The sequence below is a fragment of the Prinia subflava genome, chromosome 29, assembly GCF_021018805.1.
Source record: "Prinia subflava isolate CZ2003 ecotype Zambia chromosome 29, Cam_Psub_1.2, whole genome shotgun sequence".
Taxonomy (NCBI): domain Eukaryota; kingdom Metazoa; phylum Chordata; class Aves; order Passeriformes; family Cisticolidae; genus Prinia; species Prinia subflava.
The window spans coordinates 1,688,871-2,237,053 of record NC_086275.1 but is presented as its reverse complement, the minus strand read 5'-3'; the positions used below and the strand labels follow the sequence as shown (position 1 = coordinate 2,237,053).

The 548,183-nt window shown below is 56.1% G+C and overlaps 25 protein-coding genes and 2 long non-coding RNA genes across 52 annotated transcripts; 12 read left to right on the top strand and 15 right to left on the bottom strand.

Annotated features, from left to right (window-relative positions):
* Positions 1–10,976: 10,976 nt before the first annotated feature.
* Positions 10,977–17,133, bottom strand: IDO2 (indoleamine 2,3-dioxygenase 2). Its single transcript, XM_063420036.1, has 10 exons — positions 16,803–17,133; positions 16,199–16,294; positions 15,516–15,635; positions 15,198–15,316; positions 14,881–14,895; positions 14,365–14,464; positions 14,058–14,175; positions 13,915–13,966; positions 12,028–12,176; positions 10,977–11,332 (listed from the first exon to the last, which is right to left on the bottom strand). Exons 1-10 carry the CDS (start codon positions 16,899–16,901, stop codon positions 10,977–10,979), a joined length of 1,224 nt encoding a protein of 407 aa, XP_063276106.1. The 5' UTR covers positions 16,902–17,133.
* LOC134562552 (disintegrin and metalloproteinase domain-containing protein 32-like) lies at positions 17,037–23,873 on the bottom strand. Its single transcript, XM_063419989.1, has 18 exons — positions 23,803–23,873; positions 23,587–23,665; positions 23,379–23,455; positions 23,031–23,217; positions 22,792–22,857; positions 22,429–22,500; positions 21,653–21,816; positions 21,288–21,369; positions 21,009–21,145; positions 20,263–20,440; positions 19,932–20,021; positions 19,448–19,646; positions 18,951–19,056; positions 18,477–18,660; positions 18,085–18,165; positions 17,893–18,007; positions 17,684–17,816; positions 17,037–17,482 (listed from the first exon to the last, which is right to left on the bottom strand). The coding sequence occupies exons 1-18, from the start codon at positions 23,871–23,873 to the stop codon at positions 17,308–17,310; spliced, it is 2,196 nt and encodes a 731-aa protein (XP_063276059.1). The 3' UTR covers positions 17,037–17,307.
* A 585-nt stretch (positions 23,874–24,458) lies between these two features.
* On the bottom strand, positions 24,459–46,891 carry LOC134562570 (disintegrin and metalloproteinase domain-containing protein 9-like). The gene is made up of 22 exons (XM_063420015.1): positions 46,695–46,891; positions 40,193–40,290; positions 39,623–39,687; positions 38,490–38,568; positions 36,992–37,068; positions 36,080–36,269; positions 35,256–35,321; positions 34,759–34,830; positions 34,044–34,213; positions 33,626–33,707; positions 32,736–32,869; positions 32,373–32,544; positions 32,178–32,270; positions 31,784–31,979; positions 31,299–31,404; positions 30,698–30,881; positions 29,975–30,055; positions 29,406–29,511; positions 28,511–28,649; positions 27,929–28,031; positions 27,255–27,382; positions 24,459–26,540 (listed from the first exon to the last, which is right to left on the bottom strand). The coding sequence occupies exons 1-22, from the start codon at positions 46,798–46,800 to the stop codon at positions 26,426–26,428; spliced, it is 2,562 nt and encodes an 853-aa protein (XP_063276085.1). The 5' UTR covers positions 46,801–46,891; the 3' UTR covers positions 24,459–26,425.
* A 2,194-nt stretch (positions 46,892–49,085) lies between these two features.
* TM2D2 (TM2 domain containing 2) lies at positions 49,086–50,279 on the top strand. 2 transcript variants are annotated; one of them, XM_063419994.1, is made up of 4 exons: positions 49,095–49,338; positions 49,410–49,497; positions 49,575–49,690; positions 49,804–50,155. In XM_063419994.1, the coding sequence occupies exons 1-4, from the start codon at positions 49,151–49,153 to the stop codon at positions 50,015–50,017; spliced, it is 606 nt and encodes a 201-aa protein (XP_063276064.1). In that variant the 5' UTR covers positions 49,095–49,150; the 3' UTR covers positions 50,018–50,155. The 2 variants fall into 2 exon arrangements, with proteins under 2 accessions (XP_063276063.1, XP_063276064.1); XM_063419993.1 differs by lacking the exon at positions 49,575–49,690 and having other exon boundaries at positions 49,086–49,338; positions 49,804–50,279.
* A 914-nt stretch (positions 50,280–51,193) lies between these two features.
* Positions 51,194–64,529, bottom strand: PLEKHA2 (pleckstrin homology domain containing A2). Of its 2 annotated transcripts, none has more exons than XM_063420046.1 (12): positions 64,377–64,529; positions 61,333–61,496; positions 60,904–60,960; positions 59,407–59,455; positions 59,197–59,294; positions 57,129–57,275; positions 55,299–55,436; positions 55,120–55,188; positions 54,923–54,993; positions 54,327–54,390; positions 54,002–54,079; positions 51,194–53,888 (listed from the first exon to the last, which is right to left on the bottom strand). In XM_063420046.1, exons 2-12 carry the CDS (start codon positions 61,471–61,473, stop codon positions 53,556–53,558), a joined length of 1,245 nt encoding a protein of 414 aa, XP_063276116.1. In that variant the 5' UTR covers positions 61,474–61,496; positions 64,377–64,529; the 3' UTR covers positions 51,194–53,555. The 2 variants fall into 2 exon arrangements, with proteins under 2 accessions (XP_063276116.1, XP_063276117.1); XM_063420047.1 differs by lacking the exon at positions 64,377–64,529 and adding an exon at positions 61,654–61,960.
* Positions 64,530–69,506: 4,977 nt separating this feature from the next.
* TACC1 (transforming acidic coiled-coil containing protein 1) lies at positions 69,507–98,356 on the bottom strand. 4 transcript variants are annotated; one of them, XM_063420112.1, is made up of 13 exons: positions 94,104–94,203; positions 87,847–87,959; positions 81,701–82,727; positions 78,940–79,000; positions 78,483–78,681; positions 76,806–76,861; positions 74,789–74,911; positions 74,590–74,666; positions 74,167–74,210; positions 73,917–74,077; positions 73,576–73,682; positions 72,895–73,015; positions 69,507–72,448 (listed from the first exon to the last, which is right to left on the bottom strand). In XM_063420112.1, exons 1-13 carry the CDS (start codon positions 94,154–94,156, stop codon positions 72,380–72,382), a joined length of 2,211 nt encoding a protein of 736 aa, XP_063276182.1. In that variant the 5' UTR covers positions 94,157–94,203; the 3' UTR covers positions 69,507–72,379. The 4 variants fall into 4 exon arrangements, with proteins under 4 accessions (XP_063276182.1, XP_063276181.1, XP_063276184.1 ...); XM_063420111.1 differs by lacking the exon at positions 94,104–94,203 and adding an exon at positions 88,464–88,739; XM_063420114.1 differs by lacking the exons at positions 87,847–87,959; positions 94,104–94,203 and adding an exon at positions 98,080–98,356.
* Positions 98,357–127,919: 29,563 nt separating this feature from the next.
* Positions 127,920–153,682, top strand: FGFR1 (fibroblast growth factor receptor 1). 3 transcript variants are annotated; one of them, XM_063420135.1, is made up of 18 exons: positions 127,920–128,215; positions 134,033–134,239; positions 142,449–142,712; positions 143,463–143,546; positions 143,949–144,124; positions 144,490–144,613; positions 145,355–145,545; positions 147,050–147,194; positions 148,458–148,654; positions 149,431–149,576; positions 149,647–149,768; positions 149,872–149,982; positions 150,126–150,316; positions 150,453–150,575; positions 150,698–150,768; positions 151,022–151,159; positions 151,602–151,707; positions 151,794–153,682. In XM_063420135.1, the coding sequence occupies exons 2-18, from the start codon at positions 134,149–134,151 to the stop codon at positions 151,968–151,970; spliced, it is 2,457 nt and encodes an 818-aa protein (XP_063276205.1). In that variant the 5' UTR covers positions 127,920–128,215; positions 134,033–134,148; the 3' UTR covers positions 151,971–153,682. The 3 variants fall into 3 exon arrangements, with proteins under 3 accessions (XP_063276205.1, XP_063276206.1, XP_063276207.1); XM_063420136.1 differs by lacking the exon at positions 142,449–142,712 and having other exon boundaries at positions 127,921–128,215; XM_063420137.1 differs by lacking the exons at positions 127,920–128,215; positions 147,050–147,194 and adding an exon at positions 146,156–146,306 and having other exon boundaries at positions 134,075–134,239; positions 148,458–148,661; positions 149,432–149,576.
* Positions 153,683–156,813: 3,131 nt separating this feature from the next.
* LETM2 (leucine zipper and EF-hand containing transmembrane protein 2) lies at positions 156,814–163,079 on the bottom strand. Of its 2 annotated transcripts, XM_063420066.1 has the most exons (10): positions 162,754–163,079; positions 162,010–162,454; positions 161,752–161,895; positions 161,367–161,501; positions 160,684–160,878; positions 160,006–160,125; positions 159,536–159,646; positions 159,316–159,402; positions 158,549–158,623; positions 156,814–158,140 (listed from the first exon to the last, which is right to left on the bottom strand). In XM_063420066.1, the coding sequence occupies exons 1-10, from the start codon at positions 162,798–162,800 to the stop codon at positions 158,090–158,092; spliced, it is 1,410 nt and encodes a 469-aa protein (XP_063276136.1). In that variant the 5' UTR covers positions 162,801–163,079; the 3' UTR covers positions 156,814–158,089. The 2 variants fall into 2 exon arrangements, with proteins under 2 accessions (XP_063276136.1, XP_063276137.1); XM_063420067.1 differs by lacking the exon at positions 156,814–158,140 and having other exon boundaries at positions 158,563–158,627; positions 159,319–159,402.
* A 1,513-nt stretch (positions 163,080–164,592) lies between these two features.
* Positions 164,593–200,567, top strand: NSD3 (nuclear receptor binding SET domain protein 3). 5 transcript variants are annotated; one of them, XR_010083234.1, is made up of 25 exons: positions 164,593–164,941; positions 170,540–171,261; positions 173,591–173,659; positions 174,122–174,281; positions 174,672–174,826; positions 175,090–175,590; positions 176,352–176,478; positions 179,719–179,819; positions 182,101–182,146; positions 182,666–182,796; positions 183,340–183,468; positions 184,085–184,211; positions 184,614–184,811; positions 185,384–185,554; positions 187,971–188,120; positions 190,260–190,416; positions 190,972–191,174; positions 191,642–191,754; positions 192,187–192,456; positions 193,126–193,242; positions 193,341–193,482; positions 193,744–193,850; positions 194,176–194,380; positions 195,126–195,925; positions 196,634–200,567. XR_010083234.1 is itself a non-coding variant. In XM_063420168.1 (24 exons), exons 2-24 carry the CDS (start codon positions 170,584–170,586, stop codon positions 195,365–195,367), a joined length of 4,299 nt encoding a protein of 1,432 aa, XP_063276238.1. In that variant the 5' UTR covers positions 164,593–164,941; positions 170,540–170,583; the 3' UTR covers positions 195,368–200,567. The 5 variants fall into 5 exon arrangements, 3 of the variants coding, with proteins under 3 accessions (XP_063276238.1, XP_063276239.1, XP_063276240.1); XM_063420168.1 differs by having other exon boundaries at positions 195,126–200,567; XM_063420169.1 differs by lacking the exon at positions 173,591–173,659 and having other exon boundaries at positions 195,126–200,567.
* PLPP5 (phospholipid phosphatase 5) lies at positions 195,788–204,575 on the top strand. 3 transcript variants are annotated; one of them, XM_063420181.1, is made up of 7 exons: positions 195,788–195,925; positions 200,780–200,888; positions 202,425–202,515; positions 202,627–202,690; positions 202,983–203,107; positions 203,464–203,634; positions 203,959–204,575. In XM_063420181.1, exons 2-7 carry the CDS (start codon positions 200,784–200,786, stop codon positions 204,129–204,131), a joined length of 729 nt encoding a protein of 242 aa, XP_063276251.1. In that variant the 5' UTR covers positions 195,788–195,925; positions 200,780–200,783; the 3' UTR covers positions 204,132–204,575. The 3 variants fall into 3 exon arrangements, with proteins under 3 accessions (XP_063276251.1, XP_063276250.1, XP_063276249.1); XM_063420180.1 differs by lacking the exon at positions 195,788–195,925 and adding an exon at positions 200,605–200,713; XM_063420179.1 differs by lacking the exon at positions 195,788–195,925 and having other exon boundaries at positions 200,652–200,888.
* A 516-nt stretch (positions 204,576–205,091) lies between these two features.
* Positions 205,092–214,739, bottom strand: DDHD2 (DDHD domain containing 2). Of its 4 annotated transcripts, XM_063420174.1 has the most exons (17): positions 214,413–214,739; positions 213,161–213,351; positions 212,504–212,593; positions 212,100–212,220; positions 211,106–211,195; positions 210,378–210,513; positions 209,593–209,801; positions 209,164–209,234; positions 208,939–209,058; positions 208,665–208,760; positions 208,454–208,576; positions 208,205–208,360; positions 208,023–208,125; positions 207,773–207,937; positions 207,214–207,376; positions 206,844–206,955; positions 205,092–206,583 (listed from the first exon to the last, which is right to left on the bottom strand). In XM_063420174.1, exons 1-16 carry the CDS (start codon positions 214,594–214,596, stop codon positions 206,865–206,867), a joined length of 2,109 nt encoding a protein of 702 aa, XP_063276244.1. In that variant the 5' UTR covers positions 214,597–214,739; the 3' UTR covers positions 205,092–206,583; positions 206,844–206,864. The 4 variants fall into 4 exon arrangements, with proteins under 4 accessions (XP_063276244.1, XP_063276241.1, XP_063276242.1 ...); XM_063420171.1 differs by having other exon boundaries at positions 208,939–209,234; XM_063420172.1 differs by having other exon boundaries at positions 205,092–206,376; positions 208,939–209,234.
* Positions 214,740–216,551: 1,812 nt separating this feature from the next.
* Positions 216,552–220,932, bottom strand: BAG4 (BAG cochaperone 4). Of its 2 annotated transcripts, XM_063420178.1 has the most exons (4): positions 220,711–220,932; positions 219,196–219,435; positions 218,255–218,503; positions 216,552–217,893 (listed from the first exon to the last, which is right to left on the bottom strand). In XM_063420178.1, the coding sequence occupies exons 1-4, from the start codon at positions 220,801–220,803 to the stop codon at positions 217,414–217,416; spliced, it is 1,062 nt and encodes a 353-aa protein (XP_063276248.1). In that variant the 5' UTR covers positions 220,804–220,932; the 3' UTR covers positions 216,552–217,413. The 2 variants fall into 2 exon arrangements, with proteins under 2 accessions (XP_063276248.1, XP_063276247.1); XM_063420177.1 differs by lacking the exon at positions 220,711–220,932 and having other exon boundaries at positions 219,196–220,704.
* LSM1 (LSM1 homolog, mRNA degradation associated) lies at positions 220,898–222,964 on the top strand. The gene is made up of 4 exons (XM_063420183.1): positions 220,898–221,056; positions 221,298–221,366; positions 221,841–221,956; positions 222,499–222,964. The coding sequence occupies exons 1-4, from the start codon at positions 221,011–221,013 to the stop codon at positions 222,667–222,669; spliced, it is 402 nt and encodes a 133-aa protein (XP_063276253.1). The 5' UTR covers positions 220,898–221,010; the 3' UTR covers positions 222,670–222,964.
* Positions 222,965–223,973: 1,009 nt separating this feature from the next.
* STAR (steroidogenic acute regulatory protein) lies at positions 223,974–229,561 on the top strand. The gene is made up of 7 exons (XM_063420182.1): positions 223,974–226,287; positions 226,913–227,026; positions 227,240–227,367; positions 227,450–227,608; positions 228,038–228,222; positions 228,408–228,501; positions 228,966–229,561. Exons 1-7 carry the CDS (start codon positions 226,224–226,226, stop codon positions 229,062–229,064), a joined length of 843 nt encoding a protein of 280 aa, XP_063276252.1. The 5' UTR covers positions 223,974–226,223; the 3' UTR covers positions 229,065–229,561.
* Positions 229,562–229,709: 148 nt separating this feature from the next.
* Positions 229,710–237,517, bottom strand: ASH2L (ASH2 like, histone lysine methyltransferase complex subunit). 2 transcript variants are annotated; one of them, XM_063420175.1, is made up of 17 exons: positions 237,436–237,517; positions 237,089–237,158; positions 236,694–236,842; positions 235,944–236,032; positions 235,554–235,648; positions 235,382–235,477; positions 235,075–235,170; positions 234,793–234,868; positions 234,271–234,288; positions 232,942–233,035; positions 232,269–232,486; positions 231,921–232,088; positions 231,647–231,840; positions 231,204–231,296; positions 230,984–231,082; positions 230,619–230,678; positions 229,710–230,261 (listed from the first exon to the last, which is right to left on the bottom strand). In XM_063420175.1, exons 2-17 carry the CDS (start codon positions 237,143–237,145, stop codon positions 230,154–230,156), a joined length of 1,710 nt encoding a protein of 569 aa, XP_063276245.1. In that variant the 5' UTR covers positions 237,146–237,158; positions 237,436–237,517; the 3' UTR covers positions 229,710–230,153. The 2 variants fall into 2 exon arrangements, with proteins under 2 accessions (XP_063276245.1, XP_063276246.1); XM_063420176.1 differs by lacking the exon at positions 234,271–234,288.
* A 750-nt stretch (positions 237,518–238,267) lies between these two features.
* Positions 238,268–240,796, top strand: NODAL (nodal growth differentiation factor). The gene is made up of 3 exons (XM_063420081.1): positions 238,268–238,728; positions 239,159–239,925; positions 240,022–240,796. The coding sequence occupies exons 1-3, from the start codon at positions 238,389–238,391 to the stop codon at positions 240,172–240,174; spliced, it is 1,260 nt and encodes a 419-aa protein (XP_063276151.1). The 5' UTR covers positions 238,268–238,388; the 3' UTR covers positions 240,175–240,796.
* Positions 240,797–244,973: 4,177 nt separating this feature from the next.
* On the bottom strand, positions 244,974–249,362 carry EIF4EBP1 (eukaryotic translation initiation factor 4E binding protein 1). Of its 2 annotated transcripts, none has more exons than XM_063420064.1 (3): positions 249,115–249,362; positions 246,298–246,468; positions 244,974–245,317 (listed from the first exon to the last, which is right to left on the bottom strand). In XM_063420064.1, the coding sequence occupies exons 1-3, from the start codon at positions 249,260–249,262 to the stop codon at positions 245,283–245,285; spliced, it is 354 nt and encodes a 117-aa protein (XP_063276134.1). In that variant the 5' UTR covers positions 249,263–249,362; the 3' UTR covers positions 244,974–245,282. The 2 variants fall into 2 exon arrangements, with proteins under 2 accessions (XP_063276134.1, XP_063276135.1); XM_063420065.1 differs by having other exon boundaries at positions 244,974–245,314; positions 249,115–249,361.
* A 7,393-nt stretch (positions 249,363–256,755) lies between these two features.
* Positions 256,756–260,475, top strand: ADRB3 (adrenoceptor beta 3). Of its 3 annotated transcripts, none has more exons than XR_010083211.1 (3): positions 256,756–258,264; positions 259,190–259,373; positions 259,586–260,475. XR_010083211.1 is itself a non-coding variant. In XM_063420063.1 (2 exons), exons 1-2 carry the CDS (start codon positions 257,002–257,004, stop codon positions 259,227–259,229), a joined length of 1,299 nt encoding a protein of 432 aa, XP_063276133.1. In that variant the 5' UTR covers positions 256,756–257,001; the 3' UTR covers positions 259,230–259,572. The 3 variants fall into 3 exon arrangements, 1 of the variants encoding a protein (XP_063276133.1); XR_010083210.1 differs by having other exon boundaries at positions 256,756–258,260; positions 259,586–260,471; XM_063420063.1 differs by lacking the exon at positions 259,586–260,475 and having other exon boundaries at positions 256,756–258,260; positions 259,190–259,572.
* Positions 260,476–261,043: 568 nt separating this feature from the next.
* Positions 261,044–262,228, top strand: LOC134562550 (nucleoplasmin-like). The gene is made up of 5 exons (XM_063419988.1): positions 261,044–261,107; positions 261,305–261,387; positions 261,468–261,587; positions 261,672–261,794; positions 262,035–262,228. Exons 1-5 carry the CDS (start codon positions 261,044–261,046, stop codon positions 262,104–262,106), a joined length of 462 nt encoding a protein of 153 aa, XP_063276058.1. The 3' UTR covers positions 262,107–262,228.
* A 653-nt stretch (positions 262,229–262,881) lies between these two features.
* Positions 262,882–274,962, top strand: RAB11FIP1 (RAB11 family interacting protein 1). The gene is made up of 5 exons (XM_063420103.1): positions 262,882–263,323; positions 266,006–266,448; positions 266,629–267,415; positions 271,503–271,608; positions 272,417–274,962. Exons 1-5 carry the CDS (start codon positions 262,995–262,997, stop codon positions 272,633–272,635), a joined length of 1,884 nt encoding a protein of 627 aa, XP_063276173.1. The 5' UTR covers positions 262,882–262,994; the 3' UTR covers positions 272,636–274,962.
* A 592-nt stretch (positions 274,963–275,554) lies between these two features.
* BRF2 (BRF2 RNA polymerase III transcription initiation factor subunit) lies at positions 275,555–278,461 on the top strand. The gene is made up of 4 exons (XM_063420104.1): positions 275,555–275,756; positions 276,190–276,249; positions 276,512–276,833; positions 277,302–278,461. Exons 1-4 carry the CDS (start codon positions 275,603–275,605, stop codon positions 278,221–278,223), a joined length of 1,458 nt encoding a protein of 485 aa, XP_063276174.1. The 5' UTR covers positions 275,555–275,602; the 3' UTR covers positions 278,224–278,461.
* A 122-nt stretch (positions 278,462–278,583) lies between these two features.
* Positions 278,584–296,539, bottom strand: ADGRA2 (adhesion G protein-coupled receptor A2). Its single transcript, XM_063420102.1, has 19 exons — positions 296,216–296,539; positions 289,343–289,414; positions 286,477–286,548; positions 286,299–286,370; positions 286,078–286,149; positions 285,819–285,982; positions 285,538–285,751; positions 285,103–285,267; positions 284,389–284,590; positions 284,155–284,304; positions 283,863–284,024; positions 283,528–283,737; positions 283,259–283,460; positions 282,840–283,048; positions 282,596–282,723; positions 282,108–282,231; positions 281,858–282,003; positions 281,659–281,748; positions 278,584–281,425 (listed from the first exon to the last, which is right to left on the bottom strand). Exons 1-19 carry the CDS (start codon positions 296,434–296,436, stop codon positions 280,216–280,218), a joined length of 3,885 nt encoding a protein of 1,294 aa, XP_063276172.1. The 5' UTR covers positions 296,437–296,539; the 3' UTR covers positions 278,584–280,215.
* A 3,890-nt stretch (positions 296,540–300,429) lies between these two features.
* On the bottom strand, positions 300,430–305,247 carry PLPBP (pyridoxal phosphate binding protein). The gene is made up of 8 exons (XM_063420073.1): positions 305,116–305,247; positions 304,688–304,795; positions 304,118–304,153; positions 303,514–303,589; positions 303,025–303,159; positions 302,753–302,895; positions 302,211–302,309; positions 300,430–301,955 (listed from the first exon to the last, which is right to left on the bottom strand). Exons 1-8 carry the CDS (start codon positions 305,209–305,211, stop codon positions 301,818–301,820), a joined length of 831 nt encoding a protein of 276 aa, XP_063276143.1. The 5' UTR covers positions 305,212–305,247; the 3' UTR covers positions 300,430–301,817.
* Positions 305,248–306,048: 801 nt separating this feature from the next.
* Positions 306,049–316,003, bottom strand: ERLIN2 (ER lipid raft associated 2). The gene is made up of 11 exons (XM_063420018.1): positions 315,837–316,003; positions 315,636–315,717; positions 315,306–315,352; positions 315,014–315,075; positions 314,288–314,413; positions 312,509–312,582; positions 312,079–312,137; positions 311,385–311,476; positions 310,991–311,080; positions 309,490–309,569; positions 306,049–308,515 (listed from the first exon to the last, which is right to left on the bottom strand). The coding sequence occupies exons 1-11, from the start codon at positions 315,941–315,943 to the stop codon at positions 308,306–308,308; spliced, it is 1,029 nt and encodes a 342-aa protein (XP_063276088.1). The 5' UTR covers positions 315,944–316,003; the 3' UTR covers positions 306,049–308,305.
* Positions 316,004–327,959: 11,956 nt separating this feature from the next.
* ZNF703 (zinc finger protein 703) lies at positions 327,960–330,596 on the bottom strand. Its single transcript, XM_063419995.1, has 2 exons — positions 330,332–330,596; positions 327,960–329,847 (listed from the first exon to the last, which is right to left on the bottom strand). The coding sequence occupies exons 1-2, from the start codon at positions 330,542–330,544 to the stop codon at positions 328,471–328,473; spliced, it is 1,590 nt and encodes a 529-aa protein (XP_063276065.1). The 5' UTR covers positions 330,545–330,596; the 3' UTR covers positions 327,960–328,470.
* A 66,890-nt stretch (positions 330,597–397,486) lies between these two features.
* Positions 397,487–529,501, bottom strand: LOC134562618 (uncharacterized). Of its 4 annotated transcripts, XR_010083217.1 has the most exons (5): positions 504,730–504,852; positions 494,757–494,870; positions 443,653–443,832; positions 403,562–403,664; positions 397,487–401,205 (listed from the first exon to the last, which is right to left on the bottom strand). It is a non-coding gene; the product is annotated as an uncharacterized LOC134562618 (long non-coding RNA). The 4 variants fall into 4 exon arrangements; XR_010083218.1 differs by lacking the exons at positions 494,757–494,870; positions 504,730–504,852 and adding an exon at positions 529,366–529,501 and having other exon boundaries at positions 397,488–401,205; XR_010083219.1 differs by lacking the exon at positions 494,757–494,870 and having other exon boundaries at positions 397,488–401,205; positions 504,730–504,860.
* On the top strand, positions 463,999–471,883 carry LOC134562619 (uncharacterized). Its single transcript, XR_010083220.1, has 3 exons — positions 463,999–464,207; positions 469,075–469,258; positions 469,379–471,883. It is a non-coding gene; the product is annotated as an uncharacterized LOC134562619 (long non-coding RNA).
* Positions 529,502–548,183: the final 18,682 nt, after the last annotated feature.

Sequence of the window (548,183 nt, the reverse complement as noted above, 5' to 3'; positions counted from 1 at the left end):
TCTCCAGCTCATTGTCTGCTGCCGAGGGGACGGGCTCACGGGAAATCCTGCTGCGGGCTGGGCCGAGGGCTGGCTCGGGTCATTGTCACAGCGCGACTCGCGGGCGACAGCAGCCAGCACACGTAGAGGCGCCCCAGTGCCCCCTCCGCAGGGCTCTAATCTCCCTGGAGCCGCTTCCTCTGCTGCAGGAGAGGTGGCAGACAGGCCGTGCCTTTGTTCCTTTGTGCTGCTCCGGCTGCCGGGGCTCTGCGGTGCCCCCGGGGCGGGAGGAGCGGGACGGGAGCGGTGCTGGCGGGTTCAGGTGATCGGGTACCTGCAGAGGAGATCCTGGCTAGGCAGGGGGACACCAAAGCCTCAACTTTCTGGGGCCAGGGAAAGCCTGTGTGGCCTCTGTGCAATGTTTGAAAGCCTGCAAGCGGTCCGGGCTGGGAAACACTGGCTTCATGCTGAAAGAGCAAAGCCGGGTGCAAGGTCAGGGGGACAGGCTTCTTGAGCAGAATTTAGTTTTCAGTTCCCTAATTTTGTGTCAAAGCAAAGTGGGACGTGGCAGAGAGAGCTCCTGACCTGGCTGTGTTTTGGAGAGAACTGCTGAGGTTTGGGTCTGTGTAGCTGAGTAACGCTGGGAGAAGAAAACTGGGCAGGGAAGGAGGGAAACAGCAAAGCTGCATCCGTGGAGATTTATCAGGGAGTCAATGCTGTGTTGATCGTCTGGGAGATGAGCTTGGCACTGCGGAGTTGTCAGCCTTGTAGCTCATCTCTCCACTAACAAAAGAGTTCCTGGGAGAGAACAGATGGTGTTTGGCTCCTACCACGGTCTCTGGTGGCCCAGCAACTTCACTTTGTAGCTGCTAGAAAAGCAATTCCTGTGATCCCCTTGCCATGCCTGAGCCACAGGGGCTGTTGGCTGCCTCTGGGTATTCGGGGCTGCTTCTGCCTGCTGAGGCCCTGCTGCAGGTCCTGCCCAGCTCAGCTGGGGCTGGCGGTGCCCCTGCTGCTGTAGGGGATGGGAGCTGCTCCGTGGGTGTTGTACAGGTTTGTGCCCCGGCTCTGGTGTCCCCAGGGACACCACGGCTGCTTCTGGGTTATGGCAGGTAACTGAACTTTGCCAGTGGTTGTTTTCCCCAGAAAACTGCCCCAGCTGCACACGTCAGCCCTGCTCAAAGAGCAGCAGCAGGGCTGTAAAGCCTATCTCTGGGACAGGCGAGGCTGGCAGTTTCAGGCACCAGAGCAGTGCCGCCTGCCACTGGTCTGAACCGGACAGAACTGGAGCACAGAGGCTCCCACGAACCCTGAATCATCTGTGGAGCACAGACCTGCTCCGGACAGCACAGAGCATTTCCCCTCGTGTCCTGGCCCCAGTCAGAGCCAGCAGCCCAAGTTCTGCAACCTCGACACTGAGTAGCAGCCTGCTGACAGCCCCTGCTCTCAGAGGTATTTAACTCTCCGGCAATGCCTTCTAGATGTTTCCCCACAATCACAGTTACAGTCTCAGTGACTGATGCCTTGTTTACAAGGGAGCCTTGTCTTTGTTCTCCAGATCTGCCCTTGACTCGCTGTCAGGTGTCAGTGTGTGGGGGGCTTCAGGCTGTCTGTTGGGTTATTTATGCACCAGTTCAGACAAAAAAGAACCAGTTTAGAGCTGCCAGTAGATTTTAGTTGTGTGGGAGGGGAAGAAAGGGGAGAGGGTGATGCTGTGTGTGTAGCAAGCAGTGCTTTGCAGTCCCTCTGGCAGGGTCTGGCTGAGCCTGGGCTCTGATGGCTCCCACTGTGGCTCTGAGCCCTCAGTGGTTCGGGGTCAAACCAGAAGCCCGGCCAGCAGTTTGTGCTCTGGAATTGTTGGCATCTGCCTGGGAGAAGCAAATCTGATTTGACTTTGTGTCTGCCTTGTGGAGAGAATCTGCCCCTCACAAGGATCTGTGTGAGACTGAGGGAGCCAGGGGGTTGCAGGGTCATGGGGAGCCCTGCTCTCACCCCTCTGATGGGCACAAAGAGAAATAAAATATGTGGTGTGTCAGTAAACAGTGCTGAGTGTGACGTCAAGGCCAGTGCTCAGGCCAGTGAGCTGATGTCCAGGACCCTCAGTGCAGAAAGCTGAGTCAGTTCCGGCCACGATGAGCTTTGTGGAAGGAGCATTTTCCAATGCTGTTTAGGGAAATGTTACATAGAAAGTAAACAGATATCTGACCCCAGACCCCTGCCCCTCTGCAGGCCTCTCATCACGGCAGCAGCTGGGGGAAAGGATGATGGTGCAGCGAAGGGGATCCACACACCGCGGGGCAGTGTCAAGGTGCTCCCAGCACTGTGTCTGGCAGGCACGTGGCAAACATCAAGCTTCTTGTCTGGCAAATTAATTGAGGAGAGAAAGGAGTAATAGCCTGGCCAGCTGGCCCTGGGCTGGTGGGCTGGTGTCCTGACTCGTGGGGCTGTGTCCTGACTCTTCAGGACAGTGTCTGATGTGCCCCATCTGCTCATGGGGAGCCCCATGTGAGCTGTGTCCCACGTCCTCTCAGGCAAATAGTTTCCTCGGGGACTTCTTCCCCACCTCCCCCCCAGGGCTGTGGGGCTCCTCTCTGTAGAGGAAGTATCTTTGATCAGTAGAAATTAAACCAGGAAAATATTTTCCATTTGTGTCAGGATAAAAATGGCTCAAGCCAGGCATGATTGATAGCTGAAAAAAATGGGAGCAGCCCCCGTGCTGTTTTGGAAGGCTTCCCACTGTCCTTGCTTACAGTAAACACCAAATATATTTAGCTGCAGAGCCCAGCATGACACAGCCTCTTACTGCAATAATAGCAGTGCCTTGTCTCTTTTCCTTTTTTTTCTCTTTTCTAAGAAATGGCATTTACTAGAGCTCCTAGGAAGCCGGGTAGTGATTGCTTCATGGGCTCACCGTGCCTGCTGGGACACCAGGTTCTGTGTTTGCCCTTGTTTACCAGGTCTAGCAACTGTGGGCTGTGGTGACTAACTTGGCAAACAGGCGTTCGGGAGGCCGTGGTACATCATCCGTGTGGCACCAGTGACGTGCCACCATGCAGGCACTGGTTAAACCCTGCTCCCAGCCCGACTAGGCACGCTGGCCAGCAGGGAAATGGTGAAACCTTCATCAGGACCTGCCTATATCTTGTTCCCGCCCTTTCTTTGCCCCATACTAAGCTATTTTTATTCTAGTGCTAATGTTTGGGTCTCTGGTTTCTTTATTTACCAACAGCTGTAATAGTGCAAGGTTTTACAAACACTGGCCAAGGATTACAGGGAAATAAAACCTCTTCCCAAAGGTCCCCAATCCTTTATCTGATAATGAAGACTTTACCATCTCCCAGCCCTATGTCATCCTCTTAGCAGTGGTGGCTTCTCAATCTGTTCCCCAATCCCTCTCCATATTAGGTGTAAATTAGCAGCTCCTCTCTCCCCCGCCATGCTGTAATTAGCACTTTTTGGCTTGAGTCATGGCCTGTAATCATATCTGGCCTGCAGTCACTGCAGAGGTGAGCCCTTCCCCAGGTACAGATAAGCCTCTCCTTGTGCCAAGCTGAGTGTTCTGAGGGACACGGTGCTCAGGGCACAGTCTCAGCCCTGGGGCAGGTGGCAGCACCACAGAGAAGGTGAAGGCAGCTATTTTCTGTGCTCTCCCAATGGGGGATTACAAGGCAAACTTGGTTGTTACTAATAAATTGCTTAGAGACCTCTGGCCGAGGTGTGCAGGAACAGAGCCCAACCACGTGGCAAGGAAGTGTGGAAGTGTTCCCCCAGAAAAGCCCTGGGATGGCCCCTGGTCATAGTGCAGGGACATTTGGGCCACAGGTGTGACAGCACTGGGGACTTGCTGCCTTTCCAAGGTACAGCAATTGGTTCTGCAGCAGGGCAAAATTTGGGACGTGGCATTCGGAGCCCGGCAGCCCCTGGGTGCTCCCAGGAATGCAGCAGGTCCAAAGCTCTGCTCCAGCAGCACAAGTGAAGCAGGAGCTGGGGGAATTGCTCTGAGATAAACTCAGCAGTGAGTGGAGAAAGATGGGGATGGAAATGAGCAATCCTGGCACGGACCAGGAACACAGGGAGAGGAATAACAACCATGGCTCAGACTAGAATTGGCCATAGCTCCAATGGGAGTTCACGATGTAACAACAGCCTGGGGACCCTGAGATGGGGCTGCAAACTCCCAGACACTTTAGGGAGGTTGATCATGAGCGAGTTTATAGCTTATGAGGAGTTTGTAAGGGAGCCAGGACCCAGATAATAGGGGATTTTAATTACTTAGATATTGATGGATATAATAAGTGTGCAGCAAACCACAAAGGGAAACCTGTGGCTGGAGGGGAGAGGGAGATTGATCTATGCACAGCATGTTAAATTACTTAAATCATTCAGAGCCTCTTCTGGCCCCAGCTCCAGGAGCAGAGCCAAGTATGATAAATAAGGCTGGAATTGGGAAGTGTCTAGAATCCAAATGTTTGTATTCCTGTTCGATTTCAAATATTCATGGGGACAAAAGCAGCAAAGCACTAGGCTGAGTCTGCCTGGGGGCTGTGGGAATTCCTGTGGGGGTGCTGGCAGCCCAGCACCAAGAAAGGGCTGCCAGTGCCCATGGGCAGCTCAGGAACTTTTGCACAGATTTGTCTCAGTGGACGGTGACCTGGGTGAGACCCGGGCAGGGCAAGGAGGGACCCAGAGCGATTGAGAAGGATGGAAACTCTGAGCCAACAGTGTGGGTGGGATGACGGGCTGGGCATGGCCCCGGGGGCAGAGGGAGCCGGGCAGGCAGGGCTGGCCACCTCCTGAGGGTTGGTCCCAGGGCTGGCGAGGCTCTGTGAGGGAGGTTTGGTGCATCAAAGGTGTGCCAAGGTGTGCCTTCTCCTGCCACCTTGGGTGTGCACCAGGCTTCTCCATCACACAGGCCTGACCATTGGATATCATGGGGAAAATCTGTGCTTAACAAAAGCAAGGAGTCATAAGTCAGGTGGACACTCCAAAATGTGGCTGGAAGAGCTGCTGGGCAGCTCTGAGTGGCAGCTCCACAATGGAAACATGTGCCTCAGTGGTGCAGGGACAGGGCCTGGCTCCAGAGATAAGGGAGATTTCTGTCTGGGTGGCACCGATTTGGGGCTGGAGCTGCTGCTCTGGATGTGGACAAGGGCTGTGACATCTCTGCTGTTTTTCCATCCACTCCCTGGCAGGCGTCAGTCCCAGCTGACCCAGCAGATACTGCTGGGCTCAGGGAGTTGGTGCAAAATCCTGCTCTCAGTCATGTGAATCCTGGGCAGACTGCACATCCCAGCCTCACTGCAGGGAGGTACCTTTGGGAGCTGAGGTCAGGGGGCAGCACCTCTGAAAGAGGGGGGAGACTCTGCTCTTCTGCTGCTTTTCTCTTGCTGAAATAACATTAATTCTATTACAGAGCTGCAGAAAAGGTCTTTACCCTGCCTGTTCCAGTGCTCAGGTTGTCCCAGCTGGGGTCTGACAGAGAGCAGCAGAGCCTGGACACTGCTGCTCAGGAGAGCTGATGGGTAGCCATGGCTGGACTCATCCCACACATTCTGGGCTCCAAAACAAACCCTTCAGGACAGAGTGGGACAGGTTGGCAGCCTGTGCCAGCACAGTTCCCACTGGCAGGATGCAGCAGGATGCACATGGGTATCCTCAAACACATTGTGCCATTTTTAGGCACAAGCATAAATTATTTAAATGCCACGTGCTTCCAGTCAGAATGCACCTGAGACCTTAGATGTCTGTGTCTTGTGATCAATGTTAGACAGCAATGGTTTGAAAACAGAGAAATCAAAGCTGTCTTGGAGCAGCTGTCTCAGCCTGCCAGGAGAGCACAGAGGAAAGGCCTGTGCCTTACTGTGCCTCACTATCTGGGTACTTCCAGGATCCTCACTGAACTCAGCTCTAAAGGAGCTGCAGCTGATTGTTGGTGAGCTGCCTGTGACAGAGCATTCACTAAGGTGAACTCAGGCATGGGGAGCCTGTGCTGTGTAGTCTGCTGGCCGGGGAACACAGGGAGCTGACTCCTCTGCAGTTTCTTAGGCTCCTTCCTCGTTCACCAAAAGAAGGAGAGTGTGCCCTTGGCTCTCCAGAGCCTCCAATGCCTCTCTGAGTGCCCATCTCCCCTTTTCTCCTCTGAGGTGACACCAATCCATCCTCCTTGCTCCTCAGGAGCTGCTCCTGACCCCGGTGGCACGGGGCAGCACAGGGTGAGGGAAGGAGAGGGAAGGAAACCCACCTGCTGGGGGTCCTGTGGCCCTTCCTGGCACCGGCATCGCTGCTGCCAAGGGTGGTTTGGGCATTTCCAGCACGTGAGGAGCCCCCGTCCCCTGCAGGGCCAGCCTGCCCCAGCTCCCTCCAGTCCTGGCTGCATTTCTCATCTAGATGCAGTGATTTTTCCCCTGGTCCAAGTTTGCTGTTTTCCTGAAATGGTCTGAAATGTAATAGACCAAGACAATCATCGGGATGAAATATTCCCTACATGAAATATGCAGCAGCTGTTCAGAAATGAAGATCAAGTGGAAGGAGCGCTGCCAGGCAAAGATTTAAAGGTGCTGACACGTTCCCGTGGGTTGTTTACTGAAGTTATCTCTGAAGCCCCACTTTTAGGGCTATATTAAAAAAAAAAGAGCACAAAATACAATTTAGCAAGAGTTTAATAATTCAAGCTACAGTGTGCTGAGCTTGTTTTTGCCCTTATGGGGACAACATCTCGTTCCAAAGGACCTTGACTCTCTTCGTGTAGTGCAGAAGAGGCACTGCCAGGGCTATTTTTGCACCCAGACACTGACTGGGTGTGAATCCTGCCTCTGCTGGCCGTGCCAACAAAACCTGGGGAGGCAAAACAGAGCCATATGGCCCGATTTCCCTAACGACGCCAATTCCAAGGAATCTGGGTGTGCTGACTTGCTAGAAAGGGCAACACGGGCACCTGGCATGACAAAAAAAGCTTTAGCACCGCTCTTGGCGCGAGGCTCTGCCCACTCAGCCCAACTGGGTGGTGCGAGGTGAGCCCGTTCCTGCAGCCCGAGGTGAGGCCGTTCTGCAGCTCATTCTGCAGCACATTCCTGCAGCCCGTTCCTGCAGCCCTGTCCTGCAGCACATTCCTGCAGCCTGTTCCTGCAGCCTGTCCTACAGCCCGTTCCTGCAGCACATTCCTGCAGCCCGTTCCTGCAGCACATTCCTGCAGCCCGTCCTACAGCCCGTTCCTGCAGCACATTCCTGCAGCCCGTTCCTGCAGCACATTCCTGCAGCCCGTCCTACAGCCCGAGGTGAGCCTGTTCCTGCAGCCCGTTCCTGTAGCCCGTTCCTGCAGCCCTGTCCTGCAGCACATTCCTGCAGCCCGTTCCTGCAGCCTGTCCTACAGCCCGTTCCTGCAGCCCGTTCCTGCAGCCCGAGGTGAGCCTGTTCCTGCAGCCCGTTCCTGTAGCCCAAGGTCAGCCCACTCCTGCAGCCGTTCCTGCAACCCGTTCCTGCAGCCGAGGGTGAGCCTGTTCCTGCAGCCCGAGATCAGCCTGTCCTGCAGCCCGTTCCTGCAGCTCATTCTGCAGCACATTCCTGCAGCCCGTTCTGCAGCCCATTCCTGCAGCCCATTCCTGCAGCCCGTTCCTGCAGCCTGTTCCTGCAGCCCATTCCTGCAGCACATTCCTGCAGCCCGAGGTGAGGCCGTTCCTGCAGCCCGTTCTGCAGCCCATTCCTGCAGCCCGTTCCTGCAGCCTGTTCCTGCAGCCCATTCCTGCAGCACATTCCTGCAGCCCTTTCAGGCAGTGACCCTCGGAGCAGCCCCCCCAGCACAGGCAGCCCCCGGCTCTGCCTCACAGCAGCCTCTGTACTGGGAGTTATTCTGCTGCTGGTACCTAGTGAGGAGCAGGGGGTTGTCAGAATTATTTTTCCCATGCTGTTGTGACAGGTAGAAGAATTATAAAAGAAAGGCCTCCATAAAATCAGGGCTGCTCTATTAAATTAATAGCCAGCCTGTCATCTCTTCTAACTGTAGTTAAGCAATTTGCAACTTCCCAAGTGAAAACAATCTCGGTATGAAAGGTTTAACGCAACAGCCTATTCTGGGGTTGAAAAATAAGTGATAATGTGTAAACAATAAGATCTGTTCCATGAGAACCCATAAAGGAAAAATGTAAACAACCTGAATCTTAGCACACACACAAATCACCTTCAGACTAAAAAATGAAGTGGTAAGAAAACTACCAGCCAATGGGCGTTGCACACGAAGTCTGTGAAAACTACAAAATAAGTGATGTGAATAAAGAATTGGATTTTTCCGTATGGAGAAAATGGAGTCTGGGCTAACTCATGACGAGATCTGATGACCCGAGGCGATGGCGGGAGGGAGGCGGGCCCGGCCAGGACGGACCCGAGAGACGGAACCCACAAAGTCGGGAACGAACCGCCCGCGGCGAAAAGAAATTCAGGCAGCGAATACGCAAAGTAGCGAAAAACAGCAGCTACAGCCCGGACTGCACAAAATCCACAAAAACAAGAACCGGGCGGGGGAGCGGGAGCCCAAGGGGATAGAAACAACCCCAGAAACAAACCCAGAAACCCAGAAACAAACCTAGAAACCCAGAAACAAAGCCAGAAACAACCCTAGAAATCCAGAAACAAAGCCAGAAACAACCCCAGGAACCCAGAAACAAACCTAGAAACCCAGAAACAAAGCCAGAAACAACCCCAGAAATCCAGAAACAAAGCCAGAAACAACCCCAGGAACCTAGAAACAAACCCAGAAACCACCCCAGAAACAACCCCAAAACCCCAGAAACAAACGCAGACACAAACCCAGAGACAAACGCAGACACAAACAGCATGGAAATAACACGAATCGAGCCGCGGAGACGCGATCGAGAATCGTGAGAGAGAAGGCTGGCAAAAAGCCGTGCAAAATCCGTGGGGCAACGTGCACACTGAGAGTTCAAAAAAGGGGTAAACAGGCGCACACAGGGGATAAAACACAATAAAAGGAAAATGCGAATTTCACTGCTACGGCGTAGAAAACAACGTGAGAGCAGATGTACAAAATGCCTTTTCTATCGACAGGTGGGGCGAGCTGGGGCAGTTTATGTGGGCAGGAGAAGATACGGTAGCCACAAAATCGTTACTACATGGTATTTTATTCGAAATTCGTAAAAAAAAATTACAATCTGCTGAAGGGACCGCAGCTGCTGCGGCAACTTTCCCCCCGCGGGCTCCTCTTGGTCACCGTCTCCTGTGTATACAGGTCCGTTTCTGTTCCCTCCACCCAGGAACGATGGATAAGTTACCTTTTAATTCCGTTTTTCGTGTTGAAAAGACTATTAAAAATGCTAGAGCCCCTTTGAAACGCTCTCAGTCTCGGCCGTGTGGAGACGCCGCGTGGGGACCGCACAAAACCCAGGGACGGAAGCGTGCGCGTGCCCCTTGCAAAACAGCCCCGGCGGGACACAGTGTCCCCGCGGCGCGGGGTGGCCGCTCCCGCTCCGCGGCCGCCGCGGTGGCCGGTGGTGACCGCGGTGACGGTCGGTGGCCGCGGTGGCCGCGGCGGCTCCGCGCGGTGAGTTTTATCCTCCAGAAACACCCGAGCCCCGGGCACCGGGCCGTTCGCAGCTGCATTCGGAACGCGCGAGCTCTGCGGACGGCAGGAAGCGGACCGCATTTCCTGAGACACAACACCCGGAGCGCCATTCCCGCACCCGCGGCCCCGCTCCGGGAGCCCCGGGGAGGGCGGTGGGAGCCACAAGCGCTTCGTGTCTCTTTAACCTTTTCTGTATTTGTATTTCTACATGCGCTCCTTAGAGGTTATTTTGTGTTGTATTTCCCCCGCGGGTGTCCGGGGCAGGCGGGGATGCAGCAGCGCCGGGGCAGAGGGAAGGGTCTGATCTCTAGGGATGCGCGGAGTTCTCGCTCGGCTTCCTTGTTCCATCTTAAGGTCCTAAGTACATAACTGTTTAGAAAAGTATTATCTTAACCTCCTAAAATAGTGCTGATATATTGAATAAATTATGTAAATTTATTAATTTTATAGTAGGCATTATTCATTAAAATGTTATTATTATATTTATATTCGGCTTCTCATATACTTTAACATCTCTTCGTGCAATCATGTAAAAGACACGTGTCGTTCAAGGATTGTTATTTTTGTTTAAAATATGTTAAGGGATACCCCCCTGCCCCCCCAGTGCGAGCTCGGGCTGTAGCCAGGCCTCAGCTGTGCCGGGATGAGAGATTTGCCAACAGACCCAGGTGTTTTCTGCATCAAAACAATACTCAAGTCCCTTTGACTTTATTTTGCCCTTCGCTGACCCCCGAACCCCTCCGCCCTCCACCCCCAATCCCACCCGTGTCCGCCTGCCCACCCCTGCTCTGTTCCTGCGCTCGGGGAGCGGCTGCGCCGCGGCCAAACGCGGATTTCTTCCGCCACCTGCTGATAGGGAAGCGCCGCGGGGCCGTGGTGGGCGCAGGGCCCGGCCTCACGGCTGGGTCGGGAATCACTGCTTTATTCGTCCGTGGAACCCACCCGTGTCCGAGCTGCGGCCCCACGGCCGCGGTGGAGCAGGGAAGACGGGGGGCTTGGAGGGGCACAGCTGTTCCCTGGGGCTGGGGATGGTGCCGGTACCAGGGGAGGATGCTGTGCCCATGACGGTGCCAGGGGAGGACGCTGTGCCCGTGCCGGTGCCAGGGGAGGATGCTGTGCCCGTGCCGGTGCCAGGGGAGGACGCTGTGCCCATGACGGTGCCAGGGGAGGATGCTGTGCCCATGCCGGTGCCAGGGGAGGACGCTGAGCTGGCTGTGTGCCGGTGGGGAGCAGCAGCAGCAGCAGCAGCAGCAGCAGCAGCAGCGCCGCTCTCTCAGCAGCCCCGAGCTGTTCCTCCTGTCCCAGACACGCAGGGGTGGGAAGGCTGCTGCTGACGGGAGCGTTTGGATCTTGGCTTGTGCGTTGCAGACAGACACTGGAGCTCCTGGGCCTCCTGCACCCAACTTGGGGCAACCCTCGGGGTCGCTCAGGCACTTATCAGCCCCTCCCTGGTGGTGTCCCTGACACTCTTCAGGAAGCTGAAGATGTGGGAGCCGCCGGTTCCCTGGGTCTCCAGGGCGGACGGGGCTGTTCCCGCGGCGGGGCCGGGCTGTGCCCGCCGGGCCCTGGCCTTGGCGGCCGCCGTGGCGATGTACTTGGTGACGATGGTGATGTGGTAGGAGCGCAGCTCGGCCAGGGCAGACACACAGCGGTTGAAGGCGGCGCGGAGCCGCGCGTCCCCCGAGGCCAGCACGTGCTGCCGCAGGGACGCGCCCCGGACGCGCTCCACGAAGGCTCTGTGGGCCGGGGGCATGTAGTCCCTCATCCTGTGCAGGAAGGCGGCTGCGGGACACCGGCAAAGGAAGGAATAAGTTGTGGTTAAGTGGATCCAAGGCCTCGACCCTCTAGGAGAGAAGCTGGCCTGGAGCTGTGGTGCTGGCACAGTTTGCAGGGACCCCTGACAGCCTGCACAGCCTCCTCTGCTCTGCCTCCGATTAAGTGAGAAAGAAAACCCATATTAGGTCAGTGCTGCATTAGGGCTGGTGCTAACCCTAAAAGGCAGGGTTTAGCCCTGCTCCCAGCCTTTTTTTTTTTTTTTTTCCTAGTGAAGTGGTTTTGCTAATTTCTGGTAAATATTTCTGTTGTGGGCTGGACTAAGATGAAGCTTTATGAATGGCCTCTCACTGGCAGGGCCTGCATGTTCTGCTCCCTCATCTCTGGGCCCATAGAGAACCTCAGCAAAAAGCTGACATGCAAGAAGCCACATGTGTGCTTCTGTGAATTTATCATGGTGAGGAATCACCTGCCAGAGCCACATTTATAACCTTCCTCCCTGGAACTGGGCAGAGCCTGGTCCCAGCAGGCTCTGCAAGGATGAGATGGGCACATGTCCTGCCTGACAGAGCTGGCACAGTCAAGGGCATCGCTGTGGCTCCCCTCTTCCCCTGCCCCTCATTTGCCCTGGAGAAGCACAAGCCCGTGGCTCCCCTCTTCCCCTGCCCCTCGTTTGCCCTGGAGAAGCACAAGCCGTGGCTCACCGCAGTCGTGCCGGTGGCAGATCCCCAGGAGCTCGTCGAAGGCGTGCAGCACCGAGCTCTGCGCCGCGCTGCCCCCCGAGAACGCCAGCGGCTCTGGGGACACCCCCTCGTAGATGAGCCCGTGTGGCATGGCAGGGTTGTCCTTCCAGCTGGGCAGGAGACACGGCAGTCAGGCAGCGGCCATGGGGCTGGGGACAGGGGCCTGTGAGAAGGGACCTTGGGCTGGCAAGATTGAGCAAAACTTTCCTGGCCCAGCCCATGGATCTCCTCCTCCAGCTCAGCCATGTCAGCCTTCCTCAAACAAGAGATAAACTTGGAAATCAAATACTGTGCCAAAGCACACAATGAGGCCGTGGGTGCAAGGAGAAATCCTTAGTGTTCCTGTGCCAGAAGAGTGTTCTCTGGGATCTCCATGCCCTGGTGAGCACCCTGTGGCATGGTGCAGGGACACATTTCCCTGCCTGGCTACACCTCCTGCTCCAGTTCAGGGAAGTTTCTGCAAGCAGAGCTGCCTTAGAGCTAGAGGGGCACTTGTCTGGGCAACAGTGGCACTTTACATCAATTCCTTGAACATCAGTGGCCATTTGGAGAAGCAGGTAGTCACCCAAATACTCCTCTGAGCCCCTGAAGTTTGGGTTTTCCTTTGTTCTTGCCACTCAAGGTGAAGTAATTTTTAAAGGCATTTAAAAGATAAATAGGGGCCGGCCCAGCCTGCCTCTATTTATCTCTGCAGATAACAAGGCAAGGATGGGATTTCCTCCCTCTGAAGCTGCTGGTCCTGGGCAGGTCAGGAGCCAGCACTGCTGGTGCCTCCCACACACCCTGAACTCAGACCGTGTCAGGCATCCTTGTGCCAAAACAGAGAAGTGCTCACACCCAAATGGAGACAGAAGTTATGATTTCAGGGAGGTAAAGTGCCTGGCACAAAAATATCTGTTGACTTTTAGCAGAATGCACCATTCCATGAGGCTTTCAGTGCTGGCTGCAGTGTCTCTTGGGCTACAGGAACAGATTTTACACAAACTGTAGAGAAAATAGACTCGTTATCAAATACCAGAATATTTTTAGTTCTCCGAGGATTGTATTTATAGCAACCTCTACTAGCGGGAAGTTCTTAGAAGGGAATTTGCAAGGCGTGTTTTCCCAAACTGATGACCATCGAGACAAGGTCAGCTTGGATAAAAAATGACAGAAACTTAATCACGATGCGTGGAGCCTTCTGCTTGGGAATGCTGAGATATGATGGAGAGAAATAAAAATAGAACCCCCCTGAGAAGCCTGGGACCAAGTGTCTGCAGAGGCTGCAGCCCCAGGGATGCTGAGGGATGGTGAATGTGCCATGGGGCTCTTGGGGCTGTGGCTCTGCCTTGCCCAAACAGCGTTTTCAGTTTTGGGGGGATTTTCTTCTTCTCAACTGACAGAATTGTAACAGAGCAGCAGCAAGAGGATTGTTACGGTTGTTTGCTTAACACACGGTGGGAAGAGCCTCTGCTCAGCTTTGCAGCTTTGTGTACACAGTGTGGAAGTAAAGAGAAATTCCTCTTCTGTCAAAACTGTTTGGCCAAGAGCAGGAAAGATTCATTTGTGCACAATTCTGGCTGCTGGGGCTGAGCTGAAGCGTGGGATGGAGAGAAGCTGGAGGGAGGCAGACCCAAGCCCTTGGCCACAGTCCAAGCCCAACTGATCCAGTGCCTAGGAATTCCTGAGGGACAGGATCATGATGCTCCAGGGAGCATCACTGCCAGACACAATGCTGGTCCCTACCCTGCCCTGGGGAACTCCATATCCCATCTGGGCTGCGCCTTCCCTGCAGATCCCCAGCTCCCCCAGCCCTGTGGGGGAGCTCCCCCAGCACAGTGGCTCTGAAGGGAAGCAGGCTGCACTTACCCAGAGAGAAAGATCCGGATCACAGAGTAGAACACTTCTGGATCCACATAGTCTAGGAGGAAGTCAACCAGATCAGAGGTGGTGGGCGGTTACACCACAGTGTGTGATGAGCTGCAGCATGCACAGGCACCAGCTGCTCTCACCGTGCATCCGCCTCAGTGCTGCTCTCATCGCCTGGATGGCTCCTGCCAGCTCCTCCAGGGCGCTGTGCAGGGCCTCCTCATCACACTGCAGGATGGCCCCGAGGGCCTGGGTGATTGCCTGCGAGAGGAGGAGGGAGAGCACAAGTCACACAGGGGTAGGATGTCTGCATACAGTGGCTCTGGACATTTGCTGCCACCCACGCCGGCTCTGCCCCTTCCCCAGCCCAGGCTCAGGGGACAGGAACACCTTGTGGGTGCACCTCAGGCACTTCACAGTGCAGCAAAGAGCCCCGACACAGGTACCCACCTTAATGCCAGGCACAGCTGCCTTCTCAACAAGCAGGGTGACGAGGATGAAGCCCCGCAGGCTCTCTCCCCCAGGCAGGCTGATGATCGTGTCCAGGTTCCTGGAAAAAGGAGCCAAGGAGAGAGATTGGGGGGGTGGTAATTCAGGATTTCCCTACACATTGTGGGACCCACTGAGCCCTTGGAACAAAACCATTGCAGACTCCAGAGCCTCTTATCTGCACCCTGTGCAGAGAGGAGCTGGCACAGAGGGGAAGGGGAGCAGGACTGCTCTGGTTTAGGGGCCCTGCCATGCTCCCTGTGCCCTCCCCATGGCCCATGGCCACTGTGTGTGTGAGCCAGAGCAGCCAGTGGCTCTGCCACAGTCCCTCTGCTGCCTTTGCAGTGGCAGTTGTGTGACAAACACTGTTCTTGTGTGCACACATCAAGAGAAGTTCACCCCAAGCAGTGCTGGAGAGCTGAGCCAATCCAAACAAAACCAACACTGTTAGAAAATAAATTACCATTAACTACTTACTCAATTTCCAGAGGCCTGAAGGCATTTCAGTTATGGCAAACAAATGCACAAGAAAAGGAGAGAGAGACAGAGAGATTATAAATTGTTCTAGTGATGGTCTATGCTCTGCAGGGAATAGAGGAGCTGTCCCCAGGGACCCCCATGTTCCCACAGAGTTCCTGTGTCCACACCCTTGAGGCCAACCCCAGCGAAGGTGGATTCAAGGGGTTTTGGCAGAACAGGAGCAGTTTGGGAGCAGTCTGTCCCCAACACTTGCTCATCAGTGCTGCCCACCCGCGGGAAGAACCGCGCTTCGTCCGCTGGCATTTGCTCTTTACCCATGGGGGTCCTTCCTCCTCCAGTTGGCCAGCACAAAGTCTGCGTGGCTGAGGATGGGCGGGAGGCCCAGGGCCTGTGAGACCTCCCAGAAGGGGACAGCGAGATTTTGGGGCAGGACCTGAGTGGCACAAAGCACAGGGGAAGATGGGGATGCTGTCAGAAAGGTGCCTGTCTGCAGGCAGCAGCCACGCAGGAGGGGGCACGCTCCTGCTGCAGCCACAGCAAAGGGGCTTTGCTCCTGTGGGATAAATTCTAAGGGAGCAGCATCAGCTCCCAAGCCCCAAGGAGCAGGTGGTCCTGCTTTACCTTGCCTTTACCTGCACGGTGCCCTCCTCGCCCTCCTGCCAGACGTAGCCCATGGTGATGAAGCTGAGCACCAGGTGTGCCAAGTGCAGCTCCTCACGTCCTCGGAGGTGCTGGGTGCTCAGCTGCGGCATCTGCCAGGGAAACCCTTGGGAGTCAGGAGCGGAGCCAGCAATGCCAAGGCCCCTTGCCCTGCCAGCCAGGGCAACCCTCCTAGTGCTTGGAACCCTCCTTGTCCCCTGCCTTTAAGCCTCCCTTCCCACCTGCTCTGCAGGATTTGTTCCTGTTGCACTGTTTCTGATTTGTGAGCAGGGACAGTAATCCATGGGATTTTCCTCAAAAAGGAATCCCTCCTCGTGGTGCTGGGATGCCCATGGGAGCAGCTGATCCCTGTGTGCCCAAAGGGTCGAGCCTGACTGGAAGCTGATGGAGCACCTGTGCTCCTTTGGCAGGGAGCATGGCTGGGATGAGACGTGGTTCTTGTGACACCTAGAGGGGCCCTGCTGCAGCCCTTGCTGGCTGCTCAGCACTTGGATCTGGTCCGGGAGTTATTTCTGTGCCAATGTTTAGACTTTGCTGTCGCCTGGTGTCAGTCCTGGCTCAGCACACATCCGTGCTGCTGGGTTGCTTTTGCACCTTTTAGACACTGCTGTGCCAGTTTGAGAGAGCTCCAGAGGCAGGAAGGAGAGCACCATACCTGGTGAACACGTGAGCGGAGCTGGTGACTCCTGATCAGCTGAGGCAGGTCACGGGCGATGTCCATCCAGGGCCCGTAGGGTGCTGGCAGATCTGTCTTGGTGCAGAGAGGCAGAGGGAGGGCTGTGAATGTGCCCAGGCTCCCAGCGCCCACCCAGCCTCACACACCACACTGATGGCTTGTGGCTCCTGTAGGATGAGCCTGTGTGGTCACAAATTAATGGATGGTGAACACAATCTGTCTGTCCCCACCCACTCCCACTGTGGAGCCAGGCCAGTAATAAATAGCCCCACTTCGGGCACAGGAGACCTGCCCTTCTTGTGCTCCCCAAAATCCTGTAGAGCCAAGGCCAGTGTGTAAATGGCAGAGCTCCTTCACCTCTCCTCTGTTCTGCCTGCTGCAGCTGCTTTCATCATTTTAAAGGGTAAGGGTTTGTCCTATGATACTGCCTGTGCCAAAATAGCACCTGCCTTCCTCACTGTTCTTTGTAAAGTGTTATAGCAAAATGCCAAATCAAACTCCCCCAGAAAGCCTCTCACCAACCCCTCTGTTTCCCTGGCTGCCTGCTGTGGCATGCAGATGGGGAGGCACGGCCAGCTCCTACCAGAGGGTCGGGAAGCAGGAAGCCAAACTCCTCGGAGACCTGAAACCTGCTCAGTGCCAGAGGCAGGGGGGGCTCCTCCGTGTCACCGCTGGCCTCCATCGCTGGACGCTGTCCGTGCTGTCAGGACGTGCTCTGGCCTGGCCGTGTGCTGAGCCAGCAGCAGAACCTTGTCCTGGGGGTCGGGCCAGGCTGCCCAATGGCCAGAGGCTCTGAGCAAACACGGCTAAAGGTTGCTGATAAGGCTTTGTTATGGAGCCAACATTAAACTCTGTCCCTGTGGGCAGCCACCCATGGGAAGGCCTTGGGGGACCTGTCTGGGGCTGTGAGCTGACCCCTCCCAGGACCGCCCTGAGGGGCTGCCAGGCTCCCAGAGAAAAGGGGACGATTTCAGCAGCTGTGGCCCCTAGGCCCTGAGAGCAGGGTTAACTCTGACAAAAAACACAACTATGCAAGCATAAAATCGTGGGGCACTGGCCATGACACCAGCTTTGCCCAACACCTTTAATTAGTGCCCATGGTGCTGCTCCAGCGCTGGCTCTGGTGTTGGGTGTGCGTCTGTCTTCATCTGCAGGTCTGGCTCTAGCTCTAGGTCTGTCTGCAGCTCTGGGGCCAGTTTTGTGTCTGGCTCCAGGTTTAGCTCCAGGTCTGGCTCCAGCTCCCTGTCCATGTTCTGGCTGGTGCTGTGGGGAGACCTGCAGTGGTGCCTTGGTCTTCACTTGGCTCATGGGGTGCCTCAGCCTGAAGTGGTTCCTCAGCCCAAGGATCACCCCAGCCCTGGGAAGTGTCTTCATATCCCCAATGGGAATTGTCTTATCCCCTTCCCTCCCCTCTCCAGGGATCCCCTCAGCCCTGTCCCCCACCCTGCATCCCCCAGGACTCACCGCTCCCCGTGGCACTGGCGCAGCACCTGCCGCCACAGGCCGAGCCCAAGGGCCGCCGTGAGGACGAGCAGAACGAGGCTGGAGCCCAGCACCAGCCAGGCCATCTCCCCGTGCTCCAGGGCTCCCTGCAGGCCTGGCAGGAGACGGCACAGCTGGGCACGGGCACTGCCAGCCCTGCCCTCGCCGTCCGCGCCGCTGCCCGCGCTCACCTCCCTTTGTCGGCCACGCGCTGCCGTCCTTGCGGCCCCGGCGGGAGCCCCTCCTCTGGCAGTCGGGGGGCTGCCAGCCCTGGTGGCAGTGGCAGCTGCCCTGGTTGGTGCACACCTGCAAGGCCCAGGGGAGTTGTCCAGGTGTGCAGTGAGCCCGGCCTGCCCGCCCCGCCCAGGCCCCGTGGGACTCACGCCGTGGCCGTGGCAGGTGGCTTGGCTGTCACATCGCTGTCCCAGCACCGAGAGGGGGTGACATGTGCTGTTTATACACACCTGGGAAAAACCACGGCAGCTCCAGCCCAGCACTGCCTCACCCTTACAGCGCTCAGCACATCAGGCTATGGCCCAAAGGGACAGGAAAACACACTATTTGGAAAATAAAAGACTAAGAAGCCACAGTTCTGCCCTGGGGCCAGGCCATGTTTAGTGCTCACACCCCACCAAACCTTTAATGCAATATTTGCAAGTTTTTACAGTGTTCTAAATATCCAGCTCACTGCTGCAAGGAACAAGTGTTTCTGTGATCTTGTTAATATTTACAGTTTCTATTTTTCATTTCAGATGATTACAAAGTATTTCCTTACCCTCCCAGATCCACACTTTGTCCCTGGAGGAACCAGGAGCGGATCCAGCCATGCCGATACATTCAGGAAGTTCAGGGACACGCACAGGTACTGCTGCACTCGGGCGTAAATCACAGCAGCAGAGGGAGCTGAGAAGGGCTTCGGGGAGGAATATGTGCAGATTAACTTCCCACACCTGAGGTCCCTGGAAAGCCAATTTGCACAGATGTGTGTCACACACACAGACACACACAGCTACTGCCGGATGAGCACTGGAACATTAAACAGCACAGTCTGGTGAGAAAACATCAGCAGGACTGGGAAGTCCAAGGGAGGAGCTGTGACATAAGGAGAGACACCATATCAAGAAGAACAGACACAGAGGTATTTATTGCTTCACAAATCTCACCACAAACTGGAGTCTTGGCTTCTCTTGGCTGTCCAATCCTAATTAAACACACATATTAGCAGAGCCATGCCCCCTCCCCAGCATACCTCCAAGTACAGGAGTTGTACTTTCCCTGCTTGAAGCCGCAGTGCCCAAACCTGTCCTTCTGGCCATTGATCTCCTCATAACACACCATGGGAGCATTCTTTGAATCTGCAAGTTTAGCAATAATATTTGCTATGGTTAAAACACAAAGGAACATATTACGGTATCTAATAACTTCATTTTTCATTATTTAATTAGAGAAAACATACCTATCCCTGCCCAAACCCCCAGCAGTCCCAAACCTCAGAAATCAGCAGGGGAGTAGCAAATGGGGAAGTTCTCTGATGGAGTTTGCCCACAGAAAATAATTTGCGTTTTGATCTTTCCATTGTTATCTGTGAAGCACTGGGGGACTCTGTTAAAACAGAGCTTGAAATGCTTTCCTGAAGCTGTGCCTTCTCTCCAGGCGCCCCACTCTCACCCGAGACTGTGCATTGAAGCGTTCAGGTACAGACTGAGCATCGTGAGCAGTGCCCGTGGCAGCAGCCCAGCATGTTACCTCTCCCGTAGAGCCGCTTGCAGTGCAGGTCCGAGGAGCGGCACAGCCCCTGGTAGCAGTAGCCGGTGCCGTGCCCGCAGTCGTGCCCGTCCTGCACGAACACGTCCGCGGGGCAGGAGGCGGAGGAGCCGCTGCAGAACTCGGGCAGGTCGCACTGGGCATCGGCGGCCGGGCGGCACAGCGTGTTCCTCCTCTTGAACTGCAGAGGAGGGGCAGCTCTGCAGCCTCCCTCCCCGCCAGCCTGAGCCCACGATGGCCTCAGGGCTCCCCTTGGGGCACTCGGGTGACCACACACGTGTGACACTGCCTGGGACAGGCTCCCAGTGATATTCCCCCCAGGGCTTCCCAAGAGCTGAGCTGAGGAGCCCAACCCCAGGAACCTTTCCCATTGCTCAGCAGGAAGTTTGGCTCCATCCCTCAGCATGGGAACTATTTGTCCAAAAATAAATAATGATTTTATGATAATTATAAAAATGTGGCTTACCTGACAATTTCTACAACATAATCCAGAGGCACATCTTGCTCTTGGCTTCAGTCTACACCAGCTAGTGCAGCACCTGTCCTTCAGGCATTCCTGGGGACACATGGCAAACCCCTGTTATTTTATTCTGTTGTACCCCCGACCTTCTCCCCCTTCTCCTCTCCCCATATTACTTGGGCAATACCCAGCAGAACAAACGGGCAGAGCTGCCACCACATCGGTGCCACACAGAAACCATCTCAAACCCAGCCTAACCCTCCCTGGGCTGCAGCGGGGTCCCGGTCTCACGGGTTCGCTCCTCCGCAGCCCCGGCACACGCGGGGCCCGCGCCCACCTGCGCGGAGCCGCAGTCGCACTGCTCGCCCGCCTCCACCACGCGGTTCCCGCAGACGGCCCCGCTCCGCCGGGACAGGCGGGGGCTGCCGAACAGACACGCGCCTCTGCCCTGCTTCAGGAAGCTCTCAAAGTCCCTGATGCTGCAGTTACTAAAGGCTTTTGCCCCACTGAAATGGCTAAAATAAAGCAATTACCAGCTTTATGTTACACATGCACCCCCTCTCTCTTCCCAAAGCTCTGTGCCAGTCAAGGGCTTGCCCAGACCACTGGCACAGGGTATGATGGCTATGGGTCTGTTAATTCACCTGATCTACAGCTCATTATTGAAAGAGACTGAAAAACATTCTAAAGTACCTTCATTTTAGAGAGCAAATGTCTCTTTTGTCAAATTAAGCAGTAAATTGCTATTTAATTAATTCTTTTTTTCTTCTTAGAGAAATAAAAGCAAGTATTTCTTCATGGAAATAGTGGTCAGGTGTTGGAACTGCTGCCCAGGGAGGTGGTGGAGTCACAGTGCTCTGGTGCAGTTGACAGGGTGGTGAACACTTTGGTCAAAGGTTGGACTCAGTGGTCCTGGAGGCCTTTTCCAACCTGAGCGATTCCCTGAGCCTGTGATTCTGATCTGTTGTACTTTTTGCAATGGAATGACAGTTGTAGAGGACACCTCTGACAAGGGGACACCACGCAACCATCCCTGTCCCCCACGTCCCCTGCCCCAGCCCTGCAGCCCCAGGGCACACTCACAGCGCCGCGGGGCTCATGATGCAGACACGCCCGGGGCAGCTGCAGCCTCGGGAGCTGTCCCAGTTCATGCCCAGGCTGTGGCCCAGCACCTGCGCCAGGAGCACAGAGAAGGACTCCAGGGTCACGTTCCCGTGGTACTGGAGGGAGGAGAGAGGAGTTGCCACAGCTGAGATCCCTGCTCAGGACACAGATCCTCCCACACGCTCCCACCCACCCCATCCCTGAGTTCACAGCCATGTGGGCTGGTGAGGGACACGCAGGGGACAGGTGGGACCGTACCAGGGCCACCGTGGCAGCAGCATCTCTCTGGCACGCCTCTCCTGGGGCTGCTGCGCCCATGAATGCTCCTTGGTCCCTGTACCTGGAACAGAGGTGGCCACTGGTGGTCCCAGGGACACCCTGCGTCTGTGCAGCCCAGTCCCCTTGGTGTCCCCCTTGGTGGGTGGCAAGGGATGGATGGCACCATTGCAGCTGCTGCATCCTAGGCGGAATGTCTTGGAAGAAATACTTTAGGAATATTAAGGATTTAGGAAATAGGCATTTTTAAAAAAGCATTTGTCAAAAGAATCGTTTATATTTCAACTTGTATTGGTTTGACTGATTGCTAGCACATACCCTTTAATACTAATGAACCTTTATCTTACCCTAAGAGAGAAGCAATGTGTGCCTGTGGCTCCAGAGACAACTGTTTCCAGTGTAAAAATCGCTGTAGAAGCTCATCTGTGTCCCCTGCTGTTGATATTTTATCCCCCTCTGCCCACAGCTCCAGGGAGGACAGCACGATGGTGACATTAAGGGGATTAAACATCTGCAAATGTAAGAGAGGAAACCTCTGCTCTCACACCTTCCCTTCATGCAGTCACTACTCTGCACACAGTAAACACATGGGAAAAGTGAATTGCTGCTGTGAGTGCCTCAATGACATCTGTAGCCAAAAAGAATGAACACACCTAAAGAATAAAGAGAGATAGCAAGAGGCCTGAGCCAAAGTCCAATAATTTCATAACTATTAGGGGGTTTGGGAATAACTTATTACACAAGTGAACCATAAGACCACCAGTGGAGTAAAGAACAGGACTGGAAGTTGATTACCAGCACCTGAGAGTAGGCAGGGTAATTGGATTAGTGAGATCAGGGATCTGCTGCACAGAGAGGGAAGCAACCCAGGAGTCCTCAAAATGCAGGGGTTTGGCTGCCCTAAGGCAAACTGCCTGTTTATCTGTACATCTGCACGAGACATGGCCATCACACCGGGAAAGATGTTCTTTTGTGGCAGACTGACATGTCTAGTCTCAAGAAAATGGGTTTTTTTACATCCTCCTAAACCTAAAAGCAGCTAGAAAAAAGGGGGCCACTGCTAACATCAACATCCCCCTCGTCCCCCATCTCACTGCAGTACAAACCAGACTTAAGAACTCACATTGTTGATTAAATTGAAGGCCTGGATTATCTTCTGTGTCGCAGCATTCGGGTCTGATCCCATATAGTTGTACTGAAAAACAACCCAAGAGGACACAAGGGCAGACAAGGTGCTGACCAGGGTGAAGCATGATAATGTTGGAACACTGAAATTATTCCCAACACTGAGCCATGGAGACATGAGCTACAAATTCATGTTCCTTCTTTCCTACAAAATCCACAGTAAGCCTAACTTTTCAAAATGGAAAACAAAGGAAGGCTGTAAAGGCGTGTACTTTCCCATGTAAAGGCTGGGAAATGTTACCATTTCCATGCTCACAGAAGTCAGGCAAAGACAAGGAAAAAGCAGCTGGCATGGACTTACCAAAGCCTTGTCCAAAACCACATATACTGTGAGGTATTTGGGAGACTGTGCAGCAGCTGAGAGGGGCTAAAAGAGAAAATGGGCTTCAAAGTACAGATCCTGCATCCCCTGCTCGCCTCTGCTGCTGTTGGGCAGCGCTTCTCAAGCGTCCCTTCAAAGCTGTGCCCATGTGTCTGGCCAAAGCTCGCAGCAGAATCAGACCCCTCCCCACAGGACAGGGTGAGGACAGCACTGCTCACCTCCTCGTCCCTGTGGGCCTTGTCCAGCATCTCCCAGGCTGCCAGCCCGCCCTCGGGGGGGCTGTGGGCCGGGAGGGCCCCTCCTGCCTTCTGCTCCTCGCTCACTCGGTACACCACGTGCTGGAAGGCCGGGGAGTAGCCCAGGGGCTGGATCCCGTAGCTCACGTTCTCAAACTGCAGCAGGCCCCTGCCAAGGCACCAGCACCGGCCGCCTGCTGCTGGGCACTGGGACAGCTGCCCCAGCACCAGCTGCCCCCAGGCCGGGCTGCCAGGGCACCTCTGGCCCCCGTGCAAAGGCCTGGCAAGTGCCCACAGGGGGGGCAGCACAGGGACAGGCTGGTGCTTTACCTGAGCCCCGAGCAGGTGTTGAGGGTCACTGCTGAGCTGGGGAAGCCATCGATGTACCCCCAGTAGTGGCAGCCTCCCTGTGACATGACAGAGGACAGGGAGCCCTTCCATGGCTGGGAAGGCAGGCCCCTTACCCACCACCCTTGCTGGACCAGCTGCCTCGGGCAGAGCCACTCAGCACAAACAGCCCAAAGCAGGGCCAGGTTACCTCAGTGTGGGCAGAATCAGAGTGCAAAGATCCCTGCTCGCTGGACAGGTAAGTCTGGAAATTGTCAGATAAAAAGGCACTACAAGAGAGAGGCATAAAGTGAGGTACTTACAACAGCATCCATTACCCAGAGCTGCTCAAGCTTCTGGCAGGTCCTGCAGCCACCAGGGCACAGGGCAGCTACAGTCAGTGAGGGCAATGTCAGGGCCAACTCACTGCTGCTGCAGGTGGATGGTGTACGGCCTCCCCTCAATCCTCAGGATGTAGGACACCGCATCCTTGTGCATACAGAAAAGCAGAGAAGGGGAGAATTGGGAACAGGGAGTTGGCAATAGCACAATCCAAGTGAGGCCTGCTGTGAACACCAAAGGGGGAGCAGAGAGTGGCTGCAGCCATCATGGTGCTGGCAGCTCTGCTGTGGTGCTGTCATTACAGCTGCCAGCACATCTGTACCCCCCCAGCCCTCTTCTGCTGCTGCAGACCTCCCTTTCTCCCTTTCCCCTCCCTTCTCCCAGCCTCCCCAGACCCCCCAGCACCGTGCCTGCTTCAGCCCTGCCACTCCTTCTGTGCTCGCCCCCAGCTGCTGCGGGACTGTGACCTGGGACCACACCCGCCCACCCACAGGGGACAGAGACCCCCACGGCTCAGCCCAGTCCCGGCGGGTGGGGGCGTCGGGGGGGCCCTGCCCAGCCTCATGCAGCAGCTCCAGGAGCAGCAGGAGCAGCAGCGGTGGCATTGCACAGAGAGGCCCCATGGCCGGCCGGTAACCCCCACCAGTAACGGCCCCACAGCCCACCAGTAACTGCCCCACAGGCAACAGCCCCACCAGCAGCAGCCCTTCCCTCCCTGAAAGCAGAGGCTGAGGCAGAGACTTGTACAAAACTGGCATCTTTATTGCTCGTTGGGTCTGTACAAAGGGGTCGGGAACAGCCCTTTGGCCAGGGACCAGCGCGGGGCCGGCTGCGGAGGTGAGCGTGGCTGGGACTGCAGCCCCGCCAGCTCCGGGCCTGCCCGGGGACAGGCATCCGTACACTTTACAAAAGAAAGTCAGTAGTCATCTTCAGTATTCAACACCAAAAATTGGAGCTAGTTCCTGTCCATGGGATCGCTTCTAAAATCACACGTCCCTGCCCTCCGCACCTGCGGCTGTTCCAACGTGCACGCTGGGAGTACAAAAACTCTGTCTAGTAAAGGCACCATTTTCAGCATAGTTTAGTTCACACACAGCGTGTCACACACAGTTAAATGCATCTCTCTGGATGACTTCATTCCCTGGATCCCCTCCTCCTTCCCCACCCTCTGACCAGGGCTGGAGATGGGCTGCATCCAGCTGCAGAGCTCACTGGGACAGACAGACAGACAACAGCCCGCTCGGGCAGAGTGGGACACAGCAACACAATTAAGAAGTAATTGATTATCTTGGAACAAAAAGGAGACCCCCCACCAGTACAGTTGGTAAAATTCTAGGTGACATTTTACAGATTTTAATAGTGTTACAAATCTTAGTCTAAGTTTATGGGAAACCACAGGAGTTCAAGTATTTTATTACTGCACACACTATATATATATTTATGTATGTATATACAGAGGAAAAGATTATTTTTTTGGCAATATTAGGGGGATTTTACAGATTGAGCTGTGCTTGTGGCGAGCACAGAGTGAAACAGCTCAGCACACTCTTCAGCACTTATCTCACTTTCAGCAAGTTTGTGCAATAGAACATCACTTTTAGCAAGTTGTGCAATAGATTTCTAATTGTGACCATGACATCCAACTTCTACCCATGGCAACATGGGATCAGGACCTACAGCTCCCTCTCCTAGCACAGTGGATGCTGAGCACCTCTGCTCAGGAGGAGTTCCAAAATCCAGCCTAGCCCATGGTGCAGGAGCAGAGGGCAGTCTAGTCTGACACACAGTAGCCCAGAATCATCCTGACTGACACTACACGGGTTTGGGTGTGAAAACAGGGGGTGCATCAGTCACCAGGTTCCCATTTAAATTGCTCAGAGAAGCTCTGGTGGTCCAGGCAGAGACACTTCCCACTTCCCAGTGTCCTACAGGGTCCGCTGCTGTCTTTAGACCTGAATTAAAAGCTAACAGCACCCCATTTATTAAAACCAGAATATGGCCGTCTCTTCTCGTACCTTTATCTTCACTGCCCATCCATGTATTAGTGGGAATTAGTACAGGAGTCTCATTTAGCCACTCTCTAATTAAAAAGCATTAAACTCAGTGCTCCTATAGCACAGCTTATTGTCAGTCAGCATGGAGTTAAGAATTTAAGTGCATTATTATGCATCTATAAACATATATACATGCATAAACATGTTTAAAATATATCTCTCTTCCTGAAAAAGTCCTCTGAGACCTCATTCCATTTATGCCATCAAGGTGTACATGGGAAACACTTTCCAGTCCATGCAGAGTAACTGTAAATTAACTGACCAGATCTCCTTGCTTTGCAAACAGGTTACTCAATTCCTCACTGCACAGTCAGAGAGACAACCACAAATCAGACAATTTCCTTACCAGGGCTCGTGGCAGAAATGGGGAACCCCAAACCCACGTGCTGCATTTCAGGAGTTTCCTGCAGGCTGCTGCACTCCTGCTGCCAGCCCGGCTGCAGCGGCAAAGCGTGGGCAGGGCAAGGGACGGCCGGGGCGTCTCGGTCTCCTTTGGTCGAGGTATTTATCGAGTGTAGAGTTCTACATTCCTGGTTTGGAGCTCTGCTTTGCCCTGTCCCAGGCTGCAGCAGGGAGGCTGCCACGGGATGGGGACTGCAATTTCAGCTGCAGCAGCCAGCTCAGCTCCCCTGAGGGCCCCGAGGAAGCCGAGAGCTACTTGGGAGGCAAAGGTGCGGGTCGGGCAGGGAAGAACTGTCCCTGAGGTAAACACTTCTGCTGCGGGGGCGGCGCTCCCTGAGGTGCTCCCTTCTGCTGCGGCGGCGGGGGCCTGCGGGGACACGGGGGACAGTCAGGACAGTCAGGACAGTCAGCCCCACAGCCCTCACCCCCCTGCCCCTCCCCAGCCACCTCAGCACTGCCCCACCCTCCACACCAGGACTCACTCCCAACATGCCACGCTCAGACTGTGCCTTCAGTGGCCTGAAATGCACTGGGAATTTGTTAGAACTCACCTGTTAGAACTCCCAAAATCCTTCAAAGCCCCCCTGGCCCAAGTGCCCCCCAACACAAGGTACATTAGGGTGCTCCCCCTCAACACTTCTGGGTCTGCATGTGTCACAGCCCAGCGCCGCATCTTACAAGCACAATTAAAAAGTAAGATCAAAAATATAGGAAAACTTTCTGCTCAAAGTTAAGAGAAATGGTTTTTCACTTGGCCATAACATTCACAAACCAGCACAATGACAGATTTTTGAGTCATTTGCTTTTAAAGTGACTATTTTAACAGGCCTTTCATCCACCTGCTGAGCTAATCTGCCACCACAGCAGCGCTCTGAGCCTCATCCATCACCACACGGCCGTGACAGCGCAGGATGGACGCGCTGCCTTCCAGGGTGAACTGAAGGACAAACATCTCCCTGGGAAAAGTCAGCCCTGCTTGCACACAGCAGGTGATGAACACCTCAGGGCTCCCGGGAGTGAAGGCCAGGACAAGAAATCCCAGCCGTGCCCTGGCAATGGGCATGGCAGTGACTGCACTGACCTGCTGGGCACCCTCTGCGCCTGCTGCACCGGGTACTGCGGCGGGGAGTAGTAGGGCTGGTGGAAAGCCTGCTGAGGGTGCTGGGGAACTGGGTAAGCTGGCACAGGAAAGGTATTTGGATGCATATCCTGCAAAGGAAAGAGAAAATGTTCATGAATTGCACATAGGGACACTAAATAAGTGATGTTCAAGAGCATTTGCAAACCAGCCTGGCAGTGCCAGAGTTGCCCTTTCCTCTGAGAAACTCAGTAGGAAGAAGAAACAGCAACAGTCTGGGAACTGCTGGATTTGGAAAAACAGAGAAAGGGTGATCACAACAGCACTTGGTTTGCCCTGGGAGTGTGCTCTGGTGGGCTGTGGCTTTCAGAGGACAACAGCTCTGAAAAGGAGAGGGGCCCTCACGTGGGGTGGGTGTTCTGTCATGAGGAAAAAGGAGCAGCAAAGCAGGTAAACTAAGCACAGCCTGGGACAATGCTTAAACTGGGAAACTGAGGAGCCCTCCACACAACCCTGAAGAAATAAATATTCTCTCTGCTTTTTATCAAGGAGAAACATAGCTTTCAGAAATGAAGAAGTAACTTTAAAGCTTTTATTGGGGAAAAAACTACAGTAACTGCCTTCATCTCTTTACCTGAGAATAACTAATAGAGTAAGAAAAAGTAGATGATTCTTACCATGGGTACAGCTCTTGGAGCATAAGGCATGCCATGGGAGAAGCCTCTCTGCTGGTGGTCCCTGGGTACAATGTCTGGCCGAGGAGGAGGTGACTGAAGTGACCTGAAATTTGATGGATATGGACTGTGTGAGCACATAACCCAGACACAATGACTGTGCAGGCCATGAACCCAGGCACTGTGAACCTGAGAGCTGGATTTATACTATCTTGGCACGTATCCAGTGTGAGAAATATAGTATTTACCACAAATCTAATAAACAACAACCCTTGTTCTGTTCAACACTGGCAGCTTCCCTTTGCCCCTTTATAAAAAGATGGGACCCAAAAATATAAACCCCTATCACCAATGCACAAGGACAAATGAAACAGTAAAGAGAAAACTCTCTACTCTCTTGATTTGGCATGAATTTATCTTTTCTGTCATTGCCAGAGGCAAGCTACACATGCCATTGGATGCAGGGGCCTTCACCTGACATCCTGGGACTGGGATATGCCTCCACCCTTTGGCACTGACTCGTGTAAACAAACATCCATGGCCTATTCAAGGCAGAGGAGCAGGCAGAGAGGAGGAGGCACTCACGAATGGCAGCGGGACATCAACCTCCTGAAGCATCTCCTCATCCTGTCCCTCTTTGCAAAGGCCAGGGCAGCAGCTACGAGCAGGGGGAGCACCAGGAAGAAGAACACCAGCAGCCCATTGCGCAGAGAGGTGTCTTTGTCTGAGGGGACAAAACCACAGAGAAGAAATAAGCCTGACGTGGTGTTGCCACCACCTGACTCATAAGAGCAGTGAATATTTGCTAGGAATAGTTCTATAACTGTTTTCTATTTTTCACAGAAAAAACCCAAAAGAATCCAGTAAGATACATGCCCAAAGAGATCCTTTCTGTTTATCCTTTAGAGCTGATACCCTGGGCTGTAATAGCACATTGAATTAGGAGATCAATCCTTGTTTTTCATGACTGTAATGTTTCATTACTGAAGATCTTACAAGAGAGGAAAACAGAGCTTCTGGCTTTTGGTCTGATGTTAAATCTACCTCTTCTCCAGCCACTGTTTGCTGTAGACAAAGAACTTGGGTTCTTAATCTTGACATTTTTATATGCAGCAATTTCTCCCCTGCAGGCTGGACTAAAACAGCCTTTCCCTTTTTCTGTCTGATGATTTGAGAGGCCTGCCTGAGCTCCAGTGTGTTTCTCCAGCCTGTTATTACCTCACAGTGCCTAGCTTTCCCAAACCCACACCAGCTTATGAAAAACAGTCTTGTTCCAAGGTGGCAGAAATCACCTGCACTAAACCAGTCCAGATCCTTACAGATCCCCACCCCAGCATCCCGAGAGAGAAGTGTAATGCCTGGAGCAGAAAACCTCTGCCAGAATTCTTTGCCAGAGAAACCCAGTGCAGAGGCATCCACCCAAGTTCACCCACACGTGGCTGCTCTGGAGCAGCCAGCCCCAGCTGTGACAGCCACTTGCCATTGTATGGAGGGCCACTGTCCACGCTGCCCCCGTAGCCTTTGGAGTCACAGAACGGGGGGGCCCAGCCTGCTTCACAGTGGCAGTTCCTGTTGTTGTTGCACACCTGTATTCCAAAATACAAACACTCAGTCACTTCCATTTCTATGCATTTAAATCTGAGTGCAGCAGCCACGACCTGCTCTGTCCCTCCTATTGCTCAGCCTGGAGCATTTTACCCAGTAACTCCCTCGCCAACTCCAAACAGTCCTTGGCCAGGCATCCCAAGATTTCACATGACTGAGCACACACAGCACTGTTCAGGAAGAGCTTCCAAGGATTAGCTATCCCAACAGCTTACACACCACGGCTTTTGCTTGTTTTTTTTTTAATTTGTAAGACGCAGAATCAAATTTCATCAGCAATGATGGAATTGGGAATTCTTGCCTGGTTTTGTCAAAGATTTTTTTTGACACTGCTACAGGTTCTCTTGACTACAGGCATTTTATAGAGTTTTACAATTCAACAAAACTGAAAAATAAAGTTACTAATCACCGTTTTAAAACCTGCTGCCTCTCTTCCCTGCTTACCCCATGCCCGTGGCACTGCTTCTCCACATCACAGTCGTAGTTCAGGACAGAGTCACTCACACACTGGAAGTGCCTGCAGATCTGGGGAGAAGAGATGCACACAGATGAGGGATGATGGCATTTCAGTGCCCCCTTGCCCGCCCAGATCCCTGCTCCTAGCTTGGGGCTCCACAGCCATGCTGTGCTTGCTGCCACAAAGCCTCACACACTCTCACTGATAATTCCAAGCTCTGCAGAAACTCTGTTCCACAAAAGGCCTCTCAGCATGGGGCTGAGCTGGCACTGGAGCCTTTTGTCTCCAGTCTGAATGTAAAGGAACAGCAATTAAATTGTGCCCAGTAAGGACATGTGGAATGCACATTCCTCTGCTAGGGCTAAGCTTCTGCACTCTTTAGTTTAGCTGGATTTTAATTGAAAGTTGTCTTCAAGGCATTTGTGTGGGCCTGGCTCTTCCTGCTCATTGACAGAGCAAAGATTCTGGCTCTCAACAAACTCAATTTCTTTCGCTTCACCTACAGCTGAAAGGCTCATTAGATGTTTGATGCACATGCAGTGCAGCACTGGGCAGTGGGGGGAATCAGCAGACTCATTTAGTTTTACATTAACTACAGGCATCAAAAAATAATGGTCATAACTATTCATGAAACAATGCAGCTGAAGATTTTATTCCCACGAATACCCCAAATTATTACATTAGGATATAATTTTTAAATGTTTAATTACCTTTCCATTACCACACTTGGTGCCTTCATTCACCATTCCTGGGTCCGGGACGTCAGAGCCCAGCTGGAAATCCACCCCCCAGCATGTGGTGCCTCTGATGGGAGTTTGGATAATAGCAGGCTTGATTCCAAACACAGGCATGGCTTTCACATTTTCACACTGCAGCTTCCCACACATGGCATTCCTACAACAGCAACACAGGAACACTGTAGTGACACTTGAATTTATTCTGAGAACGAGACTACCATGTGTTTGATACGATCTTTCTACTGGAAGATGCTACTTGAAAACAAAATTGAGGCAGCTTGACAAATAAAACTGAACTGGGCTTCATTCCAGTGCTGCAAGAGTAGTGCATCCCTTCTTTCTGTAAGCTGTTGGAATCTCTGCACTAAGGGAAACATGATGATTTGCTTCTGGTCTTCCCACATGTGAACACTTAGGAAAAGCACAGTCCTTGACAGGAGATGTTGAACACGCTCTCCTCACCACAGCCCTGCCCTGTGCCCCCACTACAACATCCCAAACTGACACTACACCACCCAGACAGAGATTCCCAGCCATGTATTTCAGAACTCCCAATGCACTGGGCTCAACTCACCAGCTGGAACACTTCTTGTAGTCATGGCCATGGAAACCACAGTTGCCAAATCTGTCCCCCTTGGAATTCACTTCAGCAAAGCAAATGTTGGGGGCTGCTTTGGCTTCTGCAAACAACAGCCCATCCCCAGAGAGAGGAGCCACGTTACCCAGGCACAGAAACATCTCACACGGGATCTCCTGAACCCACAGCAACTACCCTGCTACACCCAGTATTTGCCATGCAGCAGAGAGCTTAGGAACTTGATCAAAACTCTAAAGACAACATCAGAATCACTAGGTTCCAAGTTTAAAAAAGGAGAAAAACAGTTACTTAACCTGAATCAATTCTAACATTTGATATTTCTTTACAGCCCTATAGAGCAGAAATCCCACTGTACCAGAAATGGTAAGGGCAACAAAAGCAAATAAATATATTTTAAATAAACTCAGTATATTCTTTCGTTACATCTCTTAGAAAGATTGTAACACTGTGCCCTTCCTTACTGGAGCCAAAGATGTCCTGGCACTGAGCGTCGTAGTACTGGCACACGCCGTTGTAGCAGTAGGCCTCGTGGTCGTGGCAGGGGTGCCCGTTCTGCACGGTGAAGTCTGGCTGGCAGAACTGGGATGTGCCATTGCAGTACTCCGGCAGGTCACACTCGTTGGTGCTTGCCCGACACTCGGTGCCCCCAGGAAGGAGCTGGGGAGAGAGGGCAGGGAAAACTGAACCTCAGAGCAGAGACTGGCGCTGCACCTGGCCCACGGTATGCCCCAAACAGGGGGCTGATCTGCAGCCCTGTGGGGCCGTGGACAGGCAGGACAACTCCCTCTCACAGATGCACTGACCAAGCCAATGCTCTCCTTTTGTCAACTCCCTAACAACACCCGAGTGTCCTACCTGGCAGTTTTTGCAGCAGTCACCATAAGCACATTCAGCACCGGATCGGAGCCTGCAAGTCCCCGGCTCGCAGCACGGATCGCTTTCACACTCCTGAGGACACAAGGGCTGTGCATGTCACAGGATCTTCCCCTCTGTCACCCCAATCCCCTCTGAGCTGCCCTGGCACCACTGGGAAAACACACAGCTACAAACCTTTGGTGAGCCACAGTCACACTCCTCCCCAGCATCCACCAGCTTGTTCCCGCAGTATGGGATGCTGTAGGTCTCATCAGGCTTTGGAACATTGAGCAGGCAGCTCCCACCTTTGCTGAGTGTCAGCTTCTCAAAGTCTTCTGCACTGCAACTGCTGAAGTTCCTTGATCCCCTGCAATGGAGAAAATGAGCTGAGCTTTACTAAGCCAAGCAAGTACCCCTTGTGCTTGCACAACAAGGGGGACGTAGTTACAAGCACAACAGGACTCTTTGCAAGGGAAATTTTGAAAGTAATCCACAAAAACAAAACACGTGGATGGGGCATTTTGAGCCTTCTTTGCCTTCCCTGGGTCAGCTACTTACGATGCTCCAGAGCTCATGATGCAGCTGCTTGCCCCACAGTGACAGACTCGTTCGTCATCGTGGTTCATGCCCAGGTTATGGCCCAGCTCATGAGCCATGATGGATGCAAACATCTGGATACTGATCCTTCCAAACTGCACAGGAGGGACACAGAAGGCAGTCTGAGAGTTTATTTTGACAAAGTCAATGTTTACTTATGTGCTAAGGAGACCCTTCTGCCGTTCTGTCTCTACACTAACAGGATCCTCAGATTAACAGTGCTGGATTTCCAACCAAGTGCATGGAATTTGCTTAGCAATAAGAGCCCTCAGAGAAACCTCTCTGGGACTCTACCCAACAACCTCCACTTTCCAGAGCAGCTGCAACATTAACACAAAAACTGGAACTCTCCACACCAGCCCAATTCTCCTGAAATGTGCAAATTCCAGCACTTCTGTCACTGGTCCAAAGAAACCAGATTTCTGGGGTTGCCAGTTATCTGAGACCAGCAGCTTGGTTCATGAAGGCTCTGCAGTTCCATATAAAACACACAGTGAACCAGCACTGCTCAGGGGGGTCACAGCTGCAGGTCAGAGAGTTCAGGACAGATTTGAGAACACCAATAGCTGCCACACACTTTTGAGGCAGAGATGCTTAAAATGACACAGACAAACCCTCTCTGAGAAATCTTTCTGCATGAGTACTGCACCGAGCAGAGGAGAAGCTGAGCAGAAGACTACAGAGAAGTTGTGATCCAGATATCCTGGAAGCCTCAGAAATTGTTGGGGACAACATAACAGCCCCACTAAGCCACTTCAGCTTTGTAATGAAAGACTCTGTGCTTCCAGGAAGACTTTGAGAGTGCAAACTCTGATCCCAGTCACATTTAGAGATCGCTGAAGAAATCTTACCACATTAATGCCTCCTGCATGGCTCTTGGAGCACACTGTTCCCACATAGGCCATTCCAGCTGTGCCACCAAAACCCTTCTTCCTACAGGCATGAAGAGAAAGGAAAAGCCATCATCTGTCTGTACAGACACACACAGAGCCTATATCAGCACACCACCCCTGCCTGTGGGGCACAAATCCTGCTGCTCCAGCTTCCCAAGGCTGACACAGGAGCACTGCTACTGACTGCAAGCACAAATGGCACCACTTGAGCTTTTGCTGTCTGCTCAAAATTCCTTCACTCTGTTAATTAAAGACAAGTGTTTACAGAGAAAGTCAGCCTCTTCCACATCATCCCTCTGCATATAAAGAGCACAGGCACTCCAGCTGGGCTGAGCAGGAAGGAACTTCTTGGGATCAAGGAAGGAGCTGCACTCACAGGACGAGCTGGGCACTGTCGTGTCTCCGGCGCAGGACGAGGTTCTTCTCCCGCCACTGCACAAAGTTGGCCAGCACATCCCCAGCCCCTCCATCCGTGCTGATGATGTTCTCGTGCTTCCAGATCTCCAGACCAACCAGCACAATGCGGATGTTCAACATAATGTACATCTGGGGAGAAAAAGGAGAGAAATATTTATCAATGTCTTCAGACAAAAGCAAGGCCTGGTGTTATAGATCTTACTGCAAAGTATCCATCTTTTCTGTGTGGGTTTGATTTTTTTTCCACAGCTAGTACACAATTGGAACCACTGGAATCCATCTTCCCTGTGATTTAGACCTTCATTAGCTACAGGATCAATGCTTAAATGCCACACTGGCTACATTGTAAGACAACACCAAACAGAAATAGAAAGAAGTCTCAATTCTGACAAATATCATGTGAAGTAGTGGAGTTATAGACATGCTTTTTCTCTAACCTTTACACAGACACAAGAGTTGCAATAATTGCAACAATCTGTCCTGTCACTCACTGGATGTAGGACAGATGTTGGAAGAGTTTCCTAAATTGATTCTCAAGGTGGATAAGTGCAGATGAAGTCAGAGGTGGAAAAGCTTCCACAGGTTTGCATTCCCCAAACTGGTACCAGAACAGAGCCCAAAGTGGACATTTACAAAAGGCAGCAGGGCTTCAGACACAGCATCCTTCTACTCACACTGTCAAGGAAGTTTGCCAGCTGCACCATATGTTCTCTTACTTCTGTTTCACTCTTCCCAAAATCTTCAAACTGCAAGACAAAGAAACGTAGCCTCATGAAGAGAAGAGATAGAGACAACAGTTAGAAAAAGGAACAGAACATTTTTGCCTGGCTCCAAATCTCCAAGAAGATGCTAACCAAGACACCAACATCTTTACTGCTATTGCTCAGCAGCTCAATATTCCAAAGACAACAGCAAAGGCAGTTTTCACCATGTGCTTTCCTTACACTACGAGATTCCTTGCTAACAGAACCTCTCCCTGTCTGATGGTTGACTCCTTTTCTGAGGAGAATTGCATTGCACACATTTATCCACGTCTAGGGTAGCATATTTGCACAACTTGGCTAAATTGTCAAGTGTTTTTCAACAATCCATTTGGGAATAATGAAGCCTGAGGGCTTTCCAGGCCCTCTCCTGAGGAGAAAGAAAAAGGAAAGCCACACAGAACTCTCACCTTTTCTTTATCCACAACTATGAACAGCTCCACGTATCTTGTCTGGTGCAGGACCGCCCTCTTTCTCTGGGGAAAAAGAAAAATGTTTTAGACAACTTCAGATTTATTAATTCAAGTGTAAACAAAAAAACTCTCATGACACTGTCATATTTCATTTGATACCACCAGTGGTTTGAGGCACACCCAAAGCATACGGTGCCAAACCCAAGCAGTGTAATCCAATGCAACTACAGTCTCTGTGTTTTACAGTAAAATGCAGCTGCACAAAGACTTCCTTTGTTTCAAAAGCAAGAGACATCTGAAAAGGTTGCTTTGGAAAGTCAGCACACCCTTTCATAAAGGGGCAGAAAGATTCTACAAGCAAATGCCAATGATCTTGAAGTGAAACACAACATTTTTCATTCTCCTGCTTTCACTTCAGTCTTGTTGCTGTACAGACAGTCCTTTGAAGGACAAGGGGGACTTCACACCAACCTGCTGCTGTGATGGTGAGGAGGATGGAATAAACATGACAATGTTCTCCTGGCTCCTGATGCAGTACTTTATTAAGAAACCTCTTCATGAGGGTCATGTTCCTGCCCTTAAAAGTCCCCCCAAAAAAGCCAAGGAATATTCTAATCAGCTGCCCACCCTCACTGCCATGTGCAGAAGCAGGAGGAGACTGTGGCTGCTTTGGGGAAGAAACTGAGTTGTACAGTAGTGCAGAAACCTCCCCAAATCATAAACCTTTAGGCATGTGCTAAGTCTCAGAAAATCTGATAAGCTGCTTCCATACTCTCAAATGAACTCACAAAACCCCTTATGTGGGACTGGGGAGGACTTACCCGCAGCAGCTGGGTCATACTGGGATGGACATTTCCCTCTGCACGTTCCCCTTCCTGGCCTTCAGTGGTTACTCCACACGTTGTGGGCTCTTTCTTCACATTATCCAGTCGATATAAAATGTGTTTAGAGCCAGAAGAGGGATCCATGGGCTCGATGCCATAGGTGACATTCCCCATTGTCACCAAACCCCTAAAATATGGCAGTGTGTGAGAAATCGGGCACCGGGCACAGAGGACAGTTACCCAGAATTTTTACAGCTTCACAAAGTAACAGTTATTCTTGGATAACCAAAGCCTGCCTGTACCTCAGCTCTTCACTTCACCTCAGCACACTTCACTTCAGCTTTTCACTGAGTGGGGCCTCCCAAATGCAGTAAATTAAATACTCCTGCAAGGCTCTGCAATGCCCCAGGAATTGCATCACAGCTCTTAAGCAGAAATGCTTTAGTTCAAATACACTATTGCCACTCTGGTGCCAGGCATGGCCCCACAAAAAAATAAATGGCACAGAATATATGGCAATTAGCCCAAGCAGAAAACAATTCCATCAAACTTGAGGTGCATAAGGTTTAGGGCCAATTTTGTGAAATTTGGAGACCAGTGTTTAACATTCCATTTCTGCAATAGGTACAAAGCTGTCACAACTATCTGTGCGTGTTAAAAAAATAAGCCAAATATGTGTAGAAACTAACTTAGAACACCCTGGTAAGAAACTGCATTAATAACTTATTTGACAGTATTTCAAATATCTGTGAACTCCTTGAACACAAGATGCCACAGGACAACAGCACCAAGGCAGCTCAGAGCAGTCAGTGACTCCCTGCCTGAGGCACAGCTAAAAACAGCAGAACTGGGTTTTGGGTTCAGCAGCCACAGTGGGACAGCCAGGACACAAAGGAGGAGCTGTGTTACCTGAGCCCTGAGCAGGTGCTGACAGCCACCAGGGAATCCAGGGTCCCCTCCACGAACCCCTGATAATGGCAGTGATCCTGCACAGGAAAACAAGGGTGCATTACACACACGTTTCAGGCTTGCTCACCCAGGGCAATCTCTGATCTGCCACTGACCAGCAGTGATTACAACTCAAGAACACAAAAAGTATTAAGTAAAATTTACCACAGCTGGATTTCTTAACTTGACCTAGACTATCCTTCTCCTGTTCTGTCCTCCACCCTGCCTCAAATATTTTGAGGCCAGCCCTTCCCTCCAGATTTGGGCCAAAATTACTCTCCAATCTTCTGGCAGAAAGTTCTGGCTTGCCTGTCACCTCTCTGTAGCAGGAGGAGGGACAACACCTGCTGTCCACCAGAGCTTTCTGCCTGCACAGTGCAGCCTCAGCAGCCCTGACAGATGGGATACTTGCACTGTGTACTCTGGACACACAGCTTGGAAACTGGACAAAGGGTAGCACGGGGCAAATACACTCCATTTTCTCTGGCAAGGGCATTTTCAGACATTGATACAGGGGTCTACAATACAGATTCTGTCACCTGCTGCTCAGCAAGGAATGCAGAAAGCACAGAGGGCTTGTGCTAATTGTTCAGGGCCAGCGTGACTTCTGTGACCTAATGCTGAAAAAGCACTTTTCCTCTAACCAATTCCTTTTAACTAGGAAGCAAGTAGTCATTTGACTCAGGTGCTCTATTTTCAAGAACAAGATCCTATGAATCATGTATGATTAATACTTCCCTTTCAAAGGAACAACACTGATCCCTAAGAGTGAAGCCATTTGAAAAGCTCTCATGCATTTTGTATCACACAACCTGCTTTTAATTCTGCATTTCCAAAAGCAACATGTCAGGCAGCCTGCTTGTAGAGAACGAGGGCTGCAAAGATGCTCTCTGTGGAATAACTCAACACTACACAGATCACATCCCTCTCAAGGTCCTGCAGACTCGATCCCCCCCATCCCCTGAGGCAGTTTCCCCTGCCAGGACCAGCAGCCTGCTGGTTCCTCAGCCAGCCCTGCTGGTTCCTCAGCCAGCCCTGCTGGGCTCGGGAGCAGCCTGGAGGCTTTTTGTGTGCAAGGCAAAGGCAGAGCTGTCTGCTCAGCCCCCAGGGCACCCAGGGCTGCCCTGCAGGCTCCAGGCCTGGGGGAAGGCAGGCAGAAGCCAGAAATGACACCAGCCCTGCCCTGGGCTGTGACACAAGGACAGCACCACCCCAGTAATGCCAGCCGAGAGCAGCACTGCCTTGTAGAGAGGAGCAGCAACCACCTTCACATCAGAAAATACGGGTCTTTTACAGGTTAGATCCTCATCCAAAATTAAGGATTCTCTCCAGGAAGAGTGGGTACTGAAGGTGACCCAGCAGAAAATACAACTATCTTTTTGTAATCCTGACTCCCTCATCCCACAGATGGTCTGTTCCAGCCACCTTCAGTGAAGGCATTAATAGAAGGAAATCCTACCTGGACATCTGGATATTCCAATTGCAACTTCCCCTCCGTGTCATAGGTATAAACTGTGAAATCTTTGGGCAGCAGTTCTCTGCAATGAAAGGGGAGAAGGAATACAGAAGGACTTTCATGAAATGACTGTGACATTGGAGCAGAGCAGTAAGATGGCCCTAATCAAAAGTGCAACAAAGAGGTAAACTGCAATTAAATAAGGAAACATTAAAAAGGAAAACCCTCGAAAAATAACCAATAAATTGTATATTTTAACAGCAAAATTCAAGAGACCAGAATGGTAGAACTGCTAATGAAATCAAACAAATCATCTCACCTCAGAGAGTAGAACAAGCAGCAAAACTCTTTAAATTGTGCTAAAAGCCTGTTTCCAAGCAGGAAAAAAAAAAACAATTCTAGCCCTCAGTCTGCTGCATATGCCTTCTCCTCCCCAGTTTAAGGAGGAAGTGCACTGGGAAAGTCTCCCACGACTAAGACTGCTGCACCATCCTGGTAATTCCATTGATGTGGTGCAGCTAAATTCCCACATTTCTGAGGGTCAGGATCTTGGCAAGTGGCAGCTGGAGCTCCCCAAGGGCTTGCACAGTTGTGCCTCTGTCACAAGGGCAGTTTGGAGCAGCAGTGGCCTGGTAAATGACCATGGTGCTGCAAGTGGCCCCTAAACTCCAGACAGACAGACAGCATGAGTATCAGTGAGGTCTCAGCACCCAGACCTTGGAGAGAAAGTCTGTTTCCTCATTTATTAGTGTCCTTGTGCTACTGAGACAGGAAAAACCACAAAACTAAAACAATAAACAAGATCCAGAAAAAAGTGAAAATATTTACTTGAAATGCAGTTCAGCTTGTTTATTTTTAGCTGTGAATAGACAGAGTCACAGATTCCCTGGGTCTCCTCAGAGTAATCTGCAGCTTCCTGCCCTGAAGGGGGTTCCCCAGAGCTGCAGGAATGGAAAAACATCTCTGGCTGATGGCCAGCACACTAGAACTCAATCTCTTCCCATTTTGCAGAGCTGGGATGTACCTGCACTTCCCAAATAGAATCCCAGGATTCAAAACTCATGTGCTACCTGCCAGCTTGTCATCTGGACACAAGAGTTTGAATAATTTATAATTTAAAGAAATTAATCACTTACTTGTTCTTTTCTAGATGAATCCTGTATTCTTTTCCCTCAATCTCAATAGCATATGACACCTGGTCCTGAAGATAAAGAAAAGTGCATTTTACTCATGTTAATGAAGAAAACATTCTTTGAAACCAACAAAGGTGGATGAGCCTGAGATTTATTTTATAATTGTCCCTGCCTCCAGAACCCAGCATCCCTTCTTGTGTGACTGAGGAAAAATCACATGAAGTGAATGGTTTCGAAACAGAACTGTGGTTTCCTTATTCCTTCCTTCTAAAACATCCCCAGAAAAGTTCCAAGTCAGAGCCAGAAAAGAACAACACAGGGTTTTTTACCGAATAGGATGCAAGTTTTACATCCAGATCAAAAACCCACTGCAGCAACTCATGACCTCTGGAGGAGGGAGGTACTTCTGTACCTCAGCTGCCAGCAGTGCCAGAGGCGATGCTCTCTGCAAGGACAATTTCCCTGCTGCCAGGTGAATCCAGCAGCATCCCATGGGCATTTCAGGTCAGTTTTGGGTGGACTCTATTTAGAATTAGACACTAGACTGAAGATATGTCTAAGACTGCCCAGTACCTGTACTGAGGAGCTGTTGGAAGCCTCTCGTCGTTCTCTTCCCAATCTCTGTGGAGTTACAACTTCATAGGAAGTGAGCAGGGAAATCTCCTGGAAACCTGGAAAAAAGAACAGAAACTCTGGCTAAAGGAACAAAACCATCAAGAGGATGAGGCACAAGGAGGAAAACACTGCTTCAGGAAAAGTCCAACACAGAAGAGCTCAGAGCAAACCTCAGGGCAAGGCACACTTGGATTGCCTTGCAAGGGGCCAGAGAAAAAAACAGCAGAGAAGACACCAATTTTTCAAATTGTTTCAAATTGAAATCTTCACACCCCAAATACTGTCTTACCAGTACCCATTTCATACACCACCACTTTTCATCAGCAGGAATCAGCATTTAAAGCAGGTCAGCACAGCAAGGACTCACTCAAGCATGCCCAGTGTCAAACCAAGTGTCCTGTGCTGCAAAGCTGCAGAACTGCCCCATGCAGCCTCTCTCAAAGAGCTCCAGCAGCTCCTGCACTTCCCCATGGCACAGCACAGCCAAACTCCTGACCTGGGGCTGGTGCTACTATTCATTATGCTCTTAGAGTGCTCTCCAGGGCCTCATCAAAACAGCTGAGATGAGACAAAGCCCTGTAACAAAGCAGCCATCACAGATCCCTTTATATATTATTTGCATATGCAACATCAGACAGATCCCCTGAACCAAACAACTCCACAGTCCAAGCTCCCTTTATCACTTGCAAGCAACTGTTATATTAACTATGCAAACAACAATAAATTGTGTATGCAAATTACTTTTCCCATCAGTGGTGGCATCTGCTGGTGCCTGGCTGGGAGCCGCTCCCCCAGGAAGCAGGAGGCTGGCCAAGCCAGATCACAGGCACTATCCAGAGAAATGCTTTTCCTGGCTCATGGCAAAGGAATCAATGAGCTCATCAGAGGAGTCTGAGCTTCCCAACAAAGGTAGGGGGAAGGGAACAGTTATCCTCACTGTGTCTCCAGAAATCATCACCACATCTGGGATAGGTGAGTGAGCATTTGGTGCCCAAGATCCTCCAAAATCTCACAAGTGGGACTGAGATGCTGCATCCAGTTAAAACCAGCCCCTCTGAGCACACCAAAACTCACACTCCATCTCCAAAGGGCCCTGGGCTTCTCTAAGGCAAGGCAGCACTGTGAGCTCCAAGCCTCCGTGAGAGGCCTGCTCCATCCTTTGGAAAATGGGCAGGAGCTCCCAGACAGGCTTTAAATGCCAGGGGTTCCCCAAAAAGCCCCAGGCTGCAGTGACATTCAGGCTCCTTCAGATGCTTCACCCTCCTCTTCCCATCCCTGGCAACACATCATCACCTTGGGTCAGCACTCAAAAAGGCATCCCAAGGGAAAAGCCAGTCCCCTTCCACACCTTTCCCAGCACTGTGCCCAAAGAACCAGCCAGCAGATCCCTTCCAGCTTCCCTCCCATCACAGCACACGTGTCCATGGCAGGAGGCCTCAGAGGCACTGTGCTATCCTGGCCTGCCACACAGGCACAGCCCCACTGCGCCTCAGGAAATCACACAGGGCACACACTGCAGCAGAACTTGCATTAATACAGTGTTTGTAGACAAAAGGGATTAAAAAAGCAGAGATAAAATTCCTGAAAACAGCCGCTTACATTCCCCAGCTACAGAACACAGTGTCAATACCTCCCTGGCCCAAAAACAAGGGAGGGAAGGGCTGCTTCCTTCCCTGGAATGAACCACCAGAAGCACACACTGCTGCAATCACTTCTCTACATTTGTCATCCCCAGCCACATGCACGTCCCCAGCCCAAGTTCCTGCAGGTCGCTGCTCTGCCCCTGTTCCTTCCCCACAGCCATTCACGCCCAGAGCAGTGGGGATGGGACACTCGGGCCAGGCTCTGCAGGCTCTCGAGGCACAGGTTACACAAACAGCAGGACACAGCCAACCTTGGCAGTGCTTGGAATCTGACATGTTTGCCCAAGAGCAGCTTGGAAGCAGAAAACTAAGTGAATCATCACATGAAGCAGAACTGGGAGGGATTTCTGGGAAGAGTACAACTCCAGGAAGATACTCTTAGAGCACTAAAAGAGGCCAATTTTCAAGGCTCCAAATGCTCTGATAGTTCTCTCCCCACTTTCTGCCCTCCTTCCCATCCTTCACCACCCCCAGTTTGCGAGGTGATGGGGGTGGGATTCTCCAGCAGGTATCTCCCTGGCACTGCCCCTCACTTCCCAGAGAACCTGTTTCTATGCCAAGTGCCCTGTGCAGCATTTCACACATCACCAGCAACCCTCAAAGAGGGCACAGAGCAGTTCAACAAAGATCCAACCCAAGGGATAAGTGCAGCCAAGCAGAAAGCCAACCCTGCCACCACATTTTCCTCCTACAAAGGCCAGGTACAGTTTGGAATAAATTCTTAAACAAGTTACAGGATTTCTAATCCTCAGGTGCTGTCTGGCACTGGCAGCTGCTGGAGCTGTACCACGTCACTGCTGAGAACATGACATGCTCATGATCCATTTCCGGGCTCAGATTGTGCTTCCGATCAGAGAAACACAACTGCATACCCATGACCATATTTATCTCATCTCATTAAAGGCTGCCATTAATTACCAAGCATTGGAGACAACTAGGAAGATGTGAATCATCTTCCCCTCCCCACCCCAAATCCACCATAGGAATTCCATGCATGCTCCATGGCATGTGGGAGCTTGAAAACCACGGGAACACATCACGGCCCTAAAGGCTCTCCACACTCTGGGGGTGTTCAGGTGAGTGTTCTGGGGGTGTCTGACAGGTAAGATCTGTATTCAGCAAAGGTCAAACTGCATCCCCTGTCTTGCTAGACCTTGGCATGCCCATGGGTCATTGGCTCAGTTACAGAATCACAGCACACAGCGACATCCACCTACACTCACATTTCCCCTCAATTATCATCCTTCCTGAGCTGTGACTCCTTCTCAAGCCTAGCAACAGAAGGTCAAAGATACACCCTTCAACGGAAGAAAAAAAAAATTAAAAAGAGGGAAGTTCAGACTGTGGCCTGTTACACCACAGAACAAGCTAATTTCATAAAAACAAGCTCATCAGCATGTGAGCAGGTCAGCAGCTAATACCAAAACTCATGAAGTTAACTGGTTATCATCAACTGATTACAGTTAATAGCTGAGGTCAGCTGCACGAGCCATCTCACACTTTGGCAGGGGATTGCTCACCAGAAGTGCCAGAAGCATTACACAGCCACCCAGGCCACCAGGGCCCGGGCAGTGCCAGCTCCACACTGAGAATCTCCAATCTTCAACAGATCAGCTCTTGGTGCTTCAAGCTGCACCTCTGACCCCCAGAGGGGGAACCATTCACTCCCTTCTCTCTAGCTCCAAACCTTTACATTTCCAGTGTGCTGTCATACTTGCCTCTCCTTTCCTGCAACTGAGGAGCTCCAATATTCAGTGTTTCCATTCACCCCTGCCTGTTCATATCAGGCTGCTCTGGCTCCACTCTCCAGTCAGGTACACCTGTCCCAAACAAGCACCACAGCAGGACTCAACAGCCCAGTGAGGCCTCACACAAACCACGGCACTCATGCTGTGTGTGGTTATGGACCTCCACAGATCAGCAAAACAGATCATTCAAAGCAGACAGCACATGTCTGACACACTTGTCATTTAACTCTGACACTCATTTCCTTCCCTGCCAACGTGCTCCTGCTCCCCATTTTTCACCCTCTCATAACTGTACAATTATTTCCACCTCAGCAGAACACTTTGCACCATCCTTTCAAAGCCACTTATTTCTGATAGATACTTCTCTCATGCTCGGATCACTGGATTGCTATCCCAGTCTTCATGGAGCCTGAATCCCATCTGACTGGGAGATACCAGCTGCCAGCTCAATCTGCATTCTCCATATCCTATTTTCAGAATCATACAGGAGTTTGCCAAGCAGCGTCTGAGGAGAAACTTCCATGACCTGGCTTACTTACATATGTCCTTCAAAACAACAGAACCACTGCTGGTGGATTTCTCCAGGCAATGACACACCAAGAAAAGCATTTTTTGGTGCACTTTTGCACTGAGGTCACAGTTGAAGTAGGATTTACTCTTTGGACTACTGCAAGCAAAAACTTCCTTCACTTTCACTACGCAAATATTATCCAAGTCCACTTAAAAATTTTTAGAGGTTTATACAAAACACAAAGATCACAAGTGTTCTTCTAAATGTAGGAATGTTTTCTGTGGAGCCAGCACTGAAAGCTCCACAGCTCCTCCCATACCTCAAAGACCAAAGAGTGCCTCAGTGCTGTTTCATCTTCAAAACACCTGGGAACATCTGGCCAGCTGTTCCTCTACAGGCACCACTCCTTGGGACTTTTCTTTCCATCTCTCCCTCCCCTGCTCTCAGTCTTCAGCCCTGCTGGGACTCCTGCTGTGCCGGTGCCTTTTAGAAGGCAGGAAGAGATGACCAACTATCATGGCAAGAGAAGCAAAGTCATCTGCATGTATTGCTCACCTGGAATATTTGTGTAACATTAAACCTGGCCAGAGCAGTTCATGAAGTTTCTTTTGGTATTTCACTGGGGATGCTGGACGTTGATCAGGTTACGGAGCTCTTCCACAGAAATATTTCCTAGAAAATTCTTACATCCCTTGCTGAAATCCAGACCTATGCTGTAAGTGTTTCCTGTCTAGACTCTCCCTATTCCTTCTGCCCTCTCTAAAGCCTAATTTGTCTGCAAGACAACAGCTCCCCTTGTTCCACAAAAAGGACTGTCACACGTGTCCACTGGTGTCACAACATCCTCTGCACCTCGGAATCTTCTCACAGGGAGAAGCAGGGCAAAGCTGTGCTGTCCTCTGCAGCAGGATGAACCCTCCTGTGGGTCACTGGCCCTGGAGCCCCTCCCTTCCACCCATGACAGCCCAGGACAGGAGCTGAGCACGCTGAGCCCACTCATTTCCTCCCCATCTCAGCAGCTGTGAATGTCAGCTCTGCTTGCTCAGCTGAGTCCGTGGGAACCTTCTCTTTGGAGACATTGCTGGCTTTACATTTGGCCACCAAAGGGAACTGGGAAATGCACATTCTTACCTTTTTTTTAAAACTTTAGCTTGAGAAAGATAATGATCAGGATGTGCAGAAACTCTAAAGTCGTGGTTCAAACTTCCTTTTTCCAAAAGCAAGGTACTAAAGAGGCCAATAACAGTTTCTGGTAACACTCCACTTCTGTCTTACATCCCCGTGTGTGTCAAAAGCACTAACATTGTAACCCAAAAGTCGGAGGTTTCTACCCTCTCCTTCATTCTCATACCTCAGGCAAGGGAGGTTCATTATACTTCATGGCAGGTTTGGCATTAATGGCTGGGACAGAGAGTTCCAAAGGCAGAGAGGAACACGACCTTCCACCATCAGGAACTGGCACCAGTGTTTCTTTCCTACGGGCAGGAGCTAAAATCTTAATTCTCAAAACACCAACCACCCACTGAAAGCACAAGCACCTGATATCTCAGAGATGGATAATTTCAGACATCACTCCTTGGCCTCCAGTCAGGCAGCCCCCATCATGCTGCCACACCACACCTCATAAGCACTGTCCTCAGCACAAAGAACCAGTATCCAGTTGTGTACTCCTCAGCTGGGAAGACCTGACTATAAAAACATGCATTAATGACAAACACAAAAGTTTTACACAGCGCATGTGTCCCTTCAGGAGGGGGAATCAATGACAGAGGAGACATTTCTGCCTGTCATGTATGTACAGCCTTGAATCAGCACCTTACAGCCCATAAACAAACAGAACTATCTCAATTCATGCACAGTCCCTAAGACAGCACGGGATCAACTCCTTAAAAGCCACGCAGGACGATGGCACTGAGTGCTGCCCCACCTCCCTGGGGACAGCAGCCTGCCCCGCAGCCGAGCTCCGCCACGGCCCAGCCACCTGCGCTGGGGACAGCCCCGCACCTGCAGGGCCCTGCGGGGCCTCTGCTCCCCGGGAGCCCGGCAGAGCTCCCGGCGAGCGCACGGCCGGACCCGACACCGGAGGATGGAGGAGCGAAGAGCCGGCGCCGGAGGGACACCTGCGGCCCGGGGCAGGCGCACGGGACCCGCTCCCGGTGTGGAGCGCCCCGGTCCAGACTGCGGACCCCCCGTCCCGCCGGGCTCTCCGCAGCATCCCTGACAGGAGCACGCTGGCACTGCCGATGCCGGGCAGGGCACAGGTGGGGCCGCCACCCACAGACCCCGCTGCTGGCACCGGGGCACTCGGGGACACCGGGGGCACTCGGGGACAGCGGGCAGGAGCCCCCGGCCAGCCTGGGGGGGGCTCTGCCCCACCGGCCACCCTCGGGGGCCAGGGGAGGGGAAGCGGCAGCCAGACCCTCCCCGGATGGCCCCGGGGAGGGGGGACAAGGGGGGCCGCGACCCTCCGGAGGGGACGGGGAAGGGGGAACGGCGCTGTCCGGGAAAGGGAATCGGGGACCGAGGGCGGCAGGCCCGGCCCGGCCCCGCGCACTCACCCGCGGGCTGCCCGGGCGCGGCCGGCGGCGGCAGGAGGAAGATGAGGAAGAGGAGGAGGCGACAGAGGCAGCTCCAGGCCCGGGCCATGACACCCCCTGCCCCCATCGCCCCTCCCGAGGGGCGCTGGGTCCGGCCGGCGGCCCCGCGGCCTTATGGAGCCGGGCCGGGGCCTGCGCTGCACCGCCCCGGGGCGGAGCCGAGCGCCCGCCCGCCCCGGGCCCCACGGCCCCGGCATCCGGCACCCGAGACCCGGCACCCGGGACCCGGCACCCGCCCCGGGCCCCACGGCCCCGGCACCCGGCACGGCCCCGGCATCTGGCACCCGGCAAGGCCCCGGCATCCGGCACCCGGCACGGCCCCGGCACCCGGGACCGGGACCCGGCACCCGGGACCCGGCACGGACCTGGTGTCAGCGCAGACTGCGGCCAGCGCGGCTCTGTTGGCCTTTCCTGCCCAACAACTGCACACTGGGAGCACAGAAGCACTGAATATCTTGAGCTGGAAAGGCCCACGGGGATCATCAAGTCCGATTCCTGGCCCTGTACAGACACCCCAGCAATCCCATCCTGTGCATCCTTGGAAGCGTTGTCCAAACGCTCCTGCAGCTCTGGCAGCCTCGGGGCTGTGACCTTTCCCTTGGGAGCCTGTTCAGTGCCCCCCCTTGCCCTCCCCACCCTATAGGGAAAGAATCTTTTCATAAAACCTTCTTATAATATGTTGGAAGCACATGAGAACACACGATGTCAGCCCCTAGCTGGGCAATCCCACAGGTACAGGTGAGCATGAGAAACTCCCCAGAATGAGAAGGCATCACAGGCTTTGATACAAGCACCAGGCATATTGCCCTGCTCTACTAATTGCCTGTGAACAACCTGTCAGGGCAACTTCAGAGCTCTGCATCATCCTCCAGAAAAATCAGGAACAAACACCTGACAGACCCATCATATTAGGAGCAAGTAATGGCAAAGTGGCACAATATGCAGCCTAAAAGAGGCCAGACAAACACAGCACTGAGGTGAGCCATCTCCAGCCCCTTCAGAAGCTGCACACTGCTCTTGAGTCAGGGGATAAAGAGCTTGGGAATGCCCAGTCAGTGCTTGGGCATTACCCAAGACACAGGAGGCTCCTCATGGATTATGATAATGGCATGGATGGCATACGGATTCCTCTGTGCACTGTACAAATAATGCACAAACATGAATCATGCTGTGGCTCCTGCCTGGGGGGCATGAGATTCCCAGGTTCAAACAAGAGCCACATCCATCTCCCTTGGCTTCTCCTGTCACTCAGTACCAATGTAAGGAACTGCAAACACTCCTCAAGGTTCCAGACACGCCACTTCTGAGCACACGGTTCGGTTCAAATCAAAACCCTGCTCATCTGCTCAGGCAGGTGAGCACACTTGGGACACCCACATCAGCAGGCACAGTGGGAGCCGCACTGGGAGAAGAACCCGGTAAAACCAGCCAATAAATCCGGGAGGTCTGCAGTGTCTGAAGCCGCAAATGAGACCTCGGAGCTGAGCACTGGATTGAGCCTGGCCGCTTGCTCCAGCACGGACTTTGTAACTAGAATAAAACACAGTGAGAAAAACCATTGCAGTGAGAAAATCTCAAGTGACATTTCCTGACACCCAAGCACAGACATTTTGTCACTCCCACGGCTGAGACAGGAGCGATTCTCCCTTAAATCCACAGGAAGGGCAGGCACGGGGAATGGCTGAGTGGAGTCAGTGTACTACAGAAAAGAGCACAAATGCACCCGAACCTGGGCCACCTCCCTTTCCCACAGGGCGAGGAGACACTGGCGGGAACCGCGCAGCACAACGGCCAGCTCGGACGGAAACAGACGATGATGTGGCCGCTGAGCGCCCCGGTGCCCGTTACCGGCAACACAGACCCCTGGGAGCCCTTCTCCGGAGCTAAGGGCGTCTGCTCTGCGGGTGAGCGCGGCGGGCGCCACCGCAGGGAGGGAGGGAGGGAGGGCGGGAGCGGCCCCCGAGCCCGCCCGGGCCCCGGAACCGGGCCCCCGAGCGCCGCAGAGCTCGCGCGCCGCACCGGCGCCCCGCCCCTCACCCTCTCCCATTGGCCGCCAGCCCTCCCCGACAGCCAATCATCTCCTCGCCTGGCGGCATCTTCTCCACCACGCCCTTGCTGCCGCTTCCGCAGCTTTTTCCGCCTCCGCCCTGACCGGCTGCGAGCGGCGGGCGCCCATTGGCTGCTGGCGGAGGGGCGGGGCGGCAGGGGCGGGGCCGAGGTGAGCGCCCATTGGCTGCGGGCGGCGGGGCGGGGCGGGGCGGCAGGGGCGGGACGGCAGCTGGCGCCCATTGGCTGCTGGCGACAGGGCGGGGCCGACGTGAGCGCCCATTGGCTGCGGGCGGCGGGGCGGGGCGGCGGCGGGCGCCCATTGGCTGCGGGCTGTGTGGCCCGAGGCCGAGCGGGGCGGCGGTGCCGCCATGGCGCCGCCCGTGGGGTACGCGCTGCTGTGCGGGCAGGCCGCGCTGCTGCTCGGGAACCTCCTGCTGCTGCACGGCCGCGGCCTCCCGGGCAACGACACCGAGCCTCGGGAGCTGCCGCCGGGGCCGCCCGCCGCCGCCTGGGCTTACAGCGATCCGCGGGCGCCGCTCGTCCTGTGCACCTACCTGTGAGCGCCGGGCCGGGCCGGGGGGGAGCGCGGCCGCCCGGCCGCCCTCACCAGCCGCTGCTTCCCCGCAGCCCCGATGAGTTCGTGGAGTGCGAGGAGCCGGTGGACCACGGCGGGAACGCCACGGCGCAGCAGGAGCTGGGCCACGGCTGCGTGAAGGTGAGGGCGGGGCGGGGGGCGGCCGCAGTGCCGGTGCCCCCGGGCCCGCCGGGCGCTGAGCGCTGCCCCCGCCGCAGTTCGGCGGCCAGGCCCACGGCGAGGTGGATCACACGCGCGTGCAGTGCCGGGCGCTGGACGGCATCGAGTGCGCCGAGCCCCGGAGCTTCCTGCGGGGCAGCCGGCCCTGCGTCAAGTAGGAGAGTCCCTGTCCCCCGCGCAGGCACCGCGCGGAGCCGCCCCGGCGAGCAGGGCTGGCCCGGCGGGGACGGCTGGCGCTCCCTGACCCCGCCGCGTCTTCTCTCGCAGGTACACGGGACACTACTTCATCACCACTCTGCTCTACTCCTTCTTCCTGGGCTGCTTCGGAGTGGATCGGTTCTGCCTGGGCCACACCGGCACCGCCGTGGGGAAGCTGCTGACGCTGGGGGGCCTCGGCATCTGGTGGTTTGTGGATCTGATTCTGCTGATCACCGGTGGGCTGATGCCCAGCGACGGCAGCAACTGGTGCACCGTGTACTGAGGAGGGCAGGGCTGGCCCCGGCTGCCGCCTCTGCTCGCTCCCAGCCCGGCCCTGCGTGGACTTACAGAACTGTAACTCAGGGTGCACAGCAGTTACTGTGGATAAATGACTCCGCACCATCCTTGGACACAAAGTTGTTCAGGACATATTTTGCTTGTTTAAAATAGTCTGGCTTCCCACTGCAAATAGTGACAGCTTAAGAAATCAAAGCCTGCAAACACAGGGGGTCAAACAAACATTAATAAAATCTGGAAGAAGCTCACTCTACTTACTTTGGCAATTTGTAGAGTCACAGGCACACAGAGATGAAGGCCATGGGGTCATGGTCTAACCCTGAGCCCCCCCAGCCAGCCCATTAATCCAGAGTCCTGAGCCCTGGTTACCTTGGGGTCATGGGCCACCCAACATCTGGGAGCAGGCAGGGAGCTGGGAAAGGGCCAGAGCTGCCAAGGGGCAGCTCCTGCCTGTGTGCCAGGCACCCTCTGGCTGCAGCCCCAGCAGAGGGCACCTGCAGCACCCAAAGGGTGCAAGAACCCCACACCCAAAAGAGGAAGCCCCACCAGCTGCAGGTTAAAAACTTACCAAGCTGAATAAAATGGGAAAAGGAAGCTGCAACAAGTCCCAGCCAGAGCCAGACACAAAATCTGTGTATGCAAATGTCCGGTCACATTTGAGAGAAAGCAGCAAACACACACTCCCAGTTTGGCAGCTTTGACTGGGGGGTGGGGGGCAGCTTTGTCCTGAAAATGCCATTCCTCAGCAGAACAGCAGGGTTGGAAAGTCCATGGAGGGGGAAAAAAATTCTGCAGCAACCCAGAAAGCAAAGAATTAATAATCCCATGTGCAAAAGCCCACTGTCATTAACAGCTCCTGTGTCTCCAGCCCCCCAGAGCCAGCTCACAGCAGGACCTTGGTCCAGCAGCTTCCCTCCTCCCAAGGAACATCTGGGACCTTGGTCCAGGGGGAGCTGTGTGTCCCTGCCCTCACATGCACTGTTCCCCCGCAGCCCAGAGCCTCTCCCTTGTGCAGGGCAGCAGCCTCGTGAGCAGGGGGAGCACCCAGGGGTGCTCCTGGGATCCCCCAGCTGCTGCACCCTGTCCCCCCACCCTGCTGGGGACAGCACTCAACCCCCACAGCAACCCTTACCCAAAATATACAGTGCAAAGGGACAGCCTGGGAAAGTAATCGGGATTTCCTTTATTTAAAAACACAGGGGAGAAAGGGATTGCAGCATTTACAGGCCGGGTGGGAGGCAGGTACCCCCACCCTGGGAGTCACAGACACTGCCCATGCGAGGGCCCCAGCCCTAAGAGCACTTGGAATCCCCGCCAGCACTTCCAGAAACATCTGGAACCATGTGGGCATAGCAAACCCCTCTCTCCCACCACTCTGCCCCCACAAGGCACCCCAAAACTGCAGCAGCCCCAGCAAAGCCCCACAGCACACGCTGCAGGAGGAGCAGCTGCTGTGTCCATCCCACGGCTGAGCCAGGAGCGAGCGCAGGGCTGAGGGGAAACCAGTTTGCTTTAAAATAACCACAAGGCTCCATCAAGGTCCGGCTGCACCCACCCAGCCCTGGAACTGGAGGGAAATCCCTCCCTCCCAACACCACCTGTGTAATGGATGGCTCTGGAGCCCCACTGAGCTCCACACTTACTGGAACCTCACCTTCAGCCTTTATGCTGTCCTGGGGATGCGGGAGGGTGGGAATGAGCAAGAGGAATGTTGCAATAGTGCTGGAGCCACTGGTAGTTTCTGCTCCTGGATAATTAACCTTAATTGTGCAACAAGCCTCTGCTTTACCTTCCCAGGCCTGAGGAAACTGTGCAATTATCAAGCACCAGGAATACTCAGAAGTCTGTGGTTCCATGGCCTTGCACTAAAGAACATCATCCCTCTGCATTCCCTGCTCTCCAAAACTGAGATCAGAACGCTGTGAGCAAGCGTTGGGACCCTCTGATGGATGGGCTTACCAAACTGCTAAAACAATCCTGAAATACTGTTAGGAGCCAAACAGCAAGTCAGCCTAAAAAATGAAAGTTTCAAACTCTAGTGCAAATAAAGCAAAAAGGAGCAGAAAAAGGAATGGCAGGATCTAGGTAGCTACAATTAAATAATATTAACATTCGCCTTGTACCGTTTGCATCAATTCCCACTCATTTTCACGGTCTCTGTGTTCTCCAGCATCTCCATGCAATCCCCTTTGAGACCCTCTTCCCCCTGAACTTGGGGGACCCCATTCCTGCCTCCCCCAGCTGCACAGAGGTACCTCTGCTGTGTCCATCCTGCAGCAGCCCCACTGGGCCCATGGGACTGAGGCAGGAAAGTACAACTGGAATTGCATTAAGGTCAGTCAGGCTAATCAAGGCTCAGGCTGAGACTGAGGCACAGCTGTCAAACAGCTGGAAGCCCCAAAAGGGCTGGGACAAGCCAGATGCTCTGCTCCTGGGGAACACACTGGGCTGAGCTTGCAGAGCAGAGGACGTGTCATGGCCAGGGAAGTGAAAGGGAAGCAGAGGCTCTTGCTCGGCCCCCGGGGATTGCACACACCTGCAGGGTGAAGGTATCAGACAATGTCTCTGCCAAGGGAACACCTGGATTTCCTACACACTATTTATCACACCTACAGGAGCTCATTTGGTTATGGAAATGACGATTTCACATTGCTCTAGAAACTCCTGCTGGTTTCCATCTCGGGCAGGCAGTGGGTGAGTTGGCTGGACAGGTCCGCTCAGTTCCATCAGGTGCTCGGAATTCATTGCTTTGTAACAAAAGCCCTTCACCATCTGGCACGGCTTATCTGTGCCCAGGTGTGTGAGTGCAAAACCAACATCTTACCTGAGGGTGCTCCCACCTGGGAGCCACTGTCACCCCAGCTGCCTGCCCTGGCTCGTGCTCAGGAAGTACCAAAAGCCTTTGGAGGAGTTGAGCACCTGCCCAGGCTGGGGTTCAACAGGAGCCACAGGTATAAAAAGACAATTAAAAGCCACAGATTGCTGATAAACCCTTGTGTGGGCAGTGGGAAGAGCTGGTCTCTGAGGGAATAAGTCATTGTAAGGGGAAGCTGCAGTGAGCCCCTGTGTGGACAGCTGCAGGCTGGTGTGTCCCAGCTCTGCTCCGGGGAATCTGAGCAGCATCAAAGGAGAAACATTGTACAAACACAAGAAAGGCCACACTCTCCCTCACGCCTCCAAGACCTCTGCCACTTCCTCCAGGCCTGGTTTGTGGGGGAAATGATGCAATTGCAGAAGATGTCCCCTCATACAGGTCCCCAGCATCTCCTGCCCTGCACAGTGAGCACCAGCAGTGCCCAAGCACCTTACAAGACATGGAACCACTGGGGCCAAGCCTGGGCAGGAGCAGCCAGGGACCCCGCTGCCTGCAGAGCAGGGCATCAGGATGTGGGTCCAGATGGATCCTCCTGGCAGGGAAGGGCCGTGCTGGAGGGAAGGGACCCCCTGGCATCCCCCGGACCCCCCCACAGGTGTCCCGGCAGGCAGGGAGGCAGCGCGTGGAGCCGGGGGTGTCTGGTGCCCGCTCAGACGTCAGAGGTCCGGATGCTTTCATCATCCAGGTCAAAGGCGAACGGCTTCTCCTTGAGCTGCTGCGGCTCCGAGCGGTGCCTCAGGCGCGTGCCAGGGGTGGCTGTGCCCTCCTGCTCCGTGAGCCCCAGCACCGAGACCCCGAGCGGGGCTGGCAGCTGCCCCAGCGCCGGCCGCTGCCCCTCTGCCCGCGGCACCGGCGTCCAGGGCTGCCAGGAGGACGTGGAGGGGCCCCTGCACAGGGCTCTCCGCTCCTCCGCCGGTGGCCGCGGCTGCGAGGGCGCCGAGGAGCCCCCGGGCCTGGCCGTGCATCTCACAAAGGACATCTCCTGCAAGGACAGGGCAGAGAGAGGCTGGCTAGATAATCTGCTAAACAAATATCTTGTGCATTGGCACAATCTCCATTTGACATTAAAGATGGAACAGAAAGTACATGACCTACCCTGGGCCGGGTTTTCAGGGCCTGGACTGCCCCTGTGATTGCCCGGATCCAGCTGTGCATGTCCTCGGGGCTGTCTGCCTGCAAACACAGCAGCCCCAGTGAGGCTCAGCTGTCCTGGCACTCCCAAGGTTCAGCTCTGCCTTCTCCTGCTCTCACAAACAGCCCCTATTATAAATAATCCCAAGGGGAGAAGTGAATCTCCCCTCATACTCATGTGTTGCAGCCCCATGTGCTCGTGTTCACTGGTGAAGGGCTGTGGGGAAGAGCCCATTGCTCGAGAGCTGAACATTCTGCACCAAAAATTATCCCAGCCTCAGCTTCTCACCTGGATGTAGAAGGTCCTGGAGCTCGTTATGATTTCAAAGAGGTTGTCTCGCATCAGGAGGTCACTAGAAACAGAAAGAGACAGTCACACCCCAGCAGCCATCGTGGACAGAAAAAAATCCTGTATTTATCTTCATCTCTGGAGTGTGCCAGAGAGGAATGTATTGAAGGCAAACCTTGGATCTCACTGGGATTCTGAGAAGAGTGTAGATCCTCAGAGAGCTTCAGTAAGAAACCCCCAGCTCTACCATCAGCTGCCAAACCCCTGCCCAGCCCCACCGTAATCCACTGCATTCCCAGCTCGTTTTAAATATCAGCTTGCTATTACTTATTAGGAACAAACAGTTCAGAGATACATTCATACATTATATTTTTACTTCAGCTGAAGAGGTTTGTTTTCTTAGGTTATTTTTCATTGCAAGTCTTTAGGTTACTTTGATTTTATCAGTGTTTGCTGCAATAACTTGTTCCTGAGACACTGCAGCCGCCTGGGCTAGTTCAAGGGAAACACTTTGAGAGCTGCTTCCCACAAGCAGCAGGAGCAGCCCGAGCTCAACCAGCCCAGGGCCACGGCAGGGAGACAGGGGGGAGCATTACCCAGACTTGACCAGGCACTCGTGGGTCTTGCAAACATCTTTCAAGAGAATCGACCGCAAAGGCTCCTTGTCCTGCAGAGGGGAGAGGAGACAGTGCTGGGCTGGCCCCAGGGCTGGGGTGTGCCTCCCCCAGGGCTCCCTGCACCAGCACAGCAGCAGTGCCAGAGCCCTGCTCGGGGTCCCGGGGGCGCTGCCCACCTGCTCACACTTGTAGTAACTGATGGAGAACTCATCCAGCACGAAGTACCGCCGCTTCCAGCTCTTCCTCTGGAAAAGAGAGGGGAATGCTCAGCGCTCAGCCCTGCCACTCTCTGCAGAGGTCCAGCACCCAGAGCATCCCTGGAGCACGCCCGGGCTGCGGGAGCAGCCGCACTCACCACGTTGCCCTGCTTGACGCAGAAGCCGCTCTTGAGCGGGGGTGGCCCGGCGGGCGGGCGGGCGGCGCACGGGGGGATGTAGCTCTGCGAGCGCCGCAGCAGAGGGTGCGCGGACACCTCGCCGCCCTCGCCGCCGTCCTGCACGGAGAGAACAGAGCCGCAGTGAGCAGCAGCAGGGCAGGGCACCCAGCTGCAGGGAAAAGCGCCCTGACACAAGCCCCGAGTGAAGTGTGAGAGCCAAGGGCTCGTGGCAGTGCCGGACATGGGCAGGGAATGAGCCAGAGCACAGAGCTGATGTTCTCTCATTGTGTGCAGCTTTCTGGGCTGCTGCCCTGGTACTATTCACTCTTTTGGTAACCATGTGTTAAAAAAGAAATCAGGAGGGCTGCAGAAAAGCAATTTGAGGGCTGAAGATAACCCCCTGCAGCAGGGGAGGTAACAGAGCCCATCTGCCTGGCTCACCATGCACGAAGGGGCGACTCCACTGCACTTCTGAAGGTGTGACGAGAACAAGAACCACCAGACAAACACAAGTTAAAAAAGAATGCTTTCCAACAGGAGAAGGCAGTATACCACGGGAATAAATTGCTCAGAAAAGCCATAAAGTCTCTGGTTCTCATTTTCAGAGCCAAGTTCTCCCAAAGATACTTGGGTGTTTGGAGTTCAGGAAGGGAAGCTGTGCCTGCTCTGGCCTCGAGCTAGAGGAGCCTCCAGCATCATCCCAGCAGTGCCCTCCCTTCCCCCCAGCAGCACAGAGGCTGAGGTGAAACATCTTCAGCTTCTTCCCCATCCCTCCAACCCCTTCCTGCTGCTGGGCTGAGGTTTGAGCACTGCCATGGCAGCGGGGTGGCTGCAAACCTGCCACAGCCGCTCCGGTGTCCCCAGAACACACAAACAGTTCTTTGTCTGGCCTCAAAGTGCTGCCCAGCCCCTCTGGAGAGCAGCGAAGCACAGCTGCAGCACGGCCAGCACGGGGATGCCACCCACGGCCCGGGGCTGCGCCAGCTCTGCCGGGCATTACAGAGGTGGTGTCCAAAAGCAGGGGTGAGGACTCCTGCAGCCGGGAGTGTCACACGCCCAGGGGCTGGGGGTGATGCTCCTGGCCAGTCTGGGGTGCAGCCAGGGCGGGGGGCTCCCCCCTGCAGTCCTGGAGCAGCACCGGCTGGGGCACAGCCAGGAAACCACGGACACGCCCAGGAAGCTGCAGCGGGGAAATGGCCATTTCACACGGGGGAAGCAGCAAGAGCACGGAAATATTCTGGCAGCTGATGCACAACCTCCAAAAAACCCCTCTGCACCCCACAGCCCTCCACACACCTCTGCATCCTGCCGAACCCTGTGGCCAGGGAAGTGTTAAAAGCATCTGCCCACAGAAACTGCTGCAATGATCTAATTCTCCACTCTATTTTTAGCGCTGCCACTGATAAGAGCTGAAGTGAGGCCCAGAGCTGGACAAGTGCCCAAAGGTGGGACATGCTGATGGCCACGTGCACGCCCAGCTGTGTGCCAGGGAAGGGAACGCACAGCCACAGCAAGAGGTGCCAGCCACCACCACTGGGACAGTCCCTGTGGTGGGGCCACCAGACAGAGCATTCCCCTGCCCTGGGTACCTCAGGAGGGGATTTGCACCCAGGACACGTGGGTGGATGGCGATGGCCAGGAAGCTGAGCAGATTCATGACCTCCTCCTCCTCACACCCCCTCATCTCCTCACACTTCAGAGTGAGACAAAGCAGAGGTGTTCAGGGTGCTCAGAGCAGCCGTCTCTACCTGCAGGGGGAAGGGTTTGCAGGCACGCTGTTTCCAGAAACGAAAGTGCAAATCAGCTCACCTGGTTGATGGAGATGGGTGTGTGGACCACTACCCCCCCAACGATCTCGGTTTTGTAGGCCACCTGGGGCTTCCTCTCCTGGGCCTGGGGCACCACTGGAGGCTTTGTGATTTCTGTGGCCGGTGGGACACTGCCGCCCTTTGGCACCTGTGGGAGAAAGGAAGGGATGAGGGGCACAGGGTAACCATGCTGGGCATCCCCACACCTGCACTGGGCACCCCATCTCTGTCTAATGCAGGAGTTGTCTAAAAAACAACTCCTGGCCAAGCACCCCAGTGAGGGCGGGTGTGGAACCCCCTGGGAGGCAGGAGACACCCAGAGCAGAGATGAGAGGAGCTCAGTGATCAAGCATCCCTTCACAGGCGCCTGTTATTTGCCTCTGCAGCTCAGTGAGTTTGTGGGACACTTGCTCCTTTAATTGTCCCCGCTCCATTTACAGCCAGGCTTAATGAGGAGCCGGGTCTGGCTAACGAGGCTGAGCCACAGCCACAGCCAGGCACTGCCATGACCCCAGCGCTGGCTGTGTGCCCCGTGAGCAGCCCTGCACCCCTGGGCAGACGCTGGGCTGCAGCAACACAGCTCCCAGCACCGTCATCCTCCCCTTTCCCCTCCCAGCTCCCTCCCTCTGGCACCTGGCTCTGGATACAAAGGGGGATTTCCAAGTTTCCCTTCCCAACCTTGCACTTCTGCTCCCCTAATGCCACCCCTGCTCCTGCCTTCCCCCCAGAGCAGGGCAGAGAGGCAGCATCACCCCCCTCCCGGCAGCCTGGGTTTCCCGGGCAGGCTGGGACACTCCCTGAAGGGCTGGATGAGCCGGTCGGCCGGCTGGGCGCAGCCACAGCCGGGAAGGGCTGCCCAAAACCAGGGCACGGAAATCACCACGGTTTCTTGCAGATGCAGAAGATGCATCTCATCCTCTGTCACCCCAACTCCCACCTCTGCCAGCCTGGCAGAATCCCCCTGTCCCCAGGCTGCCCAGAGGCTGAATTCTGGGGCAGAATCTCCCTGCCCAGAGGCAGCAACCCTGGAGGAAACTGCTGACAGCACACCCAGACACGGGCCCAGGCAGGCTCTGGCTACAGCTCTGGCCAGCTCTGGAGTCCGTGGCAAATCTCAGCTGGACCCAGAAAGAGAAGGCACGAGCCACAGCAGTCTGGTGGCTGCAGGTGCAAAGGTTGTCACACTTAATGTATTTGCAGAGAAAGAAAAAAAAGACAAGCTAGGTCTGATCTTTCAGATGAGTTTCCCACAGAGACTACAACATGGCACTCCAGGGACTTTAAGGAAAAAGCTCATGGACAGGCCCCCAATCAAACTGTTTACATGATTCTTCCTCACATTTAGTTTACATACCATGAACAACACGCATCAGTGCATGACCTAGTAAAACCCTGCTCACATTATGCACTGGCCCCACTGCTCACTGCAGTTCAGCAGGAGCCCCAGCCCTGTCACAGGGATCCCCCATCCAGGCAGAAGCCGTCCTGGAGGTCCCAAGCCCCCGGTGCAGGCTGTGCCAGCTGGATGTCACCTCCAGCCCGCGGCCAGGGCTGCCCAGGGGGGACAGAGCACAGCCCCGGCTGCCGGGAGCGCTGGCAGCTGCGGAGCGCAGGCTCTGCCCGCTCCTGGGTCAGTGCCCATCAGCTCACGGCTCTGTGAGCACACCAGGAATGAGAGGAGATGGCAGCTGAGCCCCTCTGGATGCAGGCACAGCCTGCCTCGCCGTGCCCTGCAGTGCAGGGCATTTCGCTGCGGCTCATCACGAGAGCTGGCATTCCAGGAAGGATGAAAATTGAATAAATAAGTTATTGAAGCACAATAAAGCCACCCTTTGACAGCCACAGTGAGGAGCTGGCTGGGCCAGATCCCAGCCAGCAGGAGCAACAGGAGGAGAAGGGCCTGGGGCAGGAGGGGATGTGGATGGCTCCAACAGAACCTTCCTGGAGCACAGCTGCTGTCCCCCACAGCTGGGCTGGGAGGGCAAGGGAAGATACACAAGTAAACCCCAACCATAAGGATCCCTGGGGATGGTGGAAGGAACAATTGAGAAGAGCATTGAGTGACGTACCGTGATCTTACTGGCCCTGTTCAGCGCCTCCACCCAGTCCTGCAGGTCCTTTTGGTCACTGGCTTGCAAGAAATAGCGCTGGGACAGAGCGTTGATAACTGCAGAGGAGGGAAGGACAAGGAGAATTGGCAGCAGCCAAAAGGATTCACGGGGCAGCTTCCTGTGGCTGGGTGTCCCCTCACAGAGCACACCAAGACCCCACTCACTCACCAAAGCAGAACGGAGTTTTAGGCTTCTGTTTCGGGGTGGCAATGCTGACCTGTGACAGAGCAAGTCAGGGAAAAAATTAGAGATAACAGCACATGCCAATGGTGGGAACAAGAGCTGGAAGTTTCCACCTGCCCACCCGGCTCCCTGCCAGGGCTCTGCCACCCCGGACAGGACCCCTGAGCAGGACCCTGAACATGTGAGGACATCTTGAGCTGCAGCACAGCTGTGCCAGCTGAAGGGACTGGCCCGTGCCAGAGCAACACCGACCACATGCAGCAGAGGGGCTGGGTCCCAGGGAAGGTCAGCATGGGGCCAGGACTTTCATCCCCTGCATCCCCTCAGGCACTGGCTGAGCTGCCAGCAGAGGACAGAAAGCTTTCAAAGGACCTGAAAACATGCATTCTTCTGGATTAACACAGTCACTCTCATCAGCAATTAAGAGAGTTGAGGGAAAATAGTGGTGGTTTTTCCCTGAAGAGTAGGAATCATTTATATAAGAATAATATTCCTTGAGGCTCCACAAACAGCATTCATGGAGTATTTATTCTGACAGTTGTCCTCTTTCAAAGCCAGTCCATAATGCTTTAAATATGTTTTCTCAAGCAAACCTCCATTTTTCTGGTATATTTACTGTTGGTAGTTCCAGCCACTGACAGAACCCAACCCCACAGTTTGTGACCAAATGCTGTCCTGCAGCAATTTCCATTAAAACTAAAACCTATATAATTTGTGAGGCTCTTTCCAAAATGGGGAAGGCTCAGCCTCCCAGCATTGCTTCATCTGCGCTTAATTTATAAATCATGATTCAGCAGGAACAGAAAGATCTGTCCAATTCTATATCCAGCTCCAGGATAAAGCTGAGCTGTGCCCGCCGTGGCAGCCACAAGCCCCCCACTCCCCACAGCAGCTGAGGGGCCACTTGCAGGAGGAGGATGGTGGCAGCTCCGCTCTCCACACACAGCCACAGCTCCACTCTCAGTCGCTGGCCCTGCCACAGCTGTTGCTTGCTGCACTATTCCTGCAGACTGGATAACCACACTTAAGGCACACAAGTGAGTTTCCATAAGGTCTCATCCTTCAGTGCACTGCCCTCTGAGCACAGGGGAGAGCTCATGAAGCACTGCTCAGCTGATTGTCAGCTCTGTGCCCAGCTCACACCGATACCACGCTCCTGCTCCCACTCACTCCTGGCACCCCCTGTCCTTCCTCACAGCAGAGCAGTTCCTCTTCCTCCTGCAGCCCAGCCTTGCACCCCATCCCATGCTGGTCCACGGGTGAAGATGAACACGGTCCCAGCACCGGGATCCTTGTGCTGTGGGGTCCCCCCCTGCTTCCCACAGCCCCACTTCATCCCAGGGAGATGGTCACAAGCTCAGGCAGGACCAGGACCTGGCCCTGGGTGCTTCCAGGGCAAGCCATCGCCTCTCCCGGGAATGCTGCAAGGATAAGGGGAAAACAGGGAGCACTCACCTTCCCTCTGCCCCACCCCAACATTACCTTGGAGATATAGGTCAGCTGCAGAGATCCCACAGCACCTGCTCCAATGGCCAGGTTCTGCAACACACAGAATGAGCAGTGGGAGGTAAATGACAGGGAGAAGGTGGCGGGGGCAATCCAGCCTGTCGTTTGTGCCCCTGGGGTCAGACAGCAGCTGCCATCCTCAGCCACTTCCCTCTCCTGCACCTGGTTCAGCTCAGAGCCCTCAGCAGTGGGACCAGCCCTGCTGTGCTCTTTGGGACAGTCCTGGAAACCACAGAGGTCACAGAAGGGCTGGAGCCTGGTGGTGGCCACACTCAGCCACAAGACATTCTGACACAGCAGGAAGGGACCTGGGGAGACCCGGAGGAGACACCTGCTCCAGGGAGGCTGGGATGTGCCTACAGACTCCCTGACAACTTTATGGACATGCCTGGCACATGTACCCACCTGAGGATTGTCCATGTACCACAGGAGGTGGTTGGCCTGGGTGTCCAGGATGAAATACCTCCGCAGGAACTTGCCACAGGTCTCATTTTCTTCGATGTCCAGGAAGCCGCAGATCCGGTTCTGTCGATCCAGGTACGGCATGCCGGGCTCCTTCTGGCATCACCCTGGGCAGGGGGCAGGCAGGGACAGGTGGGTGTTCTGCTCCCCAGGGAGCTGCTCCTGCATCCACGGCCACCCAGCACATCCCAGCCAGACATTCCAGGATGCCAGCACAGTCACTCAGCCAGAGCTCTCCAGAGGGAAATGGAAGGGATAGCTTACCAACCCATCACTCCCAGCCCCAAGAGCCACCAAAGCCCAGGAGAGAGGACAAAGTAGCCACAAAGGGTCTGACATGAGACACCAGATCCCTGAGAACTGTGGCAAAAAATAATCCCAAAGCAGCGTGCTAGAGAGAGCCTGAGCACACTCCCAGGAAACGGGGAACAATCTGCAACTCCAGCAGAAAATCTGTGCAGCCAGGATGTCAAGTCAGCAGGGAAAATAATGACCCACCACAGCAGGGCCACACTGTGTCCCCAGGTCTGCCACGGGCATGGACCCTCCCCAGCACTGCCCCCGCCCAGGAGGTCTCCTCCAAGGCCCCTTGGCTGCAGTGGGAACTCTGTCATCACTTCCAGCCCTGTGTGGGGGGCAGAAGCAGCACCCAGAGGCCCGGGTGGGCAGGACACATCCCACTGCCCGGGCAGAGCCCCCTCCCCATGGCACGGGGTGCAGGGCAGGGATGAGAGCAGCCGTTACCCAAAGGATGTGAGCGAACCCAGTGTGGTTTGTCTGGCAGGAGAGTGGTGATCACGCAGGTGCCAGAAGCAGAGCTGCACAAATAAAAGAACTCATGCAGAAAAGGAGGAAATACTATTTTTGAGCTGCAGTGGAGTGGGGCCCGGGGGGCGAGGGTTGTGCAAGAGCTGGGGTGCAGCTGCAAAGGTAAAGGAGGCAGAAACCAAGTGAACCTGCTGCCAGGATCTCAGTTTATCACCAACATTTCAGAGATGGGCATCGGGGCTTGGCTCACAGGGACCATGCTGCTGCAGGGGGAGAGGTTGTTTCAGACCCACGACAGTGCCCTGGCACAAGGGTTTCTGTGGGCACTTCAAGTCTCACTGCTTTTTTGTGGGGCTATTTTTGTGGTGGGGAAGCACATGGAAAGCCAATCCCAAGGTACCTTCATCCATACAAACACATTCAGACCAAACCTCAAAAACCCTTCCTTCTGCTGACAACAAAGGTGAAGAGATTTCTGCTTAGGAGATGGGTGAAGAAGAGGCAGAATGTGCCACAGGCAGCACAGAGACGAGCCCCCAGCCCCAAGGGACACCTCTTGGGAGTCTCCATGTCCCACCACCACCATCCTTCATGACCACGGGCTCATCTGGGAGACCACAAACCAGCTCAGCCCTTCTGTGCACACTGACCTCAGGCTGCACTTGGAGATGCACAAACCTCTGTGCAGAGGAGATTGGGATTGCCCCACAATCTGCACCAAGTCAACCAGGTCCCCTCACATCCCACTGCCACAGGACACAAATGGTCTCTCTTTGGAGCCACCAAAAACTGCATTTTTCCATAAGAAAATGATAAAAGTAGCATCTCCAGTTGTGCTAACATGGGACACTGCTCAGGAAGTCCAGGAAGGCCAGAAAATGCTGTTTTCTAGTGAAGCATATCAGACTTCCAGGGCTCTTTCCCACCTCTGAAGCAACCGACTTGCCAGCTTTTCCAGTCACAATATCCTACCCAAAAAGACACCCCTTTCCTGACTCAGTGAGTGACATGGCAAGCAAATGGGCTGCAGAAGATTTACAGCAAAACCACCCCCTTGACTGCTGAGATAAAGGGAAGTGCTCCCCGAGGGAGGCAGAAGGTGCAGGGCACTGTCCACACAGCACCCAAGTCCCCTCCACAGCCCCGGGTGGCTCAGAGGCCTCGTGTGCAGCCACACAGCCAGACTTTCCAGGAAGCACCTCAGGATGCCACTGCACCATCACAGCTGCCTGTGCCCTGCCCTGGCAGAGCTACAGCCACAGGGGCAGCCCAGGAACGCTCTGCAGCAGAAAAACCCGAGGCAATGGGAGAGCCGGCATTTGGAGCATCACAGCGGAGCTGCCGGGATGCTTCTCCTCGGCACCTCCCTCACAGCACCCCCCGCACCTGTGAGCAGCCACCGCCACCTCCTCCTGTCTCACCGCTGTCCGGCCGAGCTGTCCTGGTGCCACCCGGGGTGCAGGGGACCCTGCACTCCAGGAGGGCTGGCAGCGGCGGTGCCAGTGCCCCGCGCAGCGGCTGCAGCATCCCTTCCTCACCTGCTCCTGCACAGGAGCTCCCGGAGCTCACGGTGCGACGTCTGTCCCGACCCACGAGACAGACGGGGTAGGCAGCGCCCAGCAACTCGCTCCTTCTAATTCCAGATATTTGCCTTAATGCAACTATGAGCGTGTTGGGAGGAGGCTGGATACAGCTCTTCATCTGCCACAAACAAAGTCGGAGAACACACAGCATAGCTGCGAGCCCCTGATCCCCGCCACATGCCTGCCACCAACCCTACAGACTTTCGGCGGGGACGGCGCCCGCAGCATTTCCGGAGCTCCCACGGGGACCCCTCCGCTCGTGGCAGAGCCCCCCTCGCCGCCCCCGCTCCGCTGCCCCCGACTCTTCGCTGCAGGAGCCGTCGGGCAGGAGCTGCTGGCACCGCGAGGGCTCCACTCCAGCCCTGGCACGGATGATGCAGCTGCAGGAACCGGAGTCTCCGCCAGGGACAGGGGGACCGGTCCCGGGGCCGCCTCCCCGGCGGCTCCCGGAGCGTGGGGCACGGACGCCTCCAGCAGCTCCGACGCCGCAGCCCGGGGAGCCCCGGGACTCGGGGAAAGGGGCCGGAGGGAGGATGGGGACGGGATAGCTTCCAGCCCGCCCCGCGGGGTCTCTCGAGAGTGAGCGCTGCCTGCAGGCGGCTCCGCGGACACGCGTGTCCCCCGCCCCGCACTTACCCCGCGGCGTCCCTGCGCTGCGCGCCCCGCGCATGCCGGGGGCGGGCGGGGGCGGCGGGCCGGGGCTACGCACGCCGGGCAGCGCTGGGAGGAGGACGGACGGGCGGCGGAGGGGGTGTGCCCCTGGCTCCGCCGTCGCTTCTTTCCGGGTTAATTACGTCTGTCATTAGCAAACCCGGCCCCGGATGTGAGTGCGGGGCGCGGGGCGGCTCCGCGGGGCGGGGGGTCGGTGTCCGTCCCTCTGTCCCATCGCCGTCCGTCCGTGCCCCTCCCGCGCACCTGCCGCGGCCCCGGGCTGTCGCCGCGGGGGCTGAGCCGCCCGGAGGGGCAGGGGCAGCGCGGTGCGGTCCCAGTGCCAGCCTGTGGAGGGTCCTCTGCGTCCCCCCGCCGCCCAGTCCCAGGCTCGGCGCCTTCCCTGTGAATCCCCCCAGACCCGACACAAACGCGCTCAGTCTGTGCCTGAGGCTGGCACTGATGGGGATGAGCCGCCCAGTTCGGGTCGCGGCTCCTGGAAGAGCATCTCTTGGGAAAACTGCTGCCCGAGTGAGCTCAGGGGGGATTTGGGAGCAGGAGACACCCGCTGCCTCCCCTGTGCCGCCCAGGGGAAGCCCCACTTTCTCTCCGAAACTCCATCTGGCCCCGAAGCACTTTCTCCCGGCGCGGGTGAAACCGATCCTAGTGCTGCCGCTGCCGCCAAGGGCAGGCGGGGATCTGGCTCACGGACACCCAAAACCCCTGCCCATCCCACGCCGGTCCGCTCCTTCCCACCGCTGGCTGCCCGCTCCCGGCAACCCGGAGGTCTCGAGCCCTGCCTCGCCACCGCTGCCTCCCCCTCTCTGCATCCCTCCCTTTGCAGAGACTAAACTGTTCCACGGAGTATTTTTATACCGAGGCATCTCTCGCAGCCCTTGTGACCCGCCGGAGCCTGGGGCAGCGCTGGGTTCTGTGCGCGGTCACACGGCAGCGACTCAGCCCTGCTCTCCCTCCGTTCCGAGAGCCGGCACTTCCCTGGACTTTCCAGCCCGTGTTTCTGCTGTAACCTGTGTGGGCTACCAGCAGCCCCTGGAACCCACCGAGACACCCCATTAGCAGATGAAGGGGCCGTCCCGGGGCAGGGCACGTCTCTGCCACAGAGATTCCATCAGCAGCCAGAGCCCCCCGCAGGAGAACACCCTTGTGTGCCCCGGGGAAGGAGCAGGATCCACAGCAGAGAGGGAATAATCTCCTTTCCAGATGCTCCCCTCCAGTGGCAGCAGCCCAGCGACCCTCTAGGCATAAGTTAACCTTCCCAAGACTATGTCCGTGTTCTGCAGCCCTCTCACCTTCCAGCACTCACCGAGGTCTCTGTTCCAGCAACATCCTCCAGCTGTGAGTTCCACAGCTGGATCCACACGTGCTGAATTACTTCTTTTCTTGTGTTCAGGCTGCTCTTTTCGGTTTCAGTACCTGTTCCCCTTTCCCTTGGGTGCTGGCTGGGGCAGAGTGCAGCAGACGGCTGCTGTTTGCTGCTCACCCTGCATTACAGCTCTTGTGGTCAACTTTCCATGGTCCCAGCCATCCTCCCCTCCCTTCATCATCCCCCTTTCTGTTCTCTTCACTTCTGTTCACTGACTTTTACTATTCTCCCTCACGAAACCAAGCCTCACCGACCACTCCTGGGGTTCTTTCTAGCGGAGCTTTGAGCTGTGGGCCCACCTGCAGCCCCAGGCTACTGAGCAGCCTCACATCTCCCCCCCGTCTTCGCAGCCACAGAAACCGCTCTGCACAGCCGAGCCCCAGGCTGCAGAAAACAGCCCAAAAAGCATCTCTGCAGGACCACCAGGGAGGGGACAAATCTGCGCCAGGACCCGGGCTCTGCCTGGCCGAGCCCTCCGGGGTGGCACCAGAAGCCAAACCCGCTCGACTCGGTGCGTTCTCCCGCGGTTTTGGTTTCCCTGTCAATGAGAGGCTGCGAGCGCGGCTCTCAAGGGCGGCATTTATTGGACTGGCGGCGAGGGGACGCGTCCCACGGAGACAGCCCCGGCCCGAGCCCCTGGGGCACCGTGGGGCAGGGCAGCCGGAGCCCGGGGAGCGCTCAGAGCCGGCCCAGCAGCAGCGTCCCGGCCAGCGCGGCCGCCAGCAGGCGGGCCGGGGGCGGCGGGGCGGCCCCCGCGCCGCTCCGGGAGCCCCGCCCGGCCCCGTTGCAGTCGTCGCTGAAGCAGCAGCGCACGGTGGACCCGGTGGAGCCGCTGCGGCGCGCCTGGTCACAGAAGGACTTGTAGGAGCAGGCCTTAATGACGCTGTCTGCAAGGAAAGGCAACGCGACACGGGGGTCAGGCCGGGGAACCGCGGGGTTCACTGGCACGGGAGGGAGAGCAACTGAGTCCCGGCATGGGGCGCTGCGGGATTAAAGGATCTCCCTCCAGCCCACAAGGAGCCACGTCCTGCTCCGCCTCGGCGGATCCCCTGCTTCTTCTCTCCCTCTGGTCCCCAGTCCCTCTCCGGGACCCTACGGAGCCCCCAGCCCCTCCCAGCACCCCGGCCCTCCAGCCAAGGCACGTACTGGGAGCCGTGATCGTGTAGCAGGCGTCAGCGTACGGGGGGCAGTTCTGGGATCCCTGCTGGTTGCACTCGTTCTCGTTGGATGCGACACATTTGTGGCATTTCAGTGCTTTACCTGGCGGAAGGTGAGGAGGAGTGAGAGTGAGTGACAGCAATGCACTGTCCCAGAGCCCCCAGTGCCCGACAGTCTGTGGGTGTCCACAGACACGGGTGACCCCCAGCCCAGGGCCCGGGGTCACAGGTGAGGCTTGGCCCCAGACGGAGTTGGGCCATGAGCAGGCGCTGCCATGGCAATGCAGCAGGATCCAGGATGGGGCCTCACCTGTCCACAACATTAATGCAAAACTCTTCCAAGTGTGACTCAAAATGATGAGAGCTAAACCGGGCAGGTGAGATCTGCTGAGTCCTTGCCCTGCAAAGACTCACTGAAAGTCCTGGAATTCCTTTTACAGTGAAAATAGGTAGGCGTAATATTTTAAAACCATCCTAGATCTTTGTCTTCTTGTGCCAGATTTCATTTTAATAAGTATTTTGGGGGAGAGAAGGGAGAATCCATCCAAGCAGCTCCCATATTCTACACCGTACTCAGGAAGCTCAGCCCGAGGGTGCTGCCTGGGGACAAGCACGGTGCCAGGCAGTGAAGTGCTAGGCAGATGTGAGTCGGGAGGGATGAGCCATCTCCAGATCGTCCTTAAAGGAGGCCCACAGGCAGGGTGGATAGCAGCCAGCCCCTCTCTCCTGTGCCAGAGCTGTGCCACCCCTCAGAGCGTACACACACCCCAGAAAAACCCAAGCCTGAAGAGGCTGCTCCTGCCTGAAATGACGAATCCTGGGTTTTGATGGTCTGGGTAAACTAGCGCTGGTGTTGGCAGTGGAACTCTGCTTTGCTGACGGAGCAGAGCCCTCTCGTGGCAGCGGGGCCGGCTCCAGCCCAGAGCTTCCACCTTCATCTCAGAGAGAAAACCCGCGAATGGGGAAAATCGGGATTTCGTGGGGTCAGATGCCAGTAAGCACCTTCCATTAACCCACAATGACCCGGCTTCTGCTGCTGGGTTTTGCTGTATCTCCTTTCCTGTTCCCCACGGCATGGGACAGCCTTTCATGTGCCCTGGGCTAAAAATACAGTCACGTTCACCTTGCCTTGGTCCAAAGATCCTGAAACTGTCTAGAGCTACCCCTACTCCATGGCATTGCTCTCAGCAGTGCAACCACCCTCCTGCCTTTTCCAATAGCTTTCTGCGATTATGCCTTGGAGGAATCAAGTTTTAGGAGGGAAACACCGCTCTAACCAAGAGAGGCTGTAGGGTTTTGGCTCAGGAGCCTCCATCAGAGCTGGAGACCAGAGACTCTGGTCCCTGCTGGACACTGCCTGCCAGTGGCAGGGAGGCAAGGGACAGGGGGCTTCTCTTGGTGGTACTCAGAGGAGAAAGCCACCCTCCCCCCCCCAAAAATCATTTTCCTGCAGGGGTGGGAGCAGCATGGGGCAGGGGCAGGGTGCCAGCCCACGGGCAGTGACAGGGGCAGGGATGGGGCAGCAGCAGGCGCAGGAGCAGCAGCAGCACCTACCCGACCTTGTGTTGCCTGCACCCAAGGGACACTTACCTTCTCCAGCCAGGGACGTGAGGATGGCCAGGGCCAGCAGGGTCCTCAGGGCAGGCATTCTCAGCAGTGTGCAGCCCGGGGTGCGTGGCTGCTGTTTTGTCTTTGCACCTGTGGCTCAGGCAGGAGGAGGGTGCGGCTTCCTCCGGAGATTGTGAGGGGATTGAGAGGCTGATTACAGGAACGCTGAGCCAGGTACATTCATTGCAGTGATTGAGAGGCTGATTATCAGAGGCCTCTAGGGAGCGTGGCGAGCAGGAGCAGGCAAACAAACAGGGGTGGGCAAACAAACAGGGGTGGGCAAACAAACAGGGGTGGGCAAACAAACAGGGGTGGGCAAACAGGGGCGTGGCACGACTCCGAGGGTGCGGCAGTTCGCGCAGGCAGGGCTGCAGGTTTCCCTGATTATAAGGTTTGCTGTCGGTTGATTCCAGTGTTCCTGTTAGTTGGTTGGTTTTGGGATTTCTGTATATAATGGTTTCTACACGGTCCAAAAGTGTAGTTAGTACAAGTGAATGTAACCAAGCAGAACCCTCCAAAAGGAATGTGTCAGCCCTCTGACTATCACCCACTGCTGATACTCCAGGCTGGCAATGAAGAGACTGAAAAGAGGAGTGTCAGGACAATTAAAAGGGATTTTAGGGCACTAGGTCTAGCAGCCACGTTGGGGAAAACCCCTCCAGATTTTCCAACCCACCAAAAGAGAAGCACAAGAGAACAACTGAAAACCCCTACAGGGCTGGGAGCCCGGTGGAACCAGCACCCCCCAGGGCTCCATCCTCCCAGAAGGATTTACCCAAGGCCACAGAGGGTTGTCAGGGTCAGTGCAGGGATTAGGCCAAGGATTCTCCTGCCTGACATCCTGCTGCTGCCTCAGCTCTTCCTGCTGTCTGAGCTCACCAACATGGCTCAGTATCATCACAGTGTGGTGGGAGTGACGGGGCCAGAAAAGTCACCCCAGGTCTGAATTTCAGAGCTCAGAAATGCACATTTCAGGAACAGATGATAACTGTACTTATTTGAAACCAACTGCCATGTAAACCACATTAATAAAGACAAGGCATAACATGACCCGTTCTGGAAGGTAAAGCAAACTCCTCCAAAAACTCTTCACCAACTTCACAAACACCAAGAAAGCTTTCAAGAGTGATAAACACAGTTTTTACTCAGGCAATGAAACATGGAAAAAATATATTAGTAATCATTATAATAATCTCATTTGTGTGAGTATAACTCTTACAAATATTTACCTGACATATAAAAGGGAAATTATCATACATATAAAACTGATGGCGATGGCAGTTACACACATGGCTGGAAGCAGAGGGGTAGGAGTCAATGCAGAGGAAGTTCCTACCTGGGGGAGGCCACACTGGAGGGACGGGGGAAGAGATCAGGAGTTGGGGGTTACTGGTTGGCACTTGGTTACAGACAGATCTGCTGGCAAACACACACTGCAAACAGCAAGCCAGCAGCAGGGACAGGGCCTGCTGCTGCCAGAAAGGGCATTTAAAGTCTACTGCAAGGAACAGGCGACACACACCCAGCTGTGACACCGTGCACAGGGACCTGCCATTCCCTGTGCCAGGCACAGGGACACCCTCACCTTGGCACGTCCGAGTGCGGCACACGAGGTGCAAACACCCTGCCCGTTGGCAAACACGCCTTCTACTTGATATAACTGTACCCACTCTATGTGTATTTATATATATGTAGCTATAACCATATTATAGTTAATAAATCATTCCGTAGGAATCTTCTTTGCCCAGACTGGGGTGCATGCGGACAGGCACAGGAACGCGACAGCACCGGGGACGCGGGGCAGGGACAGGAGGGTGGGGGACTGTGCCCCGTGGGTTCTCACAGTGGAGCTTGGCAGACAGCCCACAGGGGAAAGCTGCAGCAGTGACTGCTGTGTGCAGGTCAGGGGTCTGGGGAAGTGCTGAAATCTAAACTTCTGCAATTATCCATCAGCTCCAAGGGCCAAGGAGAGACTGACCTCACACTGTCTCCCCTTGAGCCAAGGCAGCACACGAGCATCACGGCCCTGAGCAAAGCAGAAGGCTGAGGGCTGCCACAGCCCCCGCCTGGGAGCTGCCCCCACGCCTGGGCTCCACCAGCCTCACACGGGCACCGCGGGTGCTGCGGGCACGGCAGTGCCCCAGGGCCCCAAACCAGAAACCAGCCCTGAACCTGCCTGTCACCAGCTCTGAGAGGTTATGCAATGCTGCACTCTGCTTCCTCAAGAGGAAAAGCCAACTGCCCAAGAATCTCTGGGTCTCAGGGGTTTGCTTTACCTGCACAGACTCCCAAAGGGGAACAGAAACTGTCCTTGCGGGTCATATGATTGAAGATTTTTCACCAGCCCAAGAAGGGGACATGTGGGGAGGTCAAAGGGGTTAAAAAGAGAGGGGGGAAAAGGGGTTTTCTTTTCTGTCAGCTGTGCAAAGGGTGAATATCCAGCACAAGCATCAGGTGCACTGCTTTGAGTGGTGTCAGCCACTGGCTTCCGTGACCAGTCTGTCACTGGGATAACTGGGGGCGTGGAGAACAGGCTGGGAAGCTGTGTGCTGGGGCAGGCTGCTGACACCCTTGCTTAAGTGTAGAATAAACTCTCTATATATTATATAACTAATAAAATATAATCAAGTGTATGGCTCTGGCTTAAACAGGTGTTTGCTCTACACGCTCAACACAGGGAATTAGAAAATAGAAGGAAAAGAGCTCAATTGTGTTACAAAAAGAGTAGCAGCAAAAAGGTTTGTGAAAGTGTTCAACAGGCTGGGCAGGAAACAGTCCAAACTGCAAATATTTCTCTTATTTCACACCTATCCATTCCAGGCAGAGAACCCTCCATCACTGCAGCTACTGCAGTACCCATGAAGCAGCTCAGGGTTCACTTCCTTCCCCCTGCAGCCTCTGAAATGGGGCTCTGATCTCACCCTGGCACAGGGACTCAACAGCACCAGCCCTGGCTTTGCACTGCCCAGACCAGGCCACCCAGGCACTGCAGGGGCCAGGGCCACAGGCAGGGGGGCCAAAGGGAGCACGGGTGGGCAGCCCCAGCTCTCCAGAACCAACACCTCCCCAGCTACTCAAACACCTCTTGGTGCAGAAAACTCCTGCCTCCCCTGCCCTGGACTCTCCCCTGAGAGGACTGAAGTTACTGCAGGTTATGTGACTGTTTCAGTGCTCTGGGGGCAACAAGTCATGCCTTGTATCAGCACCGTGCCTGACTGGAAGGAGTGAGCAGAGAGCCCAGGTGCCCATAAATGCTCATAAAGTGCACGAATGCAGAGATGTCAGCTCCCTTCCTCTGAGGCTGGCACAGCCAGGGACAGGGGGATGCTGTGCTGTGCTTCACCCCTGAAATTGTGAAAATTCAGGGGTGCCAGGGCCCCCTCCCCAGTGCAAGGGCCAGCAGGTCCAGCCCTGCCATCACCCACATCCCAGGGCAGGACCCAGCACGTGGCTGGACCTGTTCCGCTGAGCACGTGAGGACAGCAAGTGACAGAGAGTGGGGACACAAAGAGACCCAGCCCAACAGAGGGGGACAGAGCCCAGGGTGTCACCTCCCACCTGAGAGGTGGCACTGGTGCACAGGGACAGTGTGGCAGGCCCTGGGAGGGGCACACAGGCCTGGGCTGAGTACAGGATTCCCAGCCTGGCTGCAGGGATCTCAGCCCCGGAGCTGTGGGAAGCAGACAGGAGAGGGAGGGAGCAGCTCTGCTCAGGGGCCACAGGCCCGAGCAGGGGCAGCTGGACACGTGAGCTTTTCTGCAGGGACTCTGGGGTAAGGCAAGGTGCTCAACGTCACGAGAAAAGCAGCCAAGTGCAGAGCGCTGGGCGAGGGGCGCTGAGGCTCAGTCTGACTTTCCCAGTTTCGCTATCAGCTCGTCGCAGATCTTGGTCAGCTCCTCAATCTCCTGGTTCTGGAAGAAAAGCAGATCTTGGGGACCCCTGTGGTGGGGGATAACACCTGGGCCCATCTGACATCAAGCATGCACAGGAAAGGGCAGCCAGCTCCTACAGCTGCCCCTGAAGGGCTCCTCTGTGCATCCAGGCACTGTGAGCCCTGTGCTCACCCCTCCTCATCCCAGACCTCGGTGTTGCAGAGATCTGCAGACACCAGTCCCAGCCTACAGCTCTACAAACAGGCACACCTAAGCCAGCAATGCCTATTCTGCCCAAAAAAATCCAAACTGACCCCACAAAACACAAAAAAACCCAAGCAAACAAAAAAACACCCCAAAACCCAAACCCATGAAACACCTTCTGGACCAAAATCCTGGAGGACACCTCTGGCACCAACAGGATGCTCAGGGCAGCAGCAGAACTGCGGGCAGGGCTGGCAGAGAGGCTCGGGCAGGTGTGTTACCTTCTGCTGCAGGGTCCTCTCCAGGGACTCCACCTTCATCTGCTCCTTGCGCAGCCCCGCGTGCAGCGCCGCGCTCTCCGCCTTGGCCTTGGTGCGCACCTGGGCGATCTCCTCGTTGGCCCTGGGGGGGACACAGGGGCCAGTGGCCAGGTCAGGGGCAGGCAGGAGCACACAGCACAGCCACAGGGAGCCCAGCAGCTGCAGAGCCCGGCTCTGCTCGCCTGGACACGACAGAGGGGGTTTGCCCATATGGAAACGGGGTTAACACAGCTCCTCCGAGCCCTGTATGAGACTCTGCTCCCTCAGTGCCAAGCTGAACCAGTTCAGTACCCACTCCACTTGGGGTTACAGGTGCCGGTGAGCTCCTGCTCAACAGCTGAGCCCCAGGGCTGCACAGCCCCATCATGTACCACAAACACGAGCACTCTGAAAGATGGGAGCTTGGTAAGTGACCATAAATAGACCATGAACCTCAGATTCTCCATTAAAAAATAAATAGGCAGAGATCAGAGAATGTGTTCACGGATTTGCTCTGCCTTGCTCAGATGCACTTGAGCCCGAGGTTGTAAAATGCAGCTTTTCATATCATTCAGTTCCTGCCTTCCAGCCTCTGGAAAGCAAATGAGGCCGCTTCCCTACAAGGTCTTGAAGCAATCCCAGCAATCTCATGCATGACCTTACTTGTCTAATTTTTCTTCTGCGTGGACTTTCAGGGCCTGATACCGCTGCTCTTCTTGTTTGACACGGGTTAGATAATCTTGAGCACATTTCTTCAGAGCTTCTTCATTCTGGAAAAGAAAGTACATCCATCTGCATTGGGACTGGGCACAAAGACATTGCTCTGACAGGATGATAGATACTGTTCTCAGTGTAAGGAAAAAGGGTTTTAAAAAAGCTAACTTCTGCTTTATGCTGGAGCCCTTTATCCAGCTCAGCAGCATAGAAACATGGAGTGTGACTGCACAGGAACCCTGAGCCAGGGACCAGAGCTGCAGGGAGAAAGGGCAAACCAAGGTAAGAACCTTCTTAAATCCTTCCAGGACACCCTTCAGGTTTTCATATCTCCTGAACAGATCTGACAGGGACCTCTCCACCGAGTTCAGGTCTGCCAGAGCTTGGTCCTTTTCCATCGTGAGCTGCTGCAGGTTCTTCTGAGATGTCATGTTTGTCCTCTGCTCATCCTCTGGGATGAAGAACAAACAAGGACACAGTGACTGAGCTGTGGCAGCCAGCTCCCTGCCCCACACACCTGGCTAGGTGACAGCACCTTACCTATCATCTGGGCAATGGTCTTTTCATACTCGGCCACGATTTTCCTAGAAGGAAGAGAAATAAAAACAGGTGAGAGGCCACGGATTTTGGGGACATGAACCTCCAGCTGTGCTGGCAGTAATCTGCCCCACAGGAGGCCCTGCTGGCCCATGCCCTGTCACCACTGCACCCTCACAGGAGCACGGTCACAGGGCCCAGGTGTTGGGGCTGCTTCAGGCCAAAAGCCACCTCTGCCACTGGGGCTGGCACAGCCCATGGGATTTTATTTCTGCAGCAAAGAATGAGCAGGCTTGACACAGCAGCAGCACCAGGAGAACATCTCTGCCCTACACCCCACCCTGGTGAGGCTGAGCTGTGTCAGTCACCCCATACAGCCCCCAGCCCCCTCCTGCCCGGGGCACACAGGCAGGGCACAGCTCGTACCTCATCTCCAGCACTTCCTGCCGGCTCTCCTCGAATTTCTTCTTCCACTCATTGGCCTCGATCTCCTTGGTGATTATCTGGGTTGCAGGAGACACGGGACCCTTGGGATGTGCTCTGAGGGGTTTCCCCTCCCTGTCCCACACAGGGGATGAGGGCAGAGCTCCAGGGAGGGCAGCCAGGGACAGGGACAGGCTGTTACCTCCTCTCGGATGAGCGTCAGCACCGCCGCCTTCTCGGGCTCGCTGAGGCAGATGCCAGCCAGGGGACTCTCGCTCCTGCTCACGCTGGGGCACTTGTCCATGGAGCACAGCCCGGGATTGTCCTGGGGGAATTTCCCAGCTGGGATGTTGGGGCCGGTTTCTTTTCACCCACCTCCCTTGTTTGGAGTGCTGTCCCCTGTTTTATCAGCATCTGCTCATGTACTGAATTTCCCTTTCTGCACACACAGAGCCCAGGGCCCGCACCTGAGATCTGGCACAGCTTGTGTGAGGTTTTAGTGCCTTCCCTTGCCAGGAGCCAGGAGCATGCAATAGGGCACCCATGAGCTGCCCCAGGGAGGCAATGTCCCAAAAGGGAGACCCACTGAGGGCCCATTTCAGGAGGAGTGGACCCAGCTCCAAGCACAGATGTGCTCACATCCAGCTTCTCTTATCCCATGCCTGGTTTAAAAATATCCCCAGCCTGGAGGGTCTCTGCTGCCTGTGAGCCACAGGCAGGGGTGGTCTTGAGGGTCTGGGTTGCCTGTCTCCAGCCCCTCCCAGTCTGGTGGGGACATCCCTGCAGCTGACATACTCAAATTGCTGCTGGCAGCTGCAGGGACATTTCCTGGGCCTTGCTGATCACCCAAATGCCCAAGGAAGCTGTGGGGGAAGCAGACTTCACCCCTCTGCAGAGCAGGGGTCCAAGAGACAGCCCCTCCCATCCCTGGTGCTCCAGGTGTCCAGGAGAGCTCTGAAATAGGAGATGCTCACACAGAGATCCTGGTACTCCCCTGTTGCCATTTTGGGTGCCTCTACAAGGACTGGGGTGGCTGCACCCCATGGTTCACTCCCTTCCTCTCCCACAGCCCAGCTCCTGTGCCGGGCTGTGCACCAGTGCTGCAGCCACAGACACAAACTGGGGGAGGCTCAGCCTGGTGATGACACCGCCTGTTCCTCCTTCATCACCCCGAGGAGTGACAGCCCAGCACATCTCCGTGAGAACGGGCTGCCAGGCCATAAATAGAGAAGTGCTGGGAGGGAGGAGGCAGACTGCCCCTCACGTTCTGGAAACGACAGCACTGGAGCACTTCTGCCCTCCCCTCCTCCCTCAGCTGCTGCTCAGTTCAGGCTCTCACAGCTCTGCTGCAGCCGTGGCCAGAGGTGGGAGCCACCCCCAGGGCAGGTTTGGGGCCGGGCACCCCAACACTGAGGAGGTGCAGCCCCGTGTGGTTTGGCAGCAGCCTCCCACAGTATCTCCCAAAGCAGGTGCACACCTGAGCACCCACAGGTGCCTTTGGGTGACACCAGCCTGCCCGCAGGGCCAGAGCCTGCCCAGGCTCTCCTGGGCACCACACAAAAGGTTCACTTTGCCTCACGTCCTTGTGGGGCTCAGCACAGTTAAATCTGTCTCAGAGCAGTTGGTTTGCTGATGTTGCTAATCTCACTGTCATCTGCTTGTCAACTTAAGCAGCTTGAGGGGCTGCTGAGCTGGCACAGGGTGCCCCCTGCAGCAGAGAGGTCTTGGAACTCCTTGGGGCATGTCAGGGGAGTCCCAGCACAGTGGTGCTGCTGCTGCTGGGGTGCCAGGGTCAGTGTGGCTGCAGAGCTAGGGCTTCTCACTCCTCCCCCATCTCTGCTCTCAGCTGCCTTCCTGAGAGCAGGGTTGAGGATCCCTTGTAGAAGGCACCAGCACCAAGGGGCCAACAGAGCCAGCCCTGGACACTCCATGTGAGTCACAACCCGTGCCTGGCAGCTTGTCCCCTCCCCATGGTCTCCTCTGCCCTCCCCGTCCTCCAGCCCCTCTCCAGTGCAGCCCTGGCTCTGCTCTGTCCCCAGCATCCCTCCCTCCCTCCCTCCCTAGTACAGCGCCCACCCAGGAGGGATCAGGCTCTGCCAGGCTCCTCCAGGCCTGCTGGGAAATCTCTGCTATTTTTATCAAGTCCCTGCGTGGGCTTGTCAAGAATTTTACCTCCCAAAGAATCTCATTTCAGAGAGGAGAAAGCGAGAGGTACTCACAGGGAAGATGCCAGGCCCTCCCTTTTCCATCTGCTTGCAGATCTCCTTTTCAAAACCTAAAGACAATGAAACACAATCTTTTATTGATTTGGAAACAGCACCCTGGGCACATGCAGATTTTCTGAGACAGGAGGGTACCTCTGAGACAGGAGGGTACCTCTGAGCCTCTCCATCCCCTGAGCTTCCCTTCCCAAAAGCATCTTTCCCCCAGCCCTTGCCCTTTCATGGAATAATTTCAGTTGGAAAAGCTCTCTAAGACCATCAAGTGCCCAGCACTGCTGAGGTCACCATTAAACCCTGTCCCCAAGGTGCCACAACCTGTCCCCTGCCAGCCTTCCAGCCCTCCTTGCAGTGGAAACCAACACTCCCCTCTGGTGGCAGTTCAGCCTCTGCCCATGTCCCCAGGCTGCCACCACGGCTGAGACCACAACAGCTGAGGGGGAGGAAGGTGCACAGGGCGCTCTGCACCTCAGCAGGAAGCTGGAACAGACCCGCTGCTCACACCACTCTGAAGAGCACAAGCATCAGCCCATGCCAGCCAATCTCAACACCCTCCAGAGGACCTGCCACAGGGCCCTGCTGTTCTTAGCAGCAGGAGGAGATAAAAAACACCTCCCCTCATCTGCAAGGTGCGGGACACCCTGACCTGCAGGACACTCTGCCTTACCTAGCACAAGGGGTAATTTATGGGCCACACTCTCACTGCAGACATGATTCATATGTTAACCAGGCAGAGAACAGTGTATTTAGAGAGCTCAGCTTGGAGAGGAGCAAGGTAATGTAGCACTGGTGACTGCAGACTTCCCACTGTTTCTCTCCATTTATCCTGGTCCCACCCCATAGCTGCAGAGAGCCCTGAGCCCATGCACCTGCCAGGCCCTCTGAGACCAGCAGCAGGAAATAAACCCTCCCAGCCTCTCCCCTGACTGTCAGATTTTCCTCCCTGAGGACAAAGCACCATTCTCCATGGAGCTGGCAGCCCAGCACTGCCATCGGGAGGAATGATTAATGGGTCCTGCAGAGGGGAGGGCTGCAAACCCCCCGTGGTGATCTCTCCTGCTTGCACCTAGGGCTTGGCTATTGATTAAATGTCATGTTGCCTGCCTTTTAATTATTTTGTAATGGCTTGGTCAGAGTGGCTAATTACGTGGGGAACTGACAGCAGAATTCCAGCAGGAGCAATAATTGTGGTCTCTGTAGGCATTACCGAGATCTCCATCAACCACGGCCCCTGTGCCAGGACACCAAGCCCTGGCAGCTGTGCTGCAGGCACAGGCTCCAGGCAGGGCCCTGCAGCCCAGCAGGCAGGGCAGGGTGCTCTGAATGGTGGCCAATTGTCCTGCTCAGCTCCTGGCTCAGCAGTGGTGCCAGGGGGCCCACGGGGAGGGCACCTCGTGCCTGAGCCACATCTCACTGCAGCATTGTGGGGACAGTGCTCTGCACCCAAAGTCTAATGAACACAGCCTGGACCATCATTTTCCACACTGGAAATAGTGCAGGACAGCAGTGGGAGGCTCTATCAGAAGCTGCAGCAGCCTTTAGCCCTGTCAGTTTGAATAAACTCTGATGAGGCTGCGCTGCCTCAACAGCACCAACTCCTTGCTGGAGGCTGCAGAGGCTCCCTGGGCACAGTCATGGCACATTCCCAGAGCTGAGGGCAGCTGGGATGTTCCTCACCTGCCTCTGGCCTGTGCTTTGCTGCTGACACGGGCATGTTCGAGCACTCAAAGTACTCCAGGTCATCTTCTGGCTCGGCCTTCTTCTCCAGCCCGGCTGGTTTCTGCATGGAGGTGGTGGAGGCCAACTTCTCCTCATCAGTGGCACGTCCATCCCGATTTGTGATGTCTGGGATTTCTGAGATCAACACTCCTTCATCCTGCAGGATCAAAGTATGCAGTTAACCAAGATCTGCGGGGATCAGGCCACCAGGTGAACCGCTGGATACTCCATGGAAAGCATGGAAGGCTTAAAATCCACTGGCCAGCTGCTCCCCAGCAGCCGTCCTCCCCCCCTCCCATCAGGAACTGCCCACAGGGAAGGAGCCAGCCTGCAGCTCAGCCAGGCCAGCTCTCCCCACCACCACCCCGGCCATCCCTGTGCCCAGCCCGCAGCTCTGGGGTGAGGCCCCCCCTACCTGAGTGCTGCTGTCCAGGGCCAGGGGCTGCGCCTCGTGCTGCTTCACCTTGCAGCCGCTCCTGCAGGGGAGAGAAGCAGCAGTGAGGGGGGCTCGGGGGGTGCAGGGGGCGCGGGGGGCGTGCCAGGCAGCCCAAGCAGGGGGAGGCAGGCCCAGCACCAGCGTTGCATCCACCACGTGCCAGCACCCCACTCACCAGCGAGCACCGAGGCAGAGCGAGCTCTGGAAGGAACAGAAGGAACGGGCAAACAAAAGACACGAGCACACATCGGTTGGGTTTGTCTGTGAGGTGTTTATTCCCGAGGAAGGTAAGGAGGAGTGAGGACCCCCAGAGGCCGATGGCGAGAGAGGCACTGCCAAGGAGCTGGCAGAGAAGGAGCTCCCTCGCTGCGCCCTCGCCCTGCGTGCCCAGCACTCCAGGCTGCAGTGCAGGGCGACTTTCTGCAGGAAGAACCGCGTCCAGGCTGCCTCATGCCCTGTCTCTGCAGCTGGAAGTTTGTCTGGGACTTCTCCACAGCATCCACGTCTCCCGGGTGAGTCAGACCGGGGCAAGGTGCTGTGCTTCCAACAAACGCTGTCCCGAGGAGAAGGGCCCCCCGGGTGGGAAGTTTAGCCCAAGCAGGTCTTGCAGATGGTCACCTTGCCCTCCAGTGAGGAGGCTGTCCCTGGAACTTCATCCCACGTTCCTGAAGACAGCCATCCATCCGTGCAGGACTGCATCCCCACACAGCAGCACCGGCACAGAGCACGGCAGCAGTCCCAGTGGGAATGTGGGTGGGACAGCGTGAGCTTTGCTCCTGCATCTCACCCCCTCACACTCCACACTCAGGGATCTCCCAGGCTCCGGCCACGTCTGAGCCCCCAGGAGACGCCTGCTGAGCCGGAACAGCTCGTGTGACAGCCCCTGGCGGGACGGGGGAGGGATCCCAGCCTCAGGCACGCACTCCCCTCCACAGGGACACAGGCAAAGGCTCCAGCAGGACTGCAGCGAGCTGTTCCAGGTTTATGGACTGTCCCCCACCCGTGGCACTCTGCAGCCTCCCCAGCCCGTGGCACACATGCGGGCAGAGCACAGCGAGCGGCGCGGCACACGCAGGTTCCTCTGCACGCTGCCATGCACACCCCGCTCACACGGGAGAACCGCTCTGGACTGTTCTCCCTCATGCCCTGCCACGAGCAAGTCAAACCCGTCATGTCCTCACCCTCCTCTTTTCTGCGCTCTCTGCTGTGCCAGGGTTATCCCTGGCAGCTGGTTTGAGCTCCCCCCCACACCAAGGTAACAGCTCTGGATTGCACAAAAACTTGCTGCCCCTCCATCAGCTGGAGGTTTGGAGCACTTTTCCACCATCAGAAGATGCTGCAAGGGGGCATGCTGCGAGGACAAGCACAGGCATGTGCCTCCAGTGCAGCTCAGCCCAGCCCAGCTCAGCCCGGCTCAGCTCAGCTCAGCCCAGCTCAGCCCGGCTCAGCTCAGCTCAGCTCAGCTCAGCCCAGCTCTCCTCTCCTCCCTCTCTCCCAGGCACTCACCAGGCCAGGCCACCCTGGGGACCCCGCCAAGGGCTGCGGGACACAAACCAGACAGCGGAGAGCACAAGTCAAAGGGCAGAAGGAGCCAGCATGCCATGGATGGCGAGTGGGGCAGCACACACCCAGAGAGAGGACAAAAACAGCAAAGGAAAAGAAAAGGAATACAGCAGAGAGTACTTACAACAGAAAACAGAGAAATTTCACTTGCTCAGTAGTCCTGATGCACCAAAGCACGGACAGGGAGAGAGACAGACAGATGGAGAGAAGAAGAGTGTGTGAAAAGACCTGGATGTAAACTCTGCTCTGGAGAAGCACGGTGAGCTGCCTAGCTCTGCCTTTGGGAAGGCACACACACACGGGACACTCTGACCCAGCATTTGCTATCCACAGCAGCAGGGTGAGATCCAAACACAAACCTCACTGCCAGGGCAACATCCTGCTGCCTGTGATGCTCCAAGGTGACAGAGAGCGAGTAGAGAATTCCCTGCTGCTTCCCCTCCCATTGGCTCTGCTCACCACACATGGGAACATCAGCTCTTAAAAAAATTGCATCTACTTTCTGTAAAGTATTTCCTGAACAAAAATATTCCAACACAGCCTGATTTTTGCCTGTAAGGTTTTCCCTTTCTCTGTAAAAACACACTATCTAATTTTCTCACTGCAGAATCTGACAGCAGAGTGAGAGTCTACCTGTCAAACCTGTTCTCTTTCTCTGACATAAAACAGAAATTCAGTGGCAGCTCACAAAATGTCTCAGCTACATTTGACCAATGACACCTGCATCCACCAGCTCCTGCATGTCCCTGCACAAGTCCAGCAAACACATCAGCTCCAGCCTCCACTACCCGTTTTCTCTACTCCACATCTACACCTGCACCCACCACCTGGACCCCCGAGGGGTTTCCACACGGGTGATGCTGCAAGTGGGTCCCAATCCAGCCTTCCCTGCTCTGCTTGGGACTCAGGCCCCTGGCAGTGCTCCAGACCATCAGTGGCACTGTCCCTCTCCTCCCATCAGCGGCACTGACAGGCACAGGGGAGGTGGGACAACAGGCAGATAAAACTGAGGCACCAGTAGAACCTGAGGTGCACAGCAGGATTTGGGGCTCGTTCAGGAGGCGGCAGGGCAGGAGCACTTCCACCACCACCATCACCTCCAGCAGCACCAGCAGCGCAGCGCTGCCTGCCCGCAGGGAGAGCAGAGGGGCTGCAGCCCAGCCCTGTACACACTCACGTTATCAGTCGTGACTTGGGCTTCTTGGGGGAGTCTCTGCCTCTCAGGGCATCATCCTGCATCTCCAGGCTCTGGGACTCGAGGATTTCATTGAGGCTGTTGTCTGCAGTGGAGCAGGAGTCAGTGTCGGTGCTGGGAAGGGTCTTGGTGGGCTTGAACGGATCCGTGGAGTCAAAGTTACTGGGGTCAAACTGGTAAGAGCCCTTGGGGAGAACCGGAGAATTCTGCAGTGCTGAGCTGCCACTGACAGAGTTGAGCCCGGGGCTGTCCCAGCACGAGGGACCCAGCTGGGACGAGCCCCGAGGTGGTGGTGGCTCTGTGGGACCCCTCTCCACATCCTCAGCGAGTTTCTTGGGGGACTCTCTGTGTCTCTTCGGTGTCAGCTTGCTGGCTGGGATCCTGCTGCCCCTCCTGGGGGACGCTGGCTTGGCCTCCACATTCTCTCTAGCCTCTGTAAAATCAGCCCCAGGTTTCGGGACCTGCCCTGGGGCCTCCAGAGCCGGGTCCCCCCCCAGATCCCCAGGATGGGGAAGGCGCTGTGGGGCTGCAGGGGCAGAGCTCTGCAGCTGGCAGGCCTCTGCCACAAGGGGGTTCACGCTCCTGCCAGGCTGCTCAGGGTAGGATGCTTGGGTCTCCTCTGTGGTTTCATCTGTTCTCCTCCCCAGTGAAGGTGTTTTCCCTTTCCCGAGCTGCTCCTGGGCCAGGGCATCAGCCCTCAGCTCCACCAGCCCCGTGCCAGTGTCCACCGTGTCCCCTCCTGGCATGACCTGCTCCCCGGTGGCTGTGCCCACATGGGGCACAGGGGCTGGCTGCACAGTGGGCACAGCAGCGTGGCCAGGGTCAGCCTTGCAGCCCAGCCTGGCCAAGGGCTGCATCAGGGCCGAGTTGTCAGGGTCAGCTTCCCCTTTAGCATCCAAACTGGCTTTAGGGGCTCCAATCTCTGGTTGAGCCTCATCTTTGGGGTGCTTCCCAGGCGAGCTGTCCCAGTGGGCTTCCCCTACCAGCAGGTCACCATGGCCACCTGGCTCTGAAAAGATAAAAGGAGATGGTTAAACCCTGACCTGCAGTGCACTCCCTCCCAGAGGGCTCTCTGTTCCCTCCTCACAGCTGCTCCAGGGTCGGATTTTATGGGGGATCCACTGACCCACAACTCAGCTTCCCTCCTGCCAGGGAGCCACCGCTCACTTGGGCAGAGTTAAAAATCAGTGAGAAGAGTTCAGGGATGCACGACAAAAGACAACACCACAAAATGTGAACAGGCAGGTCCCAGGGAGAAGGGGAATGGGAAGGGTGCTCAGTGAAGGAGCAGAAACGAGCTGAGGAGGGATCTGGGGGTCTCCCAGCCTTCAGAGCTGGATGTGCAGCAGGCAGCAGAAGCTGCCCAACACAAGCTGACTCTCCACCTGCAGAAATCCTGCTGTAGTCACACCAGGCTCTCCACACTGATGTCAGCATCTTCCAGGGATACATCCTGATCCATGACTTAATCACCATTACTCCAATCCTTTCCCCTCAATCCTTTTACTGTTTAATCTTTTCTTTGAAATCCAGGGATGGAGGAGATCCTTTATCTACCGGGGCACCCTGAAAGCTGCACCCACCGAGCAGCCAGAGCCAGGCTTGTGGTGCAGGTGTGCCAAGGCACAAGAGGAGAACACCTGGAGTTTCTCCTGCACCTCAACCAGGGAACTGCACAGACTCCTGGGAGAAGGGAAAACAGGGAGCATGTGGTATCTGCAGCCCTCACAGGCACTTTTCTGGGGAGACACAGTCCAGCCAGGTCCTGCAAGGGCAGAACAGAACCAGTGCTCTCCCAAGCACCAAACTGGTTTGAAAACCTGGCTGGGAGGAGCAGTCTGGGTGAAGAAGAGCTCATGGCAGGGAAATCCACCTGTCTCTGCTGTGGAACAGAGGTAAAAGCTGCAGAGGGGAGTCACCTTGAGCACCTCCCTGTTTGGCAGGGGGACACCAAGCACCAGCTCCCACAGACCCCCATCCCCGAGCATCCAGGAGAGGTTTTTCCTGTCCCCAGGCATTTGCAACGGGCTCACATGTGCTGGTAACAGAGCGAGTCACAGGCTGGCAAAGGAAAAGTGAATCAGGCAAAGATCTGGTCCCAGGACTAATCCAGGACGTGGAGCCAACAATCCTGACTCAGTTGGTGGCTCGTGGTTAGCATAATTGATCCCCAGGATGCTAAAAGCCATGAAAATGAATCATGAGGGTCTGTGTCCTCCCTGAGACTGCAAAAATGCTTCCTCTGACTGCAAAAAAAAGCTCCCTCCAAGTAGAGGTTGCCTTGATGCCCCAGAAAATGCATCAGTAAACACAAATCCAGTGGATGAGTACTTGGAGTGCAGCCAGGAAACAGTCTGAGGCAGCGCCTGGCAGGCCTTCCCATCATTAGGAACCAGGAAAACCTCCTTAACAGACCCCAAAGAAAACTTTATTACACTTGCTGTGTTGCTCAGCTGTTTGAAGCCTTCCTGAGACAGCCCTAAATAGAAGAACAAACTTCAAAGTCAGGGCAAAAGGACTATTTAAGCGCATTTTGCATTCCCAGCAGAAGGTTTGGCAGCCGCTGTTCTCACAGACATGAGCCCATCCTGGTTTCTAACCCAAGCAATGAGTAATTACTTCTTGAATAACAAGCAGTCAGCACACAAACCACTCTCCATGCTGTGGTGTCTACAGGGCGGGAGGAAAGGAGCAGTGGTGCATGTGGCCATAGCTCAGAATCATTTTCACACAAAAATCAGAAGAACCACCCACCCAGGTTCTCCCATTTTTCTCTCTTCTCTCCTTTTCTGTACCCAAGAGTGCTCAGCCCCTCCCGCAGCAGAGCCCACCCATGCAGCCAGTCTGAGAGCCAAGGAACTGGGATATACTGGGAGGCAAGAGACACAGGCAAAAGGCAGCTCAGGTGCTTGCCTATGGTTTTGGAACCTTTTTGTCCCTCCTGCAGGCTCAGGAGGGGTTTCCCCTACTTCCTCCCCCTCTACATTTCTCCTGCCTCCAGTGCAGTGTGTTCCTGTGGGAACAATGACAGAGGATGCACAAACAGTGCCAGAAGGGCCCTGGGGTGCACAGAGAGAGCCAAGCTCTCTGCCCCGACCCCCACAGCTGCCCAGCGCTGGCAGTGCCTCAGTGCAGCCCTGGCTCTGCCCCCGGAGCCCTCCCCAAGCCCGGCACGCTGCCTGCAGCTCTCCTGCTCCTGCTGCAGCATCCCGGCCCCGCCAGCCCCGGGCAGTCACGTTGAGAGCAGCCGTGTCGGCTCCGCACGTACTCGTTCGGCTCAGGGCTCCTGCCAGGGAAACCAGCTCAGGCCTCACTCCTGCAGCTGTCCTGCACCCTTCTCACTGCTCAAATCCTCCTTTTGGGCCAAAACTGCGCTGCACACCCCATAGGCAGGCTGGCAGCCACACGCAGCTCAGCCCCACAGGCATCCCAGAAAGGTGACCCTGAGGCCTCCCACTGCTCCCCTGGCACCGTGCCCTGCAGCGGGGGACAGTCCAGTCCCAGCAAGAGGACGGACACTGCCAGGGGCACAGCACACACAGGGCTCCAGGGGTGTCCCGAACACACACCCAGCACTGGGTGTGCTGGATCTCAGCAGCACCCACTGCCCTGTGAGCAGGCTGCAAACCTGCCCCACACCCAGCTGGGTACCTGCAGGGGATGCTACAAAGTGGAAACAGAGATTTTGTACTTTCTAAAGAAAAACAGCCAGGACAGGCTGGCACCAGTAAAAGACACTTTGTTCCTCTGCATTATAATTGCCTCGCTTGTCTTCCTCGGGCTCAAATTAAACACAAACACCGACTCAAACAGCTTTCCAACATGCCATCCCTCAAACGAATCAGGAACACTTGGCAGTGCTGTGAGGCAGAGGCTCAGCGCCCTTTCCACCCCACAGGCAGCAGCAGAAGAAACAGCAGCGATCCCTGCCTGGCCCCTGTGCCCAGCACGGGCACAACAACCCCAGGCTGGGCTCAGGGCAGTGCTGTGAGTCACACACTGCCTCAGCACAGGATCTCTGCCCCTCACACACTGCTCTGCCTCAGCACAGGATCTCTGCCCCTCACACACTGCTCTGCCTCAGCACAGGATCTCTGCCCCGTGCACCCCGCTCGGCTCTGCACTGCCAATGACTGTTTTCCTCTTTTGGCTTTCCGTTGGTGTCTAACAGCCGTTGATCTATTTTTAACTCTATTCTGTTAAGAATTAGCACACCGGCGAAGGATGCTGCCGAGGCACCGGAAAACACGTGTCCTGCTGCAGGGCTCCCGGCACCGACAGCTCCACGTTTGCTGCTTCTGCTCATTTCCTTGTGCAAAAGATCTATGGGCAGATGACTGGAGGTAGCTTGAGCAAGAACGGGACAGAATTAATCCCGCCAGCCAAGACAGCAAAAGTAAACTGAGTGATCCTGAGTGGGCATAAACCCTCACTGCAGCCCCCTCCAGGGCTGAATTTCTGTCCCCAAGGACAGGGTTTAACACAGCCAGATCACCTCTTGGCTGTGCATGGAGCAGCCAGCCCTGGAGTCACAGCTCCTGTCATTCCTCACCCTATTCATTCCCAAGGCAGGATGAGACTGCAGCTACACAGCAGGCAGTGCCTGCTCCTCGCTGTCCCTCAAGGCCAGGGGCACCGTGCCTGCCCTCAGGCCCAGCTGTGCCTCCACACACCCCAGCCTGGCCAGCAGCCACTCCCCAGGGACTGCAGGGCAGCAGTGCTGACCAGCAGCCACTGCACGGGACTGCCTCCACCCCACTGCTGCTCCTGAGCTGCAGCCAGACCCAGGGGCTGCTGTGCAGCAGCAGCAGGCAAAGGTGAGGCTTTAACACAGGGATTACATTGGTGCAGTGGTGTAACAGCCCAGGGTGCCTCTGCACACTGCAAACCCATCCCGGAGGGATCCAATCCTTTTTCTCCACCACTCCAGGCAAACTGAAAAGACACAGCCAGAGACACAGGCAGGGAAGGGCTGCAGCCAAGTGTGGTGGCACTGCATTTTGGCTCTGCCGGCTCCAACATCCTGCTCTCTGCCAGCCAGCACAGAAAAACAGCTTTTGCTGGAGATCATGCCCTCGTCTCCAGAACACTGGGAGCTTTGTGTGCAGGAGCAGCTACTCCCTCGCTGCTGAGCAGGAGCTGCTCATCCCAGGACAAGGGGCACAGGCACACACGGGAACACACCCTGGAGTATGAAGCAATGTGCTTCCCTAAGCCGTGCCAGAAATTATCCTCCTACCTGCTAGGAAAGTCTTATCTCTCCCCCTCTTCCCAGGCATTATCCCCAAAGTAAAGATGTCTCTGTCATCCCTTCTTAAAAGGATTATTCCAAGAGCTGTGATTATTGGAAGCACGAGCCGAGCACTCCCTCCAGCACAGCAAACAAATGCGAGTTTTCCACAGGGATGGATGAGCACCCCAACAGCAGAGCAGCTCCACAGGAGATGGAGAGCCATAGTGTCATCCTGCTACTGACACGGCTGGCACTGCCTGGGCTCCTGCACAGAAGGACCCATGGTCTGGATCGAGTCCCTGTGCTCTGAAACCAGGCCTGCAAAAAGTTCCCAGCTGCTGCTGTGAGCATTCAAGGAAAGCACAACAGTGCACATCCCCTACCAGGGTCTGCAGCAGTGAGGGGCAAGAGAGGGCATGGAATGCTCAGGATGGCCTGTCCTGGACTTCCTGACCCACCACATCCTGCCCTGTGCCTTGGACACTGAACTTTTGCATCTTTAACAGCAGCGACATGGTGAGGACACCTGGCACCTAACTCCAAGAAAAAATGGCCCGTGACGTGAAACCCCTACCCCTCACCAGTCTGGGGGACACAAACCTGGCATTTTGCCACTCCTGTGCAAGAGCCAGGGGTGACACATGAGAAAGGTCCCACCCGCCAGCAGCAGCCAGGGCAGCCCCAAGCTGCCGAGGAAGTATCAGAGGAACATTTAATTGATAAAATAATTAAACAGCACCCTCAGATTCCTCTCAATCAACCCATCACAGCTCTTTGTGGAGTGCCCAGACTGGCCATTAACTCAAAGTCAGAGAATTTTACTCCTTGGCCCCACCCTGCCTTTCTGCCCGTGGAGCAGAGCACCAAGAGCAGAAGGTGAACACTGGCTCTTTACCTTGGGTCCCAGCCTCAGACTCTGGTGATCCTGGTGGCTCGCAGAACTCCTTGAGTGGCGAGCAGGTTGGTGTTTCTGCTTCAGGGGTCTCAAAATTATCAGTGGAGTCCGAGCTGCCGAGGGGGGGAAAAGAGTGAGGAATTACTGCTTTCAAGGCTACCTCTGAAATCCTCCACAGCGCCTACACGTCCAGCCAGGCCACAGGCTGGCCGCGGGCATCCGGGGCGGCCACTCGCTCCTGTCCAGCGGGACATGCTAGCAAACGGAAAAGGGAGAGCAGGTGAAACATCATCGAGAGCAGCCCCCTGTGCATCCCCAGCCCTGCGGGAGGGCTTCTGCCAGGTGGTTCCCGAGCTGAGCACACAGCACGGGCCTCCAAGGACATGCAGCGTCGCAGCATCCCCCACGCCGCTCCGGAGGCTGCCGAGCCCTGTGCTCCCCAGCATCCCCAGGAAGCAGCGCCCGGCCCCAGCCCCCGGCGCGGGATCCCCGGCAGGCAGGCAGCGAGCGGGCAGCGAGGGGCGGCTGGGGAGAGGGCCGGGGGGACGCGCCCGCAGCCGCCCGTGGGTGCGGACACCGCGGGAGGCGGGCAGGGGAAGGGGCCGCGGGTGACTTGCCTGAAGCCGAGGGCCGGGCCCCCCGCCGGCGGGTCCTGGTCCTCCTCCTCCTCATCCTCCTCGGCAGCACCGGCCCCGCCGTCCCCCTCCTCGGGGCTGCCCCCGCCCCGCACCGCCGACCACGTCCAGCGGGCCCACTGCACCGGCGAGAGGATCTGCCAGGCGCTGAACGCCATCGGCCCCGCCGCGCTCCCGCCGCGCTCACTGCGGCCGCGCCGCCGCCCCCATGGCCCCGCTCCGCTCCGCTCCGCCCGGGCCGCCCCCGCACCGCGCCACGGGCAGCGCCCGCCCCCGGCACCGCCCGCCGGGAGGGGCGGCCCGGCCCGCCGCCCCCCGGAGCCCCGCAGGGGGATGGATGCGGCTTCCCCGGCCCCCCGACCCTCCCTGCCGGAGGTGACAGCCGCCGCTCTTCTTTCCGATGCGAACTCCCAAATTCACCTATTTCTGCCCCGGGGCGGGCACGGGGCACATCGCTGTCACCCCTCGCGACGCCCGCCCTGCCTCCCCCCGCCACAGGGAGCCCCCATGTGAGGGCAGGGGACTGTGAAACCAGATCCCCGCCAGTTCATCCCACATTTATTTGGTTGCACCTGTGCTGTCACAGAGCCGCCAGAGCACGGATTCTTTCCACTCTGCACGTGCCAGAGCAGACCCCACACGGGCAGGGAACTGCCCCGGGGGCAGGGAGCTCCCAGGAACCCTCACTTGGCCCGGGAAGGCCCGGTCCCACCGGGAGGGCTCACCCCTCTGGGAAGCCTTGCCCAAGCAAGGGCTTTCCCAGAGCTGAGGGGCCAAGCACAGGGGGCAGGGGCAGAGGGGAGGGAAACACCTGTCCTTTCCATTTCCAAGGAAATACCGGCCTCAACAGCCCTGGCTGATGCTATATCCTTCCGTGGCAGCAGGTTTATTTATTTATTAAACTATTGTTGTTTAAAAATAACAGCCAGCAGTTCCCACAGAAATCAACCTTGCTGGCCTCCCTCGGGAACTTTCCCTCAGGAACTCTTCCCCTAACGAGGGCTCCCACTCCCAAATTCAACACCTCCCACACGCTTGCTAGAAAGAGGAGGATAACATTACTGACACCGTGCAGGGGCACAGCTCTGGGAGGAATGTGCAGGGCTCTGGCAGCAGATCTGTCACGGGCAGGGCTGGCTCCGGACAGTTGGCAGCTCCCTGGAGCCCTGGCTGGTTTATCCCAGTCCCAGCAGCGGGTCCCAGGGATGACCTCGGAAAAGGCAGGCAGCTGTCCTGCTGTGGGACACGCCCAGCCCGCTGCAGAGAGGAGCTGCTGGCCCTCGCTGACCACACCAAGAGCTCCCACTGCGGGCTGAGCCCACGGCCGGTGCTTCCCTGTGAATCATCAGCCAGCTCTGGGAGCTGGGAATGTCTCTGCATGGCCAGAGAGGCCCCTGGGCCAGAGCAGACCCGTCCATCTGGTCTGGCTGCCTCTGACACCAGCCTCTGTCGGAAGCTTCAAAGGACTCATTCCTCACCGTTGAGCATCTCAAATAACCTCCCTGCAGGGATCCTTTCTCCCAAGCTTCCCTGTCTTGGTGTCCTTATTAGATATATCAGTAATTCCTGTGTGCTTTTACTGCCCATCCTCTCGAAAAGAAAACCTCTTACCCTGTTCCACAACACCTAAACTTCCCCAAAGATTTCTCTGGGTGAACCAAAGCTGAGGTGCTGCCAGTTCCCACAGCAGGTCAGTGGCAGGAGAAGCACATGGAGGAACACCTGCAGGGAACACCTGCAGCACGTTGGCCCCCACATCCCCAGGCCCTGGGGGACAAGGGGCCCGCACAGCCCCTGCTGCCGTGTAGAGGACACCAAGCAAGAGAGGACGATGTGACTCTTGTTGAAGCTCAGCCAAAATCTGTGAGTCTGAAGCAAAAGCAGAAGCTCAACATCCTGTTGCCCATGGCTGCCGTGAGTAGAGCACAGCCCACTTCCCTGCTCCAAAGCAGCAGAGCTGATTTCTGCAGATGAATTTTACATAAGATCTTCAGCGTGAGCCGCGCTGCAGCAGCGCGCTGCAGCCTGACCTCACCCTCCTCCTGCTCCCGCTTCCCCTTTCCACCTCCCACTGAACCCGAGGGCCAGCAGGAGGGAACATCCCCACGCTGTGCACGGCTGAGGAGCTCCGCCAGGGAGCTCACGGCAGGAAGAGAAACCCGAGTGCAGCAGGAGCAGCCGCAGCACTGGCACAGCAGCAGGAAGGAGCCACCTCCGCTGCACAGGGGAAGGGGCTGCGTGTGACAGGCCCACTCCTGCAGCCCCCACTTGTTGGGTGAGGGAACTGGAGCACACGAGGGCAGGAAATCATCAGGATCTGTCCTTGTGCAGGCTGCACACACACAGTGCCTCAGCCAGGACCCCCCTGCTCCCCTCCACCACCCAGGAGGGAGCCGGCAGGAACAGGATCAGCAGGACTGAACCACGCTGGCTGCAGAGCTTCTGACTTGCAGGGCCCTGGGGCAGGCAGATACCAGAGCAGTGCAGGGGCAGAGCCTGCTTCCACTTGCTGTTCCCAATGAGCAATTAAAAAAATGCCTCGAGTGGCATTTTCCAGCTTGGCACCTGACCCAGCCTGGCAGCAGCACTGGCTGCAAATCACCACTGAGGAGATAACCTGGCTTTGTCAGTCACACCGGAGGCTCTGCCTGCCAAACACTGCTTGGCACGGTCAGCAAACACATCTCTGCAGAGCAGGGAGGATGCTGACCTGTTTAAAAACACCTGCCAGCAGTTTCCACCCACACAGTGAAGTGCAGCCCACACAGGCAGCAGCTGGACGGGCTGTCCTTGGCACAGCTGTCACCTCCCTCACTGCTGTCACAGGACTCACTGTGCCACCTCCCTCACTACTGTCACAGGACTCACTGTGCCCACCCTGCACGCACGCAGCGGCTCGGGAGGACAGGGGATGTGCAGCCCATGGATGCCTCTGGCAGCAGCTGCTGAGCTACCTAAAAACCCCACCCACGGTTCACACACTGCCTGGACTTTCCAGGAGGGGGAGAGCAGCGGCCCCTGCTGCACAGAGGACACGTAGAGCCCCAAATATTTTGGAACTAGAAGCTGCAAAAAGAAGCAAAACTTTGCTTAGTTTTTTATGTTTATCCTTGCAGGAAGCCAGCTGCAGGCAGGGATAACAGCTCTCATCCAGATGGACCTTCCCTTCACACTGGGGATGAACTTCCTTCTGGCTGTGTGGTAGCAGTGCCTCTGCCTGACCCCAAAAACAGCACACACAATTCCTCTCAGTGTCCCTGCACCTTGGTCCCCAGGAAGGGCGCTGGGAATAATGCTCTGGAACAGGAATCACACAGCCACGCCTGTGGCATTTGGAGCTGCAGTGCCCCAGGCCAGAGGAAGGCGTGCACCTGGAATTTCCCTTCGCAGCCCTTTCATTAGGAGGAGAAAAATCTATTTCTGGCTGCGAAGCTTTTCTGGGCATGGCACAGCTGCCAGCACTGACATTTCCAGCTCAGAAACAGATCTTCTGTGGGGCTTCATCTCTCCTCTCCCCTCCTGCCTCCCTGCTCCTCTGCAGTGGGGCCGTTCGTTCCCCTGCCGGGACCAGGCAATGCCAGGAGGGGGCACAAGGACAGCAGGGGATGGTGGCGACAACCCAGAGATGAGCACACGGATAAAACACGAATCCATATTTCACTGCTGTGTAAATCTCCCCCGCAGCTTGTAATAAGCATTTTATCCACATAGCATTTATCTCCTCCAGGAAAGGAAGTCTAAGGTGTTTCAGGAGCATTTTTCTGTCGCCGCGTGTTATTCCAGCCTATCCTATTGACCAGGGATCAGCATCCCCTGCGCGCGGCAGCACCTGGAGCATCCCCGAGCATCCGCTAGGTGAGACAGCCCCGCGGAGCATCCCCGGGCGGGCTCAGCGGACGCTGCTCTCGCTAGAGGGCTCCCCAGGATGGGTTTCGAGGGCTGCCGAGCTCTGCGGCCTCGGGAGCGCAGGGCTGGGGCTCCCCGGCTGCCCGAGGGCCGGCAGCGCCCTGGGGCTCAGGGCTCCTTCTGCTCCTCCTGACCTTGGCAGAACCGCGCCCTGCAGAGCCCGGGCCCAGCAGAACGGCACCGAACGCCCTGGAATTCAAGGCAGACAACACCAACCTCCCCCCACGTCGGCCTCTGCCATCTGCTCGCCAGGGCTCGGCAGGAGCCGGGTGTCACCGCCGCGGCAGCGCTCCGGAGCCCCGGGCAGTGCCCAGCGTGGGACAAGGCTGCCGAGCAGCTCAGCCCCCCCGGGACCCCGCACGGCCCGGGATGTGACAGTTCCCATCGCTACACATCCACCGAAACAGCTCTACAGAAATAGAAATAAAGGACACAACTGTCACACACGAGCTGGGCACCAGCAGCCAGCCCCGGGCTCCAGCTGCCTTTCCCCACCAGACTGCCAGCAAATGGATAAATACAGACATTTGTGGCTGCACTGAAAAGGGCCGATGGGATAATGAATGCTCTGCTATTCCTGCATTTTAAAAATGCCAACCACAGCTTAATCTCGCTGATGCACTCGTGTGGGTGCGAGCTCATTTCAAAAGGAACAGGCTCCAGCCCCATTTGCACACTGATGCTGGATGAGCACAAGCAGCTGCCTTCATCATGCAGCTTATTGACTCCCCCCTCAACTCCTTTGCTCCGATTGCTAAAAATATCTGTGCTATGTGGCAGGAATGCTTTTATCAGGTGTTTGTCAGGCCTTAGATCCCTGAGTTTACTCCAGACTCAGTCATTTTTGGGAAATGCAGGCAGCACCTTAATCCATAACCTGGGGGACCAGCAGGAATGGGGACAGCAAAGAGGACAACAGGCAGGATGGGGACCAGGAAGATGATAAATAAAACAAAGTTTGCTCAAGGTGGAGCAAACAGGTGGGAAGGAGAAACAGCTGAGTCCAATGGGGCAGAAAGAAGCAGCTCCTGCCATGCAGGGAGCACTGGGATGAGTTTTCCACCTGAGAACACCTCTAATGTCTAAGTAGGAGATGACTGCAGGGAATTAAAGGCACAACTGAGCAGTTACAAGGGCAGAACACACTTATTTTCCTTGTCTGAGCCCGCAGTTTGCAAACGAACAGCCTCACAGGGTCCCCACTTAAAGAAAACGTCTGTTCTCAACAATGTTTTGGTTGATTTACAGATAAGATGTTTCCACTTTTCCTTTTGATCCCAGCAAGTGTCTCCCGGTCAGTTCCCAGTGCCCAGCAGCTCCCCAGGCCGACCCCAGCTCTCCCCAGCCCGCAGACCCGGACCAGCTCCCACCTCACCCCACCCGGGAGCGGCAGCGCTGTCCCCGCCCCACAGCCCGGTACGGGGGGTACAGAGGCACCCCAGCCTCCCCCCCGGGCTGAGCTGGAAGCTCCGGTGTGCTGAGAGCAGGGATGGGGTGTCCAGGCACCCATGGGTGGGGAGCGAAGTGTGGCTGGGGGAGGAGGGGAGGGGGGAAAGGAGAAAAGGGAAAGGAACTTTCTCCCCGCAAATTAAATTTCACTCTCCGCTTTGCCCTTTCACCGCAGCGAGCCCGGACCAGTCCCAGGCGCGGGCAGGGGCTGGGGCGGGGGATGCGGGGGGAACCGGACCCACCCCGGACCGCGACACCCCCACTCACCGGCGCGGCGGGGCCCGGGGGGCCCGGGGGTCCCGGCTCTGGGCCGCCCCCATGGCCGGGCTCGCTGCCGCCGCTCCGCCGGTCCCGGCGCGTCCCTCCTCCGCGGGCGGGCGGAGGGCGGGGGCTCGGCCGGGCTCGGGGGGCGGGGGGGCTCGGCCGGGCTCGGGGGGCAGGGGGGGGGGCGCGCCCGCACCGTCGGGGGAGCCCCGGGCCCCTCTTGGGGGGAGAACGCGGCTCCAGGCAGAGCCCGGGCAGACGCGGGGCTCGGGCGGGGGCTGGCACGGGGCAGGCGACTCTTCTGGTGACAGCGGGAATGAGAGACCCACGGAATCGCTTAGGATGGAAAAAGCCCTCTGAAACCATCGAGTCCAACATTAACCCAGCACTGCCATGACCCCAGGTGCCACATCCACACGTCTGTCAAATCCCTCCACAAATGGTGACTTCACCACTGCCCCGGGCAGCCTGTGCCAGGGCTGGACAACTCTTTCCATGAAGAAATTCTCCCTGTTAGCCAAAGTAAACCTGCTCAGTTACCAGGTCTCACCAGCCACCAGCACAGCCTCTCATATTGCTCATTCAATGAGAAATTGGGGTCTGAGCCCCTTGTCTGGGACACCTGATCTCTGTCAGGGAGCCCTGATAAAGTGCTTGTGTAATTTCTCCCCTGAGAAGAGCCTCTTCTCAACTCGCACCCTGCAGGGGAAGCCAAGCAGCCAGCCCCAATGTCAGGAGCAGCCAGACCCCTTCACGGGAGGAAGATTTAAGGTCGCACTTTAAAAGCTCAGAGGTGACCCTGCTAAGGAAACGTTCTGGTTGGAGTCCTTTTAATTAAAGTGCCTGAGAATGTATCCATTTCTGACATTTGGGGCTTTTTACTTTTGAGAAACTGAAACCTGGAATATTAATCTCTTTTTTTCCCTGTCAGTCAGGGTGTTCTGGCTGGGGTTGCAGTGTTTTTTGGCAAGAAAAGTGCCAATGCCCTTGAAAGCTTCTCACCTTTCTAAAACAAAAATAAATAAATAAAAACACAAAAAAGCCAACCAAATCTTCCTTGGATGAAAAAAGTGACCTGCCAGGCTCAACCGCTCTCCTGCCTAAGCCAGAGCCCAGCGTGCCCTCAGCCACGCACACCCATGGGGACCCCCCTGCGTGCCCGGGGGCTCCCATGACGGCCGCACCACCCCAGAGCCCTGCAGTGCCCCTGGGGGGGCGAGGGTTACCTCTGCTGCCAGGAGAGAGCCGGAGGCTGCAGTTGGGGGTCACCGTGGTTGCTCACCAGGGCTGAGTCAGGTGACAGCCATGTGGGACGTGGCGTGGGGCCCTGGCAGCTGCATGAGGCCAGATAATCCCTGGCAGTGATGCAGGCAGGGGCTGGCAGCACCCTGCACCCTCCTGTGCAGCCCGGGCACTGCTGGCCCCGTGGGAGGTGCTGGCACCTGCCTGCACCCCTGGTGACACCAGTGCTGGGATGCTGCAGCCTCCTGGCACCGCACCACGGCCACGAGGGTGAAGGGAAACCCATCAGGAAACGGCTCTGAGCACGGCCCAGGGAAAGGTCTGCTCCAAATCCATGCCACGGCCTGGCAGCTCCCTCTGGGTCCTGCTCCTCGTCTTTCCCCTGCTGAGCACTGCTGGAAACTGGCCCTGCCAGAGGGGAGCTCTGGGGGGTCTCAGGCTGGAGCCAGAAGCCCCAGGCCCTGATGGGTTGTAGCAGCAAGTGAAGAAGATGAGGAGATGATTTTGGGTTCCCAGGCCCAAGATGCAGCCCTTGGAGTGAATTTTGGACTGCTCTGGCTTCCTGCATGCGTTAGAAAGGCCGAACACTGCACACTACGTGCCCTGCCAGGTGTCACTGTCTGCCTCCTCCACCCTGCAGCCCAGGACAAGCTCTGCCTCTGCACATCCCTGCTGGTGGAACGGGGCAGGAGTGAGCTCTGGGAATGGGTGTGCAGTCCCTGTGCAGCATCCTTCTGTGCAGGCAGCGTGCCCAGGGCCCAGGCTCTGGCATGGGCAGAATTCCCAGGGCTTGGCCTTTTCATTCCTGTGCCTTTGGTTTCGAAGGAATTTCCTGCAGCCATTTCTGAGTGGTGCATTTGGAGGTGCTGCCCTGCCTGGCTGGGCAGAGCTGGGACACACACATCACAGGCTGGACAGGAGCTTCCAGGACCTGCCTGCACTCCAGGCTGCATCCAGGCTTCAGCAGCTTATCCCAGAAATCTGCTTCCATGAGGCTTTGCTGAGCTGAGGATCGCTACCAAGTGGAAGGAATTCAGCATTTCCTGTAAAAGTCCATCCTGTCGGAGCAGGGATCTAAAGTGGAGGGGTGGATCTGACCAGGAGCCAAGGCTCCAGCACACACACACACATTAGAAACCAGCATTAAAAAATCTGGGCAGGGTCCACGGACACCGAGCAAGCTGGGGACAGGCAGTGGGTGCCAGCACAGTGGTTCCATGCTTGGCAATTTTGGCCACAGTCCCCACCCTCCTCAGCAGGGTCCCACCCTGTGAGGAGTAAACACACCCAGACTGCTGGGAAACTGCTGCCTTTCCGGGCAGACACTGGAGGGAAAGTCAGGAGGGGGAAAGCACCAAAATTAAATGACAATTATGTAGCACATCAGCAGAGAAAACCAGTTCCCAAATCCAAGAATCCTGAGGGCACATTGTGACGTCCTCCACCACACTCCCCAGAGTTCCCTCAACCTGACAAACTAGCAAAAAAACTGATTAAGCTTTTCCCAGCCCCTCAGGACATCAGGCAGGATCAGTGTCACCATCTGTGAGCCACAGCCTCGACCTCAGAGCGGTGACAGGCGCTGTTCACACCCCCAGGAGTCCCAGGGCAGCCCCCAGTCCCACTTGGGGGGCTGGAGGTGAGCAGAGCTGCGTGAGAGGCTTTGCTTTCAGGCTGTGCCAAGTGTCACAGGACCTGAAATAGTGACAAGCAGCCAGTGCCACAGAACCCTGCCCGGGAAGCTTCCGCTGGGGTAGGGCTGGCAGTGCCCACAGGGCTGGGTGCCAGGCACACAGCGGCCAAGCTGCAGAGCAGCCAGATGTGCCCAGCTGTCAGGTCCAACCCTTTGCCGGCAGAACTCAGCTCAGGTGGGGCTCCTGCGCCCCCGGCTCATGCAGCACCCCAAGGAGCACTGGAGCTGGCCGGCGGGACAACTCTGTTCTGCAAGGGGGCAGATGGTAATCATTATCCTTGTGCTAGTTCCATGGAAATTTCCATGTGCCTGGGAAAGAGGCAGCCAAGCCCTTCTGCTGCCCGGGGCAGAGGTTTGCAGAGGTCTCCAGGGACTGTGACCAAGAGCCCGGTCTTTCACATGGATGGTGTTTAAATGCCTCCTTGGAACCTCCCATCTAAACGCCACCAGCTCCAAACCCGCCGGGAGCTGGCACTGCCAGGCTGCCAGGTGTGCCTGGGCGTACCTGGAACATCTCAGCTCTGCCCGCTGGAGCTGGCAGAGGAGCAGAGCAGCGCCTCTGGAGGGAGAGCCGAGCCTGAGCCCGGCCCCACCTGCGCTTGCTCAGAGCTCCGGTGGCATCTCCCGTTCCCGAGGGTCCCCAGGGAGGGCAGGCGGCCGGGTGCCAGCACACATCATCCCCTCCGTCTCTGGCAGCTCCTCCTTAGCAACCCAAACAGAGCCACAACAGCCTGGTGGCAGATCCCATCGCGGCCAGCTCCAGGGCTCTGGAGGAGAGCCCGGAGTGACCACACGGCCCGGCAGGTGCTGGTGCCCTGCTCTGCAGGGAAAGCCCGTGAGATCGAGCTCCTGGCAGGGCAGAGCGGCAGGAGGGGGTGCTGTTCAAAGGTGTCCTCCAAGGTCTGCCACCGCAGGGGGCTGGTGGAGCTGGGGACACCTCGGGCAGCCCAGGGGCCCTCGGGCCCGGCTCTCCTCCTCCCTCCAGCCTGATGTAGGCAAGTTCTGGGAGAGTGTCCTGGCCCTCATCTCCCTTCTCCTTCCTACCTTTGCAGCTGCAGACTTGTCCCAAGCTCTGTCACTCTCTGCTACCTGTCCCGGGGCTCCTTCGAAAGCCACTTGCGTAAGCAGCAGCCTGGAAAGGAGCAGGGAGGAAGGAAGGGGCCGGACGGGGTGGGGAGGGCCGGGCGGCGGCGGCTGTCTCTGCCCCCTGTAGCCGGGGGGAAGGAAGGGAGAACGTTCTGAGTTATTTGCGAGCGCTTCCACGGCAGAGAGAGCGGGGCTGACCCTCCGCACGCCGCTGCTGCGCCGGGCCCGGCGCCTCGCGGGTGAACGCCCGGGGCTCCTGCCGGGGCCCCGCTGGTGTCACGCCGTAAAAATGCGCTCTCGGCTGGAATTTGGCAGCCTAGCCCTCGACGGTGGGGGGGGAACCTCTCCGCTTACAGAGGGAGTGGGAGCTGCGGCCCCGGGGCTGCGCGGAGAGGTGATGGGGAGCTGTTCCTGAGCTGTGCGAGGCTGGGGGAGGAGGTGTGGGAGCAGCGAGGTGCCCGCGGGTTCCTGCCCAGGGACAGAGAGGAGCAGACAGAGCCACGGAGCTCCCCGGAGCAGCTGGGCAGCAGGCGGCAGAGCACAGGGGCAGTGGGGACAGCAGGAGCTTTACCTGGGGACACATTTTGGAGCAGAGGAGTGTGAGGGTCCGAAGGTTTTGTTCTGGGCCCCGCCCCAGCGAGGGGATTCACAGCCGGGCTCTGGTGAGCATCTCCGCACGCCGCAGCTCCTCAGCCCGTTCAGCTCCCGCTCCCCCTTGGGGCAGGTTCCCCCCTTTCCCCGGAGCCCTGAGGCTATCACCCCACTCTGCCTGAGCCCAAAGTTCAGCCTGGTCCCCCCGGGCAGGACTCAGCCCCCGACACGCGTGCGGAAATCGGCTCAAGCCGTTCAGTGAAACCCCCCGGCCTCATCCCAAAGGGTTCGTGCCAGGAGTGCCCGCCTGGCGCGGGCTGGCAGCGACCCCGGCCCCCCCCGGCACCCTCGGGCCCCCTCAGCCCCCCCGGCCCCCTCAGCCCCCTCGGCCCCCGGCACCCGCCCGCTCCTGCAGAGGGAGCGCAAGGAGCGGGAATGAGCCACGGGCTCCGCGCAGCCATTTCGTCCTCGGGAAGCGTCAGAGGGGTGTTGCTTTCCAAAGAGAAGAGAAAACTCCGCTTAGACGGGGAACTTCCCCTCGCAAACAAAATGTGCCGCCTGTTCCCGCAGTGCCCGGCCAGACCCTGGCCCGTGCCCCGTGCCCTGCCCGGAATCACCTTCCCAAACACCCACGGAATCCATGCAGGGGGAATAAACCAGCTCTCTTCATCCCCACCTCCCGCAAAAAGCAGGAGGGCAGTGACTGGAATGGACACTGCTGCACCTTCCATGGGCAGCAGGGTGGGGAGTGGCAGCCCAGGAGCCCCCATTGCTTCTGCCTTTTCTGGGCTGCTCTGTCTGCTCACGCTTCCCATCCCTCCGTCTCTGTCCAGAAGGGCAGAGGGCCGATGCCTCGAGCAGGAGCTGGAGGATCCATCCTGCTGTGGTGGCTCTTGTGTCCTGTACCAGCAGCCACACGCGGCCAGGCTTGGCTCTGCCTGCTGCCAGCCCCGCACACAGCCCGTGTGTGCCCTGTTCTCCGCAGGCTGTGGGGCAGGAGAGCATTCCCAGCTGCTGCAGCCCCAGGGTTGCTGTAGCAGGGGGCAGTGGTGCTGGCCCGAGTGTGGCCTTCAGCTCCCATCTCCCAAGTGGCTCTTTCTTTTCAGCTGAAGCTTCCTGTTGGCTCTCATTTTCATTCTTTACCTCTTCAGCAGTGCAGAAAATTGGCATTTAATGTGCCCTGTGAGACTGTGTGGTAGCAGCTTAATTGACCCTGGTTGCATCATCTGGCCACAGCTCGGTCAGCAAGCTCAGCCTTGGGCCACGTTCATTTCCTGCCCCCTTGTTTTCCTGCCCTTCCCAGGGGTGCTGCTGGTGTTTGGCTCCAGGTGAGGGTCGTAGAGGAGCAGGGGTGGCCCAGGCTGCCCAGAGAGCTGCAGGAGTCCCTCCTGGGTCCCCACCCAGGGAAATCTGGCTTCCTGCAGCTCTCCATCCTCCTTTCCTCCCTCATCCTCATGCCTTCCCCAACTGGTCAGCAGGTTGCTCCAAACCCTGCACATCCCACCATCCCAGCTTTGATGGGGCATGTGGCAGGACCATGCTGCAGCTCTGGGAGCTTCCCCAAGCACTGCACATCAGCTGGAAACCTGAGCTGCTGGTTGCAGCCCTGACAGTTTTTTTCCTGGCCTTGGGTGAAGGGATTGCAGAGCGTGTCAGTCCAAAGCAGAGCAGTGAGGACCAAGGGGCACATGGACCCAAAATCTTATGGTAAAACCAGACCTGTAACAATCACCCAAACGCGGTCTCAGCTTCGCTCCAATTCCCTTATTGCGTCCTTTGGGGCAGAGATTGCTGCAGGAGGACCTGAAATAATTTGTATTCAGAGCATCGTAAAACTCCACATGTGGCTGACAATGCAGGCAGGACTGCATTATGGCAGATGTCTAGCAGGGGAATAAGAATTTTCAGGTGAACGAAGGAAATGCATACAGCCATTGTTTGGGGATATTGCTGAGGAAAAGGGGCTGCTCCCTGCTGCTCTGTCCTGAGAGAGCACGAGAGCACTGCCACCAAGGCTGTGCCCAGCTGCTGCTCTGGCACACTGCCAGCATGGCCCTCCTCACCCCTCCGGGCTCTGGGGGACAGCAGGGCCACCCCAGCAGCAGCAGCAGGTCCCAGACCCCCTGTCCCTGCAGGCTCCAGGGGAATTCCCTGGGCCTGGTGCAGGTTCCCAGGACAGGGCTAAGGCAGCACCTCTGGCGCTGCATGCCTGGGATGCTCTGGTAAAGGGGAGGGTTCCCTCCAGCTGAGTATCTCACACTCAATTTGTGCTGGACCAGGGAGTCCTCCCAGCACTCAGAATACAATGAGGCAATTTCTGCTGCTCTGCAGTTTGAGCCCAGCCAGCTGGGAGCACGCTGGGACCAGCTCCAGCACAGAGAACAATGGGAAGGCTCAGCAAGGGGCTCTGGGGGCAAGACCCAGCCCTGGTGACAGCACTGCATCTGGGGCTGCTCCCAGCTCTCTGATTCTCCACCAAAAGAGGATCACAGCCTCCAGACCCTCCTTTTAACTCTGCAGCTTGTCCCCTCACTCCTCCTTACTGCGCTCCCAGGCCGTGGGCTCTGTGTGCCAAATGGGATGCTGGGGAAGGCGCTGCTGCCTGGATGGGCTCCAGATGCAACGCAGCTAATCCATTTTTACAGCTGGGAGCAGGTGTCTCGTGCATCGTGAGCAGCTCTGTCAAAGACCACTCTTTTTGTTTCACCAAGCACTGGAGGGTCCAAAGGCATCAGCCACCACTCAGTGCCCTCCAGCTGCAGAAATGCCCTGTGGGGCCATGGCTCTGCTGCATCACCCCATGAGAGCAGGGAGGGCTCTGGGTGACTGTTGGCATCCCTGGCCAGGGTCACAGGACCAGAGCCATGCCTGCACCTCACTCTTGGGCTTCAGAGCCACAGTGATCAGTCCTGGTGTTGTGCAGCCTCCCAGGGCTTCATGGACCGACCTGCCTGTCCATAAAATAAAGAACACAGCCTTGGGGACATGGAGAAATTCCTTTTTTCTTGTACTTTTGCCCAGTTCCTGTGCCTGGGAAGAGCCAGTACCTGTGGGGAGGAAAAGAAAAAAAATCTACTGTTGGAGTTGGGAATAGGAAAGGGCAAAGGGTTTGTTTTCCATCCTCAGACCTCAGCAGTGCAGCAAGAGGAGCTCAGTCAAGAAACCCCATCCAAACCCACAGCTCATGGAGCTGCTGTGGGCAAACAAAACCTCAAAGGGCCCTCTGTCCTTGCCCATCCCATTCCCGCTCTGGAAGGGAGAAGTGACCCAGCCAGGGCTGCAGGACCGGGGCCCTCAGCCGTGCACAGCCCCAGCCTCAGAGCAGCCAGGAGCACCTGCAGGAGCTACAGCCACAGATCCTCCAGCTTTGCTGAAGGGAGCAGGTCCTGGAGGGCTCAAAGAGACCCCAGAAAGTGCCTGTGTCTGTGCAGGGCCCCAGCCAAGGAGCCTCACCACGGCAGCTACCGACGCGCCGGGACTCGCTGGCCCTGCTGAGACAAAGAGCCATTGCTGAATTCGCCTGCCCTGGGTATTTTTTTCCCTCTTCGATGAATCACCTGCTAAAAATATTATAAATTGAGTTGCTGGCCAGACCTTTCACTTCTCTGGAAGCAAAAATATTTATTTTACTCAGGCCGTGCCTGTGTTTTAGCAGAACTTTATGATCAATTTTGAAGGAACGTGCCATGCTGTATATTCAAATTACAACGTTTTTTGGCTCGCAGTGTAAGTTTAAAATGTCTTGTTTAAGATGCAACTGTCAAGCTGCCAGAAAAATGCATTTTCAGCTGTTTTCCTCCCAAAAGCCCCAGTCTTGCCCAGTTGATGGTTCTTGTCAACCCAGGTGTGTGCCTGCTCCAGGGCTTGGTGATTGAGGGGTGGCTGGACTGGCTTAGAGCTTCCATTTGCATGGAAAAAACAGCACTTAATTCCCAGAATAAAGTCAGGTCTCAGGAGCTCTGGGGCTGCCTGGCTGGTGGGGACAGATCTATTCCCATTGAACAAGGCTGCATTTTCGGGAACTGGAGCAGGACCTTCTCCTGCCCAGGCTCCAGGCTGGTGCAAACCTGATGCAGATCGTCAGACAGGCGCCAGCACAATGAGGTCCTGGAGGGGAGGATCATCCCAGAACCCCTGGGAGCCAAAGGAGCTCCTTTGTGTGTCCTGGGAGCACCTTCCTCCTCCCGAGGTGTGCAGGAGAGTCCTGTGGTGCTGCCGGGGCACTGGAGCCAGGGTCTGTGCTGCTGTGAGACCCCTGTGGGACCACGCAGCACCAGCCCCTGTTGTTCTTGCTCCCGTGCCAGGAGCACCTTCCCCATAAACTTCATTTGAATTTAGGAAGGAAATGAGGGAAATTTCTTTTTCTTGCTTCAGGGCAGACAGAATAATGGGATCTTTATTCCCCAGTAATTAAGTTGATTTTTGTGTGGGTTTAATTTACACTCCCTTCCAGCCTCCCCTGCAAAGCGGGAACGTGGCTGTGGGTGGGCAGGGAACATCAGCCTGCCTGGGCACCAGGACCAGGTGCTGGTCAGGGCATCCCTAAGTGCAGGACCTGGGGCCCCAGAATGAGCAGTTGAGATGCTCCTCATGCCACTGTCCCAATCCCATGAGCTCTCCCCAGCTCTTCCCTGAGCTCTGCCAGCCCCCGGCACCTGCCCCGTGTCTCCGCCTTTGGCGCTGCCGCCGCAGCCTCAGCCCGGCCAGCAGGGCTGGGGAAACGCGCCCCGGCTCTGCCCTGCACGGGGCCGGATGGACAAAGGCATTCAAAGCCTTGCAGCCGCAGCCGAGAGCCCTGGGGCTGAGCTGGATCTCGTCCCTTCGGCCCCACATGAGCAGCAGCTTCCCCAGGGCAGGGCAGGGAGATGTGGCAGAGCCCCAGGAGCAGCATCTGGCCCCGCGGCGGTTTCCCCGTGCCGGATGCCGCGGCCACATCGCAGCGCGTGTGGGACACGCTCAGCCCGCCTGGCACATCCCCGAGGGAGCTGCGCTGGGCTGGAGCGGCACCAGGGCCCCCGGGAGCCCCGCGGGTGCAGGCAGGAGCTGCGGCCTCCGAGGCGGGCGGGATCGGGGCGCAGGAGCATCCTCAGCCTGGCACCAGCAGAGCCGGGGCACCGCTCTGCCACTGTGAAAACAAGCAACGCACAGAGCACATGAAAATCACAAAATTCAACACACCCGCGTGAGATCCAAGCAAGCAGAGAAAGGGGAAACAGTGTTTTCATCACAGATTTCAGGTAGATAAATACACGAAGCCAAACCCGCCGCTGCTGCAGGGGGTGGCCCCGAGCGGCTGCGGGAGGACACGAGGGGTCCCTCGCTGCCACACAACCTCCGGGCCCTCCCTCGCTGCAGGGCAGACGGCAGAGGAGAGGAAAGCCAAGCCCAGCCCAAATGAGGACCTGCTGTGCTTGCTCTGTGCTCGTGGGCTGCAGAGGGGGAGCAGCACCCCCTGCACCCACACCCAGCCCCATCACTGGGGGTGCAAACCCACAAACACACCGGCTGAGCCCTTTCTTTCTCTTATCCTGTCCAAGTGGATGATCAGAATTCAGACACCTTAAAATCCACCATCTTGTTATACAAGTCACAGTATTAAATCTAGCTTCAATATCAGGAGTGAGTTTCCTTGGAAATGGTGAAGAAAACAGCAGCATTAATTAAAGGCACAGCCTTTCGTGTTCATTCCTCACTAGCTGTCTTTTTTCCACTCTCCTCTTGTATATTTGATCTGTTCAAGGCTGAGGAAATGTTACCCACAACTTTACAATAGCAACCGATTTACAGTGCCTGCTTAGTCACTGGGGAATTTTGTGGATTTTATGTTTTCTGAAAAAACAGAACCACCATTGGCTTGGTCAGTGTATGGCTGACAAATTCAGACTAGGGCTCACCACTATTTTATAGTTGTGGTTGGAGGTGAAATTCCACACATAACTTTTTGACAGTGCTGTGGCCTTTTGTACATATACAGGGCTCTGAGCACCCTCCTGGAGCTCAAGATGTCCCTGCCTGTGGCAGGGGGGTGGACTAAATGAACTTTAAAGGTCATTTCCAGCCCCCACCACCCTGTGATTCTGTGAATTCTCATTCAGGGCTGCTCCACATCCTCGCACAAGATGCAGATGAAGAGCCTGTCCTGCAGAACAGGCTCAGGAAGTTTCTGTCCTCAGCTGAAACCCCTTTGGTGTGGAAGAGCCTGGAACTTATTACAAATCGCTTAAGTAACTTTGGCTCACTCATGCTGATTAAATTGCTTCCCTGACTATTCCAGAGGCTCAAAACCACCAGCAGCTCCCAGGCTCACTGTGCAAAATTAATTAAAGCAGACGATAACTTGGCAAGGACAAAAAAAGAAAGTCTCATACTAAGGAACAAACCCAGTGTGGGGGCGTTTGCTGGAGCACGTGCCCGTGGGTGCTGTTAGGTGTTTCAGATACAGCCAGGACAGACCTCAGCTCTCAGGGCTTTGCCGAATCTGGGCATAAAAATAAACTTGGAAGTCCAGTGCAGAATCACAGCACAAAGCAGGGACCCCTCAGTTTCCATAGGAAGCAGAATTAACAGCTTGGCAGAAGGAGTGCACTTCCATTTTTGTACAAGAATTTCCTCCGCCTCCTGCAGGAAAAAAATTGTGTAAGAAACACTGATTCAGACAGTTCTCCAGAATCTGGCAGAGGCATCCCAGGAGGTGCCTGCAGAACTTCCAGGTTTCCAACAAAAACCAAGTGCACCATCACTCCTCTTTTCCTTGAAAGCACCAGCAAGGCAAGCACAGAGAGGCGCCTGGCACCTTCCTCTGGCCCATGAGCTGCAGAGGGGCTTTGGGGCTTCTCACAAGCTCAGCTCACCCCATGGAGGTCCCTTACAGCCCCCTGCAAGGAGGGGAGGGGGCTTCATGGTGCTTGTGCCGTGCATTAAGCAAGAGCCCTGGCAGCAGGACAGAACCCAGCCTGAGCCCGACCTTCTCCCCCCTCCCCTTCCCCAGCGTTATCTGAAACCACAGCCTCGACTGGCTGCACTTCTCATCCATCTGCAAAAGCACATTAAGGAGGGAGAGAAAGGTTGGCAGTTGACCACGAACCAAATCCCCAGAGAGGTCCTTACCTGACTCCAACCAGATGCTGTTTATCAGCCCGAGCGTTCGCTACATGCCCGATGTGACGGAGACAGAAGAAATACAAGAAATGCTTGTTATGCTCAGGGCTTCGGGGGGTTTTCATCCTCAGGCCGGATATACAAGTTCCAGGAGAGGAATATGCATCCCTGGAGTCCTGGGCTGAATCTGGAATTCATATACTCTGTAAATGTACTTTATTTAATACAGGAATCAAGAAGGGGTTTGGAATTATTGTGCTGGAGAGCTTGATTGCATAGTTACAGCTTGGAATTAAGGAATAACTGCAGATCCATGGGGCAGTGCATCAGCCCCATGGAAAGAGCAGGGTGCTGTGTTCTGGCAGCACAGTTCTGTCCCTCGTCTCCAACCACTGCCCTACATGTGCTGAAGCCTGAGAGAAGGTTCCAGTGGGGTCTGCCCTAGCCCTGCATGTATCCCATCACAGATTGCCCTTTGGATTAAACCAGCAAAACCTATAACACGAGGAAGAGGCACCACAATGATAATGCAGGGTCCCAGAGCCCAAGGAACCCTCTCAGAGCAGCACAAGAACCAGGGCCAGGCTGGGGGTGGGCAGGATGTGCTGCCAAAACCAGGGCAGCAGTAATGTGGAACATGGTGGTGATCCAGCCCAAGCAGACGGATGTGCTTGCTGGGAAAATGAGGACAGGACTCTCTGAGGGGTGGCTGTATCCATGTGCAAGCACATAGCTATATGTTTATATAGGTGTACATGTATTTTTTAATGTATTCCAGCCTGGCTTTAAGCATCTAACGTTTTTGCTGCACCACCATGCTCTATCTGACACCTGCAAGGTGCATCTGTCCCTGGAAGTGCCTCACCCTCATCTGTGTCCCACAGGCAGCTCTGTGGTGCCAGCAGCTCGGGCCTGGGGGTGTCACAGGGCTCTGGGCACTGTGCAAGGCTCTGCCTGTGGAAACAAATGCCCCAAGCCCCAGTCCTGCTCTCAGAGCCTTCAGCTGGGCTGTTACAGTCACTAAGAGCTTTTATAGTCTGGAAGGACCTGATTGCCAATTAACAGCTAATTAATGTCAGATTGACATCTGGAGCACCTCTGGAGGAGCCCCAGAGCTGGGGTGCACCCTGGGGGCTTTTCACCCCCCAGGCTGGGTGTTAGACTGTCCCAGGCACCCATGCAGAGCTGCAGGCATTGAGCACAGGCAGGGCACCCTGGGTGCTCCCTCCTTTGCTCTCCCAAGCAGATCTGCAGGGAAGAACCCCAGGCCATGCTGTGGGAGCCCTGGGGATTATCAGCAAAAGGCATTTTTTGGACAGGCTGTGCAATGAAATTTGGTACAAGGAAAGTGTCACGTCCCAGGAGATGCCCTGGCCATCTGATCCCAGCTGACAGGCAGGGACAAGGATCAGGAAGGTGCTGAGAAAGTGGGTGAAGAGCATTTGCTGCATCAGTGTCTCCCGCCCCACCAGCTGCTGCGTAAATCACGTCGTCTTCAGAACCTGCTGGCAAAACATAAAGCAGCTCCATGCTCCAGCCACCACAAGGGTATTAATCAGGCTAAAAATATAAAAGCAACATGAAAAACACCATCTACGGGGTGTGCGGCATCAGACGCTCGCTCTGGGAGCTTGGCCAAGTGCTCGTATCTCGGCTCTCACAAATACCCCGCCAGGAAAACGCATTATCTCTGCAGTGCTCCCGGAGCAGAGAGATCCCACAGCAAACAGGCCAGGGCACCTGCTGCATTTTAATAATTCCTCGTCATCACCTGTAGGGAAACTGAGATTTAAATAACTGTCCTGCAGTGCCCTGACCTTCCCACCACAGCCCTGGCAGAGTCGGCCACGCTGGCATTGGCAGAGTGAGGATCAGCAGTGCCAGCCAGGGCAGTCACACAGATCCTCCCGTTTTGGAGCACACATCCATGGCCTGTACCAGCAGCACTGCCAGGGGAGCACCAGGCATTGGGACGTGGGAGCGTGGCCTGACTGGGGTGACACACACACCCTGGTAAAAAACACAAAGGCTTTATCATGTTCAGGGAGCCCAGAGAACAGACTTGATGCAGAAAACACGCCCTTTGCATTGCTCTCGTTTGCCCATAAAGCCATAAACCCCTTTCAAATGCTCCATCCCCCTAACTTTTGGATGTCATTAAACTCTTTATTAATTTACTCCAAATGTCTTCGCTCATATTCCAGCACGGTTAACCCCATCAAAAGGAGACAGCACAGTGCTTAGGCAGCACTTCTGCTCTTCAAAGCCTGTTACTGAGATTAATTGCTTCTCTCGAGTCCTCTGTGAAGGAGGAACATGAGGATCGTTGTTGTGAGTGCTGGGTGTGAGGGGGGAAGTGAGATCCAAGCTAAAAGCAGAGTTCCAAGGACCCCAGCATTGGCTGGAGAGGATGGGCTGTGCCGGCTGCAGGGGGGGGGGCGGGCAGGACTGTGGCTGGGCTCCATCTCAGATGGATTTTCCTGCAGCTCCTCGGGGCAAGGCAAAGCCCAGGTGGGCAGCATGTTGCCACTGCAGAGCTGAGACCCGAGGTCCTGGCATCTCCCACCTCTGAGCATCTTCCCTTGGGCGAGAGCCGGGCGTGTCCTCAGGCTCCCCGCTGCTCTTCCCTAAGCTCTGCTGCCTGCCAAGAGCCTCTGCAGGCAGAGCTCCCTCCTCCATCCCGATTTATCCTATGATGTCACCAATCCCAGTCCATCCTGACATCACCAGTGACCTCACGAGTCCTTCCCCACAGCCCCGGTGTGGCAGCGAGGCTGGGCAGGGGAGGACACCCAGCGCCAGCCGTGCCCTGTCCCACAGCACTCCTCAAGCTCCCGGTCTCCGTGGCACTGAGGAGGCCCGGGGCAGCCTCCCCAACGCTTCCTGCCGGCCCCACGAGGCTCCGCCGCCGCTGGCACCGGCGGAGGCTCCCGCGGGCAGCGCCCCGAGCCCGGCGGGAGGAGCGCGGTGCCCGCGCACCGCGCCAGATGCGCGCCTCGCCGAGGCTGACGCGGGACATCTGCTCCGGGCTTTGGTTTCCATCGCGGAGTTTACCACATCCCCCCCAGCCGGCTGGAGGCGAGGAGGCGAACATCTGGAAGCAATCGTGCCTGTCACGCTTCAAGGAGATACTGCACCACAGAGAGGAGAACCCGATCCCCCGCCCGGCAGCCTCCTCCCGCCCTCAGCCCAGCAGATGAGCAAGAACAGCATCCTGCCACGAGCTGGGTCCTGCCTGGTCCTCAGCCCCTCCCAGGAAGGGAACACCCGGCACCAGCATGTCCTTGGTGTTTGTGCAGGTGTTTGTAAACACCCTGTCACCCCAGCACACCCCACACGCTCTGATCTCCTCTGTGCTGAGCCCCTGCTGCCTGGGAAGGGGGTGCTTCTCCATTTAATTAAGTGCCCCATGTTTTCTGTAGCTCACCAGGGCTCAGGAGCACTGCAGAGTGTTTCTGGCAGGGAAGGAGCCCTTGTTCCTTTATGATATGGAATAGTTTCAGCATTAGTTATTCCAAAATCATTCTGGTTTATGAGCAACCTGACAATTCAGCAGAGGCAGGAGGCCTGGGTCTGTACCAGGTACTAATAAAACCCTGAGAAGAGCTGTAAGCCCGTGCTGGCAGCTGCTGGGGAGGAGGGGGATTACTCCAGGGCACCTCTGCTCCTGCCCCCTCCCAGTGCTGTGTTTTCCTCTGCAGAAGGGAATAACCATCCCAGGGCACAGTCCTGGCAGCAGTGAACTCCTTCTCAAGCCACTCTCACCTCATCCACTTCCCAAAGCATCTCTGGGTACCATCCTGCACCTGTGGGAGAAGGAAAAAGAGACAGGAGCCTCCTCAGAATGCCCAACTTGGGCATAGAAACATCTAAATAACATCCAGTGCCACTGCCCTAGCAGGCTCTGGACCAGTGAGTGCTGTGGGGCTGGGGCCAGGCACAGGGGCAGCGGGGTCCCCTCGGTGCAGGCCCTTCACCCCCTGTCCCCTCTGCTCCCCAGAGCCTGCACAGGGTGGGAGCAGCGTGTGCCCTGCACTCCCAGTGGCCATAAAGGCAGGCAGGGCTCGTGCTGCGGGCAGGCACAGCCTGCAGAGAGAGTGAGATGATTAATTAAAGTGAGAGGCTGCTGCCAGCAGAGAGAATGGGGCTCAGGTGGTTAACTGAGCTGAGGCTGCAAATCCAGCCAGGGAGTTCCTGCCTACAGTCATGCACACAGCATCTGCTCTGCTGGGATTCCAGAGATAAAGGCATGAGAGGTGCAAGGATGTAGGAATTCCACGAGAGTCCCCATGGCAGCCCTTCTTTTCCCTGGCATCCTTCAGCCGAAGGATGCACAAGGCCAGGCCAGAACTCCACAGGGATGCAGACATCCCTAAAATTCCTCCTCCCCTATGGAAACCCAGCAATGCACTCTGATAACCATCACCTCGCTCAGCAGAGCCTGCAGTGCTGCTAAGGGGGGCTCTTCCCCCACCCCTGCATCAAGGTCGCATTAAAATAATGCAAGAGCTGGGCAGAGCAGTCCAACCCAAAACTGATGGGAGGGTGTGTGTGACACCCAGAGTCGGCTGCTGCAGCTCCCGCCTGGTGCTCAGCCGCGCTCTCGGCAAACGCTGGGGAGAGGAGTGGCACCGGCAAGGTCGCTTCAGGGCTGGATCCCTCCTCTCCCTCCCCAAACATCTGTGCAGATGTTAACAGGCGTGGCACGGCTCGATTTTCGATATGAAAGGCGAAGGGTTAGAGTTGAGCTCTTGGGTAAGCGACACCGAGAAAGTCAAAGTTTAATTGGCATTCCTGCCCGGGATGAAAGCCCCCGGCTGCCGGTGCCGGCACGGGCGGAGCGGGGCCATTGGTCACGGGCCGTAAAGGCCACACACAGGCAGCACTGGGGCCGGGCTCCCCTGCCCAGGGGACCCGCGGCTCTCTCGCCTCGGCCTCTCCTCCCCACATCCCTCATGCAGGGGCAGCAGTGCTGGGGAACATCCCTGCCATGCACTCCTGCCCATGCACTCCTGCCATGCACTGCCCCCTGCACTGCTGGTCCCCACTGCCAAGAGGCTCCGGGGTCTGGTCAGTGCTGCCCCCATCCCTGTCCTTGCCTGCCCCATGGGGCTGGATCCCTCTGCTAACCAGGGAGCTGCCCTGAGCCACTGCTTTTCCAGTTTGCAGAGAGCCAAGGGTGTTCAGGCATCACCCTCAAGTACCTGGGAGCAAACGAAGCCGCATCTCCTGCGCTGTCGGTGGGCTCTGGGTGTGGAGGAGGTCACACAGCAACCACAGCAATCAGCACGTTTGCCAGGCTTCCCAAACTGCCTGGAAAGAGTTATTCTGCTAAACTCGAGGCCTGGTGGATGCAAGGCACTAATCTCACTTCTGATGTAAGCTGCTTGCAGGGCTGAGATGACATGGGGTGCTGATGGGGACTGGCCCCACGGGCAGCCCAGAGTGCCCTGAGAGGAGGAGGTGCTATGGTGTCCCAGTGGATAGGGACTGGCTTTATCTCTGACACTGCTGTGTAAAAATCATTAAAAACTCCTACAAAATACAAGCTTTTTGTGCAAAAACAGTGAATCCCCCAGCTTTCCTCCTTTCCCTCCTGCTCTGCACTCTACATTGCCATTTGATCCTGACAATTTCCAATGCAGTTAATGCTCCGTTGCTGGCTCTGCTGGGATGCAGCTCCCTGCCCGTGCTCGTTGTCCCCTCCTGCCCCTCTGCCTCCCTCCCGGCCTCCATCCCTGCCCAGGACCATGGCAACGGCCGTGACGTCTCCTGCACCTCCAGGGTGATTCGATTACATGGGCTGAGAAAGTTCCTGTTGGAGCAGAAATGGATCTAATTATTGACGCTGATGGTGCCGGTGCAGAGGGGGCAGCCAGGCAGGAAGTGCTCAGCTCCACCAGCTCCTCCCTGAGCACAGGGTCAAGGGCAGAGCTGACAAAAATTCGGAGTCTCAGGGTCTTGGATGCTTCTTGCCCACTCCCATGCCCCATGGTCCGGCAGAGGCAGCCCGTGCCCCTGCTCCAGGGCTGAGAGTGGTGTCAGGGACTGTGGGAGGATGAACCCCCACGCTGCAGCTCCTCTTTCTAAGAGCCTTGGATGAGGATTTTCATTCCCTTCTTCCTTCAGTTTCAATGAAACTGCAATTTTTATGCAGAAGAAAAAGCCTTGAGAAAACAATCTTTTGGCATGTTTTTAAAGCAAAAATCCCCTTTTTCTTGGAAAGCAGGCCAAAGCCTAGCCCATATTCCTTGGAAATGGGCCTTGTTCTACTTGAAAAAATCCCAATTTTTTGATGGAAAATTGGAAAATAGATCCAGGCTGGCTCTAGGAGAACGTGGCATTGCAACAAAACTTTCCATGAAAATGACCTAGAGTCTGCACAGAACAAAAGCCCTCAGAAGTGGAACTTCAGCCCAGTCTGGGACCATCCTGGCAGAGGCACTGGTAGGATGCTCCACTGGTGGCAGTCTCGACAGGGATGCTGTGCCTCCAAAAGCTGGAGTAGCTTCCATTACTGCTGCAAGCACACTGCTGTGGGCTCAGGGAAATGCAGGTCCCCTCAACCATGGCTGTTTGTTTTTTCCAACCCAACATGATAAAAGAGTCTCCCCCCCCTCTCGAATCTGCCCTGTAATGTGATTCTGGCAGGGCATGTTACCCAATAGGATTTCTATTAAAATGTGATTTTATTCTGCTTATAATTTCATTATAAGGCATTTGTGTAGAACATCGACCCCATAGGTAATGTATGGGCAGGGGAGCAAGATTAGAACTCATGGATGATTTCTAATGAGGGCTGCAAGCAGACGTGAAGCAATCGAGGCTGGGTACAACCGCCATCATTTACTGGTGTCTGGTGTGGAGAAATACTTCATCGAGGGGTTATTGCCATTTAACACATCTTTCACTCCTCCCGTTTTTCCTGAATGAAGTGCCCGGCCGTCCCATCCATCTTCGGGCGGGATCTGTCAGCGCCGCTCCCGCAGGAAGCAGAGATCTCCTCTCTTTACCAGCGCTCGGTGGAAATGCAGTCAGGGGCACAGCGGCGAGGAGAAACAGCCACGGTCACCTCCATCCCCATCCAGCTCTGCCAGAGTCCCCCGGGTGAATCCCTGCTCTGCTGCCCCCTCCTCCCTGCCTGCAGGCACCTGAGGAGCAGAGGCTGTGCTGGAACTCGAACCCCTCCCCACTGCCTCAAACTCGTACAAGAAAAGCCAGACTCAGAGGGCTGAAATGCCGTTTCTCAAGGCAAAAGAGCAGGGAAAAGGCGGTTTCCCCCTTGCAGCAGTCTGGGGGTGGCGGCAGCCCCATCCCTGCTCCTGGGCAGACGCTCAGCCCGGAGATGCCACTTGGCATTCCTCCCACACCCGGGGAATAAACAGCGCTTTGTTTTAACCCCCCTCGCTGCACAGACAAGAAGCACTCCGAGGCTTTCATAAGCTCATCTGCATAATAATGCTGGCGAATTCCTATCTGCAGTGATCGGAGTGTCAAAATCCGGGATCCAGCCGTGAATTACGGGGAAGAAGCGTAGCAGGGAAAATGACACCGGTGCGGGAGGGAGCGGAGCTGCCTGAGGGCTGCTCCCGGGCCACGCGCTTTTAAACAAATGTCTGAGCAGGAGGAGGGCGAGGGGAGAGCGAGGAGAAATCCGGGGTGCGAGCAGGACGCAGGTTGCTGAGCCTCGTGTCCTGAACCATGAGCAAATCCTTGTGAATCCTGCGGGATTCACAGGGTGGGAGGGAAGCTACGGCACCACCAGGGAGCCCTGAGGTCCTGTGCTGGGATGGGGCCGCGGTGCCACCCCTGCAGTGACACTCACTGCATTCGGGGGCACTCAGGACCTCCCCACCCCACTGCTGGCCCCTGGGAATACAGGCCACACACCAGATTTCTTGGGAAATTCTGATTTATGAGCAGCAAGACCTGCTAACACCATCACTCTCCGGCGAGGGAGCCGTGTTTTCTCTGGCATCTGTAGGAACAGGGGCTGCTTTGAGCTGAAGTCTTCCTGAGCCCCCCGGGTGTGAAGCTGGGCGGCGATAACTTATGCAAACACACGCTGTTAGCCGGCAGCTGAATTCAGCAGAAATCACCAACTCTGGCTTTGCAAGAAAAACAAAGCCGGTGAAACGAGGCCGAGCAAATGGAACAAAAGCCCCTTCCTAGCTTGGGTGAGAGCAGGAGGACGGGCAGGACTGCACAGGCTGCGAGAGGAGCACGAACCCTCCGGCGATGGGGCTTGCCAGGAGCAGGGGCAGCCAGCAGCGCTGTGCCAGGAGCCCCCGCAGCCCTTCTGCCCTTCCCCACAGCCCTTTCCCTCCGCAGCCCTTCCCCACAGCCCTTCCCCACAGCCCTTCCCCACAGCCCTTCCCCACAGCCCTTCCCCTCCGCAGCCCGTCCAAAGGGCTCCTTGGCAGAAGGGGGAGATCAAGCATGCAGTTATTGATTTATTCCAGTTATTTTAACAGATTACTGGAAAGCATAAAGGAGGCAGCCGGGCGGTGCTGGGCTCAGCTGGCACCGCGTTCCCTCCTGACGGCTCCGCCGCTGCCGAGCGATCGCTCCCTGCGGACCCGCGCGGCCCAGCAGCCCCGGCCGCCCCGCCCGGGGAGGCATTTCTGTCCTGAGCATCCTCTGGCAGCATCCAGCTGTTGTTTGGGATTTTTCCCTCCGCCCCCGCTGGGTTTCACGGGCGTTTTGCTGTGCAGGCGGAGCTCGGGAGGCGGCTCTGGGCAGAGCGATTCACCTGCAGCAAACCCGAGCAGTCCCGGCAGGGCAGGGGCGGTGGGCGCGGGGCCCCGAGCCCGAAGCAGCCCTGGGGGTGCTCCCGTCCCCTCCCGAGCCCGGAGGCTCCCGCGGAGCCTGGGCTGCGTGTCCGGGTGCTCCGGATGGGCCCCCCCGCGCCTGTGCCGGGGTCACTCGCAGCCTCGCACAGCCACCTTTTGTCGCCTTTCCGTCCTATTACATATTTATCAGCCTCATTTGCATGGCCTTTGCATAAACCACGGGGCCGGTCGCTGCGAAGTGTCTCTCTTGAAGACAAGCTGAAGTCTGCATCTCCATAATTCTGCCGGCATTTTGACTTCCCAGGACAGAGCCTTTGTTTTATGCTATTGCCAGCAAATTCCTGGCCGGGTGGGCTCAGGTTTCCAGTGCACCATTAGCACACAGCCGTTCCCATCCAGAGCTCCAGAGAATTACCCTGTTCCCTTCCAACTCCAAAGAGCCCCGATCCTGCTGGGAATCCTGCATCTTATTTAGATGCCTGAGCACAGTTAGGATGAAAACCCTTTCTAAAAGCTCCAGGACCAAGGCTCTGCAGGCTCTGCCACCACACCTCAGGGTTGTGGTCATTCCTCATCCGGGTGCTGTAACCAAAATCTCCTTTTCTGGCTGCTCACAGCTCCATTGAGTGAGAGGAAATCCACTTTTGATTCCAGACCCTAATTGTGCCTCAGGAAAGGAGATAATGTGCTGTGTGCTCACCAAAGTGTCCCAGCATCAATCCCAGCCTTGGCAGTGCTCAGCCGTGGTTCCAAGCTGGTACTGAGGAGGGAGGAGGGTCCTTCCCCCCACTGATGTTTCCAGTGGGGAAAGACTCTCATCACATGGGCAGAACAGGCAGGAGGAGGTTTATAAAAATTTTCCATTTCTTGGTGTGAGGCAGCCATTTCTCTATCATATTCCCAAAATCACCTTCTACAGCACTGGTGGGACAGAGCTCTGTGGGCCTGGAGCAGGCAGTGCAGGGCCCTGGGATGAGGACACCAGGTCAGGGGAATTGATTTCACAATCCTGGAAAAGCAAAAACCCCACAGCAACAATCTCCTCGGATGTTCCTGCAAATACATCCGTGTCCATTAGCCTGCTTGGTGGGCCGGCTGCCTGGAGCTGAGTGCTCCCGCCTGGATCGATGCTCCCCAGCTTTAGAAACCCACTAATCACCCTGATTTATAGATAACATGGCTCAGCGGCACCCGGAGGCTGGTGCTTGTTCCGAGGGGAGGGTTTAAACCCTTCCTGCTTTTTAGTACTTTTTGGTTTGGAGAAATCTGTGGCTGCTGGCTGCCCCTAGCCCTACAGTGCCCTTACAAAGTGCCCCCTTGCTGGGGGCTGGAGGGGCAGACAGCTGCCAGCTCCTGGGAGGGGCATTCTATGAGCACACAGATTTTGGGGTTCAGGGCTATCTCCAGCACCACGGCAGCTCTAAGGTGCACTATCTGTGCTCTAATTGCACCCTTGAGCGTGTTCTCTGCCCAACAAGTGGTTTATTACCTGCAGGGTTTGGCTCATAGAAGCAAGTCTGGTTGTTCTGCAGTATCCTGGGGCTGAGGGGTCTCAGAGCTGCATCCCAGCCAAGCCAGGAAGCTGAGAAATCCTTCCCTGCCTGTGCCAGGGAGATGCAGCACAGGCAAGGGCCTCTCCAGCAGCCAAAATTCCCCTGCTGGGCATGGGAGTGGGAGCAGCATCACTGGATCCAGGGCATCTCCCCGGGGTGCTGAGGAGCATCTCCATGGAGTATCAGGAAGAATCTCCACAGAGTGCTGCATCTCCACGGGGTGCTGCATCTCCACGGGGTGCTGCCTGCAGCCTGATGAGCCCGGGCAGGGCCCCATGCTCTGCTCAGCTAATCAAAAGGAGCTCAAGTGCCTCCCTGATTGCAGTGAGTGAGTGCCTCCATGGGCAGCAAACGTCGGGCACTGGAGAGCTCTTCAATCATAGCACAAAATAGATGGCACAGCCAGAGCCAGCAGCACTCAGGAGTTGCCTGGGGACCAGCTCATGCCTGTGAGAGGGAGGATGATGGGGGAAGGAGGGAGAGGGAGAAGTGACTTCACCTCTGGGTGTTGTGGGGGGCTGCAGGAGACCCATCAGCCAGGCTGAGGCACACTGACCTCATGGTGTTTCTGGCCTTCAAATCTGTGAACCCACGGACTTAAAGTGTTTTCAAAGAATTTCCTGTATTTAAGGAGAGAGCTGCTCTGGAGTGCTTCCCTGGATGCTTTACTCATGTCCTGTAAATAATGCATTAGTTTCACTTGCAGGAGTGAAAACAGCCCAGGTTCGTGTCACTGCTGGGGCTGCTCCCGCTGCGGCAGCTCCTGCAGACAGAGCGCATCCCCCCCGGGCTCCTTCCTCCCCACAAAATCCACTCTTCATTCTTCATTTCCCTTTTCCTATTTAATGAGCTGGTAAGCACGGGGATGATGGTGTCTCAGAGTGCCCTGTGCATTAGGCAGAGATGATCCCATTAGGAGCAGTCTGGCGAGCCTGGCTGGATACATCCCGTCCTGTGCGGGGCTGCGGGCCAGGCTGCAGAGCTGCAGGGTCCCGTGGGACCCCCTGCCTTCTCCCGGGGGGGAAAGCTCTCCTGGAGCAGTGCAGGCAGCCCCACACCGAGAACCAGGCAAGCCCTTCCCTGGATGGATCCGCACATCCCTGCTCTGCCGTGCTCCAAGCAGGTCTGCCAACGCTTTGCAAAACAGAGAGCTTCACCTGGGAGATGGACAAGTTTCCAGAAGAGTCACGCTCCAGGGAAAAGAGTGTTTGCAGCTGTCTGCTGGTGAGGCAAAGCAGAGAAGGGAAAACAGGTCCTGCTGTTGGACCCCACGACCTTCTGGTCCAGGGATCAGGACGTGGCAGCTCATCAGCCCCAGCTGCCAGAGACACAGCAGGTACCGGGGTGTCACAGCGACACAGCGTCACTGTTCAATAATTCATCAGAAAAGGGCAAACAGAGGCAAGTGCTGGGAGCAGCCCAGTGTGGGAATACGTGAGCAGCCTCTGGAGTGCTGGGCTGCAGCGCGGTCCCCACGCTGCAGCGAGCAGTGCTGGCAAGAGCTGCTTGGAAAACTTTGGGTGGCTTCACTTCCAATAATGTGCCTGTTGATTTACCCTCTGTCCCTCCTGCAACTTTCATGACATCATTTACCCTTTACATCCCTCTTCCCCTTTCCTGTTTCAGACCAGGGTAGGAAGGAGAGCAGCAGGACCTCCCCAGCACAGCTGACACTACTGGTGCCTCCCCAGAGCCCTGGAGAACCCCAGGGGAGGCTGAGCCAGGCTTGCCCCCAGCCCAGCTGCTGTGGGGCCTCCTTGCCTTGCTCAGTATTTGGGGGAGCCCCGAGCAGAGGCTGCACCCCGGGGTTGTGGGGGTGGATCTCTGCGAGCCCAGGCTGTGCCTCCAATCCACAGCCCAGTGACACTGCGCCCACAGCTCGCTATGGGGCTGGGCTGGCAGGTTCCTGGAGCCCATCCTGCAGGTTAAATCTGTTCCCAGCCACAAATTAGACATGTCTGTTGAGTTCATCTTAAATTACAGTGCAAGGCAATCCTTATAATTAGGAGCTTTGCTCTGGAAGCACATCCCTGCAGGAACGCCCTGTGCACACTTCCTCCTGCCGGGGGCAAATCCAGGCAGAGGGGCCCCATCCTGCCCGAGGAACCCCTGGAGGGTCCAGCTGTGGGCATTGGTGGGAGGGAAGGTGGCATCATGTGATGCTGCCCTGCACCTCATGCTGGATTTCAGCCCAGCACAGCCCCAGTTCCAGCTACAAGACTGGGACAGAGGAGTGGCCAAACTGGGTTTTATCCCAAGTCCCAGTCCCAAGCCCTCAGCTCCTCACAGTGGGTCAGGCCATGCCAGGACCCCCATCAGAGGCACCACGGTGGCCACAGGGAGGGTGGCAGGGCTGGGTCACCTCCGTGCCTCACAGCCCCATGAAAACTGCACAGCACAACCAGTCCCTGCTCTAGCATGGCTGCCTGGGCAGCTGTGCCAGGAATGGGTTTGGCTGCTTCCCTCTCCTGGAGCTGCCAGAGTCTGGAGCCAAGTGGCAGCTTCCAAGGTGCCCAGGCAGCTTCAGCATCTGCAAGGATAACTTGGCACTGCTGGAGTCTTTGTCCTAACAAAGGAAAAGGCAAAGCACCCAGATTAAAAAAAAAAACACCTGAAGGAGGCCAGGAGCTGTGTGGGAATGGGAGAGGGGGTGCAGTTGCTCCTGCACCAGAAGGTCCCTCACAGAGGGATGAGGCACAGCAGCAGTGGGAAGGCACTGAGGTGCTCCCACACCGACCCGGCCTTTGGGTCAAAACAAACCCGGACAGAACATCTGCAGATTTTCTACTGAAACTTCACATTCTCCCTCACAGATAAAATTTCACTTTCTGGTTTGTTGTTTTTTAACCAGAATAACCTAAAACATTTCAGAAATGTGCTCCATGGCCCAGCCCCAGATGACTCGCAGCATTCTCGCTCCAGCAGCCCTCCCAGCCCTCTCCTCCCCACGCCGGATGCGACCGCAGCCCGCTGCGGCTGCAGAGCACCGGACGTGTCCCTGGGCACTCCCCTCCTGCCCACCTAATATTTTTGTGGTCTGGCAATTGAGAGCCAAACCGCTCCCCTCTTCCCGCTGGTTTTGGCACTGCTGCCAGAGCCCCAGGGGGTTCAGCACAGGGCTCCCAGCAGTGGGTGCCTGCGGCAGGCAGGGCATCCCTGCAGAGCACTGGGGCCCTTGGTGGCAGCGCTGCCACTGCTTTAATTCCATCTCCCCAGTCCTTCTGGGCACTCCTGTTGTCCCTCCAGCCACCAACACTGCAGGTCCCCACTCTTCCCAGGCCTGGGAGGAACTCCTGTTCTCAGCATCTTTATTCAAACTGGGGTCCAACACCACCAGGCAGCAGCAGATGCCTCCAAGTTGTCACACCAGATGTAAACTTGGGCCATTGTCCCTCTTAGAAGGTTTGTCACCTAAAACACCCACTGTGTTTTCCTGCACACTGCTTTAGTTTGTGCACATAAATATACACATATATAGACAAACAGTGAGCAGGTCACTATTTAAAGCCTGGGCAAGGAGGAGGACCAGAGCCAAGCCTGCCTTTTAGGAACAGGACACAGGTGCAAGGCCAGGACACCGCCCCAGGCTGTTGGCTGCACGCCAGGGCCATGGACCCATCCTCCTGGAGCGTCTACGGGGTTTGGAGGAGTTTAAATAACCACCAGCAGCACGGTGGAGTGGCCAAGCTGGCTCTGTGGAGCTGTGGGTAACCCCTGCCCCTCTGTATCCCATGGAATCCTCCTGAGGTGCTCCCCACAGCAGCACCCCACAGCAGCACCCCACAGCGCTGAGCCCAGCAATGCTGAGTAAGAGCTGGATGCCACGATGGGGTTGCCACGGGGGCCCCGGTTCTGCTCTCACACCTGGGCACAAAGACAGGACGGTGCCAGGCGCCCTCCCCACCAGCCGAGCCCCCTCCCTGCCCCGGGACTCTGCCCAAGAGAAGCCCCGGCGGTGCCGTGGGAGCGAGCGCAGGGCTCGGCTCCAGCCCCGGCACAAACCACGTCCTGCCAGCCCTGTGCTTCCTCCCGCAAGGGACTGACTCAGCCCTTCCCCAGGGCACCGGCAGCCTCTGCCAGCGCCTCTCTGTGAAGCCACCGAGCTTCCCTCCAGCCCCGGCCGAGCCCGCGGTGCCGCGAGTGACCTCGGCACGGCCCCGAGCCCTTCCCGTGCCCGGCACGGCCCCGCAGCTGCTGCCGGCGGCCGCGGGGACCCGCTGTCCCCGGGCAGCTGAGACTGGGGACAAGGGCCGGCAGTGCCGAGTGCCACAGCCAGGTCCCGGGTGGGCTGCAGCTGACGGGCGAGCCCTGCCCAGTGCTCCCAGTGCCCCCAGTGCCCGGCTGCAGCGGGGATGTACCTGCCCTGGGCTCCACCCACCGCCAGCTCGGCCAACTGGCAGGTGACGATGCCGGGGCTTTGTCCCCGCACTATGATGTTGCCTGTGATTTATAGGTCACTTTACAGCAGCTGTAAAGAGGCTGTAAATTATAGGAGGGGCATAAATTAGCCACGGACCCCTTTACTGGCCATAAAGATCTAAGGCCCACCACAGCTGCCTTTGGAGCTGGCACCCCGGGACATTCCCGAGGACAGCCAGGGGTGTCTTCAGCCAGGCCAGTGAGGCTGTGCCGACTTATTTAGCACAGCTCAAATAAATGGGGCCTTTTATTCGGCAGGGCCGCAGAGCCAGAGTGTGACAGGTGGGGAGGGGCCGGGCCGTGGGGGCAGCCCGGGGGCTCCCTGCTCAGTCCAGACCTTTCCCCCTTGTTTTCTCGGGGGGAGAAGTCCCTGCACCCCCCCCAAGGGGGTCCTGGAGTTGAGACCCCCAGCCCTGTCCCAGGAGGGTTTGGTGGCCCAGCCCAGAGGCCACATGCCAAGAGGCAGCAGCAGGATGGGGAACGGGAGGACAACACCTCCGGGCTTGCAGGTGGTGCCTTCTCCCCTCTGGCAGCACCAGGGTCCCTCCCCTCGGGCCACGTGTGTCCTGCACGGAGCCCCCCACACACCCCGAGCCCCCCGAATTCCTGCGCTGCCCGCAGTGCTGGCGGCAGTTGGTGCCCTGTTGTTCTCCAGTGTGACCCTGGAGCACAAACAGCTTTGCAGCTCCTCGCCTGTTAATTACATTATGTCTAACGAGCAGGATCAGGCGGAAGGGATTAAACCTTGAATCTGCTTCGGCAGTCCCGGAGCATAGGAGAGAAAAGCAGCTTTATCCATTCAAAATGGGAGTCACTTTTCACACCGGCTCCAGTCCCAGGGCTAATCTCCTCAGTTTGCCCAGTGCACTGACAGCTCCACACACAGGCAGGGCAGGATGCTCCTGCCCCAGCCTCAAAATTTTCCCTACCTTATCCAGCCTCGGGGCGTGCTGGACGTGCTGGTGGTGCTGGGGCTCTGACAGGGCAAGCGGCAGACTCTGCAAACCCTGCTCCAGCACTTGGCATGCTCCAGGAACTCTTTTCATGGCTTCTCTGCTCACCACAGAACAAAACAGCAGCTCTGGGGGATTTCTGGGAGCTGCCAGCAGCTCAGCATTTTCTGGGGCTGCAGCTGCTCACTGCACGGCAGGAGCAAGGGCTGGGTTGGGGTGAAAGTTGTCCCCAAACACTTCAGGGAACGCCTTCCAAGCATTGGAGTCCACACACAGAGCACCTGTGGAGCTCCTGGGACCACCCCAAATCCCATGGCTGGGCACAGGGTGAGGCCCAGGGACAAGGAGGGACAGAGGGGGGCAGGGAGGGCCACAGAGCAGGTAATGCTGCCTGCTGCATCTTCAGGCTGGAACGGCCCCTCTGGAGGGTAGGGAGAGTTTTGCCCAGAGACTCTGTCAGCCAGAGCGAGTCCCTGGGGCGGGCACTGCCCTCGGGCTCCTGGGTGAGAGATTTGCATGATTATTCAGCACGAATTTGCCTTCAGTACCGAGCCAGGGTCACCGTGTGTGCAGCAGCGGCTCCACGGCCAGGCTGACAGCCCCGGCAGGGCAGCAGGGTCACCCCGCTGTCACTCAGCCTGTGTGACAGGGCACTTTGCATTCCGAGAGCCTGGAGCACCACCTGCCTCCCCCACGGCCACACAAGCTCAGCCACTGAGCTCCCTGGTGAATTCACAGAACCAAGAAACCGTTTAGGTTGGAAAATACCCTTGGGATCATCCGTTCCCACTGCTAGCCCCACACTGCCAAGCCATCACCCCGTGCCCCACGCCAAGGCCAACCCTGAAGCTGCCCAGCACGTTCTCCCTGCACCTTGGCATCCCCCAAGAACAACAGGGAAAACCTCTGCCCTGCTGGCCACGGGGCTGGCTCCACGACAGCGCCCGGCCTTGGTGGCAGCCGGTGCCATTCCTGGCACGGGGACACGGCTGCCGGGAGGGTGGCAGCCATGGGGGCTGCCCCAGGCAGTGCCACCAGCTGGTCTCAGCTCAGTGACACTGTCCCTTGTAGCTGCAGTGCTGGCAAGGGTGGGTGCAGCCACCGGCCCCCAGCCCAGGCTGCAGCAGTAAATCTGGACTCGTTGCTGGAAACCCCAAGGAGAGCATCTGCAGCTTGTTTTCAGCATGAACTCCTGTAAAAAGGGCACCGTGTCTATAAATCCATCACGGGGAAGCTTCCTGGAAACCCAGTTTGGCTTCTGTTGCTCTCGTTCCCCATGCTCAGAGCCCCTAGGGCTGCCATGCAGGGGCTGGGAGAGGCTGGGAAGGCTGAAGAGGCTTTGCACATCCCAGCTCTGAGTCCTGCAGAGCCACCTCTCAGTGCTCAGAGCAGGAAGGGGAGCTCCCACCCTTTCGGCACCAAACCACCCTGCAACAGCTCCCTGTGAGCCAGGAACCTCTGCCAGGACTATCCTCTGAGCCAGGTTGTGCTCTGTGTCCTCCAGCATCAGCTAAAACAGGTTCTGACGCCTCCACAGCTCAGGAGCCAAGACAAGGGTGAATTAAGTCAAACGTTGGCAGGTGGAAGTACCAGAGGATGCTCCTCCCCAGCAAATTAAGCCCAAATGAATTAATCAATGAGTCAAATTTAAAAAGCTTTTATGCACTCGTGCAGCTCTTGCTCTATATATACACCAGTCACCTGCTCCAGAGCTGCTGGTCAGGATGAGACCCTGGGGAGAGCTGGTGACTGAGTCACCTTTACCTGGAAGTGCCCTGCAGTCATTTTTTCCTGGCACTGAGTCCCACCCCCTGCCCACCTGGGGATGCTGCAGGGACCCGGGGGGGTGCAGGAGGTTTTGGCTGTTAGGGAATAAGGGAAAGAGGACCCCAGCAGTCCTGGGTGGTGAGAAGAGCCATTTACAATCTGAAGGGGTGAGAGAGTTTAGGGTCTGTCTGTGGTTTCCTTTGCCTTCCTCCTCCTGTTTCCAGCGTGTGGGAGGCATCTTCATCCGGCCTCGCCAGCAGCATCAGGCTCATGTGGGTTTGGCAGAGCAAGCGGGCACAGCTCTCTGCCCTGGTCTATAAATACAGTGGCTTCTCCAGGGCTGTCTAGACAGGAAACAGCCCGAGAACTGGGAGAAAACTCCTTGAGTTAAAGGGGACTGGGACTGTGCTGGGAGCCCAGGGAAAACTGGCTGCTCACTTCCAAATCCAGAGGATCTGAGGCTCTGGATGAGGTGGAGAAAGATGGGGAGGCAGCACAGTCACCCCATGCAGCCACAGCCACCCCTCTATCCTGCTCTGCAGGACACTGCCCATCCTGTCCCCTCTCTGCTTCCCATCCTTATGCCAACCATTGCAGAGCAGCCCTAGGGATGGGATCCGCTGGATCCCTCATTCATCAGAGCCTGGGCAGGGCACAGGGACCCAACTGTCTGGGTCCAGGTGCTAAACCTGTTTGAGTTTGTTTTGCATTGCTTTCACTTTATACTCTTGCAGGGGAAAGTCCTCATCCTGGCTGTTTTGTCCCCAGCTGTGGCTTTTTTCCCTGTGAACATCCAAGTAGCACTTGAAAGAGAAAAACAGCTCCAGTCAGTGGGGGAGGAATCCTGGCCCATGGGTAATGACACATAATGACAGCCCTTCTCCCCCTGGAAGGAGCTGCTCTTGGGCTTCCAAATGACAGCGTGCAGAAAATGCCATTAGCAGATTATCCAGCTGAAGAATCTCTGCAGTAACACGAAGGTGAAATGCATCTGGCCTTGACAGAAAGAGCTGCCAGCACCATTCCACACAGGAATGGGAGAGGCAATTCCCACGTCTGTACAGATCTCTGCACCAGCCCAGGCTGTTCTTCCCCTGGACACTCACAGGGATCCCACCAGGTCTGGGGACCAGTCCCCCATCCCCAGTTCCCAGCAGGGAGAGGGACAATGTATGGGTGCTGCGGGTACTGCTGGAGGGGTGTGATAAGGGGATGGAGTCCTCATCTGAGGAGAACCCCCACGTGATTTGTCTTGTGCCTGTATCACTATAAAGGCTGTAAATTACTGACATTTCTTATCTGGAGTGTCCTCCCCCTGTGAAGACCAGATAACAGCCCAAGGAGGTGGATGTTGTTGCTCTGATGGACTTCAGCACCGTTATCTGCCCCTGGAGATCTTTTGGGGCCAGTCCAAAGACAGCAGGAGGATTTCTCAGGGTGGAGAGCCAAGGGGACAGGATGGGCAGGGTCCTGGCCCTGCCCTGGCTGTAGAGACAGTCACTGTCCTGGGCAGCCATCGGGGTGTCCTGATGTCACCAGGGCAGCTGAGCAGCATCTGGCCACCGGAGAGCCCGTCCCTTCTCCAACCCACAGGCAGCAAGCCCAGGGATGCACTGCTCCCTCCCCAGGTCTCTCAACCTGTCTGGGTGTGTGGGCACTTCCATGGAGCCCGAGAGGCCTCGGCATGCATTAAGCATCAAGGCAACTGGTGGGAAGAGCTGGAGGTCCCCTGGGACAGCTTATTAAACATCCCAGCCCCGCGAGCAAGGCAGGCTGGAACAGAGTGACATTCACACAGCAGCTCAGCCTCAGTGCCACAGGGGCAATGTCAAACAAACATAATTAATTTCCCTCTGCAAATCAATTGGGGGCAGAAGTCAAGCTCTCCCAGCCCAGGAGATACACTGCAGTAGATAATAATCTGCTCCATGAGGATGATCCCCGCAGCGCTTCCAAGGGCACCTGCTCAGATCCTCCCCTGGGCACGACCTCTTGTGCTGTCTTTGACGGATCACCATTGATAACTGCATGCCTGCACTGCCCAGGGCAGGGAGCTGAGCCTGGCAGGACTCTTGGGCAGCAGGTTTCTGGGATGGATGGCTCAGCCCTTTACCTGGCAGCTCTGGTAAAGAGCTGGGGGTTAGGACAGAGGGTGGCATGGGCACAGCCTGCCCTCGGCGCTGCCTCCCATCGGGGGACAAACACGCCCCGGGTCCTGCCTGAGCCGTGGGCCCAGGCTGCTCCCTGTGAACACGAGTGCACACGTGTGCAGGCAGGGCACGTCCCACACGCGTGTGCTCTGCCTGCCCAGCCCGGCAGCTGCCTGCCAGAGCCCCGCACCCTGATGTGCTCCAGCCTTTTCAGGGGGAGATGGAGCTGACAAAGTCTTTGTCAGTCAGATCTGTCAGGGAAAGCTCTTTGTTCTTCAGCATTTGCTCTTGCCTCCCCCTCTCCAAACCTAAACTAGATGCATCTGCTTTTGTTTTCTAAATGCAGAATTAGGGACTGAAAGGAGCCCCTTTGTAGTGGGGAGGAGGGGAGAGCTGCAGATCTTTCACGGGGAAGGCAAGGTCAGGGGGGAGCCACTCTATTGTGCGGGGCCTCTCCTCAGCCGGCTCAGCCCTTTCTGTGCCCCCTCTTCACAGCCCAGTTCCCACTGGAACCGCTCTGGGGACGTGGGGAAACTGGCCTGGAGGGACGGGCTGCTCTCCCAGCTGTGGGGATGGGGCAGCTTCGCCTCTGCTGGATTCTGCTGCTTCCGATGCCACAGCTGGGAGCTGGCATGTGGAGGCAGCAGATGAGGAGGAGGAGGAGGATGAAGGCCCCCCCATGGCCTTGGGCTGGCAAGTGGAGGCAGGCCAGTCTGACAGAGCTGAGTGTGCAGACATGGAGCTGGAGGGGCTGCATAAATGCCAGCAGTGAGCTCTGGCTTGCTCCGCAGTCTCTGCTGCTCTTCAATCACAGCCATGCCCCTTGCAGACCCCCACCCACTCCAGGAGCTCATTCCTCTCCCTGTCCATCCTGAAGGACTTGCTTGTGCACAAGTTATGCCACCAGATGGTGACAGCCCATGGTCACTGCTGTGCTGAGCCCCAGCATGATGCTGAAGCCAAGGATGCAGCCACATCCTTGAGCCTCCTGGGAGCAGGAGGGTTTTCCCCATTTGCTGCCATTTCCAAGCACCTTCACTGATAAAGGCCCAAGAACTTGTGCTCTGGTGACGCAATCATGCAGAGAACCGTGCCAAAGGACCAGCAGCCACAGAGCTGCTGCCTGTCCATCATGAGGGTTATGGTGTAGCCCTGTAAGCCCTGTTTTAGAGCCAGAATAGGAAAGTCTGGGACAGCAGGGCCCAGCAGGAGTGAGCTCCCCAGCCTTGGCACCTTCAGCCCAGAGCTCCTGGTTGTTGGGCAGTGAGGAAGTGACTGCACCCTAAATGTACATTGGGTGAGCTGTGCTTGTTAGGGCTGGGCTCTGCTCTGCCATTATGGAAACCCTCCCAATCTCCAGCTTGCTGGGAGAACATCCCAGCAGGTGTGTTACCTTCCCCCCTTCTCCCTGCCCACAAATCTGTCAAATCTGAAAAGGAAATATTCCGTAGGTCTTGGCATGAGGAGCTGAACGGTTGCCTGGAGCAGGAGGAGGCTGCTCCTGGGGATGGATGCCCAGCATTTGGTTCAAATCTAACACCAGTGACTGACAGGGCTAATTCAGCCTGTCCTCTTCCCTCTTATAACTTAATCACTTACACATTGCCTCGGCAGGTCTTTCCCTGCTGACTGGAGATGTCTTCATCCTGTGGTGCCCTGACTTGGGCCCATGGCTGCTGCCATAGTGCTTCCTGCATGGAGGCCGAGTGCCCTGCACCACCCGTGTTACCCTGAGCCAGTGCAGCTTTGGGAGAGCTCGTCTGAGTGCCAGACTGGGGCTCTGTGAGCTGGGCTTCCATACTGGGGAGTACAGAACTCAGGCTGGGCTCAGTGGTGTGACAATATCCCACTTTGCCCTTTGGCTTGGGGATTGAGTGTGATCCCAGCTGAGACCAAGACAAAAGTGCATGTTGAGAGTTTTGGGGAATCTCTGTGTTAGAGCTGCCATGGTCCTCCTCCAAACCTCAGTGAAAACAGCCGGGAAGGGCAGGGGCTGCAGCGGTGGTGGCTCCTGGGAAGGACTTGGGGCTGATGACTCGGGACCCTTTAAACGTCTGCCCCGGGCCTTGCTCTGCAAGGGGCTGGCTGGGGGCTGCAGGCTGCCCAGAGCTCTGCCCACGCTGCTGCCTGCGGGCACAGCCCGCATCCCGCTGCCTGCAGAGCGGCGCCGCACGGGGATAACGGGGGACAGGCGGTCCCTGTGCCCACGGGGCCTGGGCTTCCCGGGGCCAGCAAGAGCAACAGGGCAAGAGTGCAGAGGTGAGGGAAGCATCAGGGCCAGCAGCCCTGCGCTGCCCCGAGCGCAGCCTGAGCTGCCTTCGGGGCGACCACCTGCCGCAAACCCCGGGGGGACGTCTGGAGTCCCCCTGCGGGAGGCCGCCGGGGTCTCCAGGGCGGGGGGCGGTCCGGCTGTGACTACAAGCCCCATCAGGCCGCTGAGGAGGAGGAGGAAAGCGGAGGAGGAGTCGCGGCTGTCGGCGGGGCGGTGCGGGAGCGGCTTAGTTCGGCGGCGGCGGGCGCTCGGCGGGACGCGGCGGGCGGGCAGCGGCAGCGGCGGCGTCGGGGCGGCCGCGCCTTCGGGAGCGCGTCCGGCAGCGGCTCCGGGAGCGCCTCCCGCCGCCTCCGCCGGCCGGGCCGGACCGGGGCTGCCATGGGGCGGCCGCTGTGAGCGCGGCGGCGGCGGGGCTGCGCCTCTCGCCCCGGCCGGGGCTCCCCTCCATTGTTCCCGGGAGCGGCGGCACCGCGCCGCCGCCGCCGCCCGCGGGGCTCCGGTGAGTATCGGCCGCCGCTCTCCGCGGGGGGGGCGGCACCGGGGCCGCGGGGCGTCGCTTTGTGCTCCGCGGGGCTGGCGCGGGGACTCGATCGGGGGACGGGGCTCGGTCGCGGCCGAACCCCCCCCCGGTGCTCCTCGCTGCCCTGGCGGGGCCGGCTCGACGGCGGCACCGGCGCACGGGGGGTTCCGCTTTGAGGGACCGGGGGTCTGCGGCAGCGGCGCGGTCCGGTGTGCGGGTCGGGGGCCCCGGGGCCGTTCCCGGGATGCAGCCGCTCGGCGGGCAGCAGCTTCGGAAGGCGGCGGGTCCGACTCCGTCCATCGGCCGAACCGAGACTGGAAATCTCCCCCGCCGCCCGTCCCAGCCCCGAAACCCCTCCCGGGCGCGGGGGATCCTGGCGGGAATCGGGGGGCGTTTTCCGAGTCGCTGCCTGGACCCTTATTCCCGAAAAGTACCTGAGCGGGAGCCTTGCGGCTTCCAGAAAGAACTGGAGAGGGAGCTGGATTTGGTTGTGTTTCAGCTCTGGGATGCCGGGGCGGTCAGCGGGAACGGAGGCGCTGGAATAACGCCGTCCCAGAGCTGGTGCTTCCCTTTGTGTGTCCGCGCCGGTGGGGTCCCGCAGCCGCCGCATCCCCGCGCTGTGCCCACGGCGAAGGTGCCGGAGCGCGGTGAGACGGCGGCGACACCTGCGGTGGCGGGGGACAGCCGGGCCGGCGCGGTGGCCCTCGGAACCCCGAGGGATTGATTGCTCTTTGGGTTTTGTGCGTTCTGGGGCCGGGAGACATGGAGGTGGCCGCTGGCCTCGTGTGAGGACGGAGCAGGGGCTGTTCGCGTTCGGGTCGTTCCCTCTGTTCCCGGATTGCTGCGTTGCTGCCCCGTGTGCTGATCCCGGCTGGCCGGAGCAGCTCCGTCCCCGGCAATGTTTAAACCTGGGCAGTTCAGTGAACCCGGCCGCGCTCGGGGGCCGCCAGTCCCTGCCAGAGGGAGGCTGGGGCTGTGCACAGGTGGAGGTGGTGCTTTGCTTTGTTTTGCTTTGCTTTGCTTTGCTTTGCTTTGCTTTGCTCCGGCTCAGCTCTCCGAGCTGGATGCCGGCACAGAGGAGCGGGCACAGCCCCCCCGCGCCGCCCGCAGGAGCCCTGCAGCCCCCTGCTCTGGCTAGCAGCCATCTTCCCCACTCAGGAGCACTTCCTCCCTTAATCCCTGTGCTGGCTGGCATGCACTGCTGCCTTTTCCTTGTGTTGCTCCGAGAGGATTAAAATAAATCGCCCCTGCCCCGGCAGGGTGCAGGCACGAGTGGTGCCGGGGTGAAGGCAGCCGGCGGGAGCCTCGTCTGGGCTGTTCTGCTCACGAGGTGCCTGCCCTGGCCGTGTGGGAAGGGTCATTCTAGATGTGAGCTGGAGCTCCCTCTTTATTTACCCGCCCTGAAAACAACCTGAGCCAGGAGCTGTGTTGTCTCCAGCCCCAGGTGGAGCCCCCTGAGTCCTGGCTGCTGGAAGGGGCCACTCGCAGATGCTCATCCCATCCTGAAAATCCAACTTTGTCCCGTTTGGGGACCTTCTGCTTCTGGGCATGATGGCAAACGTGTGTCCTTCCCCTCCCAATGGCTTTCCTTGGAGGAGTGTAGTGAAAACCCCATTCAGCTCCCTCCCAGGTTGGGTGATGGGTCTCTGTCCCTTCCAGGGGATGGCAGGCTGTGATCGTGTCCCAGTGTCCCTATCCTTGACCAGTCTCCTCCTAAAGCAGCCAGGTGACCAGCCCAGGATAGATTTTCGGGTACCAATGATTGTTCTGCAGATGAGAAAATCAAGCCTTCAGGTAGGGAGGGATCCCTGAGTGTGAGGATGTTTCTAAAGCTGAGATGGTTTTATGGAGATCTGTGGGTGAGGCTGGGCCTTTCCCTGTCCTTCCTGCCCCCTGTCCCAGGCTCTCCTACCCCTGGATGCCAGCCCACAGCTCCATGCTGGAGATGCCCCTGGTAGCCCTAAGTCCTGGTGGCCAGCTGGGAAGGGTTAACATACTCTGTGTGCTGCACAGTTGGATATTTATTTTTCCAAGCATGTGTCTGCTTTAGGCATTATAATTTTTCTCTACAGTTCCATTTGCAGTTGTGTTTGCTTTTATTTCAGCAAATACTTAGTTCTTGACCTAAGCCACAGGTTGGGGCCTGGAGCTTTGCTCCTGTCGCCCACGGATTGTGCCTTTGGCATGTCCTTCTTCCCCAAGGGCAGCCTGAGGACTGCCTCTGTTGTGCCTCAGAGGAAAAGGAGTCTCTTGTCATGTGCTTTGGAGCCGGGGGCATCTGTGGCAGGCAGGGTGGTCTGCTGGCAGTCACCACCTCCCCTCCTGAGGGACAGGGACTGTGCCTGGTTGGGGACAGTCCCCTACCTCGGGCTCCTGAGGCTGTGCAGACCCAGGAGTTGAGCTCAGACTTTCTCCCTGCTGGGTTTGGCCTGTCCCTGCTCTGTTCCTGCCTGCTGTTACCCGCTGGCTGCTGGTGCCCAGGCAGCCCGGACGTTCTGATGTGGTGAATGCCACGAGCCATCTCTGCCCCGGCAGGGAGGCAGGGGAAAGGACCCAGAGCCCCCAGCCCCACCACCCCTGTGGCATCCAGCAGTGTGGGCACACAGGGGTCAGCTCGGGGCTCCCCTGCAGGGGTCACAGCATTGCAGGGCTCTGACCCTGGCTGGACATCCTGCTCCAGCACCAGCTCCTGTGTGTGACACCTCAGACACATTCCAGAGATGAGCCACGGGACAGAAGGGGCTTCCCCACTCAGAAACACTCAGCTCAGAACCATGGGGAGCATCTGCTGTCCAAGTGGGAAGGTCCTGTGTGAGCCACGTCCCTGGGACAGCTCAGCCCTGACTCAGGGGTGTGGGAGATGCGAGGAGTGAAAGTGCAGCCCTCAGGATCCCTGAGGACAGCGGGGGGACAAGACTCCTCCTGGACACAGTGGCATGCAAAGGCAGTGTGAGAACATCTTCCCTGGTACACAGGGAGCGTGTGCCCAGGGAGGGTGCATGGATGGGCACAGGGTTGTCCATCACCACTCCAAAATAACTCCGTGGGTGTAATGGCCGGTGGTAATTGCAGTTTTCGAGGCAGGTCTCTGAGGGGCACTTAGCCCTGGCTCCTTTCTAACTGCTTCCATTTTTAGTTGTTTGAATCCACCCCGGAGCAGTAAATTGCAGAGTGCTGGGGCCACGGGGAGTGGAGATGGTGCCCAGTGCCCGGCAGGAGCCGGAGACCCGCCCTGCCCGAGCTGCCATCCTCCAGAGCAAATGGTTTCCTGTTGGGATTTATATAAAAGCTGGATAAACACGGAGAAGAGCCGTGCTGTTGTTTGCACAGGTAGGAGCGCTCTCCCCACTTCCTTGCCTCCTTCCCGTGTGGACACCAAGGAGTCATGGGGGCAGGCATCTTTGGGTTCCCAGTCTCTCCTTTTCCCTAGGAAAGGAGGAAGAGGTCTGTGCTACCTCTTCAGCATCTCTGAGCACTGAGATTCCCTGCTGAACCTGTCCAGGAGGAGCAGGCAGGATCCATCCCAGTCCTCCTGCCCTCCTGCAAAGCCCTGGCTGCTGCACCTCCCTCACTGCCCTGGGAAGCCAACCATCTCTGTGTGCTCTTGCTGGGGCCTGGCACACATCCCTCTGCTCCTCCCTCCCTCCCTCCTCCCTCCCAGTGACCCTCTCAGCCACGGGACAGCTCCGTGCTGCCGAGCCGTCCCTACGCCATGGAAATATCCTGCTGTCAAGTCCCTGAATCAGCTGGAAGGCGCCCGCTCCGAGGTGTATCTGGAGAAGGGCTCTGCTGTGCGCGAGCCAGCACTGACTCATTTTTCAGGGACTGGAGGCACTGGGCTCCCCTCCATCCCTCCATCCCTCCCCTCGGCACGGGGCCGGCTCGGGAGGCCCACGCAGACGCTCCGCATTAGGGCATGTTCCGGGGAGCATGTGCTGTCGATAAACAAAGCCACCAAGAGACAGAAAATAATTTCCAGAAATACCAAGGACATTTTTTTTCCCCCTCAAAGAATTCCACCTCCCCTTTCCAAACCCTGATAAATCCTGAACATTCAATAACTATTTCCAAGCACTACCCAGTGCCTGGGAGCACTGGTGTTGGAGATAACATCAGTGTTTGCTTGGTGCCCTTTTCCCTGCCTGACTCCTTGTGTCAATAGTTGGGGTCCCAGATATTCCTGTGCCAGCCAGAGCCTGAGCAGTTGGGCTAGAAGGAGGCAGCTGGAGCCCCCACAGCTACGCCCCAGCTGGGCTTCCTTTGGGTGCAGAGGATCTTTGGAGGATCTAAACGCTCTGGGGCTTGTGGCCGCTCAGCCCATCCCTGGGGAAGAGCCACCGCGCCGGGCACAGGGAGTGCAGGGTCTCACACGGGAGTGGGAGAGGCAGAGGCCAGAGCTCCGCCGACCGAGTGCGTGGGGAGGATGAGTAGCGGTTCATTACTCACTACGATTATTACTCACTGTTTTTAAGAGTGTGTACTTGAGCCTGACGCCTTTCGGCGAAGGGAAGCGCCCGTTCCCGCGGCAGGTTGGGAACAGCACCGCACGCGGCCGCGGGGACAGCAGCCGGGTGAGCTCGGGATGCTCGGCAGGGGCTGTGGGGACTGGAGGCACAGCTGTGCCCGGGAGGTGCCTTGGGGAAGGGTTGTGGGATGGCGTCCTCCTCTCCACGTCCTGGTCCTTGCGGTTGTCCCCGAGGTGAGGCTGGCAGCAGCCCTGGCCAGGGCTGCGCGGGTTGTGCAACGCTGGGCTGGACCTCATCGGCGGAGCCCGGCGGGACCGGCGGCGCCGGGCGCTCGTCCCGGGCTGCTGCCGAGGTGCAGATGTGGCGCGGGGGTGGAGCACAGGGGCTCGTTCCCATCGCACGGCTCGGAGCAGTTGGCCGGGGGCGGCTGGGCCCGGGCTCAGCGTCCCCCTGGAACGTGTCTTGGAAGAGCTCCATGCTGCTGGCATGGAGAGAAGGAGGGATGGTCAGAGGGAAGGAGGAATGAGGGCCATGGAGGGCACGCCCCCCGCAGCATCCTGAGGCAGGATCAGGCTCTGCTGGGGCTCCCCGTGCCAGAACCCCGCTCCAGAGCTACCCTGCGTGGAGCAGTCCCCTGGAAAGGGATGGGGACCTGAGGGGATGGGTGGGCTGGAGAGCCCAGCGTGAGAGCTGGCAGGGACCAGAGCGAGTTGCAGAATTGGCCGTGGATGCCGGGGGATTTCTCCCCACACAGTCACTTCAAAAACAGCTGTTGGTGGAAAGAGATCTGCTGCAGCTGGCTGACCCTCTGGCTCCAGGAAGGCCTCTCCATGGGGGTGGCTGCTATGTGCCCTATAGATCCTACAGGGAATGGAGGGGGCTGCAGTTTGCAGTGAGAGCTGCTTTGCTAGGAGTGGCACAGACAACATCAGATTTTGCTCTGCATAAGGGATTTCCCTCAGTGAAGCCATGGGTCAGCAGCACCTGACAAAGTGCAGGAGGAGGAGAGCAGGAATCTCCCTTTCTTTAACTGCCGTTAATGTTTCCCTCACCATTCTGGGAAATCTTGCTGCATTTGGTTCTGCTTCGCCAGCGGTTTTGCTCTTGACACATCAGCGCTTTTGCACAGGAAAACATAACCCTGCCAGTCAGTGCCAGGTTGTGTCAGGCTGCCAAGGGGTCTGTGGAGACCTTCCACCGCTGTCTGGGGACATCCCTGGATCCAGGGACATCCTGCTGGCCGAGCTGCATGCGGGAGAACATCGCCTGTGATGGATGGTGGGAAGTGGGGGAGCTGGCCCTGCCCTGACTCTGCTTTGCTCCTTCACAGCTTGTAGGGGCTGCCAGCCCTGCGGAGACGCCGCTGCGCCCGCCCGGGGCCAGCCCGGGGCCCCATGGAGTGGGAGTGTCGGAGCCCAGTCGCCAGGCAGTAGCTGCAGCAGTGGGATGTTTACCTGGCGGTGCCTCATCCTTTGGGCTGTGCTGGTCGCAGCCGCGCTCTCCGCTGCCCGGCCGGCCCCCACCCTGCCCGACCAAGGTAAGAGGCAGCCCCCTCTCCCTCTCTCTGTGCGTTCCTCGTGGCTGACACGAGCTGCTCCTCCCTGCAGCAGAGGCAGAGGCTGGCGTGTGCTCCAGCTGTGGGGCCACCAGCACATCCCCAGCTGTGGTGTCACCCTGCTGCCTGGGAGCTGGTGCCTCTGGGACATGGCACGTGTTGTCCCCAGCGTGGTTTGTGTGGGCACAAAAGTGGGTATGTGGTTCCAGCAGTGCCTGGGGACATTTTAAACCTGGGGAAAAATTGTGGCAAACCCTGACCTGTTGGTTTGGAGAGGGATGCAGAGCCCTGGGGGCTGTGTCCGCCACTGGGGTCACTGCATGTGATGGCACTTGCACCCCTGTGAGGATCTATAACCCGGGATGTGTGTGAGGCTGCTCCCACCCTGCTCAGCCCCACTGGGGATGAAGGTTTGGGTGCAGGGTACTGGTTCAGCTTTTGCCAGCTGGCAGTGCTGGGGATGAACGCACCCCGCAGAAACCCTCGGGATGCTCCAGTGTTGCTCCCAGCTGGGAATGCCCAAGGTGGGGGCTAAAAGCTGGGGCTGGCTGAGGTGATCTGTGCAGTCCAAATCTCTGCTCCACTGGGGCTGGGGAATGCAGCCCCTGACCAGGACATGCTGTCCCTTGTCATCGCTGCTGTCCCCCAGGAGCAGTGAAGGGCTGGTGGTTGTGGCCAGGGCTGCTGCTGCCTCAGCCTGGCTCAGCTCTGGGGGCACCCCAAGGCTCAGGGATGGGCCAAGTGGGTCGCCTGGCCCTGGGCAGAGCCGGCCTGGCGGGGAGCCCTGCTCGGGCACGTCAGAGCCTTGGCCCTCAGCGAGGCAGAGAATAACCAGAGCCGGCAGCGAGCGCGGGACCTCGGCTCGCTCCTTTTGGTTCTAATTACCCAAGAATGTCTGGTCTGTGGGCACTGCTTTACTTTTTAAGACTCGCTCCCCCTTCCCCCTTCCTCCCACCAGAACGCTGAGAGGCAGATTGCTGGTGTGGCCAGCACGGGCACGGCGCTGCCTGGTGCCCCGGGGTCCCCTCAGGGCTCGGGGTGGGAGCTGGCAGCTGGCAAGGGACCCCTGCTGCAGCTGCACCAGCCCTGCTGGGGGGGACTGGGTGATGCCCTTGGCTGTCAGGGTTGGCACCTCTGGCTGGAGCAGCAGGTAGCCGGGTCACAGGTCACACCCTGTGAGGTGACACCCAGGGGACAGCCAGAGCCGTGCGCGGTCCCTGGGGAGCTGGAGCTCCGGAGAGGAGCCCGGGCAGAGCTTCACTCACAGGGACCATTGCTGAGATTTTTCCACTGGCGTGCCTGCTCCCTGCATCTATAAACAATGCGGTTGACAGTGGTAAACATGTTTTTCTCGGGAGATTGCTCTTCCTGGAAGAGGTTTCCTAGCAGTGTTTGGGGTAAGGATGGCTCTGTGCTGCCAGGAGAGCACTACCTGCAGCCCCAACCCCGGCTGTGGCACTGAGAAAGGTGTTGGGGTGTTCAGGCTGAGGGGAGCTGACTGAGCACAGGTGAATTTTGGGGTGTATGAGGAACCCTGCAGCCCCTGGAGGGCTTGGGAGCAGCGTCAGGCGGTGGCAGTGGAGGAGGAGAGGCTGGAGAGGAGGGAGCTGGTTCCTCGCCAGCCTCATGCCAGGGCTAACAATAACCTCTGGAAACGTTTCCCGACACGGTTCTCACCAGGGCGGCCCAATTAGTGCCACAGCAGGAGCCCGGCTGGGGCAGAATCCGTCCCTTGGCTCAGGAGCCGACTGGTGGGAACAAAATGTTCCCAGCAGGACGTGTGGGATGGGAAGAGCCACTGCTGGGCCAGGACCTGCAGCCAGGGCTGAGCCACCAGCACCTCTCAGGGGCAGGCTCCGACCCAGCCCCAGGGGTTTTGGGGTCCCATGGGGTGTGGATGGGGTTCAGCTCCCATGCTGAGGGCCATCGTGTCCTGGGGGCCAGGTCTCAGTCCTTCCCCCCTAGCCCCGGGACTCAGGAGCATCCCCCCATCACCCTGGGGGCAGCAGCGCCTGCACTCGGTCCCCTCCGTGGTGGAGGCAGCAGCTTTCCCGGACTTTGTTCTGGATGTTTATGGGGTTTCAGTTTACTCCCGGTTCTGAGGCAGCTAAGCTCCCTTCTCAGGGAGGAGTAATCCCCCGCGGCCGGTCAGCGGCCTGGCCTCCTGTGCAGGGGGGTTCAGCTCTGCGCCCCCGCTCCTTGTGGAGTGGGAGGGAGTTTGGGAGCTCTGCTTGTCAGGGGCTCCCTCCCAGTACCAAAAAATCTGGAGCAAATAAAATATTAACAGGCACTTACTGCATTTTATAGTTACCTAAATTTGGAGGTGGTGAAAAAACCCTGGTGAAGGGGAAGAGCCAAGAAATTTCCATGCGCAGCCTCTGTCCCTCCCTCGCACAAAGCCGCTCTTTGTCTCCAGGTTAAATAGAAACCTGCAGAAAATTGCCAAGGTTTTTTTCCCTCTCTCCTTGTCTGCCATTGTCCCAGCCGCTGCTCAGGCTCCTCCTCACAGGGGGCTGCCGTGGCCGAGCAGATTTTCGTGGGGAGCCGTGTCCTGGGGCAGGGGGGGGTCCTGCCTTGGGCAGCTGCTTTTGGGACACACTGAGCCCCAAACTGCTCCAGTGCAGCAGATACTTCCCGGGGGTGCATTTGCACTCCAAAGCACAGGGGGTTTGGCTGCAGCCCCCTCCCCGTGGGGCAGGGCCCGAGGGCTGCCCCATTTCCCAGGGCTGCCCAGCTGGCCACAGGCTTAACCCCCCCCCTGCCCCCGGCCATCTGCGGGGCCAGCAGGGGCCCTGGCTCCCGGGGCTTTGTTGTCCCCAGCTCGTCCGGGGGGTCTTGCTCTGGAGCCTGCAGGAGCCGAAAGTCCGGGGCAGGCAATGTGCTCAGCCCAGGGAGCTTTGGGGAGCCCACAAGGGTCTTTGGCTTGTCCCCGCTGCGCCCCAGAGCACTGCTGACCCTCGGCTCTGTCCCCCTCCCCATTTCCCTGCTTGTCCCTCCTTGTTCTTGCAGCTCTGGGTTTCTCCCACCCAGTGCCTCGGGGAGCCCCCGGGGATCCCATTTGGAGGAGCTGACTCCTTGCTGGAGCCTCACAGGCAGCCCAGGGATTCCCTGCCAAGCCCGCAGCCTCCTGCCCTTCTGCTGTTGATGGCAGCAGCCCAGGACTGTTCCCGGAGCTGGGGGGGCCCAGCAGCACCCCCAGACCCCACTGCTGCAGCTGCCCCAGCGGTGGCTGCCCGGGCCATGGCTGTGTCCTCAGGGCATCCCCTCCCAGCCTGTCGGCCCGCATTGTTCCGTCCTCCCGCCTTTCCACTCGGATGCTGTCACTCCGGCCCTTAATTGAGGAGGAAAAAAAAGAAATACGAGTCTTTGGGAAAAGCAGCCGTACTCTGGCAGAGCCTGGGCTGTGGAGCTTCCCCGGGCTGAGCGGAGGGGGACAGAGGGGACCCCGAGTGTGTGCAGGGTGTGGAGCCCCGGTGTGCAGCAGCCTGGGGCTGTGCTGGAGGGAGCTGAGCAGAGGAGCTCGGTTCCAGCAGTGAGCCAGGGCCAGGCAAAGCCAGCCCAAAACTGCGGACTGGGGTGTTCTCTTGTGACCCCGTCTGTCCCAGGCGGGTGGGAGCTGATGGAGAGGAGTCTGTGCCCCAAGCCGCTGCCTCCAGCGCTCCGAGCTGAGCTACGAGCGTGGCCGGGGGCCCGGGGGGAACGGGGTGGGTTTATCCCGACAGCTTTGCAAACTCCCAACACGCCTGTTAATTAAGTGTTGCTTCATTTGCAGTGCAGGCAGGGAGAGCAGGAGGGCCTGGAGCGGGACACAGATCCCCCTGTCCCTGCGGAGGGGGTGGAGGAGCCCGCGGCCCCTCGGGGCTGGCTCGGACAGGAGGAGCTGGGGGTGCCCTGAGCGATCCAAGGGCCGTGTGTGCCCTGAGCCCGTGGTGCTCCTCTGTTGGCATCTCCCTTTCCCGGAGCGGGCGCTCCAGGGCTGTGCGGGGCTCCGGGGGCAGCCGGGGTGCCGGGATGCTGCCCCTCGGGACAGGGGCTGGGGGGCACGGCAGGGCGAGGAGCTTTTTAAATCAAAAAGAAGCCAATCCCCGCGTCCCGGTGAGCGCTTCCTGTTGGGATTAGTGGGGCTGCCGGGCATGTGTGTGCTTTTTCTTCAGGAAATACCTTCGGAAAGCCCCGCTGGGGTCTCCAGGGCAACCGGCGCCTGCGGCTCCGCGCCCCCCGCCCGCATTGTCCCCGAGCCGCTTTGTTGGCCCCTTTATTGCCATCGTCGCCGTCGCCGCGGCCAGCGCAGCCGGTGGCTTTCGCCTCTTGGAGGGCGCACCCCGGGCTCCCCCTGTGTGTGCCCAGCCTGAGGGGCACGGCCAGCACCGAGAGAGGGGGGTACAATGGACACGTGCCCTCCTGTCCGCAGGGCTGCCCCATGTCCCTGCCCCTGCTGTCCCCGTGGGGGGCTGGCCCCAGGGGAGCCAGTGACACTTGGTGACACTCTCCATCTGGCCAATGCTCGCTGGGCTCGGCTCCACTCTTGGGTCCATTTCAAAGCTGGAATAAAGTAATAAACCCATGGCAGCTGCTGGGGGTGCTCACGGAGCTTGGGGCTCCCCACAGGCATGAGCCCTCCTGTCCTCTGGGATGGGACAAGGCCTGGGGACTGTGTGGTGTTCCTGTGCTCTCCTCGCTGTCACCCTGTTTGCTCTAACGTGCTGTGACCAACCCCACAGCTCCCAGCTGGGGTGAGGACTCCCACTACCCGACCTTTGTGCAGTGCTGGGAGCATCCAGAGCCTCGGGGATGAGAGCCAAGTGTTTGTCTGGCTGATTAACCTTTGGAGAGGTGGCCCTTGTGGGCCTGGCTTGTGCCCGTGGGGAGCAGCCAGCCAGGAGGCTCTGCCGTGGGGCTGTGCCGTGGGGCTGTGCCATGGGGCTGTGCCGTGGGGTTGTGCCGTGGGATTCTGCCGTGGGGCTGTGCCGTGGGGTTGTGCCGTGGGGCTGTGCTGTGGGGCTGTGCCGTGGGGCTGTGCCGTGGGGCTGTGCCGTGGGGCTGTGCCATGGGGCTCTGCCAGGGGTTTTTTTGTGGGGCTGCACCCGCTGCTGTGGTTTAAGGTACAGGAAAGCAGAGTGTGAGACAGGGACGTGTCAGGCTGATGAGTCCAGCAATCATTAACCAAAGTGGAGGCCCCACCAGTGTCACGGCTCACACCAGCAGCTCTCAGTGCCCCCGGTGCCATCTGTGCCACTCCGGCAGCCACAGTGCTCTCTGCCTGCCAGGGCCACGGTGCTGCTCCAGCGCCGCTCCCGCCAGGAGGCTGAGCAAACCTGGCCATGCTCATTAGCCTGTGAATTCCTTCCCAGGCCGTTCCCACCATGCCGCGTTTTCCGCCTCATCCCCAGTGCCAGAGAGGTGCCGTGGGTGACCAAGGGGCAGGGCCCTGCCGTGCCCTCTGCCTCCCCTCTCTCCATCACCTCGGTGCCTCCCAGCCATGCTGTCGATGCAAACCAGCCCCTGGCTCAGTGGGGCTGGAGGAGGGGGCTGGGAGCTCTGGATGGGGATCTGGCCCCACGCCCAGGGCTCTGAAGAAGCAGTGGCACTTGCATAGCGTCCCCAAGGACCTGTGGCCATTGGGAAGGGACCCTCCTGGACCTGGAATGCTGCTTCCTCAAGCCCTGGCATCAGACTGGGGTCCCCTAAAATTTCCGCTGCTCCAAAGACCTTTTCCATCCCCAGCCACCTCTTCACACTCCGCAGGTGCAGCGGCAGGGTGCGGGTGGAGCTGGAGGCCGGGAGGAGCCACCACGCTGGTTTCCCTGCAGGGCTGTTGTGTTCCTTAGGGAGGTTTGCTGATGTGTGAGAAAGGGCAGAGCTGGGAGCCAGATAAGAGCAGATATGGCTGCAGCACTGGATTCGTGCTGGTTTGGGTTTCCATGGCTGTTTGTTGCCCCCTGACCCTGCTCTGTGTGAGGAGGGGTCGGGCAGGCAGGAGGACGTGGCGTTACCCAGAGTCACACGGACAGGGCGGGATGTCACTGCTGCTTTGTGAGCCTTTGGAGACGCCTGTGACTAATCACTTGAAACACAAATCAGAGCTGTGAGAAGTGCCCGAGCTGTGGGAGAAAATCAGGGGAAAACAGGATTGCAAGACCCTTCCCCACCACCAAAGAGGCTCCCATTGGTCTTGCCCTTCCACATTAAAATGTTTTGTAACCTCTCACGGATGAACTGGAGCCCTCGCATTGGTATTACAGCCACTGACGAAAGGGAGTTCTTCTCCATCCCACTGTTTTCCTTCAAGTGCTGAGCAAAAGAAAGAAGAGAAACTCTGGAGCTGCTCATGAATGTTTTTCCCATGAAGCTTCTCATCAGTCCAAGGCAAAGAGAAGTGGCCAGAAACTGAAGTGCAGGTCACGGTGCGGTGAATCAGAGTTCTGGAGAGCCGAGGTTTCATTTTTGGCAGTACAGAGTGGCTCTTGGGTGCAGGGAGGAGCGAGGCCTTGCTGCCGGTCCTGGCCCTGTGCTGCCTGCCCACTCTGGCTCCTCTCTGGGGCATTTTGTGCCAGTAGAGACCCTGTGCCACTCCACAGCTGCTGGCCCAGGGAGAGCTGCTCTGTGGCTGTTCAGGGCACATGTGCAGAGGGGGGAGCAGAAGTTCTTGTCTGGCTCGTTGGGCACCCAGAAATCCAGGGGGCTCAGCCCTCGAGCTACAGATCAGCTGAAGCCTGAACATCTCCTGCCTGTTTCTGCTGCATTTATTGGGATTTTCCAGCCCAGTCTCTTGCCCCTGAGAGCAGCATCTGCAGCAGTGCCCTGTGCCTCTTCGTGCTGCTCCCACAGCATCCCGATGGCATCCAGCTGGCCAAGAGCAACCAGCCACACAGCAGGGAGGACACAGAGGTCAAGGGGTGCCTGAAGAGTTGGGCTCTGGAGCTGTGCCCACCAACCTGTAGAGCTCAGTCTAGGATGGTGATCACACTGCATCCACCCATGCAATCACAGGGAGCCTCTGCAGAGCTGGAGCAGCCTGGATACTTCCTTGAGCTGTGGAATTTGAAGAGGTGATTTGAAACCCAGCAACTTCCCCAAGCCTGGGACCAGGAGAGCTGCTCATTCACCACCCACTGTGGAGGGCAGGACTTGAGGACAGAGCCCTGGACACTTCAGGGCTGGGAGAGGAGATCGTGTCACAGCAGGATGGAGAGGAAGGATCTTTGTGCTGTTCACACAAGTGTCACCTCGGGGAGCTCAGCTCCCCTGCCTGGGAATGCTGCAGATGGGAACGCCGTGGCCGGCACCTGCCTGGCCAGAGCTCCCTGGGCTGACCTGTCCCTCCTCACCCCCTGCCTGCTGTCCTGCCGCAGCTCCCAGCCCCTGCCCTTTCATCCCTGCACTGCCCTGCTCTAACCAGGGTGGGGGTCCTGGTGGCATGGGGACCCTGGCCTGCTTTGCTGGCTGCCCGCTTGTGGTGGATCCTGAGACCTCTGCGAGGTGGCAGAGCCATGCAGGGCTTTGGGATGCTTCTGGGAGAGGCTGGCTCCTGCCATACGGCAGCACTGAGTTGTACAAGTTGCCTGTTTCTCCCCCATTCGGAAGCCCCTGCCCTGTCACGCTCCATAAGAGCTGAGAAGGGAGAGGGCATTGGAGCTGCCCAGGCACCGAGCAGGTCCTGCTGTGGAGGGAAGCTCTTGGTGCTGCTTGGGGTGCTCGCAGCCTCTGCCTCTGCCTCTCCTCCGCTCTGCTGCTGCCGCCAGCTCCATCCCCTGGGTGCTGGGGTCCCCGTGCTGCAGTGGGAACATCCCAGCAGTGGGAGCATCCCAGCAGTGGGAACATCCCAGCAGTGGGAGCATCCCAGCAGTGGGAACATCCCAGCAGTGGGAACATCCCAGCAGTGGGAACATCCCAGCAGTGGGAGCATCCCAGCAGTGGGAACATCCCAGCAGTGGGAACGTCCCAGCAGTGGGAACATCCCAGCAGCAGGAAAGTCCCAGCAGTGGGAACGTCCCAGCAGTGGGAGCATCCCAGCAGTGGGAACGTCCCAGCAGTGGGAGCATCCCAGCAGTGGGAGCACCCCAGCAGCGCATGTTGCCTCATTAACCAGACCATAGCAGCAGCAGCAGCAGCAGCAGCAGCATGGTTTTTTCTTTGGTCGCTATTCCTTTTCTCCTTTTTTTTCTCTTCTTCTCTTCCCTAACTCCTCCAGCTCTGCCCAAAGCAAAAATCGAGGTGGAGTCGCACTCAGCCCACCCCGGTGAGCTCCTCCAGCTGCGCTGCCGGCTGCGGGATGACGTCCAGAGCATCAACTGGGTGCGCGACGGCATCCAGCTGGCCGAGAACAACCGGACCCGCATCACCGGGGAGGAGGTAGAGGTCAGGGACGTGGTGCCCGAGGACTCGGGGCTCTACGCCTGCATGACCAACAGCCCCTCGGGGAGCGAGACCACCTACTTCTCCGTGAACGTCTCAGGTTCGTAGCAGCCCGGCTGTGCAGGGAAAGGGGCAGCCACAGGGCCAGGCTGTGAAGCGAGGAGCAGCTGCCTCTGCACACCCTGCACAGCTCTGCAGACCTCTGCACAGCCCTTCACAGCTCTGCACAGCCCTGCACACCCCTGTAGACCTCTGCACACACAATGGCCATGCACAGTGAGTTCGGGACTGACCTGCAATTTGCAGATGCCCAGAGGAGTTTGCAGTGTGGTGCTGTGGCTTCCTGGCTGCTGCAGTGCAGGGAGAAGCAGCCAGAAATCATCTCCCGTTTATCTGAAGGGGCGGGGGGCTGCAGGGCTGCCCCAGAAGGGGCACGTGCTGTGTGGGAGCTGTGGTCTGCGTCGGTGTTGTTGGAGTGTGAGGCTGGAGAGGGAGGAATGCTCAAGATGAGGACATGTCTGTGCTCGTGGCATCTTGGCTGCCACCCCAGGGGTGTTGGTGGCACTAGACACGGGGTGAAGGAGTTCCAAGGTCACCTCTGTCAGCAGATCTCTTCACGATGTCCGTGGCTGCAGGCACTGGGATGGTGGGCTCTGCCAGCCCTGGCTGTGCTGGGGGTTGTGCAGAGTTGTTTTCCCGGGATCCCCACGCCCTGCCAGGCATCAGCACCGCCCTGCCCTCCCTCCTCACCGGGCACAGCCCCTCCAGCCACCCACCATGTCCGGGCCCCGCCAGCCACAAAGCTCCACTCACACACAGATACTCAGCAGGGCTGTGCCTTCTCTTGCAGACGCTCTCCCCTCTGCAGAGGATGATGATGATGAAGATGATTCCTCGTCGGAGGAGAAGGAGGCGGATAACACCAAGCCGAACCGTACGTGCTGGGTTTGCCCGGGGCACTGCCCTGTGGCGAGGCAGGGGGAGGCTGGGCACTCAGGAGCACCGCCCCGGGGCGGGGCAGGCAGCCCAGGACAGCTGGCAGTGGCGAGGGCACAGTGGGGAGAGCAGGTCTGGGTGCAGTGGAGGGTCAGAGCAAGGGGGTGTGCTCCACTGGGGTCACCTCAAGCTGGGCATACACCCCGGGAGGAAAGGGCTGCTGTGACTCGTGGGTGGTGGTGCCCTGTGTCCCAGAGCTCCCCTCCCTGCTTTAGCTGGGCTTGGCTGCTGGCATCTCTCCTGATTCCTGTCTCAGCCCTGCTCTGGGCATCCTTGGGGTTACTCCAGGAGCAGGAGGCTGCGGGGCTGGGCCGTGCTGAGCCCTCCCTCTGCTCCCCAGAGGCCATTGCTCCGTACTGGACCTATCCCGAGAAGATGGAGAAGAAGCTCCACGCTGTCCCCGCTGCCAAAACAGTGAAATTCAAATGTCCATCGAGCGGGACACCCAACCCCACACTGCGCTGGCTGAAGAACGGCAAAGAGTTCAAACCTGACCACCGCATCGGGGGGTACAAGGTACAGGGCTGGGGCAGTGGGGGGACAGCCCCTGGCTCTGTGCACCTCTGGGCCTGGGGGCTCATGGGGAGGGGAGGACTGGGAAGAGCCCCCAAGGTGCTTGAGAGGCACCAAGCCCCCACACACCAGGGGAGCCCATCGTGCTCGGCCCCCAATGTCTGCTCCTCAGCACAGCTGGCTCCGTGGTGAGGCTGTCCTGGGACAGCTGGCAGCAATTACAGCCCCTCTGCAGGGAAGGGGAAGGGTGATCTCAAAGGGAGATCTGCGTCCTGCCCGTGCCAGGGGTGGAAGCAGCTCTGACATGAGCAGGACCTGGGGCTCGTGTGTGCTGCCCGTAACTGGCTCTGTCCTCCCCGTGCCCCCAGGTCCGGCAGGCAACCTGGAGCATCATCATGGACTCGGTGGTACCATCTGATAAGGGCAACTACACCTGCATCGTGGAGAACAAGTACGGCAGCATCAACCACACCTACCAGCTGGATGTCGTGGGTGAGGAGCACAGGGCTGGGGGCTCACCCCACATTCTCGTCCCCCCCAACCTTCCCGGGCAGGAATGGGGGCTGTGCACCCTGGAGAGATGGGTGGGTTGTGCTCCCAGGGAAGGGGCTCGGCCACCACCCCTTGGCCACCTCCCACCCTTGTCTGCAGCACAGCGGGCATCGAGCCGGCCAGGCAGAAGGTTCACCCCACCCTGTTCTGGGGATTTTTAATTGTGGTGAAAATAATTTCATAGACCAGACAGAAACTTTTTCTAATCGCCTTATTAGCCATAATTCCCAGCTGGGAAGGCTGGTCTGAGCAGTTCCACATGTGGAGCTGCTCTAAATGCCAGTAAATGAACCATTAAAAATGTGATTTAATTTGATTACACTGAGCAAACTGAAGGGAACAGTCAGCGAGGTGAACAAAGGGGTTTGTTAATGCTGACTCACCACAGTGGCAGCCACTTTGTTAAGGGCCAGGGCCCTCCACAGGTTGGTTTGACCTCTGACCCTGCCCGATAGGTGCCGATGTCCCTGTCCCCACACCGGGGGTTTCACCTGTCCCCCATCCTGGATGCTCTCACCCCATTGCAGGCAGGCTCCTGGGGAAGGGGACACTAATGCTGCGTTGGGTGTGTTGGTGCCCACCTCGGCCAGGGGTCCTGGGCATGGAGGGCTGCAGGGTGCCCCCGAGGGCAGCAGGGCACCCTGAACCCCATGTAAGGTGCCCCCTCTCCCGGTCCCGCAGAGCGGTCCCCGCACCGGCCCATCCTGCAGGCAGGGCTGCCTGCCAACAAGACAGTGGCCCTGGGCAGCAACGTGGAGTTTGTCTGCAAGGTCTATAGCGACCCTCAGCCCCACATCCAGTGGCTGAAGCACATTGAGGTGAACGGCAGCAAGATCGGCCCTGACAACCTGCCCTACGTGCAGATCCTGAAGGTAAAGCCACACACTGGGCGGTCCCAGCCACGGCCCCGGCTTCCCTGGCACTGGCAGCCACGTGGATGGGCCACAAGAGTCACCTGGGGCTGGGGACCACTGGCCTTGGGGCAGCTGGAGCCCCAGAGCCATCACCAGCCTGCTGGGCGGGGAGCAGGGAGGGCTGTGCTGGCTCTGCCGTCCCTTTGCAGCCCCAGGGGCACCGCAAGGGCTGGTTGGGCAGCGAGCACAGCGCTGGAGCTGGGAGCTGAGCCCTGGATCATCCCAGTGAGAGCAGCTCCCTCTGCAGGGAGGGACCCCAGCAGTGCCACTCAGCAGGCACAGTGGCCACCGACCCAGCCGTGGCAGGAGGTCACACCGGGTGGCCTTTAAGATCCCTCCTGACCCGTTCTGTGATTCCACACAGCCATTCCCGGCTGTGCCCTGACTGCTGGGAAGCAGGGGGAGCAGGGCTACAGCCCCATTCCTGCCTGCTCCTCCCTGCTGTGAGCCCCTGTGTGCAGCCCCATCCTCCCCTCACCTGTGGGTGTGTGGGGAGCAGCCCCTGCGCTGGCAGAGGCGGTGCCAGCCCCCTGGGCACACCCGTGTGACTCCCTGTTGTTTGTTCCAGCACTCGGGGATTAATAGCTCTGATGCGGAGGTGCTGACCCTGTATAATGTGACAGAGGCCGAGAGCGGGGAGTATGTTTGTAAGGTTTCCAATTATATTGGCGAGGCCAACCAGTCTGCGTGGCTCACAGTCACCAGGCCCCTGGCCACAGGTAATCGGAAGAATGCCTGGCGGTGGAAAACACAACTCTGGGCTCTCTTGTTTCTGCTGTGTTTCTGGTGCAACAGCCATGGAAAAATACCCGGCGGGGCCGGCTGGGCGCTGTGCTCCCTGTGTGTGTCCTGGTGTCTCTGCTGTGTGCTGGTGCCTCATGTCCCACTGTCTGTCCTGTGTGCTGCCCTCCCCATCATGCAGACACCAGAGCTGCCCAGGTACCTGCTGGGTCTGGCACCACTGAACTGGTACCATCAGGCCAGTCCAGGCACCCCAGACTGGCACAGTGCTGCATCCCCTGTCTGCGCTGCCCTCCTGTTTCTGTCCTCCTGTCGCCATCCTCCCGTCTGTGTCCTCCTGTCACCATCCTCTCGTCTCTGTGCCCCCATCCCCATCCTCTCATCTCGCTCTTTCTGTCTCCATGCTCCCGTCCCTGTCCTTGTGCCTCCCGTGTCAGGAGCCAGCCCCGGCTCTGCCCGGGCTCATTTCTCCATGCAGCCCATCACCAGCATGTTCGGATGGGCAGGACACTCCATTTGGTGAAGGGTTTTAACCGGCGTCTCCATAGGTCCGCCGGGATGAGTGGTCATCCCGAGGGTCTCTCTAGCAGGTCTGCAGTGGTCTCTGTCTGCTCCCCGGGGGTCTGCCAAATGAGACTGGGCTCTCCCTCCTCTCTGGCCTCCTCCCAGAAGATCTCATGTCGTTTGCTTCTCCGTTTTTTGCTTCCATTTTTCCTTCCAGACGGCTGGCGTTAACACGACAGACAAAGAAATGGAAGTCCTTCACTTAAGGAATGTCTCATTTGAGGATGCTGGGGAGTATACATGTTTGGCGGGTAATTCTATTGGGATCTCCCATCACTCTGCATGGTTGACAGTTCTCGAAGGTATATACTCCTCTTTCTTGCTCTCCCTTTCCTCCCTCCTTTCCAACGTATGCATTGTGGTCCGGGAGAGAGCACTTCCCAGCCCTGTCCCCTTGGAGCGGCTCAGCGTGGGTGCTGCAGCTGGAGCAGCATGGGGCAGTGTCCCCCTCTCTGTGCCCCCTCCGCCCCAGCTGGGGTCTGTCCCTGGCTCTCTCCCTGGCCCAGGCAATGCATACCCGGGGAACTTAACCAGGGGTTGCTCCAGCGGAGCAGGACGGTCCCGCAGCCCCGGGCCAGGCCAGGCCAGGCCAGCGCTGCTGCTCAGGGGCACAGGGGAGGTCTGGGGGTGCTGGCAGCGCTGCCCTTGTGCCTGCCAGGGCCTGGCCTTGCCCTTGGTGCAGGACCCTCCGGGGCTGGGTGTGCTTGCGCTGTGGGGTGGCTGCCCTGTCCCCATTGATGCTGCTCCTCAGTGTCAATGCGTGGAACAAAGCCTGATAACAGCTGTGGGAAAGGTTTTGGGGGTGCTCTGTGGTCACTGCTTTCCAGCCAAAACTTTCCCAGTTATCAGCCTCTGCTTTGTCAGCCGGGTGTGCTCAGAGGTGGGACAGGAATCTTCAGCTCCCTCTTACGCCTCTCTCTGGGGCTCTGCTCTTTGGGATTGTCAGGCGGGGGGTGCAGAAGGAGCGCTGGCAGCCCCATCCTGCCGGATTCTCCACGGACCGCGGCACACGGCTGCGGGCTCAGGGCTCTCCATGGCTCCAACACCACAGCAGGCTCTGTGGGTCCCTTCTCCCCACCAGCCCAGGCTCCCAGAGCAGGTCACTGCCACTGGAGTGCCACTGGCTGCTCTGTTCCCAGCTCTCCCCAGTCATTACCAGTAAGGCCTGGACTCCCACAGCTCTGGACACTGCCAGACACCCCTGCACAGGGTAACCCCAGACCCTGAGGGACCTGCAGCTCCCAAGCCTGGGCAGAGCATAGCTAAGACCTGTCCCCAGAGCAGGGTGACTGTGGGGTGACTCAGGCCCTGTCCCCCACTTCCCGCCTGTCCCAGTTGCCCCATTCCTCCCTGGGCTGCCTGCAGAGGTGGCAAAGGCATTGCTTGGCCATGGGAATGATGAGCTGGGGGCTGCTTGCACGCCTTCTCTGCAAGGGTGGGTGGGCAGCCCCCAGTCCCTGCTGCACCCACGTCCCCACTGAGCTTGGGGAGGAGCCAGGGGCTCCCCAGTGCCACTCCCTGTGGCCTGGTGGGTGCTAACAAACACCCTGTTCACGCCGAGCCAGCTATTGAAGACACCCCAGCCATGATGACGTCTCCCTTCTACCTGGAGATCATCATCTACTGCATCGGAGCCTTCCTCATCTCCTGCATGGTGGTGACCATCATCATCTACAAGCTGAAGAGCACCACCAAGAAGACAGACTTCAACAGCCAGCTGGCCGTGCACAAGCTGGCCAAGAGCATCCCCCTGCGCAGACAGGTAACAGAAAGTAGAGAGGGGGTTTGTTTGCACCTACTGCCTGTCCTGAGCCCAGCCTTTCCCAGGGGATGTGGGGAGGAGGGATGGAAACACCTGGGACCATCTCACCCTGCTGCAAGTGCCACCCACTGCAGCCTGTGCCCACTGGTGGCACGGGATGGGGACTGTCCAGGCTGTGCCTCTGATGGCAGCACAGTGAGCAGGGTGGGGGGGCTGCACAGCTCCCCCTCATCCCCCTTGAGGGGGCTCATGAGGAGAACCAGGAGGATTTGCAACAGTCTAAGGTTTGAGCAGAGCGTGGTACACACTGAGGAGATGGGAGAGCGCCCAGGCTGTGCATTTTGGGCCATAGCATGATGGAGACTGATCAAAAATCCCATTGAGGGGAGCAGCACTGGTGGGCACAGAGGCAGGGCGGGCAGGGGGCTGCAGGCAGGGGCTGTGGGAAGGGGCTGTGGGAAGGGGCTGCAGGAAGGGGCTGAGGGCAGGGGCTGAGGCCAGGGGCTGCGGGAAGGGGCTGCAAGCAGAGGCTGAGGCCAGGGGCTGCGGGAAGGGGCTGCAGGCAGAGGCTGAGGCCAGGGGCTGCAGGCAGGGGCTGAGGGCAGGGGCTGAGGGCAGGGGCTGCGGGAAGGGGCTGCAGGCAGAGGCTACAGGCAGGGGCTGCGGGCAGGGGCTGCAGGCAGGGGTGGGTGCGAAGGCTCCCATCATCACCTCCCCTCGGGGGCAGCCGGCCGCAGGCCCGGCGCGGCGTGAAGGTAACCCACGGTCCCCTGCAGGTGTCGGCCGACTCCAGCTCCTCCATGAACTCGGGCGTGATGCTGGTGCGGCCCTCGCGCCTCTCCTCCAGCGGCACCCCCATGCTGGCCGGCGTCTCCGAGTACGAGCTCCCTGAGGACCCGCGCTGGGAGCTGCCCCGGGACAGGTGAGCTCTGCCCTGGCTGGGGGAGGATGGTGGTGCTGATGCTGGGACTGACAGGGTCTTCTCCCACCAGGCTGATCCTGGGCAAGCCTCTGGGAGAAGGGTGCTTCGGCCAGGTGGTGCTGGCAGAAGCCATTGGCCTCGACAAGGACAAGCCCAACCGCGTGACCAAGGTGGCGGTGAAGATGCTCAAGTGTGAGTGACAGCAGGAAGGGTGGTCCTGGCATGGTGCCCTGGCTGGGGTCTGGGGTGTGCAACCCAGCCTGGCAGCCCCTGACTGCTGCCTTCTCCACTTTAGCTGACGCCACAGAGAAGGACTTGTCTGACCTCATCTCTGAGATGGAGATGATGAAGATGATAGGCAAGCACAAGAACATCATCAACCTGCTGGGAGCCTGCACGCAGGATGGTGAGGGTGCACGAGTGGGGAGGAGGTGTCCCCTCTGCGTGGAGGGGACAGGACCCCTCCAGCCGCTGTCCACGGGGAGGGGCTGCCCTGGCACCCCGCTCCGTATTCAGCCTCTCAGGATGAGCATCACTCCATGCCCTCAGGACCCCTCTATGTGATCGTGGAATACGCCAGCAAGGGCAACCTCCGCGAGTACCTGCAGGCGCGGCGGCCCCCGGGCATGGAGTACTGCTACAACCCCGCCCGCGTCCCCGAGGAGCAGCTCTCCTTCAAGGACCTGGTCTCCTGCGCCTACCAGGTGGCCCGGGGCATGGAGTACCTGGCCTCCAAGAAGGTGAGGAGCTCCCGGGAGGCTGTGGTGGGGTGGGCAGCCCAGCAGCTGGGTCTGGGGCGTGCACCCTTCCCTCCCTGCCCGTCCCATCGTGGGGAACCCCGAGTGGCCTGGGGGTGACAGCGCCGTGCTCTGCCAGTGCATCCACAGGGACCTGGCAGCCAGGAACGTGCTGGTGACCGAGGACAACGTGATGAAGATCGCTGACTTCGGGCTGGCCCGGGACATCCACCACATCGATTACTACAAGAAGACGACAAACGTGAGTGGTGTGCGGGGGTTTTGTGGGGTGGGGCTGCCCCAGCCTGTGCTGGGAAAGCCACAAGTGCAGGGCTCACCCTGCCCCAGGTTCCCTCACAGCCATTGTGGGGTTTTGTGTCTCAGGGTCGCCTGCCTGTGAAGTGGATGGCCCCCGAGGCTCTCTTTGACCGAATCTACACCCACCAGAGTGACGTGTGAGTAGGGCCTGCTGGGGAGGTGCATGGATGGGATTCCTCTTGATTTAATGAAATTACAGTTGGTGTCAGCCAGCCAAGCGTTTTGAATCCAAATTGTATTTGGTGCTGGGACTCATTTATCCTGCTGAGTGAATGGAAGCTGTGGATGGTTGTTCCTCCCAGCAAACCAGCCTCTAACCATTCCCAAGTTGGGGCCCAGGGGGTGTCAGTGCCCCAGAGCCGGTGCCCCAGCGTCTGCCCTGTGTTCCAGGTGGTCCTTCGGGGTCCTGCTGTGGGAGATTTTCACGCTGGGTGGGTCACCCTACCCTGGTGTGCCCGTTGAGGAGCTCTTCAAGCTGCTGAAGGAAGGTCACAGGATGGACAAGCCCAGCAACTGCACCAACGAGCTGTGAGTGTAGTGCTAGGATGGACAAGAGGGGTTTGAAGTCTCTGAGTGCCATTGCCAGGCCCAGAACATGGGTTGGGGCATGGAGGGTGACAGGCAGATGTTTGGAGTTACAGTCCCAGCAGTTCCTAGCCCTGCAAAACCATCAGTCCATCAGATTTGCAATAATCAGCATCTCCCTGGACAGGAGGGGATCCCAGGGTGACCCCAGCACAGGGACCAGCCCAGGCTGTGTCCATCCTCCTCCCCAGACAGCCCTTGGTCATGAGGGCAGGCAGGAGGGTTTCCCTTCCTCCCACATGGGGGATTACCCTCAGTCCCTGGAGTGGCATCTTAATGGGCCCTGGGTCCCAGGCTGGGCACAGGGACACATCCCTGGTGCTTCTCTGCTCCTGTGGGTGAGGCTCCCCAGGTGCTGAGCCCCCGCCTCCCCCTGCCCTGGCAGGTACATGATGATGCGGGATTGCTGGCACGCCGTCCCCTCCCAGAGACCCACCTTCAAGCAACTGGTGGAAGACCTGGACAGGATCGTGGCCATGACCTCCAACCAGGTAGGAGAGGTGGCACTGGTGGCACCTGGGTGAGGGGCTCCCTGGGGGCCCCTCCTGAGCCCAGCCTTGGGGTTTGTCCCTCCCAGGAGTACCTGGACCTGTCCATGCCGCTGGATCAGTATTCCCCTGGCTTCCCGGACACGCGCAGCTCCACCTGCTCCTCGGGAGAGGACTCTGTTTTCTCCCACGACCCGCTCCCGGACGAGCCGTGCCTTCCCAAGCTCCCCCCTCAGCACAGCAATGGTGGACTGAAGCGACACTGAGGGTGGCACTGCCGTGCCACACTGTGCCACACTGTGCCATGCCCGTGGACGCTGCCTGCACAGCCTGGTTGTGCTGAGCTGTTGCAGAAAGGGTTCAGAGACATCCGTAGCATCTCACGTAACCAAAACCACCCACCTCCTGCCAGCCTCTCCTGCTGCCTCGTGTCAGCTCTCCACAGCCCAAAGGGTTCGGCTCCGCTGGTTTTATGGCATTTCCTCCTTTCGTTTTTAAACCTCTTCCATGAATTCTGTGCTTGAGTATCCCCACTTGGCTGAGCTGAAATCCTCTCCTGTGGGCAGTGCATGGCCAAAGAGCCAGCCAGGCGTCCTGGGATGGCACCTCCTGGCAGGGCACAGAGCTGCTGTGCCACTTAGAGAACCTGGTAAGCCGGGAGCAGCACCCGGCTCCTGCGGCTGCACAACGGGGGAACTTTGGTGTGCCAGGAGCCTCTCTGGTGTGCCGGGAGCTTCACTGGTCTGCCAGGAGCCTTTCTGGTGTGCCAGGAGCTTCACTGGTGTGCCAGGAGCTTCACTGGTGTGCCAGGAGCCTTTCTGGTGTGCCGGGAGCCTTTCTGGTGTGCCAGGAGCTTCACTGGTGTGCCAGGAGCTTCACTGGTGTGCCAGGAGCCTTTCTGGTGTGCCAGGAGCTTCACTGGTGTGCCAGGAGCCTCTCTGATATGCCGGGAGTCTTTCTGGTGTGCCAGGAACCTCTCTGCTGTGCCAGGAGCCTTGGTGTGCTGGGACCCTCGGTGTTCCTCGTGGGATCCCGTGGTGTGGGGCTCCCTCTGTGCCCAGGACGCCCCCAGGCCGGTCCTGCAGCCCCCAGGGCCAGCTCCAGGGGCTCTGCTGAGCCACGCCCGGCCTGTCCGGGCAGGAGCCCTGCTCTGCTCAGAGGCGGCCGAACCCACCTGTGCTAAACCCAGAGTCCCGTGTACATAACGAAAAATATGTATAAATATGAATATATATTTACATGTCTTTTTAAAAAGGGTTGTTACCAGAGATATACCAGTTTGGTAGGAAGGTACTAGTGGCTGGTAGATATCAGTTGCTATATAAAAAAAAAAGTCATATATTTTGCTATTTTTGCTGTTTTTATTTTTTTAAATTATGTTCTAAACCTATTTCAGTTTAGGTCCCTCGATAAGAATTGCTGCTGCTGCTTCAGTTTTATATGGGGTTGTATTAAACAATAATAATAATGTGTCGATGCCTTTTGGGAATCCGTTGTCATTACGTGCCTGGCCCTGCCCTGGCCCCGCGTCCCCCCTGCTCCCTGCCGGGGCTCCGGCGGGGCCGTGGCACCGCCTTGGGGTGCGGGTGCGGTGCCCTGCGGGGCTGCCCCCGGCCCCGCCGTCCCCTCCCGTGGGGAGCAGCGGGGACGCGGCTCCCGCCGGTCTCGGTGCCCGCGGTGCCCCCGCGCAGCCGCCGCTCCCCGGGCAGTGCCCGCCAGTGCCTTACCGGGGGCGCCGCCGCCCCCGCTCCGCCCGTCCGCGCTCCCCGGGCCGTCCGTGTGCCGGGGCTCCGCTCCACCGAGCGGGACCGGGGCCGCCCGGAGCCCGTCCCTCCCTGCCGCTGGTGGCGAGACACCGGAGCCAGGCCGCTGTTACTTGAAAAGTTTATTTTGCCTTTGTATGGAGAAATATTATTTGTTGTAAACTCTTCTGTAATGAATCTGGAATTCTTGTAATTATTAAAGACTTTAACCGCGATTTCGGCACCCCCGGCGCATCCCTGAGGGATGGGGAGGGCTCCGGGTGCTCCAGCCCATCCAAGCAGCAGCTCGAGAAGATGATGCTCAGCGAGCGGCCGTGACCGCAGCTGCTTTGGTGGGGATTCTGTTTTTCACGGCTCCAGCACTCCCCATAAAAATGTTTTAGCACCCTGCGCCCCTTGGGGCGCGGGCAGAGGTGTGGGAGGAGCAGGGAGGGAGGGGGCGAGAGGGGCTGCAGCCCCCAGAGCCTGCAATGGTTAAACTGAGGCAGCTGCGGCCTCCCCGGCCTTTTAAAGGCGTCTGCTTGTTGCTATTTCCCGGTGTAAATTAAATCGATCAGCTGCACTCTGCCCACCCCCACCCCCTTTAAATTAAGTAGAGCTTTTAATCAAGTGATTTATGTTGAATTTGCGGCCCTGGATTAAACTCTCAGCCAGGCGGGGGGAGTGGGGCTGGGGGCTCCATAAATCACTGCTCTCTCCAGGCTTGGCCAGGCGCAGGGAGAGCCGCGGATCGTGTTTACATCATCCCCAACTGCAGCTCTCACCATCTCCTGCTCATTTCCTGGGGTTACCAGGAGGGCAATTAAATATGATAATAAGCAGAGCAGCTGCAGCAGAGCTGCCGGGCTGGGGAAAGGGCATGTGCAGCTGGGTGCCCACTGCATTCTGTGGGGACACAGGCGTGGAGGGTCCCTGGGGTGCTGCCCTGGCTGGCACCCAGCAGAAACCACGGAGGCTGACGGGACAGGGCTGCCTGAATTTGGGACCCCAGCAGAAGGTTCAGCTCCTCTGCTCTTCCTGGTAAGCCATCCTCCCCATGTGGGCATTCTGGGGGTGAGCATACCCCAAAACTGACCTTAGCACCCACCCAGCACTGTGGGGGACCAAAGCACCCCCCAGCTGGCACCCTGCCCAGGGGATGCCCAGCACCAAGGGCTCTGCCTAGGAGGGAGATGGGATTTCCTTTGGGAAATGGCTCCAGGGCAATGGAGGATCTAAAGGTGCTGCCCCAGGAGCCCCAGAGTGGGTGGGGTGTGCTGGGCATCAGTGGCTGCTGAGTGCTTGGCCTACACCACGTTTGGCTCTCACACATCCTTTGTCTTCTCCACTCCTTTTAAAGCCCTCGGAGTGTGCAGGGCCGGGACAATCCCTTGGCCCCAGCCCAGGACGTGGCTGCTCTGCCAGCGCTGAGCTGGGCTTTGTCTTTGTGCCAGCCATGGCAGGAGCCTCCTGTGCCACTCCACCTTGGCGCAGGGTCCCACGGCTTGGAGCACGGCTCAGCGGATGCTGGGGAGGGATCCCCCCAGCCTGGGGGCCAAGGCTGCCCCCAAGCCCCCTTAGCTGCCCTCCCTCCCCTGTGTCCCACCCAGCCGTGGGGCCAGCAGGACCCCAGGGCCCAGCTCCAGCCCACCTGGCCACCCACAGCAGAGCAGAGAGAGCCCAGGTGTGTGAGCTGCAGCTGGGGCACGTGGCTGCCCCAAACCCTCGCTGTCCTGGCCCTGCCCTGCACCGTGCAGGCACCATGAGGAGAAGCAGAATGGACAATGTGACGGGCAGGGGGATGGGACCATCCCTGGGGACACCTTGGGGACGTTGCCACCTGCACCCCACCCCACTCCATGCAGGCTTTGACAGTGGAGCTCTTGTCCCACATGACTTTAGGCTGGGATAAAGCTCCATCTCCTTTGTTCCACGTTTATAGCAGAGGCAGAGGGGCTGCAGGAATGTGGCGCTGGGAGCCGGGAGCTGTAAATCCCAGCCTTTGTTGTGCTTGGGCCGCACTAAATCACTGCTTTTCCCTCTGAATACTAATCTCCTCCAAAAGTGCTGACCGGGGCATCTTTCCCCAGCAGCTTTCTGGGGAAGAGGCTGACGCAAGGCCCGGGGCTGGCGCTGGCACAGGAGCAGCATCCAGCAGAAATCCCCGACTCCGGGCAAGGCACGGCCACGGGGAGGGGTGGGACGGCCACGGGCGCCACAACCCCGGGTCTGAGGATGCCCGGGGGAAGGATAAACAGCAGAGGAGCTGGTTCCCCGGGCTGAGGGGAGACTGGAAGGTGTTTGGCACCGGCGTGGCTGGAAAAGCTCTCCCCACGCCAAAGCACACACAGCCTTGGATCTCTGCAGCGTTTCATTTGCGCAGTGTTGCAGAACAGAATTCTGTGATTTATGGGCCTCCACAGGGGTCGTTTCCTCCCCTCGCTCGGAAGGTCATGAAGCAGAACTGCTGCCTCTCCCCTTGTGTGTCTGCAGGGTCCAGGGCTCCTGGGAAGGTGCCTGGGGTCCCAATGTGCCAGCCAGAGGTGACACTTGGGCGCGTCCCCCAGAGAGACAGCACGTCCCCCAGCAGTGACCTGTGAGGCTGGAGGAGAAGGGGATTTTTGAGCTGAAAATGGGTTTGTTCAGGTGTGTAAGGGCCCGGGACTGTCTTGGGTTTATCCCCTCTGCCTGCTCCAGGGCCCAGCTCCCCTGGGAGGAGGCTTTGCCACAGCCTGAGCTCGCTTCAGGCTGAACCCGGGTGTGGGGCTGGGGTCACCGCAGGAAATCCAAGGAAGACTGAGTCCCAGCTTCCAGATCTTTCTAAATTGAAAACACAGGAGGCAAATGGACACATGAGCCCTGGCACACGCCAGTGTGACGTGGTGGTGGTGGTGCATGGCCAGAGGACAGGGGGAACCAGAGCCCACCCAGAGCTCACCCACGAAGGGCGATGCCCAGGTGGTGTCCGGGCTCCCCGCCAGCCCTGCTCCACTCTGCGTCTGTGAAACCTCTCAGCAGAGGAATGTGCTGCTCCCTCGGCAGCCTGCGCTGCCTTGCTCTGCCTTCATCCCGCCCAGGACACCCGCCAGCCTCCTCCTCTCCCTCCTGCAGCAGGGGCTGCCAGGCAGGAGCTCTGTGGGGGCTGGCACAGCTCGGTGCTCAGGTGGAGCAGGAACTCTCCGGGCTGGCGGGGGCTGGCTGGCAAAGGAAGGAGCCCTCACCTGATCCTTTCACCCCAAACCTCCCCGGGCTCCCAAAGGCTGCCAGAAGTTCAGCCGGGTTTGGGAGCAGGAGCCTTCCCAGGCTGGAACAGCAGGGGGAGGAGATGCCTTCCCTCATTATGGCGCTAAGAGGCAGCAGTGACTCCACAGCAAGGGTGTTATTTTATTGAAATAACATTTGCTCCCGTTTATTAGACACAGATCCAGCACTGCAGACAGGCTGGAGGAACAAGGAGAGGTTCAGGTACAGAGCTGAGGACACAGAACACCTGGCAGCTGGCTCTGCCCTGCTGTAGGAGCCTGAGGCCTCAGGTTTAAAGTGCTGCTCACACCTGACCTTGGAGAACTGGCTTTCAGTCGGGTTGTTCTAAAGGCTCTGGAAGAGATGTTTCATTCCTACTTAGCACCAAATCTAAAATTTACAGTAAGTATAAATATACATATTTAAAACCCATAATGTGAGTAATTTCTCAGCATTTACATAGGACGGAGTAAAAAATTTAACAAATGCTAAAAACAGCTTTTCAGTATCCTCTGAGAGTCTGGCAAAAAACTGAGTCATCACTGGAGTGTGTGAGGAGCTACTTTGAGAAGCATGGAGAGCACTTGGTGAGTATTCTCAGCCTGGTAAGGATTAACCAAATCTCCACACTTGGGAAGGGTGTGCAGGTCCTGGGTTGTTCCCTCCCTTCCAGAGGGATCCTGAAAGTGCAAGTGTGATTCTGTCACAGTGTGTGGCACTGCAAAGCCCTCACTGGGGAAGCAAACACTCACAGGTGGAGGCTGCTCCTGTCACTGCTCTGCTCCTGTCCAGCAAGGTCTGAGGCCCTTCTGATCAGTTCTACCACAGCACTGAGTGCTGCTCCCTCCCTCCCTGTGGTTACCCTCCTCAGTAAAACTGTGGCCACCACGTGGCTCACTGTGGGCTGGTCACTGGTTAAAACACTGACCCACGAGGGTCACTGGTTAAAACACCCTAATCAGGACACGAGCCTGAGCTGTGACACAGCACAAGCTGCTGGCCCTGGGTGTGTGGGGATGTCCCTGCAGAGGATTTCACACTGCAGAACAGGCTTTGCTGGACCCCTGCCCAGCCTGCTCTGTGCACAGGCCATTCTGAACATGAAAAGCTGCCTTTGCTAAGCACAAACACCTGCTCAGGAACAGCACAGACAGCAGCACCATTATTAACATATTTACACCATAAGTTAAAAGTAGCAGGGCAAGGATCCAGCACAAAAGAGATGTCTGGGGCCATCCAGACAGCAGTGGCCTAGTTGCTAAAAAGCCTGGGACAGAGACAGAGAGAGAGGCCCCTGAGGGCTATTGCCTTGTTGTGTAGAGCAGCCTCCTGGGAAATCCCTGTTCCCTTTGCAGGAGGTGTGGAGATGGAAGCTGCTTCCTCCCAGTGCTGCCACCAGGTTAGGCTCCGTTGGCACCAGCCTTGCTGCTCTGGGATGCTTCCATTTTGGTCTAGGGGCAAAAGAAAAGGGCAGATTTTAGGCAGTACAAATGCTTCCTGAAATTCAGAATCTTTTCTGAAGGTGTATCCCATTTAGCATGGGAAGCTGCTCTGGAGAGTAACAGCTGATGAGGAGCAGAGTTTTTCAGGTTAAAGGAGATAGGAGCCTGTCTGGACTCCCAAAAAGGATACACCAGTGATTTCCCCAGTGCTCTGCTCCCTCCCCCAGTTTGAGTGCTTGCTGTCATGTGTGATCTTTTTGTATTGAGCAGCCCTCAGTGCAGTTCTCATCCAGTTTCTCCAGCTGCTCCTTGAACTCAGTGTTCACAGCATCCTGTACTACAAACCTCCACGCTTTGGCTGCAAGCTGTGTGAAGAACAATCCCTTTTGGGAAGTGTAAGAACTCTGACAAGCTCACCTCTCGTGGGGGAGGCTTCACTGACGCCTCCGAGAAGGGCAATTTCTCTCTTGGCTGGGACACAAATTCTTCATTCTTTAAGGAAAAAGCAGCTGTAAGTCACAGAACCCTCTCAGAAAGAGCTAAACCCCCCAGCTCCTTCTCCCTTCTGAGCAAGGCTGTTCCCTGCTCACTCTGTGAAAGCTGTGCTGGCATTTCCATTGTTTCCCCAGCACAATTTAACTATGTGGAAATATTTCTGGCAGTTGATACAATATTCTTTGATTCCTGCTGCTGCCTTTATCAGCTGGGACTAATCTAAGGAATTCACTGCAGTGTGATGCTGAGAACCATATGCTCTGGCTTTCTTACTCTAGATATTTTGGCTCATTTTGTCCTGGACAACTGAACCCAAATTCAGTAAGAGGACTAAAAACAAGTCCTCTTTAACAGCCTTCTCTGAGCTGAATGTACCTGGCCTGAGGCCTGAAGCAATTCAGGTCAAGTCCTCCCTGGCTGGGAGCCAGTACGTGGTACTGAATAACCAGCCACAGGAGCAGCTGTGCCACAGCAGACCCCTGTTCCCTTCCCTTGCCTCTTAAATCAGAACATGCAACTGTGAGGCTCTTGGGGGGGAAAAACCTCCACACAGATGCAACAACAGACACTGCTCGTGCTCTGTACCATGGTGCCAAACACTGGTTTTGTCCAGCTTTGGAAAGGTTTGGTCACACTCAATTCCCAACTATTTCAGCACATTTTCCTGCTTGCAGACTGCTGTTTCTAACCTTTTTTCCTTGTACAACAGGGGCAGGATCCAGGAGGGTCTCCTGACCTTCAAGCATGGATGTCATCACTCCAGCAGATTCACTTGTCTGCAGAAGAACACAGAGTCATAACTTCAGTCCACTTGTAGGATCAGAAAACAAGATTCCTATTACAGTCCTTCATTTTTACAATGTATAATGGTTGAGCTATTAACCTAAAAGTTTTATGCAAACAACTCGCCTTGTTCTGTGGAATGGGAACAGATTGTGGCTTTAGGTCTATTAAGTACAAGGCACGGGAAAGCAGGAGGAGAGAAGAGGGAACGTTCTCCTTTAAATGCAGATCCAGCCACTGTTGGAAGAAAACAGAAGGAAAAGTTGCTTCATATTGGCTCTATGTGGGTACCTATTAATACAACACTCTCTGTCCTTAAAGCAATCTTACAGTTTTAAGTTACCATAATGAGGAGAAATGGGTCTGAAGTGTTAGGAATTACCCCCCACTTCACCTTGCTTCTATCTGGCCCTGGTTCTATTTGTCCAGGACATAACCTGGACCCTCCTTGCCTTAGAGCTCAGCTCTGCAGGGGAGGATCCAGCCTGAAACTCATGCATGAATTGTCAGGAAGCTGTGCCTGCTGTGCCTGACCACTGCCTGGAATGTGTCCTCTGAGGGACCCGGCCACACCAGCCCTGCCAGGGCACACTCACCTGCCCCAGCTGCTCCTTCAGCTGCTCCTCAGTGAGCCCCAGTGAGCGCATCCCTCTGGCCCTGCAGGCGCTCTGCAGCTCCGACACGCTCAGGCCAGACACCCCTTCCTTGGCAATCATCTGCAACGAACAGCAACGCTCCCATCCAGGCACAAAGACAAGACCCTGCTGTACCTCAACAGACTTCTGGAGGTCCCCAGTCCAATCTCCTGTTCAAAATTGCTCAGCCTTCTCCATTTGTGCTTTAGGCCTCTTTAGGGATGGGGATTTCACAGCCTCCAGACAACCTGTTCCACTCTTTACACACTCACTGTTTTTAATTTTTTTTCTTATCAAGTTGAAATTCCCCCTGTTGCAACTTATGGCCATTGCCTGCTGTCCCTCCACTCTGCACATATAAGTCTGGTTCCATTTTCCAAACATCCCCATTGCACATCAAAAAACATCCCTTTTTTCTAACTCAGCATGACTCCAAACCGAAATGTTCTAGTGACAACATCTGCAGTGCCACCTTTGCTACTGTTCCCCAAAGACCTCAGGGGTGTAGGGGATGAACTCTCGTTCTGTTTTCCTCTGGAATCTCCCATGGGGAGGACCTGCCTCCCATCAGTATTAAAATCCCCTGCTGTGGAGGGTGTGTGGGCACCAGGCAGCTCCCGTGAGCTGCTGCAGACCCACCTCGTCGTCGGCCTTGATGCTGCGCAGCCGCAGCAGCAGCTGGAAGCGCAGCAGGTTGTTGGTGCCGATGGGCTGCAGCTCCAGCAGCTTGCACAGGGCCACCAGCTGCGGCCTCTCCAGGTGCTCCAGGGTCAGCTCGTCCTCGAAGAGCTTGGAGAAGCGCAGGATCTCCTGCGTGCTGGGCGGGTGGTGCATCTGGGCACAGAGAAACGCAAACCTGAGCGGGGTCACCACCTGGGAATCTGCTGCCCCCTCCCCTTCCTCACACTGGGGTTCCTGTCTCTGATGGACACAGGTCCCCAGTCCAATCTCCTGTTCAAAATTGCTCAGCATTTTCCATTTGTGCTTTAAGCCTCTTTAGGGATGGGGATTTCACAGCTTCCAGACAACCTGTTTCACTGTTTAACCACTCAATGATTTTAATTTTTTTTTTTTATCAAGTTGAAATTCCTCTCCTGCCCCTGATACAGTTAGAAGGCCACTGGGAGTTTCACAGGGTGGAAGGTGCACCCTTGCAGGCTCTGATTGCAGGGAGGCACCCAGGGAACAGCACCGGACAGGGCAGCTCTGTGCTGTCAAACATCTCCACAATCCTGGCACTAATCCTGTGTTCTCTGCCCAAACCAGCAGCACTAAAGGAGTGTCTGTGCCGTGGCTGCCATCCCCAGCACAGCCCATCCTACCTCGTGCAGGTAAGAGGAGAATTGTTTCCCTTTTCCTGTGTCTGCTTTGTTCCTTTTGGCCATCTCTGCAATGGTCTCCCGCAGAAACTTGGCTAACTCCAGCTTTGCGTTTAACTTCTTCTTCTGCTTTTCTTCCTTCATTTGGGAAATACAAAATTATAAATTAGAAAACACAACATAGGAAATGGAAGTGCTGTGCACACTCCTCCTGATCCCTGTCTACAGCACAGCCTTCCTGTCCCACTCAGCTCAGGAATAAGCTGGGAATGTCACTGGGTATGGCTGATCCTCACTTGCAGCAGCAGGCAGGGAACAGCAGCCCTGCACAGCTGCACAGATGTTCTGGGAGCTGTGGACACTCCACAGCCTCAGAGAGGACACAAACCCTTTTTGACTCCGTCTCAAACGTCGAGGGCAGCATTTGAGGGAAGAGCTTCAAGAACACAGGTAACAGGAACTCCATGAAGGGGACAATGACAAACACCAGGAAGGGAACCAGCCGGAAGAGATCTGCACAAGTTCTCAGCAGCTGTAAGGAGAAGAGCACAGCAGAGATTAACCAGAGACTATCACCCAGCCAGACACACAAAATGTGTCCAAAGCCTTTTTCTACATCACTTTATCCAGGTGTTGGGGCACCTACCCTGCGCCTCTCCCTCCTGGTGAGCACCTGCCCATGGAGCAGCCTCCACACCATCCTGGCAGCCACCTTGGTGTCAGTCCAGAGCAGGTGGAACCCGCTGTAGTAATGCTTCAGCTCATCCACAGCCTTCTGTCGCAGGGACTTTTTTGCCACGGGGGCCACTAGGGTCTGCTTTGCCAGAGTTTTGGCAGCTTTAGCTCCCTGGTTCCCGGGGTTTCGGTGGGGCAGGGATTCACCCGGGAGCTGCTGCCGGGGGCTGCTGGAGGTGTGCAGGGTGTGGGCAGGGCAGCGAGGCAGGACAGTGCCCAGGCGGGCGTGGTGCACCCAGGGGTGGCTTTTGGGGTCCCTTGAAGTCCGGGTGAACTGGAAATCCACCAGATGGACAAGAGCAACGGCAGGAGAGCACAGAGGGCTGGAGTGAGCCAGGAGATGGCAGCCCCTGAAACTGGAGAGTTGTTTCAGTGAGAACAGTGCAGTGATCACACCCACACGGATCTCCTCGGCACCAGATCAACCCCGTAAAACTGATTTTGTGGCTCAGATCCTGACCCTTCACCTTAGCAACGGCTGAAATGCTGAGAACCTGTCCTGCGCTAGCAACTCATCCCCTGAGGGGAAACCTCCGTAGCTGTCTCGGATGCCGTTTTACCGGGGAATGCGATAAAAGGAGGCAACTGCAAACAACCCCCAAATGTTCCTGCCCAGCCCGCCCGCGGAACGGAGCCCGGGGAATGCGGGGCTCACCTGGCCCTGGCCGCGGCCAGGAGCGCGTTACAGCCGCACGCGGCCATGGCTGGGGCGGCGGGACCTCACCCCCGGCAGCGGCGGGGGCCGGCGGCAGCTCCGGGGGGCGCCGGGGGGCGCCGGGGGCCGGCCGGACCCATCCCCGAGCCGCCGCCGGGCGCGTCGGGGCCGGACCAGGGACTCCCACGGGTCCCCGGCTGAGCCGGCCGGGCTGCGCTGCCCCTCTCCGGTCCCGGTGCTCCTGCCAGCCCCGGTGATGCCGATCCCCGTCCCAGTCCCGCCGATCCCCTGATGGTGCTTCCGGTTCCGCTTCCGGTCCCGCCCACCGCTGGCAGCACGCCGGCCGCACACCTCCCACCCGTCCCGTCGTGCTCCGCGCGCGCCGCTCTGACCCTTCCCCGCTCTATGGTGCCTGTGCCGTGACGCCACCGCGCCACGCCTCCTTGACATTAGCCAATCAGACATCAGAATCCCTGGCCCTGCTGGAAGTCCGTCCAATGGGAGCGGGGTGGGGCGGGGCCTGACCCGAGGAGTCCTCGGGAAAATCCGCTGATTGGGTGCGAGAATGGCGGCGGCTCGCGGGCGGTGACGTCAGGGGCGAGTGCGTGACGCAATCGCGAGACGGCGGTGTGGCCCATGACGTCATGTGCGCGGCGGGCGCTCGGGACCGCCCGGGGGTTTCTTGAAGGCTCTGGCGGAGCCGCACCGGGGCCTGCCCGGGACGGGACCCGCCGCTCGCATTCACGGGGCCTTAAAGCACGTCCCGCCCCCACCATGGGCACAGAACCTCCCACCATCCCCGGCCATCCCGGCCTCGGGCACGACCAGGGGTGGGGCAGCCGCAGCTTCCCTGAGCAACCTGTGGAGGGGACCCTCCACCCTCGCGGGGAAGAGCCCTTCCCAATACCGCTCTGGCAGTGGGGAGCCATTCCCCTGTCCTGTCACTGCAGGCCCTTGTCAATAGTCTCTCTGCATACAGAGCCCATAAACACAGAGAACACAGCTCTGTGTGTGATGGGACGCAGCAGAGCAGAGACTGCTCCGTGCTCGGGGCACGGCTTCGCATGGAATGAGGTGTCAGAGGGGAAAGCCAAGCCCCGACCTGTGTGAGACAAACGCTCCAATCCTGAGTGTCTAAGGAGTGGATGGAACACGTTGACAGCTGGAGAAACGTTCTCAGCAGGTGACAGGTGACTTGATCCCTTGAAATTTTTAAGGTTCCTTCCAACCTGAGCCATTCTGAGTTTCCATGCAATACTCCCTGGTTTTCAGAGACTAGAGGGGAAAAGACATTTCATTGCCCCAGTGAAAATGGGTCTGGCACCCTTTGGCTAATGGATGCCCAAGCAGATGAACAGTATTTTAAAAAGTAGAAAATAAAATGGGGTAGATGGATGAAAAAGGGGACAGAGCTCCCAAGCCTGCTGCCAGAGCACCCAGTACAAAACTGGGATTTAGACACATTTAGATGATGTCTAAAAGAGCTTTTTCTTGTGTGAATGAGGGAAATAGATGAGTCTCCTCTCCTGTTCTCGAGGAGATTAAATCTATGGATGTTCGTGCGCTGTACAAGGGCCTTTACCTTTAGAAAGGTCCCTAAAGTGAGGAGCAGAATCACCTTTTAGATTTCCTTTCTTAGAGCTATTCCCAGCCCAGGCCCTTGTCCGAGGAGCCCAGAGAGGGACACCAGTCCCGCCCAGTCCTCTCTTCTCCCCGGGGCCCCTCGGGGGTCTCTCCACCGCCACCCCCGACCGAACTACAACTCCCGTGGTGCCTTGCGGTGGGCACCGCCCGAGCGGCCAATGGGTGACGGCGGCGCGTGCGCGCGCGGCTGCGCAGTGCGGCGGCGGCGGGGGGCGGGCGGAGGCGGAGGCGCTCGGCGGGGCCGCACCGGCACAGCCGCTCCAGCGCCGCCGCCGCCAGCGCCTCCCTCGGCCGCCGACCCGCCGGACGCGCCGGGCCCCGCCAGCGCCTCCCTCGGCCGCGGCGGGCGCTGGGGGCGGGCGGTCTCCCCGGGGCGGAGCCGGCGCCAGCGGCGGGGGCGCGGAAATCGAGGCCGGGGCTCTGTCGCGGCCTTGCTGGTGCTGCGGGAGGAGGAGGCGGAGGCCCCGCGCCGCCCCCGCCGCCGCCTTTGTCTGCGCGGGGCCGGGCGGACGCGGCGGGGCCGTGAGAATGGAACTGACTGAAGGTGAGCGCGGGGCCGCGGCGGCCCGGGGCGGAGGGGCCGCGGCCGCCATGTTGCTGCGGGAGCTGCGGCGGCACCGGGGCCGGGCCGGGCAGAGCCCGGGCACGGCAGAGCCCGGGCACGGCAGGCCCCGGCCTCGGCCGGGCTCGGCGCCGTGACGCGGGACCCCCGCGCCGTCCCCCCCCGGCCGGCTCCGCGCTCCCCGCTCCGGCCCCGCGGCTTCACCGGGCCGAGCTCCGACCTGCTGCGGGTACGAAATTGGGGTTTCACCCCGCGGAGCCCCCGGTGTCACCGTGCCGCGGTGTCACCGTGCCGCGGCCCCCCCAGCTCGGGGAAAGGGTTTTACTGCGCGCGGGAAGAGCTGAGCATCAGCCGAGGGTTTGTTGTTGCTCTGGTGTTATTTTTTTGCGGTGCTGTTGCGTTGTGCTGCACTTTGTTGTGGTCTCGCTGTGCTTTCATTTCGCTGTCGATACACTCGGTCGTTTCAGTGCAATTTGTTGTTAAAAGTCTTGATGATGACATAGTTCTACAGATATTAACTAGCCCAAAGGACAATATTAAGTAGCCGGAGTTATAGTTGAAGGAGAAACTGCAGCGTGTTTTGATGACTGTTTTAAGTCTTTCAGTGACCTTTTGCAGAGGTGCACAGTGAATGCTTTGGTAGTTTTATATATATATATATTTAATAATTAATTTTATGAACTGCTTGGAAAGATTTTGCACCTAAACCAAACATGCTTATGAAGGTATAGGGTTAAGAGCAGAGGATGGTGGTCAAAGACTCTATGTTTCCTTTTAATACAAACATATTTTGCATTTTCCAGTTTCACGACTTTGCCTGAGTTTCAGGGGGGTTATGTGAGATACGTTGTTGTTTTTTCCCTGGCTGTGATATGTGACTGCCTGTCACAACGTTACAGTGTTTGGTATTGCCAGAGCTCTGACTTCTGGCTTCAGAGCAGTATTAGCCCGTGACTTCTCCTGAAGATCCAAAGTTTTTGCTCTGTGTTTTCCACTTGAATCCCATGGCTCTAAACAAATGAGTCTCTGAGCTCCTTTCTCAGACAAATGCTTTTTCTCTTCCGTCCAAGTTGTTTCTTTCCACAGCACCGTGGGAAACTTCTTCCAAATGCCCTTATCAAGCCCAGTTAAAGACGTGACTGTTTTTTCTGGCATTCAGAAACCAAATACAAAACACCTTTACAAAGGTGCACGGGGAAGCAGCCTCACCTCGTGCTTTAAAGTTTGTCAAGAGGCCTCTGATTCACCACTGATGTCTGCCAGGAGGAACAGCTCAGTCCAGCTGGAGTCAGGAAAAATCCACAGGCTGCAGGTTTCCTGTTAAAGACTCACGTGCAGGTGAAAATTTGGCGTTGCCTTAACGTGTGCAAACAGATCTTTGCCTGGGGGATTTGTTAAGGGCATGCAGAGAAGAATGGGACAAAGCAGATTGCACAGGCCGAGTGCAGGGATTAGTAGGAACAATTGTTTTATTTCTATCTGCAGCTCATACCGTTCTGACTCACCGAGATGATGTTCCAGGTGACAGAGACGTCCCTCTGGGTCATGGTTAATGTGATTAAAAGCAGTGGGTATGCTCAGCTCTGGGGAGGAGAGAGGTGCAGGGGTGTGTGTGAACTGCAGGCTTGAGGTTTTGGGAGGTCAGGAGTGGTTGCATCACTTCATTCACCCGGCCTGTCCAGCCAGGCAGCTCTGTCTCTGTCAAACACCTGCAGCAGGGAACAGCTACTGAGGGCAGTTGCTGCGTTGGTTCCATCCTTGAGGAGACCAGCACCAGTGCAGGTGGGATACTCTGGGATGAAACAACACAGGAAATGGCAATAAACATCTTTGGGGTGTGAGCAGAGGTTTGCATGTCTCTGATTTAGGTCTGTGCGGACAGGAACTGGGTTGGTCTTTGGACATGAAGATGTCCTGGAACTTCTGCTTTTGGGCCTGTTGACAGACGCCCAGCTCAGGGTGACGGCAGTGACACCGCTGTGAGCGCACGGGGCTGACTCACAGCAGTGCCGCCAGCTCCCTCAGGGAGCCAGCAGGCCAGCCTCTGTCTCACAGCACGTAAAACACCTTACCTCTGACTGTGATAGCCCTCTGTGGGGATTGTCAACAGAAAAGGGTAGAAAAAGGTCTTGTGAAACATGTTTAAAATATGTGTATGCTGGACTTTTATCAGTAGCTGTTGTGTTTCTCCCTGCTGTGGCCACAGCCAGTCTCAGTCAAACCCACAGAACTCCCTGATTGGGAATAAGAAACGCTGTGATCCCATGGGATTGGAATTGTTTGATAATCTGAGGTCAATTGTTATTTAGTCTAATGCAGCATGGAAGCAAGGTTTGAGAACTTCAAGTCTTATTTTCTGAGAGCAAAGTTGAAAAATACTCATACTAAAACTGGTTTTAAGTAAGTGTAATTGTTGGTGAAAAGGTGAACCTGGAGGATCCATAATCTCTCCAAAGCCTTCCCCTCTCTGAGCACCCACTCCTGGAGTGGAACTGACTTTTTGTGTTATGTTCATTTGAGCTGAGAAGCTTGGGATGGGAACTGAAACAAACTGTTCACTTGAGAAAGAGCTCTATTAGGCTGCCTTGTCTTACTCTGTACTGCTTATATTTTTCCATATGCCTTTTCCTCTGTTTCTTTGCATTGTGACTCTCCCATGGACATCAGGAAAATATTTACTGAAGGTGTGGAGAATCTCAGTGTTTGTAAACAGCCCTGTGTCCCTGTCTGCCATGAGAAAGGACTAGAGCAGAGTGGTGGACACTCACCTTTAAAGAGGAAACCCTTTCTCTCATTAGGAAATTCAGTTGCACTTTTGACAGTGTTAACTTCAAATTATTTCATTGTTGATTTCAAGTTGTTCGCAGCTGCTGTGAAGTGTCCATATCCTATAAACCTTGAAATGATGAACCTGTTTCTTTATCTGTTGATCTCCAGTGTTGTATCAGTGCAGGATCTGTTGTGGGTTATATTTTGTACAGCTCACAGGAGGCTGACACGGTGGGTTTAATAGAATAATCACTGGCATGATGAGAAGAATTTATTCTGGAATACTTTTCTGCAAGATCAGCTGGAAATCCTGTTGCCCTGTGGTCTGGGTGGTGCTGCTGTGTGGCAGGGACGGCTCTCTGTGGTGAAGAGGGGCGTTCTCCACGTTAGTGCTTAGGAGGGACACACACAAAGTAATCCTTCCTTGGGTTTGGGTGTTGAGAGTCCAGGGTGCTCAGGATTTTTCATTGTGTCCTGTTTTTGTGGGTCACTCTAGGGCCTGTCCTCTCACCGTAACCCTGCCCAGAGGCTTCACTGGGCATGTGGGGCCCGATCCACTGAGGCAGAATTTTGGGCCAGAAGGAGGGTGGGAAAGTCTGAGTGTGTTGACAGTGATGACAGCAGGAGGCTGGGCAGGAAGGAGCTGGCAGTGATCTCGGTGCTGTGGGAGGACAGAGAACGGCCTGGGTGCTTTGGGGCTGCTGGGAGCAGTTCCCTGGAGCCCTGGCCCTGCTCTCAGCCTGCACAGAGGAACAAGTTTGGGGTGGGGTGTCCCAGCTGTGCAGCATAGGCTGGCACCCAGGCCCAGTGACCCGGGTGAGCTCCAGAGCGAATGACAAAGAAACAAATCGTAACTCTGTTCCTTAACTGGTACCTCCTAAATGCAGTGTAAATGCAGTGCTTTGAAGTTCATTAATCCACGTTTCTGTCACGTAACAAAACAAAGCACGCTGGCAGCCACCTCTGCAGAGCCTGTGGGAGCTGCATCAGTGGCTGGGACCGTGCCCATCCAGCTGTGCTGCCACAGCTTCCCAAGAGTTTTTAATAAGTATTCAGAAGAAAAGATTGAATCTGGTTTTAGTAAAAAGTAAAACCTAGCCTAGTATTTCTCAGAATCTACTGTTTGCTCTTTTTGGCAGATGGAAAGTAACAATTTGGTGGTAAATAGTACAAACAGTCCCGCTTCCTCTTCCCAGAACAGGGGTGGCTTGGGGTTTTTGACCTCGGTGTGCAATCCCACGTGTTGCTCCTCAGATCTGCACCCCCGACAATGACACTTGTGTTGGTTTGCTGGCTGATGTGCAGAGCTGTGGAGGAAGGGATGGTTTCATGGCCCCGAGGTTTAAAAGTTCTTGCAAGGAGAAAATTCTGCTGCAGAGCCTTGTGCTGTTATTGCCCTGAATTGCTTAATTACGGTGACAAACATGCCTGAGTCGATTTCACAGGGCAGTGAAGATGAGGACAAACATCAATTTAATCTAAGTGTGAAGATCATTGAAAAACATCACCCCAAAACATCCAGCACAAATCTGATCAAGTTCTTGTTCCTATTGGAACTTCAGTTACTTTTTGCAGTCTTGGAGGAGGGAAGCTCTTAGCTAAGGTGTTGAGATGCATGGCTTTGGGAGGGTGAGAATTGCACATGGGCAGGGTTTAATGGAGATTCCCTTTAGAAGAAGTGTCTGTGGGATGCATTAATGTCATTTCTAACCCAGACCAAAAGGGCACAGTAACCCTCCTGTGTGCCCACAGAGGCAGAACAAATACCGTGGGGCCGTGTTTGCTTTGGAAGGGCTGAACTAACCTTGTGGGAAGCAAACTGGTGTTTCTTACCTGCAGGTCAGGTCACTGTGTGTTGCTTCTTGTTGAACATTGAATTGCTTACATGAATGCCAAAGCCTTCTCTGAACCTGCAGTTGAGTTTGGAAGTGTGACTTTGAGTCTGATTTTGGTGTTTTCATATGCAAAGTTGAAGGTGTGTGTGCCAGTGCTCAGCTGGAGTCTCATTCAGAGTAACCTCAGGGTTTGGGGCTCTGTTGGTGCTGAGGTCAGAACCGTGCAGTGCTTAATATTAAAATAAGGTGTGAGAGGCAGGAGAATAACCTTCCTCACACAGCTGCTGAGAGCTGGTGCGTGCAGGCTGTACCCTGCTTTTCTGGGGAGGGAAGGGGCTGGGAAGCGCCATCTGAGGCTGCTGCAGGGCACTGGCTTCCCAGTGGCCGAGGTGGAATGACACACTTGTTTTCATTGTGCTGTTGTTCACAGCATCCTGTGGCTTGCCCAAAGACTGCTCATGTCTCGAATTTTGGCAAGGAGGTGGGGAGGGAGGAGGAGGAGAGGTTTCTCTGTTGTTTGTCTTTCTGTGGTGTTCCTGGCTTGTGCAGTGTACAGTGACTGTCAGGAGAACTTGGTGTCTCTTGTGTGCTGCAGAGTGAAATGCTGCCCAGCTGCTTTGGGTTGGAATAACCCTTCCCAGGGCATGACTAGCAAGGCTGTAGAGAGTGCAGGGGATTTTGGCACCGTTATTCTGACTTTGTAATACTTGGGCTTATAGCTCTTAAGCACTCATAGGTGCTTCTGATATTTTTTGAAATGTCTTGGAAAAGAAGAAATTTGCCATATGAAAGACATGTCAGTAGCCCTTTGTAAAGGCTCAGTAACACTAGTCCTTTCTAAATCCATGTGAGGGTGGCTGCTGAACAGAGAGGGGGAAATTGTTTTTGAGATCCCTTTTTTCCTCAACTGTTTAATTTGCTTAATTACCGTTGTTTAATTTGCACTGACTTCTTATTTCCCTTCCCCTGCCTCTAGGCCCTATGAGAAAAAGGGAAAGCTAAGGATGCTGGAGCAGAACAATGGATTTCTCTTTCTCTTTCATGCAAGGGATCATGGGAAACACAATTCAGCAACCACCTCAACTCATTGACTCGGCCAACATCCGCCAAGAGGAGGCCTTTGACGGCAGCGGCGACCTTGCCGAGGACGGGGCGCGGACGCCGTACGAGGCCGCGCTGCAGCAGGGCTTCCAGTACCCCGCGGCCGAGGAGCTGCCCCCGCTCACCAACGGCTACCCCCCGGCCATCGGTGGCTACGAGCCCCAGGGCAAGTTCCAGGCGTACGCTCAGTACCCCAACGGCTCCGCCAACGGCTTTGGGGCCGTCAGGAACTTCAGCCCCCCGGAGTATTACCCCGTGGAGAACTCCAACGCCAGGCCGCAGGAAGTTCTGGAAAAGCCTTCCCCTCCCCAGCCGCCACCTCCTCCACCACCCTCAGCTCCGCAAGCAGGGATTCCAAAGAAGACTGGCTCACCAGAGATCAAACTCAAAATAACCAAAACGATCCAGAACGGCAGGGAATTGTTTGAGTCCTCCCTGTGTGGGGACCTGTTGAATGAAGTCCAAGCGCGGGAGTACGCTAAGGCAAAGCATGAAGGGAGGAAAGAGAAAAGGAAAAAAAGTAGCAAGCATGACTCTTCCCGGTCGGAAGAGCGCAAGTCACACAAAATTCCAAAATTAGAACCAGAGGAGCAAAATGTAAGTGGAATGGTGATTTCAGCCACCTGTACACCTGGTATTGTGATGAAGAGCGTGTCCGGCAGGGTTTGTCCTTGTTCTGGTTGTGTGCACGCTGAGTCACCAGGCTTTAGTTTCTCGTCAGAGCCTCACGACGAGGTTGCCAGGAGCTGTGTCTGTAGGTAACATGATGTTGGTTTAAAGGCTCATATGAAAAACAAATTTTAGAAAGGGTTATATATTGTTTTTTAAATATTATTTAGTGTTACAGCATGTTTAGAGTTTGCTGCACTCTGGCCAGTGTTGAAGATGGAACTTCTGGACAAAAGCTTACGCATTCCTAAAATTGCCTCTCAAGAGAATGCTAGACTGTTGAGTGGAAACTCAGGTTACTTGGGGTATTCAGCAGTGAAACACTGATTAATCTTGTACCGTATTGTCCATATCCAGAGGATGTACATCAGGTGGTGTGAACTGAGATTCTGGGCAGCAAAGACCCAGATTACCTTGGTGCCCTCTCGTTCTTTTTCTTTCAGTTTCATAAGCCACTCCAGTACTTCTGTTTCCTTTTCTCGTGCTTGTTCCTGCCACTCCTGTGGCGCTGGTTTCTGCCTTTCCCAGTTTGAGGGAATGGGTGGCAGAGAGGCTGGTAAGTGCCAGGAATGGGGAAGTTGCCCTATCTAGCCAGGACAGAAATTGCCCAGCACAGGCTGAGTTTGTTGTAAGGTCTGTGAAAGCCCTTGGTGCTTTCAGGGAGAAGATCCTGTCCTGCAGGGTTCAGCTCTGATCCAGTAGACTGGGTTCTGTGCTCCATGGAGGTGCTCTTGGAGCCCCTGTGGGGTGGCTGTAGGAGCTGCTCTGTGCTGGTGGCACTCCCTGAGCAGCGTCTCTCTTGCACTGTGCCTGCTTTCTGGCCAGGCTCCATCACCCCCACATCAGGCTATCAGTTTGTTTCTGCTCTTACCAGTGACTCCTGTTCTACTCCTGAAGCTTCAGCTGTGCCTGTCCCTCTGGCTCTGTTACCTGCTTACTACAGAATGGAATCTTCTATCTCTCACAGACTGAATTAAAACCTTGCATCTTGAATTCCAAGTTCCTAGTCATGTGTGTCATCCAGAGTTCACCAGAAATCTTGGTCTTGCTATTGTCCTTCTTGTTACTTTCATTTCCCTTTCTGAAGGTGATGTTGCAATAAATGTTTCGTGTTACCCAGCCCTGTTTCAGACGTGGCTTGCTCTGACAGGAACAGGGTTTTGTGCTGGTGGTTTTCGGTTTGAGTTTGCCAGGGCAGTCCCAGGTCCATTGTCCATCATTTTACTTTCCACTGCACAATTTCATCTTCATTTACAAGTTTGTCATCTTCATGTGTTAATGGTGTGAGACTTGTGACTTGGGATTATCTTCATAGGAACAGCTAACTTTTGCTACAGCTGTGGTTGTTTTATAGTTTTACTGATTGAGGCTGTGGCAAGTCAGGTGATCACCAGTTGTTCCTTATTCTGGTGCTGTAATCTCAGTGGAAATCCACTGATGTGAGGGGATGCCCATACTGGAGAGGCTGATTTAAAGTGGAAATGTTGTGAAAGCACCGGTGAACATCAAGCTCTGAATCCTTGTTTTAAGAATCAGCCTCTGCTCGGTTCCTCACTTGTGTCTGACTGCTCCTTTTGCTGCTCTTTAAGTCCTTTGGCTTCCGATTTGTCTGCTGCAGGAGGGCAAATGTGTGACATCTGTCTCCTGAGATAACTCCCAGCCCACCCTTATCTCAGCCCCTGTCCCCTCACACCCGCTGGCATGAGCACCCCACTTCAGCTTCTGGTCGGGGCTGATCCTGCTCTGTGTCGTGGACTTTTGATCCTCCAAGTATATTTGTCAACTCTGTGCAATTTAACATCGATTTTACAATTATCATGTTGTATATTTAGCATAATTTATGTAATGCAGTTCTTGCAGATAACTGGTGTGCAGTGAGACTCACCATCACTATGGATATTCTCACATGGGGTTCTCTGGTTTTTGGAAATTGTGTGTTATTTTAGGTGGAAAGTTATTTGCATTTGCTGTTTCTGAATGTTCTTCTGTCACCTGTTACAGGAGAACATGGTTACATTCAGGTGTGATAGTAATGTAAATAGTGCAGGGGAAACCAGGTATTTCTTTATTGTGATGTTACTGTGTTAATTGGGTACAAGGAATAGTCATATTCGTGTTTTCTGGGTTGATAGTTGCCTCTCTCTCTGTGAATTATTTTTTCTGCCTGGTTTCACTATTATCTTCTGTTGTTTTACTGTCCCCTTACCTTGTTTGTGTTTGTTTTCCTTTTTTCTCTTCATTGTTACCCATTTCTTAGAGACCAAACGAGAGGCTTAGCACACTCTCTGAGAGACCAAGAGAAGATGCAGTGCTGGAGGAAGCCCCGGTTAGTACATGCCCCAATTAACACTTTTGGAACTTAGAGAATGTCACTATTTTTGGACCATTTCTTCCATTGATTCTTTAATTTATCCGATAAATCAGTTGTCATTTCTTTTAAACTCTTACTGCTCTCATTACTGCATCAATGCATCTCTTATTGTACTGGATTATTGCTTTATTTTATTCTAAAAGCAATATTTCTAATCACTTTAGGAAGCAGAACTATTTTTGGGGGTGGCAATTGCTCTTTTGTGTCTTGGTTCGTTGGTGATGTTGTTACATAAATCCTAACTGCGTACAGCTCCTTTCTTTCATGTTTCTATGAAATGTTTTTCTCATCTTGGTTTATCAAACCTCAGGGATATCTGAGAGAACAACAACAAGGAGAGGTCCCTGTGGATGGTGTGTGCATCTCCAAGTGCTCTAAATCCTCCCCCGTGGCTTTGATCTGGCGTTTCCTTTGCAGGTGCAGCAGCTGGTGCCGTCCCTTCCAGCACAGGTCAGCCACGACGTCAAGTTCCAGGTTGGGGATCTGGTTTGGTCCAAGGTGGGGACGTACCCATGGTGGCCCTGCATGGTGTCGTGTGATCCACAGCTGGACGTGCATACCAAAATCAATACAAGAGGTAAGGGAGGAAGCTCTTTGCCACAGTGTCAGGTGTCTGTAGCTGCTCCTTTATTAAAAATATCTTTGTTCTAAACTGCCTTTGTGGGGTGAATTCTGCTGTGTGTGCTGAACAGGACACTCCTGACACACACAGAGCTAGCGCCTGGTACATGAGCTCTGCAGGTGGCACTGTGGGAATGGGCTCTGCATTGCTTTCTGAGGTGTTTCTGCTTTCCTGAGTCAGTGTGAGAGTGTTCAGTGTGGGCAGGGTGTCCTGAGCTCGATCTTAAACTGTTCTGGATGTGCCCTGGTGTATGTGTGCTCTTGGGCCAGGTACCTCCACGTGCAGGAGCGAAGTGCTGGGGAGGGGAGCGTTGATGCAAGTCCTGAGCAGCGTTTGCCCTTTCAGGTGCCCGGGAGTACCACGTGCAGTTCTTCAGCAACCAGCCCGAGCGCGCCTGGGTGCACGAGAAGCGCGTCCGGGAGTACCAGGGGCACAAACAGTACGAGCAGCTACTGGCTGAGGCAGCCAAGCAAGCCAGCAACCACTCTGAGAAACAGAAGGTACAGGGGGCTCTGGGGGGATCATCTCTGTAAGGGAGATGCTCCAGGGCAGGTCTGGAGCTCTTCAGTTCTTTGCCCTGAGAAGGACTGACTGCATCTCACTGGCAGGGAATTCAGTGTCCACATTCAGTGTCAAAAGTACCCTGTAAATGGAGAGCAGACTGCAGTCTGCTGCCTGAGAGATGCAGAGACCCTCAGGATTGTGTTTAAGTGCTGTAGTGGCAAAATCTTCAGTGTAACCAATGCTTGTCTTGTCCCTTAAGATCCGCAAGCCCCGGCCGCAGAGGGAGCGAGCGCAGTGGGACATCGGCATTGCCCACGCCGAGAAGGCGCTGAAGATGACCCGGGAAGAGAGGATAGAACAGTACACCTTCATTTACGTAGACCAAGAGCCAGAGGAGGCTTTGGCCAAAGCCAAAAAGACTGCTGCTTCCAAGTCGGAGGCCAAGAAGAGCCGGCGGCCGAAGCCGGTGCCGAGCACGCCGCCGGAGCCCGCCGGCGCGGCGGCCTCGCCGCCCCAGGCCGAGGCGCGCAGGCAGGGCCCACGCCGGCCGCCCGGCGGGGATGAGGAGGAGGCACCACCCGTCAAAATCGCCTGGAAAACAGCTGCAGCCAGGAAATCCCTACCAGCTTCAATCACCATGCACAACCTGGATCTGCAGAAGTGTAACATGTCTCCAGTTGTTAAAATTGAACAGGTTTTTGCCCTTCAGAACGCTGCTGGGGATGGAAAACTCATCGATCAGTTTGTTTATTCCACCAAGGTACGTGCTTGGTGCAGTGACCCCTCTTTTGCTCCTGAGTTATCCCAAGCCTGCCTTACTGGGGAGCTTGAACTGTGTCCACCCAGCTTTCACCATCCATATTCCCTTCATTGGAGAGATTAACAGAGAGATGTGGCAATAGAATCTTCCAGTGCACTGAACCCCACTTTCAGTGCAGCTCTGCAGTAACTGTTTCACTGGTGGCAGAGCAGCTCCCTACAGACGGCCATATTTTCATTTGTAACACACTAGAAGCATTAAAGCTGTTGAACTTCAGCTTCCTAGTTGAAATAATCCAAAAATTCTTGATAAAATCAGTGGTTTTGTGGGAAACAGATGACAAAACTGTTAATAACGTACTAAAAAGTAATAACTACATTTTGTGTAACAGACTTTTAAATTGAGTTCTGCCTCTGAGCTTCCTTCAGGTGCACTGCAGCTTCCCACAGTCAGTGTAAAGAAAAGGCTTAGGACTATTTCTCTGCTTCCTTCTTCTGCCTCTCTACCTGGAGAGTGTTTATTTCATCCTAAGCCCTATAGAGAAGGTAATGTTTAGAAAAGTCACTGGAATTATTTTTTCCTTGTGTGTAAGGGGCGATGAGAGGGGTGGAAAGTTCTGCAGGGAAGCAGCTCCATAGTAGATTAATCCTATGTATGTGTTGGGTTGGAGAGCACTGATTGTTTCTGTTCTGAGATTCAGGGGCAGTAGCAACACACCTTTATATCAGGGGAAGACAATCTTTTCCTTTTTTCTTTTCAAGGGAGTTGGTAACAAAACAGAAATAAGCATCAAAGGACAAGAGAAACTTAATTCTTCGTCAGCTCAGAGAAGTGAAAAGGCAGTGGTGCAGAATGCATCCTCTCCTGAGACCACTTCTGGGACAGCAGGTAGGGAAACTGCAGTCCTGGTCTGAACCTGAGCCCTCAGCACGAAAATTCAAATATCAAACCCAGCATTTTCTCATTACTTAAAAATTATTAACGTCTTTCTGTTTACATAATAATTGTAACAAACATGGCTGATGTCAGACATGGTGAGCCAACATACACAGCCTGGCTGTGGGGTGGGATTGGTGGTTTGGCCTCTGAACTTCGTGTCTGCAACTTAGAGCCTTAGCCAACACACTTGAGGGATGATGTCCTGTGCAGAGCAATGGCAGGCTGGTTTACAAGACAACCCAGTGGATGTGTGTTAGCAGGGTAGGGCCGTGGCTTTTGGCCCCAAATATCAAATACAAGAGTTGTCATGAAAGCAAAAGAGTCAGGAAGTGGCACATTTCAGTAGGGGATGTCTGATTCAGGATGGAGACTCCCTTGGCTTTGTTGTGGAGTTTTTGCATGACCTGTTAAAGAAAGGGATTTTTTAAAAACTGCTTCAGCTAACTGCATTGACCAAATGAGGTAGTGCTTGCCTTCTGGAGCCATCTCAGGGGGTACATCATAAAGCAGTGAGTTTTGAAATACCAGGTCTGAGGGAGAAGAACCACTGAAGCAAAGAATGGAACTTGGACCTGAAATGGGAAAACCTTGAATGAGCTATTTGAATCTCATAACGTTGCCAGGTATCGCTTCTGCTTTAACTATCCATCTATTTGATTTTTTTCTGCCTTTCCAAATGTGAAATAAATGAGAACCAGGGTCAGAAATCTCAGTGGTCAGCATCCATGAGTCCTCTGCAAACACACTGCAGGTTCTGTCTATGTGAGGGTTTTAGGCAGGGTTATTTGATAGGATGGTTTATGGAGCGTTTGGGACTGCAGCACATGGGCCAGGTACTCTAGATTTCCTGTGTGAGTGGGGATTCCCCTGCTGCTGACAGTGGTGGTTCTTTCCAGCTCTGGTTGCTGTGGCTACTTGAATTGCCTTGCTGCAGGAGAGGCCATTGCTGTTCTGCTTCTCTCACCTGGGATCTAAAGGCTTCAGCTTCCCTGTGGCTCCTCAGATGTAGGGGGTGAGAATTCTGAGCCTCTCTTTTTTCATTTTCTTAGGCTTTTTGGATACGTAACACTCCACGTGCTAACACCCTGTAAGTGCCTGAGCTTACCTGCAGTGCACACTCCAGTCACTCTCAAAGCCATTTCCAAAGTCCAGTTATTGGTCCCCTCTTGTGGAACATAACTGCCAAGTCCTTTTTTCAAATGTAAGGTCAGCGGAACTTCAGAATCCCTTTACGGTAAAGTATTGCCCAGCCTGACTCTGAGAGTCCTTATTGATAACCTGCAGTTAGATACACAGAATTCAATCATGCTGCAAAGATAATTCCCTCATTTGAAATCTGCTACTGCAAGAGCAGCCCTGAGAATCCCTGGTGCCTCTGGCAGACACTGAACTAGGATTTATCTCCAGCAAGGTGGGGAGGGCTGGTCCAACATCTGTCCTGAAACTTTGGATGAAGATACACCTGAAGATGGGATGGGAGCATTGTGAAGGTGATGAATGGATCATTGGAGAGCAGGAAGAGGAGAAAGTGCCTATTGCAGTGGTCAGTGTTGCTGTCAGCCAACATTAGACACTCTGCTTCTGGAATTCTCTGATCCAGGGCCTTATCTTGTAAGATCTTGATCTTATCTCCTTGGCTTCAGTGGGGCAGCACAGGGAGAAAGTCCATCCTTGGCTAACGTAGCTGTTGCTCACATCTGCTCAAGTTTACCTGAAGCTGCTTCAGCGGATTTTGCTCACACAGCAAAGTGACAAAAGAGATTCCCCAGCTCTGATGTGGGACCCACTGCAGCTGTGGGAGTCCCTCAGGGGATGGGGCCTGTTGGAACCAGAAGTTGCGTGATGGTTGTTGACCTGAGTCATTCATTTCTAAATTATTAGTAACTAATTGCTATTATTCATTAATTAATATGCTGTAAAAGTTTTTTTTTGCTTGAAGAAAGACAATTTTTCCCCTCCGAAATCCAGTTAATGTAACATGATAACTTTTGCAGCTGGATGTTTAGTTACTGAGACATTCCCAAGCTATGCGGCCATGGGAAAAATGCTCATCCAATGGATCAAGAGTTTTCAATTTTTTTCCAATAAGTCCTTTTACAAGGTTGTCTTTCAGTCTGCCTCAAGCCCGTTTGTGTTTCTAGATACTTGATCTTGTGACAAGACCAGGCAGGTTTACAGCTCCTAACAGTGCATCCATCTGGCACAGTTAGCTCCCAAGAGTTTGCAGTTTTGCTTGGAAGAAAACAAAATATTTCACAGTTGTGTCTCCTTTAGGTGAAACCTCCCAGACTGAAAACCCAGAATAATGCTTCCCAGCAGCTCATTGTAGATCCTCAGGTGCCAGTTCTCTGTCAGCTCCAAGTGTGTGCTTGTTCCAACAGCTGCCCATGGTGTTGGGCATTGTGTCCACGGTTCTCGATGTGCCTGTTCAGGAGGTGCTGGAGCACAGAAAGATCTTTTGATTTTGCCAGACTTAGTTGCCAAAAACCCACTAGCTCCCTCTTCATCTGTTGAAACATCACAATAACCTTCATTAATCTGAGTTCGTTTTCTGTGGTAATACTTTTAAAAATTTGGTTTTCACATTCATTAATGACGGTAACACATTGTGGTTGATGCTTCTGTTTGTGCTGAGTTTTTCTTCACCTTCAGGTGAGCACTGAGATCTGGTGTGGCTACAGTGGTGCAGGGTGGGGCTGGCTGTAGTTATGTGACAGAGGCCATCACCCCACAAAGGGGGGCACAGATCTGGCATTTTGGGGGAAATCTTGAAGCTGTGCTTTGCATCTGAAATTTCTAGTTTGTTTTTGTTCAAGGAGTTGGTTGTGGCTACCTTCCCAAAACACCAAAGATGGACTGTTTGGTTCAAAATTACCCAAGTGAAGACTGTGCATGAGAGATGTGTTATGGATCATGGAAATATGTTTGCCCTAAGCTGAATTCCAGCCTTTTGTTCCATTTTGTTACTTGTGTCTGTTTTCTGAAGCTGATCTGTCTCTGGAATCAGAATTTGTGTCTGCAGCCACAGCATCAGCTGGTCAATAGCTTGGAACTGAATTTAAAAATAAAACATTCAAAAGAGGACAAAGTCTTGGTTTCGTTCCTTTACCTCTTGGTTTGGTGTTGCACATCTTGGTGTACCTCAGAAATACAAGGAGTCGTATAATGGAAACCTTTTTCCTTCTTCAGGTTCTGTAGAAAAGAAGCAACAGAGAAGATCGATTCGAACCCGCTCCGAGTCTGAGAAATCCACCGAAGTTGTGCCAAAGAAGAAGATCAAAAAGGAGCAGGTTGGCTTCCTCCATGTAGAGAGTTAAAATATATCGTGTTCATAAATGTTGTGGCTTATATTGGTGCCTTTTTATTTTTCTCCATTTTTCCCCATCGGGTTTCGGTTCGGACTATCCTCCATGAAATCCCCCTGTCAATGCCATTGCTGTGACTCTGCTGCTGGCATCTTCCCAGTGTCAGTCAGGCTGTGGAAGTGGGAACGCAGTGATGGATGACTCCTAATGAACCTGCCATGTTTCCTTTGAGATTTCTGTTCTGGGCAAAATGGGTTTGTTTCAGTGATTTCTCTTGGATGGAATTGCCACCAGGTTCCCTCCTTTGGCTCTTGATTTAGCTGCTGGTTTGTGTTGAGGTTTTGTTTTTCAAATGAAGTTAGAGTGATTAATTTGACCACTTCTGAAAATGGACTTCAAGAATGATTTAACTTAAAGATGGATAGTCAGACTTTCATGTTGGCAGACATCAGCAAACAGTTCTGGGATATACCATTTTTTCCTGAAACAGTTCTAACATGTACAGGGCATTCTTTTAATCTGGATGTCAGATAGACAAATGTTGTTGCTTTAAAAAATTTTTAATGACAAAAAAATTCTGCGTGGAATGAGTAGGAGAGTGCAGTGGATGGACAGAAATATTAAAACCTGCACACACTTCTAACAAGTTTGTCAAAGTTGTTGGTTCTTCTCCTTGCATGGCTGATTTTTCCTTCTTCAAGGGCCTCTGTCTGAAAGCTGAGAATTTTATATAAATGTTTCATAGTTTAGCTTTTCCCAGTGAGAATTTTTAAAGAGAGATAGTCAGGATGAAGATTTATATGGGAAGGGGAAAAATATTTTTATCTCTTTAATTTATTCTTTGCCCTTTGTGCTTTGTTTTGCACTTCCTTCACTTCAGGGACGGAAAGTGAACTCAGTTGCTTTTTTGGTTTTTTTTTTCCTTATTTTTGCTTGGATGCAGCAGCATTTCTGCGCTGCTGTGCAGCAGAGGAGTGCTCCAGCTCGAGGCAGTTTCGTGGTGAAACTTTAAAGCAATTTAAGTGTTGGGTGTGTGACACCTGACGAGGTCCGTGGAGCCTCTTGGCGTGAGCTGTTGCAGCCTCCCCCTCTCAAAAGAGTTGTTTTATGTTTGTAAAGGTTTCTTAATTTAACAAAGGTATAAGAACCAACAAGATGAACTCCATGGATGCCAGGTAGCTTCACGTGCTTCTCTTACCTGGCTGACTCAGTCTGTGGACATTAATTAAAGTGCTTTTCTCAGGAGAAGTATCTGACTAAAGTGAAACCCAGGGCACTATAATGCACAAAACTTTGAATGTATTAAGTTAAATTTTAAAAAAGAAAACTTACTAACTTCTTACAATTATGCAACAATATTTGTTACCCAAAGTCAAGTTTTCTTGATTCCCCAGTTAGTCTGCAACAACTTGGTATAAAATTATAACTGGAACGAGTACAAATAATGGGAAAAACAAAATGTTGATGCTACTGTTACAGTGACTAGTGGAGAAATAAAAGTGATTGTTTAGATTTTATATTTGTATTACAAAATGTATCCTATACAAATCCTTCTACTGTATGTTTTTACCTATTGTACAACAAAATAAAATATTTTTTAAAAAAATTATAGAATAATCCTTAAATATTTACTAAATGTGTTTCTCCATGCATATGTAACCACATTGCAAAGAAGTAACTTGTAATTCTTAACTTTGAAAACAGGATTTTAGGCAACAGCTTTCTTCTGTAAATATTATCCAGTCCCCAAATTCCCACATCTTCCATGTATGTTGGCAGAACAGTTCCCAAGCTCCTCCGTAGGGTGGAGGACTGGAAGTGCTTTTGCAAGACTGTGACCCCGTGCATGTTCTGCTGCAGGCGGTGCCCTGGAGCTGCAGCTGTGTAGAGCCCTGCACCGCGCCCGTGCAGAGCTCTAGACGGAGGAAGGGCTCCGGGAGCGCTGCTGTGCCCGCTGTGCCCGGTGCCACCCTGCCAGGGACACTGTGCTCACAGCTGGGGCTTGCACAGCGCAGGGCCCCGCTGGACACGGACACAGCGCTGCTGTCACCTCCATGCCCCAAGGGACAGAGGGCCTGGCTGGTGACCCCCGGCTGCCGCGGGCGCCAGCGTAGGCAGGAGTGGACCCGGCGGGACGCGGAGGCTCGGGCTGAGGAGGGGATGGCAGCTCCCACCTGAGTTTAACCCCTTGAACTGACCTGTTTGCTTTTTGGTACTAGGGAGAAGCTTTCCTCTGGTGTTAACTGTGGATTTTCCTTTCAAACAGGTTGAAACTGTCCCACTGGCAGCAGTGAAGACGGGGTTGCAGAAAGGTGAGTGATGGGTGAAAATGGACTCGACTGAACTTGGTGGCTCGAGGCCCTCGGGCAGCAGCTTTGTTCCATGTGAGCCACAGTGTTGGTGCTCTGCAGGGCTGAGCCCGACTTCTCTGGGGACGGGCTGTGTTTGGGGTTCTGGTCATTGTGCATTGCTGGGGAAGGATGGTGTTTGTTCTTTTGCTGTAAGCCCAGAAGTCCTTCTGGGATTTCTGAAAAGTTTGTTCTTAGCAAAGTTAAAGATGGATGATGAAGAGGAAATCTAACGATTTACCCTCCCTTACAGACAATTTATTGCCATCCTCCACTGTGTTACCATGTTAAAAAGTTTGTCAAAAACTGTGTGCCTAAGCTGGTTTTCAGTTAATTTTCAGGGAGAGCTCAACTAGTAACAAAATTGCAAACTGAAAATTAAGCCAGATAATGTAATCCAAGCTCTCACCTTTCTTTCCTTTATTAAGTTTAAGCAAAAAGTGCAGAATGTGTATTAAACTAATTTTAGCGTGTTGTGTTAAGGTGCCAGTGAGATTTCAGACTCCTGTAAACCCTTGAAGAAGAGAAGCCGTGCCTCCACAGACATGGAACTGACCAGCTCAGCCTACAGGGACACGTCTGACTCTGATTCCAGAGGACTCAACGATTTACAGGTAAAGGTGTGTTGGTTCTCACAGGGACCCTGATCAAACTGTCAGTGTACGAGGCACTTTTCAGTTGATTATTGCTAAATATGAATGCTGTTTCCTACAAACTTTGAGTCTTTTATTGTCTGAAAACATAAAGCGTAGTCTGTTTCCTTCTAATCCCCTCCATTGGTTTGTTATGAAAATACAACGTTTACTTACAAATTTTCCTGTTACTTTGTCTGGCAAAGCATTGCTTTAGATCATGGTTTGCTCTGTGGAAGGTTTGAAATTCTTGGGGAATAGGAAGGTGCTGCTGTATCTGGTGTAACTCCAGGGAGTGTCTGGAAAAGTAAGAGAGCTCTTTATGGTGTTTGGCTTGTAGAGGTGAAATACATCAAGAAGGCAGCACTTGGGTCATCCCAGTGAAGTTCAGCACATTTCCAGGACCTTTTGAGTTCTCTTGACCTACCAAATAGTCTTTTGATGGACAGTGGCAGAAGTATTTTTCCAGTGTGGTTGTCCTGTGGAATTGCCTGGTTTGAGTGCCGTGGGTTTTCCTCTTTGTAGGGCAGTTTTGGGAAGCGTTCTGACAGCCCCTCAGCCACTGCTGACGCCGATGCCTCAGATGTGCAGTCGGTGGATTCCAGCTTATCCAGGAGAGGAACTGGAACAAGTAAAAAAGACACTGTTTGTCAGGTAACTGGTGATGCCAGGAATGATGGATACTAAATATGTATCCCCTATTTCTGTTAGTTCTCTTAATTCAACCTCTCAGATAAAATATCCAGGTTTTTAGGAGTTTTTATGCTCTGGAAATGGTTCATATTAAATGATTCCTAAGCCCTCCTGCAGGCCAGAAAGCTCAGCAGTTGGAAGGTGAAAAAGTATCAGTAGAAAAAGTAGATGCCATTTTCTGCTCCATTTGAAGATTCCAGATGGATCGTCATGATAGGACAGAGTGAGAATTTTTCAGTATTTTGAAAAATAAAATCCTGGGGTCTTCTGTCCAGTTCCCTGGTCAGTAGTGAGGAGGGAAGGACCTGAAGAGCAAGAGCAGCTTGTTCCCTGAGAAATGGACGAGTGCACAGGGATCCTGTTGTGGTGCCTCTCCTGTCTCTGTCCTGGCTCCACTGTTAGCCCAGAGCAAGGTTCAGGGAGTGCTGGGATTGTCCTCGGCCTCAGACTTGGCAGGTTCAGTTCTCCTGCCTTACCCTAATTCTGAAGCAGCTCCAGGCAGCTCCTGTAGTTAGCACTGGCAGGCAGTGCCGTGTCAGAGCACCCTGCTCCCTGCTGAGCTCTGTGCCTGTTGCAGATCTGCGAGAGCTCTGGCGAGTCGCTGCTGGCCTGCGAGGGTGAGTGCTGCAGCATGTTCCACCTGGAGTGTCTCGGCCTGAAGGCCACGCCTGAGGAAAAGTTCATCTGCACCGAGTGCAAGAATGGTGAGTGTGTTCCTGTGCCTGGAAAACTGGGAGGGGTTTCCCCCTTGCTCAGGAGCCCCATTCTGGTCAGAGCAAACCAAGGTGGTGCTTTCCGAGGGTTTGTGAGTAAGTTTGGGTTATTCCGCTGCTTTTTTAACCTGTGAGAGCAGATTCTCATTTTCCATTTAGCAAGTGCCTCATAAGAAGAAAAAGTAATGAACTGCTTAGGGTTTTACTTGGAATAAGAGATTTTTATGTGAGCAGCTACTCCAATGTTATTGTGCATCACAGTAACCCCCAGCCTGTTGGATGGGAAGGATCCTGTATTGCTCACAGCCTGTTGGCTTCAGAATTTCTTTGGACAATATTTATATGCCAGAGTTGGCTTTTACAGTTGGGCTTCCTTCTTCCTTCTCTTCCAAGGAGAGCACACGTGCTTTTCCTGCAAGCTCCCTGGCAAGGACGTGAAGCGCTGCTCCGTCAGCACCTGCGGGAAGTTCTACCACGAGGCCTGTGTGCGCAAGTTTGCCACGGCCCTGTTCGAGTCCCGGGGCTTCCGCTGCCCGCAGCACTGCTGCACGGCCTGCTCCATGGACAAGGACATGCACAAGGCCAGCAAAGGTGAGCGCAGCTGCCTGGGCAGGGAGGAGGCTCAGCTGCATCCTCACAGTTACACTCCATCCAGTCCTGCTCTCAAAGGAACCAGGGTTTCCTCCTCACTGAGGTCATAACTGAAGTAGCTCGTGGTGGGAGGCAGTGGCAGCCTGGCACTGTGGGGTGTACCTGGAGCCACACACTTGGTCAGCCTTGGTGCTGGGTTTAATGGAAGCCAAGGGCTCATAGTATGAGGCCAAGGAATGTTGGTTTTTAAAGACAGCTTGTAGCGGCCTTGTGAACAATTATTTTTTTATGAAAAATATCCTTTTAGAAATGAACCAAAATGTTTAAACCAAACAAATAGACTCTAGAATGATGAACAATTTTAAAGTGAAAGTTAAGGGGTAATATTGTGAAACTTTCCTTAGAAAAAAGGTGTAGCTGTTTCTGTTTTTTACCCAGTGCTGCCATTGGAATAGACCCAGCCTTGCCTTTGCCAGTGGGGAGTTGTGCCCTGTGCTGCCCTCTGTCCCCAGTGTCCCCAGCTGGGTGCTGTGCCCCGGGTGACGCGGGCTGTGCTGTGTTCTGTCGAGCAGGTCGCATGGCGAGGTGTCTGCGGTGCCCCGTTGCCTACCACTCTGGAGACGGCTGCATCGCCGCGGGAAGCTTGTTTGTGTCATCCCACATCCTCATCTGTAGTAACCATTCCAAAAGGACTCACTCCTCATCAGCTGTAAATGTAGGCTTTTGTTTCGTTTGTGCAAGAGGTGAGACACTTGGTTTTTCCCTGTTTTATAGTTCTGTTGTCATTTGTGCAGTTTAGTGATAAAAACAGTGTTTCATGAGGAACGCCTCCCTTAGGGCTTGCTGGGGTTAAATGCTGCCTGGGATTTTTTAGTCTCATTTAATTTAATTTTATTTTGGTCAGCAGTTCTCATGAGATTCCACTCTCTGTGTTGGTCCAGAACATTTGATAGCCAGAAGCAGCAGTAGAAGCAGATCCCAATCCCCCATTCCAGTCTTTTCATGCTGAGAAGGGCTGCTGTGTTGTTAATCACTGTATTAAGCAGAAGGGGATTCTTCCACTACCACAAACTTAAAACTGTTTAAGGCTAAAAGGTGGGGTTTACTCATGACCTAGAAAAACTCAATTTATAACTGCCATCAGATTTGAGAACTTTGAAAGAGAACCTTTAGTAGTGCTGTATGAGCAGGCTTCATGCTGGGCTTTTCCATGTGTCAGTTCTTTTTTTTCTTTTTCACTTTTTTCCCCACTTGTTACTTTTATGGTTCTTCAGTCACCAAGATTCTACCAGAGAGCAGCTTAAAAAAATGTCGGTGCAGCAATTGCTTTGGTCTCAAGATTCAAAAGTACCATTATTCTTAGGTGTTGGAGTATTAATGTGTACCTTCTACAGAATGCCAGCAGTTTACATTGGATGTGTTCTCTGCAGCAGTTTTGAGAGTCACTAACAGGGAAATGAAAGTAAGCTGGATCCTGAAGTTACTTGTTTTCATTTGTGTTCATTCAGGTGGAAGTTTAGTTTGGCTTGACTTTGCAAGAGCAGAGTAATAATTACACATCTCAGAATGACAAGAAATGCAGAAGGAATTTTTCATGCTTTTTTTTTTTTCCTTCCACTTTACATTTGTTTAGTAATTCTCTTTAGACCTGAATCTGGCTCCGTCAGAGATGAAACTGCACAAGCCTGTATTTTCTCCTGGCAATCTAAATAACCTCTTGACCCCTGGCAGATGGAATTCCCTGTCCTGTGTGTTCCCCAGATCTTAATTAGAACTTGAACAGTTACAAAGCATTGCCACTGCCTGAATCCTCTGTGTCTTGGAGCAACTCTGTCCATGTTTGTCCAGAGCATTCTTGTGGGGCTCAAGTCCTCCAGGCCTGGCTGGGATCAGGAGCCAGAGTGCTGAGGACAGTACCTGGGGCAGGTACTGTCACCTGCTCAGAAGGAAATGGGGAACTGAACACTTTAGAAATCCTTGCACATCTCTGTGAGAATGGTGATTTCATTAGTATTAGCTGCTATCAGAGGCAGACACTTTGTATTCAGATGCAGTTACTGAAGTGAGAAATGTAGATGAGAGACAATCTATAAAATACATAAACTTGCTTACAGTGAGGTACTTGAAATAGAAGACACTTAAAGACTTCCTATTCCCCACCCTGCAGTACCCTCCAATCACATGTTACAGCTCACCTCATTGCTTGTGTAGGTTCCCTAGCTTTAGGAATCCTCCCAAAAATGCGTGTCCAGATGGACTGACCCCAGTCTTCTTCCAGCAGCATCCAAGAGCTTCTCTGCAGCCCTCAGCTGTGTCCCCCAGGGGAAGAGCTGGGGGCTCTCTTGGTAGCTCATCTTCCCTGTTTCTTTGGGGCTCAGTTGCTCTGCTCTTCCCATGAGTTACTGGCCAAGCGCTTCTGCCCTGCAGCTCTGGGCTCTCAGCTGGGCTGCCTGGCTCTTTGGAGTAACGAGGAAAAGCTCTTCTTGGTGCAGGACAGAGAACTGCAAAGGCCTGGAATGGAGTTTTGTAGGGAACTGAGTTCTGGACTGTTCTGGAGCAGCCCTGGGAGGGCTGGGCACCCACCACAGCCTAGGGCAGAAGCTCCATCTGTGCTTCCCCCTTGGTGCCTCGCAGAACACCGAGCTCCTCCTTGCCTTCCAGCACAATTACAGAGGCAAAACCCTTCCCTAGGCAAGATCTCAGGGATAGATTCGTAGGGAGAGGACGGTGAGTTCTCGTTCCCAATGTCTGTCCTGTCTGTAGCTCAGAGCCTGACCCTGCTGCAGTGACCATCACCCCAGGTGTGCAGAGGAGCTTTCTTTTGCCCCTTGGGAAGGAGAGGGGATCCCACACATTCAGACTTAGTTGATTTTCTTCTGCTTGTGTATAAATGCACAAATGAAGGGTAAAAAAACAATTGAAATTCCACTTAGAAGCAGCTTATTTCATTGCAAGATTTTCCAGTTAAGTTTGAATCTCTCCAGCACAATCTCTTCGTTAGCACAGAAACTTTGTCAGACTTTCCTTTTTCTTCATTTTATCCTTTTTTCATTCCCACATAAAGCATTAGAGGTGTTCATTGGGTTTATTTGATTTTTTCCTTCATGGAATCATGGGTAGTTTCATTGCAACTCATCTCTTTCTGTTTGTTTCGTATAGGGCTGGTAGTGCAGGACCATTCAGACCCCCTGTTCAGTTCCTATGCCTATAAGTCCCACTACCTACTGAATGAGTCAAATCGTGCTGAGTTGATGAAATTACCTATGATTCCTCCTCCTTCGTCAGCTTCCAAAAAGAAATGTGAGAAAGGTAACCAAAATAGTTTCTTTCTCTTTAATTTACTTTCGCTTTTTCTATTTTTTCTCTCTAAATCAACGGAGAAATGTCTGCTTGTCCCCACACTGACTGCTTTCAGTGACCTTCACTCATGGTTATTGTGAGCCTGTGTTCATGTTGTTGGCAATTTTTAATTTTTTTTTTTTTAATTATAAAAGGGCTTAAAATAATTGCTGTCACTAAATTCTCCTTGGAAGATATTTGGTCACTCTATCTGGCCTGGGCTGTTCCAGGTTCAGGGAGCTGTTGGCACAGCAATGTGAAGAGGAGGCAGATGGATCTCAGTATTACAGTTCAGTTTTTACCTGGATGATGTAAAACCACTTCTTAACCCGACTGGAAGCAGAGGGGGCTGCGCTGCTTCGGATCTTGTACCAGTGCTGAGGGCAGAGAGGGCGCTGGGGCTGGGCAGGGGTGGGTGCCAGAGCAGGAGGCAGTGAGGTTTGGCCCGTGTGTGTCCTCACCAGTCCCGGGGCCTGGTGTCCCACCCCGAGCCAGCAGTGTCCCAGCGCTGTCCCCTCCTGTGGGGTGGGTCCTTGCCACAGGCAGGCTCTGGCCCCGCAGGGACCCCGCAGCTCCGGACAGGGGTCACTCCTGCTGCCGGGGGCTGAGGCTCTCCAGACCCCTCCCAGGGCAGTTCCTGCTGTCTGTGTGCAGTGCTCAGATGTGATATTTCATTCCCACAGAAATTTGGTTCCCCAGGAGTGTTCAGAGCCGGTGCCCCATTGCCCAGCCCGAGTTAGGTCCCTTTGAGCGTTGTGAGGTCGATGGCTTGCAGTAGTCCTGTCATTCCTGAAAACAAGAATTATTTTGAGCCCTGTGCTTAGCTTGAGCCAAATCTGCCTAATGCATCCCGAGAGCAATGTTGGGGTTTTTCTTGCTTAGCATTGACAGTTTTGTGTTTGATTTTGTTTGATTTTTGCATCTCTTGGCATTTTCTCATCTTGGATAATGTTTCAGTAATGTGTCTGTATTTCCTCTGAAATTACATTTGCAAAAATTTGTTCAAAAATTTCATTATGTGTTTGGGAGCTCTAGAGGATCCATATAATGGGATTTTACTGGTTTTAGCAGAGGAAATACAGTGTTGATCATGCAACTGAATTGTTTAAGGAATGCTTATTATAACATGCAATGATCAATTAATGATATTTTGGGAAGTCTATAGGTGGACAAGATTTTCTGATAAAGATTTGAAAGTGACTATTGACACTTCTTTTGATACTGTGATTGAAAATTAGTTTGAATACTCTCGAGTCTCTCCCAGATTTTCCATCTGGGACCCCAAATCTTGTTAATTTATATATATATACATATAAGAATGTGTATATATACCTACATGTATAAAATATTACAGTATGAGTAATATATTAAGTCATCTTACGTGAGCTGCTTTGCTGAGGGTGGCTTAGAGATGTGCTGTGGCTCTCCACATGTAACACACGTCCAAAATGTGAGCCAGCCAAAATAACTTCTGCCCAAATTAGTGTAAACTTCAAAAAATCATGTGAACCCCAGTGCTGAGGTTTCCTCTGTGCACCATGAATTTTCGGGATGGGAACAACTCGTGTGTCTCATTCTGCTTTATGTACTGGGCTCATCCTGGTAACTTTTTATGGAATAAACACACTTATTACTATTCCTTTTCCTGTCCTTGCAGCAGAAAAGTATTGATCAACCTATAGGCTGTGGGGTCGGTGCTCGCTAGTGGTTGCTGGGGATTCAGTCAGAGCAATGTTGATTGAAAGGGATTCTTTAAAAATGTGGAGTTTCGTGGTTGCTTTGGCCATCACCAAAGCACTAAAAGCTGATATGACTGTTCCCAGCTGCAGTGCTTCCCTTGGGAATGGTGCTCCTCCTGCCAACTCACCTCGTGTTTGAGTCCTCAGCTGCTTTTTTTGTCTGATGCAGTTCAGAGTCCCAGCTTAGATTAAGCACTGCATAATCCTTTTTAACCAACATTGTTAAGTTTGACTTGATCCCTTTCTTCTGCCATTTTTCTGTGGGGCAGTGGGAATCTGGAGTGGATGATTTAAAATGAATGTCAATTGCTGTGCATGGGGGGAGCAAATCCTGACTTCTACAAACCAAGCAGGGCTTCTTTGTTTCAAGGTGGCAAACTGTTGTGCTGTGAGTCCTGCCCAGCTTCCTTCCACCCCGAGTGTCTCAGCATAGAAATGCCTGAGGGATGCTGGAATTGCAATGACTGTAAAGCTGGCAAGAAGCTGCGGTACAAGCAGATCGTTTGGGTCAAGCTTGGGAATTACAGGCAAGTTCACCTTCGGGGGTTCTCATGCTTTGGATGTTTTAATGTGCTCTGGAATTACAGGAAGATAAAGCAGCTCAATCGTCGTGAACAAGAGTTAGAAATACAGTGGTTCCTCTGCCTGGGGACGGGCACGGATGTCACCCCTGAAATGCAATGCTCCTGCTTCTCCCGGGCAGTGATGGACTCCGGATTGCACACACCTCTGCTCTGCAGAGCAGGAGGAGGATGTGGGAAAGCAGGGGCTGGCACAGCCCTTGCAAAAACCTTGCTGGTGTTTGCTTTAGTCAGCTGCAGCAATACAGGTGTTTACAGGTGATCCTGGAAAAACACTCAGGCCACGGATGTTCTTAGAAGGCTTTTCCAGAACTTGGAGTAAGAAGGTTGCTTGTGTTTGCATGGAGCTTCCCAGGCATTGCCAGCGGGAGCCTGGGCTGCTTGAGGGAGGAATTAATTTCCTTAAGAAAGGAAAATGGCTCTTATTTCTCAATCCCATCAGGGAAACTGGGAAGCTCTGGTTCAGAAACTTACGTTCTTCTTTTCTCTCCTACTCTGCAGGTGGTGGCCAGCAGAGATCTGCAATCCCAGGTCTGTGCCTCTCAACATACAGGGCCTCAAACATGATATCGGGGACTTCCCAGTATTTTTCTTTGGTTCACATGACTACTATTGGGTACACCAGGGCAGAGTTTTCCCTTATGTTGAAGGAGATAAAAGCTTTGCTGAGGGGCAAACTAGTATTAACAAGACCTTCAAGAAAGGTAAAATCAAACAAAGTTTATAGTGGTTTATGACAAAAATTCCACGTGTTTGTGTCTCCATCACCACTTAACCTGCATGGGAATATTATGTGACTAGTGTTCTGTGTTCACGTGAAATCCAAGCATTGTGTTGATCCCTTGACTGCAGATAAAAATGTGTTTAAGTGCCTACTCATTGTGTGTTGTTGTGGGCCAGTTCAGTGCTTCCACGAACGGGGAAATGTTATGGAAATGGATGGAAATCTTGGGTTCTGCTGCATGGGATCATTGTTCAGTATCTTGGTACCTGCTGAAAGTACCTGATTATAAATTCATGATAAACTGCAATAACTAATTTTTAGCTTGTCTTTTTGTTAATAGCGTTCTGTTCCTAGTCTTAAAAAAAATTGAATATATACATGTACATGTGCATATTTGTTTAGCAGCAGCTGGGGCTGATTGCTTTCTATTCTGAATTCTATGCACAGCACTTGAAGAAGCAGCAAAACGTTTCCAGGAACTGAAAGCACAAAGAGAAAGCAAAGAGGCATTGGAAAATGAAAGGAATTCAAGGAAACCTCCGCCCTATAAACACATTAAAGTGAGTTGGCATCTTTCTTTCTTATTTTTATTCTGTGTGTGAGGAGGTTGCCCTGTGTATGAGTAAGGATGCCTAGAGAAGGTGTGGCTGCCCACTCCCTGGCAGTGTTCAGGGATGGGTTGGAGCAGCCTGGTCTAGTGGAAGGTGTCCCTGCCCATGGTGGGGGTTGGGACTGGGGAGTCTTTAAGGTCCCTTCCAACCCCCACTGCTCTGTGATTCTAAGTTTTGTACTCACACTGAGGTGTTCAGCAGCGGAAGCCTAAAGAAATTCACATAAATCATTTTGCTGTTCTTTTCACTAATCTCTTGTTGTGTTTTACAGTACCGTAAAACATAGGATAAAACAATTTATTTTTTGCCTTTTCACATCAGTTGTTGACTGTGTGTTCAGTGCGTTGTGCTCACCCTTTGCTCTCCCCGTTTGCTCCCCAGTCCAACAAGGTGATCGGGAAGGTGCAGATCCAGGTGGCCGACCTGTCGGAGATCCCGCGGTGCAACTGCAAGCCGTCGGACGAGAACCCGTGCGGGCTGGAGTCCGAGTGCCTCAACAGGATGCTGCAGTACGAGTGCCACCCGCAGGTGTGCCCGGCCGGCGAGCGCTGCCAGAACCAGTGCTTCACCAAGAGGCTCTACCCCGACGCCGAGATCATCAAAACCGAGCGCCGCGGCTGGGGCCTGCGCACCAAAAGGAGCATTAAAAAGGTAGAGTGAGCCAGGGAAGGCTGTGACGGGCACCAGGGGGGGACTAGGGGAAAGCACTGCACCTCCAGAGAGTGAACTGTGTCTTAACCGCTCAGCAGCTGCCTGGCTGCTCAGAGCAGTGCCCAGTGCATTGGTGACCTTGCACTGAGGTGTCAGTCACATCCCAGCTCTCTGATTTTCCTCAGAAAACACTCTTGGCCTGGAGGGCATCTTTAAACATGGGGTTTAGCCCATTAATTTTATTAAATTGGGAACTTCTTAAATCTGCATTTCATGAAAACTGTTACTGCAAATGTTCTGAGGGTATTGACTACTCAGGTCTTAATAAAAGTGAAGTACTTTCTGTAACAGTTCCTGTTTCCTGAGGAGTCCATGAATATTGTCACATGGTCCTCTTTGGAAGAAAATGGGCAGGTTGAAAGGGTTTTATAGACCCGACCTGTCTTGTGTACTGAATGCAGGAACAGAGCTGCCTTTTATTCTGCGTGGGTGTATTGCTTGGACAGCAATTACCTGGTGCATGTATTCACATCGTGCCTACTAGACCACTAAAGTGTGACACTTTGTGATGAGTCTTTTTCATAGGAAATGCTTTTTTCTGTGCTGCTTCCCTTTATCATCATGATTAGGATGCACAGATTTCTTACTTTGTTCTCCTTTCCTTTGCAGGGTGAATTTGTGAATGAGTATGTTGGGGAGCTGATTGACGAGGAGGAGTGCCGGCTGCGGATCAAACGTGCTCACGAGAACAGCGTCACCAATTTTTATATGCTAACTGTAACCAAGGTGAATGTTGTGTCTTGTCTGATAGCAAATGTCACTCAGCAACAGGAAACCTCTTTGCTTTGTAAGTCCTAAACACACCTCTGTCTTTTTCCTTGAAGGACCGAATAATAGATGCTGGCCCAAAGGGGAACTACTCTCGTTTTATGAACCATAGTTGTAACCCAAACTGTGAAACACAGAAGTGGACAGTGAATGGTGACATTAGAGTTGGACTGTTTGCTCTTTGTGACATTCCTGCAGGTAAAAGGATGGTGCTCTTTGGCATGTTTGCTTTTGTCTTGCAGTGGCTAAGTTTCTCACTTAGAATCAGGATTTTTTTTCTTTGACGTTATTAATACTAAAAGTGTTTAGGAGCTTTGTCATTCATTGGAGTGGAGGTGGTACTTATGATTCCAGTTTTAGCAGGAGTCTCATGGTAACAAATGCTAATGAAATGTCATTGTCACAGGCCTGTCTTCCCTCAGTGTCCATCTGGGTGAATTGTTTTTCTTTAAATTTTAGGGATGGAGTTAACGTTCAATTACAACCTGGATTGCCTGGGCAATGGCAGGACCGAGTGTCACTGCGGAGCAGAGAACTGCAGCGGCTTCCTGGGCGTGCGTCCCAAGGTACACGGACAAAACCCGAGCTTCTCCACCCAAATCCAGCAACTTTGGAGGGCAAAGAGGGCTTTGATTTATTTCACTCTTTAGCCTATGTAATACTTTCTACTCTTGGAAGTCTCCAAAGATTTTATAATGTGCCCTGCCATGCTGTTGTGTCTGGTGGGAAGTTAATTCAGAAACATCTGAATGAGCACTTCTGGCTTTTAGAGCTTAAAAACTATTTTAAGTGGATCTCATTTAAGAAGAATTCATGCAAATAAGGACCCAAAATTGACTTGAATGCCGGGGGTTTATAAGTGACTCTGTGTTTTGATTTTCTCCTTCTTAGACAGCATTTGCAACAGCAAATGAAGAGAAGGTGAAAAATGCAAAATTAAAGCAGAAGAAGCGGAAAATAAAAACAGAACAGAAGCAGATGCACGAAGATAACTGTTTCCAGTGTGGAGATGGGGGAGAGCTGGTCATGTGTGATAAGAAGGACTGTCCCAAAGCATACCACCTCCTATGCCTTAACCTGACTCAACCACCTTTTGGTAAGAACAGTCACGTGGCTCCTCCTGCTCAACTTTTTCCTTGCTGCTACAAGACAGTGTTGGAGGTGAAATGCAGCATTCATGTACATAAAATACAGTTTTCACTTTCATTAAATGCAGTATTCATTGCACTAAGTGCCCCAAATTTGCTTTTGCAGTACCACTCACTTTTCGCAGTACATCAGGGGACTGTTCCTAAATGGAACTGATGGGCAGAGGCTTTGCAATACTTTTTAGTGTTGTTCCTCTCATTGAATCAAAATTCATCTTATTTTGATTGAAACATGAGCATCATCTTGGTGTCCTAGCACAAGCAAATGACAGTTCAAACACCAACAAAGCCAGCAGAACGTGTAGGGCTGAGCTAAAGCTTCCTTTGGAGGTGCCCTCTGAGGATTGCAGTGTCCAGGGCAATGTGAGATGCTCACAAATCAGGAAAATGTACAAAACAAACTCTGTTTTGCGAGGACATTCAGTGCCCTGACGCCCAAGGGGGTAGATCTGACTTTTAAGGTCTGGTTGTGCATGCAGTAATGTTTTGGGCCAAGAGAGGCCTAAGAAAATGCAAAATAGAACTGTGTTCAGTCAGATTCTTGTACATGAGAAGCAGAAGTAGCAGCTGATTTTTCTGAACTTTGTTTGCATTCATGTGAGCAACCCAACACGGAGTGAGGGTTAAAGGCCAGTGAAGTGCACTCTGAAGTGCACTAATTCCAGCTTCCTTTCTCTCTCCTCCCATCCTCAGGAAAGTGGGAATGTCCATGGCATCAGTGTGACATCTGTAGCAATCCTGCCGTGTCCTTCTGTGAGTTTTGCCCCCATTCCTTCTGCAAGGATCACGAGAAGGGAGCCCTGGTGCCGTCGGCGCTGGACGGCCGCCCCTGCTGCTCCGCACACGACCCCAAATCTCCTGTGGCACCCGAGTACTGGAGCAAGATCAAGTGCAAATTGGAAGCACAGAATGCTGTGGAAGAGGCAAAGGAGTGAATTTGGTTAAAAACAAACACGGGAGGGGAGAAGAGGGGCAACAGGCGATGAACTCGGAGAGACTGCAGTGCCACACTCGGCTTTGTCCTCGGAGCCGTCCCGTGTGAGCTGGAATGGGACCATTGACCTGAGCGAGAAGGACCAGGCAGTGGTGTTTGGTTTTTATTGTTTGGTCTTTCTTTTACCCTTGAATGTGCTACAGCAGCTCTTACTGTTGGAAACCAGGAGCATCTTGGCCTTTGAAGAAAACCGTAAACCTTTTGACAGTGAAAAGAATATTCTGTTTAAAATAATGTTCTTTGAGTGTAGAAAGCAAAGCATAGCCACATATTTATTTATTTAATTTTGAAAGGGTGTTGAAGATCTGGCTTTGATCAGTCATCGTGTCTTTAAAAACAAAACAGCGAAGCCAACGTAACTTTTGTGTCTAGTTTATGGAAAGAGCAAAGCCTCTCCCCTCTGTAACACTGAGATGCCAAACAGACAGGTGTGGGTGTCAGACCAGGTGACTCTGAAATGCCTCTGTTCCAGTACTTGTTGGTAAAGGCATTGGAGAAGGTAGGTTGTCTCTCATGTTTACTTACGAATATTATTGTGAAGCTTTTCCTGTGAGAAATCAGGTGTGTGACTTCTGGGAAGTGCTTGTAACACAACATCTGGCAGTGGGGAAGAAATGGTGGTTCCTTGCTCCAGAGCTGTCTTGGGTGTTTGCAGACAGAAGCAAAAATTCAGAGTTCAATTGCACAGCGGTCATTTCTTTATCCCACCTATTTTGGAAACCCCTCCCAGGCAGGAGAGGCTCCCAGCCTCAGTCAGAGCTAAACTCAGTCCTGCCAGTGGGTTCATCATCTGCCACATCTGCCCTGCTTTGGTGGCAGTTGCTGAGTGTGATTCTTCAGTCCTGCCTTCTCAGACTCCCCTTGCCTTTGGGGAGGCTTGGGCATGTGAGGGACCTGACCTTTGTGCGTGTTGGTTTTGGTGGAATGTTGAGATTTTTTGTTGAGGGAGATCTTGTAACTTTAATCTTCATTGCTAGTGGAGCTGAGGAGCACCTCAGAACTTCCTCAGTGAACAGGGTATTTTGTCTGGGTAAGGGGCCATATCCCAGCAGCCAGCTGATGCCTCAGGAGATGGTTCTGTCTTGGATTTCCTCTGTTAATCAGAGAGACAGACTCCTTCAGTGAGGCTTTCAAAGTGGCTCTTCTTTTGCTCCAGAATTTTTTTGGAAAACCTATATTCCTCCATTTTATTTTTTTTTTGTTCTAGGAGCCATGGGGCACTGATGTCCCCAGGCTGGAGCTAGTTTTGGTGACTCTTCCTCCCCCAGTCCACGGTCTCACCAAGCACTGTGTCTCCCCCTGCCCTGGTACAGCAAATACTTCTGACGTGTGTACTGATCATAGCTACTCCCTGCCAGCCTTTGCTTGTGGGTACTGAAAATAATCAAGTGTTGCTGGCATCTGGCTGAATTGAGCCTTGGAATTAAGAACCTTGTCTCTGGAAAAACTGCTTACACAAACCTGTGGGAACACAGAAACTGCTCAGATCAAGAAAATGGGCTGAAAAAGTCTGTGTGGAATTTAGAACAGGTCTTGTCTCTGCCTGGTGTCTTTCTCATCCTCAGACTGAGGTACAGGGGGAGTTTCTTGTGTGTGCAATGGTAGAGTGATGGATACACTACAGTCCCTGAGCAGCTGCTGTGCCGTGGGCTTGGCCCAGAGCACCTCCACACCTCCCTGGGGGTGACAGGTCCTGCAGGTGTCTGGAGCAGCCCTGGGGCAGCAGCTCCGGGGACCCCTAAAGCACTTCCTGCTGTGGGCCACGCTCCAGTGAGGCTCCGACACTAACCCTGCTGGAAAGCAGTGCTGGATTTTGGTATTGTTAAAGAAAACAAAATTACAGAAAGGATTTTATTTTTCTTAATGTTTTGTGTGAGAAATGTCTCTTTCTAAGCTCTTATTGAGGATGTTTAACCTTCACAGAAGTTCCAAACATAGCTCTTGCTACTGCATCTGTAGGGCCTGAGATGTTCACTTTTTATTATTTATTAGGCTTAATGATGTTCAGTGATTTTCTCTGAAGTCAGAGCATTCTGATACCGCACATATCAGCTGATATATCTGATATATATGTGTATATCTATATATATATATCAGATATGTTGCTGATACCGTGCTGCTGTGTGAGTGCACCGACCTGCTCCATCCCTTCTGTGTCTGGTGACCTGCAGAGCAGAGGGACGTGGTCCAGGACACCTCGGGAGCCTTGGACAGGAGCCACAGACTGTCAGTGGCCACCTTGGCCATGCCACAGTGCAGTGCCAGGGCACAGGACACGGGGTGGGCACAGAAGGCTTAGAACTTCTCACATGCTGTGATGGAGGCTGCTGCTCCTCCTGTGCCACTCCATGTCTTGGTTCACTTTGTGTTCAGACTTCTGAGAGGTGCTTCTTTTTTCCCACACAAAAACGATTTGTAGCAGCCAACAGCTGGGCTTGGACTCCAAAGGGAAAACAGGAGAGGTTGTTCACTTTGTGAACAAAACTCTGAACTGAAGAGAAGGTGAGTCTTTCAAAAAGCTTTAACATTGTTAGATGAGGAAAGGCCTGTCCAGAGGATCTTGGTGACTGGAGGGGCTGTTCTGAGTATCAGACTCAAATGTTAAATTGCACATTTTAACCATGTCTTTGTGAACTGAGCAACCAGAAAGGAGTTGCTTAGTGCAGCTCCTTTGTAAGGAAAAGATTGCACAGCTGTTCTGATGGATTGGCTTCAGCAGAGTGGGAGGCAGCTGCTGAATTAATTTGTGTGGGCTCCAAAATAAGGCATCTTGGATAGCTGGATCGTTTCATGCTGAGACGTAGAGGAAATGCACAGAACTGGTGATTTTGGTGGACATCTGCAGTGTGCTGTCCCAGCACGTTGTTGTTCCTTCATGGGAACACACCAGCATGTTTTTCCCTTGCTTTTGTGTTAAATTTTTGGGGTGGCCCCATACTTCTGGTGACCTGCCTCCAGCTCTGGCACCTGGGCAGTGCCTGAGCTGCCCTGCCCAGGGAACAGGGTTTGTGGTTTACTGGAGCTTTTCCTCTGCAGCTGCACCTGGGCACAGTGCAGGCATCCCACAGCCCATGGCCAGGTGAATCTAGAAGCAAGAATTCCACGATTCTGTGATTCCAGTGGTGCAGAGGCTGCTTCCACCATTCCAGAACATATGGCACAAGCATTAGCTGTTGTAGCTGTCAGATTATTGTGTAGACTTGTCCTGTCCGTAGACTGTTGAAGGCATTTGCAGCTCAGGAAGGAAATTTTGTGGGCAAATCACCTTCTCTGGTCACCACGTGGTCTTGGAGAATCAGTTGAAATGGAATGATAGGGCTGGAATGTGGATTTTTGGCCTTTCTTCTAAAAAAAACCCCTTCTTTTATCTTAATTTCAGGATAGAATGGGAAAGACACAATTACTAGACATAATTATCAATGAGCATAAAATCTGTATATATTGAAACTTCACAGAATTATGGGGGGGGGGGTGGGATGGGGGTGTCCGACGCTGGTACGGAGAAGTCACTTTAACATGGAAACCTCTGCCTCATTGAATTCAGGGTTTAATGTACTTGAAGCTCTGCGGTTCCTTTTACAGCTTTTTTATTTATACATGATTTTTTGTATACTGCATTGAAAATGTCCTTGACTTCCCCCAAGTCCCCTCCTGCTCCCGCTGTGCAGTGGATCCCTGGCGGACGGGAGCCTTTGGAAGCAGCTGTGCTCACCAGGTGTGGCGTGGGAGACGGCGACCTTGGAGCAGTGCTGTCCCTTTGCTTCCCATTCCCATCGGCTTTCCCCACCATTTCTCTTTGTGTAGCAAAAACATTTGCACTTATGATACACTCCTACACGTTGGATGTATTCCCAGTGTTGTTCTGAGGGAAAAAGGAGGGGAAAAAGGCAAAATAAGAAGAAAAGATAAGGTGTTCCCTGTGATACTGTATTTCTGAGTGAGCAGCTCAGGTCTGTGTTCCCCTGGGAGGGGTCTCGCTGCTCCAGAGTGGGAGGTAGGGAGCTGGAACTGTGCTTTGTGTAGGGGATTTCTGTGATTAATGTGAATAAAAAAGGGAAAACATGTATGAATTTGCCAAAGCCATTTACCACTCCCTGTGCCACCACCAGCTGCAGGGGCAGGCGGCTGCCTGGGGTCCCTCTGGAGATCTCCCAGCTGTGTGGGGTCCTCGGGAGCCCCCACCTTGCAGTTCTCTCTCGCTTTTGGGTCAGAACCAGACTGGATGAACCCCCATGCTCCCTGTTCCGGGTGGATCTGTATCTCATTGCTGGTGTCATTTTTCCTTTTCCAACAAGCCAACAGCCCCGGGGTGATCCTGTCCCGTTTGAGCCGGGGGTTGGGGTTTGCTTTTGGGGTGCTGTGAGGACCCCAGCCCGTTTGTCTCCACGCAAATGATGTTGCACAACACAGATCCCCACGGATCCGTCTCCATCCCCACGTGCTCTGTAAGATGGACCTTTGTAGAGTCGTTATTTCTGTAGACTTTGTTTATCTGTAACAAACTTTGTAGATTCTGTGAAATGTTATTTTAACGAAATCACTCGAGTCTTTAATAGCAAAGCATCGATATTCACCGAAGTCGGTATGGAAGAGTTTTGGACGCAGATGCAGCCCTGACACTGCCGAGGAGTGTCTGATTCCACGGGGCGTTACTGTATCATGACTTGATGTTGCCGCATAGACTTTGAGATATCCAATATTTTGGGGGGTTTGTGTTGGCCTCTGTCCTCTTGCATAGTGTGAAGCCTGTAAAGCTGGTTCCCTGTACATAGATAGCTCCTGTCCTCTAGGTAGAGCGTATCGAGACTTGCCTGTAATATTTTAGCTTCTTACTGACTGTGTGTGATGGTAGAACATATAATTTTTGTACATTCTATCTACTGAGATGTTGCCTTTTTTGAATTTTATTTTGAAAATACTCTGGAATTCAGATGTGGTTTTTTTGGGGTTTGGTTTGTTTTTTTCATTTGTTTTCCTTTTTTTTTTTTTTTTTTTTTTTTGTTTTTGTTTTGTTTTTGTTTTGTTATTTTTCCTTTTGCTTTTCCGTGAGGATTCCTTTGGAAAGGTTTTTAATGACATTCCACTGATCTGAAATTTTTTGCTTGAGGTTGACTTCAATAAATCGTTCTGAATGTTCCAAGGCTGGATGAGTCAGTTCCGTGTCGGGCGGGGCGGGGGGATCGCGGGGCTCGGTGCCTCCCCCGGCGGGCGGGCCGGCAGTGGCCATGCGGCGAGCGGAGCTGGCGGCGGACACGGCGCTGCGGGCGCTGCTGCTCGGCGCCTTCGGGTGCGTGCGGGACCCCCGGCCGCCCCTCCCCGCCCGTCCCGGCCTCATCCGCTCGTCTCGTTGCAGGATCATGGAGCTGGTGCCGCCCTTCCAGCGCGTGGTGCAGCCCGAGGAGATGTGGCTCTACAAAAACCCGTACGTCGAAGCGGACCGTGTTCCCACACTCCTCTTGTTTGTAAGTTCGGGGGGTTCGCGAAGTGGGTTGGGTCGGAAGGGACCTTAGAAGATCATTTCGTCCCTCCCGCTGCGGGGGATGCCCCCCTTCCAGCAGACCAAACCCTACACAATGTGTCTGTGAACAGTTCTGGGGATGGGGCATCCGCAGCTTCTCTGGGCAGCCTGTGCCGGTGTTTCCTGCGTTTACTTTGATTTATTCTTAAATTACAAGCTCTCCTTTTAAAGCAAAGCTGCTTTAAAAGGCTTGTACTGCAATACCTGCAGCTCCTAGTGCACGGTGCAGAAAGTGCAGGATTTCGTATCCATGTGGATAAATAGCTGAAGGGAGGGGCTGTGAGGATGGAGCCGGGCTCTGCTCAACAGGGTGAGAGGCACAAGCTGGAACTTGGGCATTTCCACCTGAACACGGAGAAGAACTTTCCTGTGTGGGTGGCTGAGCAGTGTCACAGGCTGCCCAGACAGTGGGAGCCTCCTTCCCTGGAGATACTCATAACCCATGTGGACACAGTCCTGGGTGATGTGCTCTGAGGACCCTGAGCAGAGGGGTTGGACTTGGTGGTCCCCAGTGGTCCCTTTCTACCCATCCTGGAGATTACTAGGCTGAACATACAGTGATTTTTGTCATATTTTGAGGCTTTACCGTCCAGAGTTGCCTTTGGGATTTGAAGTCCATAAACTAATGAGGACTTTGCACTGTTGTCCATAATCCATTCCACGTCTGAATTACTGAGTACATGGAAGATAGCACAGTTCTTGCTATCAGGGAATGTTTTCCTTGCAAGCAGCTATTTTTAGCAGAGATTAAATTATCATTTTATTGTCAAATGTTTCCCAAACAGCTCCAGCCTTGATTAGAAGAGTTTGACTGACTCTGTGTTTGATTTTCAGGAGAGAGCAGTGTGTCAGAGGGATTGGTTCCCTCTGTCACAGGTGTGAGGTGAGGGGCTGTGGCTTTAGAGTTGTCAAATGGCAGGTGTGATTTTCTACAAGAGGTGGCCACTAAACATTAAGGAAGAAACCTCAGAATAGCATTTGGAACAGGCCGTGTAAAGCAGCACCTGTGCCAGAGTTCAGGTGGGAACAGAGTCCATGAGAGCCTGGCAGCCTGGTGAGATGTCCTGGGGTGAAATCCCCCAGGGCTGAGATGTGGATTATGATAATTGGTTCTGAATCAGCAGCTCCTGTGGTTTTGCTGACAGAGCACGGGTGCTGCTGACAGAGTGCTAATGCTGGGGCTTGCAGGAGGGGAGAGCTGAGGTGCTGTGCCTGGGGACACCCCCAGTAACCAGCCAGAGCAGCACTCTGCCAGAAGAGCTGTGTGAGAACCAAAGGATGTGCTGGGCTGACCAGGGCCTGCTGCAAATGCAGCTGGTGAGGGACCAGGTTCTGGTGGAACTGCAGTGATTGCAGAGGACAGATTGCTCCTTGGCTTTGGGGAAGTGTACTCAGAGTCTTCTTGAGTAACTGCTCTTATGTTCTGGTGAGAACTTAAAGCTGCTTCACTGGCACCTAAAATTCTCCCTGTTTTGTGCAGTTCATTGCATTTCTGTCTCCCTTGTTGCTCATCGTCCTGGCGAGGCTGTTCATGGGTGCTGACCACGAGGACACGAAGGAAGCCTGCCTTGGTGAGATCCTCCTTGTTCCAGAGAAAGGCAGCCTAAGCCCTGCCCATGCCTGAATGTGCTGCACTTTCTGGTGGGGACAATGCTGATGTGGCCCTCTTTGCTCTCTCTCAGCTGCCAGCCTTGCTCTTGCCCTGAACGGGGTTTTTACAAATTTCCTGAAGCTCGTGGTGGGCAGGTGAGGAGTGGCCGGTTCCCATCTGTGCCTCGTGGGGAGGGCAGGTCTGCGATAGCCACATCAGGGCCAGGAGCTGAACTGGAACATGCTCAGCCTGGAAAGAATGTGGGTCTTTTCTAGCTGTAAAGACAATTCAGAATAAGAAAAAACACTGGGGAGCTGCAGTCTCAGGCCATCATTCAGGCGGGCTCATTTAGGCCCACGCTGGGGAGGGTGGCGTTGGCATGGGTGGCTCCATGGGTGCTGGGGGTGCCCACGCCTGAGGGCCCTGGGCTCCTCTTCCCTGTCCCAGGCCACGGCCAGACTTCTTCCAGCGCTGCTTCCCGGACGGGCGAGCCAACACCGAGCTGCGGTGCACCGGAGACGCGCGCAGGGTGACGGAGGGCTGGAAGAGCTTCCCCAGCGGACACGCGTCCTGTGAGCTTCCCGTGCCTCCTTCCTGCTGCAGCCCTGGCACCCACGGGCAGGGCAGCCTGGGTTTGCTTTCCTGCACCCCACAGCTTTGGCTGCATTCGTTGATGTGGGCAGGGGACTCAGGTTTCCCTGTGCAAAGCAGTGGGGTGGGAAATGTGATCCAAAGCTGACTGTAACCCCAGAGGGAGGGGTGTGTGCCAGGTACCAGCTTCTAGGATCCTTCAGTCCCTGGTGATCCATCACTCCCAGCTGGTACTTCCCTTGGCTCACAAGGACAGACAGACACCTCTCACAGCCCTGAGGGTCTGGCAGCAAAGCCTGGAGCTATGCTGAACCAACATTGTTCTGTTCTCTTCCAGTTGCCTTCGCTGGTCTTGCCTTCTCCGCCTTCTACCTGGCAGGGAAGCTGCACAGCTTCATTCCGGGCCGGGGGAACCGGGCCCTGCGCTTCTGTGCCTTCCTCCTCCCGCTCTTCCCGGCCACCCTCATCGCCGTGTCCCGCACCTGGGACTACAAGCACCACTGGGAAGGTGGGTGAGCGTCTGGGGCGCACCTGGATGGGCTCAGCAGCTGCCCTGAGCAGGGCACGCCAGGCACGGGGGGCTGTGGTGCCACGGAAGTGTTCAGAGCCCCCAACAGCAACTTGGGGCTGGTTTATTTTCACTCCTCCAGTGGCAATTTTGGTGCCACCTGCAGGGAACTGATGCCTTTCTCTGTGGTTCTGAAATACAGACCAAGCTTGGGTTTACAGCCAAGTCAGGCTATGGATTTAGCAGAAAAGGTGCTGCTGAGGAATTGATCACGAGGCTTGGGAGGGTGAAGGGCCATTAACTTTGCTCTGGTCTCGCCCACAGATGTGTTGGTTGGCTCGGCCATGGGCCTGGTGCTGGCATACCTGTGCTACAGGCAGTACTACCCTCCCCTGACAGACCCCATGTGCCACAAACCATCTCTGGCCAAGCCCAAACCGCTGCCGGCGCACGAGGAGAAGCCTCCAGCTCCCAGCTTCCACATGAGCATACAGTGATGGGCTCTGTCCTGCTGCTCCCTGGGTGCCAGGGCAGGGGAGGCTGCCCAGGAGAAGTGGCTCCACTGAGGATGAGCCCCTGAGCAGGTGTTCCCTACCAAGCTGCTGAGTTTCCTGCCCTGCCCCTTGTGTTGCTTCATTTAATTGAATTTTGTAGGCCACCCCCTCTTCATGCCCACTGTGAAGCGAGGGATGCACTCGGGGTGCCAACCTGTGGAAAGACAGCTGGGGTATGAAGGTCCTGACCAGGAACTGGGAAAATGTGACAACCCAGTGATCCCAGTCTGGTGGGAGTTCTTATGTCCAGTCCAGGAAGCACCATTGGTCACCTCCCTGCAATCCAGCCAAGCTTTCCCAGCTCTTCTCCTGGGGAATGAAATGCAGGACCTGACAACTCTGAGTTTTTCTAATTTCCCAAATAAAGGAGTTTCATTTTTGTAATGAGCTGTGGTACTAAAACTTTATTTAAAAAAGGCTTAGGTTGTTGCTTTATTAGCCATTTCCTGTGGTATCTGCAGGGGTTTCTGGTGGATGCTCTTTCCTTGCAGCTTTAGTATAGTTTTAAGGAGATGACAGCAGAAAATGAAATGGTGTCTGAGAGCTTCCCTGCACTTGTGTGAGAGCATCCTGCAAGGTGCTCGTTTCCCTGCCCATGGTCTGTCTCAGGGAAGGGCAGAGCGCTGCTGAGACCCAGAGCCTGCTGTCTGGCAGGAGCTCAGTGAGTTGTCACTGGTCCCTTCAGGTGCAGTTACAAGTGTGTGTACATGCAAACAGCACAGGTGAGGCAGCAGCAGAGCAAGGCAGGTGAGTCAGTAATGAAACCCCACCCAGCAGCTGCAGTTTGGACCCTCTATAACTCTGCAGCTTCAACAGAATTACAGAAATAGCTTCACTTTCCCCTAAAATTCATATGTGAATTTTCCAGCCCTTCCCGCTGCCCCCAGACATGCACACACCACAGTCATCTACTTATTTATTTTGGCTTTTACTGGAAAAGACATTAAATAACATTTAAAATGTATTTAACTTCTTTTTTTTTTTAACAAAGTGCATAACTTAAAAAGCTGATCATTAGTGTCCCATGTTAAGACTGTCTCTTTTCCTGCTCCCATGAGACCTTAGCCAGCAGCAGTTCAGGTGCTGACCGAGCAGCTTGGCTGTTCCTGCAGTCAGGTAAAGAACAGCTTCTGTTCCTTGGGAGGGGAGGAGGGATGGAGGCTGCAAACAAAACCCTTCCAATAGTGCAAATAACAGACAATGGAGGAAAAACAAACCAGCAGGCTGTGGGGGGAAAAAAGGCTCCTTACCCCATGCAGGGCAAAAGTCAGCAGAGGGAAAGTGGTTTGGCTCTTGCAAAGGCTGTACAGCAACACCTCCCACGGCACTGGAGCCCCAGCCCAGGGGCGGATCACAGCCCTGTCCCCCTCAGAAAAGAGCTTCAAGGCAGCTGCAGACTGAGCTGCCTACAGAGCTGGTGTCATTCCTGCAGTGTCCAGACCCTGCTGGATCTGGGCTCCACCTTTGCTGGCTGCATTTTGTACATTTAAAGCTAAAAACAAGGACTGGAGCGTGGTGCAAGATGTCCGTCCCCACCTGAGCGCCCCGCGGGACGGCAGCGCGGCTCTGTCCCTGCAGGGCACGGGGGCTCTCCCTGCCCTGACACTGCCAGCAGCACCTGCTGCTCCCAGGCCGGCTGGAGCTGGGGGTGAAGCTTTCCTCGGAGCAGGTACAGCTGGGTCAGTGCCCCAGGGAGGCCCTTGGGGTGCCAGCGTGGGCTGGGTGAGGGTGCTGAGCTGTCACTACCAACACACCACAGCAGGGAGGAGCACGAACATGCCGCTCTCACGAGGTGCTTGACGGGGCAGCCCTGCTTGGCACGGCCCAGGGGTGCACAAACATGCAGCAGCAGTGCAGGGACACGAGGGTGGCTGCTGGACAGCCCTGGCTCAGCAGCAGCAGCCTGTGCCCTGGGCTTCGCCTCCTGGGCCTGCAGTGCTGGTGTGGGTGTTGTGTTAGCAGTCAGCCATCTGCCTTGCTCCAAGGCTGCTGCAGCTCCTTCCACACCGTGTGTTTAAGGCTTTTTCTCCTCAGGGTCCTGGGCTGTGAGTGTCCTCCCTGAGCCAGGCGCAGGGCAGGACCTCAGTGGGTTCTGGGCCCGGGCAGCTCGTCTGCTGCAGTGCTGGAGGAGCTGGTGTGGGGCCTCACAGGGTGGAGGGTTACAAGGACACGTTGCCACAGGGAGTCACTGTACAGGTGTTTGTGTGTTTGAGCAAAAGTGTTTTTCCCTTGACAGTTTTTCCCCCTATCCCTACCCAAAATGGAGGAAAATCCATCCTTATCTCCAGGCAGCAGCAAGTACTTGGGAAACAGCATGCAGGACACAGCAGCAGAGGAGAGAGGAAGGCAGAGAAGAGATCTGGACTTTCCTGGTGAGTACTCAGTGGGATTGGACCTAAGAAAGCAAAAGGAGAACACAGGAACAGCTGCAGTGAGGCAGCCAGAATGCAGCCTCCTGCACCCTCCTCGGTTCTCTCACGTCTGATCGTGCTCATGGGCAGGGAAGAGGAAAGAAGCCAAAGGTCTGACAGGCCAAAGAAGAAAGCTGACACAAGTTCCCTGCCTTAGCTAATGGTTATTACTCCCCCAAACAAACCAGATCTCCTCTGAGGTGTCCTAGGAAATCCAAAAGGGGTTTAGGCAAAGGCGACTTACAGCCAGAGCAGAACAGGATGGTCACTGGCTTCCTGGTAAAGGTTGATCCAGTGTGATGCCTTGTGTCTGGTAGATCTCCTTCAGAACCAGCAGAACAGTGTCCTCTGACTCCCTGCAGGAGGAGGAATGGGAATCAGAGGGGAATGCCTCCCTGCACTGTCAGGACATCTGTGACACTGGGGTAGGTGCAGTGCGCTGCAGGTGCAGGCAGCACAAGGGAAGGAGAACCACAAGGCTCCTTCCTCTATCTGTGCCCATCCTCTGTTCCCTGGATCAGTTGAGGCTTTTGTCACTACACTGGCTTTGAAACTGATGCCATTCTGCTTCCACCACATGTAAATTTGAAGCCCTGAGCATTACAGACACCTACCAATAGCAGAGATGCCCCTGGAGTGCAAACAAATACTCGTTGAAGCTCTCTATTGGCTTCTCCTGCAGCACGTAGTCGATGCGGTTCCCTCCGTTCAGCTTCCCCACGTTGATTAGGGGCGTCTCTTCCTTCACTGCTGCTGGGGGCTCCTCTGGCTTTGTGTCTGGAGGAAGGAAGGGCAGCGTGCTTCAGCCACAGCCATGACAATACAACAGCAGGGCCGTGCCCTCCCTTTACCCCTCTGCAGCTCACACAGGGGAGAGGCAGCTGAAGTGCTCAGAAACAGCAGTGCAAGGGACAGCCAGAGGAGGGGGACGGGCCTCAAACGTGGTGTGGTGTGCTGAGAACCACCCCCCTGAGACAACCCTTTCATCGTGTGCTAACAGGGGAAGGCCACACCCTTTGGGAAGAGCTAGGTGCCTCCAGAGCCCAAAGGTGATCCGTTTGCTGGGCACAGATGATGGGCAGTGTGCCTGTGGGAGTCCAGGGAGCTGCTTCAGGGGCAGCTCCCCAGGCTGCATCCCCTGATCCCCCCTGCCCCATGCACCCCACCACCGACCTGGCTGCTTCTCAGTGCCAGCCTCTGCCTCTGCTTCAGCCTCGGTGCTGGCTGCCTCCAGGGCGGGCACCGGGGAGCGGGTGAAGGACTGCCAGGCCACCCGCAGGGACCCCAGCAGGTTGTTCTTCAGGTCCACGCTCATGCGGGTCAGCCCTTCCTTCAGCTCTGCAAGGCAGGAGGGGGGTGGCTGTGGGGCTGGGGGCTGCAGCAGCGGCCCCGGGCCGGGGGACAGGGGCTGCCTGTGCCCTACCCAGGTGCATCCTCTTCCTGCCCTTGTGGTGGGGCAGCAGCATCGGCTCGAACTCCAGGTCTGGGACGATCATGGGCTCGATCCGATACGCCACAGGGTCGAACTGCACACGAGAGGGGGACAGTGGCCAGGGCTCGTGCTCCACGTGTCTCACGCAGGACAGCTCTGGTTCTTATACCTACAGGGTGGTAGATGTTGAAGAAGCCTTTGCAGGTGGGCAGGCTGTAGTTTGGGTCGATCCGCTTCACTCCTCGCACCGTGAGGAACATCCCAATGGGAGAGCCAAAGGCAAAGAAGATGGTGGGCTTGTAGTTCAGCTGGGGGTAGTTTGCTGAGACCTGGGAGAGGGGGATGTCCAGATCTGTTCATGAGGCAATCTCTGTGCTGGAGTTACCAGGGCTTTGTGGGTGCAGCCAGAGCTCGGCTGTTACCTGTCCCAAGCCAACGTCCCGGTATTGGCAGTTCTTGTCATCCTCTGAGCTGTCCCCATGCTGGGATGGGGACCCTGGCTCAGCTCTGCCTTCACTGTGCCTGGGAGCTGCTGGGCTCTGATCCTGCAGCAGCACAAAGGGGTCCTTGTGTCAGAGGGGTGGAATGGGATGTGATGTGACGGCATGAGCACAAGCCATGCAGAAAACAAACCTTTATCTCTGCCTTGGAGCTGATGTAATGGAGTATTTTCATTCTTGGCCCTAAGGGAATTCCCATTTCTTTGAGGTTTTTCTCTGTGCACAAGAACTGGAAAACAAGCAAGGCTGGTGTTAGTCCAGGAGCAGAGGTGTGGTGAGGTGTCTGTTCTATGGGATTGTGTTCCTCCTCAGAGATGTTTCACGTGTGACTCAGTACCAGATGTGCAGTGGTGGGATGATGGGGAGGTAAAGCAAAGAAGAGCCAGTAAAACAGGGGGACTTCTCACCAGTGCTTGCCTGTCCATTTTCTCCTTCTCAAAAACATCACAATACTCAGACAGCTCCAGTTTCTTCAGGATTTCTTTTACTTCTTCAATACCCCCCGTGCTTGAGGTTGTCCTGGACCCCTGTGAACAGATCCAGAAGGAATCCTGCTTTCTGCTCACCAGTTTGCTCCTGTGCATGCTGTGTTCTCTTCCCCAGGCCCATGAGGGGTCAGTGGCCTCCCATACCTGTGCACAGTGCTCATCCTCCTCGGGATCAGCCTTCTGGTTCGTCAGGAGATCAAACAAAATGAGTGACCCTAGAAACCAGGCATGGGCAGAGCATCAGCATCCAGAGGGGGAAGAGCCTGAGCCCCCTCCTTTTTGGGATGGAAGAGCTGCACCCTGGACTTTTTTACAGGCAGATAGTGACAGGACAAGGGACAATGGCTTTAAACTGACAGAGGCCAGGCCAGATGAGATGTCAGGAAGAAGTCAGTGCTGAAGCACTGGCACAGGCTGCCCAGAGAAGCTGTGGCTGCCGCACCCGGGAAGCTGGGACAGGGCTTGGAGCAACCTGGTCTAGTGGAAAATGTCCCTTCTGAGCCAGAGTGTTCTGTGAGTGCCCTCCCTGCTCCCCTGGCACGCTGCTGCCCGCGGGAGCGCCTTGAGCCTCACCCAGGCTGTGCCCCGCGATGGACACCCCGCCCTTGAACTGCGGGTTCCTCTGCAGGAAGAGCTGGTGCAGGCGGTTCATCTCCGAGGCCACCGTGTCCACGATGGTCTGGCAATAGGTGGAGCTGTTGTAGAAGAACACGTCCAGGATGGTGTCGTTGATGAAGTGACGCAGGCGGTTGATGCTGGGCAGCGTGATCCGCTCCAGGTCACTGCGGGGAAAGGGCACAGGGGGCTGCAGCTGGGGAAGCCATGGAACCCCAGCACATTTCTGAAGCAAAGCCTAAGTTCAGAGGAGGACTGACTCAGTCTCCAAGGATGTGTGTTGTAATCCAGACCCTCAGCTCATGCCCAGACTGAAGGCAAAGCACAGCCTGTGCTCTTACATTCCAAGAATAAAGAGCCTGTCCTTCCTTCCCCAGGAGCCTGGCCTGCTTTCTGCCCTTGCTGAGGCACTGCAGAGCAGTGCTGCAGTGCAGGAACTGGGTACTCAGTTCTCAGAGGCCTTCAGCAAGGTGTGGATGTCCACGGTCCCTCCCGAGATCAGGCAGGGAAAGGCAGAAGCCTCTGTTCTCAGGATGCTGATGGGAGCAGGCGCCTGCCATGTGCTGCAGAATGCAGAGGGGAGGTGCTCTGTGGTCCCTGTCTGCTCTGCTCACCCCTACCCTAAAAACTGCCAGCTTTCCCTTTGCTTTTCCAACAGAAGAAATGGAATTTCCAGGGCAGGAGGCTGCCTGTGCCCTCCGCCATCCCCCCGGCCCTGGGGGCAGCGGCTGCTGGACACTCACACGTCCACGCCCGTGGAGTGCAGGGAGCTGTGCCAGTTCACAGGCAGGAACTCCACCCGGCCAACCTGCTGCTGCTCCTGGGCCTTCTTGAAGTGTGCCTGCAGCATGCTGAGGGAGACGTTCCTGAAATCGTTCACTGTAAAACACAAGAACTCCTATGGAGATCCACCGGGCTCCAGGGCCAGCCCGTGGCACCAACAACGCTTAATACGATGAGATCATTACATGGAAATCCCACCGGGGTCTTTAATCTGCTGCTGCTCCCCTAAGTCCCTCAATCTTTAACTACAGATCAGGGGAGGCTCCATGTCCTGCCACGTGTGTTTAATGGATTTTGCTGCCCCATCTGTACCTCCTTCACAGGGGCAGGGCTTTAGTCTGGCAGTCAGGATAACGCATTTTTAGAAATGTATAAAAAGTAACTCTGTTGCAAAGCAAAACCGATGAACAGCAGTTGCCCAAACCTTTTCCGAAGGTGGGATTTGGTGGCTCAGTGAGCGCAGTGTTCACACTGCCCACAGTCAGCAGGTTTGGCCGTGCAGCCAGCAGGACTCGGGAGGGTTTGAGGCACCAGGACAGCGTCCCCCTCCCCGGGGTGGGTTCCCCAGCTCTGCAGCAGGCACCAGGACAGTGTTCCCCATCCCCAGGGCAGGGTTTCCCCCAGCTGTGCAGCAGGCACTGGGAGAGCGTCCCCCTCCCCGGGGTGGGTTCCCCAGCTCTGCACCTACCGCACTGCACGATGCTGCGGAAGCGGATGTCGCAGGCGGGGCCGATGCCGTGCACCACGAACACCAGGTGGTCAATCTGGAGCGGCTCTCCTGGGGAGGGGAGGGGAGAGGGCGGCTCAGGGCAGGCTGCTGAGGAGACGGAGCCCAGCAGGGAAGGGACCTGTGCAGGACTGGAGCCTCCCACCCTCACCTCAGCCCATGAAAACCCTCGTTAGTGCCTGCATTTACACCTCAAGGGTGCTGGGATTTCTCACATCTCTTTCAGTCCTGCTAAATTCAGCCACCTGCCCTGGGATGGATCTGCACCCACAGGACAGCAGAGGAAGGGGAGGTGGCTTGTCCCCACTGCAGTTCACCCCTGCCCAGCCGTGGGGATGGCTCAGCACAGGGAATTGCAGGATCAGGAGGTCTCAGTGCAGCTGCCCCAGGCCCAGTCCACTCTGACAAGCCCCATGGAGGCCCCAGGTGGAGTCAGGGCTTGTTCTCTACTTCCCACCCATGGAAAATGGAGGAACTGCCTGACATCCTCATGGGGACAAGTCCTGACGCCTGACTGGGAGCTCAGGCTGGGAGGGGACAGAGCTGACACTTGGCTACAGATGGGGAGAGCGTGTGCCCCAGAGAGTCACCAGCACACAGGTAAGTGATAAACCACTGTGTCCCTAACAGGTAAAGAAACCCTCCTCCTGTGCAAACACAGACATCAAGGCCTCAGGGGTAATTTCAGGCCCTGCAGAGCTCCCAGAAGCTCTGTCTCTGTACAGGAGCTGGATGCTCACCACTCTCTGCTGGATCTGCAGCTCTGCACGTTCACTGACACTGCAGCTCGCTGGGGCTGGGGAGGTTTCTGAAACCATTTAAACCTTTTGGCACAAAATGTTTTGACATGCACTTCACTGACAGGATCATGGGAGCTTCTGCCAGTCTGTTTGAGTGATCAGGTTGGAACACACTGCACAGGGTTTTGGCTGGGTGGAGGGAGAGGCAGGCTCACCGTTGGGGATCTCCACAGCGATGTTCTCCACTCCTCTCTTCACAGTCCGGGGCCGCCCTTGCTCCGTGGGGGTGGAGACCCAATCGTCGGAGCTGGCAACAGGATGGTAGTGAACCATCAGCTTGGGAACAAGAAGAGCCTGTCAGTGACCCGACAGCAGAGGCAGCTACAGCGGCTGCCGGGTGGCACAGGGTGGTACCAGACAGTGCTGGGCCGAGCCCTTTGCTCCAGGTGTGGAAAAGAAATGTGAAGCTGTTGGCAGACTCAGCTGCCACTGCCCTCTCCCCTGGTACAGGCAGGTGAGTGGGATGGCATCGGGACAAATCCATTTGAAGGGAACAGCACAAAGAGACCCAAGGGGATTTCCTCAGTGGTCACCGCAGAGATCACCAGGCCCTGCTCACCTTTGGGTTGTGCAGGATAATGACTTCTCTGTTGGGGGACTCCAGCTTCTTCTTCCACTCACCCAGGGTCATGGCAATCATGTAAGCTTCCTACAGAAGAGAACACCCACTGTGAGTCAGCTGGCACTATGCCCATCAACATTCAACCTCTTGGGACATTCCCCACCCAGTTTGCAGAATCTCTTATCAACACTTTGCAAAAGAAGCAGAGAAATCAGCTGGAGGAGCAGCAGGGTCATCCCAGGATCACCTACTGAGAGTGTTTAAGAACTCCCCGCTTCGACAGCAGCAGCATCAGACTTCCCCATCAACTTAGAACTTGTTTTGGTACATCAGAAAAGAGATTATTGCAAAGATAGGTATTTTTATATGTCTGTCTATATATCTCTACATTTGCATCATCCCAAAGGAAAGCCTGGCACTTTAAGGTGTTGTGGAAGGATGCACCGAGGCCAGACGAGGGCAGGGGAAGGGGAGGCCACGGCAGTGCTCACAGTTACATCAACCAGCCGCAGGAATGCCGTGCCAAAGCCTCTTTGGAGTTCGTGTCCTCAGGCCTGACTGCGGTGCCAGTGGCCTTGTGGGGGGTTTGGAACACAGGGACAGTGTGTGACAAGGAGCAGCTGTGCTGGAAACCAACGGGAAAGGTGTGAGTACCTCCAGTTCCTCGCTGAAGGACTCCGAGTAGGGAATAAACTTATTGTCCTTCTCCCCCTTGTAAAACCAGGTGCAGCGGCGCACTTCGGACACCTCCTCGTCCCAGTACACGGCCACGCGCTGCCGCGCCCGCAGGTGCACGTCGTACCTGCCCCCCGACGTCGGCACCACCACGTCATCCTGCTCCCTCCCTGTGGGACAGAGGCCTGGAGTTAACCGTGAGAGGCCTGGAATGGCAAAGGTTGAGGCTTGAGGCTGGAGCATCCCCTGGGCAGCACAGCGGAGCAGGTCAGAGCCACGGCAGCAGATGCCAACGTCCTCTGTACCCAATTCAGAGAGCGGTGTCAGGGCACCGGGGTGAGATGCTCCAAGCCAGGTTTCCCCCAGAGGCAGAAGGTGAGATGAAAATGTTACACTGTACTGTCCTTCTCCCTGCCTTGCCTGGAAGGTTAAAGTGAAACTGTGGCCCTGGGAAGTGCATGGTGTAACAGCGGGGGTGCACCAGGTCTGTCTCCATGCTGTTCCTCTCCAAAACAGAGAACTCTCTACAGACCCCAGTACAGACTCAGACTCTGAATTTCACTGCCTTTTGGGTCTGCCTGCGGGCTGGGCTGGTGGCACAGCACCGGAGATGGGCAGCACAGCCTCTAATCCGAAACTTCCTGGGCGAGGGAGGACGGGAGCCAACCCTTGGGCAATCAGAGCTCTGCCTGTGGCAGCAGCAGGTGGCACAGATGGTGACATTTGGCACACAAGGGCCTCAGCACAGGCCTTGGAGCTGACTTCCAACCCTTGCTCCCATAGCAGGCTCAGCTCCGTGCTGTGGATGGAGGGCTCTCCCAGCGGAACTCCTGCCATCCTGCCAGCATTCTCACCAGAGGATGCCCGGCAGTATGATTATATATAATTTAGAGCAGTATCAGCTGAATGGGGTCAGACCGTTTGATGCATCCAAACAGCTCAATTATTGGGAGCAGGCACATGGCCAAAAAAGTCCCAATTTAAAATTCCTCGAGGGAAAATCTACCATCCCAGGGAGAAGCCATGGATGCGTCCAGGGAATTTTCCCCTGGTACCCAAGCGCACACCTGATGCTCCCCCATCAACCTCACCAGGCCCATTCCTTAGGGTGATGCAAGAGCGGGGACGGAGGATGCAAACCCCAAGGGCGCTGCCAAGGCGCGGCGGTGGGAGCTGGAGCCGGGGCTGCCGCGGGACCCCCGCGCCCCCCGCCCGGCCCGTCCCGCCCTACCTGCGGCGTGCGCCGCCTCCAGCCGCTCCGAGTCCTGCGCGCTGAACGGCACCCAGCGCTCCCGCGTGTCCGTGACCTTGCACCAGAACCAGTGCGGCACCACCGCCTCGTAGCGCCCGCCGGGCTCCGGCTCCGCGGGCTCGGCGGCGGCCGGGGGCGGCCGCGGCGGCTCCTGCGCCGCCATGGGGCTGCTGCGGGAGCGCCGCTCCGCCGGTCCCGCCGCACCGGGGGCTCCGCGGGAACCCGGCCCTGCTGCCCGGCCCCGAGCGGCCCCGGCCCCGCTCCCCGGCGGCTGCTGCGGCGGCGCGGCCCGGCCCGGTCCGGCTCGGCTCGGGCGGCAGCGCAGGCTCTGCCCGGGCCCGGAGCCCGCCCAGCCCGGGGCGGCGCTGCCCGCGGCCCGCCCCCGCCGTCAGGGCCGGGGAGGAGCGGGGACCGCCCGCAATCCGTGCCCGCAGTGCCGCCCGCAGTCCCTGCTGGAGCCCTTGCCTGCTCCCCTGCCCGCGGTCCCTGCCCCAGCCTTTGCCCTCAGCCCCTCCCTGCAGCCCTGCCTGCAGCTCCTGCCTGTCATCCCTGCCCGAGACCTTTGCCTGTCATCCCTGCCCGATCCCTGCCCTCGTTCCCGGCCCCCGTTCCCTCCCTCTGACCCCTGCCCCGCTCCCTGTCCCGCTCCCTGCCCTGGCAGCGGCCCGGGCGGGTCACCGTGGCCCCGAGCTGGATGCGGGCACTGGGGTGCAGGGATCACCACCCTGGTGCCAGCTGCGGCACGAACAAACACTCCAGCGTGGGGTGATTGCAGCAGAAACCACGCGGTGCTGATTTAATGCTTGTTTTTCAGTCCCTGTGTGACACTTTAACCTCCCTGGTGATTGAGAAACCCTCTCGAGCACTGCTGGAGAAGCAACGGGCAACCCCAGAGTAAGAGTTTGGTTTCTGTAGAGATGAGCCCAGCGATAAACAGAGACAGACTTTCTAATTTGGGGGTTGTGATGTGGGTGGATGCTGCAAGATAAACCAGCCAGTGCTCCCCGTGGCACAGCAGGGACTGGTGAGGAGAACTGAAGGGTCAGGAGTGCTCAGTTCCCCAGTTCTGCAGCTGGAGAGCGCCTGCAAACCCTGGGCATGCAGAGCCTGCGGCAGCGGGTGCTGACACAGCTCCTGCCCCATCGGACTCCGATGGGATCATCCAGCCCAGCTGGGAAGCCCCTTGGTCCTGTGCGAAGCAGGCAGAGGCAGCAGGTAGGGATGCAGCTGCAGCAGTTTCCCACAGGCTGAAGTGTGGGACGTGTGCCTGATCCCTGATCCCAGCTCAGCTTAGCTTTGGGGGAAACACAAAACCCACCCAGGGATGCTGGAACATCCCGGGCAGCCACGCCGGCCCACGGAGCTGTTGGGATCCCCACGCCCTGCCATGATAACCTCCCCTTTCAGCCCACCTCTTGTTCTCTCGTGTGCTTTTCTCTAGGGATTTACATAACCCTCTGCCAAGGAGGCAGGGACAAGAAACATTTTTCAGGAATATGTCACTGGGTGGGTTCAGCTGATGGGGGAAGGGGTGGCACTCACAGGGGCTCCAGCAGCAGTGACAGGGCAGCACTCTGAGTATGTGAATTGCTTTGATCTCCCAGTGCAGCCAACGATGCCCAGGAGGCAGAGGCCAGGCTGGAATAGCTTGGTCTGGCTGCTCCCTGCCTGCCATGAAATGAAACAGCAGCTGAGCCTGTCCCAGGACACACAGCTCCCTCCCGGCTCCCCAGGACGTGGCAGGCTGACCACACGTGACCGTGGACACATCCAAAAAGCTCCAAAGGTCAGTCCTGTGCCCACAGCCCTGTCTGGGAATGTGGGATCTGCTGTGCTGCCTGTCAGCACAGAGTGCATGGCCAGGGCACTCCCAGCCTCAGGCACCCCAAATCCCTTCCAGACCCCTTCCACAACTCAGCCACTGCTCCTAGAGCCACAGCTGGAGGCTCCTGGAGCATCTGCACTGCCTGGGAGGCAATGGGGCACCCTAAAACAGCCTTCCCAGATGTTCCATTCACCCCTCACCTCAGCACTCAGCCGGGCTGGAGTTTCCATCTGAGTTACAAAACCTTCCCCACCACTTCTCTTTAAAGAAAAAGAGACTTTGAGACATCTCAATTACAAAATAACATTTAAAACTTGCCAGGGTTTATTAAGTGTCACACATAGCAGTGAGTTGCTGTGCAGGTGGTAACCACGAGGCTGAACAGGCTGAGCTGCTCCCTCCCCGTGGGGCTGCACAGTGGGACACAAAACTCGCAGGATGGAGAGGGACATTAAACAGGGGATTTTGACCCAAGAGACCTGGAAATCACTTCCAAGCATCCTGCATCTGTTCTTTCCTTGGCTTGCACTTCTCCTTTCCAGCGGCAGAACTGGGATTTCCAGTCTGTCCCCATGCCCACAGGGACACCCCACACTGGCTCTGCACACAGAGCAGGAACAGCCCGACGTGACACGTGCCAGCACCGTCCCTCCCTCCAGCACCTCAGGGTTGCTCCTTGAGTGCACTAGACCCAGACAACCCCTATGAGGACACATGGGGTTTATGGCAAGGGAGCTGAAGCTGAAATTACAGGCAGTGAGGACAAGCCCAGAGTCTTGGTTGGTGGCTGCACACTGCAGCACATCTGACAAGTGTTTAAGGACTGGCTGTGGCTGTCGGAGGCACCCAGAGATTGGGTCTGGTCTGGGGAACTCCGTACACAACCCCACAGGGCTCCATCCTTGGCCCAGTTCTCTTCAGCATCTTCAATAAACACTTTTGCTGCTTCAAATCTCTCTCAGGTTGTCCTTTGCTGAGTTGTTTGTCAGGGCTGGGCTTCTGGGCTGGCTTTTTGGTGGGTTTGATTTGATTTGTTAACTCAGGGCTTATTGCTATTCCATTGTCAATAGTGCGTAGCAGAAAGAGCTGAGATTTAAGAGAACTGAAACTCTTTGGAACCTCGACAACAGGCTGTGTGTTGTGGCTCATGTGTTTTCACAATCCCTTTCTTTCCAGTTTTTCCAGTATGGCCTGAATTCTGTGGACAGACTCTTTCCTGGCCTGCCGGACACTGTCCTGGCCCCCAGTCTCAATGGAATCCAGCTCCAGCAGCAGCTTGGTCAGCATCTCCTCCAGGAGCCGGTAGGATTTATCTGTCTTTTTCCCTACAAATTCGTCCACCTCTTCCTCCAGCTGCTCAGCTTCCCCCATCACGTGGAGGATCCTCTGGATCTCCGGCTGCAGGGCTGCAGGGTTTGTGGAAGGCTGCTCAGCAGGTCTGGGGCCCAGCTCCCGGCTGCCAGGCACGGCCTTCCGCGGGGCGAGGTCGTAGAGCTGGGGCTGGGCGCTGTACTGCACCCGGGGCTGGCCCGGGGCCATCCTGTGCTCCTTCACCGCCCCCGAGGGCCGCTGGCTGACATCAGGGTAGTAACTGTGCTGGCCGGGGCTTTGCTCAAGTCTGTCGTAGACAGAGTCCTGCAGTCAGAGGGAGAAAACAGCTCTAAGTGCCTTAAACCCAGAGGTTTCTGCTCTCATCCTGCACTGAACGGGGGACAGGGATGGGGATGCTGGGGACAGGGACCTGTGCTCTGGTCCCCCTGTTAGAAAGGAACACCCCAACAAGGGGAACCTGCCCAGAGGAGGAGTCTGAGCCTCTGAACCCCCCATCAGGGCTGCCACTGCCTGGGGACCAAAAATGTGGAGTCAATTCCTGATCCAACCCAGAGAAAGCCTGTCAGACCCACTCCAAGACCCACCCCAGGACGTCTTGTCCTTCCAGTACTTTATGGAATCCCAGCCATGGACTGAAGTCTTCTGTACACAAACAGGACCTCACCTGTCCCTGTGAGTCCCAGGTGGGAGGGTGGGAAGGAGCCCCGCTGCCGGTCCAGGCTGGGTGTGGGTCCGAGACGTAGAGGCCGCCGTGGCCCGAGGCCGCGGGCCAGGCGTAGCGAGGCTGCACCCCATAGACAGAGGGGGGGCCCCACGTGTCCTCCAGGGCCCTGGGCTGGGGCAGTGGGCCCTGCCCCGGGAGCCCTGCACTGCTGTCTCCGTACGGATACTGCGGCATCGGCATCCCCGGGGTCTGCAGGGACGGGGGAAGAGGTGTTAGAGCCAGGCCACCCCCAGCACTGCAGCCCCAGCACTGCAGCCCCAGCACTGCAGCCCCAGCACTGCCCCCCCTGCACTGCCCCCCCAGCACTGCACCCCCAGCACTGCACCCCCAGCACTGCCCCCCGGCACTGCCCCCCCGGCACTGCACCCCCAGACAGCCCCGGGAGCCGGACGGGCCAGCCAGGAACAAGGGACAAGACAGGAGGAATCAGCCTCAAGCTGTGCCAGGGGAGGTTCAGGTTGGACATCAGGAGGAATTTCTTCATGGAAAGGGTTGTAAAACATTGGAACATAATGGCCAGGGAGGCGGTGGAGTCCCCATCCCTGCAGGTGTCCAAGGAAGGACTGGACGTGGCACTCAGTGCTCTGGGTTGGGTGACAAGGTGGGGGTCGGGCACAGCTTGGACTTGGTGATCTTGGAGGTGTTTTCCAACCTCAGTAATTCTGGGATTCTGTGAAGTGGCTGCAGCTCAGGTTGGCTGCCCAATTCCCAGCCCAAAAACTCAGGGTCTCCAGAGAACAGGGTGACCACCAGCTTTTGTGAGAGTAAAACCAGGCAGGACAAGAGGCTCGAGAGCCACGGGGACCCCCAGCTCCACCACAGCAGCTTCCCCCAGCCCCAGCCCCACGACCCCCCATGCCAGGGCTGCGAGTGCCCCTTACCTGTGGCGGGGAGTAGCCGGGGCCGTGCTGCCTGCGGAGCGCGGAGCCCTCGGGGGGACACTCCGGGGGGACGTAGCCCCAGGCGGGGGCGGGCGAGGGGGGCCGGTAGAGGCCCGTGGGCTCCGTGGGGTAGGGGCAGCGCGGGGGCCCCGAGCAGTAGAAGCCCCGTGCCTGCGGCAGGCTGGCGTAGTGTGGGTACGGGGGGCTGTAGGCGCCGTTGGCGTAGGGAGAATCCATTGCCTGGGGACAAGGGAAAGCACAGGGAAGGCGATGGGACGTGGACACCATGGACATGGGCAGGGATGCTCCAGGAACGAGGACTGGCCCTTCCTGCAGCATTTAACCAGGGGCTTCCCTTGCCCTCCAGCTGATCTGCCCCAGTTTTAGGCTCTCCTGGTCTAACCTGAGCTTAACCAGGTCTCGCTCAGCCGAGCTGGGCTCAGGGGAGGTGTGCAGCCCCTCACAGTGAGCAGCTCCTGGAGGATTCGCTGCCAGCACTGCATCACCGACCGGAGGACAGAAAACACTCCAGGAAAGTGAATTTCCCCCCTCATTCTCACACAGACACCATGCAAACAGACAAGCTCTGCCAGCCAGTGTTCAGCTCCTTGAGCTGCAGGTCTGTGGGTCTCTGATGGAAGGTCTGCACATCCCAGGATTTACCTGGGTCCATCCCATAACTGATGTGTGGGGAACGGGAGTTTCACCTGACTGTAGAGGGGACAGGGTAGCATGGCATTTCAGAAGCTCAGGGAATGACTCCCTGTACCCTCGGGCAGAGCAGTGCTCTGCCCTGAGCTGCTTCAGGGAGCGCAGGCTGTACAACCTGTGTGCCGGGATTTACGGAAGAGCCGCACCGGCCCTGACATCCCAAACCGCAGCCGTGGCTGGAGAGCAGAGTCTGCCCCGGCAGGGCAAAGCCTCTCCCGTCACACGGAATTCGCACAGCAGCCCGAGCCCAGCGGCGATGAACCCCACAGACACGGGTGCGGCACTGCCCAGCGGCGGCACCGGACCCGGCAGCGCTCAGCCACGGGATCGGGCAGGGGAATGCCCAGCCGGGGACCGGATCCGGGAATGCCCAACCCGGGGGACCGGATCCGGGAATGCCCAGCCGGGGATCGGATCCGGGAATGCCCAGCCGGGGATCGCGGCGCCGCCGCTCAGCGCACCGCCCCGGGGTCACGGCATTCCCGGCTCGCTGCATTCCCGGGATCCCCGCGCTAACACGCGCGCCCCAGAAACGTCCCCGAGCACCGGCGCCGCCGCCAGCGCTTCCCCGCGCTCGCCTCTGCCCCGTTACAGCCCGGAGGGCTCCGCGAGCGGAGCCACGAGACCGGCGGGGCGCGGGGGGCTCCGGGCAGGGTCGGTGCTGGGGGCGCTGCCCGCGCCCTGGGACCGCCCCGCGCGCCCGTTATCGGGGCAGGGCCGGGCTGAGCGCCGCCCGCCCGCCCCGCCGGGCCGTGCCGGGTCGTGCCCGTGCCCCGGGCCGTGCCCGCCCCGCGCCCCCGTTACCTGCGCGGCCGCCGCGGGCGGGCGCGGGGACCCAGCGGGGCGCGGGGACCCAGCGGGGCGCGGCGGGCCCGGCCCGGCCGCGCGGAGCTCCATGGCCGCCGCCGAGGCCACGCCCCCGCGCGCCCCGTGCCCAATCGGCGGCCGCTCCCTCCCGCACCGGCCAATCGGCGGCGGCCCCGCGCGCACGGCTGGCGCGGCTTAAAAGGGCAGCGGCGGGTGGACCCCGCCCGGCGCGGGCGGTTCCGGGGCGGCGGCGGCACCGGCGCATGGCGGCGCTTCCGCTGCGGGCGCGGCGGCACCATGAACTACATGCCCGGCACGGCCAGCCTGATCCAGGACATCGACAGTGAGTGCGCCGCGCCCCCGCCGCTGCAGGCGCGGCCCGTCCCCTCCGTGCCCCGCCGGTGCCGCCCCGCGCTGGGCTCTGGACTCCCGCTCCCCCGGGTCCTGCCCCGCGGTTCCCCCTGCGGCGCCCGGACCCCTCTCCCCGCAGCGTCCGCGGGCTCCGGCCCCGCGCGGCGCTGGCCCGGGCGGGGGTCCCGGAGCCCCGCGGGCCGTGCCCGACCCGCCGCTCTCGTTTCCCGCAGAGAAGCACCTGGTGCTGCTGCGGGACGGCCGGACGCTCATCGGGTTCCTGCGCAGCATCGACCAGTTCGGTACGGCCGGGGCGGCGGGGACCGCGGGGACGGGAGGAGGAGGAGGGGGCCGCGGTGCGCGTTTCAGCTGTGATTGTGCCGGGGTTAAACATCCGCCGCTGTGCCGTGGCCCCCGGGACCTGGTGCTTCACGGAGGTTTCTCCCACACCTGGAGCTTCCCCTCCCGCGACTGCATCCAGTGCTGGCGCTCTGGCATCGCTGCTGGAGCAGAAGCAGCCGGGTTCTAATGTTCATCCTCTGCCCGAGCGCTCGCTCCCTGCAACACCAGCATCGCCACCATCTCCTGAACCGGGGGGCTCTGGGCTCGCTGCCTGCCGTGCCCGGTGGGAGCTGGGGCAGGAGGTGGGGACAGCGCCGGTAGCTTCAGTGATGGGGAGAAGCAGCGCCGGGGCTGTGCCTGGTGGGACGGGGACGCCGCTCGGCCGGAATTCACAGTGGAATGTGCGTGGTTTTCTGTCTCTCTCGTCGCTGTAGCAAACTTGGTGTTGCACCAGACTGTGGAGCGCATCCACGTGGGCAAGAAGTATGGGGACATCCCTCGGGGCATCTTCGTCGTGAGGGGCGAGAATGTGGTGCTGCTGGGCGAAATTGTAAGTGCACAGCTCCCGCTGCAGTCCGGCCCGGAGCTGGGGGTGTTGGAGGTCTGTCTGTTTGTCTGTCTGTCTGTCCCTCTGCTATGCATTGTGGTTGCTGCTCTGTTGGGCTGCACTTGGAGCTGCCTCGGGGGCCAGTTCAGGCTGAGCCATGGCAGGAACACAACCTACGGGGCAGGGGTGCCCCAGCCCCTCTGGGATGGCAGGAAGGGTGAAGAACAATGCAGAGGGAGCTGTGGGGAAGCTCCAGCCTGTGTGGTGCTGCTGGAGGGTGGCACTGCTGGCTGCCTGTCACCTCCCTGCTGGCTCTGCACCGGGGGACACCAGCTGGGAGGGGCCAGGAGGAGCTGAGCACTGTGTGCTTTGGGAGCAAGAGCCCCTTCCCAGGGATGTGCTGGATCCCTGCTCACATCCCCACTCCTCAGAGCTCTTCCAGCACCTCTGTTCTCTGTCCCCCCCACTCTCTGCTGGGACTCTGGGAGGTGTGTGGGCACAGACGCTGATGCTGTGCAGGGCTGAAGGGGTCATTTCTCCTGCAGGACCTGGAGAAGGAGTGCGACACCCCTCTGCAGCAGGTGTCCATCGAGGAGATCCTGGAGGAGCAGCGGGTGGAGCAGCAGGCCAAGCAGGAGTCGGAGAAGCTGAAGGTGCAGGCGCTGAAGGAGCGGGGCCTCTCGGTGCCGCGGGCGGACACGCTGGACGAGTACTGAGGCTGCTGCCCCTCCTGGAGCCAGGGCTGCTCTGTGACCGCCTGGGCAGGGACACATTTCCTTGGGAAGGCAGGTTGTATTTGCAGATTAGATTGTATTTTCCGTGGTGCTGGTAACTGTACACAAATCATGCCTTGAGTCTCCTTGTGGAGAGGGAGTGCACTCCCGGTGCACTGGGAGTGCAAGCATTTGTGTTTGGAAGGCAAATCACTGCTCCTTGGCTTTGTTTGCTTTTTCCTCCTCACGTGACTCTGGGTGAGTTTTCCTTGACATGTAAATAAATCCTTGATCCTGACATCGATGGTTTTCCAGTATTCTGACAGTTCCCCCTCTCTCAGGACAAGCACACCTCAGGCCAGCTCTTGTTCCCTCTGTGTGTGTGCAGGGACAGATGGGACCCCTGCTCCAGCCATGGCCTGGGCTCACTCTGAGGGAACTCTGAGCCTGTGGCAAGACCCAGCTCTGGGATGGGAGCAGAACCTGGGTACCCCTGTACCCCAGCAAAGGCTACCCGTACCCCCAGCCAGGCTGTGCCCCTCCCCTGCAGCTGAGCCCACTAATTACCAGCTGAGCCCACTAATTACCTGCTGATGAAGACCTGCTGCAGCTGGGGCACCGCAGAGCCTGGGCAGAGCCTGGACCTGCAGCCCCTCCTCACCTCAGTGCTCGGGGGAGCTGTCAGGCTGCAGAGCCCTCTGGCCCCGGTGTGTCCCGGCCCCTCTGGGGGTGGGAGAGGCCTTGGCCTCGGGGCTGGCTTTGGGCACCTGCCAGCCCCAGGAGCCTCCGGGGGTGGGCAGGGAAGGGCAAACCTCGGCAGGGACAATCCCTGTAGAACCTCAGGCTGCTCCCCTGGGCAGTGGGAGTTCTTTGGGTGAAGAGTCCATGCTGGGGGGACAGAGGACAAGCCCAGCTCTGCCTGCTGGGGCTGAGCACTGCTGTCCTGGAGAGCTGGCAGCTGCTGTGGCCAGCGCTGGCCCCCTCTCACTGGCCCAGGGACTATTCGCTTTGGGGGGAAACATTTCTGCCCCATTGGGCTCGAGTGGGTGTTGTGGGTTTGGGGATAGCAAAGGTTTAAACAAGGAAAAGCTATTTCTTGTTCTAACAAAATTTAATAAAAAGCATTTATGGAGCTGTTTCCTGTGGCTGGAAAATCTCTGGCAGGAGGGGATGGCTCCTTGGGGGTATTTTGGTGTCCCTGTTTGTTTGGGGGTGGTTTGGGGTGAGGGGGGATCAGGGCAGCGATGCCCGTGGGGGCTGGGGGGAGGCAAGGGCTGCCCAGCCCTGGTGTGGGGTCCCAGCCCTCCAGCCCGGGGCTTTGGGGTGTGTAAGGAGCTGGTGGGGGTCAAGACATGGATGGGCCTGTTCGTGCTGCTCTTGAGCCCATTATCTTATCACGGTGCCGGGTGTGAGCTCTGTGGGGCTGTGGTTTGTCTGTGCTCTCCAAATAACACCAGGGGCAGCCTTGGGATGGGGGGACACCCCCCAGGCGTGCTGCAGCAGGAGGGACAGGGTCACCCTGGCAGAGCCTGCCCTGCTCCAGCCACTGCAGCGGGAAATGGCTGGAAGAGGGGAATGTTCTCGAAGGGGGCTCAGCTGGGCAGAGCGGGGGGGTTGGGGCAGCCTCAGGATCCTTGGGTCCCTCAGCCTTCAGGCCCTGGTGAATCTGCAGGGCCTTTGGTTGGCATCATTTTGGTTTTGCACATTTGTGAATATTTGTACTTCGAGCCCTATTAAGTGAATCCAGCTGGAGCTGTGTGGTGACTGCAGGAGCTGGGCCGTGCCTCGGGGGGGCTGTGGAGGCCGGGGTGTCCCAGTTAACCAGATCCCCCTGAGGGTTCTGGGTGCCTTTTTGGGGTCTGAGTCCTGCTCTGGGGACTGGTCACCTGCAGCAGTTCCTCGTTGCTGTGGCACAGTGTGTCTGTGTCCCCTCCTGAGGGCACAGGTGGGGCCGTGCCCCTCCAGCCCCGAGCCAGAGGGGCAGCTCTGCGTGGGTTGTTTTGGTTCTTGTCACAAACAACTGCGTGTCCTTGTGCCAAGGCCTTGTGCTGGGAGCGGCTGCCCCATCTGGGATAACAGTCCTGGATCCAGCCAGGGGCTCCCCGGTCCTTGGGGCTGTCCCCTGCTCTCAGGGCAGGGGACAGTGCTCAGTGCTGGGGTGTCCCTGAGCACCCAGACCTGTCCGTGCCCCCCGTGTGCTTGGCCAGAGCTCCTGGCTGTGACTCAGGGATCCCAAACCCTCCTGGGTTTCCCTCCCCACTGTGTGCAGGGAGGTGGGGGCAGGCGGGTGAGCCCAGAGATGGGGAGAGCTGGTGGCACGGCCCGGGGAATCACACTGGTGAGCATGGCTGCCAAGAGGGGTTCCCAGTAAATGCTTTGGAAAGGGACAGTGCAGCTTCTGGCTTCCTCCTGTCCCTCCAGCACCTCCCTCTGAGCCCACACTGCTCACCTGAGCATGAGGGGTTTTCTGGCACATGGTGGAGAATGGCAGCCCTGGCAGTGGAGAGAACATCCCGGGGAGCAGCAGGACTGTTCTGAATGGCAGATGGGACTCAAATTACCTCGGGAAAGCTGGGGACAGGCAGGGGGAGACTGGGGCTCCCCAGGGCCGGGCTGCTGGCACAGTGAGAGGGTGACCTCCCCCTGGGCCACGTTGTTGAAATGGGGGAGGAAGGTCAGGCTCCCTGCAGGAGGGTGCAGGGGCTGACGTCAAAGGAAGCAGCTGTAATTCACAGGTTGCTGGAGTGGTGCTCTCCAGGCCGTAATTCATCCCAGAAATGTCATTTCAGCCTTGAGCGTTATCGCTGCTCTGCCGTATCCCACTGCTGGGGCAGATAACAGAGCCTGGGGAGCTGGGGGGCTGCCCGGGGCTGCCCCTCACTCCCAGTCCCAGGCTCAGCAGCTCAGTGGATTTAACATTCAGTGTTCTGTGGGCTGCCCTGGTTCTTGTGCACAGTGTTTGCAGAGGCTCAGTCTGGCTCCTTATTCCTTGATGGTTGTGCTGTGAGATGGTGTCGTCCATCGTTACCCCTCATTATCCCTCATTATCCACTGTTACCCATCACAGGTTGGGCTCGGTAACCTTGGAGGTCTTTTCCAGCCTTGCTGATGGTGTGACTGTGATCTGCTGCTTGTCACAGCTGATGGTCCGTGCCGGGGACCCCCGGGCCGTGTCTGTCCCCGGCAAGGGAGGGCCTGCAAGGTGGCAGGAGCTGGGCAGGGGCTCTGCCTGTCCCCTGCCCCCCGGAGCCGCAGTGGCCGGAGCGGACGAGGCCGGGGCGCTCCCGTGTCCCGCACGCTCCCGGCCCCGTGCGCACGGCGCTGACCCCGGCAGATGCGCGGGGAGCCGGGGCCGGCCTTGGCCCGCGGGGCCCAGCCCGGAGTGACGCTCTTATCTCCCGGCTGACGGGGCAGAATCCTTCAGCCACCTCTACTTAAGGCCGGGCTCGGCGGGGCCGGGGCAGAGCAGCGCTCGGCGCAGACGGACGGACCCTGCTGCCACCACCGCAGCCACCACCGCAGCCTCCGCCAGCCCACGGCTCCGACCCTGCAGGGAGATGCTTCCAGCCACGTCCAAGCTCTGCGCCGCCATCTCCTACCGCCACCTGCGCAACATGACCGGTGAGTCCGCCCGGGCCGGGGCTGCCCCTGCCCGGCTGCCCGGGAGGGGACGAGCCCGGGGCTCGGGGATTCTCTCCCCGCTGTCACAGGCAGAGTTGAGAGTTTCTGACAAAAGTTTGTTAGAGATGCTCCTGCTGAGTCACAGGCTCCAGAAGGGACACTCTTTCTGAACTCCTCAGAGCAGTGGGTGGGACCTCAGGGATGTTCTCCCCACTCTGTAGCATGTTGGGTTCTGTGATTTACTGTCGCTGAAACCCTTGTTGCCACCAGACCTGTCACTGGAGCCTAGGGGCTGGCTCATATCCCTGTGACCAGCTCTGGGCCACACTCCCTCTGGTTGTGAGGGTTTTGTACCTCTGTGCTCCATTTCCATGCTCTTTCCTGGGCACCTGCACCTGCTCCTCAGTATTTTTACTGCTGCGTGGCTCGGTGCTGGAGCCAAGCTCAGGATTGCCTAGAACAACCTGTGCCAGGGCAGTGTGGTGGCAGCCAGCTCCCCCTGTGCCTGCAGGGATGCTGAGACGGTGACAGGCAGGGGCTTTTCCCTGTTGTGTGTTTAAACTGGGGAGAAGCCCAGGGCAGGGCCCGGGCAGTGCAGTGCCAGCGGGTGACTCTCTCTCCCCAGGCTTGAGGAGACAAGCTGCCGTGGCCATCAGCCAGGAGCTGAGCAGGCTGGCCAGCCGTGGCCCCGGACCCAGCACCTGGATCCACCAGGTGCGCAGGAGGAGCTCCCTGCTCAGTAAGTGACACAGCTGGGGGGGTCTGTTCCTCCCTGCTGCTGGGGAAAAACCTGCTTGGGGGTGGGCTGTGCTTCTGCTGAACCAAAGGCAGAGTGGGAACTGGGTTTAGTCCCCATCCCTGGGGCACAGAGAAGGGTGTGTGGTGTAGTAAAGCTCATCTGGCACATTACGCTGTTCTTGCACTCAGCCCTGCCTTTGTCTGGTGCTGGCAGGCTCGAGGCTGGAGGAGAAACCCTTCAGTGACATGCAAATGTCTTACATCAAGCAAGGAGAGGAAGCCCTGCAGAAATCCCTCAGAATCCTCGAGGACCAGAACGACTGGAAGACAGAGACGGTGGCGGTGGGTGCTCTGCCCTGTGGTGCTGCCCTGCAGCCCTGCTGCTGTGAGCAGCTCTGGGGGTAATTCTGCTGTCCCCTTGCAGGGTAACGGAGACAAAGTGCTGAGCAAGGTGCTGCCGGACGTGGGGAAGGTGTTCCGGCTGGAGGTGGTGGTGGACCAGCCCCTGGACATGGTGTATGGAGAGCTGGTGGACAACATGGAGCAGATGGGAGAGTGGAACCCCAACGTCAAAGAAGTCAGGGTAGGAAACGTGTCAGACCTGTCACAGTCAGCCTGTGTTCTGCCCATTTCCTGCTGCAGATGTAGAGGAGGTTTTTGTAGCCTGTGCTGCTGCTGCAGCAGAGGCGAGTCTGGAGCAGCTTCTGTGTGACTCATTCTGCAGGAAAGGCACTTTCTGCAAGGAGCAGCCAGTTCTGCTGGAAATTGGGGCTGATGTGGGGAAGAAATAGCCCCAAGGCACAAGGAATGAGAGAAGAAGTAAGGGAATAGCTTTTCACTCAGGAATTGAAAACAGTTCTGCACCTAGGGGCGAGCAATTATTTGGAATTATTTTCACTGTAAACACCAAGTCTTTGTCAGACCCTGTACCGAACACCTGGTAACCCCAAAGGCAGCTTTAGCTGTGCTAGCACCAAACATTTGAAATGCAAGTTTTAATTCTAAACTGCAGATTCTGGAGAAGATTGGGAAGGACACGGTGATCACGCACGAGACGGCGGCGGCACCCCCCGGGAACCTGGTGGGGCCGCGGGACTTTGTGAGCGTGCGGTGCTCCCGGAGGCGCGGCTCCACCTGCGTCCTGGCTGGGATGTCCACCACGCACGGGGCCATGCCCGAGCAGGAGGGCTTCATCAGGTACCCCCGCCCAGTCCAGGGCCTGTGAAGGGAGGGAGATTCCCACAGGGCAGGAGGCTTCTCCTATGGGCTCACTGGGTTTCTATGGGCAGCAGGAGCTGCTGCAGGAACCCCAAACCCCAAAATGCATTTTTGAGGCTGAAAAGTCCAAGTTTGGGTCTAATGTGGGCCTCTCCCCCGACCAGGGCTGAGAACGGTCCCACCTGCATGGTCCTGCGCCCGCTGCCCGGCAGCCCCTCCCAGACCAGGCTCACCTGGCTGCTCAGCATCGACCTCAAGGTACGCGGGGCAGCCAGGGGCCGTGGGGACAGCCAGAGGCCATGAGGACAGCCGGGGGCCGTGGGGACAGCCAGGGGCTGAGGGAGACAGCCAGGGGCTGAGGGGGACAGCCAGGGGCCATGGGGACAGCCAGGGGCTGAGGGAGACAGCCAGGGGCTGAGGGGGACAGCTGGGGGCCATGGGGGACAGCGCCAGGACCATGGGGGACAGCCGGGGGCCATGGGGGACAGCGCCAGGGGCTGAGGGGACAGCCAGGGGCCGAGGGGGACAGCCAGGGGCCGAGGGGGGCAGCCAGGGGCTGAGGGAGACAGCCAGGGGCTGAGGGGGACAGCCGGGGGCCATGGGGGACAGTGCCAGGGGCTGAGGGGACAGCCAGGGGCCGTGGGGGACAGCCAGGGGCTGTGGGGACAGCCCCAGGGGCCGTGGGGACAGCTCTGCTCACAGGCTGTGTCTGCTCCTCCCAGGGGTGGCTGCCCAAGAGCATCATCAACCAGGTGCTGTCCCAGACACAGGTGGACTTCGCCAAACACCTGCGGCAGCGCCTGGCCCGGCCGGGGCCGTGACCGCCGACCACGCCCCGCTGACCACCCCGAGCAGGGCTTCCTTCAGGGGGCAAAGTCTGGCATCACTCACTTCAATTAGCCAAGGCCTTTAATAGCAGACTCCACTAATTAATACATAGTTACAATCGAGAAATATAAAGGTTTATTTATTGAAGCTCATTGTGTAAGTGCAGGACCAAAGTTTTAATTCCTGCAGTTGCTTAACTGAGCACGTGCTGGCCCAGTCAGCCAACTCCACCCTCCCTAATTAGTTTCAGTGAATAAATAAAGCTTTAATTAGTGCTGTCTACACTTAAAGGTCTGGGCTAATTAGTTATTAGGGAGATAGCTGATTGGGAATGTACATCCTCAGTGAGGCAAACACAGGCCTGACTGAACCTCAAATTTCACTCTCCCAAAACTCAGAGCACTTATATAACAATTTTGTTTTCTCTCCCCATCAAAGCAGCTCTAATTTATTTTTCCTGTACCAACACATAAGAAATGTCTAATTATTTATTCACCCAAAGCTCTGCAATGGTGATCATTAGCAGGAGGCCTCATGGAACTCCTGTACACAGGAAACTTTCAACTCAAAAGATCTCCAAGTCTAGCTACTTTGAGTTTAAATGTCACTTGTAACAATTTACAAGACAAAAACAAGAATAAAAAGAAGAGTTAAAGCCTTTATTTTTAAACTGGTTTCCAGTCTGTGGGGAAAAAAAATACAGTTTGGACAGAAGCCCAAATTTCAGTCTGACATGCAGCCACGTTGCCCCAAGAGAGCCATCCTGGCTGGGAGCTGTTGGTCACCATCAGCCAAACCCCTTGAGCACAGGGGTCACTGCACACACCCAGCTCCAGCTGCACCTGAGCTGTCACAGCCCTGGAGAAGGTTCTGCACACCCCCTTCTCCAGCGAGGGACACCTAATGGGACTGGAGGCTCCCAGAGAGGCCCCAAAGTAGCACAAAGCAGCCCAGAATGGCCTCCCAGGGCAGGGGGGACACACAAACACCTGCCAGCCAGGGCTGCCTCGGCCTGTTGGGTCCTGGCTGATCACTGAGAGGGAGATGGATGCTCCTCTGCAGCAGCCCCACGGGCTGGGGGTTTATGGCTCCCAGGGGGGGCTCCTCCTGCCGTCCACCTCGGTCTCCACGTGGTACAGGACATCGGCCAGCGTGTGCTCCACCACGGCCCCCCAGCCCATGTCACTCATCTGCAGGGGGAGGCACAGTCAGCCCCACCCTGCACCAGGAGGGACCGCACAGCCCAGGGCTGCTTCCCTCCTAAGGGAGGGAACAGACGAGTTCTAAACAGAGGAGGGAAGTCCAAGTGCTTCCTTGAACAATTCAACCCCCTTACGGGCAACAATCTGTCAAGAGGAGCAAGGTAACAGCACCTATCATTTAATTAAAATTGAATGATTTGTTGGGTTATCTGTCCTTACATATTTTTAAACACCATCGTTTTGGCTACACTATCCAGGTACAGGTGTGGTATGAATGACACCAAAACAGCTTTGATTTCAACAACGAGGCTCTCAAATGGGGGGAGAGGCTTCTGTTTTACTTACAGGATGGTAAGTGATGTCTCTCGGTGGGTACTTGAAATATGGCCCAAAGTTTATAGAGACCTGTGGAACATACATGTTCATTAAATCTAAAAATCCAGGAAAATTTCTTTAGTCCTCTGTCCTCATCCCCTCCTACTCCTGAGCCTCCCCCCACCCTCTGCAAGCCCACAGGAACAAACACTGTTGATGTTACTTCAGCAATTTGATAATCTCATTATACATGTGAACAGCAAGACTGTTCAGAGTCACTAAAATGATTTCCATCTTTCCTTTTTCACCTGGCACACTCACAGAGTGCCCAACCTTTGTGCATTACTGAAACGGATGGATTTAGGAACTCCCTTTCAAAGACCCCCTTCACTTACCGTGCAGCCTTTGTACAGAGAAATGGCAGGGAAATAAACCCCCTCAAAGATGTCCTTAAAGGCAACTCCTTGGCTGACACCATTCTTGAAGAATATGATCTGAAAAATGACAGGTTTTCCCACTGATGGTGGCTGTCAGGACACAGCAACCCTGACAAGATTAATCCCTGCTCCCCTTCACTCAGGCCAGGCATGTGCTGAAGTGACAGCAACAGCTCACCTGGCTTCCAGGTGCTTGCTTTAGGCTCTTCTCTGCTTTGTCCACAAAATCCTTCTCTTCAAAGTACAAGTAGCTTTTGAATTTAATCAAAGCCTGAAACAGCAGCAAACAATGTCAGGAACAAGCCAAAAGAACTGTCACCTGTCACCTGCCCTGCTCAGGGCCAGGCGTGCCTGGTGTCAGAGTACCTGTGAGGAGTGATGCCCACAGCTCAGAGATTTGAGAACCAGGAGGGGAAGGTGAAAGGAGATGTGGGCAATCCCATCCACGAGTATTTTGCTTTCTTGAGATCAACACTTTGGGCCTCTGCCCCACGAACCACGGAGGTACCGAGAGACAGGATGGGGAGGATGCACGGAAAGGGGCACGAGTGAGGCCACAGCAACTCCTTTTCCAGTTTTCCACCTGCCAATGCTTAATCCAACAGTGAACTTGCACCTCACCTTGTCTTTGTAGGTGTCAGGCAGGGACTTGGCCGTCTCAGTGTCCTCTGGAAGGCTGATGTAAAACCCCAGGACATCGCCCTGCCCGTAGCCAGAGGAATAGTGTTTCCCTATGGACTGGTGGAACTTGGTTCCCTTTTTGCTGCGCCAGGAGTAGCTGAACTTGTCATACCCCAGAGGGGCCTGGAGGTTCCCTGCAGAAATAAACGCCTCACAGTGAACACGGGGAGGGCAGCAGGGCACCTGCTAGGAAACGTTTAGTGAAAGGATTTACCCAAGGGCTGTGACCAGCCTAGCCTGGCAGCTGTGTCCGGAGGCATCTCGTCCATGGAGATCTCGAAGTACCAGGCTCCCTTGCGCACGCCGTGCGAGGCGCGCACCATGGAGTAGCCCTTCTCGCCCACCACCGTCAGCCTGTCGTCAGAGATCTTCAGCTGGGGAGCTGCAGGGGCACACGGGCACTTACTGGGGGTTTAACCTGGGGGTGTCTACAGGCAGAGCTGGGTTTAACCTCTGCACTCTGAGAGCAGCGGCACCAAAACACCCGACTGGCAATGAGGGGTGAGCGAGGTGCCTCTGTAAGGAAACACAGCCTGCACAGATTGGGATTACAGCCCTGTACCTCGGTCATGCAGCGCCAGGAGCACTCGTTCATACAGGCAGGCTCTGTACAGGTCCCCAGGAATGGGCTTTCCTGCCCAGCAGTCCAGCTCCAGCTTTTCTGGGTCGGGGGCGTGGGGGTCCGGCTCGGCCAGGATGTAGCGATAGCCGTCCTTGTTGAAGGGGTGCTCCAGGGGGTACCCATGGGGGGGCAGGCGCTGAGCCGAGAACAGTGGGTCACTGAAACACAAACCCCACGCTGGCATCTCCCAGGTGCTGTCCCCTGTCACCCCAGGACACCCTGCAGAGCTCTCCCTGCGCTCAGGGGCTGTATGCTCGTGTCTGTGTGAGACCAGCGCAGTCATCCACTGCAAATCATTAACAGCGTGTGACTCATCAGTCATCCGTGATGTCATCAGTGACATCACAGGGCTCTGGAGTGACCCCACACACTCATCCAGGGCAGAGACAGCTGCGAGGCAGCTTAGGGCATCACAAGTGCCACTGTCCCTGACCGGTACCCATCCCTGTGCCCATCCCTGTGTTCATGCCGACTCCTGTGCCCATCCCTGTGCCCATCCCCTTACACCCCACCCCTGTGCCCATCCCTGCACCCACCCCCGTGCCCATTCCTGTGTTCATGCCCACCCCTGTGCCCACCCCCGTGCCCACCCTCCTGGCTCCTGTGCTCTCACCTCCGTGTTTTCTTGGCCGTGCCCGTGGTGCCCCCGTCCTGCTGCTTGCGCTTGGCGCCGCGGCCCTTGCCGCTGCCCCCCGCCGCCATGCCCCCTGCACACACACACCGGGCACCGTCAGCCGCTGCCGCCACCGCTGGGCCACAGCAGCCACACCAAAACCTGGGCTCAGGCACCTCTGTCCACAGTTAACGTGGACCAGACTGCACTGCCAGCGAGCACAGCAAAACCACAACTCTCATATGGCTTCTGGGCAGCTTTTGAGGTGTCTGAATTTGGAGCAGAAGCTAACGGAGATTGAGCAGCAACACAAGCTCAATCTGAGCTTTCATTGAGAATTAAGAACCTTTTCTGTCATCAGAAGATTCACAGGCAGCAGCACTGGGATCCACTTCAGGGACAACATTATCATTATTATCATTATCACTATTATTATTATTAATGGAGATTCCAGTTGCAGCCCAAATCTATTTCTGCAGAAGCAGCAGAACCCACCCTCCAGCACAGCCACCAACCCAGTGACCCTGTGCTGGAGGAACACTGGCACCAACCAGCAATAAGCACTCAATGCTCAATTTCCATCTACAAAACAAAATACACCTAAACTGAGGGAAAATGAAAAGCAAGAGGTGTTTGTCTTCAGTACTGTAGAAATCAGTTCTATGATTGAGCAGCAAATCAGTTTGAACTCAGCACTTAGTTATAAAACTGTAGGTTAGGAAAAGCTACATGTCAAATTTAATCAAACTAATATCAGCATGTTTTAATAAATTAAATCATACATGCATTTTATCATGCTGCTATTTCCAGAAATATCACTGCTGATTTGTAAGGAAAACTCTGGGCATTTCATGTACTGTAGATAAACACCTTCATGAACCACATTCGTGTGCTAACTAAAAATCCAGTCAGCTCTTCTATGACCAGCATCCCTTAGAGTGTAAGGGATCCAAACCATCCAGGGAATGCCATATTCTGCACAAACATGACCTGATCCAGCTGCACTCGCTGATTTCAGTGCAGACAAACATCCAGGCTCTCCAGTTTGTCAACAATTACTTGCCCAAACCAATTGATACAGAATAAACATAAATGTAAAATAAATAAACAAAACCTTTAAACCAGTCAAGCAGGGCAGAATATGGCAATTAAAAGCTTCTAACTACTAAGATTAAAGAATGGAATTGCTGGTTTGTATTGAAGTCCAACTGCAATCACATCAGGGCACGCTTTCATTTTTGATTGACTTTGGCTTCTAAGAGAATCGAGCAAGAAAAGCTTTGCAAACAGCAATACTTAAGTTTTAGAAGCTGAAAGGTAAATATTTACCTCCCAGAGAGGCTCCACCTGCAAGAACAGAAGTGGCACCACATGTTTGTCAGTCTCCCATAAATTAAACAAAAAACAACCAGTGCATGACATGGAAACAACAAACCTGAGATCCATAACCTGCTTTAAAAGACCCAAATACCTCCTGTCTGTACTACTGGGATGTCTTTAATAAAGATTATTAAAACATAAACTCATTTACAATTCATTTACTGCAGCAAGGCCGCCTGAGTACCCTCAGCAAGATGGGAAAAAAATCTGAATAACTCAAGGGGATAATTTAAAACCATTCTAGGAGCAAAGTGAGCAACTTCCAGTGAGCATCTTGATTTATCTGGTCACAGTAAAGAAAGAGGTGAACCTTGCCAAGATAAAAGTTAATCTTTCTATAAAAAGGCACACTGAAACTGTTCTGAGCATAAGCTCAGTTCCCAGGACAGTTTAACTGCACAGATGCCCAGAGGAGTGGGGAAATGCAGCTCAGTCCCAAACACCCAAACCCCTCCTGAGTAAAGAACTTGCCATTTAAGCTCCCACTCGTGGACACAGCGTTGTTCTGTTTCTGGTTGTCGTAGGCTGGACCAATATTGGCAAGATCCTGCAGGAGATCAAATAATCTGCTGTGCAGACTTGTACAGACAAAGGGAACCCTCTGAGCCTGAGCAGGGCACTCCAGGTACTGGGGCTCCCACCCACTGCTGGCACAGGCTCCCAGCAGGGATCTGCCCTTGGCTGAGCAGGGAGGCACCAGAGGGGCCCCTGCCCCTCTCAGCTCCCCCCTTCCTCCTGTCTCCCATCACATACCTGGTCTAGAAGCCCAAATTTGGGGTAATCTTCCTCTGGGTCTTTACTGCCTGGGTCTGGATGCTCTTTCACCAAGAACACGTCTCTTTCTTTACACTAAAGCAGAGGAGTTTTAGTTACACAGCATAAGATCATAACAAATTCATTAACAAGTATTTAAATCCCTATTAATATGTTAGGTACATCAGCTGCCTGACAAGCATCAGCATCTTCACCCTGCAGCTCCAAGCCCAGCCCTCAGCACACACAGATGCCAGAAACCCAACATTTGTGGGAATCCTCCCACAGATTTACCCTCAACTCTCACCATGGTTTTGACAATGTTATTGGGCCAAGTCATTTTCCCAGGCCTCTGTCGTGTTGTCATGCACTCCCAGTATTTATCAATGAAGGGGATAATGTCCTGCAGGAACAGAAAACGTTTGTGTGAGCTCCTCCTCACTGACATCCCTGACCCCGCCCACCCCGAGCAGCCCCACCTTGTCCTTGGAGAACATCGTCCTGGGGTGCTCGTCCTGCGTCCTCGACTGCCACGTCAGGTTGGCCAGAGCACTAAGGCACATCTCCTTGAGATCTGAGACACAGAACACCCCAGGGCTACAGTCAGACCCCCGTGCACACAGTGATCGCCCTGAGAAACTGCAAAACCTCCCAAATTCTGTCCTGACCCAGCCCTCCCTGAACAAGTTACACCACCCTCATCAGTTAGTAGCAAAACGTTTTTAGAAGAAGCCAAACGTGGTTGTAAATATGGGATTTTGGGTCATTTTCCAGAAGTCTCAGCAGAGCCCACCCACTGATTTCAGACAGGACCAACCCTGCAGGACGATCCTGCACAGAACATCCCAAGGTGCTTTTCCCAAACTCACTGGCTTGCTTCCTCAGGAAATACGTGTTCCCACTGTGGTGGCACACGTTGCAGTGGAAGCTGTAGTTGGTCATGAAGGGCAGACACGACCTAGGATAAAGCAGCTGTTAGGGCTGGGTACAGTGTGATTATTGCATCAGGCTAAAGAATCCCACAATCTTTGAGGTAGGAAAGGAGTTCTGAGACCATCGAGTCCAAGCTGTGCCTGATCCCCACTTTGTCCCCAGCCCAGAGTGCTGAGTGCCACGTCCAGTGGCTCCCTGGACACCTCCCCTTGTCCTGTCTCTGTTCCCTGGGAGCAGAGCCTGACCCCCCCGCTGCCCCCTCCTGTCAGGAGTTGTGCAGAGTCACAAAGTCCCATCTGAGCTTCTTTTTTTCTCCAGGCTGAGCCCCTTTCCAGCATCCTCAGCTGCTCCTGGGACTCTGAACTCTTCCCCAGCTCTGTTCCCCTCTCTGAACATGCTCCAGCCCCTCAATGTCCTTCCCAGAGTGAAAAAAAATTAATTATTCTTTACTACACTGGGGCAAGAAACTAATTATTCCAGGCTAAACCCCAGTAATTCCCTCCCTCTCTAAAACCACAAACACCCTACAGGCTCAGTGGTATTTCATGGGGATGCTTTTATCACGGACAAAGCTTTATTTACACAACACAGCAGTTCCCAAGTGCTCAAGGACATGGACAGGTCCTTGGAACTCAGACCCAAACACTCCACGTCTGCCACCGAAGGCAGCGCTGGCCCTGACATACGTGGTGTCGATGCCGAAGGTGTCAGCCGTGAACCACTTGGTGCAGATGCCACACTGCAGCTCGATCTCACCGAGCTGCCGCGCGTTCTCCTCATCCCCCGAGGCCCCCCCCTGCACGTCCAGGGCTTCGGCGCCGTCCCCGGCAGCATCCTGGAACCGAGGCGGCAATCAGACAGTGCCCGGGGCAGAGAGCGCGGGGACTCCGGGCAGGAACCGGCCACAGTGGGATCTTAGAGGGAACAAACCCCTTCCCTAACCCTGCGAGCAGGCTGCAGCTGTGAGGATGAGCCACACGGTGAAGACTTAGCTTCCAAAGAATCCTCTAAGCAAGCATCGCTGGCGCCAAGCGATGCTGCCCGCGGGCTGAACCCACCCCTCCGTGCCCGCAGCACCTACCAGCGGCTCCTTCCCGTTCGCCGACTCGGTCTCCAGGGCCGCGCTGACATCGACCATGGCGGCGTCCCCCCTGCCGGGGCACAGCGGTCAGAGCGGAGCCCCCGCCGCGGGGGGACCCGGGGGCACAGCCGGGACCCCGGGGCACAGCCGGGACCCCGGGGCACAGCCGGGACCGAGGCCCGCCGCGCTGCCGGGCACCCCGCGCCCCCGGTGTCTCTCGGCCAGAGGAACCCCCGGGCTGGCCCGGGACCCATCCCCATTCCCATGGTAACGGGGCCGGGTCCCGCGGAGCCCTGGCGGTCCGGGGAGCGCGGGGGTCCCGCGGGCCCGCCCAGGGAGGGACATACCCGGTGTCGGCGTCGGTGGCGGGCGGCTCTGGCGGGGCCGGGGGCTCCGGGGCCGGGGGGGGCTCCGGGGGGGGCTCGGCGCCCTCGGCCGCCGCTGCCGCCGCCATGTTCGCGCGTTCCCGCGAGAAGCGCTCGGATCTCGCGAGACTCAGCGCGTGAAGGGGCGGGGCCCGAGAGCCCCGCCGGGGCCGAGGGCGCCCCCTGGCGGCTCCCGCTGGGAGCACGGCTCGGAGAGGCGTGACGTCACCCTGTGAGGCAGTGACGTCACACCGCCACCGGCGGGGCGCGAGGTGCGGGGCTGACAGCGGGGAATGAACCGGGAACGGGGGCCAGGTTTGGTGTCCCCCAGGAGGACTGAGCGCGTTTGCCCCCGGGAAGGACAAGGGTCTCCTCTCTGGGAGGCGGGAGGGGGCGGACCCCCGTTGGCACCCCCACCCCAGAGCGATCGGGGTCCACGGGTGCCCCAGGTGCTGCCCCTCCTCCAAGGAACAGGGCAGGATTGTCTGGGCCGGGGATGTGCCTGGGTCACTTGTCCCAGCAGTCCCAGCTGTGCGGGGTCTGGGGACAGCACTGTCCCCGCACAGCGCGGGGGGGCCGCCCCCAACCCCCGCCACAGGGACCGAGGGGGAGAGAGGGGGATGGAGGTGGGGACGAGCCCAGCGGGGGCAGAGGGAGAGACGGACAGGGAGAAAGAGAAGAACTGGAGGAATGCACGGATGAGGCAGGGATGGATGGATGGATGGACGGATGGATGGAATGATGGATGAGGCTGGAGGCAGCGGGGGAAGGATGGAGAGAAGGAGAGAGGGAGAAAGAGTAGGGCGGGGGACGAGGGAAATGGAAATGGGGAGGGATGGCCGGGAGGTAGATGGGGGTGGAGGGGAGGGAGGATAGAGACGGAGGAATGGGAAGAGGGACGGGGAGAAGAGGGGAGGGGGCTGTCGGTGAGGGGGATGCCCGGGGCGGCGCTCGGGGCCGCTGTACAAATAGGGCGGCTGCGGGTGGCCCGGGCAGACATGCGGGTCCCGCTCCGCTCCGTGCCCGCGCTGGCGCTCTGCGCCCTGGCCCTGCTCCGCCTGGGCTGCGCTCCGACCCGGGCACTCACCTGGGCACCGACCGGAGCACCCACCCGGGCACTCACCTGGGCACCGACCGCAGCATCCACCCGGGCACTCACCTGGGCACCGGCCCGCACCCCGCCGCGCTGCCCGCCGCTGATGCTGCAGCTGCTCCGCTCCCCTCCCGCCCCGCTCCGCGCCGCCGCCACCGCCGCTCTCAGCCTCTCCCCACATGGTGAGTGGGGCCGCGGGCATCCCTGTCCTGGGACCGGCACCGTCCCCGGGCTCACAGCGGCCCCCGAGCATCCCTGTCCCGGGACCCGCACTATTCCCAGGACCGGCACTAATCCCGGGCAGCCCTGTCCCCGGGATCAGCACCGTCCCTCTTCCCGGGACTGCCACTGTCCCCGAGCCTCCCTGTCCTGGGTCCAGCACCATCCCCGGGACCTGCACTGTCCCCGAGCCTCCCTGTCCCGGGATCCCCACTGTCCCGGGCACTCCTGTTCCCAGGACCAGCCCTGCCTGAGGCTCTCGCTGGCTCTCAGGTGGATCCCGCTGCTTTCTCCCGACCCTCAGGCGCCCACGGCAGGGATGGGTCCCTGGCAGTCCCCCCCAGCTGTGGCACCCCTGGCCCCAGGTCCCCTCACTGTGCCCTTGGCTTTCAGGCTCCCTGCAGAACGGCTCCCACTGGGCGCTCTCCTTCGACATGTCCTCGCTCTCCAGCAGCCAGGAGGTGAACCTGGCTCAGCTCCGTGTCCACCTGCCCGGCCTCTCCCGTGCCCACAACGTCTCCCTGGACATCTACCACAGCCAGCGGCGCAGGTGCCAGGCAGAGGAGACCTGTCCCCACCAGCTCTTCCTGGGCACCGTGGCTGTCAGCCCCTCTGCCGCCCGCACCTCCTGGAAAGTCCTTGAAGTCACCAACCTGCTGCGCTCCTGGCTCCACCAAGCCGCGGTGGCTGGTCCCGCGGGAAGGGGGCAGTGGGAGGTGAGCAGGTCAGCTGCCCCGGCCACCACTGCCCCGGGGGACACCGGCCACGGGGGCCCAGCCCTGCCCCAGGACGTGGCAGACAGAGTCCTGCTGCTCGTCTTCTCCAAGGACAGGTCTCCGGGAGACCACAGCCTCATCAGGACAGCGGAGACCTCCAAGTACATCATGCGTGAGAGCGGCGCTCAGGGCGCGGGGGCGCGGCGGCACCGCAGGAACAGGACGGAGAAGCGAAGGATCAAAGGCAGCGACGCTGCCGCGGCCGCCCCGCGGGGGCAGGGCAGGGCCCTGTGCAGGCGGGTGGACATGATGGTGGATTTCGAGCAGACGGGCTGGGGCAGCTGGATCGTTTACCCCAAGAAGTACAACGCCTACCGCTGCGAAGGGCTGTGCCCCTCGCCCGTGGACGAGACCTTCAAGCCCACCAACCACGCCTACATACAGGTAAGAGGGGTTGCTGCCCCTGCATCCCCCGTGCCCCCTTCACCCCCCGCCCTACCCGCAGCAGGGGCACGTTCGGCCCTCCCGTGTCTCCCACAGAGTTTGCTGCAGCTCTACAAGCCCAACCTGGTGCCGTGTCCCGCCTGCTCCCCGGTGAAGATGAGCCCCCTCTCCATGCTCTACTACGAGAAGGGCGAGATCGTCGTCCGCCACCACGAGGACATGATCATCGAGGAGTGTGGCTGCAACTGAGGCCGCCCTGTGCCCTGCCAGGAAGGAGCACATCTCTGCCCAAACGTGCCCCGAGGAGCAGCCCACGAGCACTGCACAGACCAGGGCATCTCCAGGGCCCCGCACCTATGGGCTGGCACAGCCCTGGCTGGAGCTGGGGAGGAGCAGGGGCCCGGCAGTTCTGCAGCACTGCACGGCCACAGAGCCTGGCTGGATCCAGGCTCCACCAGGGGCAGCTCTGGAGTGGTGGGTGCCCCATGCTGTGTTCACCAAGGAGCTGCTGGCTGCTGTGCCTGGGACAGAGGCAGGAGCTGAGGTGCAGGACTGGGGCACAGCAGCGTCGCTCCCTGCCATGGCACGGCTCAGGCAATGCTGCTTTTCCCAGCCAGGGGAATCACCAGGAGCCACAGGTTCCCAGGACCCTGCAGCTCCAGTATCTGGCCATGCTGAGCATCCACACCACTGGGATTTTCAATCTCCTCTGGTGGTTTAGGCATTTCTTCTAAGGATTCTATTATATTTCTATTAAAATTATCAGATTTCTATTACAACTCAGACAAGTGAATGTATTACCTGATGTCCAGTGCCTCAGCTGGCAGATCCAGGGCAGCTGCTACAAACAAGTAACCACAGCTCTGCTCAAGCCTTTTCCCCCTTGCTGGATGGGGTGGTAGCGAAAAGGTCACAGCTGCACAATTCTTCAATAAATTATATATATTCAAAATGTCCATTGGGTTCTGCTGATTTTTGCTGTTGATGGGTGTGTGTCCTCTTCTGTGTCCCCAGCTGTGTCCCCAGCTGTGTCCCAGCTCTGGCTGCAGCCTGTGCTAGGAGCAGGTGGGCTCTGGCTGCCACCAGAGCAAGGGGGTCCCTCCAGCAATGCAAAAGATGCTCGAAAGCTCCAAAGCTGTTCCCAGCCTGATGCAGGGTTGCTCAAGAGCAAGGGATGCACCTGCAGCCGTGGAAGGGGAGGCTAAAGGGATTTTCCTCCTTTATTTACCCCTCGGAGATAGGGGAAGGGCCCTGCCCTGTACGAGCAGTGAATTCTAACCCGTGTGGTGAAGGCAACTCCTTTGGGTTACCCATCCGGAGGGGCGATGGGGCTGGGGGCGATGCCCGGGGCCCTGAGTGCCCCAGGGTGACCGTGCCCTCCCTCACGGCAGCCCCGGGAGGGGCAGCTCCTCCCGGGCAGCGAGGATCCGTCCCCGGCTTTGAGCGAGCTGCCCCCGCTGCAGCCCCGGCGGGGTCTGCGAGCCCCAGGTCCACAGCTGCCCCCACGGACGGGACACGACACCCGCGTGGGGACCCGCTGGTGGCTCCCACGCAGCGGAGGGGACGGGCGGGATCACAAGAGCCGGGACTGGCGGCGGGTGGCCCTGGTGGCCGCGCGGGACGGGACAGGGGCCACCCCCAGCCCGCCCCTCCTGGGAGCAGCGGCCCCGACTCCACATCCCGGGCCAGCCTGATTATCCCCAATCCACATCCCGGCCGGCGGATAAACAAAGCGCGTCTGGTGCTCCCCCGCCCCTGCAGACCCTCCCCGGGGCCGCTTACATATTCCGACAGCTTTCACACTGGGGCCATCCCGTCATTAGAGGGTCATTTGCAGGAGCTGTCAAGGGTGGGCCGGGGGCGCGGGGCTGACCCCCGGCAGGAGGCAAAGCAGGAACCTGCACATCTGTGCTCTGGGTGACGTGAAATTACATGATTTTACCTCATTCTCCACAGTTTCGCTACTCCTGCTCACAAACGGTCCCAAAGCAGGAGGATTCCCTCCCCCCGCGCCCACCCCGGGACCTCCTGCCCCCCGTGCCCCTCCGGGGGCTGTATCTCTGCCATCTCTGCCATCTCTGCCCCTCCTCACGCCTGCTTGGAATCCAGCAGAGGGTTCAAAAGCTGTGGCGGGGCAGGGGGAGGCAGCAGCCGTTCCCTGGGAAGAGCAGGGGGGAAAAATAACGGCTGGGATTCCAAGGCTGTAAGGAAAACATCAAAGTGTGGACAATGACAATAAAATCGGGTTTAGGCAAGGATCTGCTGATGAGCTGGGCTCTGCCAGGCTCGGGCTGTGAGCAGGGACCTGAACTAAGCAGGGAGAGCTCTGGTCCTGCTCCTGCCCCAGTCTGTATCTGCTGGGGGACAGAGGGAGCCCAGACATGCAGGACAATAAAGTGGGGGGACAGCCCCAGTCCTGCCCAGGATCCTTCAGCACCTCAGGGCTGGGAGAAGCTGGAAGGTTTCTGCTCTGGGAAGGGCTGGCTTGGCCAGGGGGAACTGCAGGCACAGATTGCTTTGGACACCTACAAAGGAAAACATGAGAACAAACAGACCGAGGGGTCTTATCACAGGGTGATATTTATACAAATGGTGCATTAAAGCACGAGCTGGGTCGGGCAGGTGGTGTTTGTCCCTTAACTGGGACACAGGGACACGGAGCAGGACACAGGGACACTGGAGGTGCTGCTCTGCCTGCTTGAGACAAAAAGGGGCTGGGATGGGAAATGCAAGGACAAAGCCAACTTGTCCCTGGACCTCCCCGGAGCATCCCAGCTGTGCCTCAGCCACCCACGACTGCCTCCTTCCCTCCCTCCCACTGTGCACAACTGGCCTCAGCCCGTGCACAAAGCAGCTCCTCGGCCTGGGAGTGCAAGTGTTGGGTGAGGAACAGACCCTGGGGAAGCAGGGATGTGCCCTGGAATGCTGAGCTGCTCCTTGCAAGGCTCAGGCAAGCTTGGAACGCTGCAAACATGAATGTGTACGAGAGATGGATGTAAAACTGTCTGGCTGAGGGGTGCAGCAGCTGGGAGTGTGAGGGAGGGAATGAAGGAACAGAGCAGGGGATGCTGGAACCACTTGGTCCCACACCACAGGTGGAAAGGTTTAAGGAATGGGCTCAGGACAAATTGCACCAGAGCAGATGTCCACGAGTATCACACCAGCTCATCACATCCACTGCTTTGGTCACGGTCCTCTCTGCCCCCCACAAGGGTCCTGATGTGCCCATGGCCCCGGGGCCCTGCACCGAGAACCCAGCAGGACCCTGGTCACACCTGGCCAGGTGTTTCACAGGGTTTCCTCCTTCCCTCTGAATTATCGGTGTGGAGGCACCTGGAGCTTTGATGCTGCCCCAGATCTGCATAAGCGGCAGATACCGATGCAAAGCTGCCAAAGCTGCGGGGACACAGACAAAGTACTTAACACCTCCAGCACGTGTTACCTCTCCTACAGGTGGGAGGGAACGGCATTTAGGAGCATTACTTGCAATACCTGACACCCCCAAAACCAGGCAGCCACTTTTGTACCGACACCAGAGCCCAACACCACAAGGCTCCTGCTCCTGCCACAGCCACAGCTAGTCAAGGCTGAAATCTGCTCGTTTCTCCCCAAACTGCACGGAGGTGCAGCCCCAGCTTGGGATGGCACCTCCAGGGGGATCCCAGGGGCACCAGCACCCCCCAAACCGCAGTCCTGGATGACACAGTGGGACACTGCCCAGGCACACAGGTCAGGGGAGGGTGACACCCGATCCTGCTGAGGTCCCTGTGCAGGGAAGCTGCTCACCAGGGCTTCCATCAGCCCAGCCCTCCCCCTGTAACCCCAGCGGCAGCAGTAATTCCTAACGGCTTGGTCAGGACAGAGCAGAACGAGCCCCAGCACAGGCACAGGGATTCAGTCCCTGCAAACCCTGCCCACCCTGTCGTGGCTGTTTCAGTCTTCCTCAGAGCAGGGGAACTTTGGGGAAATTACCATCAACATGGGAAGTTTTCCTAAACATGACACTGCAGCTGCACCACAGTCCAGCAGGGCCATTTTAAACAAAACCCACCAATTTAGCACAGAAAAAAGTGATTTCCAGCTGCAGCAGCTCCTCTCTAAACCATCCTCAGAACCTAAGTGGTACAGCTGACACTGATAAAGTCACATCTGAGGGCAATAAATTTGGATTTGTTCCCATTAAGGTTTCAGAGAAACCCTTAAATCTTATCTTAGAGAAATGCAGGTTTATCTGCAGCAATTGCTTTGTTCTGTTATTCATTATTGAGGGTTTGCATATCATAATGTCACCACTGAGCTTCATTAGCAGATATTTAAATGCTATCTACCAAACCTGATTTGCACAAAACGCTTCTTGTGGTTTGGGAAGTCTGAAGCTCAGGCTGTGCCCCATACAGATTCTCCTCCTTTGAGATGCCTCCACCCCCCAGCAGCAACACAGCAATGTCTTACAGACTGTCCAGACCATATTTATCAAACCTCACTGAGGCTAAAAATGAAGATATTTGCTCTAGGGACTCAAACTGAACCTTCCCACAGCAAAATTAACTTTTTCTGATGAAAATTCCCATCTCAAATGTAGACAGACCTTGCTTCTCACCTCCCTGTGAAGCCCTTCTCCCTGCTCACCCCAAGATGAAAAAGAGAAGCAAGGGTAAAGCAGCATGGGAATTCCACCAAGGATCACAAACCCAGGCAAGCACATGCCAGAAAGGAAGAATTGCAGTGGGGAAGCTGGAGGCTCCTTCCTCTGTGCAGGGAGGCACAGGCAGGAACCCTCCAAGCGCCTCCAGCTGAACTGATCCCAAACATTCCCACCTGCAGCCTGAGCCTGGCCCCTGCCAGGCAGGCAAAGGAACAGAACCTGTGACAGAGCCTTCCCCGAGCACCCAGGAGAGAATTTGTGTCACAATTCTGGGAGCAGATTTGGCAGACCAAAACCTCCCCCAGGGACCAGGGATGTCTGGCCCAGCCCCAGCAACACTGGGGGCACCACTTTAATGCCTCAGGTTGGTGGTTTCTTGCTGGAATAAGGGACAGAAGCCACATTTATTGCATTCGTCTCCATACCAGGAGACTCCTTATGATTTTTATTTCTCCCTTATATTGCATTTCTGTAACAGTTACAGTATTAAAATGATTAACAAAAACATAAAACTGGAACCAAAACCAAGGGGGAGAATGCCTCCTCCAGCACCCTGGCCCCTGGAGCAGGACACGCTCTGCTCTCCTGAGGGAATCTGCCTTTCCCAGGAGCAGGAAGGCACTCAAGGCACGGCTGCTGTGAGCCTGGCTGGTGGGAATCCTCAAGACAAGTCCTGATGCTTCACTGGATCAGCACTCTCCAGGCAGCTGTGTTAGATGTCCATGTCAAACTGCTCCTCCTCACCTGCTGGGAGGGACAAAACCACAGGTGAATTCTCAGAGTTCCACATTAAATACCAAGGAATTCAGTGAAGGAGCAGCTGGCAGCTGTGCTTCAGAAATGGGCTAGTTTGGGCTTAAAATCTGCATTCAGGCATCAGGATTGGTGTGAAAATCATCCTGTGAAGCTCTGGTTAAGGTGTCAGCGCTGGGGGATCTCCCTCAGACATACCAGAGCAGAGGCAGAGAAAATGCCCTTTAAATAATTTATTCTTACCCCTGGATTTCCTCGTAACAAGGAATGTGAAGACCCACACTGAGGACAATCACTGGTAGTGAGTTCACAGCAGTGCCAGGCATGAGGCAATCCTGGCTCTGGAAGGATTTCGCGTGGAGCAAGCACACAAGAAGAGAGTTCAGATATTTATTTTTAGAGAGGAGATAAATACTTGCACTTGGTAGGTTCAGGTTGCTCCAAGACATAACCTCACATAACTTTAAAAACAATTCTTCAAGGGCAACATTGGCTCGTGTTGCTGCAGCAGGGCCTTGGTGAAGTGTCTCTGTCACAAAACGGGCTCAGAGACAGGCAGGAGGAATTTACAACTCAGGCTGATATTAAACCCAAGTAAGTCCTGCTCTGAATTGTAACTTGAAACTCCAAGCAGCTACAGCACGGCCCCGCTCAGGGAGAGGCAGCAGCAGCTGCCCCTCTGCTCTCCACAGGGCTCCTAATCCAACAGCAGCTTCCCAAACGCTGAATTAATGGGAATTATATCAAATTACACCTAATAAGTGCAAAAGTCACATTGCTGGGGCCCACAGCAGGATCAAACAACTGCGAGATCCTTGTTACCCTGTGACACTGAGCCCACTGTGACTTTCCAAGAAGTCACTGGAGCATTGACCACAGCTCCTGGGAATCTCCTGGCTCCGCTCCAGCCCTGGAATTTCCAGGAACCAGCAGTGCACCCCACAGGCTGCTGGGGTTCTGCTGCCTGCACTCACCTGCGCTCACTTTCTCCTCACAGTTCTGGACGTGGTGGTTTTCAAGCTTCAGCTCCTCCACGCTGGGGCTGGTAACGCCCGGAATGTCGGGAAGGTGGGAGGGGGGAGTTTTGGCAACCAGAGAATTGCGGCATTCCATCAGGAACTTGCGGTCATAAATGATCCTGGTACCTGGGGGGAACAGCAGCGTGCTCAGGCCTGCCTGCCCAGGGCAGGGAGGGGATCCCTGGGCTTTAGGGTCCCCTGCAGTCCCAGGGGACCCTCCATCCTTGCAGGGACTGGATGTTTCAGTGGTAACTGCAGCACTTCACTGCTCACTCTGGGTTACCTTAGCCGAATTCCAGGTACTCTGACACTCTACCTGCCACTCAAGGTGAGACACCAGGGACCGAAACGCTGCCCAGAGGCAGCACAGGGCTCCAAAGCACAGACAGGGGCTAGAAGCAGCAGATCCAGCCCCTTCCACCTCGCTCCAGGTCACAGCAGCCCACAAAGCAAACAGAAAATTGAACCTGATTTCCACTCCTGACCAGAGCCGGGGCTGGAAGCTGCAGGTGGACACACACCAGGGACAGGACGGGGCAGGGCCCAGCGGGAATTCCTGCAGGGACACCTCCCTTGGCAGAGCAGCACTTACACACACCTTGCTCAAGGCCTACACAGATGGTTAATGCTCTAAGGGTTAACCAGGAACCATCCAGCTCCAGCCTGCCTCACTGAGCCTCCAGGCATGGATTTCTAGGAACACTGCAGAACACCCTGTTCCTTATAAAGGAATTTCATGGAAAAAGATCAAAAACCACAGGCAGAACAGGGATCCCTCCAAAGAGCCCACAGCCTTAACCCAGCAGGTGCTGGAAAACAGTGTTTGCTTCCCCGGGGGGGCTGCACACCCCTCTGGACCAGGTATGTCCTGCTCTGCTCCTGTTCCAGCCACAGGAAAAGGGACTTGTCCTTGTGCCCTCCCCAGAAGTGTTAACTAAAGTAAACACCTGTGGGCAAACAGCTCCTGCCACCATCTGTCCTGGAACAATCAACTCCCTTTGGCCTGAACACATGTTATGTTAAATATAACATAAATACATAAACTAAGATGGCTGGGGGCTGTGTTCCAGTGAGGTTTTGCCAGGGAGTTCTCAAAACATTGAAAAACATTTCACTGATGATTCTGAAATTGAGTTGTTTTGACTAGGAGAGGAGTGTTAAATTCCTGGGAAGCTCACGGAGGAGGACGAGCACAGGGATTCCTGGAACTGCAGCTGGTGTACCAGCACTGGGAGCACAGAGCTTCCACGTTCCTCCAGCTGCCTCGGGCCCAGAGCTCCTGAAAGCCAGGGGGCTGTGGGCAGCTGGGGCAGGAGAGCCCAGGCAGGACAGCCCGGGCAGAACACCCAGCCTGGGGCAGGACACCCAGCCCGGGCAGGACACCCAGCCTGGGGCAGGACACCCAGATTGGGCAGGACACCCAGCCCAGGTCAGGACACCCAACCTGGGTGTCCCAAACAGGCTCCCTCACATGCCCAAAGCCACATTCCCGGTGTTCCCGGTGCTGTCAGGGAGGTCAGGGTGTATTTAGCAGGAAAACCCACACACCCCGGGATGCTGTGCCCCCTGCAAGCCCCTCAAGGCAGATACAGCCCCGTGTGTCCCCCAGCAGCCCTGACCTCCCTCCCTTAGCCCCGCGGTGACCCTGCAGCAGGGCCGGCAGCGCAGGGTGTCCCAGGCTCGGTGTCCCCGAGCTCGGTGTCCCCGAGCTCGGTGTCCCAGGCTTGGTGTCCCACACACGGTGCCCCCGGGCAGGCCGGGACAGGTGGGCACACCCCGGCCACAAACGCGGGCTGCCAGCCCCGGAGGGCTCATTACCGAGCACCGCTAATTGCTCATTTCTGCTGCTGGGGAAGCCTCCCACACCCTGCACGATTCCTGCAGGTGCTGCCGGAGCCTTCAGCGACCTGCTGCTTTCAGAGGAGGGAACACACGGCCAAAATAACCCAAAACCTCAGCTCTGCACACCCCAACCCGGTGAGTCAGCAGGGTCACTTCCCCTTCTCTCCCAATTTTAACCCCTGGAATGCAGCAGAGGCTCCGTCCCCTCCCGGTTTGTCCTCTGGGCCTCCCCAGCCCTGCTGCTCGCACCCACCCGGACAGGGATGCCGCGATGTGCGGCAGAATCGGGGGATTCTACGAGGACAAACCCTGCCAGCCCCAGCAGAGGCCGCTGGAATCCCCACGAGGACCCTGCACCATCACCCGGGACCGCGGCCACTCCTGGGGGCCGAACTGCCCAAAATGAACCCCCAGGGAGGAGCTGGGGACACAGAACCTCCTGATAGAGGAACCCTCAGCACAATCAGTTTATTCCTCTTACGTGAGGATCAAATCCCTACAGATTCCTCTCCTGGCAGCTCCGAGGCCGCGCAGGACCTGGCAGCAGACGAGGAGGGAACAAACTCAGGGTGTGTTTGCGGCACCAGAGCACCGCGCCTCCAGAACCTGGAGAATTTGGGATTAGAAATAAAGAAAAAGGCCCCAAGCTTTGCTGACTGCCAGAGAAAACAGCAAATATTAGAGATTAGACTTAATCAGTAACCATGAAGTGGTCGGGGCTGCTCCCAGCACGGACACCCGGCAGGCGCTGCCCGCCGCCCCCGCCCTCCGCCGAGCCCCGGGACAGGACGGGGGCTCCCCGTGCTCCTCCCGGGATAACCGGGGAGCGCTCCCCCTCCCCGGCAAACCCTGCTCAAGCCGAGCCCCCCAGGCCTCCCTCCCGCAGGTGAGACCTCCCCGCTCCCCCGCCCCGCCCGGCCCGGCGCTCACCGCCCGGCGTGGTCCCGAACACGGTGCCCCCCGGCGTGGTGCTGTAGTCGCCGGGCGGCAGCGGGGTCCCGTCGGGCAGGGCGAGACACTTGCCGGGGCCCGGGATGTCACGACTGGGCGTCTGCCCCTGGCAGCAGCGGCCCGACATGACAGGACCGGGACCGGGACCGGGACCGGACCGGGAGCGGGAACGAGAGCAGGACCGGCGCTGCCGCCGCCGCCGCTTCCGGCCCGGGCCACGCCCCTTCCGTCACGGGAACGGGAGTGGTGCCGAAGTGGGCGGGGCTCACAGTGATTTGGGCGGGGTTTTAGCGGGAGGGGCGGGGTTATGCTAATAGCAGCGGGCCAGGGAGGGGGCGGGGTTATGCTAATACAGCGTGCCAGGGAGGGGGCGGGGTTTATCCCAAGCGGGGCGGGGCTTAGGGTTAAATGGGCGGGGCCAAGGCTGGAGCCCCACGGGTCCCATTTTTCTTCTCTCCATTTTCCCTTTTTTTTCTCCCCTTTTTCTCCTCTTCATCTTCCCCTTTGTCTCCCCTTTGTCTCCCCTTTGTCTCCCATTTTACCCCCCGAGGCACCCCCGGCCTGTGCCCCCGATTTTGGGGTGGCGCTTCCCCGTGCCCTTGGCCAGGCGGGGACCCCACGGAGCCCTGGGGGCGTTGGCAGCGCTGCCCCTCCGTGCCCTGCCGTGCCCACGGGGGTGGCCGCCCTGGGCGGTGCGGGTGGTCCCCGTGGGAGCGCTGCGGGACAGATGTCTGCCCCATCCCAAATGGCGCTGCCTCCCCGAGGGGCCGGGAACAAACGCGGGAGGAGCCGGGGGGCCACACACGGGCTCGGCGCCCCCCACGCCGCGTCCCCGGGGATGCTCCGGTGGGGCTGCCCGGGCCTGGAGCTGTGGCAAAATAGGGTTTGTGTTAATACTTCATTAAAGACGAGAAGCTGAAGTGCAGTGGGAGGGGCGCAGGTTCGGCTGGGCGGCTCCCCTGGGCCGGGCAGGGGGAGGCTGAGGACCCAGGGGTGACATCCTGGCACGAAGCCCCTCAGAGCACCCTTGGGACCACCCTGCTCACGGGTACCCCCTAGAAAAAGCCCTTCATCCCTTTCCCTGCTCCCCAGCCGTGCCCACAGGGCTCTGCTGACCCTCAGCGGACACCGGGCCGGTGCTGACATCTGCTGACGGCCGGGGTGCCGCGGCTGTGGGACACTGCCAGCCCCGGCCTGCCCGAACTATCGCCCCGGCTCCGGCAGATGGAGCTCGGCAGCCGCTCCGGACCCCGGGGCAGGACCAACCCCATCCCTGCGGGGCCCGGGGGTGCCGGGGGTCCCCAGGGGATCTCCGAGCATTTTCTACGGGGCAGCATTTCGGTGTCCAGGGCAGTGGTGTCCTGCCAGGCTGGGGGATGGACAGGGGTGTTTCTGCCCTGCACGGTCCTGTGGGAGCCCAGGTGGGCGGGGGTACCCCCAAGAACCCCCAGGAGACCAGGCAGGCTGTGGTGCCAGGCGGGCAGCCCTCGCCCTGGGCCAGCTGCTGAATCGATTAGTGGGCACTGGGGCAGGAAAATAACGTTTCCGTCATGGAATGACATCAGCAGTGACCCCCAACCCAGAGAGGCGGCCAATGCCATTTCCTCCTCCTCCTCCTGCCGGAGAATGCACCGTCCTGGGGTCAAGGACCGGGGGAAAGTCAGGGTTTGAGGGCACATCCTGTCTGGGGCAGAGCAGGGCCAGCCCTTCCACGGTGTCACCATCCCAGTGCCTGCTGGAGCTCGGTGCTCCCGGCAGCGGACAGGGACAGGGACAGGCACAGGGACAGGGACACTCCTGCCCCCAGACGAGAGCTCCAACTGCCCAGGAGTGCCTGCAGGCAGGGGAGAGGCATTGGGTGTTCTCCCAACCGCACTACCAGCACCCTCTGATTACAGCGTGTTCCCCTCCAGGGCATTTTATCTGCCCATTCCATGGGCAGCTCCCAGGGCTGGAAAGCCCTTCGTCATCCTCATGTGATACAAAGTTATCGCGTTATTGCCTTCTAAATCGGGAGCAGAAGTGCCTCTCTGAGGTGTCTGTCTCTCTACCAGCACTGCTTTGCTTCTGACCTGGTCTGAATCACCGGGAGCTGGGCAGGGGTGGCTTTTGGGGGAGGACTCACTCCGCTGGCAGGTCCTGGGGAAGCAAATGTGTTTTATAAATCACGAAATGCCCCTGCCGCTGGTGAGAGCAGCCCTGGGGGGCGGCAGCAGGGGCAGCTCCTGCCCAGCCCTGCGTTCAGCGGCCCCGCTTCCCCCAGTCCCGGCTGGGCTGCGATTGCAGGAGGGTTTGCTGAGACAGGAAGCAAATAACCCAAGGGAAGGACAAACCCCTGCCTGGTGGGCTGGCAGCTTTCATCTTGCCCCATCCATCACCTCCTGTCTGTGTCTCCCGCGCGGGAAGGCTCCTCCCCAGCCCCCTCTGTATCCCACCCTCCCTCGGGGGGCCTGGGGACCCCGCTCCAGCCCCGAGGAGGACGGGAGGGTGATGGACCCCATCCCAGTGAGGATGTCGCCGTCCCGCGGCATTTCCACCCCATCCATCTGTGTTTACATTCCCCTCCGATCGCGGCTGGCGATAAGGACAGACCCGGACAGAGCCACATCCCTGCTGCCCGCCCAAGGGCTGTTTGTGCAGATAAAAGTTGCCCCATAAACAAACCCATCCTGCCTTTGGGAAGGGCATCTCCGCTGGCCCCAGCCCTCGGCAGGAAACCCTGGCACTGAGGGGGTGCTCAGCACCCCAAAACGCGACTCTGGGATGTGATCTTTGGGTCCTGCTCTTGAAGCAGCCCCTGTGGCATGGGATTCACCGTGGTACCCATGGCCAGAACCAGAGGGGGATGTTTGACTCCCTCATCCTCCTCTTCCTCCTTCTCCTCATTGCTGTTGGTTTTCCTCCCTGCAAACACTGGGCTGGAAGCAAACACAGCCTGGTGTCAGCCCCAGGAGGGGGCCTGGGGGCTGGGGAGCAGGGATGGGCACTGCTGGGCAGTGGGGGCACGGCTGGGAGCTTTGGCAGAGGGTGCCCAGGCATGCGGGGGGCAGAGGAGGGGCAGGGGAGGCAGCCGGTGGCAGCTTGGCCGGTGTCCCGTGGCTGGGCTGGGCTGGCAGAGGGCTCCACGCGGGGCTGCTGGCCCTGGCTCCCTCATCCCCGCCGGCTTCCCCAAAGCGGGGCTGGACCCTCTCCCTCCCACCCTTCTTCGGGGCAGAGATGGGAATCCCACTGCCAGGATGCTCCTCTCTCTCGGAGAGCCCTGCCTGAAAGCTCAGCTCTCTCCGAGGTTATTTCTGTTGTTGTTGTTTTTTCTCGACACTTCCCACACTTTTTGTGAAATCTGGCCCCGTGTTATTGCAAACTTCTCCCTCCTCCCCCCACCCCAGTTCGCTTTAGCAACAGCTGAAGGAAAACCAGAAACAATGGGAAAGGAGCTGGGAAAACTTGTGTAAAACCTTTGCAGTCCTGATGGCAGCATGAGCACTCTCCCTCCTCTGGGTACTTGCAGCTGCAGGGAGATGGGACCTGTCAGAAATGAAACCTTGATAAAAGGGTTTGATAAAAACATCAGAAATTGGGAATAACTGCTGCAGGCACTGCCCCGCTGCTGCTGTCACAGGCTTTCCTCTCAGCAGAGCAGGAAACAAAACAGCTTTACAATGATTTATTTTTTATCTGAAAACATAATTGTGCAGGGATCTGAGGGGCAGGAGCAGGACCTGGGATTGCCTTAGCGCAGCCTTTGTCACTGGCTGGGTTTCAGGATCTCGGTGCCCCTTTCCCTCATTCTCCCGGTGCTGCTGTGGCCTCGGGAAGAGCTGCAGCCCTGGCGAGTGGCTGTGCCTGATCTTGGGCTGCCCGCTCTGGGCAGGGCAGGGCTGTCCTGGGGCCGGGGCCTCCCTGTGCTGTCCTCGGAAGCGATGCCGGAGGCCACAAGCTGCGTTCCCCTCTGCAGATTTCCCACAGTCTCAGCCCCTCTGGTCACCCCGGGGTGCTCCAGGCGGGGAGGGGGATCCCACCAGCCCTGCCCGGCCCCGAAGGACACCACAGCTCCTTCCTCCGAGCCGTGTGTAGGGCAAAACCGTGTGGGAACGGGCAACAACCGGGAGCAGGGTGACCTCAGCCCCGCCTGGGCCGGCTCCGGGTGCCCGCGCTGCCTCTTTCATCACCACCGAGGCAGGAGCTCCCAGGAGCTTCGCTTGGAAAACAGGATGTGAGTTTGAGCCGTGGGAGCCTGGAGCCCTGCAGCACCCAGGGCTCACCCCGGGCCGGGATGGGATGGGATGGGATGGGAGGGCAGTGCTGGGATGGCACAGGGATGGCAGTGCTGGAATGGGATGGCAGTGCTGGAATGGGATGGCAGCGCTGGAATGGGATGGCAGTGCTGGGATGGGAGGGCAGTGCTGGGATTATCCCACTGGGTGAGGGGGAGCTGTGCTGGGGCAGCAGCCGGCTCAGGGGAGTTCCTAGACATGCAGCAGGGTTTGAATCACCCCAGATGCACGGCACAGACCCTGCCTGAGCCCCCTAAGGGTGGGGCACACACTGTAATATTTGTCATGGGATATTGAGCCTTGGGTAACCCACACACTAAAAAGAGCAGCTTGCATGACAGTCAGTAAAACAGCACATTTTTATTGTTTTTTATTATTCTGACACAGGGATTTTCCCCTTCCTGCCCTTCCCCTGCTGACAGTGCTGCAGCTCCCAGGGCTGTGCCCGCCTTTGCCAGGGGAGGAGGGGTTATATGGAGACCTGAGTTTATGTGGAGCTTCCTGCAGGCTTCCTGGGACAGGCAGTACCCAGGGCCTAAAGCTCCATCACAGCCTGTTTATGTGCTGACAAGGAAATGTGGTGACAGAGAATCCCAAACAACTTCAAAGCAAGATTTGTGGATCTGATATGGAAACTATTCTGAGAGCCCAGGAGAGTCTGTCACTTCTGTGGACACACAGCTGGGGCAGAACCCTTTCCCAAAGCCCAGCCTGGCCCTGTGCCCGCTCCAGCGAGCCCAGAGCTCGTGCCCTGGGGATGGAATTTGGGGTGAAGTGGTGCTCCTTGGGCATCTCCTTCTTAGACAGGGGGGAGAGCATCCCGTGGTCCTCACCCATGTCCTGTGCTGTCCCTGGGTGCCATCCCTCAGGGTGGACAGGTGAAACCCCTTGAGCGTGGGCAGTTTTGGTGCCATCACCTGCTGCACTGGGGCTGGTGTTGGATCCTCTGCTGGGATGGGAAGCTGAGGAAGCTGAAGCAGAGGGGAGAGGGGACGCTGGTGTCCCCACTGACGCTGTGGCCACGGCAGTGCCACCGCTGTGACTCCACTGTGTGATGGGTTTATCTCGTGCCCTGTACCGGCGAGTATGCGGCCACATGCCAGGGAGGGAGCGAGCTCTCAGCTATAAAAAGCTTTTGTTTTATCCATAGCTGCTACTTGAGCTCTCACCCCTCACTCTCTGTGACCAAGCAGAGCCCGTGTGCCCTCAGATGTGTCTGGGATCAGCTCAGTCATCTGTTTCCTCTCTCCAAACACATTCATGGGCACCAGGAACTCCGTGTGCTGCCCAGCAAGGAGATGTCTGTTCCCTGCATCCTAGCTCTCCCCAAGTAGGGATCTCCCCTAAATGATTCCAATTTTCTGTGTGTAAAGAAATATTTTTAAATACCCATTGTTTATTCTGTAGCGACAGCCAAAGGAGCTGCTCTGATCCATGGCATAAACATATTTTCCCAGAGTTTTCTAAACCACACTTGACCCCTTGGCCTCCTGTGGCATTTTGCCAGGGCTGGCTCTGCCTCCCCCACTGCCAGTGGCCATGCAGGTAGAGCCAGGCCAGCTGTCCTCCCGGTGGCAGGGATGGGAAAGGGAAGAGGATGCTTCCCCTGGTGACAGCCCCAGGCTGGACAGTCCCATCCCTGTAGGGGCTTGGATCAAGGCTCTGGAGCCGCAGGGATGGGGGTGAGGTCTGGGTGAGACCCAGCACCTCTGTGCTTCAGCTTTTCCAGCTGTGAAACTGGGACAAAGATTCGGAGCCACGTTACTTCCCCGGCGGTGATGAGAGGCCTGGGCCCCTCCCTTCCTCTCCCTAGCCCTGTGTGATCCCTGGGAACAGGCAGGGCACCCAGCCCTCCTGTCCAGGGGGTTCCAGGGAGAAGCCATGGGGACGGGGGCTGGATGTCTGACGGCCCCTCGGGAGCGCCTGGCTGTCTGTCCTGCTGTGGGCAGTGTGTCTGTCCGTGACTCAGAATGCAGGGGGAGCTCCCTCCTGAGCACGGCCAGGAGGATGAGGAAGGCCAGAAAATGCCATGAGGGACTGTCTGCAGGAAAACAGGCTGTGAAACCCCCAGGGATGAGCCTGGCAGCCCCCTTGGTGTGTGGGACCAGCACACGGGCCCGCTCTGCAGTGCAGCTGGGGCTGCCAGGGATGTGGGGACAAGGACTGAGAGAGGAGGCAAGGAGGGGAAACAGAGGTGAAGATGGAAAGCGTAGGGAAGGCTGGGAAGCCAGCAGCCCCCGGTCACTCCAGGCTGGTGGCAGAGCTGGGCATCCTGCCCCATGCCCGGCCTTTGGTGACTCCACACAGCTGAGCCCAAAGCTCTCATTTTCCAGGAATATTCCCTGGGATGCTCCTGCTTTCATTTCAGTCACAAACCCAGCCCCATGTGCTGCCACACCGGCCACACGGCAGCCTCCCTGCACATGCTGTGTGTGTGCCTTGGGCCATCCTGGGCCAGCACAAACTGCCCTGTGAACAGCAGTCCCCAGCTCAGTCCCAGCCAGCAGCGAACGCCAGGGCTGAGAGCTGAGTGAGATCCCATCAAGCCCTTGGCCGAGGGCTTTGAAAATCCAAAACAGCCTTGTAAAGATCAAGCTCGTAAAACCAGGACTCTGCTTTCGTAGCTCATGAATGGGAAGAAATGCCAACCAGATCATTTTTACACATATTTTTTCTGTCTTTGTCAACATTCCCCCATTTGGCTGAAACTTCAAACTGCCACATTTGGAGACTGTCTTAGAAGTTCCAGTATTTGTATAAATAACTGATAGGGAAAGATGATCCACTCTGGAGTCTGCCCAGGGGCCCTGGGAACAGTGATGGGGCTGTGGAGCCTCCCAGACTTTTGGTGGTTCTCCAGTGCTGAGTGAGTGGGGCAGGAAGTGTGGGTGGGGGTCTTCAAGCACCAGCACCCACCCCGATTCAGGAAGGGGAGCAAGAAAGATCTCCTCCATCCACGGGGAAGGAGGTTCAGGCAGTAAATATGGAAGTGAAATGGTGACTGTAGCCCTGGGTGTCATCTTTGAAAGTGGGCTGTCCCCTCGCCAACCCTGTGCTGCTGTCGGGGCGGGGGTGACAGGGGTGTCACTGTCCCCACCAGGGACAGTCCGTCCTGCCCAGGGAGAGTCTGAGCACAGAGAGAGGGGCACAGAGAGGGCACGGCGAGGGCAGCATGGGGGGCTGAGGGCTCACAGGGGCGCACAGGGAGGGGATGGTGCGGGTGGCAGGGTGCGTAGGGAACAGGGACAGATGTGTGGGACTGGGGACTCAGAGAGGGGCTGGAGAGCACAGGGAGGGGATGGAGAGCACGGAGAAGGGCGGGAGGGCACGGCGACGGGCTGGGGCGTTCGGCGGGGATGCCGGAGGGAGCGGGGCGGGCCGGGGCAGCGAGTCCGGGGGGAGGAGGTGTCGCCGCCCGCTCCCCTTCCCTCGCCCTCCGGAGCGGGCAGCCCGGGGCCGCCCCGCGGCTTTAAAGGCTCCTCCTCCGGCGCGGAGGGGACCCGGCCCCGCCGGTCCGCCCCGAGGGCTGCGCCGGGAGCGCGGCGGGGAGCGCACGGCGGGGTGCGGGGCCGACGCCCCCAGCCCGGCCGAGATGAGCCCCGTCCCCGCGGGGAACGGCAGCGCCTGGGGGGGCTCCGGCAACTGCAGCGGGGTCGGCAGCCTGGGCCGGCAGTGGGTGCTGGGGACCGCCATCAGCCTCACTGTCCTGGTCACCGTGGCTGGCAACTTGCTGGTGATCGTGGCCATCGCCAAGACGCCGCGGCTGCAGACAATGACCAACGTCTTCATCACCTCACTGGCGTGCGCCGACCTCATCATGGGCTTGCTGGTGGTGCCGCCTGGGGCCACCATCCTGCTGAGCGGCCACTGGCCCTACGGCACCACGGTGTGCGAGCTGTGGACCTCGCTGGACGTGCTGTGCGTCACGGCCAGCATCGAGACGCTGTGCGCCATTGCCGTGGATCGCTACCTGGCCATCACGTCCCCGCTGCAGTACGAGGCGCTGGTGACCAAGGGCCGGGCGCGGGCCGTGGTGTGCCTGGTGTGGGCCATCTCCGCCTTCATCTCCTTCCTGCCCATCATGAACCACTGGTGGCGGGACGGGGCGGACGAGCGGGCGGCGCGCTGCTACGACGACCCGCGCTGCTGCGACTTTGTCACCAACGTGACCTACGCCATCATCTCCTCCACCATCTCCTTCTACGTGCCCCTGCTCGTCATGATCTTCGTCTACATGCGGGTCTTTGCCGTGGCCACGCGCCACGTGCAGCTCATTGGCAAGGACAAGGTGAGGTTCCTGCAGGAGCCCCCCAGCCCCACGTCCCGGAGCAGCCGGCGCAGGCGTTCGTCCCGGCTGCTGGCCATGAAGGAGCACAAAGCTCTCAAAACCCTGGGCATCATCATGGGCGTCTTCACGCTCTGCTGGCTGCCCTTCTTCGTGGCCAACATCATCAAGGTCTTCTGCCGGTCGCTGGTGCCGGACCAGCTCTTTCTCTTCCTCAACTGGCTGGGCTACATCAACTCAGCCTTCAACCCCATCATCTATTGCCGCAGCCCTGACTTCAGGAGTGCCTTCCGCAAGCTGCTGTGCTGCCCGCGCCGCGCCGACCGCCGGCTCCACGCCGTCTCACAGGACCTGCAGCGCTGCCCCTGTGCCTTCAGCCCGCGGGGGGGCCCTGCAGGGGACGGCAAGGCGGCCCCCGGGCGCCCCGGGGAGGACGGCGAGGCTCGGGGCAGTGGCAGCCGAACAGAGGAGGCTCCTCTGCCCCAGGGCAGTGGCCACCGGCAGCGGCCCCCGGGCGAGCCCCGGCTGCAGGACGCGCAGGCAGCGCTGTGCTCACGGCGGGATGAGTAGGTACCTGCAGGCTCGAGAGGGACTCGGGGGTCCGGTCCATCCCTTTGGCGTGGGGCTGTCAGTGGTGGGACTGTGCTCTGACAGTGCAGAGCAGAGCTGGGGAAGCAGGCAGACCCCGGTGTACGTGGGAGAGGCTCTGGGATGTGAGACTGGGCACCACTGCCCTGTTCCCTGGTGGTCCCCTAAAACTCTGGCCCCTCCACTGGGCTGCAAAATTGGGGTCCCAACCAGTCCCACCCCAGCCTGCCGGGATCTGGTCTGCTGTTCCTGGGTAAAGGAAACCCGGATGGTGGGTGAACAGGGAAGCAAATCAACTGAGCAGGAATGTGTCCCAAAGCCTGGATTTCCCCCTTCTCCCGACCCCACTTTGTGCTGCTAAAGAAGGAAAACGCGGGGACCCCCTCTGCAGCAATTCACTGCTGCTGCCAGAGCCACTCTGGGCTCTGCAGATGGCTTTGCCCTCCGGCGGTGTAAATCTGGAAAGGGAATTAATTTCAATTTAATTCCCGCTCTGTCCCTTGACGGGAAATGCGCTCCCGGAGCCGGCAGCCGGCACAGGGCAGGGGTGGCGGGGGGCTGGCAGGGCTGGCGGGGGGCTGGCAGGGGTGGAGGGGACGCCCATGCCGTGGCTCTGCCCTGCCGGCACCCTGACACGGATTTACACCTCCACATTGCAGGGTGGGGTTTTCGACTCTAGTATGACAAAATTGGAGTTATTCTGGCTGCTGTGCTTTTTAACCGTGTTCCCCTCCTGACGCCTGAGGGCAGGAGAGGTTTCCTGCCCGACTGCGCCGGCAGCAGGGATGGGGATGTGCAGATAGAGGTGCCAGAGGTGTTCCCTGGGCGGGATTCACCAATGCTGGGAGCACGGCACGGTGACGGAGGGAGGATCTGGGCTCTCACCCCCTGCGCTCCCCCATTTCAGGTTTGCTGGCGGAGAGACGCCCGCGGGTCCGTCGGACTGACTGCGAGCAGCCGAGAGCTGGGAGGAGAGTTTCCCCCGGCCGGGTCATCATCCCTCCGGCCTCTCCTCTGCCCGCGTTGGCCGCCGCCCTCCCCGGGGACCACAGCCCGCGGCCAGCCCGGGGCTGCTGCCCGGGCCCGGGCACGTGAGTGCGGTGTCAGCCCGGCCGCAGCTGCCGACACCTCCCCAGTGCCCGAGAGCTTTAACCCTCCCCGGGCCGCTGCCTCGCTGGAGCTGCACACCTCGTGCATGCTGCCCCTGGACCCTTCTGTGCCTGCTGGGGTGGTGGCTGTGGGTCCCTGTCCCCAGCTGAGCACGGTGGGTGACACTGTGTCACCTCCCGCCCTCTTCTTGCAGGGCCGGGGTTGGAGAAGCGGCACCAGGGGTGACGGTGGTGGCAGGAGCCTGCAGTGCATGCACCGACCCGAGGAGGAGGAGGATCTCCCTTGGGAGCTCCGGTGGTTTGGGGACAGCACCAGCTCCTTCGTGCCGTTGGTGCTGGAGACCTGGAGCTGGGGAAAAGCTCTGGAGCTGCTCGCCAAGGGGCAGCACAGCCTCAGGGATGAGTGGGCAGGGGACAAACTCCCATCTGGGGTGCTCCTGGCATGACTGGCAGCGGGATGTGGAGACTGCCAGCTCTGCTTTCCTGAAGGACAAAGGACCCTGTCTCCCCAGGCTTGGCCAGTTTGGGATAGTCTGTTGAGAAGGAGAGAAGAGCCTCCTGCAGGCTCCAGCCCCTCCCAGGATTTCCATCCCTGCTGCATTCCGGGGCTGAGTGCAACTCCAGGAGCTGCAGTGATGCCTTCAGCAAAGGAAAAGCTCAGGGGAATGAGGAGAGCTCCAAGCACGGAGGACTTCCAAAACCAGGGAATTAGGATCTTGTCAGATCTCTTGGCACTTTCTCCGTCCCGTTTGGGACAGATGTTCGTGTCCGTGCCACTCGGGGGCGGGAGGTGGGTCCTCACCTCACGTGTGCAGGCGTGCCCTGCCCACACTGCTCTGCCACGCAGCGCCTTCGGCACAACTTGGTGTAAATATGTTCAGTGACTGCACAATTTTTGTCCTGGTTTGTGTTGCCCCTGCCGTGTGAAATAAACCTCTGGATCTCTGCGGTGCCTCCAGATCTGTCCCGAGCAGAGGGTGCTGCTCCCTCTGCTGTTCCCGGGTGGCTGCCTGAGGTTCGAGGGGGGGTTCACCCCCCTCCCGGGGCTGTGCCTAGCAGGGAAAAGCCGGGCTCTGGGCATGCCGTGGTGCTACCCCTAAGCCCTGCCCCATGCTCCCACACTCCAAGAGGGCCGGCAGAACTGTCAGAGCTGCCCAGTGCCACCTCCTGGCGCCAGGGAAATCCCAGCCCCTGCACAGGAACCGGACCTGGGCTGCTGCAGGGTCTCCCCTGCTGGGATCATTCCTTGGTGCTTTGCTTTTAACACCCTGCAATGATGAAATCACTAAATAAAGAGAAGTGCAGCTCGGGATGTTCCCAGTTCAGAGCCTCAGGCCCGGGTCTAGTGATACCTGGGAACTTATCGCCCATCCTGGCAGCTGACCTTGAGCAGGTCCTGTGTGTCCCCATCCCCCCTGGGCTCATTCTGCTCTCGGGGCTGTATCCTCAGGAGCTGCTGTGCTCAGGTGGGCTGTAGGTGCTGCTGGGGGCTGTGGGGAGTGCTTTGATGCCAGCTCCACCCCCCACACCTGCCCTGCATTCCCAGCCTGCCCCTCCCGGATCCCCGGTCCCTTTATTAGCAGTCGGTGTGAGGGCAGGGGCTGTCTGCCCTGCCGGTGCTGCTGTCTCGGGTGGTGGATTTGCTTTGGAAGATGGACACCTCGAGCTGCTCCTCCTGGTCGCTGTCAGAGGACCGGCCCGTGGTTGCACTGTGGGGTACAGAGCTGGGAGCCCCAGGACGAACTGGGGGGTGGTTGTTCTGCTCTGCACACTGGGCTGGGTGTGACTCCCCTTTTCCCACGGAGTGGGCACCTGGGAAACCCTCCCTGCTGGTTTTGGGTGGGGGGAGCACCTTCCTTTTGCTCTTGGGAGGGGGCGGCCTGTGCATGCACAGACCCTGCTGTGCCTCCCAGGCTGCGAGCTGGGCACGGGCGCCCGGAGCTACGTGGTGCAGGAGGAGGACGACGTCTTGGAGCACCTGGTGCTGCTGAAGACGGTGAGAGCCAAGCCCTGTCCGGGCCCTGCCGGAGCTCGGGCCGGTGGCTCCTTGCATGAGCTCTGTGCTTGGCCCTGCAGATCTCCCTGGGGGCGGACACCGGGGACGAGCTGCACGTGGTGACTGCGGATTCCAAAAAGACCTCGGCCGAGCGCAGGCCGGTGCCCATCGCGGTGCTGCGGAGCTCCCGGCTCCTCACGGTAAGCGCAGCCCCGTTAGAGCCTCTGCCCAGGGGTGACAGCATCATCCGGGTCCGGGGGTCTCTGAGCTATGACTCGTTGCAGGTCAGCCTCGTAGAACTGGAGTTCATCCCTCCTGTCACCTTCGAGCTCCAGTGTGGAGCTGGGCCAGTCTATCTCAGCGGGCAGTACATCACCTGTGAGTGTCACCCAACCGAGGGCTCGGGGGTCGCTTGGGGGTCGCTTGGGGGTGCTCCGGGGTCCCTGGCAGCTCGTGCTTGTTGCTGGGCCCCGGGATGGAGCGGGGCTGCTCGGGGGATTGGCAGCGCTCTGTGCCAGCCCTGCCCTGTGGCCATGGGGCGGGACAGTGGCACCACTCCCGGTGTGTGCTGGGCTCTGCAGCTGGGGGGCTTCACCTGCCCACGGTGACCCCTAACCCTGCTGCAGCCCTGCCTCTCCTCTCCCCAGTGGGAAGATGATGTCGAGGAAGAGCTCTCGGAGGAAGACGTGGCTGATGAGGACGATGAGGGTGCTTTTTAGGACTGGGGCAGCTTGGAGAAGACTTTGGCTCTGGAGTGGAGCTGGTGTGGTGGTGGGGGCAACCTGTGCTGGGAGCTGCCGGTGCCCCGCAGAGGGACACAAACTGTCCGGGCTTTCAGTGTCACCCCTTGTCCCCTCTCTGCTTGTGCCTCCCCCTGCTCGGGACTGGTCCCCTCAGCTCCCCCAGGCACAGCTCAGCCTCTCCTGCCTTTTTTCACAGGCAAATTCCAATTAATAAATGCAGGGATACCCTTTTGTGCATAAGTGACTGATTATTTAATGCGTGAGCACCCCATCAGCTCAGCCGTGAGCACCCAGTTCCTCAGGGGAGGGTTAAACTGTGCAGACTTGAGGGACCCAGTTGAGCCCATGTACCCCTGTGCACACCTGTGCACAGTCACCTGTACACACCCATGGATATACACTTGTACACCTGTACACACCTGTTTATACACGTACTTACCTGTGCACACCTGCACATACACACGTACTCACCTGTGTACACTCACTTGTACACACTTGCACACCTGTACTCACCTGTGCACACCTGTACATACCTGTGCATACACACCTATACACAGTTGCACACCTGTACTCACCTGTGCACACCTGTACATACCCGTGCATACACACCTATACACACTTGCACACCTGTACTCACCTGTGCACACCTGTACATACCCGTGCATACACACCTATACACAGTTGCACACCTGTACTCACCTGTGCACACCTGTACACCCAGGCCCCGCCCCTCTCAGGCCCCGCCCTCCCCGCGCTCTCGCGAGAGGGGCGGGCCGGGGCTCACCGGCCGCCGCCGCCGCCGCTCCCGTCCCGTCCCTGGCCCATTCCCGGCCCGTCCCCGGCCCCGCCGGTGCCGTCGCTGCCATGGCGGGCGCGGCCGCGGGCTGGGCGCCCACCCACGTGCGGGTGACGGTGCTGCGGGCGCGGGGGCTGCGCGCCAAGGCGGCGGCGGGCGGCAGCGACGCGTACGCGGTGATGGCGCTGGGCCGCGACAAGTTCCGCACGTCGGTGGCCGAGCGGTGCCGGGGGGAGCCGCTGTGGCGGGAGGAGGCCACGTTCGAGCTGCCGGCGCGGCCCGCGGCGCTGCGCCTCACCGTGCTGCACCGCGCCCTGGCCGGCGCTGACAAGTTCCTGGGCCGCGCCGAGGTGGAGCTGGCGGCGCTGGGGGACGGCAGCGGCCGGCGCCACACCAGGTGCGACCGGGGGCGCGGGGTGGGGACCCCCAGCCAGAGCGGGGCGAGGGCTTCTGTGTCCCGCGGGAACCGGCACAAGGACGGAGCGGGGGCTCCGGAGCCTGGGGAGGAGGTCTTGGGGGGTCCCTCAGCCCCGCGGGGGCCGGGGAGAGGTTTGGAGGGGACCCCATGGAGGTCAGGGAGAGGGGCGAGGGCGCTTCCGTGCCCCCCGGGGCTGGGAGGAGGCTGAGGGTGCCTCTGTGCCCCTCAGGGGGTCGGAGCGCTGTGAGGAGCCCCAGCTCCCCCCGGGATGTGCCTGCTCCTCATGGAAACCTCTGTGCCCCTCGTGTGTGGGAATCTGGGGGTCCCGCCGTGCCCCGGAGGAGGGGGAGGCTCTGCTGGGAGACCCCGGCTCCCCACAGGGACCCCTGAAGTCCCATAGGTGCCCATGGGGTGACCCCCGGAGCTGGGGGTGCCTTCCCCTGGGAGAGGCTGGGGCCCAGAGAAAGCTTTTCCAGCCAGTCCTGCCTGTCCTCGGGTTTGGTTTTTAAACGTTTCCGTGTCAGTGCTGGCACTGTGCAGAGGAAACAGCCAGCCTGAGCCCCCAAACCCGATGTCCTCGGAATGCTGCCTCCTTCCAGCAGGGAACGAGCACCGGCTCCGGCAGCCCTTTATTTATTTTTCCTAATGAACACTTCACGCGTGTCAGGGTGGATAATTCCATGTTCCCCGCTGCTGTCCGTGCCTGCCCAGCGCCGGCTCTGTGTCACCCTCGCTGCTTGAACACAAACACGGGACGGTGAAACCCAGGGGCGGCTCCCGGAGGGTTTTACCGGGAGTCAGCAGCCTTGTAATGTGCGGTGACTCACCTTCCTCCCCTGGCTCACCTGAGCGCCGCGATGGAGCCGTCCCGCTTGTCAAGGCTTAATTAGGCTGTGGCTTCATTAAGGCTGTGTCAGACAGTGCTGTGTTTACACTGCGGAGCCCCTTGGTCAGCAGAGCTCAGGGCCGGTGCCTCGGGCGCGTTCCTTTGTGTCTGGGTAAAGGAAAATTGAGGGGGAGAAAAAATAAAAACACAGCTTTGGTATTCCTGGGGAAATTTCTCGTGTTTTCAGTTGTTTCCAGCCCTTGGTTTCCTGTTCGAAGCCTGTTTTGTTCTTGCTGCCATGGTGATGTGTAGCCATGAAGGACTAGTTTTATTAGGAAAATAGATGCACGCTGACTGACAGGTGCTAACACAATAAATGCCATTAATGAGATTTTTTGTGGTTTGGGGGTTGTCAGTCCACGATTTCCTCCCAGCCCCTCCCAGGGGTGCCTTTGCTGACACGGTTTTTGCCCGTGGCTCCCGGGACACACGGGATCCATTGTGGCACCAAAGCCCTGCGAGCACAGGATGCTCCTGGAAATCACGGGTTTGGAACAAACATGCCCAGTGCTGGCTCATGTTAAAGGCAAAAGGGTTGTGACTCCCAGGCTGCTGCAGCTTCAGGGACTGGGCAAAGCCTCTCCTGATAAAACCCCTTCCCTGAGTGTCTTCTAACCCAGGCTGGAGCATCTGACTGTAGCTCAGGTGTTCATTTAAAGCCCATCTTGTTCCAGCCCCTGCCCTGGGCAGGGACAACATCCACTAGACCATTGCTCCATACCTGGTCTTGAACACTTTGAGGGACAGGAGAGATACAGCTTCTCCAGCATCAGGGCCTCACCACCCTCAGAGGAAATAATTTCTTCCTCATTTCCCTCTGAAGTGCCTGTAACAGATTCCTGAATCCATCTCCTTCGGTTATCCCCATTAGTTTTGAATTTTCTCTGGAGCAAATCACCTTCTCCCGTTCTCTTTTGTTGCTTCCAGTATACCTTTGGAGGTTGAAGTGCAAATTTGATGGCAGGGCACATTTGCATGCTCCGTTTGCTTCCTTTATTTTCCCATTCCTGCTGGTGAGGAGGAAGAAACAAAGCAGTTTCCAGGGAGCCTTTCCTATGGGTTCTGTGGTGTCGGGAATTCTGCGGTTCCATCAACAAACAAAACCATACTGGTGTGCAGTGCTGATAATTCTGTTTGCTGGCTCAAATGTGGTTTGAGTGTCACTGAGGGGTGGTTGAGGGATTGTGGTTTGGGGTGCCCTGGGCACTCCCCACAGAGCTGGATGTCCGGGGAGGAGAAGGCTCTGTCTGAGCAAGGCCCTTCCTGGTGCGTGCCAGTCACGAGCCTGGGGAGGTGAGTGGAAATCCCCCGAGGTCTGTGAGCCTCGGGTTGGCTCCCTGGTGTTGATTAGGGGTTCCTTGGCTTAAGAGGCATTAAGGAGCTGGAATGAAAGGTATGAGGGTGTGGGACGCTGTGCAGCTCTGAGGCTGCTGCTCTCGCTCCACTTCAAAGCCCTGGCCCCTGCCAGTGTCAGGGGGAGGGATGAAAGGGCAGAGGAGAGTGGCTAAGCTGAAATACAGGAATTCCATGTTGTGTTTCTGTTTTTCTCCCCTTTTTTTAACCCTTCCTGATCTGAGTTTTAAACCAGATCTTATTAATAACTTTCTGTTTATGATAAGGAATGTTTTCCTTGGCACCTGGGGCTGTGACCATGACATCATCATAAGATTAAAGGCTTTCTTTTCCTACACTGTGGGCTGATTTGATTTTTCAACCATAAGCACCCTCTGTGTTCTCAATTACTGGTGGTTAACAAAATCTCCTCACTGCTGCAGGTGGTACAAGCTTCACTCCAAACCAGGGAAGAAGGAAAAAGAGAGAGGGGAGATCGAGGTGGATATCCAGTTCATGAGGAGCAACATGACAGCCAGCATGTTTGACCTGTCCATGAAGGACAAGCCCCGCTCCCCCTTTGGGAAGCTCAAAGACAAGCTCAAGGGCAAGAGGAGCAGTGGCCTCTCGGACACGGCGTCGGCGATCGTCCCCAGCACGTCCCACTCCCCTGCTGACAGCGAGGATGAGGCAGTCGAGAAGGAGAAGAAGAAATCCAAGTTCAAAGCGCTGTTCTCCAAGCCTGGCCTGCAGAAGACATCCCTGTCCCAGTCCCTGTCAGTGCTGCCCACTCAGCAGCCCCTCACCCAGAGGGTCCGGCTGCGGCCCAGCGACTTCCAGGCACAGTGGGATGAGGAGGAGTCCGAGACCTCTCCTGCCTCAGAGCGTGAGTATTGGCACAAAACCTTCCTCCAGAGGGCTGTTCACACTTTTCACAGCACTGGTTAAATTCTTCTTTCTGAACAAATCCATAGAAAGTCCTTGCTGGCACTGAGGCTGTCAGTAGTGTCAGAAAAAAGGTTGTTCTTGCATCTTGAATTTCTCCCTGGTTTGTGTTTTTTTCCAGGATCCTTTGTAAATGAACTGGAAGAGAAGCCAGCTCCTTCTCCCCTGTTTAAGTCTCGTAAACCAGCCTTTTTGGACAGTAGGCAGCTAACCCAAGGCACCACTAACCACACCAAAAAAGATGGGCTTTCTTTGTTCAGTGGCCTTAAATCCAAAAGCGATCCCGTGTCCAAGTCTAGTCTGTGCATCAATGGCAGTCACGTTTATATGGAGGAGACCACGACGAAGGACAAGACTCCAACCTCCTCCCCCTCTCCTCACAACCTCAGGAGGAAGCAGCTCTTCGCTTCAGAGGAGAACCTGTCCTCCAGGACCACTAAATCACCTGAAGAGATGGGAAGAGCCTCTCCTGGTCAGGCTTTGTCTGGGTCCACGTCCTTGGAGACCTTCAAATCCATGACTTTGCCATCATACAAACTGCTCAGCAGTGAGGAGAACCTGGACACCAGCGTTCCACCGAGCATCGAGGCTGTTAGAGAGACCAAAAAACCAGACCACAAAAAGTCTGCCCTGCTCTCCCTGGTCACTGGGAAGAAGGAAATGGTGAAGACCAGTGATGAGAGTATTCCTGACAGGACCCTGCAGAGTGAGGAAAATACAATTCCAGAAGAGAAGAGTGAAGAGGAGGCCAAATGCCCAGAGGTCCCAGCAGATTTGGGCAGGGGGAGCCCGTCAGGAGACGCTCACCACGTGGAGGAGGTGACAAACAAGCAGCTGCTCAGCCCCTGCGAGGAGGAACGGAAACCCGAGAAAGCTGCGCCAGCCAAGACCAAAGCTGTGAAACCCAGGTGAGTCCCAGCTGCTGGCAGGGCTGGGATGGGCAGGGGTGGTGGCAGTGGCCGTGTCCTGCCACACCTGGGCTCAGGTGCTCTGCAGGTTTAATGCTGGTGTTGGGCGCTTTGACAGCAAATAACAACTCCTGAGTTCTTCCTCAGTGTGAGAGAAAGATGGATGTAGGGATGCTCCTTGTGTTCCATGCTGGAGTAGTGGTTCTCTAGTGCAGGCACCTATGCAGGTACTGAAGGGGTGATTTTTCTTGCACAAACTAACTCTGTCTGAGCTGTGTGCTGCAGCCTCCCCAGGGCCTGGAATGCCATTCTAATGTCTCTGCTTTCCTCTTCCCTGCTTGGCTGTGGTCTCCCAAAGGGCAGCCCTGGAGCCCTTCTGCTTTTGGCATCGTTCACAGCAACACAGAGGGATTTTGTGTGGATTTGTACACAAGGCTTTTTCGGAAATTCTGCTCCTTTATCCTTCATACACGTATATATATAAATTGTGTTTGGGGTTTTTATATATATATGTATAGGTGTGCCTTACTAATAAGGTTGTGTATTGTGTGTGTCCCTAACTCCTCATTTTCAGTGCTTCTCAAGTTTAAGCTTCTTGCCTGTGCAGTGTTTTACATACTAATAAACCTGCTTGGGGTGCAAAGAGATGGTGCTTCAAGCAGCAGAAACAAGCTCTGCAGCAGAAGAGTTCTGACAGAAGCCCAGTGCTTGGCAAAGGTGCAGATAAGGATATAAAGTCTCACAGACAAGGGGACCTCTCTGTGAGGTCTCTTTAAAGTACAGCTCATCCCCAGTGGCAGAGCTGATGGAGGCTGGTGCTGAAGCTTGTCTGTTCCTGCCTTGTGTTGCATCTGCGAGTGACATGCGAGTTTTTTGTCCCTTTTTGCAGACTGGGCCTGTCTCCAGAGGAGGAACCCAAAGCCACGCTTCCCACTCTTGCACCTGTCCCCCTCCCTGCTTTTCTCTCTGTGCACTGTGTCAGCAGTGCAAATAATCCTTTTATTTCTGAAGGGGGGCAGACAGTGCAAGTGCCAGACTCTGAGAACATCCCTGGTTCTCCTGCCTCTCTCACTTCTCCTACTTTTGCTGCAGAGCTTTGGAATGACAAGAACCCCTTCACTGCTGAGTGGGACAGGGCATCCAGGCCCCTGGATCCCGACAGCATCGCCCGTTTCCCTCCATCCCATCCTCCTGCAGCCTCCAAAGCGCCTCTTCCCGGGCAGGTCCCTGCTAGGAGCAATAATCCTTTTGCTGCTGACTGGGGGCAGGGTCCTGGGGGCTCTGCCACAGAGGCTTCTCAGGGTCTCTCTGGCCCACCCACACCTTGTGTCCCCTCTGACTGTCATTTCAATGACAATAACCCCTTCGTGTGCAGGCGTGGGGGACAGGCAGTGCCAGGGTCCCAGGCTGTCACTGGTTCTTCCCTTCCAGGCTGTTCCTCTGCAGGACACCCTGCTCGTGGTGCTTCAGGGGGCTCTGCAGATGTGGCTTTAACCAGTGATGTCACAGCTGTGCCAGACCCTCTTGGCACCTTGTCTGGCCCCCGTGGGCTGGCTCTGGAGCCACACTGTGATTCTGCCCAGCGTCAGCCTGAGGATTCTCTGGAAAGCAGCAAGCCAGGCCATGGGAAATCTGTGTCCTTTGTCCTTGGGGGATGGCAGGGTGTGCCATCAGGTGGGGGTTTGGATGGACAGGAAGGTGGAGAGCAGCCCCTGGATTCCAGTGGAGGGTTACAGACGGCCTCAGGGGCAGCAGGGTTTGGGGGTGAGCTGGGAGCAGGGGGTGACCCATCAACAGAGCTCTCTGGGGACAGCACATACCCCACCTGGAACAGTGATGGGACAGCTGTGGGGGTCACTGGTGTCAACACTGAGCCCTGCACGAGGGGTGAGAAAGGTTTTGTGTCCAAGTCCAGTGACAGCCTCGTGCCAGAGGCTGACCAGGCACTGTCCCCCGAGAGGGAGCTCAGGGAGGAGCAGGAGACCTGTGGTGGAAAGCAGTGGGCAGAATGTGTGCCCGTGCTGGAGCCCCAGGCACCTCCACCTGCTGGAAACGAGCCACTTTCTCACATCCAACCAACCCCGAGAGCCTGCAGGGGAAGGGAAGGGGATGCAGGGAGGGCTGGCAGAGAGATCCTTGTCCCCCCAAAGCCAGCCCCACGAGTGGCTGTACTGCTGAGGAAATCCCCACTGACTGAGGCTGAGCTAAGGGGTGATGGTCCTGCTTCAGGTGGCTCCTTGGAGACTGTCACCCCTCCAGTGACAGCCAGAGGCAACAGCAGTGACAGGCCTTTAGAAAAGGGATGTGATGATGATTTGTCTGTCAGTCTCATGGATGTCAAGTCTGCCATTCCTGTTCCTGGAGAGCGGGGCTCGGCACTGGCCAGTCTTCCAGTGATCCCGGAGGGGGGCTCTGATGATGAGCTGCTGGGGGACTGTCAGGAGGGCTCTGGGGTCCCTGCAGGTGACAGAGATGTTTTAGGGAATGGAGAGCAGCCCCAAAATCTGACACCTTTGCATGGAGAGCAGAGAGAGCTCTCTGATAGCTCTGCTGCAGCCCCAGTGATCCTGGCAGCTGCGGGAGCAGGAGGAGCTGTTCCAGGGAGTTTGGCTGTGCTGCCTGCTGCAGGGGGGGCTCCCAGGGTCTGTGTGCAGGGAGCTGAACCAGGCCTAGCTGTGACGTCTCGTTCCAGGGAGTGTGAGAGTCCCCTTGAGAAACAAGAGCTGGAGAGGAGTGCAGGTGTTGAGGAGCATGCAGAGTGTGACTTCTCTGAGCCTTCTGCTTTGTCTTCCTCCCTGTCAAGTCCTTGCCAGCCCTACTCTTCCTCTCATTCCCTCCTCTCTGACACCCCAAGTTGTAGAGCAGAGTCTCCGAAAAAGCCAACAGCCGAGGGCTTCGCAGATAAAGCGGGAAATTCGGGCAAGAAGAAACTTCTCCAGGCACGGGTTTCACCCTCTGAAACGTTCCCTAGCCAAACCCCACGGGGTGGTGAAACCGTGTGTCCCAAGCACAGGTGAGAGCATGTGGGGATCACGGCAGGTACCTCCGTGCAGGTGTGAGCTTTGCTTTGCTCTTTGGGTGCAGATCTGTCCCTGCAGCTGCTGGACCTGACCGGGACTGGACGGCCCTGAGTTCCCCCAGGGCCTGGATTTGTCAGGGCTCTTGTTCTGTCACCCAGTGCAGGGCTGCTGCTGGCTCCAGGAGGATTTGTGCAGCTCCTCAGGGTGCCAAGGGGAGCAGCTGCTTTTAGGGGAGCTGTTAGGGAAAGTGCAGGTGGAATAGAGTCATTTCATGCCATTGGCACAGTGGCCTGGGGCTGGGCTGTTTGTCAGGCATGGGAGAATGTCACCCTGGTAAACAGGGATGCCTCATTTCCTGCTGAACTGGGCTCCTCAGGGATCACCACAACTGCTGCAGCTTGGGCTGCTCCTGGAGCTGCTGCTCCTGCTGTGTGGGAGTGGTGCCACTGACCTGTGAGCCCTGGAGACTTCACCTGCAGAGCTCTGGGGCCTGGGACACCTCTGGGCCAGCGTTTGCTGAAATAGAAGGAAAATTTTCTTGCTGTGTTAAAATTGGTGTTGTAAGTCCTGCTCAGGCAAATAATGACTGCACTTCCTCACAGCTTGTGGTGTCAGTTCAGATTGGACAAGGCCTAACACTTGTCTCAGGACAGCAGAAGTATTTGATAGGTTGTAAGATCAGAAATATGTTCTGATTAAGAAAGTCATGCTGAAATACCAGCTCCTGAGGGATCAGAGTAGCTGCCCTGTGTTCTGTCTCCTCGTGTAGCCTGACCTGGCTGTTCTTCCATGACACACACAGGATGTATTTCCCTTCCTGCTGCTGCTTTATCTCCAATCCTTTAAGTCAATAAAGATAGTAGAGAACTGGAAAATACTTACAAAACCCCTGTGGCTTAGAAATACCTTGTCTTCCTGAAGCTGAATCTCTTTTCTCTCAGGACACAGAGCAGGGAGGGAATCACCTCCAATTTCTTGCTGTATTTGTTCTTAGTCTAAAGATCTGTGTCATGCTGCTGTTACGTGTTCTGCCTAAACAACAGGAATGGTTTTTTTTTCCATTGCAGACTCCATCCTGTGAAGCCAATGAATGCCATGGCAAACAAGCCTCAGAACAAGAACCTGAATGTCATCAGCACCATGAATGAAAAGCTGCTGGAAATGAGTGTGAAGGTATGGAGGGAAGTGGCACTTTCACTGCCCGAGCTTTGCTTTGTGTATTCCAGATAGTTGGCACACAAACTTCCTTTTGGTCAGCCCCCAAGCATGGGAACAGTCCTTAAATGCTTATTTTCTTGCAGACTGATCTATAATAGAGCTGGGGCTCGTGTTTTGTGCAGTTGGGATCAGCAGTGGGATTGAGAGGAGCTTTCAGCATGATCCTGGCCTCAAAAGAGACCTCCAGGCTCGAGGCACAGCTTACCTGCCACGTTAAAACAAAAGGCTGGGAGCATCCCTGGGTTAGGGAAAATCCCAGCTCCCCTAAATGTCTGTCAGGTTTTTTTTTGGGAAATAGAGAAGTTGGAGCTGAAATAATGGCAGTGCCTCCTCCTGGTGAGAGGGGAGAGGATGTGACAAGTGATTCAAACGTACACGCTGCTGTTTCAATGGAATTGAAAACTTGCAGTGGGTGTTGTGGTGTTCTGATTCCACCTAAATTGTGTGTGATGCCCCACAGGAGCCTGTTGTGCTCACACTCCCTGCCTGGGCAGTGTTCTGGGACTCCAGGAATCAGCAGAAGCTGCCCAGTGCCCCTCATGCTACTCAAGGGTTAAAAACAGATTTTTCAAAGAAATAGGAAGAAGCAGCAGTGGCCTGGGTGGGTGTTTCTTGCTGTTTAACCTGAGTTTGGCTTTACTAGTGTGCATTTAAGCAGCTGGTTTGAGCTTTACCAGGTTTGTTTAAGCAGCAGCTGTCACCGAGCTGGTTTGGAATGTCCTGTGTCTGCTCTGACCCTGCCTTCCCTCCCTCCCTCCCCAAGAAATACGATCCCTCCGACCCTGCCTACGCCTACGCCCAGCTGACACACGATGAGCTGATCCAGCTGGTGCTGAAACAGAAGGACACCATCTCCAGGAAGGACCTCCAGGTGCGGGAGCTCGAGGACTACATCGACAACCTGCTTGTCAGGGTCATGGAAGAAACCCCAAACATCCTCCGTGTGTCCATCTCTGGGAACAAAAAAGCTGGGAAGATGTGAGGGGTCCCGGGGTGAGCAAGGACTGAGTTCCCCCCGAGGAGGGTGAGGAGCTGCTGTGGAGCAGGTGCTGCTGGTTGTGCTGCTCACAGAAAATGACCTTTTTCCTGTTTCTGCCTTGAGCAACTCTCGGATTGATTAATAGCTCCATCAGGTGTTGTAATGAAGTCACCTTATCATATTTATTTTTTTGTTTCCTTCCCATTATTTGGGAAGATCAGGCATTAATCCAAAGGCTGGCTGTGACCAGAAGGAGGAGGGTTTTTGATGTGTTTTGCCTCCCAGCAAGGCACTGATGATCCTTTAGGAAGATTTTTTTAAATGGGTTTGTTTAGTAGCAGCTTTGATAGATCAGTTACTTTTCTTTCCACCTCTGAAGTTGTAGTGCAATATAAATCCTTGTACAGTAGAGCTTGAGGATTTGATTGTTTTTAAAATAATAATTGACTACACTGGAGAAGTCCAAAGATGTCCCAGCTTCAGACTGGGCTGTAATTTAAAAGGAATCAATGCCCTGAAAGTTGACCATAAGCTGACCAAATCTCAGCATTTCATCAAGTGGACATTCCCAGGAGTCCTTCAGGAGAAAGTTTGCAGGTTTTTTGGAGTAGGAGACATTGAGGTTCACAGTATTTTTCTACCATAGGAATGGCATCAATGAATTTGGGCCAAAGGTACATTTTAAATCAGAATTTCTTGTAGTGTGTTAAAATTCTTGCTCTGGAGGTTGTTCGAAGGGGGCAGAGGCTCCCCTGGCTCTGCCCTGTGCTCTGGAGCAGGGCTGGGTCTCACATCTGTGCCCTGTGGGAGTTCTGTGACCATTTCCCTTTTATGCTGCATTCAGGAAACACAAATAGTTTGGATTTTGGAGCTTGCCCTTGCAAGGTGTTCAGTCCTGCAGTGCTTTTTTCTGTTGTTCCAGAGAGGGCGGGGAGCTCTGTAGCTGCCCCTGCTCAGGGTCCTTGCTGCTCACAGGGGAGCAGAGCCTTGTGCAGCTGAGGGCTGCTGGGTTTGTTGGACTCCAGAACCTTCCTGGTGCCTCGGTGGGTTCAGGGAGGTTCTCCCCACCCCGTCAGACAGCGGGGACAGCTCCACAGCTTCCCCTGCTGGAAACTGCAGGGGCTTCTCTTTGCTGAGCTCTTGTCAAAGATCAAAAACCCCAGAAGCCTTTGTGCACCTCTGGGATTTACCAGGGTAGGGAGAGCCCATAAAAGGCTTAGAGGGAAGCTGGAAAACCAACAGAGCAGGAAGCAAAGGACCAAAGCTCCATGAGGACCAAAGCTTCAAGCTTTCCAGCCTTAATTCTGTGGAAATAAACACTCCTACCTTTGGAAATGGTTGGATTATTGGGTCACTCCTGGCTCAGGGGTGAGTTTCTAACTCAGTTTTTCTACAGCAAAGCACTTTATTGAGGGACTGGAGCAGCTGGGTGGGCTCTCACCCTGTGAGCAGTCTGCTTACAATTGTCATAAACCACTGGAAACCACTGGAGATCTCAAATACTGTATTTTTGTAGTGAGGAGCAGTTTAAATATTTGCATGGAGATGTAAACATTTATTAGAAAAATCAAAAAAAATGCTGTAAATGACATTTTTATTCCTGTTTATTCCTGCTACCAAAGTCTGGAGCTTTACTGGCAGAGCTGACCCTCGTGGGCAGCCTGACCTCAAACAAGCCTTAGGAGCTGAGAGTCTTGCAAGACTTCAGGTACTTTTATCTCATTTTAGTGTTACTTGAGCAGTGGGGGCATTCTCTCTTTCCTCCTGTCCCCTCTGCTCTGAGTGGAGAGTCCCAAACGCAGGTGGCCTTGGTGGTGGTTTAATTCTGGGTGCTGCTGCTTGGCCTTGCTGGAGCTGCTGCTGCCTCTTGTGCCTTCTCGAGGGAGGAAGATGAAGGATTGATTTGTTTCCTCCTCGTGCCTCTCTGGATCTCTGGACAGAGGATCCTGTACCTCACTGATAAACTTGTATTTTAGACTTTTTTCTGCTGGGAAGAGTGACCTGCGCAGAAGCAAAGCAATAAATAATACGAGCTCTTAGCAGAGATGAAGCCTTAAAACTCTGAATAGCCTCCCCTGGCAACCTTTTCTTGCCAGTTCCAACCCTGGTAACTCGTTTTATTGGCAGTACTCATTAAAGCCTTCCTTTGGTGTGAGGGGACTGGCATTTTACATCCTCAAGGGCCTTAAGAATCAAATACATTGTTTTATTACTGAAGGATCTGATTGCACATTCCCTGTTTGTACTCTCTGCTTTTAGCCCAGGTACTGTTTATTTTTAAACACCTCTTGGTTTTATGGAACACTAAAATAAAACCACCTTAAAGCCAGTGTGCTGATCCCCGTGCCTTTGTTCTGAAGGAGCAGTTTCGAAAGGGCCCCGTCCCCTCGCGGTGCCCGGCTCCGCTCATCCCGCAGGGATTTCGGGCTGGTTTCGTCCTTTAGCGATCCCTGCGGGAACTCCCTGGTGAACACTGCGGGGCGGGGAAACCCGATGGACGGGCTGGGCAGCACCGAGTTTCTGTAAAACACGAACAGCGACCGTGGGAGGGACCCCGGCGCTGCTCCCTGATGGCAGCACTGGAATGCGGCGGTGATGGGAGGAGGAGGAGGCCATGAGCCTGCCTTGGCTACCGAGCCCTGAGCACGGTTATCGCCCTGGTCCTCCGCAGCGATGGGCCGCGGGGCCTCTGAGCCGGGGTGGTTTGCGGTTCCCCGCCGAGGAAGACGCGGAGTCGCCTCGGTCCCGCTCCCTCCGCCGGCCCCGGGACCGGCCCCGCCTCTCCCCGGGCATCCCCGGCGGAACCGGCGGGGGCGGAACGCAGCGTGCACGGGCGGCGCCTCGGCCGGGCGGGCGTCGGGACGGACCGCGGGCGGCGCCGCTATTGGCTGGCGGGCTGGGGCCGGGCTGTGCCCCCATTGGCTGCTGGCGGTGCTCCCGCCCCGGCGCTCCCCCGGCGCGGCGGCCGCGATGGCGGCGCGGGGCCGGTGCCCCGAGTGCGGCTCGGAGTCCCTGGTGGAGGACGCGCACTACGCGCAGCAGCAGCTGGTCTGTGCCGCCTGCGGCTGCGTCCTGTCCGAGGGGCTCCTCACCACCACCTACACCGACGAGGAGCATCTGCGAGGTGCGGCACCGGAGCCGGGAGCGGCCGCGGGCCGTGCCGGGTCAGACCGGCCGCTTCCCCCTCCCTCCATCCCCCCAAACACAGCAGGCTTTTCCATCACGGGCACACCCGCAGCACTTCCCTGGGTTTAGGCTTGGAGCTGGTGATGAGCTTTAAATTTAACCTGTGGGATCTCTTATTGTTAAAAGAGGTGATTAAAATTTCGTTTAAATCTCTCAGAAGAGCTTTAAGTGCAGTGGAGCAGCCCCGGGGCCGTTGCCTGGCTCTGTCTGTGGGGAATCCCTGGCTCCCTTTTACCTGTGCTGCTCTAACTCGGTGCCCTCAAACAGTTCTGATTGTTGGAGTCCGGTTCTGGGGCATGGGGTGGCCCCAGGTCCAAATGGCTCTGTCCTGGATTCCCTGCAGGACTCACTGATCCAACCCTGTTTTCCAGAGGTCGCCTATTCCCAGAGCACTGGCCAGAAGGAGCAGCTGAGCCGCTGCCTGCAGCGAGGTAAGAGCAGTTCCTGGTTGCAGCTCCAGTTTCTTTAATTTGTTTCTAAAAAGGGTCCAAACCCTTCAGAGCCGGTGGCAGAGCTGGGGGAGGGCACTGGGTGCTGCATGCAGGCGGTGCCTCCCCTGCCCTGAGGGACTGGGAGGTGTTTTAGTGCCCTTTGGGGCTGCTGGTGCCCGTGCCCTGTGGGGCTGGGGGAGTGCTGCCTGCTGGGGTTCTGAGGAGAAATTCCTTGATCCCTGAGGGCAGCGTCTTCCCGCAGGGATCCGGCGGGTCCAGGACCTCTGCAAGGTCCTGCAGCTCCCAGCGGTGTTTGAGGACACGGCCGTGTCCTACTTCCAGAGGGCTCTGCAGCTCCCTGCCTTCCACCTGGTGAGCCTGGAGAAGAAGGAGCTGCTGGGGGGCTGCTGCGTGTTCGTCACGTGCCGCCAGCACAACTGGCCGCTGACCATGGGCACGGTGTGCTCGCTGCTCTATGCCAAGCAGGACCTGTTTGCCAGCGTCTTCCTGAGCCTGCAGAGGGAGCTGGGGCTCTCGGTGCCCGCCCTGAGCCTGGCAGACCTGGTGACAACGCACCTGAACAGGTGATGGGGCCCCGTGCAGCCCTTTGGCAGCCTTGTGTGTCCTGGCTGGGTGGGGAAGCTGAGATGTGGCTGTGGGCAGGGCTGAGCTGGGACACAGATGTGTGTGCTCAGGCTGGGCTGGCTTTTGTCCCTCCCCTGTCACACCTCGGCTGTAATTCTCATCCTTCCCCATTCTCCTCGGTCTGGAGAGGGCAGAGAGGTGCTCAGGGAGGAACCAGAATTTCCGAGTCACTGAGGCTGGAAAAGATCTTTGAGGCCACCAAGTCCAAACTGTGCCCAGTGCCCACCTTGTCACCCCGCCCAGAGCACTGAGTGCCACCTCCAGGGATGGGGCCCCCACCACCTCCCTGGCAGCAATTCCAAGGCCTGAGAAGCCTTTCCATAGAGAAATTCCTCCTGCTGTCCGTGGGCAGCGGGGTGTGTTTGTCCCAAAGGCTTCCCCTGACCGTGGCCTCTTTGCTCCCGCAGCTTCCGGCTGGTGCAGCCCACGGCCAACGTCCCCGCGCCCTTCCTGGAGGACAGGGACAAGCTGCTGGCCCGGACCATGGCCATCGTGGAGCTGGCCAGCGAGACGTGGCTGGTGACGGGCCGGCACCCCGTGCCCGTGGTCACGGCCGCGGCGTTCCTGGCCTGGCAGTCGCTGCGGCCCGGCCCGCGCCTCGGCTGCCCCTTGGCGCGGTTCTGCCGCCTGGCAGGGGTGGATCTGCCCCCCCCGGCCCACCTCAGGCTGAAGGAGCTGCTGGAGATCCTGCTGGCCATGGCCTCCCAGCTCTCCTGGCTGCGCCGCTTTGACCTGGACAAGAAAACAGTGGTGAAGCACATCGGGGACCTGCTGCAGCACCGTGTGTTCCTGCTGAAGAACGCCTTCAGCCAGCAGGATGGGGAGCAGCAGGACACGGCCCCGGGCCAGGGCTGCCCCGGCCAGGATCCTGTGGGCCCAGGGTCCTCGGATAAGGACTCCCAGAATAAGGAGTCCCTGGAAAAGGACCCCCTGGATAAGGACTCCCGGGATAAGGACTCTCTGAATAAGGACTCCCGGGATAAGGACCCCCTGGATAAGGACTCCCGGGATAAGGACTCCCCAGGCCAGGGCTCTCCAGGCCAGGGCTCTCCAGGCCAGGGCTCCGCAGGCCAGGGCTCCCCCAGCTCTCCCCCGGTGGCACAGGGGCAGGGCTGTCCCTCGGCAGGGAGGTGCCAGCGTGGGGGCCCCCTGCGGCCCCTGCTGCCCCCCTGCCTCCTGCGCCCCAGGAAGAGGCCGCGTGCGGCGGCTCCGAGCGCGCCGGCCGCGGCCCCCACGGGCGACGAGCCCATCTCGGACAGCGAGATCGAGCAGTACCTGCGCAGCCCCCAGGAGATCCAGGCCTTCAGGAAGGCCAAGGCCTGGCTGTGAAGGTGACCTGGCCCAGAGGATGGTGCTGCCAGGGACAGATTCGGGACCAAAAGTGTGAAGCCCGCCAGGGACAGAGTGACTGTGCTGCAGAGAGTTTCTCAAGGAATGAGGTTATGGGGAGGGATCAGGCTGGGTCCTCCTCAATGTGCTGGACCAAAATGAGGCTTTTTATGGAGTGACTGCTTCAGGTCGTGTTACATTTTTGTTATAAATAAATAAAAGTGCAGGTGCCAGGTTTTCCAGGGCAGTCTCACCTTGGACTTTTCATTCTTCAGCAGAAGACTTTGTGAGGGTTAAAAAACTGCAGGCCAGGCTGGATTTCAGCATGAAGTCTGAGAAAAATAACAGTAGATCTTGGCAGATTGGCATATCTTTAATATATTAAACAAAACATATCTGCTAGAAACATTCTATTCATATAAAAATGCAAAAAGACCCCTTTAAGGACATTTCTTTGGCATATTTCCCTCCCCCCGGATATTGCAGGAAGCTCTGTTGATATGTCATTCGCTTGTAAACAGACAAAACAAAGTGTAATTACAAATACAAAGCTTTTCCTCTAATACTGTCAGAATGCAGCAAGCAATAGAACCACGGGCATCAGCCAGGCTGGGGAGGCTGCAGGAGCTGCAGGAAGGGTTCAAACTGTGTTAAATACCAGGGACAATGAAATATTTAAACACTGAATTGGCAGAGAAGCCGAGGCAGGCAGGGAGTGGCAGGTTAAGCCCAGGGGTGCCTGAGCCCTGTGGGGTGAGTGGTTCCCTGGTGACACCAATCCCTTAAGTGCTTTTTCCTCCCCTGGCTCATGGCCCTGCCAGCCCCACGACCCCTCGGAGGTAGCTGCGTTATTAAACTCATTTGCAGGGGAGGCTGGAAAGGGCAGGGGAGGCATCAGGCTCCACCTTCCTCCTCTGCTTTGCTGTAGCCTCTCTGGCTGTGTTACCTGTGTGCTGGGAAAAAGGGGAAGCTTGTTTTTCAATGGGAACAGTAAGTGCTTATCCAGGTTCCAGCCCTTTGACTGTCCGAGGAAGGTCCCCGATTCCGTGGCATCATTCCCTTGCGTTCCCAGGAATGGTCCCTGCTCCCCAGAATGGTCTCTGCCTTCTTAAGAGCAAACCTGGCGATTTTCTGAGCTTGAAGGCCTGGATTAAGGACACAGAGCTGCTCTGGGCCTCTCCCGCCTCTGGGTTCTTTGGTGCTTTGGCACAGAGGGTCAGTCCTGGCTCGGCAGCAGCACAGGTCTGCCAGCACACCCCATTGCATGGCTTGAGCCTCTGAGGGCCTGGGAGCATTCTCTGGCCGTGATTTTAGTGCCTGGAGCCTTTTCTGGCCATTATTTTAGTGTCTGGCATTAAAGCAGTGCAGACAATCGCCTCACCCTGGAGCTGGGGCTCCTCTTACCTTGTGCTTGGCTTTGCGATATGGCTTTGGCACCGCGCCACCCCCGGGCCCACACGCAGGCAGGAACATTCCAGGGGGAGCAGCTGCTCGGGCCGGGGCTGCGGTGCCTGGACGTGAGGGGCACTTGGAGGGTCCCTCAGTGGGAATATTGCAGTCGTGGCACGAGCGGGCCCTGGCCCAGCACCCACCCCCGGGGCCCTGGGGTGGGAGCGGGGCCCTCACGTCACCTACGGCTCTGTCCATACATATATACATTCAATAATATAGCTTTGAAAAATAGACATTTCCTCTGTATAATATAAAATAGCATTTAGGATCAATCTCAAGTGACATGCAGGAGTGATTAAAGCACGGCTGCAATTCTGGCTGCTGGCAGGCAAGGGTTGCCTGGAGCCGCCGGGAGGCTCGGAGCCTCCTCGGGAGCTGGGTGGGCCCGGGGCCGTGCGGTGCCCGGGGGAGCCGGAGCCCCCGGCTGTGCCGCCCACCCCTGCTAGTGCACGCGTGATTCCCGCAGCGCCGCCGTGCCCCGGGCAGCTCCGGCCGCGGCTCCCGCACGAAAACGCTGCGGCGCTTCTTCCTTCCCCTCCTTCACACGGTGGTCTCGCTCTTCCAGAGGCCGGTCTTCATGCCGGCCACGCTGTCGGCGCTGGCCAGGTTGATGTCGTACTTGCTGCCCTTGAGGCCGCCGTTGTGGCTGCCCACGTTGAGGGGGTAGGAGCGGCGCTTCGCCTCCCTCTCGGCGCCGCCGCCCGGCCGCAGGTTGTCCCGGCTGCCGCTCCTCCGGCGAGCCTCGGCGAAGTCGGGCCCCCGGCGCCCGCCGTCACTGCCCTCCGAGGGGCTGGGGACCGCGTCCCCGTCCTGCGCCCCCCGCGGCCCCGCGCGGCCGCCGCTGGCCGGGCTGGTCCTGCCGCTGGGGTAGCTCTCGGAGTGGCTGTTGTGGAGGCTCCCGCTCTCGCTGGACGGGTGCTCCGAGGGGCCCCGCAGCATTTTCAAGCGGTGGTGCTTCCCGTCCCGGCACGGCTTAGTTCTGCCCCGGTGGCTCCTGCGGCCGTGCAGGTTGCTGGTGTGCCTGACGGGCTTCCCGTCGGCAGCGTCCGGCTCCGGGCGGGGCGCCGGGCGAGCATCCCGAGCATCCACCTGGCTCTGGGCTACCTGCAGGTTGGTGAGCTTGCAGCGGCCCCCGGCAGAGCCGGCGCTGCTGGGCGAGGAGGAGGAGGAGGCGCCGCAGCGAGCGGCCTCCGGGTCGCAGCCGATGAAGACCTGCGAGCCGTCCTCCGGCCCCAGCCCGGGGTGCACGTAGGCCTGCATGGGCAGCGCGTTCCGGTACGACGGGCAGCAGGAGAACCAGGAGCTGAGCACGTCCCGGCGCCGCAGGCAGTGATGGGCGAAGATGAAGAGCCCCAGCGCCACGGCGGTGATGCCGTAGAGGCAGCTGAAGACGACGTTCAGGTACCAGCGCTGGGACACAGCCATGGCGCCGAACGTCCACAGGGCCACGTACAGGGCGTGGGTGGCCACCAGCGCCCAGAACTGCACCCGCAGAGAGTGGACACCGTCCCCCTCGGGGCAGGGCGGCCCCGAGTTCAGCGTCACCGAGATGGACCCAGAGTCTGTCAGGAGGTCACTGGTCCCCCCCAGCCGTGGCGGTGGCTCCAGAGGCTCTGGGAGGTCTTTCTGGTGCGAGGGTCGGCACTGGAGGCTGAGCCCGGCACAGAGGAAATAAATCCAGGTGACGAGCAGGATGAAAGCCACGGGGACGTAGAAAGCGCCCAGGCTGGGCCGCCACACCAGCCAGCAGCTGTGCGGGAGGAGAGGGGCTCTGAGGGGTCGTGGTGTGGAGCTGCAGGGCACACCTGCCCTGATGGCTCTGTGGAGCTGTGCCAGCTGCCTGCATCATTTTTTCCCAGTATATAAAAATCTCACTGACCTTTTCCCAAACTTCTCCAGGCTCCCAGTGCCACCAGTTCCCCTGCCCTGGCAGAGGGAGGCCACCCATGTGGGAGAGAGGAAGGGTAGAGCAGGGTCACTTACTAGGGGTTGTTGTCGTGGTAGTTTTGGATGTTGACAGCTGCTGTGATCCCACAGATGATGAGGGGGATCCCGCCGGCGATCAGGTAGAACCTGCAGGGAGGGGAAGTGTCACGGGATGGGCTTGTCCAGAGGAGCAAGTCCCGCCCCAGCCCCTGGAGATGCCCCCGCGGGGCTGGGCAGGGGGAAGGGGGGTCGGTACCGCAGCATGGGTCTGGGGGCTGCCTGGGACATGTCCCTGTCCGGCTGCTGTGGCGCCTTCCAGGTCACCTCCTTGTAGAGTACTCGAGCTTTCACGGCCATCCAGAGCAGCGTGGAGAGGGACGAGTAGTGCAAGATGATGCCGACCTGTGGGGGGAGGCCGCAGTTGGGGAGGGAGTGCAGCGGGCACGGCTGTGCCCCCCGGTGCCCGTCCCGCAGGACCCCGGCGCTGGGCGCTGCCCGGTACCCACGGCCTGGCACACGGCCCGGTAGCCGGTGAGGGTGATGCCTCCCGCGAAGACGGCGGCCGTCATGGCGATGTGGAAGCAGAGGTTAAGCAGCATGTGCCAGCCCTTCCGCGGGATGAGGATGGTGCTGCGAGAGCAAGAGGCACAGGGGGCACCTGTGAGCTCCTGCCTGGCCCCGAGGGAGCCACGGCTGCCTTTGGCACAAACCCTGCACCTGGGGGGAGGCACCAGCAGCCCGTCCCTGGGCACGGAGCGTGGCTGGAGGAGATGAACAGTGCCTGCACACCGGCAAAGGACCAGGACCCAGCGCTGCTCACAGGGGACATTCCTGGAGGGTCATCTCCATGTCCTAAAGGGCCGTGCCACAGGACGGCCATCCCAGTACACATTCTCCTGGCTGAGCTGCTGGGTAGCCCCTCCTGCTGCCCACAGGGACACTCAGCCCAGCACAGCCCCCAGACCCCCAGCCCAGGCACCGGCCGCTCCCTCACCCGTGGTGGACGATGTAGGTGATGATGGTGGTGAAGAGGCAGAGCAGCAGCACGGCTGTGCAGGTGTACATGGCCGGGTGCAGCACCTCCACAGCGCCCTGCGCCTCGCTGGGGAACCCACTGAGCTCCTGCACAGCACAGCACAGCCTGTCAGAGCCCACAGCGCCATCCCTGTGCCCCTCCTGCAGCCCCCACGCTCCCCAGCCTGGCAACACTCCCCCCCTGCTGCTCACCCCACACCTACCATGAGCACGGCCACGTTGCTGAGGTGGCGGCAGTGCAGGGAGGTGACATTGGGCTCGCGGGCGGCCAGCTGGCACCCCTCGGCGCTCCAGCCCCCCATGCCCCCCAGCACCTCGAAGTTCCAGTACGCAGCCACGGGGTCCGTGCCCTCCCCGGGGTGTCGCAGGGACACAGCCACCGGCTCTGACAGGTTCCCCACTCCACAGCCATCTGCAGCCACACAGAAACCTGGTCAGCAGGACAGCACCCCTCCACCTGCACCCCCAGAGGGGCTGGGCACAGGGGACCCTGCACATCCCACAGGCACTTTGCCATCTCCCCATGAGGACCCCAGGGATGGCTCTGTGCTGCGGGAGCACCAGCACAATGCCCCAGGGAGCCCCACAGGGCACCCCAAACACCCCACCCTGCTGCCCTTACAGGTCCCAGCGTAGATGACCGGGGTGGCCACACTGCGGCGTTTGCCGTCGTCGGCCAGGCGGGAGGAGTTGCCGGTGCTGCAGAAGAGTTTCCCGTTGCGGAAGACCAGCAGCTGGAGCTTGCACTCGGCCCCCGGCAGGGCTGGGGAGGGGCTGGCGAACAGGCTGGGGGGCAGCTGGATGGAGGCCAGGGCGAGGCTGTTCTGCGGGCGCACAGTCACTGTGAGCAGGGGCCGACCCCCAGCCCCCCGAGCCCCGGTGCGCCCGTACCTTGATGTGGAAGCTGGTCAGGGAGATGTTGGGCCTCCCCGTGGTGCAGCGGAGCCTGAGCTGCTGGTCAGGTGTGGCCTCTGCCCCCCTCTCGGCCGGGGGGGGACGTCCTTGCGGGGCCCCATCCCAGCGCTGGAACGCCACGCAGCTCAGCCCCACGTAGCTCTCGGGCTTCACCACGTACGCCTCGAAGGCGATGTTGCGAGAGTTCTGCCAGCATCGAGGAGGGATCATCAGCCCTGGCATGGGCAGAGACCTTCCTCACATAGCCAGAGACCCCATACCGGCAGCCCACCCACTCCTCCTCCCCACATCCAGCCCGTGTTCCCCCTCACCACTGCCATGTGCTGGGAGTTGCTGCTCAGCGTGTGGGCCGCGATCCTCTCCAGGGAGCGCACGATGCTGGTGCAGGCCTTCTCCTCCTTCTGGGACATCCACAGGATGTGGTCGTCCACCAGCATGATGTTGCTGGCCATCTCCACGATCACGTCTGTCAGCTGGGGACAGCAAGCAGCTCTGCAAAGAGCTACCACCATCCCCCATGGAAACACCCCAATTCATGCTTTTCCACCCCAAAAACACCAGGCTGCCCTGGGGCAGGCAGGGGACACCTGCAGTGCTCATTACCTGCTTGATCTGGTCCACGTAGCCAATAAACTTCTCTATCATCTGGGCCACATAGAGGACATCAACCATGTCCGAGAAGTTGGCTGCCTCGGCCGTGTAGACGCGGAGCTGGTGAGCCAGGGTCAGGGCGTTGGAGGCATTGATGGGCATCTGCAGGGCAGCACAGCCACGGCGGGGCCACGGTCACCGGCTGTGCCCCCTCGGGGCCAGCCGAGCCCCCGGGCCCCCACTCACCAGCACGAAGGTGTAGAGCACGCGGGTGATGTCGTTGGTGTACAGGCAGTGGGAGTAGTCGCCGTCCTCCCAGCGCCCGGTGCGGTCGCAGCGCCGCCACGCCTGCTTCTCGCCCGCCGAGCCCGCGCCCGCCGGCCCCGCGGCGAACGGGTGCTGCAGGCAGGGCTGGTAGGCCGTGATCCCGGCCAGGGTGCGGGGCCACCTGCGGGCACCCACCACAGTGACCCCGGGGCACCGCCACCAGCGGCCCTGCCCTGAGCCTGCTCCCCCTGAGCAGCTCCTCCCCCGGGCACGCAGCCCCCTCTGCAAGCCGCTGCTGCCCCTGGGCTCGGGGAAGGCTGGCGTGGTGCTCCCCCAAAGGACCCCACCCTGTCCTGTCCCGTATCCCGCTCAGCTCCGGCAGCGCAGGGGGAAGCAGCAGCCAGTGGGGGGGCACCCCTAATTTAAGCCACATTGGCTGTGCCAGTAATTTATATTCCGTAAGGGCCCCGCCGGGGTTACGGCGGGCGCCCGGAGCCTTTCGTCTCGTGCCAGAGAAATTCCAACACCTCTGCTGCTGGAGCCAGGCTGCGCCGCCCTCCCCGCGGCCGGTAATCGCTACCAGACGTGCGGTCACCTGCGGGGGAAAGGCCCCGCACGCACCGCCCGCTCTCCGTGTGGCACCGGCCACGTGTGTCCCCCCCGCCGCGGCACCTGCGCCGCCGCCGGCCCCACCTGAAGTCCCCGCGGTTGTTGGTGACCCGCTCGGCAGGGCAGTAGGACGCAGAGGTCTCCAGCACCACGATCTCCACCTTCTTGCTGACGTTGCCCTGGGAGGTGGAGACGGCGCATTCCCACTCGCCATTGGCGGAGACGTGGATGTTGGAGAGGATGAGCTCGCTGCGGGCACAGGAGAGGGGCTGGCACGGCGGGGCTACCCCACAGCGATCCCCCGAGCTTGGGGACACGGGGACACACGCCATGAAGCACCAAACGTGCTCACACTTGGCAGCTCACCCATGGCACTTAGTACCCGCAAACCTGTGGGTCCTGTGGCTGCGAGTGGTCGTCCCCATCCCCGTATCATCCCTGTCTCTATCCCCATCTCAATCCCAATTCCATCTGCATCCCAATCCCATCCCCATTCCCCTCCCAGTCCCCATCCCTGACCTGGTGATGAAGGTGCAGTCATGGATGAGACTCTCCTCCACAGTGACGCCCGTCTGCTCATCCTCCTGCACGGGCTCGCGGTTGTGGAACCACCGGATCTGGGTGCTGTTGTCCAGGTACGTGGCCGTGCACTGGAAGGGCAGCCGGTCGCCCTGGAAAACCACCTGGCGCAGCGACGGGATGAGGTGGTGGGTGTGCAGCTCCGGGGCTCCCGCTGCGGGGGACACAGGTGAGCCCGCGCCGCCACCGCCGCCGCCGCCCCCGCCCCGGCCCCGGCTCACCGCAGCGGAGCTGCCCGTCCCGCGCTGCCCGCAGGCCCACGCCGCGCAGCTGCCGCGGGAACGCGCACGCCGTCCGCTCCGAGATCTGCGCCGCGCGCTCGCGGGCCCAGCGCAGCACCCAGCGCAGGTTGCAGTCGCACGTCAGGAACTCGGTGGCAAAGTCCCTGCAAGGGATGGTGTCACGGGGTGCCCGCGGGGCTGGGGCACCCACCAGCCCTGGGCCCCCCCCGGGTGCTGAAATCCCAGGGCACCAACTCACACGACTTTCAGGGAGGGGAGCTCGTCAAAAACACCAGGCGGGAGGCTGGAGAAGATGTTCCCAGACATGTTCCTGCAGGATAGGAGAGAAGGATGGCATGGAGGGGGCCAGGGAGCTGCTGGCAGAGGGGACACCTCCAGGCCCTTGCTGTGTCTGCGCACCCCTTCGCTCTCAGGAGACAGGGACGGGGCTGGCCAGGGTGTCCCCAGGGAGCCACTTACAGTCGGAGGAGGTTGGGGAGCCCCTGGAAGACGCTGGCGCTCAGGCAGCCGATGCGGTTGTTGGAGAGGTCCCTGCAAGGTGAGCAGAGGGGCCGTCAGGGCTGAGGATGCCCCACTGTCCCCGTTGTTGTCCCCAGGGCCAGCCCTGGGTGCTCCAGGGGGCTGCACCGGCACTTACAGCCGCTTCAGCTCAGGGAGGCCGAGGAAGGCGCCTGGCTGGACTGTGCTGATCAGGTTGTTCTTCAGGTCCCTGGGGGGAGACAGACACAGATCTTGGGATGTGCTGTGGGGAGCCCCATTTCCAGGAGACACAGCACAGGGGGCACGAGCACACCCGTTCCACCCCATCCCCTTCCCTGGCCCCCCAGGCGCTGCCAACCCCCTGCTAGGGCCTCATTAGCAGTTTTCCATCCCATTTCTCTCTCGTTATCTCTGCGAGGGATGCAGGACAGCGTGAGGCTCCCCGCTGCTCCTGGGGGATGCCAGCCCTGGGCACACTCTGGGGGCCTGTGGAGCACTGAATGTCCCTGCACTGGCACTGGCCCCACGTTCCCCCGGAACAGCCGTGTCCTGGCGGGTGATCTCCTGTGTGCGGGATAAGAACACGGCCCCGGATGGGCTCTGCAGCCCTCGGGAAGCTCGTTTGAGCAATTAGCTTGATTGCATGCGCACATCTAATCAGGGGCTCGCCTGGCACACCCCGCGCGGGGCGGCTGCCGGCAGAGAGGGGGGCACTGCTGGCATCGGCCACTCTGCCCAGCCCCTGGGACCCGAGGCAACTTCTGCCGAGCACCAGAGCTGTCCGGGAGAGGAAATGGGATCCATATGGACCCGTGTTTATTTATAGCAGTCTCCGCAGAGCTCGTCGCTGGCTCTCCCGCTGCTCTGCCTGCAGCCCTGGGGACACTCCGTGAGCCTCAGCCCCGCTGGAGGGCCACAGATCCCGCTGGAGTGGCCGGGGTGGGGAGCGGTGCGACCCCTTCCAGCAGAGCCGGGGTGCGAGGGGGGAGCCCCGCCGGAGCGACGAGAGGGGCCCTGGGGAGAGGAAACGCAGCCGGCCTCATCCCGGCCCTCCTGGGCTGATTAAAAGCCGTGTCCGCTCCTGCCTCCCCAGCGCTCCCGACGGACAAACGCGGCCCCGCAGCTGCCCCGGGCGCAGACAGGTGCGCGGGCAGGTGAGCTCAGGTGAGCTCAGGTGAGCGCGGGTGCTGAAGGAACAGCTCCGCTCACCTGCAGCGCCAGCGCCAACAGGAGTCTGCACAAACACCCGTCAAAGGCCCTGCTTCGTGCCCGGGGAGACCACGGCTGCCAGCGCCTGTCCCGCTGGGTTTCCCCCCCAGAACACCCCCAGCACTCCCTGCCAGACAAAACACATCCCGTGACAAAACTTGCGGCCCCCGGCTCAGGTCTGGGGGGTCTGGGTGCTGCAGGGACCACCAGCCGGGGCCCCAGGGATTTGCAGCCAGCCTGGCGCTTGGCCAGCCGCAGCCTTCCTCACTCAGGCACTTCCTCCCGCGGGCCAGGCCGGGGCTGCTGCTGCGATTTCCGATAAGGCTCCTCTTTTTCTCTGCTCTGCGCGTTTGCCTTTGCATTTCCTGCTGCCCCGAGCCCCCTCCTCCCGCAGCCCCGGCCGGGTGATGCTGCAGGCGTGAGAGCCAGCAGCGGCTCAGTGCCACGTGTGCGTGGGGACACCCCAGCACCACATGTACATGGGGACCCCAATCACCACGAGTGCACAGAGATCCCCATTGCAGCAAACCCTGGCCCAAGGACCCGAGTTCACTGCCCAGAGCACACTGGGGTGAGCCCACAACCCCCTGTGCACCCACAGCAGCCCAGCACAGACAGACAGATGGACAGGGTCCATCTTTGTCCCTGCTGTCACCCACCGAGCCCCTCGCATCCCGCCAGGGCCGTTCCCAAGCAGGGCTCTGCTAATGAGCGCTCCCCGCCGCCGCATACCGTCCCTGCTCAGACTCATTAATCTCATTACGCCGCTACAAATCACTGGAGATGCCAAGCCAGAGGGGAGGTGGTCCGTGGGGGCAGCCCTGACATCCAGGGAATGGCTTCTCCCCATTGTGCTGGGACCCCAAAGCACCCACGGTGGGTAGCCAGGGTGGGCGGGGGCCTTGCCAGCCCCAGCATGGGGAGTGGGGGGCCTGCAGCCCCCACGGCGTCCCCGCCGTGCCAGCGCAGGCTCTCCGTGGGGCACGTCTGTGCCACGGCCCCAGAGCGACCCGATGAAAACAATTCTGGCTCCTGTCGAGGGCAATCAGGTGCGGCACAGAGCAATGTGGCTGGCCAGGGTGGGGGAGTGCTGGCCACCCCCCTGGCCCCCTCTGACCCCGTGGGGAGCAGGAGGTGACCTGGGGCAGCTGCTCTCCCAGGATATGGAGACCTTTGTGGGGACCCCAGGCACACGGGGGCTGCAGAGCCCTGGTCCTCCCCAGCTGTGGCCCCTCGGCTGCTCCATGACTCCTTCCCGTGTCCCACGATCCCTCCTGTTCACGAGGGTGCAGTGCCAGGAGCAGGAGGTGACCCCACACCTTGACCCATGTTGGGGAGGCCTCAGCTGTGTGGGACGGTGCCCCCAAGGGGGCTGCTTTTCACTCCCCCCAAAGGCAGCCCTGTGGGGATTTCCACGGGAGCCCACACAGCGCAGGAATGCGCGAGACCCTCGCAGGGCCATGGCAGGGAACAAAACACCCTCAGTGCCGGTCCCCGTGCCTGCATACCTACAGATCAAACCCATATGGGGGCCGTAAATCTCCCCTTCTCGCAGCTCCCTCCATAGAGATGCCTTTCATGGAGAGATAAGAAAGTTGACTTTGTTCGGGGGGACAATGTCGCTTTTCATACCGGCCCTCACGCAGCGCCCACCCCACTGCAGCTCCCGGGGTCCCCGGGATGCCCGTGGGTGCCAGTGGCAAATGCAGTGCTGGTCCTGCTGCAGCACACCAGGAGCAGAACTCCAGTGATGGTGCTGCCACCCACCATGGAAGCCCAACCTGCCCCCGCCCTCCTGCCCGAGCCCCACTCACAGCTTCTCCAGAGCCCGCAGCCCGAAGAAGGAGCCGTTCTCCAGCACCGTGATCTTGTTGTTGCTCAGCAGCCTGTGGGAAGAGCAGAGGGAGAGGGGCAGCCCCGTCACCTCACCTGCCACAGCCCCCCAGCTGTGCCCTGCTGACCCAGGAGCTGGCGGGGAGTGAGGACAGGCAGGGCCCCATGAGAAGCCACGGCCACAGCTGTGCCACTGTGCTGGTGGCCGTGGAGAGCTCCAGGTGTGCATGGCCAGGTGGGAACACGGAATGCAGTGGCCGTGTTGGGAGGCACTGCATGGTCTGCATGCCACGGACCACACGGAGGGACCGTCATGGGAACCCTGTGCTGGCTCTTGGGGCATCACCTTGGTGCAAGGAGCCACACGTGCAGGAGGTGACCCCCACCCCACACCAAGAGGGCACCCCAGCTCCTGATGGTCACTGCACTGTGGCTTTCCCAGGAGCCTCCCAGCAGTGAGATTTCATCCCAAGTAAAGAGCTTTGCTGACCAAAGGGCCCCTTGCAGGCTGACGGGAGTGGACAGAGGGCACAAGCATTCAGCCAGGAGCTCATTAAAGCTCATCAGCGCAATTAGCAGAGCCAGACCCGGCTCTCGGGACCAGCGCTGCCTCCCCGGGGCTCCCGTGCGGCCGCGTGGGCAGCGGCGACGCCAGCGCCGGCAAAGCGACCCCGAGCCGGGGCCGGGGCAGGCGGCAGCCGGGCCGGGAGGGCATCCTGGAGCCCCGGCAGGGGGAGGCGCGGGATAAAAGGGCTCATTGAGGGCGGGCCGGGGCTGTTTACACACGGCGGGCCCGGCTGAAAGGCCGCTGTGTGCTGCAGCCCGGCCCCTCCGGACGCGCTGCCCGCGGAGCCGCCGCCGCGCTCGGCTCGGGGCAGGACCGGGACCGGGACCTGCAGCCCCGCAGGCGGGGTGGGAGGGAAGGGCCGGGCTGTGGCAGCGCGGCCCCCGCATCCTGTGCTAATGAGGAGCCGCCACCGGGCACCGGCGCGGCCGCGGGGCCCTCGACCCGGCCGGCGGGGAGCGGAAACGTCCGGCGGCCCCGACAGCCGCAAATTGCTTCCACACGGCCAGGGCCGTGCCTGACCCTCTTCTCCCCGCCGGGACCACTCTTTTTCAGGGCTCGGCTCGGCCCAGCAGCGAGCACCGGTACCGGCTCGGCCTCGGACCCTTCCCAGAGCAGGGCGCAGCTCCCGGGCCGTTCTCATCGCTCCTGGCACGGCCCCGGCAGCCCAAGGCGCGCCCCAATTCCCCGCCGCGGCATCCCTGGGGGCTGTTGCTCAAGGCCGCGCTGTCCCCAAGGGCTCCAGGAGTTTTCCATTTCAGCGCAGGAGATTTCACAACAGAGGGCACGGGCGGTGCGGGGGGTGCAGCTCCGCGGCAGAACTGGAGCACCAGACCCGCAGCCCGCGGCTGAGCCCCGGGGACGCTCGCTCAGAGCCCCGGGACCATCGGCACCTCTGCCCCAACACCACAGCTCCTGCCTTAAAAGGCAATGCCCCTGACTTCCACCAGGGTCGGCTGCCCCTGTGATCTGCACCCTACAAGGGCAGAGCCACCCCCGGAGCCCTCCAGACAGAGGCCGGGACCCCGCACGGCTCAGGGCACCCCGGGCTGCAGGTGCTGCCCAGTCTGTCCTTCCTCAAGGAGAAGAGATCCTTGACTAAAAGGAGGGGCTGGCACAAAAAGGCTGTGCTGGCAGTGACAGTTTGCCCAAAACTTTTCTTCCCAGTAAAACTTTTCCTGGGTAGGGATCCTGGCTCTTTTCTTCCCTGTCCCACAGAAGGCATCTGGGTCGCACTCCCCAGTCACAGCCCACATCCTCCAACACGGGTTTGTTTTGTTTTCTCTAGTTTCATGGATATTATGTTCCAAATTGTTTTCTGTTTGGGTTTTTTGGTTTGTATTTTTTTTCTTTTTTTTCCAGGAAGTTCTCATCAGGCTCCATGGCCCTTTCCATTCCCACATGTCCAGAGGCAGCAGAGCTGTGTGTGGGTCCTTGGCCCTGTCCCCTTACAGGACATGAACTGGGAACCCCCAAATACAGCGGGATCGGTGCCCACGAGGCCACCCCGACCCAGCCCAGGAGGCTGAGCTACTGGAGGCCCAGCTGTCGGCATGTGGGGATGGAGCTGGAGCCCCTCACTGCATTTCAAACCCTGAGAGCTGCCCTGGCAGGAGGGATCAGCTGGGGGGAAGGGGAAGCGGGGCTCTAGGCCATCCCACCACCCCCGGCTCACCGAGGCCAAGCTGCTGTCGCTGGGCTGGCAGATGCAGGCGGGGGCTGCAGTGGTTTCCTGCACGCTCACCGAGGGCTGGGCATGCAGAGGGGACCCCCTGCCCTCCCATCCTGGCAGGCCATGGAAGCAGAGCCGTGGCCTGTGGAGCTGCTGCTCATTTCCCAGCTCAGGCTGGGACCCCTCAGCTCAGTTCCGGAGGGATGAGCCTGCAGGGAGGCCTGGGCATCTCTCTCACCCCCAGGCCTCGGTGCCCCCCCGTTTCTGCGCTCTCAGAACCCTCCTGAAGCGGCTCCCTCGTCCTGCCCAGGGCCCTGGGACCCTCCGGGGAGCGGGGGCGGGCGGGGGCTCCTGCCGGGGACAGCCCCGCCACGGGGACAATAATCGGCTAATTGAGCGGCGGCTGGAAAAGTCCCTCTGGACAATGCGGGGATTAAGGGCTGGAGCACGGAGTCAAACGGAAACGACGGGGGATGCGTGGTGGGGATGGGGGGAGCCCCAAGGAGCATCCTCCCACTCCGGGGGATCCAGGCCTGGAAGGGGTGCAGCATCCGTGCTCCAACCCCCCCTGACAGGGCTGTGGGGGCTTGGAGCCCCCGAGGCTGCCGGCAGAGAGATACAGATCCCTTCTTCTTCTCCTCCTCCTTTTTCATCTCAAAAAGAGGAGCCAAAAGTGAAAAAAACAAGATTGTTTTTTCAAGCGTGCTGGAATCCACTTGGATAAATAACAGCTCCAGAAACTGGGCTGCTGAAACAATAAACTTCCTCTGGACCCAACCAAAAAAGGACGCGGGGAGACGGTGGCTCCCCAGCCCGGGCGGGGGCTCCTGGGGGGCCGCGCGGGGGGCGGGACCCGGCCCGGCTCTGCTCTCCAATGCATTAATTCAAAGCATATGCCGGCGGCAGATACGGCACGGGCTGCGCCCCCAGCACGGCTGGCTGCTCTGCACAGGGAGCTCGGGAAGAGAAAAGAGGGGCCCCGGGGCTGGCGAGAGGTGCTGAAGGCTCTGGCAATGAGAAAGGCTCTGGGGGCGGCTGTACCACAGGGGGGGCAGGCAGCAACATAGAGGGACCCCACAGAATCCCAGGGGGACTCTGCAGCATCCCAGAGGGGCCCACAACATCCCAGGGGGAACCCACAGTCCAGCAAGGGCCCCACAGCTCCCAGAAGGAACCTTGCATTCCAGAGGGGACCCCACATCTTCCAAGCCAGTGGGGCTGGAGAACCCCAGACCTGGGGGATCCCCCCCCTCCCTGCTTGTTTGGGTGCTCGGGGGCTCTTCCCCTCCCTGTGCCGTGCCCGGGCGTTTCCTCCAGCCTCACGTCACACTGGGCTATTTCGGATGGTGAAAATTATTGTTCCAACCCTTGGCTTTTGTTAGCACAGGAAAAATAAGCCCCGGAGAGAGGGCGAAGCCTCCAGAGCCAGCCTGGGCCGGGATGCTCCAACGCACCGGGCAGCAGCACGACCTGGAAAACCCAAACCCGATGGAGCTGCAGCCCAATAAACAACAAATAAAAAGCTGAAGAAGGCTTGAGAAAGAAACCATCTGCAGGGCCCAGGATAGAGTGGCCTTGGAGCGGGGAGTTCAAGTAGAACTGGAAATTGGTCATAAGTCAAAGCCCTCTATTCCCTGCAGACAATCTGTAATTTCAGTGCAATCAAGCTGTGCACATAAATGAGGCCTGTGCTGGGATTCCACATCTGGAAGAGGTTTGGGCTCCCGCCCGTGTGACAGCGGGGCTGGCCCAGCCTCTGCAGCTCTCGTTAGAGATGTGGCGCTTTTTCCATCGGGCGATTAGCACGGGTCAGCCGTGGGGGATTAAAGCCCTGTTAATCCCTGTCTGCAGCACCCTGCACCTCCCAGCCACGCTGCACCCGAGAGGTGCCAAATCCCCCGGTCCTGACTGGAGCCGGGGCTGGGGCCACACTGGTGCCAGCTCTGCCAAAACAGCCAGATGACCTCTTCAGGGCCACTCAGAGCAGGGTGACAACCCAACGCACCGAGGCTGGCACCCTCCTTCCCCCCTGCAGGGAGCTGGGCACAGGAATAACCTGGGTATAAACGGGTGGGTGTTGGAGAGCACACACCAGGAAACCTCTGCTGGGGCTGCAGGGGATGTGTGAGCATCGCCCCCCTCCCCAGACCCACAGCCATCCCTGGGGATCCCTGCCAGGGGACGAGGGGAGAGGACACCCAGCTCTGCGTAGCAGACACTCCCCATCAGACACCAACACGTCCCCTGGGGCACTGGGACCACGCCGAGCCCAGCAGTGGCTGCAGGGCTGGTCCCTGGGGCCACTGGCATCCCTCACTCTTGTCCTTTGTCCCCCATTCCTGCCTGCCCGTCCAGGGGTGATGCCAGCCCGTTTCTCATGGGGGGTAAATGCGCAGCAGCTGCCGCGGAGGCAGAGCAGGATTCCTCAGCACAGGCCTAAAAATTAAAGATAAATAAAGCAAGAGTGTGGGAAAAAGCCAAATGAGAGGCGGGGTGAGGGACCCACAGGGTGACAAGACCTCCTCTGGCCACTGAAGCTTCTTTGACCGCCCGCCTGTCCCTGCCTGGACAGCTGGACCTGCAGCCAGGCCAGGGTCCCTCCCGTGCTGAGGGAAGAGCCTCAGCACTCAGGCACTCCTGACTGCAGCCTGGACCGGATGAGCGCTGGAACACAGCTCTGCTTTGAAGAGTTACTGCCCAAACACACTTCCTGCAGCAGGGGCAGCAGCAGTGCTGAGCACCCTGGGGGACACAGGGGAGCTGAGCACTGCAGGGCACAGATGGGACCTGGCACCCTGGGGCACTGACAGGACCTGGCACCCTGGGGCACGTGTAGGAGCCCTGCTCAGACCCAGCTCATCTGCAAAATTCAAGATTTGGCTGTCCCCAGCAGGATGTCCCCAAGGCACGTGCAGCCCTTGCCACATGCCTGGGCCCCTCCACTCCCTGCCCGCACCCCAGTGGCTCCAGGAGACGCTCCCAGAGTCGGAGCCTCTGGTTTTGATTGTTCCATCTGGAAAGGGTTTGGAATAAATCATGTTTACTGCACGAGAGCAGAGCCAGGGTCACTGCATATTTGTAGGTTTCTGCCTACGCCTGTAGGTTTCATGTCACGTTTTAGTGGGATCGTGTAATGCCCTAATGCTCCTGCACGGCCCTTCCAGCCCCTCTGAGGGATCCCCCGGCACAGGCAGCACAAACCCCCTGCTCTGCTGGGAACAGCTGGGGAGGGCACTGGAGCAGGCCTGGGGATGTGGGATTGGGATGCTTTTCCCAAACAGAAACTGACAAAGGACTCAACGTCCCCATGGGTGTTTGTGAGGGGCTGACACGCAAGGAAGGGCCACAAGAGGAAAGACATGAAGAGCAAAGCTCCCAAGCGTGATGGAGAGCGCAGCTGTCACCTGCCTGAGGCCCCCCCAGTGTCCCCCACCAAGGGCAGCCCAGGACACCCATCAGTGCTGCTGTTCTGGGACAATTTGTGCTTTTAATGTGGCACTCAGACCCTCCCCATCCTGTACCAGCAGCGCCTTCATGGCCACACTCCCCATGGGGACAGAGAAGTCACCTTGGCTGCCACCACCACCCCAAAGCGAGGACCCCGTGCAGAGAGGAACCAGAGCAACGGCAACAGCAACCCACGGGTTTGGGATGTGAGAGCAGCCAGGACGAGGCAGCCCCCAAATCCTCTGCAGCGCCCACCCCAGCCCACCCAGCAGGGCAGGGAGGGAGCCGTGAGCACGGGCAGGCAGCACAGCCCTCCCGACGGGGCAGCGCTCCGGGAACAGCGGCGCTCCCCCAGCTGCAGCGCTGCCAGCCCAGCCTCCAATCCAGATTTTAATTCAAACATCTCCTCTGGAGTTATAAATAAACCCTGCAGCGAGCAGCACACGGCTGCCAGCTCCAGCCGATCCCCAGCCCCCGGCACAGGGGCCGCGAGGAAGAGGAGCCTTTACGGATCAAGCAGCAGCTTTAGAACCTCTGCACAAACTCCAGACCCGTTAACGGCTCTTGTTCGCTCCTCAATAAATATTTCCAGGGACAGCAGCCACTTTCAAACAAAAACACGTTCCCCAGCACGCAGAAACGCTGCGGAGAAAAGCAGGAGACAGAGCCCGTTTCCTGCATTTCCAGCTCACGTCCACGCCAGCCCCGCTCTGCCGCCGCGCCGTGGGGACAGCGGGGTCCCTCGGCAGCCCAGAGCCACGACACCGCTTTAACGCGATTTAAACCCCGCTACGCAGCACCGAGCGACGCTTCCGCTCCCTTATTGAGAGGAAAAAGTAACTTCACTGAGCCCCCGACCCCGCGGGGCTCCGCGCCCAGCCCCGGTGTCCCCGGTCCCCGAGTCCCCGCCACCTCTGCCCGGCGCGGGGCGATGCGGGGCTCCCCCCGCGCAGCTCCAGCACGAGGAGGGCTCAGCTCGACCCACGCGTGGGCTCCGGTCCCGCTCGGGGTGCCCGGGGCAGCAGGGGTGGGGCGGCGCGGGGCAGTGCGGGCAGCAGGGGGATGCCCGGGGGAGATGCCCGGGGGAGATGCCCGGGGGAGATGCCGGGGACGGGGGGGATTCCCGGGGCCGGGTGCGATGCTCGGGACGCTGCCGGTCGCGGTACTCACAGCGTGACGGTGCCCTCGGGCAGCAGGCGCGGCTCGGGGGGCGCGGGGAGCCCCCCGCCGCTGCAGACCACCCTCCGCCGGGGCGCGCCGGGGCCGCCGCCCGCCTTGGCCCGCTCGGCCGCGCACTTGCAGCCCAGGCTGAGCGCGGGGCAGCTCCGAGCACCGGCCCCGGGGCCGCTCAGCGCCGCCGCCAGCAGCACCAGCGCCGCCGCCCGCCGCATGGCCCCGGCCCCGGGCCACGGCTACGGGGCTCCGGCTCCGCGCCCGCCGCCGCCCCGCTCCCCGGGGCGGCTCCGGCGGCGCCGCCTCCCCCGCTCGCCGCGCTCCGCCGCCGGCCCTGGCGCCTCCCCCGGCCCGCCCCGGCCCGCCCCGGCCCCGCCGAGGGCAGCGGCTCGGCCCCCCCGACGGCACCGGCGTGGAGGAGCGGGGGAGACCCGCACGGAGCAGAGCGGGACCCCGCGGGCAGGAGCCCGAGCCCCGTGGGGTCCCGCAGGACCCAGAGCGGCGGTGCCCGCGGGCCGGAGCGGGGGCTCTGCGCTCCCCCTGGAGGGCTCCGGCTGCTCCCACCCCGGGCCGAGCTGGAGCCCTGCGCGGGTCAGAGCCACACGGTCCTTGTGGCCGTGTCCGCTGTGACATCCCCGCTGTGACAAGCTCAGGGTGCCGTGCCCAGGTCGGTGACACACACGCGAGCCCGGCAGATCTCCTGCGCACGGGGGTTCCGTGGTCTCCCACTGCCTGTGGGACCCCGGGACCCCGCGCTGTGGGAACTCCCTGCACGAACGCACACAGTTCACTCCGTGGTCACGCTGCTCTGTCCCCTCCCAGCCTCCGCTCTGCAGTTAACACTCGTCCCCCTCGGCTTCCCTCTTTGCTTCAGTGCTTTTCACACTAAGTCAAATATTTTTCTTCCCGCTCCCCCCTCCCACGTCCCCGCTGCCTCTCCTGACTCCAGCCCTCCCGTCCGCCCGGGGCTCGGCTTCTCCGAGGCCAAGGCTCGCGGCAGCATCAAATCAAAAGGATCAAAAGCCGGCAATGAAGTCTGCAGGACCCTGTGCCAGGGAGCGGGGGAGAAGGGTCAGGGAAGGACGACAAGACGACGTTGGGAATGCGGTTTCTCTCCAGGACCAACAGTTCCTGGAGGAGAAAAGAAATTTACTCCTCTCTCCAAATAAATAGAACCCTCCTCGGCAGCCGGGGAGTGGAGGCGCTGCTCAGCTCACTCCGGGCTGCTCCCACTCTGCTCTTGGTCGGGAGCACAAGAGCCCGCAGAGCTCCCAGCCCGGGCAGGGGCTGCCTCCTGCCAGGCAGGGACAAGGACTGCGGCCCCAGGGGCTCTTCAATGGCCAGTCACACCCCCAGACCTCCCACCTCGGCACCGGGGGGCAGCTGTGGGACCCCAGAGCCCTGCAGAGCAGCATCATCCTGCCAGTAAAAGAGACAATGAGGTGTCCCACAGATTTCCGTCTTTTTTTTTTTTTTTTTTTTTTTTTTTTTTTCCTTCCCGTTTTTTCCACTGAGCAGAATTTTCCCTGCCCGGGTCCCACACTGTGGAATAACACTGCCCCAGGACACCCCCAGGTGAAGGAGCCTCTGGGGAAGGGGCTCAGGGACAGGGTGGGATTGTCCTGCCGTTGTCCTGTGCAGCACCAAGAGTTGGGCTCCGTGACCCTTGTGGGTCCCTCTCAACTCAAACAGTTCTTTGATTCTGTGCTGGTCCCAGAGCCTAGAGCTGAAGCTGGAAGAGCAACAGGAAACTGCTCATGTCCAGTATCCGCCCTCAGCTCCTGCGAGCATCAGCGCAGCAGGGAACCCTCCCAAGCCCCCGTGGTGAGCGAGGCCTCCTGCTCCCAGTGCTGCAGAGGGCTGGGGATGAGCCTCCAGCCTGGAGCCTGCTGCTCTCCCTGGGCATTCCCACAGGGGAGAGGAGACTCCTTGTCTCAGGAACTCACAACACACCCAGCACAGGGACAGCCCAAAACACCTCAGGGTACGGGGCACAGCTATCTCCCTTCCGTGGATGAACCCTAAATTCAGAAATCTGTGTCTCCAGGAGCTCCAGTACCAGCACTGGAATTGCATCCATGGCACCCTGAAGCAGTCAAACCTCTGTGCCTGCTCTTCAGGATTTCAGTCTCTAAATCCCCTCCAAGAACAGTGAGAACCTTGTCCAAACTGGGATGTGTGGAATACCCTGCCCCAGCCCCACTTGGAGGAGAGGAGCTCAAGCAACACTTTCCACATGCTTTGAGCTGAGAGTTCAGGTTCTTTCAACTGCTTCCAAGCCCCTCTCTGTGCCTTTCCAGCCCCGACCCCTCCTGATGCCTCCGGCCCTGGAGACAAGGCAACCCGTTTGAAACCCCATCGCCACAGTGCTGGATGCCAAATCCCCGTGTCCCTCCCTCCCACTCGAAGGTAAAAAACCTCCTTAACTTCTGCAGGCACAGGGAAAGACAACAAGCACGAGACTCTCTCTATTCCTTTCACTGGGATCCAATAAAAACCTTGGCAGTGGCCGTCCTTCCTGCCGGAAAGCCGATATCCCAGAAATAAACACACTTTCCACTTTGAAGGGCTGCAGCACGATCCGCCTGGGCCGAGCTGCTCCGGGTGTCCCGGGCCTGACCCACAGCTCCTGATCTCTGCTGCTTTGGCACGGGTTTTGGCCCGAGAATGAGGATGAGCCATTTCCCAGGAGCTGGAGAAGAAGGAGCAGCAGCAGATCGCCCAGTCCAGCATCATCAAGGGGTTTATTCTTCTTAGAATCAGCCAAGTCTGCACATGGATGTGCTCCAAGCCCCCAAGAAGTGTTCCACCATGGAGCATGTGAAGTGCTGAGGCTCTGGGGGGTCAGCCTGGTCAGCCCCCCTCCAAAGGGCATGTGGAAACAGGGGTGACCTCAGGGGACTGCCGGGACTGCCGGGGCCGTGCCTTTGCTCCAGAGGGGCGACGCCTGCGCCTTCGGCCACTGGAAGGTATGAGGGCGGAGGAGTCGCTGCGTCTGCTGCCTTCCTCCAGGGCACACAGGGACAGGGACAGAGGCAAGGACAGGGGCAGGGACAGGGACAGAGGCAGGGACAAGGGCAGGGATGGGATAAGAACATGGGCAGGGACAAGGGCAGGGACAGGGACAGAGCCTGAGCGCTGCCATTCCCAGCCCGGCCCAGGCCTTTGATGGATGTGAGCCCAGCCGGGCCGCGGGGGCCGGGGCTCGGCGCGGTTCGAGCCCGGGGATTCTTTCATCTGCGGCCCGCTGGCTCCACTCCAGGGACCAGCAGTTCCCATCTGCCGGGTGACCTCTGCCGGGGGCGTGGGTGGTCTGCGCCCCACGGCCCCCACGGGTGTCCGGTGTCAGCGGCGCCGCATTCCCGCACCCGCCTCGGGCTCCGGGAGGTGCCTCGGGAGGTGCCCGTGGGCAGCGCCCTCTGCCCCGGCCTCGGGCAGGCTCAGACACTCGGGAAGGGCGGCAAACCTTGTGGACACAACGAGAAAAATCAGTTGGAAGCTCCACGGGTGGGAGAAGCAGCTGCAGAGGAAGGAGCAGAGGCTCTCGCAGATTCCCCCTCCTCTCCAGAGCCTTGTCATGGCCCAGCTTGGGCTGTCCCAGCACAGCACCCGGGCTGCTCCCCGAAGGCCGCCCTGCTGTGCCACAGCCCCGAGCAGCGAGCCCGGCAGAGCCAGGGAGCCCCGACGGCCCCAGCAGGGTCCCGCACCTGGCCGAGGTGGGCACACGGCGGTGAGGAGGGCACACGGTGGTTCTGTCTGTACCTGGGCGAGGTGGGCACACGGCGGTTCTGTACCTGGCCCAGGTGGGCACACGGCGGTTCTGTACCTGGCCCAGGAGGGCACACGCCGGTTCTGTACCTGGCCGAGGCGGGCACACGGCGGTTCTGTACCTGGGCGAGGCGGGCACACGGCGGTTCTGTACCTGGCCCAGGTGGGCACACGGCGGTTCTGTACCTGGTCGAGGTGAGGTCACGGCGGTCCCGGGCCCGCCCCGTGCTCGGCCCGGCAGCGCCACCCAGGGGCTCCTGCGGGGACAGCTCGCGACACGCGACATCCTGCCCAGCGCCACTTCAGAGCTTCCCCACCAAAACCTGCTTCGCTTTCTTTGCCAGCCCCGTCTCACCCTCCTCCCTCCGCCCCAGCTCCAACAGCGGCCCCAGGCTGCGGAAAAAGCTCCGAAGGCAGCTCAGGGCATTTATTCACCACGCTGGAACATAAAAATAACATCTTTAATAGCTTTTGAGTTGGCACAGATGGCATCAAAACTCACCACTGTTTATTACTAGACTATGAACCACACAGGGCGCAGTGCGAGGACCCCACGGCGCCTCTAAACCACGGAGCTACAACAGGGTGGTGGTGGAGTTGACTCCTTTCATTTACATTCAGCTTTAGAGAGCGAAACCAACGGCGAGATTTAACCACACGCACACAGAGCAAAGCCTGGGGAGGATGTTCCTGCTGGCAGCTGAGCTCTCCTCCTCTTAGCAGACACAAAAGCCCAAAACTCAGCTGTAACAAGGTTGTGGGACTGGCTGAACACAGGAGCTTCTGCTCACACCTGAAGGGAAGTGGCAGTCCCATTTCCCTCTTCCAAGAGCAGGAAAGGATGTTAAGACATAGCCTGGAAGCTCTCTCGTGGCCAAATGATTTTTTTTCAGGAACCCACAAGGCAGTGGGACAATAACACCTCCTTTCCTGAAGTATTTTCCAATGGAAAGGTCCCTGCTGCCCTGAGCACTGATATCTTCACACACGTGTAAAGGGGGTGGCACAGGCACCAAACCATGAGGGGCTCACCTTGGAAAGCAGCAGCAAGCTGGTGGCAGAGCAGAGGCCTGGCAGAAACCCCCCATTCTGACCAAAAAACAGCAGCAAAACTACTAGGCAGGATGAAAATAATTCCCAACAACAGAGGAGGGAAAAGAAGGGAAGGGGAAAGCATTCCAGATCTGGGCAGTCACGGAGCCATGGGAAAAGTTAATGTCAGCCTGAAAAGGACAAAATTGAGCCGAGAAGACACTCCCACACTTGTGATGTGCAGCCAAAACATCACACCATGAACTCACAGTGGCAGCTGAGCTCCTCACAGTCCCCTGTGCCTGTCACTCACCCTTTGGCCATGGCCTCTCCTGTGTCACAGCACGGCCCCATCCCAGCTCCAACCATCCCATGTGCAAGACTTGTACGTGGGGAAACATTTACAGTTTCTGGCAAGATCATAACGTGCTGGATGAAGTGTTTAGTCTTCAGTGAAAACAACCAGCACTGCTGCAGTGACACCCACCTTGCTCAGCAGCAACCCCAGCCTGACAAACACTCGTTTGCCCAACCCAATTGCCCCAAAGTCTCTGTCCTTGATGACCCTGAGGAACCAAGACACCACAGCCACTTCCAGCCCTCAATTGCCTTGTCATTTGTTGGTTATAAAGATTTCCAGTTTCTAGGGGTACTCTATAATCACAATGGTTATGAGGCCTCTGTTCCAAGGAATTCCCTCTCCACCATCAGGATCGGGCGCCGACACGGAGGGAGGTAAATGCATAGTGAGGTGTCCCACAGCGAGGTCTCTCCCCTGGCCAGGCCACTTCTCCTCCCTTTAGTGCCCCTGCACTGTCACGGCCTCTGCCTGGCCTTGGCTGCCAGTGGGGGCCTTGCCCCCCACGGCTTTGTTGGAATAATCCCGCTCTCCAAAAATGGTGCTCCCGATCCTGACGTTCGTAGATCCAACCTCGATCTGGAAGGGGCAGAGAGGAGGAGGTCAGGGCAGGGCTCCCACCACGGCCCAGCCTCAGCTCCCACAGGATGGCTCCCCATGGACCCAGCACCCACAGCTACACCCAGGGGCAGCTTTGGTCCCAGGAATCCCCCCAGGACCAGGAGAGCCGCCCTGGGATCCAAGGGAAGCCTTAGAGGCCTGTCTGGGTGGCGCCTGGGCTGGAATTTGGGGTGCAGGTTTGCTCCCTGAGGGAAGGAGCAGGAACACACTCACTGCGTGCTGGAAGTCCGTGGACATGCCCATGCTCAGCTCCACCTTGTCCAGGGGCAGGTTCAGCTTCTCGCACAGCTCCTGCCGCAGGGACAGCAGCACCTGCGGCCACCAGGGACAGGGGGTGACACACCCGGACTGCCACACCAGCCCCGTGCCAGGGGGCCACAGACCCTGGTTCCTGCCTGGCCCTGAAGTCTCCTTCCCACAGGACGTGCAACTCCCACACTCCCCACGAGAGCACCATAACAGCGACTGGAGATTTCCCAGATTTACTGACAACACACTGGGGGCTGAAACCTCACCTGGACCAGGGGCTCCAGGACAGCAGCTGCTGCCCTGCCCCAATCCTGCTGCAGCTTCAGAGCATGGGTGGGAGCACCCTGCAGAAAGAAACCTCACAGCTGCACTGACACTGGTACTGAGGGCTCTGCACTACCCTGCACAAGGGGTTCCCACAGCCTCACTCAGACTGGTCTGACTGGGACAGACAAAGTGCAACAGCAAACCAGCCCACAGTGACCCTTTCTCTGAGCAAATCTTACCTGGAAGTCAGGATTTGGCCCCTTACTGAGGTCGTGCCCGATGCTGCCGATGGTCATCAGCCCCACGAACTCCAGGCTGGGGCATTTGTTGATGACGTGCTCCACAGCAGCCGTGGTGTCCCCGGGGGCAAGGCCGTGCTTGCCTGGAAAGGAACAGGGAGATCCTTGCCCAGCTCTGCCAGAGAAACCTTCAGAGCCCAAACCAGCCCAGCCCGTCCAAGCTCCCTGTCCCCAGCAGGACCAACAGGCACAGGTCACAAAGAGCCACTCACTGTCCTCCCCGCTGGTGTTAACTTGCACCATGACCTTCAGCTTCTGGGACGAGCCTTTCTTCTGCCACGAGCTGTTGACTCTGTCTGCCAGTTTCACAGAATCCACCGTTTCCAACATGAACAGGTTTGGGACAGCTGGGGAGAAAACACAGGCTGGGGGAATTCTGCTGGCACGGGATTGTTTGTACTTACAACAGGCATTTGTGAGTTCATGGTTATTGTTTCAGAGAATCATGAAATATCCTGAGCTGGAAGGGATCCCCAGGGATGACTGAGTCCAGCTCCTGTCCCTGCAGACCCCCCAACAATCCTCCCTGGGCATCCCTGGCAGCGCTGTCCAAACCCTCCTGGAGCTGTGGCAGCCTCGGGGCCGTGCCCATTCCCTGGGGAGCCCGGGCAGTGCCAGCACCTCTGGGGGAAGAACCTTTCCCTGGTATCCACCCTGACCTCCCTGACACCACTGCCCACACAAACCCAACCAGCACTCACCGATCAGTTTGTTGACATTGCTCTTCTGCAGGTGGCCAATAAAATGCCACTTGATGTCTGGACAAGACGACAGGATCTGAAAGCAGAGGGAATGCTCAGGTTGGAACAACAATTCCCTCTTCCCCCAGGCAGCATTTCAGTCTTAGTTTGCCCACAACCAAATACCAGACACCCAATTTCTTTGTTTGTTGACCCTGAAAGACTCAGCCTGTGGCTGTGCTGAGGTTGAGCCTGGACAGGGATGGGTTTGTGGCTGCAGGGAGTGCTGTCCATGGGAACAGAGAAGGCAAAGCTCTTTTGCAACAGTCATGAAATGATATTTTCCCCAAACTGAGTGTTAACTTTTTTTTTTTTCAACAATAACCATGCTTGTCCTAAAAGGCAAAGCACTGTGCAGACAGATCATGAGTAAGGCAGATGTATTCCCAAACTCCTCTGGAGCCAGCAAGGCAGGAGGGGGAACGGGGCAGAGGCAGCGAGGCAAGAATAACCCACCCTTTATCTGCAAAGATAAGGATCCAACCAGATCCCTAACAAACCCCAGGACTTTGAACAGCTCTTAGCTACACATGGTAAGAAAACATGAAGGGAACCGTGTGCTTACTCTGGAGTCTGATGCCTTGTCCAGCAGCTCCTGAACCTGGGAGAATGAAGGAGAATTCTGTTAAACCCACAGCAGGCACAGGGTTGGTGTCCTTGGGATGGGTGCCCTTGGGGCCAACCTGAGCCTCAAAAACACCAGGGAATGCTGCTGTCACCCACAGAGTCACCCAAACTGGGCTGGCCTAAGCTTTCAGGAGGAATTTCCTCACAGAAAGAGCTGTTAGACATTGGAAGGGGCTGCCCAGGGAGGTGTTGGAGTCTCCATCCCTGAAGGTGTCCAAGGGAGGCCCCAGGACATGGCACTCAGTGCTCTGGGCCGGGGGACAAGGTGGGCATCGGGCACAGCCTGGACTCGATGGGGCTTTTCCAGCCGGAGTCTTTCTGGGATGCTGTGCCCTGCAGAGGGGCCCTTCCCAGCCCTGCTGGCCCTTCCCAGCCCTGCAGAGGGGCCCTTCCCAGCCCTGCTGGCCCTTCCCAGCCCTGCTGGCCCTTCCCAGCCCTGCTGGCCCTTCCCAGCCCTGCTGGCCCTTCCCAGCCCTGCTGGCCCTTCCCAGCCCCGGCCCCGACTCACGTAGTTCTCGCCGAAGCTGCGCTGCCCGTGGCCGTAGGCCTCCATCACCATCTCGGCCGGCTTGGTCTTGCTGACGGCCACGAGCCGCGGCTGCACGGCCGGGAGCCCCTGCGGGACAGGCGGGGTGAGCTCGGGGAGCCCCGGCCCAACCCCGGCCCGGCTTCCCCGGGCTGCCGGGGGAACCAGGGGGGCCCAGCAGGAGCGGGCACTGCCCGACAGCGGCTCCTGGCTCCCGTGCTGGGGGCTCAGACTCCCAGAGCCGCGGTGTGCTCCTCCCCGGGGCACCGCGGCTCTGTCCCCGCGGTCACCGCGGACTTGTCCCCACGGCGCGGGCCCGTCCCCGTGGTGACGGAGGCCTGTCGCCCGTGGCAGCGAGCCCACCCCGCGGGTCCCGCCGCGCTGCCCGTGGCCGCCCGTGCCGCCCTCACCTGCGGCCGCCGCGCCGCCGCCTGCTGCACCTGCTCGGTGACGGCGCGGAGCGCCGGGCCCAGCCCTTCCCCGGCGGCCATGCCCGCTCTCCACATCCCCGCCCGCCGCCGCCACTTCCGCCACACACCCACTCCCCGCCCCTGCTGTCCACCAATCAGATCGCTCCGACGAGAGCCGCTGGCCAATGGGAGCGGCGGGGCGGGGCGCGAGGGGCGCCATGTTGGGAAGGTCGCGGGCGCCATGGCGGCCCCAGGGGGACGGCGGCGCCCGGCTGGGATTTCCCCGCTTGTCCCCTTCCCTGGGCTTGGTGACAAATCCAAATCATCGGATTTGTAACAGCAGCGAGCGCTGCCACCCAGCCCGACCCCCTGAATTTCAATTTCAATTATTGCGGGACGAAAGGCGCCATAAGGACACGGCAGGGAGCAGAGCTTGTCCTGCAAGCCCAGCGTGGGGAGCGCCTGGAGCGCGGCCAAAGGGCCCGCAGCAGCTGGAGGCTTCACCGAGCAGCTCCGGGGGAAGAACGGGACACCACGGCTGGAACCTCTTAACTCAAATATTTGTCTTAACGTGCAGAACTCCAGTGTTCCTCTGCACATTCGGTGTTTACACAGCTGGGTAAGAACACCCAGAAGGTTCCTGCCCTGTGTCTGGTAAAACACGACAGGGATTTTGTGCAACCTTTACCAGATCCGAGCTGTTTTTGCTGCTCCAGCCTGGGTCCTGCGTTTTTCGCTCGTTCCACAGCAAAGCAGGGGCTGACAGAAGCCGCATTCCTTGGACACCTCTGATCCTTCTTCTTCCACCTTCCTCCTCCTCCCTGGAAAGGGAGAACCGACCCCAGCACCCCTCAGCTCCCCGCTCCCACCCAGCAAATCCATCTACACCTGACATTAAAGCTCACCCACAAACCTTGACATTAAAACTGAAGATTCTAAAATTGAAGGCCATTTTATTGTCATAGCAAATACCAAAATAAAAGGCTTTGAATTCAGTACACGAGAAGGTCAAAGACTGCACTGGCAGAGCATTTCCACGCTCCCAGGTATCAGCAGTGCCACAAACCTCTGCTCTCTTTGCTACAGAGTGGGTTTAAAGTTCAGATCTTCATCTCAAAATCAGAGAAACAGGACAACTCGCCTGTTACAGAGACAGAGGGAATGAAGACTTACATGGAGAGACAGATCCACTCTGGAAAATTCAGGACATTTTAGAGTGAAGAAACCTGAACGAAGACACAACAGACACTGGCTTATGAAGACTGATACACTCTCAGCTTTGCTTTTTCACTCTTAGTACAATTTAACTAAATTACACTAATACTTTAGCAGTCAGGGTTTTAATTAAAAAGAAATCATTCAGAGCTCTTTATCCCAAGCTATTGTCTTGCTGTGAAATCACACATTAAAAAAAAAGCCTTTATAATACCACTTTGGCTTAGTTGGGTCTTTTCATTAGTGAAAAATACTTGTGTAAAAGGAGGTGTTAGTTGCTGATGGAAACCTCGAGCACAAACGTAGAACAATCTCAAACGAGCTCATCCTCATGGCTAAACTTCTGCTATTCCCTGTTATGATCTGCCTGCACAGACCTATTTATGGGTCAGGAGCATCACAGCCTCCCTGGGGATGATGTTCACTACTGTGGGTCTGATGCAGGCCTGGAGATGGGACTTCCCTTAGCTCCTATTTCCCAAGAAATACAAAGAGGATGGGACTTTTCTCCAGCAGAAACTGATGCTTAATTTCTATTTTGCATTTTCAAGCATCAACAGGGAAGAGAAAACCGCTGTAAAAACCCTGGAGCCAGAGGCTGAGATCCATCCGAGCTCTCCTGGAGTAACACAGACTGACAAAGGTTTAACACTGAGGGTGAGGCCAGGGGCACTGGGGAGCACCAGGCTGCTCTGAGCCCTGGCACCATCCCAGGAGAGCACACCTCAAATGGTATCAGCAGGTAATCACCAGGCTCTGGTGCCAAATGCAGATGGATAGGGAAAGAAAAATGTTCTCTCTAGGCCTGAACTTTTATCCTCAAATTTTGCATGTGTGGAAAGCAAAGCCCTGTTCCCTCCTTGCATCTGGGATGTGAGGGACTGACCAGCCCTCGGGAGGGGAAGGTACATTCTGGTACAGACAGAAAAAGTGGAATCCATCTTTGGGTAGTTCAGGAAGAGCTGCTTTTCTCTGCCCCATGACCTTTCAGGATCATGGTTTGTCCTTGGTATGAAATCTTCCTTCCACGAGGTGCATTCAGCCCCAATTCCTCGGGAGCTGAAGGTCCTTCCTCAGTCAGACACTGTAAACTGAGACCCAGCTGCTCCCACAGAGCAGAGAAGCTGAAAAACTGTCTGGTCCCTCCAGCAGCTGCTGCCCAGCAAGGCCTTTTGTAAAGTCAGGATCCCTGAGACAAAAGTTCTTTCCTCCCTGGTTTTCTATGACAATTTCCATCGTTTCACCAAAATCTCACCCAGCTCTGTACTCCAGGGCTGCCCACGCCCTCCCCCAGCAGCTGAACTGCTGGGAAAACTCCCCTGTGCCCTACAGGAACACGACAAATGGAAAACAAAGCAGAGTTAGACACAGAAAATGAAGAGTTTGGGTCACTCCCTGCGTGACGTGGTCTAAGGCTTCGATCCCCCCGTGAGTGGGAACCTGCAGGATTCCAGCTGAGCCTCTGCCCCTCCTGGGGTCACCCCCTGTGGGCTCAGCAGCTCCTGCCACTGGCCCCAGCCTCCAGCAGCCACTTGTAGTGTACAAAATCTAGCACCTTATTTTCAGAGGGACTGAAATAAAGTACTCGGAATTTTCAGTAAGAAAAAAACCCAAAACAAGTTCTAGCAGCAACTCCCCTCCCTCCAAAACCTCAACACTTCTTTACCTGCAACTGCTATGAACCACCTTAATCCCAAATTAGGTTCCCACCCAGCTGATAGCCCTGACAGCCTCTCCCAAATCTTTGGTCTGGGTGACCAACTGCTGGGGAGGTGCAGATACAGAACACAGCTGGAGCTTAGAAATTACCACAAAACCCACCCCATGAATACCAAAGTCCTTGTGTCTAATTGTCATACAAAAGATTGAAAGGATTAAATCTGATTCATCTCTTTCAGCACAGGAAAGGGGGAAAACGAAAAAGAATTTCCCAGTTCATGATTTTTTGATACAAAATGAATAGAAATCTTTCTTTTCAGTTGATGTTATGAAGTAGTTTTGTGTCCTCGCTGGTTCCTGCCCCATCCTCCTCTTGGATTCCTTCTGCCAGTCCCTCTGCAGATTTGGTCTGGCTCCCTGCAGAGTCCATGAACATGTTGGGAATATCTTTGCCAAAGTAGATCTTGCTGTTGGCTGCGATTGCCTTGTACTTCATCAGCTGCAAGTACTCAGGAGTCAGCTTGAGCTGCACGGAGAGAAAACGGGTCACAACAGCTCTGGTTTGGGAAAAGGAAATCCCTGCCACGAGCACACGAGGCACACACTGCCCACAGCCCAGCAGGCACGGGCAGCCCTGCACAGGGAGCGCCCAGAGCCAGGCTCTCCTCCAGCAGGGCTGAGGGCAGCTCTGAACCCAGGGATGGAATGGGAGTGAGCAGTGATGGGAACAGGAAACGCTCAGTCCCAACGTGCTGGGGATGCTCAAGAGCCCTTGCAAGGAGAGCTCCTGAGGAGGGAAAATCCCTGGCTCTTTTCCAGGGAGCAGATCCATGAGTGTGTGTGGGTGAGAGGAGCTCACAGAGGATGGAACAATTGGCACAAAACCTGTGCACAAAGAGCCCAGCCCTCTGCCCCTCCTCACTGACCACCACAGAACTGAAACTTCCTACTGGGATGTGCTGGCACCTTGCTGTAGGCAGGAACACACCTGACAATCCTATTCATGTGATTTTTCTGTTTCCAGGTTGGATTTTCTGTTGTTTTTACTTCTGCAGTACTGAGGCTCTTCCAGGGTGTCTGAGATCAGCTCCATTTGTTCTTTCCCTGCCCTGTGGTTTATTCTACCCCTGCCTGTCACCCTGGAGATCTCCCTGCTATGACCATCTGCCAGCTTGAGACTGGAATGAAACCACATTTCTCATCACAACAGCGTGAAAGGGCAGCACTGAAAGTGATATTCCAGAGAGAGCCACAGCCCCCTGAGTACCTGGCAGAGCAGTGATTTCCCATACCCTGACACTCATCTGTCCAGAGGACAAAATGAACTTGCAAATAAGGATGTAATTGTTGACTAATTGTTTCAGATGAAAGCTTTGCTGAGAGGAGATGGCCTTGTTTTGCTTTTTGACTTAAACAGTGATCACCGCCTGCTCTTGTGCTGAGTGTTTCCCTTCAGCTGCTGCCAGGGGCTCTGGGCCACCACAGAGGAAGGCACAGTACCTTGTTGGCCTCGGCCACCTTCATTGCAGTGTAACACTCAGCATCAGCTCTGGCCTTCTCTCGTGCAAGAAACGCAGCATCTGGAAGCAAACACAAGCTCTGAGGCACATCTTTATTTCCAGCCACGTTAGCAGCGTTTGCAGCTGGTAACTCTTCAGAGAGTGGCCAGTGCCACATCTAAACTACACAGGATACCACCAAGGGAAGAGGGAACAGAATGGGAAACCCAGAAATGGGAGCTCAATTTACAGCTAAATGGCTGCAGGACGAGAGCATTAATGAGTAAATTGCATCTGCCTCTGCAGAGCTCAAAGAACAGCACAGACATCAGGGTTTGATTATCCCCATCACGTGGGCTGAGCTCAGCCTTTCTTCTCGAGCCAGGCCTGACTCTGGTGCTGAAACTGCTCTCCTGCAGACGTGGGATTTACCCCAGCCCTGCCCAGGGCTCCAGCACAGCCTGAGCAGCTCTGCAGATGGGGTCTGTGCCTGTGGATGTGATTCCCAGATGTGATTTGGGATGCACAGATGAAGGTTCTGGCATGCAGAGCAGGGAGTTTTAACCTCTACAGGCTCTGCCCCTTGCACAGATGCTGGAGAGCTCTGCTGCATCAACAACTGCTCCAAGGCTCTGATTCTGTGGATACTGAAATTCCTGACTCCTGGCAGAGACACTTAAGGAAAGAAACACTTCTCCTTTTTCCTCTCTGCCTCTGTATCCATCCAGGGATAATGATGTGTATCAGGCCACCAGGTTAAGGATAAAATGAGTGGAATCCTGCCCTTCTCCTGCCATTCCTCCTAAGGCATGGAGCCACACAATTGCAGCATCAGTCGGGGCCTGAGAGCTGCATAGCTGGACAAACCATTTGTTTACTTCCCCCAGCAGGGAGCCCTGGGAGCTGCTGCACTTAAAGATCCTGTAAACAGCTGGATGGTCTGGCCCACAGCTTCCTGTCCTGGCTAAAAGGAGAGGCTGGTCCCAGCCACAGACACCAGGAAAAAAAGGAGGAGGCAGGAATCCTCTGCCAGCACAGACCCAGACTGAGGGCTGACACCTGCTGACACAGTTATAAGAAATAAACCCCATTGTATTTTGGCAAAGAACTTCTTAATGAGAGGCTGCTGATCTGTAAAATTCTTAATTGGCTCCTCAGTGGCTTCTGCAAAGCTTGTCAGGGCCTCTAATGAATGTAAGGGGAAAAAGGGCCTGGCCACTCCCCAGCTGGAATTGCACAGCCCTCTCCACACCCTGGAGTTTCTTTGACATTGTATTAGATGGGTGAGGGAACATCTGAAGCTCAAACTCCTACAAAGATCACCTTGAGAAAGGGAGTTTCAAGAAGCAAAGCCTGCAAAGAAATTCCCATTCCTGCCTCTGGTCAAGAACTTCACCCCAGTGAACGTCAGCCTGGATTGAAGTACAGTCAGCACACACTTCAGGAACTCCTTGGAGAACTGCTTCAGGATTTCCTTACTGCAAAGTTCACCCTCCACTCACCTTCGATCTCTGAAATTCGCTTCTCTGTTTCCTTTTCCATCACTTTCTGTCCATAAGTTATTTCAGCAACTTGTGCAATCTTTTCTGCCTCTGAAATGAAAACAAGAACACACCCACGCTGTCATCACACGTCTTCCTAACGCCAGAAGCAGCGTCACCCTGGAAAATCCTCACTCATCACCCACTTCAGGTGGAAATGAACTGTGGGAAGAATTTCCAGCCTGCTGAACACAAAGCTGGAACCCACCTGAAAAGCTCCTGAGTTTCTCTAGTAAAGTTTCAGATCAGAGCAGGTCCCAGAGTGAACCAGGTGCATCCCTCCCTCCCTCTCTGGGACCTGGGGTCTCTTTGCTGCCTGTCCCCCCGTTCCCTCCCCCAGCCCAGGCACACAGACCGATCAGGGCTTTCTTCCTCTCCGTCTCTGCCTCCTTCTCCACCACCTTCTGCTTCTGCGCCGCAATCAGCAGCTTTGTCTTCTCACTCTCCCTGGGGAGCAGGAAAAACCAGTCAAAACCAGCAGCTCACTGGTGTGGGCCTCACACCACATCCACCACAGAGCACAGGCTGATTGGGGGCCTCCTGCCATGACCACACCACGCAGGATTTACCACAAGCCCAACAGGGGACATGCAGTGCTGGGGAAGCAGGCAGGATGAGAGGGGTTCCATCCTGCCTGCTCAGGGAACACGGGCTGGCAACGGGCAGGAGCAGGCAGCTCCAGGGCACTGCAGAGGGATCAGCACGTCAAGTGCTGTCAAAGAAAGTTATTTCAGAGCTTTGCAAGTCTTCAGCTTGTTGAATCAACAGTTTCTCTATCCCAGTCAAACAAGAGGATTAGTGGTGAAATCCATCCCTGTGCCACTCAGCCACAGGGAGGGCTCTGAACACAGGGCAGTGCCCAGGGGAAGGAGCTCCAGGGCAAATCATTCCTGTGCTCGAGGTTCAGTGAGGGCCCTGCCAGCCCAGTACTCAGTGCTGCTGCTCCCCAGCCCCTTCCTGAGGGGCAGCACGAGGCTGAGGGCATCCCAATGCCTCAATCCAAATTAATCTGCCCTTCTGGATCCTTGTGGGAACAGGCAGGCACTTACATGAGCTCGTAATTCCTCCGGATTGCTTCAGGGATGTTCGGCTTTGTCACTCGAACTGCCTGGAGAGAGACACAGGAGAACGTGGGCCAGCAGCCAAGGGCCCCTGGGGCTGGCACTCGGGACATCCTCTGCCACCAGAGCTGCACAAACTGTGACCAGGCCCAAAACCCACAGAGAAACAGCACTGAGGGGCCTCCTGACATGACAGGAGGTTGTAACCTGGGCAAACCAGCACCCAGAGTAACTCCAGGAGAAACTCAACACATCAAAACTGTCAGGGGACAGGAAGGACACTGTTCCCACTCCTTGGGTTAAATGAAATCTGTGTTGTAAAACAAATTCCTGAACAAATCTCAGTTTCTTGTTTCCTTTTAGCCCTTTTCCCTCTTCACAATCCGCCCCTTCAATATGTCATTCAAATCCTCATTACCTGTATAATTAATCCGGGGGCCATGGTGGTTAGGTCTTGCTGCAAGGCCAGTTTAAGGTTTTCATCAATTTGATCTGATCGGGGAAAAAAGAAAAGGGAATGAAACATCCCCCAAGGCAGTTTGCTGTCAGCACCCAGAGCGAGAGGGATGGCTCACATTTCTTATTCCTGGAAAGCACAAGTGGGAGTTGGATGGAGAAGTGCTGGGCTGACCCTGAGGCAGGTTCCCAGCTCTCCCAGCAACACCAGCACCAACCCTTGGGACACACCACAGAATGTGGCAGGCATGAAAGAAACCCCCAGTTTCCCATAACCTGCAGTCTGGAATCCTCCTGAGCCAGACACAGCATCCTCACAGCAAGCAGTCTGTGCCCTGAGCCCCCTCCCCACTGAACTCCCCAACCAGATCCTGAAGTGACGAGGTAAATCCTGACTGATTCTGACCTGCGCCTGTGCCAGCAGGACACGAAGCAAATGGAAGGCAGGAATGGGAAATGGCAGCATCAGTTACTTTAACAGGCTGCAAAAATCATCACTAATGTCTCCTTGGCTCAAGGAGTCCCAGAACTCCAGCGTAGCTGAGGATTTCAAAAGGAAACACAGCCTAAAACCCTGCTCTGATGAAAGCTCCAAGGAGGGCAGTGCTTCCAGCTGGGGCCTGCTGGGAAGTGCAGAGGGAAAATCAAACTGTAACGGCTTTAAGAGGGATCACACCACACTCCTGCATTGTTTGCTTTGGTCCCAGTTTCCTATCTGGAACTCAGGCTGCTAATGAAGGCCAGGCAGGGGTTTGGGAAGCAGCTGCTATCAGTTCCCTGCACCTGCTGGCAGATGTGGGGGCAGAGGGTGATGTGAGGCTGCTCAAAGGAGCTGTGCCCCACTGCAGAGCCCAAGCCAGACCCAGCCAGCTCAGCCCAGGGGTTCCAGGGAGTTTGTACAAGTTCCTGCTGTGCACAGAGGGTGCTTCCAGCCCGTTTCAAGCAGCCGTCAGCAGCAGCTGCCGACATCTGGAGCCTCCATCGGCCAGGAACCCGTCCAGCTGCCAGCAGGAACTGGGAACTGGGGGGATCCCAGCCCCAGGCCCGCAGCTCGTGTGGGAAGGGGAAGCCAGGCTCCTTGGAAAGCCCAGGCTGGAGAGAACAGGAGTCTGCAAACACCCCCTGCTCTCAGGGACAAACCCCAAACCATCCCCAGCAGCTCCGTGCCCGCAGCCAGCACTGCCGAGCGCTGAAAGGCTGCGAGGATTTCCTGTCAGCCAGAGCCAGAAACAAAACACTCAGCACTGGCAGCCACGGGGCCAAGCCTACCAGGAAACCACAGCTTTCCCCGAGCTCTCCTGCCCTGTGTCTCCCTGGTTTCCCGTTGGGAAGGCCAGCAGGCTCCTGCCAGCTCTCCTGCCTTGTGGGCACCGCCACGGGCACGGCCCAAAGCTCTTCAAACCTCTGGCCAGGCAGTGCCTGCTCAGACTTTCTGTACCAGCAGAAAGGCACAGCCTTTTGCACTGGATTAGAGAGCCCTGTGACTGATTCAATCCATCACAGCTGCTGCACACACACAGAATGCCACAGAATTCCTGTTCCCTGCCCTAACGGGAGGCTACTGGCAGGGCTGGGGGTGGGGTTTATTGTTACAACATATTGAAACACTCAGCTCCAAAAGATAACAGGGATAAACGATGGCAGCTGGTTAACAACCCCAACCCCGAGCAGAGCCAACACGGGATTAATGGGAAAAAGCCACCAGTGGGGTTCTGAGCCCGCAGCACCAGCCCCAGCTCACCAAACAGCTCGATGTAAACCTCCTGCAGTGTGTGGACACTGCAGAACTGGTTCAGCTCGTGGTGGATCTTGTTGAAGATGAGAGCCTTGTCATAGTCAGCCGTGTAGTTCTTGACGATGTCGTACACTGAGAGAGGAGAGAGCACGGGGTGGAGCAGGGAAAGGAGGCTGAGCACTCCCAGGGAAATCCCTGGAGCTCAGTGTCAGGCAGGGGCTGTGAAATGAGGCTTGCCCTCTGCTCAGGGCAGGTTTATTTACTGCCAGTATTTTGTGGCAGTTTCTGTCCCCTGCTCTGTGAACAGAAGGGTCCGAGGCAGCCTCAGGCTGTGTTGGGGCTGCACACACACACACACACAGAGCTCCCTGCTGAGCCAGACTCTCACACACTAAAACCCAAAGGATCTGGGGAAAGGCTGCCCGGGTGGTTGTACAGAGGAGCCTTTGCTCACAGCCCCTTTGGCTCCCCCTGCACTCCCTGTGATCCCAACCTCTGCTGCACAAAGCAGGAAACAACAAACACCCAAATTCCCAGGAGAGCAAGCTCAGAGGTGACACCCCGAGCTCAGGGCTCTGCCAGGGGCCCGGGGCACAGCTGTGGGACAGCCTGGCCCCCCAACAAACACAGGCACAGCCTCTGCCCCTCCTGGCACAGCCTCTGCCCCTCCTGGCACAGCCTCTGCCCCTCCTGGCACCGCAGTACAGCCCCCGGGGCACAGCTGTGACTCACCCGCGCTCTGGATGAGGAAATTCACCACCTCGATCCTGTCGAAATAAATCATCACTCCCCCACTGCAACGGGACAAAGCAGAAAACGCTGTTTGCTGCAGGCTGAGCGGCTCCAAGGGGACTCTCCCATCCCGGCCTGCCCAGCACCCCAACACCCCACACAACATTCCCCCGCAGCCCCGGGGGTGCTCACTGTCCCGGAGAGCCCTGCAGAGCTCCCAGTGAGCCCAGTCCGGGGCTGCAGGGCAGTTCAGTGTGTGAGGATGAAGGGCCGGGCGGGCTGAGCGCCTCACCTGGTGCCACACGGGACATTTTTCACCTCGTCCGTCTGCAGCGTGGTCTGGAGGGGACGGAAGGAGAGCGGCTTAGGAGAGGCATTTCCCCGGCACAGATCCCACAGACCCCACAGCCACATCCACCGGGACCCTCCGAAGCTGGAGCCGCGCCCGCCCCGCTCGGTGCCGCCTTCAGGGCTCAGCGGGACCGTCCCGGAGCCGCTCCCGCCGGTGCCGGACACAGCCACGGCCGGTACCGGGCACAGCCACCGCCGGTACCGGGCACAGCCACGGCCCCGTGTGCCTGCCCGGCCTCCCCGCCCCGCCCGGGCCCGGGCCCAGCAGCACCTGCACTGACTTGTAGGACGTGATGAAGGGCAGCATGAGGTGGAAGCCGGGCCCGCTGGTGGAGGTCAGCAACGCGCCGCCGCTGCGGAGGGAACGGGAAGGGGAGAGAGAGAGAGAGAGAGGGAACCGTGAGCGGCGGCGGCGGCTGGCCGGGGCCCGGCTCTCTCCCCCCCGCAGGAGGCCCCGCCGGGCCCGTCTCACCGGTAGTAGACGCCGATGTGGCCCTCGTCGATCTTGTGCACGGCCGACAGGAGCGCGGCGGCCGCGACGCCGAGGGCGAGGGCGGCGATGGCGCCGAGCTGGGCCATGCCCGGCACCGGCGGCGGCACCGGCGGCGCGCCACTGACGTCATCACCGCGCGCCCGCGCCGCCGCCGCCAGGGGGCGATGGAGGAGCGGGGATGCGGCCCTGGAGGCCGCGGGTTCGAGACCCGCGCGGGGTTCGGGGTGCGGAGCCTCCCGGCCCCGCTCCCCGTCCTGCGCCCCGACACTCATCCCGTTCCACCCCTCGCCACGGCCGGGACATTTCCCATTTTTCCCCATTTCCCACAGAAGATCCTCAGCTGGAAAGGGCCCACAGGATCACCCAGCCCAACCTCTGGTCCTGCACAGACACCCCGACAATGCCAGCGTGTCCCTGGGAGCGTCGTCCAAATGCTCCTGGAGAGCTGACTCCCAATAGCCAGCCTAAATTCCTCCTCTTTCAATTATTTTTATCAGCCACTAAATTTTTATCTCCTCACTGACCTCCCTGGCATCGCCCCCCACACGGACCCCCCTGCTCGCTTTACCTTGTCTGGGCAATCTCAGGAAATGGGATGGGCCACAAGACAGAATCATCCAGCTCTGTAATCGTGGAAAGGGACCTGAAAACCATCTGAGAGACGTATAAAACGTCAATAAAAGAGAATGATTTGATCTTTCCTCGTGATAGATCTCTGAGGTTATATATAACAGCCCTGTCAGGAGGGTTCAGCGCCATTTAGGAGTAAGGAATGAAATATCCACGATATTTGTCAATCCAAATTTTACAGCTCTTAAATAAGCGCAAAAGGGCGCCAGAGATGAAAAACACCCTGTAGCTGGTGTTTTTTTAAAGGCGTTTGCCCAGATTTAAGGCCTTGATAAAATGTATTAAATCTTTAAAGGTTTTAATGAATCTAGTATGTGTTTCATAAATCACAAGCCTCTGCTCAGCCCCTCTCAGTTTAATAAGGGTAAACTAGGAAATTGCTGTGAGCTGGAGCAAAATGCATCCATGGAATATTGAAAAGTAATAGGTTTTTAAATGTGGGGTGTTCTGGCTTGCAGGAGAGGTTTTGCTTCATAACACTGGCACTATATCACTGCCCTGAGCGGGAAACCAGCTGCGGCCACGTGTTTAACAGCATCAAGATGTGAACCAGCACAAAGGTAAATATTATTTGTAATAATCCTAAAAGAAAATAAAAGCCAAAAAAAATCATTACTGCTGGACTTGAGGCCAGGAACATTCAGCAGTGTCTGTGCCGCGGCGCTCAGGATTTTAACAGGGCTTTTTGTAGGAATAAATGGCTTCTTGCACCCAGTTCTCTCCAGCTTCTTCATCCCTACCTCATCCCCTTGCCCCTATAAAAATATCCTGTGGGGTTTTCTGTGGAGTTCAGTGAGACAGTTTGGGGATCTCTGGGTGCTCATGGCTCCAGACTTGGGGAGATGGAGCTGGGATAGGACTCTGGTTGGGATGAGGGTTAGAGAGCTGGGAGGGTGGGACAGGGCTGGGGTAGCCATGGACAGAGCTGGGATAGCCATGGGCAGAGCTGGGGTAGCCACGGGCAGAGCTGGGGTAGCCATGGACAGAGCTGGGATAGCCATGGGCAGAGCTGGGCACCCATGGGCAGAGCTGGGCACCCGTGGGCAGAGCTGGGGTAGCCGTGGACAGAGCTGGGATGGTGGGACAGGGCTGGGGTAGCCATGGGCAGAGCTGGGATAGCCGTGGGCAGAGCTGGGATAGCCATGGGCAGAGCTGGGCACCCGTGAGCAGAGCTGGGGTAGCCGTGGGCAGAGCTGGGATAGCCATGGACAGAGCTGGGATAGCCATGGGCAGAGCTGGGGTAGCCGTGGGCAGAGCTGGGGTAGCTGTGGGCAGAGCTGGGATAGCCGTGGGCAGAGCTGGGGTAGCCGTGGGCAGAGCTGGGATAGCCGTGGGCAGAGCTGGGGTAGCCGTGGGCAGAGCTGGGCACCCGTGGGCAGAGCTGGGCACCCGTGGGCAGCCCCGGCTGGGCCGTGCCCGGCTCGATCCCTGCGGGGCGGGAGGGTCCAGCGGGGCCGGCGCAAGGCGCGGTGTAAAGTCTGTCTGTCTGTCTGCCCTCGTTAGCTGTCACAAGTAACAATGCCGGGCTGGCAATAAAGGCAATTCCGAGGCTGTTGGCCATTAATCACCGCCTGACAGCCGGGAATAGGGCTGGAAAAACTCTGTCCCCCGCTCCTGCTTTGGCGTTTAAGGTTACCTGTGCAGCTGCAGCTGCGGCGTGGAAAGCTCTGCCCCAACCTCACTCCAGTCTCCTTCTCTGTTTCTGTCCTGTCCCTGACCCCATCCTGAATTCTGTCTCCATCTCCATTTCCACCCCATTCCTATCCCCATCCCCAAGAGGGGAAATCCCTGGAAGGAGCTTGGAGGCTGCAGGGTGCTTAGCTGGGCCCTTTCCTGCTGGGAAGGGAAGGGAAGGGAAGGGAAGGGAAGGGAAGGGAAGGGAAGGGAAGGGAAGGGAAGGGAAGGGAAGGGAAGGGAAGGGAAGGGAAGGGAAGGGAAGGGAAGGGAAGGGAAGGGAAGGGAAGGGAAGGGAAGGGAAGGGAAGGGAAGGGGGGCTGTGTGGGGAGAACACTTCCCGAATTCTGTCCATCGAATGTTATTTGCCGATTACGGGGCAGAATTGTGTTCGAGTCTGTCCGGGCTCGTTCTGTGTCAGCTCTAACAATGCAGCACTTGGCAGCCCAGGCAGCTCTGTGGCGTGGGCCATTAATCATCCCCTGACAGTCAGAGCTGGGAGGGAGGAACCGCTCACACGTGGTCGTGGTGCCCCCTCCCCACGGCCAGCAGGGCAGGGGGGGCTTCCTCTGCCTTGGGCCCACCCAAACCCATGAGCTGAGGCTCCTGGATCTGCATCCCCTTGGGAGGGGTGTGAGGGGCAGGCGGAGAGTGGGGAGACATTCCTGCCCTCGCCATGGGGCAGGCGAGCTCCAGGGAACAGCCCCGCTGGGAGGAGGCTGTTGGGAAAGCTTACAGCACGTGCCATTCCCAGCCTTTTCCTCTCCATCGCCATCCCCTCGCTCTGTGAGCCCTGGGCAGGAGCTGGGGTCTGTCCTGGGGGAGGTGATCCCGGTGGGAGCCAGTTCCTGGCACAGGAGGGGAGCTCTCCCCGAGGCTTCTCTCCGCGCCCCTCGTCGTCCCGCAGGCGCCAGCCCCGTGGCCGGGTGCCAGCGTGCCAGGTCATCCCCCAGTAAATAAAGGAGCAATGTGTTTCCAGCCCCCCAATGCTGTTTTCTAAAGGGAAATGATTAATGGTGCTTGGAAACCACAATTCATCCCGGGAAAGAAAGTAGATTTACCCAAAACATGCGTGAGAATTAGTGCTGGGATCGGCTCCTGGGGCGGAGGGGGGAAGCTAATGGCAAACAGAGCCTGTCTGTGTGCAGGGGGAGGGAATAGCCCGCCAAAAATGTGGGCTGGAGGAGCTGGGATGGAGCTGGGACAGGAGGGGGAGAGTGCCCATCAGAGCCAGGTCCCCTCCCCAGCTGGAATCCTCAGTCACTCCTTCCCTGACCTGCAGTGAGATGGTCACAATGGAGAAAGGAATTCTCCTCCCATGTGTGTCCCAACAGCACAGCAAGGACGGATGGTGCTGATAGGACTGATACTCATCATTTCCAGAAGTCCAAGAAATACTTGGGAGAAGCAGGAGTTGCACCAGAACCCATGAAGCTCCAGCCTGTAAACGCCAAATGCTTCAAAACATCTGTTTTAGGCTCAGTGAACGATCTCACCTTGCTCCTGCTGGTGGGATCCACTGGGGTAACTGGGCTGGGCTGGGCTGCACCACAGCAGCATGGAGCCATCCAGGTGCTTCATCCCTGGGGAGCAGGAAACCTCAGAGAAGGGAAAAACAGAGTTTTCCTCTGTGAGGGTGGGAGAGAGGCGGCCGTGACAGCCTCGGCCTGGATCGTGGTCCTGCTGGGATGTGGGAGCTGCAGCATCACCCTGCTGAGTTTCCACGTTCATGGAAAAGGTTTTCAGGCACAAATCCTGACCTGGTTCAAAGCTGCCGTGCTCTTCTCTGCCCGGGAGAGCTGCAGGGAGGGGAGCAGGAGCAGGTGACCTGAATTTATCACCTGATCCCAGACATAACCCCAAGATCCTCACCTTAACTCAGCTCTGGATCGAGGCAGCAGCTGCCCCACGCAGGTCCCGTCACATCAGTGGTGTGGAGGAGCTCGGACAGGGCTCTAGGAGAGAGATTTATTTGTGGGATTCCAGGAAGGGCTGGGGAAGCCTCGGCGAGGTGCTGAAGCCCAGGTCAGGAGTCATCCCTGGTTCGGTGATGTATTTAGAGCGGGATAATGTAAGCGACAGGAGAGAAAAAATAAAAAATCCGTGGAGGAGGTGCAGATCCATCCCCTTGGCTGGGAGTTACTGATGATCCGAGCCAGGGAACAGATAGTTGGATTTCCCTTATTTCTCCCTTCAAATAAATCACAGCTCCAGAGGCCTTTAAACTCTGCAACATGATCTGTTCCAATAAGGAAGGGAATGAAAGGCTGAGTCTCTCTGGAAGCCTTCAGAGCCATAAATCTCCTATGTACAAACAAAGACCAGATTTCCAAGTGCATTTATTTTATTGTATTGTTTTAACAGAAAAATCAAACTGCAATAAACTCCGTCCCTCATTAGCTGTCTCCATATCCAGGCCAAATGTTGCTAACGAATAAAATCAGGACAAAGGAATGTGGATGTGGGTCCAAGGCCTGGCCGGGCGCTGACCCCCCGAGAGGCATTTCCCTCTGAGCCTCACAGAGGTGTGGGATGAGGGGAGCCAAGGGGGTGGTTCCTGCATTGCCCATTGCTGCCGGTTTGCTGGGGTTGTCACCCCAAATCCAGCACCCCTGCCAGGACCTGGCATCCCTGCCGGGCCCCCACCACAGCAGCTGGAGTTTACTTTAAGGTTTCCTGCTTCAGTTTGCTGCGGTCCCTGATGTGCCCCCCAAGGGGGCAGTTTGGGTGGGCGCTCCCCAGGCTCCGTGAGACCCCCCCAGCTGCCCACGTGAAGGGGCTGCAGAATTGGGGCTGAACTCATCAAGCACAGGGTCAAACCCCAAACTTGCAGTCGGGCAGTTCTGGAGCTGTTGGTCATTAATCATCTGCTGACAGTCCCGAAGGGTCCGGCTCCTCTGAGAGCGGCTCTGGGGACACAGAGAGCTCAGGGACAGGGACGTGGCTGGCACTGGTGGTGGTATGGAGGGCACAGTCCCCAGTGACCCCACGGAGCATCCAGCGGGTTTTCCCAAGCCCCCCAAACCCACCCCAGGGGACACCCGTGGAGGGAGCAGGGATGTCACATGCCAAACACAGCATCTCCTGTGACTTGGTCTGATCCAGGGAAAAGGCGAAAATCAATCCCAAGCAGCCCGGGGAGGAACAAGGAGCCTGTCTGCAGGATTTATGGCACTGAGCTGGAGAGCCCAGAGCAGCGCCCGCGCCGCGCGGGTCCCGCCTCAGCCCACGGAGAAATTCCTGACTTATTGAATCACATTTGTCATCCCTAAATACATATGCAGGCCCGTGTTTCTGAATCCATAAACATCTTTAACTAACTCTGCTCAGCGAGGCCTCTTTCAGCAGTAATTTATATTTAACTTTTTCCATATGCAGGGCCTGTCGCGTTGGTGTCATTTCCGGGAAGGCCAGGGGGGCGCGGGGGGAGCGCGGCGTGTCTTGGCCCGCTGGAGCAGCCCAGCTGCTGGCACGGCGCGAGAAATCCACCCGGCAGAGCCAGTGCTCATTAATCATTTGAACTACTAAACTGCCAGCTCCTTTCAAGATCTTTCAAGAAGTGTTTTCACCCAAAATAGAGTTGAAAACGCGCCGGGCCCTACTTTCAGAGTCTCATCCATCTGGCCATTATGGGGAGTGTCAGGCGGCTCTGACAGACAAGGCTGCTCTGTTCGAGGGGCCCTGGCCCCACAACCTGTCATATCGCGGGGCTGATGGCATCTGACAGCTCCGTTTGTACCTCCCTGCGAGATGAAAGGGCTGCTCCGGCGGCGGGAGAAGGGCACGGGATGAGCAGGGGCAGCCCGGGGTGCCAGCAGCATCCCTGGCACGGCGCTGGCCCCACGGACAGAACACCCCTGTCCCCAGAGCCCATCGCAGCCCTGGGGTTTGTGGCAATCTGGGCTGTGATCAAAGGCTGGGGGGCTGTGCCCACTGCCCAGCCTTGGCTGTGCCCACTGCCCACCCCTGGCTGTGCCCACTGCCCAGCCTTGGCTGTGCCCACTGCCCACCCCTGGCTGTGGTGCTGAGCTGTCTCCGTGCCCTGCTGGCACAGAGCACCCCAGAGACGCCAGCCCTGCCCTCTCATGTCCCCCGAGCTCACCTGCAGCATGTGGGTGCTGTGCACACCCCTGGTGCTCAGAGCCAGCCCCAAACCCAGCAGGACAGACCCAGCGCCCTGAGGGCTTCCCCCATGGCCAGGAGGGCTCAGGGTCTGCCACACACCAGGACATCCCAAAAGCAGGTGAGAGCTGCTGGATCCTGGTGCTCCCCTCAGGGTGTTCCTTAGGCAGGAACCCCCCAGTGCTGCAGGATTTCTGCACCAGCACAGCAACTTGGAAAAGTTTGGGAATTACCGAGGCAGCAATGGGGACACAGCACATCTCTGCAGCCACAGGAACGGGCACCCAGCCAGCCCCATCCGTCCCAGTTGTTCCCAACACAAAACCCAACCAGAGTCCCAGAGACTGTGGGAACCTCACAAGGAAGGAAGGGCTTTTGGCTCCGTTTCCATTTTGCCCAGAACACGGCTCCTCTCACCTCCGAGGGGGACTGTCCATCCTCCAAGCCCTTTGGATTGTGCAGGGAACAGGAACAAAACCCCACAAAGGCAACGCTGCTCCAGCAGAAACAAGGAGTCCCTTTCGTAGGAGCTCTGCCCAGAGGACCAGGACTCCTGGCCTCGATGCCATCCTCAGTGATGAGCAGCCCCATCCTTCTCATGGAGAGAGAAAAATACAGCAAATCTTTTGGGTGCTCCACTCTCCCCTCTCCTCCTGCCAGGAAGTGCAGAAAAGACAGTGAGGGTTCAGCAGGAAAGATCTTTAACAGTCTCCATCTCTCTCCTGTCCTCTCTCAGAGCCCCCAGCCACCCCTCCTGCAGGAGCTGCTCACGCAGAGGTGGCACTGGGACCTCAGGCTCCCACTGGTCCCATCTTCTTTGGTGCAGCAGCATCTCCCTCTCCCACGGATGCTCCAGTGGAGATGCAGGGGCTGCTGTGGTGGGCACCAGCACAGCCCTGAGTGCTGCTGGGGAGCCACCCTTTGGAGCTGTGGGGGACACCAAAAAGGCCATTTCGCTTCTCTGTTCCACTGAGGTGTCTGCAAGAAAGGTCTTTCAAGCCCCAGAAGCCACCAGATGCCCAGGATGCTGCATCCTTCATCTCCTTCCAAATTTTTCCAGGCCAGGAAGGGTGACCCATGAATTTGGGGACCAGAAGGTGTTGGAAAGGGTCACGTTGCAGCCTGCACAGCATCCAGCTCTGCTCAGCCCATCGGGGCCAGCTCTGATAGCACAAGGTCAGCATTCCACTGTCACCTTTGGCAAAGGCACCTCCCCTGTGGGTCACATCCTCCTGTCCTGTCTCCTGCACCACGCTGGAAGGTGGGATGAAGTCATGGCAAAGCTGCTCCCAGAGAATTCCATGATTCCTTCAGAAATCACAATGGTCTGTGCAAATCTTTGTTGCTGTGACTCGAGCTACAGGAGCCTGCCCTGTACACGGAGCTGTCAGCTGAGCGCCCTCCCCTGCTGGTGGGGTTCAGCTGAAATGTTTGTGTGTAAGGAGCATCTTCAGTTATTTACCACAACAAACAGAGGTAACTGTGACCTGGGCCTGCAGGATTGAGCAGAATCACAGCCACCCTCCGGTGTCAGCCCGTGCGAGGGAACAGCCCCAGCCCCAGGGTTTGTCACCTGCCAGGGGTCCTGTGCTGGACTGTCACGCTGATCAGACACTGCAGAAGAGGGAAACCATGGCCAGGGGTCACACTGGCCACTTCCCGTGGGGTCACTGGTGCCCAGCCAAGGCCGGGTGTCCTGGTGTGGCGAGGAAGATGTCAGCACATTGCTGTCCAAGCTGGAACCGGAGTTGCTGGAGGATTTGCACCACACACCAATCCAGGGCCAGGGCAGAGGCAGCAGCAGCTCTTCAGCCATTATCCAGAGCCAGAGGAAAGTCCACTCCCATTCATGGCATTCCTGGCCACTGCAGAGTCCCCGGTGCTTGCCCACACTCTTCTGCCTTTGGTGCCTTGAGGTCTCTGCCCTGCTCCACTCACCTCGTCCATGTCTCTTGTCACTTGTGCTGTCCCACTGCTGGCAGCGGCTGGAGGTGAAGCCCACACAGGGCAGGGAGGGGCTCTGGTGGGGCTGTGCTCACGGTGCCAACCCAGGGACACCCCAGTGGTGTCACACCCCGTGTCACCGCCGGCTGCTCCAGCTGCTCCTCCTGCACAGCTCCAGCTCGCAGCCCTGCACAGGACCTCTGCTGCCATCTCCAAGCATGGCTCTGTCCCTCCAGGTCTGCTCTCTGCTCATGCAGCACAAAGTGTGCCCCAAAGCAAACCCCTGACCCGAGGCTGGGCACAGGGATGCTGCTGGGGGGACTGGAGGTGTCCACGCCACTCTGGCTTTGAGGACAAACAGAGCCCGTGTTCTCCGTGGCTTCCACCAGTGCTCACGTGGAAAGAAAAGCTGCTTTATGCAGCTGAGGAACTCCTCATCCACCCACCATGGCTCTGCTCTGGCCCAGGCCTCTGCATCCCGACCTGACCCCTGGGCAGGCTCCAGCCCTCGAGGACGCCGTGCTCCGCTCCGGACTCTGAAACGCCTTGTACGTCTGCGGGCAGCCACCTCTGCATCACCTAAAAGACATCGGGGATTTTTTTGCAGGAGAGGAAGGAAAACAACAAGAAAAAATGGGGCCTGGCTCTTTCATTCACGTATTTATTGGGCGGACAGCGTGGCTGTGGTCAGCTGGGCTTCGGGCTTTACAGACGGGGATATTTATAAGGCACGCGGAGCGGCTCGGCGTGTGCGTCCAAGTCATTCCTTCCCCGGCACAGGGGATAATGTTGCCTTTGTTCGGCTGCCTCCGGCACAGCCGAGCGTGCCGTGCCGCCCGGCCGGGCCCCTCGCCGTGCCCCGGCAGCCCCGGCGCAGCCCCGCTCCTTCCACTCGCACCGCAGCCCCGGCAACTGCCACGATAAATCAATAGGAAAGGAGAGGCTGCCAGTTAGACTAAACAAGTGCATTTGCAAGGATTGCTAACCCTCATTAATCACTCTGACAGTCCTAAAAACACATTTCCCCTTTAATGACTGTATTTGGATAATCGGAGCCTTTTCCTTGTGGCGCGGGGTGAGTGACGGTGGGCGCGACTCCGGTGAGCGCCGGCACCGGGGTCACCGGCGAGGCACGAGCTGTGGTCCCCGGCAGCTCCGGGTGAGCTGGGGAAGGTGCTGCCGTGCCACGGGGACAGGAGCCACCAGCACAGCCCCAACACCGCTGTCCCCACCTCTGACACCCACCGATGTCCTCCCAGCCCCAGCTGGATTGGAAAAGGTCTTTTTCTGTCTCTCCGTGTTCCCTTTAGGTGACTTTTGCCTCCTGGAGAGGTTTGAAACCTTGCACATTTTTCTGTATAAATGATGCAACACATTAATGCACAGCACATTATGAAAATGGTAATTCAAACCCATACAACTCTAAATTAAGCCATACATTATCCGACCCACTCAGCCATATATTTTGCAGAAAGACAGGATTGAATCAAATCAAACCGAAACTGTGGAGTGCAGGTTGTTAGACAGAATGATTAATAAAGTGCATCCCAGTGCTCTTATTATAAAATGAATTCCGCAATAACCTGGGCATACATTACACAGGGAATTATTTAATATATTGGCAACACAACTGTTCCCCAGCAGCTCCAGCCCAAGTGCTGCTGCTATCAGATGATACTCGCAGTGTTTACATGGTCTGGCCCTGCTGCTGCAGTCCTTAGGCAGGGGAAAAATATTCCTCAGGGAAGCTCCTGCACAGCAGGATGCATCCAAGCAGCATCCAGCCCTACCGTGGGTGAAGGAAGGCGCAGGGGCTCGCTTTGGAGCGGGGACGAGAGGGGATGGGGCTTTGCTGCACGGAGGGACGCTCCCAGCAGCTCTGGGAGAAGGCGCTGGCAGGGTGAGGGCTGTGCAGCCCCATGCCCTGTGCCCTGGCTGCCCCATGGCAGGGATGTGGCACGGCCCCGACAGCCGGAGCGGCTGCGCTGGGTGTGCTGATTCTGGCACTGGGCTACCGCGGCTCTGCGGCATCGTCCTCCCTCCCCGTGGCACGGGGTGCCCTGCCATGGCCAGGGACGGGCACAGTGGGACAGAATTCCAGTGCAGGAGCCTGTGACAGGCCCCAGCCACAGCCAGGATTTATGATGGGCACTGGCAGTGCCCGAGCGAGGCCGACACCGCGTGGCATCACTGGTGGGAGCGGGGGCCGTGTCCAGGGAGAAGCTCCTGAGGGACAGGGGGTCTGGATACCTCCCATGCCACTGGGGAGCATGCACTGGAGCTGCACTGGAGCTGCTCTGCCCACCGCCCACGGCACCCTGCTCCACGGCCGGCACTGGCTGCCGGAGGGCTCAGCATCCGCAGGGACACCGGAGACACCGGCGTGGCTGCACCAGCCTGGGCCTGGCACCCCCTTCCTGCTGTGCCCACAGGACGGAGCAAACACCCGCAGCAAAGCCCCCCTGTGCCAGCCCCAGCCCTGCAAAACCCGGCTCTCATCCACCAAACATCCCACCTGGCAGAAGCAACGCCACCACGGCCACAACCAGACCCCGGCCACGTCCGCACAGGGCAAGGGGCACCACAGAGCCCCAGGAACAGCCCTGGGGAGCTCGGAAAGGAGCCAGACTGGCCCTCGGACCACCAACCTCTCTCCCAGTGCCACAGGAAACCCCGGCTGGGCCCTCCCACCGGCCGCACACCCGCAGCCACGCTCGAGGCACAGGCAGGGAAATAAAAATCCCTTCGGCAAAAGCAGTCCCTGCTCTCAGCGCATTATTTTTCAGCTCAAAGGACACAAAGGAATTTAAACACAGGGCATAAAGCAATATCGAGAAGGCAATTAACAGGGATTAATTGCATGACTCACTGAAATGCAACAGGAGCGAGACAGAAAAAAAAAAAAAGTGGTGTGGGGCAATGGGTCATGCAGGGTTTCAAGGGGGAACCGGGGCTTGGCTGGGGGTCCCAGTGCTGGACTAAAAGCACCTTCCTTGGGGCATGGAGCAGGCAGAGCCCCCTGCCCGGCTGAGCCTCCCAACACGGCAGGGACGGAGCCAGACCATGTCAGAGCCATCCATCACCTCCTCCGGGAACAGCGACTGAACGGGAGCAGTCAGGACGCCACCAGCTCCCGGCCGCCCTCACACCGAGATCCGGGACCCGCTTCCACCACAATCCCACCCTTAAAACGCCACCCCCGGGAGGGGGTAACCACCCGCTCCCCGCAGCGACCCGGGGCACCGCTCTGATCCCGCTCAAACGCCTTCTCGAACCTTCCCCCCGCCGCCACGCGCGGGGACACCGGGGACACGGACACGCGGGGAGGGGACAGGGGCGCGGAGCCCGCGGGGCCGCGCCAGGAGCGCACCCGGGGCGGCGGTGCCGGTGCCGGTCCCGCGGGGCTCCGGGCCGGGCCCGCCGCCGCCGCCACCACTAGATGGTGCTGGGACCCCGCGGCCCCCGCCGGACCCCCGGGCAGGGACGAGACGAGACCAGAGCGTGGGTACAACCAAGAGGCGTTTATTAACAAAATCAGACTTACCGGGGCTCGTCCGCCCGCCCGGGGCCGCCGGTCCTGCCGCTGCACCCGCCGCTCCTCCGGCCCCCCGCCCCGGGATGGGGGGGGACACGCGGGGTCCTGCAGCCCCCGGCGGGGCACGGCCGCGGGGGAGTACGGCCTGGGGTGATCATCACCCGGCCGGGTCCACAGCCCCCCCGGCCCCGGACACAGCGCAAAAAAAGAAAAAAAAAAAAAAAAAGAAAAAAAATTGAAAAGAAAAAAAAAATTGAAAACGCCGAAGATTAAAAATAAGAAAAAATTACCGAAAAAATTACCAAAAAAATTACATCTGCAAGTTACAAATGCAGATAACAGAATCCCAGAGCAACGAACGCAGAAGGGGAGCAGGAAAATGCTTTTTTTTTTTTTTTTTTTCTTTTTCATGTGTGGCAGGAGTCATGCAAGAATTTCTCAGGGGAGAAATTAAGAAGGGGAAGAAAAAAAATTCAAAAGAAACAGAAGGGGAAAATCAAAGCCCCACACCTGCAAAGTAAAGAGGGAATTTTTTTTTCATTTTTTCGGGTTTTTTTTTTTTTTTTTTTTTTGTTTGGACACAGACTTTTGCATACCATTGATTCATTGGTGTATAATGCACTTATATTCCCAGCTTTAAGCTAACATACAGTAATAAATACAGAGTCCAAGGAGGGCGCGGGGGCTGGGGCTGGGCCGGCCGGGGCGTTACTGATATCCCAAGGCGGAGGCTGACGTGAGTCTTTGGCCGTAGAGCGCGTACGGGGAGTAGTAAGGTCCGGCGGCCGGCAAGGAGGGCACGGGCAGGGCGCCGGCCGTGGGCAAGTGGCTCTTGCCGTAGGGGTGGTACCTGTTTAGTCCCAAAGTGTGTGGGCTCCTCAAGGAGAGCGAGGCCGGTAACGAGCTGGGGCTGCCGGGGGCGGCGGGCGGGAGGTGCAGGTGGCAGGAGGCCGCGGAGCCCAGCCCGGAGGTAGGGTAACCCGCCAAGAGTTTCTCGGCCCCCGGCAGGGCCGTGTGGGTCCGTAGGTGGGTGAGCAGCTCCTCCGAGGTGGCAAACCTCTTGTCGCAGGGTCCGCTGGCAGACACCCAGTTGCATATGTGGGGCAGGGGGTCGTTCTGCAGCATGAAGCCGTAGGTGTAGAGGGGGTGGCCGGGCAGGCTGGGGGTGCCGCCGGAGGAGAGCGTGGTGTGCACCGAGTGCAGGGGGTGCGTGGGGTACACCAGGGGGTATCCGCTCTTGAGGCTGCCGGGGTCGTGCACGCAGCTGGAGCAGTTGCTGGAGCCCAGGTGCGAGGCGCTGTGGTAGCTCAGGCAGTACGGGTCCCGGCATAATCCCTGCATGAAGGAGGGCGGCGAGGCCCCGGTGAGCGGGCTGGAGCTGGGCGGTTTGCCCGGCAGCCCCAGCGCCCCCGGCAGCTGGCTGCCCACCAGCCCCGGCTTGGTGGGGTCCAGCCCGGGCACGAACTGGGACGGGTAGCCGGCGTAGGCGCCGACGATGGAGCCGTGGTAGCCGATGCTGGAGGGCGGCAGGGGGAAGACGGAGTGGCCCGGCTTGTACGGCGAGACGGGGGCCACATGGCCGGCGGGCGGCAGCGCGGGGGGCTCCGACTTGCGGCCCGAGGGGGGCTCTCCGTGCGCCCCGGGCTCCACCACCCCGCGCCCCAGCGCCCCGCCCGTCCCCTCGGGGCTGGGCTTGCCGCTCTCGGGCTCCTTCTTCTCCTCGGCGCCCTTGGAGTCGGGGTGCTGCGGCGAGGCCCCGCGGGAGCCGCCGGGCGAGGCGGCGGCGTGCGGGGGGAACGGCGGGCACGCGGCGCTGGGCACCCGAAAGCCGGCCTTGTCCGCGCCGCCCTCCTTGCGCGGCTCCCCGGCGCCCTTCGAGTACGGCTTGAAGCTCGACTTGTCCTCGGCGGGCGCGTCCCCGCTGCCCGGCGGCTTCAGCGCGGCGGGGCGGGCGGACGGCTCCTTCTCGGCGGCGGGCGCGGCGGCGGCCACGGCGTTCAGCTTGGAGGAGGGCGGCGGGTCGGGCTTCCCGATCTGCGAGCAGGTCTGGGCCAGCAGCGCCAGCGGGCTCTTCTTGGCGTCCAGCTGCGGGCGGAGCGGAGCCGGTCAGGGGGATCCCGACGGCGCCCCCGCACCGGCCTCCCCCCACCCTGAAACCGCGGGGCCGGGCCCGGCGCGGAGCCAGGGCGCGGGGATGGGGGGGACGGGCGGGGGACGCGCCCGGCCGGGGAGAAGAGGGACCGGGAGGGGTGGGGGGAGCGGGGCTGCGGCGGCGGGGGAGGGAAAGAACGGGGAACGGAGACGCGGGGCTGGGAAGAGCTCGGCCGGGAGAACCGGGAGAGCGCCGGGCTGGGAAGAGCCCGGCCGGGAGAACCGGGAGAGCGCCGCGCTGGGAAGAGCCCGGCCGGGAGAACCGGGAGAGCGCCGCGCTGGGAAGAGCCCGGCCGGGAAGACCGGGAGTGCCGGCCGGGAATGCCGGGAGAGCACCGGGCTGGGAAGAGCCCGGCCGGGAGGACGCGGAGCGCGGGTCCGGGGGTCCGAGCCGCGGTCGGGGGCGGCGGGCACTGACCTCGATGGGGCTGACGGGCGTGGAGGAGAGCGGCTGGAGGTACTCGGGGTGCAGGAGGTGGCCGCCGTGGGCGCTGAGCATCTTCAGGACGCGGATGGGCAGCCGGCTGGCCTGGCGCAGCGGGTCGGCGGGGGGCGGCCGGGGCGACGGGGCGGCCGCGGCTCCGCGGCTCGGCGGGGTCCTCGGCCGGGGCCCGCCGGGAGCGCCGCTCATTTGGGGCGGGGGAAAGGGGGGGGTGCCCGGGCTCCGCGGGGCCGGGCCGGGCCGGGCGGGCGGCGGAGCGGCGGCGGCGGCGGCCCCGGCGAGACGAAGCCCTTCCCCGGCCCCACCGACACGTCAAATAGCCCCGATGGCGGCCGCGCTCCGAGGGGGCCGGCGCCGCGCACCAATCCGCGCCCGGCCGGGCCCCCGGGGCGGGGAGAGCCGCCGGTGGGGGGGGCGAGCCGCCGCCGCTCCGCCGCCACCGCCCCGCGCCGCCGCGCGGGGGAGAGCCCGGCACCGGCACCCGGAGAACCCGGCACCGGCACCCGGAGAACCCGGCACCGGCCGGCTCCAGCGGCAGCGGCTCGCACGGCACCGTGCCGCTGGCACAGCTCGGCATGGCACGGCGCTGGTGGCATGGCACGGCACGGCACCGTGCCGCTGGCACAGCTAGGCATGGCACGGCGCTGGTGGCACGGCACGGCACTGCTGGCACAGTTTACCATGGCATGGGATGGCATTGCTGGCACACCTTGGCATGGCACGGCTTGGATGACACAGCCGGGCATTGCTGACACGAGATGGCACAGCTTGGAATGGCACAGCACGGCTCGGCTGGCATGGCATGGCTCAACTGGTACACCAAGGCATGACACTGCTGCCATGGCATGGATAAGATCAGCCTGGCACAGCTTGGCATGGCACAGCTCAGCACCCCTGTGCCAGTGTCCTGCCACTGCCCTGACCCTGCAGTCAGCACCTGTGCCCTGTCCTGGTGCCACCCAAGGAAAGGGGCTGACCTTAACTCAGGGCTCTCACAAAGTGACAATTCCCTTATGAACCTACAGCTCCTTTTCTCCAGGCAGTTTCTCCTTTCTTTGATTTGCTGAGTCTTAAAAATCTTCAGGTGCCAGTGCAGGCTGCTGTATAACTAATTAACTTCCAACAATTAACTTCCTATTTCTAGTTACCTTTTCCAGACATCCTTGAATTAATTTCACAAACCCCTGGGGCTTCTGTTTTGCGGGGGGGCTGAAAAGCAGCCGAGCTCAGCCAGGCTCTGTCCCTGAGGAGCCAGGGATAAATCCTGGAGCTCTGTCCAAGGGATGTCCTGCACGTGAGGCTGTGGGGTCCTGGTGGGGTGGGATGCCCTTCCTGGGCTCTCCTGGGCTTCAGGTGGGAGCTGGTGGGAGAATGGGGGCTTGAGGGGAGAGCGGAATGGGATAGTGACAGGATAAAATCGTGGGGGCCAGGATGGGATGAGAACTGAGGACCTTTGGCATGAAGAAAGGCAATGTGGGGCCCAGTGCCCATTCCAGCCCCACCTCTGCCCTCCCTGGGTTTGTGTTTCAGGGCCCTCCTGCCTTCCCAGCAAGGGAGAGTGGAAAGGGGGAGAGACAGACACCTCTAATTAATCATATTAACTCCTGACAGATGCTTTATGTTCTAACAATGTTGCTATTATTAAGTTCATGTGCCCACCCCTCTCCAAGCCCGCTGCTCCGGGTTCTGGGAAAAAAGGCTTTGCTGGATTTCCCCAGTGAGCGCTGGCATCGCCCAGCGCAGCCTGACATCCAGTCCGGCTTGTCCAACCACTATCAATCACAGCCAGGGTCAGGCCTGTCAATTCCCCCTCTTTGTGAGGCTTTTTTCCTCTCTTTTTTTTGCTCTCCCAGAGCTGGCCGCAAGATTGATTCAGTCCGGACAGCGGGATGTAAGCGGAGAGGCGCTGCCCTTCAAAGGGGCCATTCAGGGAAGGAGGAAACAGAAAAAAAGGCTTTCCTCAAAGTCACTCGGGTTGTGTGTGCCAACAACAACACGGCCCTCACGGGGTGACCCCGAGCCAGGTGGGACGAGTCGTGAGAGCAGCGAGGGCGCGGAGCAGCGACGCCCCCGGGGCTCCCCGTCCTTCCCTGAACCCGGGTCATGCCCAAGGCCTGATCCTGCCCCGGGGCTGGCACACAGACACCATTTCTGGAGCAGCTTGGTTTGTGTTTGCTGCACTGAAGCTTCAGCAGAGGGATGTCGTGGGTAATGATCAGTCTTGCTCCACGCTCATGCCCTTCCCGGCACCTCTTGGATCCTTTGCTCTAAAATCCACGAGGGTCCTGTTTTTATTAAGGAGAACAGTGACCAGAGGGGAGAAAGTCAAACTTCCCTGTTCCGTGTCCAGTTCTGCTCCATGACAAGCCCCTCTCTGCTCAGAGATTGCACAAGTTCAAATAAAAGCAGCGAGACCCTTGCCCAACAAAAATAACACCAGCTCCAAAGGAAAAGCAAAATATTTGGAATAGAAGCAAAGCCAAAGAAGATCAGAAGCCTCGGGGAGCACTTTCACCAATGACTGATGATGTTTTCATCCCTAAGCAGGACCTGCCCCACCTGGGCTGCCATTAAGGAGGTTTGATTTTGCCAAGGACGAGTTCCCGTGCAGAGCCCTAATGAAGCCCAGGGACTCCGATGTCTTTTCCTGCCCCTCAGTGCCCGTCCTCCACCTGCCATTCCCAGGTAAATCCTCCCTCGCCCACCCCGCAGCCCCTCCAGCTGCTCCAAAGCAAAACCTTCAGAGTCAGCGTTTTCCCTGCCCTGCTCCATCCCCCAGTCCCTCCACCAGCCCAGGCCTTGCTTTTAGCTGCAGAACAAGTGCATAAAAATGATCTTATTTATTACAGGAGACATGTTTTAAAACAACTGACAAAATTGCAAGATGTAAAACGACAAGCAAGTGCTTTTTCTTTTTTAAGCCCGTATAGACTCCTGGCAATGATAAAAATAGTGTTTTCTTTTTTAAAGTTGGAATTAATCTTTCTTTCCAAAGCAATCATGTAGCAGGAAAAGCAGGAAGACACTTGGATATTAACTGATCCTCGCTGGTGATGGTTAGTTATGGAATGGCCGGGGCTCGCTTCCCTCCGCAGAGCCATTAACGCTGCAAACATTAAAGCACAAAAAGGTGAAGGGTTTTTTTCCCCTCCCCTGCTCCCTTGATGTGTGACTAACAGCTGCTTTTCTGTGTGACAAAGCAGTGGGGTCTTCCTGTTGTTGATGTAATGAAGCTGTTTCCTGGTGGGAAATTCTCCGGGATGAATTGCAGAGGGGGGAGGAGAACACCCCACGGTCACCGAAGGGCTTTGGAGGGAGGGGGCTCAGGTGGGCAGGGCTGGCCCGGGGTCATGTCCCTGCACTGGGGCTTTTTGGGGGAGCTCAGGTGGGCAGGGCTGGTCCGGGTCACCATCACTGCACTGGGGCTTTTTGGGGGGCTCAGGTGGGCAGGGCTGGCCTGAGTCACGTCCCTGCACTGGGGCTTTTTGGGGGTTTTTACCTGTTTATCTCCGAGTTTTCAGCTGTGCCCCCAGTGAGGGGCCGTGCAGCCCTGGGGTGTAGCCAGGACAGTTTGGGGTGTTCTCCCTGCGGACCCCGAGCTGCTGCCACGGAGCTGTGCCAGGCAGCCGAGCTCCCGTGCCTCAGTTTCCCTCCCTCTGAAGCGGGGGGTGATGGAGACCCCCAATCTCCATCACTATCAGCACTGGCACCCCCCAAAATCGCTGTGGGGACCCCAGCACTTCCCTGTGCTGGCACTTTGGGGGATCAGCCTCAGTGGGTTCACTGAGTCCTCAGACACCCACAAAAAAATCCACCTTCACCCCTGGCTTCCTTTTTTTCTTTGCCAGTATTAGTTAATTAAACTATGCAAATGAAACCAACTTAATTTCTATAATACCAGGGCCAGAGCCTCAAACCATTCAGTGCAGCTCATCTGGCACGTACGTCACAGAAAATGTTTGGAGCAACTCTAATAAAAATGAAAAAGGCTGTAAATCAAGTTTAATTTATTCATTTTCTGTATGGTATGAAAGCATGCCAAAATCAGATTATTTATGAGCCCTTCATAACAATAGGCATTTTTATTGGTTGCAAATGACAAAAGGGGTTCTCAGAGGGATTTTTTTCTTCTTTTAAATTTTTTGAATGCCTCTTCAGAAACATTTATTTTTTTGGACTCTATGATCTCAAAGAAAAATATTTAATCATTGATACAGTAAAAATAATTTATATTTTGATAGTGAAAAACACATCAGTCTTTAAAACATAAATAGACAGAGCTAATCCAGCCCAAAGGCTCAGGCGAATGCTACCCCACAGGTTAGAGGAAAAGGCTGTGATTTATACCCACATCCTCAAATTTCCCATTAAGACCATAATCCCCTATAAGTCTTTCACAAAATGTCTGAGCCACTTGCTTTTGCTTTTGCTTTTGCTTTTGCAGCCCCTTTGGTGGGTCAGGGGCTGCACACCTGCTCTGTGCCCACACTCACCTCCAGGTGACTTTCTGTGCCCGTCCAGGGTCGTTCACAAACTCTTGGTTGTGTAACCCAGTCCCTGTGAGGAGACCCAGCAGGGGGGCAGGTAACACACCCTGACACCAAAAATCACCCACACACCCACCCTGGGCTGCTTCTGCCCCTGCCCGCCAGCTGTGGTGCATCTGCTGGCACAGCTGGAGCCCGGGGTGTGTCTGCTGCACACCCAGGGCAGGTTCTCACTCACCACCTGCCCTGGCCCGGGATGCTCCTGTCGGGGTCAGCGGTGCCACCCTGCCGGCCCTGGGGACAGGAGTGAGGTGCTGTGAGGACAGCCAAGCCCCCAGACCCGTGTGGGGCTGCTCTGGCCTGTGACAAAGAGAGGGCCACGTCCCTGCTCTCCCCTAGGAGGGGAATTACCCAGAGCAACCCCAAAGGCCCAGGGGGCAAGGAAGGGGTGGAGGAAGGGCACCCCAGGAACAAGGTGGGTGCCAGGGACAGCATCGCCATGGTGGGGACAGTGCTGGGGACAGCACGGGGAAGCCCTTGGTGCCCTCCTGCCTGTGATTTCCTGGGCATCGAGGCCACTGGGCAGCAGAAGGAGGCAGGGGCACCCCAAAGTTCCTGTGGAGGGAAACAAAAGCCTGGCTGGGAGGTGCAGGGGGCTCGGCTTTGCCTCTCGGTGAGGAGAGACAGCCGCTCCTGCAGGAACAGGAGCCTTCTGTGCGCCGGCCGGCCCAGCCTGGGAATGAAAAACCACCAAGAAGAGAAAAGAGGGAACCCCCTCCCCGGGAGAATTAGCATCCAGGATCTGTCAGTCACCGGGAGCTTTTGGTAAAAGGGGCCCCTTGTCAACCTCTGCCTTTGATGTGACTGGGACGGAGGTGCTCAATTAAAAGCCTATCAGTCTGTAAGTAAATCAACGCCTATCAGGCTTGTCACATCAAACAAACGATTATTGCACGAACCCGCCCACCCCATTAATCTGGCTGTTCCTTCTTGACAGCTCAGGGTCAGGGCACTGTAAATCCTGCACTGGATTGCAGCCACCTGGAGCAGGATTAAAGCAGCCCCGCAGCGTGTGCCGCTGCACCCAATCACTCCTGGCAGGGAGGCTGCGCTGGGGGCACCCCTGGGCGTGGGGTGCCCGGCGTGGGGCTGGGGTCCCCACCAGGGCTCAGTTTTGCCAGGCCACCGCCGGTGTCACCGCGGTTTGGTGGCACCACGTGGCCGTCGTGGCACACGTTGGGCTGTGTTGGTTCCAGGGATGCTCGGTGGTGGGGAAGGGAGAGCTCAGCACCCGGCACGGGGTGCTCACAGCGGGAGCTGCCAGCACCCCGAGAACGGGGGAGCAGCTGCAGGGGCTCCTGGCTGCTCTGGGAAGTTGCTGTCCCCAGGGATGGTCACACACAGCCCCACAATCACACCTTGAGCGTGGACGGCCACACTGGGCTGGTCCAAACCCTGATGTGCTCTGGGCACTCACACTGACACCCATGAGCAGAGCAGGGATTGACCTCGGGGAGCCTCTGGGTAACCCTCAAAAACGGAGGGCAACCAGGCTCAGCTTTCAGATGCTCCTTGGGCCTGGGTCAGCAGCAGTCCCGGGGACTCTGGGTCTCCCCATGAGGACGAGTGGGGGACTCCAGCCCCCGGGATGCAGCCTGTCCTGGCAGGGCTGTGCGGGGTGGGAGGCAGCCCGGGCCCTCCTCCCAGAACAAACCGTGCTCTTCAAGGGGAGGCAGAGGCCAAACTCTCCTGAAAAGCCTCAGAGCTGCAGTGGGAGCAGCCTCGGGGCAGCCAGAGCTTGTGATTCCTGTGCACAGGCAGAGGATTTTCATCAAGGGAAAGCCAAGTCTTGGATCACATGAGGGCTGTGCCATGGAGTGTGGGAGTGGGGCGAGCCCTGGGCAGGTTTCAGGCTGGGTTTTGGGAAGGGATTCGGTGCTCCTGTCCCTCTGAGGGCTCTGCTGTCCCCATGGCCTGGCTGTGCCCCAGAGGAGATGGGATCTGTCCTCTGGGCTGTGGGGGCACAGGGGCTGCCCTGCCCAGGGGGTCCCAGAGCAGGAGCATCCCGTGGGTGGCTGGTGACCAGAGGCTGCAGGAGGCTGGGCAGAAGGGAGGGATTGTGCTCCCTTCTGCCCAGGCCTATTATTGGCATTTTCCCTCTCCCGCCGCGCCTGGCGCCGGGTGCTGCAGCCCTGGCTGCCTCTCTCGGCAGGAGCTCTGAGCCGGGGCTGCCCTCCCGTGCCAGGGACTGACGCCGGCCCTGGGGGCTCCGGGGGCTTGCCCGGGCTGCGTTTTGGGGGTGCTGCCAGGGCAGTGTCCCCAGGGCTGCCCTCCCTGCCCCCGTGTCCCCACTGACAGGGTCAGGGGTGTCTCTGGGTGGGTGCTGCCAGGGCGCCCCTCAAAGCAACGCCCTCAGTATTGGATGGGGAGAGGGGCTTTACACAGCCCAGCAAGGAAACGGAGGCTGCTGTGGCCTCGTGTGGGGAGAGGGCAGGGGGACAATGGGCCTGTGCCAGCAGAGGTGACAGCACACAGGAGACAGCCTGTCCCCGTGCCATGTCTGATACGGTGACACCGAACCTGTGCCGATAAGCGGCGTCACCTCGGCAGGGAGAGCTGTGACCCCTCACCTGCCCGGCGCCCCCGGCCCTCCCGCCACATCAAGCAACACCTGCTGTCCCCAGAGATAAACCCCCATGTCCCTGTGCCCCTTGCTGTCCCCAGAGATAAACCCCCCGTGCCCCCGTGCCCTCACCATGCCCTGCGGGCCCTGCCTGGCCCCAGCCCCGCGCTGGGAGAGGCTCGAGCTGGTGGGGAGGGGGAAAGGGAATTCCCCCCTCTGTCACCTCCTGCCCCATCCCAGTGTGGGGAGAAGGGCCCCACTCCTCTGGGGTGCACGGCCAGGGGGATCTGGCCCTGAGGAGTTCATCTCCCACGCATGATCAATGCTGAGTTTAAGTAAGGTTTATTGGTATCTGTAATTTAACATGACATATTTCTAACACGAATTACTCTGAGATCATCGTGTGCATAAAATATGACAGGAATCTTTTAAGTGCAAGCATAGTTCTCAGTTAATTTAATAACTGAGATGGAAAATGGAATAGCGTTAAATTTAATATTTTACATAATGCTCCTACACTTCCTTCACTTGCTGCTGGCATCATTTGTTTTCCCTTCTTCCTCATTTACAGCCCACTCAGCCTGAATTGTCCTGGAGCCTGGCCAGGGAGGGAGGTGCTGACCCCTGGGAGGGCCACAAGGAGCAGCCCGGGCAGCTGGAGCTGTGGGAAGGTTCTGGGATGCTCTGCCCTCCCTGGGGCTGCTCCCCGGGTCCCTGGCACGCCCTGAGACCCCAGACCCGAAGCCCCCCGGGTCAGACCAACCCTGAGAAGCCCCCAGGACACTCTGCCGGGGCAGCAGCCCCTGCTCCACGCCAGGTTTTGTGCTGGCCGTGGGACTGGGGAGCCGCAGGAGGGATCGATGCGCTCCCAGCCCTGTCCCTTCCATTGAGCCTGGCGGTGATTTAGGGGCTCCGGTGACGCGGACAAGGTGTTAACACCGATCCGGAGGGGCTGGCGGGATCCAGCCTTGTCTGGAGGGTCCCGAGGCCGTGCCCAGAGCGGGGGTGCAGGGGGAGCTCGGCGGGGAGGGGGCCCGGAGCTCCGGGAGCAGCCGGCTCGGTACCGGGGAGCTGCAGAGCCTGACAGCGCCGTAACTCTCTCCTCCCGAGGAGATGAGCTTGCAATAAAGCAAGGAGCACATTAGAGTAACGAGACAAAATGGCAGGGTTTGGAAAGCCGGCAAAGCAATAATCCAGGCTGGAACAGAGAGAGCACTCAGCTCACCTCTGCTCCTGGAAACGCTGCCAGAACTGTTCTTTACTGTGACTTGGAAAGTCTCGGCCGCGCGTTTCAACACCTCGCGCTCACACCACATCATGCAAAAGTTAATTCTACTTTCAGGCTGATGTCAACATTCCCCTTTATTGCCACGGCGAAATGTGAGGACTACATTAATTTGCATTTGCTGTGTGCGAGTAACGTGTTCCAGATAATCACAGCAACCCCTCTAAGGTACAGACGGGAATTTCCTGGATAATGTGCAGGATGGAAAAAGCTGATGGGGTCCAGGAGAAGGAAGCGCCATTGTGCGTTTCCATAACTCCACCTGGAAGCAGCAGAGCCCAGAAATGCAGGCTGCAGCCCTTGGCTGGGCCGAGGGTGACTCGGGGGCCTGGGCTGGGCACTGCCCCCCGCTTGCTGTGGGGCTCTCCCAGGGCTCTGGGGGTGTGAGGAGTGACCAGGGAACACCAGGGGAAGGGGGATTCTGCTCCAGACAGCCTCTAACACCTGGCAGCCATTCTCCATGTAACAAACAACCCATTGCCAACTGGAGGCCAAAGGAAAATATTGCTTTAAGCAACGTGCTGGGAACATGGATGCTCCTGTCTGGGATGGAAACGACCCTCTGTCCACGGAGCTGGGAGATGAATGCAGCCCCAGGTGCCCCCGCAGGAGCTGCCTCGTGCCCCACAGTAAATAACTGGCCCGAGCTCAGAGGATCCTCCTGCACCTGAGCTGGGATTCAGCGGCCAGGGAATGGATTTTCCATCTCCCCTGAGGAATGGCAGGCCCCAGCCCATGGCAGTGACCACACATCACAGCCAAGGGCTTCCACAGGCTCCCCAAGCGCCCGGCCAGGCTGCAGGAAACTCATCCTGAGGGCGCTGCAGGGAGAGCCAGGACCTTGGGCAGCCTGGCCGGGGCTCAGGGAGGGGCAGGGGACCCTTCCATGTGGGCTCCACGCTGTGCCTGTCCCCATGCTGTCCCCATCCCCAGCTGTCCCCGTCCCCACACCGTGCCCATCCCCACCCTGTGTCCATCCCCACACCGTGCCCATCCCCACGCCGTGCCCATCCCCACACCGTGCCCATCCCCACGCCATGCCCATCCCCACACCGTGCCCATCCCCACGCCGTGCCCATCCCCACGCCGTGCCCATCCCCACGCCGTGCCCATCCCCACCCTGTGTCCATCCCCACGCCGTGCCCGTCCCCACGCTGTGCCCATCCCCACCCTGTCCCTGTCCCCACGCCGTGCCCATCCCCACCCTGTGTCCATCCCCACACCGTGCCCGTCCCCACGCTGCACTGGCCACACGCCTGGCACTGAGCTGTGTGCTGGGATGCGGCGATGGCGTGTGGGAGCCGTGAATTCATTTCCATTTATGATCTGTTATGATGATACCCCTGAAGGATAAAAGTCTATACATAATAATCTCCCTCTTCAGCTTTGTTAACAACTTCAATTAACAGGGAGCTGTGTAATGCTTCATCAGCCGCTCGGATTACAGATGAAATTAAGCCATCATATTTATGAACTACGCAGTGAGTTCGAGGAGGACTCCACATATTTTACATTTAATAACTTGCCCTCTCGTTTTATTTATAACGTTAATAATGATTTGGTGGCTGCTTTGGGGGGAAACAGCAATGACAGAGCGAGGTGGCCGGGCGGGAGGGGAGCTCTGCTGGGCTCTCCAGAGCCTGGCCATGCCTCTCCTGCCTCTGCTCCCTCCCCTTTGATTTTCCATTAAATCCCCCTCTGAACACGGCGACTTCTCCACGGAATTGCTTTCCACTCAGCACTTTTAAAGCTGGGATGAGGATTGGTGATAGAATCCTGCACCCAGTGGGCCCTGGGTCTGGGGTGTCACCAGGTTTGGGGACATTCCAGAGGTTCTGATGCCCCAAGGAGGATGGATGCCCAATGCTTCACATGAAGGGACAGAGCTTTGCCATAGGAAAAAACAGAAATATCCTTCCCTAAAGGGTGGAGGGGCAGTGGGAGCTGTGGGAGAGCTTCTCATGCACACCCCACTTCCACCTTTCCACCCTGTCAGGCTGCCCTGGGACCCCTGGGTTGGTTTTGGGGTCCCTGCCAAGGACTCCCCTTGCCACCACCCCCTCTGAGCTGCCTGGGCACACAGCGCATCTCCCGGCCCTGCCTGCAGCCCTGGCACGGCCAGGCTGAGCAAGGTTAATTAATTTGAGCAGAGACTGAAGCCCCAAAGATGGGGAGCAGCACGCTGAAAGATGATGCCTGGCAAAAATCATTAGAAGCATCTTTCAACAATCTATACACCGTTATCGATCCTGTTATAGATCATGTTCCTTTCCCCTTTTTTGCAGGATCTTCTGGATCAATACAGCAAGTGCATTGAGACTGTAGCAACACATTTAAAACCTTATAAAAGGTTATTTAGTTGCTAACAGTGCAGCAGTTTCTGCAAAGCCTGCCAAAAGGTTACAGCTTTTTGGGCATCATAAATTACAGACGACAGGGAAAAAAAGTAAGTGCGGTTTTCTTTATTGTCTGGGTGATGGATGGGCTCCTGAACAAGACACAAAATACATCATATCACCTTTAATGGGACCACATTTCTGTAGCCATAACTCACAATTTTAAAATAGAAAATGGTGAAATATGGCGTTGTATATTCCACTCCTGACATATTTATGAGTCCTTCCCTTCTTATAAATACAGTGATTGCTATTTCAAAGCAGCACGTCAGGTATGAGCAGAGCACAAACAGCTGGAGCGAGTGAAAAATTATGGCCAGAGTTGGACATTTTCAAAAAGTCTCTCTAGCAGCAGTAAATTTACAATGTTTGCACTAACTGTTATTAAAACCAAATCCATATCTTGGCAACAGGGCTGCAGCTGGAGTGACGGTGCCGCTGACAGCCGGGGCGAGCCAGGGGCGGCTCCTGGGGAAGCGCTAAAAACCTCTGGGAGGGCGGGGGGCAGCAGGGGCAGAGCCCCGGGGCCAAACCTGCCACAGGTCCCGGAGCTGAGCCCCACCCTGGCACCAAACGGCACCGAGGGGCGGGGAAAGGAGGATGGAGCTGAGATGGAGCTGAGTATGAAGGTGAGGATGGAGGTGAGGATGGAGGTGGGGATGGAGGTGAGGATGGAGGTGGAGATGGAGCTGAGTATGAAGATGAGGATGGAACTGAGGACAGAGGTGAGGATGGAGGTGAGGGTGGAGCTGAGATGGAGCTGGGATGGAGCTGGGGATGGAGCTGGAAATGAAGGTGAGGATGGAGGTGAGGATGCAGCACCATCACTTCCATGTCGGCTGCACCCCGAGAGCATCAGGCTCCAGCTCCAGCCTCTCTCGGTTTATCCTTGAGTTTGATGTGACTCCAAGCCACGCTCCGCTCTGCTCCTGGATCATTATTTCCATTCACTCGGCGAGAGGCTTTCACCAGCAAATACCTCCGAAGAACTAATCCTGCCAAGAGCCCTCCTGAGCACCCCTCACCCCTGGGAGCAGGGGGAACTCCCCGGCCTCATTTAGGCACACAAAAGGCCTCTAATTAGCTTTTTGTTTAGTCCGATTATGACTGTGAGTTTTGACCTTTCAAAGTGATTAGCTTTTGAAGTGAACTCATTTGCATAACATCGGTTTCCAAACTACATCTACAATCTGGGAGCAGATTTTTTGTTGTTGCTATTCACTCCTTTTTTGTTTTTCTTCTTTTTAGCAGCAGCCAGGCTCTAGTTTTGGTCCCCGGACGAGGCTCTGCTCCTGCCCTTTGGCACCTCCAGGGCTCTGGCGCACCCAGTTTTGGGGCATCCAGGCTTTCTCCAGTCCCTTCCCAAAGCTCTGGCTCTGCCGCTGCTGGAAAATCGCATCGCCCCGGAAGGTGCTCACCTGCATCCCCAGGAAATCCCGGAGTCCTCCCAGCTGGGCTCCAAGCTCTGTCCGCCCATCCTGGCCCAGCTGCTGCCACAGCCACGGCCAAGGTCACCCACAGAGCCCGCGGGAACAAAGGGCTTTAACGCGTTCTTTGTGGCAGCTAAATTCAAAACTCTTTATCACCACGAACATTCTTTTATCTGGGCAAAGCCCTCCAGAGGTGCAGTTTATTACCCTGGGTTATTAAACACAGCTCCCCGATAATGAGGCGCGCTGATCTCCGCGGCTCCTCCGGGGGAGCCCCAGCCCAGCCCTGCCGGTTATCAGCGCTCCGGGCCGGGGCTGCCGCTGTCTCTGCCCGCGATTATCCCGTCCCCCCTTCCCGGGCTGTTCCACCAGGAACACAGAACAAATCTTTGCTGTGGAGAGTCCTCTTGGCGAGCATCTCTGGTACAACAACTCAGGGCTTGGGGGGCTTCGGGGATCCAAAGGTTCTGGAGATAAGAGACCCCCACACCTTTCCCAAGACCAAGGAAACGCTGACTTTACTCGGGAAGAAGCCCTTGTGTGGTCAGAGGCCAAGCTGTGCCCACCCTGCCCTGACCTGGGCCCTGCAGCCCCTCAAAGCCACCCCCAATCTCCTACCCAGGCAGCAGCTCCAGGACCCCCCCGGGCCCCCTCCCCGTGGGACAAACACGCTGCCCCCATCCCCGGCACTGCAGCTCCTTCCCCTCCTTTCCCCCTCCCCAAAGCAGGTCTGTAATATTTTGTTCCCTGCACACAGGCGAGGAGCTCTGCACAGGCTGCTCGGCTTTATAACATCCCTGCTTCCTGGCCTGGCTTTATTACATCTGTTCTTTGGGGTATGGGGTTATAAATTGGGCGGGTGATGACGTGTAATCACTAACTGCAAAGCCAATACATTTCTGCTGCTGCAGCAGCAAGACAAATAAAGGTGAGCGGGGGAGGCTGGCGAGGCTCTGACAAAGGGAGATACACTGGGAACTCAAAAACCTGCCTGGGGATCCAGTGTCACCCCAACTGAGCTGGTTTGCATTGTGGGACAATGTCCTTAGCTCTTGGGAGGAGTTTTGGCTTTCGCTACAAAGCCCAATGCACCTCCAGCTCTTTTTTGGGATGCTTGGGGGCTGGCACTGGCTGTGTTCCCCATCCATCCTGCCCCCATCCTGGGGGGATTCCTGGGCACGGCCAAGGCCTCACCAAGGCAGTTTCATGCTGGCATAGCCCAGCTGGTGTGAGCTGGATCTTAGGAAAAATCCCTTCATGGAAAGGGTGGTGAGCACTGGAACAGGCTGCCCTGGCAGTGGTTGTGTCACCATCCCTGGGAGTGTTCAAAAGAATGTGTGGCTGTGGCACCTGGGGACAGGGATAAGTGGTGAAGATGGCAGTGTTAGGGTAGCAGCTGGAGGTTGGACCTGGTGATCTTAGAGAGCTTTTCCACTTTCAATGATCCCAGGAGGGCAGAGCCCTGCAATAGGAGCAGCCTGGCATCTTCACTGCCCCAGAGACCTGGCACATCCCTGCCCCTGGCACTGCAGGACCCTCCAGCCCCTTGCCCCATGTCCAGATCAGCTGCTCCAGGGGAGGTTTCACTCCTGGGAGCACCCAGGGCTGGAGGGAGGCTCAAACCAACCCAGACCCAACCTGGTTTTTGCTCTGCAGTTCCTGGGTGCTCCATATCCAGCCAGGCAGGGTTTCCACAGCTCAGGAGCCTGGCAGTGCCTCCCTGCCCTGCTCCCACTGAGGCTGAAGCCAGCCCTGGGCTTGTGCAGGCTGAGCTGAACTGGCCCAGGACTGCTGTCCTGAGCAGCAATAATCACTTGTGCAACGGTGCAAATGTGGCTGGCTAAGATGGGACAGGTGATAAATGGGAGGGAGTCACCCAGCTGCAGCTTAAGATGTGCCTGTACGCTGCTGTACCGGTTTATCATGATAAATGTCATCGGAAAATCAATTCTCTGTGTACTTTTGGGAATTACAACTATCATTTTGGGGTGATTTATTTCCTGTATAACACGGACAAGGGCTCTTTGTTCATCATTTTGAAAGTTCATTTAAAATTGCTCTGAGTTCTTGGTTTTCCGCCGCGACACGGCCGATGGGTATCGGCTCTGCTGTGAGATATGGGCCGAGGCAGAAGGAGGCTGTGCTGAGAGCTCTGCCCCTCCCTGTCCTGCCCCTGTGGCTGTGGGAGTCATGGAAAGCCCTGGCAGAAAGAAATGACATCTCTGGGGACATCTTTGGGGACAGAGCAGAGGAGGGCTGGTGATGGGCCCAGTGCTGGGTTGGGATTCTTCTATCCCAGCACGGCGTGCTCGGCTCTTCTTCTTCTCCACGCCACCCACAAAACCTGTCTGTCCTGCTGGGCAGCCAAGAAACTTCCCAGGCCCTCAGCACAGAGTGTCCCATCTGCTCCTCTTTGTCCCAGGGCTCACACTTCAAACATCTTGGGCATTAATCATTTGTCTTTAAAGCCCAGAGCTCAGCCGGGGGATTAGCACCCTTTGAGAAAAACAGCTCCCTGGGATGTGCAGGAAGGGATCCCTATGCCCCAAAATCCATTCCCAAACCCCGAGGGGGTTGGGGACTCAGCTCTGGAGGCCGCTGCAGTGCCCTGTCCCCCGGGGGTCCGGGCTGTGCTCCTGCCCAGCCCTGGCTGCAGATGTGTTTTTATGGTTGTTTGTACCAGGTGTGAGCGGCGGCGGGGGCGGAACCACCAGGAGGAGGAAATGTGCTCGGTGGTTTTGCCTTACAGATTGGAGCCAAAACCTCCAATAAATCACGGCAGCAGCTGTCAGGGAGCAGAGGCTGTAACAGGGGGGCACAGCAGCTTCCCCGCAGCCGGGACCCCGCTCAGTGGGGGGACGTGGGGACCCCACATCCGTCCTGCTGCAAATGCCCGAGGTGCAGGAGTCTCCTGCCATCAGGAGCTCCCAGTGGAGCGTGGAGGGAGGGAGAGGAGCTGAGCCACCGTGTCCTCCTCGTGTGCCAGAGCCCACCCACAGCAGGGCCCAGGGATGTCCAGCTGCCCTGCCCCGGGCTCCTCCAGCGCCTGTCCCTGTCCCCAGCCAGGCTGTCCCTGCTCCTTTCAACCTGTCCCTGTCCCCAGCCAGGCTCTCCCTGTTCCCTTCTCTTCATTACCCTCCCCCAAGCCCAGCACCAAGAGCCTAATTTGGAATAACAGGCGAGTGAGTGCAAAGGGGAAAAACCCTGCACTTGCTCTGTTCCTGAGCTAATCCCCTCACAAATTCTGCAGCCCTGGCTGTGGTCTGGTTCCAGAGATGCCCCTGATTGAAATGGAAATACTCCCCCGCTCCTCTCCCTTAAAGGAGAAGCTTCCCTGTGTTTATAAACCCTTCCAGAGGGGTTTTACGATTCTCTTTTACTGGCTGGCCTGCCCGAGGAATGTGGCAGCCTCAATAGCTGCAGGAAACATCGCTGCCCATAAACCCCCCCAGTCAGAGCCACGGGCTGACATTGTCATGAAACGAAAATATTCCTGATGCTTATCAGGGGCCCACATCAAAGGAGCCCCGGCCGTAAATCCCCGGGGCCTGTGCCATGGAGCCCAAATAAAAGCAGCTCCCTGGGCAGGGGCTCAGCCTGGGGTCACCTCCTGCCCAGACCAGCACAGGGTGATCCCCTCTGGCTGTGGGGAGCGCCCCGAGCTCTTTTCTTGGTGCAGTTTTCCAGTAAAACTTGGAAAGGTTTTGGGGGTGCTTTGCCCTCTGCCTGACCTCTCCCACCAAGACACAAACGGACCTGGGCACTTCACCCCGGGGCAAAACATCCTTGGTTCTGTGCTTGGCACATACGGGGAGACGAATCCCACCTATCCAGGCTGCCCCCATGCCCCAGAGTTCAGAAGTGACAGGAGATGTCCCAGCTCTAACCAGCACACTCTGACCCCAAAATGCTCACTTCGACTTCAACCAGGGTAAAATCAAACATAAAATAATAAATAAAATACAAGGCATGCGTGTGTGTGGGTGGAGAAAGCCCTGTGGGAAGCTGGAGTGGTGGCAGAGCTGCAGTGTCCCCCTCAGGCAGCGGGGTGGGTCCCGGGATGGGGCAGGGTGTGCCCAGCCCCGGCTCGGGGTGACCCCGCTGTCCCCAGGCTCGGTCAGGCTGGCTGCGCATTGAGCACCTCGCTATCTTTTGTTGCCTCTCGAGCCAGGAGCATTCCTGCAGATCGCTCGGGTTGAGGTAAATCAGCGTTTTCCAGCCCCGGGAGATGTTTCCCAGCGGCTGCGGGGTCACCTCCAGGAGCTCCCGGCGGGGTACGGGCTGCTCCTTGAGTGATGGATACTTTGTCTCACAGGTAACTTGTTCCCAAAGTTAATTATCTCCCTGCTTGCTCGCTTGGGAATTTAATCACGCTCTGTTGAGCTGCCGCCCTCACCAACAATTACAGAAGTGCCCAAAGGGGAAGTTTCTATCTCGCCCTCAGCCTCGTCATGCCCTGATGGCAGCGGATTTACAGCCCGGGAGGTGCCCAGCAGCCCCGGCCGGGCACTGCTGCCCTCCTGCAGCCCTCTCATGGCAGGACCATCCCAGGGCCGCCCTGAAGCTGCTCCTGAGCAGGAGAATTCTTTGTACGTGGCCCCTCTTCCCTCCCTGAAAGAGGGGCACGGAGCCGAAGCCTTGACGAGCAAAGTTTGAAATGCAGAAGCTCCGGGAGAGCCAGACACTAATGTGACATCTCTCTCCAGCACTTGCCATTCCCTCCCTTCCACGGCTTTGATGTTAACTTCTTACAAGCTCGGAGACGGCTGCAGGATGGCACGGGGAAATCGTGCATGTTAATAGGGAGAGGCGACAGGCAGGCACGGGGCTCCTCTCTCCCCACAAACACCAGGGGAAGGGGCAGGCTGCCTGCCCGGGCTGCCCTCCCCTCTCCTGGGTGCCTTGCCCAGCTCCTCGGGGTGCTGTAAACCCTTGGCCTGCTGCACCACGCTGGGCCAGCACAAGTGGGTCATCCCTGGGTCAGGAGTCCTTGACAGGGGCTGGAACCAGTCTGGCCACAATTTCAGCTCCTGCCTCTCTTCTCCTCCCCCTTCCAAACTAGGTTAGTTTCCCCTTGGCTATCAAGGGAGGCTTGGAGATGCTCAGGCAGGTTTGATATTTAGTGCTGCACCTGTGTTGGATGGGCCTTAATTATTTATAGCTTTCCTATCCTGTTTTCTCAAGTCAGTTGGGGAGAGGTGACAGGTGAAGACTCCTTGCAGCAGATGCTTATGAGGCGGGTGAGGTGCCTGCCGCTCAGATGAGAAGAAAAGAAAGTGTCTTCAGCAGGAGAGAAATGACAAAGCTACAGAGGAGCTGCCTCATTTAGTAGTCAAGGAGGAGGTAAAAAAACCCTCCTTAGGTCTCCAGAAAAGAAACATTCCTGCTCAAGAGGTGGATGTCGTGGGGAGCAGAAGCCTCCCCTCTGTTCAGGGGATGAGCTGGAGGTGCTGAGGGCAGGGCAGAGACCTGCTCCCCCCAGGGCTCTCCCTGCTTGGCTTGGCTGGCCCTGGTAATGCCCACAACCCCCGAGGCACCCAAACCCAGGGGTACCTCACCCTCCAGCGGGCGGGCCTGGCTGGAGGCTGTGGATGGGACGCTGGGGCAAGCTCAGCCTTGGGCTTCCACCAGCTCGGCTTTGGCAGCTCTGGGGTCAGTGAGATCTTGCCATGGAGCCATTTCCCCATCTGTGAGGGCACTGGGGCAGGAGGTGGCAGGACTGCCCTGCCCTGCCCCTCTGCAGCCTTGGACAGAGCCCTGCTGGGTCCCAGTGTCCCCACAGCCCCCAGCACACACAGAATTGTCACCCCCGCTGTGCCTCCCGTTACCTGCAGCTTCCTCACACCTGAGGGAGGTTCCTGTAGCTCAGGTGCCCGGTGCCTCCTGCTCTCCGGTGACAGAGGAGTGAATCCCGAGTGACAGTCGGACTGCTCTCCCTCAGGGCTGCTTTGTCACCGTGCCCGACTCGCCCCGGGCTCAGTGGCTGCGCAGGGCAGGGCTGGGGCAGCAGGGCCGGCGCTGCTGCTGTCCCCAGGACAGTGTGGGGAGGATCCTCACCGGAATGAGGTGATTGTGCCACCATTGATGAAGTTTGTGTCTCCCCACGAGGACGGGAGGGGAGGAGGGCCGGGCTGCCCTGCGGGGTCAGGGAGGGCTGGGGCAGGGGGGCTTTGCTCTGCCAGCAGCCCCGAGCCCTGCTCCGAGCCCAGCCCGCCACTGCAGATGTCAAGTTGATTATTTTAACCACACTAGATCCCTGTTAATTAATATGAATTAACCACCCTAATATTCCTTGGTTAAACAAGCTATTAGGTGCGGGGAGGGGAGGAAAACCACCTTCAAACCATCCCTAATCGATCCCTGCCAGACCCGGGGCTGCTGCCGGCCTGTGCAGCCCAGCCCCAGCCCAGGCACCCCCTCCTCGGTCGTGTGGGGCTGAACTCCTGGCACCTCCTGGCTGCCGCCGGCTCCAGGTATGACACACACACAAAGGTACCTTTTTATAGTTAGGAAATTATAGGTGCCATGACTTCAAAGGCTTTTGCAACAAGAGCTTTCCCTTTGATAAGTGACAGCATCATTAATGGTGATTTATTACCCGGGCTATTTCACAAACAGAAATAACCAGTTTCTTTTCATTTGGCTTGGTGGGTTTTTTTGCTCTGGGCTACTCAGACATACAAGGTGGCTGGTAACAGCTGTTTTACTGCTGGTAAGACATCTCATTTATTAACTTGTCATCATGTGTCATAAAGTTTAGCAAAATGCGAGATGATTGTGTACTTAAGCTGGGTAATTACCCCATTATTAAAGCTGCCTTCTTTATTTATTTGCTCTTCTGGTGGTTCGTTCCTACCTTTGCTCTACATGCTGCCTTAGTCACAGGGCACGGGGATGCGCTGCCTTGTAATTATCCATGTGCTGACTTCCACTCCTGGAGACGGGCACGGTGTCTCTGCCGGGTGCCACCGGCTCCCCGGTGATGGGGACAGGGCTGCGGCACCGCCGCTGGGGTCCGGGGAGCTGGGATGGGGCTGGGGCGGTCCTGGGGCGCACCCAGCCCGCCCCGGCTGCAGCAGCACCTCCCTGCCCCAGCGGCAGGAGCGGGGATGCTGCGCACGCTGGAGGCGGCCCGAGAGCTTTTCTCCAGGGGGGGAAGCGCTGGGGCAGCGCGGGGCTCCCGACCCCGCCGGCGGGATGGCTGCACAAGCTTTGGCGCTTAGTGCCAAGTCGCTAATTAACATCTCTCATTAACCTGCCCGAGCGTCACTGCCAGCGCCCAGACACGGCGGATCCACACCTTGATGGAGGAGCTGCCTAGACAGAGGAGAAACCCACGGCTAGCGCAGAGATGCTAATTGCCCTGGGAACTCCCAGAACTCAGGTGCGCGTCTCGCAGGAATGTCTGGGACCCTGCCCAGACACGTCCGTGCCCTCCCCGGGGAGGGTGCGGCTCCGCGGGCACCGGCCCGGGCAGCGGCACCGCGCTCCAGACAAAGGGAGACGCTCCGACCGCGCTCCCTCCCTGCTGCAGCCGCTGCCCGTGCTCTGCTAGCGCCGGGCCGCCGGGTAAATCCGGTTAGCAAACACTTTGTAAGAGGTTGAGCACCTGAAACCGCCCCATACCCGGCTGGTATCCGTGCAAACAGGAGCTCAGCCCAGGCGGCTGCCGTGGCCCGGGCCTGCGGCAGAGCGCCGCGGGTCTGCCCGGGAGGGTGCCCAACCCAGACAGGGGAAAGCTGCAGGGCTGGCTGCTCCCTTGGGATTCCTTCTTCCCGACCTCTTCTCCCAAACCCAGCCCTGGGATGGAGCACAGCCCTTGCCCTCCTTCCTGGAGAGGGAACACCGGGAGCTGCTGCTGGACCCTGAAGGAGCCGCTGGACCCTGGAGCTGCCCTGCACTGGCCTCTCTCCCACAGCCCCATCTCCTTGGGCAACAAGAGAAGATTCTGTGGAGCCACGAGGGATTTTTGGTATCTTGTTCTTTCACGGGCAACCAGCATCTCCCTCGGCAGGTCCCCATGGGACAGGCTCCATGTTTTCAGCCTTTTGTTTTCCTTCTACATTCTCCAAGGTCAGCCAATATTAAACCAGAGAGAAATAATTACCAAAAAGAATTTAAAAATATTCCCTGCTACCCCACACATTTCTTCCTGGTGTTGCTGCGAATACTGATCAGGGAATTTCATCCATAAATCCATCTCTTACATGGTAAGAGGTTTTATGTTGTAATTAACAAGTGGCTGTTGCACAGCAATTACAAAGAGGTGAAGTGAGTGCCCAGGGTGCAGTGAGGGGATTTTTTCCACCCATGGAAGAAAAAATTGTGTTTAGGCCCACCCCTCCCTTGGTGCACCCAATTCTGTGAGGTCAGGACCCACCTGGGAAGGAAGAGAAGAGCTGGTGGGATCAGAGAGAATAAACCCCACCCTGTGCCACGGGCTGACACCCACACACCTGGGCACGGGGCTGAACCCGGCTCCGGGGCTTTGGGAGGTTTGGAAACTCGGAGGAGTCTCAGAGGGAACTGCCCCGAGCAGCAGAGGGAGCCGAGGCTGCTCCAGTCAGAGCGGGGCAGGGCAGGGGTGGCTCCGGTGCCGTGGGGAGGGACAGAGGGTGACATGGAACAGGGACAGAGGGTGGAATGGAACAGGAACAGGGGGTGGAATGGAACAGGGACAGAGGGTGACATGGAACAGGGACACAGGGTGGAATGGAGCAGGGACAGAGGATGGAATGGAACAGTTCAGCCTTGTCCAGGGTGTTGCACTGGCAGAGCTCAGGGAACAGCGGTGGGAATGACAAAAACACAGCACTGCTGAAACCCCCACTGCCCAGCAGTGAAACTCCCCATTTCCATTTATTAAAACAGCGTTTTTATTCCAAAGAGATGGTAGAAGCAAAAATGGACGGAATCCATTTTCCATCCCCCATTGATTTCCGGGGATATTTACAACCGCAGAGGTATCGATCTCCCCGAAGTGCCGGATGCTCGCTCCTCACCCATGACACTTGCAGTGATCAAGTATTTTTGGCAAACAAACCACCCAAACCTGCCATGTAAATTGATCCAGAAAGGCTGGGGGGAAGATCCAGCACTGTCCCCCCCACCCACCCTGGCTGCCATCCCTTTGCTGCCACCGTGCCAAGTGCTGGGAGGAGGGTGGGTGCTGCCCTGCTCCAGGGCACCCCACATCCCCCCAACCTTCCCTTAGCACCAGGATGGGGCTGGAGACCTTAAATTCCCCACGCAGGGGAAATTTCCCTGGGACCACTGACACGATGCAGTTTTAATGGAATTGAATCTGTTGGGGTTTGTTCCAGATGTGGGAACCGCAGTTGTGAGAAGGGGTGAGAAGGATGGCAGCACTCCCCACTTGATCACCTCCCTTCCCCGCCAGACCCGCACTGGAAACACCCCAAACCCAGCCGTGCTGGCAGCCCCAGGAGCGCCGCGGGGCCGGGAGGGTGCAGACGGTGCGTCAGGAGCTCCCGGGGCCAAAGCGCCGCCCGCGAGCGAGGGGCGAGCCCGGCTCCGGCTCCCGGGGCGCTCCGAGCCCCGCCGCGCCCGCCCGGAGCGGGGCCGGCCCCGCCGGGTCCTGCCCGCACCTCTCCTCTGAGTCAGCAGAGGATTTGGCCGAGTCTGGCCCCGCCGAAGCGCCCCTGGCCGCTGTGAGGTGCCCATTTTGGGGGGAGCACGGGCAGCGCCGTGCCCTGTCCCCTGTGCCGGGCACGGCGTCACCTCCAGCGCCGCTTCCAGGAACGAGCCGGGCGGGCTGGGAACGCGCGTGGTGTAAAGTTTCCAGAGCCCCTCTCTGCCGCTGTGTCGGGCCCGATTACATCAGTCAGGTCGTGTTACCCGCCTGACGGGCACTAACGAGAAGTGACAGACGTGACAGGGAGCGGGCAGGCTCCAGCAACGACACCGCAGTCCCCAAGGACGCGTCCCCCCCTTCCCCGGGCGGCGCGGCGCCAGCTCCGGCCTGCGGCTGGCCCGAGGCAGGAGGCTCTGCCGGGGCCGCTGCCCGGCTCTGCCCGGCTCTGCCCGGCTCTGCCCCGTGCCGGGGTGCCAGGGCCAGCCTGGGCACCGCGGATCCACGGCCCGTGGGCCACCGTGGACCCGAGGCCGCAGGGAGCCACCTGCTTTTGTCGTCAGGGCTTGGAGCCAGGGTCGAACAGGGAGCTCCTTGGTGGGGACGGGCTGGGGGCTCCTGCCTGAGAAACCTCAGTGTGTGGGGGCTGCCCAGCTCCCCCGGAAAGGAGGGTGGGACGCGTTTGAAGTCACATTGCTTTGCTGTGATCCTGTCGCTGTGAGGGCCGGCGGGAATCTGGGAGATCTGGCAGGAGGAGGGGACACCGACAGCAGGGAGACACGAGGGGATGAGCAGGGAAGGAGAAGAAGGATGGGCTGGAGAGGAGGAGTGGAGTTTTCACCTTGAATCCCACCAGTTTGGGAGCCCGCTGTGTGCCAAGTCTCTGTGGGAGAGCCTGGGGACACCCACCCAGGGCAGCTGATGGGTGGTGGCCTTGCCCCACACAGCTCTGGGAGAGGAGGGGCACAAGCAGCTCGTGCTGCTGCATTCACCTGGGGAAGGTTTTCTGCTTCCCTGAAACAGCTAAAGAGGACCAAGAGCAGGATTCCTGGGCTCTGCCTGAACCTCTCCAATCAGGAGCTGCCCCAGCCCACACCAGTGGCCAGGGAGTTTAATTGGCATCAATCTTCCCCGACCTTCAAGGGCTGCAGTTATTGACATTTTGTCCTGACCGGGTCAATACTGACTTCTCAGGCCAAGAGACAATAAACAGAAAATAATAAGCAATGCAGAGTTAATATTGATTTATGATTATTTGGGTCTTTTGCATGGGTTTCTCCCAGGCACAGCAGCTCTGTGCCCACAAGGCTCCCACGTTTGTTAGTGCTGAGAGACACAAGCAGGAGGGAGAGAAGTTTGCTGCAAGGTCCAAAATGCTGAGGCACCTGGCAGGCCCTCTGACTGCTTGGAGAACACTGGGAGCATCTTCCAGCTCTTCCAACACACTAAAAATATTAAATGAAATTAAATCCTCCACTTCCCCATGAGCAGTGACTAGTAAGAGCTTGAAAACCAGCATCAGATCACGTTCACAGGGGGGATTTTATCTACACTGGGATTGTGAACCAACATTTTAAGGCATTAAAAAGAATTGCAAAGAAAAATGGGAAACTGTGAGAGAGACATTGCTGAAAAACCCCGGAGAGCAGGGACAGAGGGGACATCTCGAGGCTGGGCTGGTGGGGGCCAGTGAGCAGCACCCGCAGCTCTGGGGGTGGCTTTGAGGGGACACGGAGGGGCTGGGGGATGCCATGCCGTGCCGTGCCATGCCATGCCATGCCATGCCATGCCATGCCATGCCATGCCATGCCATGCCATGCCATGCCATGCCATGCCATGCCATGCCATGCCATGCCATGCCATCCCGGTGGTGAGGGCTTTTCCCCCTCCTCCCCTCTCCCCGCCCCGATGTCAGGATGTTTATAAAACTCGGCATCAGCCTGAGCCGCTCCGCCGGGGGAGCGCGGTGCTGATCGGGTCAGGGGCCGTCGCCAGCGCGGATCCCACCCCCTGACGGATTAATTCGAGCTGTCAGGACCAATCTGCGCACAAGCGCCCGGGGAGGTGCGGGCAGCCCTTCCCAAAAACCGAGGCTTGCGCTTCCCACCCCCCGCCCACAGCCCGGAGCCGGCGGTGCCGCATCCCGGCCCGGCCGGGCCCCGCGGCGGCGGCAGCGCTGTTCCTCGGGCGTCCCCGCTCCCTGGCACCGAGGCAGATCTGAGGAGCTGCAGGAAGTACATTTGTTACTGGGAACGCTTTGATATTTCTCATGTGAAACGTCTGCGTGCCGGAGGAGCTCAGGCATCTGGCAGGAAATTACCATGAATCCTGTTTCTCTGAACAGTCACACACACGCCTCCTCGCTCCTTTCCTTCCCCCTTCTCCCTGCTCACCCCCTTTGGCTGCCTTCCCCCCTCCCCACAGCAGGACCCAGACCCTGGAGAGGGTCCCAGCACCCCACAAACCCTCTGTCCCTCTCCCTGCCCCTCTGCTCTGCAACACCCCGGGGTCCTTCAGGCCTGTAATAACAAATCCTTCCCTCCTCCTCGCAGGCCTCCGCAGGGTCAGGGTGCCCACAGCACCCACTGCTCTCTCTTCAGCCAGATGCTCCACCTGGGGGTGCAGGATTTGGGGGCATTTTAGGTGCCAGGCCGGGCTCAGGTCACCCTCTGCATCCACGGCCTCATCACTTGCGGATGGCACCTTTGGTGTGGCCGGTAGAAGAGTGGAACACGGCACGTACCGGGCGCGGTGCTGATTTTGGGGCACAAGGACCCCACGGGCTCCTCCTGAGCAGGAGGGCTGCAGGGGGGCACAGACCCCACCGTGCCCCACACCAGCGGTCCCGGGGAGCATCAGGAGCCAACCCCACATCCCTGATCCCAGCTCCGAGCCACGGCTCCCCTGGCAGAGCCCGGGAGCACCCGGGCAGCGGGGGCAGCCCGCGCCCGCCCGCCCAGCGAGCTTGGCCGCGGATCAGAGGCGCTCTCTGCCCTCCCACAGCACCGGAGCGGGAGCTGCAGACGGGATTTTCGTGTTGCCTCCTGCTGGGAGCAGCCCGGGCGTTATCGGGGCCATCTCTGCTGCCAGACCCCGCTCCCGGAGCTCCCCTTGCCGAGGGAGCTCTGCCTGCGCAGCGCCTCGGCAGCACGGGTGGTGCAGCACACCTGGCTGCAGCCAGCCTGGCCAGGGACAGCAGGACAGCAGGACAGCAGGACAGCAGGACGTGTCCCCTGCCCCCCTCCTGCTGCCTCCCAGGGGCTCTGCACACCCCGGGCATGGGAACACACCTGGGACACCCCCGAGGCTGAGCCCTCCAAAAGAGGGGGCACCCAGTGGGCACCATGCCCCAGAACCCTCCGAGGATCCAGGGAGGACTGGGGGGCCCCAGGGCACAGAGCAGGAGCCCATGCGGCAGCAGAGCAGCCAGAACAGAGCCCTTTGGCAATAAATCCTCACTTTTATCTGCAGTGGTACAAATCCACGGAGCACGGGCTCCCTGCTCCCCCCCTGCTCGCGCAGGTTTCGGTTTGGCCTCGATTCCAGTGAGTTTACTGACAGATTACTTCATTTTAACTCTATGGCTCTCCCGTCTTGGGGGAGGCATATTTCTAAGTATCATATTTATCAAAAGCCCTGTGCAAAAACAAGGGCCAGAATTACTCTTTTGATGGTTCTCCCAATAACTACAACCACAATAAATTTTTCAGGCAAGAGAACTCGACCGGGGCCCTTTTGGGGCAGGGTTGGGAGCGGGGTCCAGCTCTGGGCCGTGCAGCCCCCCCGGTCCGGCCGCTCCCCCTGCCCAGCGCGGCACATCTGCTCTGGCTCGCAGGGCTGGGCTCCCTCTTCCCAGGGGTGACATATTTCCCCTGCCTATAACTCTAAATCAGAGCAGCATTTCAATAAATCACGGCGAACACTTATTTATTGGACATAGTTTTGGGGCTCTTAAAGCACGGAAAATAAATTTAATGGAGCGTTTGGAGCATTTCTCCAATCTTTTGAGGGATTACTTGGGGAATTTGTCAACGGAGCCAAGCACAGCAGCTTGATCCAGAGAGATGGGAAAGAAATTATGGGAGATACTCTACAAAGGCCCAGGTGTACCCTAAATCACATCAGAAAAGATTAATGTCAGAGGATTGCTTGCCAGCAGAGTTGATTGGCAGCGCTGCAGTTTATTTAATAAACTATCAGTTTAGCCAGAGGGTGACTTTAATCTGAATTACATTTTCTTGTTTTGGCCTACGCCATGCCAAGCGATTTATTGAATCCTGTAGCATTCTTCTTAACCTCAAACACCGGCAGAAAAAAAGAAGGAAAGCCTTGAGAGCCCCTGGAAAACCTTGAGGCAGCAAAATCTGCTCAGCTCAGGGGGCAGGAGCTCACTGCAGCAGCAGGGACTCGCCTTGGGCTCGCTGGTGGGAGGTGGGAGCAGCAGTGGGATGTGAGTTTGACACCCCCAGGGCCCAGGGACGGGGCTGGGGCCCGTTTGCTCACTCACACCCAGTCCAGTTCCAAAACAGGACCCCCAGACCAGGATGGACCAAGAATGGGACAGGCAGGGAATTGGGATGGAGGCAGAGGAGCATCAGTGACCTGAGACTGGAGAAGAAGAACTGGAGAAGAAATGAGCTCATCCCTGCAGACTCCCTGGGCTTTATCCAGCCTGAATCCCCCCCTTGGGAATGGAGGGTCAGCACAAAGCCCTCTCCCAGCACCTGCTGTGCCTGCACCCGCCAGGACCTGCCTGCAGCTGGGCCCAGAGAGAAGCCCCCCAAACACCTGGCTGCCCCCAGACCCTGCTTTTCGCAGAGCTGAAGGATTGGGCAAAGATTTAAAGCCTTGGAAAGGTTTGGGGAATACCCCAGCTGAGGGGGGAACAGCCCAAAGCCTCCCCTGGCTGTGCCCTGCACACGCTGGCACTGCCTCCCTCCCAGAGAGCCAGCAGAGACCAGGGCCTGCAGGCCTGCTGACCTGCTGGGCTCTTAAATAATGTGTTTGTGCAAACAGACAAAGAAATCCCAACTAATAATAATCCTTGTTCCAAGATTATGATTGAGTTTTTCCCCTGTTCTGCTTGATATTTCTGCCAAAAAAAGAAAAATCCTTGCTGAAGTCTAGCAGGAAATCCAATAAAATTTCTTCAAAAGATGGGTCTGACATTGAAAAATAGCAAAATTATAAAAGTAGGCCTCAGAAAAGAAAAGGGGAGAGTTATTATATCTGGCACCTACCGAGGGCCCAGAGCTCCCTCTCCAAATGAGCCATCACAGATTGAAAGTGTTTAGCTTCCCGTTGATTAAACACGGTGAAGGACCCGCAGCGTGCCAAGCCTCGGGGATCGAAAGTTTGTTTTCAGTCAGAATGTGTTTTCAGTCAATGGAAAAAATGGCCGGGCTGTGCCGGGGTATGTAACTGAGAAGCCTCAGGTTTGGAGTGAGTAATGACTGCGATGCCGAAATGCAGGAGGGTTGTTAATCATCCGACCCCAGCCCCCGTAATTCAACTCAGCAACTCTTTGGAAGCCTGTTCTTTTTTTTTTTCCTCTTTCCCTCCCCTTGCTCTTTTTAACATATAAAAATCCAAATGTTTTTCCTTCTTTTTTTTTTTTTTTTTTTCCCCCTGAAGGCACAGCGCTGGCTGCGTGGCTGCTGCCTCCCTTCTCCTCCTCCAAGGTAAGGGGAGCTGGCAGCTGCACGGGGCTGAAATGTGGGGTTGGGTGTAGTGGGATGGAGGGGAGCAGGGCTGGGCAGGCAGGGCAGGGGGGCTGTGTGACCTGTGTGACCTGTGTGACACGGGGATCTGTGTGACAGGGGATCTGTGTGACAGTGGCAGTGCAGGGGACACCGAGCAGTTCCTCTGACAGAGGCACAGAGGAAGGGCTGTCCCACAGAGCTGCGTGTCCCAGCAGGACAGAGGAGCCCTGGGAGGCGCTGCTGGAGCCTGGAGGGGGGCAGAGCCCTTCCCTGGCTGGGCCCCAGCCCAACCAAACCAAGCACAACTGGTGAGAAAACGTGCACAGAGCATGGGCCTGTCCCGCCACTGTCACACGGGGTCACACATCCTTGTCCACGGTGTCACACACCTGTGTCCCCCCACTGTCCCAGTGTCCCACAGCCGTGACAGGCTCTGCAGGGGGACACCGTGGGCCCTCCTGCTCCCCTGGCTTGGCACAGCTGCTCCTCCTGGGCAGCAGGGCAGGGACAGCCCCGCAGAGCCACGAGCTCCTTTCCCAGGGAGAGAGGGGCAGATGGCCAGGATCAAACACACCTCGGGCCAGAGGGACAGCTCGGGGCTCAGCCCGGGTTCAGTGCTGGGTCAAGAGGTTGTGGAGGGACCATGGGGACACAGGGACAGCTCACCCAGCCCCTGATGCCCGAGGTCACAGCTCCAGAGCCCTCCATGGGTCCTCAGCAGCCCCTGTGCCCACCCCTCTGGCCCCACCAGACGCCTGACTTGGTTCATTAGCTGGCTTTGCCGGGCTGCTTCTCATTAGATAGCCAACAAATTCCAGGAAGACAGGACACCCACTGGGCCTAAATGAAATTAGAGAACAGAGCGCTGCTACAAGTGGTTTAATTCAAATTACAGCAAGATATTATCGCCAACTGCAAGTGCTCAGAGCCATGAGTCAGACCCCCACAAGGAACGAGATGGGTTTAAAAAAATCATGACTTGTTAAGTATATAATTAACTTTGGGGGTTATTTTTATTTACCTTCCAGTTTTTAGCCTTCAGGAATCAAATTTTTGAGCTTGTTGGGAACAGCTTAAAATTAAAGCGGGGAGGAGGAAGAAAAGAAGAGGAGTGTGCCCACATTCATCTTGCCAGGAGCTGGGCATTTAAAGTGACACCATACGAGAACCATCCCAGAGCCAACAGCCTTTGGGGCACAGAAACATCCCCGTGTCTCCCTCTGGGTCTGGCCAGGAAGCTCAAAGTGAAGCACAAGAAACTGGATGGAGATTTTTCCCAAACCTGCCGGCGTGCCAGCCCCACATCCTGGGCAAACCCCAAATGCCCACCCGTACCTGCTCCTCACAGACCCCTGCAGCTTCACCTTCCTCCTCGGTTCCCAACCAAGCCCATCCCACAGCTGGAATTGTTCCCTCAGACACCAACCAGGACTGAGGCAGAGTCACTGTGAGCTCAGCAGCTTTTGGAGCTCTGCCTTGTGCAGGGGTCACAGGATCCGCTCCTGAGCCTCCTCCTGGGACAGGAGGGATCTTTCTGAGCACAGATCTGCACAGGCACAGCTGCAACAGCTGGAGCAGCACCCTGGCACTCTGGAAGGGCACCTGACTGTGGGGAACAAATGACTGGGCAGCCCAGTTAGGGTCACCACATCATCTCATCTCCACCAAGGAGAGGAGCTCTTGGAAGCAAGAGGGAGGACACGGCAGAGCAGTTTGGTGGTGAGGGGTGAGTGTCTCACCCAAGCTGCTCACACAGCCTCAGAGCCACCACGCTCAGCTGATTCTGGTGGAGCCTCCTCTGCTCCTGCCTCAGGTGCTGTCTTCCCCTGTTTCCGCTGAGCAGAGAGTACCCTGCTATCTTTCATTGAAACATCATGTCCAATTTATCCCTTGATTAAACCCATATTTTCCTTGGCTATAAGTCAAATATAAGAGGGCCGCACTCAAGTGAACTAATCTTGGTTTACTTGCCAGTAAGTAATTTGATAGACAATTTGGCAGACATCCACTCTAGAATTAAGCAAACCTGAGCAATAAAGATGTAGGGAAAACAATCCTGAAAAGCCATAATGAGACGTTGAGTTCCATTCAACAGCAGCTCGTTCCACTTCTGTTTGTGCTGACACTCAGGGCTGCAGGGCTGACAGGAGGGCACCTCCAGTGCCCAGGCAGGTGCCAGCCAAGCCGAGAGCCACCCGAGCCCTGCTGCTGTGATCCTTGATGGAGAATGAGCCCGGCTTTGGCAGCCCTAGCCCGTGATGAGACAGCAGCAGGGTTTGCCAAATCACGGGCTCAGAATCGTTCAGGATGAAAAGGTCTCCAGGACCATGGAGTCCAAACTTTGGAGTCTCAGCTGGGAATGCTGTGCAGCAAGGAACAGCTGGAACACCCACAGCACAGGAGCTTCCCTTGCCACCTGTAACACCTCCCTCACCACGTCCTGCTGCTGCAACCCCTCAGAGCCCCCGGCGCTGCCCCAGAGCAGCTCCCATACCCTGGTGCTGCTGAGCTCCCATTTCTGCCCTCCCCAGCACTGCCCGAGTGCCAGCACCTGCAGCATCCCCGTGGGGATGCGGGAGGGCAGAGCTGGGTGGGCCACACCTGGGGGGTCCCTGCTCCAGGCAGGGCTGTGGTGAGGGGCAGCTGCCCTGGGGGCACAGGGGCTGTCACCCGTGCTGCTCCATCCCTCACAGTGCCATTATGAAGTGCTGGCATTAATCACCCCGCTAGGTAAGCATTATGGCACTTTTATGGTAGCTTTGAAGCTAATCTGTCACTAATGCCTGCTGGATTATCATGATTTCTTACAGTTGTGATTCATTAACTCAGATGCCTAATAGAATTAGTATTAAACATCTTCCATAGATTTCTGCCTCAACACGTTGAGTTTTGAAAGCCTTTTCAGCATTTCATTGTGTTGTATTAAACGGCACGTCAGGCACATTGTGTGGTCTCCGGGAGAGCCTGGCACAGCCGGAGCTGCGGCGGGGCTGAGCCCCGGGGGTCGCGGTGGCTGCGGGGGCAGCAGGACCCCGCTGGCTCCTGGGGACCCTCCCAGCCCCCGGGGCCCTCCGTGCTGCAGGGCCCGGCGTTTCAGGTTTGGAGAGTTCTCCAGTTAAAGTAGCAGATCCGCCGCCTCCAGCACTGGGTAATTAAGGTGGCGCAGAAGAGGTTAATCAGGTTTGAGGACACGAAGTACACTGCAGACACTAAATATGATTGTGATTATTACCCGGCCCTGGAGGAATCCTTTCCCTAGACACTGCAATGCCATTTCTAGTATGAATATTATTCCTAATAATCAATATTAATTCTCAATGCATTCTCCAGGGTTTAGAATGACTTTCTTGTTTAGGATAAGATCTAGATCTTGAAGCAAGCTAAAAAGAGGAATTATTATTATTATTAGCATTATCATTATTATCTTGGGCTTTTGTTAAAAAAAAATCTTATTTAGATAACAATTTCCCCCAGGAGCAGATTGTGGAGCTCACAGGCCTTTATCTGGCTGCTTAAATCCACGTTGTGGGTAACAGAATTTTACAGTTATTATTATTAATAATGTAAGGCCAAGACCAGAACAACATTGCATTAGACTCTGTGTGTGTGAGGCTGGCAGACCTGTACCACAGCCCTGCCTTGGTTCTTCCAGCTTGTTTTACCAGGGCAGTCCCTGCCCAAATTTCCAAGCAGTTTTGGAGGAGCCCCGGGATGCTCCTGCCGGGGACCGGGAAGAGCCTGAACTCTGGGATCTGCCCTGAACCCTCTGCGCTGCCCTGACCCTGGAACCCCGCGTCGAGGCCGGGAAAACAGAGAGGGGGGACTTCAAAGCGGGGATTGGGAGCAGCTGTGCAAATCGACAAAGCCGTGCGGAGCCGGGGCTGGCCGGGAGCCGGGGCTGGCCGGGGAGCCGCGGAGCGTCACCGGCCCCGGCCCGGCCGTGTCCCCGCACCGGCCCCGGCCCCGGCCCGGCCGTGTCCCCGCACAGGCACCGCGATCCCGAGCGCTGCTTTCAGCAGCGCTCCCGTGGAATGAAAGGTCGGGTTTGTGCCGGCGCTGGAGCGGTCCCGGGGAGGAAGAGCGGGCGCAGGGAGGCTGCGGGAGGTGCCTGGTCCCGGTGCCAGGGCCAGCCTGTGCCGGTGCCAGGGCCAGCCTGTGCCAGCGTCCTGCCCCGGGTCACCCCATCCATCTCCGGGCTCCGGCAGCCCGGCTCGGCCCCGGGAGCGAACAGCGAGGGCAGGAGTGAGGTGCTGCGACTCCGCTGAGCACCCCGAGCCCCAAGGGACACTCGTCCCTCCGGACCGGGGTCCCCCCGAGTGCAGGGGATGAGCCCTGGCCGTGCCGGAGCCGCTCGGAGCGGGTTTTCCATGGAGATCAGTGATTTCCCCTCCTGACACCCTCTGATCTTCCCCGTTCTTTTCCCCCTGCGTGAGCGAACCAAGGCGCACGCTGAGTGGGAAAACTTGAAAACCTCTTCATTCTGTGACATGTCTAAAATGTGCATTTAACCCCCACTCCCCGAGTTTTTGGTTGCAGAAGCGGTTTGGGTCTCCCCTGGACCGCTTTCATGAGCCCTTTGAAATGCTTTCAAAGCGAAACCTCGCAGGAGAGCAGCAGCTCCTTTGCTTCTCAGCAAAACGCCGCTGCTGATGTCGCGGCAAGAGGAGCATCTCGGGGAGGGGGATGGAGACCGTGAGCTCCCACCGCCGTTCCGTGGGTCCTGAAAATATTCTGAATGAAGCTTTTCAGCTGATTCTCTCAGTTCAGCGGGAGGAAAAGTGGGGAGTTCCAGACCTGTAGTGAATACTCGGAATTTCGGGGAATGTACGGGTGGGGGAGGCGGAGCCCGGGTGGGCGCAGGGCTCGGGCCATGGGGAAGGGTCCCTGCCAGGCTGCGGCTTTGCAGAAGAAAGCGCCGGCCAAGCATGGCCGGGCCCGGGCGCTGCCGTGCCCGGAGCGCTCAGAGCAGCCTTTGTTCGAGGGAGTGAAAGCGGCGGTCATGGGACAGCAGTCAGCCGGGAGAGCACGGGGGAGGCAAGGAAAACTTTAATTAGGGTAACTTGAAGGCAGGCTTTAAGCAGCAGCCGCAGGAGGGCCGGTTTGATCTCCTTGTGGGACAGAGGCTGTGATTAATCGCGCCCTGTCGAGGGGACGGACACCTGCCTGTCACATGCTTTGATTCCTGGCGCGGGCTTTGATCCCGCCCGGCTGCGTGGGCGGGGGTCGGAGCGGTCCCCGTGCCCAGGGCACTTTCATCCGCCTGCAGGGGGGCTGCGGGGTGGGGAGGGGGCTCGGCCCGGCCGGGGTCAGCCCGGGAGCTGCGGGGCCAAGCCGGGTTCGCCCGAAGGGGAAAGTTCATCCCAATGCGAGGGGCGCGGGGGGCTGGCTGCTGTCCCGGGGGGCTCCTTGCTGTCCTAGGGGGTCTCACTGCTGTCCTGGGGGGCTCCCTGCTGTCCTGGGGGTCTCCCTGCTGTCCCGGGGGGCTCCCTGCTGTCCCGGGGGGCTCCCTGTGAGCTGTGGTCATTCCCTGTGGGCACTGCCAGCTGCCTCTGCCTGTGATTGGCGTGGGCACCTCTGCCCGGGCCCAGCCCGGGTTATTCTCAGCCCTGACATTTGTGCCAGGCAGGCAGAGCATGTCCCCCCTGTGCAGCGGGAGGGGTCCCTGTGCAGCCCGAAAGAGGATCCCGACGTCTCTGCTTTCAGCCTGACCTTGAAAGCAGAGCAGGGGCTGAGCCCCTCTGGATCACACCGCTGGTGTGGGGAAGCACAGTGGGAAGGCCTGGCACACCCCAGGCACGGGCCAGTGGCGCTGGTGACAGCGGGGACAGCCCCAGCGATGCTCAGACCAGCCCAGAACCTGCTCTGCAGGAGCTTCTCTGGGCAACGGGGGCAAAGGGCCCGTGGGATGGTGGGCAAGGGGCTTCTCATTGCTGCTGGAGCCTCCCTGGATCTGGTGGTGTTCCCATCGCTCTTCCTCCCAGCTTTGCACAGAGAGGGTTTCCATGATGTCTCAGTAGATGGTTTGGTTCATACGAGCAGTAAATGTTCTGATTTTGGGGGGAAAAGGTCTAAGGAAGCTAGAGACAGGCATGGGAAAGCCCTTCTCCATGCTGCACGGATGTAACAAAAACAAATTTCCAAGAGCCCCGGACAGGCGCGGTAAGGCTGTAATGTGGTGTCCTGTTTCCTAATCTCTCCAGTAAGGAAGCAGTGTGTTGAATTTAAAATATCCCTCTGGTAAATGCTAACTATTTAAAGAGTGCTAGGGTCTTAGAAATGCAAAACAAAGATTTGTTGATTAAAAACACATGGTTTGTTCTGGAGGCACGAGTAGCCAGAAAAATCAGTTCTGACAGTATTTTGGCTTTTTCAATCCCACAAGACATGATGGTGATTTATTACAGTGATGTCAGCTGTGGTTGAAAAAAGTTCTCTGTGTTGTCTTAATAAAAGAGCTTTACCTTGAAATCATTAAGCTCTCAGCCTGTTTATTTGAAGCGATGACTGTGGATGTGAACGGTCCCCTCTAAATCACCCGGCCCCGCGCGGGGACATCTGCACACGCGGGGCGGTGACAGCCCGGAGCTGGCCTGGCTGACAGGGCCTGGGATGGATCTGATTAGGGGGCTTTGAAACCTGGAGGGGAGATAAGAACACCGGGCAGGGAGGGGAGCCCCCACACCACAGAGGGAGGGGGAATTAGAAAGACACCGGGGTCCATCTGTGTCCTGCTGCCATCCCTGCAGGCTCGGCCCGGCCGCCTCTGCAGTGCCTGTGCCCGCTGCACCCTGCTGGGACAAAGCCCAGCATCCATTCTCTAGGGGGGACCCGGGGGGCTGCAGATGTTCTTCACCAGAGGTGTGCCTTGGTGTGTCCCCACTGTCACAGCCAAGGGGGTCTGGTGGCTTCAGAGCAGCACCAGGAGCTGGGGGTGCTGATCTGGTACCTCAGCCTCATTTCCAGCTGTACAGAGAAACCCCTGAGTGCATCAGAGATGAGAGAGCACCGGAATGATTTGGGTTGGAAGGGATCCTAAAGTCCATCTCATTTCAACCCTCAGCCCAGGTTGCTCCAAACCCCTCAGACACTTGCAGGCATGGGGCAGTGCACAAGTTCACGAGTTTACAAGGTTATTCTCCCAAATGTGTGCAAGCTGCAGGGAATGTGCCAGCTCTGTCCCAAGGAGAAGGGTGCAGCAGCCAGGGGAAGGCCCAGAGGCAGCAGGGATGGACACGAATTAGGGATGGCAGTGTCTGACACCGTTCCTGGGTGCAGAGGGCCCAGGGGGCTGCAGGATCCCCCGTGGCAGCCCGGCCCTGCCACGAGCCCTTTCCCCGAGCCTGGCAGCAGCTGAGCACTGAGCAATATTTACTTCCTGGGTAAACAGTGGTAATCTCCCTAAGCAGAGTTTATCGCAGAGAAATGAGTTAAATTCCTCTTGGATAATCCCCGCCTGCTGTGGTTTTCTGAGCAGGAGATTTTGGGATGCCTTTCCATGTAAATGGGTGGCTCTGGGCTGCAGAGTGGTGGAGGCTGGGTCTGGCCTGAGGGACAGGGTGCAGGTCCCTCCACTCCAGAGACTGCTCAAACTGGGGCAGTGAGAGGACCAAGGGACAGACTGGGACAGACTGGGACAGACTGGGATCCATGGCAGGTACTGGTGGAAAGCAATTCCTCCCCCACCCCCTCACCCTGGATAGGAGAGCTGCAGCTGAGACCCCCAAACGCAGCAGCCAGTGCCCACCCCGAGGGTGCCCACCCTGGTACCGGTGCCAGAGACCCTCCCTGTCCCATCCTCTTCACAGCAGAGCTCACAGTAGGAATTACACCAGACACAGTTCAGATGTTGAAAGATCCCCTGGGCGGGTTGTTTACACTAAAATCCCGGTATCTGGTGCCTGGGATGGAACAGCACAGGCTGAACCCTGACCCTGGGAATGTTACCAGAGCCCAGACACTTGGCAGGTACTCACATCCCATATATTATCTGCTGCAGCTACAAGAAATATATTTTCCCATCAGCGTGATTATTTTTATTTGACTTTCAAGTCGAGCAGGAAGTCGGCGTGGCTCCCATCCATCAGCACTGCGGCCATTAGAAAATTAACCAAGCTTAATAAACTTCCTGCACAGCTCGCTTCTGCAGCTGCACATCTACAGGAAAACAAATATATTGACTGGCTCCCCATGGAAGCACATCGCTAAATAAGACTTGTTGGAGGTGAGGAATGGCCCAGGATGATCCCAGCGTGGCTGTGACTGGGCTGGAAAAGGCTGGTGCAGGGCTGAGGTTTCAGAAACCTCCCCAGATTCACGGCTCTGGGTGATGTCCTGGTGGTCAGGGGGGTGAGGGCTTGGATTCACTGACTGCGTGGTAACTTCTTCACCCTGTGGAAATGCCAGTCTGCAACACGGGAGAGCTCCTGCTGATTTCTCCAGGAGCAAACCTGGGGTGTCCCAGCAGGGATGTCCAAGGGCTCCGTGCTGGGAGCCACGGCCTGGCCTGGCTTTGCTGTTTGGCCACCCCTTGAAGGGGATTTCACAGAGCTTTGGCAGGGTGAGGACCCGCCCTGGGCCTGCCTGGCACGGGGCTGTGCCCAAGGGCAGTAACATTTTGGGAGCCTCCAGGGCAGCAGGACTGAGCCCACAGCAGGCAGGGGAGACCAGCAGCACTTCCCAACACACCCTGGCTGGGAGAGGCAGCAGCACTGCAGGCTGGGGAGAAGGCAGGGAGTCTGTCCATGGCCGGGAACTGAGTGGAAAGAGCTCCCACTGCAGCCTCCCCTGCAGTGACAGGAGATGGGCAAGGTCTAACCACAGCAGCTGTCAGGAACGTTCAGCTCTGAGGTATCAGTCCTTAGATCCACCTGGAGACACTCTCAGTGCTGCAGACGGGGCTCCAGGAGTTTCAGGCAATGTGTGACTTCCAAATCAATCTCTTTCCAGCAGGCAGAATGAACTGGCTGCTCACGCCTGTGCGTCTCAAAGAGGAGATGCAATAAAAAAGGGAATTCAGCTGGGTACAAGGCCATGTCCCCTTCCCTGGATGCCTCTTCATCTCCTCTTCAAACACCCATCAGACAGCTTCAACCAGGGGTCCCAATCCCTGGATCCAAGGCAGGGGATGGGAAGGGTTTGTGTTTCCTTTCCTCCAGTCCTGCTGCTGCCTCTGCACAGACCCAGAGGGATGGAGCCCCACGGGGGAGCTCCACGGGGGAGCCCCACAGGGGAGCTCTGCTCAGTTTTGGGCATTCACAGCTCCTAGGGACTCCAGCCACAGACAGGGAAGGAAGTTGAGCAGAGCCCTTGGAAAGTTTGGGGGTTGTGGATGGCGTGAGTCTGGTGGAGGCAGAGCATTCCCTGAGTGTCCCAGGGCCCCAGCACGGGTGGGGAACCATGCAAAGAGAACAGGAGAAAAAAACAGCATAAACCCAAAAATACACCAAAATGCCAGCACAGGCGAGAAGGGCTGGGGGTGACACATCCCACCAGGCCCAGGGTGAGGAGAGGCTTTCACTGGGAGGGTTTTGTGCCTGGATCCAGCGGGACAGCACCGAGCCCCGGGGCCCAGTGGGAGCTGCAGACCCCTGAGCACCTGCACCAGCACATCCCCACATTGTCACCATCACAGCCAGGAGCTGGGGACAGTGGGGTCCCAAAGCCCCCAGACCTCGAGCTGGGGGGCCGGGGCTGTGGGGTAAGGGAGGGTCGCTCCCTTTCTCGCGTGTCTACAGGCAAATTAAAAATTAAATAAATAAATTTGCTAGTTTACAAATAGAACTGTTACTTGTTACTCACAGTATTAACAGTCTCCTTTTATTTTTTTCCCCCTTTTTTTTCCGAGGCTGTGAAAGACGTTTGTTTCAGTTGCCAACATCTCTACAGAACTAATGTGGGTGGATTGTGACAGATATAATTTCTCCATCCTACAGTTTCATCAACTTGAGTTCTGTTAAACTATACCCGCTGGGCTTAGCTCCTTTTAAAGTTTCCGCTTTGACAGGTAGATTTATTAGTCTTGAAATTTGTACAAATCAGATGTCACTCGTGGCAACTTGTCAAAATGTCAGTCTGGTGAGGGAGGCATGAAAGGATTTTCTGGAGAGAGACGGGAGGCAGGCTTGAAAGAGCTCGAGCAAGGCAGAAGAAAGGAGCTGGGAGGGATTGCAGCCTGCTTGATCCTGGGGGTTTTACTTTATTAAATATCTAGCGCCATACAGTGGGAGATGCTGCTGGATCCTGCCTGCCAAGACATCAAGGCTGTCAACATCCGCTGAGCCCGGCGCTCCCGGCTGCCTTCCGCAGCTCGTTATGGATATTTAGGGCAGGGGTGAGGCTGGGGAGGGGAAGGTTCAGCAGGGTTTGAACGCTGCTGCTGCGTTTGAAATGCTCCATTATCGCCCTGACCAGGCGGGATCCCCGCACGGGTGAGCGGCAGTGCCTGTGCCAGGGCAGTGGGGACCTGCCAGCAGGGACCTGCCACCCCCTCCTGCCCCTCTGCAGCCCTGGCAGCCTCCGCAGAGCCTCCAGTGCCTTGTGTGGCTGGGGAAGCCCAGAGGATCATCCCTGGGCTGCCTGGCACCAGGCAATGTCCTTCATCCAGGAGTTTTTCCTTGTGTCATTGGCATTCCGATGGCCTGGCTCCTCCTGGGGTGTCCCTACGATCCTTCCTGGGATGGGATCAGCGGCCCTGGTGCTGCCCAGAGCGTGGGTCTGGTGCAGAGCCGGGTGGGACTGAGCTGGTGAACCCTGGGAGCGCTGGGCTGGCACAGCCGGGGCAGGGACAGCGCAGGGCACAGGGACAGGCCCTGCTGCACCAGCCCTGGCCAGCTGCAGGACAGGGACAGCACAGGGACAGCACTGGGCACAGGGACAGGCCCTGCTGCACCAGCTGCAGGCTGCAGGAGTGACCTCCCAGCCCCTGGGCTCTCGTGCAGCAGCTCCTGGAGGCCTGGAAGGAGAGCAGCACTCTCCTTCATCACTGCGACTCAATAATTTCAACTGAAGTTTTTTCATGGAATAAATATAGAGTTGTTGAAATGAAAACTTAAAAGAAGTTATTTAAAAAACCCCCAGCAATTTAAAAAACATTATTTTGATTACTGGTTCCAAGAAGATCAGGAAAATCTCCACCAAAACCAACATTTTTTCATGAATATTTACACTTTGTTTGAAAAATCTGTTTTGGCTGAAAAGACATTTGTTGATGTTTGCTTGGCAGGCGGTGTCGCTCCCCGGTGACGTGGGGACCTGGTGTGGGGACCTGGGGTGGGGACCTGGGGTGGGGACCTCATGTGGGGACCTCGTGTGGGGCAGGATCGTGGTGCTGTGGCCCCAGCGGGGTCACGGGAACAGAGCCGGGCATGGATGGGCCTCTCCAAACTCCAGCGCCACAAAAAGGGGTGGGAAAGTTCCTGTCTTGTCACCGTCCCTCCTCTGGAGATGCTGGGGTTGATCTCAGCCAGCAGGGACCACCCCTCCCGCAGGCTCCCAGTGCCTGCCAGGGCCACTCCTGCCCACCCCAGGGCTCTCCCATGCGTCCCGTGGATCTCACCCTGCTGCTGTGCTTGAAGGGCCCCTTGGCAGTGCCCATGTGCTGCCCCAGCCCAGGGCACAGGCGGGGAAGGCTTTTCTCAAGCTCATTTCCCCTCCTGAGCGGGGCAGACCCTGGGCAGCTCTTGTCCCACACCCAGAGCTCATTGTGGCACTCACTCCTGCCCCAGCTTTGCCCTCGTGTGCCCCACGAGCTGTGACACCAACACCACGCTCAGGCTGGTGTTTGGCCACTGCTGCCGAGGTGGGACAGCCCCAGGGCGGGGTGGGACCCGTGCCAACCCCGCTGCCATCGCTCCAGGGTCGGAGGGGGTTTGCTCAGGCCCAGGGGAGCAGAGGGGCTGGACGTGCCCTCCTGTGCCCCCAACTCGGTGCCACCGAGTCCTTGTCCCCTGATCCATCCCCCCTCAGGGGACACGGGGCTGTGCTCCTGGGGCTGTTCCAGGAGGATTCCTGCGGCAGGGATGGGAACGCACCTTACAGAGAGGGAAATCAGGCTGGGAGGTTTTGCTTCATGAATCGCTTCCTAAATGTTCCCTTTTCAAGAGGCTCCAAGCGATCGCTGCACGAGAAGAGGAGAAGGGGAAAACCCACTTCACACGGCAGGATTTTCTTTCAAAGAAATCACTTTGTGTCACATCCAGCCTTGATTTCCTTTCATGTGGCAAAGGAATGGTGGCAGCTGGTTCCCACACCCCATGTCCCCCCGGCAGGGATGTGCTGCCCCCCTGTCCCGGGCAGCAAACACCTCCTGGGCTGGGGCAGGAGGGGCACAGCGCCTGTCCATCCATCTGACTGGCTTTTTCCATGTGCCCCGAGTGTCTGCAGAGCAATTTCAGTGCAGGGAAAGCGAGAGGAGAGGGAAAAAAAGCGCCTGGCATGAGTTCAGAAAGCTCTCCAGCTCACACATCTGGTTCTTATATTTCAAAGTTAATTAGTCATATTGAGGCTGTCTGAAGATAAATTTATCATCCAGAAAAAACACAAACAGTTTGAAAAATGAAAGGAAGTGAGGTGACATGGCTTGACGTTTAAATAAATCATTTTAACATGATTAAAAAACTTGTCCTCCCTGACACCCGGCGCCGGATACTTTGTAAAGACTTTTTGACAAAGACAAGCCCCTGTTTGGTACACAAAGCCCCTGCCATTCAATTCCACACACTAATCTTTGGCCAATTACTGCTCCCAGCGACTGCTGGGGCTGTGGTGAGGAGTGTGGGGCTGGAGCAGCCGCAGAGGGGGCCGAGGATGGCCAGAGGGGCTGCAGGGGTCCAGCTCAACAGGGTGCAGGGTGTGACGGGGATGGAAATAGAAAATGGACTTTTCCAAAAGTCAAGGACTCCACAGAGCACCCAGTGAGCCCCCCCCAGCTTGGGGTGCACCTGGAGATGGGGATGGACCTCCAGGAAGAGGCAGGGACACCCCAGGGCTTCACCTCCTCGTGTCCATCCAGCTCAGGGCACGGTGGATGATCTAACACCACCCCGAAGTTCTCTCCCATCAGCAATTTTGCCTTCACAGCTTTGCTAATGGGATAATGAGGTGCTGGCTCTGCTGCTGGAGTTGTCACCCCTGTAATTCTCACCCCGGCGCGTTGGTGCCACTGCGCGTCCCCGCTAATGCCACCCAAAAGTCTTATTAAATCTGAGGCTTTAGTTTTACACCCATGTTATCAAATTTCCTTCTCGCTGGCTTGACTGATGGGAGGTTTGTGATTAAATGAAATGCTCTCCCTGCACATCAGCTGCAGAGCAGCCCTGTGTGGCTGCTTGACAATGTGTCCATAGGCTGAGCATCAATCAATATTAGGGGAAAGCAGCATCTCGGATGACCCAGAGGAAGGGCTCAGCTGCCTTTCACTCCTGTTCACCTGCTCCATTGGATGCTTTCAAGGGGTATTTAAGTTTTACTGACCCTGGCTGAATTTCTGATATTTTTTATTTCCCAAGTCCTGCCCCATCCCCCTGAAGTCACTCTGGATTTTTTCTGTTGCCTGACTCAGCCCACGGCCTTGCTGTGGGGCTATCAGGGACCTTGCAGAAATCTTACACTTTTCTTGGTGCCTTAAAAAGCTGCAAAATGGAGACCTTAGTGTGTCTCCCTCACTTCCCACAGCAGCAGCAGCCAGACAGGGAGACAGCAGAGCTCCGGAAGCTTCTCCTGTTCGGAGACAGGGAGGTTCAAGAAGGTGGGAAGATTCACATCTTGTAACAAGAAAAGAGCTTTCCCGGGCACGAAGGAAGCAAAGTGACATAAAAAGCATGGAATGAAAATAAATAAATAAAAAAGTGACGCCTAATGGATAAAATGAATATTCAAGTTGTTTCCAGGGAAGAGTCTCTGACTTTGGTGCTGGTTACAGTTACAAGGTTTGTGCATTTTCTTGCTGTCAAAGCCTTCACCGTAATTGTCCAAAAGTTCCTTGATTATTTCTAACAAAACTGTCAGCTGCCTTTGAAGTATCAGAACAGTCTCATCACATCTTATTAAATAGTAAACATCATTTGCAAGCGCTCAGGAGATCTCGCCGCCGCGTCAGGCGCCTCGGCGAAGTGGGTCGGGGAGGTTTGCAGGGCCCCTGCTCCCCCCGGGGCTCCCAGCACGGCCCCACCCCGAGCCCGGGGCACGGGGACACCCCCAGAGCACGGGGACAGGTCCTGGCAGCTCAGCTTGTCCCTCACCCGGAGCAGGGAGCTCAGGGAGAGCTGCTGCTGCCCGGCCGGGATGTCACACACGGGGACAGCGGGGACAGCGGGGACAGCGGATCCTGGGGACACAGCCAGCCCCTCCCCGGTGGGGATCACTGTGGAAACCCTCCCAGGCAGCATTTTGAACTGTGCTGGGAAGGAATGACTCAATCTGAAAAGAAAAGGGTGTTTAGGATCCAGCCCAGCCGAAGCTTTCATGCCATTCTTCGAGCCAGACTCAGAGAAACTCATTTCGTGTGCTGAAGTGTCTTCTGAGAGCTGAAGCTTTCAGAGGAGAGTAATCGTGCAATTAGCTATGAATGAGTAAAAATTCATTCTAATTACTTCCAGGTGTGACACATTCTCTGCTCAGGCGCCAGGAGGGGACTGCAGTGTCCCTCTGCAGGGTGGGACACACAGAGGGAGAGGGACAGAGCCCAGGAAATGCCTGCACGGGGGTCAGGAGTGGGGGTCTCCTTCCAGACCCGCCTGAGGGATGCTGCCAACAAACCGGGGGGGCCCCAGTGACAGCCAGAGCCCTTGGCCAGCAGCAAAGGCCGTGGGTCAGAGTGACCCAGCACAGGGAACTGCTCTGTGCCACTGCTGTGTGGGGAGCAAACCTTGCACAGGAGCCACGAGGGTCAGAGCCCTGCTCGCTGCCACTCACACAGAACAGGGGGGTTCAGCAGATTCACTGCCCCTGCAACTCCAAAACAGGGGGGTTCAGCAGATTCACTGCCCCTGCCACTCCAAAACAGGGGGTTCAGCAGATTCACTGCCCCTGCCACTCCAAAACAGGGGGTTCAGCAGATTTACTGCCCCTGCAACTCCAAAACAGGGGGGTTCAGCAGATTCACTGCCCCTGCCACTCCAAAACAGGCTTCATCGTGCTGTGAGGACCTGGAGTCCTTCACACTGCAGAAAGCCACAGCTAAAACCCTTCCCTGCAGGAGAGGGAAATCCAGGTGGATCCTATTGTGCCTGGTACATCATTAAAACCACTGGAAATCGCACCATAAAGCCTGCAAGATTTCTAGCTTTAATTCCAGATCAAAGAGGCTTTGGGAAGGAGCATCCCAGGTTTGAATGCTTATCTCAGCCAGACCCCGTGAGCTTTTGAAGTTGCCCCATCAGTCACTAATCAAAGATCTCCTTTTAGATGGGGAAATCAAATCCCTTTCAGCAGGACCCGTGGTTATCAGTTTCTAAACATCACTTGTCTTTTGAATGACCTTCTTTTTGTGAGCTGACCCTGTGAGGAAAACCCTGCAAGAACCGGCCCTGGAGTTTGCCGAGCATTGGCACTCACATAGCTGGGCTTTCAGGATGTTCAAATCAGCAAAGAATGTGTGTGTGGAAGCAGTAAAACCCTTCAGAGGTAAATAAATACTCGCTGTAGTCCCTGGTTAACACATCGCAATTGCCTTCAACTGCAAGTACCAACAAAGGCCCAGCATTCCCACTCTGAGGAGGAATTCACGGAACTATTAGTCTGCTTTTCCTCAGCGTATACAAACAAGCTGAGAAAACAATACAGGATCAAGTTCTTAAACACAAAGCGTTTTGGCTAAAGAACCCCTCTGGTAGTGTGGATAAAAGGCACTGTCTCCTCACTGCTGTAAGTGATGTGTCTGTGGCATCCTTGGCACGATTTAGGATTAACTCTCCCCAAACCGGGCTGATGAGGAAGCCGTGCCTGCACAAGGAGCCCTCCTGTGCCACTCCTGGCACCAGGAGAGGCTGCGGGACTCAGGGGTGCAGGAGCAGGGAAGGGGCAATCTGGGAGCTGCTGCCTCCCCACAGCCAGCCTGGACCTTCTCCCGTGGGTGGAACTGAGTGACAGAGGCCAGGCTGCACTCAGGACTCCCCAAATCCTCCTTGCTACCCTTTCCCACCCAGCCTTTCAGGGGAGTTTTCTTCTGCTGCTCAAAGCCCTCCAGGACGCAGCGTGCAGCAGAGCTGCTCTCTCCCGTACCTGCTGCCAGGAACTCTCTGGGCTTGGTGATGTGATCCCCTGTGTGCTCCCTCCCTGGGGCTGTGCAGGGATCAGATGATGAGTTTGTCCTTTCAGCTGCTTCCCTGATGAGAATTTACACCCTGAGCCGCAGTGGGGTGAGTGGAGCCCAGCCCGTGAAGTGTCCCCTGCTCTCTCTGACACTCATGACCCACTATTTCAGTCCTGCTCTCTATTTTTGGAAGCTGTCTCATGGCTCCGTCTCATTCCCTGTGTCTGGATTCTCCACGTCCCCTGGCCCGATGGCTCCAGTACAGTTAAAGCCCCCGGGCTGGCACAGGGGTTGCCTGGCCAAGGATCCTGCAAGGACCCAGCACAGGGGGGAGCCTGGCCAAGGATCCTGCAAGGACCCAGCACAGGGGGGAGCCTGGCCAAGGATCCTGCAAGGACCCAGCACAGGGGGGAGCCTGGCCAAGGATCCTGCAAACCTCCTTTCCAGAAACATAAATGGAGCTGAAGGCAAAACAAAGCCTCAGTGGATGGCGAGGGCTGGGGATCACCAGCACCTCACCGGCGCGGCTTTTATTGGGTTATACCTGATTTCTTGCACATTTGCTTGGGCGACTTCGAATAATTAAAAATAAACTCCCTTATAAAAGCCAAACAAACGGTATCACTGTCCCAGGCAGCCCCAGCCCCAGGGCAAGGCTGCCTGGCTGGGGTGAGGTTCTTGGGCCTGCCCAACCCAACTCCCAAGACTCCTTTGAAAGCTCCGAGTCTGAGCGCGGAGACGGGAAGGTGCTGAACACTGAACCACTGCTGCCAAAAAACGGAGCACTTCTTTAATAAGGGCTCAAACAAACCAATAAAAAGCCCCCATCAGCAGGGCAAATTTCATTCCAGCTGGGAGCTGGATTCCTGTTAAAAGAAAGTGCCAGCAGGCCCTTTAGCTCCAATGGCACTAGCAGACACGGCTGTAATTATGAGCTCTCGAGTGCTGTGTGAGAGCTGTTATGAATTTCGGTGGGCAGAGGGGCACAGAGGAACAGTAAATCACCCAAACAAAAGGGACGGGCAGCGGGGAGCAGGCTCCGGCCTTAACCAAGCACTGCTGTAAAGAACTTAAATTACGAACATGTGCCATAGTTAAAGCAGGATCTGCAAACCGGGAGCTAATTGTCCCCCAGGAGCCCAAGCATCTCTTGGAGCGCGGGAGGAGCCAGGCCGTGCTCACTGGTCCTTTGTCCCGGGGAATCCCAGTGCCCCAGTTCATCTGTGGGACTGGGAGACCATCCCAGGGAATCCCAGTGCCCCAGTTCATCTGTGGGACTGGGAGACCATCCCAGGGAATCCCAGTGCCGCAGTTCATCTGTGGGACTGGGAGACCATCCCAGGGAATCCCAGCGCCCCAGTTCATCTGTGGGACTGGGAGACCAGAGCTGTGGCTGCAGGGCAAGCAGGGAAAGCAGTGCCCAGCTCTGGAGCCTCCTTGGGCAGGCACAGGCAGTGTGGGCAGGGCTCTCCATCCCAGAGACAGCTAAAGACCTGTCTCCTTCTGGGGAGGAGAGAGAGGTGCATGGAAGAGCAGATGTTTGTGAGAGCAAAGGACCCAAAAAGGATCTTTCTGTCTCAGACTTCCTCCCTGAGCCAGGTTCATTCCTGGGGCACCCTGAGCTGATCTCCACAAGTGGCTCCAGCCTTGAGCTCTGCAGCTGGGGCAGGGAGAGCCGGAGCCTGGAGCACAGACAGGCACTGGCACAGGGCTGTGCCCAGCTGGAGCCAGCCTGGCTCAGGGGCTGCCGGGGCAGCAGGAGCCCCCTCCCCAGCTGTGGGATGGGGATCCAGACCCTTGCCCCGCTGCACGTGGCCTCTCCTCCTTCTGACAGCAGACTCAAAGCAGCAGTGCCTACTTGGAGAGATTTGTCTGCAGAGCACAACTTGTGTGCACCTTGAGAAAGTCAGCGCTGTGCCCGAGACAGCTGCAGGATTAATGTCCCGGAGTGAGGAGCGAGGAGGGAGAGCGTGTGAGTGAGGAAGAAAGTCTGCTCCAAACCACATCAGTAAAATGAGAAAGCCAAAGATTGCGCCATAAATAAGGACCAGTTGACACTTCTTAAATTCATAGCTTTAGCACACAGCAAAGTGTCTCCTTTTTATCAGGAATTTGTTGACAAGGGTTGCAAAAAGATCTACAAATAATACTGAGTGGGGCTATGAAAATGTATTTGTGGAACATTTCAGTATCAGGGATCACCATTATATCGGAAGAATTCATCTTCCTGGAACATTTTATTAGTATCTAGATTTTATAGCTGCTCCCTTTTAATTTTTTTAAAATTTATTATTTTTTTCATTCCTCCAGCAAATATAGCATTGGCTGAGGAGAGGGGGGACCAGCATCCCACACCTCTCCATGCTGCCTGCATGATTTATTCCCTGCATTTCCAGCGCAGCAGCTGCCATTAGGGGTTCAGCTTCCCAAGTTCTGTTCTTGGGGCTGCTCTTCCCTATGGATTTGCTGGGTGACCTTGGGCCTCAGCATCCCCCCAGTCCTGCTCAGAGCATCAGAGCCGGGCTGGGGAGCAGGGCTCACCCCAAAGCCCCTTCCCGGGACAGGCACAGCCACCCCAAGGCTGCACTTTCCCCACGGGAGCATCCCACTCCCAGGGGCTGCACAGGCACCTGCACCCCAAGCCCTGGCTGCACCCCCTTTGCCTGGTCCCAAGGAGGAGCTCGGCCCCCCTGGTTCCCTCTGTGCCCCCCGGTTCCCTGTGTGCCCCCGGTTCCCTGTGTGCCCCTGGTGCCCAGCCCTCCCTCTCCCCGGTTCCCTGTGTGCCCCCCGGTTCCCTGTGCCCCCAGTTCCCTCTGTGCCCTCCGATTCCCTCTGTGCCCCCTGGTTCCCTGTGTGCGCCCCCATTCCCTGTGTGTGCCCCCATTCCCTGTGTGTGCCCCCATTCCCTGTGTGCCCCCCCATTCCCTGTGTGCCCCCCGGTTCCCTCTGTGCTCCCTAGTTCTCTCTGTGCCCCCGGTTCCCTCTGTGCCCCCCAGTTCCCTCTGTGCCCCCAGTGCCCAGCCCGCCCTCTCCCCAATTCCCTTTGTACCCCCTGGTTCCCTGTGTCCCCCCCGGTCCCCTGCGAGCCCCCCTGGTTCCCTGTGTGCCCCCCGGTTCCCTGTGTCCCCCCCGGTTCCCTGTGTGCCCCCGTGCCCAGCCCGCCCTCTCCCCAATTCCCTTTGTACCCCCTGGTTCCCTGTGTCCTCCCCGGTCCCCTGCGAGCCCCCCCAGTTCCCTGTGTGCCCCCAGTTCTCTGTGTGCCCCCCAGTTCCCTGTGCCCCCGTGCCCAGCCCGCCCTCTCCCCGTTCCCGCTCCGCCTGCCCGGCAGAAGGGGCCATAAATCGCGGCAGTGGCAGCACAGACACTCATAAATAAGGGCTCACCCGGCGGTGCCGGCACTTTCCATTAGGGCTGTCTGGATGGGGCTGTTGATGCCCCCGCTCCGCGCGGGCCCGGCTGTAAAATTTATCAGAGCGCTTTCCTCACCCCGTAAATCATCTCAGCCCGGAGCCTCGTGGCAGATAAGGCCTTAAAAACACACCAGGGCCAGCAGGCAGCTCCTGGGGGGGCACGGGGAGAAGGGCACCTCTGCTGTTGGGTGACACCTCTGGGGTGCAGAGCCCACCCTGTGCTGGCCCTGGAGCAGGGGGAAAGGGAATTCTGTGCATTTCCAAACCAACACCAGGAGCTCTGAAGTGGGAATTATCCCCCCGAGGCATAAAAGCTGGACTGCAGCTCCCCAGGGATGCTCTGCCTGAACCAAACCTCTGATAGAAACCGGCACATTGACAGGGAAACTGAGGCACGCAGGGCACCTGGGGCCCAGACACAGCTCAGGAGCAGCAGCTTTGCTCTCCAAGGGACCAGTTTGCACCAGTTTGCCACCCAGACAGAGGCAGGTGCACTGGGCACCATCCATCTCCGGCTCCTGCTCCGTTTTCCTTTGCCTCTTTACCTCATTTCCATTGCAACCCATGAAAAATGTCACCTTTCACTCCTGCTGGGGCCAAGAACGGGTTAACCCCGAGCCAATAAAGCCGTGTGGCTGTGGAGCAAAGAGCAATTCCAGGAATTCTGCAGTACCTAGATACAGGCCTGTCTGGGAGAATCTGCCACAGTGAACTCTTGGGAACACATTAAATTAAGTGTCCTAAATTCGCCTAACTATGCATTTAATTTGGCAGTAATAGGACACTCTCTGTGTAATAGCAGAGTTGCTGTGCAATGGAAGAGGAGCTGCATATTAATATTTTGATTATTAAGGACATGTGTATTGGAGGCTTGATAACTATGTAATATATTATTGCTTAATTGCTCAGACTCTTAAGTATGTTTTCATAATTAGCTGCTATTTAGTTAACGTAAATATTCAGCTTATTAAATATAGAAATGCATTTCTGCTGGAGCAGTTATTTGCATGAGAAGAAACCACACGAGCTGGAGCCTGCCCTGGGAGGGGTGGGAGGGCAGGGACCTTCCCAGGGGGTCTCCCTGGTGGCCCTGAGGCCACTGAAACTGTGAGCACAAAAAGGCTTTTCCGCCACAGAGCTCATCCCAGGCACTCCAAACTTCCCGCGCACTGTTGGAGGTGACGGGAGCCCTGGCTTTGTCTGGTTCCTCTCAAGCAGAGCTAATCCCCTCACCTGGGCCAGGCACTGATGTGCTTCCTCCTCCCTTCATTTGCTCATAAATCTGCCCAGCCGCGAGGCTCCTTGAACGAGGCTTTTGCTCTTCTTTCTGCTTGGAGCACCCATAAAAACCATATGGAAATGGGAGGCAGAAATGCACATTTCACACCCTGCCTGAGCTGGGCCCAGAGCTCGGGAGCGTTGGGGCTCTTCTGGGAGAGGCACTGATCTCCCAGCCCCTCCTGATCCCCCCCAAAATATCCTGATCCCCCCAGCACCTCCTGATTCCCCAGCACCTCCTGATCCCCCCCAGCAGCTCCTGATCCCCCCAGCACCTCCTGATCCCCCAGCACCTCCTGATCCCCCCAAAATATCCTGATCCCCCAGCACCTCCTGATCCCCCCCAGCACCTCCTGATCCCCCAGCATGTCCTGATCCCCCCAGCCTCTCCTGTTTGCCCCCCAGCAAACAGTTCCAGGCTGTTCCTGTTTGGTGCAGAGGGGAAGCAGCTTGGGTCCAACCTGTGCCTGATCCCCACCCTGTGGCACTGGGTGCCACCTCCAGGGACGGGGGCTCCAAGCCCCTTCCAGTGCCTGGCCACCCTTTCCAGGAAGAAATCCTTCCTGATGAGGGAATGTGAATCAGTCCAGAGGGCTCTGAGCTTGCTTTTCAAGCTCACAGGTTTTGTGCAGGTTTCCTGTTTGGGTCCTAAACGCAACACTTAGTTCTGTTTATTGTCCCACTGCCCAACAGGGGGGAAGGTGAAGGGCGAATAACTCCACCGCCAATGTGTTTGTTTGAAGGTTTTTTAAAGAGCTTTAGCAAACAGAGGATGAACAGGCAAAGAAAAAGCCCCCGGTGCCAGCGTGCATAATTCCTCCAGGAGCAAGCCCCGGAGGAGCACAAAAGCACGCAGGCTTCCAAAGTGTAACCAATATTTGCACATTGCAGTGACTGATTCCCCGCTCTGCAGAACAATGGGCACAACGGCGGAGTGCATTAATGCAGAGGGGCCTGCCTGGTGCCCGGGCTCTGTGACACATCAACAGGGAGAGGAGGAGGGCTTTATCTACCTGGAGAACTGCTCGCCGAGCAGCGGGTTACAAATGCGCTCAGAAAATGCTGACCCAGGGCTGCTCCTGCACCTCCTGTGCCGGATTGGCACATGATTTGCAGCACTGCGGGAGTTCTATAGCTGACCTCATTAGCAGTGCATTTCCTGGCTTGTTAGCATCATATTTGTATAATTTACGGCACCTTCGTTTTTATGGAATGTGTTCCTTGTAGAGTGTAATGGCAGCAATATATTTAACCTCTCCTATTTAGGAATGCTGTTGCTGAAGGCAGCCTGGAGATATAAAAGGGATTTTTTTTTCATCCCTTCTTTCTCTCCTGCATGCGTATTTTTTTTTCCCAGCCGGTTGCTACATACCCAAATATCCATGTGACTGCAAAGTGTTCATAAAAGGCAACGTGAAGCCGTGCTCAGGAAAGCGCAGCTTTTCAGGAGCATTCCCAAGGTCGAGCCCCTAAATCAGTGCAGTGTCATCTTTCCAAAGCCATTACTCAGCTGCTGGAAGAGGAATGAGAACTGCACCAGCAGAAGGAGAGGGCAGCTCTGCGGAGCAGGCGGCACGTGGAGGTGGGACTGGCCCAGGGTCACTCCTGGCTTGGCCGCGGCTCCTGGGCCAACCTTGGCCAAGGACAGGGTGCCCTGGGTTCCTACTGGGGCTGTTCCCTCCCTCCTGTGGCAGCCAGGGAGCCTCTGCACACAGCTGGGAACCTCTGCACACAGCTGGGAGCCTCTGCACACACCTGTGCAGGGCAGGGGCTGCTCACCTGGCGAGATGTGGGAGCCTGGCTGGCACCTCTGCTCCCCTCCTGCAGCCCGGCGGAGCCGTCCCTGCAGGCAGCAGAGTCCCTGGGACAGGAGTGTCACAGGCTGGGCACGCAGGATCAGCCTGTGCCTCCCAGCACCCCCGAGCCTGGCAGGACCATCCTGGTTTGCCAGAGGGAAGCTCTGTGCCACAGCTGGCACCACTTCAGCACAGAGCCCTTAGGAACAGGGCCCTGTTTCTGTTCCAGGAGTCACAGTTCTTTCGTTGTGCTCTGGCAAGTTAGACCATTGATTTTTGGGAGAGCAAGGTGACCTGCAGAGACCCCTGAGTGACACTGACCTTGCCCAGCTCCATTCCAGAGCAGACACCCTGGAACCCGGGGGAGCTGGGCCTGTGCTGCTCTCCAGCTGCAGGCACAGGGGTTGTTCCACTGGCTGCGCACCCAGAGGTGCTCACTGAGGGTGTCCAAGCAGCTGCAGCTTGGGGCAGGCTCAGGGCTGGGGGTGCTGCTGGGGGTGCCTGTCCTGACAGGAACCTGGGGTGTTCCCAGAGGAGCTGCAGAACCCCTGAGCGCCCTTTGGTGCAGGAGGCAACGCCAGCTTCTCCCAGGCTTGCCCATCACACCACCACGCTGGCAGCACTTGAAAGCAAATGCCTCTGAGTAACCCTGCTCTGGGTTAAACCTGGCTCAGGGCTTAGTGCTGGCACTGCCTGCACGGCCCAGTGGGCTGAGACAGCCTCAGCAAACGGGGGAGAAAGTGCCTTTCCCCTGGGTGCTCCAGGATGGGGCCTCTGGGGGATGGAGGCTGGGATACATCCCCTGTTCCTCCCCTGGAGGGAGATTTGTCCTCCTAAATCACTTGACACTGGACTAAGCCCCTTTCTGCCATTCCCTGCTGGGCTTGGATCATTTCTGGAGACTCTGAGAAGTTTAGGGAGCACAAGGACTCAGCAGGCAGAACATGGCATCACCTCTCCTGCTGTGTCTCCTACAGCCAGCACCTCTGCCTGTGGGAAGTGGGCTGAGAACACCCAAACTCCTGTCCTGGGGGAACCAGGGCGCTGGGGAGGAATTCAGAGCAGCTCAGCAGAGCTAGAAGGTCCCCAGAGTCACTGTCTCCTCCCTGCTCCTTGTTTCTGATGAATTCCTCTGCAGCCCTTGGAGCTGTATTCCCAAATAAGCATCATTCCAATATTATGGGATAATTGCTGACCAGATGGGCTCGGTGGCTGCTGCCCTGGTCAGCCCAAGCCTCATCGCTGCAGTCCTCAACTCCACCTCCAAGTCTCCATGCTAAAGTGCTGCTCTGAAGAGGATGAAGTGAGAATGAAGCAGCTTTTCCTCAGGAGACAGAACCCTGCAGGCCTGGGTAAGGCGTTCCTCTGGTGCAGAGCCATTTGCAAGGTTAACCAGGGCCTGCGGCTCTGGCCGCGGCCGAGCGCGTCCCCCATCTGCTCCCGCAGCGCCTGCCAGGAGCTGCTCCTCGCCTTTTTCCTTCCCCGGAGCCACAGATCACTCCTGACACAGCCACCTCTCCTTTATGGGATGAGAGAACTGCTCCAGGTCAGCTCGGGCACGCCGTGGGGCTGCTGTGGCACGCAGCATCCGAGGATGGCCTCGGACAGGACCGAGCACCTGGGGAGGGTGGGGGTCCCTCCACCGCAGCTCGCTCTTCCTGGCTGCATTTCCCTCTGCTTTTCTCCATCAGGATTTCAAAACCCAGCATCCCACCTTGGGGGTGGGGAGCAAGGCCTGGGGACCGAGGGCTGCTGCTGGCAGAGTCTCCTGTCTCCACTGCTGCAATTTGCTCCTGCCTTACACCGAGGTTTGGATCCCTTATGGCTCAGCTTAAATTGAACCTGGCTCATTAAATGGCTCCGTAGCCACTTCTTGTCTCAGCATCCCATTTTCATGCTGCTCAGGGCGCCCGTGGTACCTCACAGTGATGAATTCCATGGGTTAGCCAACAGCTGCATGAAAATACATCTTTTTGTGATGCTTTTCAGCCTGTTTGCACCTGACACGCTCTTGTGCTGTGACAGCAGTTCCACATTACTCGCCTTCTCCCTCCATTTAGATGTGCTCGGCTTGCTTTCCTCCCTCGCTTAAGCCCATCCTAATTCCATTCAGGATCAAGCTGAGGAGCCGAGGATCAAAACTGAGTTTCTGCTGACAGAGCGGAAATTCGGCTTTGGCTGCTCCCACAGAAGCTCCTGGGCTCTCGGGTGGAGAACCTGCAAGGGTTCTGGGCCTTTTGGGGGGCACTTTGTGCTGGGCTCGGAGGAGGAGAGCTCTGATCCGCCTCCCTTCACTGTCCAGCCTGGGCAGGGATGTGCCCTCCTGCCCCTCTGGCTGTGCCTGCACTGATTCCAGTGAGGAGGGCAGGCTGGAGGGGGCATCAAGAGCCACCCCCTGCCACTGCTGCCCGAGGGGCCCTGGAGACAGACAGACAGACAGACAGACAGACAGACAGACAGAGAGAACACCCCCTCGGGGCTGGGCACCCCATCTCCACCCCGTCAGCTCCTGCCTGGGGCCAACACCCCTCTCTGCCAGCCCAGGGAAGCGTGGAGAGCGAATCAGGGAGTATTGATCCAGCAGTGCATGGCAGCAGCCACCGCCAGCCCCGCTGCCAGCCCCGCTGCCAGCACCCTGCACCCCCCGAGGGTCCCAGAGCACCCTGAGCCCCCTGAGGGGCCAGCAGGAGATCCCAGGCAGGGTTGGGACGGGCAGGGAGCAGGGAATGCTGCCCTGCACAGCCCGGCTGGCGGCGGCTCCGCAGCGGCCCCGGCAGCGCCTGGCAGCCCCGGTAATGTCTCCACGGCTTCTTGTTAGCTGCACTCTAAGCAGGAAAGTGACTGGCCCTGACAATATAATTTACATTGCTGTATAAAACTATCTGTGGAAGCCAAGCTAATTTGTGCCAGATTAGGCTATTTGTCTCAGCCACTGTCTAACGGCACAATCTATCAGAGGGCTGTTTTCAAATATCGCTTTTCAAGCGTGCCCTTGAGAGGCGGGAATTGATTGGGATCTTAGAAAGCAAAATTACAGCAATAACTTAAAAGAAACAATAATTACTGAATCATACCAGTGTCAGCACTCTGCAAAACACGAAATAGCCATCAAACCCCAATCCAATATATTCTGAAGCAAATTTATTGAATGGAAAAAGCAGTTGAGTGAGGCTTTTTTTCTGCCGGTTCCCCTCGCCCCCTCTCTCTCCCTGTACATATGGTTATCTCCAAACCGCAAGTGAATGAGTCGATAATTCTTGTCATTGACTGCTCCATTTTCAGAGAGTCAAGAAAAGATCCATTAGCTACCTCCCGACTCGGTGTCTTTCCCCTTCCCCTCCAGTCATTTGCCAGTCTGTGCTCCTCAGGCAAACAAACATATATAACTAATCATCTGTTAAAACACCGAGGCCCCTAATAAATCTCTGCAGCTGAAATACTTTAATGGGTAATTAATTGATCCTGTTCCAGAGGAGTAATAAGATAATAAATTAGACAATATTTCACTCAGTTGTGTCAGTGTACTGCTAATGGTGCTGGAGGGCTAAGCCGAAGGATAATAAATTAGCCAGAAATTAACTGCTAAGAGCTTTCTGCAGAGAAATGGGCTGACAGAGGGGGCTGTGATTCAGGGCCCTGCTGCCACCGCCAGCTCGGTTATTTATTTTTTGGTGCTTGCAAACATTACCTCTGGCTGGAGCTGGCCGGGGGCGGTGGCAGAGGGGACAGAGAGGGGCACAGGACCCGCAGCTCCGGGCGTGGCGTTCCGGGACAGGCGAGCCGGGGATTTATGGCAACCTGGCTGTGCTGCATGTAGGTAAATTACTTTTGTGCTGACTATAAAGACTGTCTCGGAGGCAAGTTATTACCCATCCAGCAAACAAAAAGGAAATATTTCCTGGTGCATCTGTCATATTTCACGGGAGGGTTTGGCAGAGATGTCAGGAAAGATGACACTGGGGACTGATGGTGCAGCACAGCCCCCCTGCAGGCTGGGCCCTCCTTCAGCTCCCTGGGGAGGGGTTTTAGAGCCTGGCCCACGCCGTGTCTGCAGCTGTGGTTTGGTCACACCAGACACAGCCAGGCGGGAGCGATGCCAAAGGGAGGTGAGGGGCAAAGGTGGGAGCCAAGGGTGCCCTGCATTGCCTTAAACCCTGGATTGGCAGGCTGGGCCATGCCAGGGAGGCCAAAGACAACCTAAAGGTGGCTTTAAAAAGCCAGAAACCTACTTGCCATCTCAGAAACCCTGGAATTGTTTCCTAATGGCAGTTAAGTGGAAGAGGAAAACAATGATCAGTCTGTAGCAGAGAAATTCAGGCTGCTTTGATCATGGGCTCGGGCTTGCCCATCCACAGGGTGCCTCCCCTTCCTCTCCTCCCCACAAAGCATCGAGTCACCCTCCCCTGGTTCCAAATGGGACCCTCATGAGCTCCCCAGCCCCAAAAAACCTGGGCTGGGGCTGCAGCAGGAGCAAACGCTGGGTCCAGGGAAGAGCAAGGGGATGGCATTCCAGAGGCACTGGGGAAGATGTGGGTGAGGGAAGGGCCAGGCTGGAGAAGTCCATGGGGAGCTCCCCAGTGCAGGGGATGTTGCAGGTGCTCTTCAGTGCCCTGCATCCTGCAGCATCCCTCACCCTGCAGTGTCCCACGGGAGCCGGGCACGCCAGCAGCTCCGCAGAGCCACCCTGGCCAAGCCCCTCTCCTTGGGTTTGCCCTCTCCCGCTCCCCTCGATCTCCTTCCCGCTGCCTCTCCTTCCTGAGAGGAGGTGAAGAGAGTGATAATCAGCCAGGGCACCAGGAGAGCTCATGGACGAGATTAAAAGCAAATCAAAGAAGAAAAATCATGGCATGGTTTATGTCTTCCTAATTAAAACCCCGCCAGTCTCCCTTCCCTCCCCCCTCTTTCCCAGCTAATGTTACACTAACGAGCTGAGTTTAGTGGCATTTATGTAGATAAAAGTCCTGATGATTGATCTCAATGGCTTGTTAAAATTAGTTTCAGTCCACCATATTGATTTAATTCCATTGCTTGAAAGTGCTAATTAATAATGATAATAAAAGTGTCTGGGCTCATTATTATCAGGAGGCAGGTTGGGAAGGGGATGAGGGGCACAGCGCTGGCGCATCGCTCACTCCAGCTGGAAGTGGCCCTTGGAGAGGTGGGAATGGGGAGGGAGCCAGGGCGGGGAGGGGGGCACGGAAGGGGCAGAGGGTTTGCCCTCAGCCAGGGCGGGAGAGCTCTGCAGGGTTTTGCAGAGTGACGGTGACTTTGTGACACTGCGGGAATCAAAGACATCAGGGGACATTTCCGAGCCCACTCAGCAGCTCCACCCTGGGGACACAAGCGCTGGGGGCTCAGGGGACCGCCAGGGGTTTGGCACATCCCTGAGGCTTCACCCCTGGTACCACCCCTGCTCTGGCCCTGCAGGACCCAGCACAGGCTGGGTGGGCTCAGCACCGGTGGCTGCTGCCAGACTGTCCCATCCTGTTTGACCTCCCCATGTTCCCTAAAATGTTCTGCACTGAGATTTTTCCTCTTAAAGCTGCGTCCCTGGCCCAAGCACAGTGGCAGGGAACAGCCCTAATTAGGGAATTTGCTGCCTGCAAAGTGGTGCTTGTCCTTAGATACCTGCTGTCTCCAGCTACCAAAGCCTCTTCCCTGGCAAAATTAGTGTAATTAATATATTTATGCAATCATTCAAAGTGCTGATCACAAACAACTGCAGAGGAAACTTTTAACAGTGGCAGCCACCTCTTCCTGGGGCTCCAAGCTGGGATTTCATTGTTTAATCTCTGCTCTTGGCCAGCCCCACACAAGCCTCATTCTCCACCTAACTCCTGTACATTTAAACCCCAAACCCAGAGCTGCCAGCAGGACCAGGTCCCCCCTGGAGGAGGCTCTTGCTGCCCATGGCAGAGGCTGCTCCACAGGTTTTTCCCCAGTTCCCCCAGCCCCACACGCTCTGCAGGGTCTGAGCCTCTGGAGCCATCCAGAACCCACCGGGCAAGGACAAAGCAGGGTGGGGAAGGGCCCTTCTCTCCCCCCTCTTTGCCCCTTCTTCTTCTTCTCATTTCATTCCATTTTATTTTTAAAATTTCTCTCTGTCTTTCTCATCCATCATTTTCTCATTCCCTCTCTCCCATCCACGGCGAGCCGGCTAATGGAGTCTGCAGTAATTCAGTCCTCCTCGACAGGGGCTGTAATTTCAATAAATAATTACAGGACTTGATTTCATCTCCCTCTTCCCTGAAATGTGACTGCACAAACTCATCCCATGGGCCCAGGCAGTTAATGGGCTCCAGGGTGGGGCTCCAGGGTGGCTGCTGGGACCCCAGGGTGCAGACCCTGCCTTCCTCTGGGGTCACTGGCGCTGCTCTTGCAGTGCCCAGCCTGTGCTGGCTGATTTTGGGTGTGCTTGGGGATGCTTTGGCACCGTGGGCCGTGCTCCACGCACCAGCTCCTGTGTCTTGAGGATGGGAATTTTATTCCCTGTCCATGCAGCGTTCCCAGCCGTGTCCCTGCCCATCCTCCTGCCCTTGCACAGCCCGGGGGGGCTCCAGCGTGGATCCATCTCCTGCCAGAGGGGAATGGAGAGAGTGACCCACCCCGACCTGGCAAAGACAGACCAAGGCCAGACAGGGCCCATAACTCCCCGGAGTCCGTGGCACTGAGCCCGTCCACTGCCATTTCCAGTGCCTTTGGTCTTGGCTGAAAACAAAGTGAAGGTCCCTGAGTTCTCCTATAAATGGTAATGATAACACAATTATCATGCAAAACAAAAATTAAGTTTAATGGTGCAAAGCCAGGGTGTACTGTGGAGGTAATTCATATTAATTATGTTTGGATTAAAAGCTTATTTCTTTTGTTAGCATCTGCAAGTAGGAACTTAGCAGTAAAAAAAGCTGCATATAATTACTGCATCTTATGGAGGAGCAGTGTTGAACTTAATGGAGCATCCCCGCTCTCTCTGGGCCCCCGATGAGACGCAATATTTCACTTTTTATGAAATACAGAAGAAATAAATTACAGGTTTAATGATAAGCACTACTTGGGCTTGCAATGCAGTGGGGTTGGCTACCTGGGGCACTCAGGCTGGGCTGGGGGCAGAGGGGCCCTGGTGGCCACGGGGGCACAGAGCACCCCAAAGCTCGGCTGCAGCCCCTGCCTGAGGGACACAGCGCTGCCACCCACTGCTGTGACCCCTGTGCTGCAGTGTCACCTCCACAGTGACCCCTGAGACAGTGGGATGGCACCCTCGTTGTGCCCACTGTGATACAGAGCAATGCCACCCTCTGTTAACCCTTGGGACACAGAGCAGTGGCCCCTCGGTGACCCCCCCATGTCACAGTGTGGTGCCACCCCTGCTGTGCCCCTGTCACCCCGGCAGAGCTGCAGGCACAGCTGAGGGTTTGGTTTCAGGGTTTCCCTTTCTGTGCCTGTGGGAGCCAGGGCTCACTGAGCCCCTGCGGTGGGACAGGGGACAGGGGACAGGGGACTGGGCTGATCCCGCTGTCATCACCGCCCCACAAACGCCTGGGACAGCCCCTGATCTGCAGCCGTGCTCCAGCTGCTCCTTCTGTGCATTTGTGCTGGTGACAACAGCCAAGGGATTGGTGTCGTCCTTTTTAGCACAAACCAGTCTGGGACTGGTTTGGGAGCACTGGAGAGCTTTGGCTTTTACTTAGAAATCTGAAATGGCCATTTTTAAAAAGCTTTTTTTATATATATATATATTTTTTTTTTTTTTTTTAAACCAGAAAAGCCTTCAGCTCTTCCCCTCGATCCAGGCTGGCCCTGGGTCTCGGCAGACCAGCACGTGGGAGGTGGCCCAGGGTTCCAGCAGAAGGTTCTGTGTTTTCCTCATTTCCCTGTGAATCCTGGATTCACACTGGGCCCACTGCACTGAGGGGCTTCAGCTGCACTGACACCATCATTAGCATCATCTGATTATTGATCTGCAAATTAAAAACTCCAGTCTGGGCCTTGAGGTCCTGCTCTGCCAGACCCCGCAGAGCTGCAGCAGCCTGGCCCTGACCCCCTGTGAGCACCAGAGCCCAGGGACAGCCCCGGGGACAGGAGGGGACCCAGCTCTGCCCCCACAGCCCTCCCAGCACTGTGAGCCCCTGGCAGGAACACGGGGCCACCCTGCTGTGGCACACCTGGTGCCAGGGCTGTGGCACACCTGGTGCCAGGGCTGTGCCATCCCCTGTCCTGGCCCAGGGCTGTGGGACCATGCTCAGAGCAGAGACAGCCCCAGGGTGAGGGTTGGTCTTTAATTGCAGTGTCTGGGTGAGTGAGCACCTCAGTCCTCGCCGAGCTGGAGGCTGGCAGAGGAGGAGAGGAAGATTTTCACTAAATGGTCCCTGGGCAGGCAGGAATTGGCTTTGAAATGGAGGCAGTGAGGGACACGCCATCAGAGGGGAAAGTTGTCTGGCTTGGCTTCCCTGCAAGTGTTTAACAGAACACCTGGCATGAAACTGTCCCCCTGGGTGATGGCAGGCAGGACTGGCAGCACATGGCCAAATCCAGCCTGGAACTCGGGTTTGTGGAGCTGGGGAAAGCTTGAGGCCGATTTTGGTGCTATTTTTGGGCACTGCTGAGGCGTCTGTCCAGCTCCAAAGGGCCAAGCGTGCCCGAGAGGCAGCGAGTGAGGAGTCACCCACACGTAGTCAGGGCTCCAGGTCCTTCCTCTATTAGGGCATCCCCAGCCTGGGAGAGAGCCCAGGACTCCCCCTCCCAAAATAGCAGCAGGACCCGGCCGTGTCCTCTGAGTCAGCACTGGCAGGAAGGGGGGGCTGGAGGGAGCAGGGCCCCACTGGGCTGAGAGCTTTAAATTCAGGGATATTCCTGTCCCTCCACCCCCACATGCCCAGTGTGGCTGTATCTGACAGGAGCAGTGTAACACGGCAGTCCTGGGAAGGGCTTTCTCTCCTCACTGCTCCCATTCCCATTCCCATTCCCATCCCCATTCCCAGTGCCAGTGCCAGTGCCAGTGCCAGTGCCAGTGCCAGTGCCAGTGCCAGTCCCATTCCCATTCCCAGCCCCCTGAGCTCCCATTCCCATTCCCATTCCCATTCCCACTCCCATTCCCATTCCCATTCCCATTCCCATTCCCATTCCCATTCCCATTCCCATTCCCGTTCCCGTTCCCGTTCCCGTTCCCGTTCCCGTTCCCGTCCCCGTTCCCATTCCCATTCCCATTCCCATTCCCATTCCCATTCCCATTCCCATTCCCAGTTTCCCTGCTCTCATCACCCCTGCCTGCCCAGCAGACTGAAATCCTCTTGTCTCACTCGAAGGAGATCCGTGAGCTCATTTCACCAATCCCCATCCCAGAGCTCCAGAATCCCGGGAATCCTCCCGGGGCTCTCTCGGGAAAGCAGAGCAGGAGCCTTGGTCGGGCTGGGGACAAGGGGGGACAGCCCCGAGGTGCTGCGGGCACTGGAGGAGAGGAGCCCCTGGCCCTGGCCGGGCTGGGGACAAGGCGGGACAGCCCCGAGCTGCTCCGGGGCTGCGGGCACTGGAGGAGAGGAGAGGAGCCCCTGGCCCTGGCCGGGCTGGGGACAAGGCGGGACAGCCCGAGGTGCTGCGGGCACTGGAGGAGAGGAGAGGAGCCCCTGGCCCTGGCCGGGCTGCAGGAGGACGGGGCAGGGCTGGACCAGGAGCCCGGGAATGCCCGCGGGCAGGGCTGGATCCCTGCGATCTGCAGGGAATGGGAACGGGCAGATGGACACGTGTGTGCTCACATGCACACACAGAAATATATATATATACACACACACAGCAGATTCCATAAATCAGCGCTATTCCCGGCTTTCTGGGTTTTTTTTTGACACAATAAATCTTTTTCTTGTGGTGGCTTTTTTGGGGTTTTTTTGGTTTTTTTTTCTTTTGAACTCGTGGTAGCGATTGCATCATCTCCCCTCGCTTCCTTCCCCACCCCGCCTCTGGAACAGCACAGATTAAGATAAAGTGATAGTGCTGTGTCAAAGAGTGCTTTACTGCCACACTTGGGATAGAAGAGGAGAGGTTAATTTATCATCACTGGGGAGAACTGACAGAAGAGAGATATACTACCGAAGGGGGATTTAGCACAGGGCCAAGAAACTTCACACTATTTTTACCATCTGTCACATGCTCTAATAAAGCAGGACAAAATATGAAGAAAGGAAAAATGAACTATCAAACACTGATGTAATGCAGCCCATAAATCTAATTTAATTACTTTGCATGGAGACAGGTCCTCGAGTCCGTGTGAATATACTGGATTTTCTTGGCAACTTAACAACTAAGTGTTTTAATAACATCACACTATAATTTATTCTGCTTGAAACACAAAACCTCTTTTGTGCAAGTTTCTTTTCGTGTGTGTGTGTGTGTGTGTGTGTGTGTGAGAACTGTTAATTTTTCCTGCTAATGTCAAAACTGGCATAAATTCACATGTGAACTTGAAGCCTGACTGTGAAAAGAGGCGGAGGGGAGCGAACGCCTTTTCCCGGCTGTGCCGGGGCTGCTCCGGGCTCAGGTGAGCCCAGCCGGGAAATCGGATTTTAACGCCACCACCAGGGCGGGGGAGGAGGGAGGGAGTGCCCGCCAAACCCAAAAACAGAGGAGAGAAAAGACAACAAAAGGCTGGTGGTGCCCGAGGAGGAAGAGGAGGATGAAGGGCATGGGGACCCATGGGATGGGCACGAATCAACACGAGGAGAATTATTATTCAATATGTGCTCCCGTGGAGCCGGATGCAGTTACAGGAATTATTGCTAATAATGAAAGCTATATATCAAAGGTTATAAAATTCCTGGGTGCTGGGACACAATTTTTCTAGGCTTTGTTCTGAACCATTAAAGATGACATATTGAGTTTGTGTGCCTCTGTGTTTAGTAAGAGACGTTTAAATCTGATTTTAACCTAAACTGGCAATTTTGACCTTTTTCTCTGGTGTTTAAAGCAGGAGCTTTAAACGAGGGGGAGCGGGGGGTGGCCCCCACCCAGGCTCTGTGACCTCTCGAGGGAAGGAGCAGGTAATTAATTTGTTAGATCATCAGTGATTCATGTAAAATAAAACCATCAGTCTCTCTACAATTCTCCCTGGGAGAAGGGAAAAAAAAAAGGAAAAGAGGGAGGAAAAGAGAGGTTTGGTGTGGAAGAGGCCGGGGAAGGTGCAGGGGGATGGAGGGAGGGGGGTGCAGAGCCCCGGGGCAGACCCTGCCTGCTCCTTTGGGGGCCCTGAGGGGCACCCCCAGCCCCTGGTCCTGCGCCCGGCACTGCAGCATCCCCTGGGATGCAGGATTCTCCCCAGGATTGTCCCCAGGATTGTCCCCAGGACTGTCCCCAGGATTGTCCCCACTGAGGGGTCCAGCCCCCTGCAGTGACTCCTGCCCAGGGCTCAGTGCTGCCCGTGCAAAGTTTATTTAATTTCAGATCTCTGGGGGTGCCTGGAGCCAGGGCCCAGGGCCCAGGTGGGACCCCTGTGCTGCCCTCAGGTCCCTTCCTCCTGACAAACCATCCCCAGGGAGGGGAAACAGCAAAACTGACATATCAGGGACATTTTTAGGTGCAGTCTGCACAGCGTTTACTCAAAGATTGTGGCAGAGCAGGACCCAGCCCTTTGGGATCTCCAAAATCCCATGAACTCGCTGCAGGCTGCTCCAGTGCATGCAGGGCAGTGGGAAGGATGCAAACATGCAGCCAAAGGCTCTCTGCAATCTCCTCTCCCAGGATATTCCTTCTGCAGGAGAAGACTTGGTGTGATACCCTCGGCATTGCAAGGCTGCAGGAATCTGCACACCTTCAGATATATTGTTCAAGAGATTGGAATTTATTCCCCTCTATTTTCAATGTCCCTCTCCCCCCTTTCTCTTCCCTGTGCTGGAGATAATGAAAACCCTGGTATTTAAATTCAGTCGCAGCTCCTCGCCGCACAGATTGATTGCTCAGAAAAAAACATATATATATATCTCTAAAAAACCCCTCGGAGCATGTGTGCATAAACTAGATGGTAGATTAGGTGACTGGGGGAGGAAACGTGCCCCTGCTCCGGGAGAGCACCGTTTGCAGGAAGATTAACTGATGGGAGCAGCGAGCTGCTGATGGAGGCAGTTTGTGTGAGAGCAGCCCCTGACTCGGGAGCCTCATCTGTCACCGCTGCCAGCACTGCCCTGGCCCTGCTCGGGCACGGGGACAGCATGGGGACAGCATGGGGACAGCATGGGGACACACCATGGGGACAGCATGGGGACACCATGGGGACACCATGGGGACAGCACAGCACGGGGACACAGCATGGGGACAGCAAAGCAACAGCACTGGGGGACAGCATGGGGACAACATGGGGACAGTATGGGGACAGCACGGGGACAGCACTGGGACAGCATGGGGACAGCATTGGGACACACCATGGGGACAGCATGGGGACAGCATGGGGACAGCACAGGGACACACCATGGGGACAGCAATGGGGACAGCAGGGGGACAGCACGGGGATAGCATGGGGACAGCATGGGGACACCATGGGGACAGCACGGGGACAGCATGGGGACAGCATGGGGACAGCACTGGGACAGCACGGGGACAGCACTGGGACAGCACGGGGACAGCACTGGGACAGCACTGGGACACACCATGGGGACAGCATGGGGACAGCACAGCACGGGGACACAGCATGGGGACAGCAATGCGATAGCACTGGGGGACACCATGGGGACAGCATGGGGAGAGCACGGGGACACCATGAGGACACCGCGGGGACACCACGCGGCAGGGGCTGCTGGGGAGGCTCTTCCCGGGCTGTCCTGCAGCCCTGCTTGGAGCTGGCCCCCAGGAGCCTCGGCACAGGAGGCTGCTGTGCTTTGAGCCTGGCAAAGGAAGGATTATGGGGCTAAAAAAGGGCACAGGTCTTGGTTTCTGTCACTCCTGGCTCACTTTGGGACCTGAGCCCTGCAGAACGGGCGTCTCCAGGAGCTGGGAATGTGCGGAAGCCAGAGCAACGTGAATTTATGGGCTCGCTAAGAGCAGAGCTGGAAATGCCTCTGAGCTCACGCCTGAGCTGAAGCTGCTGTTGTGACAGCCCTGGCATCGCCAACTGCGCAGCCTTTGAACCTCCAGGAGCTGCCAGGAGAGAGGAAGAGGAGGAGTTTCCAACGGGAGCTGCTGCAGCCAGCGTGGGGAAGCAGGGAGAGCCCTGGGCCCACAGAGCCCTGGCAGGGAGCAGCAGGCACGGCCAGGAGGGAGCAGGGCTGAGGCACGGGCAGCACTTGGGGACAGACAGAGCCACTGACAGCAGGAACTCGGGGGTCCTGGGGAGGACATTCCCTGTCCAGCAGCCCCAGTGCCCACCCTGGGGTCTGCACAGTGCTCAGGGACAGAGTTCTGCATGTGAATCCTGTGTCCATGGTGTGTCACTCAGGCAGGGCCATGTCCATGGTGTGTCACTGTGGCAGGGCCATGTCCATGCTCCATGTCCACGCTCCATGCTCCATGTCCATGTCCATGTCCATGTCCATGTCCATGTCCATGTCCACGCTCCATGCTCCATGTCCATGTCCATGTCCATGTCCATGTCCATGGCATGTCCCCATGTCACACCCCTGTCCCACTGCCCGACAGCGATTCCCCAGGCACTGGCACCGACCCCGGGGCAGCCTGTGGCCGGAGCAGCTCCCGCACGTGGCCGTGTCCCCTGTCCTGGCACGGGGATCCTCTCCAGCCCCGAGCTCTGCTCTGGGGGGGGACAGCAGCACAGAGCCTCTGTCATGTGCGAGTATTTCCAGTTTTCCTTGCGTTTCTCCATGCCTGAGCCTTCTCCCCAAGCAGACGAGATTTTGCTGCACGCACACACACACACACACACACACACACACACACACACACACACAAGTTTTACATGAGTTTCCTGAGTTCATGGATAAAGTCCAGAGCTGCCAAGCTCCCAGTGCTTTGCCATGTCACACTAATAGCTTCCAGATCCCATCACATATTAAATTCATGCGGTTTCAGCGGAGCCATCTATTTAATGCAATTCGCTAAATGCCTGCGTAGCTCCGCTGACAGTGACATATTAGGTTTGCAGTCTTTTGCAATCTGATATCTCTGAATTTGCCACTGTACTAAAGATTTGATTAATGTGGTTCCATTTCAGTGCAGTAATTGGCTGCGACTGTTGTAGAAAATAATCAGGCTTTCATTCCTTACAACTGCATGGACATGCTAATGAGAGAGTGGGTTAATTAAGCCCCAGGCAGAAAGCGACAGTTACTGATGACTGTTATGACAAACCACCGACTCGGCATTTGGGAGCAGGACAGCAAATTTGCACTTTATGAAATTACAGGAAAACTGGGACATAAGGAATAAATAGTTACATCTGTTTGGTGAAAGGAAAAGAGCGAGAGAAGAGAGCGAGTGAGAGATTGTGTCGCTCCCTCAAATCAGGGCACAAACACACAGGAGGAAAGTTGGGAGCCCAGAAGCGCAGGGAAGGGAATAAACTTTCATTTTCCTCGCAAGCACTTCGCAGCTTTCCAGCGGGTTTAATCCGCTGGCAGGGTGTGAAACACGGACACCCAGCGCAGCAGCGATTTGCATCCCTGAGACGCAGCCCCGGCTCCTCCGGCAGCGGAGGATGGATCCCGCTCCCCCGGGAGCTGCGGGCACCCGAGGGCCGAGCCCCCTCCCTCCATCCCTGGGGACAGCGATCCCCCCGACCCCGCTGGGATGAGCCCCGGGGGCGGCTTTTGGCTCCCCTGAAAAGGCTGGGATGGGAGGAGGGGAGGGACGGAGCCGGAGCTGTGCCGTGACATCAGCGCTGATGTCACGATTTGGAAGAGCATCAATGCCTCGGAGAGCCCGGCAAATCAAAGGCTGCTCCTCACGGAGCCCAGCGAAAAGTGCCCCAACAGCCCGGCCTTCCTCGGGAGGCTGCTCCAGCTCCAGCTCTGCAGCACTAATAAGTAATTTATAAGGATTAACGGGCAATTTTTTAAAGTTTCCCTTTCATGCCAGGGATATTTTGCAACATAAGCACTGCCACCATATAACCAATGATTTAACTGAGGGGTTTTATAGGTTGAAATGGCTTTGAAATTTGTTTGGAATTACCTTGAGTACATTTTAAACACTTAAATTGTCATCTTTGCATTTTGGACTATTCATGTTGCACTATAGGAGTTTTTTTTTTTTTTTACTCCATTATATTGCACAGTAACTCCTGCATTGTTCTATCAGCCCCTCCTGAAAACAAGCTGACAGCACATCCAAAACACTCTTTATGGCACGAGCAGATCACAGTGCCAGGGGATGAAGGGGGCTCTGGGCTGCCCCTGAGATGCTCCATGCCAGGAAGGGGGATTTGGCACCGGGGGTGCCCCCAGCAGACCCCCCCGGGGCTGGGACCCAGGACCTGCAAACCCCCGTGCAGAGCTGGGTGTGGGGATGGAGCCGCATTCCCTGAAATGGGTGGGAGTGGCCCCATCCCTCTGCTGAGCGTGCCCGAGGGTCCCTGCAGGGTCCCTGGGGTGCTCGAGGGGGGCTCTGCAGACCCCAGGTGGGCTTTGGGCACCCCCAGGCCGGGGGGTGAATGCAGTCAGGAATTAGGGATCCCATTAAGGGTCAGGGTTGTTGTGTGTTCCCTGCTGCCTTCCCAGAGCTGCTGGTTTTTACTGGGAGCTCTGGCTGCCTCCTCCCCTTGGTCTTCCTCCCCCTGCCCCCCACGCTCTGCCCTGCCTGGGGTCCCCCCCGGCTGCTGGGGTCCCGCACGCCTTTATACCTGCCAGGACCTGGCCAAGGAGCCCCTGGAAGAGAAGCCATAAAGATGTTTTATGCAGGAACGGGTTGGTTTCTGTGCCATAAAAGCCGGAGCCATTGCAGAGCAGCTCCTGTGTAATTACAGAGACAGAGGAGATCACTTCCATATGTCGGAGTGGGTGTGAGGGGCCCCAGCCCGCATCTGCTCCCTTTGTTCTGTGGGGGAACGGGGAGAGAGAGGAAGAGAGAGCAGAGACAGAGACAGAGGAGGGACGTGGGGTCTGCTGAGGGAGTGACCCCTCGCTAAACCCTGCCCAGGGCCCGGCTCGGAGCATCAAGGCACGGCAACATCTGGCCCGGCCGAAAGCTTGATCAATAAACTGTGCTACCAAAACCAGAGAGATCTGAGAGCCGTTCATTAACGACCTCGTTAAGTGATTGATATGCTTAATTTTCCTGTCAAATGCGGACTTCCCTTGTAAACATGTCAATTGAGAGAAGTTCAAGCTGGTCACTGGGATTTATGGCAGGAGTGACGCGGGGGTGGAGAGGAGAGCGCGGCCCCTGCGGCCCGGGTTGTTTCCTCTGCTGCAGGGCCAGCAGCCCAGGTGCTGCCACGGCCTCCTCCTCCTCCTGCTGCTCCTGCCCACAGCTGAGATAACAAAACAGAGCTGGAAACAGCAGAACTTGGCAATTACCAAAGGATTTGGTCACCTCGATAAAGGGGAAGCCTTGAGCTTCAGGGAGCTGGGGTGGAGACACAAATCCCACCCTTTCCCTTCAATAGCCTCATGCTTAACCTGCTGCAGGAACCACGATGGATGGTTCCAGCCGGGATAATTAATTTACACCAGACCCATGGTTGACATTTTTAGCCATTACAGCAAAGCCTGACCTTTTTTCCCGTGTTCTGCCCTTTTTTCCTGCCTCCACTCGGGCTGCATCCCTGGAGATGGGAGTTCAGCCCAGTGCAGGGTCCCAGCTCCATCCAAAGCCCCACACACGATCCCAGTTCTGTCCAGAGCCCAGTACAGGGTCCCAGCTCCATCCAAAGCCCCACACACGATCCCAGTTCTGTCCAGAGCCCAGTACAGGGTCCCAGCTCCATCCAAAGCCCCACACACGATCCCAGTTCTGTCCAGAGCCCAGTGCAGGGTCCCAGCTCCATCCAGAGCCCCACACACGATCCCAGTTCTGTCCAGAGCCCAGTGCAGGGTCCCAGCTCCATCCAGAGCCCCGCACACGATCCCAGTTCTCTCCAGAGCCCAGTGCAGGGCCTGGCTCCATCCAGCTCCCACCCCCACAGCCACATATAAACACAGGCAACATTGAAATATTTTGCTCAAAATATTTGGTTTGAGGCCAAACACGCCCGTGTTTTGTTTTGGAACACGGTGCAGAAGGGTCTGGGGGTATTTGCTGAGGCACAAAGCAGGAGTTAAACCCAGGGGATGCTGCCCCGTTTGGTTTGGTCTGGGGCACTTTTGGGGTGCAGCCTGTTCCTCCCAGCAATGTGAGCACCGCTGCCCTGCCTTTCCCAGGGATCCCCTCCTGGGCCAGGCACTGCTATAAATAAGCTGTTTTGTGACTAATTCATTTTTATTTCTGTTAACTTTTATCACGAAACAGCAGTCATCGAATCGACACCTCGGCTCCCTTGAGCATATTCCCTCTGGTGTCATTTTTTGATAAATGCCAAGAACAGCCTAGCAGCAGGAGACCATTATCCTGTGACATGCTCCACTCTGCTCACATTATCTCTAAAATAACACGGATGCTCGCACAAATCCCCGCAGCAGTGGTGACAGGGAGCACAGACAGGCCCAGCCACGGGGCAGAGCCAGCCCTGCTGCCCCACCAGAGCCCATCCCGGAGCTGCCTGCACCAGGGGAGCTCTGCCTGATGGGCCAGAGAGGAAATCCTGACTCCGTCCCACAGAGGGGGAAAATGTTCTGGTTTTGTATTTGTAATTTCTGTTTGGGAGGTTCCTGCCTCCTGAGGGGCTGGAGAGCCTGAAGCATGGTGGGAGAGGATCAGCATCTCACTGCCAAAACCACTTACAGCTCACACAGATTTTGGAGTAATCCCTCCTTCCCTTTTCCTGATTTTTGTTCCCAATGACACCTCAAAGAGCCCACAAACGTGGGAACAGAGTAAAAGGAGGGAGGCGAGCACCAAAACCAACCCTAACACCGCTCAGGCTTCAACTAATTCCTCAAATCAAGATTTTCTTTGTGCTTCTTAACAAGAGAGAGGAAAGCCTGAAATTCAATTTGCTATGGAAATGTAATTTTTCTGGGGGAACTATGGGGGTTGCTCCTTTGTACAGCAGAATCCCAAAGCCTGTTAGAGCCAGGGCTGGGGGTGAGGAGCTGGCAGTGAGTGGGTCAGGGCAGTGCAGCCTGGTGCTACCCCATGGATGCCTCCAGGAGCTGGGGGCTGTGCCAGGGGCTGTGCCAGGGGCTGTGCCAGGGGCTGTGCCAGGGGCTCCCTGCACACCTGGCAGCAGGGGGCAGTGCTGGCAGCCCGGGCTGGGATCCCCCTCTCACGATTTCCTGGAGCCGGAGCCGCCAGCCCAGTCCCACTGCCGGGGATTTGCCGTCGTTCCGTGTCAGCCTGCTGCTGGATCAGTATTTATTTCTGCTAATATGACACAATTAAAGGGTAATCGTGTCTGTACCTTTCATCTGGTGTCAGGCCCGGGAACGCTGTTAGAGGGATGGGACTAACGTGACACGATAGGACATCGTTAACGCCGTGAGACGCTCAGATCAAATTAATGTACGAGGGCAGGGAGGCAGGGAGGGAGGGCTCTGGTGTCTCTCACCCTTCCTGGGTGGCTCCTGGCAGTGCCAGGGAGCCCAGAGCTCATCCTTGGACATTCCCTGCTCCCAGCTGGAGCCTCTGCAGCTCTGGGGGAGGCTGTGCCGGGGCTGGGACACTCCCAGGGGACAGAAGAGGGAAAACCCTCACCAAGCACAGCTCCCACAGCCCTCAGTGATGGCTCTGGTGTCTCTGGCTGCTTCCCCTCACGTCACCCAGCCTCGGCTCTCAGCTTCTCTGACACTCTGTGCCCTCAGCAACCCTTCCCACCTAAAACTTTGAGACATGGCGGCAAAACTTGGAGGAAATAATTAACAATTATTTCACAGGAGAAGGTTCCAGCTGGAGCAGTATCTGGTGGGGGAACATATATCTAACAAAGGCTTGTTATTTAAGCAATAACCCTTGAGAAATTGGTCGTTACCAGCATTAAACGACTCAGCCCATTGCCAAGGATGGTTAACGCTCTAATAAACTGGTCATTAACTGCAGTAACAATGAATTTCGAGGGGATTATTGCTATTATAAACCTTAATCAATGGTTTATAACAGCAATAATGTGGTCCTTTCTTTTAATGGTAAGTAGTGCGGCATGAGCAGCCTGCTTGGGAATATTTTCAGGGTGGCTGATAAGAGCGGGCGTTAAAGTCCTGCAGCTCCAAACCCTGCTGGGGAGGAGACTCGGGCCAGGGAGGGCTGCAGAGAGGGCTGGGGGTGCCCCTGGGCTGTGCCCTGGGGGCTGTGCCCTGCAGCAGTGGGTGCCCACACTGCCCACCCCACCCTCTGCCCGATTTAGGGGCACCCGGCCAGGGATTCACCACAGCCCCCATGGACAGGGACCCCCTTGCACACAGGGACCCTCGTGGTGTGAGGGATGAGATCCATCTCTGCACAAAGAACCGCAAACCTCATTAGGGGTCATAAATTACCTCATCCCCTGCATCCCAGCCCCTGCACGCTGCTTGGCCTGCAGCCTCCTGCTGCATCCCCACAGCAGCAAATGTCACAGGGCCCCTTCCCCTCCTGGCCAAGCTCCTTGTTTGAGGCTCCCACTGCCGCCTTTTGTTTGCCCTGCTCGTTTCCAGTGGGGAAGCTGGGGAACAGGAGAGGCTCACATCCAGCCCGAGGTGGGCAAAGAACAGGTTCCTAATTAAAGGTTAACCACGGGGATGAGGAAGAAGGCAGCGGTGCTGGCGAGGGGCAGAGAGCCCCAGAACTGGAGCATTTTTGGAGGAGGATGAGGGGAAGGAGGGCCCCTTTGCTCCTGCTCTGGGAGGGGTCAGTGTGGGCACACAGGGGCAGGGGACACCGTGCTTTGGAACACCTCTGCAGAGGGGTGGGAACGAACCTCTGACACACTCCCATCTTGTTTCATGCCCTGTATCCTTCAAAAAAACAATACATGGCAATATAAAAAGGTAAAAACTTGATTGCAGTGTCTTCCAGAGGGTTTGGAACATCCCCTTGTCTCGATGAGCAGAGCACGACCGAGGGTCAGTGAGCGCCCAGCGCTTCCTTCCCCGGGGAGGCTCCTGAGATCCCTCCCTGGGCTGGAGCTCGGCTCCTCGCTCCCATCCACGGAATTATCTCGGCTGCTGAGGGGAACTGTCGGGGCTCAGGCACCTCAGCTCCAGCTCCAAAGCTGGGGCAGATCCCGGGAGCTCCCGGGGGAGAGCAGGGCCCTGGCCAGAGCTCGGGCTGCAGGGCCCTGGCCAGCGAGCCAGTTATAATCACAGCCTGACTCCGGTGGAGATTTTCTCTCTTCTGTGCTTGGGATTTTTATGGCTCTTCGGAGCTGGTTCTCAAGCCCTGCTCTTATCTGTGCTGTCCCTCAGCTAAGCTGGCTGCAGCTGCAGGAGCACGGCATCATCCCGCATTAACCAGGCCTTGGGGGCTTTGCTTGGCTTTGGCCGCTCTTCTGCCATCCTGCCCAGCATGTCCCACTCATCCTCCTGTGCTTTTCTTCTCAGTGTCCCTCACAGTGGAGGGGAGGTTTGTGACTCTTCTCTCGGCACTTTTTTTTTTCAGAAGAGGACTGCAATGGAATAAATTGGAAAGTTTACTTCATGTAGCATGGAAATAAAAAAGCTCATTCAGAAAGTTAATGATTTATTTTATAGTTTCATTATCAGGGTCACATTACTCAATAGCATTTCAAACATGTCATTTGTACAAACTATGGTAATTAAAATTTATAACGTACTTCATCAGCGGCATATGAATCTTTTAGCCAGCACTCTGCTGTCATATAAACAGTGTAATTTCAGCTGCAATTCACCCTTTATTGGCTCTCATTTGTGATTTAACAGCCATCAATGACTGTGCTATAAAGAATAAATTAACCATCCGTAAACCTTATGATGACAGGGACAGTCAAACAGCCTCAAACTGCTCCACCAGGCCCTGCTTGGCCAACAGGGACCAGACCCAGAGGTGCTGCTGCCAAGGCACAACTGCTGCTGTCACCAGCAGGGTGCTCGGCACCACACACACGTCACCACCGTCTCCCCAGGTCCCCCAAATGGAGGATTTTTGGCCACTGCCTGCAGGGCCCAGCCAGGGGATCCCTTCCCTCCTGGAGGGAGGAGTTTCAGCCACCAACAGCTCTGGAATCCCTTGGTGTGCCTGTCACCCACCAGAGCTCTGTTCACAAGATCCCTTCAGTGGGACCCTGCACCTGTCCCAGCCCAGCAGCAGCTCCCAGGGTCACCTGGTCCTCGTCCAGCACCTGGGAGGCTGAGGAGACCTCTGTCCCCACCTCTGTCACCTCTGTCCCCACCTCTGTCACCCCTGTCCCCACGGCCTGATGATGATGAAGGGGCTGATGGCCAAACCCAAGCGCAGCACTCCCAGCCTGGGAGGCTGCGAGGATCCAAGAGCAGACTCCTCACTGGGGGCTCCTGGCAGCCCACAATTATCCAACAGCTTATTTGTGCCCACGGTTGGCAGAGGGAGCAATAGGATTTAATGGGATCCCTCCCGTGCTCCGAGCTGACACTGTGCAAAGCTAATAAATGATATGGATTGGATTTGTTACTGAGACATCTCCAAGGAGCCTGGGTCATACAGGCCAATAAAATTGGCCTCATAAATTTACCCTGACACACAGGATTACTCCAGCATTGCTGAGGTCACCTTCTCACACTGATTTATTGCCAGCCCATGGGTTAATAATACTGTTTACGGGGTTGTTGTTTTCCCCTACACGTAGCAGATATTAATCAGCGCCTTCCTGCCTCTGCGGCGCTCCGGGGGCGGGCTGGGGACGGCCCTGCCTGGTTTGCTTCTGAGCCAGGACTTCTTCTGCCTAAAAAAGTCTTGTGGAAGGCCCCTGCAGGAGCAGGGGAGTTCTCCCCTGGGAGGGCGGTGAGGCCGTGGCTGCCCCATCCCTGGGGGTGTCCTAGGCCAGGCTGGCTGAGGCTCGGAGCTGGTGGAAGCTGTGAAAACTCCTAAGGGTGCTTGAAGCCCTGGGGCAGGCACTGCCTGTGGGGGCAGCAGGAGGGTGGGCAGGGCTGTGTCTGTCTGTCTGTCCTGTCCCTGCTCAGGGGGTGTTTTTGGAAGTGTTCTGTCCCCAGCAGCACCGAGTGTTTCCCCAGCCCAGCCTCTCTCCTGCTGCTCCGTGTTATTTCCATCCCGCCCTAATCGGAGCGGACAGGTGAGATGTGCTTCAAAACACTGTAATCATATTTTAAATGGAAATGAAATGTGTGAATTAAATGTAAATTACAGCAGAATGGAAGGACAATCACTATTAGTTAAGGTCTGACACCTATTTTTGCAGACCTTTCCTAAATGCCACAACTTGTTTCTCCTCACTTGTGACGAGGACTTGTAATTCCGTGGCAGCTGCTGCTGCAGCCGGGCGGGCGCTGGCTGCCGAGGGGGCTGTGGGTTTTAAATAGCTCTGGACTGCTCAGTGGCTCTGGGAAATTGCAAAGCAGCACTGATATTTTTATTCTGGATCCATGAAAATAAACCTTGGTGTTTTCCCCCTGAAAAGGTGAGGCGGTAATACAAAGGGACGTTTTTATAGAGTCAATTTATTTAAGGGTTCCCCCATTTGCTTTTACATTGGAAAAATATGTGTCCTGCCAATGAACTGAAATTTCTTCTTTATCTTTAATCCTTGCCCCACCTCCTCGAGCCACTGGCTATTCTTTCAGCCTCCCAACAAATCTCAGTGAGTTTTTCACACTGGAAGCATCCACAGCCCCCCCAGTCCTGCACTGGTGGGACAAATGTGGCAGAGCCAGCCCCATCCCCTGCCCTGGGGCAGCCTCAGAGTCTGGGCAGGGAGACCTGAAGTGACCTGAGATCTGTGGCACAGCAGAGGGACAACCTCCCAAGCTCCCAGCCCAGGAGAAGTTCACCACAACACTGAGATGCCTCACCTGAGGAGAAAAGAGTGAGCTTGGGAAAAGCAGTGCTGGGAAAAGCTGGAGCCGTCCCCGGGATCCTGAGAGCTCCTCCCACGCCCCGTGTTCTGCTCATCTCCTGTGAAGACAAAACATTTGCTGTTCTCATTATCACTGGGAACTTTTCAGCTGGGAAAAAGGAGAACCCTTGTCTTGAGGAAGCCAAAAGTCAAGTGCTGATTTAATCAAACGTTAATACCCAGGGCTACTTGGCAAATTTCTTACTTCCAAAGAGCTGGACAGTAAATATCCAGTGCAGACAGATAGTTCTGAGACCTGAACACATTGTCCTGCTGCTCTGATGGTCCAGGTTTCAAAGCAGAAGGATATTTGGGCTGAATTTCATGTAGTATTGCACTGGGGGAAATGTATCATCACATGTTGGGATAATCACAACATTTCATTCTGGCTTCAGCAGTTCTTACAGATATATTTCTATATATATAACACTGAAACAAAATGCTTTTTGAAATGGAAAAAAACCCCTATGCCATTTAATTCCTAAAAGGTCAAACTCAAATGCTTTGGCCTTATCGAAATGATTTTCTCCTTTGATTTTTCTTTCCAAATGCAATTTCATCAAAAATCAGCGCATTTCCGCAAATGTTTCACCTTTGTTGAAATGGCATCTCCTGACAGGGAAGGGTTTTGTGGGGAAATTTCTGAGCAGCCCTGGCCGGGCATGACCCCCTGGCCAGGGCTGGCCCTGGGTGCTGGCCAGTGCCGGCTCAGGGACCAGCTGTGTTTGGTTGTTTGGTGTGTTTGGCGTGTTTGGTGTGGTTTTGGTGTGTTTGGCGTGTTTGATGTGTTCAGTGTGTTTGGTGTTTTTGGTGTGTTCGGTGTGTTTGGTGTGTTTTTGGTGTGTTTGGTGGTTTTGGTGTGTTTGGTGTGTTTGGTTGTTTGGTGTTTTTGGTGTGTTTTTGGTGTGTTTGGTGTTTTTGGTGTTTTTGGTGTGTCTGATCCATGTGCTGGTGTTTTCCCAGTCCCTGGCCGGGCTGTGATGGAGGGGGAAATGTCTCTCATTCCTATCAGGTGATTCACTGCCCTGGCCCTGTGCTGAATCCTCCCTCCTCCCGAGCTCTCTGCGAGGATCCAGAGCCTTCCTTCCTATTTTTACAAAGCTTGCAGCATTGTCAGAAAGGAAAGGGTACCATCTGGTTAGCCCTTGTTTACTGCACACCCTGCCAGTTTGAGCTTATTAATCATATTTACCCAAGTATCTTAATTACTCCCTGTCTAGCGACTTGCCTTGCACTCAGCTGTTGACCCGCTCCCCTCCCCTCTCCCTCGCTCTTTTTTTTTTTTTTTCTCCTTTCTTTTAATTCCTTTCCATCATTAATCACAGGAGCAGCGTGGGCAGAGGAATCGTGGCTCGGTGCTGTTGCTCTCTCAGCCCTGGAGTTCAGCAGCTCCTGCCAACCTCTGGGGTCAGCGGAGGCGGGTGGGCAGCGCGGGGGTCACCCCTGCCCTCCCTGCCCCATCCAGCAATGCCAGGGCTGGGAACCGCCCGATTCCCTGGGGCTGGGGCTGCCCGCGCTGCCTGGGGCTGTGCCGGGCCCTGGGGCTGCCCGTGCCGGGCTCTTTGTGCCGGGACACGCCGGAGGGCAGCGGCTCGCTCGGCAGACACCATTAAAGATGGTAATTTGTTGATCCAGGCTCTCCCGGCGCTCCGGTGCGAGAGTGGCACCGTTTTCTTTACGACCTCATAAAGTCACAGCCGAGAGGCCGATTTGGAAAACAAACTGCCTCAGGTTGACAGATAATTAGATACAGGGGACATATTATACGCCTTTGCATATAAATGCGCTCGGCAGCGCGTTGGTTCATCCGAAGTTTAGGCTCGGGGAGGCGCAGGTACCCGGCTCTGCAGGATGGATGTGCCAGCCACGGCTCCATTTTACGGCCCTTTCATCTGCTGTTCTCTGTGTGCTCAGAGCAGGCTGCCGTTCAGAGCACGGTGCCGTGGCCTGGCTTGGTTTGGTTTGGTTCAGTTTGGTTTGGTTTGGTTCAGTTTGGTGATATTTGGTGATGTTTCCACCCCAGCAGCCTCCCGAGCCTCCTCTCCCGCACGAGCCAGGGCTTGTGTCCTGAGCTCGGCTCGCTGCTCTGCGCTGCCGTGGGAGGATTCATTACTATTATTGCTATTTTTGTGTTCCTATATCACGGCCAGCCCTGGCTCCCCCCAGCACGAGCCCGCTGAGAGCAGCGGAGCCGCTCGGCGCTGCCACGGGCCCGGTATTTATACGGCAATTCAGCCTCCCGCGCTGCCAGCCCCCGAACCACGAGGTTCCAGATATTAAAACAAAACAAAACAGTTGGGTTTCTTTTTATGCACTTCAAGATTTAAGGTGTCAGCCAGCACGTTGTCAGGCTCTCAGGGTTTGCTTTTCCAAGCGAAAGCCAAGATCCCTGTATGACCACGGCTCCTGCTGGGGGTGTTTTCAGAGCACAGGCCCGGCTTGCAGGACCTGACCACATCTTGCATGGATAGCTGCACCCCCTGCCCACCTGTCAGCGGTTTCTTCCCCCTTCAAATCAGACCTGCACCTCCCTAAGATAACTTCTCCTTCCCGGCTCCCCCCACATACCCCGCTATTTTGGGGGTGAGGCAGAAGATGTCAATTAAATGTCCATATTCCCAAGGAAGGCTTCACTATCAGTCCTTCTCCCCCAGAAAGGGAAAATTAAAATGTGTGTGGGAAAGATAAAGCTGTCAGAAAAGGGAAGGGAGAAAAATCCCCAAGCCTAAACCCCCAGCAGCCCCCATGGAAGGAGGTGATATAAATAGAGTTGCTGTCATTTTGATGAATTAGATCTTTTGTTAATTAGGATACATTGATTTAAGGGTTGTCCAACCAGACAGGCCTCTTTCCTTCCTGTTCCCTCACAAATCACAGCCCAGGGTGGTGGCAGCACTGCTGCCTCCTGCCTTTCCTTCTCCTTCTTTGGGGATTGTGTTTCTGCTTCCAGGTGCCAGGAGGAGCCTGGCTGAGGCGGCCGGGCTGGCACCTCTGTGCCCCCACCTGCACCCCTGTGCGGGGAGGCAGCTCAGGGCTGCCCCAGGGCCCTGTGCCCACAGCGGGGTCACCTCTCCAGCTCACACAGGCCCTGTGCAGGCAGCACACGGCCCAGGAAGGTTTGTCTGGGCTGCAGGAACCACGGCCCCGTGTGCCCAGCCTGGCCATCCCCAGGACACTGCAGAGCTCGGGGCTGGCATCGCTCCCCAGCCCCATCACACCTGCCCTGGTCCTGTTCCACCTATCCCATCTCCATCCCACCTGCCCCAGCCCCATCCCACCTGCCCCAGTCCTGTCCCACCTGTCCCAGCTCCATCCCACCTGTCCCAGTGCTGTCCCACCTGTCCCACCTCCATCCCACCTGCCCCAGCCCCATCCCACCTGCCCCAGCCCCATCCCACCTGTCCCACCTCCATCCCACCTGCCCCAGCCCCATCCTCCTCGGGCTGTGGCGAGTGAAAATCCCGCCTTGGGACCGGGACCCCTGCTGGCCACCCCTGCAGAGGTGTCCCTGTCCCCCCGGTCCCCCTGCAGCCGCAGCTCGGGCGCGGAGCCGTGGCAGCCCCGCTCCCTGCCGCGGTCCCGCAGGACGCATCCAGGCTTTCCAGGTTTCCTCCTGTCGTCACTTGAGCACCAGCGGCGCAGGGAGAGAGGGGAGAAAAAGTGCTGCGCTGTGTGGATTATTGTGTGTTTGTCACGGGGAGCGGTGTGAGCTGTAGGTACAGCATCTCCCAGCGGTGATTTATGGCCGCTGTCAGCGGCCGCGGCGCTCTGGCCGCCGCAGCGTGGAGGATGGATGCGGCTGCAGGATGGATGCGGCGAGCAGCGAGGATGGATGCGGCGCTGTCAGCCCCCGCTCCCGCTCCGCTCCGCGCACTCGCTCCCCATTTCACGCCACCGAACATAAACAATCTTTTGTAAACCTGACAGTCACACTCGCTCCTCTGGAAACACAGCGCGGGGATGGATGACTCGGCTTTCACCGCCCCATTTCCCGGGCTGTGCAGGAGCTCTCCGCGAGGCGGGGAAGGGCAGATCCCAGAGCAGCAGAGATCCCGAAAAAGCCGAAGGGAAGGGAGGCACCCACACGAGCCCTGTCTGTCACCACGGGCTGTGACCCCGCACACGCTGCAGCAGGACCCACACACCCATTTCCACTGCAGTTCTGACCCCCAGCGCGCCCTCCGCTGCCAGAATTCCATCGAGCACAGCCCATCTTCCACCTCAGCTGTTCCTGCTCATCGCCCTCCCTCCAGCAGCAAGTCCGAAGCACCAGCAGCGGGGCTCGCAGCCCGCTGGGCTCTCCCGTGCCACCAGGGGTAGCAGGAATTCCTCCAAAAGCCCGCACACGTTCTGCTGTTAGCAGTGACTGGATAACCCCGTGTGCACCGAGCCCCAGCTCCGGGGAACCCGCAGCCCCCGTGGGACCTGCTGGAGGCAAGAACATCCTGGCCTGAACAAGAACAGCCTCTGGTATCAGGGACTGGTGAACAACAAATAAATTCCCATCTGGGGGCTAAAGTTACCAGCTCCCCCTACGGCGGGAAACAGCCAGGATGAAAAGCAAAGAGGGAGAAGCTCCCCTGGCTCCTGCTGCCCCCAGCTCCGTGGGGCAAAGCTGACGTGGGGCAAAGCAGCTGTGGGTGCCTTGCCAGCCCTGGGCCGTGCCAAGGAGCTGAGCTGCCCTGCCACATTTCCCTGGAACAGCTGCAGGCTGCCTGGGAGCATTCCCTGACACGCTCCTTCCTTTCCCGTGCTGGCGCTCCCTGTCCTCCCCAATCCCTCCCAGTGACTTTGGGATCGGGGACAGAGGAGGGGAATAGCTTGCAGAGAGTTTGTTGTTTCCTTTTCCAGATGGTTTGTGTTGGAAGTTCCTCCGTGTGAGCCTGAGTGCTGAGTCCTGAACATCTGCTGAGGAGGAGCCCGCTCGGGATAAATGGGAAGAGGCTGCTGGAAGGGCACATTTGGGAGGGTCCCACTGCTCCCAGCAGGGCTCAGCCTGGGGGCACAGGCTGTCCTTGATCCCAAGGTGCCCTGCCTGGACCCTGCACTCCACAGCTGCACTTAGGGTGGCATTTGGGATGTGTTGTACTGTGTACCAAGGACACCAAGAACTCAGGGAAATACATCCTTCAGAACACTTGCATAGACCTGAACAAGCTGCTGGCTTGTACTGTGGCCTTTCCAGTGCCTTTCAGCCACATTGTTTGCACTGGTGAGCAGCATCCAAGGGATATTTTGGTGATATTTGGCTGCCTCCTGGCATTTGGCTGCTGGGAGTGGCTCCAGGTCAGGCTGGGATTGTCCAGGCTGGAGGCCCGGAGGAACCACGGAAAATGTGAGCAGCCAGTTCAAGGGAGCAGTGAGAGGAAAGAGAACTTTCCTGGCAGGCTGCAGGTTCTGGAGTGACAGGCTGCTGCCACGGCCTCACGGAGCCGCTCCGTGTTTGTGGGAGCGCTGCTGGGGAGGGACTGAGCCCAGCCCAGAGTGACCCTGAATCGTTCATTTGCAGGTGGCTGCCCCTGCTCAGCACCGTGTCACCTCCCCAAGGGCTCCAGGGACCGGGGGTGTCCAGCTGGGGTCTGTGGGACCCCCTGTGCTGTCCCTTGTTCTGCTGGAATGGGTCTCATTCCTTTTCCACAGCACTGCCCTGCATTTCTGACCCAACCCGTGCCTTTCACTGCAACTTGTGCTGTGTTTTAATCCCATTTCCCTGTGCCATCCCAGCTGGCATTGCTGCTCCCCAGCCCACTCGGTGGGAGCACACCTATTTCCACAGGGAGAATTGATTATTTTCCCCTGCAGCTGCACTTGCTGTACACAGGAATTATGGGTCCTTCCACACCTGTGAGAGAAACATTATCCTCAGCCTTCAAGGGTGAAGCATCTTATATTTAGTTGGACTAAATAATGATTCTTCTCTATCTTTCATATCAGGATTTAAGAGCACCCTGGAGCTACAAAGTTTATTAGAACCCATAAGAAGAACTGTACCATAAACGGGACAACTGTGGCCATAAACCTGCACCTTGAAGTTGTAACAAATCCTGGGATGTTGAAGTAGGACACAGTCTTGTCTCAGTCAGCAGAAAGGAAAAGAAAAAAAAAAGAAAAGAAAGAGAAGAAATGCAAACTCAAGCAGAAATGAGGCCTGGAAATATAGAGAGCAAGAAAGGGGAAAAAAATAATAAGAAAGCAAAGCGTGGTGCTTGCAGAGCCCGCTCAGCTGGAGCCCTGGGCCAGGTGCCCATGGGATGCAACTCAGATTAATGGGGAGAGAGAGAACAGGGAGCTGGAGGAGGAGAGGGGAAGGTGGAAGGAAGGAGGTGCTGGGGGGATTTACGAGGCACAGGGAGGGTCCCTGCAGTGAGGGAGGGGACGCTGCTCACGGGGCTCAAGGCAGGTGAACGGCTCAGTCCCTCTGTCACCTTTGGGTGAGCCCCAGTGCCAGGAGCACGGAGGGACAGCCAGAGGGGACAAATCCCAGGGATTTGTGACCGATGCACCACTTGCTGTGGGGGCAGGATGTGGTGGACAGTGGGCTCAGAGACCCCTCGTCCCCCCCGAGGGAGCAGCTCTCGGTCACCCCGCACCTTCTCTCTCCTGGCTCTCCTCTCTTTAACTCCTCTGCTTTATTTTACAGTCACTTATTCAGTTTGCACTTCCTTCATCGGGAGCCAAAAGCTTTTCAGCGTCTCAGCCTCCGAGCTCCCGCAGGAGCGGGCCCGGGGTTTTCTGCTCCGAGCGTTCCCCGCCTCCCGCGGCCCCGACACGTCCGGGAGCTCCGGGGATCTCACCGGGGCGGGCTCCGAGCACCGCGCAGCCACCGCGGCTCGGCAGCCAGCACAGCCCCGGCCTCCCCGCCAGCTTTCACTCTTTTGTCACATCGGGTTGTTTTTCCTGCTGTTGAATAGATTAAATGACAGAGGGCTGTTTTTGTTTTTTTTTTTTTTCCTTTTGGAGTAATTGAGTTTTATTTTGGAGAGGGAAAAATGGAGAGCTAAGTGGGAAAAGGAGGGAGATAGGAATAAACCACACATCTTTTTATATAGGATCCACAGTTAATTCTTAATTAGAACTGACAGATGCTTCTCCCATAATCCTATTCCCAACATGTTCTGTTTGCTTTGTTTGGCGCTGCATGATACATGGTGGCATCGTAATGACCTTTCGCAACTCCTCCTGGAAGTGTTATTGGCACTCCAATGATTTATTGCATGTTCCAGTTGATTACTGGGCCATTTGTCAACATTTTTTTTTCGCTCTCCATAAACCTGTCTCCTGTGTCACAGACATCCGCGAGCATGAAAATTTAAACAAATAAAGTGTGTGGCTTGCAGGCAGCATCTGACTTTGACTCCAGGCTTGCAGCACAACCCCAGCCTGGCCCAGGAGGGCTCAGACGCTGCAGGGTGAGGGGCTCTGCCCGCAGGACACGGGGGGCACCCAGGCACTGCTTCAGAGCTGGTTTTGGGAGCACTCTCCGGGTGATCCCTGCCGGTTGCTCAATTGTTTGTTGGCATTTTGGTACCGCCTATGGGAACAGGGGAAAATCAGCACTGGAATGGAACACCAAGATAAATTATCCTTCAGTGAGTGCCCGGGGAGAACGTGGGTTCTCCCCCTGGTTGGCATCACGGGGCGAGCGGAGCCGGGGAGCAGCGGGGGGACAGGGAAGGTTCTGGATCAGAACCCAGCCAGAGGCACGAGGAGAGGAGAGGCCTCCAGGGGCAAGGACAAAGCCAACAGCACTCAGCTCACCAACGCTCCCCTGGGCAGGCATGTGGGACTGGGGGAGTTCTGCCAGACTGACCAAAATTCCAGCACAAAACTGCAATGATTCCAAGCTCAGGGAGCTGCTCTCCCCAGGCCGGTGCAGTCCCAGCCCCAGGACCCTGGGACGGAGGGATGCAAACCCCCAGAATCACCTGCCTGATTTAAAAACCCCGGCCCAGAAGTAAACTGGATATAGAGGCAGTTACAGTGGCCTGGAGCATCTGCACTGCATTTCGAGGAAGCTTTTCCAGGCACTCGTATAAATCACGGCTCTGCTGCAGGAAAGGCAAGGTATTGTTTCACTGCTGTGACATCAATGCAGGCCACATAAATAATTTTTTATTAAGTGTGCAGTGCCCTGTAAAAATACACCCAGAGCTGAGGATACTGCAGAGTGAATGCAGAGGCAGCTGGGAGCAGCCCTGCCTGTGCAGGAGAGGGTGGGATCAGAGAGGAGCCTGCCGGGGTGGGGAGAGGGTGCCTGGCTCTTTTTCCAATTCCAGCCCGGATCGGCATGTAACGTATGGCTTAATTTCCTCTCAAATTAGACACTTGATAAAAAAAGTTATTATATCTGTCAAGTTGCCAGTGCTTTTTATGAGTGTGATAAACTAAGAACCACTGCTTTACAAACCTTGATAGGATGTTTCAGTACCTGGAAAACAATTTTATTGCAGCCTGGACTACTAACAAATTGCAAATACTGATTAAACCATAAAGTTACAACAACATTAAAAAATAATGAGAGGTTATTGCACGGGGGAAGGCTCTGGAGCAGCTGATGCAGCTGCCAGGTTTGCTCTGTGTGGGGGAACAGGGCAGCCTGCAAGGAGCAGCTCTCCAGGAGAGCTTTCCTGGGGCGCAGGCTGGGTGCAAGGGGGGCACAGGGACAGGAGAGGGGCCCCGGTGATGTCTGTGCCCTGCATTTTCCTCACAGGGGAGACTCAAAGTCAGAGCTTTGCACAGAGACACCTCAAACCCACTGCAGGCTGAGGAGAGCATTCACCCTTGTCCTGCCTCCCCATCTGCTGAGCTCTGCGTGCGGAGTGCAGGTGCTCTGCGCGTCCCCAGGTCTGAGCAGGACGGGCTCAGCTGGGACTTCACACCTGGCACATCCCCTTAATGGCATTCCTGCCCTGGAGCACCTGCCTGGCACAGCCCCGGGGCCTCTCTTGTCCTTGTCCTTGTTCTGCTCCTCTGCAGCCAACTCTGCATCTCTGCCCCTCTCCCTCCTTCAGTTTAGGTCCTGCTCAATTTCTGCACCACGCCATGGCTGAACTGATGATGCTACAGCTGGAAACATTCAGGGTTATTGCCAGAAAGGGTTTGTGATTAGAATGTGTTTGCTGAGGAATGTGACCGAAGAGGGGCAATGTGAAAACAGGCAGAGAGATGAAAATGGAAGTGGGAAAATGTCCCCATGTCAGGCAAGGTGGTCCTGGGAGAGGCCACGGTGACCCTGAGATGGGGCTGCTCCTTCCTCCTCCCCCTGCCCTGCAAGAAGAGCCCCTTTACCTCTCCAAGACCCAGGCACAAACAGCTCTCAGAGGAGAATTACAGAAAAATCATCTCAAAGGCAGAGATTAGGGGGAATCTCCCTTCTTTTTACCAACGAGTGGCCTTTCTCATCCCTTGGCAGGCAGGTTTCCAGCAGGCTCCTGCAGGGCTGCTGGCACCAGGGGAGCTCCAGGAGGGGGTCCAAGCTGGGCAGAGCTCTGAGAGCTGCTCTGGGGCTGGGGCTGCCCCCTCACTGCTGGCCTCTGTGTCCCCACATGTCCCCACATGTCCCTTGTCCTTCCAGAGCCCCAAAGCCCAATGACTTCTGGAACAAGCCCCTGCCAGAGAGAGAGTCCCTTGCTGTCCAAACCAGTCAGATGAGGCCGGTCCTCTGAGATCCCTGAGCTGTGGATACCCAGGACTGCTCTTTAAAGGGCTCCCACCGAGCTGTGGCACCTCGTGGTGGCACTCACCGGCTGGCAGGTGGCACCTCAAAGCTCCCCGGAGGGTCCCCGCTCTGCCCCAGCCCCACGTGTCCCCAAAGGTGAGGCTGCCCGGGGCTGGCACCCGATGGAAACCCGAGCTGCTGGTGATGGGAGCTGAGGCTTTTGCTTATGCACACACAGAACTGGCATTTTGCTAGATTTAGGGAAGTAGGCAAGACGTATTTGTCTGCGGAGGCTTTGCACCTTCGGCAATTATGTCTGCAGTCTGGAAAACAACAGCAGCAGGGTTGCAGCAGGGAGGGGAAAAATTCTATCATGTCAGAATAATGAGATCTGTGATTTCAGCACTTACTGGGTCAGAGACACACGCAGTGTGTTATCTGTAATGCTTCCCTCTGACATTCAGGGAAATTGCATTTATGCAGGGGACACGAGGCACCGGAGCACGGCGAGTGCCTGACAGGGGCTGCTCTGCCCTGGCCTCCCCTGTCCCATCCCCGGAGCTCCTGGAAGCCCCCAGGTGCCACAAGGGAGCAGGTGGCAGCACAGCCCTGTCCCTGGTGGCTTCGTGCCCTCCCTGGGACACGAGTGGCCGTGTCAGCAGTGCCAGCCCCAGGGTGGGCCCCAGGAAGGGCTCTGTGTGTGCCCCCCAGGAGCTCTGTGTCCCTCCAGGGGCTCTGCCTGTGCCCTCCATGGGCTCTCTGTCCCTCCAGGGGCTCTGTGCCCCCATGGGCTCTCTTTGTGCCCTCCAGGGGCTCTGTGTCCCTCCAGGGGCTCTGGGGGCTCTGGGAGTGGCACACTGGGGGGATCAATGCCAGCCTCCTGCTCACCCCCTTAGGGTGTCCCAGGTGATTTTTACACTTCCCCTGCACTCTCAGCAGCAGTGAGGGGTCACCCCGCAGCTCCCACGGTTTGGGTTTAACCCAAAGGGTCCCCAGGGTGCAGAAGGAGGGGTGGGACAGTCCCAGGGGACACGGCCCCCAGCTCGGGGGCACTCAGCGAGGAGAGGGGCACGGGGTGGGAGGCACAGCCAAACACAGAATGCAGCCCAGGGCGGGCAGGGCTGTCCCACACGGGCTCTCCAGGAGACAAACCAGCCTTTCCTCATAACCTGGAAATGCTCCACAGGCATTTCTGAAGTTTTAGAGAAGCAACTTAAAACCAGAGGAATTCCTTTCCCTCCCTGTCTCTGCAGAAACCCAGAGCAGTGAAACTCAAAACATTTTGCTTTACCAATTAAAATCTTGTGTTTTCATCCAAACCAGCTTGTTTTCTAGCAGAAGTACAAAAATCCATTTTCTGGTAGAAAGCAACCAAGCTTCAGGCTGAGAGGGGAGCTGAGGGCTGTGGGAGGGAGCTGTGCCCTGGGTGCTCCATCCTGGGTGGGTTCCCTGACCCCGGGACCGCTCACGGCCAAACCATCACTCAGGAACTCTTCTCCAGAGCAGAACTTTGTTTTCTACGAATGATCTGGGCCCTCAGGGATGAGAGGACTTGGACTGGGGGCCACAGTAACTCTCAGTGGCCCTGGTTCTGCTGCTCTGTTCTCCCCACCATCTTTCCCCCTCTTTCTGGTGGAGCAAACCCTGTCCTGATTAAAAGGAACTCTCATTTTCCAGCTGTTTGAGGCAGCCTCAAGCACAGGGATCAAACCTCCCACTGTGGGAGAGGCCGTTCCAGCCCAGGGCCAGCTCTGAATTTTGCCAATAGCTCCAATATTTACAGTTTTCCTTGAGGGCTTTCATTACAGCCCACGGAGCTTTCACAGGCGGGGTCTGGAGTTTGTCTTGGGCTTGGTCTGCAAATGTGGGGCTGCCCCTGCAGGCCTGTGGGGATGGGTCCTGTGTGAGACAGGAGGAGGAGGAGGAAGCAGGGAAGGAGGGGGTGTGTGTGTCTGTGGCTGCCTCCCTGGGTCACCCCCTCACTCCCCCTCTCCCAGGGGCCTCCCAGACAGGGGAGCTGAGAAAACCACCCCGAAGGGACCCTGCAGAAGGACTGCAGGATTATTTTATTTTATTCATTATTTTCCTTCCCAAGCTGAAGCCATGAGCCCTGGCTGGGTGGGTGGTTCACAACACCCCTCACCAACACAGCAACCCCCCAGGCAGCAGGAAGGGAGTTTCAATTCATGGTGTTGCCATGGGATGCTTTGGGTCAGAGGGGACCTTGAGAACCCATCCCAAACCTCCTGCATGGGCAGGGACCCCTTCCCCGGGCCAGGCCTGTCCAACCTGGCCTTCACTCCCGTGAAAAGCCCTCAGACAAGGAAAGATGAGTTCTTCTAGCCCAGCCCTGCCTGCCCAACCTCACCCACTCCAAAGGGGTTTGTGTCCCCACGGCAGCGCAGGGCAGCCCCTGGGTTTGGGGAGGGCGCAGGCAGTGGCACAGGCAGTGGCACAGGCAGTGGCACAGGCAGTGGCACAGGTAATGTCACAGGCAGTGTCACAAGCAGTGGCACAGGCAGTGGCACAGACAGTGGCACAGGCAGTGGCACAGGCAGTGTCACAAGCAGTGGCACAGGCAGTGGCACAGGTAATGTCACAGGCAGTGTCACAAGCAGTGGCACAGGCAGTGGCACAGACAGTGGCACAGGCAGTGGCACAGGCAGTGTCACAAGCAGTGGCACAGACAGTGGTACAGGCAGTGGCACAGGCAGTGGCACAGGCAGTGGCACAGGCAGTGTCCCCTCTCCCCTGCCCAGCAGGGCCCCAAGCAGCCGTGCTGAGGGGCTGGAATCACCTCGCTACCTCACTCCAGCTCCAGCCCCGGCCGGCTGCTGATCTGCTGGGCAATTATTTGGAAGTAATGAAAGTGAATGCATGACATTTAAAAAAGAAACTCCGCTGTCAGCAGGAAAGCTGCCACATTCCTCCCGCACCTCGGAGAATACGCTTAGCTTGAAATAATGTTCATTTTAGCAGAGTTGTAAATTACAAGTGTGCTGGGGTCTTGTGGGATTTATTACCATTTGGAAAGAGGTTAGAGGCCTCGTGCTGTTGCTGCTGCATCTGGTGCACGCCACAGAGCAGAGTTTGGAGGCGAAAGAAAGCGCCTTTTATAGCCCATCCCTGGTGGCTTGTACGGCCAGCCTGACACACACCCCCAGCGCCAGCAGGGAAGGGGAAGGATTGCAGAATCCCTTCTCCCAGTTGCTCATCGTTATTGACCCCTCGTTATTGATACCCAGTGACCCAGCCTGGCTGAGCAGCAGCCAGGCCCGGCCCCGGGTGCTGGGCACGGCCGCTGCCTTCTGCTGGGACAGCTCTTTAATTTTCTCAGGTTTATGTTCTTTTTTTTTTTCATTGCAGGTGTTTCATAAAAATGCAGCCACGGACCTGGCAGGAAGCAATAAGCTTCAGCTTCCTCTGCATGAAGCAAAGGGATTTCTGCCTCCCTCCTGGCAAGGATGGAGTTGTGCTAATGTAAGATTAATGCTCTGCAATCCTGACCCTGCTGTCTTCAGTGTGTAAATGCTGAAGGGTCACCTTTAGTCCATGCCATTAGTGATTAATTAATCTCAGTGTTTATTTGATCCATCCCTCTCAGTGAGAATTTCTGCACTAACGCTTTTTGATTCCTTTTTCTCCCCCCCTTTGGCACTTTGATACCCCGAAGGCAGCAGGACTCTGCTCCTGGGTCCTCTGGAACAGGCCAGGAACGAGCCCAGACCAGGAACACAACCACAGGTCCACGGGGACAGCCAGAGGAGGGGGCAGAGCAGGCTCTGAACCCACATCAAACACAACAGACAGGGAAATGGATGGCGGGGCTGGGTTGCCGAATTCCTCGCGAGTTCCCGTGCCAGCTAATATAGAGAGATTGATTTTTCAACTTTCACCAAACTAGTTTTTCCCTCAGGAGGGGGGCTGTTGGCCGAGGAAGGCTCATGTGGGGAGCACTGCAAAGAAGCAATGTTGAGGTAGGTGGGGGTTGTGGGGAGGGGGCTGAGGGAGGAGTCCTGAGGGCTCCATTTCTGCAGGAGTGAGGCAGCAGCACCCCTGTCCTGTCCTGCCCTGTCCTGTCTTGTCCTGCCCTGTCCTGTCCTGCCCTGTCCTGTCCTGTCCTGTCCTGTCCTGTCCTGTCCTGTCCTCTCCTGTCCTGTCCTGTCCTGTCCTGTCCTGTCCTGTCCTGTCCTGTCCTCTCCTGTCCCGTCCTGTCCTGTCCTGTCCTGCCCTGCCCTGCCCTGTCCTGCCCTGTTCTCTCCTGTCCTGTCCTCTCCTGTCCTGTCCTGTCCTGTCCTGTCCTGTCCTGTCCTGTCCTGTCCTGTCCTGTCCCGTCCTGTCCTGTCCTGTCCTGCCCTGCCCTGTCCTGCCCTGTTCTCTCCTCTCCTGTCCTGTCCTGTCCTGTCCTCTCCTCTCCTCTCCTGTCCCGTCCTGTCCTGCCCTGCCCTGTCCTGCCCTGTTCTCTCCTGCCCTGCCCTGTCCTGTCCTCTCCTCTCCTCTCCTGTCCCGTCCTGTCCTGTCCTTTGGGAGCAGAGCCAGGCTGTGGCAGCAGGGAGGGTCCGAGGGCTGAGGCGCGGGGCTGGGGGCTGTGGGACAGTGCCCTGCTCAGGCTGGCAGAGCTCTGGGGGCTTTTGCACCATTTTGGGTACAAACACCCCCGGCGCTGTGCGGAGCAGCCGGGCCAGGCAGGCCGAGAGGCCACGGTGGGCGGTTGGCACCCAGAGCAGAGACCTCAGTGAGAGCTCCAGCTCAGCAACAGCCTCCAGCCCAGGGATGGGATTTTCTTAGATCCTGAGCTCTCCTCCCCATATGTTTATCTCTGTGAATCCCATTAATCATGTTCTGTGCCTGGACAGTTTATAACACCACATCCATCCTCTAAGAGCTGTTATCGTACACCCTGAAGATCTGTCAGATAAATAGCCAGGTCAGCTGCAGCTGTTCCAATATCCTGAAGAAATCAGATTTATCATTTTAGATTAAAAAACCCCACACGAGCACACGCCCCAGAAGATCCCCCACCCTCCCGCGGGCTGGCTGGGAACCTGTGTGTCTTGGCCCTGCAGGTCGTGCTGCTGCTGCCTTCCATCTGCAGCCCGTGATAAATGGCTGCAGGGTGCCAGGTATAGTTCAACGGGGAAAAATCCCAACATGTGACTGAGGCATCTCCTCGCAGGTCATCAATCTGAGGGGAGGCCGGTGCCAGGACAAGGCTCTCACTCACTCCATCCTCGCCCGCTGCCAGAGGCAGGGGAGGAGGGAGGGAAGGCGCTGCCATTTTCCACTCACACCGCCAGTGCTCCCCGGCCATTAACCCCGAGCGCAGCCCCGCAGCTCACACGGGCCCACGGCCCCAGCACTGGGGGTGAGGCTCATCAGCCTCTGCCCCCACAGCCCCTCAGCCACCGTTAACCCTTCCAGACCCACGGAAATGCTGAAGCACCCCCGGCAGGGTCTTCATGAGCAAACCAGGGCCATCCCTGAGGAGCAGAGCAGCGCTGGCTCCCTCGGGCTGCTGCCCAGGAGCCCTGCCCGTGGCAGGGATGCCCTGGGGTGGGAGCAGGAGAGGCCTCTGCACTACAGAAAACAGGGCTGGGCCCTTCAGGCATCCCTGCTCGCTCCCCTCAGGCTTCTGCTCATTCTGTGATTGCAGTCCCTGGAACCCATCAGTGCCAGCAGGAGCTCTGCCTGGGTGGGTCCCTCCCTGCCTGGTGTCCCCTGTCCCTGGGGCTCTCCCTGGGGAGCCAAGTGTCCTGCCAAGGTGCCCCCACTCCCTTCGGCACAGCCACATCCCGAGCCACGTGCCTGGTGCCAAATTGAGTTGTAGCCGTGAATTATTTAGAAGCATCAGTGGAATATTGTTGTATCAGTAACACAGACTATCAGTTTGTGGCCTTGGGGCTGCCTCAGTTACACACTCCATCACTATTTTCTCTCATGAATAATGTAGGAGTGGAATTACTCTGCATGTAGAGAATTCATACCCTGAGAAAACAAGGTTGCTCCAAAATTAATTTTCCGTACTAAAAGAGCGACAGAAAATCAATTAATCGCATATTATTCTATACGGAGACAGAGTAAGGGAAACAGGGAAAATGGCTGTAGCTATACATCAGCAAACGCCGTATTGGCAGAGAGCTTTGCAGGGAGGTGAGTTACAGCCAGCTACAAAGAAGGGAAATATATTCCGCCCGAGAGAGCCCTCGAACATCAGACTCGGCTCACACGCAGCCAGCTGGGCGCTGCTGCCGGCGAGGAGGAGCTCGGAGCTCGCAGCCCTGCCCTCCTCTCGCTCTCGGTCCTTCCTTTGTCCTGCCGCTAGCGGGCTCAGCTCCGGGGATGCGGGCAGGGATGCGGGGCGGGATGCGGGGCGGGATGCGGGCAGGGATGCGGGCAGGGATGCGGGCAGGGATGCGGGGTGGGATGCGGGCAGGGATGCGGGGCGGGATGCGGGGCGGGATGCGGGGCGGGATGTGGGCAGGGATGCGGGGCGGGATGCGGGGCGGGATGCGGGGCGGGATGCGGGCAGGGATGCGGGCAGGGATGCGGGGCGGGATGCGGGCAGGGATGCGGGGCGGGATGCGGGGCGGGATGCGGGGCGGGATGCGGGCAGGGATGTGGGGCGGGATGCGGGCAGGGATGCGGGCAGGGATGCGGGGCGGGATGCGGGCAGGGATGCGGGGCGGGATGCGGGGCGGGATGCGGGGCGGGATGCGGGCAGGGATGCGGGGCGGGATGAGCCCGGCCCGGCCCTGCCTCCGGCCGCCACGGGAACCTCTGCCTCTGCAGGAGCTGCCAGCAGGAGCTCAGAAACCTCTCCTGGGTGAAGCTCCCACACCACGGAGCTGGAAACCCTGGGGATGGAGCCAAGGCTGGCGGGTGCTGTCCCGGTCCGGGGCACATCCCACAATCCCGGCTCTGCTCCTGCCCCTGGCACCAACTCCCCTCGCTGCTGCTGTCAATAGCACTTCGATTTTAGCTCTTCAACTCAAATAGTAACCAACCACTGTAGGCCAGAGCTGGGAGACTTAATTAATATTTAAAATTGCTTTGAGTCTCGCATCAGAGCATCGTTCCTCAAAGCGCTTCTGAAAAGGAGGGAATGCCGTGAAACTGATGCAGATTCAGGCACGGCTCTAGATCAGCACAGAACCATCACAGACACAGAAAATGTCCTGCACCTCTTCCCTGGGCTGGTGCTGCTTCCCTCGGCCCCAGGACACCCCAGGGATCTGCTCCCATCGGGGAGTGGAGGTTCCTCAGCAGGGTTTGGTTCATTTCTCCTCTTCAACACTGAAAAGTGGCTCCACCAGCACATGGCCACAGGAACGCCCATGGAAAGGCTGAACCTCTCTGTGACCTGTATCTGTTCCACTGCCTCGTTAGCTTTGATTAATAACACTCACTGGTTTAACAAATGTTAGAATAATTATGGGATGAGAAGTTACAAGGCTGACCTCAAAAAAAACCTGGTCAAACATCAACAGCATCTTCAGGAATAAAACTCAAACCCAGCTAATTTGGTCTTACTGCAGTAATTATTTTTCCCCAAACTCTTAATTCTTCTGTCATCTCCTAGAACTGCTAAGTTTTTAGGGTCATCACACAGTGGAGATCATTTTTCCAGCAAGGAAAACAGAGATTTCAAAGTGTCCACAACAACAACAACAACTGCAATGGCACGTACAAGTCTTGGGGTTTATTGCAGGGTTATTAACCAGGATTGTTTCTAGACTGAATTTACAGGGATTTTTATTTTTCTTGGCACTATTAACAGGAAAAAATGAAGAAACAATCCTCTGTGCCTCTCCCAACATGTCCTTCACCATCTCTAGATGTGGCTAAAAACCCACCACAGGCGTTAGAGGCCAGCAGCAAATGAGAGGGTGAAACCTCAGCTCTGACACAAGAATTGCCTCTCCTTTCAGTGAAATGGAGGGCAGTGTTTTGTCTCCATTTGTCCAAATCCAAAACATCAACAAGGAGGAAAATAAAACAATGTATTTTTTATTTAAGCCCAGCAACCACTCACTACGGGCTGGGTGTTAGTCATGACTGCTTTGTGTTGGGAGGGACCTCAAAGCTCATCCAGTGCCACCTCTACCAGGGACAGGGACACCTTTCTCCATCCCGGGCTGCTCCAAGCCCTGTCCAGCCTGGCCTTGGACACTGCCAGGGATCCTCTGCAGCTCCTCAGCTCTGCTCCTCAAACCATTGTGGGTTTTGCTGCCTCGGAGGACAGAAAAGGCTCTCACACCCCTGGCACGGGTGTGGGCACACGCTGTGCTGAGCCACGGCTCTGTCTGTGCCTGCAGGACGCTGCCAGAGGCCACCGAATGACCCAGGGACGGGGGGACCGAGCCCCCGCTGCCCCCAGCCCGTCCCCTCCAGCAGCAGCGATTTATCCCCCTCTCCGCGGGCTGGCGCGGCCTCTCCGCAGGGATGGAAGTGTTTAAGGAGTGTCTGTGAGTCCCTGGCCGCAGGGACATGAAAGGGAAGATGCTGGCCATGATTTATGGCGTGCTGAGCACTTTGACAGTGGCGCTGCTCGCAGTCGCTGTCCCCCGGCTCCGCTGCGGGGGCGGATGGAGGGCGCTGCGGAGGGGCCCGGCCCCGGAGCACTCCCCAGATGGGCGGCAGGGAAGGATGATCTGTCCGGAGGGTGCGCTCGGATCCCAGCCCGCAGCTCCGCAGATGTTTATTGACTCAGAAATTCAGTCTTTCGCGAGGCTCCTCAGAGCTGCCTTGGTGGCTCTGCTGTCCCAGCACGGCGGGGCTGTGGCTCAGTTTGGAGGATTTAGGGAGGTCCCGACATTGCCCCCCTGCTTTTCCACGGATTTAGAGCACCTGAGCCTTCCCTGCCTGTGCCACCAGGCATGGCCAGCGAGGAGGGCAGAGCCTTCTCCCTGCTCCGTCCCTCTTCCCCCAAACCGGGCAGTGCCTGAAACCCTGGGAACAAGGAGAAGTGTCTCTCTGTCCTTGCTTTCTTTGGCTTCTGGGACTCATAATTTCCCTTCTAGCATGAAGGATGGAAAGTTCCTCACACGCAGAGAAAAGAGGTCAGGTCTGAGGCAATAGCAGGAGCTGGGATTTCTGATGACAACAACTCCTTTGAAGTCCGCTGTGTGAGAACCGCCTGCCCCGTGTCCAGCAGCCACCACCACCCGCTGGAGCTGCGGCTCTGGAGCTCCTCCACACCGTGCCCGTGTCCTTTGCTGGAGACCCCCATCCCACCCTGCCAGTCCCTCCAGCTTTGATACCAACACTTCAAACACTGGATTATTCTGTCCACCCCCTTTAGACTAAATCTGCCTTGGAAAACAAATGGCTCTGTTGGGCTCAGAACGCTCCCGCAGCTGACTCTGTAATGAGCTGTTTATTATCGTTCCCATAAGTGAAATCCATTAAGTCTGACAGAAACGCAGCGAAAGTTTACATTCCGCATCCGTTCGAGGGCAGTTCAGGATTAAATTTGCCCCTTCCCTCCTCCACCCCAGCAAAGCTGCACACGATCCTCAAATGAATTTTCCATCACTATTTTCCAGAAGAACAAGGCTGAACTTGAGCGGGCCCTGGATGATTTGGCAACTTGTCCACCTCGTCTGCTCCGAGTCTAAATTTTCTCCCTTCCAGTGTCAGTTTTCATGCTCGAAAACTTGAAAGGAAGAAAGGTGGTTTGGGGATGACACTGTTCCTTAAATCTTATGCATGAGTGATTGGATGTTTTCTATCCTCCTCCCCAGATTAATCTCAGTGCATTGGGGTAACTGTTACAGCTGGATGGAAAATGGAGTTTCCATTGTATGAGAAGTTCTGAGGTTTTGTCCCAAATCTAGACAGAAAACCAATGTCTGTTACTGTGTTATAACTCAACAATTAATCCTCTTCTTGGGTATCAATTACATTATGACCTTAATACAGAACAGGGAAGTCAAAATGAAAGATTTGGGGATTTTATAAGCAAAATGTTGTCATGGTTTCAGACAGAAAGTTCAACAGGACCTAGACGTTAAAGTGAAACCTTTTTTTTTGCTGTTGATTTATCAGTTTTCCACAGAAAACCATTCCAGGTACATCCTTTTCATCCAGCTTTATTGCTGTTTTTAAGCACTGTCTAACACGGCGCAGGCCTGGGGGCGTTTTCCAGCTCTCCTGACACCAGTGAGGAACTGGGAATTGTGTGGAGCAGTAAAAGGTGTGAGAACGGGGGCAGAGGAGAACCAACAGGACAAAATGGGCAACAGGGACCTGGGATAAAACCCTGAATCCATGGAAAAGCCCCCTCACCTTCTGTGGGGGGTCCCGGGGAGCTCAGAGCTCCGCAGGAGGGGCAGAGGCAGAGAAGTGGGAGCATCACTGGCTCCCCCTGGGGAAGGAGCTGAGTCTCTCCCGCCGGGAATGGCTCTGGAATGGCAGCGGTTGCACGGGAGAGGCTGAGTGACCTTGGGGAAGCGCTGCCCACCCCTGCAGATCGTAATCAGGTAATGTCTGCGCAGGGCCGCGGGCCCTGCACGCTGTGAGATGATCCCAAAGGCAATAAAACAGGCAGAAATGCTGTCCAGCCACACACAAGTGTATCCTCGAAATTGCATTTCCTGCCTCCCCTCTCCTCCTCCTCCAAACGTGGCACCGATTTGTCAAGCCTGGACAGATAATGCGGGGCTGTGAGCCTGGTTTATCACCGGGAACGGAGCATCACACCTGCACCGGGCGGAAGAGAGGCTCTGATGAACGCAGATAAATCCAAAGGATGTTTGATGGTTGGAGTTTGTAAATCCAGCAAGAAAGGACTAATTTCTCTGCGGCTGTGTGGGGTGTGTGGGAGCTGGAGAGCCTGTCCGCATTAGCATATAAATGCATTTAAAGTGAGACAAATCCTGGTGGCTTTGGCAAGAGGGATACCTCTGGAATCGGGAACGTAAACTGTTTAGAAAAGGAAACATTTCTGTTTAAATGTAAGGAAAAGGCGGCTGGGGAAGGTAAACATCCTCCCAGAGCAGAAATCAGCGCGGAACTCGCCTGCACGTGGGGAAAGGTGGATGTGGGAGTTGTGGAGCTGTACCTGGGCTCTGGGAGCACATCCTGCCCCAGGGGGGCTGCGGCATTCCTGGGAAGACCCTGGGGGATGATTCCCATGGGGAAGGACAATTCCCAGGAGCAGAGAGGGACACACACACACCGCCCCCAGGGCTGCCAGACCCAGATCCATCGGGATAAATTCTCCTTCCAGAGGGGCTGGGCGATTCAGGAGCGCAGACTCATCGAGGGCTGGGCGGCTCCTTTGGCGCTTCCCAATTCCCCCTGCCCAGGGCTCGCCAGCTCCCAGCACAGCAGAAATGACAACGGCAATAAGGAAGCTCCAGAAGTCTTAATTAAGCAGTGACCCGAATTTCTCTCTCTCAGCCTGGAGAAGCGGAAGGTACAGTCAGGCCTGCTCTGTAAGACAGAGTTACCTCTCCAGAACCATCCAGTGCATGGCTCCATGGCAGGTTTATGTGGAGAAAAAGAGGAAAAAGAGAAGGGAATGCTGGCAGAGGCCTGGGGAGGGCCCAGCCCTGCAGAATCTCCGTCCGCTCACGCACGACCCCGCTGCAACACCAACTTTGTCCAAATAGTCAAGATTTTGTCTGTTCATCACTCAGGGTTTGTTTTGGAAACAGCTGTTGGTCCGTGTGGTAAAACAGAAGATGGAAAGTGTCACAGGAATGCGGTTGTCATGCGAAACCTTCCCCAGGAATGGCAAGGAGATTTATATTCCGCGCTTGCTTTTAATTTGATGCATATGGCTGCAGATGCCTGGGACTGGGGAATGGCACTCGCAGCCAGGACATTTTTCAGGGATGGCTGGTGCAGGAGCAGGGCAGGCTGCAGCCACACCAGGCAGGGAGAGAGCCCCCAGGGCTCTGGGGCAGCCGAGGTGTCCCCACAGTGTCACCGAGGTGCCTCCCCAGCCTGGCCCTGAGCTTCTCCTCTGTGTGTCTGTACCTGGCGCTGCCCTGGGCACACCTGAGCCCTGGGGACACCTGAGCCCCGGGCACACCTGAGCCCCTGGCACACCTGAGCCCCGGGCACACCTGAGCCCCTGGCACACAGCATCCACTCAGGGGTTGCCACCTGTGCCAGACCCTCGGGTGAAGCCTCCCAGTCCTTTCCTGCCCCAGCTCATGGCCATCGCTTCCTTACAGCGCTTTTAAACAATTCTCAGCTTTTCCCAGCCCTGCTTTGGCCCGGGGTGCGAGGCAGGCAATGGCAATCAGGAGTTCGAATGCTTTTCTCTCCCTCGTTGTGTTTCTTTCCAGAAAAAAACAACCAAACACAAACAAACCCAAACCAGATGTGGCCTGGGCACTGCGAATGGAGCAGGAATCTCACAAGTGGTCCTGGAGATAAACAAGGCTGGGCTTGTAAAATGGAGACTGGTGTTGTGTGGGGAAGGGAAGAGGGCTGAGAAGAGGATCTCATTTTCAAAGAATTAGAAAAATGTGATGCAACTCTTTTAAAAGAAAGGAAGAGAGAGGGAGAGCAATGCAGGGAATGCCACAAAAGTCATGTAGGCAGGAGTGTGCAGCTGGCTGAGTTTGAAAACAAATGATTTTAATCAGCTGCTATTCAACTACTGTCAGCTCTGATTTACTGCGTGCAGCCAATTAAGAGTTTTTGGGGGTTCAAAGAGTAGGAATGAAAACCTAAAGTTGTTGGAGGGGAGGAGCACTGAAGCGAGAGCAGGAGTGGGGCTCTCCCAGCCCCTCCCTGGGGTAACCCAGTGGGGTGGGATCAGAGCCCCAGAGCCTGGCACAGGGGCTCAAGGGGTTCTGTGCCAGCCCAGGCTGGGGGGCACAGCCCCTTCCCCAGGGCCCTGCCCAGGCTCAGGGCTGCTCCCAGGATGTGGGGCTGAGGATCCCTCTCAAACTGGGATACCCCAGTTCCTCTGGACCCCTACAAAACCCAGCTGCAGAGTTGGGCAAGAAGAGCAGAGGACTTCCAAAGTGCTGTGATTCAGTGAGACACCGAGTTCAGTGGTGGAGGCACAGAATGACCACCCTGACCCCCTGTCCTTTCCAGGTCTGCTGCAGCACCAGCCCCTGCCTGTCCCAGCAGTCCCCTGAAAAAGGGGGCTCCCAAATTTACCCCTCTCACACCAAGCAAGTCACTTCCATCATCCAAAACTGCCAAAATGGCTCGAGGTATCTTCCCCCTCGCAGATCATCACTAATGCATTCGAGGCAAACGCTTCCAGCAGGGCTGTGATATGAGCGTTGCACAATTAATTAGTTTGGCTAAGTACTACGCAACCAAGAAAATTAAAAAGAAAAACTATCTTCCCGAGTCCAGAGCTATCTGGGTGTTTGCACAGCTCCCACCTCAGTGGCAGATAATAGTCTGGAGCCTTTGATCCTCCAATAACTCTCACAGCTCTTGGTGCTGCCCGAGTGCCACGGGCTGTGGCTGTGGGCTGTGGCTGCGGGATGTGCCGCGAGGAGCCGGTGCCTTGCCGTGTCCCACAGATCCTGGTGGCTTTGGTTTGCCCTGGGACCTGCAGCCCCGCTCAGCCCAGGATGTGCCACCGTGTCCCACCGATTCTGGTGTCTCCCATTTGCCCTGGGACCTGCAGCCCCGCTCAGCCCAGGATGTGCCACCGTGTCCCACCGATTCTGGTGTCTCCCATTTGCCCTGGGACCTGCAGCCCCGCTCAGCCCAGGATGTGCCACCGTGTCCCACAGATTCTGGTGGCTTTGGTTTGCCCCGGGACCTGCAGCCCCGCTCAGCCCAGGATGTGCCACCGTGTCCCACAGATCCTGGTGGCTCCTGTTAGCCCTGGGACCTGCAGCCCCACTCAGCCCAGGATGTGCCACCGTGTCCCACCGATTCTGGTGTCTCCCGTTTGCCCTGGGACCTGCAGCCCCGCTCAGCCCAGGATGTGCCACCATGTCCCACCGATTCTGGTGTCTCCTGTTAGCCCTGGGACCTGCAGCCCCGCTCAGCCCAGGATGTGCCACCGTGTCCCACCGATTCTGGTGTCTCCTGTTAGCCCTGGGACCTGCAGCCCCGCTCAGCCCAGGATGTGCCACCTCGCTGTCTTTGTTCCTCCCATTTAGCGCTTTGATTTGTGCGGCTCTGCTGAGAATCTCCCTCGCAGCTTGTTGACTTATCACTCATCCCCGTGAGTTCCCATTCTCTCCCCTCCTGACAGCTTTGCCTAATGTACTTATTCATTCCATTTAAATAAATCGAAGCGGGCCTATGACAGCCGATAAGTGAGTCACACAAGAACAAACAGAAAGGAAGCACTGCAAATAGTCAAATGTCAAGTAGGAATGGAAAACTGTCCCTATAGCTCCAGCGAACCTTAGATGTCTAATATTTATGGCCAATTGATGTCATTAGAAAGTAAATAAGCCCTCTTATGCTGCATTACAAAAGATTAACTGCAAGCAATGGAGTTTAAATAGCACAGATAAGTGCAGATGGAAATAAACCTGTTTAAAGCTGGAAATATTTGCTGAACCTCCTTGCTGCTTTTAAGATAATTGATCTCTGTATATCTGTATTGAATCTCACCATAAAAGCTTTGAAACGTCTTCTGGCAGAGCCCAGCTCACTCGTGACTCAACCTCTCCTTATCTCTGCAGATTGCAGAGGGTTTTTTCATTCCTCAGCAAGCTGGGTGGGAGCTGGGGCCGGTGTCAGCACTTTCCATCCGGAGATGCTCCAGGTCGGGGCTGGAAACCACCGGCTGCAGCCTGGCCGGGCTCTGGTCACACCCCGGGGATGGGGGAATGTCTCTCCCTGTGCCATGGGGAAATGTCTCTCCCTGTGCCACCTGCCCAGCCTCCAAGGACAGCAGGAAAATAAACTGTGACTGGAGCGCGCTGCAGCTGAGGGGCTCTGCGAGCAGCTCGGCATTAGGATATTAATGAGTTACGTTTTGCTGATGAGGGAAGCCAGCGAGAGAGGGAGGGAGGAGGATTTGCTGCCCCGTGCCCACACTGATCTCTGGGCACGTCCCATCCAGGGCCATCCCTGTTCCAACACCAGAACACGCTCCCAGCCCTGAGCTCGGCCAGCCCAGGGGCTCTGGGGACCCAAATCCGCCCGCAGGTGAGCGGCGCCTGGGAGAGGACAGAGGGGACAGAGGGGACAGAGGGAACAGAGGGGACAGAGGGGACAGGGCTCCACACGTGCCCGTGGCAGGCCGAGCACGGCTGTGCCCCGTGCACACACTCCCATGGAGCCTGGGGAAGGGTGGGAGAGGGGCACACACACCCAGGGCAGCAGCTCAGGCGGGGGACACGAGTGCAGCCCCACCCCGGGGTCCGGGAGCCCCTGGTGCCCCCAGCAGGCTCCATCTGCAGCGGGACCCGGTGCCAAGGCAGCGCCGCGCCACTTGTGCACTGCAGAAACATTTATTTGATCCTCCAGCTCTGCTTTCAGGATGATTAATCTGCGCCTGGCTGTGTGCTTAGGCTCTCCATAAAGGCAGGTGCATGTGTTGGTGCGCTGCTGCTGTCAGGGCCGTTAATGTAAGCGTCTGTTTTACAGCCCAATTGACAGCAGCATTGTTCTGGCAGGGTTACAGCTCTGACATGTGGAATCAATCTTTTTAACCTGTCAATTAATCAGTGGGCAGCTGTCAGCCCAGCTGAAAGGCCTGAAGGACAGTGCCCTTTCAATGGATTATACTGGATGCTCGGTGGAGTAAAATTGAACACTTCAGTCTCAGGAACTCTCCCTGCATCCAGAGCAACGCTCCATCTCCTTCTCCTGCAGGAAACGACACCAGGCCCTCCTGCACGGAACCAGGCAGGGAGGGACAGCAGTGACAGCCTGGCTGTGTGACACGCTGGCTGTGGGACACGCTGGCGGTGGGACATGCTGGCTGTGGGACACGCTGGCGGTGGGACACGCTGGCTGTGGGACACGCTGGCGGTGGGACACTGGCTGAGACAGCTCCAGAGCACAGCTGCAGGGCAGGGGGAGCAGATCCCTGATTCCTGATTCCTGATCCCTGATCCCAGAGCACGGCCAGCCTGGGGCTGGGAGGTCCAGCCCTGCTGTCACAGGGAGCTGTCCCCATGCTGGGGACAATGCCCCAGTCCCTGCTGGCAGCCCGGGTGCCCCCCAAGCCTCAGCCCACTCCCTCGGTGGGTGCTGGGGCTGTCCTGGGTCCCCACTGCCACCCTGCAGCCTCCCGTGCCACGCTCTGATCCCACCCCAGGGCAGCTCCTCCTGCAGTTCCTGTCTGTAATTTCCTTCAGGGCTGAAGTCTCTCCCACCATTTCCTTGCTCTTCCCAGGGTTGTTCCCACACCGGGAAGGTGCCTGGGGGAGCTGACACTTGTCCGTAACACGATCTCCCTTTCCCCACAGCACTCTGGATCCTCTCTGTCACCTTTGGAGCAGGTGTTGGAAAGGGACAGTCCCCCCTGGGGGACTCGGAGTGGCCAAGGTCCCCTGGCAGGGAGCAGCTCCAGCAGGAAACAAAAGCATAACCTTGAAAATGCAGCATTTCCCTGGTCCCCTCAGCCTAATGTTGTGTGCTGTTCGTTGAGCGGCCACTAATTTGATTCATATGAGCAGCTTGACCTTATTTCACCAAGTGTTTTCCAGCCTGGATTTCTCTAACTGCTTGTTTATAGAGAGTATATGGAGCATTTAATGTTTTTTTTTCATCTGTTTAGGAACTTGTTGGGTTTTCTTAAGGCAGTCCCAAGAGAGCAGGGCACAACCCACAGCCTCCTTCCCCCCTCCCAGCCATCAGGGTGCCCAAACCCCTCCCTGCCCTGGTGCTGGGCAGGCAGGAAGGATAATTTATTTGGTGGCTGTATCATTACCTGGAGGTGACTCCAAATGCCATTATCTTTGTTTAGCACAAGCAGGGAGCAGTTAGTGCTCTCTGGGTAATCTATCTTAGGATCAAAAAGCAATGGAGACACAGCAAAGCTCTTCTCAAGCCTTAATCTCTCAGCACCATCATTTCCCAGCCGAGGAGGGGCAGGGACCCGGGTGCCAATGCCTTTTGTGATGGGTTTGGATGATTGATCTTTCCAAACTGCTTTCTGCCCTCCTTGCCATGCAGACACGGAGAGGTGCAGCGTTTATAGATCATCCCTGTGGGCAATTAGTCACAGCAGAGGAGCCCCCTCCTGCTTTCCAGCAAGGGGAACACACCCAGGGCACCAGGATCTGCAGGTCTGGGTGCCAGGTACAAGCAAGAAAGGGCAAATTGTAGGGTGGGAGGCAGGCACTGACTGTTTATTTGTATAAAACTCCTGATTGTCTGCCCCAGGTCTGGAGCTGAACCTCGGGAGGGCACGGGCTCCCAGGCATCTCCAGCAGCCACTGCTCTCACTTGATTTATTTTACATTGCACTGCAGGAAATAGAGAAATATTATCTCTGTTTAGCAGAGCCAGCAGAGAGGCAGAGCCCAGCCAAGGTCACGGAGCCAGTCTGAGGCACAGGGGGGCTGAGCCCGGGTCCCTGTGCCCACCTGGGCAGGCTGAGCTCAGGGAGATGGGCTGGGACAGCTCCTGGCAGCCCCTTGGAGAACGACACTAAAGAACAGCAAATAGCAACTGAAATATTTTCATCTGGGGCCCTGTTATAAGACGTGGCAAGACTAAGGACCGAGTGGCTCCTAATTTGCTCCTGACTCTCTTAATCAAATCGAGCTTTCAGCCCTAATCCTGAGCCAGGCCTTTCAGAAAGGATTGCAGGGAGATTATTCATCAGGAGGAGCAGGAGCTCCGAGCACTCCTCAGCACCTCTTCTCCTGCCAGAAGAAGGAGGTGAGCGGTTCTGCAGCCTGGCTCCTCCCCAGCCCTGCCAGCCCCCCTGTCACTTGTCACTGGGGTGTTTGGGGGGCTCAGGGCCTGCCTGTGTGGGCTGGATGCTGATGGGGCACACAGACCCCCTCTCTGCCCTGGCACGGTGCACTGGCAGGCACAGCCCGGCTGGGGGAGAGGGGCAAACACAGCCCAGGCTGGGTCTAACAGGGTCCCCAGGACCCTGCTGGGCTCTGTGGGACACAGGCCACCCACACTGAGGTTCCTCAGCTCTGTCCCTGCTCCTCCCCACCCTGGGGTCCGTATCCCGAGGTAAAAGCCAGAGTGAGAATTCTCTCCCACGATTACAGCACGCACTGGGGTGCAGTTGCACCTACTGATGATTTATGTGCCAAACACCCTCTCCTCCAGCCACAGGAACGGGAGGATTTTCAGGTGAAATTGTCAGATCAAGGAGAGTTTACAGAGCCCCTTTAAACAAATTTTTACAATAATAATTTCTCCGTGCAGTGCCTGCCATAAAAGCCAACAGATGAGCTGGCCAGGGAGCGAGCCCGGGCCGTAAATCCCGGCGGGCTGGGCTGCCCCTGCTCCGTGCTGCTGCTTTGTGGTGTCATCCCAGCCCCGCTGAGTTACAGCCCCGCGGGCCGCGGCGCCCATCCATTATCCCAGATGTAAACAGGTATTCAAATAGCAGCTCCAGAGCCTTCTCCCCGGCACTCAATCACTCGCGCAGCCTGACCCCGGCCCTGCCAAGGTCACAGCGCTGATTGCTGCTGCTCTGGCACCCTGCCAGCCCCACGCAGGCTGACTGTCCCCCAAATTAACGCTGATGCTCTGTGCAGAATAATTCAGCACAGCCTGCTCTGATCCCAGCCCGAGCCTGGCTCCATCCCGTGGCTGGGGCTGCTCAGGGCTGCTCAGGGACATCCTCCAGACCTGCTCTGGGCTCTGGAGGGGGCCCTGGGGCCACCCCAAACCTCATCCTGCCCCTGATCCCCAGCCCGTGAGCAAATGCCAAATCACAGCCCTGGCTCCCGCCTCTGCCCCTGCCAGAGGGAGACTTGTCCTGCAGCGCCCACCCGGCATTTTGGGGGTGACTTTCCCCTCCCACCCGCACCCAGGGGAGGTGCTGGGAGCCCTGGGTGCCCCCGCCCCGCTGGGGATCACAGGGGTGCAGCCCCCAGCCCGCAGCTCACCTGGCAGGGCAGCCCAGGCACAGCCAGGCCCCGCCCTGTGCTGAGCCCACGTCAATGAGATTTGAAGGTGCTCAGCAAAACCTTTTAAAGGATCCTTGAAGTGGAATCAATAACCAGTTCATCATCCTCCCTGCTTCTCCTTACCCCATGATGCCTTTTCTAAAAAGCAGCTGCGAAATTCCTCAGTCACTGCCCAACTAGCAGGCAGTAAATCTGCAGAATATAAAGATGATTTTCATTTCCATTGGGTTACTCTATTTTTCTCTCTAAATATTTCAGGGGAGCTCGATTCATGGCTTCTCCTTTGGCGTTAAAAGAAAATAATAATAATTTTTTATTTAAAAGGCAGAGAGCGAGGCCCCGAGCGCTGGGGGCCCTGCATTGTGTTTCAAATGGTTCCCAGCTTCATTACTAGCTCTAAGCAAGTTCTGTATACATCACCTGCTTTAATTCAGCAATATCATCAGTGTCAATGGGCATCCAGTGGCTGCTGGCTATTGGTCATCTGGAGCTGACACAAACTCAATAAATACTCCATAACCCCTGACAGCCGCCAGCAGATTAGCCCGGAATGAGCGATGGCCCCACCAACACCTGCTGAACCAAATCACCGCCGTGAGTGATGGGCCCGTACCCAGCCCTGACCACAAGTGAGATCAGGGGAAGAATGATTTTATACTCCAAGAAAAGAATTAGAGGTGGTGGCTGGAGTGATTGGAAAAACCTTCCCGAGGTTTCTCACTCCTTCCTGCCCCGCTGGCACGTGCAGGCTGACCACGGGCTCCCAGAACAGCAGCAATTTTTATTATTCTGTACATTATTGATGTCACCACCAGCGACTTCATTTCATGTCCAAGAGCATTATTGCTCTAAATCATCATTTTAAGCTGTTTGGTGAGACCTTAACCACTGCTTAAAAATCAGCACTTATTTAAAGGTAACATTGTGCAAATGGAGCTTCAGGTGCAGCACAGGAACCTCCAGAGCTGATCCCAGAGACCAACTGGAGCTCAAACCACAGCACTGCACAGGGTCTTGGAAAATCAGAGGAGCTGAAACTGTGGTATCCATTGATTCCTGAATTCCTACTTGCCCTGGGAAGTAGAATCATGGAATCACAGAATGGTTTGGGTTGGGAGGGACTCAGCCCATTCCCCTCCCTCCCAAGGACAGGGACACCCTCCACCAGCCCAGGCTGCTCCAAGCCCTGCCCAGCCTGGCCTGGAAGTGACCTGCAACCTGATTTTTAAAGTCTTTGGCTCCCAAGAAAACCACAGGGAACACCAATACATCGAATAAACCACAGGTACCCCAATACACTGAATAAAGCACAGGGAACACCAATACACCAAATAAACAGAGCTAAACCAGAATGATGGGGCCACATCCAGCTCTGAGCACGGAGCTCTTTCACTGCCTCATTTCCCCATATGTTGGTCAAGAACTGCTCTCTGCTCAGGGCCCTTTTTGATCTTTTCCTCCACGAGGCTTTTTTGGCTCGACTCTGTGCCCGTGTCCCCTCGGGAGCGCTCCTGCAGCAGCAGAACCAATCTGGCCCAGGAGCTGGCCCGGCTGCTCTGAGCCCCACGCAGCCCTGGGCCCCCAGCCCCGCACCCGGAGCTCCACAGCCCTCCAGGGCTGCTCCTCGGGCTCCATTTCCCAGCGCCTGGCACTGGTCCCTCGCTGGGACGTGTCTGTGTGGCGGGGCTGGGATGGAGGTGACAGCCCCGCGTGTTTGATCGCGCTCCTCTCTGTCTGCTCAGGAGCTGTCAGCGACTTCACTACCCCGAGTAGCTGTCACTCCACTTTTGGCTCTAGGATCCTGTTTTGATTCCAGCCCTTATCGAGTTTATCTAGAATCCTTCTGCTCATTTAAAAGAAAAAAAATAAAAAAGCCACCCAAAAAAATATCTCTGATTGAAAGTGCTTTTGGAGTTAGTCTGAGTCGGCTCCCGGAGCGCCCTGCGTGGGTTTGATGCACTCCAGCCTAATTGATGTCCCTGGGTTTGAAGAGCTGTCTGGATGAGGGGCCCGCCAAAGTCTTTCAGAGTAATGTGATTTGCTGGAGAGCCCTGGTGTAGGTTTGCAGAAACACTGCTGCTCCTGCTGCCAGCTTAAATCAGATACCAGCCTGACCTCGGCAAGCAGTGTCTTCTCCTATAAATTTTGGCATCACAGTGAGTTACATCATTCGAGCTGCATTATGTGCTGTTACAGACAAGAAGTCACGCAAGTTAATGTGGCAGCTGCCTGGGATTTAAAGGCAAATGCACGAGGCTGGAAAATCCAACCCCACCTTTGGCCTGGCACCTGTGGCAGCTCTGCCCATGGCGAGGGCAGCTCTGCTCCCTCGGGCAGGGATCTGCTTCCTCCAGGCACAAGCCCCAGATTCACTGCTGGGAGCCTTTTCCTCCCGCTCTGCCTTTGACAAGAAGATGAGCAGGAGTCCCTCATCCCCACGGGCAGGGTTTGCTGCTGGAGCCCTGCAGGGGTGGCAGGGGGTGAGGCAGGGAGGCCCCAGGGCTCACCTGAGTGGCCCCAGGCAGCCCAGGGCCCTGCAGGGCTCAGCTGCCCCAAGCACCAGCCCTGCACCTTCTCAGGCTCCTTCTCACCAGGGCTCCTCAAATTCCCAGCCACGAGCCCTCGGCCCTCATGGGGCTGCCCATCCTGTCCTCCTGCCTCACCAGGCTCCAGCTCCCACGGGAGCAAAGAGATTTTCCAGCATTCCCAGGGCTCCCATGTCCCTCACCACATCCCAGTGCCCCCCAGCCCCTTTCCTGCCGTGACAGAGTGGCAGCAGAGCAATCACAGCCACAAACGGGCACTTCTGCCACCCCTGCTGCACAGAAGCCCTCCCCAATTAACCAATTCTCATTTGATTTGCTCTCTCAGGACTGCAGCTCACGGAGTGCCACGATGGATGTACCAGTGCCAGTGCCGGGTCCAGCCCAAATTCCATCCCTGGAATTTCGAATCCTTCCCTGTCCTTCTGTCCCTGTTTCCCAAATCCAGCACTCCCAGTGCCCCTGCATCTCAGGGTGGTGCTGCAAGCACAGACAATTCACAGGTGTCCCTGAAGCAGCAGAGCCTGGGCAAGCTGGGGGCTGCTTATTTTGGATAGATCCTTTTTTGTTTGTTTGAAGGGGGCTGGAAGAGGCATCATGCAAGTTTTCCATTTATCTTGCACAGCAGTAAAATATTTCACATATGCATGATAAAAGTTTTTGAGCAATTTTCCTTCATTTTAGGCTATGTTGAATCCTTCTGCCCAACTTTCAGGCTGTGTTAAATTATTGATTTCATTATATTTTATACTAGCTGCTGTCCATCATAATAGAGGGGAAAAGAAACATTTTGGGTTTTTGTTTCTGAGTACCACAGGATGTGGAGACACAGACACATCTGTGTGCAAACCACGAATTTTCCAGAGAAGAAAATCTGTTTTGTGTTCTGGTTTGGATCTCACTGGTGGTACAAACACCACTGTGTGTTCAGAGGTTTCTGTCTCCTTTTGCCAGGAAACTCCAAAATCTCAGAGACACCTTGGGATGGGGGCAGAGATGATGGGTGGGGAGGAAACAGCCCATAATATTATGGAGCACCTGATGAAAAGCTGCAAATGGATCATTGCATTGTCTCTCTACCCCACTCTGCCTTGAGAGACTTTTTCACTGTAATTGTAATTGATGTTTTCCTTCGCCCTTGTAAAATGGTTTAGTGGTTTGGAAATGATTTAAAGAGGGATAAATATGCAAAACCCTCCCAGGTTTGTGTGAGGCTGCAGCTTGGACCATGAGCCCCGGCAGTGACTGATGCCCGTGTCCCCTTGTCAGGCAAGATGTGACACCCTCGGGAGGTGTCTGACCCCTCCGAGTGGCCAGGCTGGATTCTGAGCTGGCCTGGGTCACCTTTGGCCCGGGGCTGCTGAAGTGTCCCCAGGACAGGGCTGGGCGCTCTCTGTGCCCTGGGGACAGGAGTGGCCGGGGTGTCCCTGGGGTTTGTCAGCGCCGGGGGCAGCTGAGGCAGGGCTGGCAGTGCCCACAGCCACCCCGGGGTCACCTGCAGCTGCTGGTGCCACCCGAGGCTGGGTCAGAAATACCCGGGGTTTGCTGCCTGCCCATGGTGCCACAGGCTCAGCAGAGAGGCCTGGAGAGAGCTCCTGGGTGGCAGCGGGGTGGGGCTGGCTGAGAGCCCCTGGAAACCAGGATGTTAACGAAGCTGAGTGAGTAATAAACTGGAATTAATTGTACAATTAGCCCCTAGAACCTCAGATAGGTGTATCTGCTATTTTAAATCTAAATAAACACCTACATTAACACTACCCCTACCAGTTGTTATTTTGTGGCATAGCCAAGGCCCAAGTAATTTACCAAAAATAATGAGCGTGGCTCAGTGAAGACCAACAAGGCTGTGAGACAGCTCAGTGGGGTTGCAGTCACGAAGGGATGAGTTCCAGCCATCCTGGGGGTCGGTGCTGGGTGGGACCAGGAGAGGAAGGGGCTCTGGAGCTCAGGTTGGCACCTGGGCACAGCCAGGCTGGCACCTGAGCACACCCAGCCCCTCTCCAGAGCCCCCTCCTCCCCGCAGAACCACCGCCAGCCCCGAGCTGCTGTTGTTGTTATTATTATCACTATTCTTTTAAAAAGTTCCCTCTGCAGACTGCTGTGCCTGTGACATTCCCTTCAAGCCGCAATAACCAACCTGTCACAGCCTACAAACGCCGACAATGCCGCGCCGTGTGGGGCTGACTTAATAAACCTCATTTACATTCATTCTGATTCGCTCAGGCATTGAAAAACATTTCACAGGGAAAAAGAAATAAGCAGGAACCTCTCCAAGCTGACATGATGTTTGCTGATATGATACGAACGGACTTAATAGCAGCACGTATGAGAACATGCATTCCTTACAATATTTGCAAATGGGCTTCTTTTTATTTATTTGTGATTTTTTTCCCTTTCTCTTCCCTTTGTGCTGCTGCCACTTGTGCTGTGGAAGCAGTGCCATGACCACAGCTCTGTGCCACGGGCACCCCCAGGCCTGCTGTCCCTGTGCCAGAGTGGGGTGGGTGAGGCACAGAATCAGGAATGGTTTGGGTTGGGAGGGCCTGTAAGGATCAGGTTGTTCCAGTCCCCTGCTCCTCCATGTGCTGGGTTGGTTCTTGCTGCAGATTTTTATTTTACTCCACAATCTAAGCCTCTACTCCCCAGATTTCCTCCCTGCAGTCTGAGCTGCTCTTCCCAAACTGGGCCAGCCCAAGGCTCCCAGCAGTGCAGGGTCCCACCCTGGGGCGAGCCCAGCCTGGGCAGGGGGCACTGCCAGGGCAGGGCTGGCCAGTCCTGGGTGAAATCCTCCACTCAGCTCCAAGCCAGGGTGGGAATCTCCCCAGAGTCGCCGTTTCCATGCTCTGTCCATCCCTCCTGTCCCTCCCAGTGTGCAGCACACCCCAGTGCCCCGTGTCACTGGGAGCTGCACTGGAGCCTGCACAGGGCTGGAGGGACCTCAGCTGGGCTGAAAGTTTAATTTACCTCAAAGAGTGATAAACACACGAGACCTGGTGGTTCTGTTATTTCTGCTGAGCTTTTTCCTGCTGACATTGGTTTAAAATAAGTTCTCTTGATTTACATCTGTCTAAGATCAGAAGGGAACAGAAGGAGTTTCGGCAGAACAGGATTCTGCAGATGAACACACGGGGCTCGTTTGCTTTCTCTTATCTGATTTGCATCACTTGGAGAGAGAGTTTAATTTCAGGCACTGGCCCTGAGCAATTGAGAACAGGAAAAAAATAAAACTCCCAAGCCCTGAAACAGTCTCACAATGCAGCGAGCTGGGGAGGAGTGAGGAGCTGGGAAACCTTTGGGGGAAGGGGAAACCAGGCCACAGAAAGAGAAACAACAGCGAGGAGAGCGTGTGGGGAAAAGGATATTTCACCATGGGTGCATTCCAATGGCACTTCAGGGAAAACTCAGAGCCTGCTCAGCCACGGCACAGTCTGAACCCGCATGACGTGACATCAGCCCTGGTATGACGTAATCTGTGACATCAGCTGTGACATCACATCAGCTGTGACGTGACCTAATCTGTGACATCACATCAACCCTGGTACGATGTCATCTGTGACATGACATCATCTGTGACATGACATCACCCATGACATCACCCATGACATAACCTGTGACATCACCCATGACATCACCTGTGACATCACCCCCCAGCTGCTCTGAGGAGCCGGAGCTCCTCGGTCTGGCTGAGCTGAGCTCCCAGCTCTGCTCGTGGCCCTCTGCTGCAGCATTCCTTGCAGGGAGCCGTGACTTTTGCCCTGATGTCACCAATGATGCCCCCAGACCCCCCCTCCCTGTCCCTGCTGTCCCCTGCTCTGTCCCTGCCCCTCTCCTGGCTCCCAGAGCCCGTTCCTCACCCAGGGAGGAGCTGCTGCCCACAGAGAGGGATGGGAACTGCAGCTCGGAGCCCTGGGGACCTGTGTGTGACCTCTGTGTCCTGCAGGCACCTGAGCAGCTCTGCCCAGGAGTGTCACCGTCCCGGGGTCCCTGTCCCTGCAGGTGCAGAGCCCCCCGTGCCCCCAGGGCAGGACATTCCCAGGAACCCTCCTGGCACAGCCCACCCCTCACCCAGGCCAGGAGCTGAGGGGAAAAAAATGAAAGAATATTGAACTTCTAATGCACTGTAATTACCAAATGATCCTATCTCAGAAGCAATGGGGCCCTGTGGGATTTATTGCTGTATTAACAGTGGTTTTCCATTGCATTACTTAATGAATAATGTCTAGGCTAATAGCACACACACAAGAAAAAAAGAAGGAAAAAAAGGGGAGAGAACACAACTCCAGTGTAATTATTATTTCTTCTAATGCAGCCACTTCTTGCATAAATACCCATCTCTCTTTATTGGGCTGTTGTTTAAAAAATGTTCCCTATTAAATTGCCATTGGTGCAAGGCATATATTATGGTTATAATTTTTCCTTTTGCTTTCCAGAGGTGTTTTCCCAGTCCCCAGTGCTCTCCCACACCCACTGACCACTCAGCCCCATCCATCCCCCGGTGCCACCCTCGGCTCTGCTCCCCGGGCCCTGCCAGGATCTCAGCTGTGCAAACAGCCCAGCCTCTGTTTATTTTGGTAGCCTCGCAAAATATTTATGGAGAGTTATTCGAGCAGAAAGGCTGAATGGAGATCATTGCAATGTGTCAAATTAAAGAGTGCTTAACGCTGCCTAATCTCCTGGTAATTGCTGTTGTGGCAGCGATGGCATCGGGGCTGGGTAAGGGAGCTAATGACAGGGAAAGGGCTGCTCCTGGCACGGCCAGCTCCCACAGGCCGGGCCTTTCACCTGCATTTTCATCTATTTTTTCACCTATTTATTGATCAAAGGACCCCTCCCTGTTCCAGCACATCCCCACTGACAAGCAGGAGTCGCCTGCCCGGGGCAGTGCCCCAAATCCAGGTGCCCTCAGGGGGGCAGCCCCTGCCCCACAGAGCTCATCACCCCTCAAAGCATCCCAGACAAGGAGGATTTGTTATCTCCATTGCAGAGCAGGGGAATTAAAGCATCCAGAGACCGCCAGACCCAGAAAACAATAATAAAAACAACAATAAAAAATGCCACTTGCAACTGCTGGTGTTCATCTGCCCTTTGCAGAGTTGGTGCTGCAGTAATCACCGGCGCTGTGCCTGACTGACCCCGGGTTTACTGGGGGATTTTTGTACCTCTGACCACTGAGAGCCAAAACCAATCCCTGTGGGACAGGTGGGACCTCCACCTTCAGGGTTTGCCTCGGTTTTGTCCTTGATGAGGTCAGCAGTGAGAGGAGAAGGGGAAGGGAGGCACGGCCTGGTCCAGGAGAAGGACTGGGAAGGACAGAGTGGCTGCCGGACACATCTCCCAGTGAACACTGATTTGGCTCCCTAAGAACTCTCTCTTCCCTCTCTGCTCAATAATAATCCTGCTTTTGGAACAGCAAACCCATCGCCCTGGCAACCAGCTGTGATGTCAGAGGAAATTGGCTCCGACATCCTCGGGGGAAGGAGCAGGAGTCAATAACCCCGGAGCAAGGCAGATCCATATCCCGACACCCGGGATATCCATGTCCATATCCATGTCCAGCAGCTCTGGGAGGAGCTCTCCGAGCCCTGCCACAGCCCCAGGCCCAGCCTGGGCACTGTTCCTGGGCACAGCAATGTGAGTCGGCGTTTCCCAGCCCTGGCACAGCCCGGGGATGGAGACACAGCCCAGGCAGACCCCGACTGTCCCGGGGCTCCCCAGGGCTGCCCTGCGTGGGGCAGGACGGGGCAGCAGCCCCGGCTGGGGTGGGAGCGGGGGATGCAGGGGGGCTCTCCAAGGGGAGGGGGCTGAACCGGTCTGTTCCAGTTACGGAGCGCAGCCAGCGAGAGGTTCATCATTAACTGTCAAACAGCGGTTTTAATCAGCCCTGCTCCTCGGTGGAAGATAGATTTAATATCAAGGCACATTTTCAGAGCCATTAGTTTAATTATGACAGGTGTCTGCAAACTGGATGGCTCCGCTTTCAGCTCTGAATGACAGCGCTTAATTCCACGGGCCCACAGGGGCCATGAGGGTACTTTACAAAAATGAGCTTCCATTAAAGCATAAGTGTTTCTTTCTTTCTTCCTCCTTTTTTTTTTTTTTTTTTTTTTTTTACACGTATATAAATATATATTTCTCTCCTTTTGTTCTCCCTTCTCTGCTAAGAAAATGAGAGCTGATCAGAAAATTGCCCTTTAGTGGAAGCCAAAATAATTTTCCTTGCCCATTAGGACAGGTATTACAGGTTGGGAAGGCTGTGCCCTGTGCTCTCTGGCCAGGCAGAAGCACCTCAATTTGCTGCTTAACCTTTCCATTATCCATCTCCCTCTCCAGTGTTTTCCCAGTAAATAGGTAAATAACCAATAACAGCAAATCATGGAAGGTTTGGGTGCCTGTTAAATGCTGTTTACCCCGAGCAGAGACTGAGGCAGGTTACCCTGAGCCCCTCCAGGTGTGCTGCTGGGAGGTCACCTGTGTCCAGCTCACATCCACCTGCTTTAGTCCCCAAAAAGCCTTCCCCTCACTCTTGTTCCCCAAAAACGGAGAGGTTTTCCGTGGCCATCCTTGGGGCAGGCAGGGAGAAACCCACTGGGACTTCTGCAACTTTGGGGAAGTTGGGATTAACTCCGATAGCGCCACAGCTCCAGCGCTCCCCGGAGCCTTCAGCCCGGCCCGGGCGGCTCCTGCTGAATGCCCCTCATTCCCTGCTGGAATTCGGCTCCGCTTTCCCCGGGGCGCAGGGAGGCCCCTGCCTTTGTCCCATCAGCTCCGCCGGGATGCGGCCCTGGGCAGCGGGTGGGGGATGCGGGGATGGAGGGGAGCAGGAGGGACCCGTCCCCTGCACCATCGGCAGCCCCGCATCCCGCGCCTCTTCCGCATCCTGCAGCTCTTCCAGCCCCGCATCCCGCGGCTCTCCCGCATCCCCGGGGCTCTCCCAGCCCCGCATCCCGGGGCTCTCCCAGCCCCGCATCCCGCGGCTCTCCCGGTCCCGCATCCTGCAGCTCTTCCAGCCCCGCATCCCGCGGCTCTCCCGCATCCCCGGGGCTCTCCCAGCCCCGCATCCCGCGGCTTTCCCGGTCCTGCATCCCGCGGCTCTCCCGCATCCCGCAGCTCTTCCAGCCCCGCGCTCTCCCGGCCGCACAGTGACCTCTGCTGCAGAGCACAGCAGCTGCCAGCCCGGCTCGCACAGCCGCCAGCCTCGGGCAGCTCCGGAGATGTTTCCCCGCACCCCGAGGCCCTGCCCGTGACCCCTCGCCCGCTCTCAGCTCCCGCAGGGGCAGATCCACCCCGCAGCAGCTCTCCAGTTCCTGAGCAGAGGGCAGAAAGGGGACGGGAAGGTGCCGCGGTGATGCTCAGACTGCCCGGGACACGCTGCCCGCAGGTTCTCAGCAAGGGACGCGTTTCTCCAGCCCTCCCAAGCCAAAATTCCCCCAGACCGGGTCCCCTCCGGGCCCCCCAGCCCTGCCCTGCTGCTCTGCCACCCCTTGTGCCAGCTCCGTCCCCGGGCAGCCCCGCACAGCCCCGAGCACTCCCGGGCAGCCCTGCACAGCCCTGCACAGCCCCAGACCCTCCTGGGCAGCCCCGCACAGCCCCAAATGCCCCCGGGCAGTTCTGCGCACCGGGCTGGCACCGGCGGCCCGGGATGGCCCCGGGGCTCCGGGCACAGCTCGGCACCGCCGCCCCCGCTCGCTGCAGCCCGGAGCCCTCCAGGCTCTCCCCCAAAGGTCAAAAGGAAATATCGCTTCTACTTTTCCCCGAGCCTGATGTTGAACATTGAAGTCTCCAGCCAGCCCCAGACGCTGTTATTTCTTGCTCCTAACTCGCAGGGTCCCTCGTTATCTCCACATGGCCGTGACCTTTCTGTCAAGCGTTTAGGAGCTGATGGAGGAGAGTTCAGACGTGCCAAAGCCATTCCGTTTGTGAGACAAAACACACCAGCCTCAAAGGCTGGCAGGGAAATCCCTGCTCACCCAGCCCTTCCAGAGCCCTTCCAGAGCCCTTCCAGGACCCTTCCAGCCCCTGCCGCAGGGGTGAAAATCCCCCCAGTGGAAAACGGCAGAGCCCTGATTTCTCAGCAGCCAGCAAAGACTCCTGGAGCCCTGCCCTGAGCATGGAGGGGATGGGATCTGCTCCTCCATGGACTTGTTCCAGTGCTGATGGCGAGCTCAGAAATGCAAGACTGGTCTGGAGAGGCTCCGGCACCCACAGCTTAGAGGGGCTCTTAGGCTGGGTTTGGGCTCTCGCTGGGGCCTGGGGGTGCTGGAGGGTCCTGGGGTCACAGCAGTGATGGGAGGGAGCCCCAGCAGCCCCTGAGCACCCTGAGCTCCCTCACTCCAGACACACGAAAATCTCCTCAGCCTCTCCCCTGTAGCCCCACACCTGGGCCCTGGGCACCTTTGCTGCTCTCAGGTCAAAATAAAACCGTCAGAGGCAACAAACAGGCAGAACCAAGCGAGAAAAATGCCCCAAGGCTTTGAGCAAACAGCTCCCCACACTGCTGCTGCTGGAGCAGCTCACTGCTCCAGGTGAACACAGATCCTCAGAGCTGACTCAGGCCCTCAGCGCCGGGGCTGCTCCTTTCCCAGCCCCAGGTCACCTGCAATCCACACCCAATTGTGGGGAGCCAGCACTAAAAACAGCAAGCCTGGGATTTCATACACATTTGCTGGGTTTTTTCCTGCTTTCTGCTCTGACCTTGATATTTCTGTGGTCCCAGGCAGACGCAGCAAATGGCAAAGCAGCAGCACTTTGCTCCCATGCAAAGCTGCTGCATCACAGAAGAGGCAGTGGATTTTTATGCCTGGTGGTAAATACACAACCCACAATCCCAAGTAAAAAGCGTTACCTGTGGCAAACAGGCTCCTGTGCAGCACGGGGACACATTCCCTTGGAGAAACTGGCAGGAATTTTCTTAAGGTCAAGCTCTGACTCCAGGAGGGACAATAGGATATTTTCCAGGCTGCCAAGCAGTCACCTTGGAGCTGCTCAGAGCAGTGGGAGCCTGCTCACTTGTCTTTCACTGGGTCTAAAACAGAAAATAAACAAGGAAAATGAGAAAAAGGGCACATGAACAGAGCTGCAGCGCTCAGCCCTGCACGAAGCAGTGACAATACCCAGGTCAGAGTTCCTGCCTCAGCCTGATGTCACCCCCCTGACAAGGGCAGGATGTGGCACCCGGGCCATGGTGATGCTGGCTGCTCCCAGCCCCTGCTGTGCTGGAGGTTACCCAGTCCCACCCACCAGGAGATCTCAGGTATAAACCTGCCCCTACCTTGCTCCCCAGGAGGAAAAGCTCATTTTGAGGCCCTGGCTCCTCTCTCCATGCCCTCCCTCAGCCCTGGGCTCAGGGCACTTGTGGTGCTTTTATTAAATCCTGTTCCTCTGTGGGGCATTCATGTGATGCCCCTCTAAGCCAAGCCTGGGGTGCCTCAAGAGGAGAGACAGAAGATGTTTCCTCAGCATTTATTGATATCAAAATATAGATTTGTATTGCTGAGGCCCTGGCTGTCGGGCTGTGAACAGAAAATCACTTTTGATGCAATAAAACCTTGCAGCCTGCTCAGCTCTGCTACAGCAGCCCCTGCCCAGCATTCGTCACCAGTCCCAGGCTGAGGAGCCCAAACCTGCACGATGGAAAGGGAGAACTTCCCCAGCCCCAGGATCCTGCAGCCCTAACGTGTCCCTGCACAGGCCACTGACAGGAGGAGAAGCCCCTCATGTGGCCCAAGAAAATAATTTAAAAAATCCTTCAGAAGGGTTGGGAGCATAAAAATCTCTGGCTCTGTCGTGTCTCTGTTTCTGCAAGCAGCAAAAGATCCATAATTCTCACACTTAATGTAATTCCAAGGCATCTAAAGTGATTTACAGTCAGTTTACTCAATACTTTCAGCTTTATTTAATGTAACAGTTATGGCACATAAAAAGTTTATTGAAAATCCTTTGGGAGTATGATTGAGTAAGAAACAGTCATTGCTAATGCCATTACAAGAGCTGAGGAGAAGGATCCCAGCACGTTCCCTGGTGACCTCTCTGCCTCTGAGATCTGGGGTCACCCCGGGAGGGGACAGGGCCACCCCTGTCCTGCCCTGGTGGGGAGGGAACAGCCTGGGAGGAACCCTGGGGACAGCCTGGGGCTGCTCTGCTGGCCAGAGGGGTGGCAAGGAGAGCACAGCAACTTCTGGGAAGCTGAGGAGGGAGGAATCTCCCTCTTGCCAAACTCACTCCTTTGAGCAGAGATTTATTTCCGTATTTCCGTGCACCAGCAGAGCTGAGCCTCTCTCAGAGCAGAGGAGCAGCTTTGGGTAGGCTGGGATGGAAGTGCACGGATTGTCCCCAGCTCAGCTCCCTCCTCGGCTCTTCCAGCATCTCCAGGATGTGAAACTCGTCCCCAAATGTGACATTGCTGAAGATGTTAATTTGCCTGCGTAGTTAACAACCATTACTTTTACCACCATTATGGCAATAACTCCAATTTAATAATTGCCAGCACTGCTAGTGAGGACATCCACAGCGCCGAGCAGCTCTCAACATCAATTTTTGTTGGACATTCTTGCGGTGCTGGCAGCCCACCAAGGCTGCCTGGAACAACAGAAGATTCACATTTATCTTCAGAGGTGAGAAAATGAACAAAATCTCTGTTCCTGTCGCTTTGGCAGCACCCCCAGGCCCCGGCGAGAGTCCAAACCCAGCCTGTCCACGGGGATAAACAAACCAGGCCACAATTCCACTGGAGAGAGCTCCCAGCTCCTCCAGCCCTGCTGCCAGCCTGGGCGAGGGGAGCTCCAGCCTGGCTGGTGCCCAGGGTTGGGGGTTCCACCCAGCCAGGTGCCACTGCTGATGTCACAGGAGATGTGGGCACAAAGCCACCCTCCCCTTCCCCTGGGACACTCCAGGGCCTCTTCTCTCAACCCTGCCTCCCCACACAAACCAGCTGGGCCCTGCAAGGGGCAAGGTGGGCCATGGCAAGGTGGGAAGAACCAGCCCAGCAGGAGAAGGAAAAATCCGAGTGCCCCGAGTAATCGGAATAAATAGGCAGTGAAAGAAAAACATGTTCCACATGTGCATGTTCCATAAACAGAAAAAGGTTACATTTTTCAGATAAGATGGATGATGGATTGTTTAGCTGTGTTTGTCAATCAAGTATTAAGACTTGCAGAATTAAAATCAGAGCAGTTCAGAGATGGGTTCCAAGCTCTCCAAAACATCAGGTTTGGCATTTCGATAGCTCTCAAGCTATCAACTCTAGACACACAAACAGAGAGATGGATGGCTGATTTGGAGAAGAGATGGAGACATTCTTTCAAGAGCATTTTTTATTCCCTTTTTTTTCCAAGAGATGATTTGCTTGTGCCAAGAATTCAGCCTGGGGAAAAGTCCAAATGCAGCATTTCCTCTCGCTGAAACTGGGGCTTGGCCCAAACTGAGCTGGGGCTCGGCAGCCCCGCTCTGAGCAGGGACAGGGACAGGGACAGGGACAGGACAGGGACAGGGACAGGGACTGGGGCAGGGACAGGGACAGGACAGGGACAGAGACAGGATAGGGACAGGACAGGGACAGGGACAGGGACTGGGGCAGGGACAGGGACAGGGACAGGGACAGGGACAGGGACAGGGACAGGGACAGGGACAGGACAGGGACAGGGACAGGATAGGGACAGGGACAGGGACAGGGACAGGGACAGGATAGGGACAGGGACAGGGACAGGGACAGGGACAGGGACTGGGACAGGGACAGGCTAGGGAGCCTCCAGTCCAGCCCTGGTGAGCAGGGCAGGGATGGGCATGGACACAGGGGGTGCCCAGGAAAGCAGCTGAGGGTGCCCAGAGGGAGATGGGGCAGGAAGGCAGGATTTGGGCAGGATGGCAGGAATTGGGGCAGGATGGCAGATTTGGGGCAGGAAGGCAGGGTTTGGGGTAGGAAGGCAGGGTTTGGGCAGGAAGGCAGGGTTTGGGGCAGGAAGGCAGGATTTGGGCAGGATGGCAGGAATTGGGGCAGGATGGCAGATTTGGGGCAGGAAGGCAGGGTTTGGGGCAGGAAGGCAGGGTTGGGGCAGGAAGGCAGGATTTGGGCAGGAAGGCAGGGTTTGGGGCAGGAAGGCAGGGTTTGGGCAGGAAGGCAGGAACTGGGCAGGAAGGCAGGGTTTGGGCAGGAAGGCAGGGTTTGGGGCAGGATGGCAGGGTTTGGGCAGGAAGGCAGGGTTTGGGGCAGGAGAGGCCCCACCAAGCCCGCTGCTGTGGGGCAGAAATTCCTCATAACAGATGGAGCAGACTCAGAGCCTCAGAGGCAGTGGTGGAGTTTGGGGTCTGCTGGGAGCAGCCTGTGTAGCTTATGGATTAATGTGCTATTATTACATTACTCTTTAAGCTTCAAAGGTCTGCCAGGAAACCTAAGCCCACTATCTATTGAATGACATTTTAAGAACAAATAATACATTAATATATTTAATTTGAGAATAAACACATACATTATAGGAAGGGATTTTGTCTATGCTGATAAGTCAGTGCCTGACCTTTCTGCTGCAATCCCTGGGTGCCGAGCCAGGGCCTCTCCCTGGAAGCCCAGCCCCAGCTCTGCTCCTGCAGCTCCCAGCCTCTGGAAGAGGCAGCTCAGCCCTAATTATCCCTTCGACACTAATCTGCAGCTCCACTAAATCTTGTTGCCTCAAATTAGTTAATCAATTAAGTGTCAAACCACAAAATGTTACTGATTGTGGCCTGAATTTATTGCCTTGGCACACAATCCCATCTGTGTTCCCTCCTGGCTCGGGTTCTGGGCTGGAGGACTTTGAGCTGCCCCAAACCTCCAGGGGAGGGTTCACGGACAGGGATGGGCTGGAGGAGCAAAGCCCTGCTCCCAGTAAGGAACAACCCCTGAACTGGGATGTACTGGGGCAGGCTTGGGGGTTCTGGGGCTGTGCCAGCAGGGCAGGGGTCCCTCCCTCAGAGCTGTGCCCTGCAGAGGATGAACCCCAGGCACCCCCAGCCTGGAGCCCTGCAGGCTCCACAGAGTCCCATTAATTGCACAGATCAGCTTGGGAAATTTCGGGAGATGATCAATGCTGCTGAAAGTCTTTTCAGCTCCAGAGAGGGTTTTTCTTTTTTAGAATTTCGACAAAAAGATAAAACTGATAACGGCAACATTTAGCTTTTTCAAAAGTTGTGAAAATATTCAGCTTTGGAAAACATTTCTGGTCACAAAATAAAATAGTCTGCTTTCTTGGAGACAGTTTCAAAAATAAATGTCAGCCTTTTAAGTGTGTATTTGAAAGAGGAAAGTTTTTTAGGAAGAGGTTTTTGAGTTTGTTTGTTGTTCTTGAAAAACAACAACCACTTTTCAACAGAAATTTCAGTTCTCAGGGAAAAGCTATTTCTCATTCAAACGATGTTTGGAAGAAAAACGTTCTCCCAGTTCTGGTGCCCGGGTTCTGTTGCACCAGCGTGTGCCCAGGGGCTCTCCTGTGCCCACTGCCAGCCCTGGGGCCAGAGCCACGGCACAAAGGTGACAGTGGAGCCCTCGGGGGGACACGGGACCGGTGCCACCAGCCTGAAGGTGACACTGATGCCACCCTGGGAGCAGGGGCAGCTCCTGCTCCTCCCAGTGCCACCATCCCCTTCCGAGCAGCAGTCACAGATGCAAATGCCAGGGCCAGGCTTTGGGAGAGGAGCGGAGGGGAGAACTTGCCCAAGCCGGGTTTATTGATCCCCAGTCGAGATTGATGGCACAATAAGAGCAGGAGGCGAAGAGTGATTTTGCTTTTGAAAACGTTGATGAATAAGCACTCAGGGGCAACAAATAGCTGGACTCCCCGGATGATGGACGGCGGCAGCAGAACAAGATGCATTTTTATAAATGGGTGAAAGGAGAGGAGGACTTATTAAAAAAAATGAATGACCACACGTGGCAGGGATATGCCACTGGGGAGAAGCCAGCCATTGATTTATGTGCACTACTGGCATTTGAAAATTCAATAATAACATTGACAAATGAGAGGCAAAGCTGGCCAGAGGACAGCAGAGAACTTGGAGTGGAGAAAGAAAATGCCAAGGTCAGGATGAAGGAACAGAAAAACATGCTTATGTTGGAAAGGTTTGGAGTTAACTCATCTATATAAAGACATTAAGAAAAATCACTGCGGGATCAGAGCTCAGCCCCGCGCCTGTGGCAGGGCCGGGGAGCAGCAGGGAGGGGCTGTGGCAGCCAGGGCAGCTCTGGCTACCCAAATATCTGGGGATGTCTCAGTGCTGGCACGGGCAGGAACCCAGCCTGCCCCTCCTGCTGCTGATCGGGGCTGCCTGGCGCTGCCTGGTGCTGCCTGGTGCTGCCTGGCGCTGCCTGGCACAGCCTGGCACAGCCTGGCACTGCCTGGCGCTGCCTGGCGCTGCCTGGTGCTGCCTGGTGCTGCCTGGCGCTGCCTGGTGCTGCCTGGCGCTGCCTGGTGCTGCCTGGTGCTGCCTGGCGCTGCCTGGTGCTGCCTGGCACTGCCTGGTGCTGCCTGGCGCTGCCTGGCACTGCCTGGCGCTGCCTGGTGCTGCCTGGTGCAGCCCAGGGCAGGAATCTGGGCTGGGGGTCCAGCCCTGCCCACCCCAGGGGCACCGGGGCTCTGTGCCCAGCCTGGCACAGCTCCCAGGACAGGAATCTGGGCTGGGGGTCCAGCCCTGAGCCCTGGGAATGCCCAGGGATGGATGCTCAGTGGTCTGGAGCACCTGCAGGGTCCTCCCTGGGGCTCAGCACACGACTGAGCCGCTGGCTGAAGCAAAGGCTTTACCCAGAGTGTGCCTCAGTGAGGATTTGAGGACCATTCCCATCCCAGAGTGGCTGAACTGAGCCAGGAGCCCTTCAAGCCCTCAAAGCAGGACTTGAGATGTGATGGCTGGGTTTTCTCCCCACCTTTCTACCAAACAATTAATTTCTATCCTCAGCAAAGCAGCTGAAACTCCTGCTCGTGGTGCTTTTCTCAGCCCTCCAGCCTGGCAAATCTCGCTGCCAGCCCAGATTAGTTCTCAGCATTGTCTGATATCCTGTCAGTCACAGCTGATGTGCAGCTCTGCCCTGTGCGCTCCAGGACGTCCCTGAACGAGCTCCAGGCCAACTTCAGCACCAGAGTCATCCCTCGAGTGCCCTGTGCTCCACCAGAGCCATCTCTGCCAGGCGATTTTGGGGAGATTCCTGAACGTGGGGCCAAACTCAGCTCTGTGGGAGGTGGACACAGACAAAGCCCGTTCTTTTGTGCTGCCCTGGCAGAAGTGTCAACAGAAGGATTAAACATAATCCCATTAAAATTGCAGTGCTGAGGATGGAGTTTGTGGTTCTGTTAGATGTTCTCTATATTTAGATTCTGTGTTGCTGTTGCCACTCAGCTCCTCTACTCCCAGAATTAGTGCCCTTGACAATAACGAGGTGCTCACACACACACACACAGTGCTCAGTGTGTAAAAGCTCTGAAAACAAACAAAAAAATCACCTGGAATTCCCTTAATCTGAGGATCTCAAAGCAGTTTATGTAGGTAAAATACCTTTCCTGGAAAGGTAAAGTGGAGTAAATGGGATTTTTTGGATTCCTCCAGGTTTTATAGCAAATCTGTGGATGAGAATAGACTGAAACTCTTGCAGAGAATCCTGGAGCCCCGTCCAGTTCCTGGAAGATGCATTTTTACCCCTCTGGAAGTCTCTCAGTAAGAGTTTTCCACAAGCAATTAAGGCTGGCAAGAAGGGCCTAGCTCTCTCTGGTTGCTGCACAAACCCTCAGCTCAGGTTTGACAGAGCTGAAATAACGAATGAGGGAAAAGTTGAAAAGCTGCTAAAATGTGTGCAAGCCCACTCCTCTGGCCAGGGGGCAAGAACAACGCTCCGAGCTGTGTCAGCAACGGGGTTTTGCAATCCAGTCTGAGGCAGGGCAGCTGAGGACAGCATTCATTTGGAGTTTGGAGCCAGAGCTGCATTACCCCTTCACAGCTGGTGCGATTCTGCTCCTGAGCCCTGCGAGCTGCCAGCACGGGCCCGGCCCGGCATCGAACCCCCTCTGTCCCCAGGGCTGGGAGCAGCTCCTCAGCACCACTCCAGAGCCCATTAAACCAAAAGTAAGATACCTCCAATCATTATTACTCATTTTTATGGCCACGTTGTTCACAAATGACTGAATTTAGCTGTCAAATGTATAGAAAGGAAAAATAAAATCCAGGCTGCAGCCATCTGCGCCCCAGCAAGGTTTGTATTTCTGCGGTTGTTTATGGCACAAGGTCCCAGCTCCTTTGTTCCCCCCAGGTTGGTTATTGTGTGGGAAATGAGTGGGTTTCTCTTTCCCATTTGTAAGGCTTTTGCATTCTCTCTGCAGTGCCCGCTCGCTCTTTCCCTATACGTATTTGCAGTCCATACATCTGGGATTGACACTGGAATTGTGTTTGTTTTAGCGGTTCTGTCTCCCTGATGGTTTTCCCTCGCAGAGGCTCCAGTGTGGGTTATTTACTCTGCGCCCTGGCAGTGCCATTATCCCTGGCCAAGCTCGCTTCCATCATCCCCCGGCAGCTCCGAGGTCCCTGCCCCGGCGGAGCCTGGGGAAACGAGCAGGGGGAGCTCAGACCTGCCTGGGCTCAGCTCAGACCTGCCTGGGCTCAGCTCAGACCTGCCTGGGCTCAGCCAGACCTGCCTGGGCTCAGCTCAGACCTGCCTGGGCTCAGCTCAGACCTGCCTGGGCTCAGCTCAGAGCCTGCCTGGGCTCAGCTCGGACCTGCCTGGGCTCAGCTCGGACCTGCCTGGGCTCAGCTCAGACCTGCCTGGGCTCAGCTCTGACCTGCCTGGGCTCAGCTCAGGGCTCTTTGGGGTCTCAGCTCCTCCAGCTCCTCACCTGGTCCCACCCAGGGCCCTTCCTGCAGTGATTTGTGGAGCACCCACAGCTGAGGATTCATCCCGGAGCAGCGCTGGCATTTCCAGGAGTTCTCTGCCACCAGAGAGAGGAATCCACTCTCTGAGCCACCCCCCTGAGGCAGCTCAGCAGCCACTCGGTTTTCCAGCAGTTCAGTGACCGTGCTCAGAATGTTGGGCCCTTTCAGGGCCTCTCTTAAGCAGAGTGTCCCAAATCCAGTGGCCACTTGAGAAAATCTTGGCCAAAAGGCATCAAGAACGAGGCAGAGTTGATACAAGTGAGAGTTCCACTCCATCAGACCATGTAAACACGTATTCAGCTCTAAGTGGATAAATAATCCCTCTGAAAGCCACCCACATCGAGCCCTCCCCGGGACCTGGTGCTGGCTTTCGGGTGAGCCTCGTGTCTCTCCTCTTCCAGCTCCCCGAGGGGAAGGGCAAGCACAAGTTAAAACCCCTGGGACCACCTGCACTTCCATCCCTGGCCTGAGCTCCCCTTCCGCAGCCTCCCCTGGGCTGCTGTGACCAGCAGCAGGGTCAGCCTGGGGATCCTCAGGACAGAAAGAAAGGAAACCCCAGAGAGACCCAGAGAGACCCAGAGGAGCCAGAGCAGGCCCTGGGCTGCTGGAGATGCTGCAGGAGGAGGGCAGGGGAAAGAAAGGGCAGCCATGGACCAAAGAGCTGCAGGATGCAGCAGCTCTGGGTCCTTCTGTGAGCTCCTGCTCCATGAGGGTGCCCTGGCCTCAGGGTCAGCGCTTTGGGGTAACCTCCAGCAGGGATTGGCACAGCTGCCACCTCCCAGCTCGCTGCAGAGCTGGGCAGGGTGGGCAGCACGGGGGGACAGCAGGGGCACCCCTGGACTGTGCTCTGGAGCCCTCAGGAGTCAGGGGTTAGAGATGATCCAGTCCCAGTCCCAATTCCAGTCCCAATTCCAATTCCAATTCCAATTCCAGTCCCAATTCCAATTCCAGTCCCAATTCCAATTCCAGTCCCAATTCCAATTCCAATTCCAATTCCAATTCCAATTCCAATTCCAATCCCAATCCCAATTCCAATCCCACCTTCCAGCAGAAGGAGACCTGGGACAGCCACAGTCCAGCAGCCAGCACTGCCCTGCCTTGGGGGTTCTGGTGGCCCCAGCAGGTCCCTGCACAGGACATCACCTCCCCCCGAGGGACCTGTGCCCTTCTGTGACCCAGGAGAGCACAGCCACACGGAGGGGACGGGAGGCTTGGGGACAGGGAAAGGCTGATTCACCTGCAGCCAGGAGGGCAGAGCGGGAGCAGGGCTGTCACACCAGGGACACCACCAGGGCTGTCCCTGCTGGGGCAGGCAGGGATGGGAATGAGAAATCCCACGGAAAGCGAGGGAGGAAATGAATTCCAGGCAAGTGGCTGGGGCAGGGGGAGGGAAGGGTGGAACGAGCGTCTCTCTTTTCAAGGCAGCTGGGCTTATTTTAATGGGCAAGGTCAGCAGAGAAATGACCAGGAAGAGAAATCGCTGCCATTACAAATCAGCCACGATCTTGTATCAATTATTCCCGGCGCAGTTCCCTGCCTTGGGCTCGGGCAAACACGGCCTAATCAGTTTTACATCTACGTTTAATTTTATTGGAAAGAGGAGCCAGCAATGCATCATGGGGCTGCTGCGTGACATGAAAGGTGACCCCTGCCAGCTTAATGACACAATACATAACCCTTAATGAAGTCACTATCTTGTCCTTTTTTTGCTGTCTCAGCCTGATGATTTATGATGGCATCATTTTGCTTTGCCCTCTTTTCATTTCAGCTTGACAAAGTGGATGAAACAATTATCTTCGTTATCATCCAGAGCAGGAGAAATGTGATAGTTGAGGATTTCTGCAGGTGCAGGGCCCTGGCTTGGGATCAAGGGAATGGAAAAATATGATTGGGGATTTTGGGGTTCCTCCTGTCTTTTCTCTTTTTCTCTGACTGCGGCCTTGTGAGGATGGAGGGAGGATCCCACCAAACCTTGCAAGCCCTCTATCACCATGGCAAGAAGTAATTTCAGGAGCTCTCTAGAGCAGCAGAGAAAAGAGACCTGGGACGTGTCAATACATTTCCTTTTCCAGCTTTTTTTCCTGCACACACACGTGTACTGGAATGCTCTGTACCCCCAAAATAACCCTTGTCAGGCTCCCAAGTGCCTGCCAAAGGTGAGTGGGCAGGTGGACTCCAGACAAAGGTGCAGCAGTGACTCTGTGTGTGCGTTGTACCTGATTTTCTGTCTCATTAAAGATGATTGAGAGCTGAGCCCACCTCTCCACAGCCACACCTTCGTGGCTGCCATCAGAACCCTGCTGCAGCTCAGTGCTCTGACCACAGCCCCAGCCCAGCTGCCTTTACCAATTTTGGGTCCCTCTTTCGCCGTGGTGGCCGCAGAGGTTGCGTGAGGGAAGCCTTTCTCCGTGGACTGGGGTGCAGATGGAAGCTGCCAGCTCAGGGTTTCAGTCCTGCCAGGCAGAAATGACAAAGTGCCCTCGCTGGCCATCTGCTTGCTGGCACTTGGCACTGGCAGGCGATGGCCTGGCTGGTGCTGCTGGGGGCTGGGGCTGTTTGTTTTGAGCTGATCCGGGTGACTGGAGCAGCCCTTCACAGCCCTGCTGGGGCCCCTGGACAAATTGCTGCAATTCCTGCCTGGTTTGAAGAGACACAGACAGGCCCAGCTCTTCCCACCACGTCCTCTGCCTGCACAGGGCTGTTCCCTGCAGAGCCTTTCCCAAATCCGGAGCTCAATCCTTCCTCCAGTCCACCAGCTGATGGAAGCCCTCCTGCCACCCTTCACCTCCCGAGCCCAGGAATCTGCTGCTGTGCTCCACACCCAGCTACTCCCCAGTCAGGAGCACCCTCTGTCAGCAGAGCTGGAATTGAAGTGCTGTTCCAGCCCTCAGCCAGCCCCACCACACTGCCCTGGTCCTTGGATTTACATACTCACAGCTCTACCTCTCTTTAGCCCCAGTTTTGATGGTTTTGGAAACAGTAGTCACAAGCCTTCCAGGGTTTTACAACCACTGCTTCAGCCTCCTGAGTGCTCTTACTTGTAGGTCAAGGCCTCTGCACACTGAAGCAGTCAGAGCACATCTAATTAAGTTCCTGTGCCTCATTCCTGACTAATATAAAACACGCTTATCAGCCCGGATTCTGCATCAGGGCTCCATCCTCCTCCTCCCGGGGAAGGCTTTCTCTCCGTACTGTGCCTGAGCAGGCTTTCTCAGGGAGGGTGGGGAAGGGATGGGAAGATAAATGCAGTTTGGCAGGACATTAAGGGAAACCGCAATATTGCCTTGTAATGCAGCTCCTATCTGATCGGGGAGTCAAACGGTGCTGGAGCTGTGTCTCAGAGGAAGTGGAACCAGCTGCCCCCATCAAGCCGATTGCTGAGATCCTCCCTGAGATATCCCTGCTGTCTCTGGGAGATACCAGCTGCTGAGGGATTCCCAGCATGTCCTGAGTGACCCCGGCCCAGCTCGGGCAGCCCCTGCTCCTGCCCCCACCCCTCAGCTCCAGGGGCACAGCGGGGAGGGGACACTGCCATCCACCCTGGGCTTTCCCAGCACGTCAGGGGCTGAGGAAACACGGCCTGGCTAATCCTGGAGAGCAGAGGATGTGGGAGTGGGACACGGGGGTTGCTTTCTCTTCTAGTGAAAGAAAAGCTGCAGCTCTCAAATTGCTCCTTTAATTTCCTAACACCTTCCTCCGGCCCTCACAGGAGGCATTTCCTGCTCCTCCTGTCAGTTTGGAGAGTATCCTAGGAATTCATTCACATGGAAGGTGGGAAATGTGATGCGTTGGCAGAAAATATAGGCAGCAGCAGCCTCTAGTATAATAATAAGTTTCAGAATAATCTACACAAATTTAACTAATTAATTCTCAGAGTGATCCCATAAATTAGCCAGATATGAATGCCATGGAACAGGGAAAGGCTGAGGTCACCAAGGTCCAGAGCCTCCACACCATCCTCAGCCCAGCAAGGGGTGCTGGACGTGGCCAAGACCCCCAGAACCTCCTTTCTGGGCAGGAGCTCCAGGACAGAGCCACAAATCCTGGTCAGACTCAAACACATCAGGGAGAGGAGAAAAGGCTCTTGGAGTGACTCCTCCACCGTCAGGATAATTACAGCCAAGATTAGAACTGGGTGGAAAACAGGAGCATTTTACAAATGAAGGAACAACTAACTGTAGGGTAGTTTAATCATAATTAATGGGAAGACACTGCTCAATGAGGAGCTGCACAAGGGCCTGGCTGCGGCTCGAGCAGCCGACGGTGATGGATCGTGCCTGCTCCCTAATCCCCGCTCTTTATAAGCCCATTCTTCCTCATGTCCTTGCTCTAAGAGCTTTTACAGGTTTTACATCATGGTCCTCGCTGTGGTGTCCAAGGGTGTTTAAGTGCCACGGTTTGATCCATGGGCTCTGGATTTGGGAGCGAGGGCAGGGTGTGCTGTGCCGCTCCGAGGGTTAACGCAGCCCTCGCCCCGCATCCTCCGGTGCCAAACCCGCTCCTGCCTCCCGCCTCCCCCGCGCCGCAGCGCAGGAAATCCGCCATCTCCCCGCTCCAGATTTGGGGAACTTTGACATCCCCTAATGAGGTAAACACATTACTGTCATGTACAAACAAACAGCAACAAATTAGCAGCTGACACGTGCGGGAGCTGCGGCTCAGCGACGCGGCATCGCTGCGCTCGTTACAGGCAATTAACGCGGCCCGTGCCACTGCTCGGGTCCCACTGCTGGCCTGGCTTCAGCACCGCCCTCATCTGCCTCCTCCTTGGAGCCTTCCTCCCCCTCTGCCATCATCGAGGTGCAGGGCACAGTCAGGAGCAGCACAGGTGCTGCCGGGAGAACCGGGAAAAGCCACCGCAGTTTGTGGCAGTGACCACGAGGAGCTGGCAGGGCTCGGGGAGGGTTGGGACATCCCCGAGCACCCGGCCTGGGCTCACATCCCGGGATCCTCCCTTGGAGTCTCCTGCTTGAGGCCCCATCGCAGCTAAAGCAAGCCGGGGAGGGGAGAGCTCAGAGGGAGAGATGGATACTTGACTTTGTTTCAGCTGAAGCCTCTCTATTAAGCGAGAGCCAGGACAGCAGGCCCACGGTCAAAGGGCTTTATTATTATAATTGCTTTGCAAGGGTGAAAGCCTCTGGATAAAAATCCAAATCAGTCATCACTCGGAATAATAATCACGAGAAAAGATAAATAAATAAAGGTAGGATCCAGCCAAAAAAGGAGCTCACATTATCAGCCATTAAACCAATAATCCATTAGTGCCCAAGGTTGCTGAATAATATAGTACTTTCCCAGTGCCCATAATTTATGGTGCAGACTAGAGAATAGACACGATTATTAGAGCGAGGGCTACTGGCTGACACATGATGCATGACCGCGTGGCATTGATCTTCACACAACAGGAAGGTGTCTAGACGGGAGATGCATGGCCCCGCAGCCCGAGCGGGGCGCGTTTCACGGGGCCCTAATGGAGCGGTGGGGCCGTGATGGATGAGCCGCGGGCGCGGAGCTGCGCGGGCACGGCCCCGCCAAGGCGCGACCTCCGCGTCCTTCAGCGCCCGCCGCGACCCCGCGCCCGGGCAGGGACGGCCAGAGGGCCACGGGGAGGGAAGGGGGGCGGCAGGGGAGGAGAAGGAGAGAGGAGGAGGAAAAATGAAAGATAAGGGGAGGAGGAGGGCGTGATGTAAGTGAGCGATCTCCTGTGAGCACCGGCCTCGGGCTCGCTGCGCCGCTGCCCCCGGGGGTGAGGCCACTCCTGGGTGTACAGGGTTACTCCTGGTTTACACTGCTGCTACTGAGAGCAGCGGAACGGGCCCTGGGTGAAAGTCTCAGCCTTGCTCGGGCTGCTGGAGCTTGTGGGACTGGACTCAGTTGAGCACCACATCCCATGGGATTGGCCCCAAGTGAGCACCACATCCCATGGGATTGGCCCCAAATGAGCACCACATCCCATGGGATTGGGCCCAGGTGAGCACCACATCCCATGGGATTGGCCCCAAGTGAGCACCACATCCCATGGGATTGGCCCCAAGTGAGCACCACATCTCAAGGGATTGGCCTCAGGTGAGCACCATGTCCCACCTTGTGGCCGGCCTGGTTCCTCATCATGGGATAACCCCACGTGGGAGGGGATGGCTGAGGGGAACAGCGGGTTTGGGGCCTTGGAGAGTCTCTCAAGTGGCTCTGCCCGTGTCTGTCCTCAGCCCGAAACTGCAGGAACCCCACAGCAGCACATGAGGTCCTGCCAGGACCTCTGCAGCTCCTGGAACATTTCTCACCACCCACTCTGGGCACCTCTCTCCTCCAAACCATGTACATACCCCCTGCTCCTTCCCCAAACCAGGTTTAAATCCATGTGTGCCCCGATCCCTCTCCAAACCACGTACAAGTCCCAGTCCACCCCTTGCTACGTTCCTTCCCCTCCATGTAAGGGCTCCAGCTCCCTGAGCTGCCTGGGAAGGAAAGGAGAGAATGGCCATTTACTGCGTTTCTTTTACCATCTGGGCTTATTAAAAACTGCGCAGCAAATTAAAAATAGGTGGGAACAAAGATGGGGGAATGACATAAAGGGTTGCAGAAAATTCTCTGTGTACTTTTAAAAGCTGGAATTGCCATATGGACTGGCAGAGAGACATGTTTTACATTTCCACTGGTACATGACTGACATCATTTAGCATTAACTTCTATTTGAATAAAATGGTAGTAGACATTTAGGTAATATTACAGGGCAATAAATGTTTTAAAGAGCCTTGGGGGGATGCTCTTGAAACACAGTCCAGACCAGAACTCTAAAAATATGTCTTAATATATATTAACCTCTTCTAGGACTTTTGGCTCTCAAACAAATAATGGAGGATAGAGGGGCTTTTTTCCCCCCCCCTCCCCTTTTACTTTCTGAATTAAGAGTCCCCAGCTATATTTTTCCCTTTTTCCTCTTTAGCTGTGCTGGGAAGAACATGAGGGAATGTAGTTAAAATTCAAAAAGGTTCCCCTTTATCATTACCATGAATCAACACAATAAATGAGCCCCTTCAGAGCACGGTAATAAGAATTTGATAAATCATCAGCCAAAAATTAACTAGATGTCAAAACAATCTTTGGGAAGTGTGATGGATTAGGGGCGATAGTGGCAATTAATCTCCCAGCATGAGTTCACAGGAGAGACTGAACGGTGGGAGATGGATAGGGGGGAGACCAAGGCCTCACAAGGTCAGGACACTGCAGAAAGGAACAGGAGGCAGAGAGAGATGGAGAGAAGAAGAAAAAAATTCCACTGAGTCGGCAATCCCCGGCCCCTGGCAGCCGAGGTAGAGGTCAGTCACACGCCTTTGAAAGCCTCTCTGTCTCTCCAGCTGCTCCTGTGATGAGGCAAGCACTTTCTGCTGCTGCAATAAAGCCACCAGCAGCTCGGGGCTCCAGCCCTAGGCTGGGGAGAGCCAGAGCCAGGGATGCTCTGCCCTGATCCAGGGACAGGCAGCTGCAGGGAGAGAGATCCCCCTTGCATGTGGGAATCGATTCGTCCATCCATCCATCCATCCCTCCCTCCCTCCCTCCATCCCTCCATCCATCCATCCCTCCATCCATCCATCCACCCATCCATCCATCCATCCATCCATCCCTCCATCCATCCGTCCGTACACCCAGGGCCGCAGTGTGGATTCCCTGGTTCTCCCTGAGCATGGGGAGCAGGAGGGAGGTGCTGCTGCAGCCCGAAATCCCCACCCAGCTGGAGGAGCCTCCCTGGGCCTTCCAGCCCGTGGCAAGGGCTGCACCCTGCCGGGAGCTGGGCAGTTCTCCTGCCCCTCACCTCGCTCGGCTCCTGGGCCAGCAGGAGCCTCTGCCCACACCAGGGGAGCCGGGGAGGCTCGGCAGAGCGGCACCCCCGGGCAGCTCGGGCGGGTACCACGGGGGAGGGCTGTGGCTCAGCAGAGGTTTGGCTCCTCCACCGCCCTGGATGTGGCAGGGCTGAGGACACAGGGGCTCTGTCCCTTGCCCACAGCCTGGGGGTGCTGCAGGGAGAGAGTCCTTGGCTTCTCCATTAAGGTAAAGCCAAATATTTGCTGTGTCCCCTGAGCATGCAAATCCAGCTCAGGAGCAGTCTGGGAGTCATTCCTCTGCTGGGCTGGGCTTACCCTGATGCTGCTGCCCCTTCCCTGCAGCTCTGTGGGCAGAAACTCGGTGACACAACAGGAGTGGCTCCTGATCACCCCTGGTTAGAGGCTGAGCCTCCCTGAGCTCTGACTGCTTCGCCACAGTGTTGGTAACACCTTGCTCAAATGTTTGCATCCTTAAGAAGCAGCAGCTTTTTTTTTTTTTTTTTTCTTCTTCTCTTTTATATTTTTAATTGCATCTTTCACGATTTTCCCCGGGTTGCTCACACAGCTCTGTGCAGAGACAAACGCCTGGCAGAGGCTGGGCCGGTGCTGGCTGCGTGGTGCACGTCAGTGCCAGCGAGATTTGGGGAGGGGGAGAGGGGAGCCAGCCCCCGCCCAGCTGGAATGCTCCCCCACAACGCCTGTCTCTTCTCAAGACAGACAGGCCTTGGATGGGACAGATGTTTCCACCCAAAAGCAGATGTGAAGATGTTACTTTCCCAGGGAGGAATGTGCTGGGGTTTATTATTAACCAACAGTCCCCACATGACAGCTTCCCTTGACCAACAGTTGGAGAATCTGGAAAAACACAGAGCTCTCTAATCCAAGTGGTGGCAGGAAACAGCCAGCCCTGACAGACTCTGCTGATTTATTGTTATTAATTACAACCTGGAAATGACCAAAAACATCTGGGAGAGCCGAATGTGGAAAAGAAAGAAAGCTTGAGCAAAGGGGCCAAATATTTGGTTCCGTGCTGGGCTCCGAGTGCTGCTGAACTGCAGGAGCAGCTCTTGGAAAGGCTCTGGGCAGGCTCAGAGAGGCAGCAGAGGGAAGGTCAGGGGGGCAGCAGCCCCAGGGGTCACAGCAGCCCTGCAGCACACGGGGACATGAGGAGCCAGCACTGAAACATCGGTGTGAGCACAAAGGGTCACCCCCAAAAGGTGAGGCTGTGTCCCCCTGTCCCCCAGCACTGGAAGGGTGAGCAGAGCGTGCACAGCACCAGTGGCAGCACAGGAGCAGCATCGCTGTCCCCAGAACTGTCCCTCCTGCTCCTGCCCCAGCTCGGGCCTGCCACTGTCACCCTGCCCGAGGTGACACACGGCCCTGGCTGCTCCAGAGCTCTGTGCCCGTGGCTGAGGGGGAGCTGCAGTCATTATTTCATTAATTATTTCATTATTTCATTGTTCCAGAAATGGGGTCTCCAGCAGCTCCACACTTGGCAGGTGCACACGGAATTTGCAGAAAGGAGAGGCCGGTTCAGCTTCATTAAAAGCTTTGGATTTCTTTAGTCCTTTTGCTCTGTAGAACTATCCCACTTCCAGATTTTAAAACAAACACTCAACCAGCCATTATTTTGTGTAAAATCAGCCATTCCCTGCTGCCAGCCCCACCTCAGGACACACGGACACTTTCCCACCAGGTACTGGAGAGCCCCTGACACGCACACGCAGCTGTGGTGATCCCACGACCTGAGAGCTCCTAAAACATCTGTTTACATCTTCAGAGCAGTATTAACATTGTCAGAGCGTGGCAAATCTGCTTAATTTTCACAGACATATGTATGGCACACAAGCCAAAATACACTTAAAACGGGACATGTCAGAAAATAAACAACCATTGACTGATGAAACAGAAAGGAAGTTGGTGCCTGCACTTTCCCTCTCCCACACACATCCCCTGCAGCCACAGGTCCATCATCTCCCCGTGACTCCCTGCTCAGGCTCACACCCAAAAACCTCTACAGGAAAATGCAGACACTTCCAAAGTGTCCATCCCTTTCTAAGGGAGCTTTCAAAAAGGCACAACACCCGTGGGAAAAGTCAGCCTCACCCTGCCTTCCCTGCACGGATCTGTTTGCAGAAATTGAACCTGAGCAGGTTCTTGCCACCCCTGGCCTTTCCCTAATTTACACTCTGAGGTACATCCAGCCCAAAGCCAGAGGTGCCCCCTAATTGGGAACAGCATCTCCAAGGGGCTTTTCCAACGAGGTGCAGATTTCTCTGGCACACGTTGTCAGAGCTGAAGGCAGCATAATGAAGTCCAGAACTTTTAGGTTTCCCCTTTAATATATCCATCATGTCTAGATCCATTATTGACATGTTGACTTTCTTGTTTCTGATTTAAGCTGCCAGACTCGGTAAAATTGCCTTGACAGCTTTAGCATTTGTGGCAGAACACTGACATGATGTTACTTACAGCTAATTAAAGTTGAGAGCATAATAAACAATCTTGGGATCCTAGCAACCCAATTTCCCCGGGTATGGAGTTTGCTGGATCTTGACCCGAGATCTTTGAAGCTCCAGCAAATTCTTTGAGTGACCTCTGTGCTCCGAGGGCGCTGCCTTTGGGAAGCAGGGCTGGATAACACCAAAAACGCTCGGGCATGGCTTGTCCAGAGCCATGGGGAGTGATGAGAGACACGGAGGGGGAACTGGTGAGGAAATGAGACCCTGGGAAGTGCTGAAGTGGGTTTGTAAGGCCATTTCACTGAGGAGGAACGGGCCAATGGGTTAGACCTCATTAGCGACGTGATGAAAGCCAGCGAAGGAAAATTCAGACTGATTACCAGGAAATCTTTCCTCTGGTGAGCTCTGCTGGGCTGCAAAACCCTCTCTGGAGGGAAGCAGAGCAAAGCACAGTGCTGAGGACTGACGGACACAGCAGCGTGAGCCTGGGGAGGGCCCTGGGGGAAGGCTGAGTGTGAACCAGAGATTCACAGGAGCAGACTTTGTATGGCTGCTCCAGAAGGTCCTGGAAACTTTCACTGCATCAGTTCCTTCTCCTTTCCTCCCTCGTGCCATCTCCAACCCAGCTGGCTCCGCACTCAGGAGCCTCTCAGGGTGTGAAATCACTCACTCACACAAGAGAAAGGTCAGCTCAGTTCGGGGCAGGATCTCACCTTCCCTTCTGATGAACGTCTTTTTGTTATTTATTTTGTTATACTAACAAAAGAGTAAACCTTGCCATACCCAAATCAGATTCTCAGAGCTGACTCAGCCAGCAAAATCAGCATTTTTTCTTGTCTGCAGGGAATAAAAAATCACTACTCACTTGTGCAGAATCAACTGAAATTTGAGGTGAATTAAATCCAAAATCTCCCTCTGTTCCTACAAATGACTGACATGCCTTCTTTATTGCCAGCTTCTTGAGTGCTATTGGACTGATTTCTCCCATTTTCACTGAATCTCCTCATTCTGCAAAGTAGGGCAACAACAACATTTCACATCTCCTGCGAAGCCTCAAGGCGGTGACACCCTCGCTGTGAGTCACCAGAGCCACTGAACGTCGCGGTTTGAGCTGACAAAGGTGAAGCTGTAGCAGAGCTCCAGGAGAGAGGGGCGAGTTCCAGCGCGCTCGGTGCGTGTGAGGAGGCTGCTGAACCGCGGCGAGGTGATGATGCGTCTGACATGTCAGCAGAGGATCTGTGACTGGCTTAGCAACCCAGCACAAAGGCTGTGGTGTGCTCTTAATCCCTTCATTCACCTTAAACCAGCCTGAAACAGAACCTCTGTTCTCACAATGATTTACTGCGCTGACAGAGCCTTCAAGACTTCTTTAAAAAGACAAAACTTGTGGGCACAGACAAGGCCCCGGAGGTGAGCCAGGCGTGCCCACGGTGAGAGACAGGACCTGAGTCCAGCCCTGCTTGCAGCGCCCTGCTGCACGTGTGTGACCCCCGGGGACCCCAGGAACATCCCCTGCACTCCCTGGTTGTTCCCAGTGTCCCTGAACCCCGACCCTCCCGTGGGTGTGCAGCGGAACAAGGTCCTTGGAGCAGCGCGTTGGGATGGCAGAGCACAGCCAGGGAAAGGAGCACTCACACGTGTGTGTCACAGGTGTGTCACATGAGGGTCACATCAGTGTCGCAGGCATGTCACACGCATGTGTGACACGTGTAGCAGCACACCCGTGCTCACTTGCAGGAGGTCTGGGTTTACCAACCCCAGCCCAGCCTCAGGCTCAAACCCTCCCCAGCTTGGGATTGTCCCCACCCCGCGGTCACAGCCGGGCTCAGCCTTTACCCACGCTCAGATCCCACCAAAGCTCAGCCTTTTCCAGAGGTGGCCTCAAAAACAACAACAAAACCCAATAAAAGTTTAGAGCAGAGCTTCATGTGAGATTCCCAGAAAAACCCGAGGCAAACAAGCGCCCCCAGCCCGGCCCTGGGTTTGTTTGGGGTGTGAAGGGTTTCACCTCCGGGCAGTGAGCTGTGGCAGCAGGAAGCTGCATGGCCAAATTCCTGCCACGCTTGCAGGGATGACAGGAATCCATCCCAACAGCGATGGAAACCAAACAAAGCCCTGCACAACCACCCCGGCATCGACATGGAAGTGTTTATAACTGAGCTCCCAGAGTCCTGGTGTCCAGGAAAGCTGAGTGATTGCATCCTGACATTCCTGCTGCCACGGGACAAACGGCATGGCAGGTACAACTGGTAACAATTTTCTGAAATTACAGAAATTTCTCGTTGTTTTCTTTTTGCGTAGTTAATGGTTCTTTTGTCCTGGCTCTAGACATTTTGCTAATCAGTTTCTATCATATGGGAGCTATCAGCAGACACAGTCAAGCCTGGGGATATGTAAAACCTTTCCATTGCCTGAAGAATCCAAGGAGACCTTTGACACTTGCCAAATTCCCTTGCAAGGGAAGGGTAAGGGAATAAACTCAGAGCCAAAATCTGCAAAGTTGTTTCTTCATCAGCCTTTAAACAGAATCTTAAAAGTTTCCTCTGCTCATGTCATGTTTTTATGGGGCAGCAACAACCAAGGGACTGCCTTGCTAAGACCATTTCTTTCTACCCTCTCCAGCCTCCTAGGAAAAAACAACCCCCAAAGCCATCAAGAACCCACCCCAGCACAGTGAGGGGCCGAGGGGAGGTGGCACAGCAGCTCCACAGCCCAGCACTGCCTGTTCCCCTCTCTATTGACAGCACTGCCTGTTCCCCTTCCTACTGGCACCAATGGAACACGGAAATTGGGCACAGTGAGCCCAGGAGGTTGAAGCAGCAGGGCAGAGCCCCACTGTGCTGCAGGGCCGAGCTCTGCTGCAGGCACAGAGAGCCCCTGGCACTGCCCAAACAGGGAATCAATCCCTGGAGCCATCCCTGAGCCTGGCCTGGCCCTGCTGGGACAGGGAACAGGATCATCAATTCTCACGTGTGCATCCGAGCAAGGAGGGCCTGACAAAAACCACCCCTCTGCCCCTGCAGCTCTATCAAACCTTCTCCAAAAAGTCACTTCGAGGTCACTGTTTTTGTCCAGTATTTCAATACATTAAATGCAATTACTTCATTGTTGATTTACCTGTCATTAGAGGCATGTGTTTGAACATGATTTATTGAGTGAGTTTTGTGCCAGTTGACTTGCAATAGATTGCACAATATTCAAAAAGGCTCATTTGCTTGGCATTACATTAGAAGCAGGGTGATTGCAACACAAAGCAATGTAAATGAGTTCTGAGAGGCTCCATCATTCATGTTGTCATGTACTGAATCCTATTATTATTTATTACCATAATTGTACTGTGTTTCCTGGGGCGATAAATTAGGACTGATGGGTCCCGCTGACAGCCAAGGACTGGACTCGCTCTATATAATTTAATAGGGATACTGTTGGATCTCTGCTCGGAGGAGACTTAGGCAGGAATTTAGTAACTAAGCAAAATCCTTTCTTAAAAAAATTAAAAATAAAATAAAAGCAGTGAGGTTCCCCTCACCCCTCTTCTCCCTTGGCAGCAATTTAAGTCTTGATAAAAGCTGCAAAGGAAATGGGAGCACTCTGTCTTTCATAATAGGATTGTTAAAAAAAATCACTGCCCTGTGTCACAATCTGTTTTCTGCTCCCTGCTGACAGGCAGCCTCCCGTGCTGGGAACGCGGGGACAGCCGATGGCTTAAAGGGACAGCGGGGACAGCTCCTGGCCCGCAGCACCGCCCGGCCCCGCCGCAGGGGCGTCCCCAGGGAGGGCTCCGGGGGCCGGGCATGTCCTGCCCACGCCCCACAGGGGGCTCAAATGCCACCGGAGCCAGCTTTCCCTGAAGTCCACAGAAGGGGCTGAGGGATGTCACGTCCCTCCGAGGGGGTCCCAGAGAGTTCCAGGGGTTCACCTGCAGCTCCCCTCCCAGGGGTTCCCCTGAGCCCTCCTTCCAGGGTTCACCCAGATCTTCCCTTCCAGGGGTTCCCCTGAGCCCTCCTTCCAGGGGTTCTCCTGCATCTCCCCTCCCAGGGGTTCACTCGGATCTTCCCTTCCAGGAATTCACCTGGATCTCCCCTCCCAGGGCTCTGCACCAAAGCCCGGGGGGCTCTGCAGCTCAGACCCCGGGGATGTTTTCAGCATCGCTTTGGTACTGATGTCCCACTCTCTCACCCCTGCTCTCTCTGCTGGAACCTCATTCCCATGCCCTGGAATTCTCCAGGCCTGAAGGGCCAGGGCAGGACTCAGCCAGCACCAGAACCCCTCTGCAGAGCAAAGGCAGCACAGGGGTGGGAGCACAGCTCCAGCACCCACCACCTGCTGGAACCCAGGAGTTCCCTCCTCCTAACCTCGGCTGCTCCAGAGTGCAAAGCACAAGGATGAGGCACAAAACTCAGCTCTTATTTTATATTCAGGCACCAAAAACTCTGAGTGGGACAACTACAGGGAAAATGGGGAAAGAATGTCAGAGGTTCTGGTATTCAGATTAAAATTCAGCAACAAAATTGTTCTTTCCAAGCTTTTAAAAACCACCAATGCCCAATTTTTCTTCTACAACTCTTGTAAAGACACTCAGAGTTGCAGAACTTCAGAACTGTTGGGCTAGAACAGGTTAATGGTCCCTACAGTCCTGTATGTTGTATTTGTGAGCAACCAAATGTCCATAAATCCTCCTAGTGGACAATTTTATGGAATAATCAACACATCAGGGATATTTCCTTCTAACCTTCCCTGAGTTAGTGACTGCCTTATGTCCTGAGGCGTGAGAGCTCATTGACTGGATCCATCTCTTGTTCGAGTCAATAGTTATCTGTCAATTCAGGTCAATTCAAATGAGATTTTATCGACAGGAGAAGCTACACAAAATGTTGCCAAAGTGTGAGAAAATGACAAGGCACCCCTACCTTCCTCGAGCCATCTGTCAGCGAGAGAAACAACCTGCACTGCTTTTACAGAGAGACCAACTCGCGGCTCCATCGAACAGAAACCGCCCTTGATTTGGCTTCATCGACTTAATTGAGCCGAGCTCTGCTCAGCACAAACAAGATCCATCCCGCGCCTCGGCGGGCGCGTCAGGAGGAGCTCGGAGAGGCTGCAGAGCCGAGGTTGTGTTGAGAAGGGGGAACTGCAGCGATCCGTGCTGGCAGCGCTGCCCCGCGGCCGGCCGGGCTCCCCTGCCCCGCAGCCCCGCACACACATCAGCCCTGCCACTCACACATCAAAGGCGCCCTGCGCTCCCCCCCGGCAGCGGTGACACATTTTTGGCCCGGCACAGCACATTAACAGAGCTCGCTGTCAAACACGGGGCGCGCAGACAATGCGGGGATTGTCCGGGCAGATCACCAGGTAATGTGAGGCAAGAGCTATAAAATATCTCAGAGACACCAGCAAAAAACCACAGAGCCTGGGACTGAAGAGAGCCTTGCGGTTTGCGGAGGTTTTTGTTTGGTATAAATTCTGGAACAGACCCTGGCATGGGACTCGGCGGGGTTTCCAAACCCAGCCTGGTTTGACAGGCACATTTCCTTGAGTGGTGCAGCCTTTCCTCGTCTTCTCCAGTGTCTCCTTCCCAGCACATTCTCCCCATTCCTCATTTCATTGCTTGGAAGAGATGCCAGGCCCAGTCCAGCTGTTCTGGTGGCATCAGGGAAAGGGTTTGAACTCCCCCCGTGCAGGTACAGCGCTGCTCACTGGTGCATCTCACCAGACACCACACAGGCTCTGCTCTGCCTGGCACTGTCCATTCCAGAGGGAACCCAGGAGCCCTCTGGCTCCAGCCCCGTGGCCACTGCACGTCCATCAGTGAGGGTCACCCCGGTTAGTGACACTGAAGTGACACTGGGGACCCAGCAGAGCCTGCACACCCCATTCAGCCACCAGCCCTCCCCCTGAAGGGGCGGTTGTGCTGCTTTGGTGAACTCCTATCATCCATCCATCCCTCCATCCATCCATCCATCCCTCCATCCCTCCATCCATCCCTCCATCCATCCATCCATCCATCCATCCATCCCTCCATCCCTCCACCCATCCCTCCATCCATCCATCCCTCCATCCATCCATCCATCCATCCATCCATCCATCCATCCATCCCTCCATCCATCCCTCCATCCCTCCATCCCTCCATCCATCCCTCCATCCATCCATCCATCCATCCATCCATCCATCCATCCATCCATCCATCCATCCATCCATCCATCCCTCCATCCCTCCATCCATCCATCCATCCATCCATCCATCCATCCATCCATCCATCCATCCATCCATCCATCCATCCATCCATCCATCCATCATTTATCCCTCCATCCCTCCATCCATCCTTGCCCACCCCCAGGACCATTCCCGTGCTCCCTGCCCCAGTTCAGGATGCAGATCTCTGTCAGTTTTGTGTCCCTGTCAGTTTTGGCCGTTCCCCTCAGCCACCGGCCCCGACCTGTCCCCTTACAGCTGGAGCATTTCTCTGGCCGATGGATCCGGAGGAACATTTGTAACCATTTCCTCACAGAGGCTCTGAGGCACATCCATCTCCCCCTGCAGCACAGGCTCCCATTGCTGCGCTGTCAGCCGGAGCTGGGAGTGGGGAGAGGGTCCCCTCTGCAAATGAGGGATGAGCACGTTGTTCCTGCCTGCTCTGTAGAACACACGTCCCCAGATCTCTGTCGCTGTCACCACAGAGCCCTCTCCCCAGTCTCGCACTTGTTTAGGCTCTGATCCTTTCATTAACAATGGGGAAATGCAGGCCCTTACATCTGTTAGCAGGCATCATTCTAGACAAATACAACTTCTTATCAAATAAGCCTGCAATAAATGTTTCATGAACAGAACCCTTCAATAGAACTCCCAACACTAATTTAATGAGAAGTATCAAATGAATTTTTTTTTTTTATTCTGATATCTCCCCTGAGACAAATGATACTTTGCAGGCCTATTTTTAACAAATGAATTATTGACTTAAACTGGCACAATTAATCACAATATAATGGGATCAGGGGATGTTAGAGGCTCATTCAGCACGGCAGATGATGAGTACTGACTCTTCCAAGAAATGAGGCTCTTTAATCACTCCCAGATTAACAGCTACATGCTTTCAAATTTCAATCACAGGGAACTGCCAGTGTGGAATGAAAAGGGCCCACTCCAGCAGGAGCAAAGGAAGCAGGAGGATTTCTCACCCCATTGGAGCCCTGCTGCTCGTTATCTCAGAAAAGAGCACCCAACTCCCCTAGGGAGAGGACAGGGTCTGAATTGTGCTGCATTTCCAAGAATTCTTCCCTAAAGTCTTCATCAGGTAAGAATTTGGTTCCAGGACAGAGCTCACAACCCCTCGGGCTGTTTAACACCTACCCTGGAGGGAAAATCTTCAGAGCTTAATAGAAAAAACTCTGCTAATTAGCCCCCTCCTCACTAGGAAAACTGTTCTCTGAAGCTTTTGGATGTTCCTGCCAGAGGTGCTGCTTCACTGCCTCCCACGAGCACCAAAGGTGTTGGTGGAATTGTTTTCTCTGCCTCCAGCTTTTACCCGAGAGTGTGGAATGGTCTCCACTAGGATTTCACCACAGGAGAAGCATCCAGATGATTCTCCTGGTATAAAAACCACCTCCAAGTGCTTTGGCAGGGAGAGGTGCCAGTTTTGTGTCCCTTGAAGCTGAGGAGAGTTCCCCAGCCAGCTTTGCTGTGCCCACCACGAGGCTTCAACAGCTGCAAGTGAGGAGGGATCCCTGCAGCTCCCGTGCTCCTGAAATCACACAGGGAAGGGGGACGGCTATTTGCAATGGAAAAGCAGCGGGAAGGAGGCTGGGGAAGGTGGCAGATGCAGTGGGTTGTGCCAGACTTTCTCACAAGTCTCACTGTCTGAGAGGAGGAGCGCGGAGATGGGAAACCGAGAGGGGAGCGAGCCCTGGGTGTGCCGGAACGTGCCGAGCTCCCCAGGACTGCCCTGCTCTGCCACGGGGCAGCTCTGGCAGCCAAAACCTCCTCTCTGCTGGACCTGAGGGGGCTGTGAGCAGGGCAGGGCTGCTGGGGCACAGGCCCTGCCTTCCCTGGGCTGCAGGAAGCGCAGGGATGTTCGCAGCAGTGCCGGGCACGGTATCATCTGCTGGTTCCATTTAACAACTTCTCACAACATATGCAGTTTACATTACGCTATCCTGCACATGTAGGCTTTGGCTGGGAATATCCTCCAGAGCTGGGGATTTATGGCCATGCAAATGCTCGGGGAGGCAGGAGCAGGCCTGCCAAAGCAGGGGGAAGGAAAGGCTCCTTTGTTCCTGCTTCTGGGTCACGTTAACCCCAGCGCTGCCGAGCTGCGGCTCAGGGAGCGCCGCTGCTCCAGCCCCACGCCTCGCCCTTCCCACAGCAATTCCTCAAACACCAGCATCTCACACTCGTTTCCTTGGCTTCCGCGGGCAGCTGGAGCTGGGCCTCTGAGAAAAGATCTGCTTTCAGCCAAGCTGTCTTTTCCTTTCTCTGCAGGCCTGGCATGACAACAGGCCTGGCTCTGCCATGGCTGCCCCAGCCCTGCATCCCTGGGGAGCCTCTGGAGCTCCAGGAGTGCCCTCAGGGCAGCAGAGGAGCTGCTGTGGGCAGAACGGCACGGGATAAGAGTTTGTACCTAGTGCCCCTCTCCTTCATTCCAGGAAAAAAAAAAAACAATGGGAGAAAAGTTCAGTGTGGCATAGAAGAGGATTGAAGAGAGTCTCTCTGTCCACCCTTTCGGCACAGAATCAGGATCATGGCATGGTTTGGATTGGAAGGACCTTAAAGCTCCTCTCATCCCATGGCAGGGACAGGGCAGGGACACCTGCCCCTACCCCAGGCTGCTCCAAGCCCCTCCAGCCTGGCCTGGGACACTTCCAGGGATCCAGGGGCAGCCACAGCTTCTCTGGGCAGCCTGTGCCAGGGCCTCACCCCTCACAGGGAGGAATTCCTTCCAATATCCCATCCAAACCCTCTGTCTGTCCGTGTGAAACCTTTCCCCCTTGTCCCGTCCCTCCCGTCCCTGCTGGCAGCTCCAGGCACGACCCAGCGAGGCTGAGCCGGGCTGGCCGGGGCGATCAAACCTCAATCCCGAGGTTCCTGTGGGTTCACTGTGAGGATCATTATCCCCAGTGCCAGGTAATTAATTACCTGGGGCACAATTACCTGAGCCCTGGCTCCCCAGCTGCCCTTGCCCAGCTGCTGCCCGGGGCCGGGGCAGTTCCAGCTCTGCCTTTTCCCAGACTCAGAGGCCTGGGAGCTTCCAGCTGCTCCAAACTGCGGTGCTAAGGAAGGGAAGCAAGTCTGTGCTCCTTGGGAATGTTTGTTATTGCAACAGGCAAAAATGAAATCTCGCATTTGTGAGAAAAATATGGTTCAAATTGTTCCTGTGTGGATAGAAATGACCCACATTCCTACTTCTCTCTTAATTTTTTAATAAGCTGATTCATTCCCTGCATGACATCACTACATGTTCATACCTTTATCAAAAACATTAATAAAATATTCACTTGTATTTGTTTACCAAAAATGCCTTTTATGAAGATGAAATATTTCTAAAATCTGCTCATTTATGTTTTTCACCAAGCAATATATTAAAAAAACAAAACACAATTTGTGTTGGTGAAACTCAAAGAATTTTTGACAGCAGCAACAACAACTTGTTCTGTGAAAATCGCTTTTGAGGCGGAAAAAAAGCAATTCTTTCAGACGCCACCATTTAATATTATCTATTTTTTAAAACAGTCTTTTCTGTGTGTGCTCCTCGCTGAACGCTGCGTCCTTGGTGCCACCTGAGGCATCGGAGCACAGCAAGAAGGGAAGGCAAAGTTTTGCTACACAAACTGCAACTGCTTGTGGTGTGTTATTCACATAATTATAAATAAATATATTTATTAATATAAATAAATATATTTATAAATGTAAGCAAAAAATTGCAACTGCTTGTGGTGTGTTATTCACATAACTATAAATAAATATAGATACAAATAAATATATTTATAAATATAAGTATAAACTTGCAGTTGCTCGTGGTGTGTTATTTATGGAAATATAAATAAATATATTTATAAATATATTAAAATAATATGAATATCAATGATAATATTATAGTATTCGTGTTATAATATTAATATTAAATATAATATTAATATGAATACATTAAAAGAAATATAAATAAATATAAATATATATAAATAATGGAGCAAATGAGCAAACGAAGCCCCACTTCCCCCACACCTTGTCCTGCAGGGTGGGCTGGGGCTGGGCTGGGGCTGGGCTCGCAGCCCCTTGGCTCTGGAGGCACCCCTGGAATCCTGCAGGGACAGCAGAGCTCTCCTGGGTGACCACAGGGACAGCAGGGACAGCACAGCTCTCCTGGGTGACCCCGGGGACAGCACAGCTCTCCTGGGTGACCCCAGGGACAGCAGGGACAGCACAGCTCTCCTGGGTGACCCCAGGGACAGCAGGGACAGCACAGCTCTCCTGGGTGACCCCAGGGACAGCACAGCTCTCCTGGGTGACCCCAGGGACAGCAGAGCTCTTCTGGGTGACCCCAGGGACAGCAGGGACAGCACAGCTCTCCTGGGTGACCACAGGGACAGCACAGCTCTCCTGGGTGACAGGTGCCACCAGGCAGGACAAGGAACACAGCCTGAAACCGCAGCTGCAGGTGCTGCTCCGCGATTCCAGCACACACAGGTGAGTCCCCGGTGCCAGCAGAGAGTGACACTGCCACTGCCACTGCCGCTGCCAGCTCCCGGCTGTGGCACCGCACGGGGCACCGGGGACTCGGCTTCAGCTGCCAGCAGGTGTTTTGTGAACTCCTCCAAAAGGACAGGAGCCGCTCCTCCGCTGGCTTTGGGATGAATTAGCGCGAATTCATAATCCATAAATCCTGGTGGCGGCGGAACAGCGTCCCTCCTGTTGTTATTTATTTTGAGATTTTCACTGGGGCAATAGCTTTACGTTTGACATTTATATAGGTCACAGTGAGCTAATAGCCATCTGCCATCTGGGGACTTTTATAATGAACATTGCAGAAGACTATGAAACAATCTCTGGCATTTCCGATGCGAGCAGAAGCTGAAATAGGGTTGATCTTTACAATATGCTCTGCTGTCTCTGCTCAGGTCTGCATTAGTCATTTGCCTGGCCTCGCTACTCTCGCACACGCGCTCGCACATATGGGGAGGGTGGGTTCAGCGTTTAATACCAACAGTTAATCACCAGGCGCAGCAAAAACACCCAGTACCTTCCTGCACGGCTGCAAAAGGCCCCAGCTCACCTGAAAACTCTTCGTACACCTCAGAAATGTTGATGAGCCCCCAGCCCTCCCGCAGCACAGGCACAGGGGGCTCAGCCCCAGCGCTGGCCTGGCCGTGGGGCATCCGTGGAAATCTCTCCTGCAGGGTCACAGCCTGCCCTCGGCACAGCCCCTCCCTGCTGCCCCAGAACACACCCAGGCTGAACAGGGAGGGGTAAGAACGGGCAGAACTGCCAGGAAAACACCCCCAGACAGCAGCTGGGGCACAGCAGGCCCTGCTCCATCCCAGCCTTGGGTCAGAGAACCAAGCCTGACCATTTCCCAGGTACCAGGTGCAGCCAGGGCTGGAGGCAGCAGGGCTGGAGGCTGCAGGGGCATGGCCTGGAGCTCCTCCTGGGCAGGACAGTCCCTGCCACCCCTGCAGGTCCTGTGCTGACCCTGACAGGGGCAGGCTGGACAGCCTCTGTCCTCCTGGGCAGGACAGTCCCTGCCACCCCGCTGCTGCTGGCTGGGACACAACTCCTGCACTGCCCAGCACCTGCGGGCACCGTGCGGGGTCAGCAACTCCTGCAGAGGGGCAGGGAGAGGGGCAGGGCGGGGCAGAGAGGGGCAGAGAGGGGCAGGGCTGGGCAGGGAGAGGGGCAGAGCTGGGCAGAGAGGGGCAGGGCTGGGCAGAGAGGGGCAGGGCTGGGCAGAGAGGGGCAGGGCTGGGCAGAGCTGGGCAGAGAGGGGCAGAGAGGGGCAGGGCTGGGCAGCACTGCCCTGCTGAGCTGTGCCAGCCTCCTCCAGGAGCTGTGAGTGAGGCCAGGTGTCCCGAATTTCGGGTGGGCACTTTGAGAGCCAGGCTGTCCCCTCTCCTGTGCCCGCCCAGGGTCTGTGCTGCCCAGGGCTGTGGGAAGGGCTGGATGTGCTCAGGCACAGAATATTCCATCTCAATTAGTCACTCTCCAAAAAGCCTCCTTGGGGGCCGGGCTCCTTAATGCTGCGTGTTCCTCCTGAGCTCCCCAAGCCTCCCCAGGCCTGGGGGTAATAAATTACATTTGTCTGTGCAGCAGCAGCCTGTCCGAATCCTCCTTTCCACCACTCAGCTCATGATGAAATGCCTATTTCCTGGTGCTGAGATCTGTGAAAATTGGTCTTTCCAGCCTCCCTCCTGAGGGCTGTGCCTCAGCCAAGGGCTCCCTTTGATCAGAGGCTCTCCCTGCCTTCCCCGTGCCCTGGCACCGACGCCTGCTCCTGGGGTGTCCCTTATTTGTATTTTGTCTCCCAAGCACGGCACACAGAGCACATTTGAAATGCAATCCCCTCTCGTGGGGACGGGAACCAGGGAGTGCCTGAGCTCTGCCCAGGTTTTGACCTGGTCCTGGAAGGGCTCAGGTTACTGAAAACGCTGCGCTGGCTCCCACAGGCATCAATCTTGTGTGCTGTGACCTCTGCAGAGTTCAGCTGCTGCCACTGGGCAGAGGGACAGAGGGGCAGAGGGACAGAGGGGCAGAGGGACAGAGGGACAGAGGGACAGAGGGACAGAGGGGCAGAGGGACAGAGGGACAGAGGGACAGAGGGACAGAGGGACAGAGGGACAGAGGGACAGAGGGGCGGGCAGGCTGGAGGGTGCCCTGGCAGGTCCAGTCCAGGTTCCCTGCTCCCAGCAGCTGCTCTGCCTGTGTCCAGGCTGGTAGAGCTGTGGGCACTTCAGGGTGACATCCCCGGGCCTGGCAGCCCCTCCTGGCCCTGGCCCAGCCCTGGCAGCCCCCCAGCCCGGCCTCACCCCGTCCCTGCTCCCTGCACTCCCTCCCAGCGCTGCCTCTGATGTCAATCACACCTATTTTAATGTGTTAACTTTCTAAATCCACTTTTGTGCTCACTTAACAATGAGCTGCTTTGATCAGGGTAATACCAGCAAAACCAACAAACCCGAGCCCCTCTCGCCCCTCCCCTGCAGCAGAGCCCGCCAGGCCTCGGGCTTGTAAAACCAAAGCAATTGCAGCCTTTAATTTTATTTCCTTTCTTTTCAGGCCGCTAGGTGCTGGTTCTGATTAGGGACATTCTGAGCAGGAGTAAAGCTATTTTAAATAAAAACCATGTTGAGCTTTGGGGGAGGGGGAAAGAAAAGCACAACCTCATCAATTTAGAAGGGTCTGGCAAAGCTGATGCTGCCAGCCCAGCCCCTGAGCAGGGAAAACGCTTCTCTAGAGTGTCACTCACACCAGGTGCCAGCCACAGGAGAGAGGTGACACAGGACCTCACGGCAGGGCCAGGGGACAGCTCTGGTGCTGCTCAGTGTGAGCAGGAGCTGTGCCAGCCCCAGCCCTGCCTGTGCTTCCTGGCAGCTCCTGCCTGCCCGGGGCTCTGGGCAGCCTCAGCTCCGTGCTCATCTCTGTGTCACTCCTCATTTCTGCCTCTCTGTGTTTGTGCTGTCCCTCTGACCCCGGGTCCTGCACCCCTGGGTGCCAGCACCGGGTCACAGCTGAGCTGCTCCTGCTGGCACCTCTCGGGTCAGGGCTCACTGACTGAAGGGGACAAGGAGACAAAAGCAGGAGCTTGTTCCTGGGAAGAGTTCATGGACGTGGCCTGACTGAGAGAGTGCTGAAACCAGCACACACTGCTGGGAACGCACCAAGACGCCTCACGTGGGGCTCTTTTTATTCATTATCTCAACCCTGGTAGAGGCAGAGTGAAATGGCTGTATTGGGACTAAGACTGAAGAGTCTCTGCCTCTGGCTCAACCAGTTTCAGGCTTTTCCCTCTTGGAATTTTTAGTGTGACGCAATTTCATTAAGCAGAGCTTAATGACAGACTGTGGCAGCTCCACAAATGGGGAGTTTCCAGGTGCCGGGAGTGACTCTGATGTTTCTGCAAAACCTCCAGCAGACATCAGAGCACTTCCAACAAAACCTTTTCCCTTCCTTCCCTGATCCTGGTTTCTGTTGGAATCAGCGTTCCCACTGCTCCCTCTGTGCCAGACACAGATGGCCTGGCAGCACCTCCGGGGAGCTCTGTGGGGCTGAAACCCCTCCCCAGGGCCTGAGGGTGGGTCCTGGAGCACCAGGAGCACCAGGAGCACCAGGAGCACCAGGAGCACCAGGAGCACCAGGAGCACCAGGAGCTCAGTGCCCTGTGCCACCAGGCCAGCAGTCGCTGTGCCACCAGGAGCAGCAGTGACCAGGGCCAGCACTCCCTGTGCCACCAGGCCAGCAGTGCCCTGTGCCACCAGGCCAGCAGTTCCTGTGCCACCAGTGCCCTGTGCCACCAGGACCAGCAGTGACCAGGGCCAGCAGTGCCCTGTGCCACCAGGGCCAGCACCCCTCCCTGGCAGGCGGCACCGCGGTGACAGCTGCGAGTGCCGATGAGTGAATAACCTAATCGAGCCATTAAAAGAAACAGAAGCCCTCTGCCCTGTTTGATTTCTCTCTATAATGATGTAAAGTGCACTTTAATGGAGTCAAAGTGGTCCTGGGCCATTCTTGTTAAGGCCGTTTGATGCAGTGCTATTGAGTCCCAGTGCTCGCCTTCATTACCTCCCTCCTGCATTGTACTCCAGACTTCCCCACAGCCTCTCTGCTGCCACAGCCCCTTGCCTGCATTTTGTCTACATAAATTAGACCTTGTGCAGCATATTGGCCTGTCAGGGGACTAGGAAGAAACTGTATATTGTTTCTGGCATTCCCGGGCCCTTCTGCCCCTGACATCTGCTGTGTTTGTGACAGGGAATACATTCCTGACTCATTATCCGGGCAAGCGGAATCCCTCCCTGACAGCACCATTAATCAGAATCAAGCAGTCCGGCAAATAAAAAAAAAAAAAGGAGAGAGAAGAAGAAAAAGAAAGCAAGCAAAGAAAAGAGACAGTTCCTAACTTTCACTTCTGTGTCATTCCGGTGTCTGGACAAGTAGCAATCCATCTTGCTGAGTGACAGCTCTGATGGATGGCATTATTTATGCTTTTGTGTATTAAAAGACAGTTCTGGCACTGCCTTGTCACTCACCAGAGATTTGAAAAAAGTTGAAATTTAATTTGAAGGAAAAGAGGGCAAAGATCAGAGGATTCTGGCTGGGGAGTTGTGCCCGGGAGGGACAGAGCCTGCAGTGGGAGGGGACATCACAGAGGTGTGGGGACAGCGCAGACAAGGGACTGCCCTGGCAGGTACAGGGGTCTCTGTTCTCAGGGTGGGTGGGGATCTCCGGGGCCCAGGGGTCTGTGTTGACACAAACAGGTTTGATGTTCCTTGGAGGGATCCTCACTGGGGGGTGAGACGGGCATATGCTTAATTTTCTGTCCCTAATTTGTGAGTGTTTGTGTACACAAATGTGATTAGATCTGCACATATGTATGGGTGTCTGCAGCAGGGGGGCTTCCCGTGCACATGTGTATTTACACAAATTAATTTCAAATACGGCCTTTTTGTCCCAGCACACACATCTTCAGTACAAAACACTTCCCTAAGTATCCACACACACACGAGGGCTGTCACGTGGGCACCTCCCAGGTGAAAAATACACCCACATTTCTCATTTCTCCCTCTCAAGGAATGTTTGCTGACACTGTTTGTCAGTCAGTTTGAGCGCAGACCAAGGACAATGTTCCTGGGGAGCTCCTGACCCATTCCTGAGAATCACCAGGAGTGCACATGCACACCTTTGTTTACCTGAGCAGGTGCTGAGCCCCCCGTGTCTGTACCCCTGTCCCACATCCTGTGTGAGCCCCACAGCATGGCCAGGGTGCCTGGGGCACGCCAGGACACCTGCAGGTCACACTCAGGAACAAACAGGTGAGTCCCAGATTGCTGATTCCCTGTGTTAATGCTCCACGCTCAGAGTGAGAGGGAAGATTTACCTCATCTGGGGACCGTGGTTAATTTAGCAAAGGGCATTGTGTGAGTAGGGCATCTCAAATTCAGGTGTCAGCATTAATTAATGGCATTTCCAGCCCTGAACAACCCATGGTTTTGACCTGAGAAAACACAAAACAACCAGAAACCGCGTTCCTGTTATTTATCACTTTTGTTGGAGATGACCCATCTCTTGGCTATTGGGACAAACATCTGCTGTGGAATCCATTAGCCAGCAACGAGCATTTGTTCCTAATTAATACAAATTTGTTTCCTTCCCCAGTCCCAGCAGGTCCCAAGTCCCCTCTCCTGGGCTATTGGCAGCGGCAGCATCACCCAGCCACACGTCCAGACCCTGGGAGCAGCTCTGGAGTCTGCAAAGCCAGGGAAAAACCAGAACCGCAAACCCAGGGAACACCCAGAACTGCAAACCCAGGGAAAACCCAGCACTGCAAACCCAGCACTGCAAACCCAGCACTGCAAACCCAGGGAAAATCCAGCACTGCAAACCCAGGGAAAACCCAGAACTGCAAACCCAGAACTGCAAACCCAGAACTGCAAACCCAGGGAAAACCCAGCACTGCAAACCCAGGGAAAACCCAGCACTGCAAACCCAGGGAAAACCCAGAACTGCAAACCCAGGGAAAACCCAGCACTGCAAACCCAGGGAAAACCCAGCACTGCAAACCCAGCACTGCAAACCCAGGGAAAACCCAGAACTGCAAACCCAGAACTGCAAACCCAGGGAAAACCCAGAACTGCAAACCAGAACTGCAAACCCAGGGAAAACCCAGAACTGCAAACCAGAACTGCAAACCCAGAACTGCAAACCCAGGGAAAACCCAGAACTGCAAACCCAGCACTGCAAACCCAGAACTGCAAACCCAGCACTGCAAACCCAGGGAAAAACCAGCACTGCAAACCAGAGCTCCAGCAGTGGCGCTGATGTGCAGGCCCAGCTGGATGGTTACCACAGAACCTCAGAATTCTGTGATTCTGTGATTCTGTGAGCTCCAGGGGGGACGTGCAGGCCCAGCTGGATCATTACCAGCATCCTCCTGCACTCCTTCTCCTTCCTGGGGATCCTGGATCTCCCCGGCTGCTGGGGTTTGTCAGTGTTTAGGAATAACTCCATTCCTGGAGTGAGCAGGATGGACACTCAGGGAATGCTGGCACCCAGAGCACCCCCAAACCCCCAGCCCCCAGCCCAGGGTGCTGCTCTGTGCAGAACGAGGGGCTCTCTCTGCCTTCGTCTGGAAAGGTTCCCTGCCAGGATGACATCACAGCAATCCCAGGCAATGAGCTGTCCCTTCAGGGTGTGAAGCTGTGGAATAAACCTTATTCTTTCAAGATCCAGAGCTTAAATTTCAAAGTGAGATGTGTGTGTAATCCCCTCAGGCTGCTTTGAAAGCCCAGCCGGTGTTTGCAGAAGGAACTGGTCATTTTTCTACTCGAGGCCTCAGCAAGGCAGAGCCTGGGGATTGGCTTTTTTCAAATGTTGATACCACGAAATTGCAGCTGGCTGGGAGGCTGCAGTTAGTGCAGAAACATGTGCAGGGGTCTCTGTTTGCTGGCTCCAGAGGGAGAAGTGGGGCTGGTCAGCGACTGCTCCAGGAGGAAACACAATAATCATCACTCAGAGCCAGCACAGCAGAGAGCAGAGCCTGTCTTATCCGTCAGTCCTGCTTTATCCCTCATCTGGGACTGTCCTGGGAAATGGAGACATCCCAGGCCAGACCTCAGCCGGGGCAAACAGAGCAAATGCTGGTGGCTGTACTGAGGACAATTCCTACCTGCTAAAGATCTGCCCCTTGATCTCCCAAGCCAAAGGAACAGAAGCTCCTGCCTTTGCAGCGGGGTGGTTGGAATGTTTAATTCGATTCTGTCGTCTGTCAGAACAGCAGGCAGAGGGGAGGAATGTACTGGTGTCATATGGAAACCACGGCTCGATGACGGACAAAATTAAATCCTTGCATTTGGACATAAACCATGGTAACACAAAATATGCAGCGAGTCAGGCTTGCTTTTCAGTGCTGGAAACACAAGGCCCCACTTGGCAGGCTGAGGAGGGGATATTAGTCACATTTAGACATGGTTTTCTTTGTTGTATTGAAGGATAAATAATTATGTGCTGAGATATTCCAGACTCATGTTAACACTGCTCTGTGTGAACCACAGCGGAGGACGCTGTGAGAACGGGAAGGACTGAAGCTCCTTTCGCCTACAAACTCTCTGGGAATTCTGGAAAAGTTCTGTGATTTCCTTCTAGAAAACAACCCCAGTGTTTGCTCACAATACACAGAATCACGGAGTTGTTTAGGTGGAGAAAACCCCTGAATTACTGAGTGCAGCCCTTACCCAGCACTGCCGAGCCCACCACCAGAATGGGACGTGCTGATCTCCGTAAATCAAACCCTCCAAGCGTTTTCTGGCCTGACATTCCTGAGTTAGCACGGATCAGGGTATCCGTGTCACCCTGCAGGGTCAGATCTGTGCTCCTGCTCCAGCTGCTGGGCCCCCCACGCCCCTGGGCCCCCCACGCCCCTGAGCCCCCCACGCCCCTGGGCCCCACACGCCCCTGGGACCCCCACGTCCCTGAGCCCCCAGGCCAGCTCTGCCTCACAGACAGAGATTTTGGAGGAAGTCTCGTCATGATGTGCGAGCACTTCTTACTTGATTGAAAGAAATGTCTGTGCAGAACAACAGACAGATCTGATTTGTCACAACCCTCTCCTTTCTCAGTGCAAGGACTGTGACAGGGATTTATTGAGTCCCCGAGTGTGCTCAGCACTCACAGTGACACTCAGCAAATCCAAGTTCTGCCTCACTTCCCCCAGGGCTGCTCCTGCCTTCTGCTTTAGGTGGAACCCCAGTGTGAGAACTGCCTGTGCTGGAGGATCCAAGGAGTCCCAGCCCAGTCCCACTGCCACACTCCTTTTTTTATATTCACCCTGTGCATCCTCATGCCACAGGAACTGCTCTGGTTCTGGTTTGGGTTTTGACCATCCCTCTTCTCCCTCCCCAGCATCCCCGCCCCAGCTGCTGCTCCCAACGTGATTTATGAGCTCTTGCACAGTGAAATCTGCATTTCTGCTGCCTGCCAGCACTAATGGGGCATGCAGAGATCTGACAATATTGACTGATCTTAGCCCCTCATGTTTCTCTTTCCTGACTAGCCTCCTCTGCTGCCAAAAGAATTTTAAAAGAAAAAAGTGGAAGGTGAAAGGCAGAATTCACTGAAGAAGACCTGGAACAGCCTTTTTCTGGAAGAAAAGCTGCTCTGGTTCCTGCCTGCGGGGTCTGAGCTCTGGTCTGCACCACCCCCAGGGGCTGCTGCCCCTCCTGCACTCCCGGTGCAGAATGGACCCTGAACTCCCTGCCTGGAGAGGGGACAGCAGTGTCACCCAGCAGTGTCACCCAGCAGTGTCACCCAGCAGTGTCACCCAGCAGGGTGAGTGTCCCTGGGATGGGGCTCAGCTGCCCAGGCACCACGTGGGGCTGCATTTCACATCTCCCTGACTCTCTGCTCCAGGGCTTTGCTCATTAACAGGGCTCTGATTCTGTGATTGGAGCCCCTGGTAAGTGGTTCCTTCGGCACAGATCCAGCAAAGCACTTAGGCAAATTCAGGAATTTATGTCCCATTGACTTCTGTGCGAGTATTTATGTGCTCCAAGCCGTGAGTGCCTTAAATGCATTTCCAGATTGGGCCCTGCGCTCACCAGGCTTTCTGCAGCCTCGTAAAGCCCAGGCTCCCAGCACCCAGGAGCTCCCCTCTCCCCTCACCCCCCAGCAGCGCAGAATGCAACTGCACAAAATGCTCTTAAACGACAGAAAAGTTTCGGTTCTGAACTTCTAATAATTCTGGAGAGCAGCTGAGTTTTGACACATTAAAAGAAACAAAAAATAAAAGCACAAAAGTGATGGCTGCCAACTGAGTTTGTGCCTCTGGGAGCCCCTCCTCTGGCCAGCAAGGCAAAACTGCCTCCCACATCCCATTAAGGTGGATGAGGTGAGTAGTTGGGAGCATCTTTGCGTTAACCAATTATTTTTCAGAAGTGCTAATTTCGTTTCTTCCAGGCTGCGGGCACCCCGGAGTACAGGGACGTGCTGCTGTCACCCCGGTGTGATTCCTGCTCTGCCCTTCCCTTCTGCAGCTGCAGCACAACACATCCTTAAACCCATCAAATATCCCAAACCCCAAAGCGACACCCTGCAGAAAATGATTTACAGGCAGCTCGAGCTGCTCTTAATAGAAGTGGTCATTTCATCAAACTAAAAGCAGCGGTGATTTATTTTTAATTATAATTACTCTTTCAGTGCAGGAAATGGAGCAGTGAGCAGGGTTTGCATTTCCTGCCCTGTTTGTCCTGGCCCTGCACACAAGCTGCATGCAGGGTGCAAGATCTGCATGATTCCCTGGTTGCATTTCTGGCAATCCCGCATTAAATGTGCTCCAGGCTGTGTCTGTGACTGGAATAAACAGGACTGTGGGTTTGTCTTGGTGCTTTTGCCCTCCCTGACACCAACCAGGACCCAGCAGCACAGTTTAGAACACCCCAAACTTTTCTCCAGCTTCTATCCACGCTGCTCTTCTGAGCCTGAACTGCCAGGGATTGCGAGGGGTGAGGATGCAATAAACTCCCAGGGAAAGCTGCCTTCAGGAAGACATGTGCACAGAAAAATCTTTCGGTATTTTGGGGGTTGGGGTTTGTCTCTGCTTTCCTCCAAGCCAGGCCTTTGAGGAACGATGGACTCTGCTCCTGGAGCTGCAGGAACCCCCAGGCTGTGGCCGTGGCCCAGCTCCTCCAGCAGAGGGACAGCCACAGGTCCTGCTCTGCTCTCCAAGGGGAGCTCAAATCCCACCCGGGAGGAGCTGAGGGCAGGAGGAGCTGCCAGGCTGCTGCTCCCTGCCTGCACTGCTGCAGTCCTGAATTGCAGTCCTGCAGTCCTGGCTTGTCCTGAATCACAGACAGAAAGCTGCAAACCCAACATCCCAGATCTGCCTTTTACAGAGCTGCAGAGGTGGGAGCTCCAGTGGGAGCCTCCAGAAGGGACCAGTCCAGACCTCCCTGGGGTTTCCACCTCTGGGTGAAGCCCTGCCTGTCCCAGGCCACCCCTTCCCACCTTCCCTGAGCACGTGTTTGGTTTTCTGGCTGTGAAATACCAAAAAAAAGCTCAAAGCTGAGCCAGGAGATGAGGCCCGAGGGGTGCAGAGTGAAGCACTCAATGCTGGATGGAGCACAGGGATTAAACACGCGCTGACGTCTGGAGTGCGATCCCCAGGGGCCATGGAATGTTCCCAGAGCTGAGAGGATGCTCAGCCAGCCCTGCTTTCATCACCCCTGTCCATCAGCACCCAGCCAACAGCTCCACAGCCCCGCCGAGACCAGGTTTTACAGAGATCAGGCAAGTACAAAAGTGATTGCAAATGTTCTAATCTCATTAATCTGCTTCTTCTCCCCAAAGATGTTCAAAGCTCAGGCCAGATCCTCAGCTGGCAAGTGAAGTAGGAAAGCACTTAAATAAGACCTTAAATTTAAGCTCATGTTTGAATTCTATTTACCACAAAGTTCATTTGAAGATAAATTCATGCTAAAACAATATTTCTAAGCAAAAAATCCCTCACTTGAGCCAAAGCCTTTGCAATATAAACAGAGCTAATCTGTTCTAGATGAGGATTTTCTGCTTTGGGGCTTCTTTCCCACTCTCCCGAGCCCCTTTCAACCAGCAAAGGGAACAGAATTTGGGGCTTTGGTGCCTTGTCTCAGCAAACCAGTTCTACTTGGATTTTGCATATTCAAGTAACTGCTGGAGAAATCCCATTGAACCAGTTTGTCACCAGGATGTAACACAGGCAAAACAAAAATGGCTGTAATAATTAATTAACCAAAATCTAGTGCACTGGATTACAGCCTCAAAAGACCTGTGTTCCTGACCCTTTTTTCTTTCCCTGCAATCACTTGGGAATTGCAAGCACTGCTGTGGTTTAGGGTGTTCTGAGGATTACTACATCCAGGTAAAAATTAATGTGTCTGGGTAAAAATTAATGTGTCCGGGTAAAAATTAAGGCAAAAATTAAGGTAAAAAAAATAATGCATCCAGGAAAACCAGGCAGTGTAAATCTGTATGATGTCACCACCTCCAGACACCCCAATTAAAGCTTTGCTCTTTTCTAAGTTATTATCACGGGCTCCTCATCTGAGAGGCGGAATTGAAGCCTCCAAAGCTGGGAGAAGATTCCTGACTCCGGGCACATTCCCGGTGGGATGGGAGCGTCCTACACACACAGTGGAGCCCTGCGAGCAGGGAAGGGCAGCACGGGGTGGGCACGGGCAGGGGCACTGCTCGGACACTGCTCTGGGGTTACACCAGCCCTGCCCGGGCATGGACAGGGCACTGCTCGGACACTGCCCTGGGGTTACACCAGCTGTACCCGGGCACTGCTCACACACTGCTCTGGGGTTACACCAGCTGTACCCGGGCACTGCTCACACACTGCTCTGGGGTTACACCAGCCCTGCCTGGGCACTGCTCACACACTGCTCTGGGGTTACACCAGCCCTGCCTGGGCACTGCTCACACACTGCTCTGGGGTTACACCAGCTGTACCCAGGCACTGCTCACACACTGCTCTGGGGTTACACCAGCTGTACCCGGGCACTGCTCACACACTGCTCTGGGGTTACACCAGCTGTACCCGGGCACTGCTCACACACTGCTCTGGGGTTACACCAGCTGTACCCGGGCACTGCTCACACACTGCTCTGGGGTTACACCAGCCCTACCTGGGCACAGACAGGGTCAGTGTTGCTCTGGGGTTACACCAGCCCTGCCCGGGCACTCTGCCCTCCCCGCCATGGTCACAGCCTGGCCCGGATGTCCCCAAGCCCCCCGGGTGTGACCGGCCAGCCCCTGGTTTGTCCCTGCTGTGTCACAGCCCCTGGTTTGTCTGTGCTATGTCACAGCCCCTGGTCTGTCCCTGCTGTCACAGCCCCCGGGCATGGGTGGGGCCGGAGGTGGCGGGAGCTCCGTTAGGGCCACGCCTGGGGCTGGCAGAGGGAACAGCAGCGTTGTAATGGGACAGTGGCAGTGGGGCAATGGGACAGTGGCAGGGGGGCAATGGGACAGTGGCAGGGGGGCAATGGGACAGAGGCAGGGGGATAATGGGACAGAGGCAGGGGGATAATGGGACAGAGGCAGGGGGGCAATGGGACAGTGGCAGTGGGGCAATGGGACAGTGGCAGTGGGGCAATGGGACAGCAGAGTGGGGCAATGGGACAGAGGCAGTGGGGTAATGGGACAGAGGCAGGGGGGCAATGGGACAGAGGCAGGGGGGCAATGGGACAGTGGCAGGGGGGCAATGGGACAGAGGCAGGGGGATAATGGGACAGAGGCAGGGGGATAATGGGACAGCAGCGCTGGGCCCGCGGAGGAGGCAGAGGGTAAGGAGACGTTAATGTGTGCAGTCAGCTCCCATCTTGCACTCCGCGAGTGTGCTGGTATGAGTGGTTCTGACACCCTGAACATAAACCAGATGGCCCCTTTCTTACGCCATATCATGCAAAGAGAGATTTGAATTAATTCATGTAGAAATCATGACAATTCTGTTGCTGTTGGAACTCAGTATAGCGGACAGGGTGGCAGGAGATTATGCTGAATTTTTAGCTTATAAAATACTAGTGACAGATGTCACTGCCTGTTCTCCTTTGTTGTTTTTTGTCCTTTCTCCATCCCCTATGGCCCTCCTGCCCTTCTCCAGGGCTTTACCTCTGCTGGGCTGCGTGGCTTAAAAACTTATTTAAATACACTTTTGCGCAGAACTTTACACACCATGAGTAAAGAGAGATCCACCAACCCCAGAAGTGTGTGCCTGGAACACAGACACGCTGGGGAAAAGGAGATTTCATTTTTTCAGCGAACTCCACCTCCAGCCCTTTTGAAATCCCATCCCCGATCAATAACGTTTTCCTGGGGATCGATGGCCCGTGCAGGCAGCAGCGCCCTCCTGGCGTTTGCATCCCGGGCAGCGAGAGCTGGCGGGAGGCAGGAATCTCCCCGTGCCCGGTGTCAGCAGAGGCTGTCGGGCCCCAATCGCTGCCTCCTGAGGATGCCCAGGGCTTTTCCCACCTCCCGCGGGGCTGGCGGCGCTGCCGGGCTCCGCGGAGCCCCCGGCGGGAGCAGCCTCTCCTCCCACCGGGAACCTTCTCCTCCATCCCCCTCCGAACCCGAATGAACACTTCTTTCAGTAATGGGTTTTTTCCACCTGGTTGAGCTGATGAAAGGTTTATGAGTCGACATTCAGTGCGAGGAGAACAAAGCGAGCGCGGGCTGTGCGTGCGGGGGTGGGGACGGGCGCGACAGAGCTGCTGAAAACTTTATTACAAACCGGGAGGTGCTGGGAGCCGTAAATCAGGCGGGTGCTCCCTGAGAACCCCCGGGAAGCTGCCACGACACGACAGAGGAGGCGACACAAGGATGGGCACCAGGGAGTTGCTCTGGGCCGCTGGGATGAAGGAGAGGAAAGAGGAGGAGGAGGAAGAGCATCCATCTCTCACTTGATCCCACTTCCCTGTGCCAGACAGGGAGGTCCAGAATCCCCAGCTCAAATCCCAGAAAGGTTTGGGTTGACAGGGACCTTGAATGCCACCCAGTGCCACCCCTGCCGTGGGCAGGGACACCTTCCACAAACCCAGGCCCAGCCTGGCCTGGAAACCTGAGCCACGAGCGGAGCAGCTCCAAAGGAGTTTCCAGAGGCAGGAGCTGCTGTGCAGGGCCCAGCTCAGGGGAAAAACCAGCTCCAGGCAAGAAGCTGCCCCTCGGACAGCTGCCCACGCTGCACCTCCGTGCCCTGTCCCGGTGCCACCCGGGCAGCTCAGGTTCCCCCTTTACCGACACAGCCGGGCGGCAGCTTGCTGGGAGTGTTTGAAACACCGAGCCCCAAACAAACAAACAAACAAACGGCTTTCAGCTGGTATTTGTTAGGAAACCAGCGTTAACAGGCTCACAGTTATGGAAAGCACCTTTAGCAACACGAGCGCAATGATTTTTACTTTGCATTCCGGAGAAGGGGAGAGAGAGCGGAGCTGCCACCAGCTGAGCCTGAGCAGGCGGTGCTTTGTCACAGCGGCTCCCGGGGAAGGCTCCGGGCTCAGGCACTGCCACCACCACCGCTGTCCCCAGACCAGCCCGGCTGTCCCCAGACCAGCCTGGCTGTCCCCAAACAGCCCGGCTGACCCAGGGAACGGGAGCGCCTCCCTGCCCCATGCGGGGAGAGCAGCATCCTCCGCTCTGCTGCCCCGCCGGGAGCGCTCCGGCTCCTGCAGCCCCTTCCAGCAGCAGCCTCGGTTCTGCTCTAATTTAGCCAGGTAATTAGCAGTGTCTGACCGAGCTGAGCGGTTCCCGGGGCAGCAGCAGCGCTCTCCTGGTGCCGTGCCGGGATGAGGAGCGGGTCCCACCCAGAACCCCGCAAAGGCAAACGCGTTTCTATTTTAGACTCTGATCCAAGGCCACCGCCTGCCTTTCCGAGTGCGGATGTCCTGGAAATGTCACGGCAGAGCAGTGTGCTCAAGAGATTAGAGCCGTTCCAGCTCGCAAATGACAGAGGACAGTCACAGATGTTACTGTAGCCACGGGGTCAGATGCAGTTGCTCAGGCTTAACTTGTTGAATTGCATTAAAAAAAAACCAAAAAAGAAAGAAAAAGAGGCAAATGCTGAAAGCCTCTGTGCAGCTGTGACTTTGCTCAGGGTTTATCCCAGCTAAATAAATCTCCTTTCCCCCATAACAACCAGTAGTCCTTATAAGCCATGGAGAGATGAGTTTAAACAACTGAATTCCCGGGCCAAACTATGCTGAACATTTGCAGTCTTGTGTGTGTGGAGCAGTGGAAGGGTGAGCAGCTGCTGTGCAGGGATCAGAGGGTGGCAGCGAGGCTCACAGAACCCCTGCCCCGGCAGCAGTGACATTTCCAGAGCAGGCTCACACCACGGGATGCTGCCACCTTTATGTGCCTCATTGGAGAGCTGCTGATTTGCAGATACTGAGATCCGAGCAGCTTTGACGTCTTTACAGAACCAGGTGCTTTTAAGACGCACCTTTAAAATGAAAATCCGTTTTAAATCACCGCTGAGAGTCTTGGCTGGTGTGTAATTGTGCTTCTGGGCACTGGCTCTGAGGAGCAGCCCAAGCCCTGGCCTAGATCAGCAGGCAGTGACACGCATCCCTCACGCTAATGGGCTGCTCCTGGTTGTGCTGGGGAGAGGCACAGGGAAGGGCAAAGGAGCTGAGATGTACTGAAAAAAAACCCAAATAAAAATCAGGTGTGACTGCGGCTCCAGCCCAGCGCTCGGTGTTTATCATTTGCTCCTTCTCTGGGCTTGCAGCTGCTCTGCACTTCTGAGCAGGTCTGGGGCTCTGCAGAAAGCAGAGACAAGCCAGAATCTGTGACCGGCCCCAAATTCACGGGGTTTGAGCAAATCCTGCCCAGGCAGGGGGAACCGGGGCCAGGCAGGGTCTGCTGGGGCCTGAGCAAAGCCAGGCACAGGAAGAGACACAAATCACCTGGACATGGGAACTCTTCTGAGCAAAGCCTGAATCGAGCACAAGAGCCAAGCACGGCTCTACCAAGACAAGCCCAGACCCGGAGCTGGGCCCTGGGCCTGTGCTGGTGCTGCTTTCATCCTGCCCTGGCCTGGCTTCCAGGGATGACTTTGTTCTGTCAGATGTGGCTGCTAATTACGAGCCCTCCAAGTGCCATTAGTGGTTTAACTGGAGGGAAATTGAGCCGTATAAATAGCACCACTTCACCATCCTCTGTTTATATTAAGCTGGATTTCCCTTTTGATATTTATTGAGGGAGACGTGGATTTGTTTGAAGATTCAGCTCAACTTGTTAAGATTTTACTGGAGGAAGGAATTCAGCCACTGGAATTGCCACGGGCAGCACGGGAGCAGCTTGGGGAGGGAAGGGGCAGCGAGCAGGGCTGGGGCAGAGCTGCCTCCACACAGGCACTGCAGGAGGGTCACACACAGGAAATTTGGGGTGTACAGAGCCATAAAGGAAGGGCAATAACCCCTCATTGTTCTACACCTTCCATCCTGAGGGCTGGCAGTTTCCAGCTCAGCACTGGGCCTGGGCTTGAGTTTTGTCCTGCAGGGCTGAAATATCATTTCAGTCTTAAGCTGGTTAAGAAATTACAGTTTGGAGAATAGGGTCAAAGAAAAACCCCACTGAAAAACTGCATGAAGAAAATTACGTTTGAAAAAGTCCCTTTTTTGATATTCTTAGATGGAAAGACGGGTGTCCTGTGAGAACTCAGACAAACTGAATTTATCAGGCACAGCCTCGAGGATGAAAAGGGAGAGGCCAAGGACACGAGACACTGCAGAGGATGCAAAGACAAGGACAATACTGGGCAATTCCCCAACAGAGAACGCCTCAGGCTGATCCAAGGTGGGATCAGTTCTCTGCAGTGACAAAATCCCAGGTCTTAAGAGCTTACCCAGATGGGAACCCCAGAGCCAAGTGCCTGATCTCCAGCAGCTCTCTGGGAAACACTGAGTGCTGAGTTGGGTCTGGAAGTGCAACAGTGGGGAGCAGGAATCACTTCCCACGGGATTTGGATCAGGGCAAGCTGCCCCAGAACCTGCTGGCTCCCAGAGCAGCTCAAGAGCAGAGAAGTGCTGAGCAGGGAACTGCCCGAGGTTCTCAACACGAGCTGTGAGCTCCAGAGCACTGGTGAGGCTGTGAAGGAAACCCTGCCCTCAGCCTTGCCCTCAGCCAGGCACTGCCCTGTCCCACGGGGATGGAGTTTGGAGACACCTGTGTGTCACCAAATCCAGCAGGAATTGCACATGCCCCATCCCGGCTCAGGGGATGTGGATTCAGGAGGACTGAGCTCCTCTGGCTGATGTGGAGTCAGAAGGACTGAGCTCCTCTGGCTTTGCTTCAGGCTCTGCAGCCACACCAGAGAACCCTTTTCCTGTGGGGACAGCTGTTGGCACAGCAGCCCATCCTCCAGGCAGTGCTGGGTGGAAAGGAGCAGAAAAAAGGGCTAAAAACGAGTCCCTCCTGCTTGCTGTCCACTTTCACTGGTAACTCGCTTGGCTGTCCCACACCACACGTTATAAAAAACGAGACTTGATTATTTCTAACCCTCACAAGCAGGGGGAGGTTGCACCAGGGGCTGGGGAAGGCAGAGCTGCAGTTTAATAGAAAGCAGCAGCCAGGGAGGAGCAGCAGCACCCCGTCAGATGCTCCTGCAGAGCTCCGGCCCGGCCCCATCGCTCCCTCCTGGCCCAGCCCCATCGCTCCCTCCCGGGCCAGCCCCATCGCTCCCTCCTGGCCCAGCCCCATCGCTCCCTCCCGGGCCAGCCCCATCGCTCCCTCCTGGCCCAGCCCCATCGCTCCCTCCCGGCCCCAGCCCCATCGCTCCCTCCTGGCCCAGCCCCAGCCCCATCGCTCCCTCCTGGCCCAGCCCCATCGCTCCCTCCCGGGCCAGCCCCAGCCCCATCGCTCCCTCCTGGCCCAGCCCCATCGCTCCCTCCCGGCCCAGCCCCATCGCTCCCTCCCTGGCCAGCCCTGCTCAGCAGAAAGCTGCAATTACTCAGGGCTGACAGCTCAGCCCCACAAAGCCTGGCAAGTTCAAAGCGCTCCCCACCTGGTATTTCTCTTTTACAAGCACGCAGCTACAAAGTGTAACTTTGGGAATGTTTTAACCTTCCTTTCCCACACGCCCTGCGCTCGCCTCCCTCCCTGTCCGCCTTTCATTTCCCCGGGTGCAGCTGAGATAACTCAGATAAAGGGGACGGGATGAGAAAGAGCTGCTCAGGATCGGTGCTCCCCTCAGTTTAAGAGACACCACAGTGAATAAATTGGATCCCCGGGAGATTTTCAGCACCCAGAACATCCCACAGAGCCCAAGGCTCTGTTCACCAAGGACTGGGGTGGTGGGGAGCCACTGGAGGCAGCCCGGGCTGGGCTCTGGGAGCTGCTCTGGTGGCTCTGCAGGGGTACAGGGATGTGAGCCCGGAGCTGGCACAGCTGGGACCCGGGAGTTTGTTCAGCTGCTGCTCTGCTGCATTTCCCATCTCTCCAAGTGAACAAATGAAGGGCCTCCACTCTCCCTGTGTGTACACCAGTGGTATTTCCCCTATCAGATCCTGTACAAAAACTGCTGTCAGGCTATTAATAATCTGCAAAAACACCTTGAAACTTGACTCAATGAGGGCATGTTGCAAATGGGCTCTAATGGCTTTTATTCCTCATCTCTGTCACCTCAGATCTAATCTGCCATTTTCTCATTTTTTATCTTCTCTGGGCCCCTCAAGAATCACCCAGCAGCTCTCAGGGAGGCTGTGAGGGGTCAGCAGGGGTTTGTGCTCAGGGAAGGGTCAGGGGTGTCAGGCACAGCCTGGAGCTGTCACTGGATCCTGCTTTTTTCCTTTGTTTTGGGGCCACCTCTGCATTTTTAGTGGAAACAACCAAATCCCTGCAGGCTCTGTCCCCGTGCTGGGTTTGGTGTGGAACCTGAAGAAAGCCCAGGGATCAGAGGCTGCTGAGATCCTTCTCCTCTGGAGAAAACAAAAGCGGGAAAGGGAGAGACCCTGCAGAGCCCTACACAGAACTTGGGATCCGGTCAGACTTTTAAACCTTCACATACTCCAGAGTTCTTCATAGACATCACTATAATTTGTAATTAGATGGCATTCCTAGGTCTCTAATTACCTTTAAAACACTGGTCCCAGGAAGCCAGGGGGAAAGGCAGGAGCAGCCCCTGACAGAAGTTGTTGAGTGTGGGATTCTCAGGGAGAAGCCACAAGTCCCTTTTCCCCTCAGCCCCCTCAGCATCACAATCTGTTCAGGAGTTCCTTCTTTTCTGTTTTATTTGGTTATGCAAACATTAATTTAAGGAATATTTCTCAAGCCTCCTGTGGGAATCCAACCCAATTTCCAGAGACAAAGCACGTGCAGAAATGACTAACATTTCTCTTTGAGGAGGGGAGGAGATTTAAGGCTTTTGACTCAAGGTTTTTTTCCCCCCTTTCTTCTCTTTTCTTCTAAGTATCTCTTTATTCATCACTTTAATTACCTAATCGTAAATTTCTTTAGGGGGTTACTTAGAAGGAAAATTAGCATCAAAGCTTGGCAGTAAATTCAGGGGCTTTTGGAGCAGGTCCAAGCTGTTTCACCTGTGATTAATTAGATGATTTTTTTTCTTTAAGTGCCAGAGGGCTGCTGAGGTCTTTAAGCAGTTACACGACTGCTGGCAGCTCAGGAATTATGATTGATGCTCCGGGCTGGCATTTAGGACTTCTGCCTCTCTCTGGTGCTTGCCTGGAGAAGGGAGAACCCCGGAGCAGCTCCAGAGCTGGGACCAAGGCTTGGGGCTGCCAGAGCAGCCCCAGCTCTCCCACAGCAGGGGAGGCACTGGGACCAGTTCACTGCTGGTGCTCCACAGGATTCAGAGGAGGCAGAGGGAGAACGGAGCTCATCCTGCTCACATCATGTCCTACAGAGCCACAACATCAAGTTATATCTTCTCTTTAAAGCTTTCTTTAAGCAATGGCCTGAGTCAAGGATGAAAGGAAAACGGGACTAAAGTTTAACCCCAACCCTGAAGCCTGTAAAAAAAGACTTAAAAATCCATTTCCCTTTCACAAAAACCCCTAATATTCCTTTCTCCTGGCCCCAAAGGGCAAAGAAGGATTCTCATTGTTGTTTTGTTTTGTTTTAGCAGAAAACCAGAGAGCCAAATTCCAGACTGATCTGGCTCCTCCTTCTGGCTGGAAACAAAAATCCTGTTGTGCCACCAAAGGGAAAAAAAAACCCAAACCAAAACCACAAACCAAACCAAGCCCCAGGTTCTCCATGAAAGCTCCAGCAGAAGTTGGGAACACCAGCCAGCTCCAGTGTCACCCCCACAGCACTGCCCTGCTGCTGGCACCAGGGGAGCTCAGCCCAGAGCTGGGCACTCCAGCACCGCCCTGGCTCCCCGTTCCTGCCCCAAACCCTGCCCAGGGGCTGCAGACCCCCAGTGGCAGCTCCGGGAGCGTTTGCAGGCACCCACACACAGCCTCTCTCCCACACCTTCGCTTTTCACGGCTTGTGACAACAGAGATTATTCCTTGCTGGAAGAATGTGGCATTGTTGACATTAAAAAAAAGGCAAAACAGGCCTTTGCTTTGCTTGAACAGCACAGGCTCTCTTGATCAGCTGTCTGAGGTGCCTCAGCTGTACAAAGCATTTAAACCTGTCTAACATCAAAAAGTAAGGTAAGACAAGTCACTTTGATGCTCCGGAGCACATGCCTAACATGATTATTGCAGCATCTTCCTGGTGATAATAGAATTATGCAAAGGAGGCCTTGACCCATTAATGCTTTTACCTTTCCTAGGATTCCTCTGCCTGGTCCCTCCTTCCCAGGCAGCAGAACTGCTGCCTCAGGCAGAGCAGAACAAAGGCTGGGAGGGACAGGAGTCACCTGTGAACAGGTTTTGGTGTTTCTTGCAGTTTTCTTAGTGAAAAATGCCCTGGCACTGCACAAAATCTGCTTAATATCAGAACACAGGGGTGCAGGCGTGTGGGGCTATTTAAAGGAGACGAACAGTAAGGAAATAAAAGGGATGTCAGCCCCTCTGTGCCCTGCTGGACAGAGTTCCAGCTGGAAATGAGGGAAGGCTCAGCTGGGGACAGAAACGCTGCAGGACCTCAGTGTGAGGATCCTGTGCAGTCAGAGCCTGCAAACCCTGCCCAGGCTCTTCCTGCCACCCTCCAGCTCTCCTGAGTGTTTCCAACACCCCCTGCAAGGGCTGGCCTCAGGCACGGCTGCTGAGGCTTGGCTGGCCAGAGGGTAAAGGGAGCCCAGCACAAACCCTTCTCGAAGTTTGCATATCCAGTGGGTGGTTTCAGGCCAAACACCTCCCCCAGGAGCTCAGCTGGCTGCCTTGGCTGTGGCTCAGGTCTGCAAAGGGCTGCCAGGGGAAGGCTGAACACTTCCTCAGTGTTCTGTTTGCTCCAAGCATGGTTCACCCAGTCCTGCTTGCAATCTGTCCTCAGCTGCAAACGCAGGAGCAGTTTGTTCCGGGGAGGATGAGCCCAACACATTAACCTGGATCCAAACCCCAACGCTCCCCAGCACAGACACGTTCCCATCTGCAGCCTTGGGCCAGGGGCTTTCTCCTGCTTCTCACTTGTGTTGGGCTCCTGAGGGCCCCGGGCTGACCCAGTCCTCGCTGCTCCAGCTCACAGGGATTGTTCCATGTCCTGTGTGCAGGGCTGGGATGGACTGGACACCTCACCCAGCTGGGATGGACTGGGATGGACTGGACACCTCACCCAGCTGGGATGGACTGGGATGGACTGGACACCTCACCCAGCTGGGATGGACTGGGATGGAGCTGGACACTGGGATGGACTGGGATGGACTGGACACCTCACCCAGCTGTGCAGGGCTGGCACCAGAGCCAGGGCTCTGCCTCTGCCACCCCCTGCTCTTTTCTTTTTCCTCAAGAGCCCAGCTCTGCCCATTCCCCCAGATGCTCTCCTGGAGCATCCCCTCGTAACAAAACCTTTCTTCCCCCATTTTCCTGTCTAAACCAGAAAAAAGGACCAAGACCTTATCCCTGAGCTTTGGGAATCTGTTAATTGGCTCCCCAGTAAAATTACAGCGCCTCTGCTGCCTGATAATGATTGTAAATGACAGGGACTATCAGGTTTACCTTGTGATGTCCCTGGGGAGCTTGCAGTTAGTTTAGTCTGAACTCTGCGTCAGCTGTTTGGGTTCCTTTCTTCTCGCCATGTGGTATCTGGACTCAAGCTGCAGCCTTTCAAACCTAATTAGTGTTAGGGGAAAGAGAGGGAGAAAAAACACCAAACACCATCACTCTCCTCCCTCAGCTGACTCAGTAATGTACAGGCAGGGTCTGATTTATGGGACAAGTTCAGGGGGATTTTTTGTTCCAGTTTTTTCATGCTTATCAATCTGGTGTCTTTGGCTCAAGCTGCAAAAAAACCCCAGTTTTGGTTTCAGCGACTGATTGCACGTGAAGAATTCTCTGGAATGGTTTAATTTTGCTCAGGAATGGGATACACACATTTCAAATACAGCTAATTAGGCTCTGGAACAGCTGCTGAAGGATGGGATGAATTTTTTGATTGCTCAGAATCTTTAAATCAAGACTAAATGTCTCTCTAGGAGAGCTGAAGCTGCGCCACCACTGAAATCCTGACATGAGATGAATCAGTGGGCAGAGCAGGTGAGAGGAAAAGGCTCCCTGTGCCTGGGAACTCTCTGAAATCCCACCAGGATTCTTCCATCTGTCCCTGTAGCTGCCATATTCTGAAAACATCTCTCCGTGCCCTTATCTCAGGCAGTATTTTTTGGAATAAACCTACAATGGTTCAAACCCAGATTGAAGACAAAACAGGCCTGGAGTGCCACTCCCTCTCTCTCTCTCTCAATCTCTCTCTGTTTTTTTTAACTCTAAGATTGTTTCCTCTGCCTGCAGTGCATCAAATAACTTCTTTCCCAGCCTCTCCTGCATGGAGCCCCTCTGGAATCTGTCACCTGCATTTCCCTGAGCAAAGCACCCGCACGAGCTGGGGAAGAGCGGTGTAAGTAAATCCACGCTGATCCCAAATCCTCTTACCAGCATCTGACCACATTGTTGGGCACAGGCCTATAATGCTGTTAGAGTAATTCCCAGTCTTTTAGAGTCAGGAGCTATAGTCCAGGGTGATGCAGGAGTGATACAGCTGCGGGGGAATCTGCACTTTACATATTTAACAGAAGCGTGCTGAGCTCTTTAACATATCATTGCTGTACTTTTTGACATCAAAAGGATTGCATTTCCATACTTGGATGAATTAATAGGATTTGCATGTCACCCGCATTCTGTACTTTCTTTGCTGAGTTACACTGCAGGAATTTGAAAGGTGGGGAGGCTGTGGAGGTGTGTGTGAGTCCTCGGGAGTAACACGCGCTCCGGGCTGGGTTTGGGAAGGAGCAGAATTTCTGTGCCCAGGAGATGTTTCCTTCTTCCCCAGCTGATGTTTGGTGGCAGCTCCAGGCAGCAGCACTGCTGGGAACCCCTCTGCACACAGAGGCCAGGCCAAAATCTGCCCCCATCACCATCACCCACCACAGCTGCCCAGTGCCACTGGTCCTGAGCTGCTCCTGAGCCTCTGGAGCTGGTCCTGCAGGGCTCCAGAACCCACAGCTGCCTCAGGAGGGAACCCAGGGCCCACTCGGGTACCTGGGGCACGGGACTGTGCTCACTGAAAGGTTCTGCCTGTGCTGACCATTCCTGGACAGTGCCATTTTATCCTTTCAGGCAGGCCCTGCTGTGTCTGGAGTTCCTCTTGCCCTGCCAGCAGCAGTCATTAATTACCCTCTGGCTGATTGACATATCAGTGAGCAGCAGCACTGTAATGCTCCCCTAACACCGCAGCCTTCCCAGAAAGCCTGGCTGGACCTGACACATCCTGGACAGCTCCTCCTTGGTCTGTGCCACTCCAGCACCGTCCCCTCGTCCTGAGGTGGGGCAGGGGCAGGGTGGGGAACGCGGAGGGGAGGAAGGAATGGGGCTCTCCCAGAGGAGAGGTGGGAATGGCCTGAGGGGCTGAGCTGCTCCTGCCCTGCCAGCAGGGTGGGAGCCACCCGTGTGTGACCATCAGCCAGTGCTGACGTGATGGTGGCTCCAGGGTGGCACTGCCACGTGCCCTCGGTCCTGCAGCTCGGGTTTAACATCTCAGATCACAACTCGTGTACCCATTTTGAAAAAGAGAAGAATAATCTCATCTCTGCCCCTCATTCTCCTGACTTAACAGAAATGCAATTGCTGCTTCTGCTCAGGCTGGGGTCACAGAGTCCCTCCCATGGCTGCCCTGCTGTGACAGGGACCTGCCCTGTCTGGCCTTGCAGAATCCCCCTGCTCTGGAGGTGATTCCTCCCGAAATGCCTCTCCCATCTCAGGGGGATGCTCCTGCAGGCAGCAGGGCCCTGCTGTGCTGGGTGAGCCCTGCCTGCCCAGCAGTGAGTGAACCACAGTGGGAGAGTGAGAGGGATGGAGAGCACAGCCCATAACTTCCCACTAAAAAATGGAGAACAGGCACAAGTAACTCCCTGAGTGATGAGTGATTCCTCTGTGTCCCCCTGGGTCAGGAAGCGTTTGAGTGCATCATTTTTAAAGATGACTAAAAGCAGCCAGAACCACCAGGCATTAATGTGCTGTTGTCTGGCAGGGCTGGTGCCATCCCTCAGCCCTGCATTCCCAGCACAGATATTTCACCCACCCGGCTCCCAGCCTGGCCCTGCCCCTGGGATTCATCCCTGGGGCTCTGAGGAACCCGGGGAGCTGCAGGGGAATCCCTGGGCTGCAGCCTCAGCACAGGGGCCTCCTTCTGCTCCCCACCATTCTCTCCATAACACCTGCAGCATTCCTATTTCCTCACAGACCCCTCTGCTGCTTCTCTCCCTCATGGTAAGGACTTCCTAGTTCTTAATCCATTGTTTCTGAGGAATCACCATTTATGACCTGCCTCTGAGCCCAGAGATCATCTCACGAGCTCAGAAAACGCCTGACACGTGGAGCTGTGCTCAGCTCAGCGGGCTCGTGCTGAGTTTGGCAATTAATGGTCCTGCAAGGGCCTGGTAAATTGTGGAACTCCTCCCAGGCTCCGTGGGGAGGGACTGCAGTGAAGGTATGAAGGGTCTGCGTTCTCCTCTGGCCAGGTCAGAGCAGCAGCAGAGCCAGCAGGGCCCTGGCCCGGGGCTGAGGAGTTCCAGACCCTGCTCATCCCTCTGGGAATGGGAGCTTGCCTGGAACAGGCAAAGCTTTGCCCCTCTCTGCTTGTTCCGGGCAGTGGGCACAGCACTGGGCATTTGTCCTGGTCGAGTTCCACCGAGGGATTTATGGAGAGCTTGTTCAGTCACAGGAAAGCTCCAGCTGCTTTTGTTCAGCTGTTTGCTGCTTCCAGGTTTGAAGTTCCTGGGGTTGCTTTGCTTCCCAGCCCATCCCTGTAAATCTGAACATATTTCCTGTGCTGCTCAGGACTGCAGCAGGGCAGGCATCCCTGTGCTCAGGACTGGGCTCAATTTGTTATTCTGTCAGAGATCTGACACGACTGAAACCCAAGCCATGTCAACAGCTCGCAGATGTTTTCCCTCTGCTGACACGCCACATCCTGGAGGGAGCTCCCAGGGCAGCAGTGCCTGCCTGGAGGTGTCGGCTGCACTGCACAGGATGTGCTCAGAGGGGCTGGGATGCAGGCTGGGCACTCCGCCCCTCTCTGTGCCCCCAAAAATGCCCCGAGGGAGCAGAGCGTGGCCCGAGGGGTCTCACCCAGCTGCCCCTCTGAAATGGGCACACCACACCAAGCCCCCTCTGACTCTCTCTTAGAGAGCTGTGGGAGGACAGGGGGGAAGTTGGAGCCACAGGACCAAACTCAGATCTCCTGGGATGCAGTAGGAAAACCCCAAGGGTCTCAGGGCTCTCCTAAAGAGCTGCTGTGCAGTTCTGCTGCACACCGAGACCTTTGTAACACTCTGTTCTCTTTATTCTCCTGATAAACCATCCTGACTCCTTCAGAGCCACTGAATTAACACCTGAGTCAAAGCTTTTAATGTCCCTTGGACACGCAGTGCTTGCTGCTGTCTGCCTGTGCATCCTGAGAGGTGAATCAATAATGCAGCAGCACTGCAAAGCCTCCGTGGGCTTTGGCCTAAAAACCTCGCTCAGCTCTGCAGGGCTGGGCAGCCTCTGGCACCAGGCTGGGCTGGGCTCCCCAAAGCTCAGCTCAGAGCAGAGCATCTGTAAAACACCCAGGAGCAGCAGGGGGGAGCAGAAACCACCCAAGGCTCAACCTGACAGATGCAGGAAATCTTTTACCTTGGCCCAGCAATGTCATTGTCATGCAAAACTCTCCCAAACCCTGCCTATATTTAGAAAGTCTCTTGCCTGGCCTTGCTCCTGCAAGGCTGGCTTTGTTCACCCACAGCTTCAGAGGATTAAAAAAGAAAAGCTCTCCTGGGAGCTGCTTATGGAAAATGTAATTCCCAGGATGCAGGGGTGGGCACAGCCCCCTGAGCCCCTCACTCCCAGGGCTTTTGAGGGAGGGGATTGTTCCTCCTTCCCCTGCAGGAGATGGGACAGAGGCTGCAGGAATTACAACAAACCCACAGTTTTTTATAAACCTGGCAACCAGAAAGACCTAAAGGAGGAATCCAGAAGTTCTGGGAGCACGTGTCCCATTCCCTCCTGCTTCTCACCAGCCAGCTGATTCAGCAGGTGCCAATCTGAAGTTTGTTTTTTGGGATTTGATCACACCCAGTCCGGTCTCTCTCACCATTAAGTCTGAATTTTGCCTTTGCAACCTGGCACAGCCTCTGGGGCCCGAGTCTGTGCTCCCACATTGCACAGGGTGGGAATGAAGTCCAGGATGGGACCTGAACTCCACTCAAAACTTTGCCAGGAATGGAATGGAATTTTTTTCCGGTTCAGGCAGTGTAGAACAGATCCTCTCTGCTCAGAGGAGAGGGGAGTGATGGGGATCAGAGCCCCTGGCAGGTCCTGGAGGGGCTGCAGCCCCAAGCCAGCACCTCTGAGGGCAGACCCTGCACTGTGAGCAAGGTCAGGTTCAAACCCCTGGGAACAGCAGCCCAAGCCCTCCCAGGCTGGGCCAGGCAGCTCCGGCTCTGTGCTGGTGGCAGCAGCAATGCCTGCGATGAATCAGGGCCTTGTTGTGCCTTCCCTGGACAGCACTGCTGCGTTCGGGTGCTGATCACTGCCTGGATACCTTTTCCTTGTGTCAATATTTTTGCTGTGGAACAGTACACAGCCTTCTACCTGAAATTCCACAAACTGGCAGGGTGCTATTACAAAAGATTACTTAATTGCAGATTACTACTGTACATTTGAAGCTCAGTATCTTATTAAGCTGTCAGCTTTAATTACCATTATGTGTTTAGATTATGCCACAGATTATTTAGTTCGGTACCTAGGTTTGCCAACCTGTTTGCTTTGAGACATGACAGGGGCGTAATTACAGCATTACTGAAAAACCTAAATTTTTCCACGGGAAAGATGAGAAGCCCTTGGCAGCAGCAGTGACCCCACAAGTGCTCGTTCCTGCAGGGGGAGCAGCGTTTGCCCCGCGTGGCTCTGGCTCTCTCAGACCTGTCTGTTCCCACCCCAAGGAAGGAGGTTTGCACAGCAGCAGGGCTCTGTGGGCTCTGAAATCCTCCCAGGGAACCCAGACCCGCCTGAATTGTGCTGGGTTTGGGCTCTGTCGCAGCCCCCACACCCAAAGGATGCTTTTCAGGGTGCAGAATGCCCTGGATTTGTCTCTCCAGGCTGCACAGGGGGGGTTGGATGGGCAGGGTCACTGGATCCAGGCGAGTCCCCTGCTGTCCCATCATCTCCTACACTGGAGATTTTCACCCTGCCAGATTTCATGTGAGGAAGTGAAACCTCTGTCTCAGCCTTGCTTTGCCGATCCCTTCCGTCCCCTGAGATCCTGAAATCAACCCTGCTCCTCTGTCTGCAGAACTGAGTGTGAGCAGCAGCCTGAGCCGTGCAGCCACGGACAGATCAGCCTGAGCTGCAGGCAGCTCCTGGGGAGACAATTCCCTGCTGCCGAGCCTGAGGTGCAGGAACACCTACAATTAAATCATTTACAGTGGGTACAGCAGGCTTGGCCTGGAAACGCAGCGTTTTATGCACCGGGGTGGTTCAGGGCTGTGGGAGCAGCTGGGGAGAGAACCCTGAGCTCTGGTGTGAATCCATCTGCCAGAAATGAGTGACCACAGGCAGTCACAGGAGGGATTTGCATCCCTGTGCTGCAGATTTACACCCTGAGAGCCCTTCCCTGCTGCCTCCCGTGCCCCTCTTCCCTGGGAAATGAGGGAAAGGATCTGTGGGTGAGCTGAGGGCAAGGCCTGAGCGTGCAGGTGGAGGGGAACGTGCCAAGGTGAGCTGCCCAAGCAGCCCTGCCTCAGTTTCCCCAGCCGGGCCCAGGGAGAGCCCTGAGGTGCTGCGGGAAGGACCCAGAGCCAGGCAGAGCTGCCAGCCCCGAGAGACACAGGGCAGGCAGCTGGGGAGGGGCTGGGGGACAGAGCCCCCATCAAACAGAACCCCCTGGAGCAGGAGAGCCACGGAGGGGCTGAACCCTCCTGCCCTGAGCGTCTTTTCCACACCCAGCTAGAAAGAGGCAGGGTAGGTGTAAGGTACAGCATCTATATCTGTCACTGCAGATGCAGAGACATAAATTACAGGTATAAAAATCCATACTATTTACTTCCTCTCTGGATACAATCAGAAGAGCTCTATACATCTTTATATTTATGTAGCAATAAATACATTAGATAAAAGTAATCTATTCAAGTCACAATTACCTCTTACTCAAATACACCTTGTAACGAATTTGTCTCCTGTTCTGATGGTGTATGCTGTGTATTGATATTATTTTGTCTGGTTATTATTAAAAAAACCCTGTCTCTGCCTCATTCTAATCTTTTCCTTGGCACAGCCATTGTTTTAAAAGCCTAGAATGATAATAAAGTATAGGGAAAACACTTAGGAGAGCCATCCATTTCTCAGCCCGTCCTCAGTTAATTAATACTCCACGTTCTCCAGAGGAGAAATCTCAGCTCCTTCGCCAAATTAAGGAAGGAGGAGATGCCATAAATATTGTGCTGGGCTGGAGTCGCTTTTGCTTCCATTGCAGTTCTGAGCTCCAGCTCTGTTTGCCCGGAGGAGAAGGGATTGTTTCCTCCCAGCCTGGGGGAAAAGGGATTGTTTTTCTCTTTTGAGGGATGGAGGGGCCTCCCCTCACTGCAGCCTGCAGAAAAAACCCCGCAGCCCCCGGGCGCACTGAGCCTCCAGCCCAGGGCTCCTTCCTGAGACCCGGGGTCCCACGCTGGGTTTGCAGGAGGAGCTCCCGTGTGTCCCATGCTGGTTATCACCCCTGCCTCCTGCTCCTTGCCACGTCCAGCTGAAGCCACAATTCTGCCAAGCCAGCCACGGGGTTATTTGAGATTTTTCTCTTCAGTCAGAAGGGTTTAAACCCCTCCTTGTCTGTGTAACCCCTGCGGCTTGGGGAGGGTGAGGCTTTGTATAAAAAGAAGCTTCTCCCCTTTAAGTGTTTGGATTCCAAGTGTGCCCTACAGCAGAGAAAATCTCATCCCTGGTGGCTTCAAACGTCAGAAATTAGAACAAGGCAGCAGCACCAGTTTAATGCCAGGAGCTCAGTAATGACTTTGGCCTGGTGGTTTTTTCCTGGCTAATTCCCTACAACGTTCCCTCCTTGGCAGTTTTATTTCCCAAAGAGAAAGCAGGGACTTTGTCAGGGAGAAGTTTCCTGATGAGAGATTAGAATCATAACCAAATTAAATGATTGTCTCTGACTAATTAGATTAGTTTAAATTGAATAATGAAACCTTTAGCTGTATTTAATGTAACATGCCTGAAGTCCAACGATTAGTCTGCTGAATGAAGCTAAACAATTAAAAACACAATCTATTTTATAGCTTATTTTATAGGAACAATTGGAAAAACTATTACTGCTGAAATCTGCAGAGGAAATGCACAATTACGAGCCCAAGAGGAGCAGCCAGAGCAGGGAATGTGCAGCAGGGCCAGGTGAGGCACCAGGAAGGACTTGGGCCTTCCTCCCAAAAAACCCTGCCCAGTCCGGCATTTATCACTTCATTACTGAGGTCAAGGGGGAAAAAACACCTTAATTCCCAAACATCCTGCTCAATGTTAAAATAAGAAAACCCATAAATATTTAATGCATTATGTAAAAATCAGAGGATCATTCTGTGACATATGTTTTTGTGGCCTGTGCTTTGCATGGTCATTGAGGAGGAACTCTGTAATGTACATCCATTGATCCATCTGTCCATCCATCCATCCATCCCTCCGTCCATCCATCCATCCCTCCATCCATCCCTCCATCCATCCATCCCTCCGTCCATCCATCCATCCATCCATCCATCCATCCATCCATCCATCCATCATCCATCCATCCATCATCCCTCCATCCATCCATCCATCATCCATCCATCCCTCCATCCATCCATCCATCATCCCTCCATCCATCCATCCATCATCCATCCATCCCTCCATCCATCCATCTATCCATCCCTCCATCCATCCATCCATCATCCATCCATCCATCATCCATCCATCCATCCATCCATCCATCCATCCATCCATCCCTCCATCCATCCATCTATCCATCCCTCCATCCATCCATCCATCCATCATCCATCCATCCATCCCTCCGTCCATCCATCCATCCATCCATCCATCCATCCATCCATCCATCCATCCCTCCATCCCTCCATGCATCCATCCATCCATCCATCCCTCCCTCCGTCCATCCATCCCTCCATCCATCCCTCCATCCCTCCATCCATCCATCCATCCCTCCATCCATCCATCCATCCATCCATCCATCCATCCCTCCATCCATCCATCCGTCTCTCCCTCCCTCCATCCCGGGTTTCACAGCACAGGGAGAGGCTGCAGAGTTATGACAAAGGCCCTGGGAGTGCATTTGCACCTCGAGGCACCCAAACAACTTTAAACACAAAGCTTCCCGACACCCAAAGCACAGCCTGGGACTTTGGCAAGCACCCAACTCCCTCCCAAAAACGCATCTCAGGCTCCTTCAGGCCCTGCCTGGCCTGGGATTGTGGTTGCACAGGAAGATGCTGCAGGAACACCAAGTGCAAACCCCATTTTTGCCCTGATTTCCTTCACAGCGGGTCCTGGTGCTGGCACAGAGCTCCCTGCACAGCCTGGCCCAGCCACACAAACCCCCAGCACGGAACACCAGTGGCACTGGGAGCTGGGACACACCACTGGGAGCTGGGACACAGCACTGGGAGCTGGGACACACCACTGGGAACTGGGACACACCACTGGGAGCTGGGACACAGCAGCACTCGGGTGCTCTTCCCTCCTTTAATGTGCCATAAGATCTTCTCCAAACATCTCCCCTGAATCCCCAGAGCTGAGCTCCCAGTCCTGTTGGGATTTCTGCCTGTTTGTGGTGACTAATCCTATTTTGGAGGTTGCTGGGCAATTGGGCCCTTTTATTTGCTCGGGAGGAAGCTGCAGCATTTCAAGCAGCATGAATTCCAGCCTGCTACAAGTCTCCCAGCTGGCAGAACAGCTTGAACATTCTGTATTTTTGATGAAATCTTTGATCACCTCATTGCAAGATCTGGTTGCCTACTCTCAGCTCTCTGGCAGCTCTGAGCACAACCTGCCATTTCGAGATGGGGTTTGTTCTTTTACGGATTAGGCGCATTAAATAAATAAACCAAACTGTCTTAGAGCTCTCCTGATCAATAATGGCACGGGCCCAGGGGCCTGGGAACACAGCACACACAATTCCAGAGTAAAGCTGGTGTCAGTCAGAGCTCCCCGTGTCCACCTCCTGAGGGAAGGGGCCTGCCCTGCTCTGGTTGAGCACAGAAGGCATCGCTGAGCCCTCGTTACCTTGGAGATCCTTCTGTTCCCAGGTTACCACAGAAATCACAAGGAAATATGGTGTGGAGTGAGGGGTGGAGGCTCCAGCTTGCTCCAGAGAACCATGAGGATGGATTTGGATGGGCAGGAAGACCCCAAAACCAACCCCCCACCCACCAGCAGAGCCCCATACAGCAGAGCAGCTCCTCACCACGGGAACATCATCCCTGCAGGATGGGAGGGCCCTGCTGTCCCTCCCTGGCCATCGGAGCCCAGGAGGAGCTGCCCAGCCCAGAGCAGCCCTCAGCAGCACAGCTCAGCCAGGCTCAGATCCCATCCCAGCAGCTCTCCTGCCTGGAGTGGCGAGGGAGGACGAGGCTGTGTGAGTCACACATCACCCAGCCAGCACGGGGAAAGGGTGGTGTGGTGCAGGAATTCCTTTGTCAACGTCAGCTGAGACAAACACAAGGAAAAATATACTGCAAAGTGTTTCCTTGAATTATTGTATCAGCTGGGATGTTTATTGCTGCTTGGACTCAGGCCCGAGGATTATTTTAAATAATGAGTTCTTCGGTGGGGACCTTCACTGAAGCAATATTTATATAAACACGGGCTTGATTAAGAGCAAGGAGAAGCCAGCAGGAATTCTCCCCTTGCCTTCAGAGACTTTAAATTACATCCACGTTGCAGGACGCTCGGAGAGTCCAGTTCAGAGTCCAGCTTTGTGCCGTGGCTGTGAGCATCGAGCAGTCAGGTGAAGGGACCAGTACCGAGCTGAACTCCTGGGGAATGAGGTGGCCAAAGGCACCAGGACTGCTGTCCCTGCTGTCCCTGCTGTCCCCTACTGCCCCTCGCATTGTTCCCCTCATGGAGCAGCGTTTGGAGGAGCTGTGAATCACCCACCCCGCAGCACAAGGAAAGGTAAATTTGCATCTCTGACAAGGAGCAGGGAGAGGCTTCCAAGTGGTTTGCCCGAATTTACCAAACTGGAGGGCACCGTGCACCCATGGGATCTCTGCCAGTGCCACCATCAGCCACACGTCCCCTCCTCTCACGGCAAACCCCAGGCCACGGATCCCGTGGCATTTTGGCAGCTCCGAGCCTCTCCAGGAGCTCCGGCTCAGATTTCCCAGTCCATCAGTGGGTGCATCCCGATCACAGTGGAGCCGTCACAGCCCGTCAGGAATGACAGCTCCTCACTCCAGTACCGAGGGGAACACACAGGAGGCACCTGTAGCACCCCTGAAGGGGAGAGAGAGGGAAGGGGCTGCAGGGAGCTCTCCTGCTGATGGCCCCACCCTGCTGAGGCCAAGCCCACCCCTGAACAGCCTGCCTTTAATTAAGGGTTCCTTCTGCCACACACTCCACAAATTCCATTTCTTTTCTGCCTCTCCCCTCAGCCATGACCTAGTACAAAGCAGTCACTCAATTTCCATGAATCACAGGAGATAATGTAGCTCTCAGCTACGCTAAAAGATGGCCAGACACATCCAAGATGTTTCAAACTTCATTTGAGGACTAACATAAGTGATTAACAGTTGTCTGTAGCATTAGGAGGCAGGGAGTGGAAGTCCTTTTATCAAATTGTGAGCTGCCAACAACTTCCCGCTGACAAGCTATCTTTAAATTCTTCATAATGCCTCTGCAAAGCCCTAAAGCTTTGTTGAATCCCTCGCCTGCAGCCTCCCGACATCAGCTCTTCCCCTCCATCACAGAAAACGTGGCCACAGCGAGCCTTGGTGTCACACACCGAGGGCTGGGGCTCGGCTTCCTCCCGTGCTCCAGCTGGGAGCAGAGGCCAATTCCCCAGAATCAGGAGCTTGGCTGTTCTAGATCTTGCCCAAAAACACAGGCAGGTGAGGGCAGACCCCTGTGAAAGCCTGACCCCAAAACCACAGCCAGGTGAGGGCAGACCCCTGTGAAAGCCTGACCCCAAAACCACAGCCAGGTGAGGACAGACCCCTGTGAAAGCCTGACCCCAAAACCACAGCCAGGTGAGGACAGACCCCTGTGGGTGCCTGACCCCAAAACCACAGCCAGGTGAGGGCAGACCCCTGTGGGTGCCTGACCCCAAAACCACAGCCAGGTGAGGGCAGACCCCTGTGGGTGCCTGGCCCCAAAACCACAGCCAGGTGAGGACAGACCCCTGTGGGTGCCTGGCCCCCCGGGCTGGGGCTCCCCCAGCACAACCCCCGAGTCCCTCCCTGCCCTGGGATGGTTTCACCGCTGCTCTGCTCTGTTCTCTCCCGGTCTGGGAATGCTCTCGCTGCTCCTGCCCGGCTGCAGCCCTGCTCACCTGTCCCCGGGCAGCAGCGGGGTCTCACTCACCCCTGAACACTGCCTGTGCCTCTGCAGGCACCGTGAGCCCCCTCCCTCCCCCAGCCCGGGGCTGGGCTGGCCTTGGCTGATTCATCCTCCTGGATTAAATCACTCCAAAGCATCAAAGAGCCTCCCCTGCCCCACGAGGAGCTGTGAGGTTTAATTACTCGGCACAGAGGTATTACGTGTTGCTGCAAAATATTATAATTTAGAGTATTCCATCCCATAATTAACAAATGCATCAGGCAACAAGCAAAACCAATCTTAAAAATGAGTAGTTAAATTTTTCTTAATTACATGCACTGAACCGAATCTGCCCCTGAGCAATGCACATGTAATCCCAGTGAAGTCAGTGCAGTTGCACAGAAAACACTAAAATAAAAATAGTCTGTAGTTATCATCTCTACTGCAGCAATCCTTCCAGTCCCCCACCAAGGTTAGGGACTCCAGCTTTATTTAGAGTTTGGAACAGGAACAAAAGAGGTAAACTAAGCTGAGCTGAGGAAAGAGCTGTGTGACACTGGGATTTACACACTGCACAAACAAAAGGTGAATCCTGGTGTGAAAGAGGTGTTTGATATCACTCTGTAAACCAGAGCCCAGCTTCTCTGGAGACCGGGCTCCAGGTGATGCTGCCTTAGGAGGAATTCCTATGGCAAAGCCTGAAGAGATCATGGAGAAATTCCAAACTGCCTGAACATCGAGCTCGGTGCATCAGGGCCCTGCAGAAACCTCAGAGTGACACGGAAGGGAGGCCACTGTCACCTGCTCTGCATTTCTGCATCCAAGCCCCACCTGAAGCACTCCCAGCAAACACTGCATCCGTTCTCTCCTGCTCTCCATCTCTCCTGCTCTCCATCCCTTCCTTCTCTCCTGCTCTCCATCCCCTCCCTCCCGTGTCCCTCTCTCCCGGGCTGGGCACAGTTTGCATTCCAGAACACCCAGCCTGGTCCTGCTGCCCACACACGGAGCAGAGGCTGCTTTGATTGCAGGGAGGCTGCTCAGGGAGGCAGGCAGCAGACAGCTTGAGGAAGGGTGGCAAAATTCAGCTCCTAATTATTAGATTAAAACCTCAAAACGGTTGTCATGTACGAAGGGACAAAGCAGAATTTGGCAAACAGGAAGGGGAACAAAACAAATCTTCTCATAATGACAAAAAAATCCCTGAAGACAACCTTGTCATTTTTTGAGAGCATCTCAACAGCTCTCTGCTTTTATTTTTTTTTGGTCGCCGCTTATCAAAATTTGCATGGCTAGTTAGTGGGTTAATTTAATTATGAGCAGCATTTATGAACAGCCTGATGGGGGATCTGCAGAGGGCAATGGAGTCTGTTCCTGAATGATGAAATTGCACACACTCGCACATCTGGAAGCCGTCATGGGACGGATCTCTGTCTTGTAAATGCGTGTTGAGTGTTACAATATTTTACTAAGCACTCCCAATCTGTCAAGGTTTACAGGAGAGCAGAGACTGGGAACATTTGGGATCATTTGTGGCTTAGAGCCATTAGCTACTTCCACCCACTTATTGTGACGTTATTAATAGCAAAATAATCTAAAGAGCAGGGGTTGGCTTGCTGGAGACCTGAGATAATGGAAGTGATTTTCAGTGAGGGCCCCAAGCAGGGACCCAGGGCTCACTGAACCCTTTGGCTCCTTTGGGGTGGCCTGGTGGCCCCGTTTGGGAACTGCTCCTCAGAGGAGCCACCTGCAGCCCAGCCAGCCCTGCCTCAGCTCTGAGAGGTGGCACAAAGAACCACCAGAGGGGAGCAGAGATCCCGAGCATCCCTCACCCACTGCCCCTCAGCAAGGGCCCTGTGAGCAGGAACCACACTCAGGGATAAACCCAGACTTCGTTAAAGCCTGACAGAGCAGCAAAAGCTCCCTGCCAGGACATGGGAGCTGTGGCTCGATGTTGCCCCTCCTAAACTCAAGTTTCCTGGCTAAAATCCAATGTCTTTGAGCTGCAGTGACATCCAGGGATGTTGGTGACACGGGATTGGCACTGCCAGCAGCAAGGGACACCCTAAATCCTCCTGACTACAAGACAGAGACCAGAATGGCCAATGAAGGCTCTGATCATGCAGGAGTCCAGTCCCAGCCTGGGACACAGGAATGAATTTCATCCCATGGAAAGGAAATCAGGACTTGGCCTGTGAAAGAAACTTTGCACGAAATTTCTTCATCTTTTGGAGCCGTGGCTCAATGAAAAGGTTTGGAACACTTTGAAACTCCATGGAGCTTTTGGCTTCTTGTTAAGCCCTTGCGTGTCTGTTTCATTTAAATCCTCATCCAATCATTAAATAGGGGTGTTTTTTAAAACGGGTCATTATGATGTGATTTATGACATTGGTGTAATTGTCAGAATTACTGTGGGTAATTAAAACATGAAACGATGCTGCCAGAGGCTTCAGTCCCCCTCAGCACCCTCATTAAAAACCAGGAGCTGACCAAATTATAAATAGGCTGGTTTGCACAAGTTCACAGGGAAAGCTAATTATGAAACTTCTCCTTATGCACTCAGAGCTCACACCATCCGTCATGCAAATTCCTCAGGTGATTATGGCATTGTATAACCCGGAATGGGATTAGTGGGCCCAGGTACAAGGAGCAGAACAATTGCTCCTTGCGGGGTGAGCAGGGATCCCTGAAATTCCTGCTGAGGGGCTGGAGCGGGGAGAGGGGCTGCACTTCCACACAGAGCAGGGAGGAGAGGCTGAGGAGCACAGGGAGAGGCTCTCTGCCCTCCGAGGGGAGGCTCAGGGGAGCAGCAGAGCCGTGGGGAAGGGAGGGCAGCTGGAATAAACTCCGGATTAGCTGACGGAACTGGTCAGGAATGGCTGGCTGAGCTCACAGGAGTCCGGGTGCCAAAGGCAGCCAGTGGGACACAAACTGAAGAAAAAATCCTGTGCATGAGGGCAGGCAGGGGCCGAGAGGTTTTCTCTCAGCATTCTGAATGTTTTGCTCTCCAGAAGGAAAGGGAAGGACAAAAGGAATAACTGGAGGCCTATTTACAAAATCCAACTCAAAGCGAAGGGAGAAGTGAATCCCTGATGGACCGTATCTCCCATCTGAGTGATTAATTACCTATTATCAAACAAATAAACCTAATTAGCTGCCTGTGTCTTATCACCCTAACCATCATTCCACCCGACTGTCCCCCAGACTCTGAGGAGGAGGAGGCCTCAAAAACACAGAGCAGGAACACTGGGACTTCCCAACCCAGCAAAAAGTGGGATGCAAAATATGATCACCTCTTCCTAGAGAAGCTTTGAACTCACATCAGTTCTCAACATTCCAGCGTCCCAAATGTCCCTTCAGCTGCCTCCTGCACTTCCCAAGCTCCAGAAATGCCATTTGTGGGGCTCAGGAGGGGCTGCTCTTAGAGCCCCAGCCCTGCAGTGCGTGAGGCACCCCAGGCACCCACACCTTGAGCTCCCCCAGCCCGGGGGGGCTTGGCCGTCACTGAGAGCCCCTTCCCCACCTCAGAGCAGCGCCAGGGCTGGGGGCACGGGGGGCTGCAGCCACCCCCGGGTCTGCTGTGCCAAACCCTGCCCCGCCCCGGGGCCCAGGGGCTGCCCAAAAGCACAAAGGAGCTGCCCGCTGGAACGACACCTCCTGCACCTCCATCCCGCTGCCTCCCTCCAGAACACAGCTTTACACTTGTCCTTCATACAAATAACCCGAGGGTGGGAATTATTCAGAAGGCTCGTGTTTGACACCCCATCTGTTCATTTCTGACAGCGATATATAATGTAAGGCTATAAAAACTTGAAAAATAATGCAACATAAAAAGGGATTGACTCGGCTCCAAGAGGCCATAAACGGTAACAAATACCATTGTATGATTTATTTCATGCTGTAATCTTTACAGTAAGTCATCTTTCAGACATTTCCTTGTGACAGGTTTTAATAATATTAATGCCCAGAGCAATCCAAATCATCGCCAATAGACATATTTATCAAGCTGCCAATCCAAGTAAATGAAATTCTATAAGCAATAATGTAACATGTTTAAAGGAAGCTAATAAAACAAGTCAGGAGAGAAATATTACTGCAAAGTATGCTCTCTCTAATCCAGCCCTGGATTTTATACAGCCGAAATGCAAATCTTTCCCTCCATGATTTATTGCTCCAAAAATACCAATGACCTTTCCAGGAGCTCTTGCACAGCCCTTCTGACACGTCCCTGCAGCCCGGGAGGAATCCTGCTCGGCTGCCTGGCTCTGCCCGACCTTGCACTGGGGAGTGATGGGCACCAGCGAGGAGCAGCACCTTAAATCTTCGAGATTTATTAAAGACTGACAAGCCTTAACACAGGCTTGGCAACTCAGCAGGTATTTATGAGCAATTATCGGGGCCCCAGATAAGTCGCAATTAACAGGGAGCTAAAAGCTGGATTTTTAACCTGGTTTTGCTCCCGGTGCAGTTCAGCTCTCAGGAACCCAGGGCTCGGCTGAGGGGGCTCTGCAGCAGGGCTGTGCACACAGAGCTCCCCTCACAAACACGTTTGTTCCTCGCTACAAACTTAGCAGGGATGGAAAACAAGAGTCAACAACTCAGCAAAACACACACCATTCCATTTGTCACGCCTTAGGCAAGAGCGTGTGGAAAAGCCACAGCTGGTGAAGCAAGAGCATCAATGCAGGGGCTTGAGGAGTCCTCAAGGCCTTCAGAAATCCAGGCCTGGAGGAGTTCTGTGGGTCTGGGGGATTTTTTATTGGTTTGTGATGACTTTGTTTTAGTGGCAGGAATGAAGTTCTTCTCCTGGATGTAAGATCTGCTCGTTGGCAGTGGGGGAACAAGAGAAGGGGAGGGATGTACCAGAGGGTGCAGTGTGCTGGAGGGATCCTCGCTGGCCAAGGGCAGCACCCAGCAGGGCTGCATGCCCTGAACCAGGCACGGTGTGGGACTCACAGCAGGCCAAGCCTCATTCTCCCCCACTGCAAGTGATTGAGGTCCCCCAAATTATGGTTTGATCACGTTTTTAATCGATGGGCCCACATCCAAACCTTATCTCCATCTCAGATGCAAATTTCTGTTCAAAGAATGATTGGAATTTGAGTATTTCTCTGGTCTGATGTCCCAGTAAACACGGGTGTTTCACAGAACCCTGGGAAGGGGTAGGAGGTAATTCCAGAGGCACAGGGTGTCTGGGATCAGCTCGGGGTGTTTGGGATCAGCAGTGAACCCCTGCCTGCCCAAATTAAAGGGAGCAGAGACCTGGTCCCTGCCCTGCTCCAGAAGCAGAGGGTCAGAGTGAGCTCCTCTGTTTGCAGAGCACCCCAGAGGGGCAGCCTGACCTCAACCTGGAGATGGGCAATTGGATGGAGCTCTTTGGAATTCCAGCTCTTTGGAATTCCAGCTCATTGGGGTTCCAGCTCATTGGGGTTCCAGCTCTTTGGGGTTCCAGCTCTTTGGGGTTCCAGCTCTTTGGAATTCCAGCTCTTTGGGGTTCCAGTTCTTTGGAATTCCAGCTCTTGGAATTCCAGCTCTTTGGAATTCCAGCTCTTTGGGGTTCCAGCTCTTTGGGGTTCCAGCTCATTGGGGTTCCAGCTCATTGGGGTTCCAGCTCTTTGGGGTTCCAGCTCTTTGGGGTCAGTTTGGAGCTCTGCTGTCCTGCAGGGTCAGCCCCAAAGCCCTGCAGTTCCAGGGAGGTTTCCTCTGTGACTTCCAGTACCTCATTTCACCCTTCCCCACTCCCTCCCACCTTTGTCTGCTCCTTCTGCTTTTGCTGAGAGCTCTCTGAGGCAGGAACTGCCTTTCCCTGTTCAGCAGCCACCCCTAATGGGATCCAAGTCCCAGCAGAAGCCCCAAGGCACTGCTGTAATACAAATAATAAATACTGCAACTAATAATAACGGCACTTTCAAATGTCCTCCCCGGGGAAGGGCTGAAGACCAGTCCCTGGTGTCATTTAAAACTAAACACCACAAACCAGACCTGTGTGACTGCCTAGAACACAGAGTCTTTATGAGTGCTGATGGGGGAGAATATTGATGGGGAGAGGAACAATTCTTCTTCTGCATATTTGGCCATTTCTTTAGGGGAATTAAAAATATCTCCTAGTACCTTTTTTGTTCCTCACTGCTAAGCAGCAGCAGAGATCTGAGGGACAAGAAATAAATAAATAAGAAATACATAATCCCTAAGGTGTAATCCCAGAGTATGGAAACTCACTTCACTTAAATACCTCCCTCTGGCATAATTGACTTTTCATGTGCATGTTAATAATGATATTTCAGCAGGTTGTGAGGGCTTGTTCTTCTCCCCCCACCTGCTTTGGTAAATTATGTGATTGGGCATGAGGAGAGACACATTATAAATCTAATTATGTTTTCGTTTATATTTAACAAGTCAGCACAATCTGGTAGCGTGTGTGTGTGTGTTTACTGATATTTCCAGCTGACCCTGGGAGCTGCAGGACAGCAGCCCTGGGCAGCATTTCCCTGTCCCAGTTCTGAGCTGTCCCTGTGCCACCCTCCTCCTCTGTCCCTGTGCCACCCTCCTCCTCTGTCCCTGTGCCACCCTCCTCTGTCCCTGTGCCACCCTCACACTGGTCCTCAGTGATGTGAAGTTTTTTACCACACTGTTCTCAAACCATTTTTAACTTCCTCAATTCCCTGTCAGGAAATCAGAGGTCAGCAAGGCCCAGTGGCCCAAAGCCCTCAGTTCAGTCTGAGGAAGAAGATGCAGAAAATGAGCTCAGGTTTCCCAAATCCTCGAGCAGCCATTTGGCAGCTGGAACATCCTCCCTCCGACACTTGATCTGGTCCTTGCTGGGCCATAATCCAAGGCCATGGGCTGTTAATCCTGGCCTTGGAACACCAGCAGTGATTTGGGGATGTTCAGCTGCACCCTCTGAGGGTCTGTAGTAACCCTGTAGTAACCCTGTAGTAACACCCTGGCAGAGCTCCCGAGCCACCCGGGCAGCTTCTCCCTGCCCCTAAAACCAGCGCAGAGCTGCAGGTTTGCAAACAGCTGCTCTTGGTGAGTGCACACTCCTGCTGCAATGCATCCCGTCCTGCTGCAATGCATCCTGTCCTGCTGAAATGCATCCTGTCCTGCTGCAATGCACCCTGTCCTGCTGCAATGCATCCCGTCCTGCTGAAATGCATCCCGTCCTGCTGCAATGCATCCCGCCCTGCTGCAATGCATCCTGTCCTGCTGCAATGCATCCTGTCCTGCTGCAATGCATCCCGTCCTGCTGCAATGCACCCTGTCCTGCTGCAACGCATCCTGTCCTGCTGCAATGCACCCTGTCCTGCTGCAACGCATCCTGTCCTGCTGCAATGCATCCCGTCCTGCTGCAATGCACCCTGTCCTGCTGAAATGCACCCTGTCCTGCTGCAATGCACCCTGTCCTGCTGCAATGCACCCTGTCCTGCTGCAATGCACCCTGTCCTGCTGCAATGCATCCCGTCCTGCTGAAATGCACCCTGTCCTGCTGCAATGCACCCTGTCCTGCTGCAATGCACCCTGTCCTGCTGCAATGCATCCCGTCCTGCTGAAATGCATCCCGTCCTGCTGAAATGCATCCTGTCCTGCTGCAATGCACCCTGTCCTGCTGCAATGCACCCTGTCCTGCTGAAATGCATCCCGTCCTGCTGAAATGCATCCCACCCTGCTGCAATGCATCCTGTCCTGCTGCAATGCATCCCGTCCTGCTGAAATGCATCCCGTCCTGCTGAAATGCATCCTGTCCTGCTGCAATGCATCCTGTCCTGCTGAAATGCATCCTGTCCTGCTGCAATGCATCCTGTCCTGCTGCAATGCACCCTGTCCTGCTGCAATGCACCCTGTCCTGCTGCAATGCATCCCGTCCTGCTGAAATGCACCCTGTCCTGCTGCAATGCATCCTGTCCTGCTGAAATGCATCCTGTCCTGCTGCAATGCATCCTGTCCTGCTGAAATGCATCCCGTCCTGCTGAAATGCATCCTGTCCTGCTGCAATGCATCCTGTCCTGCTGCAATGCATCCCGTCCTGCTGCAATGCACCCTGTCCTGCTGCAATGCATCCCACCCTGCTGAAATGCATCCTGTCCTGCTGCAATGCACCCCGTCCTGCTGAAATGCATCCCGTCCTACTGCAATGCATCCCGTCCTGCTGCAATGCATCCTGTCCTGCTGCAATGCATCCTGTCCTGCTGCAATGCACCCTGTCCTGCTGCAATGCATCCCACCCTGCTGAAATGCATCCTGTCCTGCTGAAATGCATCCTGTCCTGCTGCAATGCACCCTGTCCTGCTGCAATGCATCCCGTCCTGATAAAATGCATCCCGTCCTGCTGAAATGCATCCTGTCCTGCTGAAATGCATCCCGCCCTGCTGAAATGCATCCTGTCCTGCTGAAATGCATCCTGTCCTGCTGCAATGCACCCTGTCCTGCTGCAATGCATCCCACCCTGCTGAGGCTGGGACTGCCCTGGGAACGAGCAGCGAGCCCAGCACTGGCTCTGCATCTCCCTGGGACGTTACTGAGGTGCCTGAGAAGTTCAGGGAGCTGCTCTGGGGGAGCCGGGAGCTGCCTGGGGCTCAGCTCCATCCTGCCAGGAATGGATGGGCAGGGATGGGCAGGGATCCCGGGGTTCAGCTCCATCCTCCCGGGAATTTGGGCTGGGAATGGATGGGCAGGGATCCTGGGGCTGAGCTCCATCCTCCTGGGAATGGCTCGCAGGGATCCCCGGGCTCGGAATGGCTCGCAGGGATCCCGGGGCTGGGAATGGCTCGCAGGGATCCCCGGGCTCGGAATGGATCGCAGCGATCCCGGGGCTCGGGATGCTCCTGCTCGCAGCCCTGCAGGTGCCAGCACTGCTCCTGCTCCCTCTCGCAGCCCAGGGAAAGGCTCAGCCGCGGGGCTCGCCTGCCACCTGCTGCTGAACGCACCTCGGTGCTTTCCTTTCCTTAGCCAAGCCCTGACTCCCAGAGAAAAGCAGAAATTCGGAGCATTTCAGGTGTAATCATAACCAAAAAGATGAAATTTAGCATCAGAAATCTCCCCATTTTAGCACGGAAGCACAGGGCTGTGCATTCCAACCTGTCCACTGAGAGAAATGGGTAATAAAAATATAATTAACAGAGATTCATTCAGCTATCTGGGATTGTTTTGTGTGATTTTTTTTCCTGTTTATATTTGTGCACGTTTGTTTGGGTGTTTTTAATCGGAAACAGATTTTAAAATTTTATCTGAGAAAGGTTTTGATAGTCTTCAGTTTATTCAACTCTGAGGCTCCTGAGGATTTGGGCAGCTTTAAAAAAAAAATTAATTTGCTAAATTGTAAACTCAGGGGACAAGCAAAGCATCAGTGGCTCCAATTATTACTGCAGGTACTGACTCTAATTATTACTGTGTGTACTGACTAATTATTACTGCAGGTACTGATTCTAATTATTACTGCAGGTACTGACTCCAATTATTACTGCAGGTACTGATTCTAATTATTACTGCAGGTACTGACTCCAATTATTACCGCAGGTACTGACTCCAATTATTACTGCAGGTACTGATTCTAATTATTACCACAGATACTGACTCTAATTATTACTCCAGATACTGGCTCCAGTTATTACCACAGGTAATAACTCCAATTATTACTGCAGATACTGATTAATTATTACTGCAGGTACTGATTAATTATTACTGCAGGTACTGTAGCAGCATCTGGGTGTCCCCCTTGGAGCAGAGGCGGCTCCTCAGTGCCAGCTGCTGTGCAGGGGCAGCACAAATTTGGTTTCTGCCCTGAACGGGCACCGTGCTGCCTCTCCCCTCCTGCTCCCTCCCTGTTCCATTTCCAGGCACTTCCCTGGGCCCAGGGAAGATTGATGGAGCTGGGGCCTGGTTTTCCATCAGTTCTGAGTGCCCCCAGCCTCCCCTTCCAGCACAGAGTTCATTCCCAGCTCTGGGAGAACACCCCAGGTGTTTTCCACAGCATTTTCCCCTCTGGGCCCAGAGCTGCCATTCCCCAGCTGCTGAAATCGGCCATTTCCTCCTTGGGAGTGGAAATGGCTGCATTTTCTGGGTGAATTCTCTATCCTTCTCGAGATCTATGGCACTTATTTATCCCCCTTGCTGAACCAGTTCCAGCTTCCCCATTAGGGTGTCTGGTGTTTCATCACTGCAGAGTTCTCTGGCTCAGGACCAGAGAGCAAAAGCTCTGCTGCCAGCACTGACAAATGATCCCTTTATGACAATGCTTCAGAGCGTTTAGGAGCCTCTGCAAACTCATGTGGGCAAAAAGAATGGAGGTGTTTCCTTTCCCAATGAAAATAAATCTGCCCGAGTCACCCCCAGCAAAGGGAGACAGCTCCAGCAGCAGCTCAGCTCTGCCAGCTCGGCCGTGCCTCTGGAATATTTGGATTTGAATGAAACAGAACAAGCCCATGAAACAAAACCCCTAAAAGGCAGCTCAATTTTATACACAGCTTCTGCATCAACAAGCCCTGGATTTATTTCACCAGAGAGCCACGGAATGCTTTGGGTTGGAGGTGACCTCAGAGATCATCTGTTTCCAACCCCCTGCACCTTCCACTGGAATATCACCCGGTATCTGTTGAATTTATCCAGATAAGCTCTGTGAATGCATGAATGTGTCTCTGAGGAGAGGACTCCCAACTCCTGTGAGCAGGAGCTGCCTGTGAAGCCCCCCACAGCCACTAGAGGATAGCAAAAGCCTTTCTGCTGCACGGCACAAACCTGGCCCTGCTCAGGCTGCCTCGAAATCTTGCCTGCAATTAAACCCTCTGCTATCAATTCAGAAATACCTGGGCAACCTGTGGACTGTCAGGCCAATATTCAGTTTATCAGTCTCGGGTGGTGGCAGGGAGTGATGAGGAAAGAGAGAAAAAGGAGGATGAATCTGGATCTTTCCTTGCAGGGGGGGACAGGATTGGTGCCTGTCCCTGTTTGGGTGTGAATTACCCCGTGAGACACAACCAAAGGCACAAATGAGCCTAAAAGGGTGCTGAGGAGAGGAGAAGCAGGGTGTGGACTGGAAAGGGCACGTTGGACACATTTCCTGCCCATCTTTGGGGTTCTGCTGCCCTGCCAACAGATTCCCTAATCCAGCAGCACCAGGGGAGCCCCCAGCTCCAGTGTGCCCAGCCCGGGATGCAGGGAATGATCAGAGCTGACAGGTCCCTGGGGTGGAGGATCAGACTGCTCAGCTGCTGGTGCCCGGGATGCTGAGGAAGGTAATTACAGCAGATTTAGGAACGTCATATCTCGTACGGGGCTGCACAGCTGCTACCTGTCTGCATCCTTCCAGCAGCTGAGAAAATCACAGGAGAAAGCAGCCACTTGGCTTTCTGAGCTCTCCAGGCAGAGAAAACTGTGACAGGACAAATATGTTCCCCTGCCAGCAGCACTCTCTGTGTCACTGCTGATATCAGTCAGGCAGAGCAGGAAAGCACTGGAGTGTCTCATCCCACCTCGCCGTGCTGGGAGTCCTCAGGAGGAGGTTGTGGGGAGTGAACATCTGCCAGGATGAGAGAATTCCCAGATTCCATCCTGTCCCAGGAGGGAGGAGTCACATCAGGGTTTATCCCTGTAGGAAGTGCAGCAATCCTGATTTCATGGCGTTGTCTGTGGCTCTGAACGTGTGTAAGAGCATCAGGAGTCACTGCAGTGACCCTGGGATGCAGCTCCACCACACAAATTCTGTTTTCACAGTGCTGGAACACAGGAAATTCAATCAGAAACCCCCCCAAACTCAGGCTGCTTTGTTTGTTGGTAGTGTTGTGTTGCTTTGTGGTTTATCTTTAATCCAGGTCCATTCTTCCATTGGAATATTTCACTGAGTTTTCTGTATTTCAAGGCTCAAAGTCTCTTCTGGACAAGAACGAGCCCCAGGTGTGACACTCGCTCCAAAGGTGAGCTAAGGCTGCTCCAGGTATGGAAACACAATTCCCAGGAATGCTGCATCTCGGAATATTCCACTTCCCAACCCAGCTGATCAGAGCTTGGCAATCCCCCTTATTTTCTCAGCTTCAGCTCTTAAAGAATGTCTGTGGAGTGAGTCCTGCTTGCCCCCAGCATTCTCAGTTTCCACGAGGGACCCTCTAAAACCCCCAGGGCTGCCTCAGGTGTGAATCCAGCATGACCTGAGGAGAGGCAGCTCAGGGATCCTTTCCCAGGGCTGGGATCCCCAGGTCCCCAGCCCAGCCCAGCTGCTCAGAGCCCAGGGCAGAGTCCCACCAGCAGCACCAGAACAGCTCCGGACTGGGAAGGGAGAGTGGGGGTAACAACCCCACCCCTCTCCCACCATCACCTCCCCTGCAGGTCTCTGCTGACACAGAAGCTCTCTGCCATAGCACTCGCTGCTCTAAAGGAGCTGCAGGGATTTTGGCAGCTCAGGTAGAGTACACAGCTCAGATTTTAATGAAAACAAGCTTTTATAAAGCTTAACAGTCGTGGAAATGTTTTCTGGATTTTTCCTGTCTCCTGCTATTGTCATTAATTTTTCATGAGCATCATTCCACCACCATCCATGCAACTCTAATTTTACAGCTCACTGTTACTCCACAAGAGTCAGGAAATGACACTTCCCAGGGCTTGATGCTCCATTCTCTTTTCAAATGAAACTGCTGAACTTCAACTTTCTCTCCAACTCCAGCATTATTTTCCTATTCAATTTATGCTAAATGTTTTTCATCCCAGGGCTTCTGTACCATTTTCCTGCGAGCTGTACAAGCCATTGCTGATACCCTGACACAGATCCTGGGGATGAAGCCTGCCCTGGAGGAGCGTCCAGCCTGGAGCTCAGGGCTGCTCACTGTGAATGCAGCTCTGCACCAGCATCTGAGACACGGGAACCACGGTGCTGTTCGATCCCCTGGGACCTTTGGATTCCTGCATTTATAACCCTCTGCTGCCTTCTCCAGGAGGAATTCCCCCTTCTGCCGTGGCCCAGGATGGTTCTGTGCTGGGCTCAGGCTGCAGAGCTGGCTCTCCCCAGGGCTGTTCCTCACAGGATCCCTCTCAGCCTGGCCTTGGAGCTGCCCCGGGAGCTCTCAGCAGCTCCATCCATGCTTGCAGCTTCTCTGACTGCACCAATTTCCACCTTCCAGGCTGCCCTCCCTGGCCTGGCCTGGCTCAGGCTCTGCAGAGGGATGGGAGTGGTAAAACCTGGCAGGAAAAAGCCGTGGGAATGAGCTGCTCCAGCAGCGATGTCTGACGGGCCCTGAAGGGATTCCTCAGCTCCTGCTGAGCTCTGACAGCAAAGCACGTGAGGAAGGAGTGCTGGAAATCACAAACACAACCAGGAGTCCCCCAGGTGAGCCTCTGCCCAGAGGTAGATCTGTGTAAATAGGATTAACTGCCTGTTTGTTCCTCAAAAACTCCACCTTTCTGTTCTGAAGAAACTGAAGATGTTTGTCAGGTTTATAACGCCTTGGGATTAAACACAATATTGGATTGCTCTTGATGTATAATTCTGCTCCTCTGATGATTGAATTCACTTCACTCTGCTGCATGGCTTTTATATTTTATTTATTTCATTTTATGATTCCATTTTATTTTTCCAGTGTTATGCACCAGTACAAGCAAAGAACTGAGAACAAAGCTCTGGCATATTAAATCAATCAGAGGGGTTTACTTATTAATATCTTTTTAGCCCGAGAACATTCTACAAATCGTGTGTGTTCAGGCACAGACTGTGAGAGGCAGCCGTGCGCTTTCCTGCTCAGGCTCCTTCTTTTATTCCCATCAAATCGTTTGCCAAAGGCTGGGCTTGGGGCAGAGCTGCACCTGAGCTCAGCAGCAGGCTCAGGTGGGTTTAAGATGCTTTTGGCACACGGAGCTGCCCCTGGTTCCTGTGTTTTCCACCCACACCGTCCAGGTGAGCAGGGCTGGAGCTGCTGGAGGTGACACCAAGGGACACAAGGAAAGGGCCCTGTAAATCCCAGCATCACCAGGTGCAGAAGTGACCTGGGTCTGCAGCAGGAGCCATCCTGGTGACATCCCTGGAGCTACAGACACCCCCCAAAATTCCCCAAACACGGAGTGGGACGCAGCTCAAAGCTCACACATCCCCTGGGGGTGGATTTGCTCCCAGCACAGCTCTCCCCACCCTTGTCTGGAGCATGGAGAAAGGCAGTTCTAAACCACAGAAAAACAACCGCAGCCCCTCTCGGTGTCTGTGTCAGCCCCGGGGCCGTGGGGAGGCACAGCCTGACCCCTCCCTGCTGGCTCCATCCCCCGCGCTCCCCTCCCGCTGTTTCTGGGTTACAGAGGATGTGTGAGGATGCCATTCCCGGGCCGTGCCTCCCGCAGGTGGCACCGTTTCCCTGCAGTTCTGCTCACCGGGATGCAAATTCAATTTGCAGCTCAGCATCGCTGCAGCCTGTGGCGGGCACTGCCCCGTCCCGGCTCCCCGGGCACAGCCACAGCAGTGCCACCAGATGCCACCAGCTCCTCCGGCGCCCTCCCCCCTTCCCACAGACGCAAAACATCATCAAAAGCTCGGCTCTGGTGGAGAGCTGTGACGCCTTTCGCGAGCACTGCGGATGAATAATGCAATCAGCCGCTGCTTCAGGCAATCAGGACAGCTGAGGATGGCAGCAGCGATTCCGCCCGAATCGGGAAAAACATGTGCCCAGAAGAAAAAACAGAACCAGCAGAAGAATGGGGGAATAATAGCCCAGCAAATGGCTGGCAGGGAGGCACAGGATGTGTCAGTGCAGACGGTAAACGCAGCAATATTCGGTGTCTGCCCTCTCCTTCCCCCCTTGCTGAGCAGCAGAGGCACCGGCAGTGAGCGGGACCAGCGCGGTTTGCGATGGGGCGAACGGAGCTGACCTTGTTTGCATTTGCATGGAAATAGGGACTCCAAAATTGCCATCAGCTCATCTGAGCTAAAGCCGGGATGCTCAAGGCAAGGACAGCAAGAGGTCCAAACCAGTCCCCAAGGGGAGAAGGGGGACAAGAGCAGAGTGGTTCTGCGGGGTGACACCAGAGCCCGCGGCTCTGCAGCTCCCCAAGCAGGAGGAGGGGTCAGACTGGAGAAGGAAACCTTTGCCCATTCCCATTCCTTGCCAGGACTGCAAGGAGTCAGCTCCCCGTACTCCAGCTGTGCCCAGGGCAGGAAGGGGACATTCCCAAATCCCTGTGTCCCTGTCTCTGCAGGGACAGGAACCTGCAGCAGGAATGGGAGAGTGCAGCACTTGGTTTCCCGTGATTTGACCGGGTTCTGGTTCAGTCTGCGCTGCCACGCTCCTTTGGGATCGGGTCTCAGCTGAAATCCCCCCACGTGCTGCCCATTCCCGGGGCAGAGCCAGCGGCGCTGTGTCCCCAGAGCCTTGTGGGGACATCCATGGACACCCACGGCTGTGTCCTGACAGGGCACAGCTCAGGCCTGTTCATGTGTACAGGGACAGAGTGAGAGCAGTGAGGGCCCTGCAGGAGCTCAGCAGGATCCCAGGAATGTGATTCCATAAATCCCTGGAGCAGGGTGGAGGCTCTGCAGCCCCTCTGCTCGTGGGGCTGTCCCCACCGGGAGCCCTGAGTGCCACAGCACCAGCTCAGCCCCTCCTCGCAGGAATTAAACAGTGCCTTTCACCAGAGCCCTGCAGAGCTCCTCAGCCAGCCCCACGTTCAGGATTTTCCTAATTTGTTATTTTGATGGTTCCCTCTCCCGACAGTTAATTATCCGTGCCTGGGAACAGATGTGCTTCCTGCAGCTCCTGTGCAGGCTCCAGCTCTGAGGGAAGGCTGGATCCCGACCCCACAGCCGCGTTTCACTGTGGATCTCTCTGCTGGCCAGAGGAGCCATCCCGCAGAGGAATCATCTCCCCTGTATTTGTGCCTGCACATTGTGATGGAGTCTCCTCTCTGTTTCCTCTTTCATAGCCCAAATGGCTCAGGCTCAGTTTCACCAGAGGTGTTGCCCAGACTCTGAATCATTTTTAGGGCTCTTTTATGAGCCCTACCAGTTTTTCAGCCTCCTCTTTGACCTGCAGACACCAGAACCACTGTCCCAGAGGAGATCTGGGTGACGGGGCTGGATGGAGTGGGGAGCTCGTTACACCAGACCTGTGCAAGGCAGGATTTGATTTTCAAGCGCTCCAATTTCAGTGGGAAAGGAGGATAAGAGAGGCATGGAAAGAGGGAGATGTTTCCTGAAAGGATTAAACTCCTCCCTGGGCAGTGAGAACATCCACCCTCACATGAGCCTGGATGATAAAGGAGGAGAGAGGAAGATAAATTCTGCTGCTTCAGAGCAGTCGGTGGGGGCTCCAAATAAACCTCTGCTTTGGGTGATTCCCCTGGAACTGCTCTGGAGGGATGGGAGATGCTCAGGAGCTCTGGGATGGATGGGCTGCAGGGCACCTCCCATCCACGGTGTGGGGACACACAGACAGCAGAGACAAAGCTGTGCACTCACAGCTCAAACCCTTCTGCTCCCCGCTGCTCCCAGGCCTGGCTAGGCCACAAGAGAAGGAACTGAAGCACAATAAAGCTGCACAGCCCCTTCCCTGAGCCTCCAGTGAACACTGCACAGACACCCTGAGCCCTGCCTGGCAAACAGCCCCCGCTCCTCCGGGGCTCTGAACCTTCCAGGTGCACAACAAAACAGATTGGTCTGGAATTTGGAAGCAAATGAGCCATGCTGCTTGCTCCAGGCTCCCAATTTAATAAACATGCATCTATATCTAATGGACAGTCTGTCACTTCCCTTTAATAGAAATCGCCTGCTCCTCTAATAATCATTAAACAAATTGACAGCGTCATCGCCAAGGCCTCTCATCTCAGTGCCACCTGCAGCAGGACTAAAACATCCACCCCATCTCCCCAGAAAGGCCATTCTTCTGCTTAACTGGGAGGCACAAACTGCCCTTCCATGTGACATGGACTGGGACACGGCCACGAGGAGAACAGACTGCATAAGAATTCCCTTTGTTTATTTAATGTGTGTTTTATTAGCGAGATCGTTCCCCATTTCCTCCTAAAGAGGATGATAATCGCTCCTGTAGTGTCTCCTGTGCGCAGGTCAGAAAAGCTTTTTGGGGCAGAACTGCCAGCAGGAACATCCCAAAAGCTGCTGCAGACACTGCTGGGAGTTTTTAAGCCCCCTTTTGGGAGGGATTAGAGTTTATCTCCTCCACATCCTTGTCTGGCAGGATCCCCAGGGGTACTGGGATTTCTGACATCACCTCTGCTCTGCCAAGGCCCAGGGTGGCAAACTTCCATAAAAGCAGTAAAGATACATCAAGGTTCACAACAATTGGAGGGAAAAAAAAAATCTCAGAAAGGGCGATTGTATTTATAAAGGAGGTATTTGCCTCAAGCATCTGCTGCTCTTAGGCCTGGCTCTGGTTCTGCCTCCCCATGCCCTGATTCCAGACACCTCCCAGCAGCTCCAAGCCCTGCCTGGTGCTGGCCCTCAAAACCTCTCACCCACAGCATTCATTACCGAGGGACACTCGAAATTAATGAAGAAATCTCTCAGCCACCTCCTGCAGCCAGTCTGATTGTCTCAGTCCTGCTGGTTTGGAAGTCCTGGTGCCCCTCGTGGGGCCTCTTGTGAGGGGCACAAATGCTGAGAGCACAAAAAGCATTGCAGGGAGGAAGGAGCCTGAGCCACAGGGGCAGCCCTGCACTCCCTGCCCAGGGCTGAGTCCCCCGCCCAGCTGGGGCACGGGAGCCTTGTGGGGAATTCATCCCAGGGAGGATTTTCCTCCATTGGGCTCTAGCAAGGAGCTCTGGCTCAATCTGCAGCAGGAATGGGGTAAATCCTCCTCTGGCCCTCCTGGGAAAGGGAGAGGAGGAGCTGCAGGGGGAGCAGGCTGCTCAGCCATCAGCTCTTTGTGCTCAGCATCATCTCCCGCAGATGGAGAGGGGTCTGAGCTGCCATGGAAACCTCTCAGCAATCAGAATTAACAGGCTGGAGCACGGAGGGCAGGGGGGCACTCACACCAGGAGTGGGATTTTGACCCACGTGTGCATTCAAGTGGCAGAACGGGCCCATGGAACTGACTGGAACCTCCTGTTATTTCCCTGAGCTCCTCTGCGACCCCACCGAGCCAGAAACAGCTCAGAGAGAGACAGAACTGCGCTGGGTTTGGGGGCGCTCCCCAAACCCTCACACAGCTCCACACGGGGGTTTTTGTGCATGCAGGATGTGCAGAGCAGGGTTTGGAGCGCTCCTGCCCTCTCGCAGCTCCACACGGGGATTTTGGGGCGCTCCTGCCCTCACACAGCTCCACTCTGGGGTTTTGGGGCACTCCTGCCCTCACACAGCTCCACTCTGGGGTTTTGGGGCACTCCTGCCCTCACACAGCTCCACTCTGGGGTTTTGGGGCGTTCCCTCCCTCACGCAGCTCCACATGGAGGATTTGGTGTTTGCAGGATGTGCAGAGCAGAGTTTGGAGCGCTCCTGCCCTCACACAGCTCCACACGGGGTTTTGGGGCACTCCTGCCCTCACACAGCTCCACTCTGGGGTTTTTGTGCATGCAGGACGTGCAGAGCAGGGTTTAGAGCGCTCCTATCCTCACATCCCCACATGGGGGTTTTGGGGCACTCCTATCCTCACACAGCTCCACTCTGGGGTTTTGGGGCATGCAGGATGTGCAGAGCAGGGTTTGGGGTGCTCCTCTCCTCACGCCCTGCTCTCTCTCCTCTGCCCCCGGTGCAAACACCCAGGCACAGACCCCTGGAGGAGCCGGGCTGAGCCCACCCAGGGGACTCCAGAGGGACCCCAGAGCTGCCGGGCTCCACACAGGGAGTGGCTCCTCCTCAAAGAACCTTCCATGGATGCAGGAGAGAGTGCCCAAAGTGCCTCAGACAGGCAGAGATTAACAGGCCTAAATGATACATGTGCTCTAATTAGAGAGTGTAATCACCTCGGGCTGATCATTATTGCTGCCTTTATGTTTATCATTGCGCTGCATTAAGGTCCCTGGCAGTTCTTTCATCTGACTTACGCTCAAGGACATCAGGGCTTTAATCATTAAACACCTTAAACACTATTTTTCAGGAATCTTTGAAGATTAATTATTTTACCAGTATAAACTGTACATCTCTGAAGGTTGATTTAAAACCCTCTCATCTCCAGCTGCTGCACTTATGTCAACAGAGCTCTTTGGAAATCAGGCTTGGGGAAAGCACAGAAAATACAGAAAAAAAATGTTTTGTCATTCTTACTCTACTTTTTCATTTGTTTTGTTTTGTTAGGGGATTCTCAGCTCCGCTCTGGGGCCTGTCAAAGTTTCAGCCCTGTCAGAGCTGAGGGGGTTTTCACTGGACACGGAGCCCTTGGGGCAACTCCTTCCTTCTGATTTCCTCTCATGTTCCTGCTCATATCCAGGTGCACCCCTCCACTTTTCCCATAAGGAAAACAACAACAACAAAAGAATTAAAATTGCCACACGATTTCCCTCCCAAAAGCTCTCTGTGCAATACTGGTGATGTGCAGGGAGACCTTTCAGGAAAGAGGAGGTGTGACCTTTTACACATCCTCTGCCACGGACGCCTGTGGGGTGCTGAAATTAATTTGGGATGTGGTGAAATTAATTTGGGATGTGGTGAAATTCAGTTGGGATGTGGCGAAATCAGTTTGTGACGTAGTGGAATTCAGTTGTGACGTGGTGAAATTCGATTGTGATGCGGGGAAATTAATTTGTGGTGAGGTGAAATTCATTTACAGTGTGGAATTCAATTGTGACATGGTGGAATTCACTGCACCCTGCAGAGTGCAGGGGTCTGGCTGGGAATATCAAACTGAGATGGAAAAGCAGCCCCTTCTCTCCATTTCAGGGGGAGTGCAGAGGGAGCAGTGGCAGAGCTGCCAGCAGAGCTCAGGGTGGGTCTGACCAGCAGGAATCCTCCAGCAGGAATGCTGGGGTGTCCCCTGGGCTGGTGGCAAGGACAGGGACACACAATGGACACCCTGGAATCCAGGGAGGCTCCTCCAGGCTGCTGGAAGCCACTACAAGGACAATGTTCCCTTCTCCTGCATCCCAGGCACTGCTGAGAACAGGAACAGCCCCAAACCTCGTTATCTGCCAGGTTAGAAACCAGAAATCCCCATCCTGAGCCAAACGACCTTCTCAGAGCAAACCCTGAATGCAGCTGTCCAGGTCTGTGCTGTAATTAGGAGCTCCAGATAACCACGGGGCGTTATCACCGCGTGTTCCCCTTTGATCACTCAGGGGCTCAGTGTGATGCCTCTGCTCAGTGGAACGAGCAGTGCTGGGCATCCCCAGCCTCCGAACTGACAGGGAACGTGCTCAGATTGAGTACAAACAGCAGAAAAAACTGTAAACATCCCTGACCCAGCCGGCATTTCTGATGCAGTTCACGGCTGACTGGAGCCAGAGCCCTTTGAAATTCAGATGAAGCCCTTTCCAAATCTGTTTGAACACTGTGGGGCTGTGCTGGGCTGGCTCCTCTCACACTGCCATGGATGTTTTTCCTGCATGAATACCAATAATTCCCAATAAAAGCACCTTTGCAGGCCCTGGCCAGGCACAGAAAAAAGGCAGAGGGCTCCTTGTCCCAGCTGCCAGTTCTGAGCAGGACAGGGAGCCTGCCTGAAGGACAGGAATTGTTTGTGTTTGGGAAGATAAAGCCCCACAAATGCACTGCCCCAGGCAAAGGGGAGCCGTAGGAATGGGAATGTGCTTTTTAAGGAGTTCTACAACACAACACTGAGCCTCCAGCCAAGAATTCTCTCTATTATTAGAAAATCAATTACTCCTTCCAGTCTGCACTGCAAATGTTGGAGGTGGCTAAATAGCCTGGGATGTTTTTCACTCATAAACTTCTCTCTCTACAGTGGGAGTAGCAGAGAAGGGGTAATAAAATTTGTGTCTCATGGTTCCTGCACATTTCAATATTGCTCTCCTGCAGTGGAGCCTGGTGAATGGAAAACAAATTTAAATCGAGATAAAAGCCCAGGCAGATCTCATCCATCCATTCTGTTAACTGCTGTCATGGGCAGGGATGGATTTGGGCTCCTTTGGGAAGGGTACATGTCATTTTTTCTCCACGTGGAGCTGTAACTTTTACTGTCCCTGAGCAGGAACAGTTCCTGGGGTGGGATGGTGGGGCTGGGTTTGAAATGGGACCCCGTGGGCTCCTCCCTGCTTTGCTCCTCAGGAGCACTCACATCCTCTGCCCTTGTTTTTCTGTGTTCATCTCAGCTCAGGGCTGTGGCTCAGAGTCCCCTGTGAGACCCTCACACCCCTCAGGAGGGGTTGGGCACATCACAGGGACGTGCTGGAGACTCTCAGAGGCAGCAGGCTATAAAAACACATTTTCCTTTGGGGTGCTCCTGCAGGAATCGCAGGAACACTGAGAGTGTTCATCTCCAAAGCCTCCAGGGACATCCCTCCACTCAGAGACAGCTCGTTAATTAATACTCCTCAACAGCCAGAACACCATTTGTCATCAAAACAAATAAAATACACCTTGACTTCCCCTCCCTCACACAGCCCCCGTGACTGAACTGCCAGAACCCCAGGACTCCACTGCAGCAGTGCTTTTTCCTTGGTAATTATTCAGATAAGGGGAAACCAGGAATTTCCCCCAAAGGACTTGGCAGAAAGCTGCAGGCAGAGTCAGACTGAACGCTGGTCCCATGGAGCCTTGTCCCTCGTTGTCACACTCTGACACACTCAGGGACACACGGCCAAGAGCCTGGCTCAGCTCTGGACATCCAAACCCACCCCTGGACAGGGGCAAAGCCCCGGACCCCCCCAGCAGCCCGGAATGCAGAGCTCTGCCAGGGCCCCCTCCCCTCTCCCCTCTGTGTCTGCTCAGGAGGGATCTGCGGAGGTTTTGGGAGCTGATACCACCTGAATTGTTCTGCACACGCTGACACCTTCCCGTGGCCACCAAGGACTCACCAATTGCCTAGACTGGATAATTTTCAAACCCCCTGCAATCTCACAAACAAAACTACTGCAGGTCACCCTGTGCTTTCCTGGAAGGACACTCCAGCTCCTCCCTCCTGCTGGGACCAGAGATCATTAACGTCATTAATGTTCTCCCTAAAACTCTTTGGAGGCTGTGACAAGCCCCATTTGTCCCTGCCAAAGCAGCTGGGAGTGTTTCAAACCCCTCTGCTGTGCCCTGTGCGTGGCTGGTGGCTCCTGACAGGTGGAGTTGCTGTTTTGCTAAAGGAGCTGTCATTTCATCAATCTTTGCAGCCAGCTCCAGAGGGGAAAACTCTCTGCTGCACTTGCTTTCATTTCTGCTTTTAGCTTTAAGAAAAACTGTCTTTAAAATATAAAGATCAGCACACCCAGGAGGGGGGAAACAGCTCAGAGGTACCTGATCCCTCAAAAAGAGCCATTTTTGCTCAAGTTGTTAACAAGTTGGCTTCAATTTCTACCTTTATGCCTTTATTGTGATGGTTTCTCACCACACCGAGCTCTCTCCAGCACCTTCCCCTTGCTGCTTCTCCAAAATGGCAAATCCAGACATGCAAATGTAGGAACGGCTCTTGTTTTGGGGAATAAAGCTGATGCCAGAGCAGATAAATTAAGTGCACCCAAAATCAATCGACACAGCTACTGTGGGACTTCTTACCTTTCAAATCCTCCCGGAATCCCAGCAGCTGCTCGGAGAAGATTCACATCTCCTTTGGTGGAGCATCCTGGTGATTACTCAGTGAGAGTTCAACCTGCCAGAAATACCTGGGGCATTCCCAGGGGTGATTCTGGGGAGGAGGAGGAGGAGGTGAGTGTTAAACGTGCTGCAGGGATGGCAGGGAAATGAGATAGAACAGGAGGAGGACTCTGGTCACCCCTGGGGATGCCACTGCTGCTGTGGGGTTTAGGGACAAACTAAAGCTGGACAGGATGGGTGAGCTCAAGGGGAAATGCTGGAATGCATCAGCCTGATCCCCCTGGAGCTGGGGAGGGAAGCACAGGACAAACCCTGGGGAGCACAGGGCAGGAGAGGGGCAGAGCTGAGCTTCAGCACAGCGTGGGCACAGCTGGGACTGCTGCGTGTCCTGCACTGCTGCGTATCCTACACTGCTGCGTGTCCTGCACTGCTGCGTGTCCTGCACTGCTGCGTGCCCTGCACTGCTGCGTGTCCTGCACTGCTGCGTGTCCTGCACTGCTGCGTGTCCTGCACTGCTGCGTGTCCTTCACTGCTGCGTGTCCTTCACTGCTGCGTGTCCTGCACTGCTGCGTGTCCTGCACTGCTGCGTGTCCTGCACTGCTGCGTGTCCTGCAGTGCTGCGTGTCCTTCACTGCTGCGTGTCCTTCACTGCTGCGTGTCCTTCACTGCTGCGTGTCCTGCACTGCTGCGTGCCCTGCACTGCTGCGTGTCCTTCACTGCTGCGTGTCCTGCACTGCTGCGTGTCCTGCACCGCTGCCCTCCCTGTCAGGAGAGCTGCCCATGCATCCCTGCAGGGGAGGGGCTGCACTGGGGGCTGCACTGGGGCCTGCCTGGGCTCCCTGGGTGATGCAGCAGCGCTGCAGCTGCTCTGCAGTACGGGCTGAGCCCTGCAAACCCTGCTGGGTAACTCGCCTGTCGCCAGGGCTGAGGAGCAGTGACAGATCTGCCACGAGTGCCCCACACCAGCCTCAATTCAAGTTTTATTTTTTTTTCCAAGGAGAAGTTTCTAACCCAGCTGTTCTCGCTGAGATGGTGCTGCACAAACACAGCAGCCTCCATGCATCAAATAAAATAAAATGCAGTAGAGCCCGCTGAAGGTTCTCATAAAGCCAGAAAAGATTCCAAAGCAGAACGGTGGCAGCCTCAGACTCTCCTGCAGATCCTGCTGCAGTTCCCAGCTCCTCCACCCCTCCTTTCCCTGGGCACTCCAGTGTGGGCAGTGCCCAGCTCCCTCTCCTGTCACCCTGGCTGTGCCTAATGAAGCCCAGGTCATTAATTACCCAAACCCCCTGCCCAGGGCCACCTGAGCCCCTCAGCTCCAGTTCTCCACCAGCTCCTGTTCAGATCTTCCCTGGGCTGTCACTCCCTGACTCATCAGGAGCCCGAGAACAAAGTGTTTGCATCATTTAAAAAATAAAATACAAGCAAAGCAAAGATGCTTGCAATGACATCTTTGATGTTTTATAGATTAAGAGAGTCTCTCATGAGTAACAGTCATTCCTTGTGTCATCCTTTTCTGGCTTGGAGAGTTTTCATTAACTGAGATTAACATTAACTGGAAAATAATTAAACTGGCTTAGAGACTCTGGCCTTCCCATCAGCACCAGCAATAATTAATCAACACAATCAATAGATTTTAATAGCATTAAAATTCTGATTTACTGCCTTATTCCTCAAGCCCACACCTCCCACTTCTATTCTTAGCCTCACTGTGGGCAGGGTAGTCCTTAGGACAATACCAAGAGGACAAATATAGAAATTAAAATCAACCTTCATTTTCACTGCCCCTGTAAGAAAAGGTCGTATTTTTTTCTCTCATAATTTTTTCTTCATAATCTCCTGATATCAATCACCCCTGGCCTGTGATTCTGAACCCCTCAGGTTCCCTCTTAGCTCCACAAAGCCAAAATAAGGAGAATAAAATGGGACCAGAAGGAGCTCAGCCCCCTCCGTCCCTGCCTGGAGCAGAGAATTCCTCAGGACACAGGCAGGGCCAGGAGGGTCACAGCAGCCCTGCAGACCCCTCTGAGCACTCTCCAGAAATGCAGGCAGATTTCACTGCCAGATCCGTGAGGATCCATCAGGTCTGAGGCAGAGTCTGGTCCTGGTGAGGGCTCCTGGAGGAAGGCTCCAGCCAAACCCTGCTCTGGGGTTTGTCCCTGCACAGAAAATGAGCTGAATCTCCTCTCCCCGGTGAGTTCAGTGCTTTATCACAAGGGGACAGCTTTAATCCTGTATTTCTCGGTGTCTGTGGCGCTCTTTTAATTAACTTTCAGGTTGCTCAGGAAGCTGAGCGTTCCCTGCTCTTTGTTGGAGCTGCATTAACCATTTCCTTATCAGCAGGAGCCACATTTTATCTGCTCCCAGCACTGCCCACACCTGAGAGCAGCACAGGAGGGACCCTGCAGGCCCCGAGTTCTGCCACTGGGAAACGCAGGAGAAAATGAAATTCCAGGTACTTCCTAAGCCTCTGCAGCAAGGCCTAATCCAGGTAATCCAAAAGCAATCTTGTTGGCAATCTAATTGTGTTTTCTGAGGAGGAGGCTGCAGGAACACTTTGTTTACACATAATTGGATCTCTTCACGTGTTTGTATTGTGCTTACTTGTGAAACCTTTCAAAATTGAAAGGTCTCCTGGAATATTTGGCTTGGCTTTTCACTCCAGCCTGGGGGATTACCCATTATTTTGCACATAATGGCCCAGACAAATATGAATTTTGTATTAGCACAGATCAGAAAGTACAGCTCTCCCTCGAGGGCCAGCAACCAGGACACACCAGAGAAACTGTGGGAATGGCACTGATTTTTAACTCCCTTTTTATGTTGATTTATTTCTCTCAGGAAGCTCTTGCTGTCTACAGCAGCCTCCCTGCTGGAAATGTGGGTCCGTGGGGAGAGCAGGGGAGGAGAAACTTTGCATTTGGGAGTTTTTAAAGTCACCACAGCTTTCACCCAGATCTTTGTGTGCCTCTGCTCAGGGAAGGGATTGATCCCTGATGGGTGGGACGGTCCCTCCCTCATTGGAACCAGCCCAGCTCCAGCTGGGAACACCTCACCCACCCAGGAGAGGATCCAGAGCACTGCAGAGGCTCCTGGTGGCTGCAGAGGCAGCTCAGCCCTGCCCTGGGACAGAGCTGCTTGTGCAGACACCCCTGGTGTCCCCTCATCCCAGGGGATCCTGGTGTCCCCTCCATCCCGGGGAATCCTGGTGTCCCCTCATCCCAGGGGATCCTGGTGTCCCCTCCATCCCAGGGGATCCTGGTGTCCCCTCATCCCAGGGGGATCCTGGTGTCCCCTCATCCCAGGGGAATCCTGGTGTTCCCTCATCTCAGGGGAACCTTCCCTGGCCATTCCTTCCCTTCCTGGGGCACATTTTCACTCCCAGCTTCCCCCAGCCCAGTAACCAGCTCTGCTCCGTGGCCTTGGTGGGGGCTGGAATGCGAATTCCAGGATTTTGGCAGGAATTTTTGCACCTGCTCAGCAAGGAACCCACGAGGCCCCTGCTGGCTGCAGCCACGGCCACTGCCTGGTGCTGGGGTAGAAAACACCAGCCCAGGGAGCCAACAGGGGGATCTGTGTGCCCAGAACTCCCTCCCTGCCAGGGTTTGGTGTTCCTCTCGTTTCTCACGTACCTGGAGCGGGGCAGAGCCCCATCCCAGAGCAGAGCAGTCCGTGTTTGCTCCTGTCCAGCTCCCCGTGAGGGGGGACCCTGCTGCCCCCAGGTGTGGGGCGGGCAGGAACCAGCTGGGAGGGCCTGGGCAGCCCTGGCATAGCTGAACCTCATCCCCCGATGGCAGCAGAGCTCCCACCCACGCTGAGCTCCAGAAACAACCCCAAACCTGCAGCTCCAGCTCAATCCAGTCACTCCACAAAAAAGAACCTTTCATGCTCGCTGTCGGGGGAGACAAAAGCTGCAGCCTGCCTCGCTCCTCCTGACACTTGTAAAGCTTTTCAAGCCAGGCACACGAGATTTGTCAGAACAAAGTTGACATTTTAAATGAAGAGTAATGATGAAATGTCTGAAGATGTGCTGCAGAAACGCTCTCACAGAGAGTGCTGGCAATTTGAATACAACAGCAGTGTGTCACCGTGGAAAAGTCAAACCAGGGATCCTTTCATGTGGCTAAACAGGGGGATAAATTATGGAAAAACTGCAGGAGCTGTTCTGCAGAAGGGGGAATTCATCAGTTCTTGGTTTGGGGCCTCACGTGTGTGGACACCTCGCACTGGGAATTGCACTTGTGCCACTCCTGACCTGGGCACAGATATTCCATGGACAGAGAGCAGGTGGGAGGCAAAGTTTGGATCTCCAAAAAGCCAAAGCAAAGGAAACCTTTTCTGTTCTGCTGAGCTGAACTTGTAGAACCCCCCTTCAGCATTTCAGCTGCTCCAAGAGCACCGATAATGGTAAATTTATTGGAAACAGCTGAGGCTCGTGGAAGAGCTGGAACAGTGGAGATGCAGCTCAGCACTGAGCACCCTGCACTGGCCAGGGCAGGCCAGGGGAATCCCGGTCTCTTTACAGGGGTCTGGCCCTGGAACATCCACACTGATGCATTTCAGTGAGCATTCAGGGGATTTCACTCTGCTTCCCTCATCCTCCTTCCCAGTGGAAGCTAAGCATGCCTAATGCTGTAACATGGGGACATAATAAGAGGTTTTAATCCAATTTTCAACAGCCCTGGATGCAAAGGAAATTTGTGAAGCATATCTAAAGTAACAAATGCCCGAACTGGAGACTGTTTTCCATTTCGAAAGTGAGAATTTATTGGGAAGCCCCAAAGATGGAGCCACTTCTCAGGACAAGGAGGGAGTGGGGAGGTCTGAGAACTCAGCCCTGCTTTATCCTCTGCTGAATCCCAGGGCAGATTCCTCTTCCAGGGCTGCCTTATTGCACAAACTGAGCCCCTCATTTGGTTCTTCATCTCCCTGATCCGTAATCAAAAGTGAGATAATTATACACAACTCCAGTGAGGAGTGCAGGATGCAGGGATGTCTCTGGAGCTCCAGCAAGGTCAGGAGGGCACTTTGGGACACTTTTTTGCACCTCATTCCATCCCTGCATTCTCCTTTTCCACCTCTGCCTCCCTTCCAGAGCAGGAGTTTTGTTTAACAAGGCAGGTGATGACCGACTTTGAGCTGCAGGATTGGCACCTGGAGGGGAAATGTGGAAATGTGTTTTAATTCAGCCTCTCCAGGGCTGCATTCAGGGAGCTGAGCCGGGTCTGATGTGACAGCGCTCAGCAGGTTTTGTTTTCTTTACTCTCCTGGAGTTCACAGGTCCAGGAGGCTCCGTTTGGATCAGGCTCTGCAGAGTTCAGCACAAATTCCCTCCTGGGGACGCGTTCCTGATTCCCTGGGGAATCCCTGCCACATCCAGAAACCCACAGTTATTCAATGACTGGCTGTTTCCTCTAATTAGCTCAGCTAATTGGGGGAGGCAGGGCTCGGTGCCATCTGCAGCTCAGGTCCTCTGGCAGCTGAGGCCGCTCTGGGTCACCCTCTCAGGTGTGACATTCTGGATTCTGAGGTGTCCCAGGCCCGCCAGGGCCAGGAGTGAGGGAGCTCTTTGGAAGATGCCCTGGTTGTGTTTGCAGAATCAATAATTCGCTGCTTCTCAGGCTGCCCCAGACGAGGAGAATTCCAGTGGGTGGTGATGAATAAGATAAAGAACAGATCCTGCTTTTGCCAGCACTCCCAGCTCAGGTGTGACTTTATTTAGGTGCAGGCACAGGTAGCCGAGGGCAGGCCAGGAGCTGCAGGTGGGCTGAGAGCTGAGTCCTCAGCCCTGTGCCCTGCCTGTCCCTCTGAGTTCTGTCCTCCAGGCTGTGACCCCCCTGCAGCCAGCTGTGCCCAGGGCTTCACTGCCCGGGCTGGCTTTGCCTTCCCTTTGTGCATTAAAATTTTAAAGACTGAAAAATGAGCCGTGAAAAAACGTCCTCAGTCAGCAACCTGCAATCTATTACAGCAATTAATCAAAGACACAGGTTGTCAGCTCCCCCTTGTTCTCCTATGCTTTATGGCTGTGTTGTTATTTCATCCACACTATAAAAGGGATTCGTCTTCATTGCTGGGGAAATTCTGTTCAGGACGGAGGGTGGCAGCCTTGGCTGCGCTGCTGAGAGCAGGATTCACTTCTGAGCATTCCCTGAGCCCTCGTGGGTGCATTTCCTGTCCCGCCATTCCCACGGCACACATCTGTCCACATCTGTCCTTCAGGGGGACATCCCCACAGCACTGAGGGGTGAGGGCTGGAGGGCGGCCCTGGGGAACGAACCCCACCCCAGAGGCAGAGCAGGGTGTGCTGCCCTGCTGGGGAGAGGCGCTGCAGGGGCAGGGGCAGGAGTGGGAACAGGAGCAGGAACAGGAGCAGGAGCAGGGGCAGGAGCAGGAGCAGGGGCAGGAACAGGAGCAGGGGCAGGAACAGGAGCAGGAGCGGGAACAGGAGCCACAGAACAGGAACAGGAACAGGAGCAGGAGCAGGAGCAGGAGCTGTCCCCTCGCCTGGCTGGCACCAGTGTCTGCTCTGTGTCACAGCTGAGCACAGGGGGGACAGACACCTCTGGCACTTGGACACCAATGACCAGGGCAGGAACAGAGGATGGCACAGGCACAGCTGACTCCCTTCAGCCCTCAGCAGCAGCCACCCCGTTCACTGGAAGAGATTCAGGAACAGGAGATGCTGAGGCACAGCAAGAGTGACTCCCTTCAGCCCTCAGCAGCAGCCACCCCGTTCACTGGAAGGATCCCAGCTCTCCCCACAGTTCAGCTCCTGCAGCAGAGCCTGTCCTGCAGAGCTGCCCGGGGATTCCAGCAGCTGACCCTGCTGACTCTGAGAGCTCAGAAATGCCCAGCAGAGGGGGATTCCAGCAGCTGACCCTGCTGACTCTGAGAGCTCAGAAATGCCCAGCAGAGGGGGATTCCAGCAGCTGACCCTGCTGACTCTGAGGGCTCAGAAATGCCCAGCAGAGGGGGATTCCAGCAGCTGACCCTGCTGACTCTGAGGCTCAGAGATGAGGCTTCCTCCAGATGCCCCCAGCAAGTGCAGGGAGCAGCACAAGAGCACAACAATTGCACTTCTGGACACACAGAGAGCTCAAAGCTGTGGCCCAGCCTTGTCCGTCATGGATCTGAGAACATCAGGGCACTAAAAATGAAAATTCCCCCAGCACAACAGCTGTAATCACCTCCCACAACATCCAGCCCCTTCAGCCCTCAGTTTCTGCAAACTTTTCCATTAGCTCATGGATTAGAAGAACCATGCCCTGAGTTATAACTCCTCTGTATTAAAGTGATCATAACAGATTAGTGATAAATACAAAGTAATTGATTTTTTTTTCATCTCCTCCCTCCCCCAAACAAGCCTTAAACTAATAACAATAATTACATGAAAGTGTTGCCATCGGGAAGTTTGTGCATTTCTGGCAGTGAAATCAATTGTTCCGAGGACGAATTTTATCTCGGGAATTAATCATGGCTGCCTCCAATTACTGCATCGCCAGGATGCAGAACATGCAGGGGAGCGTCTTCATTAGGAAATGAGGCTGTGCACGGCCACAGGGCCTCGGGAGGGGAAATGGGTGGGAAAAGTTCCCTGGTGGAGCCCAGGGACACCGACAGCGCCAGGATAAGGTTCCTGGGAGCTGCTGACAGAGTTTCTTGTGCCCACAAATAAATGATGTTTATCCCGTGGTTGTGGCTGTGTCACTTCCACAGCTCATGTCCCATGGCCCTCCTTCCACCCTGGAGCTCGGAGCAGGTCCCGAGGGACACCCTGAGTGTCTCTGTCAGGCACCTGCAGCCCTCCTCTCCCCAGAGTCAAACCTTTTATTGTAATTAAGCTAAATTGCAAATTTCCACTTCTAAGTGATACAAATTTGCTTTTGTGTGTAACTGGGGGTGCTGGGCTGGGGAAAAGCTTTCCCACAGCCACTCTTTAATAACGTTATTTAAAGAATCCTTTAGGGACCAGGGAAAAGTATGTATTTTAAACATTAAAGTATTATTAGTAGTAAGCAGTAGAAGTGATTGTTCTGGAATAGAAAAACATTTCCTGAAAGAATCTGTGCCAGCCTTAATTACACTCTCATTGTATTTTATCTTCCTGCTCCCCACACTGAGACAAAGGGTGGGTGGAAAATAATTGAAACAAGGTGAAAACGAGTGCTCATTAAATTGCAGACTACACAAGTACTCATTCCATGTGAGAGGGCTGTAAATATGACTTTTAATGAAGTTATGACATGCTTGCCAATAAAAGTCATTTACTTCACAGTATTACAGTTAATTATACACAGCTGGAGCCATTTATTGCCCATCCCTTGTTAACTTTGCCTGGGCTCGTTAACCCTTTCACAGCTCTGGGCCTGTCACACTTCCAGGCACCAAGGAGAAGGCAAAGAGGCTTTTCAGGAGGAATTTCAGGAGGAGGAGGAGGAGGAGTGGGGCTGTGGGTGCTGCAGAGGCTCCAGCTCAGATCGAGCAAACCTGGAGGGACCCCTGCAGTTTGTCCTCTGTTCCTCTCACCTGTTAATGGGTCTGGAAAATGGAATTTCCCTGGACTTTTCTGCATTGCTGCAGCTCATGGCAGGTCCTTTGTGCAGCTCCCAAGGACTTTCAGCTCCCCCGGTATTCACCACTCTTGTCCTGGGTGTTCAGCTGCTTTGTGGGTTGGGTTTGTTGTGATCTGACCCGCAGCCCACTCAAACCCAAGCCTTGTGTTCCAAACTGGGCAGCACCCAGATTTAAAACACCCACACCGTCCATGCAGCACGTTAGGCAACCTTGGCACTACAGCCTAATGTGCTGCAGTTTGATAATGAGGAGCAATTACCCTGAGAGTTCAGCGTGGCTCTGTTCCTGCCCTGCAAACCATCCTGCTGCTCCTCCAAATCCTGTTTGTTCCTTCTCCCTTCTCTCATTTTGAGCTCCTGCCTGCTCCAGGTGCCTTTTATGTAAAGAGGAATTGGTCACTGGCTGTGTGAGCTCCTGCAGGGAGCCCTTTCATGGAGACTCCTGCAATTTTCTCCAGGAACACTCCAATAATTGCAGGGACTGGGGACTGGCACTTGGGGACCTGAGAGGGAGGTGGAGGGGAGGACTTGTTTGTTGAACTCCACGCAGAAGAGAAAAGAAAATTGTGCTGAAGCCACGGGGTGTCCAAAAGCAGCAGTGGGCTGGAGGGGAGTCCAAACCTTCGGGATTTTGGGGGGTTGTTGTTCCTACAGCTGGGACCAGAGAGGTGCAGGTGGAAAGGGAGGGCACAGGGATCACACAGGGAGGAAGGAAGGAAGGAGAAATGCACGGGATAAGGCTGGCCTGAGACCCCCAGGGGCTGGGGAGAGCCCCTGGTGTGATCAGTGACCCGACCAGGCCATCGAGGGCAGCACAGCCCCAGTTTGGAGCAGAGAATTGAGGATTTTGGATCCAGGCAGGGGCTGCCGTGGATTCAGGCAGACCCGTGGGTTGTGTGGGGGCCAGGGAAGTACTGCCAGGGCATTGCCTTCTCCATGGGGGGGAATTTTCACTTCAATTCTGCTGTTTGAACTCCTGCACTGGCACCACGACTGCTCTGCTCTACTGCAGAGGAGCAGGAAGGACAAAGGGAGCAGACACAGGCATCACTCACCTCGGTTATCAGAGAAACCACGAGACAGGAGCTGCAACTGCAGCCCCTCTCCTGCTCGGCGCCGAGGAGCCACGGGTGAAATATTAATTAGAGAAGGAGCTGAAACTTGTAAAGATAAAAACTTGAGGAGTCGTGTTCTAATGGCTGGAGTAGTTAAAAAGCAGAATACAATATCCAGCAAGTAGTGCTTAATCTGTTGGATCTCCGTCCCACTGGAGATTTTTAAGGAGAGATTAGAGGAACACGAGAGGAGTGCCAAGTCTGGCTGAGGCTGCCTTTGAACGCGCGACCTCCAGAGATTCCCCTCAGCTCTGTTTCTCTGTAATTGCGTGTTGTGGAAGGCTCTGAAACTCAGCCTTTGTTGAAAGACAAATGTAAAGCTTGAGAGAGTGCCTGAATATGAATGCAGCATCTCCCTCCCCCCCAGAACCTGGGGAAGTGATTAGGAGATCTCGGGAGCACAGCCAGGCCTTGCTGGCTCTCCACAGACCCTCAGCACTGGGCTGATGCCTGCTTTTAACTGGGAGCCAGCTCACTTCCAGACTGAGCACGGGCTGCTCAGGAAATGGGATTTTATGGAAGGCTCCAGCCCCCCAGCATCGGGAGCTGCACAGCAAAGCCTCTGCTCTCAAATATTCTCAAATTATAAACTCGGAATATTCATGGGCTGGATGGACCAGGGGAGAAGAGGCAGAGAGAAAATCACCCCCCCGAATTCCAGGAAAAGAAAGGCTGCAGCTGGAACGGAACCTGGAGATTTGAGCTCTGGTCTGCAGAACAAAGAGAGGTGCCAGGTCCAAACCACCCCCAGGGCAGATCAGTTCTTCTCTCTCGCTTCATGGCCCCCTCCATTTCTGGATATTTTTTTGTTGAAGAGTGTGGACTCCACGCTCAGATGCACGGGGAAGGTTCTTACACTCTTTGTTTGGAACTAAAACATGAAACATCTCCCCTCCTGCACCAGAAGGGAGTTCATCCCAGCCTGCTCCTGTTCCTGCTCAGAGAGCAGCAGCCATTCTTTATTCTTTATTCTTTATTCTTTATTCTTTATTCTTTATTCTTTATTCTTTATTCTTTATTCTTTATTCTTTATTCTTTATTCTTTATTCTTTATTCTTTATTCTTTATTCTTTATTCTTTATTCTTTATTCTTTATTCTGCCCTTGATTGCGCCTCACCTTTATCACTTCAGACAGACCCGTGCAGTGAATGATCAGAGGAATCCTGACTCAAAGGGCGCAGAGTGAGCTGGAAAAGGCTCCAGCTCTGCTCCTTTCCCGGGGAATGATCGGCTGAGGGTGAGAAGAGGATTCTGTTTACACCCACAGCCCATAACCTGTTCCTGTTTAACGGCACCTGCTCCGTCCCAGTCTGGGGCTCTGTCTCAGGCAGGGACTGTAAATTGCTGCCACAGCAGCTCCTCACCGCCTGCACCTCTCTGTGACCCATAAATCTCCCTGGCAGCCTTTGCCCAGCCCTTTGAATGCTCTTCCCTTTCCTCCCTCTCTCCCTTCCTGCCCCTCTGAAGTTCCAGCAGCTTCACTGGATCAAAGGAGGGGAGAGAGCAGCAAGGAGCAGAAAATAATCAGATTTTGTTGGGGAGCTGGAGCGGGGCACTGGGAGGGTTCACAGACTCTGGGCTCAGAGTTCTGCCCCTTCCAGGGCTCTGCAGCGTGGGAGGTGCTGGGAGTGGCAATAAACTCACAGGAGATGGATCACCCCAGGGATATTTCTGGGATAACTGGATGTGAGCGGGGCCAGACCTTTGCAGGGGCTCAGGAATTCACACAGGGGACACTGAGGACTCGCTCAGAGCCTTCAGATTTCTCAGCCTCTCACCAAACTGCAAATTCTCTTGGCAAGGACATCATTTAACTGATTTGTGCAGTGATAATTTCCCCTCACACCTCCTCATTGGCTCACTGGACAACCTGACCGAGATCTGCTGCTGGTTTTTCTTATTTCATTACTCATTTTGCTTTTTGCTCTGTTACATTTATTTGATTTAGACAATAACATCTCTGTCAAGTGCAGCTTAATTGGTATCTAAGGCCTAGTCTGCATTTACATTTTACTGGAATAATAATGGTGCTAAGGGGGAGGATATTTTTTAGAAAAGACTTATGCTGCTCTGAACTCCTTGGTGGCTGCAGTGAGGTTGGAATAAAAGTGATTTACTCTGGTTTGCTTCTTCCCCTACTCCGTGGTAATAGCAATCTAATTATAAAGTATGTTTATGCTGACACAATCATATCCACAATCGAGGTTTATTCTTTCATTCTCCGTTCGTCTTAATGTAAATTGTGCCGGAGGAAAATGCCACATGCACACGCAGACACCACCAGCAGGATCATCAGAGTCCCCGAAGCCCATTTGGGTGAATTCATCAGGAGATAATTCTGTCCCTGGGGCTTTAATCTCCGCAGAGATCGGTTTGTGGGGAAGTAACTGCTCCATTTGCATTACAGCAGTAATAAAAGACTCCCACAGTGCTGCAAAACGCCATTTACGGGGCTCCTTTTAGCAAACAGGATCGGCAGCAGTGAGGGGCCAAACTGCCTTTACTGACAGTGGACACCAGATCCATTTAACCCTTAGAGCTCTGCAGGCAGCAGATCAGTAAAGCTCCCATGAAACTGCCTTGAGGAGAGAATCCCGGAGTTTCTGCAATTCCCCGAATTCCTCTGGAACAGGCAGAGCAGAACAGCTGGAAAAGGCACAGCTGGGAAAGGGGCTGGGCTGTGGGGCTGAGAGAGAGGTAAAACGTTAATTCCTGTGGGGAAAAAACAATTACTGCTGTTCAAAGGATAAATAAAATGGCCCTTGTGGGAGGATCGGCTCGGGGAATGCACAATTAGGGGCAAGAGGGAACAATTGCGTTAATTGGTGCTTAGTCTTGTCTCCTGCAAGAGCCAGGACTGCACTTTCCACGCGCTTGGCTTGGTTTTCGTGCTTTGTTTGTTTTTGGTGCTTTGTTTGGCTTTGGTGTTTGGTTTGGCTGTGGTGTTTCCTTTTTTTTGGTGTTTCGTTTGTTTTCGGTGTTTGCTTTGGCTATGGTTGGTTCGTCCTTGCTGCTTTGTTTGTTTTTGGTGTTTGTTTTCGGGGTCTGTTTTAACTGCTGCTGCTGGCTGTGCCCATCTGTGAGGTTGGACGCGACCCTGAGCACTCCGATAATCCTATTTTTGTTTCGTTTAATCTGATTAAGTTCCTCAGTACCAGCCGAAATTAAAACCCATGACCAACAAATGCTTGAATAAAGATAAAATGCAAATGGCGTTTTCTGCACCTCGGGTTTATAACAATTCCCAATTAATGTGCAGCCCGGAATTAGGGCTGGAGAAGGTGAGCTGCAGGGGTGAGGAGCTGCAGTGACTTTCCATCCCCCAGAATAAAGACAAAATAAAAGGATTACAGCACGAGTTTCCTTTAGGCCATAGAGCAGGAGGTAATTCTGGGATCCCAACAGGAGCAGGGTGTGCAGGGCAGAAAATGAACTCTGCCTGCTGTTTAAAATGGTGAGATGCTCACTGCTCCCTTCAGGGGGACAAAGGCAGGAATGACAAATTTCTGGCAGTATTCAAACAATCCCGTGCATTTCTGGGATTTTCCCCTTCTCCAGTCACTCTAAACGGATTGTACAAGATCTGAAGGTACCTCACACTCGCAGGCCTGACTTCAGGCACTGCACAAACACGGAGAGCTGCAGTTCCCTTAGCAGTTTCAAACAGCACACTCACACTTTTATCTCTGAACAAACACCCTGAACGAGGCAGCAGCGGCTTCAATGCACGAGGAACAATCCAGCAGTGTGGGAAGTCCATCATTTGCAGGCTCCTGCTGCTCCCCTTGGCCTGTGATGACCGAGGGCTGTCAGAATGTCATAATTCCAACGGGGAGTGAAGTTACAGCCATAACACCGCGTGTGAAGGCATCAAACATTCATGACCATATCTGAGGCTTTCTAGTCCATAAACCTTCTCTGAACTCAAGTAATGGAGTTATCAAAAAGACAGAGCAGCTGTTCATGGGGCCTGTGTGACATTCACGGGCTCCACCGGAATGTTCCGGGCTGTGCAGTACCTTGGGATAATCAGGGCTCTTGTATAAAATATGAGCCAGACCTCAGCTTCTGCCTTTTTCCAATTTTTCCCCACAATTTCAAGGATAAGCACATTATGCAGTGCAAACGGGGTTTTTTTTCTCTTTTGTGATCCTGTTGGAATAGGTGGAGATTTTTAGTGTCGTTTCTTTGCTGTTTCACTTGAAAACCCAAACAAGCCCGTTCCTCTGTGTTCTCTCATTTCCAGACTCTCTCCGTGGAGATTCCTGTGCTCAGGTTTAGTCCGTCCCTTGTGGGAGTTGCATGAAAAGGGAAAGTCTCTTACCTGGAGCAGTGTGTGGGGATCTGTTGCTGCCTTGGGGAATGAACCTCGTGCATTCCCAGTTAGCCCAGCTCGGGGGCTGGCAGTGCCACACCGGCCCCAGCTGAAGCTTCTCGCAGGGATGGGTTAAAGGTTTCACCAGAACAGAGCCAAACCTTCACCATTCAGTGTTAAATTAACTCCCCATTCCAGGGCTTTCTCTGTCCTTTGAGGGGACAGTGTGCCCTGATGAGAGGGAGCTCTGCGGTCAGGACACGGGGACAGCGCTGGTGTGGGCAGCTCCAGGCCAGGGAAGGTGCTGGACTGGTGACCCTGGCACTGTCCTGGTGACCCTGGCACTGTCCTGGTGACCCTGGCACTGTTCTGCTGACCCTGGTGCTCTCCTGGTGACCCTGGCATTGTCCAGGTGATCCTGGATGTGTCCTGGTGATCCTGGTGCTGTCCTGGTGACCCTGGCACTGTCCTGGTGACCTTGGCACTGTCCTGGTGACCCTGGTGGTGTCCTGGTGATCCTGGCACTGTTCTGGTGACCCTAGTGCTGTCCTGGTGACCCTGGTACTATCCTGGTGACCCTGGCACTGTACTGGTGACCCTGCCACTGTCCAGGTGATCCTGGTGGTGTCCTGGTCACCCCGCTGGTGTCCTGGTGACCCTGGTGGTGTCCTGCACGTCCTGGGGACACTCCAGCCCTGCTTTCATTCCAGTGCCACATCCATCCCCTGGATGAAGCCAGCAGCATCAGGAGCAGCGAGGTTTGGGCTGTGCAGAGCTCTCGGTGTGCTCCAGCTGCTGTGGGGACTCCTGAGCTGCAGCCTGGAGCTGGGATTGATCTGCCTGCAGAGCCAGCAGGGCCTGGTGCTTTCCATATGGCAGCAGGGCAGTAGGATTGGAGAGCGTTCTGCTGGACAGCTCTGCCTCCAGAGCTCCTTTCCTTGCCAGGGAAATCTGCTCGTGTGCCCTGCAGAGCAGCCCTGACACCCAAACCCTGCTGCTGCCCGAGCCTGACACCGAATATTTCACCCTGGGCCTGTCTCAGCTGCGGAGCATCACCTGAGCAGAGCGTGCACATAAATCATTTATGGGAAACATCCCGCGGGTTTTCAGCTTTGCCCTTTTGGCACCTGCCTGTTCTCATCAGGGATGTTGCTCGTGCTGTACAGGGCTGGGATAAATGAACTTCCCTGTGAACTGGTTCTGGTGGATTTTAGGAGAAAGCAGAAGTAGCTGTTACTCACGTAAATATGCAAAACTTTGCTGGTAACAAACTGGGGAAAAAAAGGCTAATTAGTGTAATTACTGTCATTATAATTCTAATTTAACGGCATAGACTTGTATTGCAGCAACATCAGAGCTGTCACATTTGCAAACTGCATAATTATATGTATTAAGTGCTGTCTCTGTTGCATCCAATGTATGAAATGGGCTGTTACCTTGGAGTGCTCCAAAAAAGAAGTCAAGATGTCACTAAAGGGCTGACTTCTCCTTGATTTTTCTGATTACCAGTGAAGGGTGAAACAAAAAGCTTGTCTCAATAAACGTCTTTTCAAAACTTCCTTGATAAAATTCATAAATAGATGGGGAGCTGGAAATGCTCAATGAAATCATTCCAGGCTTGTCAAAGAACTCCCAGACCTGGCAGTGCTGCCACAGCAGAGCAGTCAGCAGCATGGAAATGTGGTTTAGTTCTGTGTTTCACTCACAGCTCTTGGCTGAGGGCAGCTTTGGGCCAACTGAGAGCTCAGAAATGGTCAGAAAGTTCTGGAATTGGCTGGGAGATGGGTTTGCTCCTTAGGCAGCGGGAAATTCTTCTCATTCAGTGTTTGAAAATTGCGTTTGTCCCTGCGGTGGGAGGGCAGGGGTGGTGACACTTCCTTTGCTTGCCCAGCATTCCCAGAGGGATTCACTGCCCTGGCTGGGAACTGGCACAGCCTCAGAGCAGAACCTGAACCAAAGGCTTCGGTCAGGAGCAGGAAACTCAAGCAGGAGCAGAGTTCTGACATGACCCACATGGAATTTCCAGCCTGGCTCTTTGAACTGGGTGTCATTCCCTCAGACCATGACATGTTGCACACCCTCCTGAGCGCCCAGCCCTCCTCCAGCAGGCTGGGGAAGAGCATCCTGTGAGACTTCCTTCGTTAATATGTATTTATGCTTCTGGAGCACTCTTGACGGTTTGTTTTCTCCCCCTTTCTACATAAAAAATGAGTTGCTTTTGTAGCGCTCAGCATTGTGTTATGAATATTAATCCAGAGGGTTTATTTTTGTTATTCTAAATCTGCCTGTATCCTTTGTAAGAAGAAAAATGGGACATAATTAATCTCTCTGTTAATCTTGATATTTGCATGGAACAAGTGAAACAAGCTCTTCAAACCACTTGGTTGACTCTCAAGAAGCATTTACACTGCAGTTCAGAGGGAAACTCGAGGGCTTCTTTCTTTATTTATTTCCATCATCTAAGATTCAATACACACAGTGGGAGGGAGATTTTTTCCAATTCCCAGTGAGTTTTATCTGAGTGCAGTGGGGGGAAGGATGAATCCAGAAGTTCCCAAACTGGGCAAAGCTCACTCCTTGACAGCTCTGGGGTTTATTTACTGAGGAATTGGGTTCCCCTGGTTGCCAAAATGACTTTTAGGGGTGTGTGAATACAGAGGATCACAGAGCCCCCTGTCACTCCCTGTAAAATGCTTTTGGGGTATTGCTCTGTGTACTTCCCATCCCTAAGAGTGTTTTAATGTGATTTAAATCCTTTCAACAACTTCTCTGTAGACTGAAGAACATGGAAAATAATGACATATAGTGGACCCCTTGCCTGGGAATGCAGCTTCTCCCAAGCCTCTGAAGTGTAATTGAGTTAATAACTGGTTAACTACTTGCTAATGTATAATTTTCTCATTTAGGCAAGTAAGTTGTAATTAACACACGAGGCCTACGGATACATGCAGGGGTGGGAGGGGAGGGCAGGGAGGATGTGGCTCATTTTCCTCCCTCTTTTTCCAAGTATGGATAGATTAAAATGTCTTGTTCTGTGGGAATTACATTTTAATGAACTCTAATATGTACAGATCCCGTTAACGAAGGGGTTTTATCAGTTCTTTTAATTACAAGGACCAGCTTGAAGCAAAAGGGCTTGAAAAGCTTCGTGTTTGGAAGGAAAAAGGAGTGTGGGGGAGATCTCCATGACAAAGGCCCTGTCCTTCCAGTGTGGAATCCACTCTCAATAATTCTCTGTGGGGAACTCTCCAAATTCCCCTGGTGCTGTTGGAGATCCCTTTCTTTTTTTTTTTTTTTTTTTTCCAAGGGGCTCACTCTGATTTCAGCCTGGGAGGGCGCAGATCCCTTTTCCCACCGCCAGCTCCGGCTCTTTCCTGCCGGGCAGGATCCCGAATTCCCCAAAATCCACAGTCCCAGGCTGTGGCATCCCCGGAGCTCCTCCGAGAGCTCGGTGCTGCAATGTCACCCTCTGTCAGCAGGTGTCCCTTCAAGCTCGCCAATGCTCTGCATCCGTATTTATATTTTTATACAGATTTGAGGGAGATCGCAGAGATTATCTTGAGTGAAACGCCTGTGAATGTCCCAGATTTTATCTTCATTTTGTAACGGTGTAGTCTGAGGGGTGGATTGGGGGGTTTGTTAATAATATTCTGTAAAAAGATTTTTTTTAAAGAAGCAGCTGTTGATCCCCCGTGTTCCACAAATCTGAAATAATGGTCTGAAAACCCTCGTGTGGTTTTGGGGAGGGTGGATGAAGGGATTCCTGTTTGTTCTGGAGGACAGTCTGGGCAGTCAGGGTGTGAGTGCTGTGTAGCAAAAATCCCCCGTGTGTGTCCACGTTCCTGACCTTCACACACAGCAAAGACTCCAGGTCTCAGGGTTTGGATGCCATTTCTGCTCGTCAGCATAAATTATTCTCATTTTGGAAAAATGAAAGTGCCCCTGGAAAGAGAACCTGGGTTTTTCTGTTTAAAATGCCAGCTGTTGGTGTCTGGTGCCTCTGAACAACCCCGACCCTGGCTCAGGGAGCTGCAGGTTTCCTTCTGCTCCCTCCTAGGCTGGATCTAGGGAGGTTAAAGTTTGGTCCTAATGGAAAATGGATTGTCCTGGGCAGGTTCTGCAGAGCAGATCAGCGCTGCCCTGATCTCCAGCCCTCCAGGGCAGAGTCGGGGCTGAATTCTCCTCCTCCAGCAGAGATCACTGCAGTGTTCTCCATCCTCCCTGCCCTGTTCCATCCTCCCTGCCCTGTTCTCCCTGCCCTGTTCCAATGTTCTCCATCCTCCCTGCCCTGTTCCAGTGTTCTCCATCCTCCCTGCCCCGTTCTCCCTCCTCCCTGCTCTGTTCTTCCTGCCCTGTTCTCCATCCCCCTCTCCTCCCTGCCCTCACACCTGCTGGAGCCGGCGGCATCCCGGGGGTTCTTGAGGAGCTCGTTCCTAATTAACTGCAGATGGTTTCCAGCTCTCAGAAACACAAATAACAGAGACCAAGGAGAGGGGGAGGCAGTAAACGCCTCAGACTCTGCTGGGCCATGCTCTGCCTTGCTGTGCCTCCCCCTCCTGCTCCTCTGTGGGGCAGTGCCAGCCCTTTCCCAGAGTGTCCCTGTCCCGGTGCCACTCGGAGCTGCCCGAGCTGTAAATAACTGCCTGGTTACCAGGGAAACTGGTGTTTGATGAGAGTCAGTCCAGTAAATAAATGTGCTGGGAAATTAAACCTCCTGCTTTGCCAGTCCCTGCCAGCGCTGCTGCTCTGAGCTGCCCTGGAGGGAGGCTGGGACA

Bases quoted from the DNA above. Each gene is read 5' to 3' on its own strand.
- IDO2 (XM_063420036.1), bottom strand. From the start codon at position 16,901: ATGGAGGCCAGCGGTGACACGGAGGAGCCCCCCCTGCCTCTGGCACTG. The intron at 16,295-16,802 runs GTAGGAGCTGGC...CTCTGCACCAAG, and splicing joins TCCTGCTTCCCGACCCTCTG to ACAGATCTGCCAGCACCCTA. The intron at 12,177-13,914 runs GTAAGTGCAGCC...TCTCCTGCCCAG, and splicing joins ATCCGGATCTTTCTCTCTGG to CTGGAAGGACAACCCTGCCA.
- LOC134562552 (XM_063419989.1), bottom strand. From the start codon at position 23,873: ATGCACAAGGATGCGGTGTCCTACATCCTGAGGATTGAGGGGAGGCCG. The intron at 22,501-22,791 runs GTAAGTCCATGC...GTTGTTTTTCAG, and splicing joins TGGTTTTGGACAAGGCTTTG to TACAACTATATGGGATCAGA. The intron at 18,166-18,476 runs GTAAGGAAATAC...GGTTTTTCCCAG, and splicing joins CAAAGTGTGGATCTGGGAGG to GTGTGTATAAACAGCACATG.
- LOC134562570 (XM_063420015.1), bottom strand. From the start codon at position 46,800: ATGGGGGCAGGGGGTGTCATGGCCCGGGCCTGGAGCTGCCTCTGTCGC. The intron at 31,980-32,177 runs GTAGGACACTCG...CTCTCTCCCCAG, and splicing joins ACTGCTGCAAAAACTGCCAG to CTCCTTCCTGGGGGCACCGA. The intron at 28,032-28,510 runs GTGAGTGCCTCC...ATCAAATTTCAG, and splicing joins TTGATGTCCCGCTGCCATTC to GTCACTTCAGTCACCTCCTC.
- TM2D2 (XM_063419993.1), top strand. From the start codon at position 49,151: ATGGCGCCGCCCGTGGGGTACGCGCTGCTGTGCGGGCAGGCCGCGCTG. The intron at 49,339-49,409 runs GTGAGCGCCGGG...GCTTCCCCGCAG, and splicing joins CTCGTCCTGTGCACCTACCT to CCCCGATGAGTTCGTGGAGT. The intron at 49,498-49,803 runs GTGAGGGCGGGG...CTTCTCTCGCAG, and splicing joins TGGGCCACGGCTGCGTGAAG to GTACACGGGACACTACTTCA.
- PLEKHA2 (XM_063420046.1), bottom strand. From the start codon at position 61,473: ATGCCGTACCTGGATCGACAGAACCGGATCTGCGGCTTCCTGGACATC. The intron at 57,276-59,196 runs GTACGTCACTCA...TTTCTCCCACAG, and splicing joins ACAGGGCCAGTAAGATCACG to GTGCCAAAGGGCGGCAGTGT. The intron at 54,080-54,326 runs GTGAGAAGCTGA...CTGTGTTTGCAG, and splicing joins CCAGGACCTTCTACATCCAG to GCAGACAGCCCCGAGGACAT.
- TACC1 (XM_063420111.1), bottom strand. From the start codon at position 88,639: ATGGCGTTCAGCGCCTGGCAGATCCTCTCGCCGGTGCAGTGGGCCCGC. The intron at 79,001-81,700 runs GTGAGTGTGTAC...TCTCCCCTGCAG, and splicing joins CCCAAGTCACGACTGATAAC to GAGCGGCTGCAAGGTGAAGC. The intron at 73,683-73,916 runs GTTCTTACCTTG...TTTCTTTTCCAG, and splicing joins TCCTGGAAGGATTTAAGAAG to AATGAAGAAGCTCTGAAGAA.
- FGFR1 (XM_063420137.1), top strand. From the start codon at position 134,149: ATGTTTACCTGGCGGTGCCTCATCCTTTGGGCTGTGCTGGTCGCAGCC. The intron at 149,983-150,125 runs GTGAGGGTGCAC...CCATGCCCTCAG, and splicing joins GGGAGCCTGCACGCAGGATG to GACCCCTCTATGTGATCGTG. The intron at 151,708-151,793 runs GTAGGAGAGGTG...TGTCCCTCCCAG, and splicing joins TGGCCATGACCTCCAACCAG to GAGTACCTGGACCTGTCCAT.
- LETM2 (XM_063420066.1), bottom strand. From the start codon at position 162,800: ATGGCCGCGTGCGGCTGTAACGCGCTCCTGGCCGCGGCCAGGGCCAG. The intron at 159,403-159,535 runs GCGAGTTGTTTG...GTTCTTCTGCAG, and splicing joins TTCCCATTCCACAGAACAAG to ACAAGTGAATCTGCTGGAGT. The intron at 158,624-159,315 runs GTTAGAAACAGC...TTTTCCTTAAAG, and splicing joins CTGTTGTACAAGGAAAAAAG to AATGAAGAATTTGTGTCCCA.
- NSD3 (XM_063420168.1), top strand. From the start codon at position 170,584: ATGGATTTCTCTTTCTCTTTCATGCAAGGGATCATGGGAAACACAATT. The intron at 175,591-176,351 runs GTACGTGCTTGG...TTTCTTTTCAAG, and splicing joins AGTTTGTTTATTCCACCAAG to GGAGTTGGTAACAAAACAGA. The intron at 184,812-185,383 runs GTGAGCGCAGCT...TCTGTCGAGCAG, and splicing joins CATGCACAAGGCCAGCAAAG to GTCGCATGGCGAGGTGTCTG.
- PLPP5 (XM_063420179.1), top strand. From the start codon at position 200,652: ATGCGGCGAGCGGAGCTGGCGGCGGACACGGCGCTGCGGGCGCTGCTG. The intron at 200,889-202,424 runs GTAAGTTCGGGG...TGTTTTGTGCAG, and splicing joins TTCCCACACTCCTCTTGTTT to TTCATTGCATTTCTGTCTCC. The intron at 202,691-202,982 runs GTGAGGAGTGGC...TCCCTGTCCCAG, and splicing joins CTGAAGCTCGTGGTGGGCAG to GCCACGGCCAGACTTCTTCC.
- DDHD2 (XM_063420171.1), bottom strand. From the start codon at position 214,596: ATGGCGGCGCAGGAGCCGCCGCGGCCGCCCCCGGCCGCCGCCGAGCCC. The intron at 213,352-214,412 runs GTAGGGCGGGAC...TCTGTCCCACAG, and splicing joins GGAGGCGGCGCACGCCGCAG to GGAGGGAGCAGGATGACGTG. The intron at 209,235-209,592 runs GTGAGGCTCAAG...CCTGGTTTCTAG, and splicing joins CATCGCGGGGCACAGCCTGG to GGTCACTCATTTTGTTTGAT.
- BAG4 (XM_063420177.1), bottom strand. From the start codon at position 219,534: ATGCTGCAGGAAGGGCCAGTCCTCGTTCCTGGAGCATCCCTGCCCATG. The intron at 218,504-219,195 runs GTAAGGGGCACT...CCGTCCCTGCAG, and splicing joins CCGGCTACTCCCCGCCACAG to ACCCCGGGGATGCCGATGCC. The intron at 217,894-218,254 runs GTGAGGTCCTGT...CTCTGACTGCAG, and splicing joins CCTGGGACTCACAGGGACAG to GACTCTGTCTACGACAGACT.
- LSM1 (XM_063420183.1), top strand. From the start codon at position 221,011: ATGAACTACATGCCCGGCACGGCCAGCCTGATCCAGGACATCGACA. The intron at 221,057-221,297 runs GTGAGTGCGCCG...CGTTTCCCGCAG, and splicing joins CCTGATCCAGGACATCGACA to AGAAGCACCTGGTGCTGCTG. The intron at 221,957-222,498 runs GTAAGTGCACAG...TTTCTCCTGCAG, and splicing joins TGGTGCTGCTGGGCGAAATT to GACCTGGAGAAGGAGTGCGA.
- STAR (XM_063420182.1), top strand. From the start codon at position 226,224: ATGCTTCCAGCCACGTCCAAGCTCTGCGCCGCCATCTCCTACCGCCAC. The intron at 226,288-226,912 runs GTGAGTCCGCCC...CTCTCTCCCCAG, and splicing joins CCACCTGCGCAACATGACCG to GCTTGAGGAGACAAGCTGCC. The intron at 228,223-228,407 runs GTACCCCCGCCC...TCCCCCGACCAG, and splicing joins GAGCAGGAGGGCTTCATCAG to GGCTGAGAACGGTCCCACCT.
- ASH2L (XM_063420175.1), bottom strand. From the start codon at position 237,145: ATGGTCGATGTCAGCGCGGCCCTGGAGACCGAGTCGGCGAACGGGAAG. The intron at 232,089-232,268 runs GTACAGGGCTGT...GTGCCCCTGCAG, and splicing joins CCTGGCGCTGCATGACCGAG to CTCCCCAGCTGAAGATCTCT. The intron at 231,083-231,203 runs GTGAGCTGTTGC...GTCATTTTTCAG, and splicing joins AGCAAGCACCTGGAAGCCAG to ATCATATTCTTCAAGAATGG.
- NODAL (XM_063420081.1), top strand. From the start codon at position 238,389: ATGCCCGGGGCGGCGCTCGGGGCCGCTGTACAAATAGGGCGGCTGCGG. The intron at 238,729-239,158 runs GTGAGTGGGGCC...CTTGGCTTTCAG, and splicing joins TCTCAGCCTCTCCCCACATG to GCTCCCTGCAGAACGGCTCC. The intron at 239,926-240,021 runs GTAAGAGGGGTT...TGTCTCCCACAG, and splicing joins CCAACCACGCCTACATACAG to AGTTTGCTGCAGCTCTACAA.
- EIF4EBP1 (XM_063420064.1), bottom strand. From the start codon at position 249,262: ATGTCGGGCCGCTGCTGCCAGGGGCAGACGCCCAGTCGTGACATCCCG. The intron at 246,469-249,114 runs GTGAGCGCCGGG...TGTTCCCCCCAG, and splicing joins GTTCGGGACCACGCCGGGCG to GTACCAGGATCATTTATGAC. The intron at 245,318-246,297 runs GTGAGTGCAGGC...TGTCCCTCCCAG, and splicing joins TGAGGAGAAAGTGAGCGCAG to CAGGTGAGGAGGAGCAGTTT.
- ADRB3 (XM_063420063.1), top strand. From the start codon at position 257,002: ATGAGCCCCGTCCCCGCGGGGAACGGCAGCGCCTGGGGGGGCTCCGGC. The intron at 258,261-259,189 runs GTAGGTACCTGC...CCCCCATTTCAG, and splicing joins CTGTGCTCACGGCGGGATGA to GTTTGCTGGCGGAGAGACGC.
- LOC134562550 (XM_063419988.1), top strand. From the start codon at position 261,044: ATGGACACCTCGAGCTGCTCCTCCTGGTCGCTGTCAGAGGACCGGCCC. The intron at 261,588-261,671 runs GTAAGCGCAGCC...GACTCGTTGCAG, and splicing joins GGAGCTCCCGGCTCCTCACG to GTCAGCCTCGTAGAACTGGA. The intron at 261,795-262,034 runs GTCGCTTGGGGG...TCCTCTCCCCAG, and splicing joins ACCCAACCGAGGGCTCGGGG to TGGGAAGATGATGTCGAGGA.
- RAB11FIP1 (XM_063420103.1), top strand. From the start codon at position 262,995: ATGGCGGGCGCGGCCGCGGGCTGGGCGCCCACCCACGTGCGGGTGACG. The intron at 266,449-266,628 runs GTGAGTATTGGC...GTTTTTTTCCAG, and splicing joins GACCTCTCCTGCCTCAGAGC to GATCCTTTGTAAATGAACTG. The intron at 267,416-271,502 runs GTGAGTCCCAGC...TTTCCATTGCAG, and splicing joins ACCAAAGCTGTGAAACCCAG to ACTCCATCCTGTGAAGCCAA.
- BRF2 (XM_063420104.1), top strand. From the start codon at position 275,603: ATGGCGGCGCGGGGCCGGTGCCCCGAGTGCGGCTCGGAGTCCCTGGTG. The intron at 276,250-276,511 runs GTAAGAGCAGTT...GTCTTCCCGCAG, and splicing joins GAGCCGCTGCCTGCAGCGAG to GGATCCGGCGGGTCCAGGAC. The intron at 276,834-277,301 runs GTGATGGGGCCC...TTGCTCCCGCAG, and splicing joins GTGACAACGCACCTGAACAG to CTTCCGGCTGGTGCAGCCCA.
- ADGRA2 (XM_063420102.1), bottom strand. From the start codon at position 296,436: ATGCGGCGGGCGGCGGCGCTGGTGCTGCTGGCGGCGGCGCTGAGCGGC. The intron at 284,305-284,388 runs GTGAGTGGGGGC...GCTGCCCTGCAG, and splicing joins TGCTCTACACCTTCGTGCTG to ATGCCCATCAATGCCTCCAA. The intron at 281,426-281,658 runs GTAAGTGACCCT...CCTCCCGCACAG, and splicing joins TACCACGACAACAACCCCTA to CTGCTGGCTGGTGTGGCGGC.
- PLPBP (XM_063420073.1), bottom strand. From the start codon at position 305,211: ATGTGGAGAGCGGGCATGGCCGCCGGGGAAGGGCTGGGCCCGGCGCTC. The intron at 304,154-304,687 runs GTGAGTCGGGGC...TCATTCTCCCAG, and splicing joins GCAGCTTCGGCGAGAACTAC to GTTCAGGAGCTGCTGGACAA. The intron at 302,896-303,024 runs GTGAGTGGCTCT...GTTCCTTTCCAG, and splicing joins TAACACCAGCGGGGAGGACA to GCAAGCACGGCCTTGCCCCC.
- ERLIN2 (XM_063420018.1), bottom strand. From the start codon at position 315,943: ATGGCCCAGCTCGGCGCCATCGCCGCCCTCGCCCTCGGCGTCGCGGCC. The intron at 315,353-315,635 runs GTGCTGCTGGGC...CGTCCCCTCCAG, and splicing joins CGTCCTACAAGTCAGTGCAG to ACCACGCTGCAGACGGACGA. The intron at 312,583-314,287 runs GTGAGCTGGGGC...TTCCCCGATCAG, and splicing joins GGTTTACATCGAGCTGTTTG to ATCAAATTGATGAAAACCTT.
- ZNF703 (XM_063419995.1), bottom strand. From the start codon at position 330,544: ATGAGCGGCGCTCCCGGCGGGCCCCGGCCGAGGACCCCGCCGAGCCGC. The intron at 329,848-330,331 runs GTCAGTGCCCGC...CTCCGCCCGCAG, and splicing joins CGCCCGTCAGCCCCATCGAG to CTGGACGCCAAGAAGAGCCC.